The sequence below is a fragment of the Aphis gossypii genome, chromosome 3, assembly GCF_020184175.1.
Source record: "Aphis gossypii isolate Hap1 chromosome 3, ASM2018417v2, whole genome shotgun sequence".
Classification (NCBI taxonomy): Eukaryota; Metazoa; Arthropoda; class Insecta; order Hemiptera; family Aphididae; genus Aphis; species Aphis gossypii.
Genome location: NC_065532.1, coordinates 14,378,231 through 14,918,568, shown reverse-complemented (window position 1 = coordinate 14,918,568; position 540,338 = coordinate 14,378,231). Strand labels below are relative to the sequence as shown.

The window sequence follows — 540,338 nt, the reverse complement described above, 5'->3', positions numbered from 1 at the left end:
TAATATGAATGTTACATAACAATAATTGTACTTAATGTTCAAATAAAATCGATTACTCGATAGGAACAAATAAACGATACAAAATATCCCGTTAAAGTAAATTACCTATGTAAATATATTCCCGTATATTCGTACATCGTACTTCAATTTAATAATATACCATACAATTATCGTCGGTCATCGGATTGGGTTTTCTCCGAAAACTAATAAACTGATAATATTATGGTAAGACTTAGCAAAACTATATAAAAGACTTTAACACCGGAAAAATAGTTTGAAGATAATAAACATTATACCAATATTTTTAAGCAATTAATGTGTAATGTTATTTTTTTTCCTTAGTGTAAGATTGTAAATATTTATCATGATTCATACATATTATTTTATCATAAATTGCATGCTCATGGCTATTTTTTATTTTTCATAAGCCAAGAGCGCGCCCTTATACCAATTATCGCCTGCGGCGAGGATTTGCACTTACAACCCCCCCACACTATAGATTATATAATCTTAAAATAATTTTTAAATCTTAATATTTGACATTGTATAAATCTGTGACTGTGGCCGTGTGAAATCATCAACACTGCTATACGTCTGTACAAATATAACATCACAATAATAAAATTATATGTTATATACAATTATACTCGCTGTGTCGTGGACGACCACGACTCCGGAAGGCCTCCGATATACTGTACAGTGCGCACACGGTTTGCTCGCGAGATATATAATACATTGTATACGTATCATTATTTTAATATTTATATGTTTATTATTATAATACTATAAACGCGAAAACGACGATGGGCGAACACCGTTGTGTATAGTTGTCTGTAATTTGACGATTCGGCTCATTGCGTGCAGTGAAAACAGCCCATTTATAATGCGATTTAATAACAACGACAAAAAAAAGTTGGTCCCCATTTCCAAATTATCATTAGACAAATAGCCTTGTAATTAATGCACGATGTTATAATATTAGGTACTCGTTTTTACTGCAGAGAAACCTCCTCCAGCACTAAATAGTCAGTAATGTATCTATTTATTTATTTATTAGTTGGATGATGGCGGCGAGGGGTGAGGTATAATGTCTTTATTGTTATTACCGTAATGTAGAATTACGGAATGATAATATTATACATAATAATTTTTTAAATCACTTCAATTATTTTAAAATTAATGTGTACTTGAAAGTTGCACCTTAATAAAATCATGCAAAACCAATTGCTATTACTATTAGGTAGGTACTATTATACTTTCCAACCGGATTTGAATTAATACACTCAAACAACTTCCAAAAGAATTTTCAGAATCACTCAAGATATTTCAATTTATTATCACTTATCTAGTTTGTGCTGCGTCCAATAAAATAATATTTTTTTCAACATTCGAGTGAAATCTCAGCATTATCAGTAGCGTACCTACTAGCGTATTATTATGACAATAGTCCCGGCGCCTCCAGAGTATTTCCTAGGAAGGGACCGCAAGTGTTGTATGTATCATTACATTAAAACAAAAATTAAATTAAATTTATATATAAAACACGAAAAAAGGGTTTTGGGTCTAGGACCACCAAGTTTCATGCTATGCTACTGAATCACTGAATATAACTTAACTTTGAGATATTAACTATAATGTCATATTATGTTAATAAATAATAGATATAATATTTACCTACATGTAATTTATTTCCACTTTAAGTAATAGTTCTTGTTATCTAAATTATGATCTTAAATTAAAATATAGGTAGGAAAGTGGGTACCGCTCTTTTGTATATTAGGTATTTAGGTGTTGTTAGGTATTACTATTATGGGTGTGTTAAATTTGAATTAAATGATAAATTATTGTAAATGAAAACTAATTCTGTGTGAAGACGGTCTGTAAGCTTATATCACTAAATATATTTCATGCGATCTATTTTTTTGACATACATAACTTTTAAAGTACATTTTACCCTGGCAAATGGTAATGTAATCCTTATTCATATAATTATAGGTTAGATTAATGGCAATGTATAAATTAATGGTTTTTCATACTTTACCGTAACACATTATATAATATGACTATTATCGATGTGAAATTGTGAGAGAATGCTAGTCGAATAAGATTTATAATCCATATCTTATTGAATTTAATGTGTTGATGAAGTTCTGAGTCCGGTATTTTACTTATATTTTATAATAATTGCGGTTGAAGTGTAATTACTATACATAAAAAACCTATCTTATAGGCTTAATCCAGCCCTTGAGCGTACGTATGTATTTTTCTCTACAAACGGTATATTATAATAATGCTATGAGAGTTAAACACGTTTTCGGACGGTTGATTCCACAATTTTACTCGCCGTGAGTAGGAAAACTCGTGATAAAAGAAACGACAGTCGACTAGACGAGCGCCCGGGTAATTTCGACTGAGAACATTGTTTTAGTGACGCGCGTGATGAAAACAAGGAAAATAAAAACCGGTCGGATACTACAACGTTCAGAAATAAATGATAAATTCGAATTAAAATAAATATATGAATTTGTATTTTCGTGGGCATTTTTAATTTGTGAACCTCATTTTGTTAAAAATAGATAAATTAATTCGGACCGCCATCCTGGCTGTACATTTATTTTGATAATTCCTATGATCTCGTATGATTATTATTTGGTGTAGCAAAAAATGAAATATTAAAAATTATAGATCTAATTTGATACCTAATTTTAGATTTGTAGGTATTCATTGAATTTTTAAACAATTTTGTGAATTAAGCATTGGTAATTAAAATTAAATAATTAAAATGTATTGAATAGTTTATTTACCAATAATCCATCGATTATGCTTGGTATCCGTATGAAAACCTATTATATCGTAAATTGTTATTTTAAATGTAAGGCGTAAACAAGTTGAAAAGTTAGAAAGTTTAAGTTAAGTTGTATTAATTTTACAATTTTTGTTGATATAAACTAGATAAATAATAGCTTCTTTCGACTAAATCCAAGTTAGATTAAATTAATAATTAACAAATAGTAAAAAAAATAATAAAATTATAACAAATAAAAGGGAATTGAAAATTGTTTTGAACTTTATTTCTTAAAAAATCATATTATTATTATTAATTAAAATTATTTAAAATAATATTCATTATTAATTGATAAATTAAAAATATTTAACATTTTGAGTTAATATGCGCATATGTATTTTTAACTTATATATTTAGACTAGCCAATTGCCTATGTGACATCTGGACTCATGGATTTTTGAACTGAGAATAATAATACTGAAGATATATTAGTAATAATTTTTTAATAATTAAATACGAATTTTTTAGATTGTTAAGTTTACTGTTTCTCTATACGCCATATGGATAAAAAAATATTAGAAAAAGTTATTTATATCCATTTCGAAAAATGTTTTTCAATATCCATATTGTGTAATTACGTTAAGTATGAAGAAACCGTGGTTTATGAAATGGTTGAAAACGTTGTCCATTTCACGAATAGCTTAATAACGTGATGTTACCTATGGATGTGACATGTATAAACAATTACTTCAGCTTCTTCTAATTACCTGTAGTATATTTAACAATCGTTAAGATCATTATTGTAAAATAAAATATGATCAAAAACAATATATTTACTTTCATAGCATGACATACATATTTTATAATATGTCAAATAAACATAAAGCCATAAAGCTTACAACGTATACCAATTATCGTATACATACTCGTAATTTCATCATATGGCAAATAATAAATATAAAACTTATTTACCGGCCAGTGAAATACTGAAGTAAAATTCCCTAATATAATAAAAAGTATCACGCCAAATATCTATTATTTTAGTTTAAGCAAAATATAATATTAAAATAATAGAGATGTCCTTTTTATTTAATCATAAATTAGATGTTGAAATGTGTACACAACAATAAGAACTCTCAATAAACAATGTTCAAAATGTATTCCGAGATATTATATAAACTCCCTAAGTACTGGGTAAACTACATACTTGTCATTAGATAATTTCACATAATTTCTCTGCAGCAGACCAAGTGTCAAACTCGGTCAACGTTTACGAATTATCCGGATTCGTGATCATCCAACACGTAGTTTTAGTATGGAATTGAAGACAGATGAATCACATAACTGAATAATAATGCTCTCAAATTACGGTTATACGCGTATACCTATATGTATATAGTTGAAAAAAAAAGAAAAAACAATTCACAGATGACCCGACTAAAGGGCATTTTACACAAACGTGACATGTCGTCACCATTGCAACTATAGACATCTCGTTAAGTGCAACCGTCCAATTATCGAATACTAAATAAAAAATTATGTAAGCACTGACCAATCGAGACATTCTGTAACACAATGAATCGTAAATCGTAATAGCTACATGAACGTCAACAACAAAACAATTAATTATAGTGCAAAAGTGTTAAAATCGATATAAACCTCAACAATCTTCATAATAAAAATAAAAATAACTGATTTTTTTTAGTTTTTTACTTTATTTTACTTGTTTGAAAGAGAAAACTACAATTTTGTTAACAATAATACCGCGGTACGCTGATATGATGTTAACATAAAAATACAGTTAAAGAAATATTTAGTATGTTTTAGATTTTGAGCAGAGCAATGAATTTATAAATTATACAATTATTATATGTGTTTTTTTGTCTGTGGACATATAAGGAGTCGAAAAAATGTATTGATCTTCAATTTTGAAGGTAGTTTTTAATAAAAAAATCGGATTTTGTTTGTATTATAATTAATATAATATTTTATTATTATAATTTTGTTTATAATTTTATATGTGAGTAAAAGTTAGAAAACTGAATTCAAAATTTCTCATAAGTTCCTATTATCAACATTAGAAAAAGTTTCAAAAATTAGAAAAAAATATTGTATGAAAATTTCTGCTCTGGTTAGGTTATCCGGTCATATAAAACGTACAAGTTACTTTATAAATACCTTATGCCACTCTATTAAGAGGTAGGTACAATCGACGGTCGCACTATTATACTCTAATATGTACGAAAGAGTGATTAAGTTTTGGGGGTTTTTTTTAAAAATTATTTTTGTTTCAAATAAATATTAAAACATATGTTTAGAGTATATTTTAAGTGACATTTTGTACATCTGAGCATGTGCTTAACCTGCTAACCGACGGTCGTACACGGAGCAGTCAGCGTTTCGAAGCCGGTCGCCGCGGCGCTTCCGTTACCCGCGTCTGCTGCAGCATCGGACGGAACCGCGCCACAGCCAGGTCGGCGTGCGCGCACTGTCCGCCCCGCAAGTACTCGGTGGCCGGCAATCGAGCCAGCAGCGTTTTGTGTTTCCGCCGTGGCCCGTCGTCCGAATGACAACCGGACGTCCGGGGACCACGGCGCCGCATATCTGTCACAATGCCGATCGATTGCATGTAATCGAACAGCGACAGCGTTTCCTGGACTTCGGCACGGCCACGCGCGGCCGACAGTTTCCCGCAGGCCGCAGCGTAATTGGCGGCCAAGTACAAGTAATATCGACCGTACGCGTGGTACACGGACCTCTGGCCATTGATCCCGTTGTGGTACTCGGTGTCCGGAGACAAGCCGTACAGGTGTCTCACGTTCTTAGCAATATACTAATATAGATAATAAAATAATAATTATACAGTTAGTATCAGTTGAGGTTTTTTAGATTTTTAGTTGTTTTTTTTTTTATTTATCTACCTGTGCATAACGTGAGGGATTTAAAAATATGTTACACGAGTACGACACAGAGCTTACTCGAAATAGTATATTTTTTTTTGTTTTTTGTTATACGAGTTTGTTCGAGTTACTAAAATGTAATAATTACATCATATAATTGTCTGCTGACGAATCGTAACAGCTCGTATTTATAACTAACCAAACCTATAAGCTTGTCGTATCCGGGCCCACAAAAACAGTGTCGGATGTGATGTGTAGCAGGTCCTTGCTAAAAAGAGGAGGGTGTCAACCCCTATTGTCTTTTTGCACCTAGGTCATTAAAAGCTATTGGTTATATCACATTAAAAGGAAATTTAAATTTTTATCTAATTAACTTTTTCAAAATATAATTTTTTATTTCATATACTATTTATAAAAAAGTATTATTTATTATATTTTTGTTTCGAATAATGAACATTTAACATTGAATATAACGTGTTCTTGGAGCAAATTTTTAATTCGTATTTCTTATTTGTGCGTAAGTCATTAGTACATACATATTTTGTCATTTTACATATAGGTAGGTTCCCATTAAAAGTTTTCAGTCCTAATTATCAAATTATAGGTAGGTAGTGAATGTATTTTAAAATTATAAAGTAGTTAAATTATGCGTTATTCGTCACACGGAAATCAATAAAATATTAGAATTTAAAGTTACTTAATGGGTAGCTCATTATTAATTTAAAAATCAAAATTAAAAAGTACCTATAGATGGGTACCTAGCACGTTAAATTGTGTGATTTAAAATTTAATGAAAAAATGATTAGGTAATTTAATAAGTAGCTAGTACTCGTATTTTGTTAGTTTATAAAAATTATTAGGTCCGTGGCAGTATAGGTACCTATATTAAATGTTAATTAGATTTTCTATTATCATGTAATAAAACCTTCTAAATGATATCAATTATTAGTTATTAAAAAATATTAAAGTAATGGTTATACTTATACTATAATATTATATAATTTATAAATATAACATTCTCAATTCTCATTAATCAATAAATATAAATTATAATATTAAGTATTAATATACCTATAATATGATCAAAAACAAATGTGCTCAATCAAACCCCTCTAAAAATACATTTCAGTTATGTTATGTTCATTAGGTTAATAATAAAAATAAAACGAATTAGCTGACTAACACGCCAATATATAGCAGTATCTCATATTCCCAAATTAAAATAATTATAATACAATAAAAGAAATAAAAAAACATAAAATTGTACACTTACAATATTTGGCAAAATCGCTGGTCAAATAAAAACACAAAATAATGAGATAAAAAACAAAATATAAATCTTTTGCAACAATTTTAAACATAAAAAATAACGGAAATAATAATAAACTGACTGAAAATCGGCCACTGTTGTTTAATAGATATCTCATGAAAAATTAACTACCAACAACATGTATTTCGTGTGGAGTGGTACTACCATCAGGACGACGAAACACATGATGACAGAATGCAGGTTTAACGAAAAAGATAGAAGAGTAAAACATACGTGGAAACCTTTATGAAATAATCGCCCCCAATTTGCTACGAAGTTTTCGCATTATTAATCCTCAAGGTAAAAAAATTGATTGGTCAATGGTCGTCAAATGTCCTACAATCAAAATTCAACCAGAAAAAGTCATCATATAGCTTATGGAAATCTCAAATCGAATTAGGAAAATATTTAATACAAATAAGTACCTATGTTATTAATTGTTTATTTATATTAATTTTTTAGCTGTAGCCTGTAAATCATAGTTCGTTCAAAATCTATTTAATATTTGTCGTTCCGTGAATATCTATGTATAAAATATCATAAGAATAGCTAATGACTTTTGTAGTTAAAACTTAAAATTAATTAATAATAGCACAAGAATTATTTTAGGTATAACTTATAAAAGCATTAACTTATGCTTTTGCTGAACCAGACGTTGAAATTAATCTGATTAGTTTATATAAGTTCATATTACCTATAGGTATAGCAATTGATTAATAAACAGTCGTAGTGCAAAGAAATGTTATCAATAATGGTTAAGAGTAGGATATTATTAAGTTCTTATCACTTTTAAAAGTAGCGTATCTAACGAGTAATCAATTCGACTAATGTCTTATACCAAAACCCAAAGAGTAACACTTGGTGTAGTGACTATATATATATAATAGTGGTATTTTAAAATTCAGCATCCGAGTATCAACCTGCAGTATCTGCTACCTAGTACCTACTCTAGAATCACAGTTGCTGTTATTTAATACCATAAATAGTTAATAGGTGATAAATTATTATAAATGCATGTAATGAAACGTTCATAAAAAATCATTTATGTTTTACAAAAATTAATTATGTTACTGCAATTTATAATAATTGATATTATATAATTATTAAATACGGTAGATATATAATTATTAATGAAATAAAATGTTTTAAATACATGCTTTAAAGTATTACGTGATTAAGTTTAAAGTTATACTGGATAAATTAGAGGATATAATAATATTGGAGGAATTATTTGGTCGAATTTCCTCAACACATAACACTTCAGAGAGTAACATACTAAGTTTGAGCGTAATATTTCCTTATTATCATATTATACCTATCATTATTATTATTATAACGTTGGGCACATATAGATATAATATTCACATATATTTTACTACACAATATAGTGGTTCATCAAAAAATGATTACTTGGTATAATATTTAGCGTATTTTTTTTACAAGGTTTTTTTAATTTTAAATTATTACAGTTTTTCACTCAAATATGTCATTTATTATCCATTTCAATTATGTATTTTCATACATTCACTGAAACGTGTTCACAATTTATTTACAAGTACATTATTAATAATGTTTTTAAAAGTGTTATACGCCCAATGATATTATTTACCACTTGAAATTGTATTAACTATGTATCTTGTTTCTACCTATGTAAATTGCATTGTCACAACAGCCATCAACCCCATTGACGTCATGAAATTGTTACTCGTCCACGAATAGAATATTATGTATCTTATATTCTTATAATGAGAATGAAAATAAGTATTGTTACCAAAGCATTATAATCGTTCTTATACAATGGTGATGGAAATGAAAATTAAACATTAAAAGACATAATATATTTTGATGTAGTCACCTTGTATTATTTTTACTTAGAATATTATGTATCTTATATTTTAATCTACACATAAATAATCAAAGCGTGTTGCGTATATTATGATTCATATAATAATATGAATCATAGTGAGAGTGTATATTGTTGGTCAATTAATCTTACTGTGAATTATTATACATGACGCATTTTATTATTGGTAATTCGATTGTTTATACAAAACGGATGAATCTTATATATTCAAAGGATTGATTTATGTATTATTATAAATATTTTGTTTTTGTTTTTTTCAAATATAAATAATACTACATCCTAGAGAATCTCACAATATAAATTATAAACTAACAATTGTGTAGCCTACTTTTAATAAGTACCTATTGAATTAGAACATTAGAAAATATTAATATTGTTAAATTATCTAGGAACTAATGCGTGTTTATAAAAACCATAGAATATTTTAGTGAATTATATTATGAATATACAGCATTTTAAATTTATTATTAGCAATTTAAATTAGCAAATACTTTCTTACTCTTGAGTCATGACTATTCAATGTAATAAATTAATAGGTACATCTTTAAAATATTACAATATGATTAATTTTAACCATAGACGGCTTGGTAAATAATTTTTTTATTATTTTAAAACATCATTAAAATAGTTAGAATTTTGCAATTTGTTATTTTTGAGTAATTCAATAGAAGGTAAAATAATTATGAATAGTAATTACGGTTTACAAGTAAGAGTATATAGAAAGGTATCAATCGTGTATAAATATATAAGTACCTACCTATATAATTATTTACTAATAATTATAGCTGCTATCCATATTCAACTTGGCTTAAACTAAGTTGAATTGATAATTTCTATGCTTTAGTCCATCCATCGTAATAATACACTACTACAGTAGTACCTATCTAAATACATTATAGTAGCTATTTGGATATACAATTTTAATGCAAAATCCGATTATATTCTCAAGTAAAAATTAATGAAATATATTATAGAATATTGAATAATTATATAATTATATACACAATAAAAAAAAAATGTTACAAATATTTAACCTATATTTTTATTATAATTTACACCTGTCTAAATACATTTTTATAAAAAAAATTTTTTGTAAATTATAATCACCTTACCTTGATATGATCAAAGTCTGTAATATGCATAGAAGGCAGTGTTTGACAATTAATGAAAATTAATTTTTTACCATCAATATTGTTCTCCTTGAAAATTATCTGTAATTCAATCACAATGTTTAAAAAATAATTATTGATTTGATTTTAAAATTAGGTAAGTATTATGAATGTTTATAAAATATGTGAGTATATATAATAATAATAATAATAATAATAAGACAATAGCCAAAGAATCAAAGTAGATGCATATTATGTAGCATATTAGTCACTAATAAGTAATAAATAATAAAAATGTCTTAGCTAATAAGACTTAAATAGTAGACATGTATCATTCCGCACAATAACAAGTACCTACACAAAAATATAAGAAAAATCTTTTCATTTTAAAAATCAATAGTACCTAATAATAGTGATAAACTGATAATTATTAGCAATAACGTTTATACCTAGCATTATTCAGAAATTAAAAACAATGCAAATACTGTCGCAACATATTTTTGAAAATTTGAATATCTTAGTGATTATTACCATACATTTATATATTTTCCTTACCTAATGATGTACAATTTGGTCAAGGCCGTTGGATTAATATTTACTTTGTAATTTTTAAAGTAATTTTCCGAAGCAAATGAATCATTGGAAAACAATCGATTAGAATTTATTTTATTGAGAAAATCTTTAAATAGCTAATTAGTAAGTTCCAATTAACGAAGAATGTAAATAATTAACTGTTGAAGGTTGAATCCCTAGTTTCTACTTTCTAAATGGATTTAATGCTATATTTTGATAAAACATATGTCATATCAATAGAAAATTATTTTTATTTAAGTTAAGAATTAAAAATTTTTAAATACATTGTCGCAGTTACTCACTACGTACTGTGGCAATTTTAATCCATACTGTACCCAATCCATGACATTTGATACCGACCACGACCAACTGATCGGTTCTTTTAGTTTGTTGACGGCGTTTCCAGATATTTCAAATAATGAATCAGGAAAATAAATACTCCTACAGTAATACAAATTATTATATAACTACAAAAGATTTGTTCAATTATAGTTTGTAATCGATTTTTTTGTTTTCAGACGCTTTATTATCCAGTAGATATTATGTATACCTAATTATTCCTTATGGGATCTAATTAAGATAAATATCACACAACAATACAATTATAAATTAAAATACAAATCTAGTGGTTTGCTAAAATTAAGAATGTAATTGTTCATAGTGTTATATAAGTATAATATACCTTGTATAGTATATACCTACATACCTATTTACCTACGATGATGCACACAAATACAATTGCCACGATGTACAATTATATTCTTCAGTTAAATATTTTATTTTTCGTGAATAGCAGAATAGACAATTAATAATAATATATTGTTATAAAATTTAAAAGTATTAAATGTTTTAAAACTAATACATTTCGTATAGTCGTATAGATACCAAATAAAAAATAATAATGATATTTTATGGTTTAATTAAAAGTTAACTTTATTATGTGTATAAGAAACGAAGGCCACTAACTTTGATATATACATACATATAAAATGGTATTTTTTTTAATATTTATTTTAATTAAGAAACGATATTGTTAAATTTTAGAAACAGAAAAGGAAATAAATAATAATTTAGAACATTTCACAAAATCGATAAATATTCTTGAGATACTTTTATATTGATTAATTTAGTTAAAAGTCAATTTCAAAATAAATTAGTAAAAACTCATTAGTAAACAATTTTCTAAATTAAAATGTAGTGGACAATGGACATCCCAAGTGATATTTATTATGGATTATAAAATTAATTTACAAGTATTAAATTAATTTAAACGATTTAAAATCAAAAATAAATTATCAACCAAAGAACTTGACTTTTATGAGTAGGAAAAATTAATTTAAAACACTTACATTATATTATTGTAGTTTAAATAATTATAACAGGATTCAATTGTTATTTTTAAATTAACTAATAAATAATAAGTATAAATATAAATGTTAATTATTAAATAAATAATTATTTCAAAATTATATTGATTTAATTCTATTATTCTTACCATGGTAATGTATAGTCCTAATAAAAATCATAACTGACACTGTAACATAAGCTTAAGTTGTATGAATAAAGTTACACATGTAAAATTATTAAAATCATAGGAAATAGTATAACACTAAACAAGAAGCTTTATTAGAGAAAAAATTCAGTGACAACAACTTTAAGATAGGATAGTGTTCAAACTTTTAAATTATTAGTGGTTACAATTTAGTAGATGTGTGTAATTGTATGTGATTATAAATATCATCATTTATTAGGATTCATTTAAATTGATAAATGGTATGTTTTTATAGTAATTAACAGTTAACGTAAATGTTGTATGAAAAAATATTAATATCATATAATATTATATGAAACACTTTTGGAACTTAAAAATTTGTCATTATTGTATTATAATATGTTATAGGTTAACCATTAGGTGTACTTCCCGATAATTTTAAATAATAAACCAGTGAATGTATATAGGTAGACCGAAATTATAGAGGTCACTATTACACATGTTCTACCCAACACTCAAGAGGTAATCGAAAATACTTAAGTCTAAGACACAATTTACTGGATTATTACTAGAGAATAAAGATAGGATGTTTATGACCTTAAAAACACACAAAAATGTCCTAAAAAAAAGGCGAAAATGCTATAAAAATTTAAACAATTACCAAAAAAATCTACTTAAATAAGTGAAAAAATTTAATTAAAAAAATAATAATTATTAATACATATTATAATGAATGATAATGAGTGCCGGAGTAATTTAAAATATGAATTATAAAATTTCAATAGACAATAACTAGTTAACATTTAAATTTTAAGTTAAATTTACAGTAAAAAAATTATTTCTGAATAAAAATAAAAATTTGGTTATTTTGCTTACCTATCTTCCGTTACACTGAGCAGTTAAAATGTGACTGATATATTTTTTAAACAAAAGATAACGACGATTGTCAGTTAATAAAGGTTAAAATCTTATCGGCACGCGATAAATTTAATCAAAACAAAAAAAAACCCAATAATAATAATAATAAAATTATTTGTTTAAATAAACAAATTTTCTTAAAAATTTAAATTACGAGAATAATGCCCACCACACTGAATAAAACTACAAAAAATAAACTAAAATATGAAAAAATGTAAAAAGATGCATTTAAAGCTAAAAAATACTTAGATATTTATTATTAATTATGCTAAACAGATCTCAAAGCATTAACATTACTCTACTTTAAAATATCTTGTATAAACTATATTTATTATATATTTTAATATTGTACTAAATTCGGCACGTTCCGTATTGTTATATAAAATAAAATAAAATAAAATATATTAAATATATTAAACTAAAATCATATTTATCTGTCAAACAGGATTTATCGTGTAGAAAACATATCAGTTTTAAAATTTAAAAAAGATGCGTGTCACGTGCTCGCATCACATTTAACCCGTTAAGAGATCTGATGAGTGATGTTGTGATGATATTTTAAGTCAATGTCAGGTCATTCCAAATAGTTGTAAGTAATACATGAAATTACAACTTCATGTACGACCATTGGTAATAATTGTAAGTATATTATGTATTGCAATAACGATTCATCGAATTGACAATTTTCAATAATGATTTGGAAAGTTTTGAAATTGGAAGTTTGCTGATGTATTATTCAATTTAGAAAACTATTTGTCGACAAAATAAAATGGATATTCGGTTTATAAGTCATAACAGCATTTTCAAAGTATAGTTGAAAGTAATAATTCAATCACTTATTCGTGTTAAACAACATTTTTGTTTTCTGTTGATTAATGATTAATGTATACTATGGATTATATTTTTTATATACGACACTGAAATACAGAGAAATCCACATGCTAACAGTTCATAAGTATTCTGAATTTTGCATTAAAATTTCATAAACCTTAAAATAATCACAGTGCACCAACCACAAACATACACACTTATGCGATGATGTATCTTATTTTCTGTGGCACCCCAAAGACTTTCATTTGTCCAATTATACTTATAGATTTTTAAATAACATGATTTATTATTACTGTATTTTTTATGTATTATATATCAACAAAACTGAATTATATCATGCACATTTAATGACTAGAAACATATATATTTACCGAGGAAGATACGTCAGCATGTATAACCTTGCAAGCAACAGCATATCAATCCGACATAAAAAAGCTTTCAAACAAAATGAAGAAACAGGTTTCTAACAAACAATAAAAGTCGATTTTTTAAATATTTTTTTACATTATTTATATTTTTACATAATTTTCAACATAATTATCAATAATTTTTCATTTATATTTCGTAAAAACTCTTTGTTTATAAAAATAATTAGAGGCATACTGACAAAGCTGAATTTTTTTTTTTTGAACTGTGTCATACAGTGGCTAGTTCGTCAAATCCTATCTTAAAGGATTCGAAGGTGTATATTATAAATAAGATTTGTGTTGAAAATTTTAACTTAAAACCTAACAACATGAACACATCTTTTTTTTTGTTCTAAAGCATTAACGGACTTTCACTGAGAATAGAATATCTCAACAACTCAGGGAAAATAGTAAACGTGTTAAAATCCTAAACGCGACTGATTATCAGCTTGCGCGTGATCAATATGCTTGGAAAATGAGAAACAATATAATACCTATATAATATAATATATATTATATGTATATACCTACAACATAACACCACAAACACGAACATCAATAAACAATTGCTTTCGAAACTTGCAAAAACGCGTTGCGCCTTGCCCAATAATCAACACAATATAATAACGATGAGATCGGTTGGTCTCCGAGTAATTTTTATTTTATTCATTCATTTACTTATTTTTTTTTTTTTCACAAATAATTGACCGGCAACATCCCGACCGTCGTCGTAGTAGCTGCAGGTGTATAATGTGTTCACAAACAATCCGGTTGATATGCTCCAGAGTTGCCCAACCACGGAGATCTGAAATCGTTTTACACCACACTGTTTGCGTAGGTACTATCACCAGACCGTGAATATTCGCGCAATATCCCATCAGCTTGCTTGCTGCTTCGCACTATACTATTTTTTTTTTCCCACCACCGTTTCCTACTGTGGTATATCGTATGCCTACTGCGATAATATTATAATAATAACATATCGGTTGTATTTAGACGAAATCGTCATTTCGTAACAATGAACGAGAAACAATACAAACTGTAATTCATATATTATTGCTGTTGCTGTTGCAGTGTAATGTATAGGTAATCATAATAAGAAGCATTAAGACGTGTTAATATATTATGGTTGGTAATGAGTAAAATAACATCGCCGTGTCTATAAACCAGTAAAAGGATTATGTACTTAATGTTACATATTAATACTATGCGTACATATGATTTCGCACAGTCTATATATAGGTATTATAATATAATACGATACTCAAGTCCCAAGGCTGGTTGTTACCTAAATTATTTAAATCGGTATAGGTTAATATATGAAAACGTAAGTTAAACTTAAAGTTAAAATTTACCTTTCTTTCTATTTATCATTATTTTTCATTTATTAAAAATAAATGTTGATAATTAAATTTCTAATGATACCTTTACTTCCTCTAATAATCCTAACAGATTGACATTATTAGTTTAAATTTTGATGTACAATCGGGTTGGCTTAGTATTACTTTTTTGCCTCACGAGACTTATAATAAAATATAAATAACGTACTTTACTAGGTTTATGATGAAATATGATCTTTGAGTTTCATATTTATGTGAACATTTAACTAATTTAAAAAGATTACCATTGAGTATATTATAATATATACGTATTATATCAATAACAATACCTATTCTACATTTTAATCGTGGGCACGCCTCTATACAGTTGTTGGAGGGTATGTATGAGTACGAGGACAATAATATGATGCGTCACCCTGTATGTAATACATAATTATGGTTTTATAAATATTTTAATTTTCAAGTACAAATCACATAAAATTCCTTGCTATTTTTCATATCTATGTAAGTCAATATTGTGCAAAATGTTCAATAAACGTGCAGTACTTCTATTGGGGAAAATTAGCAGGAAATGTAAAAGTATAAAAAAAATATGCTTTCCTGAATATTTAAATGTCTTTTTGACTAGAGTATAATAAGTTGGGGTACGTATAAAAATTTTTCAAAAGAAGAGGGATTTCTGCCCCTCCACTTGCGTACCTTTTCAAATCAAGAGCTGAGTACGTGGGATTGTGGGAATAAAAATTCCATTTTTGGATCTAAGAGTTTCATTTTCCATACCCGGGTCAAAGCATACAAGATTTGCATGATAACACGCAACTTTGATACTAAGTTGATACTATTGTTTATTTTATTAACTGAAGTTAATACATTTTGTAGGAGATTGATTTATTGGTGTGAATTTTTTTATAAAACCACAAATTAATTTTGCGAGTTTTAGTTTAAAATCGGTTTTTATAACATTTTATTAGATATTTATATAATATTTGGTTATAAATAATAATAACAATTATAATTATTATTAAAAATCTGATACTTTTGTGAATCATTTTTTTCTTTACCAAAAATCGGCATAGTGAAATATTTTTGTCATTAAAAATATTGTGAAATAAATTTACGAAAAAGCGTGATTTTTTCACTTTTTAATATACTCTTAAGTATCATAAATGTCAAACTCGTGCAGCATAAAAGTTTTAAATGATGATGATTTTAAAAATTTTTAACTCTATGCGAAAATTATTTGACTTGACACTTGATTGTATGAATTATTGTTTTAGTAGATTGGCTGTTACGTAAATAATATGCAATAGATATTATATTGATTGTTACATATAAATTGTTGCAACTATTATATTGACTTAAATATAATATAAAGATATTTTATGATTTTTTTAAAGCCAAACACACATTTGTGCAGTGCAAGCTACATAAAAGTTATATGGTACGTCATGCCAATATATAAATATTCGTATAATTGTCTTCCATACCAGTTATTATGTGTTATTATTATATTTTATATATTGTATAATACACAGTATATTAATTATATATAAGTACTCGAGCATTTTACACACTTTAAGTAAGAAGAATATAATCATTATTGCTTATACATAGGGTTTGTCAATGATCGGTATTCAATAGGTTACTGAACACTGACTACTGGACTATAGGTAATGACCCGAATGTTAAGCGAAAGGTTTATTACTGTATATACAGCGTGATCCGTTTCTTTTTTCCCTTTTATAATGAATTTATTCAAATTCTGGGACTTTGCTGTGACAATGTATATATATAATATAATGAGTTTCATAGTAAATTGTTAAATAGATTATTTTTTTTTTAACTTTGGTTTATCTAAATTAAAATTCGAACGAATAATTTTCAAGTTATTAAAATGTATATATTAATAGGAAATTAAAATGATTTTACTGATCTATAAAATATTATTAGAGCAGTGTTAATTACTATAATTTTCAAGGATTCTTTCATGAGATTTATCTTCTAAATGAGGATGACTAGGCTTGGTGAATCACATTGTATACTGCTTCATAGTATCTACGAATAAAGCATAAAGATTATCGAAATTGAGGCGAGTTATAATAATTTTACTTTTCAACCCAATGTGAATGTTTTATTCTTTGATTAAATGCAGACAGCGTTTTTTACAACACTCTCCGGCAAATCAAAGTGTTACTGGTTGAGGAAAGTAAAAACGTAATCCACTGCATAATACTTAACTCAACTATAGATTATTACTACGTTGTCTGTAGTTTTTGAATAGTGTTCTTGGCTACACTACAAGATGGTTTAAGTTAGGACGTCGGTAGCGTTTAAAATTCATCAAGTTCCGATCAGCAAATTGGTACAATTAAAATAAAATAATATTCTTTAGATAACTATATAATATTATATTTAAATACTGTTCTTATGAAACGCAGTACACATTATAATATATTATAATGTCATACTCATTTATTGCATAAAAATTTTAGCCCGATTGGTTTCAGTTATCTTTCGGTTTTCGATTTTCGCCTATTCGTCGCCGGACGATAGATTAAGTCACCATCGACCCCGCGGCCGCCCTCACGTGTTTGAACGTCGTTTTCGGGTCACCGAGGTCGAACACGAGTACATATTATGACGATGCTATATTGACGAGCTATTATTGCCGTTAAAATAATTATTCATCACTCGCTTGTTAAGATATTGATGGTGATTGACATTGTCTGCACACATTATACGTAAGTATATGGTACCTACCTAAAACAAAACTTATGTTGTAAAATTACTTATACAAACGAGCCACGAGCGGTGTTTTCGTTAATCATAATGTCTCGTGTACCTAACACGCCGTTTGGTTTTGATTTGTTTCATAGTTGTATTATATACGCCTTTCAATTATCGAATATTTTCCTAGAGTCAGTCGTATTACGTGAATGTGGTCGTGGAGCTGTTATTGTCTGCTGTTAGGTTACAAATTATCAAGACCTTAGACATTCCTCGGTAAATTTATTACGATTGGTGATATATACGATATAGTTATGTATGTCTGATGACAATAGGTAAGAGTATATATGTATCATGTATGATGATAAATACACCTCCTTATGTAACAATGTTTGTTGTGGTTGCAAGTGTTATACTTCAAGTATTTGTTGGCCCTAATATTAACCTATCCTGCCCATAAGCACAGTAATAAGTTTAAACCATCAAAATTTTTAGGAAGTAAAAGTATTTTATTAATTGTTCGAAATAAGTTAGCTAATATTTTATAAGTACATTTATATCACATATATATGTAATTATTACTCTGTATACGAAAACAAATGATCATTAGATACTTATATAAATGTGAGAAAGATAGAAACTGAATAATTTGTTTTTGATTTCATTATGTGAAACAATTCACAAGAATGGTATACATATAATAAGTAATCTTGTAAATAATTTTCTCATATCTACAGATATTAACGCCTACTTCTCATAGTTTAGGTATTTAATTCGCTAATTATTATTATATTTTTTATGTCAAAATAATGTGCTCTTTATTTATAAATAAATTTAAAAAAAAATCATATTAATAAATAATACATTAGATATGCAATATTTTTTATATTTTTATTTAACAAAAATTTAAATTTATTTATTACTACATCGTAAAAACAATAATAAATCATTACATAAAGAAAAATATGATTATTTTAATGTTAAAGTTATATGCATGTTATATAATATTAAAACGTATTAAATCAAAAAAAAATCAGCACTGATGAAAGTTTAAAAGTACATTTCAATACGATTTAACTATTTTTGATTCTTTATAAAGTATTTAGTTAGTCTAGTTTAGAAATTAAGTGAAGACAATCAAACTTCGTTAAATATTTATAAAGTTATATAAATTATACTACACGATTTTGCTTTAATATCAAATATACACAGTACATACACACACACATATTATATATATATTTTCTATAATACCTAATGAAATTTTACAAAATATTTATACTTATTGGTTATTTTGTAGGAATTTAAGTCTATTGATTTTTTAAAAATATTTTTACCATACATTTTGATAAAAAAATCTTATTTCCTGTTAAAAGGTTTGACAGTTTAAAAATATAAACAGAAGCATAATACTATAATATTATATAGGTAATAGGTATAATATGTAAATAGTTGGTACCTATTCACAAAAGTAGATATAATATTTTTATTCGTTTTTTAGTAAATGATTTTCGTGAAGACCATACCATTATAATATTATGCACATTATATTTTACAATTATTTAAATTTGTCTGGTCATTCTTTCAGAAAAACCGGTGTGTAAAACTATTGTGGAGATGGACCGAAGAAAGAGTTCCGTATCTGAGAATACACACTATGGAACATAATATCGGCCTTTCACTTAAATGTCTCATTCCTTACATAATTATTATCGTTGCGGATAATCTTAACCTTTTCCCCATGACATCAAACAATGAATCGTAAAATAGCATTCTGACATTATTCACTTGTGTACAGGGTAATAATAATTATTTCTAATCACCAGTGCTGCGCGCGCAGTGGATGAAACACCATAATTTTTTTCCGGCCATCAATCAGCTGCCAGATTTTAAACTACTTCAAACACTTTGGCACCGGCTGACTGTACACAATATAATATCTTAGGGTGTTGAGAAATACCGTTCTTGGTGATTTGTCGAATATAATTTCATATACGTCTAGATGTTATAACTTATAGTAAGTTGAGTGGTTGACGATAAATGATGAAATATTTCTTGTTAATTTTACGTGCGTGTATGTTATATGTTCCAAAAAACACCTCAACTAAAGCGATAGATAATTATTTTTCCATTAAATCAGTTTAATGATTTGAGTATATGTTTTAAACTCACTCTTTTTAGAATAGCATGATATTGGATATTGAATACAAGTTTTATATTTTTTTTTATTCAGATATAATAGATTGTAGTGAATGGTTATGTGCGATCTCTATGAGGACTCCCTGCAATAGTCCTTAGATCGAGAATTCGTAGAAAAGATTAAAATTTTTATACATATTGTTCAAATATTGCAAAATATTTAGGTAACTTAAATTATAGTTTTTAATTATTTGAATCAAAAAAGCATATACATACAAAAATATTATGATGATGATTCTAATATATTATCGAAGTCAAATTCAAGTTACTTGATATCAGTCGTCAGTGTAAAAATTAGATTTTAAATTTATGTGAAATAAAACCTACTGCGTTGTTTGTATAAATTAACTTTTTTTGAAGAAATATTTCCTAGAGGAATATTTTTGAAATATGTATTTTTAATATCAGGTAACGTTCCTTGAGGAATATTCTTAGTGACACATCGTACAACATTCGGTAAGAGATAGGTATCAAGAATGGCATTTAAACATTTCCATTTCAATAATATAATGTAAAAAAAGTATTTGCATTTTTTATGTTAAAATTATACAAAATAAACATACTTGAATCGTGGTTTTTTTTTAATATCATATGAAATATATTATTAAATAATGTACTATGAGTAATATTATAAGTAATTTAATTCTTTTTGCGTAATAAATAAAATAATTGCTTTTAAGTAATATAAAAGAGATTTGTTTTCAATTTTAAAACTGTTTTATGTATAACGTAGGAAGTTTTACATTTTTTAAGAATATAACATTTTGCTGAAATTCATGTAACATTACATTATTACATCACATATATTAACGTGTTTCTGGCTAAAAAAAAATTAAAACGATCTACCTACTTGCTATTATTCAAATTATTATTTAATTTAATAATATGCTTGTTCAATAATAATTTTAATATTTTTGATTTATATAAAATACATTAAGCGATTATAATATTGTACGTGTAATGTACTAATGTAGGTTTTACATTAGTGTTAAAATTTGATAATAATGTGGTTTAAGGTCCTATTAAAATATATAGTTAACAAAAAAAAGTATTAGAGTAGGTAATATACACTTAAAAAAAAATAATAATGCTTATTATTCTTATTTACAATCCATACAATATTGTATAATCAGTAATATGATGACATATTATATTTGTTAACTACAAATAAAACACTTAAACACACCTATACTCTCATTAATGGTAAGTCACTTAACAGTGCCACCCGATTTTATTGATAAATTATTATTTAATACTCATTATTCAAATATAACTTTAGGACAATTTATTTTAAGTTTTCTACACAGTATTTTACTAATCTATGGAGTGAAAAGAGGGATAAAAATAGTATTTATACCTATGTACGATATTTTGTTTATAACTCATTTGCTTAAACAGGATTTATTTGAAGGGCACGGCCTTAGATTATTTTAAAACCAACATATTCAATTGAAACGTTTTTCAAAGTCAATTTTTAAGTCCATAATTAGTATACTGTTTATCCTTTAACCTTATGGAAATATCCTAAAACTAAAAGTCGTGTCACTCGAAATTACCAAATAATTACATTTTTATTTGATCACGATATTTATTTCTTTCACTAATTTGATCCAATGTTACTTGGCATTGGAGTTAAATATTTATTTAGATAATAAGATACATACAGTGTAATGTAAAGTCGAAAACAGAAAATACATAATATTTTAATGACATGGGAGGGAAAATGATGATTTTAAAGCCCTAAGAGTTAAGGAATATTAAATTATGTTCAATAATGATTTTATTTAAATCGTTCAACATTTAATGGCATTTTGACTAAGTTTATGAATTTATTCAAGGTTATGTGAATATATTTTCTAAGTATTTTAAAATTGAAAATATATTTAAAGAAAGTAATACATAGACAATAATAATTTATCTACATCAAATGTCTAACTTAAAGTGATTTGGTTAAACCGTTAATTATTGTAAAAAAAAAAAACAATTATGTACATGCGAATCAATACTACTAATTAACCTAACTATAAAAGATTAATTTATTAAACAGTTGAAAAATAACATTTTTTTTTATTATAAAAATTGCCTTTTTTAAATGGTACCTTCTATCGTTTAAAACTGCCAGGATAAATTCGTACAAATATCTTATATGTTGTCAGGTAAGTACTCATCTGTCAAGTGGCATTTCGAACAGAACATTTTCCTAAGACAAAACAAATATTCTAAAAACCCACCCACTAGTATAGAAGCAAAAAATTATGCGGAGGTGGCTAACATTAATTGGTATAATATAATTAATGCTAAATAATGCATAATAAATAATAATATAATACAATCAATCATATTTCAGATCAGTATTGACTAAAATTGAGTAATAAGTATCATATAATACATTTATAATTAGAGAGCTCACTGACTGCACCACCGCCCATCTTTCTACTTAAAAAAATCTCAGAGCAATTGTCTCTGAAATTATTATCATTGGCCACGCCAATGCATCCACTGCTCACCTAAAACATAATAGTAGAGTATCGTTGTTATAAAATATAAATGAATAATAATATATTATCATCATACTTGAAAAACAGATACTTCAAATTTTCTCAATGGTTACATATAGATAATTTTTTAGCGACCTAGGGAAATTCCTGATACAAAAAAAACATTGGTATTAACTATTGATGTTACCTAATCATTAGGTTAACTTAATGTGTACGAAGGTATTGGATCACTCTTATAAATGAAAATAACATAATTATAAATGTATATAATTATATTTTTCACATCACTTCACTATCAGGATCTAAAATTATACATTTACACCGAATTAGATTTAGTTATTAGTGTTATTACTTATTTCTTATGTTGCAGTGGCCCAAAAAATACTTCCGGAGTCCATCGTTACGCGCGTCCATAGTGACCGGAAAAAATAAATTATAAATTCATTATGAGCGGCCAATTGAAATAATACAGTTGGTGGTATAATTTCTAAGATCTATCTATTCTAATTTAAATTATTTCTAACTATTTTTTAGTATACCTATATATACTTGTTACCTGGTTATAGGTATGTTAATTATAAAGTTTATAGGTATGAAGGTATTTAAAATATTGGTGCATACAAAATGACCGTCAACATTATACCAAAGAATAAACATTATACTATAGTGTCTGTTGTGCAGTGTCTATACTGAATAATAAATTATATTATTATACTTTTGGTGCCAAAAACGAGTGACTCGAGTGAAAATTTAATTTCTTTACACACTACAAATAAATGTGGATAGGTCATGCATATTATCAACAACATAAAATATGTGGTTAGGTGTGCAGGTTGAAACGTTAAGATGGAAGATTGTAAATCGAAATACAATAATTTACAATGTGTATTTGCAGTTCCGCTTTTTATTGCAATTTGTATAAGATCGTAAAGAGTTATAATAATTTTACAATTTTATATTTATATATAATGTATATATTATATGTATAGTGTATACAAATAAAAGATATATTAATCTAAAATGTGGAATCTGTTGATATCGTCTACCTATTCTCAAATATAAATATTTCTGCATCAGCCACGAGATTAAACCAACTTACTGTCTTAGTGTAATACGCAAATAATATCTCAACTTTATTTTTCTTTGCTCATTGTTTACAAGTAAAATAACTTCCAAGTAATTACTCACTGATGTTTAATGGGAAATTTTAATTAAATATGTATAACGTGGCCATGATCTGGAGAGAGCAGTTTCCCAACACATTTTATACTGCAGGTGGCCAAAGATATCGTTTTGCCGTCCCTTTGAATATTACAACACTTTTATTCTTTATATTTCAAAGCATATATTATGGTTACATTTTATTTTTTTGTGTATGTTTTATGTAAATAGAAATTAGTAATAATAAGTATTAAGTAATTACTAATTACCAATTTGTTATTAATACTGCAATAATAGGTAGATTTTACTTAATGTATTTTCATTAATGTTACGATTCTATGAAAATTTCAAAGACTACTTGCTATACAATAGCAATTCATCCCGATGTATTTTTAGATACAATAAGACAAGTAAAAAATCTTATTTATTATATTTTGTACAACTAAAAAAATATTTCTAAGCTATTTACCTGGTAAATGAATTCGAAAAGATACAATATACATGACGTTTTTGACATTCGTCTAGACAACTATCCAGACATTGAGTGCAGATTATTCGTCCGGTAAAAAACACGTAGACGGATATTGACGTATAGTCGTTTTTACTCTACATAGTATACTATATATATATTATAATATTAGGTATATTGTGCCTACACGTAATACCATATCCCCTTCATTGGATAAGATCTCGAATATTATCACATTCCGTATTCCTATATACTGGTATGGTAATATTTGGTATCAGTTACTACTTACTGGTGCTTTTCCCGGTGGTTTTAGGTGTGAAATGTAAAGCGAGACGAAGGAACGGCAAACGACAGCAAAATATACACTTTAACGAACATAGGGATTCGACAAATATATAGCAGTCATCGGAACACTGCACATAAGTTACTTGTTCGTTTGATTATTTATTAGTGAACTTTACAAGTACATCGCCAGTCGTGGGAAACTGGTTACAAACACATCACGAAGGTATACCCAAATATAATAAACTCGTATTGCCTAGAACATTCGGAACCGATATTTCGATTAATATATTATATTATACATTTGACACGCCGCAGGCACGCAGGCGAATGTGAATAATAATTTTGCGTTTTGACTTTTGTGGTAGACGCGTCGAAAATGATTTTTTTTTCTTTTCGTACCCATATCCACGCGTTTCGTCCGTGCTGTTTAGAAAACTATTTACACGCTCTCCCGTGTAATCGGTCAGGTAAAAATAATCGTTTGACGCCTGAGGACAGACTATATTATTATAGGCAGTGCACGCGTAATGGCACTATACAATATATATAATACTGCGTATAACTTACACCGTGGAGATCTGAGATAAAAGACGATGATTTACAATTATCATTCATCACATGTAAAAACGCGACATAACGATTTAACTCGGATCGCGTGATAACATTTGATCTTGTGCGCTAATAATCTCCGATAAGATATCGATGTTTAAGTATGTATTATATTCAGTTGCGTAGAATGTACATGTAGATAGGATGAGTACACGCCAAACGATTGTCGAAATACCGGATTATCGGTTAGCATCTAAGTGCTTACCGGAAGATTTTTATAAAAACGATTATTGTTTTAATTAAAAAATCATAAAACGGTTGGCTGAAGGGGGGCTCGGCTCGACATAATAATTGTACGTAAATCAATGTTCACAAGATGTTTTTGATTTTGTATGGCCAATAATTATTAATGTTTGATATAATATTTAGATTAAATCTACTGTATGAAACATAAAATTAATAATTTTGTAAATTTATTTATTACTTGTTTCGTAACAATTAAGAAAACTTAGATTTCAATTTTTAAAGTTTTTTATGTCCAAATTATGGGTGGTAGGGGTTCATTTATAGTTACTTAAATGTGTTAGTAGTTTTAGAAAAAATTTCAAAAATTTAATATTTGAAAAAATAATAAATAAGAAACTTCAAAAAAATGCACTAAAAATACCCACCTTCGAATATTAATATTGATTAGTGTTATTGTTTCATTATATTATTTATTATTTTTCTCTAGCTCTAAATAATAACTAAAATAATTAGATAATCAACTTTCCAACTTGTATCCATAAAATAAGAAATATGTTTTTCAACATTTTATTCTTAACTTTCCAATTGTATAGGTATACAATATTAGAATATAACATATAATATTATAGGAAGTAAATTATTGTATATTTTGAAAATTATTATAATATAATATATTTATATAATCGTTTTTAAAATTAAAATACTTTTTTTTTTATTATTAATTTCAAACTATTTTATAAATAGTTAAACTGTCGTTATTATCATTTTAATAATGTCTTTATTAAGATTTTTATAGTAATTAAAAGTATTTATTATATTTTTTAGTAATTTTGGTTAAAACGTTTTTGCGTGTTGTACAATAATTCGTAATTAATGACTAATGACTAATGAACGTGGTTACCGGTAAACACATAACATTATTAAATTGCCAATGATTAGAGAAAGTTGTAAATGTAAAGTTCATATAATTTTGACAAAATATGTATCTTCCTTCTATATGAAACATCGGAAGTAATACTTGCGTAACGACTTTTAACCTTTTAAATAAACTAGTTGAACGTTGTTTTTTATGTATTTATACTAAATTGTATTATAATATATTATATTATGTTACACGAATGCTTGGGATTTTGATTTAAAACCTGTTTTAGAAGACGATGCATTTATGTTGATGACATTATCGAATGTGAATTACTAAAAACTTACGAGTGTTTACTAAACAATTTTAAATATATCCCGTATCATTATTAATTAAAATGAATAATTTTTCGCCTAGAAAACACGGGTAATAATTATTTACATAACCGACATCATGATTAAGTTTTACTTGACTTACTCGTTGTTTTCTTTTAACTGCAATAAGACCGTGTTTATACTTTGGTTCATCACTTTCAATAAACTTATATATAATTTTCTTGTTATTTTTTATTATTCATACAATAGGATTATAATTTTTGACAGTCTTATAAATAACAAAACAAAATATGTCCACGAATCAAAATCTTACAAGGTTAACATTAATTTAATTAGCGCATCTATATGATGTATTGTATGCATATTATATCTACTGTAATATATATAGTAGTATAGACAATAGCAAATATACACGGACTCATATATAGTGTTGTAGGTTTTTTTTTAAATTAATTACTTTTGGCGTAATTAAAAACCTCAAAATTGTTGTAATATCGACTCTTATTGCGTGGTCGGTTTACACATTAAAATATAATATTGTTGTATATAAAACCACACAACAGAGTCACAATATATAATGATAATATACCTATATTTGTGTACATTATAATAATAATATGTAGTCCGGTCAAGGTTTTTTGACATACGCACAGGTGCGTTCGAAAAGGGTTTCCCACATGATTAAGACACCATCCCGTTCGTCTATCCGACTTACGCATCCCGTCGCCAGCAGGCGTGTTCCTTCACACGCGTGTCCGCTGCTTCGTCCTTCGGAACGCACAATCGCGAAGTCGGTTTCCGTTTGACATAATAATAATAATAATAATAATAATAATAATATATACATAATCTCACGAAATTCCGATGGGGTGGGTAAAATAATAGAATTAAGAAATTATTATCATACCACCCCGTTGGAATTTCGTAATTTTGTACGATGATGTCTTTCGAAAGTGAATACTACCCGTACTGTGTCAGGTTAGGCTATTTTATCGTTATAATATTAAGTGTACTATACTAGGGTAGCGTTTATGGTTATAAAGTTACATGCAATATACGTAAAAACCATTAAACTTGATAGTAAAATCATTTTCATCAAGGAATATACATTTCCGAGGGAGGGGAAAGTCACGATCGTTTAAGACACTTCCACCCGTCAATATGTATCACTGACTTGACGCACATTGTTATTCGTCTAAATTCTAACTACAAATGCATCTAATGTTTTTTAACTTAAAAATATTACATTATCTAAACCGACTTTGAAGATCGAAAAAAACAACATATTTTTAGTTTTGTATAGAAATATTCAAATAATTATACAATAGTTATAATCAATATAACAAGTGGCCCACGTACACTTTTTGTCTGAACAGGCGAACAGCGATGCCTTTTAAAATTTATAAGAAAATTAAATAGTTTTAAATTTCAGGAAATAAAATTTTAACTTTTACAAATGTTTATAATTATTGTGATATAACTTTTTTAATTACCAATGACTGATTATCGATATAGCGAGGTTCGTTTTACTATTACGTGTATTGCTATTACACACTTCATTATTTTAATTTATCTTCCATTGATAATTATTATCTTCGATATTATACCTAGAATTATAATATTACTATCAATCAATTATTAATTACAACGAATTGTAAAAACTAAACTTAATTTTTAATACTATTATAGCGTTATTTTTAAGTATTAAAAGTTTTTAGTATCCATTTGTAAGTTTTTCAATTTTTTCTTGATATGAAAATTCCCAGTGCACTTTCAATAATTATGACTTTTAGCGTATACATTTGACGGTTAATACAGTAATTGTATTGTACGTATGTGACTGACGTTTAGCATTATTAGGTATTAATTTGTTAAATTTTCAGAGCCTATACAACATATATCTATTGTAAATAAACTGTCGTTATTAGTTCGTACTATAATGTTTTATAAGTATAGTAACTTAAAACAAACTTTTAGTTACTGCTAACCGTCAAAATCATAGAAATAAATTATAAAGACAAACATAAAAAAATTCTAAATTAAAATTATTATGATTTTCAATGTTAAACTAATTTAAACTAATTCACGAATAGGTAAATATAAAAAAACAAGTATAGTTAGGTACTATTAATATTTAGTTATTTTTAAAGTCCAATTATTTTTTATTTTCAGTGTGCAACAGCATGCATATTTTGGTGCTTTTTCAAATGGCGTTAAAGTTCGACTTGGACATTATTTCGATAGTATTTAACTAAAATTCGTAAAAAATATAAAAATAAATCGAGGGAGGATAATAACGCATAGTAACGAAAGCTGTTACTAAAAAACCATCGTGATCTATTATACCAGCCACCGGGTAAGTTAGGTACCCAGCCTAATCAAACCCATAACTTCATCTGTATGCAACATATATTATATTTACGCGAGTGTAAACATTGCAGGTTGGATGCGATGTGTACCTATATGCATACATACGATATTATTTTCCGTCGCAATTTTTCTACTCGTTTTTTCTTTCTTCGCGGACGATCGCCTTGACCCGGTTTTTTTTCGCTCTGCGCGAGAACGGCTGCAGCGGCAGTGATGTACATCGTTTAACGTACACGATGGTATTATGTATTGTATATATTATTTTCTTCCCCCGAACTTCGGCCGAAGATTACAATAATATTAATATGATCACGGAGTCCGGCTGGCGCGCGCTCGCTTGTGTGGGTGGGTGGGTGGGGGGCGCCGACGAGAGAAAGGAAGACGACACCCTCTCGACGTGTGTGCGTCTGGAAACATCATCATCGTAGTCGTTGTCGTCTGCACAGTCGTCGTGCATTCACGTCCGCAATCGCGAGTTGGAAACACTACCGGTGCCCGAGCTTCAGCGACGACGGATATACGCCGATTTTTTTTATATACTTACTTAGGCCGACGCGATTTCAAAGATACACGCGGTGTACTTAGTACGTTGTACGTTATTATACCTTCAGCCATAGTCGACGACGACGTGCTGTCTTGTGCCGAATATTTATCGACTCGACGGATTCAACACACGCCATATACGCCGATCCATACCGTGTTACCTGTACAGCTATATCGTATATACGTATAGTATATACGTACCTCACCCAAGGCAGTATACATACGCCCACACACTTATCGATCCGATCCGTCGTAAAAATATTACTAAACCGGTAAGTGCCAAGTCGACAGATAATACAATTATAAATATTTGATCTGTATAATATTATGCACGTGTGTATCATATATTATGTATTAATACTCGTTTTACATATATTGTACATGATGTACACTCGTTATTATAATATTAGATATTATGTTTATCGGCGATATCTAACCACCACACATACGGTATCGCAGTACGCGTGTTTATATAATAATATTGTATATTATACGAAATCGTTTAGAGTTTTGAACCGATATACACTTTTCAATATTTCATTAATTCGTTTCATAACATTGGAGCTTTGTTATCAGTAATCACTCACATTATCAAAAACATTATTATACGCTATGTACGCTTAACACGAGTAAATTCCGTTTGGTCGATTACTGTTTATATAGTTTACTAAAAATTGTATGTACCTACGTAATATTTTTTATGAAAATCTAAAAGTTCACCAATACGTATGAATTTATATTAATCTACTCGTAAATAACAAAATAACAGAGTTATTATTTCTAGATTAGATCATTTCTTTATATCACATAATTTTTATGTATTTTAAAGTGTAATGACTACGTGTTAGCTGTTTGGTAACTTTGTCCTATACATGAATTCTTTTTTGGATTGCAATAAATCGCTCAAATTACGGTAATTTCTAGTATGGACGTATGGTTATGGTAGGTATACCATTACGATCCGTATTTTAAATAAAAAAAAAAAAGGTAATAATATACCCTAAATAATTTTATATTATATAGTTCTTCGATATTATGTTGAAACGAATGCTCAGAATATTACGATGAACTAATTATTATTGTATTTGGCCACGATTTGTAATGTGAATCACTGCACGATTATGACCACGGAATAAGGACACTGCAGAACCCTGTAGTTTGGAAGCGTCATGACTGAAGCGATTCACGATAAATGTACTTTCAGTTTTTTTTTCTTCAACCGATATACAACAAAACAAGATCTATTAGATATCAAATATGATCTGTAGTAAACATAGTGCAGTAAACGTGTATATATAGTTACTTGATATTTCGAAAATAATACTGGAGGGCTCTGTTTATATAGTTGTCAATTCGTTTTGTGCTTTTATACAGTATATTGTATATAATATATATATATTTTTTTCATTATGTTGTATTTAATTTCGTAATCCTTTAATATTCGCAGTGTGCAAAAATCATAGTTTACAAATTGTCAATTACATAATTTTTTTATTATAATCAAAATAAAGAATCCTTTAAATAGATAAACACTAAAAGGATTATAAGAATATTATATTTTCTAAAAAGTTTAAAATAGACACCTGTGTATAATAAATAAAGGCATTATTATAAAGGAAGATATACAAAGCAGTTAATTTGAGTATTCGGTTGTACGCAGTAGGAGTGGAAGGCAGTGTTAGACGGAGAGTTAGTGTAACGAGATGGCCTGAAAAGCTAAAATACCTCACTAAAAAAATTATTTATTGTAATAAATTATTCAAATTATATTAAAGATCTATAACTGAAAAACGTAATTTTGAATTTCCGCATAGTTTTTATAATTCGTATTATTGTGTAAGAAAAAAACAAATACTCACATATTATATTATGTATAGTATTATAGGTACACATGGTCATTATGATACCATACATATTCTTGGCATATAATTGTTGAAGTGTTAACTTTGTAATATTTTTTTTATTGACAATTAAAATAAATAATCAAAATGTAATTTTTTGTTTTGAGTATAGTGTAGTTGATTTTCAAAGAGACATTTTGATATTATACAATAAATAAATACTTTACCCTAGTTGGATTATATCCAAACGTATTAAATTGCCGAAACAGGAAAGAAAAATGCATATACTTAGTGTTTGTTGTTGGCATAGATGTTTATTAAAATATACTCTACGCAAACACAATAGGCTAGCTATTGAGAATGAGACTACTTTTCACGCTCACCTTAATGAAATATGTTTAACAATTTATTTCTCTCTGATCCGGAGGCGTATTAAGTTTAAACGAAATAATTGCTTCAATAACTTATATAATATTGTATATGATACAAGTATCTCTTTACCCAGACTTCTAATAACAATGGTCAATATATCAAAAACAAAATAACTTTATTGGTATAAATTTTGAAAGTATAATCCATACGAAGAATAATATCGTTAGTATACATTTATTTTAAGAATATTATTTCTGAAAGGTTTTATAAAATTTAATACCATAAAAACAAATTTCAATTTAATACTTTTCCGTAAGAAATGGAATATTTTAAATCTATTTATTTGTAACTCGATTGTTTGAACTAGTTGTTTCAAAATTGCAATAAGACGTAATATTTGAACGCGATTAATCGAAAAGATTATTTAGTCTAGGGTTTTATTGAAGCGTTAATACAATAGAATTATTATGAATAGGTATGATATGTTTTAATAAACTGTGAATGTTGAATTGTTAATTGGGGCATCAAATTATTACTTAATCCAAAATCGTTTTCCTATCGCTTTATATGCATTATGTATTTATGATATTATAATATGTATTATGTGATTTAAAATGTAGGTACCAAAAAAAGATAAATATCAACATATTATTTCCATAATATGCACTCATAATGCAATTACTGTTTGTGCCACTTCCAAAATTTCATTTACTCAACTTAATTTACTACTGTTAAAATATACGAATGATGGTCAAGATTTTCTATTCAATAGATATTGAATTTAAATTTATTATAAAAATGTAAAAACTTGAAAACTTTTAATAATTTGTGGTTAGACAAGTTAAAATTGTGACCAAAGGGCTTGATTCAGATCACGCTATTGACGGTAGGCACAAAGTCATCACAAGAATAATTTATAAATGTTAAAAAATATTAAAATTATATGGATCAACGTTAATAAAAAAGCAACGTATACATAAAACAGAAATTGTTTTTAATATTTCACTAATTTTAACAATGAATAAAATGTATAATATTATTTTAAAAATTAAACATTATGAGACAATTATAATTTTTTTAGATTATTTTTTTTCTGTTAATTAAATTAAATGCAGTTATTATTTAATTTAATAGCAGCATTTTGAATGTATAGTAAAAGTTTTTATTTTTCAACCAATCCAAAATTGATTGACTATGGTAAAAAATTATAGTGTATTACTGATCCAATCGTGTTATTAAGTATTATATTATTGTTATGCGTGCATCAAAAATGTTGAATAAAAGCTTAATTTAAATTAAATTTTATGATTGTGTTTATTAGATAAAAAATTAAACCATTATAATTAGTATATCTATCATCAAATCAAAACGCAAGAAGTCGGTAAAAAGAAAATTAAATAGGTACGACCTGCTCATCTATAATTTATAATTCAAATATATACGTATTTGGGGTTTAAAAGTAACATATCATATTATTTTAAAACCATCTAAAATGGATCCCACTCAACATTAAACCTAATATCAAGTGATCACATTATGACCGTTTAAAGTTATTACAGTTCTACAGGCACGTGTTCTAATATAGTAGTGAACCGGTTGTAATCATTCGGCACTAATAAAATGGCTTTAAGCGTTTCCACGGGGCGTACACTAGGAAACTAATGTGAATTTCATTTATCATTATTTTCAGTGTACTTGCGGCTTCCCTGGGGTGATATATATGAAATATCCGTGACGTATACTTAGTACTTACGTGTTGATAAAGACCATCGTGATCATTAACCAGCTGCATGTGGTGACCTATGCTCGAGTTTAGTTAGCCAAACACATGCACTTAATACTAATCGATTGTTACATTGTATATCTATCAAAAATCGTTTTTATTCGGTTGTTTCCAAAGTTTGAAACCATTCTAAAATGAGAATAAAAATTATATAACTACCTATAATAATAACGATAAGATTTGATTAGATAATATACGTACCAAATATGTGTGTTACAATGTACACATCGACGATTTTGCACATAAAAAATAAATTTAATATACTCGATAAAATTGTATTCTAAAATTTTCATTTTATTACAAATTATTAGTACATAATATTGTGTTTTGAAAGTATATGAGCAATACACTTTTTTGTGCACATCAAGTAATATTCAGTCTGCTGTTAAAAGTAGGAAATTATTTGGGGGAAGGAAATAGGCTAAACCTAAAGAGTAACTGACCACTGCGTGATTGTACTATTTTGATTGAAAGGAAAGTATACAAAAATAGTTGTGTCATGTTTTGTGAATCAAAGTAGTTGACTATAGGAAATAATTCGTAACAACAAACAGTATGATATTTATCCAAGTTGATTATGATGAGAAAAAAAAATATGCTAGCTATATCAAACAGTGACATAACCTTATGGCATACATATTTTAATAACTTATGATAAAATCATAAATAGTGGTTATAATATATTTTTTATATAGGTAATAGGTATTCTATACATTTTAATATTATATGACATATTATGACTATGACAAATATAATTATTGTGTTATATATCTATCTTGGTTAAAATTTTAATTTCTTATATTATAATATGATTATCACTATAATATTTATGTTAATTATTTAATTTCTTTAGTAATAACAATTTTATTAATTACTTTCTACTCATATATGATTTAAGTAAAATGTTTTGTAAGTAATCATTTTAAATTAGACTAGTTCTCAATACAATATAACATAATAATATTATGTTTGGTATGTACCTATATTATGTCTTATACCAATGTTTGGATCTTGTTTTTATTTTAGGTATACCTAGGTATTATATAGTTATTATAAAATTATATTATGACCTTAGAAATAAAAGTACTCTAATGTTGTTTTTTCATATTATATGATACCGTATCTAGGTCCATGGTCCTTTATAATTATTGTCTAAGAATGCATTTTTTTTCATATCGGACTCCGTCATTTTGTCGTGACAAAATATAAATCCAAATTACGCTCGTCCAACTCATCAGTCTCGGAAGGATTTTTATTTGTAGTCCAACACGTATCCAACATATAATTAGTGCAAGGATTTGCATTAGGATTATCTTATACTTTGAACTTATTGTTTGTTGTTTTATTTAATTTAATTTGTGGGGTCGAATAGTCGGCCTCCAACTGTCATGGATGGAATGCTGAAGATTCTCTCACTCCGCTCTAATGACGTTTCACAACTTCTTTCTTATCGCGATAATGTTTGCTTTTGTTTAAAAAAAAAAAAAAAAAAAACTGTGACACCAAATCCCCAAGACTACCTTTATATTTCATAACACAGCGAAATTCATGGATTACATTTTGATATTTAAATTATAAAAACAAGATTATTACATGACTGATGTAGTACAATCGGTAAAAAACAAAGTAAAATTATCTTTTAAAAGTTTCTCACGTTATTTTTATTCTCACCTATAAAATATACTTACTATCAAAGAAAGACTGGATTGCGTGATCTAAACTTAACAAGCTACATTACATTAAATACAATTATATACAAATAAGATAGTACACATACTAAAATTTAAAAAATAATAATTAAATCATTGAGTTTGTTTTATAAATATGGTTTATATGGATCACTATAAACACGCATTTTGAAAATTGTTAAGAATAATTTTTAAACATTAACATATTAACTTTTTTTGTAATGCTGATAATTTAGTAATGATTTTTGATTCAGCAATACATCATGTATATTGAGCATATACATAAATTATCAACCTAGTCGTATCTAGTAGTTGTCGGATAAAATATTATAATTAATTGTATTATATCATAAACCATTTTAATCTTTAATTTATAATTTAAAACAAATTTACAGTGGATGCTCAAATATTTTTAATGGCATGAAAATATATTTGATTAATTTTATAATTATTCATGTATCTAAAAAGCATCAATGCATAATAATACTTTTTAATCATAATCATGCAATTAATAGAATGGCCTTCATTTTCATGGATTGAAAAGAAATTGCTTGAAATTGATTTTATTGTATAAATATAGTACCTATATTGATATATTATTTTATGAATATTTTAGGACAATTATGTGATAATATTATTCAAAATTCTATACTTTAAAAAAAAAAAAAAAACAATAATGGTTCTATTATTATGTAGTTATCTTATTTTAAACATACATTTTTTTATAGTCCCTTTTTAGTTCTAATTATGTATTATATTAAGAGAAATAAGCGAAAAAAGCATTCAATTTTCTATTTATTATTAATAAAAAGTTTTTTAATTATTTTTGTTAATACCTATCTCATAAATTAAGTTATTTTTTGGGTTTATAATAACTAATTAAATGAACGCATGTTGTTGGGTAATAACTAATTACTAATTATATGGTCGATTATAGCTTTAGTTGATGAGTCGATCCGTTTTAGGGTTATTTATATACTCATTTAACGGATATGGCAAATTAATTACATGAATTCATTATGCGTATATAACACACACGTACACAACCATAACTCACTTGTAACAGCGGCCTATTATAATTCATTTTAATAAAATAGTAATCATATTTATAACATGGGTACATGTAGCCGCCTATCGTCAGGTCACGCTTCATCGTAATTTTTCAAATCGTTAAAACGGCGCTCCGAACAGCTACCACTTCTATTAACCGTGCGTTTAGGTCACCATACACGTCTCTAAAATATATTGAATGTTATTACTATACATATTATTACTATATTATAATAATAATACGTATGACGGATTAAGTAACATACGTGCCAATCGTGATTAAAATTCGTCGTTCATGACCCATTTGATCCATTAAATAATAAAACATTCAAGTTGCCCAAGTGCGTATACCCACACTAAGGCATTAACAAAAAGAACTGCTCGTGTTGTGTTCTTTTGTACCATGCATGTGATTAAAAACATAATATTGGGTTTAGTTTTCATAGGTTTCCATTTTCAGAAAATTTGCCAGCAAACGATGACAAAATACTGAAATCATTGATTACAATATTAATAGGTACTAACTACAAGATATAGGTAGAGCGTATAAATTATATAACGATCGTTGATGGAGTATAATATGTAGACGTGCGCGCTGATTTGTATAGATGTATATTTTATTAGGTACTTAAAATTATCGAATTGTACCATACATAATATGATACACATGAGTTCTGGACTTCTGGTTCGAGTTTTTAAATCTGACATTGTTTTTTCGATACCGAACAACAATCTATTATGAGTATTTACAATTTAAATTATGATTACGCAATTGCGGTTAATATTTAAAATTTGAATAACAACTATATATACGTATATTATATATGTAATCGAATGTAAATATAGTACCTAAATATATGGATGCAAATCAAATGTATGTAAACAATATAGGTATAGCAATTATGATAGGTTTAAAAGTTCCATGTAAATTGAATGCAGAAGTGTATATATATTTAATATGTGCTTTGAAAACCTAGGAAATTCGAGAAAAAATTATTAAAAATTAAAAACAGGTATTTGAACCAAACTTAATAATTGTCGTGTGGGTTATAGGCGTGTAAATTTTAAAATATTAAACACGATTATTTATGGAACATATTTTTAAATATGTATTTTAATATTGATTTAAAATTATCATAATAGGTATTCTAGGGTGTATTAATTATAATTAAATTATTGATGTTGTGTATTTAAATGGTAAATAATAGATAATATAATGTTTCCTAACCTAACCTAAACTGGGCTGAGTGGCAGTATAGTGAAAAAGTGCAGTTCCCACCCGTCTATACGTTTTAAACGAAAAAAAGGTACTACCAGTCTACCTAACTAAAATAATACTATATTATAAAATATATTTATTATTTTTGTTTAATATTTTAAGAAAATGCACATCAGATAAAGAGGTTTAAATTTTTTTTTATATTTTCTTAAGTCTGTCTCATAAAGTCATAATCCAGCTTATCTTATTCTTTAATATTATGCATCTTCTTATTAAGAAATTTCACTACCTCATGTAGTCATGTTATACATTTCAATTTACTTGATTAAATACAAAAAAGTACAGTTATATTAATAAACACCCACAAGGAGACTATTTAACTACTCATACAACAACAACAAAATATTACATTAACGCGTTAGTTGAAGTAAAGCGTGTGTGGTTTTATGGCATAAAAAGAGCTTTTAACATTTAATCTATAGTGTCATGATGTACAGAATAGTATTATTATGGCGATTGTACTAAAATCCACCAATCTCTAAAATCCGGTTATAAATCGTACTGATTTTATCAAAAATAAAATAATTTACTACCGCCCAATAAAATACACGACCACAGTGAAACCATAATGAAACCGCTGCAGTAGGTATATATCGCCGTTGCGTCACGACAAACTGGAAACGTAATAAAACGTAATATTTTTAGATAACCCATCAAAAGGGATACGTTGTGCGGACATTGATTACCTATATTATTATTATAGGATATAATATAATATTTAAGTATACCTTTAATCATATGCCTGGCTACCTACTTTAGTACTGCAATAAGCCGATAATCAACAATTGTGTTTACTTGTTGCGTAACTCGCCGACTATGAGGTTTAATCTCATCGGAAGCACGGAAAAATGTCACTGGTTATAAGAAGCACTTTAAGAACAAACCAAACAAAAACCTGTTATTTATTTTCTATACGTCTTTTTCCCCGTTCAACGTGACTTCATGTTATGTTTGCCGGTTTTTTTAAAAATGTTCGTCGAACTGTTCATATTCACAATCACATAATATTATTATATTATGATTTTTAATAATTAACAAATGTATAATGTGTATGAGTTTATGACGTATTATTAAATAAAATGGTCACCACAGCTTATTATAACCACGGTAAATGTTATCAATCGTTTATCGTTACCGCAAAGTTAAGTATTGGTTGTGTGCTGTATACCGAGGTAGTAATACATACGTATGTAAATTAAATCGGTTATTTTAATCGTTATTGTTGTACACTTATATATCCTTATATATCAACAAATTTAGTACTTCAGAGTGTTCAGTAACACACTTACGGAGTTACCGTCTAATTCTAATGGCTGTTATAATTTTATTAAGATAAAAATGTTGATATTAAGACAAACTTGTACGTATTCGTTGTACTGAAATACATTTCGTTCATGTGCCATAGTGGTTCTAGAACTGATACATTTATTTTTGAGCTATTTATAGACTTATGATTTTTTCTACAAATATCAAAAATGTGATAGGTATATGACATGAATAAGATTACTCATAAAGTCATAACTCATATAAGTTATAATTTTACTGAATAAAAACAAGTGGAGAGTAAATCTATATAGTTTTTGTTTTTATCAATTTACCATAATTTATCAAATCTATTATAATTACTTCCTCAACTGATGATGTACACTTGACTTCTACAACTGTACAACAGGGCGGTTATTTATTTTGCTTTTTTTTTTTTTTGATTAAACACATGTTACGTTACTTTTTAAATTTTTGTTTAGCGTATAATAATCGTCGGTTTATATTCTGATCAGTTTGATCCGCACTAAAGCGATTATCCACATTAAGCGTCGACCACTGTTTATTTTATATGTATTTTAATATTATGACTTCTCGAACGATTACTGAATAAACCTTCGAGTTCCTGTCATCACGATGCGGAATTACTGTGATATATATTAATATGATTAGAGTCTAATCATTCGACCGCACCAAATGTATATTGTGTACTATATTATGTCATTAATCATTTTTATTTATCACTACAGCGCTCGAAGTTCTGTTTGTGTACTCGCTATTGCGACAAAACATTTATGACAATGTTCTATCATTATTATACATTATTTTGTCGAGTGTAAACGAAATCGTGTATGAAGTACAAGTGCAATTTCTTAAAATTTCAAATAATTTATTAAAATCTATAGATTCAGAATTTTTATTTTTTGGCGAAAGTTTAGTATAAACTTTATTTACTTTGTTTTGAGAAAAATTATACCATAAAAAAAAGCTATTTATAAAAATTAATCATCAATTGATAATAATTAGGTGGCAAAATATTAAGAAGTACTATAATGGTACATTATATAACTATACAATCAGTACTATAATATTATGTTTATAAATTATTAATATCTAATCTAACCTGCCATGAAAATCAACAATTTATTTAAAATAGTTTCGTTAATTAATTAATGTATTTTTTATACTACTTATTTTATTATTTGTGAACTTGTTCTACTTTAAATTATCATTAAATTACTAAAAAATACTAAAGACAGGTACCTATGGCCTTCATTATTCTGACACTGCTATATTTTAAACATAATACGTAATTTGATTTTTTTGTACATTAGGGATTTTTTTTTCGGGGATGTTTTTCTCACAATTCGTCCACCTTTAAAAACATTGTCTTATGCACAATTAAATTAACTAACTACTTATTCTATCCTTCTTTGCCTCACAAGAAATATTGTCTAGACTCTAAAGTCTAGAGTGTCTAGACAGTATTTAGACAAACATTAGACGCGCCAAATTCCAATATATTGTTTTACAATTATACCGTCAATCTAGGTGAACTATAATGTGCTCATACTATCTTTAATAATATGTGATGTTATCTATGATAAATAATAATAGGGTATAAGTACTATTAAATACACCCACAATATACACATACCTTGTTATTATATGCACTCATTATTTTAATATTATGCATAATATTAATATAATATAGCATTAAAATGTTCATTTAATACAAGTCCTTGAGAAATGAGAACTATTTATAAAAAGAATCAAGTTTATTGTGTTATAATTTTTGCATATATTTTATTTAAAAAATATAAAGAAAATACCTAACGAACTTAAAGTGTTATTAAGTTATGTTTATTAAATTTAATATACATTTTTATTATTATATTTCTATCCGTTCGTAAGCTACTTTTCAAAACGAATAACTTCTTTAAATAAATATTTCAAGTTTTTCTTTATAATTAATACTTAAATGTATATTATGTTCTTCAGCTCGAGTTCATTACTATAAATAAATTAAAACATTGCAAAAAAAAGCTTAATGAAAAACCTTAAGCATCCTTGAAAAATCAAGTTTATTATTAACTATAAAAATATTTTACATTTATTAAAAAAAATTCATTTTAACGAACTAAAATTTAAAATAAACTTATACGTTTATTTATTAACACTTGAGTAGATATCATTGTTTTTAATAGAATTATATAAATTTAATTCACTTATAAATAACACAATTTTGAAACCATGATCGAAAATATATTTAGTTAAATAATGAATACAGTGTTAAATAGTACCTATACAATATACATGATAATATTATACAATACATATTATCATTAAACTGTTTTTCACCTGTAATTATCATCGTATTCCTATCATTGTTGGTTTAATACGGTAATACGAAATTTGGTGATCATTGATCAAATAGTACGACATATTACTATACTATTCCATAAATTAGTAGTCCCATTCTTTTAATATTATATATACTAGTCGAATGAATTGCCTTCGCTCGTAAAAAAATACCATTAAATTATTAAAACTTTTCATCGAAGAATTGGTTGATATACTACGTGTTCTTATCACAACTCTGTGGAATAATCGTGAAATCATACAAAATTTTTGTCGGAAAAATGAAAAACAACCGAATTATAATGTGTGCAGTGTGCACTATTATACTCTCTTACCCAAATATTGAAAAAGGGCCACACACTTGGGGGTGTTTAAAACGAATTAATAAAAAATCGTTAAAAAGTTCAATGATTTATTTAGAAACGCGGTAGGTCCATAAAAATTGTCTGTTATTTTATACTATAATAATACGTATTACACACGCATGAGGATGACGATAAGAGAATTACCGGTTATTTTAGACGACCGTATCTTCGTTTATCTTATAAGAATATTACTATAAATGTGGATTCAGGTATATACCTGAAGCGACATCGCTCATGTCTATTTTAGGTGCTTCCAATTTTATATTTATTCACACCAATATACCTATACAACACTGCTATTACGTTGACTGAATATTTTATTGTACATAAATATTACCGCTGTGGGCAAAACAATACCCACAGTGTAAAATCGATGCGAGACGGCATATCCGATGCATATACGATTCACTATTGTACGCACATCGGAATACGACCGTAAAGTTTTGCAACCGTGTGTTTAACGTTTTCGCCCATAGCCCAAAACGTTGATAATATTATTATTATATCATATACAAACCACAATATGGACATTGAGATCACCGTCCGGCGCCAACGAGGACGGTCTTCTCTCCTACGACTTAAAATACGCGAGCGTACACCGCGCGCGTTCGACCCACGAGCGCATCTCTCGCTTCCTACGAACGATTGTTAATGCTTATTAGGCGCTCATAAATATTATTATACGCATTTGTAACGCATTCCGACTCATTGGCCGTTTCGTCATAATAAAATATAAATAATCGTGAATCATTAACTGTATTATATATACTCCATATATTGATTCACATCGTCGTTTATTCGTATATATAATATTATTATGTAGATATTATATTATATACAATATACATAGATATACGTATATATTATGATCATACCGCACTATATGGCTTTCACTCGGTACACACGGTACACACGTGCACTTCGAAACGGGTTAAAATCGAATCTGTCCGAAACATGCACGTGAAAATGTATATTAACACTTATTATATCATCATAATATAATAATATCATCTCTCTGCTCATAATGAAATGCTGTTCGTTAAAATAACATACATGCGTGTATATTATTATTATTTGGATATATTATATATACTATACACTCGTGATTTTGCAAAACGTAGTCGACTAGTTACGAGACGATATAATTATATTTAACTGAAATTAGGCTAGAGATGTCCGTTAAAATACGACGAATGTCGACTTACAATAAATTTAAGTAGGCTGTGTAAAATGTATAAGCATTAACTTATCGCACGTATAAAAAGATAAACATCGAAATACGCTTCATTAGAATCAGCCGAAAACATCTGATTCGCAGAAATATAGTCTAAAATAAAGTTATAATGAATATTAAACAGTTGAACATCTAATAATTTAGGTAAGTAGGTACTATTAGTTAACAAAATACGTCTAATATGAATTTCCCATGTAACTGTGTATATACATTATACCTATAGCTATGTTATCTAATAAAAACCGTAAGACCTATTTAATATGTAATATTAACTTTCGTTAGTTCAACATTTACATAATAAGTTATCATCTATTATAATAGTATGATATTATAAACATTGTTAAAATTCAAGTTTTATTTTTTATTTTTTAATAGACATAAATGATAATTTTGTCTTCATAAATTTAATGATAATAATTTTTATACATACATATTATTATTATCGTGCTTGTACGATACTATTCTTTAGTGAGTTTTTAGCAATAATAACAAAGAATTACAGTTTTTTGGAATTAAAGAATATATATTAAACATATATATGTTTTTATCGAGTTAACAATGATAATAAATTACTTTTTTGTATTATATATTGCTCTCGGTTAAATATATTGATTGAATATTACTATATACAGATTACAGACGATATAGTAAATTAAATTATACATTAAATTCCAATCGCAGATAAAGTATATTCTTCAACTATATTGTGATTGTCAATAATAGTTTGAAAATAAAAAAATTCTTTATAGACGTTTATAATTTAACATTTTTGAGTTTCATATAATTACTATCCGCCCACACAATTTTATTTCGGTGAACGAACAGTAATAGGTAAAAAGAAAAAATATCGCGTAATATTTTACTATATACTGCAGTAATAGATGGGTACACACACAGGTAGGTATAATCATAAACGTCAAAACGTGTTACACACGTTCTACTGAAAATATTTTTTAAAGTTTTCGGGTGAAATAATAATAATTACCAAAATTAAATATGATAATAACGATAACCACTCATAACACGCGACGTATTTAACACTTCAAGTGACCGAATGTGATATAATTTTACTATATATAATCGCATAATAATATATACAAATAAAAAAAAAAAAAAAACATATTAAATAATAAATATTTAAAATATTTTATAACACATATAACGCTGTCGGGGGACTTGGCCTGATGTGCATGTGTGTTATATTATATACGGCGCGGATGTCGTATTATATCGCAAAGGTGAAGGTCGATTACACTGTTCACACACGCAAACACATTTATTTTTTTTATTGGTGGCGTCTTCTTCTGCAGTTATAATACGCGTATAGCTCACCGTGGTACCCATCATCGCGCTGCTATGCGCGGTCTCACAACTTTCCCCGATATTTTTTTCCCGACATTTTTACGCATAACTCCTCGTTTGTGATGTAGTCGTTGCGCAACTAAAAATTATATTATAATATTACTCGCGTACGTATCCGACTCGTATACCGGCTTCCTATATACGACGTATAATATGTTTAGTATATATATAATATAATATTATAATACATAATATTATTATATCCGCGAAGAAGATGCGATAATCGACGAATCCGGTTGTTACGACTCGTAGGTACCTGTACACCGCGAGTGTGTTCCGACACTAGACGACGATGATAATATAATAATATAGGTACCCATAATGTATAATATATTATAATATTATGCTCATCGATCATCGGGCGACGATTCGCCGCCGTATAGATACCCCGCACCAATATACAGCCTTTCGATTAAATAATAATGATTACGTTTGATTATTTATTATTTTTTTTTCGTATCTTCTCTCATTTTTTCACTCGTAACTCGTAAGATACGGTATCGACGTATATTATTATTGTGGCATCGGATGGAATAAATTCACTATTATTGAACAAACGAAACACAAGAAGTTTTTATGCACATAATAAATAACGCGATGGTAATAACATATTTGTAAGTAGAATAATTTATTGACGATGGTCAATTATGTATATTGTATTCGCGTGGTTTTTGAATTCCGAATTATTGAAATCATTGGTCTTGAACTTTCACACGTAAACAAAATTGAAAAATTATGTAAGTTTTTGCCTTGTAGCGGAATCACGAATTTCAGTAAAATATGGCGTAATAATACGCTTGTAAACCATAAACTAATAATAACGATTTGTTTGTATCAACTGTCATAAAGACCATCAGACGGTAAAAACATCATATTCTATAATACTTTCGATATTACAAAAATGTTATCTTCTCTGAATAATTATTGGAAATATCGTTACCTACAATAATTTCAATACCGAGAGGCGAGAACTATACAATTATTATAATCTTGATAATTAGCTTATTTATTATCTTATTATTTTATGATTTGAAATAGAATTTGATTATAAATCATAAAAAAGTATTGATTGAATATCGAAACTTAAAAATAAATATTTTAAAAATATATATAATGTGTCAACTAGAACAAAATATTAGTAAATATTACACAGAATAGCTAATATAATTTGTTACCAAAGTTTACCGTGTCATATGAGTATACGACATTTATAATTAATAGATCATAATATTGTGTTAACTATAATCATAAATCATTGTGTACGAATTAAAAATAAAAATCGATTTAATCCATTTTCAGTCACGTTTAACGCCCGTATACCTACATAATATAATTTGCATAATGTGACCGATATTATTTTCAATCGACTATCAATTCATGTAGAAATGAAATACAATATCGTATGTAGAACGATTACCTATATTAAAATGTTTCATAATAGTTCCCAACTTGTTTTGTTGCTTAAATAATACATATTATAACGGCATATAAGTATACATATTGTAAATCAAATTATTTAGACAACAAATATTATTAAACCTGTTTATAACAAAACATGTGTAAAGTTAATATTCGAATTTGAAATAATCATAATCTTATCCTAGTCAAAAAAATTTTAAAATGTTTATACGAGTTATAGTTTATAGTTTATACTAATGTTGAATGTTCGTTATAATATTATTCAATTGTAAGAATACACGTGTACCTACCTACATCTATAAAATATTTTTGTCCCGTAAGTATATTTAACTACCTATATACGATTTTGCAATATATAATATTGTATAGTATCTATATTCTATATACTATCTAAATGTTTAAAAGATATTATTTTGTATATACATTTTAATGTTATTCATAAAATATAAATTGAAGTAGAATAAATAAAATTGTACACAAACAGTTAACAGATTTCTAGTTTTTATAAGTTTTATAGGTTTTTAATTGCATTCTTTATTTTGGACTAAATATTTTCATGATGGTAGAATTTTTTTTCAATTTTTCAATCTAAAAAATCCCGAATTTTCGGTACAAAAAAATATAAAACAATAAATATCTAATACACAATGCAGAGTAAAATATCCATATAATGAATATCGCGAATCTTGTTTTACATAAAATATGGAAATACAATAGTTTTAATGAAGTCACGAATAAGAGTCATTCCTAAACATTGTACAAACTGATAAATACTTCGATTTCCTTTCTCTTAACGAATCTATAAAGTTCAAGAATTCATGTAAGTCAATATGTATTCATGTATAATGTTACATTATCCACTAAGTCAATACATAAGATGATAAACATATAAATATATAATATATCTCAAACTGAATCTAGATCGGTACCAAGTTAAATTGATGTTATCTACAGTATTATCTATTCAAATATAAAACATTTCCTATTGTATTCATATTCACAATGACAGGTTCATATTTACCAAAGCATAACCTCATTATGCTCTGATGAGTTTTAATAACAAATTACTCTTTTTTTTTGATTGAGAAATCACTTTTGCTATATAATTTATTATAAATTTAATCAAAGTGTGTTCAATGCGTGTATCGTATAAATGCTGTAGAGCAAATTTCATTAGTGCAAAATGTATTCGCAAATTTTCATACACATCACTACTCGTTTTATTTTGAAAGTTATAAAAAACTGTTGAAATAATGTAATACCGTAGATGTTAATATTTTGACATTTAATTCGTATATGTGTTGTTAAAAGTAATTTGTTGTTTACTGAAATAGAATTCGTGTTTGTAGGTATTTGTATAGTCAGATATAAAGTAAAATAAAATAAGAAGTAGGTAACATACGACATACCTATAAAGCAAAAAAAAAATATAAAATAATATATAAATATTATAAATTTCATGAAAATATATCCCATCATTTTATATAGTTTCCCCTTAACCATACATGTTTTTAACGAAAAAACTGATGATTTTTTTTTACCTTTAAATTCTGATACTATAATTTGTGTTTTCAATTAAATTTTTTTTCACTTTCCAGACATTATTATTTTTTTTAAATATCCCCATCCATTTATGTCTCTTTATATGATATCAAAGTAAACATTCCGCCAAAATTTTTTTACGTTTTCGGCCAATTAGATAGTAATAATAATAATAACAATACCTAATAGCAAAAAAAAGTACAGTTCTGCGATTACGATGACGTTTACTCGACGCGTGTTAGTTGAAAATACAATGATTCCACTAAGTCAACCGACCCGGAACGTGATATATTTTCTTCTTTTTGATGGCAGCGGCGGCGCGCGAGCGCGCGTGTGTATATTATGCTCTCCACTACGTTCGCGACGATGAATACAATTCTTACCAATTATCGCTATACCCGTCTCGCTATTGTTTGACGGATGGACCGAGAGACGGGTAAATGTGACATCACTGAAACGTGCATATATGTACGTCATTTTCTGTCGAAAACGCGTTGTTTATACAGTTATTTTTTTTGTAATTTGATTTTAATATAATTTTAACACCATTAGTTACAGTAATAAGCGAATTATAAGTGAGTAGGGGATATCGGTTTAATTTAATATTCGTACGGGGAAAATATGACATTTGACACACCGATTGTTTTGATTAAAAATTATATTGTTATGACCAAAGTCCCAAAGACATTCCTTATGTACAAGAATTTTAACCCAATAGATATCATACCGAATATCGATGTTGTATTATATCCATCAAAGAAGTTATAGATAAAAATTATTTACTACGTTTATATCATGGTTTAAGATAAATAAATGGTTTATCTTAAACCATGGTTTATTTTGCAGCAGTTAGTATTGCGCATTGAGTTGGTCCGAGAATTTGGTACATATATAAACGCATTTTTAATTCCCATTAAACTAATGCACATTTATCGATTTGACGAATCGAATTAACTCTTACTCCGGGATTAAGAAATGCGTGCAAACGCTTTAATACGTGTTAATATTTTAGCGGGAATTTTCAAAATGTCAATTTATAAAATGATATAGGTACCAACCACATAGTTTGGTCATGGAATCCAAAGAATAAAGCATGGACTAAAAAACATTCGCATTAGCTTTTAGCTATACTCAACATCTAATCTTGGTGTTTTAGGAGAATATAAACGTAGTAATTGTTATTCATTTTGTCAATTTTTTTTAACATTTAAAAAAATTAATTTCAAAAATCTTAATTAACTTTTTTCACGAGTCGGAGAACGAAATGTCAACTATGATTTAACGTTACGATAAACTTACTGACTAACTGGTTACTGTTAATAGTTAAATGGAAAAATACTTGAATATCAGATAAATACAAATAAATACAGCCATACAGGTAATATTAATGAAAATTCTGTTGTTATATAATTATATTAGTGATTTAAATTTATCACATAATATGAGATTCCTTTATGCATAATCTTTGGTTAGTTTTTCAAGTTTTTCATTTACTAATTTCCTAGTTGTAAATGAGTTTAATGAATTTACCTGAGATGAAATAATAATTTACTGAATATTTTTATTTTTATTTTATTCTTATATGTTTCAATAGTGAATAATGTATTTTTGTTACTTTTTAAATTTACTTTCTAGCTGACAAGTGTTTAAATATTTAAAAAAATATATTAGTCGGATTTGTGTTTTTTGTTGACAAATAATAATTAATACGACGCGTCCCTTAATCGCACATTCCTATGCTTAATTATTGCAGATTGCGTGTTAGTTAACTATTATTTTCTCATTTATTAATTATTAATCAATCAACCGTGAATTCCAAATTATCGTTTTCGCTCAACGCCCTGCAATCCTCAGTTCCATACTTCCATGTATATATAAATGTTATTTCTTTAGCACATTTTCTTCAAACATGTACAGTGTACACGATTACCGAACAAAAGACACGCGTTCGTGTATTTAGTGTTTAATATTATATATATAGCTGGAAATCAATCCATGAAAACGGGAACTCACAATGAGGTAATCATAAAACATGATGGACACATTCGATTTACTTCGACAGTTAATAGTATAATATTATGGTGTATATATATTTAATATATGATATCCGCAGCTATAATATAATGTTCACTGTACAAATCGAATCGGAAGTAGTCGCGTATACATATATGGACTGAGTCTATACTATTGTGGATTAAAGCGGTTTCACCATTTTGAGAATAAATGTTATATTATATTACAATAATGGTTTTATCATCCCTTTTCCGGTATTGTGTTTTCCGATTGTCATTGACGTCGCGGTGAACAGATATGTTATATTCAAACAGTACTTATATCGAAGTACAGAATGGCTGAAAACAATAGTAGATAATATGATACTAATATGATATAAACGTTATGAATAAAATAATAAAATATGTCCAGAAGTTAAAACAATAACTGCAGTTATTGTAACTCACCAGTCACCGATAACTACCTAATTGTATTTTAAAATAAGCAATATATGCATATTCCGATATTCGTTTAAAAAATTTCATTTAATCTGTACTTCCCTAGTACAGTATAATACATATTACATAATAGTATTGTACAATATATACATGTATTATACATAAGTACATTTAAAACAACTTTTTTTACTATAATTTTTGATCTGTTTGAACATTAACATATTAGCTTAGACTTTTTCACTTTTATAACATTATGCTTATACTACGTGTATGTAGATTGTAGGTATATACTATATACATAATACATATATATTATGCATCATAATCGAATATATGGCATAATACGGAATAATACTGAATGTAATTCTTATGAAAGTCAATATTAAGTAATTTTTATATGCCCAATGTGCACGAGGAAGTTACATCAATTATTATTTTATATATATTTGTTTCATACATTAATTTCTAAATAAGTATAAATGGGTGATCAATGATCATACTATAAAATTACACCTAAATAATACACCTTAATACTTCTCAATACATATTTACCTTTCATACTCCATTATAACTTTAGAACCACATATCCGCGTGTAAAAGCTATGAAAGAATCCGATATTTTCTAGTACAATAATAAACTCATTTGTGATAATTTGGTAAATGATGCGTAATGCGCATAATAATTTAAAATATTTTCCAAAATCCAATGCTCAGATTTAGATAGACCAGAACAAAATGAAAAATCACATGCGAGTACCATATAACACTACTATATACTATACTATATTATAGTATATGTTAGCTATTAAAGTACGAAATTAACTGATGTCGGATCATTATTGTATAGGTACCGTGTAAATAATATAAAATATTATAAGTACCGACTCGTTATTTTATTAATTAATATTAAAAAACGGACAAACGAGAACAGAATATTAATATACATTATAAACTATATAATGCAATAGGTATATTACAATATACACTCATACATACAATGTGAAGAGTTCATACACTTTTTGGTTATAATTAACTGCGATTTAAAAAAAATATAAAGCATATACAGCTGGTAGGTATTATTATTGTTGTTAGATAACGAGCACTTTTGAAGTGATGTGCAGCATTGTCCGTGGGAAAACAAAAACTCCGGGGAAAACAAGCACACACACACACACACACACACACACACACATAATATTTACATTTATACCGTACGTTTTGGATTCATCTGAGGTGTTTTTCCCCCCCGGTAACTTCGGCGGAGTTGTTTCCCCTACCTGCAGTAGCGGCGGCAGTGGCGACCAATGCGGCGTGTTAACCGAGCGACAGTCCCGAATAGTGTCGTCGATGTACCTATACACACGCAGGACGTGCCGTCACCGCGTTTTGCGACCATCGATAATATTATTATATAAAATAATCAAGTTCACTATAGACTTTTGATTTTTGTTTACCGCGCCGCCGTGTTATATTCATATTATACTTATCAATTTATCGTAATCATAGTATTGTTATTAACGTGTTGCGTCTGTACGCAAGTATAGAGTATATAGTGTCATGAATGACCGTCATGTCTAAAGTAACCGTGTTTGTGTTTTGCAGCGGACTTCCACACAAATGACAAGATGAAACGCAATTGGATTAAAAAAGATCATTTGTGGTGCCTTTTCTTGGGTGAGTACCAAATATTATTTACTATCTATATATTATTATTTTTTCACTATTATATTATTAAATAACATTTTTCATTATCTGAGTTAATTCGTTAAATACCATATAATGTAATATGATTTTCTCACATGAACTAAAATGATGAGTTCGTACGTTTACATAATTTTCTACATTCACATAATCGTTATAAACAGTAAAATTATAACATCAGGTATAATAATTGTATTACATAAAACTGTAGTTTATAATATTTCTATATACCTAAACTATATTTATATGCGTTGTATTTTTAGTTAGGTACTTATTTATTTTATAGCTTTATAGCTTTAAAGATTATCGATTAACTATAAAATTCATAAATTATAAAAATTAGTTTATTCTCAAGTATAAATGATATAATATATTATTGAAATCCATGTTATATTGATATATTTAATTATAGGTATATTTTTCGAAATAACATTTAAATCAATTTAAATAGTATCATTAAAATAGATAATTTAATGCATTAAAATATAATAATATAAAAGAATAAACAATTATATGCATGTAAAAACCAATGATCATAGTTAAATTTAATAAATAATAATAATTTAATTAATGTCACGAATATATATTTTAATAATTCCTATTATTAAAAGTAAAAAATTGTTAACGAGAATAATGAGTGATGATCAATTATGATAATTAACTATGAATTAAAATGACGTAAAAAAAACATGCAGTAGGTACTCCATATTATATTACATACATCATGTAAAACAAATACTAGAATAAATGCGATAATGCATAGCATATTAGCACTAAAACCCCATTGGCCATTGCTAGAGAGCTAATAATTAAGTACGAGTGATTAAGAGACGTGGTAGGTATGATATTATACCTAATATTTAGTAAAATATATTTTTAGAGTATTTTTATATCATCTATGTAATGTACGCCGTTGATTTTTCAATATATATATTGAGCCTATCAACTTGACGTATTGAATAAATTATATAAATATTAATATTAGTTAGTAGTTAATGGACATTAGCAGTTGATAACTTCTGGAATATTAAAAATATTATTGATACGATAAATAAACCTGCAAAATTTCAAACAAACTAACACTACGTTTGTAATGCTTAAGTATAGTTTGTATAGTTACGTACATGAATACTATATTGCAATTCCTGAATACACTTTTATGGAGGTGTATATTTTAATTAAACTAAAATATTGTTTAACCATATACAGCGACCAAAATTTGCTTTGTCAGCTTAAATTTTTACCGCTAGTGATCAATCTATTATGACGTTTACTGTGGGCTGCTGTTTCAACTTTCCAAACATATTAGGATATTGTTATTTGTTTTTTTCTAAATACCATTTCATTGTGCACCCGAATTTTTTTTTAAAAAATTACTAATTATTTAAATATTTTTTATTTATAATTTTGTAATATTTTCTTTAAAAAAATGGACTTATAAATAAATTGACGAATACAAAAGTTTTTTATAATTTTTCTAAGATTTAATATCAATTAACTAATAAGTAGAGTGTAACCAAGTATAATTTTTGGCATTGATACATAATAATTTTTTATTTAGTTTTGTCATACTTCCAATATATTTAAGATTATAAAAATAATTAAAATACATCATACAATCCATGTAATTAAAGACTTATTATTATAAAATACAACTATATATTATTCATATTTTTAAAATATAATGATCAATTTATTTAATTAACTAACTAATTACATTTATTATACATCAGGTTTAAACCCTTAATTCTAAAAAAAATTAGATTTCATAATTTATTCATGAAATTCGACAATTAATCGATTTCGTGCCCGCATATTTTACTGTACGTATTTTAAGTTTTTCATTGCCATTATTATTTTTTCCATAACTATAATTTTAAATATATCCATAGTCATTATTTATTTAGGTAGTTATCTACTGTAATTATTAATATTCGATTTAATGATAGATCTCTTGTTTTTATGTCATTATTACAAATTGTTTTTGCTTGTCGTTGCAACGATGGTTCATCTACACTGTCGTAACTATAGATCATAAAATATTAGCCTTTCTAAATATTTATGTTTGATGGATTTTGTTAAGAAATATCATTAATAGACATCCTCGATGTTTCCTCGATAGATATTATATATTAAATATATAGGTACATACCTATCTACCAGTTGTGGTAATTCTAAGTGACACGACTATTGCCGTAATGATTATACACTTGAAATGTGTAGGTATGTGTATAATACAAGAGAAGAAGAAATAGAAAAAAAGAAAACATTAAAATCAGTCAACGAAATAGTTGTGTTTGATTCAATTAGAGGGTTGGGCTTGATACTGTAACATAATGGTGTAAAATAAAAGCGTACTTTTTAGTTTTTTTTCCGCTTCTATGCGTTGCGATATTAGCCTGAATGATCTTAATAATATGGTAATTCCCTAAATTCAGACAACGTCCGGTGTTTACGTTGGGCAAACAATTTACGAAAATAAAAATAATAATAACGATAGGAATAGAATATTATAAATAATAAGTATATATATAAAAAAAAAAAAAAAAAAACAAGAAAATAAAAGTAAATGGGTATAATGATAAAAGGAGGTACAGACACGAACAGAACACGTCGGAAATTCATCCAATTATCGGACACAATAGAAGAATTTTTAATTTCATTTGTATAAAGTTGCACAGCGGACGCCTCCACCGACATCCATGTCAAGTCGTCCCGTCTGTCCGTTTATAGTCTACCCGAATAAACTTTCGAATAACACAACAAAACACCTATTGAATGACATCGACCGTTGAAAATATTTACCGTTTTCGCAGTTCGGACCGTTTTTCTCTTTTTTTCTTCATTGTACACGTGACAGCTTAAAAAGTTCTTTAATCGTATATTATATTACATAATATTTTATAAATGGGGTTACAATTTTAATGCGTTAAAAATTTGAAAAAATTAATTTAAAATTAATTTAAATGTACAAATACTTTTAAAATCTTAAAATACACATTACAGATAAATTTGATCAAAAATATATTTCTTACTGCTTAAAAATTATATAACAGAATCATGTTACACAGTCATAAATATATTTTGTATGTACCTATTTGAAATTTTGTTGTTTTATCGGTAAATACTGATACTCTTCCACATATTTTTAATGTAAATCTCATATTTAATAAATTATAATGTATCATGTGTATGTGTACTATGTATACTGTATATACTTTAAATATATATATATATATATTAGCTAAACTACTATGAGGTCAATACACATATTTTAATTGCATAAAATTAATCCATTGAAATATTTTTATTTTACAAAATACAGCAGAAGGTCATAGTATATTTTTTAAACGACAATATAATCATAAAATTACCAGTGTTTTTTCTATGACTCCCAACCATCACTTTAGATCATATTATTTTCGTTTTAACGGGAGTTAAAAAAAAAAATATCGCTCACTATAACTTTCGCGCAAACTGCATTAATCAATCATTTGTGTATACTACGTTGTGAATATTTTTATTGTGATCAAATTATCCAAACTATATTATTATACATTTTATAAGACATAATTTCTTTATATTATTTTCTAAAATTGTAGAAAAAAAAAAATAACGATGCAGTCTTAACTCATAATCAACTCTAAAAATCACACGACCGATTTAAATGGTACGAAGTAGAATAATTACGAAAATATCACAAATTAAACGATGACGAGTACTCGGAGTAGGCATATGCGTGTATTATTGAGTTATGCGTGCGACGGACGATCGTCTGTCTGCAATGCGGACTCAAGACAAGTGTTCTCGACCTTGGCACGGTTGGTTTGTATGTATACAAATCCGATCGCATCCTTTCGATACATTATCTCGCGGAGCAACATCATTTATACACACACACAAACACATTATACTTATACGTGAACACAGTTGACCGAGTGACATGCATCGTTGACTGGATTTATATGTAGAATAATATAATATAATATAATATGTATAGTATATTCTCGTGTAAAAATCTGCAGTCAATTACAGTAATTATATTAAAATGTACATTTCGGAATCGGTCGGTCGTGTGTTAAAAGTAGTGTCTATCGTGTTCACCGACCGTCTAGCCATCGGGCTTTATCTGGTCCGTAGCATCTCCTTTCTTCCAAGGTCGTCACTTAATAGATGTTCGTCACAAACGCACGCACCATCGACTGTAGAGGTATAATTATTATAATATAGTCGTCGAACCAATCCGATCCACGCAGTATTATGTTATATTCAGTATTCACCTTACTTTATTATTATTTGCAGTATAATGTATATAATATGGTAGGTAGATAGATTGGTTACATCTGTGCCATACTTACATGTATATATATTAATAATACTATAAACGAGCGTGAACACCGCCTGCTCGATATAATATTATAAATTATAATATATCCCGGCACTCCGCAGCGCAATAGGTAGCGGTTTTTGACAGAGCTGCGTGATGGTGGCCCATAAAAAGACTACCCGCCAGAAGTAAACAGATATTTTTTTCCATCCTCTTGTCGACGATTGTCCAAGCGCACTTACGTTTTATTACTATTTTTGTTTATAAGAGATACAGAGTTCGAAAATAGATCCTATGGTGTTAGATTAAACATTATACTGTAACATAGGTTTAAATTATAATTTGTTTTAAGACTATGTGTTTAAAAAAACTTAAATATTTTCTCAATGTTTTGTTGGTTAAGAGATTCTTATGTTTATATTAGATTATTGAGGAGGTGTCGTCCTATTGAGTATACTTAGAATAGTGGAATGGATGTTCGGCGTGTGTCACACGAGTGTCTTTATGACCATGTACGAGTATCCTATTACTCCTATTATATGGTGATCTATTTTACGTTTTATTGTGTTATGTTTAAAAACTTTTATAATGTTTATTATTTACAGATTTAATTATAGTTGACATGAATCATTATATTTTTGATATTTAAATCATATCAAAAAGAATTAATCGTGTGTCAAAAGGGGAGGATGTTTGCCCTATATGTCTTCTCAAAACTAACACTATTTCGATGTCCGGACATGTTAATTTTATCCGATAGGCTGATACTCTCCTTATATATATTACTGTAGTCTGTAATAATATATAAATCGTCTTGGGGTGTGTTGTGTTTACATACATATTAAATGATAAATAATAATATTATCGTGATGTATGTTGTCGCCGGCGCATCGTCGATTTCACCTGTTTGTTGGGGGGTAATAACAACAACACGCGTATCTTGTATCTATATGTATATTAATATAATATATATACATCATTGACCGTACCGACCATCTCGTCACGAGTCATTAACTGAGTTCAATTAAACGCGGTCCAAATTAGATTACCGCGGACTGAGCTATTGGTTACTCAGCCAGGGGTAGAGTCATTATTTTCTTGTCACCTGCAGAGATCCGTGACAATGAAAACAGAAATGATTTCACCGGTTTTCGTTTTTTTAATTTTTTTTTATTATTATTATTTATTTGTATACCTCACTTATACACACTGCCAATAACGGGCGACGTATATTTTAACTGCACTTTTCGTCATTTCTATTATTATTAAGTTGGTTTCAGCCGTTCCCCACAAACGCATTTCGTTTGACCACTCAAATATCTGAAGGTACGTGTATTATAGGTACACACAATGCAATATGATCATTGTGTATAATAAATAATAATAACAATATTACAATAATATAATATTATGTTCGGTTGAATATTTTACACATTGGTTCATCCAATGGCTTAGACCATGGTCGTTAATCATATAATATATAGGTACATAGCGTTACATTGATCAAATATACGCATATTAAGACTGCAATAATCGCGTGTACTTAAATTGTTACTGTCCTTTAGGTATACATATACCATGAATCGACTTCATTATCGAAAGCTTCAATTTACATTACATTGTACTCATTTTTATGCATTATCCGTTATCATATAATTTATTCGAGTTGAACCTTTAAAATACGTTTCTCGTTCTCACAATGGTTTCTTTATATATATACGATACATTGTACATCGATTTAACGTCTACTGAATATTTGATCAACTATTATACTTGATAATATACACTTGATTTTTAACAAATGTAACTGTAATACTTACTATGTCTATATATTATATATATATATATAATATATCTTACCTCAATGATAATTCCTTCATAAATACAAAATATAAAAACTGACTTCAGTCAGCGATTTAAAATAGGTAGCTGAATTAAATGTATGATTTGTTGACTTAAATCTTAATAATAATAACGATATTACAATAAAGTAGTAAACGAATATTTTTTGGAAACAAATATGAAATTATGTAGCCATACAAAGGGTTGACCGAAGTATATTTTGCATTTTATAATAATATCATGAGCTGCCATTTATTTATAGATACATCATTTTATTAGTAATATGATATTACATTTTAGCGTTTACTGACATTTATTGATCCGTTACGTTTTCTTTGTATGTCAGTTTACCTATATAACATCTAAATAGTTAATATCACTTAATTTATGCAGTATGCTAATAATCTGTATTTATTATAAATTACATGATGTATTAAAACTTTTTACAACACGACTTGACGAACCTGAAATCTTTTTTTTTTCAAAAAACTTATATATTTCAATTTTATTTCCCTAGGGCTCTTTGATTTTCCGAAAGCTTAACCTTAACTTACTTACAAAATAGAGGTATAGTATAAAGGATACGATTATCGGCTGTCGATTTAGGTCTTCAATCGGGTAAATATATATCCGATAAATATGTATAATATGGGGTGTCCATTGGGTGACCTCTCACCTCTGTAGATAACGATCAAAAACAAATCTTACAAGACATAATAAAATAAAATATTAACTAGGTAGGTACTAGGTATCAAATGGTATCATGGTTGAAATTATTTCTATTTTCGCGTCACATATTGTACGGTTTAAAAATTAACATAAACCGTAGAAATATAACACTAAATGCAGTGAAAAATATCTATACGTGCGTAATATTTTATATTTTGTGCGGTGTAATACATGATTTATATGCTTATATTATATTCGTTAACATTTCACGTCATATACTATCTTATTCGTATTATTATAAAATTATAATAAAAATAAGTACCTACATAAAGTATAATATATATTATGTATTTACAGTCATATAGAACAAGACGTATTGGTTTTCTATCGATTTATTATACGTCCCATAGTTTGAGCATGATTTATCACGATTTATCGCGATGATGGTTCGATTAGGTATTTACTATTTTTACTCATGGCCGCCCGCCGATATCCAATATATATCTATTATGTTATAATATATTATACATTATTATACATTTTCCCAGCAATGGCGTTCTCGATGTTTTCTATGTGTACGAGTACGCATATATAATGCAATATTTCACTGTGTGAAGGTACGGTTACCCACCTATATATTATTATGATTTTTGGTCGCGCTGCTTACGTCGTCGAGTCATTGCCCGACGACTGTAGTTGCAGCGGTGTAATAATAATAATAATAATAATAATAATATGAAGAAGTGCATTCAGCGGATTGTCGGAATAATAATACAGCAATATATATTGTGTACGCGCGTATAATCGCGATACTCGAGGCGTGGAAAATATACATATAGATCCTGCGATTTACGTGATATACACAGCGATCCAAGTATATAAACGCAGGACGGGTCCATATATGCATCGTTTATATTATTATCATGTTACAGCATACCTGCACGTCATATTATAATATTATTATTATTATTAATGTACGACATCGACGGCACAGGAACGTCATCTGGGCCTGCCGCCCGCGCCAAGTGGGAGATTGAATATCATATTTTTTTTTCGCGCCGTGTTTTTATTTGTTTTTATTTTTACCAAGTGAAAGCTGCAGCGGCGGCGGTATATTAATTGTGACCGCCTTCTTGGAGTTATCGCACAATGCGGCGGCGGTGGCGCGGTATGATACATACGAAACACGTCTCGTCGTCTGCGGCATTCGCGCACACGAACACAAACCGGAATTATTGTCGTTTTCGGTGCAAAAAAACGATAATAATATAATAAAATGTACAATATTAATATTAATTTATTATTAGAATGTTGTACAACCATTGCGTGATGCAACCCACCTGTCTACAGGCCATTTGTTTTCCGCAATCAATATTACACGTTTGTATGGCGTTCGCCGATTCACCCACGCGCGTGTGTTGTACAGGCACCCGGTATCTGGTATAACGCTCAATATGTGGCCCCGAGACACATTTTCGTTAGATGTTATTATTGTGTTTATATACTTTAGTCCGTAGTACGGCAGACATCTGCAGGGTATGAATATACTAGAAAATTCGGGTTCTTTAATTTCAACGGTTAATAGTGTAGGTACACGGATAGGAAATTTAATGATATGAGAGATTTTGCTGGTTCCCGGAGAAATTGCAGACACTGATGCTTGCTATGGACGGTAGATGAGAGATCAGATCCCGCGATTTTCAAAAAGTTTCGTTTCATTTTAGATAAGTTTTCTGCAGTCTCTAATACTCGACTGCGCACTTACGTGAATTCGTTTTCCGCGAGTAAAATAAATTGAGAATTATTTATAATACTTAAATTTACAAACGCTACAGTTTGGAGTAAATATAGGTATAATGACATTTAAGAGACGTTGCTTTTTAGAAATTATAGGTTTGCAGCGTTGTAATTTTACACTATGAACTTATCACAAATTTCAATAAGCATTTATTATTTTTTTTTTACCAAACTTAAAATACAATAATTACGCGCTGTCGCCAAATTTACAGGTTAGTGTACGAAACATAATGTCATATTGTGCAGTTATATTTACTCATATATAGTATATAGTGTAACTATATAGTATATTAGTATATGTATACAATAATTCTATAGTATCATAGAATAATAAAAGTACATCATTTTAGGCCGCGGTTTTTACATTGTATAATATATATAGGTAGTGGGTACCTGATGTCTTGGCTCATACAAAAACGCGTCTATTCAAAACGTATACCGGAACGTGTTTCATAAAAAAATGGAGTATTTTACCGTTTGTGGGTTTAAAAAAAAAAATCAAACATTTTATATATATATATCTTATAGCTAGGTATAAGGAGGTATAGTAGGTACACACGTGTATGTTCATATTATAATAATGTTACATGTTGTGTATATAATATGAAACGCGAGGAAAGGAAACACGCCTCGTCTATTTAATTGTGCATTAATGTAATATTTGTATTGACGTACCTGCAACATTTTCGAATAAAAACGGAATATGTATTACAATATCATTCAAGACGATGTATCTGTCTAGCTTATTTATGTATGTATATAATATAAACGTATACGTTGTATATTGATTTGAGCATAATATACGCGTGGGGGCGTATAGAATATATCAAACGAACCACGAAATTGTAGTAATATATATTTCAAATCAAAATATATATTATATATTAATATTATCGAAAAGAATGTTGTGCAACAATATTACAAACTGAATTTGTTTTATTTAAATTTAAAAATCACACATAGAACGCACGGCGGTGAATGGTGATTCAAAAATCGTATTTGAAACATTATATATATATAGAATTCAAACCTTATCTATTGTTATTTTATGTATAAAAACTAATATTTGAGATGTAAATCACATATTATAATGTCATATACATAGGTATTAGATAATAAATTATAGTGAGATAAGTCTATTAACTTAATTACTATATAAAGAAAGATGTAAAACTTGAATACAAAATAATTGTTAATAATCGGACAGGAAACGCTATTTAAATGTACAACCTTGATAAGAATTTAATATTTGCTATTTATTACGATTCATAGATGCCAAAAAAAAAAAAAATCATATTTCATATTGCATTATTGCATGATGTATAAAATTATACTTTAATATATTATATCGGTAAAAATAATTACTCTATCCGTAACTTATCATTTTACTAAACCTACAATCGTATAATTATGATTTTTTTTTTTCATTGTACGGTTTGGTGATTTTGATTATTTTGTTAGACATCTTTTATTATCAGGAACAATGGTAATTTTTGAATGAATTTATATTGTATTGGTAAATATTTGAAGGATATAATAAATATTAATTAAATAGTTAAATACAACCTTAAAGGGTCGTTTTTAAAAATAATACTTTACAGCTGATGTACGTTTGTGGCTTATGCAATTTTAGGTCTAGCAAACGATAACGTTTTTATACCTATACTCATATGTATTTGTAATTTATTCTTGCTACTGCTGTACTAGTGCACCTTGACTGTGAAACTACCGCTATTTGTATGCACGCGGTATAAAGCGTTATTTTATCGATCAATAGATTTGTTTTTGTTTCCATAGACCAGTACAACGATCGAGAGGTAATTATGGAATAATGGTTTGGAAAATAAATTTTAATTCACAGTTGTATTTTGTATAATAATAGTATACTGAGTTGCGATATTGACTTTCCAACTTTCTTCATACATTTTTCCGTACTTGTTAAGGTTTTTGTTAATTTTCACGTATTTTTAAAATCAAGTTTGGTTAGGATTTAAATTCTACAAATATTTTGTAAATTAGAAATTTATCTTAAAGAATTATGAAATAGTATAGTAATATTATTTCTCAAAGTTCAAAATATATGCACTATAATATATTATACACGTATATGTAAATACGCATTAGCTATATATTTTTTTAAATATAATGCATAAAAGTTATCAATAAACTTATATTGCATTCAAATATATTAATACTGTAAGTTGGTAATATTCCTATTTAGTATCATATAACAATAAAAAAAAAAAAAATTAAAATACCAATGCTTTTATACTACAAAGTATTCATAATAATATTGATATTTATTCTATAAATTTAATTTCACTTATTGGTTGTCGAAATGTTCTAAGAAAAAAAATCAAATTTATACAACACGTCACAATAATATTATTACCAACAGCCTATCGGTATGTCTATTGTTTGTTTTTATTATACATCACGTTATTCTTACCATATGTGTATATTTCACTTAGAAGTTGAAAACTATTGTATAAACCTATATGGGCTATTGACAAAAATTATTATATTTGCAATAAGGCAATAATTCGTGTGTATAATAATATGAGATATTCTTTAATTCGTTTCCAAATATTAGGTGTCTTTAAGAAATTGTTATTATGAAATAGATTGATAGTAAAATAAATCACATTATATTTATTATTTGTAGAGTATTTCTTAATTTATTAAAACTATTACGAAAAAAACATAATAGTTTACCTTATTGGATATTTAATTAAGAATGTTTGAAAATTATGTGTATACTTATACCTATATTGTGTTGTTTTTGTTTCAGTACTTGCAGTCTCTCAAATAACAGGATCTAGTTCAAAAACCGTCAACCAGGTAATTATATTTTCTATAATCGTTACATGCATTATTATTAAAATATGCCTATGATATCGACGACTGAAGACATTATTTTCAAATTATTAATATGCATGTGGCCATATGAGTAAAAAGTATTATATAAACGTTATACACAGTTCTACATACGTCATACAGTTATTTTGATTGTATACTGTTTTTTTAAATGTGATCAGGTATGTCGCCCATTTGGCCATTACCAAATATTAGTATACGGTTTCTTATTTTAGTAAAATATATTATTTTATAATATTAAACAAATATGATATTATCAGTGATTATTTAATATTTTTTTCTGGAATCTTTGACATCTGGACTCATCTAGGAATTAAATTTTAACATATAATTGTTTGGTTTTTGGGTTTGGTCCAAGGCTTTCTCTTGAAGGTTTCTGTATTAGATATGTTATAATATTTTGAGCGTCAGAGCGTACAATCTGCATTCCGTTTCAGTTAAGTATTCGATTGTACCACTCGTATATTAAAGCAGCATGCGATGCTGGAGCCCTGGAGGTTTTTTATTTCGACCATTGTTGTTGTTTCTGTTAGTATTCGAATTAATTCATAGATTTTCGACTACAACATATTTTATAACACAAGTTTAAATTATTGAATTTTCTATTGACGAACACTCTACTTGCCACTGTATTCAAACTTCATAAGAATATTGTAGTAAAAAAATCTATATTTATATACATCCAACACTTATTTTATAGTAAAAGATTATGAAAAAATAAAATTAAAAACGACATGTATTTAAAGTGTCAACTGTCAAGTCACATTTGGTGTAATGTGAAAAGCTCTTTAAAAAATAATAATAATAATAATAATAAGGTGCATTATAGCAAACGATAAAAATATATGTTAAGTATCTACCTATTGTTAAATATAATATACATACAGCAATTTTTTCAGTTTTATTTATTAATTGGAATAAACTTAAATACACTTCGTACAGAAAAAAAAATGATTAATTGATTATTATGTAATAAATAAATAATAATATATTGATCGTTCATATACTTTTATTTATACATTTATAGGTAGAAATTTTGACCGCGAGATCAAATTGAGATTGCCTATCATTGTTCTAAATTAATAATAATAATAACTTTCTAATAATAAAGAGTAAACTGTGGCCCGATCTTTTTATTTAGTTTTAGCTTTAATCAATAGTACACCCTTTGTTTGAATAATTCCAAATGGTTCTATAAGTCAAGACAATTTGTCAGTGAATTGTTTGACAAACATTCAAAGTTACGATACGTTTGTAGTATTATGTACTTTATTATTATGTATTATGTATGTTACTTTAAAAAAAAAAATAAAAATAATTATTCCATGGTTCACAACCGCCAGAAGACTTTAACGCAAGCTAAAAAACTATTATTGTTTGTTCAAGTGATTATTTCCATAGAAATAGTTAACCATAAGCCAACTTAATTAAATATGATTATTGATTATACATATTTTATTAATTAAAGATTTTAAATATGTATACCTATTATTAATAATATAATCCAAACTATTTAATATGTATAGGGATATCTTTTTTAATTTACATTTATTGTACGTATTAATGTTATTATAATAAAACGAATACAGGCACATTATATACTACATGGGCAATTTGTTTAAGTTGTATGAAACTTAACATACTTGTATATACTTCATACGTGTATAGGTAGGTATATAGGTATGTTGCTTTAACAGATACTTTACTTGGAAATAGATTTGAGGAAAACACTTATTTTTATTCTTTTATCTTTATTTAAGTACACTTAAACTGCAGTAACCTACTTATCTTAGACCTCGATTATAAACTTTATGATGTACATAGCATTAACCTGCAGCAATACAACCACAATTCACATTCTCCAATTAGAATCTTGTATTATTTGATTACTCTTCATATAATTTTATATAATTTAATGTTTCGAATGTTTCGATTTAAGTATCATCTAAACAAAATGTACATTACAATAACAATGGTCAATGGAATAGTTACGTAAATTGTATTTATTTTGTTAAAATTAAAGGATTAAACATCATCATTGTTATTGTCTTATTGAGAAATAATACATCCTATATGTAGATAATTTTTTTTTCACAAACTATCGGTATTAACATTTAGAAATGTGAAGGTCCTGAATCTCTGATGGAGAGCCTATGTCTTCCAAAAGTAATTTCTTTGCAATTATAATATGTTACCTATATGCAGCTATAGTATGTTCTAAAAACATACCCAGCTTGGTATTTGCATAAGAAATGAATATATTAAATTTTTTTTTTTAAGTTATTAATTGGAAAATTATATCTGAATAGCAATAAGTTTCAAATAATTTTTTTAAAATTTTCAAAAACCAATTTTTATAAAGTTTAGTTTAGATATTAAATTTTGCAGACCATATTTTTAAAGTACATAGTACAATTAATCAAAAATTGTAAGATGAGAAATCTAAACAAAACACTAGAATACCATTATGACTACAAATTATATTTGTATTAAAATAATGATAGTTAGATTAGTGTATGTGGAAGGTCATAAATAAATATTAAGTTAATAATATTATTAGGAAGGTTCATTATAATAATAAATACATAATATACCTAAATTAAATAATATTATATAACAAAGGAATATTTTTTCAATAAGAAATGGGATCGATCGAATAAGCGAACGATTAATAATTTATTCATATATTTACCTAACTTATTATAAAAATTATTCAGTATAGTATAGTTTTGGTAAACAAAAGCTTTTTATTACCTATTGTTTTGAAATATTTAAACATTTTTATGTTAAAAACAATAATAGTAATAACAATTGAAATAATATAATAATTGATAATAACTGTTATTGTTATAAATATGTAAAGGTTTTTCATATTAAAACAATTTCTTCGGTGGATAAAATGTAAAACATTATATTTATACACCTTGCACAGTTGAGATGTATTAATATAATAGTCAGCATTTTATCAAAAAGTTTAATACAATATAAAATACTTATAATAAAATAGTAAGAATGAATTTTTTCAACTACACGTTTCGCTAAGTGCGGTTTACACCAGTAAAACTGTTAAAGTGTATGTAATCAATAATCATTAAACGAAAAAAGACTTTATACTTTTTATTCATTGAAATTAAGGTTAAAAAGCAATGTATATTATTTTTTTGGTTTGGAAAGCCACTTTTGGTTTACTACACTCAGTTCCTTTTGTTGATTTGTGCTTGCATGTAGCACGTTTTTCAACAATCAATAATCATATAAAAATTAGACAAATATTTATATTTAGGTTTAACTATTTTTTAGAGTACCTGCATACTATTGCAAAAACTTGAATTTCTATAGAAATAATAAACGCGAACATGACATTATTTTTTTGTAATTTGATAATATTTACTTTTATAATATATATTATTATATTTTATATACACAATGCAATTATTCATACCACGATACTACTTACACCGTTCTCTACGATAAGTAGGTATTAACTCAAAAGTCAATAATAATAATGATAGTAATAATCTAAACAAATAAAATGTTATTATTGGTATAAGCACGTACTTATGTACATAACTTGAAAACGAATTGACTGATCGGGCTCATTTAAAAAAAAAAAGTTTGATAATAGTTCGAATAAGGTTTTTATAGAAAAAAATGGAAAAATTTTGCAAAAATTATAAATGCTTTTTTTGATGGGATTTTTGTATGAACTCGCGACCATATAATATAATGTGTGTACAACGTCATAGCCAAAATATATTATAAATAACAATATATAGTAATATATAGGTTGAAAAACAGTTAACACGTTCAAAACTGTTTTTTGAACTCAATGGTTTACCGCATTGAATTATAATTTAACACATTACAATAACTTAAATCAATGACTAGTCACACTAGACACCTGTACAGTAGAATGGTCGGTCACCTATACTTCCCCCTATTTTTTTTATCCCATTTGCTCGACGAATCATCTTGTATTATTATGATGATGTAACAGACGGACCACCGAACTCTTTAACATTACCTATTTTGCCTATTATTTATTATTACCTATTTATATCACAATATAATAATAATAATAACGATAAATTGACAATACACAAATAATAGCGTGAACGACTATGTCTGCACGGCGCAGCACAACAAAAAACAATTATTATTAACGACCGCGAAACGATATCGAAACGGTTGATTGTACAGCAGCACCAGCAGCAGCGGCGGGTCAGGCGTTCGCGTTAACTATATAATATTATATGATATGTATAAATATATTTTATAAGACATAAGTCTAAAGCGTATTATTATTGCACAATTACCGTAAGTATATTTTGCCGGACGTCAAACGATAATAACGATGTTCACGTATTTCCGTTTAGAAACGGTGTACAACCGATAATGGCGTTCCGTACCGAGAATTATGTATTATAATATACGTGTAGATACCCTATATATCCGATGATTATAATATTGCGTTCTATCGGCACCCGTAAACTGCAGGCAGACCGGCCCCGATCGACGCCGGCACGTCCGGAGTCCGCCGTGTTAACTATATTATATACTTGGTCGGGGATTTTTTTTCCATCGCCGCAGACGTGTGAACCGCGAGCGCGAGACAATATAATAATACCATTATCATTATCATTATCGTTATATTACACAAGTCAGACAGCTGGAATGGTGTATAAAATTAATATTATAGTCGCACGGCCGACGATCGCGGAACAATTTGCTGTTATGGGTGTCTATTATCATCGCGGTCTTGGACTCGACCTGACGCGCGAATAATATATTATACAAGTTTATATGCCGTTATTATAAAATAGGTTTACATTATTATGGCCTAGTCGTAATCGTCCGGCCGCAGTTATTGTCGTTGCGCAATGTCCGCAGAAGGGTTTAATAATTAAATATACCTGGCACAGGTACTATATATTATACAGCCACATATAGGTATATATTATGTGTAGGGCATAGGTATACTACGTTTTCACGTACCTAGTTAAGCTTATACCAAGTACGTTATTGTTTATGCTTTGTAATATTTCTTTGTACACGGTAAAATTTTTTTTTTATTAACACGCAAATAAATAAGTCGATAATACTATAGTATTTACTAGGAATTACACGCCTCCGCCGTCTCGTAGGTACGATATGTCCATCACTGCTCATGCCCACCGTCTTACATTCATATAGTTATATACCTAACCCGTTGCAGTATATACTCGTACTTAGGAATAACCAGCGCGACTGCACATCATAATATAGCTGCGGATAAAATTCTTCTTGTCATTATTTTTTACATAATAACTAAATATACACTGTACAGTAGTGGACGCGGGTTTTGATTTTGACGTAAACTAATGCTGTGGGCGTGAAGTCAACGTTTTATACACATTACAATTTATTTTATAGTTTGTAGGTATAATTTTATTTTCTGAGCGGTGAAATAACTATATAGGTATACGAATGCATTTTAATCTGGTCGTTTCTGAAACATTTTTATAGCATTAAATTGTAATTAATATTTAAATAAAAAATGTTTTTATTAATTATTTGATTACTGGTGAGAATTACTGCAAGTGCGTATTAAAATATCGTACGAGATTATACTTATTAGTTATTATATACTGACATTCCTATTATTTGTTAAGACAAAAAACACAACAATTTCAGAGGAAATTCCCGATTTAATCAATTTTTTTCAAGGGTTACGTTAATTGCAGGATCTTAAAACCGATTTGTAATTATTTATACGTTGTATACGACTATATACGAGTATATTATTTAAATGTATGGACGGTGTTAGTTACTTAGCGCCGTGTGACATACAAACTCTGAATGATGATTTTATAGAAAACAAATCGAAATATTGAACTCGAATCGCACTTCTGAAAATGACGTGACAAACATGAAAGAGCAATACATTCACCCGGAAAAATATTTTGTAAATCGTTAGGAATGAACATCTATTTATTTTTTTTAACTTTTAAGAGAATATAATATTATTAGCTGTACAATACAGCTGCAGTCACTCGTCGAAGATATCGGGCGCTCGTTATTGCACGACTGCAGCTGTATAGGTTGTGTGCTGTGTTGTGTTTATTCGTTTTTATTTTCGCCAAGTGTGTAGACAACGGGTGAAAACGCCGCCGCGACGTAGGTCGACGCATTGCACATTGCGTATAACGTACCTCTGTATAGTGTATACACGTATTACTACGGCCTATCATATTATATACGCCGCCGCCGAGGGTTTTACTTCCTGTTGACCTACCGCGCGAACCGTCGAGTTGATTTTCGGTCCCGATACGGCACGACACCGCGACGACGACGACGACGACGACCCGATGAGCCCTCGCATTCTTTCCCCCCTTCCCTCCGAACAATCGTCTCGGGTCGAAGTCTCGTCGCCGCGGCATATTATAATAATATTATGTAGGTACAGTACATCACATAATATGCGTATGCACCTATATATATGCGCACATAATATACATCCGCAGATAGTTTTTATCGCTTGGATCGTCCGTGTCCGGAGGGCAGCGTGATGAAGACGGAAAAAAACGGCGTGTGTGTATTATTGCTGTACGGAAAATAATATCATATTATATATATATATATATGCATATATAATATACGTATGTATAATAAGTATTATATTATACGATACGTGTGTATGTGTTTTTATTATTTTTTTTTCACAAAACCACCGCTGTTAAGTATATCCGCACCGCGCGAGCAAAGCGTTTTTCTGTACAATACTGTTAAATTATAAATATTATGGTCATGATAATGTTACACGCCATCACAGCAATAGAGACGCACAGCTTTCTATGTACGCTATATGGACTTGTTAATATTATATCACGTCGTAAACAATACGTGTCAATGTGATGCGTGTAGTCTGGTCTCCGTGACAGTGCTATATAATTAACATATTATGTTCAGACTTTAAGATAGAGGTGAGAAGGTAAAAGGGAAGATTTCCTCTGGGCTGAATTGATTTTTGAATAAATTCATTTTATTACATATTTATTAATAAAATAGTAATATTGTAATCATATATAAATATATAATATAATAATTTTGTTTAGCTCTAGTCGGAAAAAATAGTTTTTGAACTATAAACAATTTTTTTTTCAATAAAATCAAAAAAATCCAATTTTTTACCAGAAATCGCCCTAAAATTTAAAGACTAAAGCATTTTTACTACCCACACCAAAATCTGTTGTCAGACAAAAATAATATTAATAATAAAAACACATTATTATTGAATAAAAAAATAATGTTCTATTGAAAATCTAAAATTTGAGTTTTAAAAATAGGTATGCTTAAAAATGATCCTCACTCTTAAATTGTAAAAGTAAAACAAATAACTACCTATATACTCTATAGATTATCTATACTTACAGTTATAGATTAGCTTAAGGTTGTCTTCACACAGTCTCATATTATATTTTTGGCTCCAAAGGTGCTCCACTGGCCTCGAGATTTTCTTCCATGTAGTTTATGTATCGCGAAGATTTAAACGACCAACTATCGAGTTTTTATTATACTCTAAATACAATCGCGATACCTAGTACCTACTCATTCGAGCGAAGAGAATTAATATCTTTATACCTATTCGTGTTATCTGCAAGCCATTTCTGCGAAACGATATTATCAGATGAATGGGTGATGTACCAATGATGGTTTTTTGTAAAACGAAAAAAATGGTTTAATATATTTTAAGGTAATAATACTCGAATATTGGTCCCATAATATTTATCGATTTTTACTAAATTAGTAAATAAATATATTTAAATTGCTATACAATATAATGACATAATGTATAGAATATATGATAATATGGATCTTTTTTTAACGATGGCCAACACTTGTAGGTATTCGCAAAAATAACTTCCCACTACACTGTTACGACAGTATTATACAACACTATATAAATACTTGTAAAATTCCAACTAAAATTTTCTAAAATATTTCTTACGTCTTGTGGGACGGGATGTATAATAACGAAACATATTACGCATTGTTTTAATATTAACCTGGGGTGGAATTAGTGTTAATATAAAAAATCGAAGAAACAGTAAATACAATGGTGAATGGAAATAATTTTAGTTTGATTTCACAATTCGATAACTCGCTTCCTGCACGGAACTTTATTTAATTTAATTTCTAAATATTTAGTTGTAGTAAGGTAGTCAAGTATACGTATTTTTGTATGAAAAAAAAAATTTTAATGCTAACTAGAATTGTTTCAAAATTGTATTTAACATATAAATGGCCTTATCTAAATCAGTGATTAATTTAGGATAAGAAACATTGCGTGGTTCACTACACATAAAATGAACATGATAAAATAAACTAATAAAGTGTGTTTAGTTTACCTCGTGACTTACCTTACAGTCCTTACGATTAATCGATCAATCGCGTAAAAACATTTTTAAAATTTTTTATAATATGCATATAAAAAGTAAAAACCATTATATAATATATTTACATAGGCATCTTTAAAAACATATTATAATTTCCTGGGAAGTAGGTACATACAAATTACAATGTTATATAGTGTGAAATAAAAAACAATAAATAACGTTTCTTCTAAAAAATATAATATATACTTATATATATTTTTTGGGGCTTATTATTAGATATACTCAATATTTTTTTTATGAATATAATTAATATAAATGATTTAAGAAATCTTTTTTTGATTTAAAAAAATTATTGACAAAATCAGTTAGGTGAAATCTGGAACCTGGGTGAGTTTCTATAGCACTGGCTATTAAATAATAATATAAAACTGCGTAAGTAATTGCGCCGTTTTAAATAAAAAGTGAGATACTGACTTGTTGTAATGACTTGCGGCCAGACTATTAAAAATTAGCCAAATAGGGCTCAGATTTTAATGCGAAAAAAAATTATAAAATATAAACTTACTTATGCATACATATATATTACAAAAACAGGCATATTAAAAATATAAAATAAAAAAGGTGTAAAATATGCATATAAATGTTTATACATTCAAATTTTAAAATAAACAATAAAACTTGTAAATTGGTATAAAGATTTTATCAATGTGTAAATTGTAACTTTAAGCTACTTCAATTTTTTTTTTTTTTTTATATATATAATTTATTATTAAAATATTCAAAATATTATAAATTTATCTAACAAAATGTTCAATTAAGCTCAAAATATCTTAGTTATAATCAAATTTTGAGCAAAATTCAAATTGTTTAATTAACCATAAATATCAAACTTAAATTTTACCTTGTAAATTCAAAAAATATATAAAAATAAATAAACTTTAGTATAATATACGCACAACGAAACGTCAACATATATTAATAAAAATTATTATTAGTTAAGTATATAGAAAAATATACATTTCATAAAAGAATTTGGGTTGTATTTAGAAGTCCATAGATCTTAAACGTTGCTTAGCTAAAGTGATACAAGATAGTGATGTACCGTTTATAGTTTTTTTTTTTTAAATTTTATTGAGTAAATTGTAAGTTTATGACTATGACACTCCGCTATACATATTTGGTATAGGTATACAAAAGTTGTTAGGATTTTTAAAACTTGTTTATACTTACTTAATCGTAGTTTATGTATTGAAATAATCTGGATCAAATATAATGGACATTTTTTTTCTTCTAACCATGAGTACCAATAACCTATAATTGGAAAAAATGATATTAAGTCTCAAGTACTCGCGTTTCATTTGTAATTTGAAATTGTATATGTTTATTTATGAAATTGTCTATTATCTACAGAGACGTGATGACTGATAAAGAATTGCTTTGATATGATTAAATTGGTTTTTTCAAGTATGAAATGATGATGTACAATGTACATACATACAAGTAGAATTTGCAGTGTAAACCTATAATATTAGTTTACCATCCTATTATTATTATAATAGGTAATAATAGATATTACATTTAAACATTCTTAAAATATTTATAATATGTTTTTCTGTAGTAGGTACTTATATATTTTCATCTTTACAAATATTTATATAATAACATAGGTAATTGAATTTCGTATTTTATTCTCATAATAATGTTTTGGTAGTAAATTCGAATCTCTTTTTAAAAGTATATTATATCGGAGTCTCAAAATATATTATTGAAAATATAAATTAAATGTGTTTCGAATCAACAAAATAATAAAACATTTTGTAGTAAAACCAATATCGTCTGAATCTATTAAATGATAAAGCATATTATTATTATGTATTTAATGTTTTCACTTTATACAAAAATGTTAAATCATTTGAATAAACTGAGACAGTATTACACTAGATAAGAACTATAATAAAATATATGTAAAATGTTATTATTAATATCATAGTGTAGAAAAGGGATTGTGTATAACAATGATGGGTTATAGCTTATTTATATTTTATACTACGCGTGTCATATAATACATTTAATAACATAAAAGAAGGTATATAATTTAAGGACAAAAAACTATAATTAACACTTAAATAAAATATTTACAATTTGATTAATTGATTATTTTTCTAAAATGTTTTTGTTTTCACGTCACATGTTACTTATAAGTTATAAGTCATGTATTATACTAGACGGAACTCTAGTAAGTTTTACTAGATGTATATTACGTAAGATTATACCGATCAACTCTGTGACCTGTGTAAATATACTTATGAAAGAAATAACTTACTTACTCGTGAAGTAAACATTTAAAGAAAATACAATAAGATACAAGAAATAAATTTTAATTTATATTTATAAAATTATACGGTTGTACAATTTAACAAGTGTGTACATTCAGTGTTAAACTGCGTGCTCCTTCACATAATAATATTGTGTTAGTTGTTATTATTGACTCCGAGGACAACCCCGAGTGACTCACTCTCACACCAATAACGCATATTCCGCAGTATAGTTGGAGTTAAGTAAAAGTCTACACCGGATAATAAATATAGAACTACGAGTAGCATCGACATTCGTGCGAGGTCTCTTCATGCTATTTTTTATTATTATTATTATTATTATTATTTAACAAACTCGGTTCCCATCGAAGTTTTTACCTTCTCCCGGACGATCTGAAGAAATATCGGTTTGTCGTGACCGAGTAACCACCTCGCGGCACGAAACCATCCCAAAACAGTGCAATGTCGGTTTAAGTTCGATGGCTCCCCTCCCACACCCTCACCCACAACACCAACCAATTATATCGGTTATTTATCATTATGTGTACATATATCGTAATAAATGACATGTCTCAGTCAAAATATATAACGTGACCGATAAATTGTTATAGGTCAAATTACCGATTCCGACCAAAGAGAGTCTACCGCAAGTGGCCGAAGCATTAAATGCAGCTAAATATTTGGTAGACAACGATGAACTGGAGAAGAACTTTGAAGGACGGCGAGATAATTATAAGAGATCACCCAGGAAATTGGGAACCGATGATTTGGACAAGAACTCGGAACTACAAGAGTATCAAGGTGTTTTTTTATTATTATTATTATTATTATTATTATTATCATTATTATTTCTGTCATATTGTAAGTGTTGAAAAAGTATTTATCTTAATTATTAATAAAGTGCTAGTGTTCTACATAAGTATTTTATAGATTTAAATAATAACGTCCTATATTTTTCATAGGAGTCATTGGACGTCCTGGTGTTGACTTTCCAATATTGCCATCTATACCTCAAACCGATTTCAGCTGTAGGAAGGTGAAGAAACCCGGTTACTATGCTGATCCCGAAACTGACTGCCAAGTAAATAATAACATTTTTACTCGCTACATAAATATTTTTTTAATTATAACCCTATTTTTCTTTTGTTTTTGAATATATATAGTTATTGTATATAGTTGACAATTAGTAAATAATTGTAGTTATAACACACTGGTAATAATCAATGTTTACAAAATTAATACAATTATCACATAATATAACTTATATTTTAAGCAATAATAAAAATAGTGATCAGATATTGAAAAATTAAAATTAGTAATAATTTAATCAGGTTTAATAAAAAAATTAATATTACCTAATTTATTTATGAATCAAATGCATTTTATTGAAAATTGCCAAGTTCTAATTTTGATTTTCTTAAAATTTTGTGGGATTATATTTTGATAACAATTTCTTAATAAATAAAAAAATTAATAAATAAATAATTAATTAATAAATATATTTTAATTTTTCATGTAATATCTAAATGTTAAAGTAAAACCAATAAAAATATTGTTACTTAGTACTAATACACTACAGATAAAAAATATTATTGATTTATTAATTATTATTACTAATTAAAATTAATTTAACGATTAAGTACACATGGTAGATAGTCATTGCGTACATTTAATTTAATTTTAAATTAAATAATGAAAACAATTTTTTCAGGTGTTCCACATTTGTGATAATGGAAGGAAAGTATCGTTTTTGTGTCCAAACGGTACGGTTTTTCGTCAATCACATTTAATTTGTGACTGGTGGTTCCGAGTGGATTGTGAAAGATCAATTGAATTATATGAAGAGAGTGCAGAACAGCTTGCAACTGACCAGCGAGTTTTTAAAGAGCGTGCCGAAACATTGGCCAAAGCTATGTTAAAAGTGCAAACAACACCTCAAACGAGCGATAGTGATCGTTTTGTAACAGAACGTTCGTTTGGTCCGAGTACAACTATTTTTAATTCCGAAAGCCGACTACCTGACCGTGCCAGATATTTCAATGGTTATTCAAGAGACGAAAATCAAGTTCCCGCTGAAACGGGTTCATTCGTTGGAAAACAGCAACAAAATAATTTCAATAATTACTATCCACAGTCTAAAACACCTGCACAAAGCTGGAACCAAGGTAATTATCAAACACAATCTTCGACAACAGCACAACCAACTTGGAATAATAACTATCAAAGTGGTATTTATCAATCCCAGTCAACAATAACTCCACAGCCAACCTGGAACCAAGCTTCTAATAACAATTATCAAAATAACTATCAATCACCACCTGTAACAACTGCACAACCGCCCATCGTTCAAGGAATCAATAATGTTCAATCTGGCTATCAACCACAATTCACTACAAGTTCTCAATCAGTTCAAGGTGCTACTGGTTCACAAGTAGTTTACCAACCACAACCAACTACTGCTGGATCTCAAACAAACTGGAACCAAAATAGCAATAATTATCAAGCTGGAAATTATCAAACACTGCCCACCACAGCAGCAACACAAATTAACTGGAATAATCGTGGTAACAACGGTGTTAGAACTGATAATTATCAGTCTTTTACACCTTCGACAACACAACCGAATTGGAGCCAAAGCAGTAGTAGTAACTATCAACCTGAAAACTATCAATCACCGTTCACAACAGCAGCCGCTCAAAATAATTGGAATAATCAAGGTTCCAATAATATCCAAACTGAAAATTATCAAACAACACAATCAACAACACCAACACCAGTAAACTGGAATAATCAAGGTTCCAATCACTTAGGAACTGTAAATTCTCAAAAACAAGTAACAACAACCGTTTCACAAACTAATTTTAATGGAGCTATTAATAATCTACAATCAAATGGTTACAATTCACAACCGACAACAACAATACAACCAGAGTGGAACCAAGAATCTGATACCATCCAGCCCAATCTATTTGAATCTATTCAACAATCCTATCAACAACCTACTACTATTTTTCCAGCCGATAACGAGCAAACCATCCCTGCCAAGGAAAGTCAAGTACCCGCGGAATCCGCTTCATTTGTAGATCACCAAAACTCGCCTCGTTTTAATTTCCAACCAGAAAATTATTACACACAAGCTCCTCAGACAAATTTACCACCTACTACGTATCCAGTAACAAGTTCTTATACAAACGATTATTCACCAAACGGAGCTTTCTCATTTGTAGATTATCAAAGATCACCTGATACTTTTGTCGTAAGAGATAGCGCAACTCAAGCTTCTCCAGTTATGACTACAGTATTGGACTATACTTCTGTTGATAATTCCACATTACCACCGTCTGGAGAGACATTAATACCGAATATGATAAACTCATTACAAACACTAACTGATAATAATTTATTCTTTGACTTGGATGGACAAAACAATTATCCTTCACAAACGAATACCGTCGATGAACTGAATTCTGTCGCATTGTATTTTAATAACGTTAAAAATCCACAAGTGACCACTGTTGCTAGTGACTTGCAATTTAATCGTTTTGATCAATCGTCTAGAACATACACCAATGACTTAAGTTCAACTGGTATAGATTCTACAGAAACTACTACACCGGTCGATAGCTTACATATACCTGCGGTTTTGACACAGAACACGAAAGAGGCGTATAATAAGCTTTTCAGAAATGATACCGTCAAAGAATCAATGATCACTGTGAAGTTGGCAGATACTAGTAACACTGCACCGAATCCTACAAGTGCAGTAAACCTGGCATTTACTCAAGGATTAAATTTAAACCGATCGTCGGCGGAATTGAGAGAACTGGCTGCAGTCTTTACGCGTGCTTTAACCGCTTACTTGGACGACCCAGAGAATTTCCGTAAAATACTAGCCGAGGTAAGACCAACTGAACCACCAAGTGTGAAAACTAGTGCTACTGAAGAACAAGAAGTGTTAGATTTTTCTGACGATTCAAAGCGTAACCAAGGGAAACCCACAGAACCAAGTACACCAAGCCCAAATTTAGCGGCTGAAATAAACGGCATGACGCAAAGTATCAATGTACAAGCAGACTTATCAACTATTGTTCCACAATATACCTTATCACCATTGATAGAAATCACATCGAAATATACTGAAACACCAAAAGCTGGTCTACAAGAGTATGCACCACCTGAAGATAGCGAACAACTACAATTGGCTGGAAGTCATTCGTTTTATTCAAGTAGAGATAATAGCATTCCAACTCCGAAAACTTTAAAAGCAGCTGCCTCCACGAGAGCTTGGACAGTTTCTCCTTTAGTAGACACTGAACAGGACCAGGACATAAAGGCTACCACTCCATCGCCAGTTTACTTTACTACCACCGCAGAAGACTTAGAAACTACTGTAATTGTACAAAGGGCAAAAGAAATGTTCAGCCATTTGAACGCGTCTGAAGCCGGAGTATTGATGAATGTTATGAAAACTGCTCATGTCAATGACACAGTTAAAAGGTAATACTGATCTTAAAATGACTGCATTAATAATAATAGTTCTCGTTATCTACATTTCATTCAATAAAACCTTCATGCTAAAATGTAAATATAAAGTTAGAAATTATGCAGTTAATATTTAAAAAGACTTAATAATTTAATTATAAATAACATATTTATTTAAAACTATGAACACGTGCAATATTTCACTTGAACCAAATGCTCGCAGCAAGGGCGTATTTGTACTTATTATTTTAAATTCATATCTTTATTTTGTTACTTTATATTATCGCCAAACATGGACAAAACTTTACCACGGGAGAAAAAATACTGAGAATCATAGATATTAATAATTATAAGCCTATTGATAACGATCGTCAAGAGGCAAAGTAGCACAATTAAACGTTTTTCTGAAAATAATTTTGTAGATAAATATTATTCTGCGTACACGACTGTACAACAGTCTACCACAATACGTGTGTGAATTTAGCCCCCCTATATCCACAAAATCTAACCAGACCGATTGTAAGTTAAAGATCTTCATTTGTAAGTATTTGTAAGTTGGTTTTCGAGATTTGTAAGTTGATACCAACTGGCATATGTGCAGCCCTAGATATTAACTATCAGCCCCCCCATAACGACCAAATCCAACCGGACTGATTGTAAGTTAAAGATCTTCATTTGTAAGTATTTGTAAGTTGATTTTTGGAATTTGTAAGTCAATCCCCTCCTCTCTGGCGAATTTCCAAAAATAAGCTTCAGCCCCCCCATCTCGGCCGAATTGAACCGGACTGATTGTAAGTTAAAGACCTTCATTTGTAAGTATTTGTAAGTTGATTTTTGGAATTTGTAAGTCAATCCCCTCCTCTCTGGCGAATTTCCAAAAATAAGCCTCAGCCCCCCCATCTCGGCCGAATTGAACCGGACTGATTGTAAGTTAAAGATCTTCATTTGTAAGTATTTGTAAGTTGATTTTTGGAATTTGTAAATCAATACCCTCCGGTGAATTTCCAAATATTAGCCTCAAAAAAAAAAAATTCGCTGTGCTCATTTATATATAAATAATAATACAATTTATCAAATAAAAATAAAAAATATAATTTATATTGTGAGATAACAGTATGAAGGGGGGCAGAGTAGATTTGCGCCACTATTTGTAAGTATTTGTAAGTTGGTTTTCGGAGTTTGTAAATCAATCCAAACTAGGTATTACCAATTTGCCGACTACGGTATACGCGAATTTATGTAAAATAATATTTCGAAATAACATATTAAACCGAGTTTCGTCACTTTTTTTGTGTACCTAAGTATTAAATAATTTCTTCCGTTCTCAACTGCTCCGAAGCAACATCAATGATTTGTGGAATGGAGCCGAAGTGTTCAAAAAAGTGTTTGGTGCCTTAGTAGCTATAGTAAAAGTAATGGAGTATTGAACTACCTACCTACAATAAATATTCACGTGTTAATAATTCTTTTAAAATAATGAATTACCATATGAATAAAATGATTGGTTTTATTATGAGTTAATAATTTATTTTAATACCCATTCAAATTAATGTTTAAACAAAATAATTATTTCTTAATGAAACATTTTATAATAAAATATAATAAGATAAGATATTTATTAATTTGCATTCTGCATTTTCTATTTTTGGACGTATATGAAAGAAAAATATAATATAAGCATAATAATATTTTTGAACGATTCTAAACTTCTATTTTTAAATCTATACGACTATATCTATATAATACATTATACAACTGATAATATTGGTATGTTTTAATATTTATATATTATTTTTATGTTTTTGTGAATTATTATAATCGAACATTTTATAATCATTCCTAGCTTTACTGTCGTCTGTTGCACTTGTGCAGCATGGTTATATTTTTCTTTTCTTATTTTGCTTGTATTTAATATTATTATTTTTCATTTGATTGAAAGAATTTGAAAAAAGACGGTAAGTAATTTACAATGGTATATCAGTATTTTTTTACATACCTTAAATATTTATATAATTATTCAATTCCATTTAGGTGTTAAGTGTGTCACCTAAGGAACCTATTTGATTTCAAAGTATAATTATAATATTAAAAATTGTGTGGTAAGTATTTTTATTGATTAATAAATATTAATATTGTAGTAATAGTAAATAATGTCTAATTGGAATTTGATATGTATTGAAACATTTGAAACTCGGTTGAAAACTTGTCCACCAGTGGCGGCTCGTCAGGTGAGGCAAGTAAAGATCAGCCTCACCTAACTATTGTAAAGAAAAAGGTGGTTTATATACTATAATAAAATTATAGTTATTTTTAATCGACTTTAAAAATATTATAATTCAATAGTATAATATATAAGTACATTTTAAAATACAAAAGCTTTTTAACATATAAAATTATAACAAATTAATTAAAAACATAAAAATGTATATATTCAGTTATAATAGATCTCTTTCTAATATTTTGACGTAGGTATTAGTTTTAAAACATTAAGAAATATCTACAGATATATTTTCATCAAAACATTGACATAAAATATTCAATCGAACTTCGTAATAAATTTATTAAAAATGAAAAAAAAAATGTTTATCTTTTATAATAATATTATTTAAAAAATGTATTTATCCAGTTATAAAAGATGATTAGGTGTTTATGTCCGTAATAGGAAACATAAATGTGTATGTATGCTCAAATCACTTCAATAAATACATTTATTAATACTATAATTAATTTATATTTATATTAAATACAATTATTTAATATATATTTTGTATTATGTATATATTATTTGAACATATTTGTATTTTAGATTGTGAGTGAAGTGATTTTTCAATGATAATATTATATTTTTGATTTTTTTTTCCTAGAAATGCTTATTTTTATTACTTACCTATGTATTTTTTAGTAGTTATTTATTTCCTTTTACTTATATTATTAAATATTGCACGATTTAAATAATAAATACTTATTTCCTTCTTCTATTTTATAAAATAAATAAAATTCAGATAATAAATAAATTGTTTATAGAAAGTAAAACACTAAAACTATAGGTACCTACTGCAGTATACGACATCAGAATCTGTCGACAATGACGTAACACGGCATAGGAGCTGCAGAGGGTAAGAAATATTTATACGACTTTGAGATACCTAACCTGTATTATCTTTAACACAGATATATAAAAAATACTAGATAAAAGACTCCCTATTTGTGATAATGTTGTGGTGGGAAACAAAACTATTAAAGATATATTTATTTAATAATAATAATTATAATTATTATTATAATTTATTATAATAGACAAGAAATATAACGTAGATAAACAAGTTTCAAACTTGTCCAATACATACATGCTTGAATTCGGTTGATCTAAGTTTATACTAAAAATGAACTGGTGTAAAAATAAAAGTTTATGTAACGTTTTATAACAAAATAATAATGTAAAACAAAAAGGAAAAAAATAATTAAATTAAGTATAAGAAAAATAAACAACGTGAAGATTAGAATTTACTTGTACTAACTTAAACATATTATGGTTTAATAAAATCTGCAGCTCATAAGTTTGACTAAAAATTCAAATCTTAAACTCATGATACATTTAATTAGTAAAATACGATTTAGTTTTATTGGTAATATACCAGTTTTGTTTTAAATATTTTTATAATCATTATTATACTAGGTAAAGGTAAGGTAGTAATGATTATTAATTTTGTTTTATTTGTTAACAATTATTTTGTATTGCAGGGTGATTCTTTTATTAAACAACATTCATAATTTCAAAAAGTATAGATTTTTTTTCTAATTTTTAGATACATGTTTTTCTACAACTGTATAAAATTTTTTTCACTCTTATATTTAATAGTAAAATAGCAAGTCACTATAATTGTCAATTGATGTATTTAATTTGAATCCAATGAGAGGTATCATTGGTTTCAAATTTAATACATCCATTGTAAAAGATTATCAAATATTATACACCTACTATACAGCAGAGTACTTTTAAAGATGCTAGTGCTCCATAAACCAATCACACATCGACTAATTTTTTATTGACTTACACCATGTAAATCTCCATTGTCGTCCTGAACCTTAAATTATAATAATATAAGTATTTCAATTTGTTTTAAATTCATAAATGTACTATTACTATAAACATAATCAATGATTACTTGTCCATTATCTAAATAACAAAGTGCAATAAAAATTGTAAACTCGGCGAAACTGGTTTTCCACCATTGTTAACTGCTTTTGGTGAAAAGTTACGAATTTTGTGTATGATATGCAAGCATTCTGCTTTTGTAAATCGATATCTTTTGCGAAATTCATTATTGGTAAGTTCGTTTAATAGATTTTCATGAATTTTGTATATTTTTCGTTGTTTAAAATACAAATTTCTTTAATTCCTTACGTGTCTAACTTTTTATACATTAGCAATCTCCATTTTTCTTAATTTTAAAGCGTGCAAGTTTTTAAAACATAAATTAATTAAAGTAAATGATAATAATGGTATTAGTGGTTTTTATATTAAACCAGCTCTTAACCTTATGTTTGCATAGTTATTAATCAGAGGTAAGAGGTTTATTGTTAAACTTAGCCTATGATCTAAGTAAAGTTTATCGTCTATGAATAACAAAAAAAATAAACTATTGTTCAACTACTATTGAACCATTTTTAAACCAGCTCCAATTTGACTAAAAATAACACAAAATAACAAAATTCAAATGTACATAATATAATTTTTCCTACTATGATGTTACTTACGTGTTTTCTCTATAGCTATTCGAAAGAAAATTTATGAAAAAATTAGTATTGAATTTTTTAACCTTAGATATAAACACAAACATTTTTATGATTTTTCAACTTCAAAATAACTTGCAATTTTTTTATTTTTTAAGTCCAGTAGCTATATTAGTAATGAATTCAATATCGTCTACCCCATGTTGTAACGGAGAGTGGTGATAATATTTGTACCTGTTACTACCTGTCATATAGTTTATTATCAATTGTCATATAATTATAATTAATTGTACTAATATTATTATTTATTACTAACTATCTACTGACAAATTATAACACATTTACACTCCATAAACATTTCCCAAAACTACCTAACTTTGACAAGCTATATCTCATCAACGGATTAACGAAAAATGAAAATTTGAATGTGATAGTTCATAAAAAAAATAGCTAGATTAATTTATGAAATTTTAAGTATAGGTAATAAATATAAGGGTGAAAATATGGAAGAGTTCTACAATACGAAAACAGTATGGATCTTAAATTTTGAAAAAAAAAATTTTAGGAAAAAGTCAATACTTTTTGGAATAATCAGTGTTGTTTGATAAAAGAATCGTCACCCTGTATGTATATATTAATTACCTAAAATTATTAACAAATGTATTACGATTGATTGTTCGAATTGTCAAAAACGTTTTATCTATACTGAAATATTAAAATATATTCACCTCATTATATCTTACTTTGAACATAAGCCATTCGATTTACGAGCCGCCACTGTTTCCCACTATGCAATATTATGTTACATAAACGATTCAGATAAGTTTAATCAACTCGTCACATTATATTGATTGTTCTTTTTACGTTACACCGATGTTGTGGTAACTGACGTCCAACTTTGTCATATTTGGACAAGTACAGCTTAGACTGTATCGATACGTTTTATGTTTATAGTTAATTGCTATCTTACTTTTAAGCATTCTGTTGTTGTATCATTTGTAATGTATTTTTGTTCTACGTAGGTAATATACATATTTTAATAGCTTAAGATGGGCAGAAAACCGTTAGTAGACCCAGTAGAACTTGAAAAAAGGTTATTAACATATGGGGAAACTTTATTTATCAATGGGAAATTACAATATGGAAGTATAGCATGGACTGAAATTAGTAATTCAATGAATAACATAGTTAAACCTAATAGTTTATATTTAATTGTGTCTCAAAATCGATTCAACATATTGAGTAATTTAAAGAAAAATTTATTTCCACAAGAAACATCGTTTGAAGAATATGAAAAAATTAATTTAAAAGATGAATCAGATACGGAATCCAGTACTTCATCAGATAATGATACAGATTCAGAAGTCAATAATAATCGTGTATTAGATTTGGACATTCCGTTCGATACATACGTAAAAATGAGACCCATTAATAAACAGTATGGTGAAGCTAATAAGAAACGAAATTATAGTGTGTTAAAACCAGGAACGTGGACGGATATTATATTTGAAGAGATGTATAAAAAATTCAAATTACCATGCTGCTTTATATTTAAAAGGTGTAAAATTTATCCGACTTCTGACAACGTGTTTCTTAAAATATTTGGGAGATGTAAAGATAAAAATTGCCAAAATAATATGTATGGTTTTGCCGAAAAGAAACCCTTAGAAGACGAACCTCTAAAGTTAAAAATATATATTCCAAATTCTGAAAATATTGATCATACATATAATTGCAAACGACCTTTAAGAGGAGAGCAACGGAAAACAAAAGGTAAAGAACTTCAAAATACAGAAGGCTACTTGATGCAAAAAGAACTGGTAAATAGAACTATGGCGTTTGGAGATAAAATTCCTCCACACGTTTTTTCTACCGAAGTGCTAAGAAAAGCAAAACAAAATTATAGAGATAAAATTCTTGGAATAGAAATTAACGATCCTATAAAATCTCTAATTGAATTAAAATATTTAATGCCATACGCGGGATCTATCCACCTTATCAGTGCCGATCCATTTATTATACATTATTGGTCTCCTGAACAACAATTGGTATTTAACGAGTCTTGCAAAAGTAAAGTTAATAATTGCCGATTGTGTATTGATGCAACCGGCCAGTTAGTAAAAAAAATTACTAGAACAAGTCAGGGTTTAAAGTCTTCACACATATTCTTGTATGCTGCTGTCTTACATAATGGTTTATTTCAAACACCTGTGTCTCAGATGTTATCGGAAGCACAAGACATGTCAACGATATCGTATTGGCTAAATCAATGGATAAGAAGTGGTGCAAAATTACCACATGAAATTGTATGCGATTATTCGTACGCTCTCATCGGAGCTATAACATTTTCATATTGCCAAATGTCGAGGAGTCGGTACTGTGATATATGTTTGAAAGTGTTACAGAATAAAGAAACATCTACTCCTCCTGTTTTTATACGTCTAGACATTGCTCACTTTGTTAAAATGATATGTCGCTGGAAGTGTTTGGGAAAAGGTAGAATAAAAGAATTTTTTGTAAGGTCATTAATTATTTTAGTTGAATCAGAAACTTTAGAACAATTTGAAGATACATTTGTGAAAATTATTGTCATAGCTTCTTCTGAAACAGATGGTTTAGAATGTTTTACTTCAGTTCCTACGCCAGCTGAATTATTCCGGTGTCATTTGATTAATACGATTAAAGAAACAAACCCATTAAAAGACTCTCAATTGTATGATGAAGATTTAGATTTTATTACAGGTCAGGATTTTAATGAAGATGATTGTAGTTCAAATCAAAATATGGATGTTTACTTAACCTATCTAACAGATCGTATCAATAGTCATTGCTCAGTTGAAGGAAACAGAATAAATGCTTTCTATATTCCTGAACTAAAAATAAATCTAATGCGAATAGTTAAAGACTTTCCCATATGGAGCAATGTCATGAATAATTATTTTAAGTCCAATTTTAAAACAGCTACTAGTGCTCCAGTAGAAGGATATATAGGTAAATTAAAATCTAAATTTTCAAAGCCATTGACCGCCGATAGATTTGTAACATCGCACTTGAAACTAATTGAAAGTGAGACTAAAATATCAAGAAGTATTCAAATTGAAAATCAAAACCAGTGCATTAAAACAAATAAACATACATTATTATATAGCAAGGACGTCAAATTTAAAGATGCAATGGCTGTAAGTTGTGAACTCAATAATGACAAAAATGAGCAGAATTTGTCTAAAAATAGTATTATTAACGATAATATCTCTGAAGATATCATGATTGAAAACGACTTCGCTCATTATAGTATAGACAACGAAATAATACAAACCATATGTGATGATTCTAAGGAAGATAATAATATCCTTGATAACTTCGTAGACGAAACTGAAAATAATATTAAAGACTTATTAAAAAATAATGGTGGGCCAAAAGTTGATATATTTAAAGATTTTTTATTCGATGAATATTATTCTGAAAATGATATGTCAGAAGATAACATGCCTGAAGATTATGACGAAACAGAAAATTGGAAGAATTTGGGAGAAAAACCATTAAAAAAAATAAAACGACTAACTAAATATAAAGGAAAATGTTCAGAAATTGAAAGGCGTTTGAACCGATCGGGAATGAGGTCTTCAAATAAATGTTTAATAATTAATGGTAACTTATGTAAACCAGCAATTATCGAAAATAAGAAGTACATTATTTATAACACGTGTCCTTTTGATTCTATTCTTTCATCGGTTGTTATGACTTATATTGAGTCAAACAAATACAGAGAACTTGTTGATGAGAAAGCTACTAAAAACCAGTTTTTATCAATTTGTCGTGAAGTAGCATACCATAAATGTAATGCTGTAGTATACCAAAAAAGAGCAAAAATTTTGATAGACATTTTTAAAACATCGAAAAATATTACTGATATTTATACAGTATTTGCAGAATGCAATATCAGTAATATGACAGAAAAATTGTTAATTGAAAATCCTTCTTCAATTGAACATCATATTTGCCTTCATTGTAGTTCTACAAAAACATTCGAAAATGTATTGTTGATAATTTCACTAAATTATCAACAAACATTTTTAAAAGAAGGAATACATAATCTACAACGCGCAGTATGCGACTACATGAACATCACCAAACGAAATTGCAGCCAATGTAAAAAAAAAGAATTACAAGTCAGCAAAGAGCTGCAAGTCACAATACGTATAGAGACAGACTGGATCGTTGAAAAGTGTTCTCTTGCTGATATACCATCGGAGTTACTGGTTGATACAAAAAGGTAAGAAAACTTAATAAGTATTAGATAATAGGTATAGACAATTTTCCGTAAAAGTAATACTTATAACTGAACAATTAAAAAGAACTCATAAATAATATTAAACAATTATAACCTAAGATAGTGAAATTCTAATTAATTTACAGGTATGGAATTTCAGCTGTTATATGTTTTGTTGGAGATTCAAGTTATGAAACCGTTGGTCATTATGTGTCTTACTGTCAAAGATCGAAAGGATTTTGGGAACTGCATAACGATTTAAACAAAGAGGTTTTTCGTTATCAGACTCATCAAGTTTTGAACATAAAGCCACACCAACTAGTTTATGTAGCTGAATAAATTTTTATTTTAAAATAAGAAATGACACAACTTTTTTTTAAATTTCTACTACAATTTTTAGTATTACTTAACTTAATAAGCCAGTTATTATTTTCATAATGTCTTTTTTTATTGTTATTGTCAATATCCAGTACATACACTCCCTTAATGACATTCTATGACTTTACAATTATTGGTGAGTCATCAATTTAGAATACACATATTTATTACAAAGAACTTAATAATTCTATATGATGTTGCCAAATATATAGTAGTCTTTGTACAGTAAAATTGTCAATTTTCAAAGATAAATTATAAAATAAAAAAAATATATTTATTATAGATATTTGGATGTCGCTTTTATTTAAGGTAAGCTTGGTGATGTAAAGTAAGTTACCTACCTACCTATCATAACATTATTCATTATTTTACAAAATAATATTATATGCAATATTGCCAAAATATACTTGAAATGTAATATAAAAGAAATCTTCGAATTTTTTAAAAGTTTTTTATTATCTTTTGGTATGAAAATAGTTACAAAAAATTGGTAATAGCTTAGAATTTATTTAGATGGACTTGAGAGTTGAAATGCTAACTAAATACTCATGTAGGGTGTGGATTCACCAGAGAGGAAAGGATTGACTTACAAATTCCGAAAACCAACTTATAAATACTTACAAATGAAGATCTTTAACTTACAAACAGTCCGGTTCAATTCGGCCGATATAAGGGGGCTGATAGTTAGTATCTAGGGCTGCACATAAGCCAGTTAATATCAACTTACAAATCTCGAAAACCAACTTACAAATACTTACAAATGAAGATCTTTAACTTACAATCAGTCCGGTTCAATTCGGCCGAGATGGGGGGGCTGAGGCTTATTTTTGGAAATTCGCCAGAGAGGAGGGGATTGACTTACAAATTCCAAAAATCAACTTACAAATACTTACAAATGAAGGTCTTTAACTTACAATCAGTCCGGTTCAATTCGGCCGAGATGGGGGGGCTGAAGCTTATTTTTGGAAATTCGCCAGAGAGGAGGGGATTGACTTACAAATTCCAAAAATCAACTTACAAATACTTACAAATGAAGATCTTTAACTTACAATCAGCCCGGTTGGATTTGGTCGTTATGGGGGGGCTGATAGTTAATATCTAGGGCTGCACATATGCCAGTTGGTATCAACTTACAAATCTCGAAAACCAACTTACAAATACTTACAAATGAAGATCTTTAACTTACAATCGGTCTGGTTAGATTTTGTGGATATAGGGGGGCCATCTTCACACGCGTTACCACAATAACAACTCTTGTGATTGTTTACTGTTTATGCCAAACCGAATTCATTTCCAAGAAAGTGTTTTTAATTTATTTTTATTATTATTATTATTATTTATGGCATATATTTTCTATATTTATTTCTATACGATACGAAGGTTAAAGACATATATTTAAGAAACTCAACTTCGGAGAATCGTCTCGTTGGTTTAGCATTCTTAAATATTTATAGAAATATTTTTATAACAGATGATATGGTTTTAGACAAGTTTGCCAACAGTTGTAGACAAGCCATGCGTTTAGACATTAGACATCGTGATAAATGTTATTTTATGATACATTAAATATATATTATTTATTTTACAGTTTGACAAAATTATAAATTGTAATCAGTCAACCCCCTTAAATAAAATTCCAGTTATGGACTTGGCTCACAGGATAATATTTGGAGTTAAAAATAAAATGATACATACATATATATATAAATTGTAAATTTTATTTAGTTATAATATATTAAAAGTTTAGAACATATGAGAAGTCCTTGATAATGATTTCATATAATAGTATAACTTATTAATCATTAATGATAGCAATACTATTTAGAAATAACGGTAAAATAATGATTATCTAAATTAAATATTCAAGTAGGTACTAGGCACCCTATTTATGAAAAATAATATTTATGTATATTGTATAATATAAATTTGCAGATAATTTATACTATAATACATACAAATGTATAGTTTAGTACTTATGGGATATCTCTAAACAATTATTTGTAAATATAACACGCTTTATAAATTGATATATGAATATACTCAATATAATATGATATATTATATTATTGTACTTCAAAAAAATTCAATTAATATTTGTATATCTATATATATTGTAATTTTTGTATTATATCTTTTATATAGCGATTTCCTCATTAATATAAATTAATGTTTGTATAAAGTTCGTAGACTAAAGAAAAAAAAACTATTATTATTAATATTATTTTATATCTATAATATTTTTAAACGATTATTTTTCTTTACAGGTTGGTTTTATTGTTGGTCAACGACTCGAACAAAGAAAATAGCCCAGAACAGACTAGACACAATTTAATCGAAGCATTACTGGATAATAGGAGTACTGACCAAACGTACGACGTATCGTCGTCATCGCCGATAACTACTTTCTTGCCGTCGTCCCCGTCGGAGATTCCATTCGGCCAGAGAATACAGGATGACGGTTCGCCGGTACAGGACGGACAGTACAAGAAAACCAGAAAAGGAACAAGGAGAAGAGTTGTGCACAGGAGTAGGTCGGTCCCCATTTCCACCACTCCAATGACATCGAATAATTGGCAGGGGGGTAACGACGTGGGTCCGGGACTGAGTGATGATTCTGACGCCCGAGCAGTTGAACTCCTCAAGTCCCTTTACTCGATCGCATCCAAATGGTCGTAATCGGACGTTTATACGTCGACGGTATTTCCGTTCTGCCTGTGTCATAACTGTGTGCAAATCAAATTATTTACGAATTGTCTTTATAATTTTAATATAAGTATAATATTATATATTGTAACCGGTTCGGAAAAAATAACGATCAAAGTCGATAGATCGTAAAAATCGGACAGAACAATTACATTTTACCAATACCATGTACACAAATAATGTATCACGATTCTATTTCGGAATAAGATTACCTATTATTTATACGCTATGTATATTATTATGATGCTAAATGCTCAATTCAAATCATTGCCGATTTCTAAATTTCAGTATAACTTTATCCAAATATCGCACAACAAAAATCAGAACGCATCATAATTTTATTATTATATAAAGTCATCTTTCTTGCCCGCTGTGATGTGAAATAGTATATTTGTGTATTTTCGATATTCAACACTTAACAATCATCTATCTTTCGTGACGATCGCTGTACCTAGGTATTACATATTATCATGTCTATTTAGCGTTTAAAAGTAAGTTGCCATCGCCTAGTACAGAATGTATTATTTTAATTGTAAATGTCTCGACATAACGATACGCATAATGTAAATTGACTCTAGTCCTCGGTGAATTGGCGTGTTACTGTTTTAGGCTTACCTAAGACTTATATTCGTGTTGTATACATTATGATATTATTATATAATTTGCTCATATATCAAAAGTAGATTTCTGTTAAGATTCAATAATTATTGTAATTTTAATCGCCTATTGCGTATAATTAATATTGTACAATGTACGTAGGTGTATGTCATGTATTTTTGGTATTTAAACTTATATACCTATATCTAAGTTAAAAATGTATTTCTCTATTTATCTTTTGCACGTTACTATTCATTTTACATTATAAGTTTAAATCTTATTACCTACCGATAATATTATTATTATTATAAACACTTACTTATTACTTTCTTTCAAGTTGTAACAAACGCATCGATTGTCAATCTATAATATTTCTACCATCGATCAATGGAACAAGGAATATTATAGGTAATTAGTAATTACTTAAATCTATATACGGCGTGTTAAAAACTTTTTACATTTTTTCCATTTGTTCATAAGCAATGTCAATGCGTGTCTAAGTGTGAAATACACGTTACACGCATATTATATTACATTAACTATAGTTTGTATGTATATTGATTAAGGATACTTTTATAATATTTTTAATAATTTACTCACTCTACGAGTCAAGTTACATTACATGCCATGTAATAATGTTATCACATTATATGTATTATGTAAATCGCATAATATTGTAAATAAAATATAAAAATATTGTGTATATTTAGTAAAAATTGTTTGTTATGCATTGGTTACCTATTTTCAAATTCATATTTAATGAAAATAATATAATCTTCACGATTAAAAAATGTGGGCAAGTGGGCACCGCTCAACTGCTGCAGTATTATAGTTACATAGGTGTAGAAATAGTCATCGTGAATTATTTGTGATGGATATGTTTTTTTTTTTACATTAAGATTTACACAATTTGTATTTATTAGCATAAAAAAAAAAACAAAAATGTTTGTACTAAGCCCAATTTTGACAAAATTGATTTCTTTATACCATTTTGTTATTATTCGAAAACGAATAACCGTAGAAACTTGAAATTGTATTAATAATTTATAATATAATTTTTTTTACGAAGTTTATAATTTTCAAAATTTTGTCTCTTTTTGAGCTTTTTATAGACAATAGAAATTTTCGATTTTTTTTTTTTTTTTATATATATATAATATATATAATGGGTAAAAGAAATGAAAATTTGAACACGAGGTTCCCAATAAACTGTCTATTTATTAATTAAATATTCGTAGTAAACTACAAAAGATCTAAAGATTTAAATAAATTCATGTATTTCAATAATGAGTAACAATAATAATTATTATTAATTAAATAACATTATTCGTCCTAGGAATATAAAACTTTTATACGCATACCTACATATCATAAATTTTAAAACACACAATGATATTTTTAAAATACATTAATTAATTCTAAGCGTAATACCTATTTATACTTTGAATCTATTCACATTTTTTAAACTCAAACATAAATGTAAATAATAATATAATTATTATTGTATAAATATATAGTATTATAATAACTAAATATTAATAAATAATAATATAATAAATTCAATGTTTTTGATAAAAATTAAACCAACCTACCATTAATAATAAAATTAATTACCTACTAAATTTAATATAAATATCGTGAATTACTATTATACATACCTACCTAGTGATATAGACTAATATAATCGTTTGTATAATTTGTATTAAATACAATAATGATATGAAATTTATTTAAATTCAATACATTCATTACAGTGACCATCTCGACACCTATTGTACAACAGAGCGATAGGTACCCACATGTCTACTTTTTAATATTATTTCATATTTTAATTATTATTTAGTATTATTACTATAAGTACTATTACTAGCATACTATCATAGTTTATCGCAGAATGTGCTAAATAGTTTCTTGTTGTAATTATAGCTTAAAATCAATCTAAATATTATGTTGAAAAATATTTAATTTGCTTCCAAAGAAAAAAATAATAGAATAACAAAAATTGTTTAAGGATAAATCGTTATTAGTTTACATAATATATCGTCAAAATTTAAATTTCAATAATTTAATTGCTCGCAAAAGAAAAATGTATGTGGCTTTACTGTATAAGGAAAACATTTTTTTTTTTTTTTTTAATTTCTGTCGAAAAATCAACTTTTAATTAATACCTAGGAGTAGTTACTTTAAAACCATAATATTATGATCATAACATAAAATACAGTTACCGTGTCCTCGTTTAACCTGTATTGTAAACTACTTGTTCAACCAAATTAACATTGTTATTTTGTTTATGTGTTTGAATAGAAAAAAATACAGTATTATCCGCCGAATAGGGTAGCTTGGCATCCACGGACAAGTAAATTCCGTGGGCAATCTTCGAAATTTAAAATTTAAATTCAAACAAAAATGTTATAATTATACATATAGGTACATAGTATTATTAAAAAAAAATTAAATAATGTAATTTTAAATAGTATTCAAGGAAAATTAAATTAAAGCATGTTTTATTTTTATTTAAACATTCATATAATAATACGAAATTTTAAATTTTATAATTACTTTTTGTAATATTTGTATACATATATGTATGTAGATGATTCCGTGGAAGACTACTGATAATCGAAAGTACACTGTATATTATTATACATGTATGCACATTTTATGTGATATAGATGCCAGTTATGTTTTGGTCAATTATTATTGTAAGGAATTGAATATAAATATTTAATATTATTGTCGAATAAATAAATGATTTTAGAGTATGTTTAAATGTTTTTGAACCATTGGAGAAAATGCATCTCTAAGTTCAATTTTTTAAAAATTTGACTATTGATAGTATCGGTGTTTAAATTGTAAATTTAAAGTCCGCGTTTATTTTTTGTAAATATGACATAGACTATAGAGGATACTTAAAAAGTCATCTGGTTTATTTGTTAAGTTGTTTTACTGGTTGTTTATTGTTGAACGCGCGATCACCCAAAAATTAAACTGATATAACATATTAATTTTGTACGTATCCCACTATTCTAAATTTACTGATGATTGTGACTCGGATTTTAAAGCATAATAAGCAACTATAAGAGCACACTATTGTTTTAAAAAAGCAAAAAAAAGTCCTAGGCACTCCAGGACTGCTGTGGTAAAGCTATTGCACAGTAATTTTGTAGCTATATGTTTCACGTATTTATATAACTATTTATTTGTGTATGATATTAATTCAAGTTACACGTTTTAAGCGCGGCGACCGAAAAGAAAAAAAAATACTAAATTAATAAGAAGTTAACATAGTTTTTATTACATATTTTCATTTATTTTGTAGAATATAATTATATTTACAGTATACCTACTTGTAGGTTTGTAACGTGTTAATATAATAGAATGCAATTTGATGATGGTAATCAGTTCTATTTATTTCATTTTCAAAATATAGTCATGTACAACTACGTTTATGGGGACGATGATTCACGGATCCCTTACCTGATATTCGCAGTTATGGGACTCGATATCACCGTACATATTTGTGAATGTATCGGCAAAATACAGTAAAGGGATCGTGTAGTAAGTACCACGACCAGGCCGCTCGAAAAAGTGGTGTCGATGCGCAGGGTTGTTTGGAATGCGAGACCCTGGAAGACGTGCTCGGGGGGGATTTGATTACTTGGGGTTGGAACAGAACACGGCACCGACGCCGGGTGGTGACCAGTACCTGTCAGGACGGGTCCGCGAATGGCGTGTAGACCGACACGACGCGCGCGAGTCGCCGTACTTGTTGCGACCGGTCTCGTGTTCTGTGACGGACCGCGGAGGGCGCCCGCCAGTCTGGCGCCGGCCGAATCAGGAACAGAACACGGCACCGACGCCGTCGACCGCAGATAATAATAATAACAATAAGATCTTGTACGTCTTACGGTTTTCCGTTATAAAAAATATTTTTTCAGTCACCACGTCAGGCCCGCGATAAAAGCTACCTATGTAATAGCTTAAAAATATGTTTATTTTTAAAAAAAACCATGTCCAAATATTAACACGAACTAGTTACATAGAAATGAATGCGAAAATTTGAAAAATTATTATAAAAGAATAAACTACCATAATATATTGTATTTCCCTAGATTTGCAGTAGTGAAACTGACTCTATATTGTCAGACAAAATATTTTTATACGTAGAAAACGAACTCTACATCCACCAAAGTGATCGGTGCATACTTCATACAAAAGGTTTCAAATTACAACACGTCAACACTAATAGTCTGCGTTCTAGGTTTTTACGTTTCTTATTAATTCGATTTTTTATTATTACTATGGTACAAACGTATAATAATTCTACAGCTGAAATAACTGAAAAAGCAACAAAAAAAAAAAATGTTAAATAAAAAAAAAGCAAAAATAATTTGGTTTATTTTGGAATCAGAATGACGTGAAACTAATTTATGTATAAAAATTAGATTTATATCTCATATATAAAAAAGAAGCATATGCTTTAAAATCCAATAGCCCTACTGATGATCAATATTTAAAAGTATTTCATTATTTTCTATAAACGAGTATTAAAATAGACCATGATTTCTATCTTCCAATACCACACAAACTTATTAGTTATTATAATATTAATTGTTTGATTTTTAAAATGCATCCCCTTGAATGGTCACTCGGAAAATTAATGAACGCAATAGAACAAAATTACAGTCCACTAAGAATCAAGAGCTCGTCGGCACAATCCGCTCACCTCACGTTGTCTCTGTAATCGCATAAAATATAAATATATTTCTTAATCTATAATATAGTAAACTGTTGACTGGGTTGTGGGAACTGTAATGTATAATCTATATAATTCATAAAATTCATAATGTATAAATAGTTGGTTTTATAAATTATTTTCGATTGAATTATACGCATGTTGTTGATTAATCTAAATTAAATTGTATAGTTTTATTTCGTTCACAAAGATTTGGTTATATTTATTATTTACTCTAATTGATTGTAGATTCGGTCTAGTAGTTGAGTAGTAGTCAGTATAGTTGTCCCAGAACGCAGTATTTTTTCATATCACTTAGATTTAAATATTTATATTATGAGTAACCAAAATATAAATAGATTTTTGTTAGTATTTTTATAAAATTATTTTAAGTAGGTAAATCAATTATTCGTACGTAATACTTGTGTACACTATTGCTAAATAAAATATAATTTTATAATTTTGTATTCAATATTTAAATATTTTGTGTTAATATTGAAGAAGTTTGTGTCATCTGTACATTATGATTAGGTATTATAATGGGTATAATAAAACATTTGTTTGTAAACTAAAAATCAATTCTATTACATAATGTTGTTCACATCGCTTATAGTAATGGTAACACAGTTTTCGATATATGATTAATAGATTACTTATATATAATATATATATAATATGTAGTACAAAAGTATAAAAATAAGCAAAAAAAAGTATAAAGGTTTTTGATGAATATAAAGCAATATTGTAATAACACTCCTTACAAGTAGTTATTCATGAGTATGATATTGTAATATGTTATTGATGCATAATTTAATAACATTTGCAAAAAGATGATCATTACAAATAATTCATTTTATATACATAATTTAATACGTAGATAACGATTAGGTGAATTTTTAAATTATTCTCTTCTATATAGTATTTAGATTATTATTTATAATATAATTGACTTTAAATAAGCGAAACAAGCTATTGTGATATTAATAATGTTCAATAATAAAAATAATATAAAAAAATTTAACACTAAGTAATAAATTTGATAGTAAAACTAAATTATGGCAATTTTGAGCTTAGGTCATCATTTTCTATACGGTGGCAAGTATTCTCTGTCTGGTACTGGTGGCTTATTGTAAGAGTTTACAAACTGCGCATCAGATATGGTTGATCCTGGGTATGATGCAGGAGTCGGCGATACACCTGATAAAGTTGAGCTTGGACCATACGATCCCACAGTACTTCCTTGACTGGGGTAAGGTGTTGTTCCTGTACTTCCAAATGGACCTTGAGAACTTGGTCGACCGTTATTGTTCACACCGGTAGATGGGTATGATGGTGTAGATTGTGCACCTGGGTAGCTACTTGGACGTTGGCTCGGGAATACCGCACCTGTCTGAGATGGATAGTTGGCTGATGGCCCTTGAGAACCAGATTGTCCTGGGTAGTTGGCAGTTGGACCTTGAGGACCATATTGTCCTGGGTAGTTGGCAGTTGGACCTTGTGGACCTGATTGACCTGGGTAATTCGCAGATGGACCTTGAGGACCCGATTGACCTGGGTAGTTAGCTGTTGGACCCTGAGGGCCATATTGTCCTGGGTAGTTGGCAGTTGGACCTTGAGGGCCAGACTGTCCTGGGTAGTTGGCAGTTGGACCTTGAGGGCCAGACTGTCCTGGGTAGTTGGCAGTTGGACCTTGAGGGCCAGACTGTCCTGGGTAGTTGGCAGTTGGACCTTGTGATCCTATTTGTCCTGGGTAGTTGGATGATGGACCTTGAGAACCAGACTGTCCTGGGTAGTTGGCTGTTGGACCCTGGGGACCAGTTTGACCTGGATAATTAGCGGTTGGTCCTTGTGGTCCTGACTGTCCTGGATAGTTTGCAACTGGACCTTGTGGGCCAGATTGTCCTGGATAGTTAGCGGTTGGTCCCTGTGGTCCTAACTGTCCTGGGTAGTTTGCAACTGGACCTTGTGGACCAGACTGTCCTGGATAGTTAGCGGTCGGTCCTTGTGGTCCTGACTGTCCTGGGTAGTTTGCAACTGGACCTTGTGGACCAGAAATTGCTGGGAAGTTAGCAATTGGTCCTTGAGGACCAGATTGTCCTGGATAGTTGGCGGTTGGTCCTTGTGGTCCTGACTGTCCTGGGTAGTTTGCAACTGGACCTTGTGGACCAGAAATTGCTGGGAAGTTACCGATTGGTCCATTTGGACCAACTTGACCAGGGTAATTAGCGATAGGTCCTTGTGGACCTGATTGTCCCGGAGAACCTACTTTTGAATAGTCATAAATGTTAGCGTTCAAGCCATATAGACTTTCAGCAGTTGAACAATCAAACTGGTTCCACCAGACACATACAAAGTGCTGTTGATGGAATATTGTTCCGTTAGGACATAAGAAATCGTATTTAATATCATTAGAACATATATGGAATACTTGACATCTGGTTTCGGTGTCAGCATAGTATCCTGGTAATCTTTGGTTACAAGTAAATGAAGTATTTGGTATTTCGGATAGTATTGGGTAGTCTGTACCTGGCTCTCCGGGTATAGCAGAGAAGTCTCCACCTTCGTAAGAACCATCATCGTTATTTCCAGCTGGCGAGTTACCAGATCCAAAACCATTTCCAAAACTAGTAGGTCCTTGATTACCACTGTTTCCGCCAAAGAAACTGCTGGGTCCTTGTGCACCGGCACTTCCACCACCTACACTGCTAGGTCCTTGACTACCAGCGTTTCCGCCAAAGAAACTGCTAGGTCCTTGACTACCAGCGTTTCCACCAAAGAAACTGCTAGGTCCTTGCGCGCCAGCACTTCCACCACCCACACTGCTAGGTCCACCAATTCCAGTACCTCCATAACTTGGCTTGGATCCAATGTTACCACTGCCAAAACCGTTTGGTCCTTGTGTACCAACACTACCAATGTTGTTATTTCCATAATTGCCTAAACATAAATTACACGATGTAAACATAAAACAATTTATAATTTTTTTTTTTATAATAATATTTACCAGGTGAACTACCTATACCAAAACCACTTGATCCTGGGTTGCTTCCAAAACCTGTTCCTTGTACAGAACCACTACTACCACCATAACCCGGAGCATTACCACTTCCAAATCCAGTAGTTCCTACATTGTTTCCACTACCATAACTACCAGGGGCATTACCACTTCCAAATCCAGTGTTTCCTACATTATTACCACTTCCATAACTTCCAGGGGCATTGCCACTTCCAAATCCAGTAGTTCCAACATTGTTTCCACTTCCATAACTACCAGGTGCACTTCCACTTCCAAATCCAGTGCTTCCTACACTGTTACCACTGCCATAACTACCAGGGGCACTTCCACTTCCAAATCCAGTGGTTCCTACACTGTTTCCACTTCCATAACTACCAGGGGCATTACCACTTCCAAATCCAGTAGTTCCTACACTGTTTCCACTTCCATAACTACCAGGGGCATTACCACTTCCAAATCCAGTAGTTCCAACATTGTTACCACTTCCATAACTACCAGGTGCACTTCCACTTCCAAAACCAGTTGAACTTGGTGTTCCGGAACTTCCACCAAATCCACTTGGTCTTGAGCTTCCAGATCCAAAACCAGATCCTGATCCAACACCATATCCATTACCACTTTGGGGAACTCCTAAGCTTTCTGATCCACTTGGACCATAGCTTGGTCTCGTGTTTGCTCCAGAAGAACCATCACCAGATGAGCCATAGCCAGGCGATGAACCAGAACCAGTAGGAAAGTTTCCAGGTCGTTGTGCGGTTGAACTAGGGAAGTTGGCAGTAGTGAAATCTTGGGGTGCAGATGTAGGATAGGCTGTTTGGCCACCATATCCACCAGTAAAACTGGGTGTACCAGTAGGTCCAGTAGAACCAAATTGGTCAGCCTGAGTTGGGTATGATGAAACTGTTGTAGGGAATGAAGTAGGATAACTAGTGCCTGATGGCTTAGCTATTAATCCATCGTTTCCGTATGGTCTTGACGTAGTAGGACCATTTAAGGGATTTGATGGTTTGTTGTAATTGTAACCACTTTGAGCCTAAAATCGATAATGAAATGTATTAAACAATGATAGTTGTATAATATAACAAACGTTTATGAAATACTTACCGATGCATAATGGGATAGTGCAAAGAGAGTGCCTGAAACATGTTAAATAAATAATTATTACACAAATAATGTATTACGTATACTTAATCATAATAATATACAAATAATTATTTACGCAATTTTGTGAACTACTTAGAAATAAAAGAAAATAAAGTATTTTATAATGTAATTAGATATCTGATTAAAGAGTTTAACCTTGTTAAGGTTTAAGGTTTTTTTTAAATATTATGTCACTTAAATTATAGAATCTATTGTTAACATCAGTGACTATAACTCCACCAATTTTAATTTGTAAAAATCGAGCATTACCTTTTTAACACGTGACCTGATTCCCTACATATATTTAAGAATTTTCTCACGAAAATAAGAACAATTATGCAATAAACTTTATTAGCATGTTGTAAATATTAACTACTTGCAAGATATTATTTGATGTAAAAACCTACAAGCTATTACCCACTTGTAGGTAATTAAAACACCAGCATTCTTTTTATATTTGAAATACGTTTTAGGAATTTTTAAAAGAAGAAGTACATAATATACTGAAATACGAATATTTCTTAACACTTAAAAAGCAATTTTATGTAGGTATGTAGTATATATAATTTGAACTCAATAACTTTCCCGTATGAGCAAAAATTAATTATTATTGAATGTATAGGTACCTAATATTCTAAGTTATTTTTGATTTGAATCAATATATTTAATATTTTTGATTAAATTAAAATGAATACAGTATTAGTTTAATCTAAACAAGTATTGAACATTATTTTAATTTGTTGAATCGATACTCAAAATTGAATCTAATAATAATAATATTTATGATTTATATAGTATGATATTAAAATACTTATAAATTGTAGCTAATCGTAACTTATGAAAGCATCAAGCAGAAATATTTACCGCAAAAATATAGATAGGTTACACTTTAAATAATTTTATCGTGGATATAGTGGATATAGAAGTTCTTAATATTTTTAAACAAAAACATAGACTATTCTTGTATATTAATTATTAAACAATTTAGTTTTATAACTCTTAACATAAACAAACACTGCAGAATAGCTGTCTACTATTATTAAAATATTCTATGTATTGCTGTCACGCCTAGTTTGGTCGTAAAATGCATTTTATGGACGATATATAAACTATTTAAACGAAATATTACGCGCTAATGTACATTTTTTCAATAAAATTATACTACGACGTTTGCGATACAATCTTTTTTGTCGGGGCTTACACCTCGTTGGCCACCAGGCTGTGACTTCCTTATAGTTTGGCGGTGTGACCCGTCATGTGGAACAATTAATCTACTCGGACGATACGATATTATTTTATTGTTGTGTAGTTTTAACAATAAGGCGAACGAAATGTTTAAATATTGTTATTGCACGGAAAACCATTTGTTTAAGACCGTTTTGCAAGGCTCGGCCATTTTGGTTTGCCGGATTCGGACAAATTGAGCAACGGAGCCGCCAGCCGAGAAGACGGAGCGGTCGTCTCGTTCATCATCTCGCACGGTCACGACTTCATGCACGAGCTCTATTCGCACACTACAGTCGCCGTCGTGTTTTCTTTTGAAAACCTGGATGAAATATAACAGTCGATATGTGTACCGTCTTTGCCGGAGAGAAGAGATGTAATATATTAACATTTTATTATTATTATTATTTTTTTTTTTTAAAAGATTCCCATTGTGGGTTGTGAAACGATTTTTGAAAGTTCACAAATCGCCGGAGTAGCGGGAAAAAGAATAAAATTCATTCCCAAATGACACTTATCCCACGAAGTCGGTACGACACGTATTCGGGATGGGAATCTACGATAACCCCTCTAGGTCGTTTAATGCCAATTACGGCGTTTCATTGCGAAAATCGTCTGCAAACGAATTGGCACACTCGTCTATTATTATTGCCACGGGATCTTATCGTAAAATGTTATTATAAACATAACTTGTGTTCGACATGCATTCGACAACTAATCTAATATCACGAACGCAATTACGATGTGTACTATCGAAATTTTACGAAAAAAAAGAACATTGAGTAGCAATTCATATTATACTTCGATAGCGTATGTATATACATTATACACTATACTTATAATTGTAATAGAAACCAATAGAATTCGTGATGCTATCAATTTAATACACACAAATCCTGCACGCATATCATCGATGCAGCTATATTATATACATATACAATTATATAATTGTGGCTATATAGAAGAACTCCGATCAAATCGATCACATAGTCAATTAATCATAATCATGGTTAGCGCGTGTTATACTATTGGATTTACTTACACAGCAACCGCAAGAAAGACGTATTCATGATGATTGGCACACCAGCACCTAAACACACAAAAAAAAATTCAAACTGTATTAACATTTAAAATAATATTGTGTATTATACTATAATGATATTATGATATAGGTGGGTGCAGTGTAAAATATTATAACAACTGGGCAGCGCATTTAACGACGTCAGGTACATTATAAATTATTGTTTGCTGCAGCCGATTTCGTGCAGATTTGACGTGTCCATGATGGTATACGTTTTGGCGATACAACTGCATAATGGTGCAACAACAATAGGTACATGCGCCTCATTAGTGATCGCGCTCGTCTGGATCGAAATCGCCTAATGGACGAAATTTCCGGCGCTGCAGAACTAAGTTTATAAATTTTTAATGCCCGTCGACACGTCCTTCAGGTCATCGGTTCCGACCGACTCTGTGTCAAATCGAAATGCGCTGCACGCACAATAAATGTATATATATATTATGTAGGTAAGTAAAACACATAACGCGGTGTGTAGTCATATATATATATGCCTATTTAATAATCGTCACCCTCCGGTCTGGTCAATGTCCCTATAACGCGATAATTACAGTGTTCCATTAAGTCACTGCTCGGCGGGCATAGAACGAAGGCGATGCCGCGGTGTTCATTCCGGTATAAAATGCGCACGCAAAGTTCAAGATCAGAAGCGTGTGACCGTGTAAGGTCTACGAGATCGTTGTCAAACTAGGAAAATCCGGCGGCGACCATTCCCGTTTTAAATTTTTCGCTCACCTTCGGTCAAGAAAAGAAACAGTATATAGTACCCACCTAATGGGCCGAATTTAATGATCTATACGCCACCGTCGCGTATCAAATTCATTGTTTTTTTGAATTTGCGCGGCTAATGTGTTTTTTACCCTTGTTTTACGGCCCGCAGGCAGCAACTTTATAATAATATAATAACAAGTCGTCTGTACCGATCCAATCGGGTCGAGGAGTTCATATAATATATTATTATAACTTATAAGTTATACGGTCGCAACATAATATTATAATACAGTGGTCGATCGTTATATTGTTCGTGTCACGTACCTACTGCAGTTGTGGAGGGCTACCGATGAATCGATACTGAAATAAACGAGCATAAATCGATAGCGTCGTCTCAACAATCTATTATATTATATTATGATTATTATGTAAACGGTGCGGTGATATTGAACGACGAATGATGATATTATAGTAATAGCGGGTGTATTGTGGTTTACCGTTGATATTTCCATATTATGGTGTTCTACTGTTCTCATGCATGAACGCGTTATTCTCTCAATGTTTGGTAGAAAAAAATAATTAGTTGCAAATATCAAATAGATAGGAACTCTTTGGAAATTTTTGAAATACTTTGTCAACAAATTTTACTAATTTTTAAAAAAATTAAAAAAAAATTGATATTGGTACAACTCGGTGTATAACTATAATATTATTTTAGGTGTTCATTCGAATCCCGAGAACAAACCGGATCGGTCGATTCGGACGTTCGTCGTCATTTCGTAACCGCCCTACATAACCTTTACGAGTATATACTGCAATATAATATATAGGTACGCGTTATTGTTACTGTGAAATATGTACCTATGTAAATATAAATTTGAGCAAAGCGTTTTGCGCGAGAATCACGTAACACACGTTTCCGAACGATTGTTCACCGCCGTTATTATTGTAACACGCCGCTGTGTTTCTTCTCACACTCGAAAAACTGTTCCAATTTCGGATGTGACCCAGCAAACGGTTTGAAAACGCGGCGATGATGATATTTTGCAACCGATTAATGTCAGTTAATTATACGATTTACTGGTAAGCGCCGGTGACCGCACAATAGTATTATATACCTACCCGTGTATATCGTGTATCTATAAGGCTATATATACAACAATATGACGTCTGACGTTTGTTTTATTATTATTTACAATATTATGTTTTATAATGGGAACGAACACGGACCTGCCACATGCGCACAATAGCATAATATTACTATTGCGTACCATAATATATTTGCGTACCGAGTCACAATAATTAAAAACGAATTTCGACAAATGTAGGTATGTATAATAATATGATATTTATGTCTTATGATATTATAAGCCACCTGTCGTGCGTAGGTCTTGCGCATTATACCTGCGACAGTTGTTGGTCCGTCGTCCGTCGAACCTCTCAATTTCGCTCTCTCGACATTGTTTCCTCGGACAGCGTATATTGATGATAATGATCGATGCTAACGAAATGGGATTGAAAATTCGATACCACACCGTGACATTAATTGATAATTACTCGTCTTACAATTGGCTATCGTCCTATTTCATAACGGTAGGTAATTCATTTAAATTGATAAATTACCTATCAAAATTGTTTTAATAGTGTTTTATTAAAAAAAGAATGCCTCAAATCAAATTATAATTTTATTTTCTCTCTGTTATGTTTACAAAAATAACTTGAAGGTATTCGAATACGATTGAAGCACAATTATACGAATTGTTTTCTATATGGCTATATAGTACCAATATTATAGGTTAAGACAATTGCATTTCAACTATCTCAAATCACGGCTATTGCCTTTTGAAATCATTTTTAAAAGTAAAGCTAATACTTATAATGTGATTTTGTTTTATATTCTTTAAGAAAACTAAAATGAAACATTAATTAAAAAAAAATGTTTTAATGATTTTAGTGTAATTAAGAAATAATTATAAGTTGCTACGTCTACGTCCTTCGTTATACATAAATATATAACTTAAAACCAGACATAAAATGTCTGGATATTAATTTGTCTGACTTAAGTATATATAATAAATATATGTGTGTGTGTCGGGCATTGGTTAATTGTTTTTAAATTACATTTTTATCAAAAACAATACTTTTTTTATTAAATTTATTTTACTGAAAAATAGCTGATATTTTAATTACAATGATAATTAATCTATTAAACCATTTTTTTTTAATTATTTAATTCAATGTTTTAAGTTTATTAACAAAAATTTTCGTTTATTAAATCAAACTGTTGTACGTATAATATTCTGTTTATAATAAATGAGAGATATTTTACTATGGTATAATATTTGAAACGGAATTATCATAATAGTTCGAAAAAATAAATATAAAAATAAAAGCAAACGCGCGGTGTTCGAGTGTGCAAGTAAAATCATACGTTAACATAAACTGTACGGTATACCGCGAATAACCATATAAGATTTATTTAATAATATATATTATACGATATTTCGTAGAACGTTCGTTCGGTACCGAAAAGGCTACTAACATTATACGTCTACGCAGGTGTATAATAAATATAGTAATAATACAATATTATAATATATATTTACTGGATTTCTCGGAAAGTGAGCTTGGACATCATATAATAATATAAATATATACCTTTCGCGCTGCACACACATTATGAGTTAAACGTATACGGTGTACATAATATACCTATACACAAGTGCACGATATAGGTACGTGGAAAACGTTACGATATCGATTCGCGATCGCAGACGAATGTGAAATGCTCGAGCGAACGGTACAGTGAAAAACGATGCAATTAAAACGGCGGCAATAATGAGCGAATATCTCGACGCGAGTGATATCACAACGATATCCGTGTTTTATCCGGCGCGTGTGAGTATAATAATATTATACGAATTCTGACTCTTACCTTTATTTGGCCGACGATCGGATAGAATTGTCGGTGCCTGCGGGCGAACACACTGCAGCGGACGACGCGAGTACACAAACCGCGATTTAAATCCGCAGACGAATGACACTCTATATTATTATTATAAGTACTGTATGCGAACACACTCGAAGACTTAGACGCACGACGCCGAGTCGTACGAATATATTGTTGTATTATTTTTAATGTGTAAAATAAAAATAATAAACCGTACGCGGCGGTGTGACGAGAGCTGCAAATGTGGTGTGCGTCCCTGTTGGTGCGACGAGCGGGTCGACTGTGAATGTTCGTTTCGGGAGCACGCGATTATTTATAGGCCCGCGACCAAAGCTTGGGCCGCCGACCGTGGGGGCGAAACACGTCATCCGCCGCCGTCGCCGGCACGCCGCAGTGGGGTCCGGATCCCCCCGACGCCGCGTATAGATGAGAGCACTTTCACGAAGAGGACGTCCCCGCGGCGGCGTCTCGTCACGAGGTCGCGTCCGTCTGGTGCGTGCGTCGTATGGGTACTCGCGCCGCCGCCGCCGCCGTCGTCGTCGCGTTATCGCCCCGACTCGTACCCCGTACGACCAGCACTTATGCGCCCGTCGCCTCTGGAAAACGACGGTCGTCGCGTACACGCCAACAGCGCGTGCAGTATAACATCGCGATCGTTATAATATTTTATTATCACAACAGTTTAATAATATGTATAATACGTAGGTAATAATAATATTTTGTTGTGTTCTCGTCACACTCGCTTGCCGTCTCCGAGATCGATCGGTCGCCGAGCACAGACGATCACGGCCGCGCGGACCGATACGTTTGACGTATCGCTCATATTGTTAATTCAGAAAGCGGATTTTTAAAACATTTCTTTTACTCGATTTTAAAACGTTAAATTTCGGAGAAAAAAAATAAAGTTTTTATTATTTTTTTATCGTTATCGTTATCGTTTTTTTTTTTTTACAAGTTTTTTACTCTTTTGAATGACAAAATAAATTTTCGATTTCATATTTCTATAAGTAGAATATTATTTTCTGGATTGTTTCTATTCTTAAAAATCAAATTATTTTAGACAAACGGTTATTCTATATAGTTATAACGTAAAATTAGGTATTTAAAGTTTAGACGAGAGCATTATTATAGTATGAACTATGAATCAAGATTTTGTGTGGAGTACCATCCCATTGTATTATAAACTTTAATACTCGTAAATTATAAATTACTTGTCCAAAATTCGATTTTCATTTGAGTGTTATCATTAAAAATAACGATATAAAAATAGTAAAGAAATATTTATATATATTTTTTAAAAATGTCTTATTTTACAACTATTTAAAATTAAATTTTATAAAAAAAAGTTTTTGAAATAATGACATGACATGTTAAATGGATCACCTGGTTTATACGTATAATACTATAATGTAATATTGTAGATTATTTTTAAATTTGTGCATCCCATTCTTATTTGTTAATTTAGAGTATAATTTTGTACAATATTGGTCAATTGACTTATGATAATATTATCATATAATGTGTGATTTTAACGTTTAACTTATCGGAAAAATGTGTGTATTATCTTATTTAGCATAGTAGTAACAAATAAAAACATATCAAATTTTTGACTTCACTGTTGCGTGTGAACACATTATATTAATATCTATTTTATAAATTTCATAACTACATAGTATAGGTAATTGTAATAGGTATAACTATGCTGCTATGTAGAGTGAGGTGACTTAATATTAAATATTATATTTATCGTTATTGTACTATTGAGATCTGAGATCTTGTCGAGTGGCTGTTTAAAATGTACCTACACTTTTCACTTATTTCAGACTCGACGTTTCGGTCATTTTTAAACTTGTATTCATTGAATTACTTAACTTATTTGTACTTTAATTAATTATTATAAATTATATTTTACTAATATCGTTTAAAATTCGATTTGTGTGTAATTATTGAAATTCTTAAAAAATAAACTATATGTTATTAAAAATATGCAATGTCATTTAAAAAAGTAAAATTTTAAAAATGTATAACACTATAAAATAAAGTTTTTTTTTCAAAAAATATGTTTAGTGACTACTATACTACTTTTTAAATTATGTAAAAAATTTCTAAAAATGTTAATACTTTTTGAGATGAATGTTTGTCTAAAAGAATCACTTACAGTAGCATATCAATAAAATTACGATAATAAATACCAGAAACCGGTGTTATCTTTATATAACAAAAAATAAAACGTATTTATACATTTTGTGATTATCATATTTATTTTGCTCTTACTCCAAATTATTCACTTAGTTTATATTTATTTAAAAATTGAAATATGTTTGTGTAATTAAAAATATTTATCAAACATTTTACTAAACTATATAACTTTTCAAATTTTATAAAAATTAATTATTGTTTGTAGAAAGTTAAAATTCAAACATTAATAAATCGATAAATTGTTCATAAACATGTTGAATCTTCGTCAAATCATTTGAATATATAAAATGATGTCTAAATACTTATTTAATATTTAAATAATAATTAGTATATTTATCATTGAAAAAGTTATAAGAATTCAAATAGTTATAAGTTATAACTAAGTAAGTACATAAGATGTAATATAAATATAATATACTATTTTATATTATTGATTGATTGATTTGACCTATAAATTAACTATTCAAATATGTACCTTTTGTTTAATGGCAATAATCAGTAACTATATAGATACTACTATATAGTCTGTAACGTTTAGAATGTTTACGAATTATGACTACAAAAGATGTGGAATATATTATAAATTTGGGGTCATTATCTCAGGTTTATGTATTTTTCTTTTTCAATCATTGATGTTTTTATCGAAAAAATATATTTTGTAGAAGGTATATAACATTTAGGGAAATATATGTATAATCTCATGTCTATACTTAAACAATAATTAATCTGATAATATTATATAAACATTAAGATTCAATTAGTTTACAACAAAAAAGGTCTTTGGGAAAATATTTTATAATCACATGAGACATCTCCAGACCTTGAACCAGGCTACTTGAGAAATGTTTTTTTATTTGTAAAATCGTATTACACATCAAAAAGTGGTACAGTGATATAACATATTATAATAGACATATGACAATGTATGGCAAGTAACAAAATTGAGACATATTTTAATACTAGCACGAATTGTGAGTCATTCAAAAATGTATTGATTTATTACAAATAGTTTTTAATTTATGGCCATAATATTATTAATATAACTTCAGTTGAAATACATTTTAGAACTATATTAAATGCAAAAAAAAAATGATTTTTTTAATGGTTCATTAGAAATTAATGGACCAATCATAGGCTATTAAATCAAGTTTAGTATGAACCATTAGCTTGATTCATTAAATGATAAGTGGTTATTCCTAAACCAATATTAATCAGTAAAGAATTCAATAGATATAGACATATAGTTTAAAATTTATATTAAAGCTGAATGATAATATAATACCTATTTTTATATTTTATTAAATAATCAATGAGCTTAATTCTATAAAGTACGTATACCAACAGATGTGAGTATAACTCAGTTGGTTTACGTATAAGCTCTTATTTTTAAATCTATTTTAAAATAATATATGGTTGTATTATGCTAAAATAAATATTATTAAAATATAATAAGTCGAAAATTAATTGATGTCTTATTCAATCCGTTATAATAGTATACAAAATAATATAAAAAATATTGAAAATCTTACAAATTATATTTACTAATTTTATAATAGTTTAAATTTCAATATTTTAAATAAATTAGGTAAATATTATATTATAAGGCTGTTTCATTTTAAGTATCTATATTCTATATATTATATATAATGCGTATTTCATGTAATCGGGTACTTTCATTAAATACATTTGAAATTTTAGAAATTTAGTGTATTCTTATTACTTACTAAATAATTAATTATCGTTCAAAATTGTACTCAAAAACATTTTATTGTATCGTATATACATTAAATCCAAATAAAGAATCTTTTCATTGGTGTAATAAGCAAAGCTTAGATTAGGTAGCAGTATTGCGATGCAATGTGTAAATACAATTTTTAAACAATAATAAATCTAACTTGTGTAATATTATTATCATAATGTTATTCGGAACCTTATATTCAAGACCTTGGTTAACGAACTCGTTAACTCATGTTATTTAATCTAACAAATAGTTGATGTCTAATTAAAAAATAAAATAAAACCATTTAAGAGTCAAGGGAATAACAATAAAAAATATTTCATTTCATTTCCACATTTTAACTGTACAATTATAACTACCAACTACGAATATTTTTATAACAAGCATATTTTATTAATAATAATTATTCCTGTAGAAGTAGAAAATTGGTAAAACGCTTTGCGTAAAAATATTTTGCGACCTCAATAACACTATATTTATCATATTAAATATTATATAGATTATACCTATAACAGAAAAAAAAACTCTTCGAAATCTCCCTTTGGATAAGACTATATTTTACTATTGATAGCTGCAAATACACAATGAGTATAATGAGTCATTACTAGTATTATATGAAACATTTCATATAATAAAATAAAATTATAAATCGTTGGTTTCCAATTAATATATTCAAATGTACTATATAAGTAACTTTTTCCAAATGTTACAGAAGTGCTTAACTCGTTGCTTGATTTTTTAGTTTGGTAAAAATTCAACCGTTCCAATAAAATTTATATTTTAAATAATTTTATACCCACAGTAAAATTTCAATTTTGGTTAAAATATTTATTTCGCTTTTTAATTAAACGCTTACAGTTATGCAAAATAAACTGAAAATATACACTGTGTTCTATATTTTTAATTACAGGTTCCTAGTCAAAAATTGGTATAATAGTATACATTTAGTCACAATTTATGCACATAGTTATTTATTATACCGTAACTAGGTATAACTTATAAGTAGGGTTCGGATTTTAAAGCAGATGCTCCTTTTTTTTATATAATATGAGAATATGAGATAGAAATCTAATTTTTATACATAAATTCGTTTCACGGCATTCTGATTCCAAATAAACCGATTTATTTTGGCATTTTTATGCAAATGCTTTTTTCAGTTATTTTAGTTGTAGAATTTTTATATTTTTATTACCTATGCTTCTATAGTGATAATAAAAAAATTGAATTAATAAGAAACGTAAAAACACTAAAAACCCAGAATGTGGACTAAATGTATATAATATATGTATTATATATAGGATTTATAATATATTGGATTATTATTGTTTTCGTTATCGACTTGTTTATTAAATGTATTAAATGTATAGATTGTCGATTTACATAATATTATAGCCTGCAGTACCTATACGGTCAGTATGCCTAAAACACCGATATCGATCGTTTAAAAATTTAAGATTTACTGTTGTAATTTGAAACCTCTTATGTATATAAGACATATTATGAAGTATGCACCGATCATTTCAATAGATGTAGGGATTTCGTTTTCTATGTTAAAGTTCTAAATAGAGTCAATTTCATTACTGCAAATCTAGGTAAATACGGGGTAGTAATTTTTTTTAATTTAAATTAATTTTTCATATTTTCTTATTCATTTTTAAAATTATTAATTTTTGGTTGTGCTTTTTTTTAAAAAATAAATTTACTTCTTTTTTACTTTTTTAAAACAATCTTGTGCTTTTTAGTTGCTTCTTGCTTATTATGCTTTAAAATTTGAGCCCTACTTATAAGTAATACGCTACAATGCTCCTTTTATTTGGAATATTTATCTCAATTTCGCCCGAAATTGTGGGTAAAAATAAATATGGGACTTAAAAAATTATATCTAACAAATAGATTGCATTAAACGATATAAACAAAAAAACAATATTGTTCTTAGATAAAAATAAGTTACTTAAATTTTTTTATTTTGTTTCCATAAGTAATAATGTATAATAAATTCTTCGACAAAAATTATGTTTTTAATTTAGGTAGTCTAAAAAAAAAAACGACATAATTGACGAAAATTATTTTATTCGATATATATATATTATATTTATGTTGAGTTATAAACTCTATATTATTTGGTATATAGGTATAAATAATTAATTTTAATTCACAAACTAACAAATTGTATTAAAACGTAATAAATCTACTGTATAATAATAAGATAAATAATTAACTAACTTACAAAAATGTATATAGTTACATATTATGTTCTAACATAATTACATATTAGATTCAATCTACTTGTAAGAAATTAATGCTGTTGGTTAATTAATAAGAACGCGTAAAGGTAATGAATATTTTAAACGCTTGGTACTTATCGTGTACAAATCAGCTGCTGAAAATAATATTATCATTTAATTAATTATATATTATGTACTTATTAACTTTCACAGTAATATTTAAATATTACAAATTCATCATCACTGACGAAAAATAAACATGTATACCTATAGTAGTGATTTATGTATTATTGATGAATTTATTTTTTAATTATATCTTGCCATGATGACACTATATTAATATGTACAACAGATACTTCTATAAATGATTGTTAAATCCGAATATTCAATTTATTCGAAAAAATACGGTATTTTTTTATTCAATTTAGAGTAGGTATCGTAAATAATATTTATTATCTATTACAAGATACAAATATGAAAAAAGTATGAAGTATGAATAGTATGATATTCATATGTGCGCATATATTATACACAAGTATAATAGTATATAATATACTTACGCTTTGTTTTATTAAAAACTTGTACTTTTAAAGACGTACTTGCTTACTTAATGTTTAGTAAATTACTAATTTAACCGAATACATCAAACATTATTTCGAGTAGTTGATTAAAATAAAAATAAAATATTCTAATAAACTTGAACGTAAATTAGTAGTATTTATACATTTTTATATCTGTAAAAATGTAAAATATCAAGAAATTACAGTAATCAATTAAAACAATAGTTTTGAAAACAAAGAGACATTATTATTAAATGCATAATAAACATATAATAATCGGACAATATTATTCAATGTTATATATGCGAAATCTCTATCATTTGAGCAATATAATATTGCGTAAAATATTAAGTCATCTTATTTTATTTTCCATTATTTCTATTTTTAATAGTAACGATCATACAAATAATGTATATAATTTGAGTTACAAATCAATTTAAATATTTAATAGATGATGTGTTCAAGTGTAGGTATCTACCTATATTATGTTTGTAACATGAAATATATTAATTTTAAGTTGTTGTTTAATCAAAACTTAAATGGTTAATAATATTTCCTTACGTAATGAACCATTATTTTGTAATTTAAATTATAAATTATAAATCATCAAAGCTCATTTAATATTTAAAAATATAATATAACTACTATCTAAAACAGCAGTATTAATAATTATATAATCTATAAATGTAAAATATTATTATAATATTGTACGTTTAAAGTTGTGACAGATGTTTCTAATAATACCTACCCAACGTATAAATAACATAAAATCTAATGCAACGGACAGATCATCTGATGATTAACTCGACCATGTACGTCTGATCCCGGATAAGATCATCACAATAAGATGATATATATTTTATTATACTTCATATTTATAAATACCCGCAATTTAGATACTTATATATAGCAATAAAATTATATAGGAATCTATAGGTAGGTATATTTTTTTTCCTTATAAAAACTGAATATAGGTACACTAAAATTGTCTGCAATTATGTACCCATATATGTATTCATTTAAACAATATAACCATTAACTACGGAAGTATATTGTTATATTCATTTTATTCGTAGGTATATTGTAAACTTATTATTTTTATATTACCTATATTAAACAGTTATTAAGTATAATTCTATAATATTGTTACAATAACCAAATTAATTAATGACCCGTTTAGTCCAATATAATAGTAATGTAGAATTTTAAATAATATGTACTTCGAAAATTTGATAAACTGAATTCGATAAATCAATTCTGTTTTATAAGAACCGGGTATTGGGATGCATATATAACTACGTAAGTGCATTGGTACATTGTACAATGTACATGTAGTTTGCTTACGTTTAAATCGTAATATTGTGTAGGTATATGCATTCATATATATTGTCACTTTATATCATGTTTATTTATAGTATAATTACGGATTAAACATATAATATGAAAAGTAAAAAGGATTATAGATATGATATCTTATTATCTAAAAAATACATCTCGCGATGGACCGTGTATACAGACAGACATATTATTCTATATGCATATATAATTCGTGTTATATTTGTGAATCCATTATTACGTTTTTTTTTTATATTAAGTAAAAATGTGAAAGTCAGATTAGCCGAATATCTACGCCACAAATTCGACTTTGAAGTAGGTACTATACGGCAAAAAAGCTAAAACAAAAATTGATCGTGTCATCAACTGCAATAGCATAATAAATCAGAAACATAGAAAACACATATCGCTGAAGCGCCGACCAGTCGACAACTATAATAATATAACACGACATAATATACGTATAACATATTGTTGTGTAACTCACTGAGTAGAGACGACTTATGTTATTATATTGGTGAACTTCTAAATGAAAAGATGTATTCTTTTTTTCTTAAACCGCTCGGCCGCTTGACCGTATAATGTCAAGTTAAATTACATCACATATGCAACGCATATTATATTATTTCGCCGGGACATCATCACTATATACCTACAGCACATATTGTAATATATTATTATGTGTATTAACTTATTTTTTTTTCTATACAAACGTGTTGACGTAATATTATTATTTTTTTTTATTGATATTCAAATACTGCAACGCGTCCGTAAGGTACACGGTAATCGAAAATAATTTCGAGATGTTCCTTTATATATTACTAATTTAGTTCACCGCTGTGGGTTTTTAAGTGCTATAGAAGTGTTTCCTAAAAAAAAAAAAAAAATCGTGACCGGTTCACTGTTGCAGTAGCACCGCCGATCGTATATACATATACTGCTACAGGTACCTGTTACCTATACGGTTATTTTTTTTTTTTTAATATAATAGAGAGGTAATAGCAATTGTAGTCACATTGAAATTGTTAAATTTCATCTATATTTACACACACACATACATAACGAATCTGTAACTATTTTTTTTACTATAGTTTGTTTATTTTACTCTTTTATCCACGTTCATATTCGAAATCCTTGAGGAATGGGCGGGTGGAGACGAGTAATTTAAAAATTATGTCATCTACTAGTGGGAGGAGTCGAACGGAATTTGTTTATTCGTAATGACGAGTCTTAAGGGCAAATCTCTTTCGAATGGTACACACAACGCGTTATTAAACAAATAATACCGTATTCAAATCGCATATGCCACCTGTACGAGGATAAACTAACAAAAAAATGTACACAGTGTATATGGTGTGCAGGGTGGTTGTGTAACAAGTAGATAAGTATATACATAATCTAAATAGATTCCTTTATAAGGTTTGGTTCACTCGGATGGACATTCAATATCGCATTCATAAATCGAGTCATCGTGTGATATTATATAATTTGTTATTTATACACTACAAAATAACTTCCGATCAGTGTTTAATGTTAAAACTATAAATATTTCTACTTTTTTTTTGTGTATTTATTCATAGATAATACAACTTTTGAGACGCTTTATAATAGAATTTATTTTTGACGATTTTAATATATTTTTCAAAAAGTTATAGCATCATATCAGCTATTTCTGACTTCCTAAAAACATAATTTGTTATCATAAATCAAATTAAACTATTTAAGTCATCATAAAACAAATATATTAATAGTTTACATAAAATTGAATATACGTATTATTCATAATATTTAAAATCATTATTTGAAAGCTTTATAAACGCAAAAATATCATAGAAATAAATTTTTATATCTCAAAAAATTCTTAGAGACGGTGAATTTTTTTTCAAAAATGGCATAAACACAACAACTATTTACAAGAAAATTCCTATTATAGTAAGTGGAATATAATATTATATTATGTGTGCGATACCACGGCGGTGACGTTATAATCGAGGCGGTCTCTAATTATCGATGGGCGTATAATCACACACAACATACGGTTATTTATACATTCCCACCAATAGTGATAGTCAAATTAGAGAGTTAAATGTGTTACCAACACTGAGCAGTGAACACCTATAATATAGTATTTAATGATATTCTACAACAAGTAAATTAATGGTTTTACACAACTTACTACATTATATTATACAAATTTTGTAAAGTACATCATACCTATTATACTAACATTGTATAATAGTACATATTTATTATATTTTAAAATATATTTTTTTAAAGTGCATTACTAGTTACAACTAGGTATAACAATAAATTTACAAGTGTAATATCTTAAGTGCAATTTTATTAATAAAATTTTCAATTACTTTGATAATAATTATGATTAATATTAGTAAAGGTCTTCGAAAGAATATTTGGTATTTTACATTTCTGTTTTTTTTTTATGAGCTAAATATATCTTAAGGAATATACTTAAAAACTATTCTGCGTTGCGATTTGAAACTTTTTTCATTAAAAATAATAAATTAATAAATCCTAAATAGTAAATAATATAACATAAAATAAATATTTTAAATACCCATTATTACAACAAAAAATTGAAAAATAAATAAAATATTTTTAATTTTGTAAAAAATAGTTTTTTAATTATTTTATTACATTCACTTCATTAACGATAATGTAAACTGATTACTATACAATATATAATACTTGGTTATAAAATGTTTCTTTAATTTTATAATCCTTAGTATTTTTATTTTTTTATTTTATTCCTTATGACTTTATACTTTATAGTGTATGCTACTAAAGCATCATTAAAAATAAATGACTAATTTGTAAAAGTTTACTATGTATAATATAGGTATGCACGACCTTTAAGATAGGATGCATCTACATAATATTATATGAATAATTTAAATGTAAACATGATACGAATAAAATTTAAATCTCAAAGTAACGGGTTAGTTTATAACTCATGAAAAAATTGTAGGTGTGTATACCTAACCAATTACGCTAAAGCCCTAATTCTCCATTATTCAGAACTATATAGTATTAAACATTTATATAAATAATATATGGGTGGTAATATTATAATATAATACACATTTCTATTTGAATTACTATTTGAAATATTTAACTATATTGATATAATCGTTATAATTTTAATTTAAATGCATGATAAAAATGAAAGTAATTTTTTTTCCCCTATAAAATAAAACCACTCTCATTGTAGTAGTATATTAAATAATATATAATTCAGAGACTTCAACGGCACGCACTAGACATTAAATCTATAGAAGACCGTCCTATATAGCTTGTGCATACCCAGTAATAATTATTATCGTGGTCAATTAAAATGTTTAAACGTCCGTGCGAGACGCTACTTGAATCCAAACGATACCAGGAATTTTCAACAGCAACGCAGCTTTATCGTGACTATATATTTACTTGGCGCAGTTTGAGCTAATAATAAAAGAGTTCGCGGTGGTATATTAAACTATTAAAGAAGATTTAATAACTTAATTTCTCATAAAATGCAAACATTTGGATTGCGTAAAACGTATGGAAATTGCAAGTTACATTATACACCTAACCTATATATTTATGGCTAATGTATTATTATCTAATTCGCATAATATACATATATTATATAATTATGATAACCGCTTAACGATTATTTCTCGCGAGGTTAACTGTTTTCCCGTAAAATTCAAAACGGTGCTCACGAAAATCAAATACGTTTGCAGACACATGTGACTGTGACACGTAGTCGTAGGTATACTGAATCGGTTTACCATATTAATGTAATCACATAAATCGATTTAATTCCGATTCCGCTGCAGACCTAGAACATTGTTCTCTTATCACGTCACTCTATTGATTCGTTTTTCATTCCTTGACCCGATTTACAAGAGCTCGATATACAAAAACAAATGTAAAACACAAACACGTAATCGTATTCACATATAATACATATTACATTATAATATATAGATATAGGTATGCATAATACGTATTATATGTATTATAGATACTGCGAGGATGTTACAGATTGATGCATCATATAATAATATTACCTTACGGCCGAACCATTGTACTACCTATGTATAATACGATCGTTTGTGTCTAGGAGAAATGGCCAAAATGAATAAACATGACTGTATTATATTATTATTATTTTGTATTGCATCTTCAAGACCTGCCGCTGAGGTCGAAACACTACTCGCATTGTCCTTCGAACGGTTATGCGGACATTTGCACATATCGAAACGCTCCAGTTTCCCGATCCGAATGGCCTGGCAAGACTTCCTACGAAGAGTTCGCTGCGAATAATACAACGATTATAGTCCGACAGTTCGACATGATTTACAGCTGATATATTTTAGACATACCTGTCTACGTATAGTTGTATGCAATGAGTTTCGAACAAGGATGGAGTTTTTCTTTTTTATTTCCGATAACGTTTTGAGTTTTTGACCTCCGATGTATTTTAAGGTCTGGACCAGCTATGGTTGTATTGTTTTTCACGTTCGATTTAATTTTAGTACTAATTAGGACCTTAAAAATAAAGAAACAATATAAGGTATAATAGGTATATATTATTTTACCTTCGTAACGTTATCAAAGAAATTTTTTAACTTCTGACACGATAGACTATAATATAATATATACTGTGTGATATTCATCTACATCATGAATAACTTTTATCGAATTTATTTTGTGTTATGTATTTATATTTTTATATATACTATAGCAACCAATTATTATTTGTCTATATGTGCATGGAAAATATTTATTTTGAAAATCATACATTTTTAATCGAAACTAATATTCAGAGCTTTAAATTCTGCAATACCTGTTATTGCCTATTGGTATAATTTATTAGGTATATAACTTATAGTTGTCACAAACGTGTAATTGACTAAAGCTATAGAGTGTGCAAGTCGAAAAAAATAGTATATCATATTATGCATTATTAACAAAAATATTTAGCTATTATTTAAAAAAAAATATATTGAAAGTTATACAATCGCCATATTATTATGTAGGTATGACCCAAGTGGTAAAATTAAGAAAAATTATTGACTTTTTTTTAACCATTTATGTTAATGTTTTCTCCTTAATATTATATTAACTTTGAACTTATCGAGTTAAACGTGTTGACGTATTGTTTGTGAACTATTACTATATTACTTAATTTAACGTTTTTTATGTTGACTCGACTAAATTGAGTTGATCGTTTTCATTAACTATTGGCCGGTGCCACTAAAATTAACTCAAACGCGCGTTTTAATCTGCAGCGAGCATATTATTGTGTACACGAATTCCTTTATATAGTAAAACCGTATCGAATTTATACGAATACACTGCAATCGTTAGATAAATATTACAATCACACTAATTATAATAAATCATACCTACAGCTCGCACTACAAAAATAATTCATGTCGTAACAACATATATATTTTATGTACCTACACCTAGGCCATTGTGTGCAGAGATGTGTAGTAATCAGCTGAGCTGCAGCGGTGCGCCTCGTGGGATTTCCCTGGCTATAATATAAATTATAATATTATAATATAGGTACCTACACCTGCAAGCTGCCGTCACTTTGTTTGTTGAAGCCGTTTAAAAATTCAATTTCACATGGCACACGGACGTTCGAGCACACATAATACGATACGCAATTAGAATAATATGCGACTCTTCACATTTTTCGGTCACGCCGCCGTCCACTCCTGCACACAACCGCGAGTCTGCGGCAATTGAACTGCCACCGAACGATTAGGCTTACAGTAATGGTCATTCGTATTAAAGTCGTTAAACAGTACGATTAACGATTTTTCTACCGTTTTGTTGACTTGTTATTACCTAACGTCCGGTCGGAAAAAATGGCAACGCGTTGTACATCAGGGGTAATTTGCTTAGAACTAAAAAAAAAACAGTCGTATCTCTAAGTATTAAGTATTCAAAATTATAATACTCGCAAATTTGCAATGCTCGTGAGACCTCGATTCACCACAGTAAAATTACCTAAACCGTTCAAAAGGTAAAACCTCTATTATTTGTGTGTGTGTGTTTTTTTTTTAACCGAATCAAATGACTTAATTATTGACAAGCAAGCAAGGCTACTCTGAAGTAGTCAAATTATAATTATTATTTCATTACTGTAAGAAAAAATACTTTTATTTATATTGCTATCGTACAAAAAAAAAGGTTATTATTATAAGGACAAATAAACAAATAATATTTAGTCTGTTTGAAATTTAAATACTACACATTATCACGATATCATATGACACGAACATGTACCAAATGTTAGGTACAAATTTCACACATATTGAGCAATTTAATTTTTTTTTTTTAGAATGTTCACTAACATGACACATGTAAATAATATATAGGCCTATAATCAAAATATTTGAGTGTTCGTTCAAAAACTATTTACATCACGTTAATATGTAAATTAGTAATAACATATTATCATATGCATAATATAATACAGTTGATCCTTGTGAATACGAATGTATATTTAGTAATAATCTTCTTTTTTTCTCAGAATAAAACGTAATTCAACGTAATTCGTAATCTGTTTTGATTTTTAAACATCATACCTATTATAACACCTATACCTTATAATTTAATAGAAAATCAATATTGTAGAATGTTTAACTTCACGAAACTATCTTTTACGCTGTTTGTACATACCTACCTGTAGGCTAAAAATAGTGTTTAATTTTTTTCTTTTTTAAAATACCGATATACACGAGTATAATTTATTATAATACAATATTATATATTATAAACTCGTGTTGAATATAGGTATTGCAAAAATAACAAGCGGTTCACGGCACTCTTATAGGTACACATTATGATCCCGTCCTGTGAATACTTTGCAGAGTTCAAGTCATTATATCGCGTGTCAAAAAATTATTGGGATGCGACTACTTCGTTTAAATATAATTTGCAGTACCTATACTAATGACCTTTAATTACGCCGCAAACTTATTTTTGAACCTTGGCCGGATGAAGAACTATGCACTTGTAAGGTGAACAATTTGAAATAAAAAATATGTTTAATGGCGCGATATTCAAAATGAAAAATAATAATAATATACAGTAGGTATAAGTAATTGTATCACCTCATTTTTATGAGGTGATAAACTGTGCAATTATTATTATAGTTTTATTTATTTTTTTTTTAGATAAAATTAGAAAAGACACTGACATTTATACACCCAAAGTTAAATAGGACTTACATTATATATACTATCTGTTGAAAAAACGGGCTATCAAAATGTGATAGATGTCTAGGTCATCTATAGGTATAGAGGAAAGAGTAAAGTATATCATCATAAAATCAGTCAAAGTTCAATAAAGTCAACTAAAACTAAAAAAATAAATCCCTCCGATAACAAAATAACATATTTTTTTATTTTTTAAGAAAATATTGGGAGCGAACAAGGTCAAATAGACGCGGCATTTAGGCTCAAAAAGAAAAATAATAAAAATAATTATAATTTAGGTAATTATTTTATTCATGTATTCATAAATCATAACTGTATAATAGGGCATACATTTCATTCAAATGTGTATAAATTTAAAACATTGCTACAAATTTGAAATTATGCATTTTACTGATAATTGAAATAAATTTCATTTTGATTTTGTCGAATTACTTTTTAACTTAGGTACTTAAGTAATCAGTATGACATTGTATTGTAATATTCTGTACTAAATTCATAATTGATATGTTATAATTCATAGTATATATTTTTACAATGTGTGTGCAGTTTAAAGTATACACATTTGTACAATATACCTAAATGTGTCAATAGCTCGCTCAAAAACAAAAAAAAAAAAAAATCATCAATTATATTCTGTATACCGCCTGCGGTTATTGTACTTTAGAAGAATTGAGTACAAAATAATCAACATTTCGATTTAAAAAATATATTTTACAATATAATATTATTCTCAGCACCTATTACATCTGCAAGATACACGCCTACATATATTATATAATGTTATTTAATCGTTTATCCATATATACGGAAAGATAAAAAAAAAATAAAAAAAGTTTTGCAGTTGGTTCAAATTGCATGTCCTCGCAGCAGAAGCTCCGAATTCGTTCTATTAATCATCGTCCAATTATAATTATTGCAATATCGGGTGGTCACGATAGCTATACATATATAATTTAACTATATTATAATACGCAGTTGTGTACCTACTTATGGCATATGGGATATTATAACGTACCGATTTATGTATGAAATGCGTGTTCTCAGATTTTTCTTTTTTTTTCTTTGGTTTAAGTAATAATGTCTAACCCACTACAGTCCATCATGTGTATTCCGATCGTTTTAAATCCAATAAAAACACTGCTAGCTGTATCTATATTAGCTGTACAATGTATATATAATATGATGTAATTTTTTTTGTTATATTTATATGTACGCGAGTACGCCCATTGTTAACATTAGGTCTATAGTCTTTTCCGATTATAGAACTCGATAACTGTTGCTATACGTTTATAACCATTCACGACATCATATTATAGCAGTTGTATTATTTCACATTTAAAAATATATCTGTTTGGACAAATCGCTAAAACACCATTAGAGAATTTACTGAATTTCATAATATCGTTAAATATCGTATATTTAGTGACGTCTTGAATTCATTCAAAATATTGTTAACACTTAATACAACTTGTTTTTACGTATTAAATTATAACTATAACTAACAACAGAAAGTATTAAAATATATTAATATATATATATATATATTTATATTTTACGCGCTTACGTTCGTGAAAACTATATTTGACATTGCTTACATAATTTAACCAGAGTTCGCAAAAACGTGATGACCTAAATTTTACAACCTTTTGACTATATTTCTACAATTTTTAAAAGTTTATAATATTGAGGCTGCCAAAACATATTTAAACACAAATTAATTCAATTTTTAACATAATCGTCATAATAGATAAATGTTTAACTGTATTTTTTAATGTTTATACCGTATCATATCTAAAGTTTGAGAATGTGCAGATAAGTGCTGAGGTTTCCTTTAATTTAAAAAAAAAATGTTTAGTATAAAAACACATTTATGAACATTTAAATTTGAGTTTAAATTTTAACAATTTTTTCAAAATCACAAACTACTGTGTAGAGACATATTCACAAATAGGCTGAACTCCAACCCTACTTCGAATTATTTTTTATCATATAAACAATGATTTATTATTGAATTCAAATTTATTTTAGCATAAATATTACTACATCGACCTATTCAATGAAAATAAGGTGCATTCATTACCTACGTTATACAACTACAGCACTTCCCCGCTTTCTTTACTGAACGTGTCGAAAAAAAAATTGTATGCTTTTTCAAAAACCTTGTGAATATAAAACAAGATTCCTCGCATAATTTGTACTAAGATAACTGTTTAAAAATATTGAAAATATTCTAAGTAGTTTTAAGAGCAAAATATGTTGACGATATTCATCAAAATCATAAAATTTTGAAAAACTGTTTTGCATGAAGCTTTTTTTTTTAAATTTATAACGGACTGTACAACATTTAAAATAATGTTAAATGTTGGATTACTCTGAATCGTTCAGCCGATGCAATTGTCAGTATAGTAATAATGATTATGTTGTGGTTTGCATAACAATTTTATTATAATGTATTTTTGCTGGGACGAACCGGTGCGGCATCGGAGGCGCTATTAAAACGAATGAGCCTCCGATGACGCCGACGCGAGTAGCTATATAAAGTACGATCTACGCCTTCACCCTCCGCCAACACAACCAATTTTTTCGCCAGTATAGTCTACCAACGGTCAGACGATATGATAATATAATTATTTATAATAGTGTTGTAATATAATTGTTATTGTTTGAAAAAAAATTTTGAATTTATACGTGTCTGTGTACAACTATATCATACTTATAACTCGTTACACGCTTACGGGACATAATATTTTAAATCTATGGAGTAATAACATAACATAATATAGTATATTTGAGAGTCCATTATAAATACCAGAGGAGAGATTTGTTTTGTTTTTAGTCTAGAAATAGTCTTAGACAGCTATATTGTATTTTGTGTGTTTAGCAAAAATATTTCCAATATCGTTCAGTGGACACTATATTATTATGTTTACGTGATAAAGTAAAAATGTATATTTTAGATTAAAACATTTTCCGCATAATTGAAGTCATTACAATAAGTTACAACTCAATATTTTTGGCAAATAAAAGTATAAATTCGAAATTCTCAAAAATAAATTTCGTTTAGGATTATAAAAGAAAAAATGTAAGTAGGTATGTTGCAATCCTTTAAAAAATTAAAAACTCCAAAGAGAATTAATTTTTAAAAATGTTGTGTTATATTGACATATAAAAAAATGTTTTTCAACACAAATATTGTAAAGACTGAGAAAATAACTGCTTAGTGACATAAAAATCACTCCGTATACATACAAAGTATATTATATATATTAATATTTGTCTAGATTCGTTAAAATTACATAAAACTGCAGCCTAAAATGATATTATTTATAGACAGCTGTCGGCTATAGATAAGTATTAGGTACATCACGTAGATGTTTAATTATATAATATATAATATCATAACATAACATACGTTTATTTCGGTAGTTTGAATTCACTGTTGTAAATTTTGCTCTATTTTAATCCAATTTTTAAAATATAATGTATCTATTACATGTATAAAAGATTAAGAACATCATAAAATTATTTTTACGATTCACATCCACAAGGTCTTGTTTTGGTATTATTTTTCAGCAATAAGTATATTCAACAAATTTTCTTCGTCTGAAAAGATTATAATTTAATACAGTTTTATCTTTATATCGCTTGATAATTAGTTTCAGTAAGCTGTATTCTTTTTCATATCAAGTATGAACTCCTATAGGCTATAATATACAAGGACAATATATTATATATAATATGAGATATAACAATATATTTCCAGTGAAAACAACAATTAATGTCAATGAGTAGCACACAAAGTCGATAAAAAGTATTTTACATTACAGTTTAAAATCTAAGTAATTTTTTTTAAACAATTTATATTCACGTTTATTTTTTTATTGTTTATAGATTATTATTTGTTTTAAATTTACAAAAAATAACCACAAATTATCACAAAAGAAAAGTCAAAACATTTTTTGATGAAATCGTTAAGAATAAACTACGGTAGAAACAAAAAAAAAATGATAATAAACCCTTGTGTATGGTGTATCTGAACGTCTTATGACTCATATAAAATCATCATAGTAGTATTTAAATCCTAGTTATCTCAGCCTTAAGACAGTAATAAATATTAAATAATAATTATAGTTAAAAACTTCGCAGTTGAAATAAAACGACAGTTACAGCTTAAATTTAGTCAATAATGTGATGATTCTGATTTGGGGCAGAGACTAAAGACGATTACATTGAATCATGTAAATCGTAACAGACTAATTATTGTTATAATTTATCTTATTAAATCCAAAAGATACATCGGACACTTGAACACTTCAGATAAAAACAAAAGACTCAGTTAAAATATATAGCTTTTTATAAATTATATATTATATAATAATACTGTATACAGTCGTTTGACAAAAGCTCCTGCAGAACTCCTCCTAAATTAGTAAAAGTATGTACTTATAATATATTGTTATTGTTTTAAATTAGTAAAATCAAATATTACATGGTTTAACTTATAAAGTTATAACAGACAACCGTTGTGTCGATCATTATGAGTTTAGCACTATACCATCGTTGCGTCCGTTTGTCTTCCATTGCTCCATTGGTAGACCACATAATATTATTTAAACCATCGTTTTCATTGAAGACTTAATTTTATATAATTTAACTGGCATAAATAGCAGGTACCCATACCCTATAACTACCTAATACCTCCGTGATAATAATGCACGCGTGTAATATGTGATTATTGCACAACTGTCGTAATATAGTGGTACCTACTTTGGACGTAAGCCTTTTCCATAATATTTAAATTAATTTCACAGTTTTACGTTCGAGAAATTACTCAATTAGATTACTTTACGTATTAATCATTTTAATAATAGTATTAAATTATTTAAATTGCACACCGCTAGCGAGCGACGGCTGTCTACCGGTCACTATGCCTGCCTGTATAATATAGCTGCTGTTTTACTGATGCATAATATTTAGCAATTGAAGATTATTACCTATTATTTCTAGTGATCTACACAATAAACGATATACTTTTCGTAATAGTAACGTGTCCTATCATTATTATTATTAGTATTACCTATTCACTTCGATTACTTAATACGAATAAAAGTCATAAGTTGAATGGACGGATGAAAATAAATCAAAGTCATTAAAAGTCTAACCGTTCTCAGAGATAAGCTGCTCGCCACTTGCACTGCAATAAAATATGTATTAGCCACAGCCGTGTTTTAGATAGGTGCAGTGTATACTGTATATAATATAACAGTGCAGCTGGTGTATAAAATACTATTTTCAACAAGAGACATATTTATGACTCAATAAGTCGGATTTCCAAATACATTGAGTTGAACAACAATATCCAGTTACAATGATGTACGCTTGACATTTTCCCCGGAGACAAAAGCGATTTATTCGTACGCTTGCAGGTGTAGGTGCTAAAATTATTACACTTGTGTTTAAATTTTTAAACAATAGAAACCGTGTTAATTAAGTCGGGAATAAAGTATTTGTTAATACTGGTGTTTAGGTTGGATTAAATTAAATACCTACATATATGTATAGTCGTATATAGATATTAAAATATAATGATAATTATATTATATAATTCTGTAGATAAATTGTATTTTTATGTCGCGGAATTTAACGGCGAAGAAAAAGACAACGACTGTTTTTTATGCGATGGAAAATAATTCGTTTCAATCGTAATCACGAGTTGTAGCCGGAAAACGTCTGTGTATAAGAAATTAAGAACTAGAACGATGACGGTATAGATCACTGCAGCACGTGAGTATAATATATAGGTATTAGGTACATACTACATATAATATGCCGACAACAAATAGGTACGTGATGTAGGATTTCAATTCCGCCGTTGCAGTAATTATAAGTTCGACGCCAATTTACATACAATGAACCTATAAATTTAAAACAATAAATTACACTAACGCCTCTATCTGCAGATATATCGCGCACGCTCGTCGGCAATAAAATACTAAAATATTGCCGAGTCAAGGGCAATCTAATTCCGCTTGAAATTCCATTCATCTAAACATATTATATTCCAGATCCTATAAATAAATAATATACGGTGGTTATGATTGTTCCGGGTTACCGTTTAATTTTTATCCAGGAAGCAGCAGATCTTCGAGATAAAACCATACATACTCGTACATGAGTATAAGATGTGTATAATATTATAGTATATTATATACGATTGTCGATTAATGACTGCCTACTGTTCACACCACACCACTACCGCCACAGCGATGCAGTGTAAATGTAAACAAACATTAATTTATTACTACTAATTTTTCATTTAACTCATCAGCAAAAACTCTGAAATAATTATATGTCTGCCATGATTTAATTTATTATTAGTTATTAGTTTTTTACATACCTATATATACCTAATTTGGTTTACCAACAAACATTTTCGCTTGCTTGCAAAATAATAAAACACTATATAAAAATCACTTTTGTAGTTTATGTAGACATCGTAATAAATATTAATATTGAGCATTTAAGCGAGCTTACAAATATTTTTATATACGCCTATATAATATCAACACGACAACACATACTAGTATATCAAGTAATTTAATACATTACTACATAAGACAAGATGTTATTGACTATTGTAGTATTGTGTGCGATTCGTACTATTGTATGTTTGTGAAACACTAACGCGAATAAATAGCTAATTTCAAATGCAATAACATCACAATAATTGCTTTAAACGAGATAACTTCATGATGTGTAATACTATAAGTATCTAATTGCTTCGGTAGTAAACAGTCGGTCAAATTATCAAATAGAGTGCGTTGTCTCGATGGCCTTAATTTTAAAACTATTTTTGTAATTTAGTGAGAAAAACCATCTTAAAGTTAAAATGCGTGGGTGGCTATCGGGTTAATACAAATTGAAGACAACATAAATTATTTCAACATTTTTTTTTTTACTTTATAAGACCGACGCCAAACAAAATACCGAAATAATAATGATAATAACAACAAAGCGGTCGATTTGTTTTGACCCATACTGCTAAATTATCTTCAGTATTAAGATTTTTTTTATTAAAAGTGAACATACGTATTAATGTATTATTATCTAACGCGTTTTATCTACAGTAAACCGAAATAATTAATGGATTTGTAAATACTTGCTATAAGTATAATTTCGAGTCATAAAATCGTTAAGTTTACCATTTTATGTTGACAAAAATTAACTCGAGACTACTGCCAGACAGACGGGCCATTTATGTATACAAAAGAGGGCACCTGAGGGTAGACGAATATACTCGTATATATTTTTATCAGACATACCTAATGTATATTTGAGAGTTTGAGACGAACGCCAATATCATTAGTCATAGCTTATAATATTTTTTTTAATATAAATACGAAAAGACTCACACTTAACCTAGTTATGAAATCAACAATTCGTTCTTCAAAATTCTCAAAAACTATCAAACATCAATAAATCGTCATAAACCGATAAATTATTATGGTCTATTGAATACAAATACAATACCAAATATCAGGGGCGCCGTGTACAGGGGGGTTCGGGGGCTACAGTCCCCCATGAGTTTGCTATAGTGGAGCTCCAAAACGAAATTATTTATGTAAAACTTCAGTACAAGTGTTTATAAAATAGTGAGCCCCATATTTTTAAAACTTGTCACCTATGCCAAATATAAACTCTAATACAATACACATCTTTTTGATTTATCTGAATATAAAAAATGTAAATGTTTTCGTAGCCCACAACCTAATTATTTAAAAGAAGATGGACGATATGGATTTGGCCACTCGTTTAGATTTATTAATCTCAGCACTGGATAAATGGTGTCATCGTGTGATATAATACTAAATTTTAAACCATGTTAACGCATTTGAGAAACGGTGCTTAATAATATTTATACAATTGTGCACACATAGGTATATAAGGTACCTATTATATTACACACTGTAGCGCGTGAACAAAGTTTTATCTTATCATTAAAGTCACGATTCCGCGTATAACTCGAGGGATTTTAATCTTTTACACAACCATGATTACTGATTGGCGTACATAAAAAACATAAAACTACAAAAACTACCCACATCGAAATGCGTGTCATCGAAATTGTGAATTCGATCAAGTGTGTGAGTTAATGCTTTTTTATGTGAATAGAATATGATATACGACTATAGGCGCTATTTTTACTGATTGGGTCATGAGATCAATCGAGATGTACCTATAGGTATAGTTGAAAAAGGACGCAACAAAATAACTGATTAGGTACTTAACAACATTTTCAGAAGAGATTTTCTTTTATCTGTCTTTTATTAATTAATAATTCGTAATTACTATAAGCCCAAAACGAAAATAGTTCAAATTCTAATTTACCATTGAATATCGATCCATGGTTAATAAATTATATAGGTAATTATAAAGGTTAAAGATGTTATGTTAAATAGCATACTTTTCAACGGTAATAGTAGGTATACTGTTTACTATTTAATTAAATGGTCTTGTGACGGACGTTGGATTCTATTAAGTTTCTTTTAGCTGTTTATATTATTTATATATTTATAATGTATATAATATATATATATTATGTATATGTTACCTATCCAGAGTATATCCAGAGTATGACACGACTTAATGAAATAAATTTAGTGATTTGTACATTATCTACTACTGAGTAAGTAAAGTACATATTCTGATAAAATGACGAATGTATATAACTATTTTTGATAGAACGTATGCAATAAAATATATTTTAGCGACAAAAAATAATTGAACACCTCTATTGCTCTGAAATTCTACATACCAAACTCAAAATGTTCTCATAAATAATTGTATGTGAGTATGTCATTTTTAAATTTTAGTTAAATATTAAAATTGTTCAAACAATTCACTAAGCAATCTATTAAAAAATTTTTTTTTCAGATTAGTTTATGATTTACTTTTTTCTTCTAGACTATTATACTACTATACTATAAATATTTTATATTCAATGTTACTTTACTTACCTAATACAAATTACATTTTCAATAAAAGTCGTTGTTCTGTTCCGAATTCCTTATTTACAGCATTATGATAAATATTGCTCGAGTAAAATATTATAACACGTATTAGAAGAATATTATTATTTGTAATAATGATGTGTCAATCCTATAAATGAATGAGAACAAATTAAGATTATGTGTCCACCGTTTCATTACCGATTATCTACCTGTATAATTAAAAAAAAATTATATAGATATAGGTATGTTTAAAATGAACCAAAATCATATAATTACCTATAAAAAAAAAAATAATTAGCAACAATTAAGTTTAATTTGATTTTAAGCATACAATACTGTTTAGTTTAAAACAGGTTAAACAAGTTGCAATATCGGTGAAGAATATAACAACACTATTAGATGTGAATCTAATAGATACACTTTATTTTTCTTCAATTTGTTATACAATTAAATCTAATAGATGTATAGTATAAAAGTATATACCTATACCCAAGTATATAATATAAAGAAAGAGAAAAACTAATTTACACGAAGAAATACGATGGTACGTATGGTAATTATTATAGCGAGGTTCTTCACATGATCGTGATTTTAATCGAAAAGGGTCACGTTTTTTTTTAAATATTTAAATAAAAAAAAAAAAAATGTTTTTATAATAAATAGCATATTTCTTGGCGTTCGGTTACATCATAACTGTATATAATATTATAGTCATCTAGTCGGCAGTATAACGACGACGACAGCAACGCGTTGTTGTGATATAAGTCTGCAGCGCAGTGTACCAATAATAGGTATATGTGGGTGCGCAAGAATAAAATCTTTATATACTACTTATTATGTATAAATACATAAAAAATTTATACATACACAATATACATAAATATAATATAGATAACCAGAAAGGTAGATACATGGGGAGACTTTAAACGATGTCTCACCCACATATGTATCTCCTACTTATAAATGGATAAAATAGCGAATTTTCATTAAGCTGTTCCAATTTTGAGTTGTTACATTTAATATTCAAGTGAAATAGTGAATTGACTTATTATTGAAATTATAGGAAAGAATATTATCTATGTTTCATTGTTGGATTGTTACAGTGTTTTAATTTTTAACTGAGTTCATAGCGTTTAAAATTCTAATATTCTATGTATTCTATATTCCTGTGTACTCGAAACTCAAATAAACAGTGTAAAAATCTATTGAGAGAATACAAAAAATGTTCTTTCCTACTACAAGTATGATAATATGTATGTTAATAGACTAATATTTAATCGAACAACACAAAATTGGAACTGCTGTATGTTATGTGTTAGTTAGACAAAAAAACTCATACTGGTATGACAAACTCTTAGCTACTGCTGAGTGACGTATATACGGGTGGGGAGATCAGATCAGCCAAGTTCTCTATTTATTAGTGATAGTATTACCATAAAAAGTTCAAAATTACAACATAGCTAAATACTAATGAATAATAATAATAATTTAGTACTCTAAAATCATTACTGTCAATATGATTCATTAAAGAGCTTCTTCTCATATACATTTAGATACATCAATATATGAACGTTTTTAAAAAGATTACGATAAGTAATTATCTTATTAAAAACTATAATTAAATAATGAATTAATACAAATAGTCCTATAACTGTGTATGTCCGGATGGACAATTACAACGAAAGGTGTTTTAAACTTAGGTGTAGAAACTTAAAAGACTTTGGTATCGCCACAACATGATACTATTCTTCTTAAATGACATAAAAAATCTAAGTATTTGAAAATATAGAATTTATAATTGTGCACTTAAAAAATTCAAAAATTGGAAATTTGTTTTAAAAAAAAAAATAGGGTTGAATTTGCATCGTAGTATACTCGTTCATATTATGGTAGGTACCTACGGGGTCACAGAAGTAAACTATTCACTTGCAGCGGTATGCAGTGTGTATAATATACTCTATACACATAATATAATATATACTTAATATACTATGTATATATATAATATTATATAGATACATTATATACAAGCATAAGTCATACACCAGTGATGCCGACCGATAACTGTGGAGTCTCCGTTACACGTGCGCGTATAAACATTAAACATATTCAAATATTATATAGGTATAGCCAGTATAGGTATCTACTACGTGTATATCGAAACAATTAGCGGAGAAAAGATAAGTAGACAAAGTGTACTTTTTTTAATTCAAAGCCTAAGAAGAAATAATAAACCGGCAAACAAACACGCTATAAATTGCATATAATATATGACATCATAATAATATTATGTTTTTCTAGTGGTGTAATACTACATTGAATTTTTCTCCCATTTTTTTTTTTTGCTCCCAGATCATGTGGTATTATATGTATGTGTTACTTGGGTACATTATAGGTGAGTAAACGGGTGCCTATGCATACATAGTACTATTCGAAGACGATATTATTTATGTTAACTCCCGCGCATAATTGCCTCGTTAGATGCAAAACGGTACTTTGGTTCATGATGTGCGCGCCGGTGTGTTAACCGATGTATACATAATATTATTATACGCTCGTAGACCTTAGGTCAAGAATATTAAAAATATAATTTAATGTGTTGAGAGGAAAAATAACAAGCTTGTATATTTATTATTAACTGAAGAAAAACTGGCTTGTGCCCAGGTCAGCACATAATATGATGGTACCTACATAACTAAAAAAAATTTAATCATATACATATTTATATTTATATACGTTTCTATTATCATTATAGTTAAAAACAATATGATACAATTTTAGTACTTATAAAAAATCAAAGACAATACAAGAAATGATGGGTCACATCATAATATTATAACGAAAAGTTTGTTTTTTCAATAATTTTGTCGTGTAGAGGAATGGAAAAATGGTATCAATTGTGAGTTCATCAAGCAAGTAACTTTAAGTTTATAAGTACTATAAGAGAGAACAGGAGAAAAGATATTTCTACCCGAAGGATGAAAAAAAAAAGATTATGTGAACATCTTTAGTCAGCTAAATAGGATACATTAAAACGTTGGACTACGGGAGTATAGTCGTGAAGAAACAATTTTTAAGAGCATATGATACGAATTTTAAAATATTTCGCTAAACTTGTTCAACCTGTTGATTTGTATTAGCCGTCTGAATGTCCCATTCAATTTAACAATCGTGTTCAACTGTTAGTCTAACAAAACACAGTGAATGGATTTCAGATATCTGGAGAGTTTAAATTCACTAGCTTCTCTTTGCATGAAACTCAATACATTTAATGCTTTATTAGCATTAAAAATGTGAACACGATAATGGATATATGGGATGAAAGTAAAAACAGTTAAGTATATTACTAGTAATTCTAGTTAAGTATACTTTAAAAAAATGTCAAAACATGCTCTTATCGAAAATCGAGTGTCTTGTAATTCTTATAACCTTTGAAACGCAGATATTTTGTGATTTTTTTCAGTATATAAACAGTTAATAGATATATAGGTATTTTTTTTATTCCTAACATAAATGATAAATTTCTATATTCTTAACATTTATGGACAATTTTATAGATCTACCGACTATTCCAACTATATACATTATACAGGTTGACAAGTAAACAAAGTAACAAGTAACAACCACTATTACTATAATATATACCTATAATTATTTAATTACATCATTAATATTTTTAAATTGTATAATAGGTTAAAATAATTTAATTTTAATAACAACCTGCAGATCGCTTACATGAAATTAAAAATAAAATATTAGTATAAAGTAATAGTTATAACTTATAACATATACTATTATATTATTATATATTACGCATAGGTATACCTACTATATAGTATTTAATTTACTTTCGTTCATCCTACAGTTTACCATTTTGTTAAGTAGGTACCTACTTTATGTATGTTCGTAACTGGTAAGATGCAGCATATAGAGTTCACGATGTTGACATTGTTACGTATGCGGTTACCTTATGTACATACATAGGTATAACACTAATAGCTGTAATTATTAGAACTCGTCCTAAATGCTTATGGCTTAAAATTTACGTAAATATCAAGTCTCAAATTTTATACTGTTGTTAATATAATATATTGTGTTTCTGTTTAAACACATCTTGTTTGAATGTAACTTACCTATAATATGTCAAATGTTTCGTGTATTTACAAGAGAAAATTGTAAGCTTTCAACAAGGACTAACAATATTCATTAAGAAAGTGAATATAGAAATGGTATGAGAAGTTAATTTTATGTATAGTTGTAATAGTCTATGAATATATTATAATATGTACCCCATATAAAAAATATAAACATTAATTAAATTAAATTGAATCATTTGGTGCTTTGGTGGTTTAATAATATATTATATTATCTCCTAAAGTAGATTACAGAATAATATTTTATTTTAATAAAATTATATAAATTATATTTTAAAAGATAATTGTTCAAATAAAAAAAAAATACATAAAAACTTTTAATTTTATGTGCATCTAAATTTTTAGAGATATTTAGGAACAATTTTATAAGATAATTGTTAATATTTTTTTCTCTGATCATACATTTTGTTGAACAACTATTAAACTCAATTAATGTGTCATTTTAATTACTATTCATACGCATACTTTAATAATAATTAACTCATTAAAATTATTATACGGCTAAATCGTATAAATGTTAAACTATAATTACAATTTTAATTCATTAAATGCTAGTACACCAGCATAATCATCAATACAATATAATGCTAAATGAAACAATGGATAATTAGTTAAAGGTGTTTTTTATAGTGTAGGTACACTATTCGTTGTATAGTGTTTAGTTAATTATAGAAGTTGTTTCGAGTTTCCTTAACACCAGAGTTGGGTAATATTGAGCTTACTGATTATAAAGTACTTTAATTCCCCATATTTTATTAAACTGTGTTATGTTTAATCATTAAAATAATTAAATTTCAATGTAAAAAGCAGTAAACTATTGAAAATTAACAATAATTTTTTTATTATTTTTAAAATTATTCATGAACAATATATAAAATATAAAACTCAAATATATACAACAATACAGTAAATTGCCGCTAACATCTAAGTAGATCAAAATATAAGCAATATGACATTATCAATTGAATCATGAAGATTACCACAAAGATAATTGTATCGACATTTGATAATAGATACCTAAGCTATAAAAATTCTATCATTTAATTTAGAAAGATCGATGTTTGTGAGTTTCAAAAGTGTGTTTTTTATTATTTGATTTATATACAAATATATTTAATTAAAGTAATTTTCAAAAATAAAAAATAATTAATTTACTTTTGTTTTTTTTTCCAAATAAAGATTTTTCAAGGACTATTATTTCCTAAAAACAATGTGACAAAAATATGGTTTTTAAACACAATTCTAACAATAATGGCCAAAAAAAGGATACCTCAGAAGTTAGAATATAATTAATAATATTAAACGATTAATCTCATTGTTATTTTAATATTTCTATTAACATTTATTCTATATGAATATTGTACATACTTAACCATAATCTATAAGCATAAAAACATGACATTTTTGCGTTATAATCATCACTATTTAGAATTATGGATAATCGGTAAACAGGCTAACGTTCGATCACAATTACATTGCTTTACTTATACTGCTTAAAATTTGTAAAATGTAATACTTAAATACTACATTTTACAAATTTGTATTACACCTACTGGAGCTCTGCGTTGGCTTATCCAATGTTTTGAAACGACTTATTAAGTTATATTTATGAAATATATATTTAACCATTTTTGTAAATATAATATACAAAATATGTACAATTATAGTATAATATATTAAGCATAAAATTATATAAATTAAAAGATGTCGATATTTTACTAGTTCGTCAAATCTCATCGCCATATTAAATATTAAACATTTTTTCTGAAACGGAAGTGTAAATAATAATTAATACAGTTATATAAATTAGAACTAATAATTGAAAAGTAACAAGTTGTGCCAAACAAATAGACGCTAATTTTTATTGTGATGGTAATTTTATGTTTTATTATGATGTCTCATTATAAAATAGGTAAGTGGCACTCGTATAGTTAACATTTACGTTTTCTATTTACATATCATTTATTCATAAAGAAATCATGAATGTTACTCTATATAAGTAATATAAATACGAATGCTTACTTTATCACGAGCTTAATAATATTGAAAGCTAAACCATCTGCAAGTTACAACAATGATCTTTTGATGTAATTTTAAATAAACATTAAGTATATATTATTTCTCTACATCATAATATTATATTATGCAATCAAAATCAATATGTAAGTATACACAGAATATAATATATGAAAATATAATTCGTTACATGTGCGTCAGTATGCTCATAAATGTATAGCGACATACGGATAATAAAAAAAAATGTTTTACCAGTTATTTGATCGAATTTATACTGCAGGTATAAGTGTATAAAAGTTATTTATTGGTTATTCAATCTATTTAGTTGAGACCCCCCCCCCAACACTCCAAAAAATAATCTGAAATCAAAATATTGTCAAACCCCAATACTATTAAAAACTTGAAATTAAAAGCTCAATACAAAAATAACGGTTTTCAATGTCAACTATTATACTTTTAGTTCTGAAATCATAATATATATTATAGTACATGAAACAAATTATCAAATTCAGTTTTTAGTCGCTCCTATATTTTTTTGTTGCTGTCACAATTCAAAAAATATAAAAACTATAGGTATTATTAATAGTTATTTAAATAAGTTCTAATAACGTTTAATAAATAATAGTAAATACATTAATTATTATGCATAATATATGTACCTAATACTTAACATTTGGTAGAAAATGTAATACTCGTAGAAAAAATATAGAAAATTGTTTTAATATAATAACAGAAAAAAGGAAATAAATGTAAAATACGAGCATTTCACATGATGTTAAAACATCCAATACTCAAATTAAAACTAAGATACCTAGCCGATACTGGAAGTATTAAAAATAGTTCCTATCATTATTGATTTTTATTATTCGATTTCATTTTAAAACGACAATAACGGCAAGCCTGTAATCATTACTTTGAAGCTTTGGTTTAATCAGACAATTTTTTTTATTCATTATTTTAAGTAAATAGGTACACATTTTAACAATACGTTTTCAGAAAAATTAAATTTTTTCCTTTTCTTTATTGTTATACATTTTTACTTTTTTATGTAGACAACAGCTTATAGTTTCATTTGTATGTTAGTAAATAATATATACTCCTAGAAATGTTAACCCATAAATATCAAAGTTTGAACGAATAGTTATTATTTATATTTATTTAAAGTTTGGTAAGAAAAATGTGCTAATTACTTTTTTATATGAGATAAATAAAAATGTTTTGTTGAATATAGAATAGAATTTATAAAAATGCTTTTATTATCTATATTTTAATAATTATAAAATTATTCTGCTTGAATTAAAGAAATAAACAAAAATTTTTAATTTAAAAATTTAACTTTGATTAAATGGTGAAATATAATACATAAAGTTTTTAATTTTCCAAAAACAAAATCTTAAAATAATGAATGTTCATTGTTATAAGACGATCACTATATTATAATATATGCGTATAAATAAGTATGCTATATAATACAATGCATAGGTATATGTATTTGTATGATGGTGGTCGACGACGTACCTATAAATATTATGCTCTCTGATCTCGGGTGGACACGAATTCGCAATCACTTGCAAGTGCAATACTTATTATAAGGAGAGCTATCACATTAACTAGTAAAACGAAAAAATTTAATCGTATATTTTATACATAAAATTGTAATAACTTTAAAAACGGCTCTCCCTTAAACTACTTTATACTATATACATATTATAATATGAAGATTTGCAAAAGTGTGCATATACAAGGTGATTGAATAAAAAAGCAAATAATTTGGAAAGAAACTACATGTTTGAATTTTTTTATAAATACATCAACAACTCCAAAAAATGCATCTGCTATCCAATTATTTACAGTAATAAAGGTTGATTCTCCTTTTTTTTAAAAATAAAAGAAATTTTGTATTGCCACTGCCCACATGACACCTGTTTAATTAATAGTAAGAAAATCTTAATAATTGATAATAATATGATCTCCTTGAATATATTTTAAAATTACAATGAACAGAATTTGAAGAAATGCATTGCTAAAGAAAAAACGGGGAAGACTGTACTCAGTTAATCACTCTGTATATATCTCCACTCGAGTCGGTATTCTATGGGTATGCAGGTGCCGGCTCTATAATTTACGTAATACTACTGACACATCACGTACGTATATATACGACCTGAGAGATCTGTACTGTTGGTCGGGCACGACCGACTTGCGATACAACGATACATATATATATAAACCCATAAGAATCGGAAAAGTACACGTACCTATATTGAACACATATTTACAGTTATGCAAAATGTGTCGTATATGAACCCGGAAAAAAGAGAACGCGTCTGCCGCACAATATACATATACGTATATTCGTATATCGTAAATATACATAGCCACATAGGTACATACTACATACATAACGTGATGCCCGTTAAGTGGATTTATTTATGTCACCACATATAATAGGCGTTAGCAGTATAGTTAGTGTGGAAAATTTGAATTATCGAAATCTCGGTGTTGCAATAATATTTAAGCACATACTATTGAGCAAACAATCGACTGATTTTGGAACATTATAAGTATTAGGTACGCAAAGTGGTTGATTTGACATATTATTTCCATATTCATTAATAAAACAATTATTAATATTTAAATACCTAGTAGTAGTTGTTTAGAGTAAAGTTTTCGTACAAAATCTAATCTTATGTTTATATTGTACTTATATTTCGTAATTTTTTAAGAAATATTAGATGCCTTAAAAACAAGTAGGTATACATCGAGCATTAAATACAGTAAATTGTTAATACTCGTACTTATGTAATACTTGCACTGTTTGTCTGCACATTTAACACATAATATTTATAAAAATTTTAAATTTAAATTTTCTGTTTATCATATTACCTATTGTTATATCATTAAATTAATTTATTATTCTCAAGTTCTTAATTTGATTTTACCCTGTATTAAAATCGTGTTGAAAATTAGGGGACTTAAATCAAAGTAACACATCATGTATAATTTGGCACTATTAGCCTCAATTCGTGTATTGATATAACCCTACTCATATTAATATGATACACTTTCCTGTCACTAATTTAGTACCTACCGTACTGATAAAATAATAATTACATTCTCTTTCATCAATGTAATTTATGATTTTCATTATTTTCTACTTCTTTATTAGTATAGCTTTTTTAATATTTTAACCGTGTATTTTCATAATTAATATAAACTTACAGGACTATCTATTGAAACATACGGAACATATTGATCTTTGATTTCTTACCTGATTTCTAGATACTTTCATCATTCTTGATTTTTGAATCGCTTTTGCCAAAAAAACATGATCAACAACTAACAGTACACAAATGGAAATAGAAAGAAAAATATTTTAGATTAACTCATTTATAACTCATTTGTAGATGTATACAATAGTCAATAATAATAATAAAAGTAGTATCGAAAATTAAAATATTTTCAGAAATCGTATTAATAAAAAATTTTCTTTATCATATACCAATAACCACAAATAACCATTATGGTAACTAGTAGACTCCTTGCCCACGGTATACCGTATATGTTATAATATATATGGGTACCTATGTTATATTCCTGAAAATTAGAATTTATTATATATTATATTAATATAGTCTTCATGGTTATATTCATTTTCATCTATGGTTATTTTATCATAAATCCAATAATAAAACACTGAATACAATTTATTATGTTGGTAATATTATTTCGTAACTGTTGGTAGATATTATATAGAAATATTAACTATTTAATTATATAGGTATCACTGTTTCCCTTGTACGCGGTAACTTAATTAATAACAGCTGCTGTTGAAGAGACACAACTACACAAGTAACGTTCAGGTCTATACCTATTTTTGTTTGATTTATAATTTATTTTTACCGAGTTCCTCACATTATCGTAAACATGCAATATTGAGCAATGACCCGCGCTTCTAGTTTGGTATAGAGAAAACACAACTAATACGCACAAAACGAGAAATTCATCCCGGACGCTCTATATATAATTTTTATTTTCATGCCAGTATACCACGACTTTTGATCACGAGCGACAAAACTGCGGTACAACTCTTGATGGGGTAATTAATAATGAACAATAACGTTATGTAAAGTCTCGTTATCGTAAATAAAACAATTTTTCTACTGTCGTTAAAATACTACGTGACGTTTAGAGAGCTCGACGAACAGGAGGAAGACAAAACCGAGACCGGGCCAATGATGTCAGACTTAACAGTTTATACGAATGCAACGCGGTACGTATCACCTATTCTTATACTTAGTACTCACTCTTCTATACATACAATCTATACTCCCAAGGTCGAGGGTGTATTAAAAATAGAGCACTTGACCTGAAATTAAATATTTAGTATAATTGTACGAAATCTCAATGTTAAAATATTCTTTCAACAAAATTAATTTATAAAAATCAAAACGTACTCGCTTACATGTACCAGTACCAACTTAAAAAATATGTGATGTGTAACCTTCTACTTGATTCGTGCTTTTGTGTTAGATGGGACTATAATTATTATAAGCATTTTGTTAAAAATCCAAATTTGGTACACTTACTACACGCAAGTGTACACAAAATAACTGCATTTTTAACTTTTAAGCACTAAAACATTCAATAGGTAGGTAGTATAATATTATTATCCTAATAGTTACTTTTATTTATGTTATTTACTATACTGTGGTAATATACATTATTATAAGCATTTTATGATTCAAGAGAAATTGAAAGTTGTATTATAGTTGTTATTGTAATCAATCAAAGATTACAAAAATGTTTATTTTGTATAATTAGCTGGAAACTATAGTATAATATATTAATACATTAATAAGCACATTAATAATGTATCAGTATGTACATACGTACCTACCATTACTTAATACGTATATATCCATAACAATAATGAAAAAGTAATGGTATAAAATGATTGATTACTAAAATTATTATATACCTACCTATTATTAATAGTTGGTATCAATTAGTAATATAAAAAAAAAAATTTAAAAAGTTAGAGTTCTTTATGTATCATAAACGTTGTTTTATAATAACTATTATATTATGTAGTATATTTTTAGTAGTCTAATGCGGGAAAAGTTTAAGATTAATGCATATGTCAATGCATTGACTTCGGAGTAAGTAGTGAATAAATTAATTTTTTTATATGATATCTTCCATATTATGATTCTAAGAAATAGTTACATCATTTTAACATTGGTTTAAAATTAAAATAAAATACTAAAAATACTTTGAACGTCTGAATTATTTAAGTTTGGATCACTTTTAACCGATTATGTATACTCATCTATTATGCGTCGTCGTCACATACATTTTCTTATGCAGAAGTCACATAATACCTGATTCTTCAATTTAAAATGCGTTCACTGTACGGATTTAGTCGCAGATTTAAAGGTATCCGTGCATGTAATTATTTTTTAAAGATTTTTCTGAGTTAAAAGGTTGATTTATTCATCTATTACTGTAAACAAATCGCGTAACATTATAAGGTATGTCGTAATACTTGTAATGCACTAATACCAATAAAGCAATATACTAAACAATAAAAATATGAGTAACGGACTAGTGGTTTTCAAATAATAATGTATTATACAAATCTGGCTAACCATTAAATGTTATGATTCATTTAGAAATGTAAGAAAATAATCATTTTTCTAGTGTCTAATTTATAGAAAGAACAATCTTAAAACAATTTTCCAACAATATGTTCAAATAAATTAATCTTGTGAACTCAATTGAGTTTATGAAATACATATATTTTCAGTTTAAATTTGCTAGAAATGATTCGTACAATCATACCTATAAGTTATGACAAATATACTATGCTTTGAATATGCTTAAATAGAAAAATATATAAAAGTTATAATGTACTTAACTATTGTCAAAATAAACGAGTTCAACTATGATTTTTCGAATAATATCAATTTCAGATTTGAATAACAACAATTCTAAACACAAAACCCAATGATTGCAGTCTAAGTGATTTAATGTACTTTAAAAAAAAAGGGTTTTCACTAAAATAAATTCATCTGAAATCAAGTAAATGAAATAAATTATATTATTATTATATTATTCCAACACCGGAATAATATTGTATTATACGTACTTTAATTTAATTAAAATTAAAAGACGGACGTATGGGAAATAATACATTCGTGTCGTGACTGCTATAATTTGTATTTTCAATCTTCTCGCTCGTGACAATGAGTATTTTATAATTCAGCAATTGTTAATACCTAATAAATAATAATATATTTAAAACCTAGATACACCTAATTTATTTTACAGCATGGATTTTTCAAATAGTGTATAACGATAAGTTTAAACACAATTAAAAATTAAAATAATCATAATTATATTAATGTTGTAAAACAATTTTTTTTTGCTTTTACTAGCAAGTATCAAAATTGGGTATATATAATATAGGGTGCGGCAATCAAATCTGACGATTTAAAAGAATAAAAAAAATAGAAAAACAATTTTTTATTAATTTTTCGCCAAACAAATAAAAATTACACATGTGGAATTTTATGTTATATATTTAAAAAATTCCTTTTTTTAAGATTGTGTCACACAAATTCCTTCCTTGGTTAGTCACACATATATAACACATATATCATAATTTTTGTAATACGCTTTTACAGCGAATCATGCTGTTCACTCGCCAAGCTCCATGATTACTAAATTTTTGTATTTAAAAGCGATAAGAACATTCCCGAAATCTCTACCACTTCAGCCCTGCCTACCAGTTTTTGTTAAAATCGTCGGGTTTGACTGCCGCACCCTGTATATATATATTTTTTTTAAACATTACACTAAGCAATTTGTAAATTTATATGACTGAAGTGAAGAAATATACTTCATCACTTTCTATACTTTCTCAAATACATAAATCTACAAATACATATATAAACCGTAAAATCTATAAGAAATGCGTTAGAAAATTCAACAATTTATTTATAATACCTTTTATACTTAATGTGTCTACACATATGAATAATAAATTAATGGAGTATAATATAAACAGATTTCCAAAAAAAGTTTTGTACCTAATACTATTTTCGTTAAGAGTTACATCACAATTCATCGGCTTAAGGTTAAGTATACTCTTTTGCTGCATATATATTAATTGTTGACATTTTAACACATAATACAATATTTTAATGGATTAAAATAGTTTCATCAGTAATTTCGAAAAAGAATAATTATGGTAATGCAATGACTTACGAAAACGTTAATTTTTATTACTTACCTACCCTATAAATACATTACAATATGTCTAACGTCTAACATAATAATTTATAACCAATCATTGAACACATCTGCACGAAACAATTTAAATTAATATATGTCAATTTATTTAACAGTGAATAACTAATAACTATACTTTTTAAAATTTAGCAACCATTGAATACTTGGGTAAATTATAATAATATATTTAAGGTTCATTTAATAATGAATTTAAATTTTAAGGTATTTCAATATAAATAATGTTATATTATATTATATCATATCATTTACATTAATGAAGAAATAAAAAATTATCCTATTTCTTTATAGATTAAACTATTTTCTTGAATGCATATCAATTATTTATAATAAATATTAGCCTTTAAATTATTTATTAATTTTTAAATGTATTTGTACCATATGACTTATACGTGAACCGTGTAGCTGCTTCATTAACCAAACTAACAACAAATCTATAATTCGTTGGTTGAATTTAGATAAATTGTTTCTTTTTCTTGATAATATTTTAGGGGATTAATAAACAACCCTTCGACAATACAACAACAATTCTTCACTCATTCTTTTACTTTTGCAGCTTTATCAGCATTCCTTATTATTTCTATTGGCAATCCTAAATCTTCCTGTACTCTATCCCGTATCCGCCGTGCGAATATAAGTCCCTACCGGGCTATATACGAAACCTAGTAGGTCAAAAATACATAATATGTAAGTTCATACAGCCATACAGGGCTGGGCGTAGGTTTTTTGCCATCCTAGGCAAATCTAATTTACGTTGCCCTATGCAATAGTTAATTTTTTGGAGAGGAGGGGGTTGAATAAAATATGGACATTGGACATTCATTTTTATTTATGAACCCTCGTTTATTTAAAAAAAAATAAAATATTTTGACTGACCTATGTTTTCTTTACAAAATATAAAACTAAAATAAATGTTGAGTATGAAATAGAACAAGTAATATTTTTGACCATCGTTATGCATTCATTATCGTTATCATAGATCAACAATATATATTTAATTAAACATTAAAAAATATATACCTAAAAAATTAAAAATATATTAAATAAAATTAATTTTGCGAGTCTTTTCTTGGGCAAAATCAGTCAGTAAATTTTTAAACTCCAGATTTTCCATTTCTTATTTTTCAATAGAAATTGTAGCAAGATCACTTAACCTTTCTTGATTCATAGAAGACCTCAAATAGTTTTTAATTATTTTTAATTTGAAAAGCTCCGTTCACCAGATGCGACCGACACAGTCATAGTTAAAATAATGCAAAGTGCTACAGTTACATTTGGTACAAAATTGTTTTTATTTACAATAAACTGTGACACTTCTAATGGAGTACTGTTGGGTTTTAATAACTCGGATATTGCTACTAACTCATCTGTCATTTCTATAGCATCAATATCTGAATTACTAACATTTTCATTTTTTTTTTTTGATAGTAGCAATTGAAGATCCATACAATTTTTCATAATGTTATCTTTCGTTATACTTTTTAGACTACTTATATCATATAAAAATAAGTAAGTCGATAACTCTCACGTTTGATACAGCCTGTAAAACTGGTATAGATATGGCCAATACACTACAAACACGTAATAATAATGTTTATTATGTACCTAGTATTTTATTAAATATAAAGCGCGGGAATCGCAAACAAGTATTAGCATATTTCACTATTACTATAAGTAAAAATATTTCAGTACCTACCGTTGTACTTAAATGCTTTTCTTTCTGCCAAATACTTTTTTTAATAAATTTTATTTTAAATATTTAATGTAGTGTTTTAAGTATAATTTATTATTACTTATTGAATAATACCAATGATTTGATATTTTATTCCTATTTTTATACACAATTACCACTTTCTTTAAATATTTACTATTGATGAAAAACATCGTCATCAAATGCCATTGTCGTGAAACACGTTCAAATGAACATTTTAAACCAATCGTGTTCATAAAGTGCAATAAAAATGTATTTAACATAATATGATACATATCACATATACTGTGTTTAACCTCATTACAAATCTATTGTATTCAGTATTGTTAATTAGCATTTATTTGTGTAATAACAATATGTTAATGATAGTTTGGAATTCAAATATTATAATTTACGCTGAATATTTTTAAAATATAATATGAAATTGTGTAAAATAATTTTAATTCACAAGTATTTAAATACTTTCTAAACGTATATTATATGCGTGTATTTGAGCGCAATTGAAGTACATTTTTGGAACAAGCGTATTTTGGGCTTAAAGTATTTTAAATACCTTCATCTATTTTTCAAATTTCACGAAACCTAACACATAATATATATTTTTCATATTCATTGCTTGTATAGCAGTGGCCGTGTAGTTGAGGTACCTGTAGACGAGTAGACCACTATAACCACCACACGCTGCAGCTGAACACTATACACCCGTTCTGGGTCGTATACTAATTTGTATCGAAAAACAAACCGTCCGGTCGTGCAAATGCCGGCGCTGTATAAAGAATACTCGTCTCGAGGTCTGCTGCAGCGCGATATGTGTATTTCGTGATCGTATATAATATGATAATGTGTTTTCGGGCGATTTAACGCGGCGCGAAATTCCATTATTTAAATCAAATGGTAGGTATAATATAATGATATTATGTGGAACAATTGACACGCACAAAAGCCACGTGCGTGCGTGTGTGCGTGTGCGGTGCCTTACTGCCGTATGAATTGATCTTCCACTAAATGTGTCAGTGTCATCGGTGAAAGGTAACTCGTGAGGAAGTCAGAATAAGATTATGCGCGCGCGCGTCTCTGCGTGTGTACCTATCTGTTGTAGGTACCTACCTATACTATATTATATAGTATATTATTATGTGCGTTACAATATTATTATAATATAGTTTGCCAGACGTTTGGGCCCGGCTGTGACGTGTACGCATCAACGCATCATAGTAGCGCGTATAGAGAAACCCACAGGATTGCACCGCGCGTGCAACTGGTGCGAAGACTTGTGTATGAGATATTATTAATATTATAAAGGTATCAACCGCACCGGTCTCGAAGGTCAGCTGCTGCAGTGTTCGGCGGCATAATATTAGATATTATATTATAATACTCACATAGTATATACGCACAACCGGTGCGGACGATCTAATTACTCAACCATAGTTAATTATTTACAAATAATATTGTATTCAATTCGGCATTACCGCTATATTTACTACTACTCTTTTCTTTCATTTCTGTGGTTGTTTATTTTTATTACACTACGAAATCCATGCTACGATGTCTACTGCAATCTGCTCGATATTATAATAATGATTTAAAAAAGTCTAGTTCATGTTTATATAATATTTTGCTCACTTTTTTTTCTGCATAATCATTTTTTAATTGTATGAAAACAACTTTACTATAATCTGAAACAGAACCTTCACAATTCGCGCATGCAAGTTCTCGGAATGTTATATCTTACAAACTGTCTGACGTGTTGGACACAAATTACATGCTATTTAATGTTGCATGAAAGTAAAATTAACTTTCAAAAAGTTGCAAATGTGTGAACCCGACTTAACTTGATACAATTTCCTGGGTAGTACCTACACGTCATTGCCCATTGGATGATTGGAATTTGAAAAATTGCGCGTCTTATGATATACATAGCCATTTCCTCATGATAAAATAGTGCTATTAGACTGCAGATAATAAGTGATCTTAATTCAAAGTATTATAATCAAATCTATATAAATTGATTTGACTTGACACCACTATATAATTTATATATATAATTTTTTAGTTTAATACTATTATTCAGGGCTAATGAAATTTCCTATACATAAATTTTATTACACATAATTGATTTAAATTTTGAACTTTTGAATTTTACAACTTATATAATACCAACTTACTCATAAACTTATGAGTATGTATAATATTAAGTTAAGTGATAAAGTATAAAGTCCTTTTCAACAGCAAGTGTAACATAATATTTATTAAACTATACCGTATTAAAGCTTTAATAAAACAAGGATATACCCAACGTGTATATATATATATCTAAGTGAGTGTATATAAATATAATACATTCATACTTTTAGGAAATTTATATTTTATTGTTCCTAATAAAATAATGAGTCTTTTGATAAAATCAGGAAAACTTTTTATAACATCTTTTATTATTATATATTCTATTCTTACTAAAGTTGTATAATAATTTCTAGTCTATGATTGTTGCAAAAGGATTGAATACTTTTGGTTTAGTTCCAGTCTTTGAACTTATACTATTATGAAATTAAATATAAATATTTTTAATAAATCCACGAACTTCTTCACTTTTTACAAACTTTACTGTATTAACTCTATTAGTATTTTTATGAATCAATAAATAACCAATTTATGGTATTACCGTGAATATCAATCTAAACATAATAATCTTAGTTAATAAATTATGTGAACCCTGTGAATCGTAGTTATATTAATTTTTGACTGAAAAAAATTAGATTGTAAGAGCTTTATAACATTCCAAACAATAAGATATTTTGCAATCAGAAAATATATATCTATTATATATATTATATACAACTGTACAAGTATATTATGTCGTGCCATTACCGACATTAAATCGGTGGTTATACTATTTCCACCGTATACATTAAAATAATAATACAGAATACAGATCAGCGTAAGGTATACATACAAGTCGATAAACGATACTGATACAAGTGGAAAAAAAATTGACCTTTGCGATACCGAATCGTGCCAAACATCAACTATGACATCATACGGACGAATGAACGCAAAGAAGAAAAATATATGGTCTGGCGTGTCGTCAATATTCGCTCCGCACTTACGCTTGTACTCATGAATTAAACCATTAAACTATTAGAGTGATCTCATTTTCTTCTCCTTTTTCTCTTCTACTATTATTGTTTACTATACTGCAAACGGAAATAATAACTTACGTCTAACCTTCAAACGGTTAGCTACCTATCTATGGGCTACAAATAGAACTCAGTATAGATAGCAGACTATATAGATGTATTTTAATGTGACAAATTTGATTTCGTATTAAATGTACTTAGTGCATTTTCAGTATCTTTCTGTCCTATCTATGCACGGCTCACGATTTTATTGGAACATACTAATGAAAATGAGGTGTTTGTACGAATAGGGGAATATGGTGGGGATTTGGGTCGACTCACCTGTAATAATTGAAATTACCGAGATATACACATTAAATTACAATTATTATTGCAGGGCAATCGGGTCGCTTGATGCCGTCTTGGGGGGTCTCTTTCGTGAACAATATTTCGCTACTGAAAAGCGAAGAAAACCCTGAAGACTCTTTATGAACACGACGATCGTGTTCCAAGTAAACATTTATCTTTTGCGTAATAACCTATTGTCAATATTCAACAACACTATTATTATATGACATTATATATTTTCAACTTAAAAGTAACTAAATATCACACCAACAGGCATAAGATGATTTATTAAGTGTACCTATTTAGGTACATATTTTATTATTTTTAAATTAAGTAACTAATTGGAAAAATGTTAAAAAGTTAACAATACTTTGCAATAAAATCAAATTATGTAAAACATAATACTCTCAAAAATGAAAAAAGTTAAAGCTTTAAAAAATAATGGAGTTTCGACAGTAGACATTTAAATGGATTAGCTTGCATTAGACACATATCAATAATATTTATACCTATATTATGCATATATCTGACACATATATGAAGCAAATGGTGTGTCAAGGATTTATTATATTATAGTTTTCTCTGTAAGATGATAAATAATAGTGATCTATAAAGATGATATAACCTTCCTATATAGAGATTGAAAATAAAATACAGTTAATAGGGTTTTATTATAAACAACATTTTTAGATGATGGTTTTGAGAAAGTAACAAAGTATTCTTATTCACACAAAATGGTCAAGAAAAAAAACAAAAATAGTGACATCATAAACATAAAACGTTTATTTTGTATTTGACAAAATAAATGTTAGTTATTTATTAGTCAGTAGGTATATCAGCTACATATATGTATTTCCAGTTTAAACATTTTAAAAGCTAATATTATGTAGTACGAACTGTATGAATTTAAAATTGAACTACTATCTTGAGAAAAAGACAATTTAATATTCACTTTTTCAAAATCAAAATTCGCAACTTATATAATATATGAAAAATAGCAAATACATAATATACCTATATATTATTGGTACGTTCATTTTGGTTTTAAGATTAAAATGCATATTTTATCTGTAAATTAGTATCAGTTATTATCATTAAATTCAAAATATTGATTCTAGATTAACTTTCGATTCGAAATAACACTAAACTAGAATTCTAGTCTTTTGGGATATATTTTGGTTTCTCGATAAACGAAAAGATTCTGTTCTTGTTGATTTGACACTAGTTTTTATATACAACTCTACACGTATATTTCGTGCCATTATACGAGTGAAGTAATATCCAACTCCTGTGAATACTGTTTTAGAATTCTGTGCAATTCTTCCATGTTTACAAAATACTGGTTCGTTTTATTTTGTTCACTTATCAGTTATCAGTTATCAATAAAAAAAAATCTATATAATAACCTATATAGTATATATGCACAATTTTACCTTTATGGCTGTATTAAAACGTTATGTCTTGTGCAATCAATCATCAATGAGATAATATTATAAGATAATGAAAAATTGAAAATAATATATAATATAAAATATAGACACTTATACGACGTAATAACATAGTTTTGATTTCAATGTTAAAACTTGTGGTCAAATATAAACTTTACCTTAAAATAAATTATAATAAATTTATCGAAATGTATAAAACAAATAATATTATAAAATCAATAATCTATCTTCGCTTTATACCATCTATTTCATTGAATTAAACAGTCAATAATTGACAAGGTCATCATGATTTGTATTTTTACTACGCACGCGAGTATATCTATTCTAAAATCAGTAACTCATTCTACAAATACTCATCTCTAAAATACGACTTATCCGTTCAAAAATATTATCTCAAACGAAAATATAATTTTTAAATAAAAACGGTATATAAAAATACATTTTTGATTAACATCTATCTATGTTTCTGAACAAAAACAAAAATGTTCCTAAATTTATAGGTACAGTTTACGCTCTTTTTACAACGTATTTAACCTAGTTATACTGATAGAACTTGACCCACGCAAAATGTTTACTCTTATATATGCATTTCATTATTTCAAATGAGAATCGCAACCGCCATTCTTCACTGTCCTAAATATTGAAGAGCATTAGTGTTGTTATTGTGTCTCTTATTAGGAGGAGGCAATATTATGGCTACTGATTGTATTTACGTAATGAAATAATTGAACAGATTTAAGTTTTGTACGTTGCGTATTAATATCGTTATTATGCAACGGCATATAACAATACACTACATAGCCGGTGCTGACAGCTGAGTCCGTTTATTCGGCATCCATTTGTATAGTGTCCACCTAAGTGAAGTGTCACAGGTTACGTTGAAGACAATATTTTATTTGAACAAAAAAAAAATATACATACAATTATCACACATTTATTTGGCTATTCAAAAGTGCATTTCATTGGTATTGAACTATTGACCACTCATAAGTATATTATTACATATATATCGTGTTGTTTTAAATGTAAATAAATCGTCGAAACTATATTATTTAATACGTTTTGAGTTCTATCGTTCATAAACTATTCAATTTTTTTTAACAAGTTTATAACAAATTTCAAATAGTATTTATGCATTCGAGACATTTGTATGAGGATCTTAAATTGCTTTATATTATTACAGCAACAGAACAACAAACATGAATTATTTTTTCATCTTATATTCCCTTTGAAAAGATAGGTACCTACAATAATTATAATAGCTTTAACCACAAAATTAGTTTATTTTGCCCTTTATATGTTGACTTATTAGTTGTTATTATTATTATATTATTTTGGAACCATGGTTCGAGTAATAAACGTGATGGAAATTCCTTGAGTATTAATATTTAATTATATAGATTCATCCTTAAGGACATTCTAAAATGAAATATCTTCAATTTTTATATCAAGAATAATTTACGATAAACTAAAATACAAGGCTATATGATCACGTGGATGTTCTCACGATCAAAGTATGGTAACCTTTTATAGATCAAATCTAAAAAAAATTGTTATACATATATCAAGTGAGAATCACAACTTTTTATACTTATATACATTTATCATAAGATGAAGCTGAGTGCCTACATCTATCTATACGTCATGTTATAGCATGCGTATACACAGAAAATACAAAATAACCTTATAAGTATACTTATGTTAATATATTAACCATTATAACAGTATCTTCATTTAATATTTTATTATATATTGTATATCAGCAATTTTAACATTATTATTATTTATTTATTCAGTATAATTTTTTTTTTTCAAAAATTTAAAATAAAATGAAATTCAACATTGATAAATATTAAATACACACAATAATATGTTATTTATTAGTTCTAATTTATGTGTGATAGGGTTACAAGTGTTCAACTGGGTGATCTACTTTTCCGCCAAAATCGACCTTTCCGTTTACCGCCAATACAAAAATATATATTTCCTTTTACCGCCACCACAAATTTCAGTTTCTATATTTTGGTAACCCCTTGGTAATGATTTTTAAAATAACAAAAATAATCAATTTTTAATTAAATATATGATTTTACAAAAAAAATTCAAGTGATACTTATAATTAAAATTATATAGAGTATTGTATAATATATTACAAAAAAGTCAATATTACGACGTAAAATAGTAAAATAAAATATCACAGTCAAACATTTATACTATTTATTTATTTCTTATAGTTATACGCAATTGATTTTACAAATGTATATCGACATATTTCTCCTCTTTCATACTTGTCAATTAAATTCTGGTTTTTTATTTGTCTTCTTAAAATTTGATATTTGAATTGAATTTTGAACATAATCTATCCTCTCTTTTGTATTAATAGAGAAAAAAATATGATTGTGAAAATGTTATCTGCGTGATAAATATACGTAGGTATATAATATAATATTTTAATTCTTTCAATCAACGGTTTGGTTAGGTTTTAAAAATCATTACCAAGGGGTTACCAAAATATTGAAACTGAAATTTGTGGTGGCGGTAAAAGGAAATATATAATTTTGTACTGGCGGTAAACGGACTTGGCGGTAAACGGAAAGGTCGATTTTGGCGGAAAACGGTGACGCCCGTTCAACTATCTTATGCCTTCAGGTAGGTACTTAACTACTTCCTATTGCTATAATGAAAATTCTTAACTATATGTTTTAAATGTATAATTATTTACAATATTTTATGCTTTAAAATGTATAAATATAAATAAAAAAACATAAATAGGTAGATTATGAAAATTAAGTATAAAGATTTCTACTGTAAAAGATTGTAATTATTATGATACTGTCTGACTTCTGAATAAAACAAATAATATAATATAACCTATACCTACATAGTACAAAGATTAACTAAAGTTTTTATGATTTTTCAGATATCCTTTTTAGGGCAGTGCAAAAAATTTATAATTATATGCTTAAGATATTCAAGTTCAATTGATTTATTTACTATTATTTGACAGACAAACAACATCAAGTTATTTTTGATTTTGAAAGTGAGATATGGATTAAAGCCGGATTCACACTTCACCGTATCGTATTATATATATTTTTAAAACGTAAGTAACAAAATGTAAATAGCGTTACCCAAAAGTTATTCTACTCTACATAATATGTTAGACCTCGACTAATTTAGTTTAATAGGGAGTAAATTTTACAGGTAGAACATTTATCATTTTAGTACTTTAGGGAATCGTACAATATGACTTCAGTATTTTTTTATAGTTGATAAAAATTAAAACGGAGGGAAGATGGGAATTTATATACTTATTGAATCGATTATATTTTATGTTTTTGAAGAATAATTGTTGATACTTGAAGTTTTTAAACAATACTTTTGTTTTTTATTTATCGAGAAAGTTAATAATTGTATGTATAACCATTTGTATGCAATAAGTATAATTTTATTATGCTTTCTTCGCACAAACACCTTAAACCACCCTGTTCTATTGTATTTTATACTATATGTATTGACTAATAATTCATTGACACTACTTAAACCAAATACTTTTATGGTTATATTTATATTTACTATAAATAAGACATAATTTTCAAAATGCTTTAGATCTTCTTGAGTTATTTTTGTAGACATTTTATTTTTATTTTTTTGTGATTGATGTTAATAACATTTTTCTTTGTCGGACAAAAACATTGAAAATATAATAGAAGGTTCTTCATAAGTTGTTCTTACAGTAATTTAAAAGTACATAGTCACGATTTCATACAATAATATGAGCGATTAAGGTTCAAAATTCAACAAAATTGTATATTTAAGCATAAAATAATAATTTTTTCTTAAATCATTTAAGTAATTTGGTTATATTTAAAAAATATATTAGTTAAGTCTTGAAACTTTCTACCATTACCTATGTACATAATATTACTATAATTTTATTTCAATACATGACATTTTCAAAATATTTAGTCCGATTTACCAACTTCTACTACATAAATATATTCACACCATTCTACGATACTATTGACTATAATATGCAATATTTTTTTGTTTTTTTTTTTAATGTTAATTCAAGTTCCCGAAATTATTATATAATTATAATATAAAAATAATGTAGTTTAAACTATTTATTCTTAATATATGGCGTAAACCTAACCTGAAAGCAAATCCACATAATGTCTCCTTCACTCAAAATCATTTTTTTTTTTTTTTTTATGCAATATTATTTATCATTGAATTTAACACATCCATTACAACGACCTCGAAGGCTCTAATTATTAATTATATAACGGAAGCGAGTTCTTCATTATTTAAATTTAAATCTTGAAGGAGAATATATTAGGTATTATAAAACTTTCAACGTGTGATAATAACATTGTTGACATTATGGACCAATGTGGGTAACTTAATATTAATTACTTACACTAAAACTTAAATCTATAGTTTATTTATATAAATATGAAAATTATTCCTTTTAAACACTTACAAATAAAACTGTAATATTTCAATCGACAAGTAATTTATAATATTTATATGTTTACATATTTAATAATTAATTTACATTTTTATATCAATGAAATTGTCTAATCCTAAAAAAATTTGATAGTTGGATGTGTTTGGTTTTTTTTGTATTTGCAGTTCAAAAATCAATATCCACTGTTGCCCTGTGTACTTCGGGTGTATGATAATGATCTATCAGCGTCCGATGAAATACGTATGTACCATTTACACAATCAGTTGTAGCTTTAGCATTCAGGTTTTCATTTAAGCGTTAAATGAGCGTTTTTTTGTCAGTTTTTCTGCAGACTCTTTTTCCAAACTCCCTGCAATTGTACTGATTTCCACAAATTTTATTTTTAATTATAAATTCATAACTTAACCATTTATTAAAAGTTTATTGCTTAATAGAAAACACACTGTATTAAAACAAAATAATTAATAAAATAATAACTAATAAGATAAACTTACGATGGTGCCACAAATTTTGATAAATATTCTATGAAAAGTTTGATATTAGGTAATATAATATCGCTTCCGTTATCACCTATGATAATACTCGACGTCGGTTTATTCGACAGTCGGCTCATCAGTCCCTTAAAAAACGTGTACACATAGAAATATTTTACTTAAAACGTTTACAGGTACAAAAAACGATTTTACGAAGACACAAAAACGTAGTAGCCACTTTTGTAGTGTGATAACATCATATCTATACAATCGTCGTTTAATCTTTTAAATTGCATATTATAATATGTACAATAGACTTCGCGTGTATATACGTCAAACTCGGGCATTGAGACAAATACAATAAATAAAATACATCACAGTTAAAAATCCAAGTGTGTGACCGACATGATATATAATGACAAATGACTACAGCATTGCAGTCGTCTGGTGAATTATAATAATAACAATATATTGTGTATATCTTTTATACTTTATGCAAATATCGTAATATGTAGGTAGGTACACTTGTGACGATCGGCCGATAAGTGCTCGTGGCCGATCAAGAGCAAATATCTGCTGGTACGAGTATTATACATAGGTACGTCATATGCGTTCTACATAATGCATATTATAGAAGACGTCGATGACGGCCGTGCGTATATTGCGACAGCCCATACTATTCATTTACACGCGTGGCAATACATCAGAATCGTGCGAAGTTCGCGAAAAATCGACAAGAGCTGTTTTTCGGCCCATCATATACATAATGTGACGTGCACGTGTATAATAATAAGTATACGCGTTGTACACATATATAGCTGTTCACTCGTTATAATATAATATGTCTATATATAAGCATGCTCATTACTCGCACCGCTTATGAAATACAAAAGTTTGTATCATCTGCGGCGCATACCGCGGACAGTCCGTATTGAACGCAGGCCACCTAAGAAATCTTTGAACATGAAAACATTATATAGTGTCAAAGCTATACAACTCGAGAATTCCAAAAATCTCGATGGAACAATGCTTATAGTTGAATGACGAAATCACGTGAGAATTATATGCTTGGCGAATCACCCTGTACGTACTGCAAGTGCACCGATATAGGTACATTGTTACAATACGAGTATAATATAGCTATGCCAGCTATGGGCACATGCTACGGTGGATGACAAAGAAATCCGAAGAGCTTTAATACGTATACTGCAGGATGATTCACCGAGTATATGCTAGCCCGCACCCTTTTTTATCTTTTAATAACGCATTTGTCTAAAATTTGATTTTCGAAATTTTTAGACACTTAATACTCATTTATAAAGTCTATATTTTCAAATACTTAGATATTTTTTTTTTTCACTACAAATTGTTGATTAGATAATGTTTTTAGAAACTTTAAAGTATCAAAATCAAAATTCAAACGAGTACCTATTCCAGAGTTATTTGACATCTGGTACCGAGGGTAATTTAGTCCTGTCCTTAGTAATTGTTTTTCAATTAATTTATTAAATAGATGTAATGTTTAATTTACTATTTATTATACTCTGAAAATGTTTACAAATTACATACAGTTATAATAAATTAATTACTATAATTTTTAAACTAACATTGGCCCCATATATTTATCTAAACCAACACGACCATAACGTAGTAGGTATATGAAAATATATTAGTACTAAGTTTAACTACTCAGAAAATACTCGTGTTAAAAATTGATTTATATATTATAATATCAACGTTTTCAAACAAATCATTTCCTTAATAATTTCAAAAATGTATAATTCATATACGCATTTATTATCTATTTAAAGAAAAATAGGGGTAAACACGTGTTAAGTGAATCATCCCGTGTATGTAATAATATATTACATTACATAGAGATGGTATACGACACTGGTGATGAACCTTACACACATATACATGCGCACATAACATAGATATAAAATATTTAATATAATAATAATCTCATTACAAAACGTTCTTGGACCTTCACCTAGATATAGTACATATATATTATACAGATATGCATACTATTTAATTACCATTATAATATATACGTGTTATGTGCAAGTTACATCTTCGCGACTGTGAATATCGCGCTGGTTATTTTCATTTTTTGTGTTACACGTTAATAAAGAAAAAAAATGATATATCCTGCGCGTGTGTAATAAGTATTATTGTACGACACGACGCGACGTAGGCGACATATGATTACAAGTATATGATGCCGTGTGACAGTTGCGCCGGCCTTATAATAACGCGCGTTTAATGATCGTCTTTTAGATCTATATAAGTATAATACATATAAGTATAGCACCTCCGACAACTAACGGACGACACTCCGATTTTTGTTCTCTCGTGTATTATCGTTTTCAATATCACGTCGCTGCGTATTGCGTACCTATATATATGCCTAATATGGTTTGGTATGACATTTAGTATGTATGTATTATTATACATATACATACAATATGCCTAGCTAGTACATAGACTTGGCACCTTTATTATTATTTATTATAATATATAGGTACGATATAAACGAATGGGATTTATATTTTGTCATCCCATCGGCATTACAACTACCATAATTATGATATAATATTCACAACTAAAGGCGAACACTATGACTAATTAAAAAGTAAAAGCTAAGTAAAAAATTAAAACTATTCAACCAAATTAGTTCGTTAATTTTCTTATTAACTTAACAAACTTGATTAGTATAGAGAAACCAATATCACATATCACTATCCATGAGTACATGGCATATCTGTATGACTATAACTGTAGTTACAACGAATAAATAAATTATTCGTATTTTATCACTCTGTATGTGTGCAAATGATTTTAAATAGTCTTTGATTTAATCATTCATTAGTAATTAATTGATAGAATTGTAAAATTGCTTCGACGCTATAGCTATGTGAGATAAGAAAGAAATGTAGGTATACCTATATTGGATACACTTTAACAAAATATTTAGTTATTATTTTAAAGAAATTAAAAGTTATACAAAAATTATTATTTATATATGCGTAAACCATCGGGTGGTAACTAAAATCAAAATAAAATGAATTAACTTACTTTTAACTGAGTAATAATGGTGCTTATTTTCTTAATATTAAATAATTGAGTAAAAATACTTATAATGATGTTATAGTTATAAATTCATACAGTTTCTTATTTTACCACTAAGAGCATGAGTTCTATGAGTTTCATGAGTTCACAAGTTGCTCAAAAGTTGTTTTACTAGTAATTTAAAACTATATAATATAATATGTATAAATACATATGCATAATTTTTTTATTTTATAGAATTTTCAATTTTTAATGAATTAGATATTTTTTATTTTAGCAAAAAATAATATTTTGATGTAATTCAAAAAAAATAATTTTTTAGATTTTAAACTTTACTCAGTTTGTTTTTCCATTAACCTTTTCACCTTTGCGCACAGCCGTTATTATATCTATATACCTATAAGCATTTAATATATACAATATCGGCACGTATATTGAATATTGATACAATAAGTTTTATTTTAATGAATTAATCTGTATGTTATATAACTTTGTTAATTACGTGACTGCGTGAGTAAAAACAAGTAAATCAAAATAGGCACATAAAATAATTACTATACTTATCGGGAAACGAAAAAAGGTCTCATAATTTCTGTATTTACAGTAAGGGATTTTTCATTCTTCGAATTTAATGTAAGATAAACAATGACACAATAGTCATTTGTATTTTGGTAATAAAAATTAAACATAAAACAATGCTTTTTATGAGACAAATAAGAGTAATGTTAGATAACCGTCAAGCAGTCAAAATTAAATTGTGCATTAGCGAGAACGAGCTATATAATAATAATAATAATATCTTTATAGTTAAAATTACACCAATAGCTTTTCGAATTATTTTTATTTTTTATTATTTTTCATGAAATTGTATCTAATAGAACTATATAATTGTAGAATGTCATTAGGTAATATTTTAAAATAATTTAAACTTGTCCAATGTAAAACAATGATTCATAATACAACAACAAAGATGATGATGGTAATAATAATAATAATAACAATAACTGAATTTATTTCACTATAACAATATCATTAGATTGCAATAGATCACATTCTTTGTAAAAGAAAAAACATAATCGAAAAATTAATTCTAAATGCCCATGCTGTGAATTTTAAATTAAAACATAACTTTTTAGTTATATTATATATATGTTATAATGAATAGAAAAAAACAATTTATTATTTTTGCACTTTCATTAAGTAGATATAAATATATTATATATTCATATAATACGTCAATACAAAATACAAAATAAATCCATTTACAAATCGTAATATCTAACAGTCTTATAAATGTATAATAAACCTAAATTAAAAGCTTTTACTTTTAGTTTTAATAATACCTATGTGAAGCAAGAAAACCATCATTTTTAGTATTTTTACAGTATTCTTTATTTTCTTTTACGCAAATATATAATAATATTTATACAATGTTTTAGATAGCACAATGTAAGACTTAAACTCTCCCTGCAAATGAGACTAAAGAAAATTGAGTCATTATCTTCCAATGAAGGCGTTTGATATTTTTGAAATAAAACCAATATGAATAAATATAATTATATTTAAATTATAAGAAATAAATAATGAGTAATTATATAAATAATAATACACCCCTAGACAATTATTTGTAGACTTGGATATATTTTAAACTATAATTTTTATTTCATTATTCTCACGATACACCAAACACTGAAAATGTATTATAATAATTAAGTAGATACATCTATCGACAGCTTAACTACCACCCATCTAGAAAATAATGGTAAATATGAAACATAAAATCATATGTTATTCAAGTACGTGTGTGTAATTTAAGGTGCACGATAACAATGGTGGAGGTTACAAAAAAAGACGAGAACGGCCCATAGGCGCAACTAGGGGGGTGCTTGGGGGTGCTTCAGCACCCCCAGCTTTTTATTTAGCACCCCCATACCAAAACCACCAAAAATTTAAAAATCATGAAAAAAATGTTTTTTTTTTTGTATTTGACGTTTATTAGGACAAACACAAATTGGTTGTGATGATTATAGTTATATCTATATATCTATTTTAATTATTATTTTATTTTTTAACTAAACAATTTAATCAGTATAAAAATAAAAAAATACATGATAAAATATAATAAAATATACTATTTAGTCTGTTAACAAATAAACTTCATTATTATTACCTAATTAAATTTTAAATTAACTGTCTTTTTCAGTTTATTGTTAAAATAGGAAAACATCAAAACTCTGATGTTCATAAAACTAATTTAACAAAGATGGTTGCATATAAAACAAGTAAGCAATCAGGTTCCATTATAGCCAAATTATCAGATGCTCATCACAATCATATTGTAGAAAATAGAGCTTATATGGCCCAAATAATTGAAATTGTTTTATATCTTGGTAAACAAGGTGTAGCATTTCGGGGACACTCTGAGAAATGTGATTCTTTAAATCAAGGTAATATAATATTAATATAAAAAATAATAAAACTAGTAATAAAAATAAAAATAATAAAAAAAGTATGAAACAACAGAGGTTCACAAATTTATCAATTTTAAACATCGAAAGAGACATTGTTAACTATTTAGTTCTTCAGAAATACTAGAAAAGTATTCTACTAAGAATAGAAAATTATTATTAGTATAAAATAATATTATTATATATAATAAATATGTATATATTCCATTTAAGCTTTATTATTATTTTTATCACTTAAACAAATTATATACTATAACTTATGTATTTATAAGGTATATTATAGCTTTTATACTTAAATATTAGTGTGCTTATAGTTTTATAGTGTGGATTGGAATGATTATAATAATTATAAAATTGTTGTATGGTAGGTGTTTGGGGGTGTGGGGGCTTGCCCCCACGGGCCTGTGTCCTCTGCATAATTTTAGCACCCCCAGTGTTTGGCCTCTAGTTGCGCCTATGGAGAACGCATAATTACCCAGGAAATACGTCTTCATTGGAAATTTATCGGCATTAGTATTGCAACTTAAATGTCCTGAAAGTCGATCAATTATTATCGTTATACACAGCCTGCGGCTAAACCAGGACGTACGCACGTGGGAAACGACACTTTAAGATAACTATGCAGAATTTAATATTGCAACACTGCATGATAATATAATATAGCGCATATTATAGTATAAATATAGCTGTATTATTAAAATAATTAATATATGATTATTGCAATATTATAGGAACAGCATTGAAAAATCAATTTCTCAATTTCTCGTGCATTTTCCTCAATTTTCAGAAATGTATTTAATATCGAGAATCAGCAAACTAGGCAGACATTGCTAGAAAATATAATAGAAATTTTGTTAGCTTAATTAAGTTATTATAAAGTAAAAGTATGATCTTCTAAATACAGGCAATATTGTACAATGTCACAATGATAAAATATTAAACGTGCTCATTGAATAATAATAATAAGTAGGTACCTAGTACCTACTAATGTACTAAATTGCTTTCGTTTGACTTTTGAGAATTACTTTTTAATCGCGAGAGTGGTGAACTTTTAACTGTATAACTTAATTTGTTTTCTGATTTTTAGGACTCCTGCAGCAACCTAACGTCTGCAAGTTGTATCTATCAACTAAATTCTGGCTACGCCCATGTCCAAAGAGTATAGATTATTTGCGGAACGAACTTCGTATAAAAAAAAAAAAAAACGAACATGAAAACGAAAATAATTGCGGGCGACAATGGTAGGTACCTATATAATATTATAATATAGCTAACCCGCAATCATCCAATCGCGTCAGATTATATGTATTCTAATGAACGTGTATCAACCATACACAATATAGAACTATAGAAGAAGAAGAAGAAGAAGAAAAATGATAATAGAGCAACAAAATAAAAACGGTGTGCTCGACGGTGGTTGTGTAAACGCACGATTATACATAGATATAATATATATATAATATTATATTATAATAAGTAATATTATTTCTACATATATATTTATCGATCCGTTAGGTTCGCGGTCGAGTTCGTTCGACCGTATCCTACGCGCGTGTATATTATTCACCAGATTCGTCGGAGCACACGTAAATCATATAATATAATATTATGGGTATAATGACGAGGAGCGCAATATAATATACCCTCAGCGATTTCGGTCGTTGCGAGGTGTTGCGTGCTCGCAAAAAGGCGCCCGACCGTTTAATACAATAATTAATTATATAGGACTAGTCCGCGGTCGTCGGATACTGCAACAATAATATATATAATTATAATCGCGCGATTCGGGTATTGTTTTCGGCCCCCGAGCGCCCAAAGATCGACTGATATACGTGTCTATATGTATATAATACATTGCAGTATATACACACTGTGCACAGTGTAATATCTGCGTTCATCCGCCGAGGGGGAGACCGTATACGCTCTTATATTCTTGCGCCATCGAGCGCAGATCGACGCCGTCCGATACATAATATATAGATACCATATTATGTTATTGTTGTTGTTATTATTATTATTATTTTATTTTATTCGTTTATTATAAATGTTCGTTCAACGGCTGTCGTTATATTATAATATCATGATATTTTTAATCTGATATTCGTGTATTCTGGGTTACGAGATAATAAAATTACGTCACCTTGTGTGAACCGACGATGATGCTGCGATGTCGGTGTTCGGTATAAGGTTCTGCCGAATCGGAATCGTTGCAGTTCATCGAATTTGAAGGCGCGAACCGTCGGCGACGGGACCGAGAGACGGCGCCTATCATAGCACGCACTCGACGGATAACATTAATTTATCATCACGTATCCTTTTTCGTGAAAACTGCAGTCCAATTCGCACGAACATCTCTCCGATTTTCAAACTGTCGTAAATGCAATAACGTGTAAAACGACAACTTAGTTTAGCTATTATATTTATTTAGTTTTTACTATACATATTTATACGTTAGGTATACGTTTTTATATAATACGTATAAATGTATAATATAATACTTAAATACCTTACAAGTACTAGAACAACACGTATAAACTACGTACTATAACTTTACTACATAACTTCATTGTATTTGCACAGCAGAATGCAACAATGCCACATTGTTAAGATTTTCAAGTAAGTTATAACACTTGTTTAGTGTGTGCTCGAGAGATAAGTTTACTAGTATATAGGTAGGTACATATCACGTATTTATTTCGAAATGCCTGCATAATAGTCCATTTAAATATCGCGAATGACAACCACGTAGCAGCTACTTACATGCCTACTCTTAAAATATCATGTGCTGTTTTTAGTTTTAATTTTGCATCTAGTACACATTTTTACATAAGGTCACCAATCGAATATTATAATATTAAGCACTAAGTACGAGCACATGGATACAACCGTTAAATCGTTTTTGTTAACTTATAAGTTACATATACCTAGTTATATATATACATATCATATTATGTTTACTTTACTTATATATAGATAATGTATCTAATGTCTATGCTAAGTATAAACCTATATATTGTTTTACTTGGGTACCTAGGCATGTAAAAATATTCTTAGTTTTTATTTTAAATTATACATTATTCAAAAAAATTCTCCTTTCACTTACTGAAAACACAAGAAGATGACAGTAATCCAAATACCTTTACATATATAGGTAAGTATAATTGTAGTGAAACAAGTAGGTAATTAAAGATCTAATGACATTTAAGATATTATTATTATAATCTTTACAAGGACATTATACCCGCATGACACTTTCAAAATAATCGCATACATGCATAAATCATTAGTTTATTAGATAACTATTTAACGAAAAATAAGTAGGTAGGTAGTAGGTACCTACACTAACTCAACCGTAGGGTATGTATTCGAAAAAATCTCTTTTATAGAGTCCGACGACACGAGTACACGACCTCGTTGATTGCCTGAGGACTTCATAGATCACGTTATTTCAACAAAATGATTCTTCCAAAAGACCTATGTTTTTAGGTCAATAGCGCATCAACGAATAAATCAATTATATAATTTGTGATAGATTAAATCTGGTACATTTAAAAGTTTTCAACAATAAATCGATTATCACACTATATAACAATCTTATGAAGTTCCCTTTTCTCTACAACTCGTTTAAGGCGCATGACACTGAAAAGGCACTGGAAGCAGCTCGGTTTTGTACGAATAATACTCTCATAATTGGGTTATGAAATTAAACAAAACCGAGTTGAATTAATTTCCACGATTAAATTGTACAGTGCGATTGTACTAACGTTACCGCCGGTGTAGAAATGTTATTGCTCTTAAACGTAGAAATCTTTTTGAAGAATACATGTTGTTATTATCCGTGAGAAAATAATTACACCATGCTGTGTAAAGATTTTAGTAGTTTATGTGAAAAACAAGGTGTTGTCAAATAAATAGTATTTAAGTCGATTGTATTTTGTAAGGCAGGTACCGTGATCTTTTAAACTTACAGCACAATTGAATATACTATAATACTATACTGCAATTCAAAAATATTGTACATAAATGTTAACATGGAAAAATGTTAATTTATGGTTGACAAACATTTGGGAGGAAAGAGTTGGTAATTATCAGAAACTGCAGCATAAATAATATTTAATTTAAACTTTCACTAAATAATGATCAACAACTTAAGCTTTGGACATACCTTACGTATGCAATATACATTGACATGAAGAATTAATTATGAAGATATTTAACTGATAAAATATCAAAATTCTTAAATTCCTGAAAAAATTATTAATATTAGGTTTTATTTTTTAACAGTTTAACTGGTTTTTTAAATTTCATAATTTACAATCAACCATTTTTCTAACCAAATTTAATTATTTATTACAAGTTTAAAAACAATGTTTTAATATTCAAAACAAATATTTGTATCAGCACTTTAATTTATGAACGTTGGTATCAATTATTAAAATGTAATATACTATTTATATACATCTAAAATTTAGCCAAAATTAAATATCTAGCGTTATTTTGGGGTAACCACTTGAACTTTAGAATCCTTATTTCTTCTTAAAATATGTAATGCACTAATGCATATTATTAGTATTAGGTATGATAAATAAGATTGATATGATATGCAAAACAAAAGTTATTTAATAATAATAATAATATTTAATAATTCTCTAACAAACAATATACATATACAAGTTGAATTACTAAAAAACGTTATAATTAAACGTTTATAAATAATATTTATAAACTTTCAACTTTTAAATTATTTTAATTTAATAAAATATTAAATACATAACTATTAACTATTCGATATTTCAATTCAAGTATTATACAGTGTAGAGTCTACACTCAAACTCTATATTTACTGTGTTGAAGAAAAAGTGGCATGATAAAATAATCTTCCATTTGTTTAATATCTAAATAATAATATACTAAAGAAAACTTTAAACAAGTTATAAAAATATCCATAACTAATAATCACAGACCTTATACTCTGAGTAAAATAAAAGAAAATGAAACTAGAATAAAAATATTATTTTGTTATTTAATATTTTTATAGTAAAAATAGGTAATGAGTAGGGCAGTATTACTATTCTTGAATTTTATAATACATATAAATCTAGTTTATTATCTCAATTGATAAAACATCTGACTGTACTCGGGAGTAGACAGCATGATGCAACTGTCCCAGACTCAGTGGTGCGGGGGCGTTGCATACAGATGAGTGATGTGTGTGAGTGAGAAGGGGTATTAATGGTACTATAAAAATTCACTGACATAATATTATGCAGCATGCGCGACGGCTTCAGTATACTAAAATATCATATAATAATAATGATAATACTTACACGTGTCTGTCGTAAGTCCCGGGGACGTGCCGGGGCAACGATTTAGTCGGTTTGCTAGCTGAGTTGTGTGTAGGTCTGTTTTGTGAATTTATCACGCGAGTTGCCAAGCTCGTAATATCATCATCATCATCATCATAATATAATAAATAATAATTATTATAATATAATATTATTATAACGACGTAGCCGACGTCCCCATTTTGAACGTGCTGTGGCGACAACGGGTTATATACGTCATACCTACAACTTATAATAATATATTTATACATCATAGTGTTATGCTTATGACTTATGTTTATAATAATTATCATCATTAAGAATTATATACCTATATCATCAATATATACAACGCTGCATTTAACCAAGACCTTACACGAAGTCGCAGTGTTTTACATAAGGAAAAAATTATAAAACTAAGTAACAAATACAATGTAGTCATAAGTAATTTAGTACTATCATTACGTTATGGATGTTGAATCAAGTAGAGATCCAATAATTATTGGAAGAATAAAGTAATGTGAACATTTGGTAAATTATTTTTACAAGATTATAGTGTATTGTATAAAGACTACTACTATACTATAATTTTATTTCAAAAAAATAAGAAAATTAAAAAAAAAAATTGAACAAATCAATTATCATTTACATCCGATATATGGCGCTTTTCTAAAATGTTTTTATATCTAATTATGATTTGTTATAAATCTGTGATTTTACCTCAATAGTAATCGAGAACCAGAAGATATTTTACACTATTCAACCATAATTTTATATACATAATATAACTAAGGAGTAAAATAGACGGCAGTATATAATTTTACTATATAATTTTTGTTTTTCGATCCTTTTTAATAGTTTTCTTAATTCTTATTTCTTTCACAGCAAATATATCAATTGTATAGTATTTTTTTTTTTTGCTTAAACTAGGATATAATAAAATGTATCTTCACCTTTGCTCCCTGTATTTTATAACCATATAGATATTTTATAACGTTAACATTTTTAAATATTATAAAATTTATATCACGAGCGCCTACTCATTTTTATCGTCCAGCCTACAACCCGTATATTTTTTGAACGCACCGCCACCAAGTGATCTTATAATATGTCTGTAGTATTTAATCTAAAATTAAATATTGAGTCATACACTCATACTTGATATATCAGCATTTCTATAATTCTATGATATTGTCTATCATGTTGATTAGTCTAATACGTCATTCATTTGAGGAAAAAAGGTAAAATAAAAAAAGGTTAAGTACCTCTTATAATTTTTGAAATTATAGTTTATTATTATAATCGGGTAAGTATGTTTTTGGCTTATCATTAAATTATTCAATCTTGTGTGTACCTAAACCTGATTCTAATTTAAAGATCATTCCCACCTTAAAAAAAATATTAGCTTATTTTAAATTATTATTAAAAGTTAATATTTTAATGATTTATTTCCCACGATATTTGATTCTGGTATTTAATTTTTACAACAAAAATTATTGTTAGAACAAATAAAATGTGTGATGCGATAGTTCTTTAGAAAATGGTGTTATTTTTTTTTACATGTCACTATGAAATATTAGTTGTTAACTATGATATTATAAATTATAAATAATTTATTATAATTATTATTCACCATTACTTGAAAGTTTTGTAACGCTATGTAAAAAACGGACAATCACATAGCTAGCGACGGAATGATACATTTTATACGGGTTGATGGCAATAACAAATACCTACCTTGTGTTAATTAAAATAAATTATGAAAAAATGATTAACAAAACTCAAACTTACCAATAATTAATTGATATTATATTTATTTATTCAGTGTTATAGTTCGTATATACATAACGATAATAATTGATCCAAAATATAACGTTAAAAAGGTAAGTATAGTACGCAACACAATAATTAGGTATGTAAAATAGGTAGGTATAATATTATATTAGGATTTTGTAACGTTGTATTGTAGCTAATACTAATATATTATAATTTATAATATTATATTATTGTGAAATAAAGCCCTTTGCGTTTATTGTACTTGCATAACTGCATGCTTTTAGTTTCTATACGTCAATATTGATTACTTATTGTCCTATTCTGCCATTTACTTAGTAGGTAGGTATACATTAGAATATTAGAATAAACAAAGTGAAAGGGGTGCGTCATTTGTATTAAATCGAATATTATAACAAATTATTTATTATGTATTTGTACCTGTAATTTCCATAAACTAAAAATATTCTTATACAGTCATGTTCGTTTGAACAATCGTACAATATTTCATTTAAACACAATAATAAGGTCATATTGGTGGTTTTTTATTAAAGTCGGAACGCCGCTATTATTTATATTTTCAAACAATAAAATCTTCATAAAATGCATTGAAAATCACATAAACAAAAATGTATTAGTAGATTGATTTGTACATTTTATTTAATAGCACCTGAGTAAAATATATACAGAAATATGCAATACTCACTAAAATTATAAACATTAAATTTTGTAATACACAAGTTATAAAATACATTAGGCAGATCTTCCGTAATCAAGTAATTTATTTATAAAAGTTGTATTTTATTTGTATGCAATAATCATTGAAAAATTAAAATAATAATAATAATTAATAAACTCTTGAATAATGCTTTAATATTGATATTTAACTACCAATAGTAGGTAAAATAGTACAAATTTCTAAAAGACTACAGTGGCTGGTGTGGCTGATATAATACATTTTACTAAAATCTACCTTTAATACCTTAAAAAAGGTTTTTTCATTAGGAATAAATAAAGACAATATTATAGTACCTATGATATTAAATTGTTGTAAAAAAAAAAACAATTATCGCTTCTTTATCAATCTATTTTTTATTTAACCCATCAATTAAAAATCAATAATTTCAGCCATTCAGGCTCAAATTCTAAAAATGTGTACAGACTGCAAACAATTGCACATAATAAGTAAACTGCATACTAATATATTATTGTGTATTGACTTACAATATCTAATCTTAAAATTCAAAATTATTAATTAAATAATATTATATTATTGTACTTATTTTAAAAAAAAATCCATACAATTCAAAAATTCTGCAAATTTCATCTAACTTTTTTAAAATTATCAATATATAATAGATACAATTTTTAGTGGATTTTTTATTATTTTTAACAACCTAGGTTAATGGCTAACTGTTATATTATGGAAGCCACTTAGTAACTATTTAAAACAAGTCATTTAAAAACTAAAGATATTACAGTATTACACCCTAAAAATATCATTAATCAGTATTCATTATCCATATCAAATTCCCAATCTGTTTCACAAAACTAAAACTAATATAGGTAGTATAGATACCTAGGTTTTCCGATCCGCTCAAAATCTAAAATTACCATTTTTATTATAAATGGTAATTATATTCAATATAAATCTTAGTATATATCTAACAACTGCCATAAAAAACTGTCAACATGACCTTTTATCCGTACGATATGCCCCGTGAAAAAAAGAAGTATAAAAGTGTGTTACTTTTGAATTTTGTTCAGATAATTATACTATGTCTGATTTTTGTAAATACACTTGACCCCGGGCTGCCAAGGATGTGAAAAATTGTTGATTATAACTTCACGGATAATCGGCCACGTTTTATTTATTTAAACAAACCGAGATAAAATGGTCGTTAGACGACTAGCTGAATAGGACGATGAACTTCACATCAGTGCCTGCTATATTACGTATTATATTATTTTATACTAATGTATTTTATAATCAGGTATCAATTGATTTGAAGTATTAATACCTAATCGAATTTGTGGTATGTAAAGTACCTAGGTAATCTATAGAATACAAAAGTCTATTTACCTCCAAAATACGTAAAGAAACTACGATAAAATGTACTTAGGTTAGGCGGTTGCTATACGTCCCGATATACCGGGACATGTCCCCAGTTTATGACTTCGGTCCTGATCGTCCCATTGATCCTCTCAAAAGTCCTAATTAAGACTTAATTGTTAAGTATACTTAAATAAAGTAAGTACCAACAATTATAAATATTATATTTTAAAATGTGTACTCTAAAATGTATAATAATAATAATAATAATTTCACAAAATTACAACGCTCCACTTCTATGAAAAGATTATCTTTACTTATAATTTACTGATAATTACTGTTTATTACTTACAATCACCGAAGACGTCCTGTCGGTCAGTAGTTCAAATCAAACTAGTGTTTGACGTCGGTATTCTCGTTTATTGTGTATTTTGTATTTTCGTATGAAATAAACAGTGAACAGTTTTACAATTTACGAGTAGGCAATAATGCTAAAAAGAAAGTGTATGTATTACACTGTGTTCTAAATTTTACAACGAAAAATAATTAAAAAAAAGGTTGTTGAAATTATTTTCGTAAATGTCTCTGACCCCGGTCAGTACTTGAACTTTTATAGCAACCCTAATTTAGGTATACGGTATGTCGGTAATCGGTATGCTTAAAGGCGGGTTTCCACTACATGTCATGTGTACGTCGTGTACGTGCATAAGAATACTCTTCTGTGATTGCTTGGTATACATGGTAAGCTTTTAGTGTACCAGAAAGTTTATACGTTCTTACCACACGTATAACCACGATACCACGAAGTTGGATCTAGTTCAACTATTTCCGTGTGTTTAACGGTATAATTTGAGCGATAGCAGCAGTAACCAATTTTAAAATCTTAAAAATGTGTTATGTTATTGTAATATTAAATTATATTTTTTTTAAAGTCAATTAAAGTGTATTTACACTATAGACTCGAGCCAAATTGTAGTGAATTAATTTACCGCTAAAATTAAGCGCTTACCAGTTACCGTGCTTACCAGAGTATTTTTCATGAAGGACGTGTATGTACAACCATAAATATATAAAATGTATGTGTGTATGTGCGTGTTGATAAACGTGCACGTACACAGGAACAGTGGTCTAGTGGAAACTCACCTTTATCCATAATAATGGTATGTATAACCATGATATTGTGTGTAACCAGTGTTCGTCAAAATCGTCTTTTTGTTGTAACAAAAATGAATAACAGTAGTGATGTAAAATTTTCACATAATATTCGCCGTATTGATATTTACCAAATAATATGATATAACTTTAAAAATATTTTAGCTTTTTTGTGCTTTTTATAGATATTTGAAATGTTTTATATGGACGTTTGATATTCTTATGTTCTAGGACTAGGAAATATTTATAAATAAATATGTATATTAAGCTTAAATTATTAACCATTATTATAGCTACTGAGCTTGTTGTACGGATTATTCCATTATATATATTATAATTTTATATATTATATTATATTTTATATAATATTTATTATTATACTATAAAATGTTTGTACTAATTTATCATTAGGTATCATAAAAAAATAAAATTATAACCAAAAACTCATAACTGACCCATCGAGATATTCTCTGTATCTATTCGCCGGTTCAATCCGGGATTTCAGCCTTTACGACTTTTCATGAATCAGTATAAACAATAATAATACAGTAAGTATAACCTTTATTATTTTGTACTTATACCTAGATGGCTAGATACCTATGTGCGATGTGTATCATTTACATAATATCTCAATATATATTTCAACATCTTTAGTTATTTTTTCTGTTTAGTTATTTATTTTTTGGAAAAATTGGCAATAAAATTAGTTGAGTACTTGAGTACCTTTGTCTATAATAGATAAAAGACTAAAAATATAATATACTATTGCTATAAAAATCTTTAAAATATCGTTCATCCCGTTCATGACTATATAGCTGTAAAACAACATATTATTTTGAGTCTAAAATCGTGTACTAATTTTATAATTTTTATATTTTAGCAATTTAGCATTTTAAAAGAACTTCTGTAGATACATCGTGGCTCCGAATTTCTAAATTAATTTTTCAACCTGGATGGACATTGGTCATATTATTAATTATTATATTAATATGTTATTATTGTTATTGGCGTATATCCTAACCATGTATGTCGTATAGGTCAAACTACACATACCCACTTGTTTGTTTTGATAAAATCCTCGTGGCCTTCTTGTTTTGATAACGATATCTGAGAGTTAAATGTTCATAACATTGCTTTAATCTCTTTTTTCGAACAAACCGGCAGGCCGCAGGCAGCAACTGCTGAATCTTGAACATTCAACTACCAATTCGGTCATCTTTCAATAATTGTGTATTTGTTTTTTTTAAGTCATAATATTGTCAACAACATCGTGATACGAAATGTAAGTTTTAATACTATAGTAGTTTCGATAAAATAATTGAATGTTTATGTCTAACAGTAATTAATTGTTATCTGTTAGTTTCAATATGAAAACGAAATCTTCAGTAAAAACCAGCTCAGAACAACGATTTGTTTTCAAATCAAGAAAAGCCGAACGTAAAGCTTTACGCCAAATGAAAAAACAGAAAAAAGGACACTTGCAACAAATTATAACTAAAGAAGTTAATGTACAAAAGGTAAATTCCAAAAAAAAAATACCAAAAACTTCAAACACTGACTGGCGAGTATTGGATAGAAATAAAGAAAAAGTTGAAGAACTAAAATTACAAAAACAATTTGAGAAAAGTCGTCGTGAGCAAATGATACATGCTAATGAAGATGAAGATAAAGAGATCAAAAGATTGGCAAAACATTTAAAATTAGATAAGAGAAAAACGGTTGGAAAATCTTTTATTGATGATGGACTTGATTGTATCCTTTTTTAATTATAAAATATAAGGTAGGTACCTTTTTGTATTCATAAATAAAATGAACCTTAATAATTTATAACTAGACTTATTGGATGTATGTGATCCCGAGACACGTAAGAACTGTTCATCTTTAAAAGAAAGTTTGATGGACATTGATTCAAATTTTGATGATGATTATAATACTGTTAATGATTTAAAAAAGAAAAAAGAAAAAAAACAGCCAGAAATAAAATCCAAAAAAAAAGTTAGATTTGAATCATCTGATGACTTGTCTAATGCAAATACTTTTAACTATGAGCATGACAATGAAAATGTATCTGATGAAGACAATTTGGACGATGAGCTTGAAGATGAAAGTATATCTGGTGAAGAAACCCTTGATGAAGAATGTGATGATGAAAGTATGTCTAATGAAGAACATTTTGACAATGATAATGTTGATACATTTGATTACAACCATGAAGAAGAATTTGATTATGATGATGAGAAAGAAGAAACATTTTCTGACAGTGAACCTAATGATGAAGATTTATCAGATAATAATAATGATACAAAACCTATAAATATGAAAGAAGATATTTATGGTAGAATAAGAAAATCTGATGGAACTATAGTGGCAAGTTACTTAAATTAAGTATTCCCTATTAACAAATAATAAATTTTTATTTATCCATGTTTTTTAATAATAGGAACAACCTAAAGCTTATGTACCTCCACATTTAAGGAAAAAAGAAAGTGAAGAATCTGAACAACTTAAACGTCTCAGGCAACAAGTTAAAGGGCTGTTAAATAGATTAGCAGAAACTAATATGCATAGCATTAGTAGACAGGTAAATACTTTAATTATTGTCAATTTTTAAATGGTATTTATTTTAGTTATTAACAGATAGATGACCTTTATCAAGTGAACAGCCGAAATAATATGAACGAAACACTATATAAATGTATAGCTGATGCTATAATACGTTCAGAATGTGTATCACCTTACAGAATTATTGTAGAAAGTAGCACATTAATAACAGTTCTACATACAAATGTTGGAAGTGAAATAGGTAACTAAAATTCTTTTTGTTTTATAAATGAAATGCATCAAGGAAGTAATAGTCATATCAAACAATTAATCAATCATGCATGTATAAATACCTAGTACCACATTAGTACTTTTTAGTGTCCTAGTTTTTACTTAACTTGTTGACTACTATGCGACTGTTAGTATATAAACAACATAATCTTTATGGACGATTTTTAAATAAATTAGTATATACAAATTAGGAATTATTTGAAAAATATTTTTAACGTTCGATAGTATTATCAAAAGACTGTTGGCAGTCACATGGAAGTCAGTGTGTTAATTATTTTACATAATCTCACAAAATTGTTATATACTATACCTAATACATAAATTATCCATTTAACGCCATCCATCTATCACTGATGTGTATTTGTAGGAATCCCATAATTTTAGTTTCTAATATAATATGCAGTTAGTCTTATGTTAAGTTAAATTAGAGTGACTATACGTCCTGCTTTAAACATTATTGTACCGGTTTTTGTAGTATTTATAATACATATTTTATATAAATATTGTATATTGTTTCATGTTTTGACAATCAATATACCTATATATTTTACTCATTGCAAAAAAGTGTCCTGTTTTCTTTTTTTTTTTTTTGAAATATGGTCACCCTAAGTTAAATTATATGTTAAATTATATATACTATTATTTAAAAAATAATATTTAAATTATACATTAACTTTTAGGTGCATTTTTTTTACAAAATTTGGCAACCAATTTAAATACTCTTATTGAGAGTAATAATATAAGAGTTGAAGATAAAGAATTAGATAATATTGTACTACTGTTGTGTTGTCTATATGCTTTTAAAGTAAGTAAAAAAATCATTTTAATATAAAATACAAGCCTAATTGATTACAAACTTGATTGTGATTTATATGCCTATTAATTTCTAATAAAGAAAAATTAAGTTAAACTGCCCTATGCAAGAACAATTATGTTAAGCGGATACAATATAATATCATTGATATTACCCCACTTGATATAAAATATGTACCAATAAATATTATTAATATTTCATGTACACATAAAATAATACTGAATATTAAATTATGTACTCCGTTTGTAAAGCAAAATATAGTCCTTAAAATGTATAGTAACATATTTTATCACAAAAATTAGCTATTGCCATTCTAGCATGACATTTCTACTGATATATTTTTCTACCACAGTTTTTAAATGTATTTTATAATAACTGGTAGTTTTTGTATAGTTGTTTCTTTTAAGTTTAATTTTTCTTGTATTATATAACGGCTAATTTTTGAAAACAATTTAAAATTGTATGCTTACAAAACTATTAATCATGACAATTTACTGTAAACATATTTAAGTCCAATATTTATATTGTTTTCACCATTAATAATTTTTCAATTACATTATAATAATTATTACTTTATATTATTCTAGGTATTCCATAGTGGGTTTATTTTTGAAATTTTAAACAAACTACTTATTAAGTTTGAAGAAAAGCATATCGATCTAATTCTAACTATTTTAAAAACTATAGGATTTAACCTTAGAAAGGATAGTCCAACACTAATAAAAAAATTATTATTAGATATACAAAAAAAAAGTTCAGATACTTGTGAATCAACAACAAGGTACAATTATTAAAAAATGTTTTAAATATACAGTTTTTTTTTAAAAAAAAAAAACATTTATAATTTGTATTTTTAATTTTGTTATATATTTGTTATTGATAAATTATTATTATATTTTAATGTTTTGTATTTTTAGCTCTAGAGTTAAATTTATGTTGGAAATTCTATCAGCAATTAAAAATAATAATGTAAATAAAATACCTACTAGTTCAGAACAATGTTATTCTACATACATTGAGCAAATACAAAAAGTTATACGTACTTACTACAAATATAATAAAACTCCAGCAGAATTAACTATATCCTATGAAGATTTACTTAATGGTTGGTATAATTTTTCTAGTATTAAAAAATCTGAATTAAAACAATCAAAAATAACATGTGTATCTTTAATTTTTGTTGTAATCATTAGCTGATAATAAAGGTCGTTGGTGGATTGTTGGTTCAGCGTGGAAGGGTGATGAACAAAAAAATACGAATACCCTACAGAAAAAAGATATGTATGATAAAAAACTACTGGACATGGCAAAAAAATATCGCATGAATACTGATACAAGAAAAAACATTTTTTGTATTTTATTCACTGCTGAGGTATACTTGTTATAAATGTTTACTTTTTATAAAAAGAGTCATGTTATTATATTACTATTTATTTAAACTTTTTTTTAGGATTATTTGGATGCATTTAACAAACTTGTACGATTAGGTCTAAAAGGTCTTCAACAAGAAGAAATTGTCAGTGTCTTAATCCATTGTTTATTAGTTTATAAAGTGTATAATCCATTTTTTGCTTATGTTGCACAACAATTATGTCAATCTAACAGGAAATATCAAGTAGCTATTATTAAAAACATGTTTTATAGTCTAATTATTATCAATTATTTAAATTACTTATAGGCATTTTTCAAAAAATCAATTAATGTGCGTTTAGAAGAAATTGACAATTTGAAAAAAAATCAAATACCAATTATGGCATCATTTTTAGCACAAATGTTACGCAACCATTCACTGCCAATCACAATTTTAAAAGTAATACTTAACAACTTTTTTTAAGTAATATATGTATGTGATAAATTTTTGTTTGTTAGAATGTTGACTGGGGAAGCCTAAACAAATTGATGGTGAGTTTTGTTCGACAGACTTTAATCAAAGTGTTACAAGATATTGATGAAGAAGAAACAACAAAAATATTTTTAAAAGCATCAAAAAATCCTAGTTTGCAGTTTTTCCGCGAAGGACTTACATTATTTTTAAGTCATTTCCTTATTAAAAATGCTTCAAAAGACATTAGTGATAGTAAATTAGAATTGCTAACAAACAGAGTAAAAGTTGCACAAGCCGCACTAAACCGCTGTTAGTGTGTGCTTGTGTGTACTACACACATCTGGAAGCCCTGTTTTGCTCTAATTGGATTTAGACTTACTAATGACATTAAACATATTGTTAATGATTCACTTTATTCTTGTCTTTTGTGAACGTAACATTTCATTATTTTATATTATTACTAGTTATTAATAATGCCTCCAAAAGATCCAGAATTAATTGCTCTTAGAAAAGAACTAGAAGATTTAATTGCAAAATGTCAGGTAATAACATAATATATTTATTTGTTTAGCTGTATATATGTAAATTTTATGTATTAAACATAAACCCATTTATTGTGTTTTGTTAAATTTAATTTTTTTTAAATAAACATACATTATATTTTCATTTTCAATACATTTTTATTATTAGTTTTTAATTTTGCTTATCATTAGTATATTATATACCTATTTATATTTTTTCATGTTATAAGTAACAGAATATGAGACATTTTGAACACATTATACCTAAAAATAAAAAAAATATTACAAACATATTTAACTATAAATAAAAATTATTGATTAACCCCTTAATAATTATTTCAAATTTTAAGATTGTTTGATATGCGTAGTAGTGTAGGACATAGATATACTTTATTTGAAAAATTAAAAAAAAATACATTCATTTATTTATTTAAAATTTAAATATTTAATGAAATAATAAGTTCTAACCTATAACCTACTAATAAAATAAAAAAAAAATTTGTTAGCTCTGCCATTAGCCAGTATAAGGTATTAAAAAGTATATCTAAGGTTTCATGTTGTATAAGAGAGACAATTATTGATTTTTAAGAATGCCAGCATATATGTAGACATAACATTATCATTAGTTTTATGGATTATAAACCTCCCATAAAATTTATTCATTCTAAAATAATTTTCATTGTTAGAGACTCAGTTTTATAGTTTATGATTTTTTTTTTTTTTTGGTATAGTTTTCTCTTGTAGATGACCAAATACCTATTATTATATTATATATTATTTTCATTGAAACCTGCACATTGTCAAGGATTGGCGTTTGTCCTCTCTAAGCTAATTTTAACTGTAGAGTAAATTCAATTAATATATTCTATTGTTTCATTTAAAAGTCCCACTTAACTCTAAACTCTAAAGCCTGTTAGGCTGTTATGACCTTAACATAGTATAAATGTACATTTATTCTATGGTCATATTTTACATCTCATTTCGAGCCTTTTAAATAGAACATAGATTTTAATATTCCTTTATAAAAAAAAAAAAAAAAAAAAAAAAAACAAGAAACTTGTCTTTAAAAAATGTAAGTGAGTGTTGCTTTGCTGTACACCAGGAGTCACTATTATAAACTTGTTAAATTTGATTTCAATGATTTATCATTGTATACAAAAAACGATTCTGAACGGAAACTGTTTATCAGCCTATAACACCAAGTGATAAATGTTTTATTGATAAAACTATAAAAACATTTATTTTACTTTTAGTATTATAGTTATAATTTTTTCCGAAAATATTGATCTATTACATAACTATCAATTGATGATAAATTATTATAATAATATATGATAACGCCGTATTGTCCATAATATTATATATTTATATCAGCTTATAAAGTAACTCAACATTTAGTAACATTTTTCTATAAATACCGTAAAACTTATACAGTAAACATAGATTCATAAATAGTATAATAAATAGTATTTTAAACTAGATCAAAAATGTTATTGTACATAGTAAAATGCATAATAATATAAAATATAAAAAAAATTAAATTATCCCTAACAATGTTTTTAAATTTTAATAAAATAAACACGTAATTATTTATCGTTTAAATAAGTAATTTCGTCCAAATTTGAATTTAAAATGTCTTAAAACTAATTGTCTTTATGCATTATTTTTTATCATATACTTGCATTCATAAATAAAACGTTACACGTTTGAAGTATCTGTTCCACGAAACGAATTATCTACTTGAAATGATATGACGTTAAAGCACCAAAAAAATATTGCGTTTTGCATTGAAATCTGACTCTATGAGTACCTACTTATTGACTTTTAAGGAGCTCTGTTAGGCAGTTTCTAAGACGTTTTAAGAAAATTTAAGAATATAAAAATATTTAAAATTTCAATATAACATTAAAAAAATTATCAATATTGCTCCCTGTTAGTACCACATAATTATTATACTATAATAATACTCAATAGTGAAATTTTCACTATCTACTAAATTGTCAAGCCATACTTATAACCTATAAGTACTCTATATTATATGCATTTTATAGCTAATATACGTACATACATAATATTATTTATAGTTCAGTTCTATATAGCCTATACAGCAACGTAGTTTGTTAACAACAATATGCTGTTGAAACAAAAATATAAAAACAGTGCTGTACTGAGGTTAGAATATTGAGATGATTGTCAAAGAATTATATTCCCCAGCAGAAAGATCAAACTGCGCGATTAGGTGTTGTATTTAGCGTTTTAAACATTCTCACTTTACTCTTATTGTTAAACCATAAGACACGTAAAAATACAAAACGATATGGTACGCATTAATTTTAAAAATGTATAATTATTGTAAAGGATTAATTATTTTTTTAAGTTTTTGAATTGGTTCCCATACTAATTGTTATATAAATTAAATTCTTGTTTGCCTAGAAGACGAAAATTGTTTTGATTCACCATTTTCATAAATAAATTAAGTATACCCATACACATTTTTTAAGATTAGGATTTTGTTTTGTTTTTATTTTGGCAAATTCAGTTTTTTTGGCCGGTGTTTTCTTATTGGTAAGTCTGAATGATGTTATATATATATATATATTATACAACACAATTTAAATCTTATAATTATCTTTAAAAATACCTTTATTACAAAAAAAAATATTCATATTCTAGAAATATATTAATTAAAAAATTGTAAAAATTATTTAATTTTACGATTTTACTATAAAAAATATTTTAAAATGGTATTTTTACAATATTTTTTATGATGGGTCAAATTATCTGAGTATATCAACACTCAACATTGTCTACTTACTGTGATTATAGCAAGACCAAAAAAGCAAACAAGACAAAACCATTGAAGAAATATCTAATGGAATGGCTGATGTGCCAAAATGTAAATTGGTCACTAAGAAAATGCTCAAAGGACACATTAATAAAGTGAACTCTGTCCACTATAGCGGCGATAATAGGTAAAATAAATGTATAAAATTATAAACAAACCATAGTATACGTAATACCTTCCACTACCTATTTTTTGGAATCTACATTATAATTTTATAATGAATAAAACACTCACATGATGCCGAACTAACGAAATAATTTACTTAACAGACATGCAGTTTCCGGATCGCTAGACGGCAAACTTATCATATGGGACACATGGACCGGTAATAAAGTACAAGTTATACCATTACGTTCAGCCTGGGTTATGTCGGTGGCTTTTGCACCTACGGGCAATTTTGTCGGTTAGTATAATATAAACACCTACTGGCTACTATACATAAAATATTATATAGGTTTCGATTTTCAATATATTCCATTAATCAGACATCGAATACATACACTAAGCGGAGCGATGGCTCTATACTTAATTTTATTGTGAGTAGGGTGGGTGGATAGCCGAATGGGTGTGCCGTAGGTCATAAAAAGCGTTGAGGGCGATGAATCTGAACACAAATAACGACGAAAAATTAATAACTCAGAAATATGATGACACCGTCATTTTTATGTGGATAAAATTACTCTAACATAAAAATATATGTGTTTTACAGCTTGTGGGGGGATGGATAATATGTGCACTGTTTACGATTTAAATAATCGTGACTCGAACGGAGGAGCAAAAATGGTACGCGAATTATTGGGTTACGAGGGCTTTTTGTCGTCGTGTCGATTTGTCGACGATAAAACCTTAATCACCGGATCTGGAGACATGAAACTGTAACTATTTTGCATCTAAATTTATCACATATATACGTATAATATTGTAGTGCTTACTTGTATTATATATAGTTCACGCCGTAAAATTATGAAACATTTGATAAAATATACTTTAGTAGGTAGGTATATTATACACCCTATAATGCAGGGGTGGCCAACTTTAAAAGACTTGTGATTGACCTCTGAGGTTTTTTAGGTTGTCACGATCGACCAAAAAAAGAAAAAAAGGGTTGTCAATAAAAAAAAAATATTATTATTATTAAAAAAATATCATATGTAATATATTATACGCACGCACATATTAAGTATAATTAACAGATATCAGTTTATATACTCATTTTTCAGAATTATTTATTGTCTTTTTCTAAATCTGTATTTTTAATTTTTTTATATAGTGAGGTATACAAAGATACACTAATTTACACAAAAATTTAAGAAAATGATAACTTGCGATCGACCTGTTGGCCACCCCTGCTATAATGGGTGGGCCTATATTAGAAATCAATTCAAATTACAGATTACAAGATTAATAACTATTTGGATTTGATTTTATTGATTGTATAAAAGTATACTGTCATAGGTATAACCATTAATAAATGATAAAAATATTATTAATTTGTTCGTGTTTTAATTACACAGTTGTATGTGGGACTTAGAAGTTGGTAAGAGGACAAATGAAGTAGAAGCCGCTCACTGTGGAGACGTCGTTTCTTTATCATTGTCATCTGACCAAAATACATTCGTGACGGGCAGCGTGGATAAGACTTGTAAATTGTGGGATCTCAGGGAACTAAAATGCAAACAAGTGTTTTTCGGACACGAAGCTGACGTGAATTCTGTTTGTGTATGTTTCTTCTTCCTCTTAATTTATAATACTTATATATAATGTTAACGAACTTAATTTTTAAAAAAATTATTAAAAAATAAACTTGTGTTTCACAGTTTCATAACAGTGGATACGGATTTGCTACAGCTTCGGAGGACAAGTCGGCGCGTTTATACGACATTAGGTCTGATCAACAAATCGCCATGTACAAGCCACCAAATTCCACTTCAGGGTTCACTTCCTGTGGGCTATCTGTGTCGGGTAGGTTTCTGTTGGCTGGTAGCGACGATAACTCAATTCACGTGTGGGACACAATGAAAGTCCAACACAACGGTAAGTGTAAATCATCTATTATTTGCAAACTCATAACACGATTGATCTATACGATATCTTGATTTCTTGAGTTCAGTTTTAATAAATATTGGTGGTTCAATAATAGTGACCCAAAATTGAACGTATACTTAAAATATTATAACTATTCCCGTGCATTTAGTTGTACGAACAAAATGTATCAGTGTTAAATTTGGTTACCTAATGCTGACGTTTAGCGTAACGCTCGTGAGTAAATAATATTTTTGGTTTTCTGATTTAGTGTATAGATGATATTTCTGAAATATCAACTTGACATAGCTGTCCCAGCCCTGCAGCGTTGCTTTTTAACCATTTAACTGAAGTAATTTTCTTTTCTTTTTTTTTGTTGAACTACCTAATTTTTTTCTTTTTATTTTGAACTAAAAACGATCAACTCATAAAGTTTAAATATAGCGTGAACAAAAAATAACGAAAAATTTTTTACTGTTAAAATATAATTAATATTTAACTATTCACTAAAATAATAATTTCTACTAACAACTATTAATTGATAACACGGGTGAAAAAATATCTTTATCTAAGTATTTGCCACTTATTTAAAAAACTAATAACTCAATTTTTCATCAACTTATAGAATCAGCAATAGGCTTAAAGTTCCACGATGATTACCCAATCATTTTTTTTTTAAAAAATACAAGATAATTGGATGAGTAATTTCAGAGAATATTCGTGACAAAAATTTCCATTTTCAAATTTATATATATATATATATCATTTTAGCAAATACAAGATTTTTTCGCAAGTCTCGAAATGTAAGTCCCGCAAACTTTGATGTATTTCAAAATCCAACCATTCCAACCATGACGATACTATAAACTATGAATGTGTACCTATATGATAATATACGATATGTTTTATTGTGGCAGGTACTTTGAATGGGCACGAGAACAGAGTAACTTCTTTGAGTGTATCGCCGAATGGTATGTCCGTGGTCACAAGTTCCTGGGACATGAATGTACGTGTTTGGGTTTAAACATGGATATTATTATGTACTTATGATTACCTAAAATAACTTATGTTAAACTCACCTAATTATAGGTAGATAAAATAATATAATTATAGTATATTATATTATAGTTATACTAAATTATATTGGATTCGTTTAAATAATTAAAACTCAAACAAATGATGTTTTTTTTTTAAAACATCGGAAAACTATATTATGTATAATTGCATGCTTATTCAACGATAACGCGACCTTAATACATTTCATCATTATTTGTCACGCTTTCCATCCTCTCTACCACCAATAGTAAATAATATTAAGGTATTGCGAAAAAATAAAATAAAATCGCTCATTGTACCTTATTGTAACTATAATTTGTCAGTTTATAGTGTGTTAAAGTCTTGTTACTATTACACAGTGTTATTTTTATTAAAATATTAAACACAATAAGTATACATTAATTGAAGTATTATGTTTTTGAGTTGTATTAATTTTTGTTTATTGATTACCATTCATATAAATATCATTTATTTTGGTCAGTATTAGTTTATAATATTATACAGATACATATTTATTCATTAAGCATACGTTTTGTCTTAAGAAAATAATCATAATGTTAATCGTTAATTATTGTTATTGATGTAGGTATAGATATTGTATATTGTATTAAGTTGTAACTGCGATGAGTGCGATGTAATACTAACTATAGTTATGTACACACCTAACAATGTATGTTAATTCTTTGACCATCGATACTTAATTCCATTGTATGAAATTATATTTGTTATAAACAATTAACCATTATACAAGGTGATTCTTTTAAAGGTAAAAATGCATATTCTTAAATAGACAAATAATGTTTACATTTTTGAAAATATTGTTATTTTTTTTCTCTTTAATAAAACAAGGTCATATTTATGAGGTTTAATTATTTACTTGATTTAAAATTATTTTAAAAACAAAATTTTGATATAAATTATATTCTTATTGTTAAATTCTTTAAAGTTTTTACTTTTATGAATGAAACTCTACATTATTAATTTCATATTACATTTAAAATTTTAAACAGAATATTTTTTTAGGATCTCGATTTACGTATTTAAAAAAATAAATATAATAAATAATTGATTCGTTATTAATTTATAATTGTTTGAAGTATATAGATGAACGCAATAGTGAAAATAAATATAAACACTGAGTATGTATTTTTTGGGGACCTGCTGTGCTATGCTACTGCTCTAATTAAAATTTTAAATATATACCTACCTACTTATAATTGGTGTCTATTAATTAAAGCTCACTAACGCGATTTAAATTAAATTTCTATGTATGAGTATCGGAATTCTAAAAAAATCATTCTGTGCTCAGAAATATGATATTATAATTGTACACGCGATATCATTAAAAAGGATAAAAACATTTTTTCAGAATCAATGTTTTGTTATGACTTCAAAATATAAAAAAAAATGTTTTCCAAAAATTAACACTAGTGGAAAATGAGTTATTACCTTTAAAATCACTTTAGAACCTCGGAAACTTATTTATAATATTATAATAAATATTGAATAGGTATGCTAAATAATTAATAAATGAATATTCATACAATATAGGTAGGTAATCTTAATTTATGGTTTCTATGAAGAATATGATATTATTAAATATTAATATTTAATATATATAAATATGGTACTTATGGTAGATACTATAGTAGATAAGTATATATATAGCATTATATTATTATAGCGAACATATAGTTATAAGGAGGAGGTAGTCAAGTTAGGTGTATAGTAGGTTAGGCCTACTATATTTTAGAATATAAGTATAGGTATTATAATAATTCTAGGTATGAACTCGCTCTTACTATACAGAAATCTATTTTAAGTTATTATACACTTAATTATTTAAAATGTTATAAGTATTTTGAGACTATAAAATATAGATATAGATTTATAGATTATAATGTACCTATTATATAGTACAACATGTCGACGTAATAAAATTATGTACATACATATTAATATATTTATTATATTTATCGTATATTTTCAATCTCAAAAATACAGATTATAGAGTGTTTTTCTCTTACTATATTATTCTATGGAAGTAAAAAAAATTCTGTAAAATAACTTTGATAGACGTACGTTACTTAAAACATCGAATTTAAGTACAATGTTTGAAGAAAGTTATCGATTCGTACGATAAAAAATATTCCTAACTTCTAAGAAATAATAAGAAGTAATGAAGCTATACAAATAAATTGCTGGTTGAGTTTGAATAGTAAGTTAATTATAAATATTTTTAAAGTTATTCGCCATTTCTATTTATATACCTACCTACTTTTTAATTTTGATTGTGTAATATACTAATATATTATATGTATTAGAATCTTCATATCAGAAACGAATCAAAACTCAAAAAAGGTCATGGGCGTATAGTGCGACATTCGGCAGTAATATTAGACTTTCAGTCTACAGTCGTCGCTCGCCAGTCGCCTCTAATAAGTATTTATTGTATTGTGTTCAACATTTCCAAATTACCAATTAAATTATTAAATCATTTCAAATAAGACTACAGCCCGCTCCTTCTTACCGATATGCGTCTGTTGTACTCGAGATGTATACATTTTGAAATCGTGTGGGCCAAAATTGTCTGAGGAAGTGGGTACAGAAAAGTCGATAAATCAAATAAAACCAAAATATGACAACGGTCAGCTCGACGGGCCAGTTCAAAATGCCTGAAGTGGCCCTTATCGACCTGATCTATATTTTAATAATCCTAGATACAGCCAAATCGTTCTGTGCACATTATTATTTATTGGCATACATTCGATTGAACATAATATTATAATGTTCACGATTCGTCAAACTTATTGAGATCTCCAATATTAAAACGTAGGTATATCCACATACTTACCGATATTTTAATAGTAACGATGCTTTATTGCTTTCACATCCTACCGCCAGATGGCGAAACCCGTGTGTTGTTCATGTCCGGCACGCATGCTCTTCCGGTAACGCGATTAACTGATCTGGTGGGTGAATCAGTGAATCACGCACGGGGAACCGTGGACCGTATTCACCGCACAACAATATTCTGAATCGTCTCACGAACGATCGCCGTCAGTCGTCCTCACTCCTCTGGTAATCGTACATGTGCGGTTGCTTACCAGTGGTAGTGGTTTTCGTTGTCACTGATCGGTGTGCAATTATTGGCGATTTAACGTTGGTTGAAGGTGTAGACTCTCAGACTCGTACGGCGAGTTAAGAACTGTTATGTGTTTAATAAACAATATTAAATAGTCATCGAAACGATGAAAACCCCATTCGGCGTTTGCACAGCCGTTTGCTGCTTGCTCTTCGCATTGGACTTAGCGTCCACCGAAAAAGACGAGGGCGCCAAAAGTGATCTTAGTGAGTATAATTTATTGTTTATTACCGAAATCACTTGGTCTAGTGTGTTATTTTTAAACCGTGCTGTTCACACCACTCGCCAACGCCTGTACAGTACCTACTGAGTTAATTTGTGTTTGTTGGAGAACATAGTATGGGATTCAAAAGCATAACTATAAATACCTTTAACTCGAAATTTTTGTAGACACAGTACCAGTAATTAGTATAATACCTATTTCAGTAAACAATGTATTAACTAATATAATAAATATTGAGTACCTAATACCTATGTAGAAATACCTATTGACTAATAACAATTAATAGTAAATAGTAGAATAGCGTAGATACATTTTTTTCATGGGAAGGGTTTTTATTTTATTTTTATTTGAAATTAATTGGCAATATTATTATTTATAATAAAAAATTTAATGAAATACTAATTGCCTATTTGTTAATTTTTTTTATAGTTTTATTAAATAAAATCTACCATCATCTTTTTATTTGATTAGGTACTTATACTTGTTCTTGGTTAATTTGTATTGAATCAACAACGTGCCACCGTGTAATTTGTTGATATTTTTACTTTTAATAATTTACCAATTATTTTTAATTTAGTCATATATAAAAGCTAGTAGTACTTTGGTACAATAAACAAAGTATTAGTCAATCCTAGGCATTATTGATATGAATAAAGTTTGATTATTTTTAACTTTCCAACTTTGTCACATTTTGTTTTTTGTTTTTTTTTATGTCCTGGTATAGGAGCAATCTTTCTAACCCCGACCCCCACCGTTATATCAACCACTATAAATCATACCTCTGAATACAAATATACTCTTATTGTGTTATATAAAACGTACAACACTTGTTTGAAATTGCAATTCCCACTTGAAACTATCTTACTTGTTGTAGACTGCAGCAAATTAATTGACAAGTTTTAATTAAAATGTTTTTGATTAAAGATATTAGTAATGAGCAAATGTGTACAATTGTGCACATATAAATTATATTTTGCTAAATATCATTTGAGTTTAAAAATATAAATGTTTGATTTACGCTTGCAAATTTTAGATCATAATTGATCATTTTTAATTTTTAATAATAATATGCATTCATTATTTATTGGCTTGTAAATTTTTTTCAATCGCAAAATAAAATTTTTTTAGATGTTAATAATATTAATAAAAATATTAGGTATTACTTACAGATGGTTAAAATAAAGAATTAAAAATTCTCAGTGTAGTAAAAAAGATATGTAATGACATGAATTTAAATTAAAGACCTCTATAAAATTGTGAGGTCTATTTTGGAGTATGGTACAGTGTTGTGGAATTCTTATTGTAAATATTTCATGTGAAATGAATCTAATTGAGTACCTATATTATTCAGATAAATTCTCAACTATTTTTTTTTTATTAGCTTCGAGTGCAATCCTACTGTTATAGCTCAACAATTATAGAGCAGCATTCTTAACTATATTGTAATAAAATAAGTCTATTAGTTATGATTTTATGAGTATGATTGTAAAATTTTTATATAAATAGTTTCTTTAAGTATATACTTGAATATATATATATTCTCTAATTCTAGTATAATATTTAGTAGTATAAATTCAAAAAAATAGATATTTAGGAAAAAATATTATAATACCTATATCAAGTGTATATGTTTAGCTAAAATATATATTAAAATTATATTAATAATACATTTTTAATCCATCTAATTAGTTAATATTAAAATACATGATAAATAGTATCAGATATATCAAACTTTGGAACTATTATACAGCTTAATCATTATATTTTGTACTTATCACTATCTTCTAATTCATAAATTTTTCTCATAGGTTTAATAGTTTGTTTCTAATTCTTAGAAAAAAATAGTTATCTATCAAACATTTCTATGATATAAAATATATACCTATAATTATTAATTAATAATTATACATTTATTCTATAAGTAATAGGTCTTATATTACTAATAAACTAATATTAATGTATAACTAATATTACCATATAAATAAAATATAGTTTTTTATGATTTTTCTAATATATATTATTTGTTATCTGTAATATTAATCATTTTTGTATGCTTCCTGTTTGCATTTTATCATTTATTTTTACTAGGGTCAGTCGGAAATGTAATTCTGTTCTTTCTTCCTTACATATTATGTTTACATGAATATTTTGTTAGTTTCACTTATGAATTCACAAATTTTTATCTAATCATATATATTAGGTATATAATATTTTATTTTATTTTAACTGTAACTATATTTATAAAAATATTTTTATCTTATATTGTATAATATGTATTATAGTTTAATCTGTTAATCTGGTGCACACTAAACATATTATCTGATAATTTTATTTTAAAATATGCTGATTATAGAATTGAATATTTTTTAATATAAATATTGGTTCATAATATAAATTAAATATATTAGGTAATTCTGAGGGTAATTCTTTATAAAATATAAATACCAATAATGTATAAAAACTATATACTTGTTATTAACTTTATTAACTTCTGTTATAATTAGGTATATTAGGTTTTTAACAATATGATACTTAAAAAATACCTAAGTATACTATAGTAATATAAAAAATTCTTAATTTAGTCCACAGAAGCATTTTAAAGTTTATAAGTGTATAATTGATAATTATTTGTAAGTTTTTAAAAAAAATTTAAATACTTAACTAAAATACAAATCACAATATAGTTACAATGTATCAAATGTTTGTAAGTTAAATGATCGAATCTTAGGTTTTTAATTGTTGCTACATCTATGTTGTCAACGTCAATTCACCAAAAATATTAATGTTTCTATATATTTTATTTATGTATAGAAACCTAGAAAAGATTAAAGTTTATAGCCTATAATATAAATTATAATATTATGTTTGTTTGTTTATTTATTTATTTTATTGAGTTAGTTTTGTTTGTCACTAATATTTCAAGTTCGTTTTTTATATAATTTTAATTTGGCTAAGCCTATAATAAAAGTATCAAAATTAAGTACCCTAGTATATATTTTATAGGCTCATCATAATTCATCTCAAATATAGGTACCTAAATTGATGTTTTAATTGATAAGTAATTTAAGAAAAAAGTACAAATATATATTTTATTTATTACTGATATTTTTTTAAGTTATAACAGTTTCAAATTGCATAAAAATTTCAAACAATTAAATTTTTTGTTGTAAGTATAAAAATTAAAAAATTATTATTGTTTTAATTATTTTTAGATTTGCTTGTACTCACAGTAGCTTCAGAAAAAAATGATGGTTACAAAAGATTCATTGATTCTGCTAACTTGAATGGCCTTAAAACTAAAGTAAGTTAAGTTTTTAAAAAGTGTATGCATTTCTTTTAAATTTTAAATTTTAATATTTTTATATAGGTGCTTGGTTTTGATAAGCCATGGCAAGGAGGCAACATGAATAGTGTTGGTGGTGGTTACAAACTAAATTTGTATCTTGAAGCACTAGAGCCTTATAAAAACAATGATAATTTAGCAGTATTACTCACTGATGCGTAATATATTTATAATTAAAACATTATTTCATTGACTGGGTTACATAATTAATTAAATTATGCATTTTTAGGTATGATGTTGTAATTTTAGCTAATAGTAGTACAATTTTAAATAAGTTCACTGAATTTGATGCTTCAATAGTAATTTCAACCGAAAACAGTTGTTGGCCAGATAGAAAATTAGCAGATCAATATCCTACTGTTGATCAGAATGGTTATAGATTTCTAAACTCTGGAGGTTTGTTTACAATTGCATTTTAATTTCAATACACAATTAAAAAAATATGCAAATACTTAATATTATTTTCTGATAGATAGTTTAAACTACAAAAAATATATATATATATTAGGTGTTTATAAAATATTATTAATTTTAAAACTTTTATTTAAACAGGTTTAATTGGTTATGCTAGCCAATTGTATAAGTTTCTATCGGAAAAGCCAATAAAAAATCTTGGAGATGACCAATTGCATTTGACAAATTTATATTTAAATACCGATTTACGCGAAAAGCTTAACATTAAATTGGATAATTATGCAAAATTGTTTCAAAATGTCTATCTTGCTGAAGGTAAAGACATTTTTAAATTTATTTTATTTGAATTTTAAATATTCAGTTAGAGTGATATCATATAATTAATCAATTTTAAAGCTTATAGCATTTATATATTATACTGTTAACATATTTTATTTTATTTATATACATTATACATTTATTAAATATTGTGGTAAGTACATAATATTATACTGACTTAAAATTTACATATTTGTGATCTCTTCAAATTCAGCTTGTAATTTTTTTATTTTTTTATTATGTATTGTAAAAACTAAGCAACTACAAAAAACTACTTTTTTTTTTTTTTATTTTATCAATTATTCTAAATTAATTTTACTTGTAATTACAGATGATATAAAACTGAAACTCGTAAATAAATCATATGTATTGGAAAATGTTAATTTTAATACTCAACCAGCTGTCATCCATGGAAATGGGTTATCTAAAATAACATTCAATAGCTACACAAATTATATTCCAAATAAGTGGTCTCCTGAAAGTGGCTGTAATACATGTTATGACAACAATCTAGATCTTTCAATGCTCAAGGTTCTTTCAACTATAAATCTTCCATACAAATTTATAATAGGTTTATTTGCAAACTATAATTTATTAATGTTTATTTATTTTAGGAAGAAAATTATCCAAAAGTTCTAATATCTATAATTGTTGATAAACCAACTCCATTTTTTGATGAGTTTTTAAACAAAATTGAAGATATTGATTATCCAAAGAGCAGACTGTGTTTGTCTATTACTACACTTGTAAATACTTCATATTATTTAGTAACTAAATTAGTTTGTACTCTTAATTTTATATGTATTCATTTTAAACATTTAGGTGGATTATCATAAAGAACATGTGGATAAATTTATTTCTAGAATAGGTGATCAATACAATGCATCATTTGTATTTCACAAAACTGCAGAAGAAAGCATACATGCACGACACTTTTCATTGTAAATATTGTTTTGAATATTCATATTATTTATATTTGTATTTTATTTTTTAATTGTCTTAATTTTTAACTATTACTTTTATCAGTTCATTATGCACTAGCAAATTGTGTGACTTTTTGTTTTACATCGAAAATGAAGCACATCTAGATAATCCACAAACATTAAAAACATTAATTCAACGTAATAAGTAAGAATATTTCTAATTATTTTTTAAAAATCAAGTTTTCATTTAAATTGCTTTTAGGAAAATTATTGCCCCAATGCTCACACGACCATTTAAAGCTTGGTCTAATTTTTGGGGAGCTCTATCTAAAGATGGATTCTATGCTCGATCATTGGACTATATGGATATTGTTAATTACAATAAAACGTAAGTATTAATCAAAAAAAAAGTATTTTATTTAAGAAGCACATTTGTTTATAATTATTTTCACTATGATTCAAATGCTATACTGAAATCTGTCTTGAAACTTCTTCGGTCTATACTGTATTTATTGTCAGCTGAACACTCATACACCCCAGCATCCATTTGTGTTCCTGGATCAATTTCTAATTTAGATTTAATGCTATCCTCGGCAACATTCCATTCATGCACCTTAAATAAAATAAACTTATGTGAATTCTAGTACATTAAATTATATTAAATATAATATATAATATTTTTCATATTATTATATGAAAAACAAATTATTCAAAATACGTAAGCACTAACAGCTACATACATAATATGTAATTATTTTATTTCATATAATCATTAAATAATGTCTAATTTGATCCCTTGAAATTTTTTTTCAAAGTATTTTACTTACATGGTGATTATAATGATAATATAGTTCAGTACCATCTTTATACCAAGTGATTTGAGGTCTCGGATTCCCTCTGGCTACACAAACAAATACTATTTTATGTCCAAGCACATATTCATAATCGAAATGTGATGCCATGACTATTTTAGCTCCCTAAAATAAAGTAGAACAATTAAACTTCTTAACTCTATCAACAAATATTTGACATATTACATCATTATGATTGTAGTATTGATCAGATTCCGGGTCTCTGTATTTTCCTGTAATAGGTAATCCAATTTGCACTCTGCTCTTTGATCTACTTCTCCCACGGCCACGTTTACCACTGACATCAGATATAATTGCAAATATAGTTGCTGTTATTAATACAGCTACTATTATATTCTTAAATCCCATTATACACTCACCTGAAATTAGAAAAAAGAGTTATTTATAGTTTAATTATTTAAAATAAACTGTAGCTTTGAAAAATGACTAATTATTAATAATCTGCATTACTAAAAATTTTATTAGAAGTTTAAAATTTATTTATTCATACAGACAAAATGTCAAATTCATAATAAGTATATTTGTATAAATAACAATAATATAGTATAATTTAATATTTATTACTTGTGTTGTTTTTTTTTTTATTCTCTATTGATAATTTTGATATGTATTCAAATTTAGCAAGTATTAAATGTCCTTTTTTTGTTTTGTGTTATGCTTTAGCACAACTTTATTCTGTTGACTACAATGAAAAACTAACTGTGTCCTCGTCATATTGAATGCAATTCTGACCCTATCCTAGTTTATGATCAATTAAAGGGCACTTCCTTTTAAATTGCTAATTCTATTAAAATCCCCTGTTGCATTTTATATTAACAAATTTGCTTAAAAATAAAAAATAAAACAAATTAATGTATTGATGAAATATTTATGATAATGTTTTAGAGGGATCTGGAATGTACCTTATATAAGTAGTTGTTACTTAATGAAAGGTACAATTTTGGAAAATAAATTCACTAGGCCATCATACAAAGAAGATAATTTGGACTATGATATGGCATTTAGTAAATCATTAAGAGATAAGGTATTTTGTAGTAATTATTTTGAAGTTGAAAATCATTCATTAAAATATTACTTTTAGGGAGTTTTTATGTATATTGATAATCAATATACTTATGGGCATTTGATTGATTCAGAAACATTTGATATAACTCTTAAGAATCCTGAAGTATACCAATTATTTGAAAACAGATATGATTGGGAACAGCGTTATATTCATCCAGAATATATGGAAAATTTCAATCCCGATAAAAAACCAGCTGAAGTATCTATTTTAATAAACTTAAACTAAATATTTTAAAATATTGAAAGTATTCTTGATGCATGTATTTATTTTATTTTAAAGCCATGTCCAGATGTATTTTGGTTCCCAATTGTAACTGAACAGTTTTGCCGAGAATTCATTGAAATTATGGAAAATTTTGGTCAATGGTCAGATGGTACAAATAATGTAAGTTATTCAGTAAATATAATGTTTGTGATATTGAAATTTGAACAGCAAATGACATAAATTGAATTGAAGGACACACGCCTTCGAACTGGTTATGAAGCTGTTCCAACCAGAGACATACACATGAATCAAGTTGGACTTGAGAAGCATTGGCTCGAATTTCTTCGCTCATATGTTCTACCTATACAAAAGAAAGCATTTATTGGTTACATTCACGATGTATGTGGGAATGAAAACCAAACAAAATTTAAACAATATAATAGCATGTGTGTGTTCTCTGCTTGACATTAAAAGAATAATCATAATATAATTATTGTGTGTATATAAATACTAAATAGTAATATGTGTGAGTAATATATTAACAATAGTGCATGATAACCTTAAACTATAGGATCCCAGATTGGATACCGGATATGAAGCTGTACCAACAAGAGACATTCATATGAAACAAGTGGGGTTACAAAAAGTGTGGCTAGAGTTCTTAAGACTATTTGTTTCCCGATTACAAGAGCATGTGTATCTTGGCTATTACTCAGATGGCGTAAGCTGCTTTTTACTTTTAATTATTTATTAATCATTAACTAATTGTACATTTTATTTTCATAAAATATTAGTTTTTGCTTGCTTGCTTTAACTAACCAATGTTCTACTATGCAATTTATATTTTATATATCTTAACAGTAATTGAAATTGTTAAGTCTAGACAGTAGCGACTATCTCAAAAAATTGTACAGGTGCTTACTTAAAAGAAATTGTACCCACTACCAGTATTTCGGCCTTCGGGTAGTTCAACAAATAATATTTATTTCAAAAAAACTTTTTAACCTACCAACATTTAAGGTTTATTTAACATAGTTTTTGATTTTTTTAGAATTGGCCATATAAAAACTTTTGGGCTTTAAAATGCATTCACTTCACTCAAACTATGTACTACATCTAAGTATGTGTGATTGCATTTTATTATCTATAAGGCACCTTTTTTTGTTACATGATAGTCACCACTGAGTCTAGTAGAAGTTCTAATTATAGTTAAGATTAATTTTTTTTTTAATTAAATGAGAATTTATCATATTATATAACTGTATACAGTATTATAAACAAAATATTTATTACTTAACCTCGCTTATGAATGATTGTTTTTACTAATTACCAAAATCAACTAAAACCCAAATAAAACATTCCAGTTAACTCAAAACTCAAATAATTTTTATCTTATAAATTTCATATACGAATATTAGTTAGGTTTTACTAATAGTCATTTAAAAATAAATTAAATAAGTATTAATTTTAATTTAGACTTAATTAACTCATCATTTTGGAGTAATTAAATTATTTTGAAGATGCCCAAGAAATGTCTTTCTACTGGTATATCTATGGCATATATCTAATTACTCATAATATTTTTTTAGGTTTTTTTTTTTTATATAATAACGATTATTAATACTCAGATTTAATATAGGTTTAAATTATTTATTCCAGTGTTTAAGCAAATCTGGTATTCAACACCAACCCACCCCCCCCCCCCCCCCCCCAAAAAAAAATGTACAAAGCCATGATGGCTTCTTCACTTCTGATTATTAATTATAATATTATATTATATTCAATATCATTTGTAAAAGCACATATTAGAGCCATAATTTATTAATAATAACGTTGAGTGTAACTCATTAAAAAAATCTAAATTACCCATAAAGAATTATTTTTTTTTTTATCTTTTAACCTAAACTAAAAAAATTGAACTGAAGCTGAAAAATAGGTAAGAAGTTAAAATCGGCATTTTGATGGATAATAATCATGTATGTAGTTTTGGTATTATATAGATGTTATGTTTAAGTTAAATGTATTATATTTTATTATTTTAATGCATGTAATCCTAGTTAATTGTGATTAATTATTATTATTATCTTAAATACAAATAATAATTAATATTATTTTACAAACACTTTTTAGCCCCCTCGTTCTGTGATGAACTTCGTTGTCAAATACAACCCACTCGGTCAGGCTTCATTGAGGCCACATCATGATTCATCTACCTATACCATCAATATAGCTTTAAATTCTCCAGGAAAAGATTACCAGGTAAAGTGTTGTATCACACTAATTTAGTGTTATCAGAACTCCAGTTCCATTTTATTTAATATTTTTATTTCTTTTTTAATAGGGAGGAGGCTGCCATTTTTTGAGATATAAGTGTAAGGTTACAAACATGAAAGTAGGTTGGATGCTAATGCACCCCGGACGGCTTACACATTACCATGAGGGACTTGAAGTTACCAATGGCACAAGATATATTATGATATCTTTTGTTGATCCTTAATGACCTTTGCATTTTGCAGATACATAATTTAACAAAAAACAATTATTTTTTTCTATTTTATATGTTTTGTGTTTAGATTTTTAGATTTGTTGATTTTTTTTTTTTTTTTACACAACTAAACGAACAATAATTAGTCATTTAGCTTGTAGGTGATGTTATAATAACAGAACTTTTTTTTTACATTTTTACAATATTTAAATTATTATATTACAGTTGAATCGCGATAACTCAAAACTTGAAAATGTTTATAATTGAAATTTTTTTTTCCTCTTGAGTATCTATGTTATTATTTGAGGTATGTAACTCAAAATTATTTCCATCCTTTGATTTGAGTTATTATGACGACTGAATAAATCATTTCTAAAAATATTATTCTATTTATAGAAAAAATAATTTAATATTTTTGTAATTAAGTTAAAAATAAAAAATGCCTACTAAATAAATTTTAAAATTGTTTTGTGTTTTTTAAATACATTATATTATATAAGCAAATAATTTAATTTTTCATATAATGTATAAAATATGTGGTTGGCAAAAAACAGTACTTATGTCTGTTAATCTAATCGTTTCTCCATCACAGTGTAAAATAGTAATGTCCTATAGGCCATAATATTAAATTTGCAAGCAATTATATTATAATCACATACCAATTATAAAACAGTTCTGAGCAATTTAACACATCACATTCTGACAATGTAAAATGTATACGTTTTGGTAAAATATTGAGCAATAAAAAAATAGAAAAGATTTTAAGATCTAACACTAATTTAGGTGTTTACAAAACAAAAATTTAGTTACAGACAAAAAAAAACAATTATACAATTAAAATGTAATAAATATCAAAAGCTTTAAGATTTTCTAATTATTATGCAGTGTTTTCAAGAAGTGATTTTCTTTTAATTAATATTGGTAGTCAGACAAATAAGAAACAATTTAACATCAATAACTATTGAGTTGTATATTTTTTTTCATTCTCATTAGTATAACAGACTTAATACATTTTTTTTTTATACATATCTTTAAACTATTTACTCTTATTGTGAGTCGTCATATGGCGTACAAGAACACTGTTTTCAAAAAACCTTTTCTTACAAATTTGACACTTATACGGCTTCTCACCAGTATGTTTGGATCTCAAATGAACAATAAGTGAATCTTTTCGCATGAATGGTTGTTGACAATGATTGCACGAATAAATATTTTCCATTCGATGAATTTTAACATGACGCAATAAAGAGTTTTTATGCAAATACTGTCGGTGGCAATCCTTACAATTATAATATGTTCTGAAATTGTCATCATGAATTCTTCTGTGTGTTAACATTTTGTCATTACGATCAAATTTTAAATGACAAACGTCACATTTATATGGCGAATCACCGGTATGTAATCTACTATGAACTCTAAGATTGTATTTAGTAGTGAATTGTTTCTTACAAAAATTACATTTAAATTTCTTTGTATTTACATGACTTAATGTATGTCTTCGACAATTGGACTGATCATTGAATTGTTTATTACAAATTGTACAAACAAATATATTTTTTATTTTAATATATTTTTTTAATTGTTTACATTTAGTATTTTTTGAACTACAATTTTTGAGATAATTGTTTGGGCAATAATCATTGTTGGAGAAATGATATTTTATATGAAAAGTTAGTAATTTTTTACTGTTAAATGATTGATGACATAAATCACAAATATAGATGTTTTTCTTATTTTTACTCTTTTTTTTATTGGATTTATTATTACAATTAACTAATTCTTTGTAAATTGTTCTTGGTAAATCAGCTAAATTTGAATGATATCCAGTGTTACATTGTTCTTTCTTCAAAATTGAAAGTATATCATTTTTCTCAATAACAATTTCACTCTTAAATACAGTGTCTTCAAGTGTTTCTTTCTCAATTTTAACTGTTTTATCATTGTATTGTATTTCTAATTTAAAGTTATCGGTTTCTTTTTTTACAACAGTACCACTGAAAGATAACAACTTTTAAATAATTTAGCAAATATATGTTAAAAGTATTATTAATATTAACCAGTGGCGGTTCTAGCGTATGGGCAGGGTGGGCAGCTGCCCATACCAAAATTTCTGGTGTTCATTATTTAAAAATGTAATGGGAATGGGGAGGAAATTAGAAATATTATTCACAGTTAAAACTTAAATATAAATCTACTGTTGCCCATACGAAAATGTAGTCCTAGAACCGTGGCTGATATTAACTATTTAACAAGGATTATAAAATAAATGTATGTAAAAAAACCTGTGAAAATATAAATATTAAAAACATTATAGATTACAAAATAGGTTTTAATTAGGGTCCTTCGGCACTATTATTAATTATCAACAATATCAAAGAAAGAAAAAAAGTATGTAAAACAAGGTAGATAATTTACTCACAATGGTTGAAAAATATTATCTAAATCTTCAGGTTCTGTTTTAAAGGAACAACCATCTGTTTCTAGATTATTTAATACAATAACTTCGCTTTTAACTAGACAGTTTTCTCCTACACATTGTTCCATTCTTTGTACAGTATTATTAATGTTGCTGAAATAATGAAATTACAAATATTACCTAATCAAAATTAAGTTACATTTATTATAAAATATATAATTACAAGTCTTACTCATAAATAAGAAAAGGTAGATCACCGTCACCATTATCAAGACACTGATGAACTTCTTCTTTTACAGAACTTAAAGGAGGAATATCCAAGTAAATGCCATCTTCATTTTTAATAGAATGATGACTTTCATTCTTTATAGCAAATTCAGATTGATCCATACTCGTGGTATTATATACAAAAATTCCCTTTTGAAATGTTGCACTGGATTTCCCAGAACTAAAAAGCAGCCAGAGCCCAGTAGGTATTTCAATAGCTCATCAGAAACTAGAAAGGTTAAATAATCATAAATATATTTTGATTAAAACAAATATTTTCAATGGCAGTAAATATATCTCATTACTAATGTCATTACTGAAATTAACATTTACTATCTTTACAAATAAAAATATTTTAAGAAATGCATTCAAATTGTAAATGATGTATAGTATAGTCATGATGTCATATAGACATTTAAATGTTAAGAAAAAAAATAACAATCAATTAACTTACTAATTTTATTATTTGTAATAGTTACGAGCTCCTGCTAGTCGCTACTATTTACTGAGCAAAAGACAAAAAAAATTAATATGCATTTATTTAAAAAATAATGTAATTGAATATTTATTAACTATAAATTAATTAAATTAAAAATTAAAAAACTTTATAACATTTACAATTATAACAAACCAACCAAGTTAAAAATATTTTCCCTATTATAACCAAAGGTAAATATAAATTTATTTAGTCAATAGTCATGATTAAAACATAACAATTAACAACTTCATAGTTCTAAAATTGGAACAAATCTAGTTTAGCATCCCCTCAAAATTTTGGTTTTTTCTTTTTTGGAAACCTATGTATTTTAACGTTATAAAAATGATGGTGCAAAAATTTTTTTTCGGAAATCATTAATTATTAAGTTATAGCCACGTTAAGTTTGCGATTTTTGGTGTCTTGCGCATGCGCAAAATACGATTTTCGATGTTTAGCGCACGCATAGTGGCCATATAACATATTATATTAGAAAATACAGGTAAAATAATAATAATATAATAAAATACGTGTCGTAGCACTCGTACTGGAACAAGACTACCGGGTGACCTTATTTTTTCAAATTTTTTTTAAACAGGTTATTCGTTTTTAGAACAATTACAATTTAGCTCCCGAGTGGTTTTTTTGATTGTTTGTATTTCAACGAGTTAAGCACGATGGTGCAAAAAAAATTGCGCAAATCATTATTTTGGAAGTTAAACATTAAATTTTAAAGTTAAATTTCAAGGTAAAAAAAGAACCAACAGTTAAATAACAAAATTATCAAGTATAGTGGCTCCCTTCGCCTACCGGCTCCGGTCGCCCAAACTCTAGGACCTCCGGACCTTTCGTAGGATGGGAGCTCGACCTCCAAACCCCCGGGGGCTAAAAAAGCTAACCTAGTGGGGTAGGGGGAAAAGCAAAACTGCCCTTAGGGCATTCGGTAACCTAACCTAACCGCCCTACCTAACCAATACCATCTCCGCTTGACATTAAAGTATATGGTATAAGATTACTTTAACGGGCGAACTTATTTTTTCAATTTTTTTTTTGAAAAGGGTGTTTTAACGGATTAAAAACGATGGTGCTAAAATAAATTTGTGGAAATCATTAGTTTTAAAGTTATGACACTTATAATTATTACTGAATATCGTATATATAATATGTTAAATACCTCAGTAATTACTTGATTTGGAGATTTTTTGCAATTATTTTTACTGTTCTTAATGTTTTGAATTTTAAAAGTAGTAGGTACCCTAAAATATATTTTAACCCAATGCCTATTTGAGGTGGCGTTACATAGCAAGTCGAGGGATATTTTCAATTTGTGCGGAGTGGAGCGATGGCACCGAGAAGCGTAGCGACGAGTGCCGAAACACGTGCAGTCACATTTTTTGCATTTGAAAAAATAAGATCGCCCGGAAAAGTAGTCTTGTTCCTTTTCGACTACGTGTCGACACCGGCCACCAGCGCAACGTTTCTTATGTCGACTACGTGTCGACGATGGCGTTTAAACGAGTTGAAATAAGAGGTCAATTCTGATAATAATACCCTCACACGTATTTCTCTTTCAATCATTGTCATACATTACTGAAATTGTATTATTAGGAGTTACCACATCACATTATAATTCCATTATAATAGGTTTATGACACAATAATTATGTTAGTGATTCAACGGATATGTTAAGAGTTGTTTGCTTTTATGACATTTTACTCCCGACATTTTTTAAATAAGTAGTCACATTTATATTTATTAATTTTTAGTTGATCAAAATGGCAGAATACGCAGAGTACCAGCAAAATAATTTGGATAATATTTTAAATTTTAACTATGGCATCGAGTTATTCCCAGGTTCCAGTCAAAACCCAGTCATGAAGAAGATAGCTTTAATTAAATTAATAAGGTTACTCAGAAGTAATGGATATAACTTTCTAGCCGGTAAGCTATAATTCTAATTTATTATTATTACGTTGTAAAAATGAATGAGTTTCAAAAGCATATTTTTTTTTCAAATATATCTACCAATATTTACCTACATACACTTAACTAATTAACTGATAATGGGTAATTATTAGTTTATTATACAAGAAAATAATTGTCTTGTGTTTGAAATCATAGTAGTAGTACTTTTCATTTAATTTATATTATAACTTAAAATACCTATTCAGACCATTCATAACTAAATACTCTTAAGTGTTATATTATACCTAATACAGGTAAACAATAACATTTGTACACTTATTAAAATGTCCTAATTATACTAATCTATAGATTGTGTAAAGTAGTGATTCATAAATAACTGATAATTGTTTTATTTTTATACAGAATGGTAATTCACTACAAATGTTTTAAGAAATTTCTACTTATTAAATATCTCATAAATTATACTCAGCAATTGACATACCCCTTGAATATGGTACTTAAAGTTAGGTAGAAAAATAGTGTATTACCATAAAAGCATTAAATTAATAGGAATCAATGTTTATCAAAATATCAAATTCAATTTACATTATAAATTGTATAAGTAATTAACCTTATATTATAATTTAAATGTTTAGCTAATAAATATTTATTTTTATTTTTATTAAATATCTAAGTATTTAAATCTATGAATGTTTCTATTTTAATATTTTTAATCATGTCTCTTTTCAGTATTTTTATTAACTAACTGTTTTTTTATACCTATACATATAACTCCTTGTATAATTTAACGTAATGGCTTACAGTTCATAGCTTGTATAAAAAGTAAAATGATTAATATTTTTTTGATTTTAATAGGGCAAATATGTTATCACTGGAATCATTATAATTTACATAATTATTAATAAAATAATTTGTTACAATTTATTATTTAAATTGTACATTTTTAAATTAAATTATGTACCTTATCACATATTATATCAAGTATTTTCTAATAAATATAATTTATAAATATCTATTGCTCTAAAATATAATGGATTTATTTTCTTACTGAGGATTGGACTAAATATTTATAACTATATATTTTACATATATATATATATGTATATTTTTATAATTTAATACAGACCATTGTTATTCTGACCAATTATTCATTTAAATATGTCGCACATACAATTTTAAATTTTATACTCTGTCTTTAGTAATGTTAATCATAGGGGAGGTTCAATTAAATTTCAGCTATGGAAATATTTATAAGGTTACTGAGTGATTAACTGATTATAATGCATCACAATGTTAATTATTGAGTATAATTTTGTATGGACATTTTTATTTTTATTTTTAAATAACATTCTGGTTAAAACTGTGATACTTTTATGTCTATTCAAAAAGTACTTAAGTACTTAAATATAAGTTAATTATGTAGTTGAATTAACTTAAATGTGTAAGTCAGTATTATTATAATAGATAGATGAACTAACAGGTGCTTTAAATTGGTTACTATATTATTATTCAATAAATATTTTATTTTCATTTTACATCTATATTGATGTATATACATTTTTTTATAATTTACATTTAAAAAATTAATAGATTTATTGATGATAAATCATTTTTATTCATTAAGAAAATTATCCAAGAATGTTACCTTTTTTAAGGACTTGAGATTCCTTCTTAGTCTGTTATCTTTTTTTATTCAGTTATGTTAACACTAATTTTAATTTATAATTTTTTTACAGTTTTTGTTACTTTTTTTTTGTCAATTATAACCAGAGCTGAAATATTTATGGTTGCTTATATTATTAGCACAACTAGAATTGTATCAGAAAAAGATAGAATTTTCTAATAATTATAATTACTCTCCTACTCCTATACAGCTCTATAGTATAGTTCTACAATACTACGATGTAATTAATGGCGACAATCTAATAATAATTGTCAAAAGAATAATGTGGTGTAATATTATTATATGGACATTTTAGATCATTTTATTTGTTATGAATTGAGAAAAAAAATAAAATCCAATTCATTCCTAGTCAAATCAATACATCTGGTAGATGGCACTTGTTATAAATAAATATTTTTGATGGCAGTAATTATATCTAATTACTATTGTCATTACTAAAATTTACATTTACTATCTTAACAAACAAAAATATTTTAAGAAATGCATTCAAATTGTAAATGATGTATAATATAGTCATCATGTCATATAGACATTAAAATGTTAAGAAAAAAAAAAATCAATTAACTTACTAATTTGAGTATTTGTAACAGTTACGAGCTCTTGCTAGTCGCTACTATTTACTGAACACAAGGCAAAAGAAATTAATATGCATTTATTTAAAGAATAATGTAATTGAATGTATATTAACTATAAATTAATTTAATTAAAAAACATTACATTTACAATTATAACACACCAACCAAATTAAAAACATCTCCCCTATTATAACCAAGGGTAAATATCATTTATTTAGTCAATAGTCATGATTAAAACATAAAAACATCATAGTTCTAAAATTATATAGGTAATAACTAATAACTAATATTAAAGTTATAGAATTTATTAATACCTAATGGCTCAAGTCTCTCGTGGTCATAAATTGTAGTTTCAAAATCATGATAAAGAATCGTATACTCTTAATTCTTATCACCAAAATATTGCCGCGTAATAAAATATCAAATTACTAATCATTTGAAGTGAGTCCGCTTAGCCGTCTACATTAAATTAAATAAATTGTAAATATTTTGTTAACCCCAGTTTTATGTAATTCAGACGATTTATTTAGTTAACGTTTAAGCTCTCACGTATGATCTGATGATTATTGGAATTTGTAATTATAAGATTGTATATTATAATTTATTAGTTTATTACTTTAATATACGAACGTTTTTGGGATTTTTTTTTGACTGGTTTAAGAAAAATATATATAAAATGTAAATACAAATGTTGCTGACTACAATAATTGCGTTTATAAATTTTTATAAATTCTGGCATTATCGTATCATTTTCGATCAGTTGTGTTTTGTCGTTTAAAGTGTCAACAGAGTTAACATTGACTTTTCAGTTTTCGTAATTATGGACAAAAATATTAGAATACATCTTTTTAGACAATTATTATTTTCCCAACACACGATTGAAGAGAAGTCTCTATAATATTAAAAGAGGTAATGGCAAATGTTTTTTCGAGTACAGATATAAGAAACCAAGGCGCCGGATACATGGAATTAACGAACACGGGAGTGACAAAAATTCAAACCAAACAGAAACGAAGAGGATGGATTAAGAAGACATGGCGGCGAGTCAAACGCGCATCCGCCTTCCTCTGCTGCGTGAGGTGTGCTTAAAATTAAAATTAATTGTTGGAAGTATTAAAATGAAGATAGTAAACATTCATCTTCCCCTCTCCACCGGAAACATCGGTAAGGATAACGGCGACACGGTGAAGGAGCGATACCATACGAGACGGAACTGAATGAAAAGTGCAAAGTATCAAGGTAAAAGCACACTAATATGTCATATTATATAAGTATTAAATATATATAATATATATTTATAAATAGACGACCCGCGCCGGCGTCGTACAGATACCGCAGGGCCGGAATCGTTGTGGTACCATGGCTGGCAGTATTATAGGTAGTTATCCGTATCCCGAAAGTCTTCCGTCATCATTCCTGCTCGACCGAAGCCCCAAAAGGGCTCTCGCTTGCCGTCTCACGACCGGCTGGGACTATATTATGTCACAGCAGCGACCTAGCTGCGGTGCAGTAGCGTATTTAGGATTTTGTCCAGGGGGGGGATATAAGTTGGGAAACATAATTTCCTCGACGGGGGAGGGTACACTTACCAACGTTATTAAACTTACTAGTAAAAAAAATACCAAGGGGGGATCTATCCCCCATATCCTCCCCCCCGTAAATACGCCCCCGCTGCGGTGGCCTAAAACGATTCGCTTTTACCTTGCTACTTTGCAGTTTACACCTTCCATTCTGTTCCGTCTCGTATGGTATCGCTCCCTCACCTCGTGTCGACGTTGTCCTTACCGATGTTTCCGGTGGAATGTGGGTAAAGGAATTTTTATTTTCTTCATTCTACATTCTTCCAAAAATTCATTTTAATCTTAAGGAGTTTTTTTTTTTAAAATACATACTATGTTTAAAAAATAAATAAATGCTTTATAGAAAAGTACGCGTCTTGAGTTATTTTTGCCACGTTATTTATGTGGAATCTAATATAATGCATTAAAAACAATAAATTTTATGTACAGTAGTGTATTGTTAGCTTTAATATTTATAATATTTGAGTGAATTGATGATACTTTCGATCGATATTTTTAGTTGGAGTATGAACAACTTAATATGTGAAACCTATTTCAACAAGGATTTATTACACTAAACAATAATATAATTTAATCAAATTTAACTTGGAATGTTTATAAAAAATAATTATATTAATATAATTGTTTGGTTTCAGTATAAATCACTTGTGATGAATCTTGTTTTAAATTTCACCGGATAGTGGGAGGATAGTCTAAGCGGTCCAATTAAAAAATATATTATTTAATAACCTAAACCTGTGACAACTTAACAAAATTTAGTATGTCTACTTATGTAATTTATAATATAAAATAATAATTATTTTTTTGGCCATGGTAACATGAGGTGTAAAATAAAGGTATTCGAAAAAAATTGGTAAGGGCACTGACCTAAACTGTTAACTTATTTAGATCTAAGGTAACTTTTCCACAGATTGAAAATTATTAACATTCTATTTAAGCGTGTTACAAATATTTTTAAAAAATTCTTCTGCATATTATATTATCGTAATGTTAAAAAGTATAGTTGTGATATGCTAATTATTAATAGTTATTTCTCGAAAAATGATAAACGTATATATATGATAAACTAGAGAACGAGTCAAGTCTATCTCTATCTTGTTATTGATTGAGTGACTGTAATACATGTTTTAATTAGAATTTAATCATTGTACATTTGTACCTAATGTCAATATGAAAAATGATTCTATTTTTCTTTTTTTTTTATTTGGTCAACGGGTCCATATTTTATGTTTATATTTTCAAGAATATTATTTGAACTTGATTATGTATTCGGATTGTTATTATAGATTAATTTTTTTATTACTAATACATTAGATTTGAACTAATTTTTGCATTCTCACCCATAGACATTTTCTCAAATTACTCTTGCCATTTTGAGCTATATTTTATACTTTTATATTTTTCTCTAATCATGAAAACGAAATCTTTGAAAATTACTTATTAAACCCACTTCTAAAAATTATTATTTACCAATTCTAATTATATAATTAAACAATATAAAAAATACAAAGCAACATTTTTTTATAAGTTATAAATATTTGAACTTAAAATTAATGAAAATTATTCAAAGAATCGAATTCAAAAACCATTTTGTTTTTTTTTTCATTCATAATATAATCATGTTCATTTATTTTATATTATAAATTTATAACTGTTATGAAATGTAACCAAACCTTATAGAATATAGTATCTAAGCAAATAGTAAATGTATAGGATTAGAACAAATAAATGTACAATTTTTATAATTCAAAATATTTATGCTATAATTATACTTGTGTACGAAATTTAGGAACTTAGCTCTTAGAAATATCTTATAAATTAAATTATTCCACTCTTAACTGTTGTGATACACTAAATTAAAAGAATTGGTGAAAACACATTATCATTTAAATGATATATCAACACTTAACTATAATAATTACTCATTTCCATAGGGTCAGAGGTAAGCTGAAATTATTACAATTCAATAAATTTGGGTAAACTATACGAAAGCACATTTTTTGAGTGAGTATGACAAAAACTTCGAAAATACAAATTTAATTTCTTAAAATAAAAAATAATTAAACACTGATCGATAAATATGCTGCGTAGAATATGCAATACAGATAGGTTCCTACTGTCTTCATTATGCTCCTGATATTCAAAAAAATGTAAAACGTGGCAACTGGGTAGGTGTCTATCTACCTACCTTTGGTGGCTTGGTGCTTTGCTATACAATGAGTGTCGGCTGTCGAGTGAATCTCAATGTACTTTATATGTACCACGAAAACTATGGTAAATCGTTTACGACACTATTACATAAAATGAATCTAGGTATTTATTCAAGGTTCAAATATGTAATTTCGTGCAAATTTGACTTGGAATGTTTAGAAAAAATAATTATGTTAATATATAAATATTTTTAGATTTTTTGGTTTCAGTATAAATAACTTGAGAGGAATCTTGTATTAAATTTTCAAACCTTGAGTATAAAGTAAAAATATTTATAAATTTATAATAACAAATGTTTGCGATTTTGACAAAACTCTACATATCAACTTAAAATGCAAGAAGGGAATCGTCAGCAACGCCATACAGGTATAACCGTATAAAAAGTAACCATATACTTACTATATGGTAATGTGGTACAACGTCATGTTTAATATACCTTAGTAAGAGACCAACTAATAATGGTTTAAACGTGTTTAAATTTGTTGATTTCTAAAACAAAAAATAATGGTAAAGACATGATAGTCCCGGAACTATGGTCTATATGCTCTCTATGGCCTATAAAATGTTGACGCGATTGTGTCGTAAATAATTATATAATATAATGGCTTGATATCTAACCCGTAGAAACTGCAATCATTAAATTTTCACGTTCATTAATTTATTGATCGAGATATTATTCCACGTCTCTACTACATAATATATATTGCACCACTTATAGTAATGAATTATAATAATCCCTTTAATCGTAATGACCGAGAATGTAATGTATTGAGATTTTTATTTATTTGTTATGAAATACTTATACTTTTAAAGCCATAGCTTTTCAACTACCTAATTGATACATATATATCGCTTAAATCAGACGTGTTGTGTTCTGTTTAACAATTACCTATTTAAATTATATTATTTTAAATATTCTATACTAATTATCAATTAAAATCATCCCATTTCATGTGTTCTAGTTTAATAAATATCTATAATTTATTTGATTAACTCCATTATATTATTGGTTAATATCAATCTGTCAATATTTGTTGTACCTGTACTCTATTTGAACCCATTGACGTTATTACGTTAACATTAATAAATAACCGTATAATTAATATAATATTTATTATTTTATAGGTAGTTTCAAATATTATTACATAATCGAGTATACCAAATACTACGTAGAATTTAGTATTCAGTGCTATATTAGTGTATTACAGACACAGCAGTACTACACTACAATTAATAGTCACTCACGTCTCAGTGTCTCACAGCTGCTGCAGTACACACGACGATATTTAGTTGGGCAGCAGCAGCTACAGCTGGAGTTATCACATCTCATGATAAGAACTGACTACTGAGTAAGAATTAAAAAATGTAGGTATAGTCTAATCTACAGTTTTATCGTGTATTTTTATCCTTCTGAAACATAAACTGCGACCGATAATATTGTTTGTTTTGTTTTTGTCTACATTTTCCGTCTTGTTTATTCAAAACATTATCGCAAAACCTAGGTTTTTCTATTGTCGACATCGTTACAGATGGTAAATTACTAAAGTCACAACGACACACCCGATAATACTCAAGGACGAATCGATTCATTTTTCTTTTTTTTTTTGTATATTATTTCATAGGTATACATCAAAAATAATTATTTTTATTTCTGTGAAGCTGTGCCCGAATCTTATTCGAAACATTTATAACATTAGTAGTCACCACCATCCTAGTATACTGAATGTACCTACTGATTTTCGAAACTGTTGGATGTCGACTCAATATTGACATCTGTTGTGATCGTGGATAAGTAGTAAGTATTCGTATTGTTCTATAATAGATATATCTACATAACAATGATAATATTATATAACAATAGGTATAGGTAAACATACTGCTTACCAACTACTTCTGTAGCCTACGAAATTATCGTATCAAACCACTTGTTGATTAATTTTAACGTTCGTTGTCATTGTATTAATTGTATTAATAATATAGAGTGTACGAACATAACGATACGCATACTATCATATGGCGACACAATGTAAAACGTACCATACTTCTTTTCGTCGTTTTGACAATATTGTATTGACTCAATATTGAGTATTGATCGTATTATAATAAATAATTCTAGAAATGTGATTTATTGTTTTTTACTACGTATTAAAAATAAGAGGTCAACTCTGATAATAATACCCACGCACGTATTTCTCTATCAATCATTGTCATCCATTACTGAAATTGTATTATTAAGACTCACCACATCACATTATAATTACGTTATAATAGGTTTATGACACAATAATTATGTTAGTGATTCAACGGATATGTTAAGAGTTGTTTGCTTTTTATGATATTTTACTCCTGAAATTTATTAAATAGGTAGTCACATTTATATTTATTAATTTGTAGTTGATCAAAATGGCAGAATACGCAGAGTACCGGCAAAATAATTTGGATAATATTTTAAACTTTAACTATGGCATCGAGTTATTCCCAGGTTCCAGTCAAAACCCAGTCATTAAGAAGAATACTCGAGAAGTAGCTTTGATTAAATTAAAAAGGTTACTCAGGAGTAATGGATTTGCCTTTCTAGCCGGTAAGCTATGATTCTAATATATTATTATTATGTTGTAAAAATTAATGAGTTTCAAAAGCATATTTTTTTCAAATAGGTATATCTACCAATATTTACCTACATACACTTTACTAATAAACTGATAATGGGTAATTATTAGCTTATTATACAAGAAAACAATTGTCTTGTGTTTGAAATCATAGTAGTAGTACTTTTCACTTAATTTATATTATTACATAAAATACCTATTAATACCAATCATAATTAAACACTCTTTAGTGTTGTATACCTAATACAGGTAAACAATAACATTTGTACACTTATTAAAATGTCCTAATTATACTAATCTATAGATTGTGTAAAGTAGTGATTCATAATAACTGATAATTGTTTTATTTTTGTACTGAATGGTAATTCACTACAAATGTTTTAAGAAATTTCTACTTATTAAATATCTCATAAATTATACTCAGCAATTGACATACCCCTTGAATAAGGTACTTTAAGTTAGGTAGAAAAATAGTGTATTACCATAAAAGTATTAAATTAATAGGAATTCAATGTTTATCAAAATATCAAATACATTTTACATTATAGATTATACCTATAAGTAATTAACCTTATATTATAATTTTAATGTTTAGCTAATAAATATTAATATATATTTATATTAAATATCTAAGTATTTAAATCTATGAATGGTTCTATTTTAATATTTTTAATCATGTCTCTTTTTAGTATTTTTATTTATTTTTTTTTATACCTATTTATAAAACTCTTTGTATAATTTAACACAGTAGCTTACATTTCATAGCTTGTATCAAAAGTAAAATGATTAATATTTTTTTAATTTTAATAGGTCAAATATGTTATCACTGGAATCATTATGATTTATATAATTATTAATAACATCATTTGTTACAATTTATTATATTTATTATTTCAATTGTATATTTTTAAATTAAATTACGTACCTTATCACATATTATATCAAGTACTTTCTAATAAATATCTATTGCTCTAAAATTGATATAATTTTTTATCAGTATTTGAAATTTTTATAGTTTGATCAAACCCAACTATACATTATACATTACAATCATTACATAACTTGTTGACACAATATTTACATTTGGTTATAATAGTAAATAATATTCCTAATCCCAAATTATGAATTTCAGTAAAATAGATTTAATGTTTATAATTATTTTTGAATTTTTTACTAAATCATTTTTAAAATATTTGAAATGTTATCTTGTTTAAAAATACTTAACATTGACTAAAACTTATTAGCATTATAAATATTAAAACATAATTTATTTAAAAAATTATAAATGCATAATTCATAGATTTAGATTTCAGGAAAATTAGTTATCATTAATTTTATTATATATTACCAAATACTGTTTATACAATTTATTAATCTATTACATATTTATACAATTATTATAATAGACCAATTATGATTTTTTAAATATTGGATAAAGTGAATTCATAGCTTATCGTGTATTGATTTTTGAATAAATTAAATACTGAAGAATATTAAAAAAAAAAATACAATAGGCATTAAATTTTGAGTTCTAAGAGTATTTAATTTTATCCATTACTCATTTATATTAATAGTAGAATTTTGTCTGGTGAAGTTGTATTACTACAATTTATAATTATAATTATCAAAAATATAATATAACTAATATAAATATGACTAATTATGTATATTTTTTTTTATATTACATTTAGAAACTAATAAAGAAGCATTTATTTTAATGTTTTTGTATGCTCGGAAAATGAATGAGAATAATGCATTGGATTTGATTCGAAATTATTATCAATTTAGAAAGGAACATGATCTATGGTTTCGTCGATTAGAGCCTTTTGATCCAAAAATTCAAATGGCTATTCAAGATGGTTTCCCTTCTGTACTATCAAATTTGGATAGGTTAATATTATGCATAATTAATTTTTTATTTTAATTATTAATTTTTTAGTAATAATTTAAGTTATATTTTAGTTTGAGTTTTTTTCTATTTTTAATTATTACAGCTTCAACTCCTCGGATTATTTGCTTAAAACAAATTTAAGTTTTATTAAACATTTTTTCTTTGTTTATAGGCGAAGTCGTCGTGTTCTTTTCATGGTTTGCTCTCAATGGAACACTGAACGTTATTGTTTACTAACTATATACAGAGCACTATTAGTATCTTTAGAACATTTGATCAAAGATGTGAATACTCAGTACAATGGTTTTGTGTTTATTGTTGATTGGACTAACTTTACTGCTCGTCAGACAATGAACATCAGTCCTAGGTTGTTACATGTAATGCTACAAGGGTTACAAGACTGTTTTCCTGCAAAAATTAAAGCCGTCCATTTTATCAACCAACCGTGGTATATTGATGGCTTAATGTCTGTTGTTAAACCATTTTTAAAAGAAAAAACAAAAAATAAAGTAAGATTATTAAAGAGTTGTTATTAGAATTCAAATTTTACATAATATTGTATATATATTTTACACGATGATTAACCAACCATTTTCGCCCTACTGTTTTGCCTTCTCTTAATTATTTATTTAATCAAATATTGATTTTCTGAATTCTATCAATAACAACCACCTTTTTGTAATCATAAAAACCATATTTTTAAATACTTAGATTTGTTATACCATAAATATTGTGTTGAATGTCAGTGCATCTAAATCAAAACTTTACTTATTATTATTTGATTTATTAAACCATATTATGCATTAAGGTTAATAGTCCGTCACTGACAATAATTTTACAAATATAGAATATAATATGTAATATTTAGCCTAGTACAGTAGTAATATTTATTATGCTCTGACAATTTTTACAAATATTATTCCTCTTGTATCTTTTTTAAGCTTTTATCTTTCTATACCTAATATAATAACTTAGAAAACACAAGTTAAAGTTTTAATTTTGTTATCAAGATTTTCAAAAAAGTCTGCTTAACAATTCATAATAAATTATATTAAATTTGTTCTTGTTTAACAATAATAAGTTTGTTATATATCACATTTTTTATGTTGCATAAAAATCTTAATATATAAAAATATGATCATTTAAATATATATATTTAAAAATTCCAAAAATCAAATTTTGAATAAATTTATTATCAAATGAAAAACTTAATTTAGATTGATTGGTAAATAACCCTGTTTATTATGAATATTACATATTATATAAAATGCAATTTGTGTATACTAATTAATTAATATTAATTTTTATATTCTTTAGATAATTTTGCATGGTTTGAATTTAAATACTCTACATAAACATTTTCCAAGAGATATTTTGCCTTCAGAACTTGGCGGTGAGCAACCTCCATATGATTCAAGGATTTGGTTAAAGAGTCTTTTAGGGTCTTCTTTGGGAGTTGATTTATAATTTTATTTATAGCACTGAAACTTAACATGCATTTATTTTCTTAGTGAAGATAGGACTAAATATTTATAACTATATACTACATATATATATATTTATATAATTTAATACAGATCATTGTTATTCTGTAATCAATTATTCATTTAAGTATGTCGCACATACAATTTTATATTTTATACTCTGTACTTTAGTAATGTTAATCATAGGTGGAAGTTCAATTGAATTTCAGCTATGGAAATATTTTAAGATATTGTTGCTGAGTGATAAACTGATTATAATGCATCACAATGTTAATTATTGAGTATAATTTTGTATGAACATTTTTATTTTTATTTTTAAATAACATTCTGGCTAAAACTGTGATACTTTTATGTCTATTCCAAAAATACTTAAGTACTCAAATTTAAGTTAATTGTGTAGTTGAATTACTTAAATGTGTAAGTCAGTATTATTATAATAGATGGATGAACTAACAGGTGCTTTAAATTGGTTACTATATTATTATTCAATAAATATTTTATTTTCATTTTACATCTATATTGATGTATATACATTTTTTTATAATTTACATTTAAAAAATTAATAGATTGTTTATTGATGATAAATCATTTTTATTCATTAAGAAAATTATCCAAGAATGTTACCTTTTTTAAAGACTTGAGATACCTTCTTCTTAGTCTGTTATCTTTCTTTATTAAATTATGTTAACACTGATTTTAATTTATAATTTTCCTACAGTTTTTGTACCTTTTATTTTGTCAATTATAACTAGAGCTGAAATATTTTTGGTTGCTTATATTATTAGCACAACCAGAATTGTATCAGAAGAAGATATAATTTTCCAATAATTATAATACACATTTATTTAAATTAAGCTATGTAATATTGTATTGCATTTATTTTATTACAAAGTCTGCATAATTAAGAACTCTCCTTATTTTCAATTTTTTTATTGTAAAAATTTTAAATGCATTATTTATAGAACATAACATATATTTGTTAATTAATAGTTAATAATTATCTTTTATTTTTGAATAAAAGTATTGAAAAATATTTATTATATTTTTAGGTATGTAATTGCATATTTTTTTAATTTACTGTATGACAATTGTTAAATCTGAGCTCTAATTATGATTTGATAAAGTCTTGCTATTATCTATTTTTCTATATAATTTATGTAAACACATTTTATTATATTCTATTTATTTTTATATGTTTGTATGTTATTATATATTTTTCTTTTATATTAATTGTAAATAAGTATTTCATTATTGCACAAAATCTTATAATTAAATAATTTATACCTTTGGTCATTTTATATTTTTATGAACAAAGTGCCTAACAAAAATATTTACCAATATGTCTACCTACCTTAATATAATATCATATCAATTTACCAAAAGTCTAAACTATATGGCGATTAATTGTTGAGAAAATTCAGATTTTATCTTAGACTTATAAAGATATAATGATGGATTTACCTGAAATCTTCAAAATGGATAAGAAATAGATGATAAATTAGTGGTTGTCAATTGAATGTTGAGATAGATAATATTCATGCATTTTCTTACTCCCAAAATTATTCTGTTGACAACTATTGATGAAGAAACACGTTACCAAAACATTTGAATCATTAAAATTTTAAATCAATATAAATTCAGGTGAGACTGTCTATGAATTTTTTAATTTTAAAACCTATCATATAATTTTCCAATAATAATTTATACATATTTATTAAGTATTAATTAGTCAAATAATTAACGATACCTACACCTAATGTATTATAAAATATATCATTAATATTATCATTTTATATAACCTTTATAATAGACTATCAACCATCATAATCTAAAAATAGCGATAAAAAGGATTTTTTCCGATTCCCTCCACTTTAAAACTTGGTCATAAACTCATAACTCATAATAATCACCTTACCTAATAAAAAAAAAAAAATCCCACTACATTTTTATATGGGCATATGGCTCTATTATTATTTTTAATATCTATAAGTTTGATATTTTAAACGTCACAATTGCACTACAGATAGGCATTTCCGACTTATTAGTTTGACATAGTTTAGATATCGTCAAAAATCTCGCATCGAATTTAGAATGATAAAAGCATATAACGTAGTAGGTGTATACCTATCCTATAAAGGCTTACTCGTCTCAAAATTACTAGCCGTAAAATCTGCAGTGGAATTTTGGAATTTCGATTACCTAACAATTAACATAGATAATTTTATTTTCATAATTATTTTGTTTTTATATGATTATAAATTTAATAGTTGTTTAATATTTTTTTTATTTTATTTAAATATTAAGTATTGAAAATTATGTAAAATTCGAAGTATTAACTATAGACTATAGTAAGCACTAAGCAAAGATACCTAACCTACCTAATTAATTACTAAATAGTGAATAGTGCAATATACTTACTCTCCTACTCCAATACAGCTCTATAGTATAGTTCTACAATACTACGATGTAATTTATAGCAACAATCTAATAATTGTCAAAAGAATAATGTGGTATAATATTATTATTCGAAAATTTTAGGAAATTTTTTTTTGTTATGATTCGAGATAAAAAAAATAAAACCCAATTCATTCCTATTCGAATCAATACGTAAGGTAGATGTCATTTTTTTTAAACAAATATTTTCAATCGCAGAAAATATATCTCATTACTATTGCGTCATTACTGAAATGAACATTTACTATCTAACAAATAAAAATATTTTAAGTAATGTCATAAAGAAATTGAAATGTTAAGAAAAAATAACAATCAATTAACTTACTAATTTGAGTATTTGTAATAGTTACGAACTCCTGCTAGTCGCTACTATTTACTGAACACAAGGCAGAAGGAAATTAATATGCAATTATTTAAAAAATAATGTAATTGAATGTATATTAACTATAAATTAATTAAATTAAAAAAAACATTACAACATTTACAATCATAATAAACCAATCAAGTTAAAAACATCTCCCCTATTATAATCAAGGGTAAATAAAAATTTAGTCAATAGTCATGATTAAAACATAAAAACATCATAGTTCTAAAATTGGAACAAATCTAGTTTAGCATCCCCTCGAAATTTTGTTTTTTTTTTTTTGGAAATCTATTTATTTTAACGTTATAAAAATGATGGTGCAAAAAGTTTTTTCGGAAATCATTAGTTATAAAGTTATAGCCATGTTAGAATTTACGACTTACGATGTTCTGAGCATGCACAAAATACGATTTTCGATGTTTAGCGCACGCATGTAGTAGCCAATGGCCATATTATATTATAAAATACAGGTTAAATAATAATATAATAAAATACGTGTCGTAGCACTCGTACTGGAACAAGACTACCGGGCGACCTTATTTTTTCAATTTTTTTTTAAATAGGGAATTCGTTTTTGGAACAATTACAGTTTAGCTCCCGAGTGATTTTTTTGATTGTTTGTATTTCAACGAGTTAAGCACGATGGTGCAAAAAAAAATGCGCAAAATCATTATTTTGGAAGTTAAAAATTAAATTCTTTAGTTAAATTTCAAGGTAAAAAAAGAACCAACAGTTAAATAACAAAATTATCAAGTAGGTATATAGTGTCTCATCCCTTCGCCTACCGGCTCCGGTCGCCCAAACTCGAGGTCCTCCGGATCTTTCGTAGGATGGGAGCTCGACCTCCAAACCCCCGGGTGCTAAAAAAGCTAACCTAGGGGGAAGGGAGGAAAGCATAACTGCCCTTCGGGCAGCCGGTAACCTAACCTAACCACCCTACCTAACCAATACCATCTCCGCTTGACATTAAAGTATATGGAATAAAATATATGGGAGAACTTATTTTTTCAATTTTTTTTTTTAAAAGGGGTGTTTTAACGGAATAAAAACGATGGTGCTAAAATAAATTGGCGGAAATCATTAGTTTTAAAGTTATGACACTTATAATTATTACTAAATATCGTATATATCATATGTTAAATACCTCAGTAATTACTTGATTTGGAGATTTTTTTCAATTATATTTACTGTTCTTAATGTTTTGAATTCTAAAAGTAGTACCCTAAAATATATTTTAACCCAATGCCTACTTGAGGTGGCGTTACATAGCAAGTCGAGGGATATTTTCGATTTGTGCGGAGCGTAGCGACGAGTGCCGAAACACGTGCAGTCACATTTTTTGCATTTGAAAAAATAAGATCGCCCGGTAAAGTAGTCTTGTTCCTTTTCGACTACGTGTCGACACCGGCCACCAGCGCAACGTTTTTTATGTCGACTACGTGTCGACGATGGCGTTAAACGCGTTGAAAATAAGAGGTCAATTCTGATAATAATACCCTCGCACGTATTTCTCTTTCAATCATTGTCATCCATTACTGAAATTGTATTATTAGGAGTTACCACACCACATTATAATTACAATATAATAGGTTTATGACAAAATAATTATGTTAGTGATTCAACGGACATGTTAAGAGTTGTTTGCTTTTATGACATTTTACTCCTGAAATTTATTAAATAGGTAGTCACATTTATATTTATTAATTTGTAGTTGATCAAAATGACAGAATACGCAGAGTACCAGCAAAATAATTTGGATAATAATTTAAATTTTAACTATGGCATCGAGTTATTCCCAGGTTCCAGTCAAAACCCAGTCATTAAGAAAAATACTCGAGAAGTAGCTTTGATTAAATTAAAAAGGTTACTCAGGAGTAATGGATTTGCCTTTCTAGCCGGTAAGCTATGATTCTAATATATTATTATTATGTTGTAAAAATTAATGAGTTTCAAAAGCATATTTTTTTTTCAAATATATCTACCAATATTTACCTACATACACTTTACTAATAAACTGATAATGGGTAATTATTAGCTTATTATACAAGAAAACAATTGTCTTGTGTTTGAAATCATAGTAGTAGTACTTTTCACTTAATTTATATTATTACTTAAAATACCTATTAATACCATACATAATTAAACACTCTTTAGTGTTATATACCTAATACAGGTAAACAATAACATTTGTACACTTATTAAAATGTCCTAATTATACTAATCTATAGATTGTGTAAAGTAGTAATTCATAAATAACTGATATTTGTTTTATTAGCATTATAAATATTAAAACATAATTTATTCAAAAAATTATAAATGCATAATTCATAGATTTCAAGAAAATTAGTTATCATTAATTTTATTAATTATTACCAAATACTATTTATACAATTTATTCATTTAATACATATTTGCATAAATATTATAATAGACCAATTATGGTTTTTTAAATATTGGATAAAGTGAATTCATAGCTTATCATGTATTGATTTTCGAATAAATTAAATACTGAAAAGTATTAGAAAAAAAAATACAATAAGCATTAAATTGTGTGTTCTAAGAGTATTTAATTTTATCCAATACTCATTTATATTAGTAGTAGAATTGTGTCTAGTGAAATTCTATTACTACAATTTATAATTATAATTATCAAAAATATAATATAACTAATATAAGTATGACTAATTATGTATATTTTTTTTTATATTACATTTAGAAAATAATAAAGAAGAATTTATTTTAATGTTTTTGTATGCTCGGAAAATGAATGAGAATAATGCATTGGATTTGATTCGAAATTATTATCAATTTAGAAAGGAACATGATCTATGGTTTTATCAATTAGAGCCTTTTGATCCAAAAATTCAAATGGCTATTCAAGATGGTTTCCCTTCTGTACTATCAAATTTGGATAGGTTAATATTATGTATAATTAATATTCTATTTTAATTATTAATTTTTTAGTAATAATTTAAGTTATATTTTAGTTTGAGTATTTTTTTATTTTTATTTATTACAGCTTCAAGTCCTAGGATTATTTCTCAAAACAAATTTAAGTTTTATTAAACAATTTTTCTTTGTTTATAGGCGAAGTCGTCGTGTTCTTTTCATGGTTTGCTCTCAATGGAACACTGAACGTTATTGTTTACTAACTATATACAGAGCACTATTAGTATCTTTAGAACATTTGATCAAAGATGTGAATACTCAGTACAATGGTTTTGTGTTTATTGTTGATTGGACTAACTTTACTGCTCGTCAGACAATGAACATCAGTCCTAGGTTGTTACATGTAATGCTACAAGGGTTACAAGACTGTTTTCCTGCAAAAATTAAAGCTGTCCATTTTATCAACCAACCGTGGTATATTGAAGGCTTAATGTCTGTTGTTAAACCATTTTTAAAAGAAAAAACAAAAAATAGAGTAAGATTATTAAACATTAAAGAGTTGTTATTAGAATTGAAATTTTACTTAATGTTGTATATACTGTAGCATATTATATATGATGATTAACCAACCATTTTCACCTTACTGTTTTACCTTCTCTTAATTATTTATTTAATCAAATATTGATTTTGTGAATTCTATTAATAACAACCACCTTTTTGTAATCATAAAAAATTTTCAAATACTTAGATTTGTCATACCATAAATATTGTGTTGAATGTCGATGCATCTAAATCAAAACTTTACTTGTAGATTTGAGTTATTAAACTATATCCATTAAGGATAATAGTCTGTCACTAATAATATTTTTACAAATATAGAATATAATATGTAATATTTAGCCTAGTACTATTTATTGTGTTCTGACAATTTTTACAAATATTATTACAATAATTTTCAAATAATTTTATTTATTATTAAATATTATTCCTCCTGTATCTTTTTTAATCTATTATCTTTTATATACCTATTATAATGACTTAGAAAACACAAGTTAAAGTTTTAATTTATGTTATCAAGATTTTTAAAAAAGTCTGCTTAACAGTTCATAATAAATTTAATTTTTTCTTGTTTGACAAAAACAAGTTTGTTATAAAGCACATTTTTTAAGTTACATAAATATGTTAACATATGAAAATATGAGCGTTTAAATATATATATTTAAAAATTCCAAAAATCAAATTTTGAATAAATTCATTATCAAATGAAAAACTTAATTTAGATTGATTGGTAAATAACCCTGTTTATTATGAATATTACATATTATATAAAATGCAATTTGTGTATACTAATTAATTAATATTTATTTTTATATTCTTTAGATAATTTTGCATGGTATGAATTTAAATACTCTACATAAACATTTTCCAAGACGTATTTTGCCTTCAAAACTTGGCGGTGAGCAACCTCCATATGATTCAAGGATTTGGTTAAAGAGTCTTTTAGGGTCTTCTTTAGGAGTTGATTTATAATTTTATTTATAGCACTGAAACTTAACATGCATTTATTTTCTTAGTGAAGATAGGACTAAATATTTATAACTATATACTACATATATATATATTTATATAATTTAATACAGATCATTGTTATTCTGTAATCAATTATTCATTTAAGTATGTCGCACATACAATTTTATATTTTATACTCTGTACTTTAGTAATGTTAATCATAGGTGGAGGTTCAATTGAATTTCAGCTATGGAAATATTTTAAGATATTGTTGCTGAGTGATAAACTGATTATAATGCATCACAATGTTAATTATTGAGTATAATTTTGTATGAACATTTTTATTTTTATTTTTAAATAACATTCTGGCTAAAACTGTGATACTTTTATGTCTATTCAAAAAGTACTTAAGTACTCAAATATAAGTTAGGTAATTATTTAGTTGAATTACTTAAATGTGTAAGTCAGTATTATTATAACAGATAGATAAACTAACAGGTGCTTTAAATTGGTTACTTTATTATTATTCAATAAATATTTATTTTCATTTTATATCTATATTGATTTATATACATTTTTTATAATTTACCTCATAATTTACATTTAAAAAATTATCCAACAATTTTACCTTTTTTCAGGACTTGAGATTCCTTCTTAGTTTGTTATTTTTTTTATTCAGTTATGTTAACACTAATTTTAATTTATAATTTTTTTACAGTTTTTGTTACTTTTTTTTTGTCAATTATAACCAGAGCTGAGATATTTATGGTTTCTTATTTGCTTATATTATTAGCACAACCAGAATTGTAACAGAAAAAGATATAATTTATTCTAGTAACTATAATTAATCTCCTACTCCAATACAGCTCTATAGTAAAGTCTACAATACTACGATGTAATTAATGGTGACAATTTAATAATTGTCAAAAGAATAATGTGGTATAATATTAGTATAATATATTTTTTGTTATGAATTGAAAAAAAAAATAAAACCCAATTCTTCCTAGTCGAATCAATACATCAGGTAGATGGCACTTTTTATAAACAAATATTTTCAATGGTTAGGTCATTTTTAATAGAATGATGACTTTCATTCTTTATCGCAAATTCAGATTGATCCATACTCGTGGTATTGTATATGAATATTCCTTTTTGAAATGTTGCAGTGGATAAAAATTCAATTTACCAGAACTAAAGAGCAGCCAGTGCCCAGTAGGTATTTAAATAGCTCATCAGAAACTAGAAAGGTTAATTATCTTAAATATACTTTGAATAAAACAAATATTTTCAATGGTAGTAAATATATCTCGTTACTATTGTCATTACTGAAATAAACATTTACTATCTTAACAAATAAAGATATGTTAAGAAATGCATTCAAATTGTAAATTATGTATAATATAGTCATAATGTCATTTAGACATTAAAATGTTAAGAAAAAAAAATCAATTAACTTACTAATTTGAGTATTTGTTATAGTTACGAGCTCCTGCTAGTCGTTACTATTTACTGAACACAAGGAAAAAGAAATGAATATGCATTTATTTAAAAAATAATGTAATTGAATGTATATTAACTATAAATTAAAAAACTAAAAAACATTACAACACTTATAATTATAACACACCAACCAAGTTAAAAACATCTCCTCTATTATAATCAAGGGTAAATATAATTTTTTTTGGTCAATAGTCATGATTAAAACATAAAAACATCATAGTTCTAAAATTATATAGGTAATATTAAACTTATAGAATTTAATAATACCTTAATGGCTTAAGTAGTGAAGTCTATCGTGGTCATAATTTATGGTTTCAAAATCATGATAAAGAATCGTATTCTCTTAATTCTTATCACCTAAATATTGCCGCGTAATAAAATATCAAATTACTTATCTTTTCCTTGACGTTACTGAAGAATAATCCACATTATATTTTTTTAAAACCTCGCCACCTCGATGGACTTGATGAATAAATTGTGCAAGGGATACCCGTGAGTCCGCTTAGCCGTCTCCTACAGTAAATTAAATAAATTGTAAATATTTTGTTAACCACAGTTTTATGTAATTCAGACGATTTATTTAGTAACGTTTATACTCTGACGTATGATCTGATCGATGTTTACTGGAATTTGTAATTATAAGATTGTATATTATAATTTATTAGTTTATTACTTTAATATACGAACGTTTTTGGGATTTTTTTTGACTGATTTAAGAAAAAAATAAAACCCAATTCATTCGTCGTCGAATCAATACGTTCGGTAGATGGTACTTTTATAAAATGTATTTACATCTAATTATGATTCGTTATAAATCTTTGATTTTACCTCAATAATAATCGAGAACCAGAAGATATTTTACACTATTCAACCATAATTGTATATACCTACATAATATAACTAAGGAGTAAAATAGACGACAGTGTTATATTGAATATTAATTTTACGGGTTGTATTAATGTCCAACTGACGATTCGTACTTCGTAGTGATAGTTTTTACTATAACAGTGTGCAAATTTCAATTTAAAATTAAGATCATACTTCACAGGATCATTTCCATACTTATACTCGTTCGCAGGGTCCGGTGGCGGGGGATTATAAATTCTGGTAACGGCGAGGACGTGATAGACGCGGTCTACTGCGGCAGGAATGCCAGGGGCGAGTGTCTGTCGTCTGTCCTCGCGGTTAGTGACCGCCACCGGACACTCATCGTTCAGAGGAGTATAGCTCGAAGGAATCCCAGCTCGAAAATATACATAGCGTTACTCGCTCACGCATTGCACTGTTAAGTCTCCGCCGTCACCGTCGGTAACGAGTCGTCAACCGCACTATACCGTCGTGCAGATACCGCAGGGCAGGAATCGTTGACCGTGGATGGTACCGCGGCTAGCCGTAGGTAGTCATCCCGACAGTCTTCGGTCATCGTTCCCGCTCGATCGAAGCCGCAGAAGGGCCCTCGCTTGCCGTCTCATGACCGGCTGTGAGTATATACGTCACAACGATTCGCTTTTACTCTGCTATTTTGCACCTCCCATTCTGTTCCGTCTCGTATGGTATCGTTCCCTAACCTCGTGTCGACGTTGTCCTTACCGATGTTTCCGGTGGAGTGTGGGTAAAGGAATTTTTATTTTCTTCATTCTACATTCTTCCAACAATTCATTTTCATTATAAGGAGTTTTTTTTAAAATACATACTATGTTTAAAAAATAAATAAATGCTTTATAGAAAAGTACGCGTCTTGATGAGTTATTTTTGCCACGTTATTTATGTGGAATCTAATATAATATTAGTATATAGATATAATGCATTAAATACAATAAATTTATGTACAGTATAGTGTATTGTTAGCTTTAATATTTATAATATTTGAGTGAATTTATGATATTTTCGATCGATATTTTTAGTTGGAGTATGAACAATTTATGTGAAACCTATTTCAACAAGGATTTATTACACAAAACAATATAATTTAATCAAATTTAACTTGGGATGTTTATAAAAAATAATTATATTAATATAATTGTTTGATTTCAGTATAAATCACTTGTGAGGAATATTTTATATTAATTTAATAACTGTATAGTAACTATTATTATTAACTTAATAAGCGATAAACATTATTGAACTATTTGAACTACTAATTACTTATTTACTATATTATCAAGCATTTTATGTACATTGATAATGCACTCATTAACACGACATTTATTACGACAATAATAAATCATTAAATTTAACTGAAATGCACTGAGATAAGAATATATTAGTAAATTACTGTAGTATATTCTTATCTATCTTAGTGGAGAAATGATTGAAATATCAAATAATCGAATGATTACTAATCAAAATATATATTAATAACTAAATTAATTTGAATAATATATTTTTTTCGATATTTTTATTTTGAAGCTAGAAATAAATATGGAAATAAGATTATTAATAAATAGATTCGAGTTCCAAACAATGTTTTGTATACTTGATTTATTTGTATGGAAGTTTGTTGTGGATATCGAACTTTGATATTTTGTACATTTTCTTAAGAATGCCCTATTTAGTTCCAAGTAGATTTAAGTTATCTTAATTATAATGATATTTATAAATACATTTCATATTTATAACTTCATTTGAACATCGTTCTTTACTTCTTTCCATTTTAAATGTTCACAATTAGTATGTTGATGAACAGTCAACAGTGTAGTTATACACTGAAGACCTAAACATAAATAATTAATTTAATGACCACAGTATTTGTTAAATTTAAACAATATAATAATAAATTGTAACTATTAACATTCCAATGTAACTAAAACAACTATCATAAATATTAGTATACTGGATAAAAATATCAATAAATTAATAAATTGTCTGTATCTAATAGTATAAGAATAAAATTACTAACTAGTATTTACTATGAGGTCATTTATAAAAACTAGTTGTTACTGAAAATGTAGTAAAAATTATAGGCATCAATAAAATTATTCACATTTTTAGTGGTCATTAGTAAAAATTAGGTTTATTACTTATTAAAATCAAATTTTTTAGAATACGCTTAAGTGTAACTAGTTTTTTATGGAAAATTATGGTCTAAACTATGTTTTTGCAATGAATACCTGTAAATCTGTAACATACAATATATATATTATTCATTTATCACTTAACACTATAAAGACATTTTGCGCCTTTAAGACTAAAAATCTCAACTGAAGTGTCAAGGATAACTTGTTATACCCTATATTATATACCTGTATGGCTGTATAGACCAGACGAGCCATCTAAGCCTCTCTTAGTAGGTATACTTTCTTCATTCTTGATAACTCCAAGGATATCGCGACTCTTTTCATAGTATATTATTATATTATTTTATTTTTGTTTATTATATTATTATTATGTCCATCTTATAAATTTATTTTTTCTTATGCTTTCATTAATACTTTAGTGATTCAAATGAATGTTTAAACATCAAAATATTAGTTTAATTACAAAAATATCTACGGCCAGCACTAAAAAGTTGTTTAAAAGTTTATTAATTTTAATTTTATTAAGATATTTTTTATTCTTTCCATAAATTTTGTAAATTCATTATTGCTGTAGGTACCATTTTTTATAAATAATATAATATTAAATTTGTGCAAGAACAATACAACTAAGTAGTTTATCGACAGATTCAAAGTGTAGGTATAGTATTAGAAACAATGTCTGTATGAATTATTTGAAATCATCCCTAGTACAATTAAAAATTATTAATCTACACGTAGCTACATCAACAAATGAGAAATTATACGTTTGACAATACGAAATGATCCATTTACTGAATTATTTTAAAACAATAAGCCATAATAAAATAATAATTGTGACAAAAATGATAGTTTCTAAGTATTAAGTTTTCCTATAGAGTATATAGACTTATATATTATACGTAATTCTTTGATGCCCGTTGGCATCATGGCTATTTATTTTTGCAACTTGTTTTAAGTGACGCAAAAACAAAAAATTTCTATTTAGTTATACTACGGCGTATTTCCTTTTAACATTTGTCTAATGTCTGATTAAGATCAAATAATGAAATATGTTTAGGTACCTATTATTACGATTAATTACAAGTTACAACAATTATGCTTACATCAATGCTGCCTCTCATGAGAACCAAGATTTTGTATTTTATACAGTTTTACATGTGTGATGTATATTATAGACTACAGTGTATAAGTGATGCTGATTTTATTAGTGTATGACGCACGGAAATCTGGTATTAAGCTAAATATATCAGGAAATTGATACAACATAGTTTTTTTTTTTATAAATCACGCCACGTTTAACCCGTTGATCAACATTAGCGGACTTGCAAAACAAAATGCGTAAAAATATGAAACCAGTTTTGACTTGAACCACTAACCAGTGTATTATTTCTATATCAATATTATAATAACACTGATAGACGTCATGGAATAAATTATTATATAAAACTATATGAACGCATAATAACATAATAATATACGTAACCACTAACCAGCTGTGCAGTGCTGTCGTTTTTGTTTTTCACATAATTAAACAATATATCCGTAATAAGACGAATATTTTTAATGATATTATTTTGAATTTTGCAATCTTAACTATTTCAAACTAAAATAAGTGATGTACAAGTACAACAAACATTAATGATAATAATAATGCATGAATCATGAATGTATCACACTCATATCAGTTTAATTAGTGGCTCAATTACACAAATTACACAACCTAGTATATTATCGCTTTTAATGAAAGGCTCTGATTTAAAGTATTTAGTATTTTACATTTATAACTTTATAAGTGTAAACAAAATATGAGGTTGATTAATTATCAATTAATAGAATTCTAACATATTTCATAAAATAAAATTAATATAAATTTTTTCAATATACCTAAAAAAAAAATAGTAAGAAATTCAGTGTTAAGTTTTAATCGTTTATTATTATAGTATTATCTTATATACAATATAAATGATGGATATATACTTAAACATGTTTTACTACTATCAATTAATAGTACTAATTTATTACTAATTAGTACCTATTACTTTATAAATATATATTAATAATAAACATATATTTATGTGGAATGACGTCTTTGTTTTGTATGTGAAAACTGAAATGTAATGATGTATTACCTACCCAATGGTATATTAATATTAAGTACCAGAACCATGACCTTAGCAAAAAAGAAATATTTATTTGTATATTGTATATACTTAGGTTAGGTTACTTAGGTTTCTTTTTAAATTTAAAGCAGTGATTTACACTTACCTTTTTTTCTTATTGATAAAGTTTTTACTTTTTATTATTATCACTTATACTTATATGTGAAAAAGTGTTGAAAAGTATAATAATAGAATAACTGTACTTTATTATTACTATCCCATAATATAATATATTGTATACGTTTTTCGTGAATTTTTTTCATTTATCAAAATATTATGATTTTGTAAAATGTAACTGAAACAAAGGGTGGGGCCATTTATTTCCATTTATATGGGGCCCCATAATCCGACTCTCACAACCGGTATATAGTTGCGCTACTACCTTATAATTATATAACATGTTGTCTCATCAAACACATAAATGTTCGACTTACGTACCTAGTTAATTTTTTATCAGTAGAACCATTTTGTGTTGTCAGCTTTAATATTAGAGTAAATTGATCTGAAGTTATTAAAACATTACCTAGCTGCAGCAGTGTTTGCATGTTGGTTATCTATGATATTTTAATTTTTAAGCGAGTTATAAGTATTTTCAAATTATAGTGATATTTTACATAGGTATTAACTTACATTACCAACTTAATTAATTAAAATATCATTAGAACCAACTTACAAACAGACAATGTTCCTATACCTTTAATAGTTAATATATATTATAATTCACTTTAATATTAAGTATAGGTATTAAATATAATAGTACAAAATTTGTTCTCGCTGTGTTGTAGGTATATTTGTAAAACTTAGACAACACGCGTACGGATGCAAGGTTGATAACTTGATAAATTGCTACCAGGGATGTACACAGGGGGGTGTTTTTGGTGTTCAAACACCCTCAGAAATATTTGGTTTTTGAAATCAAAATTTGAATAAAAAAAGTTCTACTTTTCAATAACTGATTTTCAAAAACACCTCTCAAATTTTTTTTCTGCGTACTTCCCCGAATGCTATTAATATAATATAGGCCCACTGACTGAAATTTTAAAAGTTTATAATCGTATAGTCATTATTATCGATAACGACGAGTGATTTTGTTTAAGTCTATTATTTCGCACGAAAGAGACATGGTTATAATATTATAATAAGTCGTCAGCGTATATACCGCACTCGCGGTTACATCGGTTGAGTTTACATAGAGCTGATATTTTACAATACACAAAATTAATAACTATTATAGGTAATTAATTATCTATTGATTTTTTTACGGTATTTAATTTATATTACATTTATAGTACATAATATGTATATTAATATATTACGGTATTCAATTTCAATTACACGGCTGTACATAATAATGATATTACGATAATAATGGACGTAGACATCATCATATTATACGATATACGATCGGCGACAGACGGACGGGACTCGGGACGTGCCCTTCCGCCAGTAACGCGCTTGCGCGCGATCGTTTGCTCGCACCCGACCAACACGGCGCCAAAGACGACTGTGACGGCTGACACACACACGCGCACACAAACACACACACACACACGTCATGTGACATAAACACGAGCGCGCGCAGCCCGACGCACGCTCGCCAACGACTGTTATTTTGAAGGCGTTTGCGAGTTGGCGAGTGTTGCGACGGTCATTTACTGTGTTTAGTGATCGTTCGTCCGTTCGTTGGGTGAGATCGTCTTGCGTCTGCTCCGCGTCGTGCGATACTATACGTCGATCATCGTACGTCGCATTTTTTTTCCGTACCCTATTCCGATTGATATAATAATATTACCGTTGACTCCGCGTGCCGTGTGCGGGAGTGAATTTCGTCCAGCTAAATATTGACATTACTATCGAAATCTACGGCCAAACGATTAGGTATTAAATCTACGCTTTAGACACCCGACTTCGGTGCTTTTTCCATACGTCCGCGATTAACACCTACTACAGCCGTCATGAGTCTGACGACGTATTTAACGGTGGCCAACATCGCCGTGCACGTGCTCGCCACTATCACGTTCGTCTTCTCCGTCTACTATAATTACGTTTACGTCAACATACCCACGCACGTGAATCCCATCGACGACGCGTTCGGCGGAAAATTCAAATACCTCACGTTTTTAGACGGAGTAAGTAAATCGAATTTAAAATTATTAAATATAAGTACTTGCTATTATAGCTTATACTCTATTATATAGATCTACCAATAGGTACATACGGATATCCCTTGCTCTCGGTTCTTAAATTATCTATGCCATTAGCACGCGTAAATTTTGCACAATTTTTGTTGGTTCGTTTAATTTTTCAGCAACTGAACATTTTCGAAATTGTTTCTCTAGTCTAAAAGTCGAATTTATTGTAATTTCAGTTTTTCATTAATCATACATAAAATATTTGCATTTCATTTCAAAATCATTATCAGGTATACTTACCTGTTATTGTGCGTATAGGCACTTCTTTTATATATTTTTTTTATTTGTTATTTCACGAAATACATAAGTGTGAATGCACACACTACATCCCTTCCCTTAAATAGCTTATCTTTATAAGAATCGAAATTCCGATATATTTATTAAACTTGTTGGTAAACATTATATGTATACTGCGATATGGGGTTGTTTAAAAAATAATTACAGATTCCTTGCCAAATCTCTCCCCCCACCAATCCTTTTGAAGTTAGGACTTTGTTTTGTGTAAATATTTTAGTCTTTAGAATCGTATTTATAATAATACAATTGTTAAATGAGTTTTAATGTTTTAAATAAAAGAAGTTTAGGAAGTTAAGATTGTGTAGTGTGAGCTCTATTTGTACCTATTAGTGAGTAGATATGTATGTATAGGTATCTATTTATACGAGTACCTATTTATAAGAGTATATATAGGTATTGATTTCGATTTAACCACAAGAAATGCAAAAAGTACAAATTTAAATAAATATTTTTTAAAGAATTATAAGTGTAATCATTTTGAAATTAAGTTTAACCGGAACTTTTTAATTACATTTTAATTTTTTTCATCAAAAGATATACAGACATAAAAAAAAAAGTTAAAATATTGCCTGGAATCTAAATGAGGATTATGTCGAGTTGCATAAACTATATTTTAACAGTAAGTTATATCTCACTGTTAAAGTATGTATGTAATATATATACAAATCGGGTTCAAAATTATGAAATCTTCATATTATAATTTATAGTTTCTACTTACTTTTTTAAACACCATTTAAGTTAAAAAAGAATATTAACTATATATAGTACTACAAAACAACAGTTTCATGTAATCTATCTACATAGGATCAGCGATAGGATCTGTATACGAAAAAACGGAAATTCTAGAGAATTCATAAAAACCGAGTTCTAATAGTAATATAAGACCCTTAATTTATAAAATTTCACATATTTTACAATATTTTACACCTTTGAAAAACCCCGTAAATTTTAGATCTTGAATTTTAAGCGATAAATGTTTAATTTGTTTACTAAAGTACCTATATAGAATTTTAAAAAACCATTGTTCATTAGTCTAATACAGTTTAAAAATATGTTAATATATGTTTAACTCACGAATTAACCCTTTAAAGCATTTTAATCTAATATATGATTTAATTATTGGATATAAATGTAGATTATAAAATCGATGAATTTTACATCACAATGTTACTTGTTTTAAAATATATCGCTTAAACCTTAAACCAAATTTTTGGATTGTATAATATATTAAAAATTAAAATTTTTTAATTAAGTAGGTAGCATCTTAATAAATTAAAAAGTTTCCCAAAATGTACCTAGATTTTGGAATTTTTCATTAGTTGTTGGAAAATTGTAAAAACTCAAACACTAATATGGGAAAAGAATGAAAAAAATGTAAAATCTGAGATCTGATGTGAAATCTTTAAAAATTAAAGATGATACGAATGCACTGAAAAACTATTTTTAAAATGTAGGTACCTAATTATATTTATAACAGATTTCAAATTTAAATACTCCTGTACTATTACTTAAACTTCTTAATGCAGGTGTTATGTGCGTAGGTAGGAAATATTTTCGGAGAGGGTTTTGATCTAGATATATACATTAGTCATTAAGTTTAATTCACAATATTTATTTTAAAATTGTTTCATCTTTAATTTCGGAGGAGGGGGGGGTAGGTGAACATCCGAAACTTCCCTTACCTACGCCCATGGTAGGTATGTACTTCTTTTAGTCTTATTCAAATTAATTCATCCATGATTTATTTCTAAATCCTTTTTGATTTATTTTAATAATTATTATAAACTTATAAAAGATACATAGATAATTTAAATTATTAAGTAAAAACCTTATAAAAATTAGGATAACAATAAAGTTATATATATTTTTTAAATTTTGTTTTATTATAGCTTTAATTTATGTAAAAATGTTTTTATATTATATTTTACCAGATATTTTACAGTTTGCGAGTCGCATGTGGCTCTCGCCATAGTTAGATGTAGTTCGCGTTTTCTTTATAAAATCAAAATTAACTTATTATTATTAAAAATGTATTAAATTATATAAGATGTATTTATAATCAATTTGGCTCTTGGCATAATTGTATTTGTCCATGTGGCTCACAAACATGTTCATATACATATATAAATATATTATAGACAGAAGGTTTATCTTAAAACTTAGCATTTTAATCATTTTATACTTATAAATTATAACTAATGTGTTTTATACTAAATCAATAAAATATATCATATACTGTAACAATTGAACACTTAATTTTAAAATTTAGATATCAACGGATATCAATTAAATGTTAGAGTATTTAATTAAATAGGTACATTTTTACAGATATCATATCATTAAATTTTCGATTTACATAGATTAGGTTAGATTAATATGTATAGTAATACATATACATTATACGTACTGTATCTGTATGTTCTTGTTTATTTTAGATTAAAAATTGATCACATGTAGGTACTATAGTGGTGATATGAACAGTAAAATAGCGTGGTCACTATTAAGGATAATTACATACAACAGTAAATATTGCATATATTTAAAGTTTCTAGCTTCAATTCATAAACTAACAGTGTAGGATCGTTAATCATAAGTTTATAAGTTTTAAATGTACCGCACACGTGAGAAAAACAATCAGTAGACTTCAATAGTTTTACGGTTTATGTTTATAATAATCTATTTCAAGGTTCTACGTGTTTTACGATATGTAAATTGTTCAACATTATACGGTGTTCAAACTGACTCGACAGTTTATATTATTGTATTTTGCAATAAACCCTTCATTTAATAATTTGGAGCCAATAATTTATGTACGCAAATTATAAATATATCTGCATTATATTAGTTAAATATATAAATAATTTTAGTCGTGGTTATATCTAAGGTTATATTGTTCTTCTAGTATGCATTATTCAGACTTAATTAGTTACAAGTTATAAAAAATTCAACATATTTTCGAAAATTATAAGTAGACATTAATAGTATACTCTTCATAGAGAATAAACTTATTCGATCAAGTTATACTTAAACTATTTTACTATTGTCTATTATTAAATCCTCATGATATTTGTTCGATAATAATATGTATATTTATGTTATTTTTGTTATTGTTTTATTTTATTTTGTTGTCTTTATTTTAGTAACAATTTATAAGCAATTATTTAATATTTGTTTAGATTGAATTAAGGTTAATATACCTTACATGGTGATCGTAATTTTGTTCTAAAGACATCTCTAATTTTCACTCTTTATATACGTAATAGTTTTTTTTTTTATAATTATAACAAATGCCATAACATAATAACGAGTAAGACGACTCTATAGTGAAAGTAAGAATATGTTACTCGTATAGACATTATTAAACTTCTATCCTCGATTCGCTTAGATTTGATTTCGAACACGAGAATTAGACTTAAAAGTTTTATGTATTATTCAATTATTTTTTTAAACGAATAATAACAAAATATATTCAAGTAAAAAAATCTATAGGTACTATTTTCATAAATATTTATGACCCATGGGGAAATACAATACAATATAGATAATAGTAATATATACGATCTGCATACCTAGTGCATACGTGTAACTTTTCGAACATAAACGCTTTAATATGCCATGTTGTCAATTGTTACTTGTTGCATTATGTAGATTTGTATAATTATTTAATTTATTTCGATTATTATGACTCTAATTAAATGCAATCTATACACATGCAAATATGTAATAGCTTTGATACTATACGGTATATCTACTTGAAAACTATTCTAGATCCGACCTACTTATAATAACACAATCAAACAAATTTAAAATCTATATGGAATTATAACACTTTTCTATTTATAAAATATAGGAATATTTAAGTTGAAAATTGAAGCATTTTTACTACGCTTAAGTAAAAGACTACACTTGCAGAGAATAATTCTCAATCTAACCTTATCTACAGTATACCTTACTAATTTAAATATATCGCTGTGCTATGTATAAAGTATAATTATTAGTGCAAATTAATAATGCAATATGTATTTAATTTAAAAATATTGCATACAATTTAATGTTCTATCTTTATTAGTTTATTAAGCTATACTAGTATACTACTACATTTTATGAATATGTCTCAAATTTATTATTTTTTATAATACAACCTTACCTATTATTCATGCGTATATTATTACATAATTATGAATAAATAGTAATGAATAAAATATAATAGCTGAGGTAAATTATACTCTATTTATACTCTATACATCCTAATTCAATGGTATTTTATCAGTCGTTACAATAACTTTATACTAACGTTTCGAGTAGTCGAATGAATGGCAAATTATTATATTACGAATTTAAGAATGTCCAAGGACACACTCACGACTCACAGCCTATATAATACTATATTATTATAAAACACTAACCAACTTAGCTAAAATATAATATTTTACTTTTTCAAATTTTGATAATAAACAAGTAGACGACAGAATACAAATTTAATATAAGCGTATATTATTATTATCGTTAGTTGATATTGTTGTTTTTGTCAGCATCATGATTGTTATTTGCTAATTAAATTATGTTTTAAGATTGATTCCAAATGTCTACGGTATTTGATAAATTGCTATTGAAAAGTTAACGAATTTTTTTTTTTTAGTTTGTCAGTATAAGTGCAGTGTACTTACTAACACACATTCACCTACACACACGTGAGGTGGGCGTGCTCGCTAACAAACAAAAAAAAAAAATAACACAGTTCCAATAATGAAATAATAGGATTACAAAATAACATTCGAAAAAAATGTACACTATATAGCCGTATAGGATATATTGTACGTAAAATAAACATATTATATATATATATATAAATTCTTCGTATATTACTATATTGAAGTGATTTGTTTCGTTACAGTATAATTGTGTTTTTTTTTTATTCATCATAGAGCAAAATAGTTTGTAAATTGTATGTAATCAAGTACAAAAATCGTATGTATGATTACTGTACCTATACTGCAATACTGCATAGCTAGTATAGCTATTTGGTACAATACTAAATAAACGTCTACAAAAGTAATAAATAATAATAAAGAATACCAATTTTGTAGCTACATACATATTATATGCATTTTTCGTAACCTCCGATAAATCAATCGTAGGTATATGTACTATTTTGTTAATGCTAGCGTGTACTTGTATTCCAGTTTCACACGGATTTTAAACCTTGAATTAAAAATACATTTACTTTAGTTGGTTAATTCTTAGGAAAAATGATAACTTATAAATAAAAATAGCCCTGAATTTCACTTTAACACTATTACTATTGAATACAATAGAATATGATATGGTGTAACTTTTAATATCGTTAAGTGTAGATTTTATTTAAACTTTGTGATAGTTGGATTCAACTATCACTGTTATATACTAGCTATTTGTATATCTATATGTTAGTAGAGTATTGATTGCGGCACATAACATAATATGTTGTATTTCATCACGTATTAAAATTGTGATTCATATATAGGAAGATTTCTGAAAAAGTCTAAAATGTTTTTATACCCTCGGCATTAGCATAGGTACTTATGAAAGATCCTAGTTAAGTCTCCCCTATATAAAAAAATTATTAGCCCTCTTTCAAACTTGTTAAAAGCAAAAATTAAGCTATGTTATTGAAGTATAGATCTTAGTAATGACTAATAACCACACTTTGCAATAGGAATTAGATAAATTATTAATAAAATTGAAAAATGGTACTACATAGACTTAGTTTTCAATTTTTTGAAAATTCTTCATTCGAAATCGTTAAATAAAAAAAGTTAACATAGCTATAAAACCGAGTATAAAACTAATATATTCCTCACTTATCTATATAAAAATCTAAAAATCTTATTAAATATAAGGAATTCGATATGTAATTGTACATATACATTAAAATTATGTTTTAGTTATTAATTATTTGTTATGAATTTTTTATATAATTATATAGGTAAATAATAGGAACTTATAGATTTAATTTAATTAATTTGCATTAATTTGTATTTATTTTATTTTTATAGTGTTTTCAAGCATTGTATTTCCTATATGCTTTGATCGTGGACGTTTTCCCGTTGATTTTCCCTTCTAAATCATCGGTCTTGGAAACCTTGTCTCAAGTGAAACACTTTTTCTTCGCCAGTGTTGCTTTTCCATTAAGTATGGTAAGTAAAACTTTGAAATTAATCATAATTTTATTATTTTTAGTACTAATAGATTTATGGATGTCAGTTAATAATTTAAATATTATTACAAAAATATTTTAGGACAAAGGGTACATAATATATATACATACTTGCAATAAATAAATACGTGCCATTTAAATATAAATGTTGTTACTACTAATTTATATAACTTAGATTAGCCTAATTTATATTATATCTGTTTTTTCTTCCCATTCTTATTTACCATCCCTCAGCTCATTTTATACTTATACTTTTTATTAAGAATAATGATGTTAAAATTGACTCTAGATCCATTTTAGTTTTACTTATTTATTGTGACGTATATGTTTAAAAAAAAAAATTATTGATAAATTCTACTTTATATGTAAAAACGGAACAAGTTTTAACTAATTATATAGTATTATTTTGTTAACTTTATTTTCTGCGTACATTATTATTGAATGCAATACATTTTTACATCATACAGTTTGTTTTAGATACTAAAAAGTTTATTATAACCTAGTTCTAAAGCTCACATAACTCAAAATTGGGTCATCACCCACCGGTTGAAAATCCTCGATTTAGAGGAAGCTTCCTCATAATATATGTTCTACTGTTCAAGAATTTATCTATTTTAATTTCGCCTTCGGATACACAACCTCGTCATGTTGTCAGATTACAATTTTCTATTATAATAAGATTCTTTTTTATTGATTCACTTTGGTTATTTCTTTACTATTTTCCTTCATTACTACGTGGTTGGTGTCTTAATTTAAATATTTTAAACTCATTGAATTTAATTCTGTGTCTAGCTTTTAAAATAATAAATAAAATATGAATAAATATGAATATTGTCATACAAAACCAACAAAAGTAATAAAAAAAATATGGCTTAACATTTTTTTAAAATAATCATGATATAATAAAACGACAACTTTTATTCATTTTTTTTCAATATAAAATGCTGTAATAAAAACATGTAAAATACTAATTAATATTTCGAATAATATTTATATTGTATCTAACAAAATACTTAAAGATTTATATAGATACCCAAAAAAATCACAAAAATACATGTGTCTTATAAAACTAGTTGTTTAATTAGTTGGATTATAATTATTTTTACAATCAATGAAATATGATTTACAATTTAAAATTTTTTATTTAACTTAATTGAACTTCAAGGATTCATATTATACCTATACATACCTTGTAAGGAAAAAAAATTATTTTAATTATGATAATGATTAATGACTTTAGTTTTTAAGAGCCTTCATTAATAGATAGATGAAATTATTCAAACTAAGTACTTAATTAAGTATATTATTGAGGATTACATTTTTAGCATCAAAAATGCTTCAGTGTTTAAATTTAAAATTCATTTCCGGTAGCAAAATGGATCTATGTTTAATACATATACTATTACACAAAACTAATTTTTGTAAATTCAACATTTTAATCAAAAACTGCAATAGATTTTAAATCTTTATATTAATATTTTATATAAATACGATGTACTTTTCAACATATTTTAGCTTATTTTGTGATATTTTTTTAAGTATAAAATTTTGATTTTAAAAAAAAAGTTTGAAAAGTTAATACCTATTAGGTTTATTATAATTTATAATAAGTTTTACTTACAGTAACTCAAAAATACAGTACCTAGCACATTTTTTTATAAGCGTTTGAATTTTAATTTTTGTTAACACAATAACACCACAACAATTTGTTAACTATTTTTTAGTTATATAGGTAGTTATAAATTAATATTAATTTTAACTTTCAAAGCTAAAGATTGACAATTTAACTTAAGATATGAGATTTCTTAAGTTGTCTTAAAAAAACCTTAAAAACTGTGAGTAACTAATTGAAAAATAAATCACTATTAGCAATATAAATAATATCCATAGAAATATTTAGGCTGATAGATAATATCCGTTTACCACCGTTTTTCGTAAGTAATGATTTATTATTGAATTCAAATTACAGCCCTATGAGAAAGTACACTAGAAATAGAGTTGGAATAATAATAATTATTATATATATATAATTGTAGTTTTTGTATTTATGACTTAAATTTCAAGTCTTGAAGTCTGAAGGTATTCACTCCATTATATGACGTAATCAACATATATTACAACTTCTTTTTTTATTGTACATTCAGTTAACATTAACCTAATCTTATGAACTTATGAAAAAAAAATGTGTTTAAAATGTTTAAATAAATATTAATTTATATTATAGATTATTCATAATGGTATTTATATTCAATAGTAGAGCCAGTGGCGTATATAGAAATTAATTTCTGAGGGGGTTAAAAAAATGTATGATAATATTATAACAATCAAAATCAATGCTCATACCAACCATACATTTCATGGGGGTTTGAACCCCTACCCCCCCCTTATATACGCCACTGAGTATAGCACTGAAGTACTTATTATTTCAAATCTACTAAAATATAGATTTAAGCATATATTGAGTACCTACAATGATAGTATAAGTATAATATACTCAATGATTTACCTAATGTATTTTTGAATATTCAAACAAAATATAATTATTTAAGACCCTAAAGAAAAAATAATGTAAAGCATTTTAATTCACATATAAACAAAAATCGTCGAAATTGAACCATGATAAATTACTAACTTTAGTAAAAATGTTTAATATATGTTAGTGAATTCATGACTATTGGGTTATGGTTATTATTTGTTAATTATTATTTATTAATCATTTGTATATGTCCTTCAAAATAATATAAAGAAAAATAAGAAAATGTTGCTTTACCTTGGTTATCATACTTCATACAAATTTTCAAATAACTAATTTAATATTAATTAGTCAAAGAATATATTATATAGTTATGTTTGTACTATCAGTATATTTTTTATTGAATTTAAAAATTCAATGTCAGAGGTTATTATTAGTTTTATAATATACAATAATGGTGGAAAGGTTTCATAATTATATGGTGGTAACATGAAATACTATTTAAGTTTTAGATTTTTAATATTATCAAATGTTGTAACATTTGGTTAATAAAAATCTATTATTAAATATATAAATAATCATTTAGTGTACAATTATGTTATGACTCTTAACTTTTAATTATGTTTGTAAAATTTGATTATAAAGGTTAGTTTTTAGGAAAATATAATAATTTGAGAATTTATGATGTTAACTGTGTTATGGCCCTATGCTTTGTCTATATATTAGGTAGAATGCTGTGTATTTTTTGGGACTTTTAATTAATTGATAGCCTTATCGTTATTATGCAATTAACTATTAAATTAATACCTTAGGTTGTCTAGTCTTACACTTGGGAGGTTCCTCTTTGCAAGACATTACAACTTGTGTGTTAACATTGTACGTATCACGTATGACCAAATCAAATATGCTTAATTCAAATTTGTTTTCTTTTGTTTGGACTGGGCCAATCATAAATTGTGTTTTTAATTTATCTGGGTTTCGTCTATTATCTATGCTCCGTACGGTTAATATGTCTATCTAAAATTTTATTAATATGTTATAATACTTGTTATAGTTATAGGAACTCGGACGACGGACGTTCTTACATATATTTATATATTAAATGTTTAAATAATAACTATATATATATGTATATATATATTACATTTAAACCATAAAAATTTAATTTTGATACGATAAATATAGTATATATAAATTTATACCTTTTCGGTTATTAGCCGCAATATCTTAAATAAAGAATCAATTACTAATATAAAATGCATCTACAAATAAAATATTTGTTTTAGTAAAAATTTGACTAAAGCTGTTTTATTTATATATGTTAAAGTTTTAGTTGGAGTTTTAGGATTATAAATAATAATTTTTGGAAGTAATTTCTTCCTTATTATTGTCACAGTATTTGGCAAATATCCTAAGTATGACATATTGTTGAAACATACATTTTAAAAATAAATAGATGCAAAATTGGCTCCTCTGAATTTGTCGTAATGTTTGAAACCTAAGTTGAAGCATTGAAAAGTTATTTATATCGTGTATACATATGTTTAAAAATAAATCGAGGATATAAAAGCAAATAAACTATACTCACTATTTTATTTTGAGCTTTTGCCAGTGATGTTTACATAAATCTTTTCAAAAAAAAAAAAAAAAACAAGAGACATTATTATTCGATTGTCAATTTAAACTATGTATACTACAAATTTAATTATTCCTAAACTATTTGTTATTTTCCATAATATTAGTTTTAAAAATAAATAAATATTGCAATTTAAAAAAAGCAAAAGTTCAAACTTGAAACAATTCAAATTGTGTCTTGTACAATTAGTATATAATTGTTATTAACTTATAAGTTTATATATTATAATCAGGTTCGATTTTTTTGAAAATTAATATTTTTATTTTTTTTGTTGTTGTTAGTTTTTTCAATATATTGTTAATTCTTGATGAATCAAATGTTAAAAAAAATATTAAAAATGATTTCAGTTTGTGTCTACGACCTTTTGGAGCTTATGGTTTATCGACCGTAGTTTGGTGATGCCAAAAGATATAGACTTATATTTTCCAATTTGGCTGAACCACACAATGCATACGTTTGTATTCGTATTCACCTGCTTAGAAATGGTCACCGCTTACCGACCATATCCATCCCGTGTTTCTGGAATGACTACACATATTTGTCTGCAGTTATCTTATTTAATATGGTAAGTATAATGAGTTGGTAATGGTAGAATATACAAAATAAAATTTACTTGGAATAATTAAAAAATTGTTATAAAAAATGTTATGAATCATAATCTACTATAAAAATGTAAATAGTTCAGAATTTACATTAAATATTTCATAATTGTGTGATTACTACGACATATATTTTGTATAAATATAGTAAAATTATTAATTCTGATTAAAAATTAGCACATTTAAAATACCCTAGTCAAAAATACACTAAAACTTTTTCATTATTATTAATTACATATTTTCACATTCATCGAAGTACAGTAGAACTCCGATTATCCGGACTAATTAATGTCAAGGGTGGTCCGGTTAAGCAAATATCCGGATGATTAACATATGACATATTAAAGGTTATACATATAAGGTTATTATATGTATAATTTTATGAATATATTGTATGTATGTGTTTATTGTTAATATGTATGTAATATAATATAAAATTTGTTACCACAAACAAATAATTTTATTAAAATATTTAACTGAAACAAAATAAGCTTTAATTATGATATGTGACATATTATTTTAAAACTAAAAGAAGCCGACTTTTTCTGTTTTTTTCTCGTTCGGTTGATTGGCGTTTGGATAATCGCAGTTCTACTGTATTTATGTATTTTCTTTATAATACTTAACTTATATAAACCTTCATATTTTGTTAAATATTTCGTATTTTTATATTTACATATTGATAAAAATCATGAATCTCCAGAAAATATGTTCAATTAGTCGTAAATTATAATAGATAACGTCGTAATATAACATAAGATAAATAGGTAAACGATTTTTGATATCGTCGTACTTATTATATAATATGATTAATTACTGTAGTTCGTTAATAAAGTTTTTAATTTAGTTCTTTTCTTTTTTATTATAAATATTAAGCTATAATGTTGAATATTAACATATTTTTAATGCATATTTTGTAAAAAATAACAACATAAATATTTACATAGTTTGGTTTTTTATAATACATACAAATTCATGCCTTAGTGTTACTGCATAATATAATATTATGCTAATTACCATATTACCATTACGAGGTTTTTTTACCATTTAACTGGTTATTTTATTCATTATTTTCGCTACCTTATGTTTATTTTATTAACTTAAAAAACAAGAAATATGACCGAATAACAAAAAATACAGCTTATAAATATTTTATTTATCTATATAACATTAAAGTAACATATTGATATCTTGTATTATTATTATTTTAAGTTCCCTAAAAATATTCATTTAATCAACATTTTAAATTGTATTTTAAGTATACGAGTATGTACTTAAAAACTCGATGTATGTATTACAATGGCAAAATTAACGAGAGGAAGGATACTATGTTTATAAAATAATTTCTTGATAATATTGGTAAATATTTTGAACAAAATAATTCTTTATTTTTTTTTTTAATGTTTTATAACCGACAACCGATTGTTGTTATTTTAAAAATAAATTATTAAATCTAGAGAGCATGCATCTACTATATAATCGATTTTAATTATTCAATAAATAATTAAATAATCGTTGATTATAGATGTACAAAAAAAAAAATCAATTTGATCAAAGAAGATAGATAATCTAAAACACTTATCAAATAAAATTGTATTTTTATATTTTCAGAATTTGAAGGGACATTGTATATTTTTATTACATTTTCACATTTTAGGTATTTAAATTAAAAATGGAAAAATACAAAATAATTTGTGAATTTTTGGAATTTAAATACCTATTAAAATAAAAAAATAAAAACCCTATTATTTTGTAATATTAACTACAAATGCATTTTTACAATACTGTACGAGTACAGAAATTAATATAAAATTAATATAAGCAATTAAAAACTATTAGATAAAATTATTTACCTAATCCATATTTCAACTTCAAAAATTATGTTGTAATTATTTTTGTAAGTATAGGTGCAAATAGTACTTTGAAAATTATGGGGATTAAAGTTCAGGTTCATACTGAACTCTTATGAAGCTTTTCTGGCATAAAAACGTTTCTCTAAAAATGTTGTAAATGTGTTTTTCAATTTATATTTTTGAAAGAAAGGTTGCAATATACAACAGTTAAAACAGGCTTAGCCCCTCTCTTAAGTTCTCTGATATTTTCGTCTATATGCTTGTAAGACTTATATTCAATTAGTGTCATATATTAATTATTTCATTATTATAAAAACTTTTTAATTTGGACATTTTCACGCAAAATAACATAATTTAAGCAGAGTTAACCTTTTGCCGTTACCGCTATACCTAATAGGTGAATTTAATCCATAAAATATATTACATATTGTATAAATATAAGATTAAAATATGTAGGTACCTAATCTAATAGTGATTAAAATATAAGAAAACTATATAATTTGATTTGTGCATTGATTTGCAATTACATTTAGAGTTTTTTAACCTATACACTACTTATTTACAAAATATTTCAAATTTCAATAAAGCCATGTTCATATTTTTTTCTATTACCTACCTAAATTTATCACAATTCATTTTTCATAACTCATAAAATGTGAAAAAAATCACTATTTTGCGTTTACATAGTTTAAATATTTATACATACCTGTATAAGCTAAAGATTTAGAACTTTCGTTTAATAAATTAAACTTTTATTTTAAAATCGTCAAAATACAAAATAAATAATCAGTATAGGTTTAATTGTTTAATATTAAGGTATTTGTGTTTCATTTGAAATTATTTTGTATAATTTTATTCACAGGAATGTATAATTATATTTTAATATAATAATATTTAATAAATACAATCGGTGATATAGCTGGCTGTAGTTATAGTCTTATAAACACACATAAGTTATCTAATACTTAATAGTTAAATATTAGTTATATAAGAACTAAGAAAATAGGTAAAATAGATTACTTATCTACTTTTATCGTTTAAAGTTTAGTTTTTTGTTTACACCTAAAATTAAAAATTATTTTTGTATCATTTTCAGGATTCATATTGTGTATAGTCAGTGCCATATGTGGGTATATCCGATCCTTAGTCAGTTGAACCTGCCATTGAGATGCCTTTTCTTCCTGGGCACATTTGTGTATACATCCGTTTTATACCTAGTTGGCGAATATTTCAACAAGTTTGTCTGGGGCTATCAACCTCAAAAGGTACAAAACCAGTACGATCCTTAGACAAGAAGTTGAAAAGTTCTCTCAATACTGATTATTATTATTATTATTATTATTATTATTATTATTATTATTGTAATTTGTAATTATTACTTTTGTTTTTTTGATGACGAATATTCGATAAAAAAAAAAGTTTATCTTTCGATTCAAGACTGTACAACAATGGATCTTAAAACGAAATTGTATAAGATAATGTGATTATTATTTTGTATGGACGTGTGAAATATTTTATTTTTATTACTTACTATATTGCTATTGTCTTTTTTAGTATTATTCTTTTTATTATTTGTGTGTGTGTACGCGCATTTAGATATGTGCTTACGTACGCGCGTGTGTATGTGTGTATAATATATATTGGATATAAAATAATACTACTGTATTACACTTAAATATTATGATTTTCTGTTAATTTTTCCTTTCATTTATGAACATTATATTTATCACGTTCATCATATACATCACATCAAAGGTGGGCAAGTTAATGAAAAAAATAGCTAGAGTTAGATTAGTTAACTTTCAAAACGTTATAGTTTCAAGTTAAAAGTTCGCCAAAAAAAAAATTCAAATCTAAAAGTGGAAAGTTAATATTTATTTTACTACTACTTAGGATAAACTACTAATATTATGTGTGTAGCTTTGAATTTTTTCAATAATTTTAGTTATTTTGTCAATAGTTAAATGTAACTATATATACTTGCATCTATTATTGCAAATAGTAATGGTTTACATGTTTGTATTTAGGTTACTAAATTGTCAAGTCAAAAGGTACTAATTATTTTAACTATAATCTTAGATTATTTTTAACATGATAAACCTGCAGGTTTTAACTTAATAATTACATATTATTGTTATTTTTTAAACTAACTGAACAAAAATAATTTATTAGAATGAGCAACTAATGTAGTTTGGTTATTAAATTAATTAAAAAATAGCTTTTTACTAATTAACGCCCACCTTTGTATCACTTATTATTATATACGCCAACAACTTAAACTTATTAAAATCTACTCCATAAATCATTGACATTTGACAGTGTTATTAACTTTTACCAATATGCTTTAATTCAAAATTCTAACATACTTGGATGTTACGTCTGTTCACAGGTTCAAGAAAAACGACAATAATATGATTTAACTATACAAACTCGTTGATGAAATACGCATTACATAATATAATATTATTAAGTTATATACTTATATATAAGAATATAACTACACCGTTGTACATATTTTTATCAACGCTTAATTTGCTTATAAATGCATGCATTTAATTTAACGTTTTGGTTTGACTAATTTTATAATGCACTCATATTCATATGTTTAACTAATTGTATTACAAAAAACTTTAACATTGTTCTAAAGTAATTTAGACCTAGAGATATTATGATCTATAGCATTGTTACCCTGTACCAATTATACTGACTCATAATTAATAGTTTTAAGGTTGTGTATAATATATATATATATAATTATCTTTATTATTTATTTATATAATTGATACTGAGCAACATGGACAAATTCAAATTCATAATTCGTAATTATTATTATTGTTGCCTATATAATAGTCATATCACACAATACGAACGAAGTTTGTAACCTCGCTCAGCATAATATACCTGCCTATGTTAATAAATAATAATTGAACATTCCGGTTTTTTAATAAGTCAATTTCAATTATTGATTACAAATTTTAATTTCAAAGTTTGTACAATAATATGTTTATATATATAGGTAGGACCATCTAATTTATCATTGATCAGCTACAAATAAAGTGCCTTTTATTGTTTCAACAGTATTTTATTAAACGAATATAATATATGTTTATAGAAACAAGGAAAGACAATTTTTGTTTTTTATTTACTTTTACATTATGTGCATACAGCATATTATTACGACCTAAATTGCAGGTATAGGCAGTTAGACAAATGAAAGTACAAAGTACTATATTGTTATGCAAAAATATTGATATTACCTATCAAATAATACGTTATAAATATATATTTATATACGTAATGAAAAATGTTTTTCATAAATATATTTTACTCAGTTTGGTTGTTTGGTAACGTTTACATTAACAGGAAGCGATCAATTAATAAAACGTATTATTATTTATCAGTGAATATTTTTTATGTCTGCATTTGTAATTGCAATTACAAATTAGATTAACACTTTTAATTGACCTATATTTATGTAATAATATATCTATACAGCCGAACAATTATTTAATACTCATTAATTTAATAGAAATCGAACGTCAATAACAATCAAGAGATTATTTAAATAAATAAACAAACTTGAATCATATCTATATAAACGAATATAATATTATGATTCAGTATTATAATATGATGTATTTATATTGGTAGTACCTATTATATCATAAAGTAATCTGAGAAATAATAATTTTTAATGTCGATATTCTACGACTTAATATTCCGATTAATATTACAATGTCCAATTTAGGTATCTAATATAGTAACTATAATACATTACTGCTTACCTAATATACCTACGCCCGTCATGGCCACATGCGATTATGTCCATAGTGGTCAATATTATCAACAATATTGTTATGTATTGCATTCCAGTTTTGTGTTTTTGCTCAGATGTCAGAGCGCATTGTCCTGTATCATCAAACTTAAAGGTATGAAAATTATCTGTGTTCTCTGATTGATTTTTAAAACATTCTATAATTTTTAAACGAATTATGAGTACCTATTGTTAAATGTTTGTATTTTACATACCTACCTATAATAACATGACTTGTTTAAAAATTAAAATATAGTAAAAAGCTAACGATAAAAAACACGAATAATATACTTACCTACCTTAAAGTTTGATTATAGGTATGATATTGTCGTGGGGTTTATGATAAATGACACTATTCAATCGTATAGATGAAAGTTCACGTGCATGGCATTGAAAGTGAAGATTGACTAACGAGTGTTTTTTTTTTCATAAGTATAAATTATAATCACGTTAGATGACATAAAAGGTCAGATATGAGTACCTATTCTGCTGATTACTATTATGAAGCCTGGATATACATTTTTAAAAATGATTTTTTACACTAAAAAAAAAAAAATAATATGCTTGTTAAATTATGAGAACGTAAGTAAACAACATATTATACTCTATATTATAATACAAATGTGGCTATATGCAATAAGCATGTTGCATGTATGATTTATACGAACTGCAGTCTGCGGTGGTAGTGCTTAATAAATAATTATTATTTATCACAAATATCAAATATCGAATATATTAATAATTTTCAGATTTATACATATATACTAATAGGGATAACTTGTATAAGATATTGATATATTAATATGAGATAATATTATGCTCTCGTCTATTTTGCGTACGACGACGAGCTATATTATTCGGTTGAAAAACGTCGATGGTTATGTGTATATCTTGATATTTATATTGTTGTTTTTGAACGCATGTCAAAGTATTGCTAAACAAACAATAATATTACAATATAACTGTCAAACAACATGCAACAGTTTCGTATTTTTATGACTTCCGTTCAATATTAATTTTAAAAATGAATTGCTATACGCTGCAGACAACAAGTGAGAATAAGTATATGTATAGAACTTTTATACACCACTTAATTAAAAGCCATATAAATAAAATTATGTATCTTTACTAAAATATATATTACACGCTATGTATTATTCTATATATAGGTACATTAACACATTATACACAACCACACGTCATAAATGTACACAGTATTGAGTATAGTACCTATATAGTCAGTGTAATAGGGTTATTGTCGTATCACTTGTATTACCTATAATATTGAGTAATACGCACTAAAACCTATACCGTCTTGCTCTCGTACACTCGAGGTTAATGACTCACATCTAAAATTAAATTTGGCCTCAAACTTATACGTAAGCTCATAGTGAGGAACGACGGCATACACGATTATCGCTTTACGACTCGTATGGTTTGGTTTGTATACCTTAGCCCAATTCAATCATTAAATAGGATGAACGTCAAAGGCACAGAAATAACGCGTTATACTATGTTATAAAGAATATATTATATTATTTATATAATTATATTCGGGAACACTCAAATTACACTAAAACAAACATATTTTAATATTTTTCACATTACTTAAGTCCTTGTGACAGTCGTTCGTCTGTCGCATGTACACTCCATGCCGAACTTTATATAATACGACTGCTGTAGCGGGTTGTATTAGTGACTTTCACGCTATAACATAAACTATATCTATATAATGTCATATTATGTATTTATGTCCCTATGGACACTATGTTATATATATTATATTATCATGTTAATGGTCGCCTATAAAGCATTATAAAATGGGTACTACAATAGTAAAATATTATAAATTATGTATACAAATTAATATTACCTAACTTAATTATAATGACATAACTTCATTTCTCAGCAGTGAGTATTTGAAAAAGTTTAATGGCGTAGAAAAACGATTTTCTTATAAATTATTAAATTACGTAATTATTTAATTTCTTAAGACTTTTAAATCTACTAATTTTTATTAGTCTAAATATTTAAAAAATGTTTATTTTGAATAGAAAATTATTGTATATAAAAGTTTCAATTCACCATCGTCCATCATAGCCTTTTGGGTTTAATAAACATTTGTACATAAAGTTAAATAACTCAAAAAATACTCATTCAAATTTCAATTTTAATACAATAATCCGTAAAAAGTTTTAGAAAGTTACTGCTAAAATATTTACAGTAGAAAAGGGTTATTCTTATTTGAAAAAAAAAGAGTTCTCCACAGCAAATTCCATATTTAGTACAAACAATTTTAAAATATAGTTCAAGTACATTTGGTAATACCAAAAATCAGATTTTGAATAGCTGCATTATTAAAGAAGAAAATGAAGGTGAGAATACTTAATGAATCGCATTTTTTTTGTTGTTTTTTTTTTTTAAATGATAAAATTAAGTATAGTTTGATTAATTTACCTGCTCAAGCAAAGCTTGTAGTGATGTAAATGAGTCGTAACGTATAGTAATTAAAAAACTATTCATATAGGTAGAAGGTAGATACTATAATATTACTTTAAAAAATATATATTAATAAAATAAAACATTTGGTAGGTACAAAGAAAAAAACATGATTGAATTAACAATAAAGTTTTTATAATGCAGGTTTTATTGTTTTTAATAAGAAGGTAAGCAAAAACAATTTTATTACATAGATATCCTTGTTTTTTATTGACATTATTGAAAATACATTTTTTAACATCTAAAAATAGTGAGTTGAAATTATAAAAAAAAATTATAAATTACTATTGAAATCAATAATTATTGATAATCAATAAAACGTTTACCTACATCAATTTTTTTTTTGTATACAATAAAGAAATGTCAAAGGTTCTATTGTCACGATTATTGTCTTGTATTTTTACTATTTTTTCGGGACGAAATTAAGATAACAAATTGTTTGTACAGCAATTTTATTGAAAGTACCTTAAGATGGCCTAAGTTGTTTATAACTTTGTGCAATGAAGTCCTGAAGAATAAAGAAGAAAACCTTATCGAAAAAATTGAGAATTGTGACTGTATGTTTTCGATATTTTTTTAACTATACTGCAGTACAGACAGTACTAAAGAAGCCCTAATAATTTATTAATAAAGTAATTACTAAACCTCGTATTTCATTTGTCAACGTTTTATACCCAGAAATAAAAATCGTACCAACCACGGGCAGTTAAAATAATATAGGTACCTTAGATCATATACATAGGTTCTTAAGTCAGAAAATTCTCAGTTGACACTAAATTTGGAGAGATCACTGAACGCATCGTCTATTTCATTACTATAGTGAGTAAAACCTAAAAAAACTTTTTATCTAATTTCCTATAGTTCATCATTTTCTTTTTTTAGTCTATTCTGAGAATAGGATATTATAATATCACTGTTTATTAATTAAGAATACAATTAATGTATATAATTATTTGATTTGAAATTATTTTGTACTTACTTTTCGCCGACATGATTGGCCTTATAAATGAAATCGGCAAACTATTAATCGTACATTCTCAAAAACTTTATATGCGGCTTGAAGAGCTGACTTTTCCAAGTCTACGTTTAAATTTTTGAATATGAACCGAGTTTATGCACATTTTATACGTACATATTGTAGAATATCCACATTTCTTTATACATATTATCTTTTGATTTTGAATTTAAAAAAATAATAATAAACCAACGATTAACGAATAAAACTATAGATAGAAAATTTGGCAACGTTGCATTTATTTATGACTGATCGGGTTGTTCAAAAAGGTATCGTGTGCTTAATCGCGGGTTCCACCGTTTTTGTCATTTTATATTCTATAAATCGAAAAGAAAAACTAGGTAAACATTATTGATAACGATTCCAAAATTGTATGGTTGTACCTACCTATTACCTAGGTAGCTGGTACTAGTCACTAAATTATATCCTATTAAATTAAGTTCATAAAAATCTAAAACAATTTGAAAGTTATCTGTAAGTTATATCTAAAAAATACTAATTTGAAAAATGTTTTATGAAAATTTCAAGTAAGTATCTACCATTAATATTGTTATCGACGCTGTTGGGTGGCAAAAGTGGAGGAAGGGACGTGCGATCATAGAGTAATTGCTCTACGTGTGCTGTTAACTGAACTATTGCATATATGCCATATAGGCACACTATACAGTAACAGTATCCGACTTACAAGCCCGATAAGTGCGTTTGAAATGTTTTAATACTTTTTAAGATAACGAGTGTTCGCTACAGTTATTTTATTGAATTACAGACTAACAATCGGTATTTTTTAACACAATAATATGGTAAACAGGATGACTGACGCAACAAACATAATAAATAATATCGAATAAAAACACGCAATGAGGATAGCTATCCTGCGGTGATGAAACCTTTCAACATTAATTGTTTTGTTCATCATTTATCTATTTAGGAAGTCACGGCCACCACGCAGTGCCTATACTTATAATAGAGATGATGTGGTGGATTGCCAAGATGAATGACATCGACATGTGAGAGATAAGAAGGTTAGGATGATATTGGAGTTTGAAGTGAAACTTATAATATAGGTACCTATACTTATGAGCGTTCATTACTGTTAACAATTAAAATAGATAGGTTTAGCCTGTTTTTGTTGTTGTCCAAATAATCTTAGCCTTTAGGTGTATCACAAATATAGGACGGAAAAGTTTTGTAAATTATGTTAATATAGTTTAACCAATAACCGGTAACTGGTATTATAAAGTAGCTTGTTTGTAACGAGAAATTTTGTTTTTTTACTTAAACCTTGAATTTACGGAAATACATACCTATATTATTTGAAAAAAACTACAGAAAATAAAGTATTCTTATACACAGTCACACAGAACTCCCTTCACTTTTTAGTAATAGGTACATTGAACTAACTACTTTTTTTTTTTAAATAAATTTTAGTTCCAATATATCTTTTTAATATATTTACAAAAAATCCATAAAACACAGTATTCTCGAATTTACGAATAAATAAATACACATATACCTACTGAGTAATTTATCGGGAGTGATCAACACCTTGATCTCCTAATTTTTTTTCGTCTATAATTTATTAAAATTGCCTATGGTTTTTTAAATTAATAAGTATAGGTAACTACCTAGTATAAATGACAAGTCTTTATACAGATCAAAGACAAGTATTTTCAATTACTTAAATTTTTATACCATTATAGACATACCTATGTTCTTTGATGCTATAAATGTATTTTTCTGAAAATTGTTAAATAGTGGACATTTTTTGTTGATGTAGGTACCAAAAAATTTGAAGTATGAACAAATCTTTTCTAAGATATTATTCTTTAGATGCTAAGTAAATAGTAGATACATGAAATTAGGTGAAAAAAAATGAAAATTTCTAAATTATGAACTAGTCAGGTATCTATTACTTATCTAATACACTGAACTTAATATAAATTACATTAGTGTAGATGCCAGATAGGGACAATCTATAGGCTAAAAAATGAAAAAAAAATATTCAATAATCGGTTAAAAAGTAAAAAATAAAAAAAATATGTTGTATAATTAACTAGTAGCATGTTGAAAATGAGTTATACTTAAATGACTTAAATATAAATTGTGAGTTTTGTGACTGCATTTTAAGGTTACGTAAATAACTTCTTTTTACATTAATTTTTAGATTTTGTTTGAGAGCTCTAATAAATTTGAAAAGTTTAACTACTGTTTGTTCCATATTTGGTTATCAATGTTTTCATTAAAGTAATCTACCTGAGACTATGAATTTGAATAAGTTAAATAATATAAAATAATCCACATAGGGTTAAGTATTAAATTATTATCAAAAAGTATCAAAACTATAAACTATTTTTATAATAGAGGAACTACTACATAAATAAATAAACATATATATATTTTTTTTATCTGAGCTTACAAAACATAATAATAAACAAAATTAATTATTCAAATCAATCATTTCGAACCAGTCTAACAATATTAATTTATTAAACAAGTTAAAATAAACACAAAATAAAATATATAATACCTAACAAAAAAAGAAAAAATACATATGAAATCACATAATTAAATAAATTAAATAAGACAACTAACAATAATTTATAAACAAATATTACAATTTTGCCAAGTCAGATTTTAGTGTTTTTTATAATAGAGGACATAGTTTAATATTGATAAAATAAACTGTACATAAGCTCGTTTAATAAATTTCTATTACTTTCAGATACAAGAAATCAAGAAGTTTATAAAAATAACCATTTTACCATAATTTTAGCAATTCTTATATTTATACAAATTAATTATTTAAGAATAAAACATAACATTTTTAATAATTTACAAATTTAGAGGATTGGGTTGAACTAAACCACCACTTTGACACATTTGTTCAGCAATATCACTCATCTTTGAAAAGTTATCTAAGTTCTTGCCAGACTTCAATTGTAATAAATTGCTTGCTACTCTATCACTGGCCTAAAAATAAAAATAAATTATATTAAATATGTATAATTTACCTACATAATGCATATTATATTATTCATAAAATATCTATGAGACATACTTCAGAACAGTAGACTTGGGTCAGAAGTGCTTCGTAGTTGGCAGTAGGAAGATCCAAGTTGAGTGCTCTTGTTGCACGGGAAAGTACTACAGTCATAGTGTATGTGTTGATAGCTGCTTGAGCTAATCTATTTAAAAGGAACTGTTCATCGATAATACCTTTTCCATATTTAATTAACAACGATTCTACAGCTGGTCCAAAAAGCCCCACGCTCTAAAAGTAAAAATATAAATGATTATATCAATCAAGAAATTTCAAAACATTTACTTACTTGACCAGCAAGGTTAGCAGCATCTGATAATTTTGGATGCACTAAGTGTGATAAGGACGGAGCAGAACTAAATCCGACCGAGGAGAGAGCTCGTTTAGTGACTTCTCCAAGAATTAATCCTAAATTTGCAGTTGGATTTTTGAACGCTTTTTGCAATTCTTTAAGATGACTGCCAGCAAACTGGATACCAGTTAAGGCCACAAAGAGCCTTAATATATCATTAGTACCTTCAAATATTCTGAAAATTCTTAAATCACGCATAACTTTTTCCAAGCCTGTGCCTTTCATGTAGCCCATTCCACCTAGTATCTGTATAGCTTCATCACATACATACCAGGCAGATTCAGATGCAAAGCACTATTGGAAAAATTATATAATTTTATTTATCAGTTGTATATTTCTTAGAATAAATATTTTGTCTATACCTTAGATATTGCTGCTTCTAAATGATAGTCAACAGACCCAGAATCCATGTTTCCAGATATCATATAAGCCATACTTTCTGTCACATAATGCAACATAGCCATGCGAGCCAGTTTTTCTTGAATACTTCCAAATGAGTCCAAACGTTTACCGAACTGTATTCTGGTTGTTGCGTGTTCTACGGCTTTGGCAGTCACTGATCTCATAGTACCAGACAGAGCAGCGGCCATTCCAAACCGTCCATTGTTCAATATATTCATGGCAACTTTGAAACCTTGGCCAACACCGCCCAAAACATTTTCAATTGGTACCTTGACATCTTCATATGTCACTTCAGCTGTGTTTGAAGCTTTGATACCCATTTTCTTCTCTGGCGGACTGTTCGAAACACCACCAAAAGCTCGTTCTACAATAAAGGCAGTCACCTTATCAACTGTTTTACCAGTTTTCTCATCTTTCACTGGGGTTTGTGCAAATACTGTCATTATTTCTGCCATTCCTCCGTTACTAATCCATATTTTATTTCCATTTAAAATAAAATGTTTGCCGTCAGGAGATAAGACTGCTCGAGTTCTAAAATTGAAATATTACAAAATAACATATACTTATGATAATATCTTTTTTTGAGAAAACGTACTTGATTGAACCAGCATCACTACCAGACGACGGTTCAGTCAGACAAAATGCAGCAAACTCTTTATTGGATACTCTAGGTAGATACTTAGCTTTTTGTTCAGGTGTTCCAAATAACAATATTCCCTGTTATAATTAAAAAAAAAAAATTATTTTTTAAATAGATAAATATTTTACATTATCATTTATAAGATAATTTCTTTTAAAAATATTATCAACTGATTTTTATTTAATAATAATTATATTTTATTTTCTATATAGACATGGGATATGCTTAAAAAACAATTTAACAATTTTGAACAGTTAATTAATATTCAATGAGGGTAAGGTAAATATATATAAATACTAATTAGTGTGAAAAGGGGGATCGTGGTTTACAAATAATAAAGAAATTCTTAAGATATTAAAATATTACATGATTTACTTATTATAGTTGAGATTATTTATAATGATAGAGAAGTTAACATAAATTTGTCCTATTTTTATGCCATATATTTTGCTAGAGCTCAACAGAAATATCGTTTATAAATATTGAAAATTAAATAAAATCGGAATATTATAAGTCATTTGTAAAATGTCTTTGGAGTTTAATAGCTAAATAACCATAGAAAAACATAGGAAAATAATACCTTTATCAATTAGTTTACTCAACTGAAATCATTAACATATTTTTACTGAGTAAGGACTATGTACACATTCCTAAATCTTAAGTAACATTATTGACACTTTCAAATTTTTAATCCATACAGTTTACTCAGTTTAGAATTCAAAAAGTAAATAAATGGTATTATGATCATTGTGACGAATTGTTGAAATTGAATGAAAGAATTTATAAAGATTTTTTCTAGAATATATTGTAAAATAAACTTATCACATAGAAACATATATTTATGCATTACATGTTTTTTATTAAAATTACAATTATGTGACAAATTGAAAATGTTGACCTAAAGAATTTATATAGATTATAAACTTAGATTCTAAATCATTCTAAACATGCCGTACCATAGAGTAAATACATTTAAAAATACTAATTATTATTTTTTTTTATGTATATAATAAAATATCTCACTTATTTTAGTATAGAATATTACATAATACACATTTATAAATAAGTAAAAGATTGGTTGAATTTTTGTTTTTTATGTATTTATATCACCTTGTAATTTTAATTAGCTCACTTCTTTTTTCTTTTAATCTCCCACACTTTCAATACAGCTAATGACTTATTTTTCTACTTTTTATACCCTCCTTTAAAAATGTAAAAACTTGATATTTAATATTTTGTCTAAAAATATAATAATTAAAATATTTTATAATTTTCACTATCACCACAATGAAACATGACAATATTATCATTTTATTATGTATTGTCAGATAGCTATATGTATACATATATGTTTATTAGTTATCATAAGAAAAATATTGTAAATTAAAAAAAAAAAATACTTAGGATACCCATAGGAATTTTATCCGCTAGCCTCTAATAACCTAGATCTACCACTGTAAGAGTATGTTAAATTTCACCCATACTAAATGCATTGGATCAATTAAATATAATATTGATTATTTGAATGGTTAGTCAAAAAAAATATCACAGAGCTCTGTTCAATATAGAATACTATAGAAATTGTGAACTGTAAAAAGCATGTCCTGGCCTAGATTCAAAAGAAAGTGCAAATATATAAATTATGATACCTAGAATATACAATAAACAATATACATGTATATTGGTTATATAACTAAAATCATAGTACGCAGGGGATATGCAGGGTATGCAGCTGCATACCCTAAACGAACACAGAGCCTCACACATACCAAAGACCATTTTTCAATATCCCCCCCCCCACATTGTCCTTCTCCTGTATCCGCATAGTAGCAGCCTTCTGCACACCCTAGAAAAGAGGTCTGCGCACGCCTATGACTAAAATATTACTTTGTTTCCTCTAGTTTATAAAATATCAATGAATACATGAATGATGAGTGTGTGTTTATAAAATACAATAAATGCATAATATAGTATATTGTATTTGAACTGTTTAAATTTCTTAAAGTTTGAGGTGTTTAAAATTTATAAGGGTGTGAATCTACATCAAATATAATACATGCTGCAGATATTACTTACTTTAAATCCAATAGACTGATGTGCTCCCAAGACAATACCCACAGCTAAATCATGAGCACCAACAATTTCTACCATTCTAGCATACTGAGTGTTACTGAGACCCAAACCACCTAAGTCTTGAGGTACTTGTAAAGAGAAAGCGCCCATATCCCATAATCCTTCAAGGGTATTGGGTTCTACTGTTTCTATCTCATCATTCTTGAGTGGGTTATTGACTTCCTTGAAAAAAAAATAAAATCAATAAATATAAATGTATTTAAGATTTTTAAAATTTTAATTTGTTTAATACTTTGAAAAATTTTGTCACAGGATCTACTAGACTAGTTAATGTTTCAGTTTGTTCATCGTTTAATACATTCGGATATGGGAAAACTTGTGAAGTTTGCAATTGACCACGAAACAGATTCATCGTGAAGGATTTTGATTGTTTAACATCTTTTTTTGAGTCTGAGGATTTTTCCCCAGATTTTTCTGTTGAGTGTGAAGCAGTTGTTGATAACAATCTGTTTAAACATTTGTCAAAAATCAAAAATAAATATCCAGGTAGGTAATATTTTAAGTTGTTTTCATTCTTACATAAAATTGTTCAATTATTCAATTGAAAATGTAAATAATTTTAACGATTAAATAATTACATTGGAAAAACAATAGTTACTAAATAGGTCATTATTAATTTGAATTGATATTTTTTTTAATTATATGGCATAATAGTTAATAAAAGGTTATCACATAGATACCCAATCTTAGATTAATATTTTTTTCTTTCATTCAGTTTTTTCAAAAAATTATAATTTTATAAATAAAATTAAATAAAAATTATAAGTAAATATGTTCAATTTTTCATTAAGTAATGAAAAAATAACTAAGCTATGTGGTACCTAAGTTCTAAATATAAGAAAACATAATCAGATAATAAATTTTAAATCTCAACAAGTAAAATTTAATTCATGATAAAATTAATTTTAATTTTGATTAAATTTATAATATTTATGATAAATCTTAAAATATTCAAAAATTTTGGTTTAATTATGTGGATAGATATGTCGTAACAAAATTATTTGTATAAATAAAATAATAATTTTAATCCATTTCCTGATTCTTATGTCAATATTATTAAATTGGCATTGTTCTATTTATATTGAAAGTAGACGCATCAAAGCCAAATTAATCATTAACATTATATTAAATTGAGTACAAAGGACAATGTTACGTCATTAATTAAAAGAGATAGTTATTTTTTTTAATAAGCTTCTTAAAAATATTATGTTACTGTTTAATTTATTATTTAATATTCTAAAATGTATATATTCAAACATTAAGCAGTTTAAATTTCTGTAAATGATAATTATAGTAGCAACAAGTCATAACACTGCTTTAGGTACATTAATCTTAAATCTACCTAGGTATTTAACTCAACTTATTATTATTTTAAGTCATAAAAGTTAAATAAATTCAACATGGATAGAGGTAAATCATTTTTTCATCAATAAAAAGTTGTAATATTATGTTATTATAATTGTTAGAGATTAATATGATGGACAATTATTACACTAAATTAATTAAAACCCATAACACATAATAAAGAGTGCCATCAATACAGAGTGTATCTATTTGTTTATTAACCCAATTCATGTTTTCTATTTTTTATTAATTATTGTTAATTTGTAATTTGCATTCTATGTCCGCACAGTCTACATAATTCTACATTTTACATTCAGTTGTGCAACAACTATCAATACAATTTCAATGTAAAAAACGACATACCTTCTAGTTTTCTGGATGGTCCTATATTCTTCTAGAGCTTTTAATTGGTTACGATTTAATTTATTGCACACTTTAAACATTTTTAAAACAGGTGATTGGGGAAAATATTAACAAAATTAAAAATGTATTTAAGAGCGACTACTATCCAACGCGAGCAAGCTACAACAAGGAAATGTCCGTGAGCCGTCACTACTGACTAACAGCAAATTTCTTACTAACACGTATTACGTACGGGTATTACGCACTGGCCACTGTGCCAACTGTTAAGTTCCGTCACACTACACGGCAATACAGTTAGTGCTCCAAGGCAACAAAGACTAAAACAACTACGCAAGGTCGACCCCGTTGACGGTAATAACAATAAAAAATTCAAATCGCCAAAAACAACAACATAGTCGTGACTCGTGGCTCGTGGACTATGATAGTCGGTATTACAAAACATAGATAAGACCGATAGACCGTAATGATAGTACTACCTATGAAAAATATAAAAAATTAATTTAATAATCAGGTAGCTACTACGAATGATGATGAATAATTATGAATGCAATGTTAATGGTCTGGCACTAGCGCTAGTACTATGACTGAAAAAAAAAACGAGTCTATTGCTGTACCCTTATTGTTGTGTGAAAATTACCATTGCCACTTGAAATAATGGAACAAATGCAGTTTAGTTCCCAAGCAATTTTTCGATTTTTTGTTTCCCCAAAATGTGTGTTTTTAAGTACTGAACACATATGTCTTATTCCAAAATTCTCGCAAATTATTATTTTGGAAGTTATACCAAAAAAATTAATAAAACATTAATTTTTTCAAAAATACGTGATATCTACGATAAATACATCAAAAACTACTTTTTGATTTTTTTTTTTTTTTAATTGTATATTTTTTAAGATGAATGGAAATTATCATAATATGCCTCGGCAGTGACTGCGCGTGTATCGGCGGCACTCGTCGCTTCGCTCCGCACAAATCGAAAATATTCCTCGATTTGTTATGCAAAACCAACTCATGTAGTTCACAGGGTAAAAACTGATGTTAATAAAAACAAAATAAAATAACATAATTAATAATTGGCTACAATCTAATACGAAAACGTAGGAAAGCAAAGTATACAGCGTTTGGCGCATGCATAAACGTAAATGCGTAAATTCGTAACCTTTGTAAGATATAACTTTAAAAATAATTATTTGCGAGAATTTTGGAATAAGACTTTTGTGTTCAGTGCTTTAAAACACACATTTTTGGGGAAAAAATCGCACGGGAACTCAACTGCATTTATACTTATTTTATTTTTATGTTCTTAAATAAATTTGAGTTTTTTTATTGAAAGTTGTAGGTTGATGTACTTGATGTTATAAAAGTTTAAAAAGTATGTGTACGCAGCTTTTTAACTTTTTCAGATAGGTATCTAAACAATGTCTTTTTTGTACACCTAATGCTGAATGCTGATTATAATTTAAATTTTAGGTCGTTAAGATGTCAATGATGTCATTATTAAAATAAATATTTAAATACTTAGGTATTAATTTGCATTAGTAGGTATGTATTTACGTGTTTGTCTACTTGAAAGTTGCAATAAATACCGTTAAATGTTGTATTCAATAGCATTGCTGTGCCTTTTCAGTCATCAAGAATAAGGCCTTCTTTAAAATTAAATTTATTTTCATCCAAATTATAATATTCTGAATACAATCTTATTTTATGTGTACCTATTTAATATCTTTATTGTATCTCCCTTCTGGCCTTTTTTTTTTTTTTTTTTTTATTAAAAACCAGTTTATATTATACATTTTTTTTAAAGTGAAAAATTACAAAACTACGGAATATCGTAACAATATTATATTATTATGTAATATGACTATCAAAATTATCTATTTTGTGTGACATTGTTTTAAATTCATTTATAATAATTTTATTGAAAACAAATTCTTCTTATTGAGTAATGAGTATACATATTCTTTATATGTTCATCAATTATCACATATGTATTATGTAATACATTAGTATATTATGTTATATTCGACACATAAATGTATAATTATAATACCTATATCATAAATTATAATTAAATAAATTAAAATATTTTATATTAATAACCTATTTAAAAAATTACAACCGTATTGATGACCCATACCTGGGAATTCACGATAAAGTGCAGTGCAGCCACCTGTTCGTTATTTATGAGAATATGAGGCTTGAGTAAGCACAATGTTTAGAATATATAAATCGTGACCATATATAACATATATGACATATTTATATTATATTTATTATTTAGATGTATTTTTAGTCGTGTTTTGTGGTCAGTTCACCGTTCATGTCATTTTTTTGACGGTTAATGTTACAATTTTAGAATTTTACGAAACCAAAAACAACTGATCAGGGAATACGATTTTCCAATACTCAATTATTGTGGCCCAGCCATGATAATAATAATAATAATGAATAATAATGACTACCCCCAGGCCCCAGGCAGTCAGTCAGCTGTTGTTTCCTTTGTGATAAAGTAATCCAAAATCTCGTTTTCCAGTTAATAAATACGTAAATAGTAAATAGTATAAAACAAAACGTCGTATTTTTATCCTTCCTTTGTTCGAAATGTCGAATATTGTTTTATCGTTGTTAAATTTTAATTAGTTCCGACGTTAGGCAGTTGTTTTTATAATTATAACGATTAGTGTTGATACTTTGATACTATCGTTGTAGAAATCGTTTCGTGCGGTAGTTAATTTATTACGATCTCTATCCACACGTCAAAAATGTCGTCCGGTTCTTGTGAAACGAACACCAAAAAACAGAAACTCCATCATCATCATCAGGTGTCGTTGGACGTCAACGGTGGTAGTGGCAGTGCATCGACAGCTCCACCTAATGGTGTCGCTCAAAAGATCACTACCCCAGCAATGGGGTATTTCTGTTTTGATACACTTTACTCCTATCTTAACAGCTTGGAGCCGCCCAAGAAACCAGATTTCACAAATGACCCATTGTAAGTTCAATGGAAAAAGGTAATATTAAACCTTACGCAAATGTAGGATAACGTTGAGTAACATATCTGTACACCTGTGGTAGGTAGTATTGACACTATCACCTGAAATCATACCCTGTTGTAATAATGATGTGTTACTGTCAGTTTTCCTCTTAGCTTTTTTTATTGTTTGTAGTAGGGGCATTGTTCCGAAATCGTTATGGTTCTTATATAGGTAATGTGATTGTTTTGTTACAGTCCTCTGTTTGTAACATGGGAGACCGGAATAGACAAGAAACTCAGGGGATGTATTGGCACATTCAATTCGATTGCTTTACACAGTGGCTTACGCGAGTACGCTATAACAAGGTAAATATAAGTATTACACTTAAAAAGTTTATTTAACATGATAAAAAAAAAAAAACTAAAATAGGTAGATTTATTTTTTAAATGCTTCCTACAACCAAGACTATAACTTATTTATAATTTAACTGTTTGGTAATTTTGAATGTTTATAAAATTACTAAATAATACTAATATGAATTTATTTATTAATTTATTAGTATTGCAATTACAGATTTATATTTTTCTTTTTTGCCTGTTAACTTGATATTAATTTAGCCTTTTTTCTTTTCTTTTTTAAGACATTTTAGCCGATACTATTTATCTCAATGATTAAGGTTAGTTTGGACATGGCATGTATGTTACTATAATTTCCAGGTGGTCACCCATTTGGGAATTAGCAACAAAATAACTAGTTTAATACCAGTGCCGTCAGATAATTGGTGCGCCATGCTATGCCCCAATTTTAAGATCTTATAAACCATATTGATTTTTGTCAACTAAAAGCCTAAAAGTTTAAAATTCATTGATAGAATTTGTTGTAATCTATCAATATAAATTCATAAATCATTAACAGACTTCAATATTTTTTCATTATGAAAAAAGTATGTGTTAACAGTTAAATTGTAGGTACCTACAATTAAAAGTTGACACAGCCTCCACCTCCTTATCCGTCAAAGTGCCTAATTAAATAAATCTAATGATTTATACATTGATATAAATTTTCACTATGCATCTTAAGTACTCGATGACAATGCTTAAGAACAAGTAAAACTTAATTTTATTGTTTGTTTTAAGGGACTAAATATTAAGGTTGTAAGTATCTGGGCTGTGACTAGTATAAAAACTCTTATTTACACAATAACTTATTTTTTATTAAAATAAAAAATCTACAATATGGATCATTTTGTACTATTACAAATTAAAAGTGTTTGTTTATTAAATAATTAATGAATTTGTATATTAAATTTAATATTTTTTCTTTAACAGTGCACTGAGAGATTCACGGTTCAAACCAATCTCAAGCGACGAATTGAACCGATTACATGTAACCATATCGATATTGTTACACTTCGAGGAAGGCAAAGATTACAACGATTGGGAAATCGGCGTTCACGGTATACGCATTGAATTTCAAAATGAACGTGGAATGAGGCGAACAGCTACTTATTTACCAGAAGTGGCTGAAGAACAAGGTAATATAAATAATACTTGCATATTATAATCATACTAATTTTTCAAGTTCAATGTTTACTGAGATGTTTTATACTTGTTAATTTTAATAAATTCTCCATTTTTTCCTTTAAAATAGTTATATTAAAATTAATTATTTTATAGGCTGGGACAAAATACAAACTATTGATTCACTCCTACGTAAAGGAGGTTATCGAGGTCATGTAACACCTGAGACTCGTCGTTCTTTAAAATTGACTAGATATCAAAGTGAAACTGTATCAGTCAGTTTCCAAGATTATATGAATCATATGCAAACTCAACGTTGCTAGCAGCATCTTCGGGGCCAAGACACAATGGCCCCTCAAGTATCAACACTGCCGATTTTTAAACACCCAAACATGTATTTAACTCATTCACATCCCTTACCACAATCAATGTATTTCCAACTACAAACATCACCAATTTATTATAACTATCCAATATAATATAAAATCAGATGACCAAAAAAAAGTAAGATAAAAATTACCATACTGTTGTGATTTTAAAATAAAAAAAATTATTTTATTTTCCCATTTTTGATGGTTTTTGTATAATAGTTTAATAATAATAAGATTTTGGAGTTGACTAAGATTCACATTCAAAATTTACAATTATTTATTTAATTTACCAAAATGTCTAACTATGATTTTAAAACAATATGTTATTTCCATTTTACTTTGAAGTATGTTTATAACAGACAATACAATTACATAATAGGACTTCCTTGTAATATTTCTTTCTTTCTTTAACCCATATGCAACACTGTAAATTTGTGTTTAGCAAAACTAATCTTTTGCTATTGTCTATAATATTAGAATAAATTATTTAAAGTATTTTCAATATATTAATAGTAAGAACATTAAATATTATTTATGTTTTTACTAAAATATTTCTTTATTTTATAAGTATACAGATTATAAATATTCTTATATTTCACAAAAAAAATCGAAATATTATACAAATTCAGTATACAAATTTAAATATTCTTAGCTAGTTAAGTTCTACGTGTGATAATAATTCAATTAACTCTATTTAACCTAATAGTATAAGATTTTTGCTAGGTGACACAAATTTGCTGTTGTGCATGGATCAATAAAAAGAAACAAAATAAATAGTGTTTTCACATTTTAATAATTTAAATTCAACAATTTTTTATGTAAATTAATGTCTTTCCTCAATTAGATGAATTAAAAAAATTATTCCATCATTTTTTAAAACTCATAAATTTTATAATTTATTATTTAAAACTTAAAATCTAAAAAGTCATTAATGTTAATATAAATATTAATTATTTTTAAGTTAAATTTACAAAAATTCTACTTTCTCATAATAATGCATTAAATAAGTAAAAAGAAAAATCAAAGAGCTTTTTTAATTTTATTTAATCTAAAGTTATTTAAATATTAAGCTTTAATAATATATTATAGTTATTAATAAGTACATACAATTTTTTCATTGATTTAATATATATATAAAATCTTGGTTGTATTAAAAACAAAATACATACATTTTTAATGATAATGTTTTATGAAGAATAATAGTTTTATTTTCTAAAAAGTGTTGTAAAACCTATTATGTGTTCACTAACTTCAAAGAAGTTTGTTTATAAATGTGGTTTTAAGTTTTTTGACTGGTATTTTATGAAATTATACACTTTTAATCTATTAAATATCAATTGTCATATACTCTATGTTTAAAAAGTACTTTAGATGTGGACCTGTGTGTAGAGATGTAGTTTTACTACATGACAGGCAGATGCTTCACTTAATTGAAACAACAAATGTTCATTGTTTAACTGCCACCCAACAGAAACTGGTTACTGCTGGGGTCCGATTACAGAATGTTGTACAAATAATATGACTATATTGTAAGTTAATCAATAATCATTATAAATTTGACATTAGTTATAAGGTATTGTATTATGTTATATCAATTTTGCTGTTTTGCTAAATATATTGTAATTCAAATTATTAATTTGCTGGACTTATAAATATATATCGGTGTCAATACATATAATAACTAGGTATTTAATGTCTTATATTATAGTACATACAAATATTCAGAAATATATGTATACTTTGTATAATCATAAAAGTCATTACATTAAATTTTACTAGTAAAAAAACAAAAATTGTTAGTTCCAAGTTTAAAAATTATATATTGACTATTTTTAAAACTGTGCTTGGTACATTCAATATTTCTTCATACACCAAGACTTTTTAGTTACTATGTTGTTTTATCAAGATGACAGCACTGATACTTCAATAATTATAATTATACAAGTATAGTTTAATTAATTTAAAATGTATGATTTAACTGTAGGTGACTTAAACAGCATCTGATAGTTAGATGTTGCTTTTTGTTGGGGAAAGATTAATGATTGTAAATTAGTTTTTACTCATGCGACTAATATTGTATGATTAACGCTAACTTTTATATTAAAAATCTGTATAGATTAATAAACATACATGGATACAGTAGAGTGAATTATAGACTAATCACCTAACATTTAGATTATTTTTAAAGAAAATATATATTTTTAGTAAAACAATGAGGTCACTCCATCTTTATTTAAGGTATTCTAATATTATAAATTCATTATTTTTGGTATTAAAAATATAATTTTCCCCCACTGAAGAAGAAACTGGTTTCTGGTTAAATTTGTTGAGTTTTTTGCTTTGAGACCAATTATTCTTGACACTAGCATAATGTCACTACTCACTATATTATGCTAATTCTCGCACATTTTTACAGAAGTAAGGATTCCTTTTGTGGGCGACCAGAGTATAAAGTAAAATCCAGGAACCAAGACGTATCCATACCAGTTGAGTAATTAAATAAACATCTAGTCATTTAAATCAAATAACTAATATGTAATCTAATCAGTAAGCGACTGTTAATATATTATGTACATGTTTACTGTCCACATCATATAATATATTCCACTAACAATATGTCAACATGTAATAGTTACACTATAATAAACAATCAACACACATAAAAAAGAAAACTAAATCTTAACATTGTTACATTATATTTAAGAGCATAAAACACTGTTTTATAAGCTAAACTATTCTACATATAATAAAATTCTAATTATACTCTGTACAGTGAGAAAATATAGCATAGTCCATTTGGTCCAATCAAAATCAATTTTTCGGTGCATCCCTAGACAACATCCTGCTATAATGAAACTAGTCTTGATAGCAGAGTGAGAATAGGAATGTGCACAATTAGCATGTTCTCACGCTGGACAGAATACAGTAGTTACAATTAAATTATTCTATCAGTAACACAATGGATCATTATTTATTACTAATTTGTTTCCTTTGACGTGATGCTTCTATTTCTTCATTTTGTTGTTGCAACATTTTAAGCCTCAAAAATTCAAAATTTTCCATTTGATAATGACTTATCATATAACTTAATAATGCATGACCAATAACAAATGCTGTAAGTCTATTATATAGTGGACGACTTAGTTTCGTTAGATGTTGAGCAAATTCTTTAACAATGTCAGGTCCATTGGATTTAAAACTTAATAAGTTCATTTTGTGGGCAACCTGAAAATATAAATAGTTATGGTAGAATTTTTATAATAATGAAAATCAAAAATTTCATAAAAATCATAATGGAATGTTAGAAAGATTATTCGAGTGTAATGTATATTTACCATATAAGATCCACCAATTGTGCTCATCAACGGGTAAACAATTCCTGTACCCAATTGTATGAACATTGATTGTGTACTAATGCAAATAGGACAATCTTCTTGTAAAATTATTGATTTAGTAGTAATCTATGGGATATAAGAGTTTTATTGTTGTCTCTTTAATGTTGTTATAATATGAGTGAATATACATACTGAGCTTTGATAAATTTGATCAAAAATTGATGGCATAATAACAACTGGTAAGAACAAAGTAAAACGTCCATAGTTCCCAAGTTTTAATCTTTTTCGGTAAAAATGTAAAATTACGGAACTCGATATGACAACAGCCGACGACAGAATTGGATTACCGTGTTTCAGCGCCCATCTAAAAACAATAGGATGGTTCTTAATAAAAAATAATTATGCAATGTGATCACCACTGACAATTCCATAGTATTTGGCCATTTTTGTATCAGGTTGGTCATGTACTCCATGACCTCGTCTTTTGTGAGACGTATGGCCCCCTTAGGGATTTCTTCTGGTTTCCCCCTTTCGATAAACATAGTGTTTCGTCAGCGCACAGGGTACGGACTGTAGAAAAATAGCGAAGTAAACTACTAAAAATGATTACAATGAACTTAATGGCAGACTAAAAACAAACGAAAAAAAGTCAAAAATGAAGACCAACAGGAAAAATTTAAAAATCAGGAGTTCAGGACAGCCTGTCGGTTGTCGTTCGCACACGGGACACCGGTGTCCGGTATTCACATTTCACTATTTCTCTGACATCTAATCATCTTGTACGCTACGCACGCGATTCATATCCATAATCCAGATAATGTTATCACCATAATTTAACTGAGGATCACTACTTTTGTTCTATAAAATAGTTATTCCAAAGTCAAATTGTACAAATTGAATTAATATTCAAAACGTACATTTTTTTCTAATGACAAAATTAGTGTTATAATCTATTTCTATCATTGTCCATCGGACATTAGGTACTTCCGATATTTTTTTGTTCAAAAATTTAATGATTAAATAGGGGTTCAAAATTCAAATTAATATCTTTTATAGTTTATACTTTTGTTACTCCAGTCGCTGAGTCGTCAATAGAATAATTACATTTAATATTTAAATTTTATCGAATTAACTATTTCATAAAATTTAAATATATTTAAAAATAGCTTGAAACTAATGAAACTATTGCCTTTTTATACCACGAAGGCACAACGTAAATATATAAATGTATTGACTCAAAAGTGATAAAATAGTGCATTTTATGACTAAATTAAAAACTATTTAAAAAAGTATAATAAATGCAATATTTTGGTGAAAAATAATTCAACATATTGTATTACTATTACTATAAGAGTAAAATAAATTATACTACATAGTAATTAATATAGCAATTTAATTAATAATTAATACCAATATATTATCAATACAATATACATCGTATAAATGTATATAATAATATACTATGTAATATAGGCAGACCGACCGTATTCGCCCACAATCGATTCGTGTAGGTACCTTATTTATTATACGAATTACCTACTAAATTAATATTCCAGCTTCTTGCATGTGCAGTTTTTTAGTTTTAATAATATTACATTGAATTTAGTGATTTCCTTTAGAATTTTAGATCATTGTATATTAGTATTTGATTATTATTATTATTAATTAGATTTACATAAAAATAATTATTTCAAAAAAAAAAATAATAGGAATATAAATATTTGTGAGTATTAATTGGGTATATCACAATCACAATAATCTAATAATGTTACAACGACATCTTAAAACTTAATAATGTTTTTGAAGCATATTCAGAAACAAATATTTTTAGGTATAATAATAGAATTACAATTATGGTAACCTCTAGGTACCCGCAATTTAATATTTGGGTATAAAATATGCAGCTTAGTCCCCCCCCTCCCTCCCCATAAATTTTATTTTTATTTTATCGAAACTTATGTAACTCGACGAGTTAAAAACGATGGTGCAAGGAGGATTTGTCGTTGGAGCTTACTTTTGAAGTTATAACTTTCCAAAATGTGAGATTTTACGTTAATACGAGTGCCCTTAATATTGCTTACTATAATGCCGCTCGGACTGCTCAGAGTATTCGTGTTTGGTACTTTAATACAGTGCCGGCGGAAGGCATGTGCGACCGCATAGGGTGGCAATTTTTTTTGGAATTTTAGGGGCGGCATTGTTTATAAATAAAAATATGTAAATTATATAAGGGCGGCGTATTAGAAGTAATTGGCAGTTTGGCACAGGGCAGCGAAAAACCTAACGTCGGCAATGCTTTAATATACTTATGTTACCTACTTTAACACATTGCAGTCATCGAGAAGTCTGAATTGAGAAGTTTAATTCAATGATTTCACATTAAGAAAAAATTGGTAAGTTTTTCAAATTTGTTTTACAAATAAAAAAAAACAAAATATTAATACGCAAAGTATATTTCTACTTTATCAAGCACCTTAAATTTAAAGCCATTTGAAGTTGATAATTTTTTTTATTTTTGTACTTTTTTTAACTTCGAGGCCTACTCAAGCCCAAGGTTTTACAGTTTTACACGACAAGTCTAGAGATATTTTTGATTTTTTTATCCGAGCGAGGGGCTACATGGGCAATGGGCATCACTGCTTAACAATTCTATTTTTCACCTAGAAAATGACTTAAGTCCCGCATTTTTTATTTGGTAAGTACTAAGTAGGTACCAAAAAATAAAAAAAAATTGTGAAACGCGTGGTAAATTATAGCGTATCTACTTATTAAGTATGCGTAAAAAACCCAAAATTGCTAATACCAAAGGCCTAATATATTAACATTTTTGGTTTTGATAGTTTTGAATGTATGATTTCATTCGAAGACTTCAATAATTATGAGATGATAATATTTTATTTGAAATCTTATCGCTGTGTAAAACAGTTAAAATGTATGTGGTAATATTATAAATCATTGCAGATGTATGATTGATTGAAAACATATCAAGTCGATCGCGACTGCTGACAATGCCAACATTATTTTGTTGGAAACAATACAAATTTGAACTTAAAATATTCTTTATTAACTACTACTGACGTTGAAACTTTCGACAAATTATTTTGTTGTGTATATTGTTTGAAATATTTTTATAGGTAAGTTCATATCCAAGGAATTTTAAAAATTAATTTAATAAATAATAATTGTTATTTGGTAATTGGTTGGAACTTGGAAAGTGTAATTTCATACTACCAGATCGAGTTTACTGATTTTCTGTTTTTCTACTCACGATCATAATATTATGATGTACATGTTCATTATAAATTTTTCAAGTATAATTTTAATTAAGTATCATTGGTAATATTTATGTTTTAATTGTTTTATCTTGTTAAAATTCAAGTCATAGATCAAATTATTCATTTTTTCAATTACTTCAGAATGAATAGGCTGGTAAATTACTAAATTGTGTATTTGTGTGTGTAAAACTGTAAAATTTAAATATATAAACATATAATAATATAGACTAAAAAGGTATTACTCTACGCGGTATAATATTAATTTTTGAATTACGTCAGTATCGGCGCCGTTTTTTACTAGCAATACTGATGTCGTTAAATCACAAAATTCAAAATAAATAGAATTATTTATTTTTTATTTTATTCCTAATGTTGTGGTTTATCTATACTATTCTAGTGGCTAGCACAGTAGTACACAACACGTCGTCGTCTGTGGTAGGTTTCACGGGCGATAGTGATGACAAGGAGACATATGGTGGAGGTAACGTGTATTTTTAAACGCCGTCTATTTTAAGAAACCAGCATCCGCCACACCCCTGGCCCCGAAGAGTTTTCCGCAAACAAACAATTATGATTTAGGATATAAATTATAAATGATGATAGTTTCGTACTCTTGTCATTCGTCGGAAATCCGGATCACAGTCGAGCGAAGACGAATGACCCGGTTCCGGCACATTACTATATTACTATAATTAATACTTATTCAACTTCTTTTCATACATTTCTTTACTATATGATTATAAATTATTATCATCAACGTCTTATTTTTATTCCTATAATATCTAGGTGGCCGGCTAGCATCCAATGTTACGCCGTCAAAAACTGGAAAACGTACAAAAAAAAAAAAAAACAGTTATAAAATCAAGTAGGTAGCTACAACTACAATAACGTTACCCTCGCCAACGTGACCCACTAACGTTGCACAGCTGACGCGATTGATTTTTCCTCGACGTCTCGCGCTTAACGTTAGTGCGTCGCCGTCATCGAATCCCCTTAGTCGGTGCGTGCGTGTGTGCGCGTCCTTCGTTCCCTTTGGGTTATTGGCCGTCGCCGTCGACGCCTCGTAAAACCCTATTATTCAAAGGACTAAATAGAAACCTATTCTGCAGTACCAAGTAACAATAACATACAATTGCACACAAAGCTTCTACCACGAAAATGCCAGTCTGTAAACAAGACGGTAAGTATCGACGATGTTATTAATGTTTGTAAAAAACATAAGTCAACTTTCGACGTTTATATAATAATATATAATTATATATGTCACAAATAATAATATAATAGTATTGTGTACTACCTACTAGGCCAGTACTAGCACTGTATTTATTATATTACTATGAAATCTTCGTTTGATCATATTTTTTATCATTAGGTCCTGTTTTATTTTATTTTATTTATTTATTTATTTATTTTTTTTGGTCATCACAGAAACCCTTAGGGCTTTAGCCCTCCTGGAAGACTATCATGCAAAACTTTCCACCGTACCCGACAATGATCTTCAAGTCGTCATGAAGATAGTGATCAGTGTTTTTAAGTCAAGGCTTTTTCAGGCTCTCGTTGGTAATTAATTTTTATAATATTGATCATACATCAACTAAAATTAATTTTTATATTATTTAATTACATTTAAGATTTAACCATTAGTCAATGAGTTAATCAAATATTTGTTTACATAACTGATAAATATATATACGAAGTTGATTAGTAGGGTAACATAACATAGCACTGCATTCAATAATAATCCTCTGAATTTGCTCATATTATTTTTTATTATTTTAGATATACAAGAGTTTTATGAATTGGCACTTCAAGATGAAAGTCATTCTGTAACAGATGAAGATATATCAATTGCACAAAAATATATCATGGATCAATTTGATGCTAAAGTTGGTTTGGTAATAAGCATTCAGTCTTATTCTTAGAAATGTATTCATTAGTTTATAAATAACTGACATTCATACGAACATAATTGCATCCATTGTAAATATTTACAAATAATGATAGATTCTTAACTTTAAGTAATCCACATGGGCTCAAAGTGTTTATTAGGTTATAGAACATAATCGATCCCTTATATAATAAACTTTTTACAGGTACTTATAACTTATAATTCAATACCTACTTAAAATTATAAATTATAACCTATGCATTATTTAGTATTCAAGTATAATTTTGGTTACTGCCTGAATAACAACAATTTTTATTACTTATTAAATAGCCTTATTGCATATACAAACTTATACATGCGACATAAGCCTTAAACCTTGTCTTAAACAAACTTTAATAAAATTAATTAAAAGTCTGATAACATCAATGGTTATAATAATTGTTAGTTTTTAATTTATATGTGAAACATTATTTAGATATTTTATGTAAAATTAAAAATATTATGTTTATAATATACTTAGCCAAAATATGTTATTAATAATTCTAATTGTTGATCATGTGTCTTAACAGAGTGATCTTAGTTTTCAACCTTTGGAAACTGAATGTCAACGCGATTATAAAAAGAAAGAATTTGTGGATATAAGTTGTCAAGTATGTGCTTAAAAAAATGTTTTGTGTTTATTTTATATATATATATATATATTTATTAATTTATTGTTTAGATTAATGGGCTGAGTGGACATACTGGCAATCAGTCATGTGGTGATGCTACTGAACAAGAATCTAATCTTGAAACTGTAAGTATATCCTAATATAGTTGAATAATTGTTAATGATGGAAGTTTTAATTAATTAGAAAATAAACAATTGAAATGATATCACAAAAAGTAAATTTTTAGAGAAAAATTTTTACAACAGTTGACCTAAAACATTGTTTTGTTTTATAATCTGTTTAGTTATAACACTGAAAACTCAAATTGAAATTGAGATTAAGATTGTACACATTAATATTAGCTAAATTAGATTTTATTGAACATACTTATTAAGATTTTACATTAAAATTGTTGTATTTTACTATTTTACTATTGCACTTTTGAAAATTGAGTGTACACGTTCGATGTGACAAAAGAGCTTATTAAATTAGTCGCTATGTTTCTCAAAAATTTAAAATTAATTTTTATTATTATTATGTTTGAAATATGATGTACAAAGAACCCCCATTTTGATACTGATGTTGCTTATGGTTTTTTGTACAATTATGCCTTTATATAAGAGATACAAATTATTATCTTTAAATATTTGCATAAATTATTAAATAATTTTTTAGTTCATCTTAAATTAATTGACTGTTTTATTTTTTTTAATTAATTTATCAAGTGCTATAGAAATAAGGGTTTATTTTATTAGCTGAATATTTCTTAAAACTTTATTATGTGCTTCGTCTTTGATGTCTACCATTATTACTTTGAATAATTTTTATTTTATTTTATTTCATGTAAATTGGAATTTATCTTCTGTATTAAAAGATACTATTATTATTTTTAATATTGTAGTAAATAATTATTATTTAAGATATGTTTAACTATTTTAATGTGTCTGTATTAAATAATTAAATAATTTTTCAATAATTATTTAGGATGATGAAACTGAATACTGGGAGTATGATAAAATAACAGTTGAAAGGGGCTCTGGTGGCCTAGGCTTTAGCATTGCTGGTGGTGTGGATTCAGAGTCATTAGTCCTTGTGACCCGGGTTAGTCCAGATATTGGTGCAACTGGTCTTCGTGCTAATGATATTATTTTAAAAGTGAATGATCAGTCATTAGAACATGTTCCTCATAGTTTTGCTGTGGCTGCTCTTAAGAATGCTGGAGATGTTGTTACACTAGTATGTTCTGTTTTAAATTATTAATTAACTACTCATTTATATGTATAACTAATTTTTATACTTTATAAACAATTAGCATGTAAAACGACGCAAAAAGGATGGATTTGTTGAACCAGAAAAATCATATACAGTTACAGAGATTGAACTAGAAAAAGAAGATGGAGGTTTTGGCTTTACAATAGCTGGAGGTGTTGGTAATGTACATTTACCTGGAGATAGTGGAGTATATGTTACAAAGATTTTAGAAGGTGGTGCAGCTCACAAAGATAGTCGTATGGAAGTAGGTGATAAACTGATAGCTGTTAAAAACACATTGGTAAGTATTAACATGAATTAAAATATTTATTTTATAATGAATAGTATTAAGTAAAATATTTTTTTGTTCACAAAAATTATAATAATTTATGAATGACTATTTGTTATACTTATTTAAAGAATGGTGATGTAGACTTGGAAAATGTTACTCATGAAGAAGCAGTTGCTGCACTTAAAGAAACTGGCGATAAAGTAACACTTGTCATTGGTATGTAAATTTATTTGTCTATGTTATATATACTTTTGTGTTTATATTTGTATTACTATAACTTTTAGTGAAAGAGTCTCTTAGCATGCGTTATATAAAACCAAAAACACCAATTAAATCCAGTGTTTCATCAAAATCAAGCAGTGAAAATATATCATTAATGTATGTTTAGTTATTATTCTAACATTTTATTTTAACATAAAAATATATAAAAAATGTGCAATTTTTCAGGCATGAAAAAGTAGCCACTATTCGTCGGTCTGATGAAGGGTTAGGATTTAATATTGTTGGTGGGGAAGATAAAGAAGGCATTTTTATTTCTTATGTGGCTCCTGGCAGTCCAGCTGATCAGAATGGCATTTTAGAACCAGGTGATCGTATTTTAAGTGTTAATGCAATTGACATGTTAAATGCCACTCATGATGATGCCGCTATAGCTTTAAAAGTAATATTTATTCTACAGCAATTTTAACAATTAAGTTATTATAATTTTTAAAATTTAAATTTTTCTTTAGGGCGATGGACCAATTGTTACTATTGTAGCTCAACAACGGCCTGAAGAATATCATAGGCTCCAAATTAAATTAGCAGACATCAAAGAACAAATAATGAAGAAAGCTATTGTGTCTTCAAGTACATTACCAAGACCTTCACAAAAATTACAGTTATTTGTCAGGTATGTAGTTATTTAGGTATTTAGGTATAGTTTAGTATAGCTACTATTGTATTCAAATCAAATCATATCTATTCTTTGTGTATTATCAAATGTCTTATCTAATCTAATTTATGTATACACAGTCAATTGTTGGTGCTCAGGCTATAGACACAAACCATTACAGTATTACCCTTTATAGTTTAAGTTGAATAACTTGATTTAGATACATAAAATTTTGCCCAATAAATAATAATTAATAGAAAAAAAAAGGGATTCCTAAATGAAAAACAAAATGTTGTATAGCTATTGGATTTCTTAAGTGGTACAAAAAATCTCAAGTATTCAAAAATATGATTTTCAAATGTATCTAAAAATTCCAAAAATCTGATTTTAAATAACTTCATTATTAATTTAGGGGATACACATCCTTGGTAAATTACTCAGTATATACATTAAAAACATGGATTATAATTATTTTAGATCCATATACAGCAAAAAATGTGTATTTTTTATAAAAAGTAACCTTTTACAATCATAGTTATTACACAAAATAAAATATTTAGGGCTTTGTTTGACTATGATCCAAACCGAGATGATGGTCTACCGAGTCGTGGCATATCATTTACGTATGGTAGCATATTACACATACTTAATGCTAATGACGATGAATGGTGGCAAGCTAAGAAGTTGGTTCCAGCTGGTGAAGAGGATCGTATTGGTATTGTACCTTCAAAAAAGCGTTGGGAACGAAAACAAAAGTCAAGGGATCGTACAGTTAAATTTCAAGGACACGTTCCAGTTCTTATTGATAAAGTAAACACTTTTACTATGTTATGCTGTTTTATACAAGCTACAACAAATTCATTTTATTTAGACTTCCACTTTGGAAAAGAAAAAAAAAAATTTTGCTTTAAGTCGTATGTTTCCATTCATGCGTAGTAAAGCAGATCGTTTGGAATGTACTGGAACAGACCAAGATCGTAAGTAATATTTTTCCTTTAAGTATCTTATTTAAAAAATGGTTTAAGATGATTCCCCCATTGAAACTGGTTGAATTATTCTTCTCTCTTCCTTTTATACACATTGTACAGTAAACATTGGGTTTACAGATTATATGCTTTGTTACACTCATGAAGATCCAACATCTGAAGGTATTAATTTAAGCAGCATAAGCATAATTGAACTACTTGTTGGTAAGAGATATTTCACTAGGTATTAATATCCTTTCTTTCCTGTCATAACCATTTATTTATTATTTTCCGTTTAACAGCATGAAATATTTATAATTTAATATTTTTCTTATACTATGCTTTTTAAAACTAATAGTACCCATATATTTGCATGATAACAGCAGTTAGCATGTACCTATTCAACATTTTCCTATACATTAATCATAATAATTAATCCATTTTAGAAACCTTGTTTTTATTAATATTAATTTTTCCCTTTTTGTATTCAAATATGTAGACTTTTATTAGGTTTACATTTCATATTCAAGTACAATAAAATTATACGTGGAATAAATTGTTAAAATTCCTTAGGTCAAAATATGTCACTAAATCATATTACAAAATTTCTAACCTCTACTTGAATATTGCATTATGCTGTCGTTAAGCAAAAAATACCTTAGAAATATCTCAATATATGAAAAAAAAAAATTTATATAAAAATTATGTTTAAGTTATCAACAATTTATTTATTTATTTATTTAATATAATATGATTAAAATTAAATAAATTTGAATTATTTTAAATTAAAAGTAGTATTTATAAACATTTATGACGTATAACATTTATTCTCTTATCTTTAGAATATTTTATTTCATCATAACCTTTTTATTGAATTGTATTTTTTTCTAGGTATCATGTACACTTTGTTTCACTTAAATAGTAATTTGAAATTTTCAGCTGAATAGCCTTTGATTGAAATTAAAATTTTTAAGAAAGATCAAGGCAGTTTTAATTTTTTTTGCAATTTTGTGGTGCATGCATATTGCATATGCAATAGAACATATTTGTTTTTGATAGCAGCACATATTACTAAATTAAAATAGCTAATTTTTTTTCAAGCAACTTTTTCTAATTTTAAAATTGACCTATTCATAACAGTTAAAAGTTAGCTCCACAATTTTAATGAAAAAATTTGGACTACTGAAATTCCTTATTTTTTATGTTGTAGAAATCATGGTGTTCCTTCATTCAATAGTCATATATTTAATAATAGTGTTATCTTAAATAAATACACATTTTTTTAAAATTTTCAAAACAATTTTAGAAACTCATTTTTTAAGCAGGATGGTTGGCAATTGTAAGATAATACTTACAAAATGTGTTTTAAATACTAAAAATATTAAAATATGACAAAATAAATGTGGTTTTGTTAAACCACTGTGAGTCAACTGGCGGGGTTTAAAAAAAGTTTAATCATCAAAGTTGTTGGAAAAAATTGAGTTATTTAAGTTTCGTATAAAACTTAAAGGAGATAATGTTATCTATATTTGAAAATTGACCTAGAATATATATTTTAATATTTTTAATTTTTCTAAAATATTCTCATTTCAATCTAAGATAATTCAGCTAAAATATATTGAACTACTTATTAAGTGAAATACTGTGTCATATCAATTGTTTTTTTTTTTTTTTTACATTAAATAAAAATTATTTTCTTTAAAATATATTAATTGAATATTATATATAAATTTTAGAAGAACCAACTTTACCATATGAATCTGTTGTTAAGAAAACATTAAGCTATAGTCGCCCTGTCATTGTAGTTGGAATTTACAAAGACAAAATAAACGATCATCTAATATCAGAATATCCAGAAGAGTTTGGATCATGTGTACCTCGTAATAATTCATAAATTATTAGCTATTGATTGTACACATTATAATATGTTTTGAACATTAAATAGACACATCCAGAGAAATTCGACCTGGAGAAGTTGATGGTGTTCATTATCATTTCATAAAATCACGTGAACAAATGGAGCGTGATATCAAAGAACATTTATTTATCGAAGCTGGTCAGTTTAATGACAATTTATATGGAACGTCTCTAGCTTCAGTCCAAGAAGTTGCTGAACAAGTATGATTAATATTCCATACCATAAATAGAATACAATATTGTGTGATGAATTATTCTTATTGTTTTCTTTGAATGTATATAGAATAAACATTGCATTCTTGATGTAAGCTCCAATGCTATTAAACGTTTACAAGCAGCTGATCTGTATCCTATTACCATATTTATTAAAGCATCTTCTCTAGACTTTATAATGTAAGTATAAGCGTGTTAATATCAAAAATATTAATAATATTAACTGTTAAAAAAAATAATCATTCAGGAAAATCAGCGATAAAATGACTGAAGACCGTGCAAAGAAAATTTATGATCAAGAAATGAAAGTTGAACAAGATTATTATGAATATTTAACAGGTAAAGAGATTTAAATAACACTCAGATATGTATTTCCTTCATTTAATATGTTTTAATAAATTTACAGCTATTGTAAAAGGTGATTCATTTGAAGACATTTTTGAAAAAGTGAAAAATGTTATTGATGAACATTCAGGACCTGATGTGTGGCTACCAAATAAAGGCCTAACTATCTAAAATGAATATACTAGAAAGTAGTAATTATTGTAATTGAAAAAAATCATAAGTATCTAATTACTTTAGATGCATTTAGGTATAGATTTTCAAAATTTAATCATATATACTACACCATATTCAGCAAAAAAAAAATAATAATAATAATAATACAGGTAACATTTACAGGTTCTTTTGACTACACTCGCACAAAAAAAAGAAAATCGTTATTTTAATCTCGGCATATACACATTCTACTACTAAGGAACAAATATTTACTTACAGAATTAAAAATATAGTAGTAAAAATAATAATTACATACCTATTTTAATACTAGTGGAATTTAAGTTAAACTAGTTAAATAACTAATTTTAATGAAAATTGCTTTAGGCCTTTGTTTTAAGAAGTATAACAATATAATGATTATCTTCCACTACTTATTATAAAATATATATAGTTCTAAAAAAGTATTTTTTAATTGCTACGTTTAAAGTAATTATATTTATTATTTTTAAATCTCTGAAAACCAAAAACTTCCTTATGATGTGGTTGCCAATAACTATTATAGTGGTTGCTCAGTGCAAAATTCATTGGTTTGAAAACCATTAAATTAACTTATATACTATAGAAAATAATAATTATTAATTTTTTTAATAACATTTTAAGTAAATTTCAGATTTAGAAGAAATAAACAAAGACATTAATGACTTATGGTCAATGACAATGGTTGTGAATGATATGTGTTTTGTAGATTTTGAGCAGGTTTTACCTTAAAAGAAATTTTGGAATACAACAAATTATATAGAAAAATGAATGTAAGTTAATATGAGTTTTGATTATTTATGGTAACAAAGCTCTAACTGTTTTTATAATTATTCATCATTGTCTTTAAATTGAAATGTACTTGCACTAATCAGCTGTTGTAAGTCATTTTTTTCTATCTACTTAATGAACACTTATTGTAAGTCAATACTTATAAGTTATAGACCATATAATTTATATATTTAAAACATATATATCAAATTTATTTTATTCTAATTATTAATTTAATCTGTTATTAATTCTCTAGTTTTGGAGCGACCACATAAGTGATGTTTGATGCTACCAAATTATTTAACTACAATTAATATGACTTATTTTGAGAATATATCATAGATAAATTCATTTTATTTATATACCACTGTAAGTAAGTGTTCTTTTGTAAAAAGTAACAATAACTTCCCAGGGCCTTTAGACATGTGCTATAATAAAAATATTAATTTTAATATTCTAAATTCTAAAGCGCATCACATGCCTGAATATTTTAAAACTGATGATAAATAATATATGGTTTTTTAATATAAATTAATATTAACTTATTAAACTTATAACATAGATTAATCTCATTATTGTGTTTCTTTTTCGAATATCAATATGTACCTAATAATAGTTTTTTTTAAATTGTATTAATTTTATTTTTGTTCCTTCAAGTAAGAAAGTATTAAAAAAAAAATTACAACCTCTTACTGATTTATACTTATCAGAAATTAAATATACAAATTTGTAATATTAATTAGCATGTGTCTTATCTTACTTATGGTGTTAAACAGGATTAAAAGTAGTTCAATTGGATTTATTTGATATTTTAAACAGAATTTGTATTACTAAAAATTAATATAGAATTTAATTATTGAGTAGGTAATAGGTTTTTATTATTATTTTATTTAACATTTAGTACCTAAATAAAAAATGTTAAACAATACCTATAATTTAAATTTAACTATGTTTGCTATCAAGATTTATTACTATAACTATTCTAGTCATTGTTAAACTGTTGAAGTAATTTATGTTTAAATTTGTTATAATGTACTAAAAATATAATGGTTTATTGTGAAATTGTGTATTTATAAGTTTTTAGGAAATATATTTATTAACTTTCAAGTGTATCTTATACTTTTTTTTGAACAATAAAATAAAATTATATATCAAGAATAGGTAACATAAATAAGTTACTGTCTTTTGTTCACTTTTCGTATTACTTTATTACATATATGTAGGTATAAGTTTAATATATTCCTGATGTTATCTGGAAATTTAAGTTACCTTTTAACTTATCAGCCACTCATTATTAAATCACACCTATCCTATAAAATATGTGTCATATTATGATGTATTGATGTTAACCATGTATGGTGTATCAATGATTATATTAATGGAGACTAAATAAATATCATTCCATGCGACTTTTACCATTTTGTCATAAATGATAATTTACATAATACAGAAAAAAGATTTAATACTCTAATGCAAAAATGTATTTATGAGTGGCGTTAATAACAATTTTGGGTTCTGAAAAAATAAATATGGTTCTAATATTATGTATATGTTTAAAATTTGTAATAAGTGGTAAAATGACTGTTAAGAAATTTAAAATTTTATTTTCATTCGTGAGATTGTGAAGATTATATCTAGAGACTAGAGATATATCTAGTCTTCATGTCTTAAATATTCAAAACAAAAAATTGTTTTCTATTTATATCATAGAACATATGTTCTAAGTCTTTACAGAAGCATCGTAATCGAGACAAAAATTTTTTAATAAAAATTTATTAATAAATATTTATCATATATTGTGCTATATAATAATTATTAATTAATAACATATTAAACAGATTTTGTATAATATAAAATTAAATTTATTCTGTGATGAGCTCCAATCACTATTATCATTTATCAATGATAAAGTTATCGCACGAATAGATAATATAATCGTGCCGGAATGTATTAACTTGGCATTTCAAGATTTCGACGCGTGCTTACGTCTTGTGTGCACTGTGTATTGTCTATACCCAAGTTATTTTAAAATTTAACGATATTTGGTTGTTAAGAGCTTTGAACAATTATATATTGGAATAAGATAACTCCTTTTCTTTAAACCATGGCAGCTCGTCCGAACAAATCATCATTTTACGCTAAAAAGAAGTACAATTTTAAGGACAATCGTAATAAACTTCAGCCAGACATGAAAGGATTCTTGTGTACGTGTAATTATGGCGAAAAAGACTGTCAGAAAGAAGCGATAAATTTGTTAAGAGAATACAGTGAAGAAAAAGAGGTAAGTTTGTTTGGTTAGATAAAAATATATTAGTAAATGGTATCATAATTTAAATTTTACACTGATTAGTAGTAATCAATAATCATGGTTTTATAACAATTTATTTAAAAATTATCAAAAGAAAAGTTTTGGTTTTTTTGTTTACTCATATTTGTTTTTCTTCAATCATGGATATTTGTATAGGTACCTACTACCTACAATCCTACCAAGATAGTTAAATTCTACATTTTTGGAAATGTTTAATTATTAAATGCATCATTGTAGAATTCTATTTTTATTCACTTATCAATTATCCCTAATTTATACTATTATTAATAATATTATTTGTGTTTACTGTTTACTATGGATGTAATTTTAAATTTAATCGACAAAACACAAAAATATAATGACTAACTAAATTAGGATTAATCTTTTTATTACCTGTCCTTGCTTTTGCTGGGACAAGTATATATTATATTATATTGCTCAAAATAATTAAAATGCGACTAATTAATATTGTTTTTATTCGTTTTTTGCTAAAAATTGATTAATTGTTTTAAATATTTAACATTGACAGTATTAGTAGCTGTACTGCATCGCATAATTTTGCTTCTTTATAGAATACGTTTTTATTTATTCCTCAATACATATTTTAATAATACAAACGACAAGCATTAAAGATTTATTAAATATAGGTATAACTTTAAAAATTATAGTCGATATAGTTATGATAATAATTAGTAATATTAATTATTAGTAAAAAATATACATATGTTTTTTTTAAATTTCGAAGCTATTCAGTTTTGAGTTAATTAAATAAGAGTATAATGTATTGGTCTGTAATTCCTTTAGATAATTATTAATATCAATCGTACTAGGTACTATACTAGTGAATCAGGTACTGTTAATTGTAATAATATGTGTTTAGATTATTAGAATATAAATATAAAAATACATTGTATACTTTCAATCTATTTAAAATGTTGTAATTGTACAATCAATATAGTAGGTATCTACTCTTTATGTATTCTGTTCGGCTATCATATCACGAATCATGATATAGGGAATTCAAGAAACATAAATTATAATACCTACCGGTTTGTTTTTTGAAGGAAAAAATCTAGAAAAAATTTATTTTATCGGACTATTCGGACTGTATTTCAAATTTTACTTTTGTTGAACTCAATGAATTGAAATTTTAATAGTATTAAATAATATTCAGTACAGTTTTTGAACACTTAGTGAACCACTCTTTATCATTGAGGTATTATCACTTTTATATGATAGTAAAATCACAAACCATTCCGCAGTACAAAATGTAAAATCACCAAATAATAAATTGTTGATATTACTATTTATTGTTAAACTAGCGTATTTCAATACAATTTTACTGTTACTGTTTACTTCTACAAACATTATTTATTTTTTAATATCAAATTAAAATATGCATTAATTTGTTATTTTTTAAATACGCACTAAGTATTCGTTTTCTATTAAATCGAGACATTCCATCTACCATCACTAAGTACCGACCACCAAGATGTCTACTAAAACAGTGTTTGTCACTGTCGGTACCACTAAATTTGATGAACTAATTAATACTGTCACTGACCATCGTACCCTCCAAGCCCTGAAACGTAATGGTTACACATCAATGATACTTCAAATAGGAAATGGTTCATTTGTTGTCGAACCTTCTGATGTTTTAGAAATTACAAGTTATAAATTTAAGCCAGATATTGGACCTGATATGATTAATAGCGATCTAATAATAAGTCATGGAGGAGCTGGTTCCATAATGCAAGCATTAGACTATGGTAAACCTTTGTTAGTGGTAATCAATGAAAAGTTAATGAACAACCATCAATGCGAATTGGCAGAAAAATTATGCGAAGAGAGATATTTATATTATACTACTTGTGAAAACTTATGGAATTGTATTGAAAATTTAGATTTTAGTTTATTAAATTCAGTAAAAGTTGATAATTCTAAAAAAATATGTAAACAAATTGAATATTTTTTAAAAATATAAACTTGTCTAATCATTGTGTAATATTTTGTTAATTTTTTCTATTAATGTAGGTACTTCCAATATTAAAATAGGAACAATGTTTCTATATGTCATATATTCATGTTTAACTATACCACAGAATAGAATAATGGTATTATGTATTTATGTTCACAAATAATTTTTTTGGTAGTTCAATTTATTGAACATAATTATTATTTATGAATAACAAGATAATATAATATATATTTAGAAAACATGTTTTCTTTAAGAGGACGCTATACCTGTTGGTATAGTATCTTTATAATTTTGATTGTATTAAAATTTAAAATTGATCCTGCTTATTCATATTTTTTTTATTAAAACATATATTTACAATCTGTATCTTTGGTACAGCAAGCAAATGTGATAAATAACAGAGACTAACGTTACATGACATGATTTATTTATTTAATTCATGTTTAAATAATTTTTTATTGGTTATTTTCAAGTTATATTTCTATTCATTATTTTTAGTCACATATCTAATACTTATTTAAAATATTTTTAAATTTATGGTTTATCCTATACTTACATTTTCTAATAATTTTGTTTACTTTGGGTTAAAATTTAAGGCTCTTTTACACACTTAAATTATTGTCTAAAGAATTCATTATCTTAAACGTTTTTTTTTTTTTTTCTAAAAATGATCTTAGAAATGTAAATTAGGTTAGTTATAAACTGATATAATATTTCATAATCCTTATAAGAGTAAGGTCTACTTAAACTCGTTTTTAAAGCAAATTTAATTATTTTTGGGTGCAAATACAATATTTTTTTATTGTATACTCTACCAATAAATTCTATGTATCTAATGTTTAAATTGATTTTGATTTAGAAACCATCTGAAGATATCTCTAGCAATGTAGAAGAATCCACAGATATTATGGACTCATTAGATACTGAATTGGAAAGTTTGTCCAAGAAAGATAATGTTGATTGGAATAAATTTAGCCCGTCTGTTACAGGTGTTGGAAACTGTCTTTTTATTAGCACCACTGTAAGTCATATATATTATTGTATTAAACTAAATTAACTAGACTAAAATTTTATAAATCTTTAACAATTAATTAAGAATTTATTATTAGGTTGAAGATCCTTGTGACCTTATGTATAAAATACTCGAAGACTTAGAAAAAACCAAAGTGCAAAAGACAAAATTTCTTTTACGCATGCTTCCAATTTCAGTTACTTGCAAAGTAATATAAATTCTTATCCTTATTTTTTTGCTATAGTATTCTACAGCGTTGATGTTTTTTCACTTGTGTTCATAGGCAAATTTAGTATCCATAAGTTCAGCCTGTACAAATCTATTACCAAAGTATTTTTCTACGGAACCAACAACATTTGCAATTATGTTCAAGTAAAAAAAATATTTTTATTTAAATCAAATTCTCACACAAAAACCTTAAATTATTATTAATTTATATTTAATTAAATGGAATATAATATTATAGCCATAGATATAACAATTCAGTGAAGCGTGATGAAGTGATCAAGGAATTGGCCAACCAAGTGGTTAGTTTTGGACAACATACAGTGGATTTATCTGGTGGAGCTAAAATGACTATTATTGTTGAGGTAGTGAAATCTGTCTGTTGTTTGTCAGTAGTTAGAGATTATGGTCGCTTCTGCAAGTTTAATCTACTCTCTGTCTGTGGTCGACCTGAAAAAAGAACAGCAGAAGGTGAAAACGGTAAATATTTAATTATCATAAAAAATTCAATATTTATAGGAATTACTTAAATTATATTTCAACATTCAATAAATAAATAATAAAAATTTAGGAGATTTGAATATATATTTTTTTCAATATAATATAATGAATATAACATGTCAATAAATAAATATAAAATACTGTATGTAATATCTATGTACGATAAAATATTAATTTATTGTTTATAAGGTGATGGTGACAATAGTTCTTCACCTAAAGTTAAAAAACAAGAAGAAAATGAAGATGAAAATTGTGAAGAGGAAAACACGGAAAGTAAACTTGAGGAAGAAATTACTGAAATATCTGAAAATTAAATAAGCTATCATTTATGTTTGTATACTTATTGAAAGGTGTCAATAAGATATTTTTGTCTATTTATTTCAAATTTCATTTTGTGCAGTTAAATAGTATTTTCAGAAACTAAAAAGTAAACAAATTAATTAATATTAAAAATTTAAAGTATTTAAGTAAAACATTATTATTTAAAAAGTTATTTTCAGTAAATATATTCATTTTATTTTAACATATTGAACCTTATTTTATGTATAGTTTTGTTCTATGTGCATTATTTTAACCAATATTTTGTTATTTAAAAATTTTTTGTGGTTTACAGGTTATGAAGTTTAATAATAAGAGTAGTTCAACAAACTACATATTTGATATAACAGTCTTTATAGAAATACATTTCTCATGGATTATATGACAGCAATTCCAATTATTTTTCATTGGTACTATTCAGAGTAGTTGGTTATGTTTTATAAATTTTCATCATTAAACTATAATATATTAATATAGCAGAAATATCTACTTAATTAAGTGAATTCTAATTATCAGGAATAAAAAATATTTTAGTGATCGAAAGAAGTTTCTTTAATTTATATTCTTATAATAATAATTTTTTTCGTAGCTATATTTAAAAAATGTATATTCTGATTTAGCCTAAATATATATCATAAATGTTAATAACTTACTTTACTTTGAACAGGTAAAAATAATTTGAATTCTGCGGGTAATTCATCTTCAGAGTACAATCTATCACTAAAATAAACTCTTCTAACTCTGCAATTGGCATGTAACTGTACCCTTAAAGTTTCTACATATCCGGTACCATAAGCACGTCTAGTGAAATCTGCTAGATTAAATTGTATCTGGTTCCAACCTTCATCCAAGCGCATGGGCATTGTACAAATGAATGGTTTAACTCTAGTTGTTGATTGATAATTACTGGCTCGAAACCTACGTCTAATGTTTTTATCATCAAGAATCTATAACAATAAAATATAATAAGTTAAAATAGAATGAAATTAGATTTTTTACATCTTATCCAACCTGCACTTCAAAAGTGAAATATTTCTTCATATTCTTGACAATCATAATTAAATATGGTAATTTGATACCCAGAGTTTTGGTTTTTTCGGCCGGACATGTTATGTATGTTGTACTGATATTTGTGCCTACAATATCCAACACCAGTGATTGAATATCATTATCCGTAATGCGTTTAATATGTCCATTTCTAACAGTTTTGTCCCAGAGCTGTAAGGGTTTGCTGCCAATGCTGTAGAGTATAGACAGAAAACCACTTTGAAAAGTGTTTTTAAACATATTGCAGGGTACACTAATAAATAGAACAGAAATACAGAATATTATCACTTGAAATAGAGAAAAAAAGAAAATAGTTGGATCAATATATTATAAGTGAACGTAACATAACAGTTGCTAAGGTAACATTTCGAAAAAATTCTAATACTATTCGTGTCAAGAAAAATGCGTTGTTCAATAGTAAACTCGATTTACGGTTAAGAAACAATCTGACTGTATAGAAGAACTTAACTTTTTTCTAATAACGGCGTGACGTTAATCGATGAATCAAATTAATCCAAAACGACTGTATTGTTACGCTACCGAATTGGCGAATTATAGCCTAAAAAGTAAATAATGTTGTTTATTTTATTTTGAAATCTAGCCGACGGTGTGATAAGCGATGAAAACTGATAAAAATGTCTGTTGTGAACAGCGGTAAACCGCGGTCGTGGTTACCGATCCGGTATTGTTTTATTGTTTCTTATCTATCGTTAACGAACGCCTACGCGGTTCCGCTGCAGAAACGAGCACACACTCCAGTCAGTCACTACAAGCTAGTTAACGCTCGTCAGACGCCTACAGCTGCTGCGGTCCGTCGTTGCTTATCGTCAGTCGCGGTTTAATTGTTCGGTTCAATTTTTTTTTTCACCGTTTTGTCAGGACCTCGCTACCATCTGCGTTAGCGCCGGCCGCGCTTTTCGCAAACGAAACCAATCCGTTTGCCGTCAACGTCCGTGGTTAGGTAAGTGTGAAAAACCGTTTACGGGCGCACCGCGCCAATACACGAAGCCGCGTTGCAGCATACGCGCCGGCCGTTTTTTGCGGCGCACACGAAACTAGGGCAGTGTCCCGCCGTGTGCTACTTACCTCGCGTAACAGGTCCGAACTTACGGTGTGCTGATATCGGACGAGACGAAGAGTTTCCTTTTGTTTTTGAGGTCTCCCACAACGGCTGTAACCAGTGGCGTACACTCTCCGTGGGTTTTTTATGGGTTTTTCCCATGTTTGACGTGCCGAAAATATTTTATTGAACGTCTATAATACCTATAATAATATATTATATAATTCCAATCCATTTGAAATTTCTGTGTACGCCACTGATTGTAATTATACAAGTATTATGCGTTTTTCTCTGTGTAGGCTGAGCGGATTATACACCATCGTGTTAGTGACAAGACAATGAAACGGTTAGTAGTGATTATTCATGTCCTACTTGCCGCTAGCTCTAGCGGTTTGGTCTACAAAGAATTTGTTGATTTAGAAGAGCTTACAGATATTTTTGGTTTATCAACATGTGTTGAAGGTAATTTTCTATGACCATGCCTGGGTTCTTCTGTATGTGTTTGCTGAGCTAAACAGCATTTGAAATTGTGGGCAATTTTTTTCAATTGAACAACCGTTCAATTTCGCTTGTAAATCTTATTCATGTTTTTTTTTTTTTAATGAACCATTCTTCAGGTAATGTTTTACAGTACCTATTCATGATTTAGTAACGTTTTTAATTTTTTGATTTTCAAATTTTGTATATTTTGTATATTTTAGTTTATAATCTCAGTGAACAACTAAAAATTTATTTAAATTTTTGTAAAAAAAATCAATAATTATGAATTTGTGAATGGTTCAATATCAAAAAAATTGTGTTGTATTTTGTGGTTTAAAAATATATTTCAGAGATCATTGCATTACTATTTTTTTTTTTTTTTATAGTTCTTCATTAATTTCAAGTATATCTAAATGTTTGAGCTTAAATCTTACAAAATGTTTCTTAACATGTTGGGTTAAAGTACTTATTTAATTTATTTTTTATGATGTGATCAGTTTATTAAGCCTACCTATTTATAAACTTTACCATTCCCATAATTTCAATAATTATTTGGTACCTATATAATTTTTTTATATTAGTTTTATATTTGATAAAATATTATGCTATAAGAAAGCCTAGACTTGATTTATTGAAAAACATAATAATTGTAGTCAATTATATATAAAATTCAATTAGGTTTAAAATTTAAGAGAACCATTTAATAAATTAAAATAGATTTTAATTTATAATATTATATTTAATTTACTATAAATTTATTATAAACAGTTATTTCTAAAATATTCCTAAGTAATTTAATTTAATTTAAAATATACAGTAATTTATTAATGTTTACATGTAATATTATGCATAAATTAGAATTTAAATAGTTTTAATATATTTATGTTTTAACACAATGTTTATTTATCATAGAAAGAATCTCTTTATTGAATGTAAATGTGTACCTAATTATATGTTGTTATTTCAATTTTTTGTGATAAGTGTATTGTGAAATAGTTGGTATTTTGACAATAGGCATCCGTGCTCGTTTTAATCAAATAGATACTTATACCTATACTATTCTTCTAAAATGTTAAATTTTATCTAATTAATTTTCTGGTAAGATTGGCAAAATAATTATTAATATCAATATTGATTAATTCTGATTGTTTTTATAACCATTTTTTTTTTCGTATTGACATTTTTAGATTAGTATTTGTTTATTGATCTGTATAATAAATATCGAGGTAAATATTTATTATTCAGTTAATTATCTTTATTCTAATACACCATTTGACTTGGTAATAGCAATTTTATAAAATATTGCAAAAACATTGATATTATAGGTATCTGGTATATACTATGTTCAATATATGATCTAATATTTATAACTATTACAAAGTTCAGTCATAAAATTAATTATTCTGTTATTCGGTATTCAATTTTGATGTTATCCTTTGACTAATTTGCAATATTTTCATATCTTATTTTAGGATTTAACTTGTTGAATTCTTCATATCCTAATTTAGAACACAATACGGACGGATAGTGCTTACGTCATACACGTTCTTATCATACGTATAAATCTTATCAATGGATCCGTTGGATCCAAACAAAAGCTATTACAATGTAAAAATATCGCTTAAATTAACATTTTACACATTGTTTAAGCAGAATTGTTTATTTCTTAAGGTTTATGGGTACCTACTAATGCACTGTGCATAGTTAGTTTAATGAAAAATCGTGTAAATTGAAAGTTTAAACTAAAATTTTGTTCAAATTTTCTAAAAGTATATGTTTTTCATATACCTAGTACGAAATATTTGTTTGGATCCAATTGAGACATTTGATAAGGATTTATAACATTTGTGACGTAACACTATCCGTCCGTATTTTATTCTACCTCGGTCTAGTCTAATATTATTGAATGTGTATCTATGTATTAGTGCTAGTTATTTTATATTGCCTTTATAACTAGTTTTTGAGAATAATAAGTTATAACCTAGTTTATATATTGCAATTATAAATCTTTATTTTTTAATGGATAGTCTGAAAAGATTAAAATTGTTAATCCAGTCAGTAAGGGTGGTTTTATTTTTTTATAATACCATTCAAATATAGTTAGTTTTATAAGAAAAAAGTTAAAACAAGTGTTCTGCTTTTGGATTAACATTTAATTTAATTAACAAATATTGTACCTATTTATAAAGATGTTGTATCATATTGATGTATTGTTTTTCCTTAGAAATCTTGTTCAGCATTTTTATCAAAGTTAAAATTTGAAGAATATTTACCAATCATCAAATTAATAGAAAACAAACTTATTGAGTTTTAATGAATCTAACTTGAAAATGAATACTAAACAATTGCATTCTATGATGAAAGAACTTTGCTTTCAAATTAATGTATTTAATAAAAAACGTACAGAATATCATTATACGTACCATGGTGTCATAAAGTAAAATAAAATAAATTTCCTTTTTTTTAATTTGATAATTAGTAATTTTAATCTAGTATATGTAAAATGAAAAATGTCACCTAACCTAACCTCTCATATAAATATAGAGAACAATGTTTGTTGTATTGTAATTGGAGAAATTTAATACTGAAAACATAAGTAACATTGTGTAAATATCTGTTGCTTACTGCTTGAATTATATTGATTGATTTAACATCACTAACATTTAATAATTTATTTTTTAACATTTTTATTTTAATACAATTTACTTTCCTTGTATAGCAAAAAGCTTTAAGATTCTGAGCGAATACAATAAATGTGTTGATTTTACAATGATTTGATTTTTATTCTATCCATTATTGATTTGGGTAATTTAAAATAACATTATGAGTGATTTCTAATTAAAAATTGGATCTATTTTATACTTTAGGGGACTAAAATAAGTAAAAAACTGCCAATACTTTTCAAAATAACCGATAAAAAATATATAAAGGTAATATCATAGTACTACTTTAAATATTATGTATGTATATTTTTTATATACATTTAAAATTTTAATTTTAATAAAATCACAAAAATGTGCAAATCTTATAGTTAAAAATTCATTGAATATTAAATTTTCATAATTAAGGTATATACCTAATATAAAAATATAATAGGTATATAATAAAATATATAATATTATGTTCTTCATCAGCAGTTCATAATGAAACAAAAAAATATATTATCGGCGCAGTTTTTTATAGACATTTTAAATAAATTATAACGGTTTAAGTATTTTGTTGTATTTTTAAATAATTGATGAGTACTAAATTTTAATGTATATTATAATATTTTATACTCATAATGACATTTTCAAATAGAATGTTAGTGGCAAAAATTAATTTATCCAACTGTATTATTAAAGTTCATTACTTTAATAGCAATATAAATATATCATATTATCTTGTAATATAATATGCTTAAAGACAGTTTTCGCTCAGAATTGTTTTTTATATAAAATGTTTTATGTCATGATTAATTCCTTAATTCTTAACAAAGGGTATGTTTGTAAAAATTATTGTTTTTGATTATAAAAAAACTAATAATACAAAAAAAAATAAGTAAATATTTTATGTATCTATATTTGTGTTTATTTTAATCTGATATTTTTGTATGCATTTATTTGTTTTCTAATCATATTATAATATTTCAGGCTATCTGATGGCTGGTGCACTAGTACTAAATTCAGAGAGAAATTCATATTCACAATTGAATTCATTGTTACAAAATGATTATTCAGCAGAAAACAGTACATCCATTGATAAGGATAAAACCCCTATGTGTCTTGTTAATGAGTTAGCAAGATTTAATAAGGTATCATTTTTTTATTTTAAATGCATCTATACTTATCTATACTTTTTTAGTAAGAATATAAAATACTTGTTTATTTATTTAAATTCTAAACAGATTAAGCATCAGTATAAGCTGACAAATGAACAAGGGCCACCACATAAGAAAAAATTTACTGTTACTTTACAGTTAGGAAACGAAGAGTACAATGCTGATGCAATGAGTATTAAAAAAGCTCAACATGCTGCAGCTGCTCTTGCTTTATCAAAAACCACTTATAACCAACCACAGACTAAAATGAAATTAAAAGCTTCTGGTCATTATAGTAATACAAATTATACTGCCAAAAGTAGTTTTCATAAAATAACTAACATTAACTTGTACATTTTGTATTTATAGATAATATTACTCCAACTGTGGAGCTAAATGCATTGGCAATGAAACGTGGAGAACAAACAATCTATACTGTTATTGAAACACCTCAATATTTACCAGCACCACCACCAGTTAATCAGTATAATGGTTTCAGACCAGAAATTTACTCACATACAAGAACAACTGGACCTTTTAATAACTTTAATAATTTAGTGTAAAAACAAATTTTGATTAGACACATTATTTTTAAATTAAGTATATGTACGTCAAATTATTTTAAATATATTTGATTTCTTACAGTACTAGAGGCGGACCCCGATGTATGCCATATGTACCAAACTTCTATAATACACGTTTCAATGTTTCTCAGGTTATTTTTTTCCTAGTAAAAATAATTTTTTTTATGAATAAATGTTTTATTCTTTTTTTTATTTTAATAATATTATAGGTTCCTCCGCCAAATAATTATATTAAGCCTGAAGTCAAACCTGTAGGTGTTTATAAAGTTAAACTTCAAATTGGTAAACATGAGTTTATTGGACATGGTAATACTAATCAAGCAGCAAGACATGATGCTGCATTGAAAGCATTAACACAAATTAAAAATGAAGAAAAAAATGAAAACATCAAAGAAGTTTTAAAATGTATGTTTAAAAAGTTATTAATACTTTTGTGTTTGTTAAACATTATTTGAATTATTGTATTTATAGCTGGAGATTCAAAATCAGTAATTTCACAAGTTTATGAAGTAGCTTTAAAAATGAAGCTACCTATCAAATTTGAAGTCTTAAAGGAAGATGGATTACCACATATGAAAACTTATATCACTAAATGTACAGTTGGCACTTACAATGCTACTGGTGAAGGAAACGGAAAAAAAGTAATATTTTTGTTTTCACATTTATTTTATATAAAATAATTGACATTTTATACTTATAAAGTATTCTTATAATTAAAATTATTATTTAATAAAGTAAAAAGCAATATAAATAAGAAAATATGTAAATAAATATTAAATTATATAATTTACTATGCAAATATATTTAGAGAAATAATAGTTATATTATATTATTTAGATTTCAAAACGCCGTGCAGCAGAAAAAATGCTTCAAACTTTGAAAGAAGCAAATGAATCTCTTTTAGTAGATGATAATAATTCTCCAACACTTCCATTACCGACAAAAAATCGTTATAAAATGCCTAGGAAAAAAAATAAAAATCTTATCAAAGAAACCAAACCTCAAGACTCTGAAAATATTGAACCCGTGATGAATTATAAAACAGAAGATACTGATCCGGTAGCTAAACTTTTTAAAATTCAAGCAACAAAAAAAGAAAAGGAACCATTATATGTTCTTAAGGAAGATATTATACATACAAATCGCAAAAAAGAATTTATTTTTGAAGTAAGTATTTACTCAGAAAAGAAATTTAAAGCATAGTTAATTACTTATTGGTAAATTTTAGGTTTCAGTTGGACAGAATTCCGCATTGGGCAAAGGACCTAATAAAAAAGATGCTAAACGTAATGCAGCGGAAAACCTATTGGTGGAAATGGGTTATGAAAGTGAACTTAAAAGACGTTCTATTAAAAATAACGATTTACCTTTGGTAAATTCTAATGTTATATTTACTTAAATTGTATAATATAAGTATTAAATAATTAATTAATTTAATTTTAGGCAAGTAATGAAAACAAAGCAAATATTGACAGCCCGCGAAAAAATGGACGACAAATTGCTCCTGGTGTTTTACTTGTATCCCCTGACACATCCATAACTAATAAACCTAGTCAAGGAAACGATGGAGTTCCTTTGGTGTCAGTCGCTAGTAATATGGCCAATGATTTTTCAGTCATTAATTTCCAGCCTACTCAACAATTGGATTATTTTTCACAAATGTTAGGTTTTAAAGTGCAGTACTCTGAGTTCCCAAAGGTATTTAATTACAATTTTAATTCATTTTAATTTTAAGATAGTAGAATATAGCCATTAGCGTTGATGATAATATTTCAAAATTTTATTCTATCAAATTAACCAACAAGCATTTTATTATTTTTAGCCTTTTCTTTATTTGTTAATATAAATTCAGTTGTAATTATATGATTTATCAGTCAACCTTGAAATTTTATGTTGACCAACATAATACTAACAATCAGTATATAGAAATAAAATATTGGATACTTGGCTGCTTTACATATCTTATTGATTACAGGATAACATCTTGTAATACATTTTATTTAATTTAAAACAATAAATTATACCAGAAATTGTGATGTATCATCTAGACTTAATTTAAATTAAGGGACATGCTACATTAATACTTTTTATAATTCTTTCTATTCTATAACAAGATAATGAAAATTAAAAGTAGAGGAAAGTAGGTAACACTGCTATATGGTAAGCGTTAAGTGTGATTTACTATTGACAAGTAAATCACTATAATATAAGTGTTAAGTTTTGTTTTAAATCATTGCATACAAATAACTATTCTGAGCTAAGGTGGTCTGTCAGACTATGTTATTAAGTATATTTTATTAATATATTTATATTGCTATTAAAGTAATGTATTGTTGTAATAGTCATACAGTAAGTTGAATTATTTTTTGCCAAAAACATTGCATTTTAAAATGTAAATGTGATATTTTATACTATAACATACAATAATACATGCTAAAAACTTAAATTATCCACTAATAATATTTAGTAATTAATAAAATTGTTTTTTTTTTGTTTAAAAATATATAAAATATAGTTAAAATCGCAAAAACAAAATTTTATTAAAATAATTTTTCCACTTAAATATTTTTAAGATAATTTTATTTAATACACAGTTTTTAATATTTTTTTTTTTTGTTATAAGATGAAATATTTCTGAGAAACCTTGTATTTAGTTGTCTGTTCTTTGCTATGAAAATTAAAATATTTTATATATTTTTTACCACTAACTATTACAAATTGAATAATCTAAGTATATATGACTAGTAAAAACATAGAAGATACAAATAACTTATTTGCAAAAATATAGTTTTACTATGATGCCTTATGTTGTACATGTAAAACTTATTTAATAGCTTAAACTATAATAATAAATGTTTTTAACATTTCTACCTGTTAAAAAATAAAACTGTATACTTTATATTATTATTTAATCTAAAATAATCAACTTTGGTTAACAGTTATGACTTATAAATTATGATATTTACTTATATTACACTATAACCTAGTCAATTTATAAATATCATCTTCTTAAAATTGTGCAGACTGCCTAGACCATAATAAATTATCTATATAACTGTACAGTGTATATTTAATGCTATTGGCTATAATTTATTATCAATTAATAAATTATTACTGATTGCTGCACGTATGATATTAAATCTATTTAATCTTGTAACTTATTAAATGGCTAACATTTTATTGTTATTCTTACAATATTTATATCATTTTAGGGGAACCATAAAGATTACCTGACATTAGTTTCCCTATCAACAATGCCTCCACAGATCTGCCAAGGCTCTGGTTCTACTTTGGAAAATTCTCGTAATGCTGTGAGTGTATTCTGTTATAATTAATAAATATTATATAACTTTATCAAGAGCTAAATTGCCAACTAATCACAAAAATATTCTTATTAGATATCAGTATGATATTTTATTAACCATAAATCTGATTTTTGCAAAAAAATTACTCTCATATTAATTACTATCTTGTTTCATATTATTTTAGGCTGCGCTAAATGCCATCAGCTCCTTGGTAAACCTTAATATTCCAGCAGAACCAACACAACAAGGACCTGTGAATGGATTTTCTATTCAGCAAAATCATTACAATAGTAATCCTATTACTAGGCTTAGTTAATCATTCTCCTCTTTTGGATATGTATTAGTTATGTTTATTTGTTTAGTTAACTGGTAAAAACGTAGTTTCCTTGATATTTGTTAAATTTGTTGTTTAAAAAATAATTGGTTATAGGTAGTTGATTTTTTTTTTTTATTTAAAAAAGAAGTACTTTTAAAATTAATTGTTTAACCATACTATGATAAAATATTTTTAAATTTTTAAAACTACGTTTTGGCCACTTAAATAAAAATAATTTATATTGACTCAAACTTATAAATTTTAAGTCTTTTTATGTGTATTAATACAACACATTTACTTATCTGAGTATATAATTTCTATAAAATTATAACTTATTGTCACATTATTAATTTTTTTTTTTTTCATTTATGATAAAAATTATCATTTTCTACTTTTTTTATGCTTTTTTTTGTTACAATTCTTTTTCTTTTTTTTTTTGTATAACTTGAATCATATTGATTTACACATAAGTATTTCCATTATGTTTATTTTTTTTTTAATTTTCTAGTAGGTGTAATGTTCCAAGTATATTTTGAAATATGACTTTAAAGTGTTATAATTACAGTTATTAAGCATTTTGTCCCTGAGTATTATATATACTAAAGATAAACACAATAATATTACACGTGTTTATTTTATTATTCATTACAGCCATTATGCTTGTATAACGTTTGTAAATTGTTACTGTCCTCTTTTATTTTTTTAGTTTTGCTTTTAGTGTAAAATCATTAAAAAAAATTTGCTATTTAATATATTTGTATTTATTATTTAACATTGAAAAATACTATTCACATAATATCACTTAAATATTGGAAATTTTATAATGGCTAGATGTTTAGATGTTAGATAATGGTTTTTTACCTTTTTTTATATACTGCATACTTGTCCTCAAAGCAACAATGTTGTGTTGATTTTAATAAAACTAGAAAATTGTTGTATTGTATAGTTTTAGTTTACCTCTTCATTGAGTAGACTACTTTAAAATTATGTATGAATTTGATTTCGATGATCAATAAATCAATATAATTAAAAATTATTTCTAGGCTAAAACATTATGTTAACTTTTATTTCTGAAACTCTGATATTTTGTAATTTGTTTATACTGGTTATTAATAATATAGTGGTATGGGCAATACATTTTTACTGAAATAATCACATTTTTAATATAATGTTACATTATTTACGTAATAAGTCAAGACCTACCTAATACCTATATATCTAAGTACATCATGAATAGTAGGGACATTGTTCAATTAACTTAAAATTAGTGTAACAAAAATCGTTAAATTTTGTTTATATAGGTAACTACTCAATTTCATTAAGAGTTGCACTTCAAAAGACAATAAAAAAGTTGATTATAAGCAAATGATGATTTTCTTACTCCACTAAGATGTGCGGATTCACAGTTTAGGATTGGCAGTACCAGTACCATACTTGGAGACAATATGTGTTATAGATCCTTTCATGATTTTTTTTTTTTTTTTTAATACAATTTGTAGACACGCAGGAACAACTAAAAACTATGGAAACTATCAAACAATAATATCGCGTTTAGAATTTATTGCAATTACGAATTTTACATAAAGACTGCAGCAAGGTGGCGGATTTGAGTCATAATCACAACGGTGTATATCTACGGTATATCATTACACGCGAGAACGACAATAACTGTCATGCGGTTATTTTGGATACGACGAAATAGATTTCGTTTTTTTTTCGTCGGATAAAATCCGATGATATTCGAACACGGTTTACACTGCAGCATAATGTTTTGGTTGAACCTATCGATACTGATCGCGACGATGGGCGGCGAGTGGTGCATGCCTGCGGCGGCCGAGTTCGTGATCACCGCCGGACAGGACGACGAACCGCTGTCGCAGTTCGACCGCGGCAGCTCGGCCGACGAAAGATCGGATTTGAGGCACCTCCGACGGTGGCAGAAGGAAATGGAGGTGGACTCGTCCACGGGTCGGCCGGCAGCGTCACCGACGACGAAACCTACCGTGTCGTGGCGGTCCCGATTTTCCACCGGCTTTCTCCGTCGTCGGCCGAACGACATCGACAAAAGGCCCGCGGCGCGCCGTCGCGTCACCCACCGCCCGAAGGACATAGGCGGCGCGGACACGCCGGAACAAGTGACCAGCTACGACTACATCGACAGCGGAAGTCCGAAAACCGCGAAATCCTCCGTCGCGAAATCCACTGCCACGAAATCCACCGTCGCCGCTAGAATCCTGTTCAGCACCGAAGACGAGTGCGTGTCGGCCAACAAAGGACGAGCTTGCGTGTGTTTTATGACCGATTTCTTGGATCTGATCGTCCAACGGTTGGACGAAACGGTCGACGACGAAGACGACGCGGCCGCCGCGGTGCCGTTGAATTGTCATTCGTTCAAGTCAGTCCCGACGGCGTTTCTCGTGTATCCCGTCGCCGCGGCCGGCGGCCTTAGTGGGACGACCGCGTCCACGATGGCCGCCGTCCCCGCGACTGTTTCGGCCGACGTGGTGGTCGAGCGAAACGGCGGCAAGAGCGGCGGGGGCCGTGGCCGCGGTGGTGTCGGCGTCCACGTCGAGAAGAAGGCCGCAGATGTGCCGGCCGTTCCCTCGTGGAAAGAAGTAGATTTTGACGACGTCGTCAACTACCGACTGGAGAAGTCGTCCGACGGTAAGGCGTTATACCCGAGAGGAGAGGATTCGGGCGTGGGTCAAATTTTTTTCTGACGAGGCTTCGGAATTTAATAAATTGTACTAAAGCGTAAATAAAAGCAGCAAACGTCTATATCGTACTTGCTATTTTTAATGTTAAAGTTATCAATTTACAGTTGAAAATTAAGTAAGATTTAATTCCTTTTGTGTTCCATACGATCGGCGGACAAAAGTCTACCGAATATAAATGTTTTTTTTAGAATTAAATTCGGACGACGTAAACTGACAATTTTTTCAAAACTTTAGATCTATAATCCACCATTTGTCCATTATTAATGAGTAATGACTAGTGTTATATTCAGCAATACTGCAATAGAATTGTCAAATTATTGATTTTAATATTTTAGCCGTTTAAAGAATACAATGTCTATAGAATATAATATCCTACAGAATATTGTCCTTATTCTTTCCTCGACGATTTCACAATTTATTGATATTTTTATTTTCCTGCTCCAATAAGGGCTTCTTTTTATCTAAACGTACCTATATTTTATCCGAAATCTCTTTTTAGATCATTACGCAGTGCAATACGGCTTGGTGGGAAACGACGCCAAAGTCCCATGTGTGATCAACGGTAACGGAACAAAAATGAATGCGTTCAAATGGGACTTTAAAAAGGATAAACATAAAACTAGTAAGTATGTGTAAAACTATTCAATACATATTGTTGGTATTGGTTAAATAATTACTTCATACTTTTTACTATATACGAATTGCAATACAACATGTTTTTTTATAAGATTCTACGGTCGTCGGCACAGATACAAATATATTATTGATATTGGGGTTGGAACCTGGAGACAGTAAAAATTACACTTGCATACCAAAGATGGTCGGAGATTCTAAAAATGGCACTTCCTACAAGCATTACGTTGTAGGTACGCATTATGATGATAATATGAATTACGATTATTGATAGGTATACTAGCTGTCATCCGCGTGCTCCATCCCCGTGGATGGTTATTTGCAAATTGTGGGGCTATATCTTTGTCTTATAGTTATTTCGATTATAGGTTATTAAGTACATAGGTACTTACCTAATACAGTAATACCTACGCAAAGTAATAATAATTTAAGGTGTATTTAAATTTTCATAAATATACTTATAGTTAATAAAAACAATTTTTTCTCACATTAATATCATTATATAATATTATAATGTCTTTATATAAATAACAATAATTATGATTATTAAACAAAAACATTGGGCATTTTGTGGGTTTTCGCGTCGTACAGCCAATCAGCGCTACTGACTTAATATACTACTTTTCTATTGGTTATTATTATTATTGGATGCGTTTTAACGTATCTTAACCAATACTTGAGTCTCAAGATTAAGTACGCCAGTCGTAGTTAGAACGCAGTAACTTATACTTCAAACCTCGCAGGACCGTTCAAAGTACTGAGCCATTGCCACATATCATATACATCGACAATAATAATTAATTCATCGTCGATTCTATATACACACATTTTGAGACGGGTTGTGGGCGATTGCTTAACTATATAGGTACACTTTAAACAATTATTTTAATATATTATAATATATATAATACATATACGTCGAAATTCAAATTTTACAGCAGAGACACAAAACTTATTTTGTGTAACTCGTTGTAAAACTTTCGTTTTCACACTAAATATAGTGTGTTTAGATACGAATAACATATTTCTGTATACAAATCTGAAAATGTCAAAATATTAGACATGTTTCTTAACAAAAGTGGTTCTAAAACTTCCAGCTAACTGTCAGGTATAACAGTAAAAAATTTAGGTGACGATACGTTGAACGGTGTGGATTTGGATGTGAGTGCTATAAAAAATCGGGACTTGCTTTTATAGTATAATAGTGTAATATTAATTTGATTAATATGAACTTATTGTTTTTCACTTTAATTAAGCACACATACTCAAAAACAGTACTTTGATCATTCAAATATATATATATATATATATGTAATAAAAAAAATATATACAAATATATATTTATTAAATAGGTACCTACTAAGTATACTACTTTTAATTTTATAAATATATAACTTGTACTGAATGTAACAAAAAAAGCTGGCGTAGCAAAAATTACATAACTAGTTTTTTATACCTTTCTGTAGTTTGATTTTTTTCTTACTCCCTATATATATATATATTATCATAGAGGTGCGCAGATTTTTTTCGTAGAGGATGCTAGTATATTTCAATATAACTCAATTTTTAACTCCCTTCAAAAAGGTATAAATCAAAATTTTTAAAAATTAATTTTCACACAATTACAAAAACCACGAAACAATAATCAAAATGTATCAGTAAAATTATAATTTTAACATTGAAATTTATTACAAATTAATATAAAATTAATTTATGTGATATTTTAGTACAGTTTTAATTTTCGATCAAAAGGATAAACATTTTTAAACTCGTCATTATGTAAGCTTAACTATAAAATTGTTTTAATTGATTTCTGTTTATAATAACTTAAAAGGTTTATAAACTATACCTAATTAAAGAGTAAAGAACAAAATGTCAGCTGATCTCGCAGACCACAAGGGATGACATATGCCATATGGCCTCTCATGCGCACGCCAATAATATAAATAATATAGGTATAATGTAGGTACTTACTCTTATTTGTATTTTAATTATGATTAACTGGTATATAGTCGTATATCAAAGGGGTAATGTTATATTGTAAAAATATTCCTCTTCACCAAAACTAATAAATAACTTTATAATAATTACACGTGTCTGTGCTTACGTAATTTTATAAAGCCGTCGAAAAAGCCATTTATGAAATCCGCGGCTCAGTGGTTTACAAGACTCGCGGTGATGGTGGTTGTACACACGATGTAACGGTTCTCGTGCAAAAACAGTTACCCAGTTCTATGCGTAATGAATTGTGTCCTGAGGGATCGTCACGGTACGCATGCAATGTCATCGTCGAAAAACCAAAATGCGCTGAAGATAAAGTAATGATCTATTTATTATATTATATACCAGGATAGTCGGGTGTGTCCACCAAACAAATTTCTGGGGCTGGTGAATTAATTCTCTAGTGTGCTTGCTGAGGTGGAATATTGTACTTTATTCTTTTAAATTAATATATTCCATTCAAAAATATTAAAACAGCACTTTTATAGCCACTACGGATTTGATTCACATACATATTAAATAGGTATACTATGTTAAACAAATTTTGTAATTTTAAAATAGAGAACGATGGAAATAAAATACTTAGTGACGCTAAATGACAAAGCCAATTATTTGGCTCGGATTAGAACTAGTAAGAAAGGTCGAATCGCCCAGCGCTACCAAAAACTATTGGCAAGAATATCCAGTGTCTTAGCTTCAAACCTTAACAAAACGTTGACGGTTCCAAGTAAATATGAACTCTCTCTAACACATACACGAACAAAGGTATATATTTAAGAGTGGCTAGAGAGAGGGCCAAGGGTAACTTATATAGACGTTCCTATTAAATATTGAGCCAAACCTCGTTGCGTGATTAAACTATGTTGACACTATATGAAATAGGTCTCGAGTTAGTTGTGTAAAAGTATATAAAAAGAACAATATTTATATTATAACTTAGCTATTAAAATATAAAATCGTAGAAATAGATAATATTAATAAAGAAAAAAAATTAAATATTATACATTATAAGAGGACGCTTATTTAACTTAGGTGTATATTATGTAAATATGTTGTATCCATGACTCCGTTGAACAAACGTAAAATATTGAAAATTTGCTTATTTTATATTGTTAGCGTTAGTATTAGACTTATTATATTAAAATTATTAAAAATTCATATAGACACAATTTTAATTTTATATGCATTTGAAATTCAAATTTTTACAAAATTAAGAAAATGTATAAAGTGAAAGTACCTATTTTGTTGTAAACAATTTATGAAATTTTTAATTTTTTTAGCTAATAGTTATTAAAACTGATTGAAATTTTCCTTATAAGTTGTTTATATACCAGTTAATTAATTATAATTATATGGTTATATTATTAGTATACTACTTATATTATAATAATTAAATACTAATTACTAAAAGGTAATGTAATTAATGCAATGATTTTGGAAAAAATTAAATCAACCTATCGTAATACTAAAAGTAAAATAAACGATCTTAATTAATAGCTTTATCAAAAAACATAATTACCTAACATTTTCAAATAGGTTGAAACAATAAAATTGTCTATAGACCGTCTTGCCGCTCAGAATCGTTTATCGTATACAATTATTGAATTATATATCATTGAATTTAAACTTTAAATAATTATTTTACCTACCTAACTTTAATTTTAACACACTCATTATACAGTGATTCAGTTGACACCTAATATTACATCAAAAACCCACTTGCCTACCTTTTTTTTATTTTATTTATTTACTTGCTATGAGCACTTACTTATTTTACATATTTTCTGTTTCTTTCTAGTAATATCCAAGTTGTCGTTGATTGACACAAATTTTGAACCTGACTCCAGCCGAATGAATTTGAAAAAGTTTGTTTCCTGTACACCGGGTTTTGGTATTCGGGAGGTGTTTTGCGCTGCTTGTCCACCACACCATTATAGTCCGGATAAGTCGATCGAATGTTTGAAATGTGTCAAGGGTTTCCATCAGCCGGTTGCCGGATCGGAGAAGTGCATCAAATGTCGTAATATTTTTTCCAGTGGTTGTTATGTGGTAAGTACCAGGTTCTAGTACTACATTAGGTAATAACGTACAAATAGAAGATTTAGAAACATAACATTAAAATAGCTAAAAGATACAGTTTAAATAATGTGATCAAGGTCTAGGGGATTCTTTCCTACACTTAGATAACTTATAAGGATTGGAAAATGCATGTGATCACCTACCCGATATAAATATTAAACTTATTAAAGTCACGCTATTACAGTATATTATACCTTATGATCGTCGGAGGTCTCTCGAAGTTGTGTACTCGAGAATTTTATCATAAAGTACACTGTATAATAATAAAATTTATGTATATAAAATTTATAATATATAATAATTATACGACTTACCAGTTATCTGGCTCGCTGCAGTTGTACGTATAACATTTGTATGTATTTTCAGAAAGAAGTTTCACCTAAAATTTATTATGTTACGTGTTTAGCCTGTTTATTGGTATGTTCAATTCTCGCGATTTCGTGTGTATTTTGTTGCCGCGAAGAGAACGAAAAAAGTATGTTTGTATAACTATATTATAGTACATATAATATTTATATATTATCACTATTCTCTATTACAGAAATTTAGTATTGGGGGCATGTAGTATAGAAACAAAAAGCTTCTATGTATTCTATATAGAGCTTTGGCGTATACCTACTAAGCAGTACTAACCTAATTTACTTTTTTACTGATAATATGTATATTATGTCATTATTTTCAGTGTATATATAGGGCGAGACTTATAAGGCTTATAAATTATAACAAGGCTATAGGTTTGTAGGTAGTGATTTTTTCCCCGCTTCCAACAATAAAAACTCATATATAACTCCCAACAATAAAAACTCATATATAACTCATATATTTCGTCAAATATAATTTGCGCGTGTGACTATTAAGACCATTAAAAATGTTTATTACGTGATTCAGGTATAAGGATAATTCCAAGGAAAATAAGGAAAAAATTCAAAAAAACTAAAAAGTACAGTGTGCTGTCTTCTTCTCAAACGGAAGATACACCAGACAGCATTAGCAGTGTTATAAAAAAAAAAACTGGTAAATTAAAAAACCTTTTGAAGTTTAAAAAAAAATCTAAACCTAAAATAGTCGATTCAAAAATAAAATTCAATACCGTACATGAAAAATTTGGTGAACGAATTCAGAATGATCACGTTACCAGTGATAATAGTACGACTGATTAACTTTACATTTTTGTAAAAAGTTTGTATAATTATTTGATAAATATTTTATTCGTATTATTGTAATACATACAATTTTTCCTTTTCTTCATATTGCATAATTATTATATTCTGTACCTACCTAGTAGGTATTTATGTAAATCCACTTGATTTATAAACATAAATAATTTATATGTATAACTATTATTAAATTTAGATAATATTATGCATTATATTATATACGTCAATTAACATAGCTCAATGGTTTGAATTTCAATGTAAATATATATATTAGCCTAATTATTGTGATTTATTATATTTCATATATCTAGAATAATGTTATTTATTAATATATTACCTTAACTGAACCATACGTGTTAATGTGTTGTGTTACGATTAACTATAATAATTTGAATAGATTATTTCTTTGTCTGACCTGTTATAATTTTAACTTCTTCTAATTAATTTATTCTGTTATATATGGATCAGTTTTTGTGCGAAGATTTTATTTTATACGGTAAGTATGATTTTATACTTTTATCCATTATTTATTTACCTTCATTAAAAACTTTATCATTTGACTTTTTTTTCTTAATTACAACCCGTCTTTAGTGAATGCCATTAGTTACATTTACACGTAAGTACCTATTAGGCATAAGCACATTTTTTCAAGGACGTATTTGAGTCGAAACCATGGGGGCGGGTGAAACTAATTTTTCTTTTTTCGCGTAAATAAATAAAAATGTGAGTACCAAACTTAATTATTAAATCAATGTATTAAATAGAAAAAATACGAGTGATGGAGAATGCCCCTTTCGCCTCCCTCAAATACGCTCTTAATTTTTTTTCACCCAAATAATTTAAAAAAAAATTGTTTGTTTTTAAAACAGATTAATTAATTAATAATTAAAAATAAAACGTTTTTATGTAGTCCTTCAGGTCTAGTCTGAATAAAATAGGGGCCAGGTACTGAGGCCTTTGTTGAGTAGGAGACGGTGAGAATTATAGAAGTGAACTTGGATAAACAAATATTGAAAATGTACCTACGTGAGTATAGATGTATCTCTAGTAATTGAATGGAGTATGGGTTATATACTTATATGTATGCTATATATTATGGATAATATACGCTGAATCAGTAAACTTGTGTTATTTTTTAGTTTTTACCCATACAATATCATAATTATATTGTACTATCGTATAAAAATCACGGGCCGTTGCCCTTTAGACAACCAGGGACAGATCCAAGGTGCGAGAAGCCAACGCCACAGGCATACATAATTCTACATTTTTTAAAGAAATATATTATGTCATAAAACTATATGGAAGGTAAAAAAATTTAAAAATTAAAGTAAAATTAATAAAATCTATATTTATCGATTTTGAATAAGTTTATAGGCTTAAAGCATTGATTTATCATCAATCTTTGTATACAAAGCAAAATTGAACAGATGATAATATTAAACAATAATTAACAATAGAGTGAAGTCGATTGGAAATTATTATAAAGAATTGAATAGCCAACAATTAAAAACATGGTAATGGTATAATACTATACACTGTTTAATCCAGCATTTTAACTGTACCTAATAATAATACAATAATATTTTATTGGATTCGTATACTCGTCAACGTTTATATAAAATACACTTTTTCATTACTTCGGTATTTTAATTTTTGTTTTATGAATTATATGAACACAAAAAAAAAAACACTAACTAATTTCTAAATAATTTATACGTTTACAATTCAATTAAATATAAAATATTAATTGTTTTTAATAATAATGAAAAACAATTAAGTACTTAACAGTGATTCATATAAAGATTTACTTTAAAGCATACTATTTAATATCGAATAATACATCAAGTGTTAAATAAGTACCTATAATATATATTATGTCATAGTTTAAACAGTTTTAGTATTTAAAGTCTCTCTTAATAAAAAGAAAATAATAACTCAAATTATTTCACATTATTTTCAAAAAGAAAATGTCGAGGGGGTGTTCATACCCATAATAATTTATTAATACCTACGAATAATTATGCATTTGTAAAAAAAAAAAAAAAAAAGTAACTATACAATATTATGTCAATACATATAGCCAGACAGCAGCAGGCTAGTAGCCACATAAATTATGGTGTCTAGGAGACTGATAATATGTGAAACGAGGACGACCGGACAGGACGTATTGTTACCTACTCCGACAGTGATTGTTACTTCGTCAGGTGTCTAACGTGTTTGTTATGGGTACACGATTCTTTTTTTTTTGTATTTCGAAATTATTTAAAGTTGCCCCTCCCTTGACAGAGCTTCAGGTACACCACTATGTGCAAGTTGCAGTACTGCACTAATGCACTCGGCACAGTGATACACTGATTGTGGACAATTGAAACGATTTAACGCGGTTTAATTACACTGTATCAATCATAATAACAATATTACGCAACAAACAATAATAAACAATATTGTTATTTATTATTGTTTGATTATTAAACGAGCAGCACGAAAACGCGTGAGGTATCTCGCACGACACCAGTGGTCGTGTCTATGGCAACACTGTTTTTTTCCGGTTCAAAAAGTGGGATATCAAAATGGTGGCGGACGTATTCGTGATAGGTATTTTGTTTTGTTTTTTATTTATGTTTTGATTTTGGTTCGCGAAAATTCAAATTCCTCGTTCGGAGTGCAAAACAATGTAACTTCGTCATTCGTCGGATTGTCGAATCCTAAAATGACCGAAGCGCCGGCGGCCGAGGCGCTGGACGTGTGCGCGTCGGATCCTAATTTTGCGGTTATATTTGCTTTCTGCGAACGGTTCGGAGACAGTTGTGGTGTTACTATTCCTACGTTCCAAGAGCTTCAAGAAATGTTAGAAAAGACTACCGAAGGTAAGCGCGACAGTCTACGATGGCCATCTATCTTGTGCACTTTATACGTGTTAATTGACGTGACATAATGTACACGCACGTCCTGTCGTTTCTCAATATTATGTACATTATACAGCCCTACAATAGTTTTCGATTCATACACCAAACTACTCCATCGGATGATGCTCGATCCTATTCCTTTAATCAAACACTTATAAAAATATGCTAATGTTATTCGACAAACATACGCATAACTCACACACTTATTGTTTATATTAATTCGTCAACAATACATATTGTGTATAAAATAATTCAGCGTTAGATATTTTTAACTAATGTTATTTATACCCATCTATTACTTTTTCCTTTGAATTAAACAAAGTAAATGTAAACAAAAAATGTAGTTTTGTATTAAATTCGTCTTAAAAACTTCATAAAATCAATACTTTTTTAAAATTATATTGACATTTGTATTATTTACAAAATGTTTATTAACTAGGCATACCTATACATATATAAATATATTATACACACACAAATATGATATGCATAAATATTGATGTTTACATTAATAATCAATTGAATTTAAGTCTATAAACTAGTATATTATTGATTTTTAAATAATTTGTGTGTTTGTTCAAACAATTCATTAATATTAGTCAATGTTTTATTGATTCTTATGAATATTGATCGGAATAATGATTTACCATGTTTAAAGACATTTTAGTGAAATTTTCCCATGTTTATACTTTTACATAATATGAAAATATATACAAAATCATAGGTTGATTAGTATGATAAGAAAATTTGTTATCAGTTTTTTAATTTTTTAATTTATTTATTAATTATAAATTATTTTGAGTAATAGATATTTGATATATGGAAATATAATTAAAATTGTAGTATAAGGTGATTAATTAAGATGGTTAGGTTTGATTTTGATTTGAATTCAGCGCTAGCTAATAGGTATATTTTTTTCTTTAAAACTAAATGTTTAAACTATCAATGGAATCACAGGTTATAAAAATAGAAAATATTTCACTAAACAAAGTTACTAGAATTTACAGCTCAAATAAAAATTATTTCTTTTTAATTTATTTGCTATGTGTATTAGTTATGAGTAGTCAATTTATTTGATTTAAGTCATAGGTATGATAAAAAATTTTAATCTACCCTTTTAAAAGAAAATTTTATTATTTTTAGTTCCAGATGCATTAGTTGATTTGCATATTAAGTTATTGCGCAGAGTCAAAAAAAGTGTAAATGCAGATAAATGGGAAAGAGCAGTTATAAAATTTTGTCAAGAATATTCTATACCAGAATTTTGGGAGTTAGAACACTATGGATACAAAGGAATTTCCGTAAAACTAAAACTAAGGATCTTAAAAGTAATAAATTATTTAATATTTTAATATAGAATTTAATGTTTTAACACAATTTTAATTTTTTTTTTCTAAAGACTCTTTTTGAAGCACAATTTGACAGTAATGTTAAATTTAAGTCCGAAATAAATAAATTAGATAGTTCTACACTTCATTCTCAACCACTAGGTTGGGATAGATCAGGTGTAGCATATTGGGTGCAATTTGATCGAGCATATAATCTTAGAGTTTACAAAGAAGACATTGATGAAGATACGTGGGAAATCGTAGCAAAGTAAATTTTTTATTAATTTTTCATTTGTATAATTATTCAATTTATATTTTGTTATATATTTTCAGAGATCGAAGTACTTTAGTCAATCTTATAAATGAATTATCTGGAGCAAAAGACAACACTCTCGATGATATTGAAGATAGTAATAGTGTTGAGACTGGTTCAGAAGACGAAAATGAATCACCCTTAAATCTGAATCCTGAAAAACATTCTCCTATTACTGAAAATAACAAAAAAGAATGTAGTACTACAGAATCAACTAATGTTGAATTAGTAAAAAATGAATTTGATTCTCAAGAAATCCCTATTAATTTCAAAAGAAAATTGGACGAAGATGACGATTCGTTTAATAAAAGTAATTGTCCTATAGTTGGAGAAGAGATTGAAGAATCTGTTATGATAGTGAAGGGTGAAGGTTCTGGACAAGAATGTGATACTGGTAATCCCGATGAAACAAATACTCAAAATGATACATCAAAAAATGAAGATGTTAAAAAACCAAAATTATGGAGTATAGAAGCAATTTGTAGTTCATCTAAAGAAGTTAAAGAAGAAATTGTTTCTGTTCCTACAACTGGATTTTTTTTTGGTGACGATTCTGTACCATGTTTTAATAATGTTTCTAATGGAGAAAATTCTTGTATTGATGACAGTAAATTAAAAGTTGTACAATCAAACGAAAATATTGAAGAATCAAAAAAAAGTAAAATAATAGTTGAAGAACCAAATAAAAGTACAAAAACCGATGAAGAATTATGTGTAAATAAAGAAACTAATGAAGAAATAAATAAAAATGAAAAATTGGATGAAGTTGATACTACTACAACACATAGCATCAAATCTCTTAATTTAGATGAATTTTCATGTAAAAATGTTTCAAAACAATCAGTTTTTAATATTAAAGTCCACGAAGAAGAAGTACAGATTACAGAACGAAAGGCTAATGAAGTTTTTACAAAATCTGAAACTAGTATAAAACATGTTACAACAAATGTTTATGATTCAACATCATTTGACAGTTATAGTAAACCTCAAGAGTCTCAGATAAATAGTACGACAGACATTTTTACACATAATAAAGATAATCAACCACAAACCAGTAGCAAAATAAATAAATATGATGCAGATCACAAGACTGAGTGCAATAAAATTGACGCTGATCAAACTAATGACCAACCAACAGATCTTACCAATTCTGATATTTCTACAGGCGCAAAAGTAGACAAACAAAAAAGTCTGAATGTGAAATTAGAAGAAAACACAATGTGCAATATTGATCAACAATTAGAAGAAAATAAAAAAGAGGAAATAGATCAACAGTCAACACCTAAAATAGTTGATGAACCTATTATGACCTATGAACATAATAAACTTGATAATGAAATAAAATTAAATGAATCAAATCAATTGACAACGAGTAAAAGCAGTCAAAGTGATGAAGAAAAAACACTAGATAATAGATGTGAAAAAATCAAATTAAATGAATCATTTGCAAACACAGTTGGTCAATATGATGATGACACTAATGAACAACCAAGTACTGATGTAGTTGAAGAAAATGTATGCATGTTAGATACATCATCATCAAATTTAATTGACCAAAATATTACTTCAGATAATCAAATATTGGAAAACAAATCAATTATTGATGATGAAAAACCAGTAGATAGTTTAGTTGAAGAAAATGAACCTGATAAACAAGTATCTAAAGATAATCAAATTACTGATGATTTAGAAATTAGTGCTACTTATTCTAATAATGACCTTAAACAACATACTGAAAATGATAATCCAATAATAAATGATATTGCTAGTAGTAGTAAAGCACATGATCAAACTTTAACAGACAATGTCGATCAATGTCCTCAAATCTCTAAACAAGTAGACGGTAATCAAAATACTAATAAATCTAAAAAAACATCACATACTATAAGCAATATTATGGACACTGATATGAATGTTGTTAGTGATAGCATTAAAACAAATGAACAATCAATTAATTCTATTGATACTGACATTAAACATCTAGAACATTTTCCAAATGAAAAAAAACCATCCGTTGTAAATGTAGATTGCCCTAAAGTTTTTAATAGTAAACATAGTTTAAATAATATATTAAACAAATTAGATGATGTAAAGGAAATATCGGAATGTCCCAACTCTGATTCTTCCAATGTTGATTTAGAAATAAACAAAATTGATTTGGTGAAACCAGAGGTTGAAATTAAAGAAGAATCAAATTTAAAGAGCAAGGATTCTTTGAATGATTTAACTGTATTAAAAAAAGATAAAATAATAGAAAATGAAAAAAATATTTCACACATAATTTCAAGTGTACCAGAAAATCAAAAGGAAGTCATTGATGTATTTAATAAAAAAACAAAAAGTGATAAGGATTATGAACAATTAACAATTTCTACAGAACAATGTAAAAAAGATGAAATAAAACAGAGCAATTTAAATGTGAATTATGTTGAGACCATACAAAACAAAGCTTTACAAGAAGAGGATAAAGTATTGAAAATTGAGAGTGATACTTATGTTCATAATGAAGAAAACTTAAATTTGAAAAAATTGGAAAGTGCTCCATGTAATAAAGACAACCTTGTGTGTGATTCATCTGTACAAGATAGTACATTAAAAATGGAATCCCAAATGGAGATTGATGAAGAAGTTGCTGATGACATATTACATGATGGTAAGATAACAATTATATGCATATTGCAATTTTTATGAGAATTGTGTATTATATTAATATTTAGTTATTTATATATATATTTTTTAATATTATAACTTATATTTATATTGGTAAAATTTAAATCAAACTTTAAATTTACCATTTTTTAATTGTTACTTTACTATATTTTTATTTAAATGTATTTTATTAGATAAAAATGTTATCAACAAATCAATTGACAATTATGAGAGTCTAGAAACCGAAGAAAAAGAAACTAATTTTGATAAAGATATTATAAATCAAAATCTCAAAATAGAAAAAAACTCTAAAGGTAAGTTAAATATAGAAATTAAATTTATTTATCATAATCTAACAATTAATAATAAAATAATACATATTTAAAATTATTTAAGACGATGAGGATGATACATTAAAATCTTCTGACGAGCAAATTGTTACATCTCCTGTTCATGAGGATACATATGAAAATGTTGATGAAACTAACCAAGAATCATTTGATAAAAGTCGTAAGTATTGATATAGTTGTATATTTATTACAATTTTTAGGTTTTGAATAAATTAAGAATATATTATTAATTCTACAATATTATTATTAATATTTTTTTCTATAGAATATATTTATTTAAACAATATAAAATTTCCAAGGAGAGCTACTAAGTTGTAAATCACATGCAACTAGTTCTTTTATAGCTTATTTTTAGTAGTCTCCTAAGTGTTAAGATAAATTTCTGCCCAAAGCCAATTTTTGAATGCAATTATTTATTCTCTTTTTCAGAGTATTAATAATTCATTACTGCTGTATAAGTGCTCTGGTTACAGGTTTAGGCACCCGGCTTTTCATTATATTATTATTTTAAATGACTGTCTTTTATACAGTTAATATATATTATTTTACTAACATAAATTCAATGTTGATTTTATGTTAAACATTTTAGCTAAAGAAGAGTTTGATGATAGTGCAGTTGTGGATTTAGAAGAAGATAATAATAAAAGTGATGAAGAAGAAGTTGCTGAAGAAACACCAAAAAAGAAAGGGAGACCTGGACGAAAAAAGGGTAAATATTTTTTTAAGATAAATTTTCACGTTTTATAGTTATATTAGGTTATTTTTATTTTTATTTAAAAACATGATTGTAATTTTTTATATCAGGAAAAAGAGGAAGGGCTAAAAAAGTTACTACAGTCAAGCAAGAAAATAAAAGCAATACAGAAGAAAAAGTAAAACGACCATACAAACCTCGTCAAAAGAAAGGTGATTTATTTTTTATTACACCTCAAAATTATCTCTAATTAATTACAACAATCATTTCAACTTTGGAATTGTATTAAAATATAAATTTGTATCTTAATAGTTGTCACCATATCGGAAGAAGTGACTGTATTTCCAGAGCCCGCTGGTGATGATAATGTGCGTAGATCAAGGCGTATTGCTGAAATAAAAATAAAAGAACAATTTATTCCGGCTACACAATATGATGATATTGATATACCATTAAAGAGTCCAAAGAAAAAAGATAAAGGTGGAAAGAAAGGGTCAACACCATCCAAAAAGGTATATTTATTTATATAAGAGTATAGAAACTACTTTAAGCTTTATGCTAATAATATATTTACTTCACTTAGTTGGAAAACGCAGAAGAATCAGATGACGAAGACGAAGAAGATCCTATTTCTAAAAAGTTCAAAAAAAGAAGAAGGAAAGGAAAGGCAGATTCTTTGAAGAAAATCAACATGGTAAATCCTTGGAATGTCGATTCTGAATCTAGGTATGTGAATATCTTTTTTTATATTAAATTTTTGAAATTAACATTTTTTTGTTTATAAAAAATATTATTATTTTATATTATAATTTATAATATCGTCAAAAATATTTGCAGTTCTTCTGAAAACAATGTAGAATTATTTGAAGACTACGATCATGAAGAAGAGGAAGAAATTCCTAGACCTGGAATCGAGCCTAACGTTTCAGACCATGAGTTTTCCCCTGAATCAGATATTAATGACGAAGATGAAGAGTATTTGCCTGAAAAAAGAGCACGAACTGCTCATAAAAAAGGTGTTTATTAATATTATATACAATAGATAGACTGTTTCTTATACAGAACAATTGAATAATATACATTTTTTTCATCTTTTTACAGATGAAGGCGAACCATTAAAAGACGATATGTGTCAAAAATGTAATAAAAGTGATCAACCTGAATGGATTTTGTTGTGTGATACTTGTAATCTAGGATGGCATGCATCTTGTCTTCGCCCTCCACTTATGGTGATCCCTGATGGTGACTGGTACTGTCCACCATGTCGTCATGTTAGTACATTTTTATTCCTTTGACTACTCATAACAACTTTAACGACTTTTTAACTTCTAATTTATTTTTATAGCAATCTCTGTTGAATGCATTAAAAGAAACTTTAAAAAAATATGATGGAGAATCTAAAAAACGAGAAAATGAAGAATTGAGACGTAAACGGTTGGCATATGTTGGAATAAGTCTTCAAAATGTAATATCATCAAAAACAGAAGAAGTTAAACCTGAAAAATCACCTGTAGTACATCAATCTTCTGAAGAAGATGAAGAAGAATCAGAATCAGAGAATTATGATTCAGAACCGTTGTATACTTTAAGAGCTAGGCGACAAGCTAACGTCAGTTACCGTTTTAATGATTATGATGACATGATCAATGAAGCAATTTTAGTAAGAACTTGTTTAATAAAAATAAAAGTGTTTTACAATACTTATTATTTTAATGTTTTTAGGAGGAAACTGGTGTTGATGAATCTGCATTGAAAAAATCAGCTGAAGTGAAAACTGACAAAAATGATAATGATGAAAAAAATGACTCTGATAACGATGATAGAGAGGATTCACCAATAGCACCTGCTCTGTTACATTTGAGGGGGCGAAAAAAATCAAAAAAGCTCACAAATCTTGATATCAGTTCAGATGACGGTTCAGATGAAGATTTCAAAGGCCCTTCGTATGTATTCAATATCATAATTTAATTAATATCTGTTTTTAAAGGAAAATATAATATAATAATATTATATATTATATATTTGTTAATTTTAGAGATGAGGACGACGATTACGAGGAAGATTTGAGTGAGTATAGTGACGATTCTGTCAAAAGACGACCACAACCAACAAGGCGGTCTGTGCGGAACCGCAGAAACGTAGTTGACCCCGACTTTAGTAAGCAATAAAATATTAAATAAGTTATTATTTTAGAGTACTGTTGACTGATTACTAACATACTCGTGTAAACTCTGTTAATGTAGTCAATGACGATTCGAGTGAAGACAGTGATCATCGTTCTAAAAAAAAGAGATCGAGACCATGGTCGGATTCATCTAATAGTGAAGAAGAGGACTTGACGTGGGGAAAAAAGAAAAAGAAACGCACTAGCGCGAATTCTTCGTCATTTTCGTCCAAACCAGCCGCCAAAGGAACTAAAAGAAAACGCAGTGAAAATGACGGTGTCCGAAAATTGAAAAAATCAACGGTTATACATATTATATAAATAATTAACGTGTACTTTGTTTGTGGAAGGTTTTCTTGAACTTTTTTTGTATTTATAGATCAAGTATGGCATGAATTCGGATTCAGACTCGGACGGTCAACCCAAAAGAAGGACGAGAGGACGACAGATAACTTACGCCGAATCCGACGATTCCGAAGAGGTAAAATTATAATACCCACACAATTATTAGTATAATTTTCTAAGCAACAGTATGGACAATTATATACATTATTGTAAAACAACTTTTCTTTAGGAGGTCCAAACGAAAAAGCGTAAAGTAGCTAGTGACGAAGAAGACGAATACGTGTTGAACGACGAAGAATTGGAAGTCGAAAACGAAGACCATACCTTGGAAGAGGAAGTAGACGACGCGGTGGCCAGTAACGAAGAAAAGGACGACGACGACGACGACGACGAAGACGACGAGGTAGGCGAGGAAGAAGAGGACGAGGACGAGGAAGAAGACCCAAAACCGGCGGCGATATCCTCGTCAGTCCCTGCAGCGGTTCCGGGTCATCAAACCGTCGCGAAACTTCCGCCACCGTCCGCCGTAGCTGCCGTCGCACAATCGGTGATCAGGGAACCCGTGTCGTCGTCGTCGTCATCCGGTGATCCCGCCGTACCCGCGCATCACACCCCACACCCAAGACTGTTGCCGCCGCCGGTCGCCGCTGCCGCTGCCGTCGTCGTCCAGCGACCGGACAAACAGGAGTCGCCGTCGTCGGTCGCCGACCCGGGACACGGATCTCCCGCGGACAAGCGCAAGCGACCTCAGCACCAGCCGAAAAAGTGTCCTTCGCCCAACCCTCTGCAGCAGGTGGACTACGGGGGCGGTGCCGGTTACCCTTACGCGCCGGACGCCACCAAAGTGACCGCGGTGACCGCCGTCCCGCCGTCTCCCGCGTACGTCAGACCGCCGCCCGCGGGCGGAGTGTTCAAGACCATGGTGGCACAGCCGCCGCGGACCGCCGGCGACATGGGTTTCGCGGCCGCCGTGCCCGTACCGCCGCCGTACCGGACGGCGGCCAACAAAATGGCCGGTCCGGCCGCCTACCTTCCGCCCCAGGTCCAGCCGCCCCAACAGATTTACCAGGCGCCCACGTCGACCGCGCCTCCACCGTCGTCACAACCGCCGTCGGCCGGTTACTCGCCTTATCCGATCGATTACGCCGGAACCGGAGCGTCGCTCCCGCCCCCGCCGCCGTTGATCCCGTTCCGGAACGTGGTCGTGGCCCCCCCGCTGCACGAACACGCCCTGCTGCCCCCCGGAACTGCACATCCGCAACAGCAATCTGTGACCGGCGAGGTTAGCGAATTCGGCGGGCTCGTTTCGTATTTCTCCAGTCAACAAGAAGACGATTTTGACACATGATGATCTCTCGTCCGTTTCCGCCACATTATTATTATTATTATTATTATTATATTATATTATTGTAATTATTATTTTTGTCCCCTTTTTTCTGTTTTGTGTCCTCCCCATATTCCCGCCGACAGCAAATCGTATATTATATATTATAATAATATATTATATTATGTTACTATACTGTACACTGTTCTACTTTTGGAAACGTGCAGGCTGCTCGTACGTGTTTGTTTTTTATTATTGTTCGTTTGGAATTTTTTCGTGCTTCTATCATTTTACCGTAACGTATAATTTTCCTTTCGAGTCGAATCAATAAATCTAAAAGCATTTATAATGCGGTCGTTTAGTCGTGCCAGTAAGTACTTACAATTAGGGTAAGCCGAACATATACACGCAGAGACTACCTACTAATAATAATCGTAATAACGTCATCGTCGCAATCAAAATCTATCGTTGTTCGTAATCGTTAAATCACGAGTATGTCACTCGTATATAGAATCGAGAAGAAAGTCGAAGAATATTCGCCGTACAAACCGTCCGCGCTAGACTGGCTCTTTCTATTGTTTTATTACTTAATCTAATTTTTAATTTTAATTGAGAAACAAATCATTTCCTTATACTTATTTTTACGAGGCCATAATATCATATGAATTTGTAACCGGTAAGAGCCCATTATTGTGTCGAATATTGTAAAGATCTGAGAACAATTTATTTTGTACGAATTTTGTTTAAGTTAAATATTTGATAATACGTTTGTTTTTTTTTTAACATTATTTACTTAAATCACCAAAACACGATATAGTTATCAGTTATCACTATGATGCTGTTTCTATCATGTTTAAAAACTATATTTATGTGACTTCTAGCTAACAGCAAATAATGTTAATTTAATTAATTTAATATTTGAACTGCCCCACCATTGATGACCTATACGTTTTAAAAAAAGAAAATAACTCGTGTGTAATATTTATTGTACAAATATACATTTTAAAAATAATTATTATTGACGTTTATTTAAGTTGTAGTGAATATATTCTGATTGATTTTTTATGTTTGTCAATACGCTGAATGTTATTTGTACGAAATTTGTACATTTTTACTTTCATAGTTTTAATATATACTTAATAGATATATATATATATATATATTATATTTCAATATAAGAGAGATTAACACAAAATGTTTAATTTTACATTTGTTGTAAATGAACAAAGAAATATAATTTATAAGTTTTAGTGTTGTATAAAATCATATAATTATTTATTAAGATTCGTGAGTTATACTTTTAGACCATAAATATTTTATTTGTAAGTAGGAGGTATATAGATATTTATATATATATATATATAATTTATTTCAAACTTTTGTTAGTATTTATTTCCCCGTGAACGTGTTCATCTTCAGGTTTGAACTATCCGATCAGATTATTAGAACACGTAAAGTGTAGTGTATCAGTGAGGTGTACGGTCAGTTCAAGCTAGACAAGCGGCCAAAAAAAAAATGAATAAAAGGTTTGACATTTATTATATTAAGTGACATTGCGACTAATACATTAAAATTGCAACTATATTTGTTGATTCCTATTTGAATATTTAATTTATCATGTTATTTCGAAAGAACTGAAATGAATTCTTATCGTATAGGCAATTTCTTTACAGAAGCGCTGGCGTTTTAGATTGCTGAAATCGCTGTGCACATCGATAATTCTAAAAACGCGATTTCAATATTTTGTAGTTGATCTACACAAAGACGGGAAAGACTTGGTTAACTCTTGCATAAGGTAAGAAAAAAATAATCCAGAATTTTATGATAAAGTTATAAACGAATTTTTGAAACAAGAAGACGAATAGATTTTATCTATACATAAATAAATTTTAGTCTATAATTTTTATAAATAAAATGCCGTCGCACTGTAAGTGTATGCATGCAATCATTTTGCAGACATTATTCAATGCAATTAAAATGAATAATTTGAAAATAATTCTGAGAGCGAAAAATCGTCGGTCGTTAGGTTAGGAGAAGGGATTTTAGACCTCAAAAATAGACCGTACATTTCAAAGAATTGAAGTCTCCGTGCCCCGTGGTGTCTGTATAGCATATTTTATACACACGAACGTGGCATTTTTTTTCCAAAAAGAGTTTATTAGTATAATCAAAACCGTAGCCGCTATAATACGTTTGTATACACTGTATTTTGAGCGTATTTCGAGTCAATCAGTTATTCATAATATAACAACGAATATGTTAAAAACCAATCATTGCGTACAAAAAACGATTTTGAGCCGACTTTCCGTTATAGCCTATTGAGTGCGCCGTAAAATAATCGTTATAAACTAATAAAATACATCTTTTTGTTCTATTATTTCTCCATCCTATTTTTGCAAAAATTCGATAAAAATTAGACTAATCATCCAAACATTTGGATAAAAATCGACTGGCTATGTTTTAATGACCCAAAAACAACGTGGATTTTTACTTTTACCTATAACTAAAGGATGTTTTTTATCCGTACCTTTTTATGTTGCAAGTCAATAGAATTGTTAAGTCTGCATTTCTTTTTTACATCCATTGACCGTATTCTTTTTAAAACCATATAAACAGAATCTGGAAGAGTTCGATAACACAATATAATCTGGTTTCGTCTATTTTATACACTTCATTAGATTTATAATTAGACGATATTTTGTGTCTTTTTTTCTCCACGTGTTTTTTTTCAAGACAATGTTGTTTTTGTTTTTCCAACGAGTCGACCGCCCTATCAAAATCGGTATTATAAATTAATCAGTTAGAAAAACTATAAAAATGATAAGAATGTTCACAAAAGTGATTCAATTATCCAGTAAATTGCAATTCTGATAAAAGGTTAATCTAACGTTAGTAACATACGATTTTGTTTTGGGGTTTTATTTTTGATACCATTAAACGGTTGATTAACCGGTGGTTAGTGGAACTCGCTGTATACCTAATTATATTTTATGATTTTTTCATACTTCGCGTCATGGTATATTTCGTTCATTTAATCAAACGTTTAAAATTTAAACCAAGCAATTGGTTCAAGTTCAATCACAGTTAAAATGAGATGTATTCCAAGAAATGTTCAACCTATTGATAACAAATACACATATTATACATAAACAATATACATACACACATCAATAATTAGTATACATTACATATGGATGTGATACCTAAATAATATTTAAAATCAAAATACAAGGCTCAAATTGATGAAAAAGAGTTGAACAGTCATAATCATAGATATACAATGGTCTATTATTGTATAATCTACTCGTCCGACTATAATATAGGATAAAACATAAAATTCAAATTGCAATAGGGAAAAGATTAATATAGAAATATACAACAATTAGAAACAGAAAAAAATTGTATTTATAAACTATGTACAACTGCTGTTTTTTAATTAATTTATATATAATTAAAATTACTTAATCGTAACTATAAACATGAATATATGATTTAGACAATTATACATAGAGATTTTGTTTTTTTTTTTTAAATTACATATACAAAATTGAATATTTATAATTGTGTATAAGCACACGCACAAACATTTTATGTAGGTATATTATATAATATATATTATATTTAACTAATTTAGGCATAATTTTGTTTTGTATAGATAATTAAACACATCAAAATAAAGTATAGAACACCTATCTAAACAACATCACAATACACCAAAAAAAGAATGTTTAATACGATAAATATATATTATGTTATATTAAATTGTATACATTAGAAACAAAATGAGCTAAGAATTGTAATAATTACAAGCGAATACGTCGCGTTTTAAATTCATTTAAATTGCTTAAAAAAAGATATAATTAAATAATAATTATAGTTATAATAATAAAATAAATTGTATAATAAAATTGCACATAATATATATTAGCACATGAAAAAAAAAATACCAAACAAAACAGCTGTTAAAAAAAGTAAATATTATATTTTTATACATAATAATAATAATAATAAACATTAATTAAAACTTAATGTGAACATTAACAAAGAGGTATACCAAAATCATTTAAAATAACAAAAGAATATATATATATAATTTTTTTTAAATAATACTAATAAACACGTCTGCTGGTTTGGTGGATCTGTCCAATTTTAAAAAAACCAACCGCGACCGAAACAAAAATTGTCAACCTTTTTATAAACTTGTTCAAAATGCATCGTAAGAAATAAAAATAATAATAAAAAAAAAAAAAACGTTTGGGTAACTTATTTAAGTACAAAAAGAAAAGTTGCTTAAACATATGAAGTCGAAAAATATGTCAAATGGCAATTCTTAAACTTAGTAGTAATAAAATAATAATAATAAAAAAAAAAAATGATAATAATAAAAACAACAACATAACACGGTAACTCGTCCTGTGTGCGCACGGCCGCCTACTGATGATGATGAAGCTGACGACGACATTGATGATGACGACGACGTCAACTCACTGTGTACACGTCCACGCCCAACAGCTGTTTGAGTTTGCGGTCGTAACGGACGAAGAGTATTTGTTCGCCGCCGGATGTCGATGTGGAGGAGGAGGAGGAGGATACGGCGGAGGTAGTGTTTGCGGTAGTTGTAGTAGTAATAGTGGTCGCAGTGGCGGCCGCGGCCGCGGTGGTCGTGGATGAAGTGGACACGGCGGCGGAGCTGTCCTTAGAGTGGTTGTCGTCTTTGGGCGGACGTTCGGCAGCAGATCTGTTGGCCGCGGTGGCGGTCGGCACTGCGGCCGACGGCTGTCGTCCCAACGATTTCCGGAGTATCGCGCGCTCGTTGAACCGGTCCGCCGGGACGGCCGTCACGGCGTTTTCGTCGTCCAACAGTTTGACGAGCGCGTCGACCGTCTTCACGGACAGCGCCGTCGAAACGTCCGCGAACAGCACCCAATCGTCGTCGTCGTCGTCGGCGCCGCTTTCGTCGGAGGGCAGTTTGTAAACGTCCGGCAGCGATTGGTCGGCAAACTCGAACTCGAACGACGGACCGTCGTCTGTCGGCGCGGGCGATGGGGCCGGCGGCAGACACCACAGCAGTCGATCTACGTCCTCTGGTTCGCCTGTAAAACGTATCACGGGCATTAGGTATACTGGATTATAAATAAACAAAACGCTATATATAGGTAACCGCGGTTAGGTTAAGTTGGTGCGAGAGTCGTGAATCAAGGTGGAAGAGGCTACATGATTCGGTTAAACGCACGAACTTCTAGAATACGATTACGATTCGAGAAGACGGCGCCGAACTCAAACGATATCGTGTTATCCGATGTCTCCGGAACTTATCATAAAGTGTAATGACATCACATAGGAAGTTCGTGTCCAGTAAAACCAATTTTCTTAAATATTGAAAACATTAAATTGGTTTTGTTGAACGCAAATTTTATATTATGTACATTTGTAAGACGGGGACAAAAAATACGGGCTTCGAGTCATTTCAAAATTAAAAAGCCTTGAAGTGAATCTACAGGAAAATACCTTCTAATAAAATACGTAAGATTTTCTTTCCTCATCCTAATATGGTTCTACCAATAGGTAGAACACTGATATAAACATGAGGATTTTTATAACGAGAGACACTATAATAATATCTTGGTGAAATAAATCTTAATCGACCTTTATATTTTTGAAGAAAAAACCGATTGCCTATGTATAATATAACTCAAAGTACCTGTAGAGTACTTCATTAAAAAAAAAAAATCAAATGAAACTGTTTACTGTACATTATTTTTCTTCATCATATTAGTAATTAAGTTGTTTTTTTTAAATAAGGCTACCGCTAATTTAATTTCATATTCGTATGTAGGAAGTAGTATATTATTTGTCTGAAAATGTTGATGTCTTAACTATATAAATAATAAACATAGGATATTGAAACCATCACAAGTTAGATGAGCAGAGAAGTGGAGCAAACGTAATGCCTTCACCCCACTATTCATTTATTTTATATTATATATATTAAATGTTTATAAGTTATAAGCAATATAATGTCTCTCTGTTTAATATTTTAGAAATCAAAATTTCTAGACTATTATGCTCCAGAATATGAAATTAAAAATAAATATTGTTATATTAAAATAATACATAAAACCTTCAATATTTTTTAATGTAAATATTTGAAATTACTGTTCAGACACATTACTTTATTTGGTTTATTTTATTTTTTCATCGATTGTTGTCTACAGCGTATTACGCCAGGATAAAACCTTTTAATTAAAAAGCAAAATAAAGTATATTAAAGAAATTGAATTTTAAATATTTAATTCTTGGACAAGTATACAGTGTGCAAAATTTTAAATGAAGATACAATTTCTAAGTACATGAAGAAATTGGTATAACTGTTTCACATAACATTCAGGTCCCTTCACCTGCAGTTTTAGACGCGTATTATGAGAATGTCCCATACACATACATAAAGTTTGTAATACACGTCTTTTGCAGGTGGATTGTCGTAATAATAAAAATATCTCATAGTTTTATTATAAATATAGTTAAAAAGTATTTGTTTTTTGAGGTAAAACACTATGATAAAGTTTTGTAAAGTTGTTGCTAATTGATATATTCTATACGCTTGACATAAATACAACAAATATTGATATATGATATCATTCAAGTCTACGTCACTATACTATACACAGACAGTATTATATTTAAAACCAAATATACATCATATTTGTGTATTGTAAATTGTAATACATTATTATAAATTAGCATATTAAACCTATAGTATATAATTATGTGATGTATGAAATGGCTATTTTAAATTTAAATATAAAAACTCAATAACATAATAAGATAATATTATGTTATAAGACATGAATAATATCGGTCAGCTGTTTATATTTATACGAAATATGGGCTATAACTATGCAATAGGTAGACGTGGTGTATATAGATGCACCAACTATGGTTAGGTCAGGTTATATACTATATAATACTTACGGGACAATGTAGAGTCATCAAAATTCCACACAGACGCGCTGCCATAACCTTGGACGTCGTTGACATGATGTTCCAGTAGCATTCTGGTCTGTTTGTCAGTGGCCAAAGATAGTGGCGACTGTCCCGAGTATGTGGCCAAATGCGGGTCGGCTCCATAACTAAGTAACAGACGCACCAGATGCACGTCTCCATTTTCTACAGCTTCGTGTAGGGGCCTGTAAAAACGATAAATTTACTTTAGAAATAAATGACACAATTTGATTATTAATCCTAACATTGAACAGAAGGAAAAGGGAGAGCAACATCTTACACATACGCAATTTTAACAGTTTCATGATATGTATAATAGAATAATATTAAATACAATTATAAATAATCGAAAATATTGTAAAACCGAATTCAAGTGATGTGGTTCAAAAGTTTTTCACTAGGAGAGAAGGGCTAATTGGCATGGATCTAATATTGATCTTTAGATATTTTTCGTTTTGTAGGAATTAAATAACTCGTATAGTTATACTAATACGAATAACAATACTGCAATATATTATATTATAGAGTTGATAACAAAATATATTTGATTGTGAATGTATATATTATATATAATTATATTATAGGTACTGACCGTATGCCTCCTTGAGCGCTGGCGCTGACATCTGCCCCGAACAGAAGCAACAATTTGGCGATGTGATAATGGCCTTGTGAACACGCTTCATGTAGCGGCGTGTAGCCTGCGTTATCGGCTACCGATGGAGCGTACTCAAGTTTTTCCATGCAATAACCCACGACATCCTTTAAACAGAACACAAAATAATAAGACACGTTGTCATAAAGCACGCCGACAATCGAATTCGAGCACAATCGGTCGATTAATACAATAATAATAATAATAATCTTGTGTGTGTATATATATATATATATAAGCCCTTATTGTATAGTGTGTCTAGAAAGTTTGTAAATGCTTGTTACATATATATTATATGTTGTACGGTTGGTACGTATATATAACAAGTTTCTAAACTTTCTAGACACACGCACATGATTATTTCGAAGTTTTTTTTATTATTTCTTAAATCTATACCTAATGCCCAATAGTTATTCCTAATAATAATAACAATATAACTTCAATTGTTGCGGTCCACGATGTATTTTACGTAAAATAAATAGGTACATATTATATTAAATTGAAGTGTATATCTACTGCGCGTATATACAGCTACAAGTGACTATTAGGGCAATACATAGTATAATGCGTTATATTATAATATATGAAGGCCGATCGATCGTTTGTCGAGTACTCGAGAGCGCAATAATAACACGGCACGCGTCTCGAAAAATAATAATAAAAATACACACACACACACACTCACACAACTTTTATAAGCAGGTACTGTAGTTATAATTGAGCGGTTGAACCCCGCAGGGACATCGTTTGAGGTATCGCAGGGTAAACATTGGCTTCTTTATTTTAGCCGTATAGGTACCATATTATATTGGCTTGACTTAATTTAATGGCGGTGCTAGTACAGTTAAAGTTAAGGTAATTCGTGTAATGCAATTAAACAGTAAACTTTTTAAAATGTATATCGAGCATTGGAATGGTTAATTTTTAAATTATGTACATTTAGATATTTTATATATAAAATCCTATAACTATACTGTTAAGAAATGGAATTGGAAAAGAAATTCATAAATCGTTATGGAATCGAAAGGTTCTATATAGTTCTCCATACTACCAATAACCCATATATTATGATAGGGATTTTGTTAAATTTATTTTGTAACCTACATGTAAAAATCAGATTAACACCGCCGCATTTTACCGTCACTTCTTCAGATCGGCGGAGGAAAAGTTTGGCAGCGCTATAAAAATGAAATGAAGCTCCCAGAGTTGAGGTAAATTTAACTCGAGCACGTTCAAAAGTTTATCTTTGGTACCGTTTTCTCCGAGAACGAGATATTATAATATGCATGGTAGAGTCCTTGATATAAGTAACGACGGATGGGAAATGCGTAGGATCAAAATTTAGTTTTTAAAAACAATTCCGCTGGGTCGGCTTCACACGGAACACAGTATAATGATGGTATATTATAATTTATAACCATATACATTCATACCGCCGCGGCCGCCGGAACGATACATAAATATGTACGTGTGCGACGACAGTTTTCGTCGTATTTATCATGAACACTCGTCGCGCACCACCACTATCGACAATCGCCGCGAAACACGTATAATATATACGATACAACAATAATATAATAATATTATATCGGAAAAGTTGTGTGGTGGTGCGCTTGTCCCAAGGGCAGACGCGGTCGAGATGCGCGTGTACATCGTCATATATATATTATTATAATCGTCGTGTCATCATAATAGCGTGTCGCGCGAAAATCGTTTCTGGACGAGTTTGTCGGCGGGGGTCGGAGAGAGGTTTGCTGGTTTGCACCATTACGAGGTCGAGAATGCACACACGTCATCGGTAGAACTATCGAACTTCGTTCGACGTATGTGTGTGGGTTCTCGACAATTTTTATTTTTTTACGTTTAACTAATTTTGATAAAAAAAAAAAATTAAAATGAAGTAAAAATACGAGCACTTTATGTACAGAGTGATTCATCAAGCATGCTCATACTATTTGAATTTATTGAAATTCTAAATGTTCTAGAATTTTTAAATATAAGCTGTATTTTTAAATAATTTTCTTTATCATTTCAAAATTATTTCTTATTATTTAAATGAAAAGCAACTTTTTTTTATTGACAGTTATTGTTATAGCTATCTATTTTTCTCAATTTTTAATGTACTTATCTGAATCAAAATTATAGACAGATGTTTTTGAGTTATTAAAATAGATACTAATAATTATGGTTTTTAAACAGTTTCACAAAAATATAAAACTCTAACGAATGAACATAAATTTGTAAACACTCTAATGATGTCTTCTATTTTAGAATTTCCAGAAAAAAAAGAGTGATTTTCATAAGAAAAAATTCTTATAGCCATCAGCTATTCCTTTTACGTAATCTAAAGAATCTAAGTAGTTTAAATATGATCTAAGATATTTAAAGTATAAGTAATACTTACAAATTCTAAAAATCAGAATTAGAATAAATACAATACTATAGGAAAAATAGGGGTAGTATATCTGGCGAATCACCCTGTATATATTATTTACGAGAGATATATTGCGTCGCAACTATTCCATAGCGCGTGGTATACGAGTAAATAATAAATTATATTATTATATTAGCGAACGCAAAGAGCTGCTGGTGGTGAGGAGAGGAGAACGTTACGACCGTATATAATAACGGTATCTACTCCTCCTACCATTGCATTTTATACATATTATACACATATATATAATATGCGCGTGCCTCGGAGACTGTTACGTTGAGTGTCGTTCGGCTTCGGTTTTTCTCTCACTTTTTTTATGTTTACACGCGATGTAAATAATGCGAATAACTTGCACAGTGTACTATGGTAATAATATAATACAATTTAATTAAGCGCATCAAGTTCTAAACATTGTTATCGAAAAATGGAGGCCGGCAAATTTCAATATTATTATATATTATATTGGTATTATCGTAGCGTGTTAACACAAGCAATAGCAGCAATAGCAGAGAAATCGTAGATTCGCTAACGTACATCACATTATATTTTATTCTAGTGTAGACTACTATATAATATGTCTAACTAATACCGTAAATACCGTAATACGTCTGGATAACAATATTACGCTATTCAAGAGTGGTTCACTACTATTTTTCAGAAAGAGACAAAATTATTTATAAAAATGAAAGTGAAAATTCTCGTGTTAAAATGAAATAATTTATTTTTATTCTCAAGAATAGAAAAATATAGTACAATACCACGTGTGCATCATGTGAGTGAACAGTTTGGTTTATAATATTTTAATGTTAAATTTTTTATTGACTAAAAAGAGCAAAATATTTTTAAAAAATTTTAAATTCGTAAAAATATTCCATCATATTACCTATACTAAATTAAAAATTTATTCGAAATCTATATTTTAATATTTACCGAATACATATTTTAATTTATATCAAAAAAAGTCACAAGTCTCAATATATTTTGAAAATACTAAAGGTAGGATTTTTATAAATATAAACGTGATACTAATATAACGTGAATAGGTATACTACCTATTTATATGTACATAAATTGTAAGGATTAACATGGTGTCTAATCCGCTTGATATTTTTAAGACGATATTAACAGTTAAAATGTTTTAAATTTTGATGTGTAAATGTGTAATAATTGAGTATTTTAAGATAAAGACTTGTTAGTTATTAGGTTGTCCAAATCGGCCTAATTAAACCGACCAAGTCCTCAATTATCCTATTTAACTTTAAAATGTAAACACAAGTAATTTAATTCGTGATAACAGAATACAACTGTTTTAAATATTTCGTACACCACAAGGTACAGTTTTTGTTTATACCGGCATTACCACTTTCTAATATTGCAGAATAAAAACCACACGAACAAACGATCCGCGTTTTCACTATTCACAAGTACCTATACAACTGTGACAACAATAATCAGCGATGGAACGCAAAAACGTTACCGAAAATGTAGTGCGCTACTTGTATATTATAATAGGTATAGCACGTTAACGCTACTATATTCTGAACAGTAAACCGCCACCTACATAATAAATGTTATTATAGACTCGCGGTATACCTTCCAACCATCGAGGAAAAACGAAAAGAAAATCATGAGAGCATATTAAACTGCACTGGACGGGACGAGGAATTATTAGCCGATAAATCATCGTTGTTGCGCGGTCGACGACGTGATCGATTCGTTTCGATTCTCTCCCCCTTCTTCCTTGCCGATCTCGCAAACCCGCAAATCGGACATAAATCACGTACAATAATACAATATGTACCTATGTATATATTATACATAATAATAACGATGAAACACAACCAATATATACGACGGTGGCGTTCCGTCCGAGTGCATGATAATATTATTATTGTTGTTATAATAATACCATCATCGTTTGTGTTATATTTTACGAACGAATACACACACTATATCAACCCCGTTGTATTTATATTCGTGCATCATATTATTATTCATATTTTCCTGATATATTCGGTAGGTCACCATCGGCGACGCGTTTCCCGTCCGATCGATATGCGGTACAATTTGAAATCAACCCATCCGTAAGCCCGGCGCGTAAAACGAAAATAACACACACACATTTGAAAACTAATTTAAACGCGAAATACTATAAATAATCACTTCCTTCTGTGCCAAGCCGGACGTAAACGTCTTAACAATAATATTTCGGATGCGGACAACAAATTTTATGGAAGGGAGAGGGAAGTACACGAGAGCGTGGCACTTTAAACGAGCTCAATGATTTTATCACAAATAAACGATGTGCTGCGGTGCTGTTTTTCGCCAGTCTTGCTCAACTTGTAATCAAAATCATAAGGGCTTTGAAAATATGGGAAATAAAAAAATTAAGTTTAAGCTAGTACAAGTACAATAATATTACATAATTTACAAAATTAAATTTATTTAAACAATTCGCATTTGTGGGTTAGCGAAACGTATTTAAACATTTTTTTTTCGAACTGTTAGGTACGTCTTCTCCAAATTTTTTTTGATAAATCAAAATAATTTAAAACCAAAAATTAATTTATTTTATCAATTATAATTATTGATTAATATGCGAGTAGCCAATAACTTTAAAAATACAAAACGTCCTAGCGCTAAAGCAAATACTCATACTTTGCTCCAGTGGCCCATACCTATATATAGGTATGTCATTATAACGATTTAAAACGATAAAAATATTAAAATAACTTACATCGACACCTAGTCTGGCGGCCCGGTGGAGTACTGTCTCACCATGACCCTTATTGACTATCCATCCTTTGATTTCAGCGTGGATTTCTGATACATAACGAGGTGCACTTGGCGGAATAGGGGAAGCAGCAGCGGTGGTCACCACAGTAGCGGGTTTTTTGTCTGACAATGGTTCCTTCTTCTTCTTTTTCTTGATGTAGTCAAACCCCGATCGAAACTTTTTGCGCATTAATTTTCTTTTGAACAGCATCCGCGCTGGTGGTTTTACACTGTTACCTCTAGCACCAGTTGCACCAACAACGTCGTCTTCTTCGTCCTCTTCTTCTACGTCATGCAACTCCTTCTCATCTTCGTCATCAAAATTAGATGCGGTGGCCTCTTCGCCGGCACACCCTTTTTTCATCACCTCGTCTTCGCGCTGTCGCCTTTTTCGTAAGTTCCGCTGCATTAACTTCTCTGCGGACACGATCTTCTCACGCTTCATCATACGTCGTCCCTTGAACATAACGTCCCGGCGCCCGAACATATGGCCACCCAACCGTTTTGGCTTGTTTTTGCCAACTGCTCCACCGGGTCCACCTGCCTGCGACGACTGGCACGCTGCCAACTTGGCCGCTTTAGGCTCCTTAGCCAGCTTTGGCGGCGGCGGAATGTTCATGATGGAGGTCAATGACACCTGGTCGGCGGCTACGGCTCCGGCGGTTGGCGGTGACACTACTGATATGAGTTTGGATGGTAGGCGCAACGACCGCTTGAACTTATACAACTCGTCCTTCCAGTCCTCCGTGGTTGCGACAACGGGATGAGCAGATTTTTCACCAAGCGACTTTTTTCGCCGCCTCTTTGGAATGATTTTGTTTTTCACGTTACCCTTCTTTTTGGAGGATGCCTGTTGTGGTTCCTGCTTAGCCAGTAGCGGTCTATTCCGAGACCTCAACCGCATTCGGATCGTTTCGTTATCCTTTTCTTTTCCCTTCTTGACGACAGCGATCAATTGTGTTGGACCAACCGCAGCAGCGACTACTGTTGGAGCAGGAGTTGGTGACGGTGACGCACACTTCCGCCTCCTTTTCACCGGTATCTTGACGGTTTCAAAATGTGCGAACGCATCATCTAAAAGCTCGTCAAAAGCGAACGTGTAGTCTTTTAAAGAGTTCTTTCGCCTCAACGATTGTCTGGGATTAAACTTGCCAGCTACCTCGATGGCTGCGGCGGTCGCAGATCTTCTCGACGTATTTTCGATGTTTTTTGTTAGGTTTTCTTTTTCCACCACAACTTTTTTCCGACCAGCTTCGGCTTTTTTACTCTCCTTCTTGTTGTTGAGATCTTTTTTGTTGCCGTGATCCGATTGTTGTTGTTCCTTCTTGAGATCGCGTTTTTCTTCTTTTTTCAGTCCTTTCTTCTCTTCTTTTGCTATCACTGCTAAATCTTTCTTTTCCAATTTGGGTAGTTGTTCTTTCTTAACTGTGTCCTTGTCTTTCTTTTCTGCTTTTTTCAATTCCTTCTTTTCCTCTTTTTTCGTCTCTTTTTTCAGTTCTTTTATTTTTACCACTTTTTTGTGTTCTTTCTTTATTTTTTTGACTTTGCCAATTAATGGCTTAATAAGAAGTCGTTTTCTTCTAGGTTTTCCTTTAGCTGATTTTTTCTTGTTGTCTTCTTTATCTTTAATGTCGTCCACAATCAGTTTTAAAATTTCTAGTTTTGTTTTATTTTCTTTGTCCATATCCGAAGGTTCTGCGTCTTTCTGTGTTTTTTCTTCACAAACAATATTTCCTAAGAGAGATGACTTTTCCGACTTCACTTCTTCAGTTAATTTTGACTCACTTTGAACATCTGATAATTTATTGTCTTTATCGGTTTCATTATTAGGTTCAACTTTTATTCGTTTTGTGTACTTTCTTTTGGGTGGTTGTGGTTGTATTTCTTTCGGTGACTTCCTTTTAACTGGCGTTTTGACTTTTTTCTTTTCTTGAGTTTCAGCCAATTGAACCACAAACGAGTTGCATGTGTTCGTCCAAAAGTCCTCGTCGTCATCATCTTTTTCAGCTACTTCTTTATTTAACAAGCTCAGATCTGGTTCTTTTATGGGCGACGGCTCTCGTCTATAAAAACAATTTTAAACGCAAGTTAACAAATATAATTTAACTCTTAATTAGTAATTATGTTTAACATTTTAGTAATCAGACACTTGTACATAATAAATATTGATACTCTGGTAGTAGGTACTCGAAATATGTTCAACGATGTCACAAATCAAACAAAGCATTATACACGTGGCAAATAATGTCAATAGGTTTTTATATAAGAATCTTACTTGATATCGAGCTTGAGATCTATAACCGCTTCAGTTTCCGTGAGCGGAGTTGGTTCTTGTTTTGTTTGAGGTACACTGTTATTTGATGGCAAAAATGGGTGAGGTGATATGGCTGTGGCAGCAGCCATTGGGCTGCTCATTCTTGTACCACTGGATGACCCTTCGGCAGATAACTATATACGAAAAATAAAAAGAAAAAACACATAAAATATGATTTGTTAACGTGAAATCATCAAGAGCGTGGACATTTTCAGTAGAAACAAAAATAAATAATACAGAAAATATGAAAGTTTAAAATAAAAATTGTTGACAGTAATATCAATAAGTTAATAAGTAAAATTTAATTTTTAAGATGTTTTATTTTGTCAATTGAGCACTACCTAAACGTAACTAATGAAGTAATACTACGTATTATTATTGTAGATATAAGCAGTAATAATAAATGTTGGTATCTCGACATTTTTTTTATACCAAATATTAATGTCGGATTCTCGCAAATTATAAATCACATTTTATTTTAATCTCAATAAATGGAAGAAAGATTACCAGATTTTCAAAATGTCAATCTTTATTATACTAGTCGTCGATAAGACCCTTATTAATTAAATTAGACAGTTATTCCATTATGATAAAATAGTTATGAGTTATGACGCATACCACAAAATACAATTTTATCTAGTGTGGTTTAAAACGATTTTCCTAAGGATATTCTCTAAAACAATTATTATAATTATTAATTATAAGTGTGTTCAATTTATTTAGTCAAATAAATCAAAAGTAAGATTAAATTGAACTCTAATGACATTTGTGTTACGCATTATTAAGTAACAGTGTTAGGATACACGATTAAATGTTGATCTGTAGGTACTCCGTAGTGTTGATTTAGAAAAAAAAATTGATATATTGAATTGTTTGTCTTTAAGTATTTAAAATCCATACTGTTAACTATATGAGTATATTATAATTACCTGTCTTATGATTAGAATTAAATTTTGTGGATTACACATTATTTTAAATATTTTATTAAAGAAACGTTTGTATTAAATTGTAGGTATCTCCGCAATAGAACAATACGTGAGTTTTTGACATGTACCGATATTATATAATGTCTTTTAACTGAGAGGTCATTCTGATTTTTGTGCGGCACAGAGAGCGTTACCATTACGTCATGAACGAAACGGTTGCTTATGCGATAAGATAAGATGTTATGTGATAGTAGCCACAAGACATTTCCACGTACTGATATATTTGTAAGCAGTGTGGATTCTCTCTTTTTTTTTATAACTTTAATTTTTTTAATAAATAAGACGGATGGGAATAATATTAGAATTATACAGAACACAATTATTGACGACAGCGTACCTGTTTCCTCTCGGCTTTGGTCCGGATCCTCGGATAGTTGCTATACGCTCTGTCCATGTAATAGTCGATCTTCTTCGGGAACGGCGTGACGGCCGTGCGCTCGGCCATGTAATAGTCGGTTTTCTTGAGGGGCGTGGTCGACGGTTCTTTCCGGATGGGTGTCGAGAATACCATGGCCGGAGTGGACGGCGCCTCGGCAATATGCGGCCGGCTATTCTGATCGCGCGCCTCGATGTTTTGCTTGAGTATCTCCAACACGCGCTTATCGGCCTGCGCGGGACCTTGCTGCTGCTGCTGCGGCGGCGGCTGCGATGACGGCGGCGGAGGCGGAGGCGGCTGCTGCTGATGCTGTTGATGTTGCTCCAGCGCAGTCGACGGAATCGGATGGTGCAGATGCTGGTGCTGCAAGAGCTGAGGATACTGGTGCAACGGATGGGGATGATGTTTCTTGGACAAAGTGTACGAGTTGAACTTCTGTTCGATCTGCCTGTCTATGGCCGCTCGCCAAGCTTCATCTGCCGACGATAGTGGCGGCACCGTGTTATTGGCGTGTGGGTGGTGGTGTGGGCGCACTACCGGCGGCAGCGGAGTCGTCGGGGCGGCCGCCGCCGACAGTAACGGTTGCTGCGGCGAAGACTGCACTACGACTACGCTCTGAGGCGGCGGCGGCGGTAGCGGCGTCGGCGGTGGAAGCGAAAGCGACATTTGAGCAGCGAACTGATGGTGGTGATGGTTATAGGCTACGGCGGCGTTATTGTGCTGTTGGTGCTGCGGTCCGCCGACGACAACGACCGAAGTCGTCTGCGGGGGTGGCACTGAAGCCGTCCCCGGTAGCGACCTGTTGAAGTCCGGTTTGAAGTTCACTTTAGGTATGTCGTGCCCGAACGGATTTAACCGATCGTCGGTTGAGTCGGCAGATCGACACACGGTCTTAACCGACAGGTCCAACGGAGACTCGCGTTTCGTGGGTTCGAACCGCAGTTTGGCTGGAGAGCTCGTGCCGTTGTTTTCTTGGTTCAGTTTTACCGGCTGCAAAAAAAAAAAAAAGCGAGACGATATTATAACAAAATATCTTTCGATAAGTACAAAAAAATCACATTCTGACATTTTCCTACACTATTATATACTTTTCGTACACCATAATAATATACGCACTATTATAGTAGTTTGGAATTAGGTACAAAATATTTAATAATAGCGAAAATTTTATATATTTTCTATACAGATGTTACACAACAATTCAGTATTTTTTAGCAATAAAAAAAAATCAAATATTTATTTTTTTTATTATAATTCGTTTTTTCATTTTATCTACCTACTTCAAATATTTATATTTTATAATTATTTGTATGTTTTTTTAATCGTTAAAATATACATTTCGTGTAGTACATAATATATTGTGTTTCATGGCTTTACAACATATGATGTAAATCACATTATCTCCCCTGATTGGCATGGCGGGAATTATATTTTTCACATTCACGAAATAAAATTGTGATATTATTGAATATATTATAATATGAATTATGTATTATTAAATATAATAAATGTAATTGTTTAAAGAGGGCAAGTAATAAAAGGTAAAAAAAAAGTAAGCCATTTTTTTATGACTATCGCATCGTGTTTATTCAAATAACTACTGAAAAATGTAAAAAGTTATAAATATACAAAATATATAAGTCCAACACGTGTATTATTTTTTATTACAATAACTACAGATGAGTAATTTCATATAAAATCAAAGTTCAAGAAGATTAGTATGGCAAGCCGATAAGAAATACAAAGTTTTGACGTTGAATAAAAACCGTAAAACAACTCAAACATCCTTGGCACTATTTCATATAACGTAGCGCGTTGGTTGGTTGATTGAGTCTAACCACGACACCGATAAGTATTATTGCATGTAAAATTTGGAATTTATATCACAGAAGTGTAAAAAGCAAATAAATTGAATGTGACAACACCCTAGACTATAGGTAGGTATTCGCATTAGTTTGTAATAAACTAATACGTATCAAATTTTATTTGTAGATAAGTATATAATATAATATACATCACCTACATATGAACCTAACAACGGTTTTTCTCAAAGGGAGTCGGGAGAATTAGACTATAAAAACCTACGGGTTATCAAAATATATGGTAAATTGTCGACATTATATTTAGGTAAAAATTAAAAATACAAATAAAAAACCAACTACCAAAACATAGAACGATAAGATATTTCTAGAATTTCTTACGGAAATGGATTACAAAAAATCGATAACATACGAAATCATTTAATTTAGTTATAATTTTTTTTTATATAGTTACTGAAGTAAAGTATAAAACAATAAAATATATGATAGGATACATATATATATAATATTGTACTATTAAGATCGCGGCACACATAGTGGTTAAGCCGCAAAAATTACAATATTTTCAAACTTAATAATCAGTATCTTTAACATCTCATTTTGTTCAAAATAGATTTCGATTTCAAACACTGGTTATATAGTATATAGTATTGCTATAGAAATAGATAATAATTATCTAAAAAAATGGATTACATTTATTGTTTATTATTATAGATATTAATCTTAATTCGATCCGTTTATACACAATGTTATGTACCAATTTAAATAAAACATTAGTGTGTTTGAAATAAGATATAATACTCTACTCATCGGTTAACTATATTATGGATCCAACAAACTACGAATAATAATATTAATAAACTTAATTAATTTATAACAGTGAGATGGGCTAAGGAAATGTGCGGGGTTATGTAACAATTTTAGAAACTGTCAGATACAATCTTAAAGGGTATATTTTAATATTATATACAATAATTTATAATTTAAAGTGTAAAAAACATAAGCTTCATGTGTGTATGAGCGTGTTAATTTTACCGCATCGAACGAATATAGGTACCTACGCTAGTAATTGATTATAATTATTATTAGTTATTACACAACCTTTGAAAAGCATCGAGAAACTGAACAGAGAGGAAGTCATCGGCGTTTGAACGTAGACGTTATAATTATAAATGTATAACATCGTTTACATAATAGAATACCTACTATAATAATATAATAATATTTCATCGATATTCAGATAGTATAATATTATATAAATAACAACACGGAGTGTTTTTGATCAACCACCACCAGAGATGCTCCCACACTATAAATTAAATTTACTATACAATAGGTGGGTATCAAGAATAAACAATTAATACAATTATAATTTACCGAGTGGTGTTTCTCATCGATTAAGGGACAAAAAATTACAGCACGTATTTTAATTTTTTAACAATGATGATGTGGCGGTGGCGGCGCCCAATCAAATGATCCAAGCCTATGCCGTAATGCGGTCTACATTAACCATGTGGCGGGGATAAAATTTTTCTCTCGTCTTCTCCAAGGTGAGACGTGTAAGAAAAAAGTAAAAACCCGATAGATAAACTTCGACCTAATCTAAAATTACGACATCGATTCATTCATTGTTTCCGCGCGCGATTGACCTTGTTCACTGAAAACGGTCGTCAATCGATCCTTGGTCCAAGCCCGAGTAAGCAAACTTAAAACAAATAATAGTACAGACAATGCAATAATGGTACATCAAAAAATAAGATAAAGTATCAAAATACTCTAATAGTCTAATAGCCATAATTTAAAAAGAAAAAACATAACTACCTATTTCTTCATAGAAAAAGAAACATTATACTTAAATTTCAAACGTTTTTACACTGCATTAGTGAATACATAAATACGTAACAATGCAGAGGTGTAAAAAAACAAAATTTTTTTTAAATAAAAGCATAACTATAACTACCTCTTAAGTATAGGCAGGATATCTGTATTGTAAAATAATATGATGCTTTAGTTTGTCAATTTAACATTTAAACAAGCAGGTAAAAAAGAGTTACGAATATATTTAAGAAGAACAACACGGATTCGTACAGGTTTAAATTTTGTATTATTGAGTACACACAAATTTTTTACTTAGTGAGGCCCAATAATCTTCCTGATAACAAAATAAATAAATATACACCAGTGGTTCGAAGTTACTACCTTTTTTACACTATCTACTAATTTTGAACATTTTCACGTACCACTTGTATTACTTTATTTGAGACAAAATTACGACCCACGCTGGTTTTATTAAACGCGCATAAAGAATGGCTGCTACAATATATAATATACATACATATTATATACACCTAAATATTATAATTTATCACGTAGTTATTTAATTACCTATTAGCAAAAAAATTAATCGCGTAGAAACCTATAATTTTACCTAATAATATATAATAATGTTATTATAAGATAAATATGGGGTAGTCACGGGCATTGTTTACATTTTATTCATCTAAAATGTTTTCGTCTGTATTGATAATACAATAACAGAAATAGAACGCAAATGTCACAGTGTGATAAAAATGAGTTAATTCTAAATACGGCGATGGTATTATAATTTCAAAAAATTCTTATTTTATAAAATAACCCCCACTAGCCTTATATGAGTATACAATATTGTTTTATAGCCAAATTGTAATGGCATTACTAATTACCATATAAACAACAATATAATAGTGAACACTGATCAGAATAAATAATAATAATTATATAACATCATAAAACGTATAATATATTAAACAATTAACACGACGTAAAACAAATAGATAAAATGTAAATATTCATTGTTAGTTAGTATTACTATATTATAAATATTTTAGACGACTTTCCTACGATGGAGAATAAAACGTAATATCCTAAGTCCAAATAATATGATTATTATAATAAGCACACGAAAAAAAAGTTATCAAGCAAACAAAACGAGAGGCGCATTATTGAATATGACCAAATTATAATATCCTTGGCGAGGAATAAGAGGAATTCGTTTTTTACAACGAACGTTTCCGATGGGCACACATAATAATAATAAGACGCGTGTACGGTGGTAACGATAACAACTACACGATGGGCGGAGTGTGTCGTTGTATGAATGGTAATCGTTATTTTATTAAACACCATTTCCGAGAGCCGAGAATACGAATAATATTATATTTATTACAATAAATATTTGATGACGAGCACACATACATAAACTGTACGTATATTTATTTAGCGTAATATATATAAATGCAACTAGACCTGAAAGACGGTTAATTTTCTTTCACGGACTGCCGTCGCAATTTTATTTGAAACGTCGCGGGAAAAAAATTTATGAAACAAAGTAATAGGAGAATCGGCTTACCAATGTCATTTTCGATTCGCCTACTTTACTTTTTTTCGTTTTAGTATATTGAACAGCATTGTTGTGAGTTTCCTAACCACAATCGCCGCCGCCATATACATAAATTATATGCATAAAACATTTTTCAGTGCGTTAAAAACGGGCGCGTGGGTTTAATGAAGTTTTTTTTGTCTCCGATATTATTTCGTAATATCTCAATATACAAATAGAAAACCTCCCTCATTCAACACCAAATCATAATATTGTACTAATATTGTAATTAGTTTCTAATTAAACACTATTACAATTTGCGTGCGGGTATGTGTACATACTCGTATTGATCGAGAAATAAAAATCTCCGGAGAGCCGAGGCATTACTTCAGAAAAAAATCCCATAAAAATAATTTTGTTATTAACGATTAGAAAGTAATACCAGGCAAAAGGTACGGCTCTAAGAGAGGGGGAAAGGGGGTAGTTGCCATATACGGCAAATAAAACGAAAGTTCTGTAGTTTCTAATTGACAATAATTTTTTGTTAGACCTATTATTAATTAACGAACAAAAAATATGTACAATACATATTTTATCAGCAATGGAAATACCGTAACAATATTGTTTGTTTCAGTAGTGGCGGTAATAATAATATTGTGTATAATAGGTATAAATGTAGGTATAACGTTAAATAAAAAATTTACTGGTCATAGGGATACATTTTAAAGACATATTAATGACTAGTAATTTCTATTAATACATTTACTTATGATAATTATAAGTATAGTTGGTTCTATTAGATTCTGATATAAAACAAGCAATTTTATAATCGCGATGTGTAATATAAAACGTGCTCTCAAATAACCACGACAGACGTGTGAGATATGCGTAAATACGTAATAAGAATTAACTATTTATATATTTATTAACTAGTAACTTATATTAAATCTCGGTAAAAAATCAAAATTATTTAAATATTTTACGTAACCTAGATTCGGTCAATAAACTTTATAACACACTCGACTGACCAATGACCATCCATTATCGACTTATCTCAATACACTTCGTCATCATGCACCATTTAATATCACCAGAACAAAAGTATGAATTGACGAAAGCCGAAGTTTTAAATGATAAATGAAAACTGTATGTTGATACATAATAGTCGTGTAAAATTCGCAGGCTCTGAACACGTGGAAAAACAAAACGAGAAAATACGTAGGCACTAGGCAGTACACTGCGGTTTGTTTCATAACAGTATAGTATATAAAAAACATCACGTAGCAGCGTATATTGGCCCCGATTCGCATCCGTTGGAATTTGATATTTTTGTATACGATAATATATCGATGTATTATTATCGGAAAACCGGATGTCGCAGACCAGCGTCGCGTGTCGTCTTCTCGACGACCGGACATAAGAAATAGCGGACACACCACGGCGAGAATCGGTTAATAGTGTTACGTGAAAATAATAAATTTCACCGGATAAAAATGGCATGCGCGCGTCGTATTTTATAGTTAATACATATACCTATATACAGAGTGATTCAACAAGCAGGATCACCCTTTTTTTATTTTTTAATAATGCTGCAATTCAAAACCTTGAGATTTCATACAGTTTTAGGAGTTTTCTGTGAAGACACTAACTTTTATTTTTTAAATAACAACCTCTTTTCTGTTGTAATCTATTAACAGTTAATTTATACAGATAGTAGAAATATTTTATGTATAAAATTTTAAATAGATACAATATTACATCAAATGTATATTTTTGTAAAAAAATAAATTAAAGAGTATTGTCCTTATTATACTATACATTTTAATAATTAAAAATCACTCGTTGTTGTTTTAATTCAGACACATTGAAATTTTTAATGAAAAATATTTGTTTAATAAATTACTGCAGAAATAAATTTGAAACATTGCTACAGGATCATCTTGAAGTGGTATAAAAAATATTCGTTTTCAAGTTAATTTAAAAATTCCAAAATTCTAATTTTGAATAACTCCAATATTAAAGAAAAAAGGGGATGGACGTCCTTAGTGAATCACCCTGTATAGATACACACGCAACAAACGTTGACGGTGGGTAACGAGCGAGTAGCGGTGTAAAATGTGAACGGAATAATAATAACATTGGCATAGATGGCGATCGGCGTTGCGGCACAGAACTTGAACGAATGCGTAATAAATGAGTGTACCGTCGTGGGCGTCGTTCCATCAAAAGGAACATAATATAGTTTCATAGGGCGGTTTTTTATTTTCCAAACGTGCGACAGCTGATAAAAAAAGAAATTTCAATTTTACATGACATTATTCTTTAAATGTCTAAGGAATGATAGCAACTTTTTTTTGGTGTTATATTTTTTCTGTGCCAAATCATTGAGAGAATTATTATCAAGCAGTGTCGTTTGTCCGATTACGATTTCAATTTACGCTCATTGTCAAACCAAAACTTTCGAACTAAGAGTAATATTTTTTATACGATTAAAACGGTTTGTCTGTTCTGACTGTCTTTCTATCAGCAGAACGATCGAACAATTCACAACAAAACAATAAAATTGGAACGGCCCAGCTAAAATTGTAAAAATTAAGAAACAAAAGAATCGTTCAATAATTTTTAATGAGACTCTGTACCTAAATTAGGCACATTTTTATAATGAATTAAAATAATATATTATTATTGATTGATGCGGGCAAACGACGTACAAAATGCAAACTGTCATACGAAAGAAAAACAGATATATTCCGGTCAAAACGAAAGCAACGGTTCGACGCCGAGATATGAATGGTGGATATAGAGTGGGAGAGAAAACGAAGAGGGGGCCAACGACAACATTGACTTTGACTTCACGACGAATAAATAATCAACGACCGAGGTCGTGTGTGCCTACTATATTATAATACTATACAGTATAGACGACGCCCGTTTGTCCACATTATTCTATTTAAACTGAAATATTATGTATACCTATAATATATGTATATATACGAAAACTACAACAATAGTATGCGGAGGAACGAAAACCACGCGCTCACGCCAGGAAAATCGACTGGATTTGATAATAATTATATAAGCATGTTTTTAGGATTACGAACGGATTGAAAATACATACTTCTCATTTGTTTCTCGTTAAAAGCGACTTTAAAGGAATGCGAATGCAAATTATTTTTATATTCATCAGACAACAAAAATTAAACATATATACAATTATATAAATCATATGGTTCCAAATTTCGGTGTTCAGTGCAAATAGTTCCAAAAATTATAATTTTTTATTAATATTTTAATTGATTAAACTTAGATATAAGAATATGTTTTAATTTAAATATTATAACGATAGGTAACAATTAATACTTAATAAAAGTTAAGATTCAGATTTAAAAAATATACCGCAAAGGTTTCTCCATTCATGTTCTTACTTAACTAACCCGATTGTACTGAAAAAAACATCGACAATTATTTAGAGAATTGCGGTATATCTCTAATTTGAAAAAATTATCATAAATCGTAGAGAATACTTCGAAATAGAAACGTTTGCCGATTTTTGAAATCCAAAGCAAGGTATATGCTGCAATATTAATTTGACTGTATGCAGAAAAAATACAGCTGATAAATGTTTCTAAAAAAGTATGACAATTAAATCAAGATATAACAATTGTTTCTAAAATGATGTTAAGTGACAAATCGCAATAGGATACGTGTTGGCAAAATGTATTACTGTTATGACATAACAGTAATTTTATACTAAGAACTGCAAAGTTTAAAATTCACGAAGTGCAATTAACTCGTGTAAATGTGCATCATTATAATTGATTATTGTTATGAGTAGTTACGAATGTACTTACAGACGAATAACGATACGTGCATTTGTTTGTAGTGTGGGTCGCGACGCATGTGCAGGCGGTCGGCGGATACGGGTCGAAGAAACACGTTGTACATCGTAGACGACCACATCAAGAATGGGAAATGAAATCACAGAAACGAAGTTCGGACCGAAATATAAAACGATAAACAAACTATACACTAACAACGACAACAACGATAATAACGACAGGTGGTCTCGGTGATCTAAATAAAGATTCGTTTTTCCCTTAAGCCGGATGGGTCTGACCGGTACCGCCACCTCCCCATCACGTTAACGTAAAAGGTAAAAAACGTAGGCCTGATAATTACTAAGCTATTTCTACGAAATTAATACCAAATTATAAAGGTAGGTAAATAGCGAATAAACACGTTTCTAAAGTTAAAAATTATAGCATATAGTTATATTTTTGCAATAAAATATCAATTACCAAGGTATAAAGGTATATAAAACGTACTCGTTAATCGAACAAAAAAATCGTAAACACGTGTTTATAATAAATAATATAGTAATATAGTAATATATAATATAGACCAGTCATTTAACACGATTTTTATTGGAATTAAATCAGAAAGTTTTGAAACTTTATAGAAAGGTTGGTTGTGGGTTCCTTATTAACCAAAAAAATTCGCCATCTGAGGTCCGGAAGTGTCCGCCATCTTGGATTTTATATGAATTTTTTCAGTTTTTATAAATTATCTTTAAAAAAATTAATTTTATCACAAAAATACCTCTACATAAAAATATTACTGAAAAAATTTACAATAAATATGTATATTTATATATTTCATATTTCTGTAGCTTAAATAGGTAAACGGTGAAATCCACCCACGCATTGTAATATTTGATGTGGCGCGCTTTAATAGTCTACATACAGGCTTGGTTGTTTCGAGTTCCGAGTTTTCCGACACGTGAATAAATTAATCGTAACAACAATAAATTATTGAAACAACCTAAGCAAAAGAATGACAACTGTCATATTATGTAGTTCGATATTTTATATTATTATATTAATAATGAAGTCAATATCGACTGATCGTAAGTTTACATAAAATTAAACACAAAATATGTGTTATAAGTTATAACGACCTTAATTGGGCAGTCATCGTGTCACGACGTGGGAAAAAAATTCATAAAAAAATCCACGTGGAGGGGCGTCGACCAACACAATACGTGTTTTCGTCTAAAAACAAAAGGCGGCGGCTACAGGCGAGGGTTCTCGAGGAAAAACGATTATTTGGCCGACGGAAATTGCTCGCGTTCGTTGTGCGAAAACATTCAATTAATAATAATTGTTTTGGTTTCCAATTACACCCGTTTGCGCACAGTCGTTGACGGCATTGCCGCCGCGTATGCGCACGCGCAGTTTTCGATATTTCACAGCAGCCGCATCATGTAGTACGTGTACAGACATGTCGGCACGCAGCCAGTGATTTACGCGTGTACTAAAACCACGTAAAACGGCTACAAAATCAAACACATAACGACCGTCGACCGACATTGATAACAATTGACCACTGTGGTTAATAAAGGTACCTATAGATTAAAGATTAAATGAAACGTAATTTCCGTTTAATTTTGATGAAATAAATATCAGCTAAAAAGACTGTAAAATGCGTAATAATATGACACATTATGACTCTATCAACGTTTTTTGGCTTTAAACCGATGAATGCAAATTCTTAAAAAACGCATTTAAAATAAAATTCATTATCGAATACTATACGTATTTTATTACGACTTTGAGTACTATTTTCGAGTATTACGCGTAATTTTTTAACATCGCGGAAAACATTTGATTCGGAATCTATAAAGACGTTATTATACGTATATTATATATTGTACACGTGTGCGGTGCACCACTAACCTGTTGCAATTGGCCGGCAGCGGTGGCCGGTCGAGCGGGCTGCGTGAGCTTGTGCAAGTTGAGCGGATAGTGTTGCGACTGTTGCTGTTGTCTGGACAACGAATGGTGTTGATGATGCTGACTGACCACGGTGGCCGGAAGCGACGTCGAAGTCGACGGCGGCATCGAAGGCGGCCGGTGGTGCTGGTGGTGGTAACCGTTGATGACTGCCGCTGCAGCAGCCGAGGACGACGACGACGACTGTTGCAGGAACGCGGGTGGCGCCCGGCCGTCGAACGCGGCCCAGCGGTGGTCCATGCCGGACACGATAATGGCGGGGGAGGCCTGCGACGACGACGGCGGCAGTGGTTGTGGTGCCACGGCGAACGGCCTGTGATACGACGACTGACCACCGCTGCCGCTGCTGCCGTTGCTGCTGCTGCCGTTGCTGTTGTTGTTGCCGCCGCCGCCGTCGTACGGTTTTATCTGGAACGGTCTGGAATCCAAGTACGACGGCTGCACGGACGCCGGTCGTTTGTGATGGCGGTGATGATGGTCGTCCGACGACGACGACGACCTGTGGGGATGGCTGTTATTAAGCTGGTGTTGCTGCGGTTGTTGCTGTTGATGATACCGTATCGGTTCGGGTTTCTGCACGATAACGCGGTTGACGTCGTGCTGTGCCGACGACGCCGTTGTCGACGACGAAGACGACGACGACGATTGCTTGGCCTGAGCTATGGGCACCGCTCTTACACCGCTGCGGGGCTGCTCGAGTTTCGGATCATACCTGATGGCCAAGTGCGAGGATTGCAGTCCCGTTCCGCTGGTCGCGGGCACTTCGGATTTTGGCCTCTCCAACGGTTGAAACCTGCTGAAAAAAAAAAAAAGGAATTCGTTAAAAACCTACAGACTCGCGGTGAGGACGCAATACAATATAATTTTGCACGTGCGGCAAGCACTTACTTGGGAGGCGGCGGCGGCGTCTGTATGGGCTTGAACCGCAAGTAATCCCTGTCGATGGCCTGTTGTTGCAGGCTACCGTGCGTCGTCCTGTTGTAGTAGTGCGAAGAATGCGGCGAAGGCGGCGGCGTCTCGGGCACCGACGGCTGCTGTTCTTTGGGCGCGGTGAACGACGACTGGGGCTGCGGCGCGCCCGACGTCGTTTTGGGCACCACCGCGTACGGCGACTGCGGCGGTTTCGGCGGTGTATACTGTTTGCCGGCGGGCGGCGACGACGATCGACCGACCGACATCGACTTGAACTGAGACGGAGGCGGCTGCTGCTGTAGCTCTACGACATTCAGCGGCGGTGGCCGCAGCGTGAACGGCGACTTGTACGGCGACGGCGGCGGCGACGATCGACCGACCGCCGACATCGACTTGAACTGAGACGGAGGCGGCTGCTGTTGTAGCTCTACGACATTCAGCGGCGGCGGCCGCAACGGCGACTTGTACGGCGACGGCGGCGAAGACGACGACGCGGACGGCGGCAGCTGATAGAGCTGCTGCTGCTGATATTGAAGCGACGACGGCGGCTGAAAATGGTGGTGCTGGAACGCCGCGGGCTTGGGGTCGACGGCGGTGCGCGGGTAGTGGCCCGGCGTCGAGTACGGCTGATGATGGTTGTACCGCAAGTGTGGATGGTGATAGACCGCGGACCGATCGGTGGCCGCCGCCGACGACGGTTCGGACGACGATGACGACGACGACGACGACGACGAGTTTATCGACGACCGGCCACCGCCACCGCCGTTATGGTGCAGATGGTGCGACGGAGGCAACGGCGGCGGGAAGTGCAGTTGGGCGGCCGCTGCTGCTGCAGCTGCAGCTGCGGTGTTGGCGGCGTCCGTGGGGATTCCTTGGAAGTATTTCCTAGTATTTTCCAGCATGTTGCTAAATCCCGAGTCCATAATATTACTACTTCAGCCTGTAACAGAGACAACCGTCCGTTAATAATGAAATCGAAAAACAATTGTAAAAATATTATACTGTGCGCGTATATTAATTGTTTGCAGCGGTAGCAAATACGTATAAGTGGGCTGGTGGTATTATTCAGGCTATATTAATATATTATATTATAGTACAAAATTTTAACTAATGTTTTAAATTCCGTATACTAAATGGCCGATTCCGAATTTATTAAATTGTATTATACATCATTTTGGTGACTTTGAAAATAATATTTTGATCATGTCGTATTATTATTGATGACAAGACGACACGTCATATTGCACTATTTCTTTGAATACGACTAAATGCAGCGGGCACGCTCAATGACGTATGTATTTTTGATTATTATCGCATAAATCATTTTGAAGTTATTTTATGTTAATATTGTTGTAAATGTTTATTCAGTTGTAATGATTCTAAAATTATTAATGTATTATATTGCATTGTAAATCCATGGAAACTTCACGAATTTTAGAACAACTTATTTTCCCACATTACACTTAAATTTTAAAACAAGTGTATTTGATATAAATAAAAAAATATGTACAGCGGATTAACCCCCTCTTAGAACTGCAAAAATACGCTCAAGGGATAATACGCCGATTGTTAGCAAACTACACATCGACGGCATCGAACGTAGAATATTTCGTACGGAGCCACGGAGGTATACTACAAGTTACACCTACCTGCAGACTATTGCGTGCACGCGACGTATTTATAGAACATAAAAATACATAATACGTGCGCTGTACAATGGAAACCCGTATCGCGAGCTAGTGTATAAATATATATAGTATACCATACTCTCAGATTACTACCCATATAATATATATATATAAATAATATAAATTATTATTGTAAGCAACAAAAGATAATGGGAGAGGGGAAAAAATGTGGCTCTAGGTCAACGCGTCAAACGAACAACAATGGACGAGCAAATCTTTTATGTTCGATTCCAGCGCTCTATAGCTGTATCAGAGTATCATATCGGACGCGTTCAAACGATCACGTCGAGGTATTTAACTGATAGCGGTAAGGTTAATAATTTATATTATAAAAATACGAGTAAATATTCTTGTTCAGCGATCGTAAATATATATTTTTCAACATACGTATTAATACATAATGCTACAAAATAGCAAAATATCTGATAGATTAGTCATTAAATAACAAATTATTTGTTATCGTATTATTTTATTGAACCAACCATTCAATAATTTTATTCTCATATATTTTGTTTTCAAATTCATACAGCACATAATTAATTTTTAATTTTATTACTATTTTTTTTAAATGTAATATTTAAAAGATAAAAAGTTATTACATTAGGTTGGTTAATTACAAAATCAGCTATTTCTAATACTCCGCATGTGTAAATGTATTAAATATACGATCACACTGCAGCACGAATTTCGCAGTTGAGTAAATATGTGATACTTTTGTTTGATACATCATAAAAAATAATCATTTTGCAACAGAACTACGAAAATTTCAACTAATTCACAAAATCAACATATGTATTTAATGTTATATTTAGGAAATTAGAATTAAAAATATTATCATCGAAAAAATTACATAGTCACGTGTTAGACGTATGAAATGTTATAATATTATGTAATTATTTTTTGATAACTATGCGTATCAATGTAGTTTAACGTTTAACCTGTTGTTAAACATAAAACGTTATTTTAAATTTATACTTTATAAATTACGGTTTATTCTAATTTTGTTATTGAAATTTCCAAGTAAATATGATTTTACTCATTAGAGATATCAAATAAGCTTTGAAAACCAATTAATGTTGAACACAAATATTACGTCTGTATTTAATGCATATTCTAAAATATAATATTGTTATTTGCAATACATTTTGAGAATTATAGTTAACGACTATACGAAATTAGCTATATTTTAATTAGAAAAATATTGACAGTATTCTAAACCAATCATGTATATTATAATTATTATTTATAGCTTAAAAGTTTAAAGCAGATATATGCTTTTAGATCTATATAATATTACATATAAATCAAGAGTTTGTATAAAAGCAAATTCGGCCATTGCTTAATAGTTACCTATAACTTGTTACGTCGTAATATAAGTTATTATAGAGAGTGAATATAAATACCTAATATATAACATCCAATAGACAACTAATGAAAACAAATAAAAATATAATCGAAATAGATCAATATATTTAGATAAAAGAAGTTCAGTTGGTCTGAAACTAAGATATCTAAAGACTCGACATTTTCATAATAACTTCGTACCACCATGTAAGCACGCCTTAGAATATTTTAAAGAGGTGCTCACGCAGGGATTTATTGTTCACGAGAAACAAATTTTGTTTATATAAGGTAGATATTAATTGATTACAGAAAATAAAATAATTTTATGATTTTATATAAATATAGACCTGTATTTTAAACTAGGTCAAAATCATCCAAACGATTGTAATATAGAAATTTGAGTATTTAACATTTAACGGAGACAGGATAAATCAACGGGTATTTAATTTATCACGTACAACGCAACATAGATTTTCCTTCAAACAAAAAAATTACCAATTATGAAACAAATATATCATTTGAAGCAAAAAATTAAATAACAATATTATTGTAACAAATTTTCACGTAACTATTATAAAAATTGTTTTATTATTTAAACTAAGCAAGTCGGCAAGACGATATCTAATCACGTATTTAGAGATCGATCTATACAAAATATGTACCTATTACAATATTATATATTACGACAATTTGCGTTTATAATGTTCAATGTAGTATTCGGTTAAACTATAAACGTATAAAATCATAAACAACAATATTTCATAATTATAAACAATGAATTATTATTAATGCAGTCGGAATAGGTCGAGTTTAATATAATAATAATTCAAACCATAATACAATACCTCCGAACGCAGAATGGTTTGTGATGAAATGACAAGAGATAAAACCATACAATTTACTAGTATTATGGTACTATATGTATAATATATTATTATTATTCATAATATCAAGAAAACAAGAAAAAAATTGTACTTTATAAAAAAAGTTTTACGTGTAACATGGTTATAATTATAGGTATGCTCGTATGATGTAACGCCGCGGCCTTGTATTATATTCACTGCCATAGGCGCGAGGACGACCAAGGCTGCATTTTTACTTCCCATCGCCTATATAGATCGAACTTTTTGAATATTACGGAATTCGGTTACGCGGACAAACGTCAAACACACATACACTCATATAAAGACACTGATATTTTTTATATATACATTTACAAAATACAAACTCTGAGTTTATAACAAAAAACACAATTTATACGTCTCCGATTACGGGCTGTCGCGCGTTGCCGTAGTTGTTTTAAGATAATTTGGATTTTTCTCTCCGTCTCTTTACCCGTACAAAAATCGTACTTCACCGGCTGGTTGAATGGAGAACACGATCGTATATTGAATATACATCTTTGCGAGCGCACACGAAGAAAGCTAAATGCGAGAGTACATAGGTTATGGTATGTAGTCATGTAGAAGAAAAAAAATCAATATCGATAGTTGTATAAACTATAAAGTGAATAATAAAAAACATTAAATAATTTATAGATAGGTATACATATAATACATATAATAAGATAAACGTCAATAATATCGTAGCGCGATGACTAATAACAAACATTATATGAATAAGGGGTTACATTGATCTCGCGAAAGACGAACGTCAAAAACAGACGAATATTAGACTAAATTTTATAGGTATATATTACTCGTATTACGTATAGGTACTTCATTTTAATATGAAAAATAATCGTTCGATGAGTCTGTCATAACGACAACGACGATTCAGCGTGTTTATGATAATTCGCATGATGGGCAAAACTGTTATTTTTTAGTTTCTTCCCCCTCCTCCTATACTATTAGAGATATTTTTTTCGTTATGTTATATTTATACCATTCGAACAAATCGGTTTTTTACAAACTCGCACACATATTACGGCAACACTCGTGCGATTATTACGTTTGTAGACGTGAAGAGACAAGAGGTAGAGGAACAATGTATAACGGAGTGTTGACGTTGTTTTTTTTTGCTGCAATTTCGGTACGCTCCGATAGCGTGAAAAAAAAATGAAACGTCAATATTTTTTTTCCGCCAGTTTGCATATAAATTATCGTTGTAACGCCGGTTTTTGGAGAGAGAGAAACACAGAGTGAAGAGACCCCGATAACGAGGTTTTTACAATATTTACTGTCGAAAATTGGAATATTGCGATCGACCACACCACTGCCTGTGTATCTCATTTAAGAATTTAGACATCCGAGGCTACGTTATTATGAAAAATGAAGCTATATTATGTATAATGTTACTTTATACCTTCCTTCCGACCAACCACCATATTCAACGCATACGCTCTAACACAAAAAAAAACATTATATTATATTACTACAATTATTTTCTGAAATTTCTTTTAAGTTAAAAAATTTTTTAGTTGTTATAAATATTTTAATTTTTCAAAAAAAAAAAACCTAAGCAATTCCGTAATTCATATTGGAACTTTTGTTGTAAAATAATTAAATAAATATTAAATTCTTATTTTTTAGATGATAAGACAGGAATGGTGAAATAATTATTCATTAATAATATTATCAAAGTCTAATTATTTTGATGTTTATATATGGACAATAAAAATAGATTATTAGGTTTATCTATGTCTACTTTTAATTAATCTCCGAACGACAAACAAACTTTCATCAATATTAAAGAAATAATTGCAGTGCGAAGTGCATATGGTATAATACACGAAAAAATGGTTTCGACCTCAGGCGAAATGCATTATTGTTTGTACACAATGTAGACGTAACGTGAAGGTTTTAATTAGGCCAGTTGTTAAATTAATCCATATACAATAATTATTATTGAAAGAGTATCGGAAGTAGGTTTAAAAATTAATAAAATAAAATAAATATCGTATTACTTTCCTACTGTCGTAATAATACTAAAAATCAGTAAGAAGATTAAATCCTCCTCTTTTTGGAATCCCCTCAAATAATCTCGTATTGAACGATAAATAAACAATAATACTATACTCGTATGTTGTACTTGTACTGCACTGTTTTAAATGTTTTAATATTAAATATTATACGTCAAATATCGGCCAGTGGTGTCACCTATACGAGCGAGGGCGTAGACACCAAATTAAACAGCGATACGTAATAATATGTAATCACTAATCGTATTATGAAGGTACAAGTATAAAAGTATATGTATAAATATAAATATACATATATATATATAAATACGGATGAACGACGACTTCCGGCAAACGTATTTACTGCACGTTATGGCAGCGACCCACTTCTCCGTTCGGCGTTTCAAACGACTTCCGGCGGCGTCGAATACGCGCGATTCGAAAAAAATCATCGCTTTTATCGTGGTGCAGTCGGCAGCAGCGAAAAAACGTCCGATCGTATTTCGTTCGTCATTTATTTATTATTTTTTTTTTTGTTAATATTATTATTGTATACATACGTCATATGGGGAAAAAATCAACCGGAAACTTTTTTTCTCCAATAGATTTTTACTGTATATATATATAATATATACAATTGTTAACTTCAATTCATGATATATTAGGAGTAACACTGAAAGCACTTTGCTCCGTAAATATTGGTTTCAGTTTGCTTATTGTTAATTGTTATTATATAATTATGCCATCGCTAGTCGCTACCACGACGTATTTAGGTACAACGATAAATTATTGATTATTATTATACAACTCTTTAGTCTTTACAAACAATAACAATAATAACGTTAATAATTCCATATTGTTTTTCTATATTATACACAGCTTCGTGCATTATTCAAATTTAGTAGAACTCGCATCATGTTATTTGTAATATTTTAAATGTTACGTAATAACTAGATATTTTATGTTGCGAAAACTCACGAGACACAAAATGCGGCTCCGTATAGTGAGTGTGTGGGTTAGGTAATGATTCGTTCATATGCGCACACCAGCCCTTTAGTATATTAGCAAGTAAGGTAGACCGTTTGTAGAAAAATTATATATGACTTGATGCTAAACATTTCGTGACGCAACTGAAACAACAACCAAGATGGTCCAGGTTTTCTCAAACCAAAAATCTATCAGTTTTATACAATCATCTAATAATTTCTTCCGCAATTTTCTTACTAAGGTATAATAATAAAGGTTATACTATGTCATATCGAAAATTCGTCATCCCGTAAAAATATAGTAAAATGTAAATAAGTATTAGGTATAAGATGTAAGTGTTATAAATTTATAATACTACAAAACACCTTTTCGTCGCTGATAATTTATGTGAAAAAAAAATGTTTTAAAAGTGCTATTATTTCAAAGGCAAGTAATTTATGAACAAACTGGGGCCATTTAACACGAGTTGCGTCGAAAGGATCCGGCAATTATTATTATCTTTTGAATCCCGCAACGAACACTCATCAAATACTTAATTTATTTTCGTTTATCTTACACAGTTGTCGTTTGTTCACTTGAGTCTTTTAGTTACAGCGTATAAGATTACTTACAATAAAAATAATTCTGATGACACATTCGGCAGTCATCATTATTCTTTAATGTTTAACACTTAAAAGCACAAACAATATTGAAACTTTCTTTTTGCTATTGCATATCTTAATATTAAAATAATTATATGGAGCAAAAAAGTGTCTCAATACGTAACAAACGAAATAATCAGCTAAGATAATGGAAGAGTTTCCGAAGCGGTGAAAAATCAGAATAGCGTGAACGGAAATTCATTGCTGAAAATCCTTGAAATTTAAGTGAACTGTGTACATTATCTTAACTTGGTGTGCTACATCGTACGTTTCCCATGTAGGTATACTATATACTGTGTAAATCTATAAAATGTTATTTTGTTTAGATAATTATCTGTCGTCGTCATTGTGGCCAAAATACAAGTGCGAATAATTCAGTTGTCAATTGTCCAATAATAACGATACCCCACGGCGATGTAGAGTACATACAGTAACTACAATTGGTAAAATACAGTATACAATACATCGTGAATGTTTATATTACAGCGTACGAGCGGTATATTATATTACATGTCGTACTTAGAGGGAGTACACGTGCCGTGGATGATCAACATATTAAGGTAAAATTAGTTGAACAATCAAAATTAAAATTACAATGATTTTGTCAATATTCAAAAATGTAAAATATTTTATTATAGCTACTTATTACTTCAGTGTAGGTAACACAATTATTTGTTTTAAAAGGTTTTCAATCGTTAAATGGTTTTTATTAATAAATTAATTAATAAGATGTATTTAATTTTGAAAGTCATCCAGTCAGGAATGTCAAGGAAGTTTTGGAGAATCCTTTTTAAAATTGATATTTAGGACACAAATTGTATGGTTGGTGGTGCGAAAATACTAATATGTCACAGATAGTATCTATAATTTAGAATAAACTATAACGCGTTAAGGTAGGTAATTATTATTAAACCATAACACATTCGTTTTTTAGTGCACAAGATTAAATATACTGCAGCTACTTTATTTTATACCTATTTGTATTATACTATTATGTATTGGTGTAAAACTGTCTTTAGGTATACATTAGGTACATAAAATAATTCACGTTTATCAAGAACACCCGGGTTTTCATACCATAGTAAATAAATATCATGGTAACTTATACGGTATTTTAAAATACTATACTGACAGGTGATACTGATTTTTTTTATTCTTGTGACACAACAATTAATATTTGGTTCATACCAAAAAAAATGCCCTTATAATCTTCAAAATGTATATAGCATACCAAATAATTAATACCGCAGGTAAGTAATCAACATTTACTTCATACGCATTGATGAGGTACATATTTTACATAAATTCTAATAATTACCATAAAACAACAACCACAATTGTCACGCAAATTTTGAAGAGTTGGTTACGGTGCATATGGCCACGTAGATTAGGTAACAAATTATGATGTATAATATAATGAATTATGATATTTTGCGGTTTTAGGTAAATTATCAGAATTTGCAGAAATAATAATCGTTTCGGAATTTTTTAAGACAATAATGCATGACTAGGTATTGAAATATGTTGTTATATTACGGATGTTTATGATACATAATAATGTATTAGTACTATTTAAAAATCATTTCCCACTCAAAATATACTAGAATAGGTTCCTATAGTATGTTATTTTACACACTGCAGGTGAATACTACTGAATACGTTTGAAAAACTAAAACTATATGCGCGGTAAATTGTAAATACATAAAATCATTAAAGTTAGAAGAATAAACAAGATCAAAATAATTGTATAAATGCTTTTTGTGCTTTAAATATATAATATTATGTATATACAATAACACTATTAACAAAGTCTTGCAGGGTAAAATTACGTCTGATTGCGAATATAAGATATTAATTCGTTTTTGAACCAAGAATCATATTGATGAAAAAAGTAATAATAAAAATTTTCACGAATTTATTTATTTGTTGTTCTTTTCTTTTTTTTTTTTGGAACGTTATCTAACATGAATTTTTAAAAATTGGGTTATCTTGTACTTTTTATTAATATTTAATTATTAATTCAAAACTCAATGAATAGTTCTTTACTTTTAATCGAAAATATGTTATGTACGTTTTGTACATGGTATACATGGTATATATTATATACTTCTGCAAACGTTTCGAGTTTAAATATGCCATGTTCTCAACGACCACTGACCGCCCATAATATAATACGATATGCTCCTAGAACCTAACTGTTATAATATAACATTATGTATATTAACTGTAAAGGTACCATCTATGTGCAGTATCTTACTATTCTTTATTCGATGTTTTTTTTAATGTTCTCTATTTTGTTTATATGATACAGACATCAAATTAATAATATTGATGAAAAATCAACATTTGTCTATAAAATCTACTGCGGGGTAGATATCGAGTATAAGAGGGAATGAACGATGACAACGAAACGATCAAAATCTGGTTGGAAAGATGATGATCAAGGCTGCATGCGAAACGTGGGCCTAGGACGTATAATATACCTATAGGTATAATAATATGTATATTGTACGTCATACTATGTATTATACTGCACAAGGCACTATCGTAAACTGTATAAATATTAATGGGCAAACCTGTCGATAAATCGAAAAGATTACGTGACGAACTCGACACAATTTTTTCTCCATTTTTTTCGTGCAACCAGTGCAACACAACATTATAATATGTTATAACTTTATAAGCCTTATATGTGATAAATGATAATATATATCTTTTGTCCCGTTTATATATATATACCACCTGCAGCAAATTTTAAAGGAATAAAACGTTCCATTTAGATATGTCATATTATACCTAATATACATAAATCTATGATCAAGTTATACGTTATTACTTAGGTATTACTTACAGTTACAATATAAGTATATTATAAATCCCTATATATACTGCACACAGTGCACACTGCAAGCACAACTATGTAATAACTTATAAGTTTATGTAAAATACAAAATATGTACTCTTGGAGTGGTACAACGCTGTTATAAACATTAACATGGCTTCACATATTTTGTGATGTGTATATATTTTATGGACGTGTATAAAATAATATAAAAATACCTAATATATTATTCAATTGTCAAATATATTTTTTAATATATAGGTAGGTAACACTATATACTACTCGTATTTGTTTAAAGTTAGGTCCACCAACGAGAGTTTTTTTAAATCAAATCGGTATGTGTGTATAGTAATAATATTCTTATGTAGTGTACGTATAAAAGCTTATAGAATGCTTTAATCGCATTTTACTTATTATAACAGATATTATATTATATTATTAGTATATTATAACGTTATTAAAATTCTACAGCGTCACTGTTACCTAACTCAGACAGACACACTACACACGAAATTTTTTGAGCAATCAAAATTGTGTTTTCGATTTATGAACTTTGGATACGATTAGTTTCGGCCAAAAACCTTGCATATACATTTATCTTAAAGAGTGTACAATGATGAGATGTGAAAAATTCCATTTATAGAAAGTTTGGGTCGCATAACGATAAATATCGAATATTTATAAACGATCAAAGTTAGGTTATTATAAATTTTTAAAATAATGATCTACATATAAGCTTGCCTAAAAACTACTAGCGTTGTTTCAGAGGAAGGAAGAATACGGGGGCCAAATAAGTTTTTTAGATTTAAAACTTTCAAAGATATTTTTCTCATTTATTATTTAATTTATAACAAAGGTTAATACTTAAGTCTTTAATAATACTCTATTCTCATGTTAAGTATTGTATATATATGTTAATGGCTAACAAACTAAACATATTATACAACTAAAATTATTCAATAAATATATATATATTTTATAATTTATACATGCATATTTTTTGTCGACACCCTACCCTTTCAATAATTTCTATAATCCATCACTGATCGCGGCAACAATTATTATTGCACATACATTATTAACGGGCACGTGTCTGTAGAGGATTTGCAACCGTCAAATCTCCCACAGACATAATACCTACATCATTATATTACATTTTACAGTACGTTTACGCGGAATAATAATAATTATTGCGTCGATTGCAAAAATCGATCGAAACACGCGGCATTTATCGTCGCCGACCCAGACTAGCCAAATCGATGTAATAGCATTAAACCGTATCGTATTTTGGCCAGCTTTCAAATGACGATCGACAAGCCAACCACACTACTTTAGTGTATGACGCGAGACGCCGGACCGATTTCACAACGATAATATTATTATTATAATAACGATTAACGAGTCTTATCCTCAACGCGCACGGCGAGGTGTACTACCGGACCCAAGGTCGCTACGGCAAAGGACGTGCCCCGTGCTCGCCCAGAAAACTGCGTCGGACCGATTTTCTACGACCAAAGACCACGTTGTATGTAATATAAACACCGCCGTCAACATTGATAACATTAAATTATATTATTATTTCTATTTAGGCATAACATACATAAAATATTGAATACGCACACTAAACCGTCGCACCTGTCGCACGCATTTACGAGGAGGCCGACACATAATATAATATAATATTATAATATATATTATATTATTTTATATTACTATAACAATAACGCTGTAGTTTGCGGTCGTATATAACGGGTAGTTACAAGCTGTATATGAATTATTAACGGAGTTTTTAATGCAATACAAACACAATTCGAGTACAAACATAAATAATAATGAATAATATATAATATATGTGTTTTGTACTAAAAGTCGGTATAAATAATATATACACAATAATAATAATAAACAATTTCCGATTTGATAGGACGCAAGCGCATAGATTTTTTTATAAACGTGCTTTATAATAACACGCGTTCGCATACGACGAACGATTTACGACGAAATCTCGTAGTTTGAAAAATATAATATACGACGACGACTAATCGTCGCGGAATTTCTCGCGATCGAGCAACAAACGTAAAATATCACTTGCTTTCTAGCGCTCTCTCTCTCGCTACACGACGACGTGTAACGTGCGTAAAAAACGATAGAAAAAATAATTGATCTCTCGGAAGGTGGTAAAACATCGAAGTAAAAAAAAAAAAGTTGTGTAGGTACCTTTGAAAAAAGTTTCGAAGACTTCCATCGGAAGGCGGCGACGGCGACGGCGTAGACGACCGGCAATAACGCAATTTTCGGCCGACCGTGCTTGCAGGAACAGTAGCGACGTCCGTTTTCGGCGTTCGCGATACGCGCACATTGTTTCGTTCCGGCCGCCGATCGACCGACCAGACGACGGTAGAACGGCGAGAAAGGACGTGTAAAAATGGAACGGAAAACACTGCGGTCGGAAACACGTCCCGTGAAAATATCAAACGAACTAAACGCGCGACGGACGGAGTAAAAAAAAAAAAAAAAAATTATAAAATTATATCGAACCGAACGCACAAACACAAACTACGACGACGACGACGACGACAACGACGAAACGATGAGCTAACGTCGCGCGGCAACACGGGCGCAAACACGGAGAACCGTTGTGCTCGACCGTCGCAGTAGAACTGAGGCGGTGTCGGAGTAGTGTATACCGTCGTGTAACCGCCGACGACGAGCGCGTACGCGCACGCGCGTTACGCCATGCATCATACGAAAACACTCGCGCCCGCGCGCGCGCGCTCTCTAACGTAAGAAGGCGGCGGCGGCGGTAGCGGACGTACGGTATACGCGGTATACGCGACTACGACGACGACGACCGGACGAGAACTAGGCCATGGCCCACATAGCTCTCGCACGCCGCACGCCGTACGTGCATATTGTAAATTATAATATTATAAATGTATATAAAGCGTGTGTGTGCACAGGTATCGCCGTCACGTCGACCTTCGGTTTTTACTGGTTTTGACCCCGCCGCCGCCACGGCGTGGTGTTCGTTTTCAGCGAAACCGGTTTTCGTGATATTGCTCGCCGCGAAAACGCGCACACGGGCCGCCGAACGACGACCGACCGCGCCGCCTCCCCGACGATCGGCAGTTTGCGTGCCGATATAGCGATAGCGATAATTGTTATTAAAACTATTATCCGCCCATAAAATAATATAATAATATAATGTTCGAACGTGGTCGTCGTCGACCACGCGCGCGTATTGTGTTGTCGTCGTTTTCGATTTCGTATAATATGTAAGTTACCCCCCCGACGGATGTATATCGCGCTCCTCCGGTAGACTTTTGCTTTCCGGCATCGCATAATAATAATATATAAGTAATACCGACGATCTCGAACACGGCGCTTATGTATATACGTACGATTATATTATACCGCCGTTGATAGCTGCCGCCGCCGAGACGGTTTTGTTACGACGTCGAACACACGATGACACCGCAGGACACGTTCGATCTATATATTGTTGTGTATACGAGTTACGTCGTTTTCAGAATTTTCCATTATTATTTATCCATAATAATATATCCGAGAAAATAATCATTTTCGTTTCAGTGATTTGATATTTTAATTGATAACTGACAAGTGTTTGATCGCTCAATTTGAATTTAATTATAATATTTTGAAAATACCAGCTGTAATGGAACTGTAAATGCTAGTGATGATGATAAAATGTATTATAACGCTGAGTGACAGGTGAGAAATTATAATGTATTATGTACGAATAGGTATATAACTTTTACGCACACTTGGATAATTTATTAGACATTTGAACATTTCCTAGGTACTATATATTTGGTAGACCGTAGATGGACATTGGAAATAATTTAATATTCGGAAACGTCACCCGCTGCGCAAAGGTTACCTTTATTACTATAAAAAAACTAAGTACTTCTCGGAAATAACGGCGCATATTATAATATTTCATACGAAGTGGGGTGAACAAGTAAATGCCATTTCAAATAGAATACAAAAAATGGTTTGTGTTACAAAGGAATAGCATAAAATACTATTATAGTCTCAAAAGATCAAAACTTATTAAAGTATAATAATCTATGCTACAAAGAATTTTCCATTTCATACGAAATAATAGTTTATGAAGGGAAGTTTCATTTTTTAACACTAACGTTATTACAAATATGCCAAGACACTGTAATTATTAAAGTAGCCCTAAAAGATGAAAGACTCGTAAAATTGACTTAAAAGTTAAGCAAGAAAATAAGTATTATTAAAAATATAAAAAATTGAATTTAAAACCTATAATATTTTTTATAAAAACTGCCGATTACTAGCGCTAGGTTACGTGAATTCAACATGTCATACTGAAAAGTTGACCATCAATTAGCCATAAAAATAGGTACTTCTACAAATGAAAACTCAATATGCGTTTCACGAGATATAAATAATATAAATCTTAAATTTGATGCCAAAAGTCGTATTAACTATTATAGGTACCTAACAGTACAATTATTTAAAAAAATAAATACTATTATGTATATTCACAATCATTTCAATTCAGTTTAATTTTGTTTTATTCGGTACATATATTATAATATTTGTATAGTAATATCTTATTTTTCTCTTATTTATTTGTTTGACTCTTTACTGATAAATAGTATATTTGTAACAATGTTTACTACCATTATTTCCTACAAAGAGAATTTAGAGAATAAATAAATAACTATAAATGTTAAATATATATTATTACGATTTATTGTTTTCGTAACGACAATATATTCGATTACTTATTCATAATATTAAATATTGTATTATTATACGATACGATAACATTTGACTATGGTAAACAAATAAATTCTAAAAATACGATTTCGCCATAAACATATCGAATACACGGTGATCAGCGAAATCTCGCAAAACTAAGTATTTTCGTCTTCATGAGATGATAGTGATGATACCCTATATAGCCCTAGTAAATAAGGATACGCGCTGTAGCATTATTCCATTACATAAAAAAAGATTTTCCAATCAATAACCAGTGCACGTATAGTACCTATCCGTAAGATAGTAAAATACTTAATGAATATTACTCTAATAATATAAAATATATGCTTTGTGTATTTTTTAGAAAAAAAAAAGGTTTGTTAAACATTATAAATACACATAATTATTTATAATAATATATTCAAAAATGTAATTGACACAATCCGTCTTATGGAATACGTGTGTACGCATGTAGGTAAATTGAAAAAAAAAATTACGTTCGCTTTCTAGTTTAACCAACAACGAAAATACAAACCTATATACGGTACTATATTTCGTCTTGACTATCGGTGCGAGATTTCGTCCATTGGTTTTCAAAATGTACCGCGCGATCACCTGGTTGCAGCTACAACGTCCCCTGACCTAGCACAAGACCGATGACGCATCATTTAATTAATCGAATTCATTCCGCTCGGTTTTCGATTGATTGCTCAGAACAGGATTTTACGCGATAACCGTCATCATCGTATTTTTATAGGAGGATCGCCTCCAAAATATATTCAAATTGATTATAACCGGTTGAGGTGTAAACGCATCACGTAGGTATATAAATGCATTTTTTAATATTTTTTTTCCAACCGAAACGCGCGTATATACACATACTATACACATACCATACACATTAACGCGATGTTATATTATTGTGCTGTACAGATGCATTGTAATCTGCAGCAGTATACGCTGTTACAATATTATAGTACATAATATTATCTTTTTACTGACGTACGGGAATGCATGCATATTCAACGAATATAATATTCGTAACGATATAATATGATAATAAAAACATATTATTCGTTTTCTATTATACTATATTTTTGGTCGAATAATAAATATTTTGAATTCCGTCGTAATTCTCGAACTAAATATTCACTGTAGTTACAAAGTGGACGTATAATATAATATAATACGAGCGATACGACGTATAATGAACGCTTGTTAATGTATTTTTTATCTATAATATGGAGCATAAATTATCCACACTACATACTCGATTTCAATAATATAATATTATTATGAAGTCGCGGTAAGAAATTGTATCAAAATACATTTTTAATAGTTAAAAGAACATACAAACTTCATTAGAACTTATGTTTAATCGAGTATATATTATATATATATAACGCAATAACAGCTAAACAAATAATAACCCCTCTAATTAAGTGGGCATCTTTTGATAGGTACGTTTGCGGTTTTAATTGGATAATTTTCGCACCATAATAATTGTTCTATATACACGTACCAGTTATTATTTTTAAACGTTAAGCAAATATCACTTCAAACACAACTTGAGATACTTACATCATATAGTTACACTTAACGCGCACGACCGTCGATCGCGATGACGCGTCGTCAGAACGAAAATGTATATTGTATATTTGGTCGTCTTTAAAAGCGTAAAAACCGATCACATTAGCAATGAGAATGACATACGGTTACCCCACGAGTTTAATAATTGTCTAAACTATTATTTTAGATTTAATTCACGATGTTATATTAAAACTTGAAATTATTATTATTATAGTTTAATTAGAGGAATGCTTACACCATTGGCTGCGCATAGTATTAATATATTATTAATTATTATAATATTATAGTTAAAAGTTTCGAATTGAATAATAACACTTATATAATTAGGTATACCGTATACATACTTATCGTCAAAATAGATATGGTAACAAAGTATTGACGTACGTTTCATTGACTTTTGTTAATTTATTATAAGTATACATTATTATTCAGTGTAACACTCATTTTAACGATAATGATGATAATTATTTCAAACGATATAGGTACAAAAAAAAAAAAAAAACATAATATATACGAATTTACTAGTATATGTGTATACCTACTGTTATTATATATACAATATAAATACAATTGAGTATTTACTAACCTAACCTAATACGTGTTGAAAACGTAATTATATTTTTTAAATAGGTTATTTTTTAAATAATTGTACTGAAGAAAACTATGATATGGTTTCCTTTAATACCTAGGTATAATATAGTCTGGTAACACACTAACACTGCGTAATGTCTGCTCATTAAGGTTAATTTTATTCTGTCATGATACAACATAAAATATCATCAAACTTACTTATTATTATTAACTTATATAATGTATAGATTGTAAATACATTTTTAAATTTAAAAAAAAGAAGGTACAACATTGATGCTGGGTTGCATCACTGTGAACATATTTTAATGAATCAATATATAATAGTAACTAGTAAGCTAATGGTCTCTTAAACATGATTTATTGATTTATGCAATTCGGCATAACTATTTTAAACTTTTGTAAAATTCTAACATATAGACTAGTGGTTTTAGATGATTCAGTGATACGAAATACCGGAATTTTGATTTTTTGATCCTGTAACGTGATTAGAATTTGTGACTTGAAAACAGTATTATTAATACACGTTTAAAAAAATATACGCATTTTAGCTATATTATGTGGTTATAAATGCGTGTGTATTAATATTATAAAAAAAACGATGACCGATGATGACTCAGTCAATAGCAGTCCTATATAGAAGAAAAAAAATTCTTGGTCTATTTCTTGCAAAGAGCCTGATTACTTCCCTATCGCAAAACATGACGTATGTATTAAATTATCATGAATTAAAATAAAATATAATTGAGTTACGCGTATGTTGTGAAACATTTTAGATTTTTTACGAAATTTAAAGGTCAGTCACATTCAATCGATGTTGAAGCGGCGACGGTCCAGTACAATTAAGAAGTTCATATAATAATTATGTTATCAGGCGATGATGACGGTATGCATCGTGGGGACCGACTAAATTTAGGCACTGTTTTTTTTTTTTTTTTTGACCGTTCGCCAAAACCATTAAAAGCAGCAACATCTACGTGTTTTTTTTCTCCACAAAAATTATGCACATGCGCACACATATCTGCACACACGCGACAAGACAGACTTGCAGTTAATGGATTGTACAGAGAATTATTTTGATTTAGCAAAGGTGATGCCGTCGGAAAAACGTTCACCACTATACGAGTCCACGACAATTAAACATCGAACAAACTCTCGCGAATCCTATGTATATAATAAAATATTCATAAACTAGGCGATGAAAACAATGAAATATATATATTATATTATTATTATCATTTATTATTATATATACAGCCAAAGAGACACACGCGTCGAGACGATTTATTATTTTATACAGAGCGTCTGTATAGAGTATAATGTATATACATTATACATATATATTATATATAAAATATACTCATATTAGTTATGCGCATACGCCACATTCACTGAACACCTATATATATTATATTATATATACAACAGACGGAAAAATAATTTCCGACAACTCGAGGAAGAGTTGGGCAGCTCTACTGCCAGCGCCCGCTAGCCTCGACTCGTAAAGGGCGTATTATATATTTACCCCTCATATGGCCTCATGCTTTTATAATAATAATAATGTGTGTATATATACAATATACATTATACACGTGTGCGAGGGGTGGGCAAATAGTGAGCGTCCCCGATGGAACACGTGTACGTAGCGACTACGTACGATAGGGAGATAGTAGTGTTTGGGAGAGGGTGTAGTCGGAGGCAGTGTCGCGAGGAGGGATACACCCCGCGAATTTTTCACGGCACCGCTCAACTACTCGTCTGCACATGCATATAATATATATATATATTATAATATACTGTTTGAGCGCTCGTATGAATAATAAATACGATTTCGGTATTCGATATTTCGTACTACTACGTTTTTTGAGAAGATATATATTCTGATATATTCGCTTCAGAATTGAGAACTGGAAAACGAAAAATATTTGATTTTTTAACAAAATTAATTTGTCATATAATGGCGTTTTATATTTTATTATTACATGAAACGCGTGTGCTATCTTACATTCGTTATACATTATCGTGGAGTCCCACCATACACATATAGGTAACTATATTTTTTGATTACTCTACAAAATGTATAATAATCGTTCGGCCAACTACATTATATACGAGTAGTGTCGAATCAATCTTGTTTCATTGCTTATTCCGGGTATTGCTATCAGGTTATCGTCAAAGTAAACTAAATTATAATAATAATATTTTATTTCAATACACCTTAAATTATAAATTTGGTATAACTGTTTTATCTAGTATTATCAACATCAAAGTCTTCTCCTATTCACCCATTTGACATTTATCTGTAATCTGTAACCAATACACCGTACGTCCGTACCAGACAGCATTTTAAAGTCACTAGTTACAAATACTACTACGCAACATTGTTCACTCGACTTATTTTCAGTTACTGCAAAAACAGATTGGAAAATATAATAATGCCGTAAAAAAATTTCACTATATACGTATACTTCAAGGTTCATATAATGCTAAAATTTTTAATCGTTTATAATATTATAATTTATATAATACACTAAAAACTATGCGGTAAGGTTTATTATAAAATTTATTATACGATTCTAAGCCAGAGGTTTCCAACCAAGATAAGAAGGTGCCCTAAACTTGGATCAAGGATGCCGTGATGAAATTATTTAAAATATATAAAGCAATCATATACAATATTATTAAAAAAAAAATAATAATAATTTAATATAAAAAATAAACGAATAAACATTTAAATATTAAAAAAAAAATACTATGATAGAATATCTCTAGATTTTTTAGAAAGTACTATCTCGGGTGTCGCGAGTCAAATAATGGTTGAGGATGACCATACATCTATAAAAGCAGTATTGCACATACTAAAGTAAGACGCATATTCAATACAGTTTCATACAATGCACGGTGAATTACGTATACTTACATAACATTCATGATAATATATAATTAGATATAATATATATATGAATTACCTATATATATATATATACTATATTATCTTATCACGGTATATTATAATATACTATAATATCGAGTAGGCACCTTCATAATACGTTACAATATTATCTAAATAAAATACGCGAACGGTGGAGCGCGTTTTCTCGCATAATAATAATGATGATAATAATATTCGAGTGGGCACGACACGAGGCGACGGCCGTGTGAACTTGGCCGCGTCGTTTTCCCACCCCCGCGCGCTGCCCCATCAGCAATATCGTTGTTCTTCGCGACGGCGGTGACCGCGGGCGCCTCACGCGGCGTTATTTTAAGCGCGTGCACATTCGTTCTATACATCACGCGCGGCCAACAACAGCAACAATAACAACAACAATAAATAATAACATGATATACTTATAAGTTATAACGTAAGGCAAAAACGAAACACAATATCAACATTATCAGAGCCAGTGGAGATAGCGTGCGCAGACATTAACCCGGCAACCGAGCTGTCCGTCGAACGATACCTTTATTAAAAATTGTATCAACTAGAAATACGTTTTTAAGAAAAAAAACTTTTTTCCCCGGTAATCGTTTGTACCAGTCTAAAAACGGTTGGAAATTAACAGTTAAAGTATTATTAATCCAACGACATAATAATAAACATAATATTATACTGAATTATTGTGATTCGGTATTCCTCATTAAGTTTTAAATGCTACACCAACGATTATACAAACGAATTGATTAAAAATATGTGTTTTATCACATATAATTATAACTGTATTTTTCGTTTGGTAAAAAATATTTTTAAACGAACAGTATATTTAAATAAAAAAATTAATATTCGAACACTTAACAAGGCTGACGATGCTATATTATGTAAAATGACGAAATTGTAGCATTTTTTTAACCATAATTCTCATCATTGAATAATATACCTCACATTTAATCATTAAGACATTACTTATAAAACATATTAAGTATTATAAACTATGATACTATAAAAGTACCTAACAACTAGTCAAATGTTACATTCCCATATACCAAGGACGGAAAATAATATCATAGTTATTAATTTATAACTTATGACTGATAACCATACATTTTAAAAATCAAATGTTAACAGTTAATGTTATATAAAGCATATTATATTTATAAGCATAACACTTTTGTTATTATCAATCATCACGGGTAATCGTGAAAATGGATTTAATAATATCTCCAATCCAGATTATATGCATTTCGCAACCGTCAAGCGGTGCTCTATAGTCAATTGGATGACAACGATTTCATATTGGTGTCGTCGTTCAGAAAACGTTGGATTTGTGATTGCATTATTTCAAAATGTTATTTAGGAGGATAACAATTTTCCATACTTATAAGACGTTGAGAAATCGACAAAAACACAATAACCTATTATTGTAAAATCGATCGTTTTCCTGGACAAAGACAGATAGTGGATACTATTTAATAACACAGTATTATAACGTAAACTGTGTAAAGAAAGACGCATTCTAGCCTATCTCATATTATTATACTGATGGGATTTCGTATCGCGTAGCACGTGGTCAACATACGCGAAAGACGCGATTTTGATACAAAATAATAATATCGCAGTCGAATGGTCGACACAGCTGCTGCAGCTGTTGTTTAGTTTTAGCGAGTTCCATAATTTCGTCAGTGCTCGAACAAGCGAAAATGTATTTATCGAATCGTAAACACGTATATTCCGTGTATAAATATGTATAATACATGTACCGCGTAAATAAAATGTTATATGTACGAAGTTCGACTACGCCACAGTTCTTACTATTGATATTGCGCAGTTACAATGCAAATTATAACAATTTTGCTAGACGAAATCAAAAATCCTCATGACACGATGCATGATGTAGGAAAAGTTGGCGAGATCCAGGTTTTTGTTCGAACTACCGAATAATATTATTGAAAGCCAGTCCATTCAATTAATAATCGTATTATAAAATATTACATATTATTCTATGCGTATATACGGCTGAATTAAAATATATATTTCACACATAACAGTCGATACCAAAATATGTTAATCGATTGGTACGTAAAGAAACATTTTATTGTGTTAACATCAATACAACAAACAATACCGAATCGTTTGACGTTTGTGTGCATCTAGTTAATTATATTTATCCATTAGGTGCAATGTATTATTCAATATGGTATATTAATTATTTATGAAGTATCTATCTTTGTGAATATGAAAAAAATGAACTCAAAAATCTAGATTATACATCATGAGCATATTATATATAATAATTATAAGAAATCGTTAGTGATTCCTATATGATATATCAGCAATCATTATCATTATTTTTATATTTTTTATGTTATCCATAGAAGTATGTACTTTGCTTTTTAAACATTGTTTAATGACAAACCGAAAGTCAACATATATAAAAAAAACAAAAAAAAATCAGAACAATAATTAGACAGGTTTGTATCGATAATATATTTTAACGGTTTAAGAGAATACAAAAACAAAGAAAAAATGTCAAATTTATCTTTAATCGTTTTGAGCACTACGAATATTCATAACTGCTGATAAGAAAATGATTCATGAAATTTTAATAGATATCTATTCTGTTGGATACTTATCATTTATTGATAGGTATTATAAATACACGTGTTATAAAATACTATAAAAAGTTTATCATAATAGTTGTAATATAATATAAACATATGTATATTATATTTTACTATTGTTAATGCTATAAGTCACCACACTCCAATTAGTCAAGTTAAATAGTAAAAATATGATATCTTTATAATGTAAAATATGTATTGGCCATTGACCTATACAATAGTTAAAGCCTTTATTCCTATGATAAAAAGGTTCGTTAAATTGTAGTTGGGTATATCACATAGTAATACTATTATATTATTATATTTTACGTTCATATTGTATCTAATATTAATGTTTGCGATTAAAATACGGCAATAACATTGCCAATAATAATTTGTCATTTTTAGCAATCTATTAAAATTAATAAACCAACTTAGAATAGTACCTATAGGAATGTATAATAGCAACAAATTATGAAATAAAAATAATAGTTGGCTGTTTTTTCAAGATCATTTATTATTTAATATATTCGTAGTGAACACATTGACGGAAAAAAATATTAAACAGCGTGTCAGTGTGACAGTGTATATATCTTTTCTTTGGGTACTTATGTCTTTGAGTTATATAAGTAAAATTTTCAAAATTTTCTAGGAAATTATTACATTGCATGTTTGTATACGTAAAAAGAAGTTTTAATTCATATTTTTTGTTAGTGGTTTAACTATGTTTTCTTTTTTTAAAACGTTTTATATACCTATTTCTATATATATACATGTGCAGTAAGTGGAAGCATGCAATAGTTCATAGAATCATTACACTTTAAACCTCGAGAGTACATAATGTTATAAATTTGTTTTTTCTTAGGTATGTATTTTAATGAAATAAAAAAAATCTTATTAACGAACAAAAAGCTCAGTGGTGCCGGGATACTATACATAGTTGATACTGTAAATACATGAGTCACAATTCGAAGAATACATTATACATTATTTCTTCATTTATAGACTTAAGAAAACAAAATAGCATGTTGTTTGAAACTATTGGTCATTAGTCATTACAAATAATAAATTAAATGTTAAATGTGAATTAAAGGAGATATAACTATACGAGCGCCCAGGAATCTTATATTATAATAATATAGGTACGTGTGTGTTATTGTTTACGTATGTGTTGTATATTATAAATTCACGAGTATGCGACGAGCTTTTTTTTTATCAAACTAAATGCCGGTATTTGCTTAAAATACTAATTACTGCATGAAATAATCTTTATTAAGATAGTCGTCCGGTATAGTTTGTATTCTCTCATTAAATGTCTTACTAGTTTTGCGCTACAGTCGCCGTTTTCTCGTCTTCTATAGTTTTAGTTTTATACTATTTACCGTGTAGAGTAGGGTACAATATTATGTAATAACGACAGAAATTTCATGTACCCACCCAGCACTTATAGTAGCAGACATAATAATATAGTACATGGATGTAAGGAGGCTCCGCGGGTTTCGAAAAATAATACGAAAATAAAAATACATTATTTTTAAGCAACGCGCGTGGTTGATAATAAAAGTCAACAAACCATTTGTTTTTAGTATCTGCTGCAGCTGTGAATAATTTATACCGCCGAGTTTTGGCCATCCGCGCACACGCTATACATCCTCGCAAACAATAATTGACCTAGTTTTTATTTGGCTCTATTTTTTTTTTTTTTTTGCGAACCCGAAACTATAGTCGCCACACGAAGATTGCGGCAATAATATTTTACATACGCGTTCTGCAGGCTTTCGGGTCACGTACGCACGTCGCACGTGTATATAGCATATTATCCGTACGTAGGTAAACGATACACGCACGACGCACAAAAAATCAATAGAACCTATATATATATTTTATAGAATGATTCGTCGAACATGCTCAACCCCATTTTATCTTTAAAGAAATATATATTTATTTTAAATCAGATTTTTAGACTTTTTAAGTAAAATATACTTTATAGTTATATACTTAAAAACCGTACATTCGAATGATTAGAGTTTTTACTATTTAAGAAGTATTATGTGGACCACAATATAATTTTCTGTGAAACAAAATACTTTTTTTTCAAACGATAACTATTATCATTGACTACAATTTGTCCATCAGATAATTGTTATGAAAGTTCCTAAATAGTAATTTGAAAGATAAGTTTTTGAGTTATTTTAAAACTTTATATATATATATAAAGTTTTGATAAAACCAAATATCAAAGAATAGTTTTTTAATAATAGTATACAGTATTCACACAATTTAAAATAAAATATCAAATATGTAATGTTTAGTATTATAATATGATTAAAACACTCAAAACAACAGTTTTAAAAAATTATAAAATGTCGATTAAGAAAATTAATAATTATTACTATGATTTAAAATCATCACAGCTCCCATATATCTTTTAAACCTATTATATTATGAACAACATATTATCTTTTGTGCTTAAGGCTTAATAACTCAGAAACTACTTTATAAAAAATTATTTAGTAAACAATTTATAGTAAAAAATGACGATTCTCATTCAAGAAATAGAAGTTTGTATCATCATAGATTAGGTACTGCTTAAATGGTAAAATCTAAATATTTAAAAACATGTTCTAAATACACTTAAAAATTCTAAAACACAGAATTTAAATAAATCCATTGCCAAAAGATTAAAATGGGTAGGTAGGGAGAGTATGCTTGGTGAATATTATATAATATAAGTGTGTGCACTGCCGAAACAGCTATAATAAAAATATCTATCCTCTTGAAGTCTCGAATTTATTTTCAACAAGAGAAAAAAACATCGAAAATTGAAACTCTACCTATTATAATATCATATTATGTATATTATGTATTATTAATATTAAGTATTATGTGTACATACTATTATCATTGTACAGGGGGTTTTAAAGGTTATTTATTTGAATCGATATTTTCGACCAATTCGCGTACAAGTACCTACGTAGGTCTCAGATAATACCCAGCCCAAATCACGCCCTCGAATAAAACCTAACCTATTTCCAACGCAGAAAATGTACCCGTTAATATTATATATTCATTTTACTTCAACATACGTTATAATACTCGACCATATTCAACAACAAACATACAAGTTAAACACAGCCAACGAATATGTAAATAAAGCATTTTGTTTTATGAAAGAAAACTCGCCGGTCGTTCAAAATCATTATTCGAAACGAATATTATTAAATATCCGAACATCAGATTATATTATACACCAATTTCGACGAACGCAAAGAGGTATATATACTATATAGTACTACGTAATAATATAATATTATTATACCATGTTTACGAGTGGCGTGTATTGTGTCAGTGTTTTTCGTTTGACATCTGGAAATACAAAATGTATAACAATACTATCGTATCCGAAATTTGTTTATGTCGAATTTTAATAAATTCGATAGACGTTGGGGTCGTTCGGTCTCAGTCATATAAACACTGCAGTATATGCAGTGCTTATCTATAGGTATAGTATATTAAAATGTTACGTAATACATTATATAATTTCTATGAATGTATCCACTGTTTTGGAAAATGCTACGTTTAATATTCTATACTGGATACAATATATAATGCGTGTGGTGCAGTGTATATTCAGTGAAATTCTCGGATTTTTTAATGGTTGAATAGTGGGGGGCGGGGGGGGTGTTATTAAAGTGATTAAAAAGTTAACCACTGCAGGGTTGCAATATCAAAAGTAAATGATTTAACGTATTTCAAAAAATCGTCATCTGTCTTCAATATACTAAAGAAGTTTTCGTGACGATTTGCTTTTTAAACATAGGATAAATAATATAAATAATATGTAGGTCTAGGTTGTTATCGACTATACAGTGTTGGCACTCAGTGCGTGTGTGCGTACGGTCGGTGAATATAATACAATAATACGACGGCGCGCCATTGTTGTCGTCGCGATCCGAGAGAGAAGACCGCAATGAAGAATATAATACATATATTAAATGCATACCTATACGTGTGATATCCAAGTGCATTGTCTGCAGCGGAACATTCGACCACGGGTGGCGACGACTGAGCACGAAAAGGTCGAAAACATTCGACTGCGGACAATGGCCGACTGTGCGCTTATGTATACATGCGTTAATACATATATAGCATTTTGTCACGTATATTTCTTCTTCTTCTTCACTCACCCTCGTAAAATCGGTTTTTTTCTACTGCTATTTAACCCCACGACTACAATAATATAAAATATACGATATACTGCACGCCATACGCGCTGCACAAGACGACTACAACACCGTCGTCGCGTGTCGTCACATCGGACGTTGCAGTCGTCTGTTGATTATTTACCTCTTTCGACGGTCAATGTCGTGCGGCGTGTACTTGTCAATTTCAGAAAATATTATTGTGGGTTTTATTATTACGACGAGACTCGTCCGTTCGAGACCGAGAACCGGGATACAATATAATATAATATATGTTATATTATGAAATGTGTACGTAATGATGATGGGTACCTAATGCGTTATTCGATGTAAAATTACGTATTTTATACGAATGCAGTATAGTGTGTGTTGCAGTTTTGCACATAGTTTTGATCCAAACGTTCACGGTAGCATTTATATTTAATACAAACTTTGTTTAATGATAATAACATTATTATATCTATTATCTATATACAGCTCCTATTATTTTTTTTTCTTTATAAAAATACACCCTACGAATTTTTGTACATTTTTCTCTTTTTATGAAATTCTATAGTACGACAGTTATTTTATTTTAAAATTTACAAACATAGAAAATATACTTATGATTAACTTAACAATTAACTGATATAGATTTCTTCTAGCTCAAATTTTTTACACGAAAACACCTTCATACCAATGATATTTTAATGTAAACGAATAACTTTATTCCATATAATTTGAATGAATATACTAATTTACTAGAATACACACTAATAAAATGTGCACTACCTACACATTTCTAACTTCGAACAATATACTAATTTAGTGTCCAGTTCAATGAAAAATTAGGAGATTAGGAGCTACTTATAATTAACTCACGTTATATAAAAAATAAATTCGCATTAAAAAAAAACAATTTAAATTACAGTAAAATAGTAAACAGAAATATGTTTTCCTATAAATTGATTATACGCATTAATAAATTTACACTATTGACAATAACAACACTTATAACGTCGCTTTCGTATACGATTTCGTCTGTTCTATATGATTGTAGAATTTAATTACTCATCTATCTGAAATATTTCGTAACAACTATAATAAACTATTACCCTGATAAACGTAATTATATGTTTAATAGTGTGAGCATAATAAAATAAATATCAATAACAAAACATAAGTTATAAATGTATGCATTTAAATTTATTTATTTAAATAGTTTAACTATATGATTGGAATTTCATAATAATATAAGAACACAACAGTAATTTTTAATGTAAAAATAATATAACTGTTTTATGTTTCTGTAATTAAATTCATTATTATCATCGAAAACGAATAAACTTGGCGTATTATTTAAATAATATATTTATCTTCGTAATAAAATGATACAGTAACGGCGTGTAAACAAATTATTGTTTTTGTTTTATTTTTATAGTGATATTTATTTGAATAAAATCAATAACGGGTTAATATTCAAATTTCGAGTTGTATCCTATTTCAGACATTATATAGTACGGAATACGTGCATAAATACATAATAATAAATTTAGACAAAATAAAACGTTTAAATTATAGAATACAAAATTATTATAATACGATAAATATTAAATTGTAATAAAAATAAAATAATACCACATCTATTTTTATATTAAGTACAGCTGATTATACTAATCGGTTGAAAAAGAATAATAACAAATTAAACGTGATTTTTGAGTGTTTAGCCCAACACTTGATCGGAATCGTATGATGTAGATTTACACTAAAATAATACTGTATAGTTATGCAGCTATAATAAGAATAAGAATATAATATAGTCATAAAAAAGAAATTTAGATTTTGTTGTGGTATAAACATGGGACCGTGCAAGTGAATATATACGATACTGGCCACGTGCACCTCTACGTGCATGAATGACTTATCTTTGGATCACGGTCCATTTGAATGGTGGATTACGACTAAAGTTTGAAGGCCTAAATTTATACAATAATATTAGTAAAATCCGTAAGAAAAAAATTGGACAAAAATGCGTTTTAACAATAAAGAAGTGATAAAAACGGCATAATAAGCTAGGTACATACACGTTATTCAGTGAATAAAATAATAAAAATAGGCCTGGAAGAAGAAAAGAATGTGTTGTAATTGTTTTTTAATCGTTTCGGAAGAAAAAAAATATTTGCACAATCACCGATAAATTGCTGCCGCAGACTGTAATTATAAAAATAAAACTCAATAACCCACTTCATTTACTACTTGAGACAGTATTATTTATGTAGCCATGATCCACACACATTGTGTAGGTATATAAAACATTTTCGGTATACCATCATTAATTCATACATATTAAACAATCATATTCACTACTGCGGCAATATTATATATATATTATAGGTATCTAGGTAATAGATTTAACGACACGGACAACATCGTAAATATACAACTCTAATATAATAATAAATATGAACATTATATTATGATATTATCTAACTATTTTATAATACAACACTGTACTTAATGTACTTCATGGTGCACACTGCACAGTATATACTGTGTGTTATACGCCGAAAACAAAATAGTTACGTTTATGTGTTTTCAACATATATTACTGTAAAGAGTATCAAACTTGAAATAATATGATATAATTATGTTGTAATATTTTAAAATAAAATACATATATTATCTATTCCTGCAGTCGTTTAACGAGAAAAAAGTGCGTATTCATTTCTTTATACACTATTCTAGATATTGTATTAAGTAGTTTTATAACATACATATTTCAAACACTATTATTGTATCGTTTATTATTGCGGGAGTATCTAATAGGAGATAATACGGCAGTTAATGAATTTTCGTATCTCGTCGCGATAGTTGAAACGCGAGGTTTTTTTTCTAATTCGAATGCCCATCATAATTTATTGAATATTACAACACAACGCTAAAAGCAAGTCTTTATATTTTATATTGTTAAAACTTTTAGTATAATCCTTTTACAGTTATATACCTATTTGCAGAAAAAAATGCGCAAGGTATATACATAATGTGATGACGGCAGTCTTGTTTTCTTGCATGTATACAGGCGAGTTGTTTTTACATATATACGAGTATAGACATCCAAAATCTGAATGTCGAACAGACATTCTTGACAATTCGCCAAATCTGCAGTAGATAGGTACCAATAATATACCTATACCATATTACCATGTCTACCGAGTGTATAAACGCGGCCTTCTCGATAGCCATTTTATTTTTACTATTGACATCCAAACGACGTAGATAATAAAATAACTTACGGAAAATCGACATCGGTTTGTGTGTTCTTATATACGTCTTGATACATTTTAAACGATTATACTATGTTATAATAATATAATAATTACCATAAAAGATCATTTATGGTATTAATATTATAATTTTAAATCACCGTTGTTTTACACTATAATATACATGCAAATATGGTAAAAGTACGAAATTTGAAATTCTTAATATATGTATATGTTTGTTAATATATTTCATATATTTGATGACACTAATGACTTCAAGAGTAAATAGAAAACACGAAGAACTCTATATTATAACTACGAACGAATAACTGTTCCCGTGTGTCAATAGAGATATTCGTTCTATGAGCAATGTGCCACACATTATTATATAATATTATATAACACCCGTTTACATCATAATAATATATAAAAACTCCCAGGAAGGATATTTCATTCAATATTTTTTCAACTTCGTTTTTTCAAATAATATCGGTGCAAATACATTATACAATAAACATACATGGATAAAGTAATACAATGTCTAGACTAGTTTTTTTTTTTATAAAGCGTTATTTACATAAAAATTTAATTAAGGAGTTGAGGTATGTCTCTGATTAAATATCACACAGAAAGAAAATCTAGGAATATTATATAAAAATTTGATTATTTGTTAAACTTTCCTGGATCATATACCAAAAAATTCAAGCCATCATCACAATTCACAGAGTATCTATAATTGTATATTAATATTACAATAACATTTTATTATAAATGTATTTTATGTCCTAGAGGAGGATCCAAATCTAAATTTAAATAAGAGCACAGAAAAGCCAGTGTGAAACTTTACTATAAATGTTCTAACTAGAATTTATCACTTGCATGTGAGTAATGAGTGAGTTTTTTGGTTCGAATGGTTCTTTTGGTTTTAATTTTCAACACAGAAGAAATATTTACGAGAATTTTACTATAGTATAGGTATTACACGATTTAATAGTATGCCTATATTTATATGTATATTATAATGAATAATAATAAAATATACTGCATTTATCATACTATAATGTAAATAATTTCAGATAAAAAAAAAATGCTTAAATAGTTAAATACTATATAATAATATATAATACATGGTTATATAATATATATGTATTCAAGTTCGATAAGGTCTGTCAAACGATTTCTAGGTTTATCGCTGTATAACAATATTAATTGTACTGACCAATTCAATCAATAATTTTTAAATTAAAATTATATACTACTAATAATAATAATATTATAATATTATATTATTATAATAATATACTTTTTCTGTACATTCAAAATTGCCACAATCTATCTAATATTAAAATTCATACGCATCAAGTGAAAGCAATAGTTCAGAAGAACTACAAAAAAAAAGTTAGAAAATATGAAATTAAAGTTATATTCAATATTCTAGACCATTTTCCGGAATTAATATATTTATATATTTAATACATCGCTAGTTAGCAAGTAAATTGAACGAATTTGTGTTTCTATCAAAACGCACGCTGACAATAATATGGGGGAGTACCTACACGATTGTGCGATATCGACAGTCTACACAAAATAATAATATTGTGGTCACGGTCGAGTTATCGTAACGGGTTACGAGTATATTCTTCGGTGACGGCGGCTACAACAGCTATGCTAACCAGTAACCAGTAACCGGTTTAACTTGTGGCCCGCGCACTAAATATGGAATATGCTGGTAATAGTGTAAAAGCACCAACAGGTAACGTTTCACGAAATTTTCATTCTGCAGAGATGTTTCTGTTGCTATCGGAGGCCGGAGCGACGAATTATCAATTGGATTTACACTCCGTTGCAGTTTTTCCTCTCGATTTAGGTATTAATATTATATTATATATTATATTATTATTTTATGAATCATAGTAAAATCATATACAAGAGGAGTTTTTCCATCGTCGTGTTTCTCCTTTAATAAAAATGTATTTTCCAGTACGACGATTTCTTCCCGGAATATAATAAATAAGTTGGCTAAATAACAACAACAAAACATTGGCGTTGTTGTCGTAAAATCTTTTTTGTTTCCAACGCTGTTTTAATATAACGAGCTCGGGAATAAATAATAATAATCATAAAAAACACGTTTTCCGTGTTCCGTCAGACAATCAGAATTCATAACCAACGGTGACAATGGCTCTAGACGAATAAAACAATATCGAAAACAATTGTACACCCAAATTGATAGATAAATGAATCGTTTTTCAGGGGTAAATTTCAATATAATAAAATACTATTATATAGTAAAATATTAATAGGCAATTCTCATTAGCACCAAAAAAAAAAAAAAAATAAAATAATAATAATCTGTATTGGGTGAAACCTGTGCCAAAATAAAAATTATACTTTTTCATCGACAGCCCTTTTGCGCCAAATTGTCTTTGATGTAGTTAACATCTACTAAAAAACTGGCATATTTATAGGTAACTGGATCTTTTAAAATTTTCGACAGATATTTTATAAAACAAATGGAAACTTTAATATTAAATTAAAAATAGTTAAGCAAAATGTATAATATTTTAACTTTTCATTAATTAATAATTTTTATAAACTAAATTTGCTATAACGTATCATGACTGTAAAAATTTTATAGTTATGCATAACTGTCTTTAAATTTAATTTACACCTTGTCATTATCGTAAAATGAATAGGCATTTAAATTTTGCTCAAAACGGTCATCAATAAAAACATTAAAAATATATACCTTTTTTATTTTGGCACAGATCAGCTTTATTAGTTTACATGGGTTAATATTTTTGATACAAATGAATAATTTTATACCATTTATTTTAAATCATTAAAATTGTTGACGAAGAGGGAAACACGTTATTGTACATTTACACAACAGTTTTCCAACCTATATCTAGCGAAAATAATATATTATAATATTATTATGTACAAATGTACGAGGACACAGTAGATTTGGCCTCGACGATACTACGCTCACACTATATAATATATTATATTATATTATATAATATAATAATATAAGTATACAATAAAAACAATAAAAACGCAAACCGTCAATACATAAATTGCATCGTGCGGATCTGCTGTTCTCAATTTAACAGTTTCTTATAAGACGTCAAGGATTCTGCGTGAAAAAACTATTCCTACTCATATAGACTCGCTTACGCGGCTCGGGATCTCGGCATCTGTTTACAAACATAAACTATTCATAAGTCGGACGCAAAAAGTTTGAAACTGAAATAAATAATTAAACGTTTGACTGTTTGAGTACAGGCTACGGACCAGGGCATAAACGGCGTGTCAGTACTATATACAGAGTGTAACATAAGTATTTGACAATTGACTATGTCACATGTAAAAATAATGTTATTCTAGTCAAATTGTTTAACTTAATTTTTACGACTATTGGTAATCATGTAATATAATATATATTACACATAAAAATATATTTGAAATTTTAAAAGAACAAACATAATATTACATAGTTCAATAAGTGTATTTCATTTGTTAGTTATTTCTATTACACCCTGTATAATATGTTATTATATACCCACGTAATATACCCCGTCCATGCAGATACACATGCGTCGTTTGTTATCGTACCACTATTATATTATTATTATTATTATTATTATTGTACGTACGTATTACATTTTACAAACAGTGAAACCCGTCCAACAAATTATTTCGGTCTGCGTAAATAGTTACTCTAACACATGTGCAGCGCCCGGCGGGGTCCGTATACATGTCCCAACGATTAGAGTTCGGGAATCCCCGGGGAGTTTTTAAAATTTAAACTGCAACATTTCACGACCGAGAGTTTTCTCATAACGCGGTTGATGTATTTTTTCTCTAAATACAAACTATATTATATTTTACGTAATAAGTTGTAACATTTGTAACATTGTTATCGGCAATTTTAAAAAATTATACTAGGTATATAGTCCCCGTTCTAATGGTCATCATCTCATAATATAATAATTTTACTGTTAGCGGTTTGGCGCATACTCGATTTTTATTAATTTGTAATCACGTGTAGGTACATAAAAATATTAAAAATAAAGCGTGAATTTAAAAGTTGGATTGTAAATCTATCTACTGAAAAAATAGCACAAAAACTTCATAAAGGCGAGATATTTAAATTATTACATGTTCAAGTTTTATTTTTGATAAATTAATAATAATTAAAAATTATAATATATTGTTCAAGTAACAGCTGTATTACTGTAATAGCAATAATAGTATCATGCCATTTTAGTAGCGTTAGTAATCGTACAACGTATATTAACAATGACTGCACCTAATTACATATTCAAATAAAAACTATGCAAATCGACAGGTAATTACCCTCTCCATGCCGCCGCATCCTTTCGTTTTTCATACAGGTCATTTAACTTTAAAATATATACTGTAAATATATAAACATATTATTTTTAAAGCATTTAGAAGATATATAACAATATTTTTTCGGGGAAAAGTCTGCATTTAAATATAATTTGAACAGAAACAGTCACAAAATTTCATATATTTTTATTTATTACTTTCCTTCAATGGTAGAAAATAATGAAATATATACAAGGTGATAAATAAATCAAAATTATAAATTACAGATTTCTTTTAATTAAAACCCTTATCACTGCATTTCCTCAATGAACTATAAATTATCATATATATACTATGTTTTATATTATATTGTATGTAATAAAAGGAAAAATCAACGATATAAGGATAATAGGAAATTAAAACACAATTTGAACTCAACAAAGAAATAATACGAAACTTGAACGGTGCTTTACGTACTACGTAAAGAACCTCGTATATTATAAAATATTCAACTATAATACGCATGAATAAAAATATATACGCAGGTGTTAAAAAAGTTATGCAATGAAATTAATACAAAGAATTTGATGACTAGCACAGATATAATAATTCGGAAAAATATGAAACTCACATAGTCCACCAAAATGTTAGAAGGGACAATTGGTTTTTATTATAATATATATATTAATACGACCTATCATTCTATTTATCTCTGTGGAAAATGAATTTATTTAAATGCTGATTATAAATAGTATAATCTCTAAGAAATGTATACCAATCGATTGAAATTTTTATAGAATGCTGTTAAAAATTACATTTCAATATAATGATATATTATAATCAACTAAATGTGATGTAGGACTTTTGGGACAAATAATAACATTATTATAATATAGTATACATAATAATACATTTATAAAACCGAAAATTGTTACACGACTATCGATATTCATAAAGATTTTGTGTTTTTTAAAATTTGAAATTATCAACTCATAAAACTATAATTAATGAACATAATTGATTATTAACACGATTTTACTAAATTATAATAATAAATAGTTCAAAGAAAAAAACTTAAGACTTTTTTTATAACAATACTTATACCAACACGACTAATCTTGTTTAAATTTAAAAGCAAAATATAAACTGTGGAATGTACCTTGGTAGGACGATTATATTAATTTAATATTACATTATTACATTATTATATTGTGTCACGTTGTACCATTGTCAAACAATGCAAAAAATCGCAATTTTCAAAATCGATAAAATTATAACCAATGTTATTTTAAACTAGTTAAAATATATCTTATAAGTTATGAGTTATGGATACTTGTCGGCTGTCGCCTTCGCAGCACGGTGTCCCTAAGTACAGTATACACTAGCGAATGATTTGAAATTATTTCACATAATATTACTGAAAAAAAAACGTACAGAGAATAACAGTAAAAATAACAATAAAATAAACTACCGTTGTACGCGACTCAATCGCGTCGTAACGATGCGTATTTTTCGTTTTTATTTATTTATTTTATAGTAGATGATACGATGTAAAAGGCGAACGACGATATGAGAGAAGAGGTTATGGACCCCAAGTCCGATAATGCGTCGAAAATAGTCTGTGTAAAACAGAGAACCTGCAGTGGACCGCGAAAACGACATTATAATATATTATGCACATGCACATTGCACATGCGCAAACAAACGTAGTATGTATGTTTTATATATTATATGAAACTCCTTCAGCCTTTCCTCTTTTACCACCGACTGTAAATAGACATTAGACGGCCACGCAATGACGGTTAAAATCCCACACACACACACACATGCACTATATATTATTACAAGAGTTATCCCTTGTCGTGTGATGATAAATAAATATTGTGTTATATTTTATCTCCCACACGCGCCAGTGTTCTGCGGGTATCTGAGAAGATTTTTGTGAGAAAAGTGGTTTCTCTCTGTATACACTTCTCCGAGAAGTGTCGGTACGCATTGTGTCTGGCACAATGTAAACTATTTATGATAATTGCACGTACACAAAATTGAAACGCATTTATAGTTTACATATTTTTAGCGCTGCGGCGTACGCACGTCTCGTACATGTACATAATGCCGACACACATAATACTATTATTGTATCTATGATAAATACACGTGGATTTGGCGTTAGGTATATATTATAATACTATACTACGCGTACTAGGAATATCACGAGTGCGGTGTGTTTTGCCGCCTAGTAGGTGTAATAAATTATAATTGAACGGTTTTTTAAGTGACTATAAAAAAGCATAAAGCACGCATATTTACGCATATGTTTATAATTAGAATATTATATAAGCTCGACGGTGCAAAGATAATGACAAAAAAAAAAAAAAAAAATGAAAAAAATAACAATTCGTCTGCACAATGACGGCGAAAACAAATTTTGATAATAAACATACCTATAATACGACGTGGACACGAAACCACATAATATAATATTATATTGTTAATGTTATGTATATACATTGATACGACGCATCATCGTAAATCGTAAATCCTATTCATCGTCGGAGACGCGTGTATAATGATTATCCAATTATGAAATGGGAAGAATAAAAAAGGAACAAAGAAAATACACTGCAATATTTGTGTGACAATACAAAAATTCATCATTAGCATTAAGCACGCAAACACACACCGTACACTTTGTACGTGAATGCACACGCGGTTCGCGTATCTGTACAGTGTACAGCTTAGTCGTGTGCTGGTGTAGTATACTGTATAGGAATTTTTTCGAAGTACTGAGTAACAATTTAGGCAGTGGTGCATAGAGGTATTTCGATTGAAATGTAGTTCGGGAAACCGGTTATCGCGTTACATGTTTTTAAGCGTATGTCATTTCCTATAATATTTAAATATTTAGGCCCATGTTATTTTTTTACTTTAAGAGAATAACAAAAATTTTTTTAAATTTTGTAACTCTTCCTCTTATACGTCAAAAAATGTGTAATCGAAAAAATTCATAAATCATTACTTATATATTTGGTACGTATCTGATCCGATTATTATATTTAGACGGGACATAGAACGATGTTTAATATGCAACGCGTGTTCCATGTACCTATTACATGTTGCAAATACGAAACAGTATAATATTATTTTCGATAGAGTGCGTTATAATTAATTATTAATCCCAGAAAATATGGTTTCATTTAAATTAATGCAATTCTATAGTGTCTGTTGTGGTGGTGTATAATATATTGTATTTTATTGCAATTTTAACGTACTTATACCGAATTTGCACATCTCCGTCTATACGAATTGCGTCAAGGAGTATTAACAATAAATACTTAACTGATTCAGAATATTATATTCTGAATATAATAAATTGTGTACCTACATTAGAGAGACTAGTCAACGTTAATTTGATACTTCAATAATTGTAGAATAAAAATATTCGTCGTTTTCTTGTGCACTGCCGCGGCATTAGTGCATACTACAATACACATTACTATCTTCAGGAGATAAATTAAAACATATATTTTATATATTAGATATTCATAATTCTATTAAGAGTAGTTTTATACACAGTTTCCAAGGAACTTAGTAAGTGACATATGTATGTAGGTATGTAGGTAGTTTATACATTTCATTGAGTTATTAAAATAATGTACGAACTATACGAATTTATTACAATATTTGAACTATGATCTAATAATTCTAATGCATTATAATAATATTCAATCACGCAATCAAGAATAAATTATTCATAATGCAACATTGTAAATGGTTTTATTTTTAATCTTTGTTGTTGTGCTTTTAACTGTATATTTGTGCCTTGTGCAGTTGTGCGTAGGTATATGTTACGTTTCAGACCGTGGCTTACAACAGTAATAATATGTTAACACGGGAAGAGTGTAGAGCATGTTTCCCCCAAAAATCAAACTATTATATTTATGTCATTGCATGTCTCTTGGAGTTATCATTAAGTTAAGTGTCAGCTACCCACTTACACGCAAATATTATTAGATTATATTCTACTCGGTACTTACTGAATGCAATGGAAATGGACCGCGTGGCTATTGGAAAATGCACTCTGAAATGTTCGTCCGTGTTCGTGGCCATTTTTGACGTTCCACTAATACTATTTGTCTCTTCGGATCAACTGAAACAATAGAATTACCATATCATTATTTATTACTATTATTATTATTATTATTATTTGTTTAATTTTTTATTATGGTTAGGGAAATAGTTTTCTGGGGGTTATCGAAGCTAAATGACAAAATTAGAGTTTTTCTCTTTGACATAAGGATAAGAATATAAAAGGAAGGAAGAGTGCAAAAAAACATTTAAATGATCGTCCAAAAAAACAACCACAAGTAACATAAATATTAATTATTAGTTATTACACTTGTGACCCAGTTACCCGTCTATCTCGCCGACGAATGGTGTGCACGTTACTTCGCGAGTCGAGCGTATACATACGTATATAATGTAATAATACATTATATAAAATACATCATGGATGTGAAGATATTATATACACTACAGAGAAGGAAATGAGATACCGAGATATACTCGTATGGTATTGTAGGTGAACCAACTTACAATACAGGGCTGTTGGTGAAAATTCCAAAAGGAAATAGACACGCGTGCACATTTTTGAAGAGTCTACTTTCAACTATATATTGCATCTTTGAAGTTGTGTCCTTGGGCATAGTCGGACACAAAAGACATATTTGCGTGACTGGTGTACGTAAAAAAAAAAAAGAAAAGAAAAGAAAATGAGATCGCAAGATATTTCTTTTCTTTCTATTATAGTACTCGCTGCACTAGTTGCTAAAAATAATAATGATGATAATAATAAATATATTCGTTTTTTAGTACGACAGTAACGACGTTTTGTACTCTCTACAGACTACAGTCATACCTACCATATTATTAAGTGTTACAAAAATCGAAGCAGAAGAATCAGAAGATTCGTTCATTTGATTTCGGAATATTTTACCTGATATATTACGTATTTACGTAATACATTTAGTATAATAAAAAAAATATAATATGTGTACCTATTGTGTACTATACACACATTTTATTCCGATAAAACTTTACAATTACAAAACTTAGAAGTGTTTGATTAAGTTACAATAATCAAATCGAAATTTAACATTATGTAACAAATAATTTTTATAATGCGTTTTACTGTTTATCGTGTATGTACATTTTACACGATTAAAACAAAACTAGGAATATTATGTTAACCAGTAACCACGCAATTCAGTAATGAATAATGATGCACAACAGCATCATTTAAACTTTTAACAACTTTGAGTACCTATGCACCTTGTTAAAATATTGTTATTTCGTAAATACCGCGTAGAACTCGGTACTCAGCCATATAAAGACTCCGAATAATCAAAATTTTGCCGCCGAGACGACTAATACACAACTAAACAAACACGATCCGGTATTATATCAATATTGTTTTTTATATGTATAGTACATTTGTGCTGTGTACATTTTTGTTTGAACTAGATTTTCAATATTATGTCGATAAAACTACGAAGGTATTTTCGAAAGCAAAATAATTATATTATATTATAAGAATTTAACTCCAAATTAGAGAACAAAATTTCGGAACATTTACCGTACATATTATATAGGACACAACTTAGAATATTGTTTACGTGTATTCCGTCTAGACTGTCTAGACTTACAGTTGCGATTACAGTTTACAACGAACGACGGCGACCACCAGTGTTGTACACGCGTCTTATATCATGACGTATTATAATAATATGTTATATCGTATACAAATCGTTAAACAGAGAACAGTTTCGTCCGTTTAACCCTAAACAGCCACATTCTGACACTCACACAGTCATACAATCACATCGTTAGTTGTCTGCGTAGCTTAAAATTCAATATTCACGTGCAGTCCAAATAGTGAGTACAGATCAAATCGTTTTCTAAAACGTTATACATATATTGTTTCGTCGAATATAATATTTATAAAAATAAGAAAAAAACTCGTTATTTCCACAGCATCTCGGGGAATCAACTCTTAATTATTCAGGCAGAATTTTGGACACAGTCTCGTCGTCGTTTTCTTAATCGAATGGATATTGGATATGATATCTATCATGTAATTTGTTGTCATTCTAAACAGTATTATATTTTATATGCACGTACACACAGACTATATAAACGTGATATTATAAGTTTATATATATATATATATTATAAACACACGCACTATCACCATGATCCTACACACTGGTTATCGACGAGGTCAACACATGCCTAACCGGCGTAGCACAAATATTTGTACCCGACCGATAGGAAACACGTCCAAAATAATATAAGGGACCTGCGACGACGAGGGGGAGACGCATTAACTATCGACCCGCCGCCGCCGCCGCCGCCACCACCGTCGTTGCCACCACCGCTGCTGCCAACGCCAGAACGTATATTATTATATCATTATATTCTCCCGAACATTTCACCAAAAAACGAACAGTTTCTCCGCGATGTATACGAATATAATACGATATAATATAATATTCTTTCCTCCTGCACACGAGAGAAAATGATTGAGAATTTTTATTATAAATTGGTTTTCCTATAGGTTCATAACGTCAGACGTAGGTTCCAGACTTATTCGAAACGTAATTCAAATCGATTGGAATCGCACATACGTAAAACTCAATAATAATATAAATATTATATTTCGCCCAAACATGAAAAACGAGGACTATATACGGTTTTTTCTCCCACATATAACATTATAATTATGTAATATTATAATAATATGTACAACTAACTCGCAGAACATACACAATAATAAAAACTACGAATTCGTTTAGAGTGTACACTATTATATATAGTATACATAAATAGAGATTCATATATTTACGTGTATTACGCACCGTGCAGTTATCTTTTTGTTATTAAGCGTTTTCCCGACATTTCTAATGTCTCTACTGCACAAGTAGGGCGGACGCGGGTTATAATATTATTTCCATTATACATATCATATACACATATTATAATATTATACAGACGTGCTGCAGTTGTTTACGTCGAGTGGTTCATTACCATCTGTGGGCGGAGGCGGCTGGCGACGAGGGCATTGCACGTTTTTATTATTTTTTTTTCCAATCGGTCGGAAGCGGCGCGCAACGTCCACAACACATAGATAACACCTATTATGTATACATAGTACATACATAATATATGTATAATGAGAATAATTATATGTATATATAATATATTATACCTATTCGTCGGCTGGAATCATCTGCTTTTTTTTTAATCCAACGCGTATTTTTTAAAACGGAAGTATAGTGTATTATACAAGTATAAGTATATTGGATATTTGTATACATTGCAGTATTGTACTCTCGAAAAGTCATAATTTAACGAAAGTTCAAAGTTATTAATTATTATACGTAATGATAATATGATTATCACGTACCTACAGCACATAATCACGTGTATTATACATTTATACATTGTAACATGCGATGTTTCAAACTGACAAACTGCAATGTTCGATAATTATTACGACCTATGCAACGATGTGTATATTTTCTTCGGGTACGATATCTCAATTTGTGCCAATCATAGTTATTTATAATGTTACCGGTAATAATCATAATTAGACACTGCATAAGTATAAGCACTGTCAATAATAAAATTGCCCTTTTAATGTATAAATTTATATTATTTCCCAATTATTTTTGACAATTTTTAATAAATAAATGTACCTGCAATACCTATGAGTTTTTAAAATTGTAAATATTTATATTGAAATTATGATCAATGACTTGATGCACATCAGTTATAGAGAAAGATGATAATTATAAGGCGAGTTGTTATTTAAAATAACAAAGTAAGTTTTTACTAAGTATTAAATTAATTATTGTTTAAATTGATTTTCACATGGCATACTGCAATTGGCGTTTGGAGTTACGTATTACTAGCACAAAGGGCACGTGTATTTGTTAAATTTAATATTTAAAGGAAAATATAGATATGAATAAATGGTTATAAAAGTTCAAACAGTTTTTGGAAGAGAACAAAATAGTATTTCATTTTTGGAAGTAAATGATTTTACCCCATTATTTATGTATCAAATAACAATATAATTACTCTAAAATTTGATAATGTAACATAAATACATAACAATGTAACACAACTGGTAACTGATGGACCAATAAACTTTTGAGCAGTTTTTTTTTTTCATAACAGTTAATTAAAATGTACGATAATAATATATACGACATCATGTATAAAAATTACTTGAGATATAAAAATTAACAAGAGACATCACTAGAATTAAATAATATTATATGAATAACCAAAGTACGATATTTTACCACAATAATTCTGTGATTTTACTAATAATCCAAAGTGAAAAGGTTATCATATCATTGTCTGTAGAACGAATATAATATTGTTATGAAAAATAAAACAAAACATAAACAGATTATAGATAATATTACACCACGTCGTCGTATTTTATCGAATTATATTTATGTAACGTGTATAATACAAAACACCGTCGCCGCGCGAGATGTGTGCACGCGGCGTTTTGGTCGTATAATAAAATTATTATTCTTGAAAGGAAAATATTGTCTACACAGCGCGTCGTCAACACGCATCACAACGATAAAAAATAAACGGCCGAAAAATTGCAAAATTAACGTTATTTGCCATCGATTGCTACATTTTTTTATTTTAAATACACAACAAAAACGAGTGAAATTTATTTTTATGTTTAAACATAATTATTATGTAGGGTACGCGGTCTATAAAAATAAAAAATTTAAAATATAAGTTAATAAATAAATTGTTTTGCATGGTATCAAAATCAAAATATTAGATACTACCCATAATAGTAACCATTACTTTATAGTACGTGTAATTAGTAACTTCGAATCGATGAAATTGTAAATAGAGATTGAAAGAGAAAACAATTATTTTTATAAATAATTATTGAGGTGAGTTTTTTGTTTGTAAATGGCACCCGTGACGATATAAAAAAATCATTAATATTGAGGAAAGTGAATTAGCGAAATTGGTACGTTTTGTTTCATAAAAATTCATTAGTAATTTTCCTTTTTCATAATATTATGACGTAAACAACTTTTAGTCGGAATGCGCTTGAAACGAAATTCGCATAAAGGTATAGTACACTGTAATATTACTTACTATGTTTATCACAGGCAGTCGTTATTTGACATTTCCGCTCTTAACTTCACTCCCGGGTAACAAATATAATACATGCAAACATTTTATTGAAAATGCGGCGTTGCGACTAAATTAGTTTTCTATTTTAGTAGAAGTACGTCAGCGACGACGACTAAAACTGTGTACCTATATATTATATATACAATATACATATATTATTATATACCAATGTCATACTCTCGTGACAACATTATAAAACAGATCGCAACTACAACAATGAATACAATTTAGTTACCTATCATAGTATCATACGTAAGATATATATTTTGAACTTAAGTACATAAATAAATATAATATAATATTATTAATATCCATATTTGCGACATTGTTTTCAACAACGAGTTGATATCATTTTAATTGAAACTCCAGTAAATTCAACGATGTATTCAATTTAATATAGGTAAATAATAGTAATACACGTTACATATATATACATATTACCGATATATAATATTATATATATTATTATTATCGATTCATGCTCGAATAACACGCACACCAGTACGCATCAAACGATTTACGTATTTTTGTCGTTAGTAAAAAAAAGGTCACTGGCCCGGACGAATATAACAATAATTGTTCCCCTCTGTCAAAGATTATAGTAATATATTATATAAAGTATACACATATCATGTCTAAATATATCTAAACGCATTTCTATAAGACACATTTTATAAAAGATCGACCAGCTTATATGCACGATATCATAAAGGCGTAACTATACAGTGGCAGCAGTGGCTGCATCTGCTGACTGCCATTTTCAATAATCGTCACGCCAATCGATAATCTGCAAGTATCAAGAAATTGTTTGAATAATATTCCAATTAAGAGATCATTGCAGTAGTATATAGACATTATAAACATAATATATTCTAGGCTTTTAGACAACTATCGGTTTTTGTGTTTTCATTTTTAAAGAAATTGATTAGATATATTGATAAAGCGATAAAATATAATCTTCAACTAATTAATATTGGTTTTTCGTGTTAAGTGTCTAAAATTTTAATATTAATTAATATATTATATTACCTATAATTCAAAATCAGCTAAAAAACTTTCATAGTAAACTAGAATTAAACTCAGAAATATTCCGAGGAAAAAGCTATTAATTGTAAAGATATATTTTCTATTAAGAACAAAATCAAGAACGACACATTCCTATATAATGGGTGCATTAATTGCCCGACTGAATAAAAAAAGGGTGACATTCTATTAAACAGATTTATACAGATTTACTATGGCATCAATGTAGTTAGCACGATACATATACTCGTATATGATTTAACGAATTATTATATGTAGTTGTATTATAGGTAGGTACATTATGAGAAAAAAAGTTTTTGCGCGAGAATTAAAAATACAATTTTTATCGAATGCTATAGTATAACCTTTCGACGTAATAAAAACATAAATGCATATACGATCATAATATATAATTATAAATTTTATGCTTTTAAAGGATTGTGCTTTTAAGCCGGTAAACCTAATTAGGCAAATACACTCATATATATATATATACCGGAATAAAAAGTGGCTGTCGAGAGCTAGTTTTATTTTTTATTACTATATTATAACGAGCTACCAAAATAAACCAATTCGCTATATAAATTGTAACAATTATTTTTAATTATCGTTCGATGTGCAGTAGCGTTTCCGATAAAAAAAATATTTGTGGACCGGTAAAAAACTTCCGGGCGAACCTCTGCTGCAGGTGTCTGGAAGTATAATTTCATTAAGAATTGACAATGGGCTGGAAAAAATAAAACCTTACGAGACAACCTCTTATGCAAATAGTAATAAATCGACACATTGTTCTCGCGATATAAAATATTGTATAATAAGTAACAACGCGTATAATACTGTTCATTATAATCATATAATGTGTAGGTATATGACTGCGTGCGATAAAAACCGCCAAGTCTGGCGAAATAATAATGCCTATTATAACGGTGTGCGGCTACGGCGGCGTGGCAGTAGCGGTTAGCAAGTGTAATAAAATGCCAAACTGTAATAATAATAATATAATCGGTGGAATATTATTTTAATTCGGTTCGTCGGCATTATAATAATAATAATAAAATACTATACATATATACGATGTATATTAGTATTATAGTATAGCAATATGTATATACATCGTCTCGTTCGCCGTGCCGGATTATCGACCACCCCCAACCCGACATTCACTACCACGCACAGACATACACACCCATCAGATCCCGAGGGCGTTCGAAATACGCTTTTCGGCCGCCCCGTATAATATTATATATAATATATAGCAGTCTCGCCGCCGCGGTAGTGTGGTGGTGCTCGAGGGTAGGGTAGGATATTCGACGACGACGACGACGACGACGATTTATAATATTATTATTATACTAGTAGGTACTACGAGCTCATACCGCCGCGCTATCGTGACTGAGAGAAAATAAGGTCGCAGCGGTATATAATATATAATATTAATATTATATCTATATACGCGTATAAATTATACGCACCGACCGCGAGTTCTCAAGGTTTCTCACTCTTTCCCTCTCTCTCTCTCTCTCTCTCTGTCACTCTCTCTGTCTCTCTCTTAGTCTCTGCGTCTGCATTATTATAATACACACGCGTATATAATATATAATATACGTGTAATGTGCACATTATTATATACACACAATGCAATGCACGTATAATATACTTGAATAACCGACCTTGCAATGTGCGCACAGTTTTTGCTCCGTTCACGAAATATAGTAAACGCGCGACTGCTATTACAGCTGTACGCCTGCTGTAAAGTCTGTACACACCGACACACTGCGCGTGGACGGACGGTTTTTTGCAGCGTAAAGAAAAAGTTAAAAGTATACGCAATGGCGACCTTACCCGACGAGAAATAACCACCATGCACAACCGCCTGTACATAATACTTAACAATACCTATACCTATAACCATTACTGTAATACGATTTCCACCCAAATAGTATACCCGAAATGAACGCGATATTATTTTCATGACCTATCATCAGCAGTAGTACTTACTGCATATCACCAAAAATAACTCCACAAATAGCAGTACGCCCCCGTATGCAAACATTGATTTTTTTTTCTCGATCCGATAATAATATACGGAGTGATTCACCAAGCATACTCACCCCAGTTTTTCTTCAATAATTCGGTTATTCAGACAATAGTAAATTTACAATTTTAGTAATTAATATTAATCTATTAACATTTGTAAATTGTAAAAGTGGTCCTAGTATAATAAACACTAGATATCTAAGACCGGTGTCACACTTGCGGAATATCCGCGGTGGAATTTTCGCAAAATCGAAATTCATATATTTAAATACTACTGGAGACATTACAGCGGAATTTCAGCACGGAAAAAAAATCGCTACATGTCGCGGTTATTCCGCTGCGGATACTCCGCAAATGTGACATCGTCCTAATGGTACATTTATTTTATGTTTTTGTAGAATCATTTTTAAGGACCATTATACTTAGAATATAAACATTTTAATAACTGAAAAACTTCTTGTTCAAATTTTAAAATTGGTTATTACTTGATTAATATTTACAAGATAATTACCTACTAAATAATTTACAGTAAAGAATGAAGGTTTTCATTTGAAAAACTTAAGTTATTATATCGACACAAGTACACGATGACAAAACTTTTTATTAGTAGTACAAACAAACTTGAGAATTTAAAAATATGGTCTTTAAGCATATTTATAAATTCCAAAAATTAGACTTTTAATAAATTCATTATTAAATGAAAAATGAGGGTGAACACTCAGTGAATCATCCCGTATGATAAACGTTATATGTGCCCATTATATAATATAGGAAGTTTAACAAACAATAATATAATATTACAATATACCACATCATGTACCTGTTCTAAGCAGCGGACGGATTTTGTCTTCCACGGATGTACACTATCCGGATGGTTTTACTATAATCACTCTCCGGTGGGAGAGGGAGAAGAATGAATAAATAGATATAAATACATCGGTTAGTTAATGATCGACAAAAGCGATGGTGCTGCAAATGTGCAAGACGCTGTTGATGTAACATCATGGTGATCGGTGGTAGCCCGGAAACAGTATTATGCCGAAATAACGAAAGATCGCCGTCATCTCAGGTCTTAATCGAGTGTTCTGAATGAGAGCAGACCTTGTTCGTGAGCTGAATAATATATTATTATATTATGCTGTCGACTGCGGCGGTCGACGCGTTCGATATATTAGTGGGCGACTGACGTCATAAAAATGCATTGCACATTTGCACACGACAACATCGATCACACTGTACATGATAATTGTTTAAATTATAACTCCCAAATTTTCAACCCTCAAAAAATAGTTTTATCACTATAATATTTATGAATATTACACATGCCGTTAAGAAAAATCTCGATATTACAGAATACAGATTAAAATGTGAACATAAATGGTTTTGGTTTATTTATAATAAAGTAAATTAAAATTAAAATACCCCATCAAGTTCTTACACGGTATATGAAAGTCAAGCAACAATTTTGGAACTGTATAGTGTATACCAATAAACCTTATAGAAATAACGAGTTTACAGATCAAATGTTTGATTATCGATTATACGTTATATACGCCTTGTGTATTGTATAATACGAATTATGATATTAGATTCGTATACTATACCCTATATAAACTTTATAACTATACGTAATAGACTGTTAATATAGTTGTTCGTTTTGTTAAGAAACGTCGAAATATTATTGTTTTCCGTCATGACGTGTCTAAAGATATTTCGGGGACCACGATGACAAAATAGTGCATAGTGTATACGAGTCGACGTTATCTATAAGATTGTAAGTGCATTGACCAGAAACTAATGAGCAATGATTGTTTCATAACATGAACTTATACATAACGCCAATGGATGATATTATCATTATAATAGTGTATAATTAATATAATATGCAATATGCTTACTGTTCACAGAAATAATAATATTTTGTTTTATAAAATTTATTATATTTTCACAAATAGTATTCACAAATGTTGGCCAATAAAGTTAGAAACCGGGCAAGAATCCAAAATTATTTTAGACTAATTCATTTATTATATGATACCTACGTCTTGTTTACAAAGTTAACAGTAAAAGTGTAGAATTGTACTTAATAATTATGCAAACGATCGTCTGTATACTTGTATTAGCATAAATTATTCGTCTTTATTTTTTCTATTATATAACTATGTAGGTACTATTATTATGTACTATCGACTAACGATATATTAAAACTATTGAATTAAGATACGAAATAATATCATTATAACTGTGTAAGTGTATCATTATAATCTTAACGTCAAAATTAATTATTAATTTAAAAAAAAAAAAGTCAAAACACAATAAATCACACAATAAAACATGGTTATATTCAGTATAATATATGTATATTAAATACATTTAAACACACACATGTATGAATATTTTTATGTTATATAACTGATACCGCAAAAAACCATTATTTTAAAACTTATTACCATATAGCCATATAGGTAATAGGGTTATTTGACATGAAACAAAAAAAAACAAAATCAATATTATCAGTAAGTTGAAGGAATATAATATAGTGGAGATATTATACTTGTCCACCGCGTTTTCAATTACCCTTTAAATGATAAAAACTATCAGGCTTTGTCCAGTGTAGTGATGGTTGAGAAGGTAGACCATTGCCAAACACACAAAGGCTATGTAATAGTTAGCGTATTTATGTAAATTTTTTGCCTTTTATAATTATTGTCTGTTTTCCCTTCCAACGCTATGTATACGTACATATTACACAAAAATATATCGCAGTATTAATACACAGTATAGCCCGCACGTGCATGGTTTTCGCGTATAATATTTGGCGTTAAAGTGTAAACTTTTTTTCACGAAAACAATCGCAAGCCTTGAATGTAACACGAGGTTTTTAGTAATACACACACACAACATTTATAACACGATGGAACCGCCATCACAATTTGATGGGTTCAAGAACATAATATAATAATACATTATAACATAAGTATCATTACATTAAGATGCAATTCAATTTTTATATTTTGGCGAAAAAAATTAAATAATATTGATTTTATTTCATTATACCCAGATACTCTGGGCAAAAAACATGAGTAACATAAGTTTATAATTGCATAATACAAACAGTATTAACAAAAAAAATAAAATGTATTGTTAACAAAATAGAATGGCTCAATATACATTTTTGAAATTAGAATAGTGTGAGAGAGAGGAAACAAGACAAATAAAATAATAATAATTGAATGCGAATACATACACAACACGAACGTCCTCTATAACCGTCACATTCAGACGTAAATTGTTATAAATTATAATATAGACATAAATATGATACGACGACGAGAGGTGTAAAGTTTTAATTTAATTAAACGCATAACTCATCGAATGTAACTAATTAAGAGAAACAACAAAACAAAAATAAAATAATTATATCTATAAGACAGGAACGATGTGCATAATTAAGACAGCTAGGTCGCCCGTGACATATGTTATATAGTAATGAATACAATAATAATAATACTATAACGGCGAGAATAAAATGAATCTAATCCATTATTTTACAAATGCCATTGCAAACGAAGGCGATTACTATATGAAATATTATACTATATATAGGTATAAAAAAAAAAAAAAACAACCGAAAACTTTAAATAAAAATTACCTAACAAAATATAGCGTATATTGTGTGTAATGACGTTATTGTATAAAGTCTTGTGGATTCATATAGGTGATCTCACGGGGGGGGGGGGTGGCTTGATGTGGGGAATATATCCCCCCAAGGTTCTTTATTTTCTTACATATTAGTGATACACATTTTGTCTACTTTTGGTAACCCTTACGGCTTATCATGTAACAATTTTTTTCATCCCTCTCCATTGAAAATCCTGAGAACGCCTCTGTGTGGATTTGACGTGATGCAAAATTTAGCTATATTATGTATACGAAATTAATTAAAAGCCTTACTACCAGTGACAAATAAAATATATTTTTCAATTTTTCTGTAAAACTCTTTTACCAAAGAAGGATCCCGGAAATCGCAGATTTTTTTTTACTTTTCGCCAAACTCCTATAGTTTTGACTAATAGCTCTGAGCCCCCGCGACTTTCGCACCGACGAACATTATTCGCTGCAAGTCCAATAATTTGAATTTATTTCATTCGTTTTCGTGCGTTCTGAAACTACACACTTATACACCAAAAGTGTAAAACATGTTTACTGTCACAGAATATAACAATGATGTATGTGTATACATAACGTATTAATATAAGAAATGGTCCCATTTTTTTTAAATATTCATACTACACATTTTTTTTGTACATAAGTCAAAATTTTGATGGAGGCAGCAAGATTTTAAACGAGTTTTTAGCATTTTACGGCTTTTAAAATTACATTACTCACAAATATACTAGGTTATTAGTGTTGATACCCAACAGGAACGGTATTGTATTAATTTTTCGTTGTATTTTAAAGTCGATTTACTGATAAGTAAATTACAATTTACAAACGATAAAAATTATTATAATAGCAATAATTGCAGAAATAATGAATACAATAACGGTGATCCAAACACACGCGGTTTCGAAAAGCGATAACAAAATGATAAAATTATATTATATTGGTTGTTGGTCCGTAAGTCAGTCCGTTTGGTAAGGTTAATGTGTGTTATAATAAATTATTAATTTTTACATTGGACCGTACTACTACAATATGAATGTGTTGTAGCCGTGTAGTTACTCTTCATATTATTGCAACAAAGCGCCAACCTTGCACATACATTTCCGATCAAGACGCGTCTCTCTCAACAACATCATAATACTTATTATACACTACAACGGGCATTACTACAATATTAAAAATCTAGATGTGTATAATATAATACGCATGTTATATTCAAATGAACTCGCGTATAATCGCCGATCGTCAAACTCGTTTCCAGTACGGTCATCTACAATTTAAAACGGATTGTGTTTGGCGTGCATAGGTACCTACGATATAACATATACAACAATATTATGTACACGACGGCGACACGATGTTTCGTGAACCGAATACTAACTAACCAGACGGCAGGTGCGTACACCGCATAATATCATAGTTATTATTATACTTACTACTAGATCATCGCATATAACGCAACAAAACTAATGTCATATTCACTGTTTAATTTTTTTTCTTGTCCGCTATTGGTAAATAACAATACATACGACATTGACAATGATCGCATTGATTAAAGTATAATGATAATAATATAAATGGTCACACGACACACGATGACGACATCTTTATCACCGAGCATCGACAACGCGCGCGACGGAAACATCGTTATACTCGTTCGCGATGAAAATAAAACAAGTCACAAGTGGCATAATATTAATGATATGTATCAAGATAAAACCTCATAAACTACCAATGACGATCGAACTCACTGCACATAATGGACACAGTTACGTGAAAGAAAAAACATTTTCATTTTCACATTAGGTACCTATTTCAATTTTTTTATCGTGTTTTTTTCGTAAATATTATCGACTTTTGTAATTTACATTCATAAAGTACGATTATCAACTTAATGCACAATTAATCGTTTGTACAATCACATTGGACTGCGTTGTCTGAAAACAAAATAACGAAAATATTGTCGACGAAACGACGAAAACAAATTTAAATAACCTATATATTATACAAGACACTCTTAAAAACTGTGTATAAAATACCTCACACTAATGTGATTATAATTCCTTGAAATTCGCCGAATGTCAGACTCGTGACGAAGAATATTTGAATATATTATTATACAGCTATATGGTATGTACACATAAAGTTTTTCGTTATTATGCAATTAAAACAAGTCCGTACAACACAAAAAATATATGATGGTAAAATATAGTTGATTGAAACGAGACGTCTGAAAACGACGATAAACTTGTCGTGGATCGAGGCGTAATAATATAACGACTTTGGGCGCACCGGCGTGTGTCTAAAAGTAGTTTAGAGAGTAGGCGTGAAATACGAAAAAAAAAAGCGAACGTCAGAAAACTTTCTTACAGTCGAGCATTAGGTACATAATATACCTACTACAGTACTACAAACACACATTATAAATTAAAATCATATAAAGGGACATAATATAAGACTATAAGAGTATATGACATGTGTGTGCGAACACATTTTACAGCGTAGTCCAAACATGATAATGATCGCGTTAAAATTATGCACTTATAATAAAAAAATATGTGAATTCAGACCAATATAATATATTATACGTAATATCACAAAGCTGATTCCGTAAAATTGTAATTACAAGGTCGGATTTAAAGTTGTGGAGAGGAGAAGGCTGGGCATAAGGTATAGAACTTACTGATAAATGGTAAACGTTGTACTATTTCGTGGAGACCCCCCAAAAAATTGTGCACATTTGGAGCTATTATATAGTTTACTTGTTGGTTATTTAGACAATTTCGTTATGATTTCGTACGCGCAGATATCGATCGCGTGGACTACCTACTCATATTGTTGGTACCGGTGCGTGTGTGGGAGACTGGGAGAACAGGTGACGAGGAAGATGAGGGTGAATTACAATATAATATATTTTTTCGATCTTTGACGACTTGTAGGATCTCGAGTGGAAAAATATTAATATATTTCCTATGTGGCTACGAGTGTAACTCCTCGTCATTCAATAATGTTGGTTTTGACGGGTTTTTAACCAAACATAATAATTTTTCGAGAAAATTTCATCTGTACGCTACATCACTAACGAAATACAGTGAAATGAATTGATATCACAATATGTTATTTTATGATTAAACATTTATACCTATATATATTACCTATATCATACTCGTTTTTACTCGTTTGTCCGAAATCCGAATATAATAAATAATAATATATAAGGTAAACGATTTTCGAAATTCGAAATTTTTTTTTTAATGGTGGTTACTTACAGTTCAATAATCAATATTGAGTCCCTACAGGTAAACCGTACATCAGAATGCGGTAAAATACATAATATATTATATCTATCATTCGTAGCAGAACAATTCGACTAGGTATAGTTTATTTTTAAATTTAACCATTATAACTTGTAAAATGTAATTATTATAGACAGAGCAATTAAAAACTTAACTAAAATAAATTTAATTAGTATGTATTGTCATATACTCGTACATTTCAATTATGTTCAAACTATTCTAACCGTTTCGAGATGTTCGAATTGGAATGTACATTTTTTTCAAAAGTAGAATTGTCCAAGTTTCTTAAAGTTCGAGGAATTTGAGAACCCATACCTAATACCTATAGACCGACCTTTTTTGTGATACGCACGTTATGCCACCGACGCCAGGCCGGTTATGTCGTATCAGAAATCATTGTTCTTCGATGGCGATCGGCGGCACCACTAAGTACGCGAGCGGGGATCGTGAATCTTCAGTCCCCACACTTGTTCCACCCCACAAAGGACGGGGAGGCTTCGGCGGTGTTGGTGGCGTAGGGTCGATGAAGCGAGGCGGCGGCGGTGTCGACGTGCTCGTTCGTGTATGTGTGTGTGTATGGCGCGAGAGACGAGAGAAACGGAGTTCGGCGCGCTTGAACCGTGCACAACACACACGCACACACCCACACACCCACCCGGCTGTTATCGATCCTTTGGCGCGCGCGTTTTCCATGTAATACACACACACACGAGCGCGCGCATCGATGGTGTTACGTTTGGTTTTGGGATTTTATATTTTTGTTGTAGGTATAATGTATATATTATATATACATAGAAAACTTTCGCTTTTTTACCGATAAACAAAGTGTGACCCGTCTTCCACGACCCGGTACTGTGGGGAGCGGGGATATTGAAATTAAAACTCGCTGTACGACGAGATTTGATTTCGTCCTCGCCCTGGAAAATATTACGTAACAACGCTATCGTACGAAACGTTTTGTTTCGTATTTCGCTTACTTATATTATTATTACTATCATTTCATTTTTCCTCGTAGTGGAATTCTTTGGATCCTTCCTAATGTGTGTGAGCACAAAAACATGCACACACGTGTGCCCGATGGAAAAGAGAGGTACGAAGAGAGGACGAAAACAAAGGATACGATGTGCGAGAAGGGAATGGGATGAAAAAAACCATATACGTATAAAAGACGCGTACGTAAAGCCAATAAAAATGGGTCGTCGTCACCGTAGCCGCCGCCTGCCTCGCCACACCACCGTGAACCGGTCCCATGTGAAGGAGATACGACGTGCGTTGAAAACATTTTTTTTCCTCAGACTTTTTTTTTCATTTAGAGGTCGTTGAACACACCACGGTCTCTTCGAAACCGGTCTCCGGTATAAGCGACGGCGACGACGGTATAAATACGATAAAATATTCGTGTATCCTCGGAGCGGGACGAAAATAATATTATTACTAACTTGGTCACACTTTGGCGGTTAAAACACAATTCCGAGGTAGAATTGAGACGAATACAAGACGCGGAAAACGTTGGAATGTTGCGTCAACGTTGAAAATTCGGTAACTACAAACTTTTATGCGCACTCGTAAAAAACATCGTAGATCATTGTTGAAAAATTATAATATTGCATCATTTTCCTACGTTATATTGCTATACCCACACTAACTGCAGCAATGAAACGCGGACGGAATAAGAGATACTATTTCAGTGCGTCTATGGATTTAATAAAATATAATATACATTATACACATATAATTATATGGTTTGCAACGATGGACGGACTGCAGTCAAGTACATTACATTATTGTATACATTCGAATTTTGATTAGTTCATTTTCTAAGTGCTTAAGTTATAAACACAATATTAACAGTTAACACGTATTTATAGTATACTTCTTACGCTGAATATTGTGTTATAACCAGCCTAAACTTAAAGATATAAAAATAATTTAAATTCTAACAAGTTTTTCCTTCAAAACAATTTTAGCTGAGTGTAATTAATGAAGATGATTGACTTATACAACAGCATGCTTATGAAAAGATATATTTTGATAACGTCGTTATCATTTGCCATGCAACTAAAATATAAAATATTATGTTAGGCCACGTATTCTGCGGGTTAATATCTAGAATAAACACAATCGTTTGGCATTCTAACGGAAAATAAAATGAGTTTGGTTTTTTTTATGAATGAATGCGTAAACTATAAAATATATCAGCGATGAAAGCTTCAGAATTGGGATTTTATAACATTTGCATATTTCTTATAAGATGTATAAGAAATAGCCGAGTAAGCTAAAAATGTGTTTCATGGCACAAAGAATTAAAATTAAAAATTGAATTTTGCATATTTTTACATATTTAGCAAATTTTTAAATTTCTGTGGTATTTTTGATAACTTAGAGATGTTGAGTATTTTAACCAATTTTTTTTTTTTATCAAAATTGGTTGTATTATTTATGAAATAACTTTTTAGTTTACATGTTTTATATTATCATCAATCGAATTATCAAAGTAAATTTATAGATTAAGTAAATAAGATCGATTTCGCGGACTCGTTAACACATGCTGCAACACTAGCAGCATCTTTCATAACTTTTATAGTTTGTTTATCAATTATAATAAAGATTGTCGTCAAATGAGTGTTAAAATACTGATGCTTGAAATACACGCGTATTAGTTGTATTTTTACTTATTGGTTGAACGTGTTGTAGTTATTTTTTGTTATTTTCAACTTTTACATTGCTTTTAAACATGCTAAAAGTTACTCCATATTTTTTGTGTAAACTAATAAGCTACGTAATCGAATAAAAATTTAAGTAATTACCTATTATCGTTTGTAATTGATAAATAATTATTAATTAGTATTAGTTGTTATTTTTATTGTATATTTCGGCACATATATATTATATATGTTATACATAGTACATACATAAGGTATGTACGATATATATTTAAGGTAATATCATAACGTATATACAATTGTAAGCGATGTAAGAGTAATAGCATCAAATGGGATCTCCACACATGTTTCAAAAAAAACTCTTTGAACCATTTTTAAACTATCCAATACATTATAATACTAGATTGTATTCTGAAGTATTTTATATTTATAGGACTATACCGAAAAATATCAAAATAAAAAATGTAACTACACACTATACGTCTATACACGTGATCTGTGGTAACGGCTTTTATATACATGTGTATTTTTTCTAGTCGCCAAAACAAGATTATTTTAATACTAATTTTTATTTCTTGATAGAACCCGTGTAAAATATATAGGCATTAAACACGCGCGTTTTAACAATAATATAAAAAATTAACATTGAAAATTTGAAATAGAAATACAAACTACTCGCCGACTCCGAAATATTTTGGAAAGCAACGCCGAAGATACCTACTCTCAACGACAGCGCTTAATAATATTATTTAAATGTACAATGATAATAATCTCGTACAATGTATAAATACGCACACACACGTGACGTCACAGCTCAATGATTTCGCAATCATACTACCGTTTCCACGATAATCTTGCTATAAGTAATATTAATTTGTAATCATATAATATAATATCGTTGTCGTATACGAAAATAAATTCACAACGCCGCGAATACGAAGTGCAGCCATTATACTTTTTATATAATGATTATAATTATTAATTATAAATATTATTATCATAATTATTATTATTATTATTTGAAATATGAATTACAGGTTTAAATTTATTATTATTATCGATTATCGTTCTTCGTTACTATAAGAATTATTATTGAACTACAGCTTGATTACAATGCCGCGTTTCCGTACAATCGGAGGGAGGGCATATTATAACTCGTTCGCAATAATTAAAAAAAAAAAAAAACAAAAAACAAATACGTACGTACGTCGATGTTTACGCACGTGTTAGCCCTTTCGAAGGTATAAAAATATTGTTATATTTATCAAACCTGTTCCGCACTAATAAACAACCGGAGGAATAATGCATGTAATCCGCTGTATATTATATAGGTGGTCTGCGGCGTTTACGGGAAGAATTTACGTTTGGAATTTTAAGACTTTCGCGCCAATGTCGTACGCGATCGACGGTGTATAAAAAATGTGCGCTAACAAAATAACATTACATAGATAATATGCCCGTTCATACCCAGAATAGAGTAATTTTAATTAATTTTTTATAACGTAGTACAAACAAGATAATAATATAATACAGCCAATATAGGTATATCATCGATAGGCACTGCGGTGCTGCCTATACCTAAGGGCTTAAACACTGAATGTGTGCCTGAAGATAACGTTAGAGTTGTTATACACCAGTGGTTATGAAATGGTTGTTATGGATATAGCGAAAATTGCTAGTGATAAATTTAATAATGTTTTTGTTGATTTTAATGATTGATAAATGATAAATTGATAACCATAATATTTCAATAACCACTGCTACCTTCTATAATTTAGACGGTTATTACTTATTAACCATTTAAATAATATATTTAGCGCTAGTTTTCTCTTCTAACACACATTACCTACAATTCTAATAGATGAGCCCATCCATGTCTTTATTATCTCTGATTCGATTCTAACCAGAATACGGTATTTTTTATACTTGAATATAATATATTTTATTATTTTGTCGAACTCGATGTATGAGCGCTGCTCATAATTGCTATAAATAATAAATTTAACTGTTTTCAAATACCTGATCGATTTCAGATCATTAACGAAGTATATTAAGATTTGTAATAATAAAAATATTATCGCAGGTACAACAGAAATGTTAAAAATGTCAATTTTCCTGACGAAAAAACAAAAATATGTTCACGAATTCACTTTTGTTGTTTTACGATTATTATTATTACGGTACCTGTGATAAGCGATTATACTATGTAGGAGCTTTATTGAACGAGAAAAAATATGAACACATACGTGAGTGGTCATGATGTCACGTAGGTAGATCATATTAATAACAATACATGCATAAAGAGCGTATAATCGTATAATGCGAGTTGGACATAGGCGTGTATTAAAATTTAGAGTTGTACCACAATGGTACAACAGTATTACGAACACGTAACTTACCGTTCGAATACGAATCTAAAATTAGTTTTCTTGCCTGCGAATTATAAATAAATCGTAAACTGTATATTCGAACGTTTTGTACGTGTTGGACTTTTAGACGTTTCGTTTAGCTCGTAGCCACGACGACATTGAAAAGATTAAAATCGTCGCAACGCATTGATTATAGGTACAGCAATATGGATCACGGTACTTTGATACTAAAACGGCTAGACGGAGTAGGGCGAAGAACAAAGGCGATTTCGTGAAATTATCGACTTTTAGATGTACATATATATATATATATAATGACAACAATTGTAAAAATTCCGTACCGTGCCAATTGACGAAGAACACTAACAACGATAATACAATATTATTATTATGAGTTATGACATGACAATGTTCACAGCTTATATATTATACGTTCTCTACACCATCCCATTGTTTGGCTTGCGTTATTATGATAAATAATAACAATTTAGGACGATATATCGTTCCTAAAATAATCGCGTTGGCGCGGACACGTAAAAAAAAATTGTCCTCGAGAAATATTTTCCTATTTTTTTTTTTCAATAAATACTGATTCCGACTGACAGTTTTTGAGAATTTACGACGTGTATCAGCAGCGCACGGTCTTTTTTCTTTCTCAGTCCGTCGTTCGGTTAAATTTTATATGTGTCATGTACTCGTGTATTTTTGATTATTTTTATAATAAAAACGATTTACTTTAACATATACTTATTCATTTTGTACTTACTTAATACATTTTATGATTTAGAACATTGTGATTGATTTGCGCGCACAAGGTCGTTGTGGCGAATAATGATAAAAGAAACAAGTTCATTACAGGTCCAAGTAATGAATAAAAAAATTCAGTTACGGCAAACCGTCACGCGTTCGGTGTTTTTCTTTATCTGAACACGACGAAATTGGGTCACAGGCCTCAAGAATAACAACAACAACAACAACAACGCTACAGCAACTGCTTACTGACTACAGTACATGTAATAATACATAAATATATATAATACACTAAACAATTGTCAAACGATTCGGTATTTAAGGGGGAAAGGGGAGTTTTTGACACCACTGTCAGCTGACCCCCTCCCTACAACTACACAAAAGTTTTGCCAAATTCTGCACAGGCTGTCCGTATATATGTGGGTTACGCATGACGTTAACCGGAAGTCCGGCAAAGGTTGGACGCATCGATTTTCGTAAAAGTGGGCGTCGTTTTTTATTTACTTTCTCTGACCCCTCCACCAACCACCCTTCTGTATGCCATTGCCACCGTCACGTATAAAATATATTGTATATATATACATGTATTATTTCGTATTCGCGAAAAACTATCGATAACTCGTAAGTACGTCAGTCTCCGCCACGCTAGGTATCCACGAAAAGAGAAAAACTATATTTCGAATCGCATATTTGCATCGTATGTAAATTACTACCACATGCAAGCTTACAAAAAACTACTGATCGTGTAAAAAAACCCTTTCCGTGCGCATATCAATATTATATACTGTCTTAAAACTCGCATAGTCGCATACCATCCACACAACAACTAAAATATACCGTCAAAAAGAACCACATTAATGTACTCCGTATTTACACCATACATAAGTATACTGTGCACGAATGTATATTATATTTTTAGATTCCTGGATAGACTGCAAGAAAAGTCTGCACGTGGTTCAAACCTTAAAATATAATAAATAATAATACAAGCGTGCGGTAATCAATTTAAGATGATAAAGATAAGAAACTTTAGACTTTATAATAGTGTTATAATATTTTGATACACCAATCGTTTCAATGATGAAAATTTACAACACATGTCGTATTTATATACAAATAATATTATTTTACTAAATTATTGTAAATTTTTGACAGTAATATATTATTATTATTCAAGTTTAAAAGTATAAAAAATCAAATTATTACAAATATGTCGTGCGTATAACGAAATGTCGATTTTCATTGAAATAGCGACATGACATTTGCATAATAGTTTTCCTGTAAATATTAACCGTGTCTATACATATATATTTAGTATATTCTGTATTTATGTATAGTAAATATAGTGTTACAACAGGATACGATAGTTCTGCAGAGCATACTTAAAACTGCAGACTGTAGTTTGTTCGGCTCGAGGGTTTCCGTTGTACGGACGTGAACAATAATTCATAATTCACGGCGAAAAATTGTCGTCAAAGTAAATAATAATAAATATTAAACGTCACGTTAAGTCTTTTTGCACTTTTTTAATATATTTCTTGGGAACAGTAAATACAATGGTCGACATTTTAAATAAAAAGCGTCGAATAAATTGCATTTTATATAAATGAACAGGATAAAAACATAATAACAAAAATAAATAGACTTCTGTTTAAAAACTCAAATTGTAATCACGGCGATTCGTAGTACGAATAATTGCGGCAAAACTATACATTGTTAGCATTTTGTATAGAAGGTAGATTATAATACGTAATAACTAATAATATATTAACGACTCCGTGTAGCAAAATAATAGATCATTTTGTTATCTTCGTCGTCAATTCATATATACTCGTAATATATCGTGGATAATATTATTATACATTTATATTTATAAATAAGTACTTAGGGTGAGGATGAGTTTACCTATATACAGTGAGACGATTAAAAAAAAAGTTCTTTGAGAAATGTCAAACTGCAATCTAAAGGTTTTTTTTATAAGTATATATTTTAAATTATACTGATAGTTGCAGCTATTCGTAAACCCTGACCCTGACGTTTTCGTGTTGAAAATTCATCCACGCATTTTTTTTTCTTTATAGATAGCTTTAAGTTACAACTAATGCAGCTCAACAATTATACAATAGTGAATATACTTATATACTGTCATTTTACTTACTCGAGAATTATGAAAAAAATATAATATAGTGGAATCACAATAACCTGGTATATTTCAACCATGAAATTGAAATATATAATAAAAGAATGAATATTTTAATTTTGTTGAATACATTTGGAGAGCGTGAGATACGACGGACGACATAATTATTTGTCTTTTAATAATAATAATCATTTGCTCGAATGCCTGAAATCGCGGCCATAATAATATTATATTATAGTAAATATATGTATATATTATTATAATTTATAACATTATATAGTCTGATATCGAATAACATGGTTCACAACAACTGTATCAATATTATTATCAATCTATTCACACTGTATACTATATAGTATATATATGTTATATAATTATGTACAGTGCATAATGCACTATATGCAGTACCTGCATCACCAGCAGCTGCACACGCCTATACATATTTATATATTATGCTTACCACACGTATCGATTTTCAAAACGATAGGAGAGGAAGTAAAGAATAACCGTCTACAATATAAAAAGTAAAAAAAATAATATCGTGATAACGCGAGAAAAAATATTGTTTAAATCGTGTTTGAGTATAATAGGCGTGAAATGTGTATGCAACTCGTTTTAGATTTAATTTTTGCGAAAAACTGCGTGCGGTGAAAGTGAAACCTAACCTAACCTAGCTGTTATGGCGCACTACGAGAAGGAAAAATGTGTCATGGCAAATTATAAACAATATAATATAATTATCACTCGTACCACATAATCATATATATTGTCCTTTATATTTTAAAATAGATTCCACCAAATCACCTACTGACGTCTGTTATCGCCGCAGAATAATACGATATACACGACGCATGCTGCACAATCAAACTATAAAAAATTTAAAAACCTAAATCTGGGGTATGCGATTTATATTAGTTGACGTAATGAATATCGATGAAGGGTGAAAAGCTATTAAAATGTAAAATACTTAATTACATATTACATATTTTCAGATTTTAATATTTCTGTGATCCTATATAGTATATAGTATAATAGTTTATACTATGTCAAAGGCAAAGTAACACAAATATTTTTTGATTTTAAAATTTACCCCATCACATGTCATCTATTGGGAAAAATCCTTAGAAAATTAAACCATTAGGTAATGGTGAATGTGTGGAGTTGAGGTCTAGACATTTTTACATAAAGCTGCATCTTCAATTAATATAGTTAAAATAAATGTTGACTTAAATTCACATTGACAGCACTTTGATGTTCAAGTTCAAACGAGCATGAGATACTTGAAAGTTGAAATGTTGATGAATTAGATCATAGACAACAATCATCAACAGTGTCACTGTTCAAATGGTCAGACTTATGAATTATGATGAATATTACTATTTTTGTTATTTTTACCGAGAACATTTAAAATACATATTTTGATTACAGTATTTTAAATTATAAAGACATAGGACTTGAGGGCTTTATGGTGATTAAATGAAGATTAAACCTCCGTAGTTGTGCCGTTGGGAACAATTGCGAGGACACAATTATTATTAAATACCTCTGCGGAACGATAATCCAGTCCAGTTCTATATGCGTGCGTGTGACTGAACGTTATATTGTTATATCTATGTAATACTAAAACAGCGGTACAGTTGTTCGATGAACCGCGACACCGACAAGCCACATTTATGGTACGTGTGTGTACGCACACGATTCCATAATAATATACCGTTTGACCGGAAAGACAGACGCGTATCGTCACGAAAAAAAATTCGATCGCCGTCGATCGTGCACTATCACGAAACGGAAACGGAGAAAAACGTTCACGTCATCGTTTTGACGCGAATCCGCGGTATCTCTGGTTTTCGGACGAGCGAAAAAGATATTGTGAGAAACAAACAACGTTTATAAAGAGAAATCCAGGTAAAAATAAAAAAAAAAAATGCGATAATATTTCTGAGCGGAAATTGTTCCCGTGTTTTTCGCGTACGCGCGTCGACGTTGTAATTATAATGGGAAACTTTATTTTTTTTCCGCGACGACGACGACAACAACAACAACAACAACGCAGGTAGGTACACAGTTTGTAATTTATTCGCCTGTTAACACACGCACGCCGTAAAGTTATAAGGAGAATATAAAAGGAGAACGACGTCACCGGTCGGGTGGCAGAGAGCAGTAACGGCGTAGACGCGAGTCTCGCTCGCGCCAAAGAGAACGGCAGCGGCGGCGGCGGCGGCTGGTCGTGTGCAGTGGGTTTTTCGGGTGAAAGCAGCACCCTCCGCCCCGCACCCCGCCGCGACAGTGAAACGACCGGTGCAGTACGCGGCGCATAATTCGGAGAAAGTGTTTCTTTACGAGAGGAGAGAAAAAAAAATAAATATAAAAACTCGACGAACAGCGGCGACGGCATTCGACATTCGTCCCTACCGGAGTACCGCGACGTGGAGGTGAAGGCGGCGCAGGTGGTGGAGGATGTAGTGGAGGTGGTCGGAGCGGACGAGTGGTGGTGGCGGTGTTCGGCGACGGCGGCGTTCTATTGCCGAGTGATATAGAAACCACTATGCCGCCGCCGCCGCTGCTGCCACGTGTATAAAGAGCGAGCGAATAGTGGGCTCGACGAGAGGGGAATACCGACCGTAACGACTCGGCCGACGCCGCCGCCGTGCCGTTTTATAATATAAACGAACGCACAAAACGCATTACGCGACTGTAATAGTATTGTTATTACTATACAATATAACGTAATATCATTATGATTATCATGCACTACAATATTATTATGTATAGATTATTATTGTACGCGGGACTGGCCAAGACATTAAATTATATGCCTACCCAAATCTATAAACACGTATCTTCTAAGTTGCAAACCATACTTGCGATCTAATAATACACGATACGAGTTTAAAAAAGTACGCATCTTTGGGTTTAATAAATATTAATCGATTTGTTCGATCATAATGTATACCACCTTACATTATTAAAAAAACTTATTTATGGAAAATAACGAGAAAACAGTAGCTCACCCTGGGTATACTATACATAAATTACTATTATTCATATCAATAATAATCTTAGCAGCATACATATTTTATAAGTAATTATAACACCAATATACGTATAACCTGCGTGTTCAGGCAGTGAATATTATGTGTGCGAGTATAAGTCGATACCTATAGGTATATTGCATATATAAATAAATAAACAATAACTATTATCAAAATTAATTTACAAGTTTTGATGTAACACTCGCTAGCACCGGTCATGGGGAAGGAAAGGAGATAATTGCGATAATAGTTATCCAAGGAAGGATTTCCATAAAAATGTTCTAAATTGTTATAGTAGCATGGGGAAAGGGTTGAACATTTTTGAAAAAACAATTTTTATCTACGTGAAGACACGATTCGTTTACAACACTAAAATTATTACTATTTTAATTTAATTAGCACTTAACGGTGTATTAGAAAATGTTAATAACTATCTTTGAGTTCGTTCGTGTTTATGCGGTGAATGTACATTGCCGATATCGTTTTAATAATATATAATAATTTGGACGTAGCCGAAAAGTGTCGAAATTGTACTCGTATATTTCATGTGACTCAATTTTAGTGTGTAATTTATATACCTAAAGAAAGTAATAAATGTTACTTAAGCAGCTATAGGGTTTGAACGAAAATTGTAATCGAATAGGTAGTAAGGAAACACATTATCTTTCCTCGTGTGGAAGCGTTTTTCTTGTCACCGTAGCGGATATAAGAATATTACCCCGCCCTACACGAACACCGAATCTCCGATCGGCTCCACGCAATTCCGATCTTTCGATTTAATACAGCACAATGAAATTATGTTAATAATAATAAAAAAAACTTGCGCCGTTTGTCGTTTTCTTGGCCATTTCATTTGTCTCTAATTCGTGGAACATTTTTTTTTTAAAATTAAATCATAAAATAACGGTGAAACGATTTGTTGAAATCAATCGTTGGCACAAGTTATAGGTACTATTTTTCACAAAAACTTGGTGGCTTTTGGGATGTCATGTTTAGTATAATATATATAATAAATTATAATAATATATAGTGTGAATTGACATCGGCGGAAAATTCTAGGCATTCATTTATTGGGTACGATGATAGACGATGATATTACCTATAGGCTATAGGTGTATTTATATTATAATACAATATAGATAATATGGAGAGACGTTATCGGAATAATACTGTTTGCCGATTACATTATTATTCGATGTAGGTATATCATAATATACAGATGCATTGATCGATACAATTTTATAATAATACGAGTGTTGGAAAATTTTAATTGAGATGTTCCCGCATATTCCCGTGTGTATTGTAGTTTATGAGGTACACAATAATGACGTTATTATTATATTATGGATATTCGTCGTTCGACGATCATGTGTTCCGTCAATATAATTATAGTACATATACTTTACGATTCTGGAAATAATCACGTTCATCGGACGAATTAAACAAAGAAAATATAAATTGTTTAAATTCATTTTTAAAACAAAACGAATATTAATATTAATATAATAGACGAGATTTGAGGTTGATGTCAGATGTATATTATTTGTACAAGAATATTAATGTACCTCGTGAAGTACAATATAAAATAAATATACTATATACATTATATACAGTGCTGTAGAGTGTAGACGGTCAGACGCATAAACACAATAATATCGTAATATTAAATAATACATTTCCTTTTTGTTTATTTACCAAGTGTAAAAAAACATAATTAAATGGAATAATTGTTAATATACCACGAGAAACTTTTCTGTGCAATTTTTATTCATACGATACTAATTCTCGTAATTCTTATCATAGCAAAGTTTACAAGTTTCATCATGAGTCGGAAATATTTTCTCGCGTTCCATGTGCTCACCTTTAAACTGTTTATAGTATTATTACTTTTAATAAATACTACAATATTACTATGTATCGATCGTCCAAAACCGGTGTAATGTTTTGTACGCTATTGAAGAATTTAAATTTTGTCTATCTATATAATATTATTATATATCCTTTAAAACAATACAGTAAGTTATTTTATTTTAGCATCTCAATACGATTTTTTTACCTTAACCAGCTATAGATAGATATAGTGATAAAAGATATCATGATTCCTATTTCAACCATTAGACCGATAATATTATCATTATCAAAACTCAAAGGTTACAATTTCCTAAATAAATTGTTTTGTATTATGTGACAAGCACAAAGCAAGGTTTAGTAAGTACCACATACATTGTGGTATAATCAAGTCAATATCCAAAAATAGTTATATAGCTTTTATCAAAATATGCTGAACGGTTGATAATTGTTTGATAGATATCTACAAATAATTTTTCCACAAAGATAAATAATGTTGGATAGTAATTGTACTTTGGTCTTTGACCATCATGAACAAACTATATGTATATACATGCAACTCAATAAAACAGGATATTAGTAATAGATCAATGGTAACTAATCTATAATTTCTGTAGCTGTACAATAAACGAGCAAATGAAAATGAAAACAACTTAAAAAGACTATTACAGTAAAGTTGTTCATTTATTTTTCCTTGTACATCTCTATGAATTTTTAAAAAGATTCTCATTTATTTATATTAAACATTTAAGTAGTATTCTATAAAATATTAGTAAATAATTACATAAGATAAATTTAAATCGATTTACGACAATACCTCATTTATTTGTTTTATTTAACTTAGAAGCAAACTAACGAGGAAGGAATAAATAAATTTATCAATCACCGATTAGTAAAATACTCATATTATTTTGTATCTAGATTTTAATATTCACGAAGAAATAATTAAACTCAATAATCAATATTTAACGTAATTATACAATTCAGTGATGAATGCCTGTGAAAATTTGATGAATTGTGTATAAAACACTCTATATACGTAAATAACACATTTAAAAGAAACTAAATCGCAAACATTATAGTCTAAACCACTACGGCAATATATTGATTTATTATAGAGACGTTTAAATTAATGCCAGATTTTTAGTTACAATGACAAAACGAAATTGCTCAGCAGTCAGCACATGAAAAAAATTGTGAAAAGGGTAAATCTCACGTATAGGCTACTTATAGAGTTATTCACACGATATGTTACAGAAGACATACCTAAAAAGATATTAAAATTTGATCTTAATAATTATTATTGAAAATTTTACTAAAAATTTTAACGAACTGTTAATACCTACTTACGCAAAATGTATGTACACATAAATATTCTAATAGGTAGAAAAAGTAGTATATATTCATATACTAGTTTATTATTATTATTCATTATTTTATACAAAAACCATTGAATAAAATAAGAAGAAATCTAACATTTTATTTTTATAATTTCATTTATGAAAATTCGGTAATTACTGCACTTGTCAATAGCAGAGTAGTATACATAGTGAATTGTAATATTATATTAAGTGCAACGATGACTGATGTAGCGTGTATTAATTTAAATTATCATATCTGCTGTAAAAAAGTCCAAACTTGTATGCTAAAAACCACGAGTACTTTATAAACGAAATCTTCCTGAAAGACTAAAAATATCAACCAGACACAACTTACAAGCAAATTTTTCTATTATCCAATATAATAATTATAATGTTCACTGTCCATTTATTTAAGTATTAAATAAAATTCAAATTTTCCAAAATAAAATATTAAAAATAATAACTAACCTCCAAATTAAGAAAATTCAAGACCATAAAAGAGCCAATGCTCAAATTATAAAAAAAAAATAATACATTTTAAGTGATAACTGACGATTTATTATTATTTTGTTATTATACACGGCGATGGCACTTGTTGGATCCGGAACAACACGATTCCGATAATTCGACAACACCGCAAATGCATTCAACGACATCATGTATAATGTCATCTCGCTTACAATACGGTTCGCGTAAAACCTGAATATAGATGTATACCACGATTTGTAGTCCAAAAATCATGTACATCGAAAAAATCCTATATAGTTTCGTTTTGAGAATATTTTATTATGCACTCAAACGTTCTGGACGAACTACGTATATTCGCGCTCGGGTAGGTCGGTCAGTCGTTAAAGTAATGTATGAATATAATAAATAATAATAATATTATACAGTTTCACTTTCGCGGAATGGGTAGAAAACAACTTTTACACAACTGCGCGACGTAGCAGTCTTCTTCCATTCGCCGGCCGCGATCGTTATTATTATTTTTATTATATTATATCTACCTACATGTGTAGTATAATATAATAATAATATGGTATTATTAGTATCACGAGTCGACGATGGAAAACTAGTCGGTGACGTCGCTTTCAAAAAAAACCTAAATACCTGAGTATCGTTAAGCCGTACACCACACAGTGGTGAAAATACTATACGAATTACGAATAATAATAGCAATTATTGTGATAATATTATAATATGATACATCAACATCATGTCGCTTCCGACGAACAACTATTAATTATGAAATATTTAGTCTGGCGGAAGTGAGATTGCAGTATATTAATAATAAATTTTAATATTGCATCGATTAATGCATGGTCATAAATTCATAACACTCACAACTTATTAAGTTATAACGTAGTAGTGTAATTATGGGTTGAGTCGAAACTATTCAAAGAGGAACATTTTATTATGTACCTACTTTGTAATTTTGAATAATAATATTCACGTTTTAAGTATATGTAATGTGTGTTTGATAAAACTCCGATCGAAAAGTTTTTGATCAGTTAAGAACACCCAATTTCAAGATTCATCCTTCTGCTATTTTAACAAATGTAAGTTGAAGTACCGAAATACAGATTTCGTCACATGGAACATCTAATGAAGTACGCAATGATTATACCTTTGCGGAATATACGCCACGCGCCACCTGACCATCGATGACATCACTGACCTCATCGAGTTGTTCATTGTCAAGCAAATAACGACGACCGCTTGCGAGCGAGAACAGACTAAGTTTACTTTTGAGAGTGTTTCACACATTTCTTGAAGTTACAATCGATATGAAATTAACGAGAATTGTTTTTAATAAGCGGACGACTACAATATAAATACTAAACAGTAATATGCAATCCAATCCACTTGTGCACGCATATTACTATACACTGAATATTAAATAGTAAGAACTACTAAATAATTATTATATTTATATCAGACGGCCATTCAGTATATGAATTGCGATTTTTTATAGCGTCGTAACAACATAATCATTTAATGGCAACGGTTTTACGGTATTTATTATTACGTTATTAGTATTACTGTTACAGTATACATGCGATTATTTTGCTCTGGGTTCATGTTCCACGCACGCATTAAAATAACATATCGATTTTACTTGAAAGATATAAAATATTCAATCAGTATGTTGTTACTCGTTCCTATATAGGATATATAACTTGACGTACTATTACTATACGTATTATTATTATGATCTAAAGATTTTGTATATCTTAAGATATCTCGATAGATTAGCGAATTGAAAAAAAACTCCTTAAGGCGGACCTACAGCCCCGTCGATCTTTTGAGGCTCAACTGGGGGTATAAAGTTTAAACCTCCAAGTCGGTTAACTTAAATACTAAACGACAACGGAGGGAATAATAGAACATTTGGCTGTTTCGAGAAGAGCGTATTTAAGATTTCTTTTTAAGGAAATTCATCGATTTGTATATTTTTCAAATTATAGGGTTTTGGAGAAAAGTTTATTTCTGACCATCAATACCTCGGAACCTCACCCTCTCTCTATTGGTAAATAATAAAATATCCATCATGACATCATGATCAAACACTTAACGGCTTGATATAGGTGTCTACTGTACCTACTTTCAAAACACCGTGAACATCGCAACAGTCAACAAGTGCGTGTTATTTTATACGCGAAAAATAATGATAATTATTATATTCTTACCGTCATCGTACGGTAGCGGGCATACGCGCGGTACGAACGCGGTGCATGATTCGCTCGGCGGAGAACGGTGCGCGGTGTGGTTAGCGGTGAGGGGATGGGAAACGAGCAATCGCGGTCATCTTTACGGGCGACTGCGCGACGACGACCGTATACGCTCGCGTCACGTGCGAGGTGAAAGAATGATTTACACAAGATCGAGGTTTTGTATTAACCTTGGCGAGAGACGTCGCCGCCGCCGCCGTAGTCGTCGTCGTTGTCGTATTATTACGAAACCAATAAATATATTGAACTAATACGAATTATTATACGAAAAACGGCGACCGAGCGTATATGGTGTACACTTGCCTATTATTGTGTACTCGGATGTATATTTTATGAATCGTATTATTATTAATACTATACATTATACACTATGTTGTGTATATAATATTATTAATATTCACAGATTTCTCCACTTAACAAGATTAGGAACTTTGGAACTCAACGAATACAGAATAATTGAAGCACGATGTAGTATTATTATAGAAGTGTGTACTTATATGACTGCATTATATGTGCGCAACATGGCGCATAATATATTGTCTACATTCCACAGTTTGCAAATACAGGATAGGAACTACGCCATTATTATTATTGCTGTTACCGGTATAATATAGTCAGATATTCTACGAGTGACCAAAATCTATACTATATATATGATGAGTTCAGTTGGAAACCACACAAAAAAAGTGAACAGATAATAATAATAGAAATACCCTATTATAAATGATTGTTAAAATATTATAATTTATTGTGTCAAACGCGATTACGACGATACTGCGAATGTTTCACGGAAAACAAACAACGATAAAATGTGCGGTCGCCAGTCGGTGCAATAGAAACCGCCAATACTCATCAGACATTATTACGATACAATCGACTAGCACACTCAAAGATAATACTCAACAAGACGTGTTCGTATTTTTTTACGCTTTTATCCGTCATCATCGTGCGACAGAGTTTACGTAGCTGCAACTGGTCGTAAGGTCATGTATATTATAAGTATTACTTATATAAGCACCATCGCGGAAATAAAATCTAACGTATGTATTGCAAAAACAATTGCAATTCACAATAATATTGCTTGGATTTCGATACGATTGAATTGAAAAATTGTATTTTTTTAGTTGTTTTTACGCTAAAGAAGTACGAGTTTAATATATTCTTACCTTTGATGTACAGATGTACGACTCTGCAGTATCCAGTGCAGATGAAACTTCTTCAGGTTTTTCGGATAAAACCACTTTACATAACCTAAAAATCAAAATTTCTATAATTAATAATTTTATACATGTTATACGTTCAACATTATTTAATTCTAATATTATTGTAAATATAAACGAATGTTTAAAATTATGAATACTGTATATAATAAATTATTGGTTAATTGAGATTTTATCAGTTGATCGAAAACTGGAAATTATACCGTCGCGGAACAACTGATTAAAAAAAAAAACGTTATTTTCGCATGAACACGTTTTTTCTCTATTACTTAGCAAACATAATTAAGGTCAAGGCTGGAATCAAATTACGGTTCTATCACAATTATTACTGTCGCCATGAGATCGAAAACATTTTGTTGTTTAATACACACACGCAGCGATGTGATAAATATCAAACATTGTAGTGCGGATGGCAATTTCACATTTTTATAACACCACCGAACACAAATATATAAATCTGTTATAGTGTTATTAAACAACCATTAAATACGAAAGCACGTAAACGTAATTTATATTCGAATTTTGCAGGACTGCGAAAAATGAACAATCAGTTTATATTTTTGCATCATTTCACAGTTCTTAAAAAAAACTTTCTTTCGGGTGGATTTAATTAAAAACGACTGAGAGTCGTTGTTTTTCGCGAGTTTGACATTCCCGAAACCATTTGTCATTAATGTGTCGAGTTCGAGCACAAGCCTATTATTGCTGAAGCGATGTTGTCCGTCCGGATAACACGGTTCGTATATTATTATTATTACAATTATATAATTCTATGAACTTACGACAACGCGCTAGCAATAAACGAGAGAAACGCGATCGGTATCTGGCCCGGATTTGTAGCGGTAGCGCGGTACAAGCAGGATTGCAGCGACGCGCGACGGCCGAAGACCCGAAGTATACGTGTAAACTATAGAGCAAAATTAAATTTAAAAAAAGACTTCTAATACCCAAGACGGAAGCGGTCCGTTTTTTCAGCAATAGAATAAAAATCGCATTTTAATTCCTCTCTACGCATATATTATGCATAATATACTAACACGATGTATAATACGCATTGTATATTCGAGCGAGCGTTACGAATTTCATTCCGGCCTCGTGTGAATATAACGAAGCGCATGTACAAGATGTATTTTTATTTTTTTATACAATATATTAGCGATATAAATAAATATAAATGGCGTATTTTTAATACAACATACTTGCAATTTAAATAATATTAAGCTATTTTCCCGTGTCAAACGCTAAACGTTGCATAAAACGAGTATTGGACTCCGATCGAAGTCATACTCGTGTTTTCGCAAACGATATTATAATTAATTCGAACGGATAAAAGTCGATACGGCGCACGCGCAAGTAATATGATATTATCAAGTATTTGTGTTCGAGTAAAACCTGTACAATTATTGTAAATCTACAACGGTGCAGCTGCACTGCTGCAGTGTATAATATTTACACTTTTATGTATAGCGTTCGCAAATGTTCTATATACATATATATATATATATTATATTATAATATTATATAATAATAATACGCAAGCTCGAGGAGGTAGAGGAAAATCAATTCGTTTTTATATGTATCGTGTACTGTAGGAGGTTGTTTGAAGACGACTCATTTTCCCCATTTTTCCTTGACGGCTGCGAAAGAACATAACAACAGACGACGATCGATCTATCGAAGGTCCTTTAAACCGTACGCGCTCGTCACAGCAGTACGCCTGCAGCTGTGGGTAGCTGGTACTGCGAACACTGCGAATAACGTGCCCGTTCTATAATATGTTTGTTTTATGCTTATCACATATTGTTATATTATATTATACACGTTACACGCATGACATACATTCTACGGGTTTACATACAATTATACTCATACTTAACAACAAATACATTTTACCGTGGTATCTTAAATTTCGTGATTTTTTTTATATAGATATAAATAGCACAAAATAGGTTTGTGCTTTTGTATCATAACAACGTAAAAAGTATAAAACTAAATTAACTTTAAATTTTATGCTCGTTACACTGCAGTTTTTTCAGGTTTTTCTGTTTTAAAAACAAAACAGTCGGAGTTTAGTAGAATTACCTATATTGGCTATATTTATTGTACACGCCTTATAAATCAAAACAAATTTTGGACAATGATAATGTAGGCAATCGTTTTAGATAACTATATAATCTATATGTATGTACTTAAATACCTATATAACTTAAATCTAATTGGATTTTTTGGTAATTACTGCCTATCAACTGGTTAATCCTATTGAATTTATCGCATTAAATAAGTGTATTATACTATATTATAAGTATATTATTATATAAGTTGTTTGAATCATACTCCAAAATCAGTTATCAGTATCATTAATTTACGTGCAAAGACGCAAAGTGAGCATATCTGTAACTTCGGTCGAGCTTGGTATATAGAAAAGTTGGAAAATTAAGTCTTAATATAAACTAGATACTAAAATTGTTTGCGGTTGTATCTATTTATTCACGTTTAGGGTTACGTTTGAATCATAATTAACGCTTTTCGATGAAACCCTATAGTTGTAATATTTTTGTGTTAAGGAATCCAGTAGTATGAAAAATAAAACCACTGGGTAACGAAAAATGTTGTATTATGATATTATATTTAATTGTATTTACAAAGCTTAATAGAAAAAAACTTATTATCTTGGAGGTTATAGAATATAGATATGAAGTATTATTTTGAAACAATTCTGATCTAGAGTGAACAAAAGACATCATAGCAAAAATATATTTTGAATTTTCCCTATATATATTATCATACATATTATACATAGTATAATATTATTCGTTATTTACATTAGAAAACGCTATTTTACCCCCCCCCCCCCCCTTCACTACCATAAATAACTCCAATGGAACGGAACTAGAATTTTGATATAATATAGCACAAGAGGATGGTATTACATAAATATAATACATAATACATTATAATATTCGCTCGATCGCACAGCAATGAATATGCATAATATTGGCGGTAAGGTTGGATCATAGAAGTGCCATTAAGATCAAAATTTACAACGCGAATTCCGAATCCGTGCGTCAACAATAATTATTAATATTTTCTTATTAACAAATATTATATTAAACGTCCTAATATTATCATCATCTGTTCGTCTGGCCTCGATGACGAGGCAAAACATTTTAAGTATGTTATTAAATATTATCGGAAAATCTCGTGTGGATCCGCGAGAATGCGGTAATCGGACATTCGGGGCTTAGCCGTCAGTAAAAATGGTTGGCGCGAAAACCACATGTATCGATCACACACGTATAGCCCGCACGGCGCACCACACATTAATATTATTTATTATTATTATTATTATAGGTGTGCGCATTCGCCACGGTGCAGATGACGCAAACAATAGCCGTGGTGGAAAATGGTATCTATGTAATATAAATTGCTTATTGATCAATTAAGCCGTTAATCTTCGGTAGCCGTTTAATGTTATATATATATTATATACGAGCGCGAGTGGGCAGCTGAGGTCAGCAGCGATGACGGCATTTCAACGGGCGATTACACAGTACACGAGCAGATTATTACCTACCTACCTATAATAAGCCACACAGTATTATATGATTTCCTCAAAATCATAAAAATAGTTATGTTGTTTCATTAACAACTGACTGACCTTATTCTAAAATAACGCCATTTGCTTGCTCACGGGGTGAATTGTGCCTATAATTATGGTTTTTTTTGTATTAATAAACATAGAAAATTAAAGATAATTACGAGTTATTATAAATGTATTTATTTATTCGTAAAAGTACTATTTCCTTGCAGCATCATTTAGTGGAATAGCACAATAACTTATAACGCTGCGTCCGGACGCTGAAGTGAAAACGTATCTTAATTTAGACGAACGAGTAATGAGTCCACTAATGACCATTGACCATATGCATTGTGATTTTTATAAAAATATATATAACATCTATAATTATAAAAACAGAATATTTCAGGGTAAATCACGTAAAGTGATGAAATAACGGAATAACATAGATTCCAAAGATTGGTATCCAGATTTCAAATTCAAATTCGATATAGTACTCAGAGTATTGTTTGCAATGTCGTCATGTTTCATGGAAAGTGCTAATTGGTTTTCCAGTTAAAAAATCGTACGAATTAATACAAATTATTTATATTTTCAATGCACCGGTAAAAATAAAAACTACTATCTTCCGATTTAATATTTTTTAAATTTAATACGATTTTAACTTAAATTAATTGATAAAAAAAAAATATAAAAATATTTCAATATAGATTTGAAAATCAAAACACACGATGATATGTGCTTTTCGTGTAGTGTTGATTTTTTCAACAACGTGCCAATTGGATCCTAGTACGAATATTTGCGTACTGGTGAACAGACGTGTTCTCACGCGCTCGTGTGTTATAGTCCCCGTATCGACTCTGTCGCGGGCGCGCGCGCGGAGACCCACTACACGTTTCTAAACGAAACAACAACCTTGCTCGAGAGTCGAGACATGACGAATTTTTTTTTAGTATCGTTATTGACGTTATTGACGGATTATTTTATACGCTCATTGTTGTGTGTACACAATTGCTGAGTATACATAATATGTAACTATGTAAATTGTAAGTGGTAAGTCGTAATACGTATATATTATTATATGTTTAAGCCACGCACTGTTTCTGTCGTAAAATAATATTGTCAATGTGTCACGTGTGCGTGAATGTGCGTGCGGGTATAGAATTGGACCGCGTATCTGAACACACGTGTTCCGAACGAATTTCAAAACCGCTCATCCCAAATTATGAACCTTTGTGTGTGGCGCTGGAAAAAATGCACCTAGCACCATCCACCGTGTACGACGTCATAATATTATAATGCAATATTTAATACTCGTATAAACACGATATTATAAAAGCGTATTTAAGCATAATAATTAGTGTTTGTTTTTCGACGCGTATAATTAATGAATTATATACACCGCGTTGTGTATAAAACATTATTCACGGACACGGTTCACATTACTGTTGTCTGCCGCACGGTATTATCCGTAACGGTATATTCGCGGTGTTGTTTTGCCATAATTTTGCATTTTCCTGGTCTGCGCACCTTTTCGTACACCTGATCCGCGCCCCGGCAACGTCTGAACGCGACACGAAATAATGTACAAAGTACATATTGTTATAGGCAGGACGTAGGATAACGCGCGACGAAGGGATGTAATATGCGAAGTCGCGCACACGATAATAATATAATACCAGTCTACGAGCTCGCACACGCCGACGAATCGAAAACGGCTGACCCAGATAACACGACAATGATGATACCATAACATAGTGTAACGTAGCGAGACGTTTTTATTGCCGCCGATCGCATTCACGGTTAATCCTCCGGTGCGCGGGCGACGGCGGAAACGTCGAAACTCTCGAGATGTCGTTTAGCAAAACGGCGGCCGCGGAGAAGGGAAAGGACAGCACATGCGATCGCCGCGACGAGTGTTTATCGTATTGTTCAGAAGTATAAAAACGGACGCACGCGGCAAGGGCAGTTTGAAAGTATACACATAATATTATCATTTACATGCACGTATTACACACGTATAAGAAGTATAATATTTAAATATTATATATTATAATACCTACGTGAACGCAAATGGCGCGACTTGGTTTTTTTGTTTTTGGGTCAACAGATACGGAGGAGTTAGTATATTATATTATATTATATACGACGACGACGACGACGCGCGACTTCTACTCGCACGCGGCGTATAATGCGGTGACCTAGTTAGCGCGAATCTCGTCTCCTTTTACTGTATACACGCGTTACACCTACACGTCAACCACAACACTAACCTGCTCTCTTCTCGTGCCATAACGCATCGTTATTATTATGGATATAAAATGGTACGCAAAAAAGAAAAAAGATTAAAAAAACATAGCGCCGACGATGGTCTCGTCCACCCACTACATATAAAATCACGATCGGCGACACAAGTTCCGAGTCGTCTCCTACGCGTATCGCAAGACACACACACACCACACACACACACACTCGAACCCATTTTCCGGCGTCCTAAGTATACACATCACGGTTTAACGGTAAAGGACGCGTCTGGGAGTGGCGGCATTTCGATTGTAATTTCAGGGAGGTGCGCTGCCCCCGTCGCAGTGGCGGCGAGAGAGTAGTCGAGACGGGATGGTTGCAAGTTTATATATACACACATACACACACACACACAATGTATTTTATGTATATATGTATACACGTTATGTATATCAAAAACACGAGAGGGGAATCGTTTCCGGAACGCGTTCCCGGGGCTAACGCCACACCGCTTCGCCGACACCACGCGCGCGTTTATATATACCCTCCTTGCCGATCGATGTGCGCGCCGCACACACACGCACACAAGCACACGAGCACGTACACGAGGGGAAACCCCCAGTCGCCGCCGTTGCACGGGTGGGCACAATGGCCGCCCCGCCGCACCGCCCGCGCGCTTTATATAATATAATATGACCATCTCCTGCTCCCCGCGCCCTGATTGCCATCGTTTACGATCGGCGCGGGGACGAGGGGTAAAAATCGCCAAGACCCCTTTCGTGTCGGATATACGTATATAATATATGTATGCGTGTGTGGGTGTGTTTGCGCGTGTATGAGCGGCGAAGAGGGGTAGTGTGTGTGTGTGTGTGTGTAGGGCGAGCGGGTGGTTGGCTGCGCCGGTAGGGTCGGGCGAAGAGGGTGGCGGTTACGGTGCACGGTGGTGTGTGTTGTAGACGTCGCTCGCGCGCTCGTAAAAACTGAAAACTATATAACGCGCGCGCGACGTCGGCGGCGACGGCGTTAATGACGACGTTTCGACGGGCGGCGGTGATACGAGCAGCTATGGTATAGTATACGACCGCCTCGGCCATCGCCGTCGATTAATAATCATTGTTATTACCGTATATATATATATAGTGGCCGTAAACGCGGGCACAGTCAGAGCAGGCGACACAAAATTAATATTAATATTACTATAATAATATACGTGTGTAGGTGGTGGTGGTGGTGGTGGTGGTGGTGGTAGTGGTATAGTGGTGTACGACAATAATAATAATAATATATTATACTCAAAACGGGGTTGTCGTTATTGTTATTACCTATTATTATTATTATTATTATTATTATACCGTCGCAGTCACGCGGAAGTTTCGGCCGCGAGCGCGAACGGCGGCAATGACGTATTTTTGTCGATGCATATACACGATAACGTTTTAAAAGAAAAAGAAAAAACGTTCCAGTCGATATATTATATTTATATATTATAATGTTATTATGATTTGTAATACTGTGTTTTATAAATGATAATAATAATGTGCATAATGCACGCGGCGATTGTACCAATAACTCGGCGTCGACGACTGCAGTTCGTTTTATCGTTAAAGGGTTCGACGATAAAAAGGGGGGACGTTATTTTTCTTTCAAAACTCGACGAAAACGTTGCGCTTCCCGAGGTAGCTCAAATGCTCAATACATCAATACTGCAAAAGCGGTGGGCATAATATATATATATTAGGATCACACACGACACATACGCATTACATTATATTATTATGTTGTATATAGGATGTTATGGGTCGTGCGCCATCGCGGCAAAGACTACTATATCGTTATTCGTTATATAAACCCTTGTTTCCGGTGTGTGCACACTGTGACGCGTGTGCGGCACACCTGTAATATAATATATATATATATATATGTGTGTGTGTGTGTGTGTGTGTGTGTGTGTGTGTGTATACATATATTCTATAAGCGGTACACCACGCGAGCACGTTCACGTCGACTGCAGTGTATCATAATATACGGCAGGGTGGTGATGGAGACTGTTTGTGTGGGATGTACAAAGGAAGTGCGGTATATATCTGGGTGAACAAATAAGACTTTTGAACTAGCGCGCGATGTAAACACGAGGAGAGTGTCTCGACAACCGTTCGCGGCGAGTGAAAATATAATAATCTGCACAGAAAGAGACGGACAGCGAATAAAACGAAATCGAGCAATAGGAAAAGAGAGAAAGAGTTGGAAAAAGGGAATTCTTGCCGGGAGCGAATTTGCATAGACGCATCGCGGAAAGCGTACACCCAGGAACTTCGATGAGCAAAAAACCTTCATATATAACTACCGCGGATCGCTCCACGCGTTTCTCTAAGTAACCCACGTCGTCACATATATTATACGCAATATCTATACGCTCACGTTATTTTGAAAGTGTTCACATTTTTTGAATAGCAATCGTTTTAAATTTAATAAAATTCGATGCGGTATCATAATATAATATAGTCGGCATATTTGGTGTAGGCACGTGAACAAATATATATAGTCGTCGTTTGATTTACGCACGTATTACCAATGTATATTAGGTATTATATAAATTATGATTTATAAGATATATTAACGAAATATCTTATATGATAAATACAAATAATAATATTATAATTTCGGGAATTATTGACGTACAAAACACACTCGTACATTCTCACGATTATTTTCGCGGTTTTAATCACACTTTAGTTATAATTTAACCCTTTAACGTATAAAGGATGATAAAATTTATATTCGTAATAATCCGTGCATTATATTATATCGATAATATTATCACAACATTTATAGATCTACGATGACGTAGCATGGATATTATTTGCTGGTGGTCGTCACGGACTAAATCACTGCAACACGTGCATGCTGTCGTTTAACGAAATAATAACATGTACAGTTATATTATATACTTCTATATATTATTTTGAATAATATTGTATATGTACAACCGTATACACACACACAAATAGACCATATTATTACGGACAATAACCACGTTAAGAATGTATAAAAGGTACTGCCTTTGAAAACGAAAATAATAATAAATCCCCGGACCGCAATTCAAAGTTTTGAGAGAAAATAATGAGTTCTGGGGTACGTTAGTACGTGTTCTGTTGACTATATAAGTATACACATTAGTACCTACACTATACATTACATTATTATTTATTTATAAATACTATATAATATAATATATACGTGTATCTTATTCGAATACGAGTATACTGTAGGTACACACAGTATTTACACACAACTAAATAATAATGTAATATATAGTTACGAGTATAAATACAAACAAAAAAAAAACCTTTGAACTCGCGTGATATATTTCATTTCAACGATTTGCGAATGGAAGAACTTTGTCATTTAATAATTGTTGCACCGAGTACCGAGATGTTTGCTTAAGCCACCATTAGTGCAATCAATTTTCTTTATTGTGCCGCATCCCGTGTTTAAATATACTTTTTACGAAAATTATGATCTAAGGAAATATATTAATATGATCGTAGAATTTTAGAATTTTTTGTTCATCGATAAATTACCACGGAAATAGTATATGGTCTGCGAATCGTTTCGATTAAATCAGACTATAGGTCGTTGTTGTATAGGTACGTCAAATCGTAATATTATTTGCGAAACATATTCGAATTTGAATTTATGTCAAACAAGTCTACAACACGTGTTTATGGCTCTTTGATGCATATATATATATATTCGTATTTCACTCAATGACGTTTTGTCAATAGTGTATTATATTATACGACGAGCAATATTTACTTTGACACATATCAACACACCCAAACGTCTGGAAACAAGTTCAATGTACGTACGTATTATATTAAACGTTCATTATTAACGTATTTCAAAGTCGAAGAAGTTTTTTAAAAATATTTTTAATTTTTAAATACTTGTAAATAACTTAATGTTGGGTGTTTGCTGTCTTGTACGTACGGAAATTACATCGATATTAAAATGTTATCTTCATATAGTATTGGCAAGCAAAAAACAACACAGAATATTATTCACATTCATATTATATTCCATCGTCGGTTTCCGGATCTCTTAGCGATAAAATTAATTTAAAAATTAAAAACTTCCATGTTACATTTACACAACTACATACAATCGGCACAGAAGAAAATAAAATTATAATTACAATTTAATAATTGGTAGGCGTGTGTCGTAATATTGAAATTTCAAACATGTGATGTCGATGCGATGGGCAGATGAAAATATTTCTTAAAACCTTAATAAATAGAAGAAATATCATAATTATTTAAATGAAACGCCATTTAACAATCAAGTGATCAACCATTTAATTTTATTATACAGTCTGTTATCTATCTACCGATACATTTCTTTCGCGCGTAGCACGAATGTAGCATTACTTTTGCAAGTTTATTTGAATGTATTTTTTAGATGATTTAATTTATTTTTAGTACCTATCTTTAATAACTAATAAAAAATCAATTTTGTTAATATCAATGAAAATTTTATGAAAATTCGCATTTTTTGCTGTAGATCACTATTCTGTAGTGACCTGGTACACGAATAATAAAGAAACCATATTACATATTGTGCAGTACTCATTTTACGCGACGCGCATTCATCTTGTTTTGTGCGCATCGTTAACGGGGTTGACTGTAAGTAAACACGATCAGCTTGTGCAACGCATTACTACGGGTTTGCTATAACGACGCAAGCAGCCGATTGTCGATAAAACTCGCATTCGCCGAGGTACCTATATAATACACGTATTATATTATTATTACGACACGACGATAATATACACAGCGCCGGATGATAATGATGTTAATTTACGCGTATTATATACGATATATACGTGCAAACCATATTATATTATACGTAATAATTATAGTTAGAGTGTAAAACGATAGCACACGTATAATAATACTAAAACAGCAGACGACAAAAGGACATGAAAAAAATAATAATATTGCAACACTAAATACTATTATAATATATACATAGTAGTCAACACCGTCAATGGATCAGCAGTATAATATTATTATTGTCTCTCTCTATATATGCAGATATCGACGAGATTTCGTGTGGAAAAAAAAAACGATTTTGTAGCGATTAGTCGATGGCGTAGGAGGAAAACGCGTACTCTCCCGGGTGGGATGAACATTTCTCGAAATTGCGTTTCGGAACGTCGCCGCGACCGCTTGGTGACGTCATCGTCTGCGGCGTGCGAATATATCTCGCGCGAACGGCGCGTACTTTATCGTGTGCTACTCCTCTCTCCACTCGTCAGTGCCCAATCGGCAGCGGCGGTAGTCCACCCTCGTCCGTTTTTACGCGCGGATCGATAGCGAAGCCAAAATAGATATCCCGGCTGACGGATTTAGAGACCGTGTTTTAAATATAAATGCATCACGTCAACGAACATATATATATATATATATATATACGAAACCGCTGAAGGAAATGAGCGTGCCGAAAATCTTTAAGCTCACATTATAATATTTCGTGTAGGTAACATACAAATGAACCGCCGCAAAGACGTCATTTGGTTTCGGCGAGTATTGCGCGTCATCGACACACGACCGCGATCCGTGGTAGTACAGTAGCGGCGGTTTTATATAGTGACAGTTGTCAAACGGCATACCTCGGAGGGTACAACTATAATAATTTTTGTTGTATTATTGTGTCACACAAGGGTTGGCCAAACGGGCGAAGAGGGAAAAAAAGACAGAGATATAATATTATTATTAACGTAGGTAATTATAAAAAAAAAAAAAATAACGTCAGAAGTAATATTTGTTATATATATAATATATAATGTGATAACTGATAAATTTAATCATCAATACAAAATTCGTATTTTTTTATAATACAATAAAAACAATAAACTCTCGATAGTTCCGTATCTAATCCATTGTTTCTCGAATGGTATCATATAATATTGTATTAAATTATAGTTGATATAGTTTTTTTTTTGTTTTTCGTTGTTATTTGAGTTTTTCTAAGTTCTAAGTACTATTCGATTATTCGATTTATGATATTAAAAAATCAACCTCTTCACTCCCCACATACATACACACACACACACGTACACAAAAAAAATTCGTTTGACCCCCACTGATAGCATACTGTAAGTCACACTACTTTATATAATGCGGTGTAACTCAGGAGTTGTAAAAAAAATACGATAAATCGATTAGCGAATAAACACGTATTTAAAAAAAAAACGGCGTAATAATAACCAAAGTAGCATACGATCGACGAGACCACGAGACATTATATTAATAATATTTTATTATATCACATACAATTATTAATCACAATTTGATATGTAAGCGGAGCAAAGCACGTGATATATATTATAATTTATAATTATACGCGTTTATATTCGCGGCATGATAAATATAACATGATTTATTCATTTTAATAATCGTTGTTCCGAATAATTATTACGTGAAATGCGTTCGTAAATAAAATACCCGCACTACTAGCGCATAAGCCCCGCGCGATATTATACATCATGACTGACCTTAAATTTTTTTCATTAAACCTTCGTCGTATTGTTTATACGTATCGGTATAATAATTTATGTTGTTACATTATTATTATATATTGTCCATAAATACTCGAGACGACTAGACACGCGCTTTCGTATGCATTCACGTCGTAAATATATTATATTTAAAACGACGATCTATTCTCAGCGGCCGTGTTGCTATTTATACAGACATTGACCTACAAATCTCTGATTTCACACACCATTTTATTAAGTCATTATGATATTGGATTTTTTTTACCGTCACCGTACACTTTCGCCGATTTATTTATCACGAACACGAACGCGCGAACGCTCGAATATAAAAAATCACGGAAGAATACAACATGGTGCATAAAACTCGTCGTCAATATCGGGAACCACCCTCCTGGAGAAAAACCGACGTCGCATTCCGCTGGAGTGTGTGTGCGTAAGTCTGTGTGTACAATAAGTAATAGCTGAAGGTGCATAATATATATATATATATGTGTGTGTGTAAAATGTATACAATATAAGTAGGAATAGGGTGGGGTCGTTGCCGCCGTCGCGTCGACGGTCTGCCGGGACAACACCTGTCTGCGTTGTTATATTTTTGTATCGAGTCTGAAATCCCTGACGCACCTGCGGCGGCGGCGGGGAAAGACGCACACAGCGATCGCGAGTTGTGCATTATTATTATTATACAGTAGTAGGTATAGTATGATATCATTATAATCGGCAAAAAATTGTTTCGGAGAGGAATGCCGCCACCGCTGCCGTCATCTTCACGTTTGTTATTGGGTACTTAATATACATCAGACTTGTTACGGGAAGACTTAAAAGCGAAAACTGTAAAAAAAAAAAATCGTCTCCCTGTTCTGTTCCATACAGTGGAAATTCTTGATAAGTCCAAAAAGGAAGGGTCGACAATATTTTGAGTGCACATACCACATTTCACTATTTTTTCGATGATGTAATATGTACATGAGAATTATTTTTAAGACCTAAATACTTTATATCAAGGTATATACTATATGATATAAAATAATTTTTATTTATAATACATTTTCTAGGAATTTATGACTATGATTATTGATGAGTTACAATGTATTTTCACATTAACACATGCCGAAAGGGAAAAGAGTAACCTGCCTGTGACCCTCCTACCGTAAAATCGCCACTATTTTGAAACTCCATCCTTAAATGTACCATTATCATAATATTTTCTCGCACAACTTTATATCAAGTCTTAACAAGACAACTTAAACCGTCAATTAAATTATACACCTAGAGATCTACTATAGGAACTCGGAAGTAAACTATATAAATACAACTTGTCAAATGTTAGTAATAAGATATCAAATTCACTAATTGTATACACAGTAAAGATTATAAATAACATTAACAAATAATATATATATGGGCTATCAGTTTATCACCAACCAATTTAGTGATACTGCAGCGACGACAGTCGGCAGATTTCATTGAAATGCGTTATAATAAATATTTATAACGTACCTACCAAAAGATTCGGCGGATGAGAACGTTTGGCGGTTGAACAAGGCGAAGATTCGGGGAGGGGTATATGCTACAGCGAGAAAAACGACGAAATCATTTTTTTATCATATACAAACGAGACAATAGCAATAATAATTTATGTTTACTCGCGATGCATAAAAGAATAAAATGTATGATATAACGACAGTATTTTTCTTTTATTATTATTTTTTTTCTCTTTCGATACGGCTCGCGTAGCAAACAGAACCAGGAATTCCATAGCTCGCTACTACTATTACTAAAATGTATATGTATCCCCACGGATTTGTGAGCGCGTTTCGGAATTCGTAGAAGTCGACGTGACGTACGCGAGTTCGATAAAAAAAGAATAAATAAAATACAAGTATACATCAAACTACAAAACATTATTTACTACATTTAAAGAATCTTGGTGAAAATCTCAATTTTGTACTGTATGAGTTGTCTTAAATAGAATATGATAAGATAACGTTATAATATCACTTATTTAACCAAGACGCGAAAATATATTATAATTTGGTCGATTTTTTACAATTTTATTAATAAATAAATAAAATTATTTATTTATTTTATTAACTTGAAGTAAACCAATCTTAGACAATAAGTAAACAAGGAAACTATCAGAAGGATGTATAAATATTTTGAGTAGGGTTAAATACATTTTTTTTTAATTGGAACCTTTCAGAAACGATAAAATTTCAAAGAATATTTTTAAAAATCATTGTTGATAATAGTTAATGTATATTAATAAGGATTTTAAAATAAAACTTAACACTTCTTTTATGAAGAATTAAAAAAATATTACTTTATAATAATTGTTATTGGACATTATATTATCTATTGGTATTTATTATATAATTTATAGTTTTATATAAGTACTTTTAATATTATTTTGTATTCAAAATTAAACACAATGTTATGTATATAGTAAAGATATACGTGGTATTTTCCATCGATTCCTTTAACGGCAAAAGTAGTTTTAAAATGTATAGACTAGTGTTGGTTAGGGCGTAAAAATTAAAAAGTCAAAACATAACTACCTTTCACCGGTGAACGGTCTGAAAACATTTGACGTTTTTTTGTATTCATGCGTGTCTGGCCAAAAATTATTATATTTTATATCTATTTCACCTTTAACTTTAACTTATCTATCAGACATCCGAATGTCAGATCGTTATGTGCCATATACGGGATAGTCTCTATATAAGGTTTTATATGTATACCATGTATTTAACTGTAACCGTATTAGTTTACCAAAAACACGTGTTCGCCAAAGATTATTGATAACGCACAATATATATTATACCCGCCCAACATCGAACCCCAAACAGTCGACCAAACCACCAGATTTAACTATTAACCATGTTATGGTTGACTTATGGTTTGTCTCGAGATTGTAGTTATCTCTAAAACGTCAGAATCATCATGTATTCGATAGATGTACATGCATTTGGTATACTTGTATTAGATAGCAGTTGAAATATCAATTTCATTTTTCGTTAATTTAAACTGCAGACGTGTACAGATTTGTTTTTACTCTACAAACACGTTTAAAAGTATAACTGCATAAAAATTAAAATGTCGCTATAGATAATGATTGAATTTGATTATCAACATATAAACGAGCTTATTAAGTAATTTTTATAAAAACCAGATTTTTTATACAGAACAACGGATACATAAATCTTAAGTTATTATAATGGATAATATACTTCAACGATATATACTACATAGTGAAAAAACCAGGAGAGCATATTATTATCAAATGAATCATGGATTTGAATTTTGATAATTATTACAGCAAAATGTATTAATATATATTCTAATAAAAAAACATTTATTAGAGAAAATTATGTTCAATGATATTGACGTCGAATAAAGGTCAAAGTTTCAAGAGACGTCATCTATTTGTGTATATGAGAGGAGTGATGAAATAATAGACGGGAATACAATACAGCCACTTACAGGTACATATTTTGCCTTCGTATTTTATCGCAGTAATGTAAGGATTAGAATGAACTGTTAAAACTGTTTTAATTGGAAAGCATGTAACTGTGCACATACTCGTTAGGCAGAATATGATGTATAAAACTGTGTATATTAACTATTTAGGTATAGGTACGTATACTCATCGTTACATATCAAACGGTATTTTTCTTCGATTTACTAGGTACGTATAAAATCATAGCGGACAAATTAAACAGAAAAAAAAAGGTTAATTATTTTTGACTATTTAACAAAAAAAAAAAAACAACAAATATTGCAAATATTGCTTTAACTTGTTGATATTTTTTACATTGCAGTTGTGGGAATTTTACTCTAGACAGCTAAACAAAATTTCATTTGTAAATTATCTCCTAAATGTTGTACGAGCGTCATTAGTTCATGAACCACGCCTTTCCTGGTAATACTTATTTTGATACGCGAAACACATAATAGAATAATATGGCATATGCTGTTTTAGACAATAAACACTGTGTCTGCCGTCTGGTATCACATATTATGTAAACTAGGTCAATAACAGCGTAGTCTGTTAGTGACCTCCAAATCGATATCATCCGATTGTTCGATTTGTGAATCGATAAAAGTTCTACACAATAATAATCAAAATAATTGAATAGCCTATACGCAAAAACACACTATAAACGTTATAAAACATCGTACACGAGTGCTATGAATTTTAACAAAATGAGTACATTTGCGTCAATATTGTTACTCGGAAATACTTTAAGTACGTATACATATAGGAGCACGAAATAAAACGTCAAGGTAAACATTATCGGCATGAAAATGTTCGACTTTTCACCCGTCTTAGAGGCTGTTAGCTAGAAGTGTTCAAACACATACTACATTTTTATTTTCACATATTTTACTGTTCATCGTAGTGATAAATCGAACGAGATGATCGCATACCGCGGCGTTGATGCGTTACACGAAAGCGATAACCAACGGTAATCATGACAGTGACGTGTTTGCCGCCACGGTTGAGCAATAAGTTTGCATTGACACTGACCCAAATTCTTTCTTTATAGTCGAAGTCGAATCGAGACGGCGGACGTCGTCCGTCGGTCGGCGGCCGTGTGCCTACATAGCAGTGCAATAGCGGAGACTCGTACACATAACACGCGTAGCGTATACGAGATAAAAATATTATATACCTACATTGTAATACCACAAACACATACAAATATAATAAACGTAATAAAAACGTGTACGTGAATATTGTAAATAATAATTATTATTATTCACTTTCACCGACCACACGGTGCGCGTATAGATAGCGCTCAAGGCGACGTTATCGATCGCCGCCGTCGCCACTGCCTGAGCAAACCGACTGTCCGACTATACTGAGGCACCAACACGCGCACATTCCGCAAAAGGCTGTTGCACCGGGAGATATCTGCACCGGTGCACCATCGTCTGTAATACATTATTGCGGTGAGCAAGAAAGAAAAAAGATCGAAAAATGATAAACGAAATATACTAATATTATGCTTGATATATTATATTAGTGTATACATATAGTATCAGTAGTATACAGTATACTAAATAGTATATAATAATATGTATAATCAATGGTATATCGTGTTTGTTCCCGACGAGCGGTTCTATCAATAACTGTGCACTATGCGCATCTAAGCTATCCGGACTCGAATTTCCACGATTTCAAAATACTAAACTTACCTACATACATTTTAATAATTTTTAAACACACAAAAAAAACCATAACAAGGATTAATGACAACATGCATTTATGATGCACTGCAATACCACAATATATTATAATATTTCAATGTATTAGTATTTAATGAAAATTATTTATTCGAACCGGGTCTATTTTATATATTTGAATATAATTATTAAAAAAATGTACTGCAGTGTCAGTAAAAACAATTGAATGGAAATAATTGTTCGGGGATTATGAGCACAAGATTTTATTCCACAGACATGTTAACACCACAACAACACGTGAATGCGTGATAAAGTCGTTGCAATATTTACTTATCGATTCACGACGACACTAATTATTATGTTATAACTACTTAGATCAGATAATAATAATATATTCTGTTTCAATATAATATTAAAACCTAAAATGCACACAGTTTAATTTTTTTTTTAATCGATTAATTTTTGTTCTGGTAACGTTTAATTTGTCAAGCCCTGTGTAATAATATATATATATTATATATACATAATACTTAGGGACGTTACACAGAAACAATTTGATTAGAAACGAAAATATCATAAATCATAATATGAACACGAGATAAAACTGATTTCGTTGTTCTAACTTATGGTTCATACTTCATATAGGTTATGAATTATAATAAATATGTCACATGTGTATATTTTGCTTATATTTTAAATAACCACCACGAATTGGGTGTTCCGAGCTTATTAGTCCCAGATTTGTTTATTAATTATTAGTATAACTTACGAATACTTAAATAAATATGCGTTGTTTTTTTATTCCCTTGCAGTTTGAGTAAACTATTAAGATATAAAATATTAATAACTTACTTAAAAGATAAGAGGCAAAAAAGGTAGGACAGTGCAAAGAAAATCAAAAAAAAAGAAAAAAAAACTTAAACGAAAGTAGCTGTTTAAAAATCGACCATTTTTAAAGCGGTTTTATTTTCATTTACACAGTGATATAAGAAGAAAAATGTTATAATGTAGAACCACAACGATCAAACATAAAATATTTATTTATATTTAAGTATTATTATTTATTATACTACTGCTTATTATAGTAGTTATTTATTATACCATCTTCTATTTTTTACAAAATATACATTTAAATCCATATTTAACATTAATACAAACATCTAAAATTTAAATCTTTGTAACTTTTCTATTAATTTTTTAAATAATTTTACTATTAAAATTGTTTTAATTATAGTATTATATGAATTAGAATATTAAGATTTGTATGGTAACAAGTCAGTAACAATGTTACGCGAACAATCGTACCTATTTTAGTTAAAATCCAAGTAAATTATGTTAACTATTATTAGAGAACAGTGTACACTATTCTTGGTTTTATACTTTCATTAAATATATATTAAAATAATATAACTAACTATTGGTGCAACTAATGTTTCCAAAAGAATAAAACCGTCTCCTTCATCACTCGATTACACGAATAATTTTTCTTATCTCATCTTTTCAACCAGTTTCTCTTAAGCCATTTAAATACTATTAAAATTGTTTTTAGAGAAGATACAACTAATCGAAATTAGCATACATCTTACGATAATTTATTTATACTTTGCATGAATACATAGTTTCTATTATACGCAGCATGCTATTGCATGTATAAAAACAATAGACTTAACCTCGAAAAAATAATACATGTTATAAAACCAAACACAAAGTATATTGTTTACACTATTTTAAGAAAAATATAGATGTTCTATGATTATTATTCAGTATCTAAATTATTATTCCAAGTACTTAGTTAGTTAGAATTTGGATAAACGTAGTTCGTATACAAAACTGACGCCACGCTAAGAAAACTATCAAGTTGCGTATAAACTATGTTATTTAATACAATTTAATAATATTTTATTAATTATTAGGCTTCGAATACTAGATGGTACATTTTTAATGATATGATATAATTATATATTATGATAATACAATGTTTAATAAAATAAATATATCGTAGGCGGAAGCAGATGAGCGATCTTGAACTTTTCTATTCGCTCATACAATTGCCAATGTGCAAACAAATAATATTAACTATAGCACCTATATACCTATTTTGACATTATATGATAGAAATGGTATAAGAATATGGTATAAATGGAAACTAATTAATTAGCCACTGCATATTATGTATCGTAAATATATATCACACGAGACCATTGCGCTTTACTGCCGTCTGCATTGGTAAATAACAATATAATATTATGTGTTATACAAAAAGGATCGATCTAAAATACGATGTTTTTACGCTTGGACCGTTTTATAACACGAGAATGCGATTCGTGGCGTATGCGATTTTTTTTTTGTTACCTCAGCTCCTCTACATATTGGACCAAAACCAATAAAAGTGCATCAGGCGAGGTTGCCAAAAAAAAAAATAATAATAATAATAAATCGTATACATTAACAATGATGTTCACGCGTGCGTGTACGAGTATGCATCCGTCCAACGTGAACACACCACCAACAGAGAGAGGCCAGGGCTATACTTATTACTTACCCAACTGCGACGTTTTGAATACGAAACACAAACACGTAATGAGTTTATTATAATAACTACAAAGTTTTATCTTTTACTTGGAATTAAAAATTTCATCAAAAGTCTATATTTGTTTTCATAGATATTTTTAAGGGGACCTATAGGCACTAGTGTAAATAATAGCCTCCCCCCAAAAAAAGATAAACAAAATAATTTTAAAAAACATTAAAATATCAACTTTTTTGATCTTATTCGAACTTCAACTTGGTTCTAATATAATAAATCAATATCATAACTCCTAAGCACCTAACAAGAGATAATTTCCTAAATGAAACAAGTCAATATAGATACAAGAAAATAAACATAAGCATAAATTGATAAAATATATTGATGGGGGCACAGCCCCACAACCTAATCCACAAATTAAAAATATATTATGTATAGATTCAGCTACAGTACCTAACCCTCCCCCCACCAACACATTTGATCACCCTATGTCCCTATATGGCTATATAACCTAAATTTTTTTTCCTAAAATTGTTTCGAAGCAATGAAAGTACACGCGTGGAAAAAACTCATTAAATCCAACGACCTATCGTAATGTAGAATTTCCATTCGATATTTAATTGGTGTGCACGGAGTATAGCTAGTATTATATAAAAGCATATTATACTTTAAACAAAGTAACCTATATTTGTTGGTTATGTAAAATAAAATATAAAATAGTTATTTTATTTAAATTGCTGGATTATGAGTAAAACGCAAGTTTAAATTTTTATTATAGGTATTACGACATAAGCAGTTTTATTATAGATACGCGCGAAATGTAACGATGGCACAATTAAATGTTTTCTAAGTAAGGGGGAAGATTAAGAGGGTATAAAATGTACACAGCATATTTTCTGGCTCGAAACCCAACAAAGTTGCACTCATAGACCAAGCTACAAATAATTTATATATACGTTTATGTACCTACGCCTACACCTAAGTTATATATGTTTACATTATAAACGTATAGCGTACGTTTGATTTAGTTTGATTACGTTTAAACTACAAGCGGATAACGAACTACAAGGTTACTTATTACTTGCAGTAGCCTATATGCTCCTTACGAGAGTTTAATTTTAATTTATGATTATCAAATAATCTCTAAAAACCTATTTACACATTTACTTATTGATATATTATCTATTTAGATTTCAAAGCCAAACGCACGGTGTTTATAAACTGTATTACACTTGTATCGTTTACATTGGTATAGTAAATAATAATAATAAAATGAAGCACATAGAGCTAAAACAACATAACCCATGAATAATTAATTATATTTTATATGAAAGGCAAATCGATTTTAATTAATATGATATTTTAAAACATAATTTAATATGTTTTTTTTTAAAATTATTATAGAATTTCTATAAAAATTGTTATTATTCTATAAACTATTATATAGACGGTATATTACGAGTAAATACGAATTATATTATATAAACCATATGGTTAATGTTATAATTTTTGATCGTTTAAAATTTTAACTAACTTACAGTTTATTTATTCATTATTTGCGAAGAATTTAAGCTACACAATACCCATATAATACCAAACATTTGTAAGAATAAAATAAAACTGAGCATCGAATATTGTTGTTTTTTTTTTTGGCCAAGTCTTTTTGTCACTTTGTTACCTTTTTGTCGAAGAACTTATTCGTACAACGCAATGAATATAAAAGTTGTTTAATAATAACTATTGAAGCATATTTTTAATTTGTTTATTTTACAAGGTATGGTATTAACTATATTAAGTGTTTACCAAAAGTCGTAACTCATAATAAAATATTATTTATAGAAAAAGTTACATACATTATAACGATTAACCGAATGACAACTTATCATAATACGTAGCACTACCTAATTATTTGTACTGAACTACTGTTATAAAAATGTAAATCGTGTAAGTACGTACCACTTTATTGTAGAAGAATTCTTTAAAAATCCACTTATTGTCTATTTACGAAGATCAATCCTGAAAAAAAAAAAAAAAACAAAAATTTAAATTGTATTATCTAAGTATAAGCCATCAATTCAACATATAATTTTTTTGTTTATATATTCTTTATATAAGGTCAAATTTGTTAGGTTATTAAACACAATACCTTCTTGAAATAATATTCTCGATAGAATATATTAAATTTCAATATGTTTATTCATTAATAATCAATGATTAATAACCATATATGTATAACACTCATATAAGTCATAACGTTTAAAAAGTTTGAAATACATGAAGAGTTATTTTTTATTTTGTACATCTAACCTAAATGTACCTAATGATAATGTTTAATTTTATTAATTACATTTCCTTTTAGTAGGTACAGTGATGTGTATTATAACGTTCAATGTTTCAATGTTATTTAATAGTAAAAAGAAAATAAATGTCAAAATACGGTTAATTTTTAACTGAATATAGTGCAACAACGAATTCGATTTAGGGTCGATGTTTGAGTATGGTTATAAGTAGGTACTAACTAATAAGCATATTATACATTATATTATATATTTTTATTTTAATTCCCTTCAAAGGTGCAACTAATAGATTGCCTTCTCTATCATGTCTTCATATTTTATTTTATCTAATTTATTTATTATGCTACTTTTAGTATAGGTTACCTATATAAATACTAAATATTCTTTAAAAAAAAAATTCCCGCAATGTTGAGATAACAATTTAGACGGAGCTGGACTCGAACATTTTGAGGTAAAAATAATAAAAATAAACAAAGTGAAAAAAAAACATTTAACTATTCGTAAAACAACAAACGTAACGTACGGGTTTTCGCTTGAATATGGTACGTCGTATTATTCATAAAATTTTTAAACGTATACACGCGGTTTTAGACGACGACGATGACGTGTAGGATATGGTACAATGGGAGGCGGGTAATGACGATGCGGTGACTGCAGTATGTTAATAATGGCTGTTCTGTATGTATAATAATTGTATATGTTTGTGCGCGCGCTGGAAGGCGATTTTATAATAATAATATTATATAAGTGAATGTTTTTTATTTGTACCTAAGTACCTATTGGTTGTTGTTTGATGTATTTTTTTTACATTCTATATTATGAATCATTATTAATAATTGTTTTTCTCATAGTTTATCTTCAAATACATAAAACAAATATATAGTAACAAAAATTACTATTATTCTAACTTTTATTTCGCATTGACAGTCCACGTAGTTGGAACAGTACGAATAACAATAATCGGGTACGTCCGGCGAAATTGCACAAAGTCATGGCTAGAAGAACCGACAATGCCGCATGATCAAAACACGGAAAACATAGGTTATATATGTTTCGCAAACCTATGTTCCAGAAAACAAAACAAAATAGGTACCTATATGCCCGTGACAAGTGACACAACAAATCCTTTAAATATTCGTATTATTATTAATTATAATATATAACATGTATATAAGCAAACCGCTAAATAAGTATACATTCTATACCATCATATCATATTGTAAATACGTTTAGAACACGCAGTTTAATTTATGTTTGCATATAATATACATTTTTTATATAGGTATTTACAGAAATATTTATAATTGACGGAATTTGTTTTATTTATTGTATGGTCGATTTAATTAAATTTAATACACGCTCAAAATGAAAACTTCGGTTATTATAATAAAAACTTTATGGTACCATCGTAGTTAAACGTACCAATCTCAAAGTTAATGAAAAAAAATGAGGGAAAAACTGTTGTTTTCTCTATATCTTGTTTAGTTTCATCTGAACTTACATAATATAACGTCGTATTGTATAGAAAAGTATATACATCACAATGTGAAATACAGTATAATTATAATGTACCTATATAAGATATATTATGTACATAATATATTTATTCAGAATTTCGAGAAGTCACTAATTAATAATGATAGGTACTTGTAAAAAGGTTACGATTTTTAATTCGATTAGTATTGTCGTATTGAAAAGTATTCATAACGAAAAGCAGTCCATAATGACAAGACAATTATTAAGTATTTTAATTTCAAACTAATTCAGAACTAAAAGGCAGAAAGAATTTACTAAAATCACAATCACATTTTTATATCCTATAATTCTTAATAAGTAATATTACGCATACAGACATTTATCTATATATATTTAAATAATGCTTTAATATGCATTTTTAATTTTTTTTATCAAAAATATAGGTAATATTATAATGATTTATTTGCATTATGGAAGTATCTCATATAAATAATAATATATGAGAATTATGGTCGAAGAAAAATCGATATTAATGTGAAACGCTAAAATGATACCTATGCGACTATTAACTGCAAATTTGAAATTTCTCTATACTAAAGGGTGTCTGCACAAAAAAACATAAGCTTTTTCCAGAATTAAAATAATTTATCAATAGTACGAATGTATTTTTTGGTTTAAAAAAATGTATTTAACGTATTATACGTATTTTTTTAGAGATAAAACAACATTTTTATAAAATATTCAGCGATTTTTTAATTTATATAATATTATTTAACTTTCATATTTTGTGATAGCTATTCAAAATATAGTTTTAATTAATATAATTACTAAATTACCTATACCTTATCTCATATTATTTCGTAAATATAATAAACTAAAATTAAGGAAAAGAATAATAACCTAACCTAACTTAACTTCACTATCACTATCACTATAGAATAAAAAATAAATTATAGCTTTTTAAATTTAAAACAATGTATAAAAAAAATTTTTAAACTTATAAAATTATAAGTTTAAATTAAATATCAGACATATTACATTACAATTAATTCGGTAAAACTATATCATATTTTTTTTCGTAAAAACTAAACAATATCCACATCATCAGCAAAAAAAAAATTGTCCTTATTTATTTCAAGGTTTTTTTTTTTTATCAAGAAGGTACACATAATGCATGAGTGCAAATTAATTTTACAGAAATTGAATACTGTTTGAAATTGGGTTGCGAAATAAATTTTCAGTACGAAGCGGTCTCAAGAGTTTTTACACCGTTGTCAGCCGAGGAGAAAATCGCAACGAAATAATACAGCACGTCGAGTCGCTTGGCAATTAAAAATGTTTCACAACACTCACTGTTACCGACAGATGATGCGTAACGTGTAGTCGAAGTCTGCAGGCTTTCTTTTATTAAGGAATGATTTTTAAAAACAGCACAAAATATTGAACATTAAAGTATAGATAATATAACGGTTTTTCGGATTTTAGTACGCATCACTAAATATACTTTCATAAGCTGCAATAGCGCATCATGCGTCAACAGAATATATTTTTAATTGAAACACCTTAAAGTAACAGACGAAAAGCCAAAAGCAGTTGATATGGCGTCTTTCTATAGTGATAAATAGCGTATTATTCTGCTACATACTTTACCACAGGTTGACATGCCTACTATAAAAAATTAAGAAGATATTATTATGTTTTATTGTTCGTAAAAAAATTTTAAAACGCTCAAAATAATATTATAAACATTATAATAATATCAACTATAAGAGCAAAATTTAGCGATATGTATCGTATATTATACCAGGATGTACAGTGTATGTCCATGTCCTAACAGCTAATCTTGTGTTAAAAAAAAAAAAAACAATTTTTAGCAATGATAAGGCTAAAAGCGTGATTACCAGTTTTCACGATAATTAATAATTGCCAAAAATCACACACATTGGCATTAAAAATTGGTTTACTAGTTGAGTTATTACTAATTAAATTTACAAGTGTACCTATTTATATGTATACATATGTATATAATTTGATTGCAGGACTTAAGTGCGACAACAATATATATTCTTGATAACTGAAAATAGAACGTGCGGATATAGTCTATACCTAGTAGTAATGGTTATTAATAAAACCTACATAATATATGATAACATGTGTACATGTGGTTGAATACCTGAATATACTAATACATTTAGTCCATAGATGATCTGAAAACTGAGAGGGTAGAATAATTTCAGATTCTATAAAGTATAAACTTGTAAGCGTACAAGGAATAATAAACTTATTACTTAGTCTAAAATTATATTTTTAAATAATAAGTTTACTGTTAACAATCTAAAAACTGAGTAATTTATCTTATAATAATCCAAATTAATTTACTTAAAATAATATAATAAATTAAACTATTCAAACTACATTTTTTTAATTCAATTTATCATTTAATTTGCTATTACAGCATTTTACACTACCTAATTAAGTACTTGTACATGAGATATATCTACAATTAAAAATATAATGATTACATTATATTAGTGAAGTTTCTTCAGGCTATGTTTATGCAAAATATATTTAGGAAACAGTATCGTTGTAAAAGGAATTAAAAAAACAGAAGAAAATCGTTCATATGGTAATGAATTTTAACACTCTTGACCTCAAAATTATATTACCAAATAGTCATAATATCAATTTATTAATTTGATTTAAAAATTTTAAATATACTAGAAAAAAAGTCACATTTATACATTTAATGAAGTACATTTAATATGTAACGAGCACAAAAGCATATATTTTTATTAATTTTTAGGAAATTATCATTCATTATTTAATGAATGCAATGAGTAAATTTTTTTTAACGAAAGTGTTATTCGATAAAATCCTAGACAGAAATATTTCAATAATTAACAATAAATATTTCTATATACTGAATTTATATGTTAAGATTTTACTTTTTTGATTATAAAACTGCAGACAATTTGATTAATTTAGCTTACGGCATTATTGGCTGCGTATACAATTTTTAATTAATTTAAAATTATTATGTTCATTTTAGTTGCTTTGTACAATTGATTGAAATATATTTTAACAATATATTTTTTAATTATTGTACTTCGCAACCCTGCAATTTTAAAGCTTTTTTGATGCGATCAAAAGTGGGTCGCGACTCACTAGTCACTAGTTGAGGACACTATATTATATATGTTGTCTGCTATATAGTTTAAGGTAGTATGTACTTGGGTTGTAATAGTAATTGCTACAGTTGGCATTAGAAAACGAAACATTGCGATTCAAGTATTTGGTATTTAAAATTTGAATGTATACAAACAAATTTTGTTTTCATTAACAGTTTTAGAATTTAATTTTAATTTTGTAATTTTGAATTATTAGTATTTCATAAATGCTATTTTTTAAATATAGGCACCTATAGTTAATATCTATTTATAATTTTTGGGAGAATTTAATAAAAAATTAATTTTCATTAGATACCTATACATTATTATTATAATTACAGACAAGTCGATATTAAAATAGGTACCTATTCAATACAAGTATTTTATATCATATGGTCTTTATTATTAGTTATATACTCTATAACAGTTTTGCATAGGCATTAGAGATAGAATTTCTACACGTATATAATTACTTGGCAAGTTCAACCAAATTTATTTATTCTAAACCAGTGTAAATACGAAATATACAGCGTGGACTAATCAATAAAGTTTATAAAATTTTGTTATTAGAAATAAAAATTCTTCCAACATACACGTGTCGGTGACGGAGAGAGATATTCATTTATGAATATTCTGGTTTGATTTATGCACTTAATTTATTCTCGATTAATTATAGTTTTTTGTCCAAGACTAAACACTGCATAGCTACTATAATATTGCAGTCGGCGATGGGCGATCATTGCAGTTGGCGTCGCGAGTATGCCGCCGAAACGGATGTCTTATTACAATGCGGTCGCGGCGGAGTCCATGTAGGCCACAGACTATGATACCGCCCTGCTGCGTCGCACGTCCTTGGACATTAGTCGTGAACGATAATCATCGTCTACACGTCATATTGACTGTACACACTTATTACATACTATATACAGGGTGATTCACCTAGCATGCGATTACCTTTATTTCTTCAATAATGTAGTGACATAAAATATGATTGTTAACATTTTTAAATAAACCCAAAAATACCACATTTTAAAATTCTTGAGATTGTTTGTATTGTGTTTTGTAAAGAAATTCTGTTTTTTCAAATAAGAATAAAGCGAATAACTTTTCTGAAAATATTAACGTATCAATATCAAAATTCAAACGAGTAGTTTTGAGTTACTTAACTTTGTATATTAAGGATTAAAGATTCATGATGACGAGCTATAACCAATTGAAAATTTTAAGCAATGAATATAAATTTATATCAAAATGTATAATTTGTAAAAATGATCTAATTATAACAAAATAAATAATAGATCCAATATTAAGTACATCTAATTAATATTTTTTGTAAAACCATTTTAAGGATTATTATTATTATATAAGTGTATAATTAAAAGACCAACTAACCATTTTAATTTTGAATTAAGTTTAACAATATTTTTGAAAATGTTCAATAAGTCTACATCGATTATATTACCATAGGACACCTCAGATGAAATATAAAAAATCTTAATAATTTCAAAAGTTAGAATATGAATCAATTTGTTATTAAAAAAAAATTAGTGCTGAGCATGCTTAGTGAATCACCCTGTATATATATATATATACATTACCATTTACCAATAACTCTCAATTCGTTTGTATTTGTCAATGCATCGAAATGTATTATTGTTGGACAGCTTTATTGGGGTACCGATACCGCCGTCGAAATATCGGCCAATGACCGATGGTAGATTCTATCATATTTAAAATTAAACTTAGTAGGTAATAATATAAAATACAGTTTACCTACAAAGATAATCATAATTAGAATATTATTATGATAATACAATTTTTACGAACGTATATAAAACATACGATGTTGACAAAAAATTGGTATTAAGTATACTAATTTACTGTAACTTCAAACCAAATAATTTAAATGTAGTTACTTAATATTATATTATAATAATGTGACAATCATACATTAATAAAATATAATAAAATACATTGTATCTATTTAAAAAATTAAGTTAGTGTCAAGACCTTTCGGGCTAGTGTTAAATCTTATTAGATACTTTACATAATAATTTCTAATTGAAAGACTAATACCAATTGAACATAAAATAATACTACAAAACGTACAACGCTAAGACCCAACGTTTCGCATGGACGAGTATCGTACAGGATACTTTCCTATTGTCGGAGTGATATGTATACTACGAACCGATGTAAACTGAATTGCGTATAGTGCACAATACACGTCCATGTGAAACGGGACTTAATACCTTTTATTTATAAAATGGTTTTTTTCTCGTTGGACTTTTGCATGCATGTAAAATAATTTTTAACATTTTTGTATTTTTACAGACTTGTATCAAAAATATATTAGCGATTTGTTACGAGAAGCAATAATAAAATGACATATTATATCATTCTATGACATATTATAATGTCCGTTGTCATAGTAACTCCATATTTCCAGTGTCAAACTAAAAACCTTGTTGGCGCATATTATTATTATTATTATTAATTGAATAATTAAGTTTCAATGACTATTTAATTATTTTTATTTATATTGATTACAAAATAAACATCGAAGTTTAGTATAAGAAAGGTTTCGAGATTTTGGATATGTTTAAGTTTAGTCTTTCGGTTTGATATAGATGGAACTCAATTAACGTGTGTTCAAAAGAAAGGTTATTTCTGAAGGGTTCAAATTAATTTCGAATATTTATTAGCCCTTTTATTTATAAATGTCTTCACAATGTTATTCGAAATTATTCGAAAACAGCAACATCGCTTATTTCAATACAGTATATAAAATTATATGAGCCACATCAACAAAATTACGATTTCGAATCGTCAGAATTCTGACATTGCACATCGTAACATTTTTATACGTTTATATATTATTAAATATATATATATAGAATTCTTTTTTCGAAGCAAAATGTATCTGGGGAACATCCGCGTATACACATGCGCCGTCCGTGTTTCGCAATGCAAGAGGAAGACAATGGACGTGTCGCACCAAAGGACGACACGGTCGGAGAGGAATATAAATATAATAATATAATACTCGCTCCGGCACCGAACCAACGCCGCCACAGCCATAGCCGACACGACGTTGCTGTCACGTGTTTGGGTGGAGTGCTGATGGGAAACGGGACGAAAAAATACGACCCGACTATGGTGGACGATCAAGTTTCCACGCGGCGTTTCCTTTTTTCCATAACATTACTGAATTTAACGAACGGAAAAACTATAATGTATTATTATTTATTATTATTATAAGCTTTTCCATCGTTATGTGAAACCGAAGAAATTGTTATTATCATTATTACTATTATTTCGTAAATCGTAAGTATTGAAAGTTTAAAGAAATGCATATTACGTTAACAATTAAAATTTTCACGATTGAACTTGTACACAATAGCAAAGTTTACACGAAGTTTAATGGAGTACAGTAGGATTTGTAAACATGATAAACAGTTTTAGGACAAATAACGATTGCCTACAAGAAGAAGAGAAATACAACGGAATCACAATTTCAATAAAACTCTTTGCCCGATCTGCACTCGAGAACGAAAGGTTTTTTTGAAATTTGAATACAAGATTTGAACAAACAAATGTCGGTACTCAGTAACTAGCTGTTTCGTACTCTATCCGCAGAAAAATTTTATCCAATGATATTCTATTTACGATATCATCGATTATACACAGTCAGAGTTGTGCAGTGTTAAGTATATCACTATTATATGATATTATTATTTAAACTAATAATATAATGCAAATAGTAAAATAATATAAATTCTTTTTATACTTCAGTTTGTATGATTTAATTATGAATTATATAATATATGATATTTACTTTAATGTGTACAATATAATATAAAAAAATAAGGTATTTTTTGTCGAGAAATGTGTTTGCATTAATCATTAATAATTTATTCTATTATAAATTATAATATATAGATATTCCATTTTCGCTTTATAATACTTAATTATTTATCTTCCACATTTATAATAATTTAATAATCACATAATAATATAATATGAGCATGTATACGAATTGGAAAGTTATAGTAGTAATAAAGTTCATGTATTCTACACTTAAAGCTTTGAGCCGACTACCGAAGTTAGAGATTTTAGCAGCTGTCGCCTACAAATAAAATTACAATAGATAACCGCCTGTCCCTTTGAACTGTTTAGACGTTAAGTTATGTAAAATGTGTATACTATAATGTTTTCATACTTTCGACTATCTGTCTTTTTACAATATTTATACTAACAAAAACGATAACCAATATTATTTATACTATATTATACAATTTAAACTGATTTAAAATAAAGATTATGATTGAGAAGTAAAGAGAAAAAACTTATATTACATTATTATTGTTTATGCTTATAACCCCGTTTATATTAATATTTCATACATGAAATATGTGAAGGATAATGTAATTGTATATTATGTGATGACGAGAACGGTGCGCACAAAGAGGGTGGCGGCCATTGACCCGTATTATACGAATGAGAGAAAATAGTTTTTTTTAACGATTCACCATTCCCGCGTTGGGTTTTCTTTTACTAAATTAGACACGCATAGATATATATATTTTCCTAAATCAAAAAAAAAAAAAATTTACACTCTGTTTACTCTTTTTTCACAAATTTGACACACCCTATATCGAAGAAGACGGAGATTCGTTTACACCTGTGTGTTATTTACACTATATAAATCGCACATACGTACATAAACAAGAATATTGAAATAGATAAAATATTTTTGAAAAAAAAAAGCTAACACATTATTATACCAAACTGTACTGCACCCTAATAGATATGTAATATTGTAATATGTATTATCTTTTTATTATCAGGAAACTTATCAATGATGATATTAAATAAACCTACAAAATTACTAAATTTCTACAAGACTGTGAAATTACCCGTCAACGCGACAGTCACGCTCCTCCCAAGAAATCCTAACGTTACGACACAACCCCCATCGAGAAAGAAACTTATAGATAAACCATATTATATATATTAGCCCTCGGGGAGTATTATATTGTAAACCAATTTTATCAATAAACAGTGAACATTGGACAATATCACAACATACACGTTTAACATGATAAAAATATAAATTATAATTTAAATTTAAAAATGTATTTATTTCATTAAATAGCGATTAATACATTGGTTAGCAAACTTCTTTATTAGATAATTAACATATAAAACGAAAAAAACTATGAACAATCAACAATATAATTGGTTAATTTGGTTAAAAATAATACACTGTATTTCAAACATATTTTTAAACTACTTATTGTATTTTTTTCTATGTATTAAATAAATACTATATTTCCAATCTACATAATCCATATTACATAGGTATTACATAGGTAGTATGTTTTAACAATTTTAATAGAGATAGGTACAAATAACTTGATGTCTTGATGAGCATAAGTATGGAAACCGTTCAACAACAGCAATTTTTGTTAAAAATTTGATGGATTCAAGTGGAGAAATGTTTTTTTTATAGGTAATAATTGGGAAAATAAATTATGCCATTTAATTAGTTAAATATTTAATTTTTTTAGTTAGCATAAACGTGTAATCATTTCAGACGTAATAATCATAAATAATAATACATGCAGTTATTTAAACGAAATAAAATAATCTGTTTGATAAATGATAGAACAATATATTTATAAAAATGTATAATATTTCTACTAGGTGTCTATAAGGATAAAAATATTGATTTATTTTCGTAGTTAAACTTCTAAGATTATAAGTTTACCATTTATTTAGGTACCAAATATAAATTTACGAAATTAATTAGGGATACTACCAATAATATAAACAATAGGTATTCTTTAACAGTTTAACAGCAACTTCTCGATGTAATATCTAATCGAAGTAAAAATCAATTATTTGTTTGCGAATAATTATTGCGATTTATATACGTAAGAATCAACGAGTTATTTATAGGTTATTATTATAGTTATTATTTATGACGCCGACATTAGTCCGAGAAAAAAGCTGGGCAACAGGTGTGTATTGAATTCACTTTTTTACGGTACATAAAAATTTATATATTTAGCTTTTTTTCATCTTAAAACTTAATTTAAACAAATAATACTAGAAATCCAAATTTTAATGAGAATCTTTATGATAACAATATTAATAAAATAACAGATCCTAATAGGTAAATAGAATTAAAAGGATAAGTATTTTCATTTATTGTAATCTAAAATATGATTCTTATCACTTTTTCATGAATAATTATTTTCAATTCAAAATGGTGATCACTACTTTTATGAATTATCAAGTATTCTCTAAATGTCCTAAAATACAACGTTTCAGTGGTATAGTCGTATAGTAAATTTTAGCATACAACTAATCTTTATGATTCAACATTTAATTTTATATAGAATTTAAATTAATATCAATTTACAAATTATTTAGTAATTTACCCATCATGTTTAATTCAATTTTAAAAATATATTTTCTAGTTTATTATTATTCAATAACAAATCAAAATCTATCATTTTAGGTGAGACACATTAACTCTTTATTATCTTAAGAATTAGGTTACGAATTTGGGTACAACAGAACTCAATACTTATCGTAAATATTTTTATATTAAAAATAAAAAAACAGTGATGTTATTATTATCTTAGCCAAATAAGAAATAACGTTTATTGTATATCAAATCTGAGTTATGGCAGAAGTTTTTTATAAATTTTCTTAAATTTTTAAAAACAAGGTTATTGTTGTTTTTTTTTTTGAATTCGAGTAGAATTTCTGACGATTCTTTATCAACACAACATAATATTTACAAATATTCGAACGTAACCCAGTATTCATTATCGTTCATCAAAACAGAAGAATACACACATTATAATTATTATTATTAAATAAATCTACATTTAAATATAATTAGAAGAATACACTCATGTTAGTTCAAACAATATTGTTCGATAGGTAAGTATTTAAGTATACCAACAATTATAGACAATGTATAAAAGTCTCAAACCTGATCATAATTATAATAGATATTTATCTGGATATTTAGGTGTAGTATGTTGAATTTTTACAATCTACCCAAACTGATTTTAAATCATAATAATATATTAATTATTTTATTCCAATAAAAATTGTAGATAACCTTTAAATAAAATTCAAAATTTTAGGTCACATCACATAATAAAATAAAAACAACATATTAGTAACTTAAAATATATATTTGTCAAGTACTACACAACCACAGATGTTTTACCGATTTGATTTTACTGGTAACCCATTTACACAACATAGGTATTACGATGATGAAAATAGGCGATATCGTAAATTGTGGTAAACAAATTAACATATAATAAGCCTCTATTATAGTTTATAAATTAATAATAAGTAATAACACAGCTTCTACCACCTACGATAATATGTTAATCACTTGTTATAATAGCGGAAGTAACGAAAGGATTTATAATTAGCTATTATCCAATTGATTAAGATTAGATAGGTGAAGATCGAATAGGCCAAGTAAAACTGTAGAAGATCAAATTGTTTACACTACCAATTCATATTACCATTCACATAATTATTAGTAATAAGCAGTACATTAAAAATCTATTGAAATCTAAAAGTATTTTTACTACGAGAAAATGTGTTTTCGAACTGTTTTTAACCGAATGACGAATGTACCTACTATATTTTATGATTGCTATGTATTTCCTGTATTGTACTACCTACATCAATCGATTCAAATGAAAAACCTATTTTCGAATTATTGTAATAGGACTTAGTTTTTCTCAGGGTTGATCAATGATTAAATAATCACACGCTTTGAAAGAAATTATATCTAACAACGAAAAATTTAGAAATGAATTTCAAACTAGATGCTGCGTAACCACCGTAGAAAACGGTAAAAGTAACACTAGTTCTCGTCGGGCGAAAACGGTGACGAATTTATAATACGCGCGCCTACACGACAACGGCAAACAAGGTATTCATTTTTTTGATGGGTACGGTCTACTTTTTCGGAAGACTGCACAAAAATAAAAACGACAGAAAAAACGGTGTCACGTAAAAATGCAATAACTAAAAGCATAAAACTCTCGCGCGGTAACATAATAGCAATGTAAGTAAGGCATAACCTCAGGTTTAACTTGCCTAAAGGCTACAAGCATCAACAATTAACAATAACAGAATTTGAAAACTAAAAAATTAGGTACAATAACGAAGCGGATAAGTAATTTTATTAAGGTGGTTGAAACTTACCGGCAGAATTGAAGTCGAATCGGCGGACATCAGCAGGGACGAAGACGATTTTCACACGACGATGTTGACGACGAAACGCGGCCGGGTTTTACCCGGTATCGACACTTTTGAAAAAAGAACTAAGGAGACCGTGATTAACGATAAATATTATTATACCTGGGTCGCGGTCCAAAGGAAAACCACAAACGCGACCGAGATTATTTCACACACTAACACGCGGGGGGTGCGCGCGGACAAGATAACGGCGGCGGCGGCGGCGGGCGAATTCGCGAACGCGGCAATTATTATTTAAAAATTGAAAATTTTTCCGACGGCAAGACGAAACGCGATCGCACTCGCAAACATTTACGAACGAAACAAATGCGACGAAAAAAACTCAAAACACTGACCCGTGTGGCGTTTCACTGATTCACAATCGCGACGGCGGGCGTTGGATTTTCGCGGACGACAGTGTGTGGTGCGCGCGCACTCGCGTACGTGTGTGTGTGTGTGTGTATGTGTGTGCGTGTAGGTGGCACGCGAACGACGAAGTCGGTCCGCACGATGCGATTCACTCCACTCGACTGACGGCGGCGAACTGATCGGGCGCACCGGATAGTCGGCGGCGGTGTGGGAAGGGGGGGCACGACGACGGGTGCGGCGGTTGCGGGACGGACGTGACGACGGGCGCGGCGGTCGGCGGTGGTGTGGTCGACGTACGAAAAGAAAGCGAACAACAATGAAACGATTGCGGAAGCCGCCGATAGTCAGTGTGCGCGTCGCTTACGCGGTACGCACACACACGGGCGCCAGCGTTATTATTGTACTCGTACGTACGTACATATACGTATATATTATTATATTATTATAATATCATACACGAGTAATATTATATTGTGATGACGACAATAATACTATGTATAAAATGTTATAAGTGTGCGAGAGTACGAAGCACATCCATTTTTTAAACGCAGACACCAAAAAAAATCTCACCTACACGTAAATCACACAATAGTGCTGTAAATTTCTGTCATGAAAAATCAAACGGTTTCACTCGAATTTTCAGGATTTTAACTTTAAGCGGACGTCGTACCCGCGTGTCACGTGTGTTGTCTCCGTATTACACGCGTTAGACGACATAGCAATTAGTATCCGTTCACCAGTTTTAATAGTGTGCTGTTAGTTTTGAAATGAGAGTGAATTCACTTTTTATAAGATTTAAGAGTATAAGATTATTATCTATGGCATGTCGGGAGGCTTTTTTTTATGAAAAAAGAATATTTACAATCTGTATCCATTATTATACAATAAGTAAATTTTGAAGGCTTATAAGAAAACAAAAAGACATGTAGACTAAGAGTAGGGGCGTCCAGTGACACCACTTCAAATTTCATTACTCATCAAATTATTAATTAAATTAAATATTTAGTAGATCTCTAGGCCAACGTCGTTTTAATCGACGTAGTGGATTGATTGGGTTAGTTAAAGAACGGAGATTGGAGATATCTAAGTGGATTTAGATGGTTAATTGTGGCTGTGTGTAGTTTTTTGTAAGATTGAGAGAAGAGTTCAAGAAAAGTTGGGATTTTCAGGTCATTATGAAGGGACTAATTACTGACGAACCAAGGAGCGCCTGTAGTAATCATTTTGAAACTGTAATTTTTTGTAAATTTTAAAATTATCATGATTTGCTTCAAAATCAAAACATTAATAAGAGACTTCATAATAACCATACTACAAAATTCTACAATAAGTAAGTATAGATCAATTCATTTTAATTAAAAAAAAAAAAAGAAACAGAAAATATTATATTATTATACTACAACGGTAAATTTGTTGTGTATTGTATCTGTATGTTTGTAATACAAAGATTTAATATAGTACGTAAGGTATTGTGTTTTCTCGAGGACTAAGGAAACAGGGATGTATAAGTAATAAGTAGGTATGTAACATTACAGAAAGTTATGAACGGTAATACGATATGAATGTCTGCACACGTTTTTTCCGTAACAACTATCAGACGCCCGTCTCGTCGTGACTATACTGCCCTCCAACGTCGATGAATTTTGTTAGGAATCTGGAATAGGAATAGGATATTCTATAGGTATGTATAAATTTGCTGTTTGGATACTACTCGTAAGCATTTTATCCCTCATCAGGATTCAGAAAACTCAATTTGGGAGTTTAAATTATAATATTGTAAAAACGAATACATGATTATAATTATTATTACGTAATCGCATATATTTTCTATACCTATACCTAGTTGAGAGTGAAATGAGACGAAAAATATCGGTGCATTCTAGTTTCCTCCCAAAATATACGAATTATTTTCCATCCTTAACGTAATTAATAAGGTTAATACAATATTATACTAGTTGCCTCCAATGACCAAATAGTTAACCCTTAATTATATACGAGTTCCCTCCCATATAAAATTAAGTTGTGGTTCATGAACTTCGTTAAAAAAATATCAGAATCAGGTATAGGTAATATATTACATTTATACAAAAATTTCACAACTACCTATAAAAATAATAAATCAATAAGTCAAACAAAATAGGTATTAGTATACCCATAATTAGTCTATAAAACAAATGTATGGTTAGTTATTATTAAAAATATCAGAATTAAATATAATATATTAATATACGACATTTATACAAAAATTATACTACTATAAGTCAAACAAAATTAACGAGTGTAGAAATCAACTAAAACTATATAAACGTTACTCGATCACATAATATATTATTTACTTTAGTCTGGCTTTGATCTAGTTTGCATTATATCTTATCATTAGTCATTACACAAATAAGAGTATAACGTCATTATCTTAATGTTTAGTCGTTTGAATATAATCGTATCAAATGTCAAATATAACAAAATTCATAATAATCACCTATGAATTTCAAATTACAAACTTATTTTGATACATAATATGATGTTTGAAAATTTTTGGAACCACTTATATATTTATTATTCGACTATTAGAAGCAGTGGTGTAGCCAGGAAAATATTTTTTTTTGGGGGGGGAGTTTAAATTTTCATTATAAATAAATAAATATACTCATGTCTTAAAATAATTGTATGTTTTACAATATAAGAAACATTTCGAGGGGAGGGATATAACCCGTTACCCCCCACTCCCTGATTACACCATTGATTAGGAGGCAACTATATAGTACTAGACCATTTTCATTTACAATAAAATTTAGAGTACGTCGGGAGGCAAATCGTTTAAAAATTATTGACCTTTTTGAGTTTGGGAGGCAACTAGTGCGCGACCAAAAATATGTATACCTACCTATTTTATCAGTAGTATTATAAACAAAGATTTGTTAGTATATCTTATATTCTCATAAACCTAACGTATACTGAGTTATTTTAACTAAAATTTTAAATCACGCTAATAAATACATAATATATTTAATAATTATTATACAACTATATGATAGAAAAAAAATCTTTAAAATCTGCAGTTACTTTACTAAAATTATAAGTATGTTAAAATTTAAAAGAACATTTACATTTTGTAATGAAAAAATAATAAAAACTATCAAAACCGTTATTATTAGATTAAATATGTAATTTACTAAGTACAAATTTGAATTTCATATGTTAAATATGAACTTATTATTATAATTCAAATAGTCAAATAATAAAACTTTATAAACATTTTTATATGTATAAACCTAACTAATTATATATATATATATATATAACCTTGAATAACTTGACTAAATAACTTAAAAATTTTATAAATTTTTAGTTGCAAAATAATTTATCAAATTTTAAACTTTAAACGTACCAATACAAAAAAAAAAAAATAGGCAAGTGAATATTTTTCTGCTCTACAGTAGATTATGAATGGATCACTTATTAATGGATATATAAAATTTGGTTTCAACTTTCAAAGATATATTATATTGTATACAAAAACTATTTTTAGCAGATTGTTTGTCAGACTTAACAAGTACATTTCATGATATGTCATATGTGTTTTGATATATTTCTATTCAAGTAATTTATTTTATTGTAAAAGTATACGGTAGGTTGATTTAATTTTTTCCAAAAACTTATAACTTACTAGGTACTTAAAACTATAGGTAGGTATATTTATTCCATAGCCCATAGGTACATTATATTATTGTTATTAACTTTTGAGTCAATACCTGCATTTTCCCATAAAACAACGTGAAAAGTTTCATAGTACAAAACCATATATACGTAATATCTTAAAAATAATCTATTATTATACTCATATTTTGAAAATACCATTACATATAGAAAAAAGCATTATACATGTAAAAGTAAAAGTTTTACAACTTTTAAAAGTCTCCACGAATAATAACCAAAATGTCGATGGTAAGACATGTTACGACTTTAGAATTTTTGGTTATAAATTATTACTAATTGAATACTAATTTTCTAAAAAGTCGAGTTGAAAATTTCGTTTTTGAGATTCCAGATAGATGAATCTCATTCAAACCATGATCAGCATCAAAAATCCTATTGTCGCATAGATAGTTTATAGATCTAAATAGATGTATTGCAAATATTATAAAATGTCTACACGACTACAAAATTACGTAACTATTCTCTTCATATAGAATGTATGTATTGTAAATGTATATTTAGCCATTTAGGTATACACTATAACTATAATACACTCAGTAATAATTTGCAATAGTTTAGTAAAAATCACTATTTCTACGAGATGATAAACACAAAAAGAAATACTCGTGCATCGTGATGCCGTTCGTGTGTGGGACACTGCGACACTGCAGGGACAAAAGAAAAAAATGACAACGATGTGACCATTTTGGTTGACGCATTAGTAGCTACGGTGTTCATGTGTATCTTATATATAATACATGGCACATAATATATACATATACATATTAACGCCACTGGGTTGTATCTAAAAATAATAATATTATTTTCGCGCCGGGACAAACAAAAAACGGGCCGCGACCGCGGCGGTTGTCGACCTCTCTCCTACCTCGAACGCTTTAATATGCTACGACAATAATTACACACGAACAACCGATTTCCGTTGAATTATTATTTTCAAATTAGGTTTGTAGCTGATACTCAACCCAACAGGTCTGTCTTGCGGGAGCAGTGGCTTAAAAAGCTGTACATATTTAGGGTATTTAGTTTTTTCTTATTTTAAATAAATTGACCGACTCATTTGACGATTTCCAATAGATAGGTTATCGGAATGCATTATGCTTCTACTATTCAAAATGGTGTTTGAGGCGATACAAAAGATATATAAGACCTTTACAAAATCAGAATCTAGAATGGAGGCACACTGCAGTTTTACATTTTATAATTTCAATTAAAAATCAATTAAAAATATCTAAAAATAATTAGCACTTTAAAATAAATTGTTTTATTTATTTACCTAAAATTAAATCTTATAAATCATTACAAAATATATTTTAGTAAGTTATACAACAATAATAGTAGAAAATTAGAAAATAATTTTCAGGTATCAGCGTAATTTATATTAGGTAAAACAACGATAATCTCATAACTCAAAGTCATATTTATCGAACAAAATCTTCAGTTTCAGACAAATAAAATCAAGATACTTAATGATTAGTAAATAACTTATTACAGACTGATTTAAACTTGACTATTTGGAAATTATTTTATGGTTAAAAATTCATACGGTTTTTAATATTCATTTTTAAGATTTGAAAATATAATTTACGATTTCTAATAAATTGTTATACCTAGTTAAAATTTAAAAAAATAGAATAAATCCACAAATATTTTGTGAAGTCTAAATTTAATTCAAAATTTACAGCAATGAATAACTGTTCCCAGCATTTAAGAACCGACCCGAACTTTCTACAACCACTAAGTAGCAAAATTCCAGAATTTTTTCATTGTTTTTGTTAATCATAATAGTTATTCAATTTTCATTTTTATAAATGGTAATTTTTTTAAAACAAATCTAAAATGCCATTTCCTAAAAGCTTAGACCAGGTCTAGAAAGTCAGTTCCGTAGCTGCAGCGTTCTTTCCATAACCGGTACAAGTGTTCTAGAATTATTTTCAACTTCCAGAATCGATTTAACATAACAACTATAGGGAGAAAAAATGTTCTTTGAATTCCATGTGAGCCGTGAGGGTACATTAATTGGCTTAGCCCATTAACCGACGAAATAATTTTCAAAATAATTTATGGACATCGAAGATTTAGTTTCAAAAATCTAAAACTAGTAAAACTGTTTTTAATATAATAATATTAGTGTAAGTATAAAAAAACAATGTGTCTCAAATTCTCTAAAAAGAAAATCCATATAGTTTACAATTAAATGCAAGATTAATAACAACTAAAATAATATTATAAATTTAAATTTTTGATTGAAATGAACTATAATAATATGTCGGTCGCATGAAATAATAATTCAGAGTGTAAACGTTATTATTTGAAAATACGTGAAAAAATTGCGTGGGCATACTATATTATACAGTTTCATTTGATTTTTGTTTTTAATCTTTATTATAATAATTATTAGTTAAATTAACAAAAATACATTTAATATATTTTATATTTATAGGAACCTATACTCAATCAGAGAACCAAATAGTGATTAATGAATTTATAACATCGGAATCAGTACAAAACAATATAATATGGTTCATAATTACGTAAAAGTATTGCATAATTATTTATTTCGCTCTGTCGGTTGTCTTCTATACAAACAATTATTAACAAAAGCTTTATCCCGAAAAGTTCAATAAACTCAAAAATTCATATTAAATGTTGATAATATTTTCTATTTGTTCAACTGTACTTGATCATATGTTTATCGCATATTTTTATTTTTAATGTTATATTTGACTAACTATTTATTTATTATAATATATTATCTATAAAATATTAATATAATAGGTTGTAACTTTTTACCAAGTACATATAAAAAAAAACCAAACATTTTAAAATAAATGCGATGTTTGAAACTTGAATACTATAATAAATAAATAAACTGATAAATGTTATTTCTCTAAGTGTCGAAAAATGTTTCACTATAATAATATTTTAATTTTCTGATTTGAAAAATTTCACGTACATGAAATTAGCCTATTCATTTTAGTTAAGTGACTCAAAATCTTCACCAATATTTTTCGAGCTATAAATACGAAAATTTGTGAGTTTAAAAGTTACAGAAAAAATAAGAATGGATGGTCTAACTACTCTAACTTCATAGGGCTGTATGCTCATGTCCAATGTCCATAAGTACTACCCGTATCACTCTACAATTTACGAGTTCACTTTTAGAATTTACCAGTTCTCCTTTTTCTCACTAAATCCATTTTTATTTCATAACTCGCCATAAGAATTATAATGAGATACTGCCATTTATTTTTTTTCCTTTATTTTACGGAAATTATATTTTATATTGGCTCACTAATCTTTGACTTTTCTGATTGCTATTACAAAAATGAAATATTTTTATAATTAATGGATTGATTAAATATACCGTTTACCTTATCTATGTATTGTGACAGAGATGAAACAAATTGTGCACTTACCAGAACAAAAAACAATATATAACCACTAACCAGCATACTGGTGAAATGCATCATGGTACAAAATTCAAATTGTTGTCCTAAACATGCTACAATGCTACATGAAATTATTACAGTGAATTGACCTATTAATCTATTTTTAATACTAATGTACCTTTGAATGTCATGACAATATTGTTTGTGGTTTACTGGATGTGGTTTTCGATATTTTAATTTTTAAACGAATAATAATAATATGTATGTAGAGTGTAAAATATTGAGAAAACTCCTACAATAATCAACAAACCACAGACAAATTGTTAGTTGTTACTTTTAAGTTTGTTGAATTTATTCACCCTTCGAACAAAAATAAAATATTTATAACAAACTACCAACATATTATCCTAAAACACAAATGTTATACTTTTTTGTGGTCTAAGTAAAGTTTACCAGTCCTTAACTCTGATGACGAAGCCTGAAGAATAAATATGATAATATGAGTTTTTTTAGTAACTAACCTTGATACCAAATTAAAATAAATGTTAATATATAATACCTAATGGCTATTATTTTTATATAATTATATTGCACTTTATTAGTAACTAATAAGTAATAATATTCTATCATATTAAGTATTAACTAGTTATATAAATTAATATTAATATAGCAATCCTAGCAATCTAACTAGTCATTTGACGATTGACATAGTAGAATATGAAAAAGTAAAAAAAATGTAGAAAAGTTGTTCTTTCATTCAATGTTGACGCCTTAATAGTTGTTAACCACATATACCCAATAACAGAATAATTTTGTTGTTGTTTTATTATGCTTTGAAAATTTAATAAACTTAATCGAAAAATACGGTTTCAATTTCACCACACAAACTGTGTTTATGGTATATATATATATATATATATATAATACAAAAATAGGCACTATGTAGAAGTAGAGGACAGCACTTATTCTTTCAATAAAATTATATTATGATGTGTCACATAGTAAAATTGACACAGACATGAGACATTTATATTTTATATACAATATACATACAGTATATATACTATATATTATATATTATATATTGATTGTATAAATTATATACATTTTATAGCATAAATACTCAAAAGTATGAACATTTAGGTAAATTAATATAGAAATGCATTTACCTATGTGATATGCATATGCCGTGAGTGTAATATTACTAATATTTATTATTAAGTTTATGGACTTCTCATAATTATAAAATAAATATAAAATATAAGTTTCAATAAATTAGTATTTTTTTTAATACAAAATATTTGGTATTTTTCGACGTATGTACTGCATGTATAATTATTGTGTATTATTTTAGAACTATAATTAAATAAAGAAACTATTATTAACTAGGCTAAATATTAAAAAAAACTATGTATATCCGGCGTAGGTACCTACGTTTACTTTCATATAATTTGTTTAACTATTGTGCTCTCTACTGACTGCTCAACATAATACATATGCCATATCTAATTATATTATACAGTTTACTGTAGTGTATACTAACTATCTTTATAAATAATATATTTATTAATTGGTGACTATATTATATACAATATGTAACTCGTCTATTTGACATTATTGCGTTTGTAAAATATACGAATTACACCCCGTAGACCTTACAAAACAAATAAAAATGCTCTTTCAGCTATAATTATGTCTAAGCAAAAATCAAAGATTATAAATATTTTAACATAAAATTTAGAGATATTGTCGTACCTTTATATAGTATATATATATTATACAGTAATAATTTGTATTCTTTTCTTTCTTCAAGCGATTGTCTTGTTCAAACATACAACTGTACAATGTACAAATATTTTTATTTTTATCGGTTGTTATAAACTTATATCTGTAAAATTATAAATTATTACAAAATATAATCGAAACAAACAAAAATCGCAGTTAATAATTAAATTTTTTAAATGTATTTAATCTAACAAGTAATAACCCATTTCAACGATTAAAAACACATTTATTTGGAAAACGATTACGCATGATAGAATAGTCAGAGTTTTATAATTAATTGTTTATCTTAAAGAAAATATATTAATTAAGTTGCAGTGGTCTGGATATTCAAATTAATATTAATATAATATTATAACATTATAAAAATGCTTAATAATATGTGATGATTCAGATTTTAGACGCTTATCAGAATTTCTAAAAATAGAGTTTTTAAATCAGAATATTATAATACCTATATAAAATATAAAGTTTTTATCACTCAAATACTATTGTAAATTTTTAACTATAATACGATAATAAATTCTTACTAAAATAAATAGGTACTATGAACTAATATTACACGTAAAAATAGTTCGTATTTAGTCATTTAGATAATACATATATATATTACAAAATTTGATCAAACGTGTATAACATAATTAAAATGAAATAGGAAAAATTAAAAAAAAACCTTTCAAATTATAAAAATGAATAAAATCTAATAATTTTTCATGAGGTTTAAGTGTATGACTAAGACAGTTTTTCTTGTGAATCAAATTTTTAACTTAAAAATAAAAATGCTTCAGTTCCATAACTTAAAATAAAATCACTTAAAATTCTATATAATATTTATACGATAAACTTATAATAATATATAATATTATGTTATTTAAGAGACGTATTCAAAAATTTGGCACCTGGGTGTTAATGTTTCATCATCTCCCTTTCACCAAATAAAAAAAATAATTTGACTTACTTTTTACACATAACTAGCGCGTCGAAGCCTTACTTTTCGGCTACCACTCGTTATCGTTATCCTTTTTAGAACAAATGTAAAAAAAAGTTTATGTTATTTTTCATTTTCATTAACAGAAGATGGGTTATGTAAAAATCTAATGCCACCCTGAGCAATCGCCCTCTCTAGCCCCCCCTAAATACGTCACTAGCTGTGTTATTATAATAATAATATAACTTATAAATTACTATAGATTGATATAAAGTAAGAAAGTAATCTTATTACATCTATTCTGTGTTGATATTCAGCAGCCAAAGGTATATCCATATAATATGACTCGGTAAAATATTTCGTTTGATAATACATTTGGATAAGCTAAGTAACCAAGTATAAGTACATGTTTTGTGTAGAAATATTCAAATAATTGTTCCCGACTTAACGTAGTTTAAACTGTTACTAATAAGTTATAAATATTTATATTCAATAAAAAAAAGTGTAATATTATACACAGTTTATATATATTTTGACTATATAATAAATAATAAACAATCGTGGAAAATGATAAAAAAATTGGGTAACACTTAAACCTTAATAAAACTATTATTATCTTTCTAATCAGGTGGTATTTTAACCAAACATATTTAAATTTCTTCCATATTTCTTGTTTCATAATATTCTTGATTAGACTAAATAATTTTTTCACCATAAATATTTAAAAAATATTATATTACTTATATTAGGCTTATATTGCCTATTATAGTTTATTATTGTTTTAACTACTAACTGTTCTATCTTTACTATACGATCTGTAGAAGGCTACAATAATGTAATAATAACACTATATACTTATATTATATTATAGTAGTAAGAAACTAAGAACTCTGAATTCTGATGTATCTTTTTATTTAACTTTATATTAAAACTCTTTAATGAGTATTGACGTTTTGATGTCTTGTCTTGGATGTTAATAACACAACTACTAAACTGTTATGACTTACGACAATATTACGTTTTACAAATTTAATTTACTTAATAATATGTTATATTTCCTCCATAAATTTAAGTAATTCTTTTTTTTCAATATTTATATGACTACATATAAATATCAATTACTTTTGCAAAACAAATTAACATTTAACAATTAGTAATAATTATGAATAATATGACAATTTATTATAGATCTAATTTAATAGTACTTAATATATTTTATTTCTTTTTAAACGTCTTTGTGTTCGCTAGACTCACTACTAACCTCAGATTCTTTATTATCAATCGTATTTGTTAATCATAATTTATTCCATACAACGCTTATTCAATCTCATTATACATATCTGATATTATCAGTTTATAGTTTCAGTATCTATGATTGTTACTAAATTATTTTGTTTAATCTATTCTTGTTTTAATTAATTTGCCATCTCAAATTCCATCTTTTCTTCTTAATAAGTATGAAACATACCCTGTTATTTATTTATCATGGTTAAATCAATTATTTTAAAATCACTACAAATTCTGAATTTCTGATATCTCATGATGGTTTAATGATAGTTACTATTGAATGTCCCCAAATTTCTTTAACTCGCTGTTGAATAAATTCAAATTGTCTTATGTTATTGAATTTTGTACGTTTGGAAATAAAATTAGGTAAAATGAAACATATAATGTGATTTATTTTCGGGTTTTTAAAGTCTGTATAACTCTTTTAATATTTTGTATGTATTTTTGCCCATTAATGTTAATAGCGTTGGGCAGATGTTGTTATACACGTTGTATACATACTATTAAATCATTTCATGTACATTCATAGTTGTCTTCTTTCTCATTTAAGTGTTCCACATGGTCACTATAGCAAACATTGTGATTTTTATCCACTTTGATGTAAACGGTACGGGACTATATTTTTATTCTGTCGGCAGTTGTTCCATATGACTTGAAGAGAGATTCAATAATAAAATGATAGCATTTTACGTAGTAAAGAGCTCTAATGTACAATAACTTACTTACTCAATACTCAGCAACAACTGTGTATTGATATCTTGAAGTCTTATCTGTTGGTTGTTAATAACACAAATTATTTAATAATATTATCAAATGTTATTATGTGTAACCCAAATTTAAATCTTTGTTGGAGAAGTGCGACCGATAAATAGGGAATTTTAAGATACAGTTTATTCTTTCATCACAAACACATTGTGTACACAGTACACAATTTATATATCTCATGCAAACGACAAATAAAATTATTATACTAAGTAATAATACAATATATTGATACATAATATATTATATACATATTACATATACAATATCGTATTTTATACGGCTACGTCAGAATAACTGCTGTGTCATTGATTAAAATATTATGTTTATGTATACTGTATAGGTACTTTATGGTGTTTGGTTTATCTAAAAAAATCATGTTATATTGGTATAGGTACATTTTTCATAAAAGCGTTTCAATCGAATATAACACATATTATTATTATTATTATTAACCAATATTCAAGGGATGTATTTTATTATAACTAGTCCGCGCATGACTCACGATATTATTATACGTCCGGAATCTGACGGTTTTCGCGCGGGTGTTATATAAACTAACGTAGTTTGAGAAGAGTTTGATTTTGTTTTTGGTTCTCCGTTTTATCTCGTTCCACACACACCATAATATAATATATACCTAAACCTATGAGTGTACGTGTACGCCGATGCTTTTCATTTTTATTTCACGTTCGTCCACTCCGCGCCAAAGACGTGCGCGAGTACGTGACCACGAGGTGTGTGATGACGGGGTTCTGGTAACTGCCAGGCGAAACACGTGCGTAAAACCAACCGCCTACAGGAAGAGCAGCGTCTGTATGTAATCGAAACGCTCGCAAAGGATGAACGGCGTCCCGCGGGGGTGGTGTTTAATAATGTTCCGCGCCTCTGAAATAGCGAAATCCTATAAAACGCAAGAGACTTTGTTCGACGTGAGTGACGGGTGGGGGTGACGGCCGATTTAATAACAGCATAATACTCCGCGTTATATGCCTCTCGTGACGTATATTGTATTATATTATTATTATTACAGTGTAGTGCCGACGGTAACTCCTCGACCCACGCACAGTCGCACACTAATCTTCGTAAATAATTTAAGCGAAACAACTATTATTGTCCACTCTCGTCACAAGTACAAGTTCAGATTTAAGATCCACTGGGCCCCAAACACCATGCCACTTAGTGGGACCCATTCTTAAACTTCGATCATTCTCATATCAAAATATTTTCAATCACTATACGTTTTATGACTGAATTATAATATTATTATCTTATTTTTACCGTCCTTTTCTCTTAACTATTTACTAATAATTAATATAAAATATAATGGATATATAAACAAATATATACACTATACACATAAATATATATATATATATATTTATTAATTGTTATTATGGGTATAGCAGTTGAGGTAATTGTGTACACATATCGCAGGGGTGAATTTAACGTTGAGTGAACTATAATAATAGGTAACCAAACAGGTGTGGTGGGAGGGAATTGCCCCCGATTTCCCTGCTCCTTGAGGCGAGATTGCAGCAGGAGTTTCAACGTTTTAAAGATTTTTTGTGATCTGGTTTTTATAATTTACTTATTTAATATCCATTTGATATACGACTAAAACATATAATCTAGACAAAATATACAGATATAATATGACTTATTATTCTATTAATTTATATAATATATTTATGTATACATTCCTTATACCTACAACTATCATTGATTATAAGAATAGATTATAATTCTATAATCAATGATACATGTATACTGGCATATCATATTATTAAAATAATAGTGAAACAATTAAAAAACAGGGCCATAGCAAAAACCAGCAACGCTCCAACAGAATATCAAATCTGCGCTCACCTCATCTAATATATTTTCTACTACCATAAAAATATAAAATATAAAATGCTCAATATTTAAAAAAAACGCTTACGGTTTCCAGCGGTCGGGGGCAGTGCTATATAAACAAATACCCTTACGTGGTTTCCAATATACGATTGCTTGACGAGAATACGACAAGTTTTTATTTTTATTCTTGTAATTTAATTGCACCCCTGGCAAATATGCTCTCTAGCCAGTGCCTAGTTACGGCTCAGCTAAAAAATAGTGGTATTTTCAATTTATTAGTTGATTATAATTTATAATCGAAGTATTTCTCAGTATTTTGTTCTTAGTTAAGAATACCATACACATTTGTAATTTATTCATTTGTTTGACATCGAAGACAGTAATAAACTTATAATTAATAGGTAATTATCAGTGACCAGTAATCACAATTACTTTAATCTCAAATAAACATTAGAATTCTCTGTTCTATATGGGACTTGGGAGTCCCATATTATCAATAACTTAAAATGACCTTTACATGTATCAATTACGTTAAAAACATTGAAGATTGATAGAGCAGTTTAGCTCGGTCATTTTCAAATGTTGACAACCAATATTGCTCTGAATAAAATAACGACATTCGTAGCCCGTAGGTCATTTTAAATTTAAAATGTGTAAAAATAATATTTGACTTCGCGGGTAGGTACAAAAATAAAATAAAAACATACATTAATAAATATAATAAAAATAAATTACAATTGTACACATATAATATTATCGTGATATTATCTCAAATAGTATATAATATAGTGTACTTTGCAGTGCAATGAACCAATTGGCAATTAGGCCGATATAATATTTAATAGTATATATTATATACTATATAATATTATATTTATAACTGGTGATAATGACAATATACGTATCACTCAAATGTATACTTGTCATGTTGGTTATTATTGTTATTAAATACCTGTAACGTTTTATTAAACTATCAAAGTCCCAAATACTGGTAGATGATAATACTGCCATACTGGCTGCTATATTAAATTATTAATTTATATTTTGCTAATATTTTAAACGCAAAAATATCAATGTTACCAACAATATTAATCTAAGTGACTAAATCATTCAATAATAAATTGATTAATTTAATACATTAAAAGTTTTCAATAATCAATTATTTAAACTTACAAAAGTACAGTGTATGGACACGTATGGTAATTAAATGCTGAGGCAATAAGTTATAATTGACAAAAACATTTTTTCGTGTCTAAAAGTAAAATTGAATGGTAAGCGCACTCTATTGGTTTACTGACCTTAAAATATAAAGAGCATAAAGTGACACTATACTGATTCTAAAATACAAATTTTGTTTAATATTGGCTCAACTGGTCCATAATGCCCTCCACCATACTAACACGATTCGTGGACAACCCGTGTACGGGGAAACCTGTATACTTATTGAAAAATACCCATGCAGAGTGCATATTTTATACTTGATTTCAGGGAAATCTCGTTTATAAATATAACAGCTACCAAGAAACACGTAATTTACGAGAAGTCGAGAACAAACAAAGTTGAAGAAAATTGAAAATATATTATACCTGCCTAACGGCTATGCATATTAACTGTATAGTCTGTAATATGTATAGTACTGTATAAGTATAATATTGAACTTATATTTAACTAAATAAATTATAAATTATGATGTTTTAAATAATGTTTTTTATTTTTTGTATTTTTAATGTGGTCTAAATTAAATACTTGAGATATTCCTCTTTTAAACAAACATAATGACACAAATATAAATATAATTTCCGACAAACAATATTAATTGGTACTTAAGTCTTATTATTTTATATAAATAAAATAAAATGAAAAATATAATAAGTTTTATATTAAGAAAAAAAAATTAAGGACCCAATCTAATATCATAATAATTAATATGTATTTTACAACAAATAGGTACCTATGTTTAAAATAATTTATTGCGTATTATAGTATGACGAATACGTACATGATAGATGTGCATTCAATATTCATACAGGTAGTAGGTACTATATTAATATCTATTACCGACATACATTAAAGTATCAAATCCAGGGGGAAATATTATCAAAAATAATTACACTTGTAAAGTAAAATTATGAAATTTTAATTGAACATTTTTTACCTAGGTACATAGATACTATATAACGTATAAGTAATAAAGACATTCAGTTTCCGTTTTTCGATAATAAGCGTGAAACCGAAGCGTGTAGAGCGTATATTTTATTATTTTTAAGTGCTATTATGTTATACTATTATGGATACAATATTTGTATTTTGTATCTTCGCATAATATAATGTACCTAATTAAATCACGAAACAGTCTTAATCTTTTTAAAATATTCATAATAATAGAATAATTTATACAGTCTGCTGATTGTTTTAATGTGTTTATCAATTCATACATTTACGAGTATAATAAAAAATTATGCTTTTTATATTATATTATCTGCACGTACAAGAATCTAAACAAATAATTAATAAATCTTACTTGTCATAGTAGTTTTAACACATATTTCGTGGCGAACATGAAAATTTCTTAGTGTTCATACAAACATAATAATATAGTCATATTAATATAGTTATTGGTCTGGCTTGGAAGTATCGTACTACCACGCATACATGGCAGTGGCGCATCCAGGGAAAGGGGTAAAGGTCCCCACACACTGCAGCGGTGGCGGTAAAATGTAAAATTCTTTTGTATTGGCGATGGCGGTAAAATTGTGTTCGAACTCATTTTAACACTACCGCTACCGCTGCAGTGTGTGGGCACCTCTAATCTGGTTAGAGGTTACTGGTTAGGCTAGGTAGGACAAACAATTTTGTTTAAACTCTAGAAAAAAAAAAACTTTACAAGTTATTGTGATTTTTAGTTTTTACATTCATAATAATGTTTCGGAAATAGTGTTCACCATTTACACTCGTGCATATAATGTGATAAATGTCACATTTGTTTTTGAAACTTCATAATATTACATTATGTAATTACACGCCTAGAAAGGACGTGGCTCATAATATAAAATATTATGCATACTATTGCACTGACAACTGATCGTTGGATGTCACTTCACGCTTTTTGGTCGTTACCTACACAAAAACTGTTGTTCACAAATTACAGCAATTAACTTTGATTTTAATACGTAAGTAAAAATATTAATTTTTTTCTTGTATAGGTATTTATTTTACTCACATATTATTATACACAAACTATAAGTAAAAACGTACCTACTTACTATACAACCAAATGGATTATAATGTCGTTCGAAGTTTATCGGAGAAAGTGGGTGTTGTGATGCTCAAAAAAAAGATTAGTACGTTCATTGAACACTTAAGTAAAGGGATTGGCTTTAATGGCTAGTATGCCTACTGATGAGTACAGCCCATGTTGGCTATATAGTGGGCCCCGAGATGGTATGGGATGTTCCCTGTGGCCTTGACATATTTAAATTTATCATTGACCTAACGAAAATTTTTTAAAATAATTAGGTAGTTTTCAACGATTTCTTAATATTAATGTCTAATGCATTTTCCCTGCCTGAATTGCCGTCCCTGCTACATTATTCATGTTCAGAGATTTATTTAAAAATGTCTTATAGGGGGCACAAACAAAAAGTTCAAATTAGCGTACATACAGGGGCTTACAGTTTTAAATTAAAAATTGTGACGGTGAATGGGGGGGGGGGGGGGCACAGGTCCTATGTGTCTCTTAAATACGCCCCTGTTCACATTATTGTTTGAATTTAAAATGTTTGAATAATCATTTTGTCGAAAATTTGACACGGAACAAAATATTACAATAAATACTAAATAATAATAATAATAATACAAAATATTATATAACAATGGCGCGATCTACCGTTCCAATACATCACTATGAGCGTACGGATTATGAACGCAGAACAAGATCATCTGAACATTGAAATAATTATTTATAATACATACCTACATTGGGATATAGTGAGATGACTGATGAGTGATGAAAAACTGATAATACAATGATATTGTAACGTTTTAGGTTACAGGCGTCAGATTTTTGTGCTCGTTCGGCTTTTCGACTGTCATTATAACAAATGCATTTTATAAATAGATGCGTAAAAATAAATAAAGAAAGATTTGATTTTGTTTTTAACATCTAGATTCTAGATACAACTTAGGTAAACTTTGATTCATATTAAAGAAATAAATTTAGGAATTGATATTCGATATATTACATTATTAGGTACTTGTATTGATAAGTATAAGTAGTACCTACAGTGACGAACGCAGGGGGGTTCAATTCCCCTCCGAAATGAATGGATGATTAATTTTAAACGTAGTTATTCTCACTTATGAACCTTCAAAAAATTCTTATTTTTTCAAAACCCCACCAGAAATTTTTTCCTGCGTCCGCCCCTGAGTAGGTACCTATAACAACAAAATATTTTTATATTATAATTATATATTCTAATCAACATAAATGTTTTGATATAGGTATTTAGGTAAATCTATATTTTAATGTTATAATCTGTTTAAACTCTGTATTTAATATATACTAAACATTTTAGTTACCTATTAAAATCCCTATAAAATATTGAGTTTGAATATTGTAGTATTGTAGATGTATAAGTAAGATTGTTAAAATGATTTAGGAGTGAAAAAATATATTTTCACTCAGTGTAACTATGTAAGAACCCCTTAGTTGCATAGTGCTGTGTTAATAAAAAAACAAAAATTAACTGAACATTTTTATACTTATTAACATAGGTAATAACTAATAATTTAATAATTTCTTTTATCATACTTGAATTCATTAAAATAAAAAAAATAAAAACCTCTTGATTAGACCCTCATTCATCTTAACAAAAAAAAACTGGTTGCATCACTAGACCTTTACAATTAAAATACAAACCCATTTTATGCATATTGGACATTTTGTTTTTACTACTTGACTAGTCTTTACAATAATTTTCTTTTAAGCTAGTAGATTTTTTTATATTTTAATTTTGTAGCAAGTTATTGAACATTTTTCAACCTACTTTAAAATGAAAAAATAATGGTTTTTTTTTTACAAGGCCCTAGATACCTAATATTTTTATCTTTACATTTGATAATAATTCAATCAATGTTATAATATTATAAATAACAGATAAAACTGATTCTTTTAAACATTAAATTTACCATATTCATATTATGCATTACTGCATTAGTAACACAATAAGAGACAACACATATAGGTATAATCAATGGTATAATATTCTCCAATAACAGATAATATATACAATTTTTATTTTAAAATTCAATAAAAAAAAAAAAAAGTTCTGTTAGAGACAGATTTTATAATTAAAAGTATAAAAATAAACTAAATGATTGATATGCTTAGAAATTAGGATCTAAAATTAAATATTGATGATTACAGTTATCATGTTTTTTGTAACTATTTACTATAGATACATGAGTAATAAGTTCTATACCTTAGTCCTAAAGATACAATTATTATTTCTAAAGTACTCCATCAGTTATTATGTTGGTTCTTCCAGTTTTTGGTAATGTAATAACTAAGAAAGCTGAAACTAAACAATAAATATTATGTACAAGTAGTTAGGTACTATAACTTAGTGTAGATATAGAGATGTAACTATTACTATACAAGATACATACAACCATAATAATATTATTTATTTATTCAAATAATTCACAAAATCACACTATAAATGTTTTTAAGTTTAAAATTAAATACATTTAAAGTGTATACAATGATGTAGACCAGTTTAAAAATAGGTACATACAATTTATTGTTCCTGTTTCTTATTACAGTCAGTTCAATGAGTGTTGTGACATTGTGTGTAGTACTGTATCTAGTGTATAGGATAGGTACTATATATTTTTTTAAGCTTAATTCTAGAAATGAATAGGTAGGTACCTACTTAAGTCAAACTATTAAATACTATATCATATTTGTACTCACTAATCAAAAAGGAGCTTGAGACAAATATTGGAACTATACAATGTGCATCAATAAAAATTCCAATCAAAATGTTGCCCAAAAGTGCACCTATTTTACCAAACATAGTTCCTATAGATGCAGCCATGCCCCTTGAAAATGACAAAATACAATTAAGAATACATACTGTTAGAATAAATTATAAATAGTTCTTAGTCTATTTTACCTGTATTCTGTTGGAAATAACTCAACAGTAATGCAATATGTTAGGCTAATACCAATACTAGAAAAAGCTTCAAATATTGAAGATAACACCATATTCTCCATTGAAGAAGTAATAAAATACAACCATGCTGCAGAAATACTGGATCCAAAGAAACTTACAACTAGATAAAAATAAAATAAAAATGTTTATTTTTTGATAATATATTAATATTATTATATCATAATACCTATTAGTTATTAGCTTATTATCTACTATTAGAATTTCGTAGTACTTAGATACTTAGTAGGTACCTATAATTTGTTTTATTATATTATGATAAAATCAATGTTAGTCAGTGATACTAATAGTGTTTGATAGTTGTATATATAAGTGAAGTCATATTTAAAAAATAAAAATATTTCAGATGCTTATTAGTTATTGTAATTTTTCATCATTATGTCATACAAATAAACAATAAATAATAATTAATGTAAGTTATAAAATACACTTTCATATACTACTTTTTTCAACTAAAACATTAATTGTTTTTAATATATACTTTTTATTTAGCAAATAAATAGGAAATTTGATCAATTTATTTCGTTTTACAAATAATATCAGCAAATTAAAAAGTTAAACAAATTTTAATTTATCATTAAAATTACAGAAAATGTTCATTAATAATATATATCTATATATCTATATAAATTGTAAAACTTAAATTAATCTATGTGTCAATTAAATCTAGGTGTTAGGAATTCATCTAGTTATGTTCATCTTGGCATAGATTAGACTTTTTTGTCATATAAAATTTTAAAACTATACATAATTCAATAATTCATTGTATCCTAATGATAATTTTAAGGATCTCGGTTAAATTACTTAATTTTTTTCATTTATTCAACACTACTCAATTTTTTTTCTTAATTAATAGAAGCTTTTGGAAAAATATAAAAATAACAGTTCAAAATAATAATTAGTCTCATGTTCCAATTAATAGTGTTACTTGAAACTTTTAAAGCAAATATTTATAGAAAAAAAACCATGATAGCAAAATAAATGTGTTTTGACATGAGTGTTTAGGTAGGTACATTGAAAAAAGTGGAAAGAGATGAGCTCCTTAAACTTATGTGTCCCAAGATAATGATCCATAAAAAAGTTCTCTATTAATTCTAACTTGTACTCATAATATAGTAATACAGTAAGTGACAACTGCCTGTATATCATTAATAAAATTAAAAACTTATATTTAATATGAGTAAATATACATTTTAAATGTTCATTAACCTGTAAAAAATCTTAGTCCAAGTTTATTGATAAATAGTGGAACAACAAGGCTCGTAGGTATGCAAGCAATACCAATGATCATGATGTTCATGTATACGGATTGGTCAATGTGATCGTCACACTTTAAATTATTCACTTCTGGTTCAGCTTTATACATGGATACAATTTCACACATAGTTGTTTTATTTTGGAAATTTGAATAGGTTTCATACCAACGAAATCTATTCATTAATTCTGGGAACCATAGTATGAGCATGTAGTAACTGCACATAATATATCACAGAGTTAGCAAATCCTGAACATATTATTTGGATTAAAATTTTATAATTACCCATTTACCTATATGTTCCAATAATTGTTACCTGGTTGTAGCACAAAAGTGTATAATGCATGTAACTATAGCTATAACTTTGAATTTTGATGTAAACAAATCTATAGTGCTCTTATAAAGTCCATCAAAGAAACTATTATTTGATTTATCATTAGAACTCGGCATTATTATTGAGGTCACCTAAAAAACCATACAGAATAAAGTGTAAATAATATGTAGGTACATATGTTATTTTACGCAGAAGAAATATTGAAATTTAAACTTACAGGAAATTTATCATCCGAGTTACTATTCCATCTATGAACAAATTTTAAACAATTTATTGTTTCTTTGTGTTTACCCTGAGAAAGTAAAAACTTTGGGCTTTCTGGCATTTTCATCAATAATAATGCTAAAGTTATACTCGGAAGTGAACACATGATTACAAACAGATTCCATGATTTAAACAAAATGTATTCGTTTTCGATTCTAAATGTCTGTGGTATAATCAACCATGCTACACCTAAAATCAGAAATAAAAATAAGTTAATACCAAAAATATAATTTGAATTTTGAATTATAATGATTAAAATGATTAAATCGTTTAGTTAATTACCAATTAAACAAACTATAAATATAGATAAATTACCGCTTAAAATGAACAAGACTTAATACGAATTGTGTACAGGGTTATTATATACGTATTGTTAATTGCCACATTGCAACAATATATAGTGTATTATTTATTTATTTTATTAGATAATAACTAATAAGTATATTATCATATGTTAAAATATGTAATATACGCAGGGTCGGATCTTGCATATTTTTTACCCGGATAAAATTATAAAATTAGCACCCTCTCTTAATTCAGCCCTTCTCGTTATACCACTACTATTTGGTAATTTAGCACCCCTGGTTAAGACTATTCCAGGGCAAGTGCCACGGTCATGTTAACACGCACAACACACCAGCTTTTTAAAGGGTTTGATGTAGGCAATTTTAGGTTTAACTTTGGCGCCACTGTTTGCAATAAGTTATCCAGTTTCAGTACTACTATTGGCTGTTGTATAATTACAGAATAACAAAGACATAAATTACAAAATAACTACAAAATATAATAAATTCTTACACGGGACTAATATTATGCCACTCGTCCAGAACATTTCCATCCAAGATAAAAACTTTTCTCGGTATTTGATATTCAGAAATTCTACAAGGTACGAAAAGAGCGTTGTTGAACCGGATATTCTGTAACAATTATTTAATAATTTATAAATAGTTTATACGTTTTAAGATGGTACAAAAATGTATACCCAAATCCACTTAAAAGTCTACAGAATATAAATATTGAATACATCTGCGATACGCTAGACAAGATATTAAAGAGACCATCCATTAGCATACAAATTATCAAAGTAAATCTTCGACCTCTAGAATCTGCCACATAACCCCAAATAAAGGATCCTATCAACATTCCTAAAATATAAAAAAAACAAACAATATAATTGAACAAACTAGTTTAATTTAAAATTATATATTTACCTATCATCATTGCTCCATTTAGAAGGCCTTTATGAAAAGAAGTCATACGAAAATCACATTGAGCTGATGGTATAATAAATGATATTGATGTCACACTAAAGGCAACTGATACGTAAAGCGATCCACAAATGAATAGTATATAATAATGAAAATATCCAAAACCTGTTGGTATAAAAATGTGTATTATTATATTTATTATGTTAATATGATTTACAATTAGAGAATTTTAATCAAATAATTAAATCATTTATTTTATTTTTATTTTCACTCATAATAGTTCAATATTTTTAACTGATCTATTAATTTTACTAACTACCTATAATATAAATTTATTTGTTTTGTGGTATTTACTATATTTTTTGTATTTTAAGTAGCAAGTATAATTCAGTTATAAAATCTACCTACATTTAATTTTAATATATTATATATTTTGCCACCACGTCGCGATATGGAGCGCATATATGATCAATGAAATGTAATTGTTTCACTTTGGCGCGTATTTTTACTCGTGAGAATTTTATTTTTATTACAACTCATAATTCGAAAGATAAGTCTAGACTTTTAGTAGCATTCAATATTCATAAATAGTATATACATTTACAATTTGTTAATTTGTTTTTACTTCTTGTTTACTTCTTATTTTGTTTTGTTTATTTTATTATTTTTGTTTAAACATCTTTACGTCATAGTATATTGATAGCTGATAAATACATAATATATGCAATATGCATACCTTTTATTAATTAAATTATTAACTGTATATTTCAGTTGAAATAGTGTATAAGTAGGTAATCGAAATTCGAAAGTGATTGATAAAAAAATAATATCATAACATAAATTTTAATATTCTTAAGGGGGTTGAATTGGTAAATTCAAAATTAATGACTATTAAATTATTAATTATACTAAACATTAGTATCATTTAAAATAAATTTATATCTAATAGTACATAACGTACACAATAATATTTCGTGTACCTACTAAATTTATATGTATCTAATTTAATAATCTATTGCAGCATATATAATATTACTATACTGTTATTCGGACTAAATTGAGGTAATGAGGTACCATAATGAAACTAAAAATCAACATTTCAAATTTCAAAACACATATGCATACACATACATGCCCTCACACATGCATATCGTATATTTTAAGTGTAACAATATTTTTAATTTGTGTAGGCGTTACTGTCGATTATGCTACTCGTATAAGCACATCTGCTGCCACGGTAGTTGGGCAATTGACGCTAGTTGTTGGAATATATATGTATAAATATTTGTTATTATATTATTAGTATCAACGGCAACCGGGTGATATCTCGAAGTAGGTGTATTATGCAATAACGTATTTAAAAAGTAAAAGTGTTATATTATTATTCATTCATATATACTTATAATTATAATATCCTTCGCAAATACAAACATACAAATATTGAATAATGATCGTGGGTCGTAGTGTTTTTAAAAAATATTCGGATACCTACTGCGGGTGGTAACTTAGTAGTACCTATTTTATAAAGGTTTTAAACTGTTTTACGAATTTGTATTTTATTTAATTTGACAAATTGTTTGCGGCGTTGAACAAGATAATTCTACGTTTCCAACGACCGTGCGTGTGATTGACGATCCTAATACCTACATTTGTATCATATTTATGTTATATATATAACATGATTTAGAATGTAATATAAAATATAAATAATTGTGAAAAAAAAACGGGACTATGAGTTATGCTTATGACGTTATAAAAATGTGTTAAGTATTCGAGATAACATGCACAACAAGTAAATATATATATTATATACTTATAGTAGATACCTACCTATCAGTAAAGTGTACCTACTCTCGACCAATACTTATATGTATATCGGTACCACACTTGTGACATAATCGCGTGTGCGAATAAAAATAATTTTAAAGATGGTTCGGTTCGTATAATTATTATTACTTATGAATATTTTTGTTTATTAATTTTGAATCGACTTACCGATCATTTCGATTGCCTTGTCCAGATGAACCGGTCGATTGAGAAGACTCGCTGAGTCAACGACTTCTGAAAAACAAAAGAGACCAAACGATTTAAGCATATAGCTTTTAAATCCATTCAAGAACAAAATAACAACAATTTCCCGTAACTATTTACTGTCACAAATCCGTATTTACCTTTCGAATTATCTTTTTCCATTTGAAATACAAGAACATAGGTAAGAATAAATGAATAAATAAACACAAATGTAAAAAAAGACTATCATAAAAGCGTTGAAATCATTATTTCCTTTTAGCGTTCGGACCTCGGAGTTCGGACGTACAATATAAAATGATGTTGCTTCTAATTCATTAAGTGGGAGGAACGTGGTGTGGTTATAGAGAAATATTTTATCATTTTTTTTAACGAGCGCCGTCCACGATATTGTACACCTCCGGGGACGGCGGAGGACGTTACAGATAAAACATCAGTACATCACATGTTTCAATGTTACGATATTTTATAAATCTAAATTATTTGATAATATAACAATAATATTTTTCTTAATGTATTCGTGTAACTGTGAATATTAGTTATAATTATTAATTATGTTTATATTATGACGTGTACTTACCTAATAAAGTAATAAATAATAACCTATCATTAAACTAATGAATTTATATAATGATTTGAGGTTATAATGAACAATATTACACCGTGCTTAGAACTATATTACATTAAAAGGAAAATATTGAAATTGTAATTAAAGTTGTAGACATAATAACTATGAAGAAGATTGCGATGGTTTTAAATCTGTTTTCAAAATCCTAATCGTAAACCTAACTTGATAGATCGGTTTTCTAATATTCTGTACGTTGGAAATAGGACAATAGGACACGTTTAAATTCCACATGTGTGATGGATGGAGACAGCAGTGAGCAGATCACCACATCCAACCCTCTTCATTTATTAACAGTAGTGATTAGTGGACAGTGGTTACCAAATAGTTAGACCACATTCTTTTCTTATGAGTTATTTGTGTTGTATTATATTTCTACGGTGACCAGTACCTATAAATATCCAGATCTATAACATCCGAGAAAAAAATAACCGAACGGAAGAAATATCTGAGTATACCTATAAGTATAAAATAAAAATTCAACCACCCGTATTTCTGTAGTGTTAAGAAATGTAATTCCCGCAAATTAAAAGCTCATCTGATAGGTGACATGATTTTTAAACTACGTTAAAATTATATCGAAATTATCAATGGTACATCAACATTAGGTATCTTATCAAGAAAAAGTTAAAGATGTCTAGAAGTTGATAAATTAATAATATAGGCAGAAAGTAAAAATAATTTATCGCGTGGAGTTCGAAAATACGAAGGCACTGCGATCTCGTTTCAGTTGGTGAAGATTAAATGTATGATAAAACTAACGGGTATTAAGTCAAAACGAATAAGACGGGTAATTATATTTGTCAAATTTCGATTAGAACGGGTACAAATAGTGCGTGGTAGGTTAAAACAAATCTGTTGCTGGTCTACGACTAGCCATGCTAACAATTTTATGTTGCTTGTAAATTATAATCTAGTACTGTGAATACCGAATTGGCCATAATTTTATGACATTTTGAAGTATTGGTACATACTACGTATAAATATAATGGAAATAATAATACTAATAATTTGTCTTAAAGTGACGATAGGGCCCTGATAATACAAACATGCAGTATACAATACATAAATCAAAATTATATTGCTGCCAACTATATACAGTACATGGCATCACTCGGGAATGTTTGATTGTTAGGTTTATTAAATTGTTTATTTAAGAAAAAACCATTTCGTCAATTATTTTATAAATTAAATAGTTATATCAGTATATTATATGCTTTAGAATCGTTAGGTGAAAATCTATTTCTATAGGCTTTTTTGTATGGTAAAACCAAAGACCAAAAATTAAATTAAGATCTCAAATTAAGATTGTCTGTGAGGGGATAGAGCGGTTATACCCCAACTATTCTCATTGAGGCTTCAGCCACTTGTTAAATATAGTAAGGTATTAGGGGCTGTGGTACACATACACACCCGTGTGAACTCAAATCCAAAGCTGTATATATTTTATTAAATAAACGATGCTGCGTGGGGGTCAAGCAATGTGCAAACAGTACGGTCCTCGTGTAGCGATTATACAGGTACATGGAAAAAAAGGCTTTTTGTATGGTATACGACTGCTGTTATTATCTGCAGTTTTAAAATGACAAGATAGCAAATTGAATAGCAATTAGTGTGTCGTGTTAATAAGATTTAGGTTCACGTTCACATAAGAATTTTATCACGAGGTCATAGTACAGACAACATTTTCAATCAAAATGGATCAAAGAAAAAAATTATATTGCTGAAATGCTGACATCGGTCAAACGGTAAAGTCAGTATACATAAATTATGCTATGTAACATAATACGTATATTAGCTGCAATGACAATAAGAATATTAAGTCTTCGACAAGTAATTACGAAAACGTCATATTTTCCTTAGTTTTAAATAGATTAACTATGACGTATCCGACTAGGTTATAGACCAAAAAGTAATTACTTACCGGATAATATACAACTCAGTTCTCACAGAATATAATGCGTAACGAAACAAATCTTAAAGATTATAGAACTACAATTGAGAATTGAATTATTTATAGAAATGTATTGTATAGTGGTGAAATTAAACCAAACGAGAACGGGTTGAATATACTAGAAACGAAGCATGATTGGCTTATATATTATATAGTCGGACTCCTATCGTGACATCTATAATATTATATTAAACAGCGAAATCTCTGAAATCACATTAAAAACAATAATTAATAGTTCGGATGAACAGTTGTCAACATTTTGGCATTTGGAAACGAGAATAGTATCATATACTGGAATGGTTGTAAAATTTTCGATCGTACAGCCGGAATGAGTGAAAACGAAAAATGTGTAATAAAGTTACTGTTCAAAAACAAAATGTGCAAAAATTCATGTAATCATGTATAATAATATTATACATTAATATTGCATCATAGAGATATTTATTTACTTAAAGGTGTTTTAAATTAAATTCCAAAATTAAATTTGAATAATATATCAAATGTGTGGACGAGTTTAATAAATTTAACTATACGGAAACATGGATGTCGATTATTGGGGATGCTGCGATATTCAAGCACCCCAAGATCCATTCTATAGAAATGTCATAGAAAAAACTAAAACAATACGTAATATTATACAATATTTATTACAATTATTTATTTAGGAGGTTTTGAATATTTTGATAACATTACCTACTATAATACTCGTGATATAAATTTATACCAAAATAACTGGCAACAATTTTTGAACATTTTTTTACATTTTAAGCATCTCATGCAATTTTTTAAATCCAACGCCCATGTATGAAAATAATTACCGATAAAGAAAATGGTAATTTTTTTCCAACTTGGGTTTGTGGTCTAATTGAAATTCATTAAAAAAAATATTAATAAAAAAGTTATGTCAATTAAAACCAGACTATGGTAATCCTTTTCATGAGTAATATGGTTAATTGTATTTAATTGCTCTCAGTCTCGAATCATTACGAATCTGGATTGTAGAGGTATTTTAATATTTTTGTAATGAAACTGGGTGCAACATTTACTTACCTACCTACATAATTTCTCTTAGTCTCTAACACTAATTTATTTAGACTATGGTAATATGGTCATCGAATAATATGATATGGTAATAATATGGTATGGTGATGACTGTTGGCCGTTTGTATAATCATGCAATATTGATAAAAATTTTTTTACATAATTCCAGTGTACAATTCCAGATTAATTTGTGTAAAATTAAAAATTGCTCTGTTAATAATATTATCATTTCTCGCTCATCGAATTATGTGCTGCTTCAATACCTCTCATATATTTTTTAATTGAGAATGGAGATAATACCAATACGTACCAAAATTAAAATGAAGTATTAAAAATACATTTTGTAATGACTATAGGAATCATGTTGACATGTTGTGTACATTTGAAAAGTCGTTTTGTTCGGTGGTTTACTTATTACTGTTGCTTATTTCTAGTCGTGGTAACCTGTAAATTTGTAAATTATTATTTACTAATACAATATTACGAGTAGGTAATAGGTACAAAGTAGTTAAGAAGTATAGTTTATAGAGTATGTCAAAACAGCCAGTCTCAAAAAAAAAAAAAAAGTGATACCTACTAAAATAAGTTTTAAATTCAATAAGCAATAATATCACTTATATATAAAAAAATAAAATAGTCACTAGTTTTTAAAAACTGAAAGTAAATTGTTCGAGAAATCAATTCTCTTTTGAATTAACCTACACATATAATACACGAGCATCAAATTATACCATACTTCCATACATTCTGTAGTTTGGCTTTCGACTTCAATATACATAAAAATATAAAATGCATTATGTCCATGGTCTATCCACTGCCTCAATCAATTTTGCATTGGTTTCTCCTTAGATATTTCCCAATCAGTCAAAAATTTCAGGATAAAAGACGATGGCTTACTTTTCAAATAAAAAAAAAGTTCATAATATACGGCACAATTATTGTTAATTTTAAAATCATTCTTAGGAAATAGAAATGATTGTTTTGTTAAATAATGCATCCTACCAATTCACCAGTTTTTAAATAAATTGAACCTTATGTAAAATGCACATTTCACATGTAACTTTGTAAGCAAAAAGTATTGTTAATCGAATTTTTTTCTTAGTGTCTACTCTATATAAAGATTTAAACTAGATACGTATTACGTAATTAACTGCAGATATATTTGGTTCAAGTTGAAAAAGTGGCCTATAGATGGTGTTTTAATTTTTGTACTGTAAATAACATACATTATCCGACTTAAAAATAAACTTAAAGCTTAAAATAAATTAAAAATATTATGAGTAAAATACTAAAATTATATTTCCAATAACATAATATTATGCTGATTACAGGCGCAAGCGCAATTTAGTTAATTTATTTATTTTGTGATAAATTGATAATACTATCTAAAATTGTGATTGTGTATTATTTTCTTATCAATATTACCTATCATTTAATTTACACAACTAAACTTAGTTGTTGATGACAACGACGTTTGGTTTTTAGTTTTAAAAATTCAATATTTTAATTATATTTTATTGATTGGAACGTAAGAAAAGTTATCTTCTTCAAAAATAGTTTTGGCGTAGAGTTTGAGATAAATTAAATAATTCCAAGCTATAAGGATGGTAAAATATATTTTATAATTAATTAATATTGTGTATTTATTTTAATTTGGTATAAACACCAATCAATGTTCTGTTTTCAGTTGGCGATATTCAATTTACAAAGTCTATTGACAATTTTATTATTGTCTATTTGCACATGTACTTATTTAAGACAATTATTACCAAGTATTATAGATAGGAACAAAGTTGGGTAAGATAAATAAATATTATTAATTTAATACATTTTGTTTTAATCATTAATTGGTCATTATTGTAGTATATTATTGAATATAAGTAATATGTCTTATAAATTAGAACAAAAGTTGAAGTATTCACTTTTTCATAACATTTATTCATGTAAACAAAATCATTTTTTAGTCAATTTTAACAATTGTTTAAACTGATACTGGAAACTATATGTCTATATTAGTATTATAAATTAAATAAATGATAATACGATACACATGCAAATGTCTAGTACCTATATATTCATTTAAATTAAAATTATATTTTTAATTTATAACTAAAATTAGATACATGAAGTAATTATTTGTATTTGAATAATATATAAGTACTTGAAATTTACATGTGTATCTTTTTATCATTTATTTAATTTATAATACTAAAATAATTTCTAATATCAGTCTAAACAATTGTTAAAACTGATCTTAAAATATCAAAAACATTTGCTGGATTGCATGAATGAATTTGGTAATTTAATGGATCAATCTAAGACCATATTTAAAGTAAATTTTTTAATAAATCAATAAAGGAACATTAGTTCACTGTTGATTTATTAAATTTTTATTGATTGTTTATGTAATTTGGCACTAGTAAAAACATTTTAAATTTAGAATTTAAATAAACAGTATAGTTTTGTTCTACTTATGTTTGGAATACAATTTGTTGATAATACCATTCAAAAATATCACATTATATGTAATTCTCATAAGAATTTGTCCTATTTTCTAAAAATAAATAAGTGACATTGCAAATTTGTGAAAATATTTGTTCAATGGTAATTTTTATATCATTAATAAGTAAATAACTAATAAAATGTATACGAGTGTATTGTGTCTGTTACCAAATACTTATTAGCGAATCTGAAATAAAAGATAAGCCAAGTAGCTAAGTAGTAATATATATTAATATTATTTTATATTATATTATATCGTATTTATACTTAGAACCATTACATCTCAAAAACATAGTATTTATATATTTTTAATTATATGGTATAAAATGTTTTTTTTATCGATTTAAAAATAAAAAGATTTGTAATGATAATATATTACAATATAATATGTACCTATCACATTAAACTATTAAGGTTTAATCGATTATAAGTCATAAATAGTATAGCCAATGCCCAATGTGGTCAATTTTTACATAGTTCCTTTTTTTATTTGTAGTGGTAATTAAAAAATGTTGTTGTTTTGTTATACTGTCATTATTTGTTTTAATTTTAATATCATTTTCTCATATCAAATAACTTTCACTAGTGAGGTATGTACAAAATAATACTGCTATGTCACTTAGAATAAGTTTAGCCTTCCATTGTTGTTCTCTCAATGCTATCAATGTTATTTAGTATTTACTTTATTATTCTATTTAGATTAGGGTGGTCAGATTAAATTTTATAAAATCAGGGAAAAAATTCTTACTTGATTTAGAGATTTTTTACTACTCAATTAAGTTTAAGATTAACATGTAACAGATACTTGCATATATTTTTATGTACACATGTATGTTTTATAATAATATTGATGCTTACATTGTTTTTTTCAGGCCCTTAGGAACGTTTTGGAAGTTAGCTAGAATTGGAGAACGTAAAAGCCCATATGTATCATTTTGTTGTATTGCAATGGCTTTCAGTATTTTATTTTGGACGTAATAATATTTTTAATTAAAATATAAATAAATAATGATATTATTTTAAGATATTTTATACATTTTTTTTCCTGTAAAAATGATTTACTTCAAATTTTAAAACTACATTGTTTAATTTTTTAATTGTTGAATTTGTTATTGATAAAAATATTAAATGCATATACTAAATGTTTTTAATAATGTATTCAGTTAAATTATTTACAATAATAAAATAATAAATTCTGTCATTCTATTCTTTGTTGAAAACAAAAATGTTTAAATTTTCATGGATACAATAAAAATTAAATGTATTGTGTAATTATCGATTTTATTATTTCATTTGTGATTTTTTTTCTTTTTTTACAAATCATTTGAATGTTTAATCAGTAATAGGTTAGGTTAGGAGCTCGGAAGTTGATGAATTTTGCATTTTTTTTTTTGGAACTTTTTAGACAATGCTCTCTTGGTTAAAAATCTGTTTCAATAGCATGTGAATCTGATTAACTTATTTTTGTTGTTTATTACTTTTTAAGTCATTTTTAGGTCATTTTCTCACATTTTTAGTCATTTTTATTGATTTCACACTAGTTATCACACTTCTTATCATTTCTTGTCGACCATTATGTCGATAACTTAAAACTTGGAAATTACCACAAACAAATATTTGTAATTTTTTTATTTCCTTATTTTAAGGACATTTTTGTCATATTTTGAGTAATTTGAAGCTTTGATAAATTTATATAGAATTTTATAGTAAAATAGAGTAAAATATTTAAAAAAAATGTATTTTTATTAATTTAAAACTAATATTTGTAATTTTTTTATGTCATATTTTCATTTTTTTTAGGTCATTTTTTATTGTTTTTAAGGTCATCAACTTCCGAGCCCTAGCAATAAGTTTTAAGTATAATTCACACTTATTGAATTTAAAACAACTATACTACAATTATAGCTTCACTACCATGAAATATATATTCTATCAACTATTTTAATGAAAAAGGATGTATTTTATAAACTGATAATCATAATATTATATTGTGTACATACCCAACAACAATTAGAAATTAGACATTTTTTCATTTTCAGTTGGCTACAGTGTTCTGCTTTACTGGATATACTCATGTATTTGTCATAGTGTTAAATTTAAGTAGATAATCTACTATCTAGGATTTGTTTCAGCCGTTTCAGGTCAACATGATAGGTAACTTTGTTATTGTTACTGTTTATTTTAATTTTAATTTTCCTTTACCTTGTATAATATGTTAAAATTACCTGTTCATTCAATTAGTTGCTATTAATTTCTTGTTAATACTTAATATTGAATAATTCCTTTTGCTTTTGTCTATTTTAAAGATTTTTTAATAAAAAACTACATAATTCAATTAGCTCAACTCATAAAATGTCATGATGGCAGTTAAATGTTAACAATTTAAATAAATATGTAATTAAAAAAAACTTATAAAGTAGCAAGTGGTAACCTATGGTAAACTAAAAGGTTTATGAAACCCTCTGAAGCAAAGTCAAACATTTGAAACTTCATAAAAAGTAAATTTTACAATTATTATTATTTCTTCAATTGAAAATTTAATATTTAATAAAGACATTAGAGCAATGATGAAAAAGAAAAGTAGTTTAATGAATATAAATGTTACAAAAAAAAACTTTATTCTCTTGACTTTTATACTTAGCAATTTTCAGTTCACAATGTAGATAAAACATTTTATCTATATTGTGATTCAGTCTTTGGACCTTAGAGTAAGCAAAATAAATATAGTATAAGCGAAATGATCATCACAACCTAGAACTAAGAAGGTTGTGTTCTAATAATCCATTTGCTTAAAATATGTTTGGTATTAATTAGAAATCACTAATCAGTATATTACTTAACTATATACCAACAGGCAACATATCAAATACTTATTATGTAGTGGTTTTTTTATTGCACATAGCCAATTTTGTAAAAAAAAAAAAACATAGTGGAGCAGAGTTAGTATATGGGTTTTTGTAAAGTATTAACTACCTATTAATTTGTACTTAGTTCATCGTTGTTAGTCTATGAGCTTAAGATTACGATTCTTTTTATCAAATAAAGTAATTTTAATATTTGTTTTATTCAGTATAATGATTAATAATAGCATATTATATTTATAGATCTTTAGAGTATAAACTATATAGGTAAATCAGTCTTTGATTACTTATATCACTAAGCATGAATCATTTAAACTCTAAATAATTAATAAACTGCCATTTCTGATATTATGTTGCATATCATACATATTGTGTAGGAAAGTGACACTATTTTACTCTTCAAATAATTTACCCATAAATCATAATAAATCTATACATGTTAACATAATGTACTATTTAGTAATTAGTGTTTGAAATTTTTGAAATTTAATTGTAAAATTAGCGTTAAATTTACTAAATATTTCAAGTTGAGTACAAACTATGAACAATAAATTCATATTATAACGAGTGAAAGTGAAACTATAATAACTATAATAATTTTTTTTAAACTTAGTGGTAACCTGATACATTATAAATATTTTAATAACAAATAAGTAATTACCAAAAACGTACAAAAAAAAATAATCAAAGTATGTTAAAAAAAATAAAATAAAAAATGTCATGTAAGATTCATTGAACTAGGCTTTTAAACCGAAAGCTAAGCGACATCTTTATTCTTTACATACCTACACTATAAAATGTCAGATCAACTGCCCTTCCCTTGTCCCGGCCACTCCAGATTACGTCATACACGCATTACCCCTTACGCGGCATTTGAATTCCTTAACATGATAAAATAACACAGTGGGGATATTATTACAATAACCTAGTTATTAGGGTCCAAGTATATTTTTAACCATGCTATTATGCTATAAAAAAAATATAAATAATTAACTACCATTATTGAGTATATTATGTAAAATATAAATAATTTTAATATACGATTTATACTTAATGATACAATACTTTAGAGTATATATTCTATTAATTTATAGATCAACAATTTTAATTAATCAATGCTAATATTGCTATTATACCTATTCAATCATTATAACTGTTGTCTACTTGTCTGTTATTCATCGAAGAGGTCGCGTAGAAAGGTCATCCGCCAACCATATGTTTGATAACCACCGCCTTATCAAGGTTTTGAAAGTTGGGGTTTTTGTTTGGATTATGTAATAAACAACGAAAATCTTAATTCTATTTTTGCACGGTTCTATGTAATATTACTAAAACTATTAGTTTATGGTTTTATCGCATCGCGAAAGCACGACTCTCTCGTAGTGCGTATATACATTATACTGATACGTTTTTACGTCGTTCAACTTCAGCATATTTTACTTATCATTTTTTCAGTAAATACCAAATTGTAAATATCCGCATATTCGCCATTTTTGTATTCAATGTTTATTTTTAGTTCTTAGTGAATTTTTTTTACAGATGTACCAAATACGATTTAGAATTCTGCCGTCGAAGTGTTTATTGCACCATTTTCAGTCATGGAGTCGTTGGACATATTGAACCTGCGGGTTAGCGAGTGTTCGTTTTTGGAGACAGCCTTGGCCGATGTCAAACGTTATAACAATACCTTCGTTTTAGAAAACAAAATGTTGGTAACTGCATAAATCCGTTTGCCTTGGAAACTTAATTGGTGAACTCCAGTATTAACCTTTATTTTTTATTTTTTGGTTGTATGTTTTTTAGAAACGTGGTACTTATTTTCCCTCCAGTGAGCGCACGTAATCGGTTTTTAGTGCACACCCTAGTGCAAACATTTTTTAACGAATTGAATACCATATCAATTGGTAGTAGCCACGGAAGACGCTTAGTTGTATATCATTCTTCACTTAAACCAATGTAAGTTAAAAATTTTAATTAAAAACACTAATACTTCCTTTTTTGTTTTAAATACTTTGAACTTATATATCCTGGTAAAATATTTGTCATTTATTCATTCAGTGAGTTGAGTATTCAAAAAATAATTTTTTTGTTTCTAATTTAGTAAAGATTTATTTTAAAAACACAGTGTCTAGATATTCAACCTTTGTTGGTTAATTATGGATCAACTACCCAGTGTTTAAAACTTGGAGTTCATTGAAAAAGATTTTGTTTTTTTTTTTTTTTGTTCTCAACCTTTTTAGACCCATGGTACCCCTAGTTATTTTGTAAATATCCTGAGGCACTATACTTTATACTCAATAGTAATATATTGTGTATTTATATTTTCATACTACCCTAAATTTAAGTTAGCGGCACCCAAGGATGCCATTGCACCATGGTTGAGAACCTCTGGCTAAGGGAATTAGTTAATGATATTGTTTTTTATTTATGGTCTTAAATTTTATGTGAAGTCATCTGAACTCTTTTTATCAAATATTTCTGTATTGGCTTGTGAAGCTAATCGACATTGATTTGGTAGATTTTTAAAATTACATTTCCGTCATGGTTTTCATTGACAGTGTCGCTGATCCTATGATTCAACTGTGATAATTGTCATAAGTAATTTATGTGAGTGGACACTCAGGCTTGAAATACGTTAAAACCAGTCTTCAAACTACCATATCAACAATAATTAGTTATAAAATGGAAATTAATGAATTTCTGATGTGTTGGGATCATGTTGGGATTTTTAATTAGACACCTGAAAGAGTTAATACTAATAGTTTATGGAAAACAAATATTTTAAAATGTTAAAAATTTGGTTAATAGGTATTGTGAAGTAGATGTGGAAGATGCTGAAAGGCATGATGAAAATAATTCTAGTGCATATCGAGCATATAGAACCCCTAATGAAAGGAAGGCCCAAGAAAAATTATTTCAGTCACTTAAGCCTAAAAAATTAAATCCAGTTACAAGGTAATGTCAAGTTCATTAATTATTTTAGTTGTAACATCTAATTTATATTATACAGCTGAATCTCGATAATTTGAATTTCAAGGAAATAAAAATTAATTTGACATGTATTTTTTGAGTTACAAATATTGCATTGAGTATTTAAGTGTATAGGAAATTGTATAGGGACAAAAAAAATGTAATTTTATCGAGGTTTTTGAGGTTCGAGTTATCGAGACTCAACTGTAAATAATTGTATACATTATTGCAGATCCAATCAACGAAAACAAAGTAAAAGGCCAGATATTCCTATTTATATACCTAAAGCACTTAGGGGATTAGCTAATAATACAGCTTCTAAAACTAAAAGCACAAATAGTAATTCAGATTCAACTGCATCAAATAAACTTGATGCTAATTCAAGAATTCAAGATGATTCAAGCAACAAATTTAGTTCAAAAGATATGATAGATTCAATATCTAATTATAATCAACATAATAATATTGTATTAACATCTTTAGATTCATTTAACTTTGTTGACTTATCAAATGAAGTATTAATTAATGATGCTAATGATGATTTTAACTCTTCATATCATGATGCCTCATCTCAGTTCTCAGATTCTTTATCTACTAGTATTCTTCCTAATTCAGTAGATATTAATGAAAATAATTCAAATTCATCTGCTACAAACAAAATAATTAAAATTAAAAACCCCAAATTAGACCATAATGAATTAGAGTCTGACATTGGAGAAACTGTATTTGACAACCGAGATAGTGATTTAACAAAAGGTAACAGTGTCAGTTTTATAAGTTTTCAAAAAACTATACCAGTTAATTTACCTGACTGTCAAATATCAGATGTTAATGATAAAATTATAGCTGATAATGTTCTAGTACCTCAAAAAACTACGCCAATTAATTTACCTGATTGTCAAATATCAGATATTAATAATAAAATTACAGCTGACGATATATTGGTGTCTCAAAAAATTACTGAAGCAATAGATCTGAGAGTTGTTGATACAATTTCGGGTATGTCTAATACTAATAATCAATTGCTTGAAACACACAAAGAAAATGAAGTGATTTTTTCTGATGTATCTGAAATAGAATTAAAAGAAGAACATGATACAAACTGTCCTCATTATTGTTTGAATGATAGTTTCTCAAGTGGACCATTAACGGATAAAGATACAAATTATTCTAAAACTATAGATGAAGAATTGACTGTTCAGCAAAGTTCAGTGTTAATTGATAATTCTGAAGAAGTTATTGGTATTAATGAAAAGAAAAAGAAAAAAGAAAAAAAAAAGATTTTAGATGTAAATGAATGTAGCTGGGAAGATATGTTTGATAAAGAGGATGATTATATACATCCATTGCTTATGAAAGAAGTAAGTTATTTTATTATTTAGCTAAAAAATATTTTTAATTTCCTTATTTGTATGTTTAATATCAAACCATAAGACGCGAACTATCAATTATAGTTTATCATGTGTATAGTGGATGATTAATTTAATGTAAGATACTCATTATTTAAATTCACTACCAAAAAAAATGTTAATGTCGTTTTACCAAAAAAATAAAAATGCTGATAGCCTGATTACATGGAATATACTAGACTATTAATATTTTATTTTTAATATTAATATTTTAATATACCTAATATATTGATTTTGGTATTTAAGCATAAAAATATCTTATTTTATTTCTACGAATTGACAATTGTACAGTAATGTCCTACTGGTGAATCGAATGCAGCTTGCATACAGAACACCTAGATAGAATAGGAGTCGGACAGAAATCACACAAATTTGCCGCATTAGCTAGAAAATAGCAAAGCTTCAGTGGCATTTTTATTTATTTATGTTATTAACTTGTTAACTGATCGTTTTTTTTTTTTACTTTATTTAAAAAAATGAAAAATACGTTTAGATGGTAAATACTTAACACAATTTAAAGTCTAGGTATATATTATACTAAAATTCTTTAATAATGGCAAAAAGGACTAGAGGGATTGATCCCCCAAATCTTCTCCATAAATACGTTGCTGGACGGATTACTGTTTTAGATACCTAGCCTTAAATTTGTTATTGGTAATTTATGTTTTGTACAAGCAATTAAACGTTTTGATTTTTAATAAATTAATCTACAGTGATAACTATCTAAAAAAAAAAAAAAAATTGGTTTTTCAATTATTAAAATAATAATTAATAATTAAAACAAAATTTTTTATGTATTGATGAACTTATCTATCTCCTTATAATATAATTTTGTTATATTTGTTATAATTTATCTAATTTATTGATGAAGTTGCTTAACATAATATATTTATTATTTTTGTTAGTTTTCAAAAAAATTCTTGTATACATAATTAAATATTTATAATAATATTGTTTTTTTTTCATTTTTATACTTACTTATATATTTTCTTATTTTAGTTAGTTTCTACAATAGGTAAAGTTCAAGTGCAATGTGCAAAAGAGGATTACCGTAGTTATCAAACAATTGAAGAACGTTCAGGTGATGGGGAGTGTGTTATTGAAGTGTATGGTTTTTCTTCTGAATTGAAAACTATTGATTTAATGAATCAATTTGCTGCATTTCGTAAAAATCATTTTGAAATTATTTGGGTGGATGATACACATGCATTAGCTGTATTTGAAAGTCCATATTTAGGTAAATATCAAATAATTTATTTTGTGGTTGATAATTTTGTACTTATATATAATAATATTTAAATAGCTGATCAAGCATTGAACACACCATTAGCACTAGTGAAAACTAGGCCTCTTAAGAATGCTACCAAAGAGTCGAAGCTTAGAGCTGCTACAGTTGTTCCTCTTCCAGCAACTAGGCCTAAAACTTGTACGGCAATGGCTAGACGACTAGTGAGTAGTGCTTTAGGACTAAAATTGAATGTATCAGCAGATCTTATAAAAGCTGAGCGCACATTGTTGGCAAATGCTAAAGGTAATTTTAATTCAAATTTTTTTTGCCAATAAATTTTGAATTGTGTATTCTTTTTTTAAGAAAAAAAGATTCGGGATGCTCAACATAAACACAATATATGGAACAATGAATCATGATCATTACCATAGTGTACAAAATACAGTCAATTATTTTTTGAAGCTACTACATTTTTTTAATCATTATATAATTGTATTAAACTTTGGTTTGGGAAATTTTATAAGTGAAGTGTGAAATATTATTTTATAAATATGTGTATTATTTAATTATTTATTGACAGAATCAGCGAAAAATTGCTTAAAATTACATTTTTGTATTAGTATTATGACCAATATTTTAAATAGTTTAAATTGAAGTCTGTATATTTTTGTTATAATTTTTTTTTTATTTTATGATGATTTATTTAATATATTATTTCTATTAATAAATATATTTATATTTATAATATATCGGTAGCCATTGTTAAGTAAAATAATATGATAAATGCCTATTTGGTGATAAGTTTTTATGGATTATTTAATTAGACAAAAGCAACAAAAAAAAAAAAAAAAAATAGTAAAACTATAAAAGCAAAACCCCATTGAAATAAACAAAAAAAAGCACTTTCATATTTAAAATTGTAGTATTATGACATATTATTTTCATAGTATTACTGTATTTTGTTTTAAGCCAAATAAATAAGCAAATGACTAAATATTAATTATATATATTAGAATCCATGTACAATTTTAAACATCGTCTTAGTCATATTTTTTTTCTAACAGCTAGTAGAAAATATAGCAAATAACTAATTAAATGTTCTTAAAATAATAATATACTGATTTAAATTATCAGAACAAAATTTACCAGCTACAGTCCACCTCTCTACCAACTGATCTATCGAAGGCCATAGAACAAAATTTAATGGTAACATAATTTTGTTAATTGTGACAGCCGAATACTATATAGGTATTTAGAAAATGTATTTCTATTTATTATTATATTTTTTATCACTATTATCATTGTGAGATATGCTATTAGTTATTACTTGTTAGGTAATATAATTGCCAATAGGTATGTATAAATTTTGTTTTAATTAATAGAGTGATGTATATACAGATATGCAGTATGCATAAAACCTAATTGCTTATCTTCAACATTTTAGTTAATTATACTAACTATTGTAATATAAACTAAAATTGTTACAGAAAATATCGGCTCACTATAAATAGATTGGTTAGGTTTGACAGTCTGATCACACCTTATTATAGGTAGATACTTATATTAAATTGAACTCATATAATATAATTACCTGGTACCTAATATACATTAACCTTAGATCATATTCGTCATATCATATATTATAATATGATCTAAGACAATTCAAATAATCATAATAATAATAATCAAATAATAATCAAATAATTAAAATGAGATAGCAATAATTTACAGAGGGGGTCACACTGTAAATTCTGCACTTATTATTTTAAAAATTGTACTTATGGTCGCTTCTCCATAATCGCTATCTGAAATTCCAAAATTATTTTGAGGCAAACAAATTTAATTTAACATAAATTATAGATCGTGAGTAACACTCAAGTGTATTTATGTAAATTGTGTAACTGGTAACTTCTAATATAATATTTTAGCGGTTGTTTTGTTGATGATTACCATCTATCTACCACGTATAGAAAAAACACGAACCTCGAATTTAATTACGAATCATGAATTCATGAACAAACACAAATTGTGCGTCGAGTTTTGTTTGTTAGTATCAAGAAATGATGAATTTGTATTTTGTACGACCGCAAACTGCGAACCTTCAATCACAAATATCTACTTTGGCTTTAGCAGCCGTATCGTTAAATGGATTTACGGATTGTACTCCTTACCTGGCTTACCTAAACCAAAATATTCGAATTGCACTCGAGACTCCAGTTCAAAACAGGTATTGTTAAAATTTCACTATGGTTAAAAACAGGTATACCCACTTAAAGTTTGAATTATTTTACTCGATCCGGATCGCTTTATAAAACTTTAAAGTATTTATTTTAGCTGAATATTGCACGTGTGTATGACGATCGATTCAATTTAGTACAGTACTACAGTAGATTCTTGTTTGTCGAACATCGCTTTCTCGAATTTTTCGTTATCTCGAATTATAATTTGAAATCCCCTTGAAACTATACCATTAGGTACATCCAATACCTACCTAGCGTTTTACTCTCGATAACTCGATTTAAAATTAATCGTTTCTCGTTATTTCGAGTATACAAATATTATTATTGTATTTTAGACTTAAGTATTACTTACAACGGGGTTATTACACGACGTGATTAATTTGAAAATAAACATAAATGTATATTTTTTATAATTTTATGTAGGTAAATTTTGTGAAAAACTCATTTTTATCTAATTGTTTATTCATTTTGAAGAATAAACATGGGTAATGTTTTTAAGATGTTGATTGGTTCTCGGCTAATATGTTCCCCGCAGAGCTCGACGTTCTGAGAAATATGTCTGCTGAACTATTATTACTATATTATTTTTAACTCATTGCTTATTAGTACTTACTTACTTTGTTTTAAAAAAAACATCAAACATGACAATCGAAATAAAATAATAAATGACGGGCTTTATAAGCTTATCGATTATATGCGTCTCTTATCCTCCTTAAAATATTTTTGAATCCTCGATCGCTGGACCCTCACAAAAAAAATAGTTCAATTTGTAATCTGCGTCTTTTGAAACATCGCTAGTATACACTAAATTCCACCATTTCTATTCATATAATTAACACTTGGTATATAGTTTGCGTCGGTATACATACTTTAGGGTACAACTTTGCTCACCACACAAGCACCACCCTCGGTATAAATAATGCAAACTAAAACCGACCGATGAGGTTGACCGTAAACTTGCTCAATATCTCAAGTATAATACTGCTGACTGCAGTATATACTAATGAAAGAATGATTGTAGTTTTACGTTAGTAAAACAGATAATATAATATTGAATTGGATTGAAAATAATTAAAAAATTATTTGACGAATTTCCCAAAACGAGTAGTTTTGTTGGTTTATGGGTGTATAATATATGCTGTAACATTGTAACATACATTCGCTAAGGAAGGCATAGTGTCTGGTCCCCCCACGCGTGTATCGTAATGGTGTATTTTTTACTGTTTCAATAAGCGATGCTATGTGGGGGCCACCCTTGAAAAAATAGTTTACCCTCATATTGTGTATATATATTTATATAGTGGTTCCAAACTTGAAAAAAGTACACACAACTATAGACCGTTTCTGTGTAGAATTTATAATAATAAGACTAAGTAAGCGATGGGGTTTTAGATTTATGAAACCTTAGGTACCTATGTACAGTCAGAGCGTTGAATGATAAAAGGGGTAGACTTTACATAAAATATGGATATTGTATATAATCCGCACAGGGCTAGATTTATGGGGAGAAGGATATCGTATAACACAAAAGTATATTTTTCTTCGTTTAAAACCAATCAGGAATAGGTACTTAAATTAAAATAAAATGCCTTTTACATTATTTTACGTTTCTATTTTTTTTATTATATACTCAATCAGTTAGTTGAAATAAAGTAACTTAAAATAAAATCAAGATTTTTTATTGGCGAATTCATAATATTATATAGGTACCCAATCTAACATGGGTATTGTATTTATGAATCGCGAAAAAAAAAGTCCTGACGTGTAACGTCCCACCTTTAGTAATATTGACTTAATTTTAGATGTTACCTTTTATTTGTGCAATGATCATAGCAGTCAAACACATACTGATACTGATAATCGTTTCGCCTAAATGATATAATAATAATAAATATAATAAAATATAATATAATAATAACCGATATAATGATAAAATGTTTTAATGTTATAATGAATAAAATAATATATCTAATACAATACCTAGTCAATAATACATAAATATAAAATTATTTTAGTAGGTAATACAATTTACAAAATAATATTTTAATCACACCTCTTTTTTATATTATGACTTACGGCTGTTGAAAAATCTAGCACGCCGATTTTGCCGATTTATTTGTAATATTTGTTATACATATGTTTTGTAGACGTGTTTCTACGGTTGGAGTCTATCATAGTTAAAATCCCAGTTTTAGTTATTATGGTAGATAACAAATATATATGAACAAACATTTTATACATTACTCAGTACTCACTAAAATACCAAGTACAACTATAGAACTATACAAGAAATCGTATTTCGGTACATTTTTCGCTTAACTTTTTTCCGGGTATTTTGAACCGTGACTTTTTTTACTGAGAGTATTTTTTTTCCGTTTATCGTATTTATATACAACTGCTAAATCCGTCATTTTATAGTTAAAAATGTTATCAATAATTCTTCGAAACACTATCTAACTGATGCTATTTTTTGCCTCTGGATTCACAAGCACAAGTTAGATGTTTTTTTAGATTCAATTTTACACTGAGTACTCGTATATTACTAGCTATAACTCTTATATTGAATTGTTTAAAAACATATTATTTATGCGACTAAGGTGAATACATATAAGTATCTAATATGGTTTTGTGTGTTCAACTTCATCTTTTCTCGTGATTAGGTATACATGGAAGTTAAAAAAGTAGAGACATCCTAATCTCTATAGTTATCGAGTTAAACTAGATCTTTAGACACCAAGATAACAAAAAATAAATAAATAACGAATTATAGTATAATAATAATAATAATTATTATTAGTTTTCAATGTTGTAGTTTACAACGTGCCTAAGTAATATTGTTGGTATTTTTAACAAACATATTATATAAGTAGGTACCTGATTAGTAAAATGAAATGCCATAAAATGATTCATAATTGTACTTTTCAGAAGTGAAATACTTCTATATATTTTAGAATATATAGGTGCCTATATATTTTTCATTGGTATTACCTAAATAAAATCTTTTTTTTTTTAAATGCATCATTACTAATGATAAACAAATATTGGGTTTTATGTATAATAATTATTACTTTGGTAATTAATAATAGTTTGCAAATGAATATTGATATATTTATTAATACGTAGGTATAAGTCGATAAGGTATATAATAAGAACTGAGAGCTCTGTCGTGTTTCGATGAGTTTAAACGGTACTTTCCTGTCGATAAATTGTGAAAAATAATTAAAATTTTTAATAATTAAAATGCGACACTCGTCTTACTGCAGCTCCCTCGATTACAGTTCGACCCGTGATTCGTAATCGGTTTCTTATAAAAATACCAGAAGCACGTTCCGCAATTTCAATCTATATAATTAACACTTGGAATATAGTTTGCCGTCGGTAGGTACACACACATACTATATTTAGATATACCTAACAATTTAGCCCACGCCGCAGCCCACAGTATAAATAATGCAGACTTAAACTAGCCGACTACGAGTTTGACCGTATAAACTTACCGAATACCTATATCGTGTGCAAATACTGCCGCCGCTGCGTAATATATTATTATAATATTAAGTTTTAAAGAAAATACTAATTAATATTTTGTTTTAACCACGGCTAGCGAGAACGAGTGTCGCACGTGACATTTACAGGGCGATTCGTCGTAAGCACGCTCATCCCTTATTTTCTTCAACAATAAAGTTATTCAAAATAAACATAAAATTTCAATTATTTGAAAATATGGTCTTGATAGTATAGTTAGGTATATTTGAAAGTACACAAAATTTGGATTCGAATAAATTTATTCAATTTTAAGGGAAACACAGGGCCACAGGGGTGAAAGTGTTTGGTGTATCACTCTGTACATATTGTAATATTCTGCCTCGTTATCGAAAAATAAATTAATATCGAGGGGAAGAACGGCGCCGTAACTACACAAATATAATATTCAACCCCTTAGTTACGATTGGTAATAATAATAATAATAATATTATTATGCTGTTTGATCTATTAAAAACAAACTGCAGTTCTCGTAGTCACGGTAAGTATATAGTGTTTAAACTTTTATGTGTTATAATATTAAAATTTTTATAATCACCATTAGCTAATAATTAGTGATAAATATCGGTAAGTATTTTTTATGTGATTAAGTTATACAAAATAATATCTAACTACCTACCTATTATCTGAGTATTATTTTCTTCTTAGGATTTACATAAACCCTTATCAACGATTTACACGCACATACACTGTATTTATTATCAAATTTTTTTCCCTCTAAATAATAGTTGTACTATCGATAGATCCCAAGACGTATTAAATTTTGTATAATTTAAATAAAGCGACAGTATAGCTTTAGTTTACTAATTAAACATTGTATTGGATATAGTTTAGTGGTTAGCAAGAACCTACACTGGATTCAATAATGATGCCATTGTTTCAACCGAAATTTTAGCTTTGAAATTACATATTTTAATGATTTGATTTATTTAATTTAATCTACCTCTCTTAAAAGAGAGTATGATTTCATCAAGGTCCTTGGTTTTTTTACTGAATAAAATTTGTTTTATTCTTGACGTTATTATATATTTTCGTCACAAATTGAAATATAATTATTAATTATGTATTTTATATTTTGTTAAATTCGTTCCAGAATTAATAATTAATATTTATACTTTTCTGGGTGATTAAAACGACTGTAAAGTGGTTAAAAGTTAAAACTTTGATTTTAATTAAAAAAGTACGAAAAAAAATGACAGGTCTTTATGAAACATTGTTTTTAGCGTTTGTACCAATAAGAAAAATTACATATCTGAATATATAAATTATTACGTTAGCTTATTATGTGTATATTGGCTTCTTTACTAAAAACGTGTCTAATGAATCCTTTGTTTAATAAACTTAAAATTAAAATTAGAATGTCATTTTATGATATCTATTTTTAGTTCATATACGTAGGTATACTAGACAGTAATCGCTCATAATTATTATTATGCATTAGGTTATGGTTATGATTTTATAAATTATAATAAACAGGATTATAATTTTTGATTTATATCTGTCTGCAGATGGTGATTAAACATTCGATTGTTTTCATTCGACATAATATTATTATATAATAAATGATAAATGACAAATTTATTTTTGTTCATATTAAATTGCAATGAGTAAAGAATATTTATTGCCGCCCAATTCACCGACTTTAAAATCTCAAACAAAATCAAAGAAAAACATTTCAGATGTTTATCGCCGTTCTACAATATTTCCTCGTAGGACATATCCGATCGAATCTAATGATCATACGGAAAACATTGAAGAAAGAGAGATTAGGCAGTTACTCGATACTGTTCCAGTTGTTCCAAAATTGCCGAAAATGCCCGATATCAGTAAATATCTGAACAAAGGCAAAACGTTGAATAAAAGCAAAGCACTTAGTGATCGCAGGACAATAATTAAAAATTATATGTAAGACATTAATTTACGGAAGGCAAACATAACGAAGTGAAAGATACTTAATTTTTCCATTGTGCTTATAGGAATGAATGCGCCGTAACGCAAAAAATTGATTTGATGATGGCTGGGAAATCCATACCAGTCGATCGCCAAGATGAGGTTAAAATGCCACAGATTTACTATCGTAAGCAACTAAAAGGATACGCTAATGCCATAGTACCCACCCCGATACAAGAATCATGGATAGAAAATATAATAGAAGTGTGATACATTTTTAAAAATAATATAAACATTAGGTAATGGTGTAAATAATTCAAATGATTAATTACTTTATTAGAAATCAAAGACGGCGCGTTTAAAAAGAACCAAAGTGTCGGTATCACTGATAGACGAAGTCAAAGCTGAATACATTAAAGTTCTGAAAAAGTTACAAGTTGATGGTATAGTGAAGCCTATTCCGAGTTCTAATGCCCCGTTACCCGAAAAACAGCAGGAGAAACCGTTAACTACAGCGTGAGTTTATTTTATTAATTCAACGTTAATACGTATTTTTAAATCGTGTGTTCACTTACAGATTAGGAGGTAAAACTAAAAATTATCCGTTATTTTTGAAAAGAAAAAAGCTTTTGATAAAACGTTTACATACCACTCATCCGACTACGATCAGTATACTGTACTTGTCGAAACGCCAAGTTCCTAAGACGATGATTAACGCAGAATTGTATAAGTAATAATTGACTCGTAGCATAGTAATTAATATTATTATGCATTATCACAAAAAGATTGCGAAGTTTGACATGATTTTTAGATTTGACGAATTTTCTCGAGATCTTGACGATTTAATGGCCACTTTGGAACACGACTTTCGAAAACAAGACACGTACTTGGCAAAGGATTGGTATAAAAAGGTTATATTAATTTTGACAAAGAGAGGAGCAATAGATGGGGTGGCATTGAAAGCACTTCCACAATTTCTTAAAGGCGTCACGACTATAATTAGTTTAGAAGTATGCTATATAATTAAGTATTTTAATTTTAAAATTAATTCTTACACGTCATATATATAATGTAAATAATATTATGTGGATTTTTTTTTCTGACGGGGATGAGGGTACAATAATTGTTCCTATTAGTCTTTAGTATTATTTTACGTGGAAAAACGATACTTTTACTCCTTCCAATATGAAAAAACAGGGTGTGACATGGTATAACCGCATAATTATTAATTATGACTCGTGACTTTGTGAGTGTACCTACATTTTAATACGATTTGTTTTTTGTATGTCAGTTTTATCAACTTATTTTTAAAATATTTAATTTCTGCATCTCCTAGTATGTTAGCATGTTTGTCAAATCTATGATACGAGTAGGTATATGACTTAATATCAAAGTACTAAAATGTAATATTGCTATTTGCTATGCCAATTTGTAACTTTATGTCTATATTTGAATTAAGTAAATTTTTTTTTGATTTTAGAAAACGAACTAATTACCTATCTCTTAATCCAGCGCGATTTTGTTTTTACTTTGACCCACTTGTAATATAAAAAATTTGCATTTAGAAGAATTAATTTTGTGTTGTTAGGTATAGTTTCAATATTAGAGCGAATTTCCCTATTGACTGTAGAAAAACTTAAAGTTAAGAAAATTATCTGTTCTGATGTTTAATATTTGATTTCTATTTTTTTTTAATTTATCGAATTGTTATACATTTGTCAAATGTTAATTTTTTAAACATTTATTTATTTATTATTACTTATTATTATACATATTTATATTTAAACCATTTGTACAGAGACATAACTATAAATTGGAGTTTCCAGGGCAGTATAAAGTGTTGACTCCCATCTATTTATGATGCTACTGAAATTCTTCAAATGCTTAAATAATAATAATAATAAAAAACAATAGTTTTAATTTAATTCAATTTTATAATATCAGTACCATAGGTACTTTAAATTCTTACATTACTGTCATACTGATAAAATAAAGTTCAATGTAACTCTTTAATTCCAAGCCCATGAACAGTGTTATATGTTATTATTCTATATTTCTATGTATAAATTAAAATATGCAATTAGGATTTTTGAACACACGGGATAGTAAAAATTATAATTTATAAGTAAAACCTACTTTTTCTAAGTTCAGTAAATTCGACAGTAAAATGTAAAATTATGTTGTATGGAAAAACTAGAAAATACAAATAATTATTTTTTTATTTTATAATTTCATAATAATTATTACAGCTTATTATTGTGCTGTATTATATTCTATATAAAAATTGAAATATCATAAAAAATATAACGTATTAACAGATATATTTTAAATTTAAATTTGTTTATAGGTCAGTTCACTAACATTAAAGATAATAATACGAGATTGTATTGTGTTGTGCAGCGTTGTTCAGATAACCACAATATGTTTAGTTTACAGCAGCTGTGCTTGCAGTTGGTTAAGTTTTAGTGGTCAACAAATAAAGATAAAAAACCATGTTAAAAATTATTATACAATATATACGACTTTATTTGTTGTAAGAAACTTGGGAGCTAAATGAGTTGTTTTATTTAGATGAGGGGGCTATATAAAAACTTACAATAATGAAATGAAATTCATAAGATTACCATTTACCATTTATGAGCTATTCACATGGCTGGATTTTACTTATTTTTAAAAGTCAAAAATATTACATATGCTATAATATATGCTTTTATCTTACATTGATTTTATGTTGATGGCTAAGTTAATTTTTCCGAAAATGACATGTTAAGCATTCATAGTGAGAATGATAAAAAATGATCGTGATATATATTATAACCATTTTAAAATAAAAGGGTGTTAGTTATAACTAGTAATAATTTACAATATTATATTTTACTTATAGATGGAACGTATGATTTTAAAATCCATTGATCACATAGTAAAAGTATTTGGAAATGTATCAACAGCGCCTAAATTAAATTTTAAGTTACATTTTGTTGGTTCCAAATGTATTAGTACACCTAGTGTTAGCGATATATGTGATCAATATTGTTCGGTATTGAATTTAGTGAGTATTAAAAATTGAAAAAATTACCTTTGATAAAATTAAGCATGCACATAATTTTTTATGTACCTATTATTATTATATACATTTATAGCATAGACCAGAGGTTCCCAAACTTTTTATTGTACGACCCATTTTGGGAATTTTTTAAAATTTGGCGACCCATAATATTAATGAATAACCTTTTTTTTAGTAAATCAGTTGCTTACAACAAAAAATTTATATATTTATTTTTAATATAAAATTATAGCGCTACCCACCAAAAATATAATCGCGACCCACTGCAGTTTGGGAACCTCTGGCATAGACTATTAGTGATTGTTAGTGTATAGTTATTCACATATTTATATGTTATTATTTTTATAAATTTTTATAAGCTGTGATTTATTACGAACAAGTATAATAGTAATTAATTGTTATTATGGATTGGACTGATTGGAGGAATTAGGTACTCATTAGTAATACCGCAAAACATATAGTTTTTTGCTATTCATTTTGAGATATTGACACTGACGTCACTTCAGTCGTCTTAGAGGGTTACCTGGGTAATACATTCAGATAATATTCTTTTAACTACTTGGATTTGTGTGTGGAGTTCCGTCATCAGTTGTGTAGGTTTACTTGTACGTCAGAGTTGAGAGGGATATTGAGGTCTTTATGTAAAGCATAATTGAATACACGGAAGGAACTTTAGTGATTGGGGCTTGTCGCTCGTATATAAGTATTTTATATTATTATTTGATTGAAAATCGATTAAGTTTCAGTTTCAATGTGCAATAGCGAAAGATACTGTAAATAGGTATGTAATGTTATTATTTTTTGTGTAAAAATATCATAGTTTGATTTTTACTTGATTTTTCTATCTTTGAACTAACAAAAAAGTTTATTATTTATATTTTATATAAAGACTATAATATTGACATTTTAATTTAATATTTATATGATAAAATATTTTAGTATATTTCATCCATTAAATAATTAAAAAAATAAAAAAATATAGTTTGTTCGTTTGAGATTGAAAAAGACCGATAAAAAACTCAGAGTCGGTTTCAATTCAAATATAATAGTTTTAAAATTCAATTTGATTACACAAGACTTTACATAAGTGATAATATTAAAAACTGAGTGTTAGTTTTGAAGTAATTGTTTCATAAATTTTAAGTAACTTTAATACTTTTGAGATGTATTAACATATTAACTTAACAGATTATTTTTCACCGCAACTCTCAAGTAACTTTATAAATTCTTTAATATAAAAAATTATTTATGATAGTTAATTTCAATAGTATGTCAAAATATATTTTCTTATATGTTTCAAACAAAGAAAATGTCAACCTTTTGAATTCAAAAAAAAAACTTGCATATCTATTTACATGAGTTTATAATATTTATCTTATTTTTGCCGTAAGACTAATTCCTAAATAAATATTCGAAACAAAGAATTAAAACGTGTTTGTTATTTTGTTAGATATTAAGTTGATTTATTATTATAATCACATTTAATTTAGATAAATACCGCAGTCAGCGAATTACCGTCTTTGGAATATCGCTTTGATGTACCAGTATCTTCTCAATTTATTTCTATTAGACGTGGAAAACAATATTTGGACAAAGCAAAAGCTAATTTGGCAGAAAAGCTCAATATCATGTATAAAGAATTGACGGCATACTTAAAAAAAATGGGTAGGACTTGAATCGATTACCAAATTTCATCTATTTTCATGTGGTTTTTCATTTACAGATAATGATTTCAGTGACGTTGTTAATGAAAAACAGCCTGAAAATCTTTTCATGTATCTACAAGAGTATCATTCATATGATGAATTGTTAGAAAAGTTGGATTTATTTCAGAGTTATAGGAATAGGGCTACAGAATTAGTAGACGATTGGAACTTTGAGCTTGGAAAGTATAGTGAACATCACCATTTTAATTTAATTTCAATAATGAATCAATTTTCATTGTCATATAATATAGTATTGATCAGATTGAAATGAAGAAACACATATGTGATTTAGCCAAAAGCTATATGGATCAGATTATCGATCACACTGTTATGAAGCAGCTTAGCAATGACGAAAAGTAAGGCATTTATTCTTATTCGTTATGATATTTACTAGTTAATATATAACTATTAATGTTTTGTTTGCTTGCTGTATATATATATATATTTATATATTAGGCCTTCATTAGCTTGGTAAGTTTATGATTTGATTACTGTTTATTGCAAAACTTTTAGTTGTAATAATAAATAATAATTTCCTCAGGGTATGCTATAAATTCCACGAAATGGTTTCACGTGCCGTATCTAAACCGAAAAATTCTGAAGAGTTTTTAGCACTTGGTGATTACATGCTTTATGCTAGTACTACGTTTATGAAGGAGATGATCGATACAGTAAAAGAATTGACCGTAGTTGCGTGCAACATATCTCAGTACGCTGTGCTGCCTAAAGAATTTTGGGACACTCACGCATCCGCCATAAAATGGATACAAAATATATCGCCCGTGTTTGTTAAATATTCTACTATATACGAGGCTGGGAAATCTAATGCAGAAGAAACTCTAGCAAAAGTGATCAGTACGTTAAATTATGATTTGGATGCTTTTGCACCAAGCCTTACGTTTTTGGATCGAATCGATGACGTCAACAAACTCTATGAATACAAATTAGTAATATTCAACATATTTTTTTAATGCGAAAAGTATTGTTATTAATACACACTTTTTAGTTCGTTAATACATTGCAAAGAAAAATCGAAAAATTTGACGATACGGTGGCTTGGATTAACAGGGAAGAAGAGTTATTTAACAAACCAATTAGCACATTTCCGGAACTTGATGAAATAAAGGTATGCTAATATAAATATAAACAAAACTATAATATTATATAGTGTTATTAAAGTATTAAATATTTTATATTTTTTTATGGTCAGACGGCAACTTTTAATTATTTATTATTAATTAATAAGCAATGCAAATAAGTTTACATCTTAATTATTATTCATATGATCTATAGAAATAATATTATTAATAATTTTAAAATGTAATGTTTTTTTTTTTAATTTACCTATTTTATTTTTATAAGTACCTATTAAAAATTTGAAAAAATGTTTATTATAGTAATTCAGCGATTATTTTTTTGTTATTTATGTTTTCTAAAGATATAATATTATATCAAAAACAATTTTTTTGTAGGATTTCACGAGGCCATTTGTCGATCTAATTACATTTTCCTATCGTTGGTTTTTAAAGAAGAATTTATGGATGCGTGGTGATTTTGATACTCTTAGTTTATCGGAAATAGAAAAAACAGTAAATGAATTTTACAAGTAACGCATGAAGAATATTTAAATATTAAATTCAATATTTATTAATGACCGGTTTTTAAATTTTTAGTGAAGCGTCCAAAACGCAAGAATTATTGAGAGTTAAGTGTAAAGAAATGTTATCACAAAATTACAGCAAAAGGTATGAAGGTATAATTGATGATGCTGACATGAACCTTTGGCCAGCACCACTAAAGATAGCTGAACAAACAATAAATAGCATGGTGGAGTTTAGGGTTCGTATACTATGTATATATTAGCATATCTTGAATATTACTGTTTTCACTTGTACGTGTGTATAATGGACAATGGGTCAATGAGCACTGGACAATATTAAATAATTGGTTTTATTTATTTAAGTGTTATACTATCTATGGCTTAAATATAAATATTTAAATGAATATCTATAATAGGCCAATATCGCTGAAAGGTAATTTTGTTAGATTGTTAAAAAAAATTATTAAAAACAGACTAGGTAATAGAATTTCTTGAGGGAAACAATTTACTTTCGAAAAATCAATTTGGTTTTAGACCAGGTCTTAGCTCAAAAGACGGGTATATATAACTACGTATCTAAGTTCATAAGTAATAAAACCTAATTTAACCTACCCTGGCCTAATAAAAATTTTACCTGCTTTTGGAATAAGTATCAAAAGTTTACTGTGGTTTACCAGTTACATTGAGAATATAATACAATTGATTAATATTAATGGTATTTTATAGGTGAAAAAAAGTATTGTCTTATGTAGTGATGTGTACCGGAGGAAAGTGTACTTGGACCAATTTTCTCGTATTGTATATAAAAAATGTGTTAAATATTAAAATAGATGATCAAATTATCACATATGTGGATAATACATGGTACAAAACATGGGAATCTGTTCATACTAAACCAACGGTTGCACTAAAATAATTTGTTCGTCTACTACCATCCATATAGAGAATTGTCGTTTTATATGAAAAATACTTTAAAAATAAATTATATATTTACTTTTATAAAAATAACAAAAGATGTAGTAACAAAGACACATGTATAGCGTTTTAAAGATTATTTTTTTAATATATATTTGAGATGGATGGAATTTATACGTATATTCATTATTATTTAATAAAGCGTCTACGTACCTATAGCAGCTAGTAGATCAATTTTATAAATTATAAGCAATTTTACTAAAATATTTAACTAAAAAATTGTATACCTATACCTATGTATTTTTATCAGGTAATGTTCTAATATGGTATTATAGGATCTTTGCAGATGAAACTGAAAATAATTTTAAACTACTTCACCTATAACAAAATAATATTATTAAAATTTGTCTGGGTAAAAATAGCTTAGTTGGGTCTATTTTTATTGATTATACCTAATGAATTAAAAATTTTATTGGTAAATTAATTTACAAAAAAATTTCTATGGATTGTAAAAAATATAAAAAAATTAGTTAAATTTAATATATTAGAGTCTATAAAAAAGGAAAAGATATATGATGCCTCTGTTGTCTATATTAATATTTAATTTGGTAAATGATTTCATATCTTAGCTCTACTACTTGCTTTAATTTTATGTACAATGAATAAAAAAATATATATATTGTATACATTAACAAATTATGTGGAAAAATTTGTAATTATTTGGTCGTGTAAAAACATTAAAAATGTTTTAAAATATCTTTCGTTAAACTAATTATATAGCGTAAAAAAAATAATAATGATACATTTGTTTTATATGAATTATTTAAATTATAGATATTTATATTTAATTTATTTTAATATTCTTCATATTAAATAATAATAATTATAATAAAAAAATATATACAATGGTGGGCTTAAGCACCCTTCATAAAATAATAACGAATATTAACAAACCCCTTTAAACAATAATCGAGCTATATTAATATATTTATGCCTATATAGTACTTATGTATACTTATTAATGCATTTTTAAAATTATTCTATTGATTTATATTATATTTCTAAGAAGATAGGCCTAACCCACTGAGAATTATTCATGTTTTTATAAATTATTTTTTGTGAAAGATTAAAAAATAAGTAGTTTTCTAATATGTATAAGTACCTACATTAAAAAAAACATAAAAAATAAATTTTATTTTAAAACAAATTAACTACTATTTAAGGAGATTCATCAAGAAAACTTTACTCTCAATTAATATTTTGCTATTTTTTTAAAATAAATAATGAAATTCAAGAAAAGAGTTTTTAGTATTTAGATCAAAAAGATCATGATTCATGATTTTGTTTACTTATGAAGTCATAGCTTTACAAAATCTGAAAAGAAAAACTGATAACTTTGTAATAATTATCTCATTTGTGTACACTTTTCTCTAATAAATTTGTTGAAAACAAAAAAAAATATTTATTTGGTAAAAATTCTTTTAATTATGTTTGGTATTGTATTAATTTAGAGATCTAACTTAAAAATCTCGCACTTAACAACTAAGTAACAAGATATAATTATTTGAATACACTTTAGGTGGATAAATATAATTATTGTATTCGTTTGAACTATAAAAATAAAGATGTACTTTAATTTATAATAATATGTTTAATTTTAACTTTTATTTACCATGCATTTGTTGTATTTAATTTTCTATTTATATTGGTCCTTAATACGCGTGTTTACTGTACCTATTATTACTCGTAGAAATTAATAGATATTTGAATTAAATTTCTTCTTAGTTGACTTTCTTTTGGACGTAAATAACTTAATTCAGTCGATGGAAACGTAAATTCAGCTCATTATTTGTTTCATAATTAAGTTGAGCATATGAAAAATTGAGTTATAGTATATACATGTGGTGGTCAACTTGTGGCTCGAAAGCCGCATGCCGGCTCTCGTCATGGTCAGGTTTGGCTCGGGTTTTATTTATAAAACCAAAATTTACTTATTATTGTTATGAATTTAAATTTTTTTGGTAAACATGTATAAAAATTTATCAAATTGTATAAAATTTAATTATAAACATTTTGTCTTTTGGCATAATTATATTTGTCCATGTAGTTTGTTAACACGTTAATGTTAGACTATATATAATATAACACATATAATTTTTGTATTTTATTTCCTTTTTTTTTTTACGGAAGAAATCGGATTCATATTAATAGATAAATTGTTGTTTAAATGGTGCTTATTTGAGCAAAACGTGTATTTTTTTATTCTAGCATTATATGCCAATTATTGGAATTATGTGCAATCCGGCTTTAACTGAAAGACATTGGATAGAAATGTCTGAGCTATCGGGATTTAACTTGACTCCAAATGCAGGCACGACACTGTCAAAAATCATTGATTTAAATTTAGAGCAACTCCTCCCTCAGTGAGTATTAGTATATTAATATTTTTTTTTTTAATCAAGTATAACTTATAAAAATTCAAATTTTTTTTTTATATTAGATACAGTAATTATACACAATATTTAGTAGGTAGCATAGAAGTTGTATACCTTTGGTAATTGGTTGGTTAAGAACATGGTCATAACCATTAATCCAGTACTTAAACGGTTAACGCACAGAAACAATAATTGTTATGTCGTTTTATTTATGACGGACATAACTCTCTAAGACATATATTGAATTGAATAATCTCGTATGTTCATAATATAATAATTTAGTACCTAGTATTAATATTTTCTGAATTGGTTGGTTAAGTTTTTTTTTTTTTTGAGAACGGATAAATTATTTACCGTGTATGATATATATTGATTTTTAAACATAATACATGTAAATATTTTTCTTCTCCTAAAATTATACTTCAATAATTGTCATTCATCTATATAATTAACTGTGTATAAAAACGACCAAACGACAAAATGACTAATGGGCTAATATGAGAAGGGGGAATAGTCTAATTTTTTCGATTTGATGAGCTAGGTTTTGACACATAATTTGGAAAGAAGGCGAACAGTTTTCTTCGAATTTTCATATAATTGACCAATTATTTGATTTTTCCTTTATTTATGTTTAATGTTTGAACTTAATTATATTTAACTATTGAATCAAGGTTAAAAATTGTTTACAATCAAGTTTTCTGATCACTATTATACAGTATAAATTTAATCACAATGCATATTGTTATTTTAAATGAAATGACTATACTGATTTTAAAAGTATTTTTCGTAAACAAATGTTAAGTTTAATTGTTACAGTTCATATCATGAAGTTTACATAAGTGTTATTACAATTATTCAGTTGTTCATTCTTTATTAATAACTAAATTACACTTTTATAAAATATATTAAATACTATAATTAAATAATATTTCTGAACGCTTTGTGAACATCAAACAATGCAAAAACTCGTTAATAGTTGTGTATTATTTCCCATTCAAACGATTCGATGGACTTTTGTGTTGATCCTGTTTGAGTTTTATATTAACTGTATTTGTTTTGTCTTAAAAAACTTAATATAATTAAAAGAGCAAATAAAACAAAGATAGTTTGAAAACTTGTATAAAAAAAAAAATACAACTGGACCTTGTTAACAATTTAATATTATACTTTATTGTCAGTGCTAAATATTGTCAAATACGTTAATAATACGTTTATTAAAATTTAAATAAAATTTGAAGCATTTTTAGTATATAAGAATATTAGTAGTATGAGTTTATAGGTATATGCGTATATGCGATTAATAAATAATTTCTATAGGTTTGAAGTCATCAGTATTAGTGCTACTAAGGAAGAACAATTAAGAAGATCGTTAGAAAAAATGCAAGAAGATTGGAAAACTATTCAACTATGTACCACTCCGTACAAGTATGTTTACTTAAAACCAGAAGACATCAAAGATTTTTAAAATAACTTTACCTATTGATTTTTTTTTTATTTTAAAGGGATACAAAAATAAATATATTGTCTGGGTTAGATAGTATACAAGCATTGCTCGATGAACATTTCATCAAGACCATATCGATTCGTGGTTCAGCGTTTGTAAAGCCTATAGAAAGTGAAGTGAAAGAGTGGTTTGATAAGATTAACCGAATGAATATGACACTTGAAGAGTGGGCCAGAGTGCAAATGCGGTGGTTATACCTTATGCCAATATTTAGTTCCAAGGACATAGTTGCTCAAATGCCTGAAGAAGGATCTCTGTTTAATGTAATATTATCATTTTATGTCGAGTCCTATATTAAAACTATAAATCGCATTTTTAGGAGATTAATGTGATTATAAATGGATTATTAAGTATGATCAGTTCTCATTCATTAGCTATTACTTGTGTCGGCCAAGAAGGTGTTTTAGAGTCATTGATTAAATGTTCCAAAATGGCTGAATTTATTAACTTAGGAGTTAATAACTATTTGGAGAAGAAACGTTTGTTTTTTCCCAGGTAAAACTAAAATTTATTCATAAAATATAACTTTTGAAGAGTAATCAATTAATAGTTATAATATTTAATTGAAATTCAGATTTTTCTTTCTTTCAAATAATGAAATGTTAGAAATTTTATCAGAAACAAGAGACCCCAAAAGAGTTCAACCTCATTTAAAAAAATGTTTTGAAGGAATTTCTAAGCTTGAGTTTAACGATAATTTAGATATTTTGAAATTTATAAGTAGCGAGGGTGAAGAAATTGCATTTAGTCAATATATTTCGACTGTTGAAGCTAGAGGAAGTGTAGAAAAATGGTTATTTCAGGTAATTTTTGTTGAACACAAATATAATTTCTTTATTGGTCAATATTTTGTAATTAATTCGTTGTTATTTGATATACCTAGGTAGAAAAACAAATGGCAATATCAATAAAAAAATTAATTGAAAATGCGTATAATGAATATCCGACTATAGAACGAACAATGTGGGTACAAAAATGGCCAGGCCAATGTGTTGTATGTGTTAGTCAAATGTTTTGGACTGCTGAAGTTCACGACGTATTTATTGTACAAAAACCTGGACAAATGCGAAATTACCATAAGTTTTTGAATGTATTTTTTTTTTTTGAATGTTTATTAATGAAATAATTTTTTATTGGTATTAAATATTGTTTTAGAAACAATTGAACGATATTGTAAATTTAGTACGCGGTAAAACGAACAAACAAAGAAGAATAACTTTAAGTACGTTAATAACATTAGATGTTCACTGTAGAGATGTTGTGGATGAGTTGGCCAACAATAATGTACGTCATGATATGGATTTTAAATGGCTTAGTCAGTTAAGGTGGTATTTTATCATTTTCTTTTATATAATTGAATGGTCTTAATCATTATTTGATTATTTGTTTAGATATTATTGGGAAGCTGATACCTTGGCTCGTATTACCAATGCAACTATACATTATGCATATGAATACTTAGGAAATAAGCCTAGACTTGTTATCACTCCTTTAACTGAAAGGTGTTATCGTACCCTGATAAGTGCTTATCATTTACATCTTTATGGTGCTCCTGAGGGGCCAGCTGGTACTGGTAAAACAGAAACCACAAAAGATTTAGCAAGAGCTTTGGCTTTTCAATGTGTTGTATTTAATTGTTCTGAGGGCCTTAATTATTTGGAAATGAGAAAAGTACTTATAAGTTATAATATAGTTATATTTAAACGTGTATTTATAATTCTTAATAATGACGAAATAACTATTTATGTATAAATTTTATTTTTTAGTTTTTCAAAGGGTTAGCTTCATGTGGAGCATGGGTTTGTTTTGAAGAATTTAACCGTATAAACATTGAAGTATTATCAGTAGTTGCGCAACAGATTTTAGGTATAGTTCAAGCAGTGAGAACAAACGTTGAAACATTTTTTTTTGAAGGTACTGAACTCAAATTGAACCCAAGGTGTTATGTGTGCATTACTATGAACCCAGGATATGCTGGGAGATTTGATCTTCCCGACAATTTGAAGGTTTATAAATGAGAATATTTTAGCGGAATAAGAAACCAAGATAAGTATTATTTATTCACAGGTTTTATTTAGAACTGTAGCTATGATGGTACCAGATTATGCAATGGTTGGAGAAATTTCATTATATTCCTATGGATTTGTGAAAGCAAGAGAGTTATCTATTAAAATTGTTACTACATATAAATTATGCTCAGAACAATTATCACTTCAACCACATTATGATTATGGTATGGTTTTAGAAAAAACCATATTTCACTAAATATGAATAGCATATTATGCTTAATTTTTTTTAGGTATGCGAGCTATTAAAGCTGTACTTATTGCAGTAGGAAATTTGAAGTTAAAATATCCGGAAAATGATGATTCAGAACTTTTGCTTAAATCTATTTTGGACGTGAATTTACCAAAATTTTTAGAAAAAGACGTACCTTTATTCAAAGGAATCATTTCTGATTTATTTCCTGATACCAAATTACCAAATTCTCATCATGATAATTTGATTTCTGATGCAAAAATTGTAAGAAAATTCTAAAATTATGGTCTTTGAAGTATTGTGTGTTTATATGTTATGATTTGTTTAGGTATGCGATAAGATGAATTTACAACCACTTGATACTTTTATTGAAAAACTTATTCAAATCTACGAAATGATGGTTGTTAGACACGGCTTTATGTTGGTGGGTAATCCGTTTGGAGGGAAGACTTCATTACTTCATTTACTCGCAGAAACTTTAAATTTACAAAATAAACTGAACCAAGGAGAAGAGAAGGTCGAGTATGAAACAATAAATCCTAAAGCGTTGACTATTAATCAACTTTATGGATATTTTGATGATGTTTTACATGAATGGTCTAACGGCGTTGTAGCTAACACATTTAGGTATGTATTTGTTTTTAAATTTAAATTTATACATTTATGTTTTATGTGTTCAAATGTATTATATATTACTTATGTATGATTTATAGAAAATATTCAATGTCGGAGAATTCAGATAGAAAGTGGTTGATATTTGATGGTCCGATTGATACTGTTTGGGTAGAAAATCTTAACACTGTATTAGATGACAATAAAAAATTGTGCTTGAGTTCTGGTGAAGTAATTGGTATGCCAGATAATATGTCTATAATATTTGAAGTTATGGACCTTACTCAGGTAAGGCGTTACTTATTTACTTGTATATGATAATTGTAAAATCAATTGCATATTTCAAGGCTTCTCCTGCTACTGTGTCTCGTTGCGGTATGATTTATTTAGACCCCATAGCTTTGGGTTGGAGACCATTAATAGAAAGTTGGATAAAAACTTGCCCAGAACTTTGGTCCTTAAATCAAAATGGAGTAGATATAATGTGTTTATTTGATTGGATAACTCCCCCTTGTTTATGCTTTATACGGCATAATTGTGTTCAACTAACTAATGCCGGAGAAATAAATATTGTTTTGTAAGTTGATCTTTCACTAATTTTTTTTTGATATCTACTTATATTTCGGTATTTTGGCAGAAATGTATTAAATATATTGGAAATGCAGTTAAAAAGTTCATACATTGATAATCCGGGTTTCAATGAACATTTTACAAATTATTTACAAGGATCTTTTGTATATGCTTCTATTTGGGGTTTTGGTGGAACGCTAGATTCAAATTCACGACCAGCATTTGATCGTTATTTTAAAGAGCTTTGGAGGGGCGATATTCCTGGTTCAGAACCACCAGAAGCTTTAAGTACTTTAGATATAACGATACCCTATGATGGAATGTTATATGACTATGTATTTAGCTGTACATCTCGAGGATCTTGGAAAAATTTGTCAGAAGTTGTAAAAAATAATAAAATTGAAGAAATTAGTACTATTGAACAAACTTTAGTTCATACGATGGACACTGCTAGGTAGTATTTTTAATAAAAACGTATCATACTATATCAAAAATATTTTTCTATTTTTAGGTATATGCATTTAGTTGACATGTTTATCTCTCACCATAAACCATTATTACTTTTTGGTCCCTCGGGAACTGGCAAAAGTTTCTACATAAAAAATTATATGATGAATAAATTATCGTTGGACAAATATGTTCCATCTTTTGTTACATTTACAACTCAGACATCAGCTAATTTCACACAGGAAATTATTTTATCTAAGCTCATAAAGCGCAAACGTGGAGTATATGGACCACCATCTGGAAAGGTTTGTGTTATATTTGTGGATGATATGAATATGCCCGCAAAAGGACAATATGGAGCTCAACCTCCTATCGAATTATTGAGACAATTTTTTGACCATGGTTACTGGCATGATTTACAAGACACTACTAAAGTTTATTTGAAAGATATTCTTTTGTTGTCTGCTATTGGGCCAACTGGTGGAAGTAAACAAGATGATTATGTGAGGTTTTTACGTCATTTTGGGTTGTTTGCTATTAACTCGTTTGACGACGAAAGTATTACAAATATATACTCAACATTACTTCATATTGGATTAAAAGTAAATTATTAATTAAAATTTATTTATTTTTTAACTCAATCACGATTTTTATTTTAGAAGAATGGTTTTACATCAGAAGTAGTACCGATTATTGATAGTATAATCAAATCAACAATTAATTTATACAGATCAGCTATTAATAATTTAGCTCCAACTCCTGCGAAATCACATTATTTATTTAATATAAGAGATATTTCAAAAGTAACAAATGGAATACTCATGTTTCGCAAAGAAAGTTTTAGTAATCGGAAAGTTTTCGTGAGGTAAATTTTATTGAAAATGTAAACATTTGGAAAAATTGTTATTATTATTATTAATTTTTATTATAGATTGTGGGTGCATGAAGTGATGAGAGTATTCTATGACCGCCTTATTGACGACAATGATAGATGTTGGCTATTCAATAAAATTCGTGTTTGTATTAATACAAACTTTCAAGAAATGTTTGACGTAGTGTTTAATAATTTATCAGATTCATCTGTACTTAACTGAAATTATAAATTAGACATGTGAGAAAAATGGTGTTCATTTTAGGTTTTGATTTTTAGCCAATTGTTTTCCAAGATATGTCAAATCTTTTATTTACTAATATTATGGATTCTGAAGAATCGGAAAACAAAAAATATGAAGAACCACCATCGTTATCAAATTTCGAAGAAAAAGCTCAAATTGTGATGGATGAATATGATAAGACACATGATTCGAAATTAAATATAGTTTTGTTTAAGTAAAATGTTTTTTTTTTTTTTTGTAAATTTCTGTACTAACTATCTACTTGTTTTGTTTCTAAAAATTGCATAGATACGCATGCGAACATCTTTCAAAGATTTGTAGAATTTTAACGATACCCGGTGGATGTGCATTACTAGTTGGAGTAGGTGGATCTGGTCGACAATCCCTAACCCGTTTAGCTGCAGCCATGTGCAATTTTAATGTTTTTCAACCAGAGATAACTAAGAGCTATGGATTAAATGAATGGAGGGATAATTTGAAAAATATATTAATCGAATCTGGTGGTAAAAATCGTCCAACTGTATTCTTGTTTGCTGAAGGGCAAATTAAAGAAGAATATTTTTTACAAGATATTGATGCTTTATTAAATTCTGGTGAATTACCAAATTTATTTTCTTTAGATGAACAACAAAATATATTGGAGGTATAACTATTTCTGCATCAATGCTTTTATGATAAAATGATAACTGTACAATATTTACTTGTAGATGGTTAGATTAGCTGCTCAAGGAGGAAATAGAAATATGGATATTGCTCCATTGGTTGTTTTTAATTATTTTATAAACCGCTGTAAACAAAATTTACATGTATGTCTGTGCTTTAGTCCAATTGGTACAAGTTTTAGAAATAATTTGAGACTTTATCCGTCTTTGGTGAGTTGTTGTACAATTGATTGGTTCGATGATTGGCCGAATGATGCATTACAAATGGTTGCATATAAGTATTTGATAAATGTAAATCTTTCTGAGAAAATTAAAAATTCTGCTGTTACCGTTTGTCAACGTTTTCACGTCGATGCTAGGTAAGAATTGCGTAATAAAATGTGATTAAAATTGTAATTATAAAGGTATCTATTACTATTTTACAGAAGATTGTCATTGGAATTCTATTCTACAACACGGCGTCGTACTTATGTTACATCAGCATCATATTTGGATTTAATAAAAGCGTATACAGATTGTACTAATCGTAAGCAAAAAGAAATTATGGAAGCAAAAATGCGATATGTTGGTGGATTACAGGAACTTGAGTATGCTACCTTACAAGTTAGCCAAATGAAAGAAGATTTGTTTAAACTTCAACCTCAGCTTCAACAAGCTCAAAAAGATACAGAAGAAATGATGGTAATGATTTCTCGAGAGACAGTTGAAGTTGAAAAAGCAACCACTAGAGTTCAAGAAGACGAAAAAGTAGCAAATGTTCAAGCCGAAGCGGCAAATGAATTAAAAACAGAATGTGAAGCTGATCTTGCATTAGCTATACCGGTTTTAGAAGGTATATTATAATTTAATATTATATTGTACTATAAGTGTGATAATATAAAGCAAGTGATTAAAAAATAATAATAATAAATAATAATATTTACTTTGTTTTAAATTATAAAAGGTACGTTCGTATTATAAAGATAGGGGACCACATTTAACCTCCTAATGAAAATCAGTGTTTGGTGTTATATTTTTACTATCAGTTACATAGAAAACTTAAAAAAATTTTGAATTGAATTACGAAACTAACTACATAGAATAAAATATTATATTTTTCTGTTTTAAAATTAATTAATTTTAAGTAATGGAAAATTTATTTAGTTAAAATTGTGTGATTATTTTTAGATGCAATTGATGCTTTAAATACTCTAAAACCAACTGACATAACATTAGTTAAGTCTATGAAAAATCCACCTGAAATGGTGAAAACTGTAATGGCAGCAGTATGCGTGATGAAAGGCGTTTCACCAGATAAAATTCCCGATCCAAATAAACCAGGTCAAAAGGTAATATTTTATTTTATTTCTTCATCATTCGCTAGTATTAGACACATAATATTAGTTACTTAAAAAAAATATGTTTTTGTCAGATACTTGATTATTGGGGTCCTAGTAAACGCATTTTGGGTGACATAAATTTTCTGCAAAGATTAAAGGAATACGATAAAGATAATATACCTTCTCAAATTATGGCTATTATACGAAAAACATATCTTCCGGATCCTAATTTTAAACCACCAATTGTTGCTAAAGCGTCTAGTGCTGCAGAAGGTCTGTGTAAATGGATTATCGCATTGGACATGTATGATAAAGTGATAAAAGTTGTGGCACCGAAAAAAGAAAAACTTGAAATAGCTAATGCAGAATATGAAGCAACTATGACGATATTGGAAGAAAAACGAAATGAAGTGAGACAGTTGCAAGAAAGATTAGATTCTCTTAAAGATCGATTGCAAGAGACTGTGTTGAATAAAGAGAAATTACTTGCAGAAGTTGCGTTATGTGAAAGCAAGTTAATTAAAGCAGAAAAACTTATAGGTTGGTATGCAACTCGAAAACTGTTCACAATTAAACGTGTATTGATAAGCTCAATTGAAAATTGTTTAGGAAGTCTTGGTGGTGAGAAACATCGTTGGGCTTTACGAGCAGAAGAACTTCAAACAAATTATGATTGCATACCTGGAGACATTCTTATATCTTGTGGAATAATCGCGTATTTGGCTCCATTTACATCACACTTCAGGTATTTAAAAGAGTACTGTCTAGTTAATGTATAGTTAACTAACCATTCAATTTTCTTTTGTAGATCTTCAATAATCGATGAATGGAAAATATTGTGCAATGATTTAAAAATTCCTAGTTCAGATAGTTATAGCTTGATTGAAGTTTTAGGCGTACCGACTAAAATCCAAAATTGGACTATTAATGGCTTACCATTAGATTCATTTTCGATCGATAATGCTATCATTATGGACGGCTCACAAAGATGGTCTTTACTGATAGACCCTCAAGGGCAGGCGCATAAATGGATTAAAACGTTAGAAAAAAATAATGATATCATAATAATTAAGTTAACTGATCCGAATTATATGAAAAGTATTGAGGTTGGTATTGAAGTTGGAAAACCAGTATTAATTGAAAACGTACTAGAAGATTTAGATTTACCTTTAGATCCGATATTATTGAAATTGACGTATAAACAAGGTGATTGTATAAATTGATTTATAATATTCTGTAAAAAATAGTATACGATATGTAACGGAGCTATTAAAAAAAATTATTATTACGTGATAGATAATAATAACATGATGTATTTATTATGAAATTTCAATACTTAATCATAAAATACAAATCACAATTTTGAATAAAATATTTGATATTTCTAGAATTGTAGATAATATATTTAACACAGCATTAAGTTCATGTCAACAATCAGTCAGATTTATTTACATATAGCTAAAATATTTGCCATGTTTCAGGAAAGTCAATGTACATAGCACTTGGAAATAATGTCATAGAGTTTAACCCAAAATTCCGATTGTATATCACATCGAAGCTTAGAAATCCACATTATTTACCAGAAATATTTAACAAAGTTACTGTTATAAATTTTGCATTGACTGTAGAAGGTCTAGAAGCCCAATTATTGGGTATCGTTGTAGCTAAAGAACGGTAAATATACTCGATAATAATATATTATATTTATTTAATGTGTTAAATACTTGTGTTAAATATTTCAAATATCATATTAGACCGGATCTAGAGTCAAAAAGACAACAATTAATTGTCGAGGGTGCTGAAAACGTTAAAGCCTTGTTGGATGTAGAAAACAATATTTTGCAAATTCTTTCGGCACCTGGAAACATTTTAGAAGACGAAAATGCGGTTGACGTTTTAGATAATTCTAAGGTAAATATTATTAAATTAAAAGTTATATTACTGTTCAATGTAATAATCATAGTTTTATATTATATGACTTAGATATTAGCCAAAGAAATAACCCGTAAACAAGCAGCTTCGGTGGAAACTGTTGCAGTTCTTGATCAATTTCGTTTACAGTATAAACCAATTGCTGAACACTGTTCTATACTTTATTATTGCATTACTGATTTGCCAAATATTGATCCAATGTATCAATATTCATTATCTTGGTTTATAAATATTTTTACTATGACAATTGAAACGGCGTGAGTTAACTTTCATTTATATTACCATATCGGTTTATATTAAATAATATAACTCATAATACATTGATTTCATAACTGTATGTACAAGTTTTAAGTTTCAAGATTTATTGATATTTTTGAAGAGTAAATTGTATTTTGTTTACTTAGAAATAAATCAAAAGTCATTCGTATACGCCTAGAGGCTTTGAAAGAAACGTTTACTTATAATTTATATGCCAATGTATGCCGGTCGTTATTTGAAAAAGATAAGATGTTGTTTTCTTTTATCATGTGCACTACAGTAATGCTGTGAGTTAGGTTAATTTAATTGTGTTTTTTTAAAACTTTTAATGATCAATGTATGTTCGTTGTCGTAGCGCTGAAAAAAAAATTGACAAGGAAGAACTAATGTTTCTTCTAACTGATGATATTGGTATCAAGAACAATATTCCTAATCCTGCGCCGAATTGGTTTCACGATAAAAGTTGGAATGACATATGTCGTTTGGATAAACTAAACACGTATAATGGTCGTAACATATATTTTAATAATAGGTTTTGACCTAATACAGTATGCATATTTTGTAATTAATTATTTCAGGCATAAAAGATGATTTTATAAACCAAGTGGACGAGTGGAAAATATACTGTGATTCAACTGATCAGGGAATTTTAAAATTCCCTAATCCCTGGTATGATAAATTAAGCGATTTTCAACGAATTCTTGTCGTACGTGCAATAAGACTCGACAAGGTCATACCTGTTATAACCAAGCTTATTGAAGTAGAATTAGGAGATAAGTTCATTTACCCACCACCATTTGACATAAATAAATCCTACGGTGATTCAACTTGTCTGACTCCACTTATATTTATCCTTTCACCTGGAGTAGATCCTATGGCGAGCTTGTTGCAGTTTGCCAACAAGATGGGTCTAATGGAAAGCCTACAAAGCGTTTCGTTAGGCCAAGGACAAGTTAATAGAATATAAATACACTGGTGATACAATAAATTAATTGCAAATATTCTAATTCTAATTAAAGGGTCCTATAGCTGAATCGCTTATAAGAAACGCACAAAAAACGGGTGGTTGGGTGTGTTTACAAAACTGTCATTTGGCTACTTCGTGGATGGGACAGTTGGAAGTGATTTGCGACTCATTTGATGTTTCCAATGTGAACAGTGACTTTAGATTGTGGCTAACCAGTTATCCTTCAGTCAAAGTAATAGAATAATAATATTGTTTTTGGTACCTATATTATAATATTTTAAGAATAATTAATTCTAGTTCCCTGTTTCCGTGCTACAAAATGGCGTTAAAATGACTAATGAGCCTCCGACGGGTTTACAAGCTAATATGCTTCGGAGCTATCAGTCCTATCCTGTAAAAGATAAAAACTTTTTTGAAGGATGTCCTGGTAAGGAACGGATATTTACTAAACTATTGTATGGGATTACATTTTTCCATGCCATCGTACAAGAACGGAGAAGATTTGGTCCTATCGGATGGAATATACCTTATGAATTTAATGAATCTGATTATCATATTTCTATACAACAACTTCAAGTGCATATTTATTTAAACATATAGCTTATGAGTTACTAATCATATTATTTTTAGATTTATATTAATGAATTCGACGAAATACCATTTGATGCGGTAACATACTTAACGGGAGAATGCAATTACGGTGGTAGAATATCTGACGATTGGGACAGGCGTACAATGAATACGATTTTGAACAAATTTTGCTGTTCCCAAGTAGTTGAAAACCCATACTATTTATTTTGTGACATTGATCAGAAGTATGGTATCCCGTTTCGTGCCAACTACCACGATTTTATCAAACAAATTGAAGTATGCATATAAAAGCTCTTTTTTTCCGTAAATAAGAACCAAATTTAATGAAAATTAAATATTTCAAAGGAAATTCCAGTTGACCACAGCCCAGAAGTGTTTGGCTTGCACACCAATTCTGGAATTATTCGTGATCTACAGATCACAGCATTACTGTTTAATTCATTTGTAGCAGTAATGGAGACCAGTGGCGGAACAGATGACTCTGATACAACGGAAAAGGCATTGATAGCAACCATGTCCGATATACTTACCAAGCTCCCGAATAATTTTGACGTAGAGGCAACAAGAACAAAATACCCTGTTATGTACGCAGAATCCATGAACGCGGTCCTTATTCAAGAGATGGAACGTTTTAACGTACTATTGTCCGTTATTCGTAAAAGCTTACAAGACCTGATAAAAGCTATCAAAGGCGCTATTGTTATGACGCCTGAACTGGAAACTATGGCCTTATCGTTATCCACTGGCAAATTCCCGGTATTTTGGTTGAAGTTTTCTTATCCGAGTCTTAAGTCCTTGGGAGGATATATAACTGATTTTATTGAACGACTTAATTTCTTGCAAGTAAGCCACGTATATATTGTACACATATAGTTTAGCCTAAATGCATATAGCAATATTACAGTTCGAAAAGATAACGGTTTAAATAAATGAAAATTTATTTGAAATGTATAGTTTTTACGTTCTACAGAATTTACTCGATTATTTCTAAAAAAAAAAAATACTAAATAGGTAACAGAAAAATGTAGCTAGGTACGTTTATTTTAATACCAAGTATTTGTTCCCTAACACGCGTATTATTTTTTAATTTCATTAATTTCGTTAATTTCATTAACTATTCATAGGTAGGTATGGTGTGTATCAATATTAATTTTTAATAACTTAAATTTTTTGAATTTTAATTATGTACGTAATAAATATTTTATTTTATAAAAATACACAAAAAAATTTCATAATATGAAACAACTGATATTGATAAATACCTTACGCTCATTATTTTCGAAAAATATATACCAATACATTTTTTTTAATAATGAAATTAAATAAAATACCCAATAATAAAACAAATTGTTATTTACAAAAAAGAAAAAATAATTTATTTTTATAATATTATGTCTTTATGAGCAAACGCAGTTAACCTTTAGTATTTTTACTATATTGTCTGTGTAAATATAAATATAAATAATAAAACATAGATACAATTGTATAAATATTATGAAATATAATAATATAATGTTATTTACGTACACTAGTTGTCAGCTGATCCTTTATATATTATAGTGTTACACATGACACATTAAAATAATCTGAGTATACCCCATCTTATATTCTGTTAAATTTAAGTATTGATTTCAGTATGTTAACTACGAAACATATTTTTAACACTTTCATTTGGACAATTTTGACTAAGTATAAAATTATATACAATTATAATAACTGTTTTATTTTACACACACACATAATATTGCAATTCATTAATATAGATAAATATTAGGTTTTCATTTTTTTATCATTTACATAATTTATGTTTTAATTACCAAATATTTATATTTATTTGACTATAAATTGAATATATAATATATACAAATAATAAAATTAAAAATAGATTAAAAAATTAATCTACGAGTAGATAAAAATAATCAATTTAATACAATTTTCTTGTACTAATACGAGTATCAGTAGAATTGGTATTTAAAATAATTTAACAAAAATGTTCTTTTGAAATATACATTAACAACAGAAGAAACGACAAAAGGCAAACCCTTAGACGTTTACAAGACATTAACTTTCTCCGGAGTCCGGACGGTTGAGTAAAACAGTATTGTTCTAATATAAATATATGATGTATAAATTGTAACTGATGGATAAGTAAAATATTTTTAGATTAAAGTTAAACGTAGCTGCGTAAGTACCTATACAATGAGAGTTTACTATTCTTTTTTTATTTGCTCAATGGTATTTCCTGATACTCTTATTACCTATTATATTCTTTTCATATATGTACCCTTAAAACGAAAAACAAAGGTTTTTCTTGTGTTAATTAGATACGTTATGTAGGCACACACACACACACACACACACACACACACACACACACACACACACACACACACACACACACATAGTATGTATGTAAATAATACTATGTATTACGTACATGTTTAGTATATATATATAATTATACATTATATTTTATCGACACATTGCATTATAAAATAATTTGTTTTTTATTTTGTCGATTACATTTAAAAAAAAAATGTATGTATTTTAGATTTGGCACGACGAAGGTGTACCCGATAAAGTCTGGCTCAGTGGACTGTTTTTTACTCAATCATTTCTTACCGGAGTGATGCAAAATTTTGCTCGACGTTATGCTATACCTATAGATCAATTGTGTTTTGATTTTCAAGTACAACACTCTGATACAGTCAATGAACATACAGCGAACGGGGTGTATTGTTACGGTCTTTTTATAGATGGAGCTCGTTGGGATATGTCTAAGTACGTTCTTGTTGAATCAAACATGCAACGTGATGTAGAACGATCGAATTATATTCGTATTGAAAGATTTAGATATTATTAAAATTATATTACAGTGTGATACTGTTTAAATTACCTTTTTAGGATGGTACTGGAAGAACAATTGCCAAAAGTATTAACGGATGTGCTACCGTTAGTTCGGTTCATACCTATAAGGAAAGATGAGTTGGTCATAGGAAATAGATATACATGCCCAGTATATAAGACATCGGAAAGAAGGGGAGTTTTGTCTACAACGGGGCATTCTTCAAATTATGTTTTACCGATGTTTCTTGACACAAATCAAAAACCCTCTCATTGGGTATACCGCGGAGTAGCACTACTTTGTCAATTGAATGATTAAAATTGGTATTCCTACAATAAAAATTACGAATACTTACTGTACTTGTGTTACATATTTTATAAATTTAATATTTGTTATAGGTTTTAGCCTTTTTTTTTTTAAAAAAAAAAACAGTATAAATATTAGTTTTTTTTTACTAGAAAATAAATACATTTTTTTACAAAAAAAAAAAGTCATTATAGCTTGTCAGCAGTTGTAAATAGATTTGAATTGATTCTTGTTCGTTCCTCGTTTTTCATATTTTTAGCCGCGTCAATCACCCATGGATATATAATGTATACAAACTTTTCCGGCTCTACTCTTGGCGGTACAAGTCTCGCTACGCTTTCTTTGGTCAGAGTCTGTTTTTCGATTTCAGGTTTGAGTAATTTTATAATTTTTTTTAATAGAAAGTGAATTTGTTCTTCATTCGGCTCTTTTTTAAGCGGATTTTGTGGATACATGTGATTGTACCAGAGTTCTGAATCTTCGGAAGATTTTGGAGTGTTTAATATTTCTTGGTCATACTTTGATTTTTCAAATTTTGAATCATCGGAAATCTTAATAATAGGTAATTTTTTTTTAACAGAGTTGTATTGTATTAATGATGCCACTGTTGGTTTGAATGTGTTTCTATTCGTTCCTTCTGTAGTGATCGATAAGTAAGTATTAGTATTGTCGTCTTGGCGTGTACTTGATTTATTAGTTTCGGTTGAGATATTTTGATTTTGGTAACTATTTGAGTACATATTTATATCAGGTGTTAAATTATTTTGGACAGTTTTCATGCGTGACTCGGTGTTAAAAATACCACTTGGAGTAATAAAAATGTTCGGTGTTAAAGATGATCTTGTTGAATAGTCATTATGTCCAGGAATATTTGTATTTTCTTTAATGCTATTTGTATACTTATTGGAATTCATTGTGGTTGGTTGAGTTTGTTCTGTTTTTGTTTTTACTAACACTGAAGTTGTGATATTATTAATATTTAGTGGTTGTAGCGTTGTGGGCAACAATGAAGTGTAGTGTAAACTTGTCGGTTGAATTTTATTATTTTTATCTGTATTATATTCTGCATGTGGTGATTTGGTGGAATCAAAATATTTTAAATATTTGGGTTGCAGCTGTGAAGATGTCGGTATGATACTGGAATATGTATTTCTGTATGGCAATGTGGACGTTTCTGAATTTGTAATAGATATTGCTGTTGGGAGTGTTGACGAACTATTTATTTTCGTTATGTTATCCTGTCCATTTCTATATTTTATAAATTTAGGATCAATTAATTTTTGACGATATAATATGCGGTCGGTGGTTTCACTTTGATTTTTCAGAGGATCGTTAACGAGGGTAGTTGAAGTTATTTTGCAAACGTTATTTTCACATAATGGAGTTGGAAATAGTGTAGCCGTATTTGTTAACGGAGGCGTAGAAAATGCATTTACAAATTCGGAGTTTCGTGTCGTTTTGGACATTTCCGTTGATATTTCTCCAATATTAATTATTGGCGTTTTCAAAACATTAGGCGCGTTTATATTGCTTATAAAATGATGAACTGTTTGCGGTCTATCCATTCGGCTCCTTTCTTCAGGGGTCAATGGAACCTCCTGATTTTTGTCATTGGTAGTTGGTGAAAATGTTTTAACCGTAGATTCTAGTTGTTTGGTGTATGCCAAGAAAGATGAATCATGACGTGTTGTAGGATTATCTGATAAATTATTATGCTTGAATAAATGATAATCGGAGTTCAATGAAAGCTGTGAGACCGAGTTGTTGTATATTTCAGATTTACTTTTTTCGATCGACATAGTGAATGATGGAATAGTAGAAGTTTGATATTTTTCTGTAAAATTAATTGCATATAATGCTATGGATATGTTGGACTCATCAGTTGCAGTTGTCGGTAGTAGATTTGGTTGAATTTCGTAAGATTCACTTATTTGATTTTGATCTGCAGTTACTGTGCTTGAAAGATCATCTACAATAATCTGGTCGAGTAGTTTCCGACCGCTCTTTGAATTTTGTTGATCGTTTATGTCTTTTTTTTTATCAGTTTTCATCGGTTCTTCTGGGTTAAGCCCGATCGGTGACGTGTGAACAAAATCATCTTGATTCTGGTTTAATACTTGTTCCGGAATATGTAATTCGTCATATTTTTTTATCACATCTTGGTTACTCGGGGGAATGGAATTTGGCACATTCATTGTTTCTTTAATTTCAGGGTCATTATCTATTAGCGTCGAACTCATAATTCCTTGAACGTTTGTATACCCGATTGGGAATTGTGTGTGTAAAGGTCTAAAAAATCGATGGTGGTATTCTTCTTTTGGATAAGGTATCTGTTCGACGGGAATTAGACGAGTTTTTGCATCATAGGTTAATGGAATATAATTCGAGTAAATGGGTGGTTGATAAAATGGGTTGACAAAGAATGGATAAATTGACATAGCCGCGATATGTTCACGATCTAGCACAGGCATTATAGTAGTGCCCGTTCGACTCTTCTTTGCAATACGCTGTATGTTTGTTGATCCGGTAGATGGTTGGATATTTTGTTTGTATCTATCAATATATTTTTCTAACCAAGCCCGAAGAATCTTCTCTTCAAATTCTGAAAAATAAATTATTAACTTATTAAGTAATATTTTTGATAACTGTTATTGAAACTTCTATAATCACGAATAATTGTATTAATGATAACAATATAACAGTTAACTGTTATTATATGAATGACACATATAAACTTCTTAAAGTATTTTATTTTAATATCTTACATAACTTTGAATTTTGATTAAAATTTATATGGGAAATTGATAATTTGCCATGAAAATTTTAAGCACATTTTATAATATTATGGTATGTAAACATTTTTTTTTCTAAATAATTTATGATTGTAAATTATAGTGAAAACTAAAAATGACATATTTTAACGTTAGTTTTTATTTAATCATGATTTAATATCAATTAAGAAATTTAAAAACTAAAAAAAAAAACTAAATTGTATAGGAATAATTGAAAAATATGTTTTTAACTTATTAATAATGTTTGAATATTTATTCAGACGAGAATAAAATAAATTAAATGTATACAAATTCTTTATTTTATTTTAAGAAACTATGAAATAAGTAAGTAATTGATGAACATCAAATCATTTTATTTATGATTTTATCAGTAAAAATTTTCATGTGTTTGATAAAAATTATGTTTTACTATTTGATCTTATTTTTCTTATAATTAAAAATTTTACGATAACATAGTATTTACAATAAGTAAATTTCTTATAATTACTAGTTTTGCTAAGTATTATTTGCATAGTTTTAAAGATATAATTTCATTTAAACTCTTTACCATACACATCATGCAGTTGGATTTACTTTAAAGTATGGATTGATTATTTGGAGTGCTCGATGTACCAATATTGAGATCGTTATTTAATCAAAAACAAGTTTTGAAAAAACGTTGTTGGTTCATTTAAATTTTCTATTGAACCACACTATTATGTAAAACTATTAGAAAAAATTCAAAAATCTATACAAATTTTGTTACTAAGACGAGAGGTATTAAATTTATCTTCATTTTTTTTATTATACGTACGTCAATGAGATTAATTGTTTACCCTTTCTTTGTACAAAATAACAAATATTATTATTATTTATTTTTCTCAAACATAGTTTCAATAAAATGTGTACTATTATAATATATTAACAAAATTATCTGTGGGTTAGAAATGATGATATGTGTAATGACTCTTGTTCAACCACTCATTATTATTAAATATAAATAAGCTTATTTTTAACCATATTAATAAAGTTGGTCATAATTCTAAAATAGTGTACTTACGAAGTTTTTTTACTATCAACTTCGTTGTTCATTACTTTTAATCGAACCTGGGCTTGCCTCAAGTCAACGATATAACTGTTTCCATATAAATTTCCCATGGGGGGCAAAGTTTTAGCTTTGACATTGGCGAATTGTTGCATTTTTATTTTTCACAATATAAATATAATCAGAATTTTGAAAGACAACGGTGTTCAAGCACGTGTATTTGTTTATTGAAATATTATGTATGAGATGAGTAAATTAAAATAATGAAATATATTCTTGAAAAATATCTTAAAATGTCTATATTTTGTTTGATTTTAGGAGAAAACGAGCAGAAAATCTATTTTTTTTTTAGTTGCTTTTAAATGCTACTCATAATATTATTTGTTAAAATTTAGAAAATAAATTTAATTTAATACGGAGTTTACTAGTTTAGTTTCCTGTATTTTGATTAGCCAACTAGGACATACAAGTAGAGGTATATGTATTGTTTAATATAATTTTGCGTATTGAAAACTTTTTGAATGAGAATCATAATAAATGTTTCAAAAACAGACGGTTGATATTTTTGAATATATATCTTAAAATTGAATACTTATAAAACCTATATTTATACATTTTAAAATAATAATACATTTTTTTAAATTAATATTTATTGAAATTTTTAAAATACTAAAATATTCTTTTTTTTAAGATAGTAGATTAAACACTTTTAATACTTTAAGATAGGGAGATGAGTATTGGTTAAATGATTAAAAGGGTCTGATGATTATAGGGTTGTTAACACTTGCCAGTAGGTATCTCAACATAATTTATAGTTCGAAAAAATTAGATGCTTTTTAGCTACCAAAAAAACTAATTTAAAACGAATTAATATTCAGCTTTAAGACTTAAATTAAAACGAAAGCTTATTCTCAACAGAATAATACCTACAAGATGGATTTTTCAAACATCTATTTTTTTTTAATTTTAAATAAAATAAGAATCTAATATACTATTACAGTTTTTTCTCGCGATGATAAAATTTCAGGTGAACTTTATTACACTAAATTTGTATTTTTGTTATTTTTGTAGAATTTTATATTATAAGAGAAAACAGGTAAAATACAAAGTAAAAGAATATACTTTTTAAAATATATTTTACAAATATTCTAGTTATCAGATGTTATTTAATACACAATAATATTCAATATTTCATATCTGTCAAATATAAAAATAAATATCATATTTTTAGAAGATCATGGTTTAAATAGTTAGTAGGATAAATTATATAATTTAGAGTAAGTGTAATATTTATTATCATTTTCATATACATAATAAAGAAAAGATAAAATATTAATTTCATACATATTTACCGATTTACCATATTTTTATAAACAGTTAACAAAATAACGAATGACATTTTTTTTAAGGTAAATAAAGTTTTTATTTTTAAATTCGATTTAGTGTGATTTTTTTGTGATATTAAAATTATTTCATTTGAAATACAAATCTGATATTTTTTGATTAGGTATCAAAGTGGAGGAAGCAAACATTGTTGAATGAATGGATGAACTCTTATAACAATTTTTTTTTATTAAATCTTATTTCATTATAACATTTTTAGTCATACAAACATTCTTATAACGTAATATAAAGAAATGTCAACACTCAACATATTAATATATCCACTTGACAAAAATCTGCTTTTATACTTATATTTGATATAAAATCTTAACGTTATTTATGATGAATTTCATTAAAAAAAAATGATTATATTTTTAATAACATACCTATACGTCATTAATATCAATGTTCTATTAAATTAGGTGGTGTAGGTATGTATATTAAACAAAAGGATTGATTTTAATATTTCAATAACTCATATTTAAATAATTGTATAATTATTGAATCATTTTAAACTTTAAAATTACTATCTATTACTATTTCTGTGTTTAAACTTAATTGATTATTTTCTAGTAAGATTCGTAGTTATTATGATGTTGTAAAATAATTTTAATAATAATATTTTTTTTGTAGGTATTCTAATTTATTTATTTTTTTATAATTCATTATTAATTATTATTCACTTAGAAAAAATGTGTATATTGAAATATTTAATTTCTTAATATACAATTATGATACTTGGATAAAAAAAAATAATAATAAAAAACACCATCGTTTTATTTGAGGCTAATTTTAATTATTGCATACCTAATATAATTTTTTTAATCCATATATATTTTAATTGTTTTAGGATATTATTGGTGTGCCGAAATACCCACGATATTGTTTGTTCCTGTATTATTTTATATGAGTACATAGAGTAAATTATTCATCGTTAACTTATTTGAATATTCTATGTAGGTATAGTATTATATTATTATTTTATGATCATTAGATAGATTCAGAATATGTTGTGAATAGTCCGTTATTAATAATTAATATGTTATGAATATATAAGCTTAAAACTATTGATAAAATATTCATAGCATGATTATGAGAGGTACCCCTGCTCATGATGTAAGCTGGTTTTGGATTACTTATGTTAGAACATTGGTCAAAAGTTGATAGTTTAATCAAGATTTGAAAATGCTACATTATTGTGCTGTTCATATTATCTAGAATATAGATTAGCAATTTTTCACACTGTACATGAATGCCTTAGTGATAGAGTTGGGTATGTAATCATATTTGTTTGAAATATTAATATAGTTAGACGTTTACGCTATTCATAATTTATAAAAGAAACAAAAAGTTATTAACAAAGAAAATCAACAACATGACGTGTAATTTAATCAATTTTGATCAAATTGTCTATCAATTTTAATTCGATTCGTTAAAATATAAACCTGCTTAAACAATTTTCCATAAAATAATTTATACGCAATATTTAATTGCATCTTCAGGTAAAATTTAATGAGGTTTCTTAAACAAATTTAATATAAAATTAAAAAATTGTAGATTATATTTTTTTGTTGCAACTTTATTATATGCAAATTTAAAAAATGGTTTCAATCGAAGCATATAATTGCATATTATACGGTATAATAGTCAAATTTAGAATAAAAATGTAATACGTAAACGTTGGTGTTTTATTATATCTACTCATTAAATAATTGACCTTTGTAAAATTAAAATAAACAATTATTTTCATTATTTTTAGTCGTCAAACAATTGTAAAATCGATTATCTTTTTAGTGAGCTTAAGGGTTGGTTTAATTGAATTGTATTCCACTTAATTCAGCTTTAATGATGAGAAATAATTTATTGATTTATTTAATTTTAAACCCTCCAGTAGTAGCATGACAGTATTACTATTGAGTCACATATTTAGTTTTTAAATAATTTTTTTAAAAATGGTTTTACCTTTAAGTTTGTAGTTTCGATGTTTGAGCAGGTAATTTAGTTAACACAAAATTCATGTGTTTGTACTTTGTTCTTAATTTTACACATTTTCTTAGAACTGGTATTAACTGGATGAACGTAACGAAGGATCATTAAATTGGTTCTATAATTTAAATGATTATGAAATTAACGGCTCCAAAATTTGATGAAATAGTTTGATGCATATTAAAAAAATCATCTGAAATAAACAGATTAGTAGAGTTTTTGTACTAATTTTCTATTTCTTTACATATTATCACTTTTGAATAAAAATGTATACTTTATTATATTAAAATAAAATACAGTTCCATATATATAGTTAATATTATATTAATCGGTGTATTTTAATATTATTAAGCGTTTTGAAATACAAATGTAGCTTGGACTTGGATCAATGCGTTAGTGTTGTTTGACTTGTGATGTACTATTAAAAGTTTAGTTTGAATACCGAGTTCATTAAATTCACTTACAGGAGGATAATGATTTTAATTTTGTACTTGTAAAACTAATCGTGTAACGAACCGATGCGTGTGTACCTTGAATTAAAACAAATGTTATCTAACTGAAAATGTCATGGTTCAATTAGTTGTTACAATAAATAATTTTTGATTAATGATCACAATAATAATATTTTATTGATTTACTCAAAAATAAATACAAACATTTTTTTAATCATGTTTAAAATAATTAACTTTTCATATATAATAATTTTGATTCAAGCTTGTTTAGATCACTTCTAAAAATAATAATCTATTAGATTTTGGAATTCGCATGTAACATATTAAGATATTTATAACTATATTTGTTAAATGTTCTAAATGCTTAAATCATATGAATATATTTTTTAGTTTCGTCTAATTAATTATTTTCGATAAACAATACCATAACAGTGTATATAAAAATTGTTAAAAATTGATTTTTAGGATATTTTTACCATAATAAACATTAAGAAGTTGAGAACTAAAGCGATTAAGCGAACAATTCTGTCAAAATCGACTAAAAAAAAATTTAAATGAAAACTTACAAGTTTTTCTACAAGTTGCTCAAAACATATTAAATAGTAGAAAAGAAATGGGCACATCATTTGATTTCTAATATTTAAAATTATAATTAATTCTAATATTTTATTAATTAAATTGATTTAAAATAAAATAATTATTTTTTTTTTTTTGGCAACTAATTTTGGATTGAGTGTTAATTAATGAATATGCCTATTTTTTTGATTTTTTTGAGTGTATTTTTGTCAGGTCACATTTTGAAGCAGTAAGAAATAAGAATACTTAGTATGTATACTAAAATATACTTAATATTTTAGTTTATTTTGAACTATTCACAGACGTTTGATATTTTTAACTTTTTAGATACCTATTTAGATATTTGAATTTCTAATTTTTAATGTATTGTTATTTAAACTAAATATGTATTAGAATTTTCTTCTCACGATTTTAGATATTTTATTGTAATTTAAATAATATAGATAGGGCATAGAAAACTTTTCAGTGACCTTCATTTTTTTTTCTACTTACAATAATTTTTTTTGAATTATTTTTAGACTTATAATAATTTTAAGATATTTATACCACTAATTTATATACGTCGTTTTGTGATACTCAGTATTAACTGACAAGTTAAAAATTATTACAATATGATGAAGCTAACCTAACTTGATGAATAATATGATATTATAATTTCATAATATAATATAGGTGTTTAATGTATTAGGTAATCTTAGGCGGATTATACTGAATTACTAAAAATAAATATGTTATATTCTTAAAAATATCGTCTCAGTTCAGGATTATTTTTCGTTTGTCTAATAATTTATCATTGAATTTAAATTTAACACATTCATTACAATGGTTTACTGTTCGAAACGGAAATTAAATAGATTTACTAACGATGTCTAACTTATAATGATGCGGAATCTGCGGAGAATGTTAGGTCCCCACACACAAATGCACCTGCAGCAATGGCCACGGGATTAATATTTTCGATTTCCACTATTTTTTTGTTCGGTATATTACTACGACAAACCGATACCATGTACGTGATTGTCGCTCGAGGCTGCGATTTTACAAGACATATGAAGGCTGGAAAGACTTTAAGTCTCTACTCTATCCTAAGAAACAAACTACCACTTCTCACACCATACCTAACATCTGCATCATAATCCATTCGCACGCCAACACAACGCGGCTCGGGTACGATTTTCTATTTTACATTCAATCTCATCGCTTATACCCTCCATTAGCCATCTTAAACATTCAGCCAGGATTATGAACGCGATGGGCGCCTATAATACATTCATGCAATTCTCGCAGAAACCTCAATCAGTCATCCGCTGACACTCCCTTCTTTGCTCTCGAGATTTCTAGAAAAATTTAAATAAATTGTTATTATACTAGGTTATTATTTTTGTTGTATAATATCACGTTATACTTTAATTATTGAAAAAAGTCTATGCATTTCAAAGTCATAAGTTCATACCTAAACAGTATTAATCTGTATGCTCATAGATGGTGAAATATTTAGGTCGAAGGTGGGCTTTTTATAATAGGTGGGAGGTATACCTTCAACTCCAAGACTACCGAAAAAGATGTTTATTAAAACCACCAAAAAATTTATCAAACGTTTAATTAAAACTAAATTTGATTTTTACTCGTTAATTTCGATAGTTTTCTTATTCTGTCTTGCCAAGTTCATTCACCGTACTATATTGATTTTATCACCCTGAGAAATGCAATGCGACATTTACAGGATAGGTTATTACGTGTTCTACTGAAAGAAGAAAGAATTTAATTATTATTTAATATCTTAGAGGACTATTACTTATCTGTATTTTTTTTATGTTTTTACATAATTTAATATATAAGTGAATTAATATTTATTAATATTTACATAAAATATTAAGATTTAAAAATGTTGAACACTCACTTCGAATATTAAAATATTGCAAAAGCTCAATCAAAGAAAAACTCAGATAATGTTTTTACCTTTGAGTTTAATTTTTGAACAATTTGTTCTAATATTAATGCTAACAATGTTAAGTTAGAACTTAGTAACGAAAATTTTGTATGTTGTAATTTTCAAGGCATAAGCGTCATTATGTGGGTGTGACAGCCACTTAATATATAAGACACATAGGAACGTATAATATGTTCAGGTACTTTACATTATTCTTGATTACTTGAAGTAAATGAGAAAGTGTCGCGTTCGAATAGGCCGAATAGCACAGTGTCACTGTATATTATCTTAAAATATAGACTTTTTTTAAATTGTTGAGATAGAAAAGTACTTTTTACAGAGACTAGCGTCGTAAAAACTTTGAAACTAAAAATAATATTTAAACGGATTTTATCCCTCTGTATTTGTTCCTAGAATACGACATCTTGATTAGGAAATTGTGTTATTGCGTCTTGAATATTTTCATTGATGTTTTCTGTGAAACGGAATGTCATTAATCACTATGTATGAACAATTTATAAATTTAGTTTTGAAGTTCAAAAATAGATACTCATATATTTGGCAATCATAAATTTCTAGGTAATTTAAACGGCAAATAACTAATGCCTTTATTTATATTATAAAAATACAATATACATGTATTACACGCCACGGTGTTAGTTTTATCATCATTTTTTTATTTAGTATTATTATCAATATTATTCAATATACTTAATAAATTAATGTTTTTAATATTACCTATAATTATCAATAGAAAAGTCAATGATAATTCAATACATTTTTTACAGTTAACATTTTTGCAGTAGGAAATGTTTTTCTAAATGGTTCCATAAAATCATTTGCTATGAGATGGATACTATTGCGTAAACGATAATACTATTATATTTTTATCGCGCGTTTTGTTTTTCAAAACGTTTTTGGGTTATAGTAGAATTTTTATTCGAACAAGTCTATTATTGCACTGCACGTGTAGAATAATTCATATTTGATGTACATTGTACTTAATAACATAAAAATATTTTTAAGTAAATTGTAATGTATAAGATTAAGTCTTGGAAAGTAACTAAGTAAATACCTAGGTACATGGCCTATGTGTATAGGTACAATTATGATATTTATTTTCAAGCACATTTTTTATCAAAATAAATGATAATTTATAAATAATTTACATTTTATTCGCATTTATCTATTATTTGGTTGTATTATTTTTAATGTGAAAATCAAATACCCAACTATTAACCAAAGAATAACTAAACACGACGCATCACACTTATTTTAAATGTATTAAAAACTGTTCGGGATCCGTATCTATAGCTATTTCATTTCGATTTGCCCGCACAAATATTGCAGAATATAATTCAAGACAATATAAACACTGTTCGCGACGAGACGTGGATTATTTTTTTTTACTCCCGATAAAGCTGTGTTTTAATTATATTTTTGTTTTAGTCATAAAAAAAATACAAATACATATTTTTAGAAAAACTATTCACTAACTACAGTAAAAAAAAAGCATTCAAAAATGCAAAACGTAGGCGTACTCGTTGCGAAAAAAAAATAACGTTTAAAAAAAAGCCGTGAATAAGACGTATTTGAGCGAAAATCCGGCTGTCGAAAAACACCGGCAAGACGAGAATATATCTGCAAGACAACTCACCGTAAGAATAACCGCCACCTCCGTCGACGCTGCCTCCGTAGTCTTCGTTCGCGTCTCGTGGTCGTTCAGCGGTGACCATCAACAGCACCGTCGCGACGGCCAACGGCAGCCACATCGTCGTCGGTCCCATCCGGAAAGTTTGCCAGAGGAACGTTCGGAGCTCGCGATTAATTTTAATCGTTCTGTAGTGACGAGCGAATCGCGTCCGGGGCCGACCGATTAAATAATAATATAATGTGTACAAATGATAATAATTATTGTGTACGGACGAGCGCCGCGATTGCCGTCTCGTTTGCAAGCCGCGTGGTGAAAACAACTCACGTACGTCAGCGTTTTTTTTCTTCATAGAGTTGCGTTTAGTTTGCCGTTTTTTTTTTGTATTTTTGTTTTACTGTCGGTTTTTATTATTATTATTTTTTTATTTTACACACACACACACACACACACACACACACACACACGCGCGCTCAATCGCTCGATCGAATATTGTACGCACTCGCATTCGCGTGACGCGCGCAGGGACGGGACTAAATATAATTCGGACGCATTTGCAATTCGCACGCGATTAATTCGACGATGTATACACGACGTATAAACGTATATTATTTTTGTTGTTGTTAACGTTATTTTTCTTTTTCATTAGGTTTCGTTGTTATTATTTTATTTTTATTTTTTTTAAATCTCACCGCGCGGCACACACACACACATTGTATTACCTATGTACGTTTATTGCAGCGGTATTATGAACGGCTGCGGACGTTTTCTGTTTTGTATTTTTATTATTTTTTGTTTTTTACCTCGGAAAACAATATCATTAGGTACCACAGAGTTTTACGCTCGCCGCGTTTTGTCGCTTATTGTTCATATATTCATGTATATAGATAAAAAAAAAACTATGACAACTGTGTTGTATAATATTATTAGCAGTAGGTATATATTATAGTTTCGAGATGTCCGTATAGGTTTTCACGGATTGTTTTGGTGATATTATGTACGGCACTAAGACGAGTGCCAAAATCGTTTCCCGGTTAAGACTTATTATTATTATTTTAACATAATACACGAGCATTATTATTCATTTAAAATAAATTATTAAACTCAAATAATATTAGACTGGATGTCAGAATTTTGATTTTGAACAGTCGAATGTCGGCGTATTGCTTAATATTTACCCGATACCTACATGTTATGTACGTCATAATAATAAACCAAAAATGCAGTCGTTAACCGTCTATCCATAAAGTTAGTTTTTTTAAACAATTTTTAAACTTTGCTAGTTAATACATTTTCGAATTAAATCAACTAGATAAAGTATCCGTTGCAATAATATCGCTATTTCCAGTTATTTAAAAATTTGATAAATAATACATCGAGATTCGAGTTTAAATAAGTACATATATTTAGTTTTAATTATATAAAATTATTTTCAATAAACGCGAATAATAAGTATTTTTTAATAAATTAATTGCCATAGACAGTAGGGAGGCATTTATCTATTTCTTATATTTACTAAAATAGTGTGAAGACGAAGAAACAGTTTTATAAATACTTAAGTTTTAACGGACTCTCCCCATTGTATTTTCACAATTTTTTTGTAAATATTTAGTTCTTATTCAAATTATACAACTTGAACCGAAATATGTATGGATTTAGTTCCGCTGTAGGTTTATTCATATCAAATAAAAATGTTTAGAGTTAAATGTATATGGACATATGGTTTATTACCTATGAATTTTTTATTTGTTCTCAATGTCAACTTAGTACTAACCAAAGTTCAAAATGTTCATTAATTTAACAACATTAGCTACACAAGCATCATAGGTGTCATGTCATTTTAACAGAATTTTACGTATTGTCGGATTTATGCCAACTTAATGGCATCGTGGTGGAGATGAGTACTTCACAACTTCCTATCGGTCTCATATGTCTAGTACAATAATATGTACCTATATTGTTAAAATGTTTTACAAGTATTCATATTTCACTTATTTCAGCTGGTAGATATTTTTGCCACTTTTGATTAAATCGATTAAATGATTCTCGATGAAAACCGAACACGGTTACCAAATACGGTTAATTTCTACAGAATCTAATAATAGCCGATAAAAAAGTCATCGAGTTTCTTAAAATGTAAATTTGTTCGTAGGTAATGTTATTATAACGTTGTAATTTGATGATTGGTAGTTTTTTTTTTAAATTTCATTCAAGTGAACGAGTGTGGCGGGAAGTGAAGCAAGATAGTATTGTGTAATATGGTTTATGCGTTAAGAATATGAAGGAAGAAAATCGAATAAATGAATACTTAATAATAATAATAATTAATGTATTTTATAATGCGTATTATCAATATTGAAGAAATGTTTGTTGATATTCTTTGTATTCACTAATTGTATCAGTCTACTCAGTTCGTAATATATAATTATAATTTCATAGCTCTAAAAAACTATTTAAATATTTAAACTAATTTATAGTATCAAACCGCATAGTGAAACAACGAAACTTTTCCAACATAGGTACGTTTACCAAGAAAATGTTTTTCATTTATTCATCATGATGAATTTATAGTTTTCTATCTAGAATTGATTGAAATTTATAAATTGTTTGCAGAATGTTATGGCTTTTTATTTATCTCCACCGATAAACCGTCAACATAAGAAATTGAAATATTGTGATTTCACGTATGTTGTCGGAAATGTTTTTCGAACATTATACATTTGATATGTTTTGTGTGTCTACAATAATTATTATTAACCTGTTAATACAAAGCCGAAACAATGGTATATTCAAGTTGTGTGTTATTATTATTAATAAATCAATGCGGTTTCCGTTGTCTGCGAAGACGCGTGTTTGTTACGAAATACAATGACCAAGCTACAATAGTCAATAATATAATAATAGCTTTATTGTGTGTTTATGTATTCAGTTTTTGTCTAATCGGTGTCAAAATGACTATTTTTGTGTACTTATTCTTATTACGCAACAGAAAAAAACATGTCAAATCACATGGTGACATTTTTGACGCGAAAATTTCATTTTTAATCTTTTTTGGTGGTTGAAACGATGATGACTTGTACTAACGGATAATCGAACCATGTCGGTAACGATTAAAGAGCAATTTTGTGGTAATATGGTAATATTATGATATAACATATAAATATCTTTATTGTAAGCATGCCGACGTATAAATGAAGATGGTACGACGAAGAATGAGTAGGAGAAATAGGAAGGCTAATAGGTACCCACTATTATAATGCATATATTTACACTCTCGCACGCACACGGCATGGACAATATTATTGTATTATTACCTAACCTTATTATAAAGACAATTTTGTGCGTTTAGAGCAACGCTATTCGTGTCGCGTGGTGTGGCGGCGACGATGTCCTAAACCTCCACCACTATAATAGTATACATTATAATAATAACGAAACGGCACCGATTCGTTAACGATTGTTTTTCGTGTTGAATGTAATAATAATTACGTATAATATGTAGGTTTATCGTGCAAATTTTTATTATAGTAATTCTATTGCCGCAAAAGAATCGTCTAACTTTAAATATTATGGGGGATGATCAAGTGGTGTGTAAAATGAAGCAAATCTAAAATAAATCTTAGTAATTTGTATAAGACGAATAGGTTAAGTTAAATCCATGTGCTCATCAAGTTGGCACTAAAGCTATTGGCATTTAAGATGATATTTAGGGGGAGGGGCGAGTATTCTGCAGAATACACGCAGCATACGCACTGTGTATGCCACCGTATTATAGACTATAGTCGCATAACGATAGAGGCGGTTATCAATATTATAATATAAACATTTTATTAAAATAATTGCAATAGCATAAATGTATAACGGATAT

The 540,338-nt window shown here is 28.4% G+C and overlaps 26 protein-coding genes and 4 long non-coding RNA genes across 77 annotated transcripts; 18 read left to right on the top strand and 12 right to left on the bottom strand.

The window, feature by feature from the left end:
- Positions 1-4,743: 4,743 nt before the first annotated feature.
- Positions 4,744-12,054, bottom strand: LOC114127845 (uncharacterized). Of its 2 annotated transcripts, none has more exons than XM_050203495.1 (4): positions 12,036-12,054; positions 10,843-10,981; positions 9,971-10,069; positions 4,744-5,618 (listed from the first exon to the last, which is right to left on the bottom strand). In XM_050203495.1, exons 2-4 carry the CDS (start codon positions 10,882-10,884, stop codon positions 5,178-5,180), a joined length of 582 nt encoding a protein of 193 aa, XP_050059452.1. In that variant the 5' UTR covers positions 10,885-10,981; positions 12,036-12,054; the 3' UTR covers positions 4,744-5,177. The 2 variants fall into 2 exon arrangements, with proteins under 2 accessions (XP_050059452.1, XP_027847982.1); XM_027992181.2 differs by lacking the exon at positions 12,036-12,054 and adding an exon at positions 11,890-12,001.
- A 10,445-nt stretch (positions 12,055-22,499) lies between these two features.
- Positions 22,500-23,316, bottom strand: LOC126551381 (uncharacterized). Its single transcript, XR_007605278.1, has 3 exons — positions 23,029-23,316; positions 22,844-22,961; positions 22,500-22,654 (listed from the first exon to the last, which is right to left on the bottom strand). It is a non-coding gene; the product is annotated as an uncharacterized LOC126551381 (long non-coding RNA).
- A 6,331-nt stretch (positions 23,317-29,647) lies between these two features.
- On the top strand, positions 29,648-91,561 carry LOC114127810 (probable serine/threonine-protein kinase DDB_G0282963). 2 transcript variants are annotated; one of them, XM_027992141.2, is made up of 7 exons: positions 29,648-30,041; positions 51,381-51,452; positions 62,906-62,955; positions 74,293-74,482; positions 74,644-74,762; positions 75,393-78,178; positions 89,810-91,561. In XM_027992141.2, the coding sequence occupies exons 2-7, from the start codon at positions 51,404-51,406 to the stop codon at positions 90,219-90,221; spliced, it is 3,606 nt and encodes a 1,201-aa protein (XP_027847942.1). In that variant the 5' UTR covers positions 29,648-30,041; positions 51,381-51,403; the 3' UTR covers positions 90,222-91,561. The 2 variants fall into 2 exon arrangements, with proteins under 2 accessions (XP_027847942.1, XP_050058905.1); XM_050202948.1 differs by lacking the exon at positions 29,648-30,041 and having other exon boundaries at positions 51,108-51,452.
- A 4,575-nt stretch (positions 91,562-96,136) lies between these two features.
- On the bottom strand, positions 96,137-105,997 carry LOC114127802 (spidroin-2-like). 7 transcript variants are annotated; one of them, XM_050202925.1, is made up of 7 exons: positions 105,688-105,997; positions 102,006-102,053; positions 99,701-99,732; positions 98,585-99,629; positions 97,738-98,517; positions 97,543-97,620; positions 96,137-97,464 (listed from the first exon to the last, which is right to left on the bottom strand). In XM_050202925.1, exons 2-7 carry the CDS (start codon positions 102,031-102,033, stop codon positions 96,659-96,661), a joined length of 2,769 nt encoding a protein of 922 aa, XP_050058882.1. In that variant the 5' UTR covers positions 102,034-102,053; positions 105,688-105,997; the 3' UTR covers positions 96,137-96,658. The 7 variants fall into 7 exon arrangements, with proteins under 7 accessions (XP_050058882.1, XP_027847932.2, XP_050058880.1 ...); XM_027992131.2 differs by having other exon boundaries at positions 96,137-97,269; positions 97,309-98,517; XM_050202923.1 differs by having other exon boundaries at positions 96,137-97,230; positions 97,309-98,517.
- A 10,786-nt stretch (positions 105,998-116,783) lies between these two features.
- LOC126550954 (uncharacterized) lies at positions 116,784-139,636 on the bottom strand. Of its 6 annotated transcripts, none has more exons than XR_007605002.1 (4): positions 139,456-139,636; positions 130,021-130,223; positions 118,148-118,313; positions 116,784-118,078 (listed from the first exon to the last, which is right to left on the bottom strand). It is a non-coding gene; the product is annotated as an uncharacterized LOC126550954 (long non-coding RNA). The 6 variants fall into 6 exon arrangements; XR_007605004.1 differs by having other exon boundaries at positions 130,021-130,162; XR_007605003.1 differs by lacking the exon at positions 130,021-130,223 and adding an exon at positions 124,416-124,606.
- A 32,380-nt stretch (positions 139,637-172,016) lies between these two features.
- Positions 172,017-177,053, top strand: LOC114127830 (nucleolar MIF4G domain-containing protein 1 homolog). The gene is made up of 12 exons (XM_027992163.2): positions 172,017-172,198; positions 172,277-172,668; positions 172,751-173,283; positions 173,357-173,497; positions 173,554-173,719; positions 174,429-174,553; positions 175,150-175,343; positions 175,480-175,667; positions 175,756-175,934; positions 176,013-176,177; positions 176,241-176,372; positions 176,432-177,053. The coding sequence occupies exons 2-12, from the start codon at positions 172,284-172,286 to the stop codon at positions 176,699-176,701; spliced, it is 2,478 nt and encodes an 825-aa protein (XP_027847964.2). The 5' UTR covers positions 172,017-172,198; positions 172,277-172,283; the 3' UTR covers positions 176,702-177,053.
- On the top strand, positions 176,788-183,690 carry LOC114127831 (guanine nucleotide-binding protein subunit beta-2). 2 transcript variants are annotated; one of them, XM_050203438.1, is made up of 8 exons: positions 176,821-176,929; positions 179,448-179,473; positions 179,735-179,880; positions 180,023-180,156; positions 180,463-180,628; positions 181,268-181,472; positions 181,571-181,787; positions 182,693-183,690. In XM_050203438.1, exons 1-8 carry the CDS (start codon positions 176,923-176,925, stop codon positions 182,797-182,799), a joined length of 1,008 nt encoding a protein of 335 aa, XP_050059395.1. In that variant the 5' UTR covers positions 176,821-176,922; the 3' UTR covers positions 182,800-183,690. The 2 variants fall into 2 exon arrangements, with proteins under 2 accessions (XP_027847965.1, XP_050059395.1); XM_027992164.2 differs by lacking the exon at positions 179,448-179,473 and having other exon boundaries at positions 176,788-176,929.
- A 2,167-nt stretch (positions 183,691-185,857) lies between these two features.
- On the top strand, positions 185,858-195,944 carry LOC114127854 (procollagen-lysine,2-oxoglutarate 5-dioxygenase). 4 transcript variants are annotated; one of them, XR_007604994.1, is made up of 16 exons: positions 185,858-186,182; positions 189,412-189,500; positions 189,567-189,700; positions 189,772-189,938; positions 190,095-190,271; positions 190,606-190,805; positions 190,889-191,020; positions 191,097-191,215; positions 191,301-191,402; positions 191,460-191,585; positions 192,955-193,093; positions 193,151-193,333; positions 193,415-193,519; positions 193,592-193,785; positions 193,911-194,060; positions 195,470-195,598. XR_007604994.1 is itself a non-coding variant. In XM_050203582.1 (16 exons), exons 1-16 carry the CDS (start codon positions 186,083-186,085, stop codon positions 195,834-195,836), a joined length of 2,208 nt encoding a protein of 735 aa, XP_050059539.1. In that variant the 5' UTR covers positions 185,858-186,082; the 3' UTR covers positions 195,837-195,944. The 4 variants fall into 4 exon arrangements, 3 of the variants coding, with proteins under 3 accessions (XP_050059539.1, XP_050059540.1, XP_050059541.1); XM_050203582.1 differs by lacking the exon at positions 193,592-193,785 and adding an exon at positions 195,681-195,944; XM_050203583.1 differs by lacking the exon at positions 193,911-194,060 and adding an exon at positions 195,681-195,944 and having other exon boundaries at positions 193,592-193,738.
- On the bottom strand, positions 191,591-192,906 carry LOC114127857 (immunoglobulin domain-containing protein oig-4-like). The gene is made up of 4 exons (XM_050203597.1): positions 192,634-192,906; positions 192,235-192,428; positions 192,025-192,174; positions 191,591-191,810 (listed from the first exon to the last, which is right to left on the bottom strand). Exons 2-4 carry the CDS (start codon positions 192,415-192,417, stop codon positions 191,649-191,651), a joined length of 495 nt encoding a protein of 164 aa, XP_050059554.1. The 5' UTR covers positions 192,418-192,428; positions 192,634-192,906; the 3' UTR covers positions 191,591-191,648.
- An 824-nt stretch (positions 195,945-196,768) lies between the features above and the next one.
- LOC114127855 (zinc finger protein 1 homolog) lies at positions 196,769-223,309 on the bottom strand. 9 transcript variants are annotated; one of them, XM_050203585.1, is made up of 6 exons: positions 223,227-223,309; positions 203,482-204,930; positions 203,162-203,212; positions 198,473-198,736; positions 198,244-198,393; positions 196,769-197,818 (listed from the first exon to the last, which is right to left on the bottom strand). In XM_050203585.1, exons 4-6 carry the CDS (start codon positions 198,628-198,630, stop codon positions 196,861-196,863), a joined length of 1,266 nt encoding a protein of 421 aa, XP_050059542.1. In that variant the 5' UTR covers positions 198,631-198,736; positions 203,162-203,212; positions 203,482-204,930; positions 223,227-223,309; the 3' UTR covers positions 196,769-196,860. The 9 variants fall into 9 exon arrangements, with proteins under 9 accessions (XP_050059542.1, XP_027847992.2, XP_050059545.1 ...); XM_027992191.2 differs by lacking the exons at positions 203,482-204,930; positions 223,227-223,309 and adding an exon at positions 198,962-199,012 and having other exon boundaries at positions 203,162-203,475; XM_050203588.1 differs by lacking the exons at positions 203,162-203,212; positions 203,482-204,930; positions 223,227-223,309 and adding an exon at positions 221,617-221,793.
- Positions 200,371-220,646, top strand: LOC114127856 (clavesin-2-like). 6 transcript variants are annotated; one of them, XM_027992193.2, is made up of 6 exons: positions 208,175-208,323; positions 208,581-208,753; positions 209,353-209,539; positions 211,259-211,457; positions 211,631-211,967; positions 212,776-214,235. In XM_027992193.2, exons 3-6 carry the CDS (start codon positions 209,362-209,364, stop codon positions 212,923-212,925), a joined length of 864 nt encoding a protein of 287 aa, XP_027847994.2. In that variant the 5' UTR covers positions 208,175-208,323; positions 208,581-208,753; positions 209,353-209,361; the 3' UTR covers positions 212,926-214,235. The 6 variants fall into 6 exon arrangements, with proteins under 6 accessions (XP_050059552.1, XP_027847994.2, XP_027847993.2 ...); XM_027992192.2 differs by having other exon boundaries at positions 208,207-208,490; XM_050203595.1 differs by lacking the exons at positions 208,175-208,323; positions 208,581-208,753; positions 209,353-209,539; ... (1 more) ...; positions 211,631-211,967; positions 212,776-214,235 and adding exons at positions 200,371-200,513; positions 217,237-217,658; positions 218,477-218,675; positions 218,848-219,184; positions 220,030-220,646.
- A 5,137-nt stretch (positions 223,310-228,446) lies between the features above and the next one.
- LOC114127839 (androgen-induced gene 1 protein-like) lies at positions 228,447-244,846 on the top strand. Of its 2 annotated transcripts, XM_027992172.2 has the most exons (5): positions 228,447-228,963; positions 235,359-235,499; positions 239,976-240,193; positions 243,177-243,345; positions 244,470-244,846. In XM_027992172.2, exons 1-5 carry the CDS (start codon positions 228,790-228,792, stop codon positions 244,488-244,490), a joined length of 723 nt encoding a protein of 240 aa, XP_027847973.1. In that variant the 5' UTR covers positions 228,447-228,789; the 3' UTR covers positions 244,491-244,846. The 2 variants fall into 2 exon arrangements, with proteins under 2 accessions (XP_027847973.1, XP_027847972.1); XM_027992171.2 differs by lacking the exon at positions 244,470-244,846 and having other exon boundaries at positions 228,448-228,963; positions 243,177-243,756.
- Positions 244,847-251,782: 6,936 nt separating this feature from the next.
- LOC114127836 (very long-chain specific acyl-CoA dehydrogenase, mitochondrial) lies at positions 251,783-258,074 on the bottom strand. Its single transcript, XM_027992169.2, has 8 exons — positions 257,683-258,074; positions 256,208-256,421; positions 255,919-256,137; positions 253,798-253,919; positions 253,163-253,733; positions 252,738-253,094; positions 252,467-252,679; positions 251,783-252,378 (listed from the first exon to the last, which is right to left on the bottom strand). Exons 1-8 carry the CDS (start codon positions 257,760-257,762, stop codon positions 252,241-252,243), a joined length of 1,914 nt encoding a protein of 637 aa, XP_027847970.2. The 5' UTR covers positions 257,763-258,074; the 3' UTR covers positions 251,783-252,240.
- Positions 258,075-260,167: 2,093 nt separating this feature from the next.
- On the top strand, positions 260,168-264,184 carry LOC114127816 (AMMECR1-like protein). The gene is made up of 4 exons (XM_027992147.2): positions 260,168-260,674; positions 260,912-261,022; positions 261,986-262,191; positions 262,334-264,184. Exons 1-4 carry the CDS (start codon positions 260,445-260,447, stop codon positions 262,498-262,500), a joined length of 714 nt encoding a protein of 237 aa, XP_027847948.2. The 5' UTR covers positions 260,168-260,444; the 3' UTR covers positions 262,501-264,184.
- A 1,043-nt stretch (positions 264,185-265,227) lies between these two features.
- On the bottom strand, positions 265,228-266,664 carry LOC114127817 (uncharacterized). Its single transcript, XM_027992149.2, has 4 exons — positions 266,307-266,664; positions 266,076-266,247; positions 265,884-266,009; positions 265,228-265,773 (listed from the first exon to the last, which is right to left on the bottom strand). The coding sequence occupies exons 1-4, from the start codon at positions 266,423-266,425 to the stop codon at positions 265,516-265,518; spliced, it is 675 nt and encodes a 224-aa protein (XP_027847950.1). The 5' UTR covers positions 266,426-266,664; the 3' UTR covers positions 265,228-265,515.
- Positions 266,665-269,836: 3,172 nt separating this feature from the next.
- On the top strand, positions 269,837-279,673 carry LOC114127821 (disks large homolog 1-like). Of its 4 annotated transcripts, none has more exons than XR_003592708.2 (20): positions 269,847-270,338; positions 270,587-270,718; positions 270,938-271,053; positions 271,616-271,696; positions 271,768-271,842; positions 272,681-272,932; positions 273,009-273,248; positions 273,368-273,455; positions 273,524-273,617; positions 273,687-273,900; positions 273,971-274,131; positions 274,674-274,923; positions 274,985-275,090; positions 275,220-275,303; positions 276,815-276,958; positions 277,024-277,196; positions 277,279-277,388; positions 277,456-277,547; positions 277,615-277,800; positions 277,890-279,673. XR_003592708.2 is itself a non-coding variant. In XM_027992152.2 (19 exons), exons 1-19 carry the CDS (start codon positions 270,317-270,319, stop codon positions 277,722-277,724), a joined length of 2,544 nt encoding a protein of 847 aa, XP_027847953.2. In that variant the 5' UTR covers positions 269,847-270,316; the 3' UTR covers positions 277,725-279,673. The 4 variants fall into 4 exon arrangements, 2 of the variants coding, with proteins under 2 accessions (XP_027847954.2, XP_027847953.2); XR_007605380.1 differs by having other exon boundaries at positions 277,615-278,515; positions 278,770-279,673; XM_027992152.2 differs by having other exon boundaries at positions 277,615-279,673.
- A 785-nt stretch (positions 279,674-280,458) lies between these two features.
- Positions 280,459-285,060, top strand: LOC114127825 (THUMP domain-containing protein 1 homolog). The gene is made up of 6 exons (XM_027992158.2): positions 280,459-280,794; positions 283,659-283,820; positions 283,909-284,019; positions 284,095-284,183; positions 284,278-284,516; positions 284,727-285,060. The coding sequence occupies exons 1-6, from the start codon at positions 280,618-280,620 to the stop codon at positions 284,849-284,851; spliced, it is 903 nt and encodes a 300-aa protein (XP_027847959.1). The 5' UTR covers positions 280,459-280,617; the 3' UTR covers positions 284,852-285,060.
- On the top strand, positions 282,077-282,826 carry LOC114127827 (UDP-N-acetylglucosamine transferase subunit ALG13 homolog). The gene has a single exon (XM_027992161.2). It carries the CDS (start codon positions 282,314-282,316, stop codon positions 282,803-282,805), a length of 492 nt encoding a protein of 163 aa, XP_027847962.2. The 5' UTR covers positions 282,077-282,313; the 3' UTR covers positions 282,806-282,826.
- LOC114127826 (cilia- and flagella-associated protein 20) lies at positions 284,174-286,485 on the bottom strand. Its single transcript, XM_027992160.2, has 3 exons — positions 285,867-286,485; positions 285,509-285,802; positions 284,174-284,486 (listed from the first exon to the last, which is right to left on the bottom strand). The coding sequence occupies exons 1-3, from the start codon at positions 286,140-286,142 to the stop codon at positions 284,460-284,462; spliced, it is 597 nt and encodes a 198-aa protein (XP_027847961.1). The 5' UTR covers positions 286,143-286,485; the 3' UTR covers positions 284,174-284,459.
- A 157-nt stretch (positions 286,486-286,642) lies between these two features.
- On the top strand, positions 286,643-296,196 carry LOC114127824 (double-stranded RNA-binding protein Staufen homolog 2). Of its 3 annotated transcripts, none has more exons than XM_027992155.2 (13): positions 286,643-286,863; positions 287,262-287,424; positions 291,075-291,235; positions 291,329-291,527; positions 291,611-291,800; positions 291,887-291,956; positions 292,035-292,230; positions 292,297-292,466; positions 292,663-292,992; positions 293,054-293,197; positions 293,269-293,523; positions 295,038-295,136; positions 295,315-296,196. In XM_027992155.2, the coding sequence occupies exons 2-13, from the start codon at positions 287,301-287,303 to the stop codon at positions 295,444-295,446; spliced, it is 2,070 nt and encodes a 689-aa protein (XP_027847956.1). In that variant the 5' UTR covers positions 286,643-286,863; positions 287,262-287,300; the 3' UTR covers positions 295,447-296,196. The 3 variants fall into 3 exon arrangements, with proteins under 3 accessions (XP_027847956.1, XP_027847955.1, XP_027847957.1); XM_027992154.2 differs by having other exon boundaries at positions 291,329-291,536; XM_027992156.2 differs by lacking the exon at positions 287,262-287,424 and having other exon boundaries at positions 286,644-286,863; positions 291,329-291,536.
- Positions 296,197-296,350: 154 nt separating this feature from the next.
- Positions 296,351-304,380, top strand: LOC114127823 (uncharacterized). Of its 3 annotated transcripts, XM_050204904.1 has the most exons (8): positions 296,351-298,110; positions 298,663-298,785; positions 298,892-299,029; positions 300,918-301,114; positions 301,359-301,524; positions 302,596-302,846; positions 303,243-303,351; positions 303,765-304,371. In XM_050204904.1, the coding sequence occupies exons 1-8, from the start codon at positions 297,180-297,182 to the stop codon at positions 304,034-304,036; spliced, it is 2,187 nt and encodes a 728-aa protein (XP_050060861.1). In that variant the 5' UTR covers positions 296,351-297,179; the 3' UTR covers positions 304,037-304,371. The 3 variants fall into 3 exon arrangements, with proteins under 3 accessions (XP_050060861.1, XP_050060863.1, XP_050060862.1); XM_050204906.1 differs by lacking the exon at positions 303,243-303,351 and having other exon boundaries at positions 303,765-303,891; XM_050204905.1 differs by lacking the exons at positions 300,918-301,114; positions 301,359-301,524 and having other exon boundaries at positions 303,765-304,380.
- Positions 304,381-306,597: 2,217 nt separating this feature from the next.
- LOC114127801 (remodeling and spacing factor 1-like) lies at positions 306,598-317,122 on the top strand. The gene is made up of 18 exons (XM_050203347.1): positions 306,598-306,903; positions 308,086-308,270; positions 308,342-308,538; positions 308,604-311,236; positions 311,427-311,546; positions 311,629-311,742; positions 312,172-312,291; positions 312,387-312,488; positions 312,589-312,788; positions 312,860-313,002; positions 313,114-313,292; positions 313,378-313,547; positions 313,622-313,936; positions 313,999-314,219; positions 314,312-314,433; positions 314,520-314,743; positions 314,820-314,921; positions 315,015-317,122. The coding sequence occupies exons 1-18, from the start codon at positions 306,747-306,749 to the stop codon at positions 316,131-316,133; spliced, it is 6,423 nt and encodes a 2,140-aa protein (XP_050059304.1). The 5' UTR covers positions 306,598-306,746; the 3' UTR covers positions 316,134-317,122.
- Positions 317,123-320,063: 2,941 nt separating this feature from the next.
- LOC114127800 (uncharacterized) lies at positions 320,064-452,442 on the bottom strand. 3 transcript variants are annotated; one of them, XM_050203348.1, is made up of 12 exons: positions 451,861-452,442; positions 438,621-438,680; positions 416,514-416,598; positions 383,222-383,334; positions 344,507-345,470; positions 343,562-344,414; positions 332,610-333,638; positions 331,248-331,420; positions 328,935-331,035; positions 323,704-323,870; positions 323,082-323,296; positions 320,064-321,202 (listed from the first exon to the last, which is right to left on the bottom strand). In XM_050203348.1, the coding sequence occupies exons 5-12, from the start codon at positions 345,451-345,453 to the stop codon at positions 320,589-320,591; spliced, it is 6,099 nt and encodes a 2,032-aa protein (XP_050059305.1). In that variant the 5' UTR covers positions 345,454-345,470; positions 383,222-383,334; positions 416,514-416,598; positions 438,621-438,680; positions 451,861-452,442; the 3' UTR covers positions 320,064-320,588. The 3 variants fall into 3 exon arrangements, with proteins under 3 accessions (XP_050059305.1, XP_050059307.1, XP_050059306.1); XM_050203350.1 differs by having other exon boundaries at positions 343,562-344,411; XM_050203349.1 differs by lacking the exons at positions 383,222-383,334; positions 416,514-416,598; positions 438,621-438,680; positions 451,861-452,442 and adding an exon at positions 357,149-357,600.
- On the top strand, positions 416,952-420,473 carry LOC126550861 (uncharacterized). Its single transcript, XR_007604906.1, has 3 exons — positions 416,952-417,071; positions 417,144-417,303; positions 420,378-420,473. It is a non-coding gene; the product is annotated as an uncharacterized LOC126550861 (long non-coding RNA).
- An 18,798-nt stretch (positions 452,443-471,240) lies between the features above and the next one.
- Positions 471,241-485,445, bottom strand: LOC114127812 (synaptic vesicle glycoprotein 2C-like). Of its 4 annotated transcripts, none has more exons than XM_050203173.1 (12): positions 485,429-485,445; positions 481,237-481,370; positions 477,274-477,339; positions 475,282-475,443; positions 475,053-475,215; positions 474,869-474,987; positions 474,024-474,259; positions 473,789-473,937; positions 473,427-473,689; positions 472,161-472,320; positions 471,959-472,086; positions 471,241-471,563 (listed from the first exon to the last, which is right to left on the bottom strand). In XM_050203173.1, the coding sequence occupies exons 3-12, from the start codon at positions 477,278-477,280 to the stop codon at positions 471,493-471,495; spliced, it is 1,458 nt and encodes a 485-aa protein (XP_050059130.1). In that variant the 5' UTR covers positions 477,281-477,339; positions 481,237-481,370; positions 485,429-485,445; the 3' UTR covers positions 471,241-471,492. The 4 variants fall into 4 exon arrangements, with proteins under 4 accessions (XP_050059130.1, XP_050059129.1, XP_050059131.1 ...); XM_050203172.1 differs by lacking the exon at positions 485,429-485,445 and adding an exon at positions 481,663-482,168; XM_050203174.1 differs by lacking the exon at positions 485,429-485,445 and having other exon boundaries at positions 481,237-481,386.
- Positions 476,911-477,542, top strand: LOC114127849 (uncharacterized). Its single transcript, XR_003592710.2, has 2 exons — positions 476,911-477,214; positions 477,299-477,542. It is a non-coding gene; the product is annotated as an uncharacterized LOC114127849 (long non-coding RNA).
- Positions 482,362-484,451, top strand: LOC126550835 (protein kish-A). Its single transcript, XM_050203175.1, has 3 exons — positions 482,362-482,533; positions 482,614-482,723; positions 484,301-484,451. Exons 1-3 carry the CDS (start codon positions 482,531-482,533, stop codon positions 484,404-484,406), a joined length of 219 nt encoding a protein of 72 aa, XP_050059132.1. The 5' UTR covers positions 482,362-482,530; the 3' UTR covers positions 484,407-484,451.
- A 2,097-nt stretch (positions 485,446-487,542) lies between the features above and the next one.
- LOC114127814 (R3H and coiled-coil domain-containing protein 1) lies at positions 487,543-492,643 on the top strand. Of its 4 annotated transcripts, XM_050203170.1 has the most exons (9): positions 487,543-487,757; positions 487,829-487,997; positions 488,093-488,245; positions 489,098-489,244; positions 489,492-490,258; positions 490,337-490,620; positions 491,668-491,905; positions 491,972-492,199; positions 492,260-492,643. In XM_050203170.1, the coding sequence occupies exons 2-9, from the start codon at positions 487,888-487,890 to the stop codon at positions 492,313-492,315; spliced, it is 1,983 nt and encodes a 660-aa protein (XP_050059127.1). In that variant the 5' UTR covers positions 487,543-487,757; positions 487,829-487,887; the 3' UTR covers positions 492,316-492,643. The 4 variants fall into 4 exon arrangements, with proteins under 4 accessions (XP_050059127.1, XP_050059126.1, XP_050059124.1 ...); XM_050203169.1 differs by having other exon boundaries at positions 487,543-487,743; positions 489,492-490,620; XM_050203167.1 differs by having other exon boundaries at positions 489,492-490,620.
- A 6,565-nt stretch (positions 492,644-499,208) lies between these two features.
- On the top strand, positions 499,209-524,796 carry LOC114127848 (dynein axonemal heavy chain 12-like). Its single transcript, XM_027992184.2, has 52 exons — positions 499,209-499,584; positions 499,656-499,833; positions 499,910-500,085; positions 500,147-500,299; positions 500,381-500,579; positions 502,454-502,618; positions 504,124-504,298; positions 504,357-504,522; positions 504,591-504,695; positions 504,796-504,810; positions 504,881-505,286; positions 505,346-505,465; positions 505,812-505,945; positions 506,013-506,178; positions 509,123-509,277; positions 510,607-510,714; positions 510,792-511,056; positions 511,113-511,288; positions 511,368-511,596; positions 511,677-511,883; positions 511,949-512,118; positions 512,185-512,464; positions 512,560-512,799; positions 512,861-513,026; positions 513,093-513,316; positions 513,381-513,679; positions 513,766-513,952; positions 514,012-514,241; positions 514,302-514,688; positions 514,746-515,283; positions 515,341-515,546; positions 515,613-515,763; positions 515,832-516,010; positions 516,085-516,439; positions 516,504-516,817; positions 516,884-517,290; positions 517,626-517,786; positions 517,870-518,317; positions 518,387-518,522; positions 518,586-518,983; positions 519,259-519,451; positions 519,532-519,688; positions 519,761-519,966; positions 520,114-520,254; positions 520,323-520,474; positions 520,546-520,919; positions 520,987-521,166; positions 521,232-521,510; positions 521,565-521,801; positions 521,871-522,368; positions 524,077-524,306; positions 524,430-524,796. Exons 1-52 carry the CDS (start codon positions 499,283-499,285, stop codon positions 524,686-524,688), a joined length of 11,982 nt encoding a protein of 3,993 aa, XP_027847985.2. The 5' UTR covers positions 499,209-499,282; the 3' UTR covers positions 524,689-524,796.
- On the bottom strand, positions 524,788-537,287 carry LOC114127850 (uncharacterized). Of its 2 annotated transcripts, none has more exons than XM_050204128.1 (2): positions 536,477-537,287; positions 524,788-527,278 (listed from the first exon to the last, which is right to left on the bottom strand). In XM_050204128.1, the coding sequence occupies exons 1-2, from the start codon at positions 536,820-536,822 to the stop codon at positions 524,865-524,867; spliced, it is 2,760 nt and encodes a 919-aa protein (XP_050060085.1). In that variant the 5' UTR covers positions 536,823-537,287; the 3' UTR covers positions 524,788-524,864. The 2 variants fall into 2 exon arrangements, with proteins under 2 accessions (XP_050060085.1, XP_050060086.1); XM_050204129.1 differs by lacking the exon at positions 536,477-537,287 and adding an exon at positions 531,838-532,048.
- Positions 537,288-540,338: the final 3,051 nt, after the last annotated feature.

Excerpts from the sequence above, each read along its gene's own strand:
- LOC114127845 (XM_027992181.2), bottom strand. Across the intron at positions 10,070-10,842 it reads TAAAATTGCCACAGTACGTA|ATAATTTTCAAGGAGAACAA; the intron begins GTGAGTAACTGC and ends ATTGAATTACAG. Across the intron at positions 5,619-9,970 it reads CAGACTTTGATCATATCAAG|TATATTGCTAAGAACGTGAG; the intron begins GTAAGGTGATTA and ends TATCTATATTAG.
- LOC114127810 (XM_027992141.2), top strand. The coding sequence starts at position 51,404 with ATGAAACGCAATTGGATTAAAAAAGATCATTTGTGGTGCCTTTTCTTG. Across the intron at positions 74,483-74,643 it reads GGAACTACAAGAGTATCAAG|GAGTCATTGGACGTCCTGGT; the intron begins GTGTTTTTTTAT and ends TATTTTTCATAG. Across the intron at positions 74,763-75,392 it reads ATCCCGAAACTGACTGCCAA|GTGTTCCACATTTGTGATAA; the intron begins GTAAATAATAAC and ends CAATTTTTTCAG.
- LOC114127802 (XM_027992130.2), bottom strand. The coding sequence starts at position 102,033 with ATGAATACGTCTTTCTTGCGGTTGCTGT. Across the intron at positions 99,630-99,700 it reads CACTATCCCATTATGCATCG|GCTCAAAGTGGTTACAATTA; the intron begins GTAAGTATTTCA and ends TATCGATTTTAG. Across the intron at positions 98,518-98,584 it reads TGGTATAGGTAGTTCACCTG|GCAATTATGGAAATAACAAC; the intron begins GTAAATATTATT and ends ATTTATGTTTAG.
- LOC114127830 (XM_027992163.2), top strand. The coding sequence starts at position 172,284 with ATGAAAACGAAATCTTCAGTAAAAACCAGCTCAGAACAACGATTTGTT. Across the intron at positions 172,669-172,750 it reads TATTGATGATGGACTTGATT|ACTTATTGGATGTATGTGAT; the intron begins GTATCCTTTTTT and ends ATTTATAACTAG. Across the intron at positions 173,498-173,553 it reads TGCATAGCATTAGTAGACAG|ATAGATGACCTTTATCAAGT; the intron begins GTAAATACTTTA and ends AGTTATTAACAG.
- LOC114127831 (XM_027992164.2), top strand. The coding sequence starts at position 176,861 with ATGCCTCCAAAAGATCCAGAATTAATTGCTCTTAGAAAAGAACTAGAA. Across the intron at positions 176,930-179,734 it reads ATTTAATTGCAAAATGTCAG|CAAGACCAAAAAAGCAAACA; the intron begins GTAATAACATAA and ends CTGTGATTATAG. Across the intron at positions 179,881-180,022 it reads CACTATAGCGGCGATAATAG|ACATGCAGTTTCCGGATCGC; the intron begins GTAAAATAAATG and ends TTTACTTAACAG.
- LOC114127854 (XM_050203582.1), top strand. The coding sequence starts at position 186,083 with ATGAAAACCCCATTCGGCGTTTGCACAGCCGTTTGCTGCTTGCTCTTC. Across the intron at positions 186,183-189,411 it reads GGGCGCCAAAAGTGATCTTA|ATTTGCTTGTACTCACAGTA; the intron begins GTGAGTATAATT and ends AATTATTTTTAG. Across the intron at positions 190,272-190,605 it reads AAATGTCTATCTTGCTGAAG|ATGATATAAAACTGAAACTC; the intron begins GTAAAGACATTT and ends TTGTAATTACAG.
- LOC114127857 (XM_050203597.1), bottom strand. The coding sequence starts at position 192,417 with ATGGGATTTAAGAATATAATAGTAGCTGTATTAATAACAGCAACTATA. Across the intron at positions 192,175-192,234 it reads AATACTACAATCATAATGAT|GGAGCTAAAATAGTCATGGC; the intron begins GTAATATGTCAA and ends ACTTTATTTTAG. Across the intron at positions 191,811-192,024 it reads ATTATCATTATAATCACCAT|GTGCATGAATGGAATGTTGC; the intron begins GTAAGTAAAATA and ends ATTTTATTTAAG.
- LOC114127855 (XM_050203585.1), bottom strand. The coding sequence starts at position 198,630 with ATGGATCAATCTGAATTTGCTATAAAGAATGAAAGTCATCATTCTATT. Across the intron at positions 198,394-198,472 it reads CTACCTTTTCTTATTTATGA|CAACATTAATAATACTGTAC; the intron begins GTAAGACTTGTA and ends TCATTATTTCAG. Across the intron at positions 197,819-198,243 it reads GATAATATTTTTCAACCATT|TGGTACTGTTGTAAAAAAAG; the intron begins GTGAGTAAATTA and ends GTTATCTTTCAG.
- LOC114127856 (XM_050203595.1), top strand. The coding sequence starts at position 217,481 with ATGACAGAATACGCAGAGTACCAGCAAAATAATTTGGATAATAATTTA. Across the intron at positions 217,659-218,476 it reads TGGATTTGCCTTTCTAGCCG|AAAATAATAAAGAAGAATTT; the intron begins GTAAGCTATGAT and ends TATTACATTTAG. Across the intron at positions 219,185-220,029 it reads AAGAAAAAACAAAAAATAGA|ATAATTTTGCATGGTATGAA; the intron begins GTAAGATTATTA and ends TATATTCTTTAG.
- LOC114127839 (XM_027992171.2), top strand. The coding sequence starts at position 228,790 with ATGAGTCTGACGACGTATTTAACGGTGGCCAACATCGCCGTGCACGTG. Across the intron at positions 228,964-235,358 it reads ACCTCACGTTTTTAGACGGA|TGTTTTCAAGCATTGTATTT; the intron begins GTAAGTAAATCG and ends TTATTTTTATAG. Across the intron at positions 240,194-243,176 it reads CAGTTATCTTATTTAATATG|GATTCATATTGTGTATAGTC; the intron begins GTAAGTATAATG and ends TATCATTTTCAG.
- LOC114127836 (XM_027992169.2), bottom strand. The coding sequence starts at position 257,762 with ATGTTTAAAGTGTGCAATAAATTAAATCGTAACCAATTAAAAGCTCTA. Across the intron at positions 253,920-255,918 it reads ATCAGTCTATTGGATTTAAA|GGAATATTGTTATTTGGAAC; the intron begins GTAAGTAATATC and ends TAATTATAACAG. Across the intron at positions 253,734-253,797 it reads AGTGATGCTGGTTCAATCAA|AACTCGAGCAGTCTTATCTC; the intron begins GTACGTTTTCTC and ends TTTCAATTTTAG.
- LOC114127816 (XM_027992147.2), top strand. The coding sequence starts at position 260,445 with ATGTCGTCCGGTTCTTGTGAAACGAACACCAAAAAACAGAAACTCCAT. Across the intron at positions 260,675-260,911 it reads GATTTCACAAATGACCCATT|TCCTCTGTTTGTAACATGGG; the intron begins GTAAGTTCAATG and ends GTTTTGTTACAG. Across the intron at positions 261,023-261,985 it reads CGCGAGTACGCTATAACAAG|TGCACTGAGAGATTCACGGT; the intron begins GTAAATATAAGT and ends TTTCTTTAACAG.
- LOC114127817 (XM_027992149.2), bottom strand. The coding sequence starts at position 266,425 with ATGTTTATCGAAAGGGGGAAACCAGAAGAAATCCCTAAGGGGGCCATA. Across the intron at positions 266,010-266,075 it reads ATCAAATTTATCAAAGCTCA|ATTACTACTAAATCAATAAT; the intron begins GTATGTATATTC and ends TATATCCCATAG. Across the intron at positions 265,774-265,883 it reads CAATTGGTGGATCTTATATG|GTTGCCCACAAAATGAACTT; the intron begins GTAAATATACAT and ends TTATATTTTCAG.
- LOC114127821 (XM_027992152.2), top strand. The coding sequence starts at position 270,317 with ATGCCAGTCTGTAAACAAGACG. Across the intron at positions 274,924-274,984 it reads TTCCAGTTCTTATTGATAAA|ACTTCCACTTTGGAAAAGAA; the intron begins GTAAACACTTTT and ends CATTTTATTTAG. Across the intron at positions 277,389-277,455 it reads TCTTCTCTAGACTTTATAAT|GAAAATCAGCGATAAAATGA; the intron begins GTAAGTATAAGC and ends ATAATCATTCAG.
- LOC114127825 (XM_027992158.2), top strand. The coding sequence starts at position 280,618 with ATGGCAGCTCGTCCGAACAAATCATCATTTTACGCTAAAAAGAAGTAC. Across the intron at positions 284,020-284,094 it reads CAATTTCAGTTACTTGCAAA|GCAAATTTAGTATCCATAAG; the intron begins GTAATATAAATT and ends TTGTGTTCATAG. Across the intron at positions 284,517-284,726 it reads AACAGCAGAAGGTGAAAACG|GTGATGGTGACAATAGTTCT; the intron begins GTAAATATTTAA and ends ATTGTTTATAAG.
- LOC114127827 (XM_027992161.2), top strand. The coding sequence starts at position 282,314 with ATGTCTACTAAAACAGTGTTTGTCACTGTCGGTACCACTAAATTTGAT.
- LOC114127826 (XM_027992160.2), bottom strand. The coding sequence starts at position 286,142 with ATGTTTAAAAACACTTTTCAAAGTGGTTTTCTGTCTATACTCTACAGC. Across the intron at positions 285,803-285,866 it reads ATTTCACTTTTGAAGTGCAG|ATTCTTGATGATAAAAACAT; the intron begins GTTGGATAAGAT and ends TTATTGTTATAG. Across the intron at positions 284,487-285,508 it reads TTTTACCTGTTCAAAGTAAA|GTCGACCACAGACAGAGAGT; the intron begins GTAAGTTATTAA and ends TTCTTTTTTCAG.
- LOC114127824 (XM_027992154.2), top strand. The coding sequence starts at position 287,301 with ATGAAACGGTTAGTAGTGATTATTCATGTCCTACTTGCCGCTAGCTCT. Across the intron at positions 291,236-291,328 it reads AGTTAGCAAGATTTAATAAG|ATTAAGCATCAGTATAAGCT; the intron begins GTATCATTTTTT and ends AATTCTAAACAG. Across the intron at positions 291,801-291,886 it reads AATAACTTTAATAATTTAGT|TACTAGAGGCGGACCCCGAT; the intron begins GTAAAAACAAAT and ends GATTTCTTACAG.
- LOC114127823 (XM_050204904.1), top strand. The coding sequence starts at position 297,180 with ATGATATTCGAACACGGTTTACACTGCAGCATAATGTTTTGGTTGAAC. Across the intron at positions 299,030-300,917 it reads CTACAAGCATTACGTTGTAG|CCGTCGAAAAAGCCATTTAT; the intron begins GTACGCATTATG and ends AATTTTATAAAG. Across the intron at positions 301,525-302,595 it reads CAAAACGTTGACGGTTCCAA|TAATATCCAAGTTGTCGTTG; the intron begins GTAAATATGAAC and ends GTTTCTTTCTAG.
- LOC114127801 (XM_050203347.1), top strand. The coding sequence starts at position 306,747 with ATGACCGAAGCGCCGGCGGCCGAGGCGCTGGACGTGTGCGCGTCGGAT. Across the intron at positions 312,489-312,588 it reads CAAACCTCGTCAAAAGAAAG|TTGTCACCATATCGGAAGAA; the intron begins GTGATTTATTTT and ends GTATCTTAATAG. Across the intron at positions 312,789-312,859 it reads GGTCAACACCATCCAAAAAG|TTGGAAAACGCAGAAGAATC; the intron begins GTATATTTATTT and ends TACTTCACTTAG.
- LOC114127800 (XM_050203348.1), bottom strand. The coding sequence starts at position 345,453 with ATGGACTCGGGATTTAGCAACATGCTGGAAAATACTAGGAAATACTTC. Across the intron at positions 333,639-343,561 it reads CTGCCGGCCAATTGCAACAG|CCGGTAAAACTGAACCAAGA; the intron begins GTTAGTGGTGCA and ends TTTTTTTTGCAG. Across the intron at positions 331,421-332,609 it reads CCAAAGCCGAGAGGAAACAG|TTATCTGCCGAAGGGTCATC; the intron begins GTACGCTGTCGT and ends TTTCGTATATAG.
- LOC114127812 (XM_050203171.1), bottom strand. The coding sequence starts at position 477,471 with ATGGAAAAAGATAATTCGAAAG. Across the intron at positions 473,938-474,023 it reads ACTCGGATGATAAATTTCCT|GTGACCTCAATAATAATGCC; the intron begins GTAAGTTTAAAT and ends ATGGTTTTTTAG. Across the intron at positions 471,564-471,958 it reads CTCAAGCTCCTTTTTGATTA|TTTCAGCTTTCTTAGTTATT; the intron begins GTGAGTACAAAT and ends TTTATTGTTTAG.
- LOC126550835 (XM_050203175.1), top strand. Across the intron at positions 482,724-484,300 it reads ATAGATAGGAACAAAGTTGG|GCCCTTAGGAACGTTTTGGA; the intron begins GTAAGATAAATA and ends TGTTTTTTTCAG.
- LOC114127814 (XM_050203169.1), top strand. The coding sequence starts at position 487,888 with ATGGAGTCGTTGGACATATTGAACCTGCGGGTTAGCGAGTGTTCGTTT. Across the intron at positions 489,245-489,491 it reads AAATTAAATCCAGTTACAAG|ATCCAATCAACGAAAACAAA; the intron begins GTAATGTCAAGT and ends ACATTATTGCAG. Across the intron at positions 490,621-491,667 it reads ATCCATTGCTTATGAAAGAA|TTAGTTTCTACAATAGGTAA; the intron begins GTAAGTTATTTT and ends TTCTTATTTTAG.
- LOC114127848 (XM_027992184.2), top strand. The coding sequence starts at position 499,283 with ATGAGTAAAGAATATTTATTGCCGCCCAATTCACCGACTTTAAAATCT. Across the intron at positions 511,884-511,948 it reads ATTACCATAAGTTTTTGAAT|AAACAATTGAACGATATTGT; the intron begins GTATTTTTTTTT and ends ATATTGTTTTAG. Across the intron at positions 518,523-518,585 it reads CCATTTACATCACACTTCAG|ATCTTCAATAATCGATGAAT; the intron begins GTATTTAAAAGA and ends TTTCTTTTGTAG.
- LOC114127850 (XM_050204128.1), bottom strand. The coding sequence starts at position 536,822 with ATGAAGAAAAAAAACGCTGACGTACGTGAGTTGTTTTCACCACGCGGC. Across the intron at positions 527,279-536,476 it reads AGGTGGCGGTTATTCTTACG|AATTTGAAGAGAAGATTCTT; the intron begins GTGAGTTGTCTT and ends TTTATTTTTCAG.